At 39.7% G+C, this 576,716-nt stretch overlaps 17 protein-coding genes and 9 long non-coding RNA genes across 46 annotated transcripts in view; 16 read left to right on the top strand and 10 right to left on the bottom strand.

Moving 5' to 3' along the window:
• The window catches only part of scn1laa (sodium channel, voltage-gated, type I-like, alpha), a 52,243-nt gene extending 39,514 nt beyond the window's left edge, over window positions 1–12,729 (top strand). Inside the window, exons 24-27 of the mRNA XM_047370594.1 lie at window positions 6,077–6,214; window positions 6,306–6,410; window positions 9,825–10,095; window positions 10,200–12,729. Of these exons, the coding sequence (XP_047226550.1) occupies window positions 6,077–6,214; window positions 6,306–6,410; window positions 9,825–10,095; window positions 10,200–11,380 (1,695 nt within the window). The 3' untranslated portion in view covers window positions 11,381–12,729. The remainder of the gene's footprint in view (window positions 1–6,076; window positions 6,215–6,305; window positions 6,411–9,824; window positions 10,096–10,199) is intronic.
• A 5,719-nt stretch (window positions 12,730–18,448) lies between these two features.
• On the top strand, window positions 18,449–43,264 carry ttc21b (tetratricopeptide repeat domain 21B). Its single transcript, XM_047370345.1, has 29 exons — window positions 18,449–18,608; window positions 18,893–19,022; window positions 19,099–19,209; window positions 29,503–29,669; window positions 29,760–29,882; window positions 30,298–30,455; window positions 31,100–31,184; window positions 31,329–31,427; window positions 32,446–32,641; window positions 32,763–32,860; window positions 33,095–33,295; window positions 33,472–33,601; window positions 34,264–34,421; window positions 34,934–35,158; window positions 35,264–35,502; window positions 36,239–36,311; window positions 37,987–38,097; window positions 38,177–38,315; window positions 38,713–38,819; window positions 39,125–39,313; window positions 39,546–39,656; window positions 39,750–39,831; window positions 39,908–40,058; window positions 40,130–40,291; window positions 41,756–41,951; window positions 42,191–42,415; window positions 42,541–42,661; window positions 42,756–42,823; window positions 42,908–43,264. The coding sequence occupies exons 1-29, from the start codon at window positions 18,585–18,587 to the stop codon at window positions 42,983–42,985; spliced, it is 3,957 nt and encodes a 1,318-aa protein (XP_047226301.1). The 5' UTR covers window positions 18,449–18,584; the 3' UTR covers window positions 42,986–43,264.
• On the bottom strand, window positions 43,116–45,320 carry LOC124871221. The gene is made up of 2 exons (XR_007038976.1): window positions 45,084–45,320; window positions 43,116–44,991 (listed from the first exon to the last, which is right to left on the bottom strand). It is a non-coding gene; the product is annotated as an uncharacterized LOC124871221 (long non-coding RNA).
• Window positions 45,321–45,512: 192 nt separating this feature from the next.
• Window positions 45,513–55,369, top strand: galnt3 (UDP-N-acetyl-alpha-D-galactosamine:polypeptide N-acetylgalactosaminyltransferase 3 (GalNAc-T3)). 2 transcript variants are annotated; one of them, XM_047370349.1, is made up of 11 exons: window positions 45,513–45,745; window positions 47,337–47,879; window positions 48,313–48,485; window positions 49,951–50,100; window positions 50,237–50,471; window positions 50,556–50,673; window positions 50,787–50,987; window positions 53,427–53,558; window positions 53,795–53,896; window positions 53,999–54,151; window positions 54,250–55,369. In XM_047370349.1, exons 2-11 carry the CDS (start codon window positions 47,383–47,385, stop codon window positions 54,361–54,363), a joined length of 1,875 nt encoding a protein of 624 aa, XP_047226305.1. In that variant the 5' UTR covers window positions 45,513–45,745; window positions 47,337–47,382; the 3' UTR covers window positions 54,364–55,369. The 2 variants fall into 2 exon arrangements, with proteins under 2 accessions (XP_047226305.1, XP_047226304.1); XM_047370348.1 differs by having other exon boundaries at window positions 45,611–45,745; window positions 47,342–47,879.
• An 81-nt stretch (window positions 55,370–55,450) lies between these two features.
• Window positions 55,451–96,636, bottom strand: csrnp3 (cysteine-serine-rich nuclear protein 3). 3 transcript variants are annotated; one of them, XM_047370351.1, is made up of 8 exons: window positions 96,384–96,634; window positions 94,610–94,650; window positions 93,520–93,646; window positions 71,269–71,724; window positions 67,989–68,163; window positions 63,799–64,058; window positions 61,651–61,947; window positions 55,451–60,022 (listed from the first exon to the last, which is right to left on the bottom strand). In XM_047370351.1, exons 5-8 carry the CDS (start codon window positions 68,149–68,151, stop codon window positions 58,886–58,888), a joined length of 1,857 nt encoding a protein of 618 aa, XP_047226307.1. In that variant the 5' UTR covers window positions 68,152–68,163; window positions 71,269–71,724; window positions 93,520–93,646; window positions 94,610–94,650; window positions 96,384–96,634; the 3' UTR covers window positions 55,451–58,885. The 3 variants fall into 3 exon arrangements, with proteins under 3 accessions (XP_047226307.1, XP_047226306.1, XP_047226308.1); XM_047370350.1 differs by lacking the exon at window positions 93,520–93,646; XM_047370352.1 differs by lacking the exons at window positions 71,269–71,724; window positions 93,520–93,646 and having other exon boundaries at window positions 96,384–96,636.
• Window positions 96,637–102,489: 5,853 nt separating this feature from the next.
• On the top strand, window positions 102,490–153,996 carry xirp2b (xin actin binding repeat containing 2b). 3 transcript variants are annotated; one of them, XM_047370342.1, is made up of 9 exons: window positions 127,501–127,636; window positions 129,604–129,766; window positions 130,234–130,326; window positions 131,722–131,808; window positions 135,728–135,785; window positions 135,892–135,980; window positions 140,195–149,450; window positions 152,342–152,472; window positions 152,645–153,996. In XM_047370342.1, exons 2-8 carry the CDS (start codon window positions 129,716–129,718, stop codon window positions 152,431–152,433), a joined length of 9,726 nt encoding a protein of 3,241 aa, XP_047226298.1. In that variant the 5' UTR covers window positions 127,501–127,636; window positions 129,604–129,715; the 3' UTR covers window positions 152,434–152,472; window positions 152,645–153,996. The 3 variants fall into 3 exon arrangements, with proteins under 3 accessions (XP_047226300.1, XP_047226298.1, XP_047226299.1); XM_047370343.1 differs by lacking the exon at window positions 130,234–130,326; XM_047370344.1 differs by lacking the exons at window positions 127,501–127,636; window positions 129,604–129,766; window positions 130,234–130,326 and adding an exon at window positions 102,490–102,616.
• Window positions 153,997–189,559: 35,563 nt separating this feature from the next.
• On the top strand, window positions 189,560–266,404 carry b3galt1b (UDP-Gal:betaGlcNAc beta 1,3-galactosyltransferase, polypeptide 1b). 4 transcript variants are annotated; one of them, XR_007038889.1, is made up of 4 exons: window positions 189,562–190,433; window positions 227,385–227,421; window positions 227,519–227,673; window positions 227,766–228,091. XR_007038889.1 is itself a non-coding variant. In XM_047369591.1 (2 exons), exon 2 carries the CDS (start codon window positions 263,278–263,280, stop codon window positions 264,265–264,267), a length of 990 nt encoding a protein of 329 aa, XP_047225547.1. In that variant the 5' UTR covers window positions 189,560–190,433; window positions 263,045–263,277; the 3' UTR covers window positions 264,268–266,404. The 4 variants fall into 4 exon arrangements, 1 of the variants encoding a protein (XP_047225547.1); XR_007038888.1 differs by lacking the exon at window positions 227,385–227,421 and having other exon boundaries at window positions 189,570–190,433; XR_007038890.1 differs by lacking the exons at window positions 227,385–227,421; window positions 227,519–227,673; window positions 227,766–228,091 and adding an exon at window positions 245,998–246,477 and having other exon boundaries at window positions 189,560–190,433.
• On the bottom strand, window positions 190,427–197,363 carry LOC124870793. Its single transcript, XR_007038891.1, has 3 exons — window positions 197,250–197,363; window positions 192,321–192,400; window positions 190,427–190,828 (listed from the first exon to the last, which is right to left on the bottom strand). It is a non-coding gene; the product is annotated as an uncharacterized LOC124870793 (long non-coding RNA).
• A 3,119-nt stretch (window positions 266,405–269,523) lies between the features above and the next one.
• On the bottom strand, window positions 269,524–313,171 carry stk39 (serine threonine kinase 39). Its single transcript, XM_047371272.1, has 18 exons — window positions 312,636–313,171; window positions 309,622–309,734; window positions 309,335–309,443; window positions 307,766–307,907; window positions 307,320–307,375; window positions 305,445–305,554; window positions 304,687–304,788; window positions 304,064–304,197; window positions 303,730–303,778; window positions 301,153–301,218; window positions 295,722–295,844; window positions 295,149–295,178; window positions 294,725–294,781; window positions 294,011–294,072; window positions 284,092–284,144; window positions 283,830–283,898; window positions 282,593–282,657; window positions 269,524–270,920 (listed from the first exon to the last, which is right to left on the bottom strand). The coding sequence occupies exons 1-18, from the start codon at window positions 312,733–312,735 to the stop codon at window positions 270,846–270,848; spliced, it is 1,515 nt and encodes a 504-aa protein (XP_047227228.1). The 5' UTR covers window positions 312,736–313,171; the 3' UTR covers window positions 269,524–270,845.
• Window positions 309,757–315,534, top strand: LOC124871748. Its single transcript, XR_007039106.1, has 3 exons — window positions 309,757–309,854; window positions 314,625–314,797; window positions 314,910–315,534. It is a non-coding gene; the product is annotated as an uncharacterized LOC124871748 (long non-coding RNA).
• Window positions 315,535–320,608: 5,074 nt separating this feature from the next.
• On the bottom strand, window positions 320,609–324,574 carry LOC124870795. The gene is made up of 3 exons (XR_007038892.1): window positions 324,450–324,574; window positions 321,069–321,183; window positions 320,609–320,974 (listed from the first exon to the last, which is right to left on the bottom strand). It is a non-coding gene; the product is annotated as an uncharacterized LOC124870795 (long non-coding RNA).
• On the top strand, window positions 324,469–358,172 carry cers6 (ceramide synthase 6). 3 transcript variants are annotated; one of them, XM_047369593.1, is made up of 11 exons: window positions 324,477–324,796; window positions 327,450–327,555; window positions 327,659–327,789; window positions 332,549–332,606; window positions 333,401–333,451; window positions 333,546–333,638; window positions 338,893–339,021; window positions 340,001–340,107; window positions 348,955–349,111; window positions 349,428–349,451; window positions 357,213–358,172. In XM_047369593.1, the coding sequence occupies exons 1-11, from the start codon at window positions 324,627–324,629 to the stop codon at window positions 357,366–357,368; spliced, it is 1,182 nt and encodes a 393-aa protein (XP_047225549.1). In that variant the 5' UTR covers window positions 324,477–324,626; the 3' UTR covers window positions 357,369–358,172. The 3 variants fall into 3 exon arrangements, with proteins under 3 accessions (XP_047225550.1, XP_047225549.1, XP_047225551.1); XM_047369595.1 differs by lacking the exon at window positions 324,477–324,796 and adding an exon at window positions 326,840–326,888; XM_047369594.1 differs by lacking the exon at window positions 349,428–349,451 and having other exon boundaries at window positions 324,469–324,796.
• Window positions 358,173–360,442: 2,270 nt separating this feature from the next.
• nostrin (nitric oxide synthase trafficking) lies at window positions 360,443–374,526 on the top strand. Of its 2 annotated transcripts, none has more exons than XM_047371116.1 (16): window positions 360,443–360,509; window positions 360,660–360,745; window positions 360,841–360,924; window positions 361,143–361,205; window positions 361,309–361,390; window positions 361,484–361,546; window positions 364,190–364,288; window positions 364,407–364,532; window positions 366,450–366,548; window positions 366,627–366,752; window positions 368,825–368,933; window positions 369,003–369,091; window positions 369,200–369,325; window positions 373,533–373,779; window positions 373,869–373,961; window positions 374,035–374,526. In XM_047371116.1, exons 1-16 carry the CDS (start codon window positions 360,483–360,485, stop codon window positions 374,169–374,171), a joined length of 1,656 nt encoding a protein of 551 aa, XP_047227072.1. In that variant the 5' UTR covers window positions 360,443–360,482; the 3' UTR covers window positions 374,172–374,526. The 2 variants fall into 2 exon arrangements, with proteins under 2 accessions (XP_047227072.1, XP_047227071.1); XM_047371115.1 differs by having other exon boundaries at window positions 373,497–373,779.
• spc25 (SPC25 component of NDC80 kinetochore complex) lies at window positions 374,394–384,065 on the bottom strand. 2 transcript variants are annotated; one of them, XM_047371122.1, is made up of 7 exons: window positions 383,931–384,065; window positions 381,696–381,862; window positions 379,697–379,762; window positions 379,332–379,478; window positions 379,119–379,244; window positions 375,019–375,117; window positions 374,394–374,912 (listed from the first exon to the last, which is right to left on the bottom strand). In XM_047371122.1, the coding sequence occupies exons 2-7, from the start codon at window positions 381,844–381,846 to the stop codon at window positions 374,788–374,790; spliced, it is 714 nt and encodes a 237-aa protein (XP_047227078.1). In that variant the 5' UTR covers window positions 381,847–381,862; window positions 383,931–384,065; the 3' UTR covers window positions 374,394–374,787. The 2 variants fall into 2 exon arrangements, with proteins under 2 accessions (XP_047227078.1, XP_047227079.1); XM_047371123.1 differs by lacking the exon at window positions 383,931–384,065 and adding an exon at window positions 383,853–383,920.
• On the top strand, window positions 384,009–389,047 carry LOC124871660 (glucose-6-phosphatase 2-like). 5 transcript variants are annotated; one of them, XM_047371118.1, is made up of 8 exons: window positions 384,009–384,117; window positions 384,196–384,238; window positions 384,501–384,647; window positions 386,031–386,226; window positions 386,304–386,413; window positions 386,485–386,596; window positions 386,676–386,797; window positions 386,894–389,047. In XM_047371118.1, exons 4-8 carry the CDS (start codon window positions 386,093–386,095, stop codon window positions 387,406–387,408), a joined length of 993 nt encoding a protein of 330 aa, XP_047227074.1. In that variant the 5' UTR covers window positions 384,009–384,117; window positions 384,196–384,238; window positions 384,501–384,647; window positions 386,031–386,092; the 3' UTR covers window positions 387,409–389,047. The 5 variants fall into 5 exon arrangements, with proteins under 5 accessions (XP_047227074.1, XP_047227077.1, XP_047227076.1 ...); XM_047371121.1 differs by having other exon boundaries at window positions 384,013–384,117; window positions 386,158–386,226; XM_047371120.1 differs by lacking the exon at window positions 384,009–384,117 and having other exon boundaries at window positions 384,196–384,270.
• A 2,537-nt stretch (window positions 389,048–391,584) lies between these two features.
• Window positions 391,585–416,735, bottom strand: abcb11a (ATP-binding cassette, sub-family B (MDR/TAP), member 11a). 4 transcript variants are annotated; one of them, XM_047370231.1, is made up of 30 exons: window positions 416,686–416,735; window positions 416,294–416,380; window positions 404,359–404,503; window positions 403,983–404,062; window positions 403,841–403,856; window positions 403,685–403,751; window positions 401,988–402,229; window positions 401,824–401,908; window positions 401,592–401,725; window positions 401,335–401,506; window positions 401,124–401,248; window positions 400,617–400,791; window positions 399,812–399,925; window positions 399,611–399,721; window positions 399,394–399,519; window positions 399,097–399,300; window positions 398,844–399,014; window positions 398,565–398,754; window positions 396,854–396,935; window positions 396,666–396,774; window positions 396,424–396,588; window positions 396,186–396,290; window positions 394,475–394,636; window positions 394,186–394,389; window positions 393,842–394,083; window positions 393,599–393,755; window positions 393,314–393,511; window positions 393,014–393,220; window positions 392,133–392,279; window positions 391,585–391,971 (listed from the first exon to the last, which is right to left on the bottom strand). In XM_047370231.1, the coding sequence occupies exons 4-30, from the start codon at window positions 404,026–404,028 to the stop codon at window positions 391,771–391,773; spliced, it is 3,957 nt and encodes a 1,318-aa protein (XP_047226187.1). In that variant the 5' UTR covers window positions 404,029–404,062; window positions 404,359–404,503; window positions 416,294–416,380; window positions 416,686–416,735; the 3' UTR covers window positions 391,585–391,770. The 4 variants fall into 4 exon arrangements, with proteins under 4 accessions (XP_047226187.1, XP_047226189.1, XP_047226190.1 ...); XM_047370233.1 differs by having other exon boundaries at window positions 403,841–403,853; XM_047370234.1 differs by lacking the exon at window positions 403,841–403,856.
• Window positions 396,942–398,797, top strand: LOC124871164. Its single transcript, XR_007038965.1, has 2 exons — window positions 396,942–398,126; window positions 398,664–398,797. It is a non-coding gene; the product is annotated as an uncharacterized LOC124871164 (long non-coding RNA).
• An 826-nt stretch (window positions 416,736–417,561) lies between the features above and the next one.
• Window positions 417,562–428,298, top strand: dhrs9 (dehydrogenase/reductase (SDR family) member 9). Its single transcript, XM_047370237.1, has 5 exons — window positions 417,562–417,715; window positions 424,117–424,440; window positions 424,583–424,841; window positions 424,934–425,097; window positions 427,967–428,298. Exons 2-5 carry the CDS (start codon window positions 424,128–424,130, stop codon window positions 428,188–428,190), a joined length of 960 nt encoding a protein of 319 aa, XP_047226193.1. The 5' UTR covers window positions 417,562–417,715; window positions 424,117–424,127; the 3' UTR covers window positions 428,191–428,298.
• A 138-nt stretch (window positions 428,299–428,436) lies between these two features.
• On the top strand, window positions 428,437–437,298 carry rdh1 (retinol dehydrogenase 1). The gene is made up of 6 exons (XM_047370235.1): window positions 428,437–428,733; window positions 430,777–430,812; window positions 431,968–432,298; window positions 433,846–434,104; window positions 435,961–436,124; window positions 436,214–437,298. The coding sequence occupies exons 1-6, from the start codon at window positions 428,731–428,733 to the stop codon at window positions 436,438–436,440; spliced, it is 1,020 nt and encodes a 339-aa protein (XP_047226191.1). The 5' UTR covers window positions 428,437–428,730; the 3' UTR covers window positions 436,441–437,298.
• A 6,728-nt stretch (window positions 437,299–444,026) lies between these two features.
• LOC124871331 (FERM, ARHGEF and pleckstrin domain-containing protein 1-like) lies at window positions 444,027–519,227 on the bottom strand. 2 transcript variants are annotated; one of them, XM_047370583.1, is made up of 27 exons: window positions 518,938–519,227; window positions 514,593–514,804; window positions 476,829–476,933; window positions 476,687–476,729; window positions 476,496–476,574; window positions 473,122–473,219; window positions 472,639–472,753; window positions 471,027–471,174; window positions 470,838–470,933; window positions 470,596–470,759; window positions 470,405–470,473; window positions 470,223–470,316; window positions 467,792–468,059; window positions 462,031–462,209; window positions 460,712–460,801; window positions 456,554–456,687; window positions 454,228–454,309; window positions 453,908–454,145; window positions 453,669–453,799; window positions 453,509–453,577; window positions 453,158–453,247; window positions 452,841–452,923; window positions 452,089–452,201; window positions 449,204–449,325; window positions 445,934–446,041; window positions 445,201–445,352; window positions 444,027–445,119 (listed from the first exon to the last, which is right to left on the bottom strand). In XM_047370583.1, exons 2-27 carry the CDS (start codon window positions 514,770–514,772, stop codon window positions 445,038–445,040), a joined length of 3,132 nt encoding a protein of 1,043 aa, XP_047226539.1. In that variant the 5' UTR covers window positions 514,773–514,804; window positions 518,938–519,227; the 3' UTR covers window positions 444,027–445,037. The 2 variants fall into 2 exon arrangements, with proteins under 2 accessions (XP_047226539.1, XP_047226538.1); XM_047370582.1 differs by lacking the exon at window positions 449,204–449,325 and adding an exon at window positions 451,685–451,848 and having other exon boundaries at window positions 518,938–519,224.
• A 19,154-nt stretch (window positions 519,228–538,381) lies between these two features.
• On the top strand, window positions 538,382–540,442 carry LOC124871912. Its single transcript, XR_007039155.1, has 2 exons — window positions 538,382–538,740; window positions 538,884–540,442. It is a non-coding gene; the product is annotated as an uncharacterized LOC124871912 (long non-coding RNA).
• A 3,448-nt stretch (window positions 540,443–543,890) lies between these two features.
• Window positions 543,891–548,296, bottom strand: LOC124870857. The gene is made up of 3 exons (XM_047369685.1): window positions 548,165–548,296; window positions 546,598–547,178; window positions 543,891–545,769 (listed from the first exon to the last, which is right to left on the bottom strand). Exons 1-3 carry the CDS (start codon window positions 548,294–548,296, stop codon window positions 545,403–545,405), a joined length of 1,080 nt encoding a protein of 359 aa, XP_047225641.1. The 3' UTR covers window positions 543,891–545,402.
• A 1,507-nt stretch (window positions 548,297–549,803) lies between these two features.
• On the top strand, window positions 549,804–550,210 carry LOC124871915. The gene is made up of 2 exons (XR_007039158.1): window positions 549,804–549,845; window positions 549,988–550,210. It is a non-coding gene; the product is annotated as an uncharacterized LOC124871915 (long non-coding RNA).
• Window positions 550,211–550,560: 350 nt separating this feature from the next.
• On the top strand, window positions 550,561–551,987 carry LOC124871913. Its single transcript, XR_007039156.1, has 2 exons — window positions 550,561–551,437; window positions 551,727–551,987. It is a non-coding gene; the product is annotated as an uncharacterized LOC124871913 (long non-coding RNA).
• A 51-nt stretch (window positions 551,988–552,038) lies between these two features.
• Window positions 552,039–558,123, bottom strand: LOC124870856. Its single transcript, XM_047369684.1, has 6 exons — window positions 558,118–558,123; window positions 557,672–557,880; window positions 555,894–556,079; window positions 554,116–554,301; window positions 552,142–552,524; window positions 552,039–552,094 (listed from the first exon to the last, which is right to left on the bottom strand). The coding sequence occupies exons 1-6, from the start codon at window positions 558,121–558,123 to the stop codon at window positions 552,039–552,041; spliced, it is 1,026 nt and encodes a 341-aa protein (XP_047225640.1).
• On the top strand, window positions 556,908–557,320 carry LOC124871914. Its single transcript, XR_007039157.1, has 2 exons — window positions 556,908–556,954; window positions 557,098–557,320. It is a non-coding gene; the product is annotated as an uncharacterized LOC124871914 (long non-coding RNA).
• Window positions 558,124–576,716: the final 18,593 nt, after the last annotated feature.

The raw sequence follows: 576,716 nt of genomic DNA, 5'->3' as shown, positions 1-576,716 counted from the left end.
CCATCTCAGGTCCTCAGAGATGGTGGTTCCTAAGAACCTGAAGTGGTCCACGGCCGATACAGTGTTGTTGAGGATGGTGAGGGGGGTGTATGGGGGTGGTGTTCTCCGAAAGTCCACCACCATTTCCACAGTCTTGAGTAGGTTCAGTTCAAGGTAGTTCTGACCGCACCAGTGTACCAGCCAATCCACCTGCTGTCTGTATGCAGACTCATCACCGTCCTGGATCAGTCCAATGACAGTGGTGTCGTCTGTAAACTTAAGGAGTCTCACGGACGAGTCCGATGAGGTGCAGTCATTTGTGTACAGAGAGAAGAGGAGTGGGGATAGAACACACCCCTGGGGGGCACCAGTACTTATTGATCTGGATCGGGAGAAGATGCTCCCCAGTCTCACCTGCTGCTGTCGGTCTGTCAGGAAGCTGTTGATCCACTGACAGGTGGAGGCTGGGACGTTGAGCTGTGTGAGCTTCTGGTGGAGGATGTCTGGTATGATAGTGTTGAAGACCGAGCTGAAGTCTACAAACAGGATCCTGGCGTACGTCCCTGGGTGGTCGAGGTGTTGCAGGATGACGTGTAGACCTAAGTTAACAGCATCATCTGCCGACCTGTTTGCTCGGTAAGCAAATTGCAGGGGGTCCAGCAGGGGGCCTGTGATGTCTTTTAGGTGCTTCAGCACCAGCCGCTCAAAGGATTTCAGACGTCAGGGCTACAGGCCTGCAGTCATTTAATCCTACGATGGTGGGTTTCTTGGGAACCGGGATGGTGGTGGATCGTTTGAGGCAGGAGGGGACCTCACATTTCTCCAGTGACTTGTTGAAGATCCTTGTGAAGATCGGAGCAAGTTGATTTGCGCAGGCTTTCAGACATGATGGGGAGACGTTATCAGGTCCTCCAGCTTTCTTTGTTTTCATGCGCTGAAAGAGCCTGTTTACCTCTTCCTCTGAGATCTTTAGTGCAGGCAGAGGATCTGATGGTTGCTTTATGGGAGGAATTTGTTCCTGAATGGGATGTAGAGGGGATGATTTGAGGTGTGAATGGCTTCTTGTCATGTCTGCAGTAGAAGCCATTCAGACGGTTGGCCAGGAGACGACTCTGTTCAGGATGGGTGGAGGGGCTCTCGTAGGCAGTCAGGTTTCTCAGACCGGTCCATACAGCTGAAGTGTCACCAGTAGAAAGGCTGTTCTTAAGCTTCTCACTATAGCTTCTCTTAGCTGCTTTGATCTCTTTTGTTAGTCTGTTCCTGGCCTGCCTGTACCACGCCCAATCTCCACTGCTGTGAGCTTCTTCCTTTTCCCTGCGCAGATTCCTGAGGTGTGGAGTAAACCATGGCTTGTTATTCCCAAAGGTGCAGAAGATCTTGGTCTGCACACACATGTCCTCACAGAAATTGATGTATGATGACACCACATCAGTTAGTTGGTTTAGGTCAGTGGCTGAGGTTTCAAAAACAGTCCAGTCTGTGCATTCAAAGCAGGCCTGTAGCATCTGCTTTGATTCCTCAGTCCACTTCTTAACAGTGTGAACCTTGGGTTTGGAAGCTCTTAGTCTCTGTCTGTAGGTTGGGATGAGGTGGATAAGATAATGATCCGAAAAACCCAGAGCAGCCCTGGTAACAGCATAATATGAGTCCTTTAAAGCTGTGTAACAATGGTCCAGTGTGTTTTTGTCTCTGGTGGGACACTTAATATGCTGTCTGTATTTGGGGAGTTCATTTGAGAGGGTTGTGCTGTTAAAATCTCCCAGTATTATGATGAAAGAGTCCGTGTATTTTTTTTCCAGGTCTGTAATCAGCTCTGCAAGATGTTTTTCCGCGGCAGAAGTGCAGCCATGCGGTGGAAAATATGAGCCGATTATTATAAACGAGGAAAACTCTCTCGGTGAATAAAACGGCTTACAGATTATGGAAAATGACTCCAGATCAGGACTACATGTTTTTCCCAGCACTTTTACGTCTCTGCACCAACTTTCATTTATATAAAAGCAGATTCTGCCACCTCGCTTCTTCCCCGATAGCTCCGCGCTGCGATCCGCTCTGAGCAGCTGGAAGTCCGGCAACAGCAGTGCGTGGTCCGGGATGTTTTCACTCAGCCATGTCTCGGTGAAGCAGAGAACCGCTGATTCGCGGAGGTCCGTGTTTTTACCGGTGAGAAGAAGCAGCTCGTCCATCTTGTTGTTGAGAGAGCGGACATTTGCCAGGTGGATTGAAGGCAGTGGTGTGCGAAGTCCTCTTTTGCGGAGCTTTACCAGCACGCTTTCCCCTCCGCCGTTTTCGGCGCAGAATCCCATATACAGGTCCTTCTCAAAATATTAGCATATTGTGATAAAGTTCATTATTTTCCATAATGTAATGATGAAAATTTAACATTCATATATTTTAGATTCATTGCACACTATCTGAAATATTTCAGGTCTTTTATTGTCTTAATACGGATGATTGTGGCATACAGCTCATGAAAACCCAAAATTCCTATCTCACAAAATTAGCATATTTCATCCGACCAATAAAAGAAAAGTGCTTTTAATACAAAAAACGCTAACCTTCAAATAATCATGTACAGTTATGCACTCAATACTTGGTCGGGAATCCTTTGGCAGAAATTACTGCTTCAATGCAGCGTGGCATGGAGGCAATCAGCCTCTGGCACTGCTGAGGTCTTATGGAGGCCCAGGATGCTTCGATAGCGGCCTTTAGCTCATCCAGAGTGTTGGGTCTTGAGTCTCTCAACGTTCTCTTCACAATATCCCACAGATTCTCTATGGGGTTCAGGTCAGGAGAGTTGGCAGGCCAATTGAGCACAGTGATACCATGGTCGGTAAACCATTTACCAGTGGTTTTGGCACTGTGAGCATGTGCCAGGTCATGCTGAAAAATGAAATCTTCATCTCCATAAAGCTTTTAAGCAGATGGAAGCATGAAGTGCTCCAAAATCTCCTGATAGTTAGATGCATTGACCCTGCCCTTGATAAAAAACAGTGGACCAACACCAGCAGCTGACACGGCACCCCAGACCATCACTGACTGTGGGTACTTGACACTGGACTTCTGGCATTTTGGCATTTCCTTCTCCCCAGTCTTCCTCCAGACTCTGGTACCTTGATTTCCGAATGACATGCAGAATTTGCTTTCATCTGAAAAAAGTACTTTGGACCACTGAGCAACAGTCCAGTGCTGCTTCTCTGTAGCCCAGGTCAGGTGCTTCTGCCGCTGTTTCTGGTTCAAAAGTGGCTTGACCTGGGGAATGCGGCACCTGTAGCCCATTTCCTGCACACGCCTGTGCACGGTGGCTCTGGATGTTTCTACTCCAGACTCAGTCCACTGCTTCCGCAGGTCCCCCAAGGTCTGGAATCGGCCCTTCTCCACAATCTTCCTCAGGGTCCGGTCACCTCTTCTCGTTGTGCAGCGTTTTCTGCCACACTTTTTCCTTCCCACAGACTTCCCACTGAGGTGCCTTGATACAGCACTCTGGGAACAGCCTATTCGTTCAGAAATTTCTTTCTGTGTCTTACCCTCTTGCTTGAGGGTGTCAATAGTGGCCTTCTGGACAGCAGTCAGGTCGGCAGTGTTACCCATGATTGGGGTTTTGAGTGATGAACCAGGCTGGGAGTTTTAAAGGCCTCAGGAATCTTTTGCAGGTGTTTAGAGTTAACTCGTTGATTCAGATGATTAGGTTCTTAGCTCGTTTAGAGACCCTTTTAATGATATGCTAATTTTGTGAGATAGGAATTTTGGGTTTTCATGAGCTGTATGCCAAAATCATCCGTATTAAGACAATAAAAGACCTGAAATATTTCAGTTAGTGTGCAATGAATCTAAAATATATGAATGTTAAATTTTCATCATGACATTATGGAAAATAATGAACTTTATCACAATATGCTAATATTTTGAAAAGGACCTGTAGAGCCGAAGCTCTGCTTGCCAGGAGCTCAGTGAACCTCGGATCAATGAAAGATGGTGAAAAAAACCCAAGAGAGGACTCTCTGATGTTGAGAAGTTCCTCTCTACTGAATGATACCACAGAACTGAGGCTCGAAAAACATAAAAACACACAAAATACAAAAACAAAGAGAGAGCGAAGCTTCGAGGCTGCCATCGTCGGCGCCATCTTGATTAATGAATAAAGTACTTTGATGTATCCCATTGCCCTAGATTGTAACAAGTACAAATAAATAAAAATCAAAAGTCTCCATCTCAAATGAGGTACACAACAGGGTTGCCCCATCAGTCTGCCAATTTGTGGTCTATTTATCAAATACCTTTTCCATAATCTTCATATGCAGTGAGCACATACAGGGTATTTGGAGACGTCATGTTAAACATGACATTTCCCTAAATGCCGTTGATTTTTACTGTTTTAAAGTTTAAATCCCTATATTTCTTTACTGTCTATGTTGTTATTACTTACCTAATTTAGTTACTCCTTTCCTACATTCATTCATCTTCTATACCGCTTATTCCATAGTAGGTCACGGGGGAGTTTCAGCAGTCTACAGGCGAGAGGCAGGGTACATCCTGGACAGGTCGCCAATGCATCGCAGGGCAACACAGAGACATACAGGACAAACAACCATGCAAACACTCATTCACACCTAAGGGCAATTTAAAGAGACCAATTAAACAGTCATGTTTTTAGACTGTGGGAGGAAGCCGGAGTACCCGGTGAGAACCCACGCATGCATGGGGAGAACATGCAAACTCCATGCAGAAAGACCCACGGCTGGGAGTCAAACCCAGGACCTTCTTGCTGCAAGGCAACATCTTTTTTTTTTTTTTCTGGATTAAATTCCCTCACCTTGCATTTTGAAAGGAAACTGCACTTACCTAAGATGCACATACAAAAATCCAGAAGTATGGGTATCCATTTAGATCTAGAGAGGATATAAACCAAACTACTTGGTTGGCAGAGGAAATAGATTTGGTCAGGGACAGAAATAGGACAGGAAAGTGCTTCATTATATGTAGTCGCTTTTCACCAACTTCCACCTCAAATGACAATTTACAGGTTTGCCATACAGCAGGTTTTATTAACTTCACAGATCTTTGATAGAACAAGTTATTATATTACTATATAGTCATTTTAGCAGCTATTTTGCTTTTATAGATACCAGCACCTGAGATATTCTTGCTTCGATCCCATGTCCCCCACAAAATAAGTGAATGAGTTTGTCTATTTGTAATCATCAGGCAATGTTTGAAGCTCCTCTTATTTACAGTTTGCTATGTGGAGCAACTCCAGGTCTCCAAGAAAAAAAATCTTCATGGGAGAAAGGCTTTTTATTTTAGATTATGTCTGGTGTACTTCATTTAGTAAATTCAAGATAAATTTGTGCCCACAATTCATTCTTACTAGTTAAGGTCACAGTGCCCCTTAGTTAAGTTTGAGATTGTTGAAATCTACCCGGGTTTGGATCCTCAGTTTGTGGCAGTAATGACACAACTTTAATCCATCTTTTGTTTATATCCTGCTTTAGCAATTTCTGAAATGTAATTTTTGTACCACCTCGATAAGGTTATTGACCTGAAATTGACCCTTAGCCTTCTATTTGTTCTACCTTGTACAATGGATGAGGAAGATAAACAATATGTAAAGGATCCCTATCTACCCATATGAAATGGCTTTCAGATATCTAATTCATGCACTGTTCAGGATCAGATTACAAGATTCATGGTGGTGTTTCTTACTTTTAGAATAAATGTCCACTGAGTTATAATCTAAAAAAATAAAGATCATAAAGATCTATAAAATCTGTAGTGTGTAGTAAGTTGTATCTGCATATGCCAATAAGGGTAAGGTTTTAGTTAAATGGGTTACGGAGTGTCACATTTATTCCAGGATTTTAAACCCTGGTGTTAGTGTGTGATGGATTGGCAACCTGTCCATGGTGTGCTGCGCCTCTCACCTATAAACCACATGAAAAAGGCATCAGTCACCCCTCCTGACCCCTGCTGTTGTAGAAAATGTGGGGATTTTGACTGTTTGTATCTAAAAACTCTATGCACTCACCATAGAAACAAAAGGAGCTCTCACGTCCACATTCTCATATTTTAATTTGTCTGTTTTTTGTCTCCAATATAGCAAGATGAACAGCCAGAATATGAAATCAACTTGAAGATGTACCTATATTTTGTTGTTTTCATCATATTTGGGGCCTTTTTCACCCTGAATCTCTTCATTGGTGTCATTATAGACAATTTCAATCAACAGAAGAGAAAGATAAGTGTCATGTCTTCTCTTTAAACAACTCTTTGTTTTGTTTGTGACTTAGTTATGCTTTGGTTTAATATTCCTTGTTGCCCCCTTTTACTTAGGAGGTCAAGACATCTTTATGACTGATGAGCAAAAGAAATACTATAATGCTATGAAGAAGCTGGGGTCAAAGAAGCCACAGAAACCAATCCCAAGGCCAGAAGTAAGTAATTCTAACTGAGCTACAGTTTGGCCTCTTATCAATTTGTCCAGTTAATCTGCCTTTTTGATTGACTGTCAATTAGTCTGAAAGATGTATAAGGCTTTGATGGCATTGTGACGCACATGACTACTTTATGCATATAACTGGGTGTGCTAAAGCAAATTCTGCTTGTTTTAAAACTTCATCACCACTTTTTCTGTTTCTACAAATATTTAGACCCCCGTACTACATCAGAGGTTAAATACATGAGTTAGTTTTAAATTTATTTTTCTGTTGTCAAATCTGACCAGAAAACACTTACACCCTACCTGCTCAGACAAGACAGTGACAAATTGTTTGGATATCAGATTAATAATGTAGGTTCAAAGAGTGCTTATAGATCTGATCATTAAGCAGCCCTTTTTAGTAACATTGCCTAAAAGGGCTTTTTCTCTTTGTTTAAGGTATTAGAACTATGTTTGATCAGCTCTAGTTTTTGATCTATACTTGGTCAACACAGGGCTGAAATATTCTTGACTGAACAATATGTATTAAAAAACAATGTTTTCTGTCAAATCCTTTATTTGATTATCTATGTAAATGTTAAATTCATGGTTTCACAATTGGTTTCATAAGTTGTGCTCAGTAAAGTATTTGTCTTTAGTTCAGAATAATTCATTCTAGTTTTGGCAACTTTAGTTGTGTTTTAGATTTTGAGATGATCAAAGGCAGTCAATATATTCCCAGAATTCACCCTTTAACAACAATCCAGATGGTGAGGATGGTCACCTTTCCTCACCAATGTCTAATCTGTCTCAGATTAGACATTGGTGAGGAAAGGTGACCATCCTCACCTGTCTTGATGTCTCTGATGTGTTAAATGATGCAGAGGTTGGCATCTGAGACATTGGTGAGAACAGGTGAGGATGGTCACATCTCTGCACTCTCTTTCTCTTTAGATCAGAATCAGAATCAGCTTTATTGCCAAGTTCGTACATACAACCAAGGAATTTGCCTCCGGTACACTTTGCTCTTTTGTTCTGTTTTTGCATTACAGAATATACAAATTTACAATGTACAATGTACAATATACACATATCTAATAGAAAATGTGCATTTGCAACATCTGTATGCTGTTGTTCTGTACTCTATTGAATGTTCATCAGATAAACAGCCTGGGGGAAGAAACTGTCTCTGTGGCGGCTGGTTTTAGTATACAGTGCTCTGTAGCGGCGGCCTGAAGGTAAAGCTCTGAACAGTTTGTGTGCAGGGTGTGTGGGGTCTGCAGAGATTTTGGCAGCTCTTTTCCTGACCCTAGACCTGTATAAGTCCTGGATGGAGGGAAGGTCATCTCTGATTATTCTCTCTGCAGACCTGATTATTCGTTGCAGTCTGGACCTGTCCTGTTTTGTGGATGAGCTAAACCACACTGAGATGGATGAAGACAGGACAGACTGAATGATGGCAGTGTAGAAGATGACCAACAGCTCCTGTGGAAGGTTGAACTTCTTGAGTTGCCTCAGGAAGTACAGTCTCTGCTGGGCCTTCTTTCGAACAGTGTCTATGTGTGAAGACCATCTCAGGTCCTCAGAGATGGTGGTTCCTAAGAACCTGAAGTGGTCCACGGCCGATACAGTGTTGTTGAGGATGGTGAGGGGGGTGTATGGGGGTGGTGTTCTCCGAAAGTCCACCACCATTTCCACAGTCTTGAGTGGGTTCAGTTCAAGGTAGTTCTGACCGCACCAGTGTACCAGCCGATCCACCTGCTGTCTGAATGCAGACTCATCACCGTCCTGGATCAGTCCAATGACAGTGGTGTCATCTGCAAACTTAAGGAGTTTCACGGACGAGTCCGATGAGGTGCAGTCATTTGTGTACAGAGAGAAGAGGACTGGGGATAGAACACACCCCTGGGGGGCACCAGTACTTATTGATCTGGATCGGGAGAAGATGCTCCCCAGTCTCACCTGCTGCTGTCGGTCTGTCAGGAAGCTGTTGATCCACTGACAGGTGGAGGCTGGGACGTTGAGCTGGGTGAGCTTCTGGTGGAGGATGTCTGGTATGATAGTGTTGAAGGCCGAGCTGAAGTCTACAAACAGGATCCTGGCGTACGTCCCTGGGTGGTCGAGGTGTCGCAGGATGAAGTGTAGACCTAAGTTAACAGCATCATCTGCCGACCTGTTTGCTCGGTAAGCAAATTGCAGGGGGTCCAGCAGGGGGCCTGTGATGTCTTTCAGGTGCTTCAACACCAGCCACTCAAAGGATTTCATGACCACAGACGTCAGGACTACAGGCCTGTAGTCATTTAATTCTACGACTCGACTCCCTGAGCGAGCAAGAGTGAGCATGCAGATGAAGCAAGTGTTACAGATACTAGGGGGCAAGTCCATGAAGACATTTAAAAGCAAATAAAATAATTTTAAAAACAATCAAACAAACCAGTAGCAAATTAATTGCTGCCAAAACAGAGGAAATGTGCTCTTGTTTCTGGTACCAGCTGAAATACGAGCCGCAAAATTTTGGACCAGCTGTAGGCAAGCCACTAAAGTTTTGTTAAGCCCAGCATAAAGTGCATTGTGATCATCTAAATGAGTTGTAATAAGGCATATAATCTCAAAATAATGCTGTGACAGAATGGTTTAACATTGGCCAGCTGTCTGAGCTGGAAAAAGCTGGACCTCACTGCTGATTTAATCTGAGCATCAAAATTAAGATCACTGTCCAGTCTTTCATTGAGGTCAGTAGCAGTCTGGTCAACACTGCTGTTGAAGACATCACTGGGTCCAAACAACATGACTTCAGACTTGTTATTGTTCAGGTGTAAATAATGTATTGACATCCATTACTTGATTTCTGCAATACATTAAAGTAGTTGGTTCACACAGTAACTAATTTACTTTTTTACTGGCATACAAATTTGACTGTCATCCGCATAAAAATGGAAGGCTATGTTGTGTTTTTGTAGAATTGACCCCAAAAGGAGTAGGTAAAAGGAAAAGAGAAGGTGGAGAGAATAGAGCCTTGAGGTACTCTACATGAGAAAGGGGCTGCATGGGACTCAGAGGCTCCAACACGAACACATAAACCTCTTCCTGTTAGATAAGACCTGACCCAATCTAGAGCAACTCCCTGGATGCTGACCCAGGTCTCTACAACCAGCTCACCTCAGCCTGCTACACAAACTACACAAGATTCATGAAGAACTCAAAAAGTATTATCAAAAGCAAAAAAATTAAGAATGACTGAGTTTTTGACTAAATAAACAAAAACACTATTGGCCTAAAATATTGGTATTAATCGGCAACAGAAGAAGCTGCATTAGCTGACCTCTAATCTGAGCTACAAGTGAGTCATATGTTCTTTGGTAATACTAATTTTCCTATGCACTAAATAAATGTTTTTTTCTACCTTTTGTTTTCTGTGTGTTTGTTTCAGAACACGTTTCAAGGATACATTTTTGATTTTGTTACACAACAAGTGTTTGATATTATAATTATGATTCTTATATGGCTAAATATGGTAGCCATGATGGTGGAACATGAGGACCAGGGCCCAAAACTGAAAAATACCCTCAGGAACATCAACATAGGGTTCATTGTCATCTTCACTGGAGAATGTTTGTTAAAGATGATCGCACTTCGCCATTACTTTTTCATCAATGGTTGGAATATATTTGATTTCATTGTGGTCATCCTATCAGTTGTTGGTAAGACTTTCCTCTGGTTTCTATTTTGTGCAAATAAAATGTTAACGTTTTTGTTTATCTTTGCTTATTTGCTAACTTTAATAAGTATTTTCTTCTTTTTGTAGGCACATTTCTTGCAAATGTGATAGAGAAGTATTTTGTCTCACCAACCCTTTTCAGAGTGATCCGACTGGCTAGGATCGGACGTGTCCTTCGCCTTATTAAAAGTGCCAAGGGAATTCGTACACTCTTGTTTGCCTTGATGATGTCACTTCCTGCCTTGTTTAACATTGGCCTTTTGCTCTTCTTGGTGATGTTCATCTACGCCATCTTTGGCATGTCAAACTTTGCCTACGTTAAAAAGGAAAAAGGCATTGATGACCTTTTTAATTTTGAGACTTTTGGCAACAGCATGATCTGTTTGTTTCAGATTACCACATCCGCAGGGTGGGATAGCCTTCTAGCACCCATCCTCAACAAGGACAAAGATGATTGTGATACTGAAATTGACAATCCTGGTAGCAATGTTAAAGGAAATTGTGGAAATCCTTCAGTGGGAATTGCCTTCTTTGTGAGTTATATAATTATCTGCTTCCTTATTGTCGTGAACATGTACATTGCAGTCATCCTGGAGAATTTTGGCGTGGCCACCGAGGAGAGCACTGAACCATTAAGCGAGGATGATTTTGAAATATTTTATGAGGTCTGGGAAAAGTTTGACCCTCTCGCAACACAGTTTGTGAAATACAGTATGCTGTCAGACTTTGCAGATGCTTTAAACCCACCATTACGCATTCCCAAGCCTAACAAACTGGAGCTCATCTCTATGGATCTACCAGTTGTCAGTGGTGACCGCATTCACTGCCTGGATATACTTTTTGCCTTTACAAAACGTGTTTTGGGTGAGAGTGGGGACATGGACATTCTCAGGGCCCAGATGGAGGATCGCTTTATGGCTGCAAATCCATCCAAGGTGTCATATGAACCCATCACAGCCACCTTCCGCCAAAAACAGGAAAACGTGTCAGCTGCTGTTATTCAGAGAGCTTTTAGACATTATTCTAGGACCAAGATTTTTGATGTAGTCAATGTTGATGTTGACAAGGATGAAAAGCTGTCTGACAGAAAAGATAATTTTACAGGAAAACTTAAAGAAGTATCTACTGCCGATAAAGCTGAACTGCCACCTTTAATGGACCCTCAGTCTTCAGGTAACAGTGTGACACCAAATGGGAACAGCAAACACGAAAAGGACAGAAGTGAAAAGGAGGTTGAGGGCAAAGACATCACAGAACAAGACAAATGAGAGAAATATGGAAGTGCAAAACAGATTTGAGGAAATTAAGAAAATGTTTACAACTTTTGAAAGGGAATTCCTTCCTTTCGACATTTTTTCAGAAATTGGTACAATCATTTAAAGTATTTTTAAAGACACTAATTATTGCTTTGATGCCTATTGCAGCCAACTCAACTATCCACCGTCTCATATATATCCAATTTGTCAGTAACTGACCAATTTTTTGTTTTTGAAGAGAAAAGTATTTCTTATATCTGTATTCATTTTGTCATTCGGTTGCACTGGTTTAAGACCAGCCTTAATTACTCATAGTACGAAAAATGTTTTCTAAAACCACTTGAAGTTCTGCATGTATGTTTCTCCATGGCTATGCATGCCAAAGAGTACTGTTTTGACCAGGGTTTTTTCCAGTCCAACATGTTTTATGCTGCAAAACTCGAAAAACATCATGAATACTGAATTTGTGTGTTGATCAGCATCGGGACAGTAACCCTGTCAAAAATAAAGCAAAAGAAATTGCACTTTTTCTAATCATTGAAGACATTGATATACTGTATGTCTTCCATGGTACACAGATATATAACAAACATGTTAATTATGCACATCTTTATTTCAAATCCTTCCATTAACTTGCAATTAAAGAAAATACTTATTTGCCTAGGTATTTACCTAAAGGAAAACTCATTGACTGTTTGTTGCAGAGAAACTAATGCTCTGCTTTGTTTCCACTTTGTGCTTTGACTACTCTAAAATACAGGCTTTCCTACTTCTGTCTCTTGGTGTTGGTCCCTGAATTTAAGCAATCATGAAATCAGTTAATATTCTAATGCTTCATTTTAAACAAAAACTAAATATACTACCTATGTTATGTTGTATGTAACAAGACATTTGGATATGGGCTATTCATGTTAAAGCTCTGTGTTAGACTTCTGGTAGAATTAGGGACATACTGCGTTTTCCAGTTCATCTCTCAATCTTTATCATTGTAAATATCAAAGATGGACTTAATGGCTCAGGTTATTATGAAGACTCTCAAGGAAATTGCATTACACATGTCATGTGCTCATAGCTATTTCCTGCCTCTGTTTACATTTTATATTGTTGCTTCTCACAACTGCCACATTAAATTGTACATGTATCTGGTGGGAAAGAAAGTAAAGTTCCACTGATGTAATTACTTTTGCATGGTAAAAACTATGCTATACTTTACAGTCAGTGAAAGAGTGTTTTTGTTATATAAACATCTGGTGATTGTATATATCTATTCTATTTGTAGTGTATAAAGAAACTGCATGCAAGACACTGTTGTAGCACATTTTATTAAAAGGGGGATGATTTAAATAAAGGTTACAAGTATATCAAGTGTGTCTACAAATTTCCTTTATTAAAAATGGATGTGGACTGTAAGGTGAGATTAACTGTGCTTTACGGATGCTTAGCTTTCTTTATTTAAAAAGTCATTTTATACTAGTCAGTCCCACACTTTTTTCTTTTTCCACAAAAGACTTCACACTACTTTCTCATTTTTTGTTCTTCTGTCTTGTTTAGTTTTTTTCTCTTTTCTTCTGGTCAGTACAAAATGTTGTTTTCAATCCAACAAACAAAGAATTATGGACACAGATTACAAAAGACCACCAATATAATTTATTGAAATTATTGGCAGGATTTGCAATACAATACCGCCAATCTCAAAAAGATACAGTTTACAGAATATTTCCCCAATGTGATCCTGTGACTGTAGTTCATTCATTGCCATCATTGCTGTACTAACACAAATTGTTCTTGTACATAGGTGATGAAGTGAAGACATTACAATACATTACTGAAGTTTAAGATCCAGATAGAAATGTGCTTCTGATCTACAACTTATGAATAAATGACTTTGTTTCTGATAAACCCCATGGTATTGTTACATTAGTAAACTGCTTAATATTGAAATTATTTTAACTGCAACAAAGTATGTGGGGCTCGTACACATAAATGACTTAGTTTCGATGAGGGGTTTCATCAGGTCATTTTAAGGAAACATGCAACAGATATGTTAGTCCATAGGTGCAAAGTGTTTTTTAATTAATTATGACGAGACTAATATTAAGTTGGCTTAACTTATCTTTTGCACCTGCTTGTACCATAAATGGGCATGAACTATATTGCCACAGGTTTTTGCTTCTCTGCCACATACACATGTTGAATTTGAGTGACATCCCATTCATAATCCATTGGGTTTAAAACAATGTTAACACACCTTTTTCCAGCTATCGCACAGTGTGTCATGGAATAGTCTTATAAAGTTGCTAAAATCGCACAGAGTAAGACAGGCAAGGGGCCAAGCCCAACTTCTTTCCTTGCAACTGCCAAACTCAGACTTGTACATGAATTACCAGACAGTGAGGCATGATTCTTCACTCCAGAAAACACTTTGCCACACCTCTAGAGCCGACTTGATGATGCAAGGCTTGGATGCAGGTACCTGGCCATGAAAACCCATTAAATGAAGCACTGTCTGCAATGTTCTTGGACTAATCTGAAGACCTCTGGAAGTTTCAAGGTCTATAGCTCTTAAATTAGCAAGTTGTTATGCTACCACCAGCACCTGACTGTGCAAAGTTTAGTTTTGAGGACATTTCAGGACTTGATATATTACACAGGTGGCATTTTATCACTGTACAGCACAGGAATTTACTGAGCACCTACGAGTCACCCAGTCTTTGACAAATGTTTGTAGAAGCAGTGTGCATGCCTAGCAGCAGGACACCTAAGCCCAGGAAAGTAATGGAAGCACCTATATTCAGTGGTTTGGATGGGTGACCGAACACTTTTTGTGAAATGCTGCATGTTCTAATGTAAGTCAACCTTTTGTTAGTCATCTTCTCATTGGTATTGTTGTGTTTAATCTTGTTGTTTTTGTGAACAGGTCCCTCATTAAAAATTACATTGTGGGTTTCAACTATGTATAAATAAATGAAATCAATGTTGAATGTTGACACTTATCTAAACTTTGGAAATATCCCTGACACATGAGTTTAAAAATTCCTAAGCATAAAACCAGGCAACAGTGCTTTAATATGTTCAACTCTTTTGGTATCTACTGAACATTTCAGGTCAAGTGGAACTGTAGGCAATTTGAGGAAACGTGCATAAGTTGAGTACGCTGTGACATCCTATATGGTAGACTGCTACTTTTTGTACCCGACCACAATATACATCTTTGAAATGCTAAATGAATGAAATGAGCAGCACCTGCATCTAGCTCTGTTGTAGCAGCTTAAATTAAAATTTGACTTTCCTGCTTAGGAAATATAATTTCCCCTAAAATTGTTTCTTATAACATTAGTGCTTCCTCTTACTTCATTTTTAAGGACCTCACTGAGACTGAAAATATGAAACTTTGAGTTTTCTGTTTTGCTTAATCTCAGAAAATGGTACATTAGGGAAATGATTTAGTAGTTTTAATCCATAGGTTTTACAGTAATAATCTGTAAAACTCTTCAAATTCTCATAGCAAACCAACTGCAATCAGCAATAGAGTGATCTCAGAAAATGTAAAATGTTGACCTTTTTAGTGTCCATTTTCCTTTGCAAGATATTAATGAGCACTCAAACTGTAAATGGATCAATTTACAGCACATTATTGGCTTGAATTTCCAGGCAAATGGAAAGTACTTACAACCTCCTCACTATCAACAAATTATTTTGAATGAGAAAACATGTAGATGTTGCTTAAAACACATTGGAATCACTTCTTGTCAAGATGCAGATTTCTGAGTGTGCTCCAGTCAGTGCACTCTTTGGTGCAGGAAGCCAGGATCTACTTTCCAAAGAAGCTGTCATGAATCTGCTGAAAGCTATTAGCATCTTAAGTGGATGGAACATGCTATTAATTATTTAAAACTATCTAAATCTTCATTTATCGTTATTGTCCATCACTGCTTTTGCCAACTGTGGTTGCAGAACCACACAGTGGGCAGTAGATGAGAGACTGATGGCAAAGTGCTCATTATTCAAGTCATCTTGTGAAATTATGATGCTATGGGTTTTAGTCTTTTGCCACTCCTATCTGCAGTGCTCAGATGTGGTTTTCTGGAAAAAGCTGTCTATGTGTAAATGTTTGCCAGCTATCAATTGGAACTTAAGATTGTATCAAATAAAGAAATATTATTAGATTTCCAGTCTCCTGTTCTTAAAATGGTTGCTTTCCTGGATTTTCTCTTCATAGTAATATAAGAAATCCACACCCTTAAGTTACGAGATTTGTCTTAAATGAACAAACAGCTCACTAATGGCAACAAGTGGGGTTGCCAATTTTAATGGCCATTAAATCAAGAATGATTCTGCAGACTCTCATCGCTGGTTGCCAGGCAACATGACAGAACACTCCTTTGTTCGACTACATTAGGGTTGAAGGTCGGATGTTGGTCTGCCATCCCCATCCCCAGGAGGATTGCACGCTGGGCAGTAATATGCGGACATGTTTATGAAAAAAGATGTCTGTTTGGCTTCTGTGTGGCCACTGATATGCAAAGGGCCTATGGTAAAAAAAAAAATTCAAAGAGAAACCCGAGAATGCTACCCATAACAGCTCTGTAATTTTATTTGCTCCAGATAGATGGGGAGAAAATCCTATTATATTAGACAGAGAAGAGTTATCTCTAGACCTCTTAAATGTACTAAGAGATGGACACACAGACACATGCAGAAGAATACATTTTTTTATCTCCATCTTCTAATTACAGCCATTATCGAAAAACATCAAATATTCACATTATCTCATTTCCTGTTTTGCCGACTGCTCAAAACAACAAATGTAAGTAGGACAGACTTTTCAAATGTAAAGAAAATTGTGCATCCCTCCCCAAACACCCCCCTGCCACTAACACACACACCTACACACACAAACACACACCCTTTTTACAACTCCTGCATTGCAAATGTACAGGAAAAACAGAGACCTGTTGGCTAAGCTAGTATTTCTCCTTAGTGAACTCCAAATAAATCAGATTTCAGGATTTTTTTTTCAAGCAACAGAGATGGAAATAATAAGAGTTCATTAGTCACTGAGTTGCTTGTAAATTGGGCATGGTGCTGTGATCAATAACAATCTGTAAAAACCATAATGGATATAGCCATGTCAGATTCCAACAAGCCATTAGAATGCTAGCGCAATATACCACATGGGATACAACTGCAATGACATCTAACTGGTTTTTTTTTAAGTGCAACAACTCATGCAAAATGTATTTCTATTTTCTCAGTACAACATCTTAGTTGTCTGTCATGTTAAAACTCTATTCTGTGTGTACATTTTAACTTAATACATGGTTTTCAATTTTAACATTATAAAAAATGTAAATAAATAAATTATGTAAAATCTGTGCTTGTAATTGAGGTTGTCTGCTTTCTTTTTAGCCTACGTGTTGGAGCACAATAAGCTCCAACACTGATTCAAACACTGAATAAACTCATGTGGAACAGTGATTGGCCATTGTTGCGAATAAAGCTCAATATCAACCTGATTTGCTCTCCCATTGATCTTCAGAGAATAATGATTATATGCCAGGGTTTGTGTTAAATAGTATCTGACAGAGCATGGAAAGGCCTCTGTTGGAACAGTTGCACAATGAACACCATGGACATCAGACTGAGGTTAGTCCATGGTGTTATATAACACTGGTCCTCTAGTTACTGGGAATATGTTTCCATTATGCATCGCAAAGTTAGTGTGAGTGAACGGTTATGTTTGTGAGCAATCTTGTCATGATCAAGAGAAACAACCTACTGTATTAAACGTAACCTAAAAAAAGAACCTTCTTCTTTAAGGCTACATCTTAGAAGGCTAACTTTCTGATTAAGGGACAAACAAATAACCAGAAAATAGGGAAGTCTAAACCAAGCAGCCTGTTCGCATGATTTACATACATTCAAAGTAACTTATACTTACCTTGACCTTTAACAGGCATTCTTTATAAAATGAACTGAGAAAATGAATTGAGAAACACTTTAAAACATATAAGGTATTAAAACAACTTTAGTACAATTTCACAAGATGCTTACTTGTAATTTCTACATCATCTATGTTCCAGAGGAAAAATACCAAACAATACTTCATCTCCATATTATAGACAGCTAAAGGTACTATACTTTAAGTGCCATACTTTTGTGATAAGGGATTGGGATTTTAAGTTAGAACATTTTCTGAATTATTAACGTAGCCACTCAACAACATACAAAATTAGGTTTATAAATTATATTTGGTTGTGTATTAGAAATAACTCCATATTGGGAAATGTAATAATGGAATACTGAATTCCATCTGTAGTGAACTTTGTATTTAAATATGATTTATACTACCATTTTTACTGTACATGTTTGAATTGATTGCTAATCTTGAAATGTATCGTTTAGAGAATGCCCCCTCCACTTCTTAAGATATCAGCATTTTGCATTGTACAACATGTTTTTTTATTTATTATTATCATGGATGCTCATTCAATAAATCTAACAAAGCTAGAGACACAGATCTGATGACCAATGACGGAGGGAAAATAGAGAAGTATACCTACAAGGAAATAAAACGAGATAAATATGTCATTAATTCTTTGATAGAGTCTCTTCCTGTGTACAAACCTCATTTTCATTCTTTTACCTTTTTAGTAGGTTAAAATTAAGAAAAGAGGAAGTGGTTCATGTCATTAAGTAATAGTTGTAGCAGCACAATCCCAACACTTGAGTGTAAATTATAACAAAGGATAACAGCGCCCCCTTTAGTTAAAAAGAGGAATCCACGTTGTATTTGCTCATTATATACGAGGACGACATTTAGTCCTGGGTTTTGTCTGTGAGGGCAAGTAGAGTGGCGATGAGCCTTGTATGTTTTAACCAGCACCAAAAAGAATTTCAGACAAATATTAACGCAAAACTAAGTAACTATCTATATCACATTAGGGTTTATAATGTGTCAGCTATGCAAAGTGAAGAGACTGAACACAGCGTCCGAAAAGCATCATGGAGCCTGGAAGTCAAAGATGAGGGACTTTTTAAAATCCTTTGGAAATAGTCGTTTCTTAGTTACCAGGTAACGCTAAACGACTCAAGATGGCGAAAACAAGACGGTTTCAACAGTAATATTTGTATCATTCTAAACAATTTTATGAAATTGAAACATTGTGTTTTCCCTTCCCCAGTCAGTATCTCCACCTAAAGCGTTAGAGCCAAGATGGAGGAAGAAGACACAATCCTGGTAAGCAAAGCTGGCTAATTATACCACTCTATGCTACATAGAAAAAGCGAACAGAGAAACGAAAACGGTACAATCGGGAAAAGTATTAACTGTGAATATTGTTTAGCAATAAAGAAAGGGAGGGGTCTGTAAGGTAAAGACACCCACCCTCCTCCAAAAACCTTACAGTTCTAGCTTCTGTAACTCGTTCTGTCATCACTTACCATTTGCTCTCTGTGTTGTTTTCATTAATGTTTATGTGTGGTCCGCAAACTGTTTTAACTCCTCGCTCCTTTATGCTCCAGGCTTTGATCAAGTACTACTGCTATGAAAAGTACTTCAATCATGCAGTAAATTCTGCCTCAGCTGTTCAAAGGAAATTCAGCAATGATCCTATCTACATTTTCTTCCACGCTTACGCAACTCTTATGCAAGGTATGGTTTTAAAGTATAACTAATTAGATGTGAATGGACAACAGTCTTCATTAAATGTTTGTTTCTGTTCCTTTAGGTGAAATTGAAGACGCCACAGCAGAACTGGACACAATAAAAGATGATCGAGATCTGTCTCTCTGCACATTGATGGCTCTTGTCTATGCTGAGAAAAAAAAGTCAAACCCAGGTGATCTAGCATAGTTTTGTAATGCATCGTCTATGAAACGCTTGTTGTATTACATATACACAATACCTTCCATAAATATTAATGTCCCTTGAACTTTTTTGCAATTTATTACTATACACCCACCAGCTACGGTGTTTTTTTTATTTTATGATAGACCAACAAACAATTACCGCATTAAGAAAAATGATTCATGTTTTTCAAAATTCTGTTCAAAGAAACATCTGAAAAGTGTGTAGTGCATGTTGTGATTATTTGAGAATATTATTTAATATGTTATCAAATAATATTTCAGTCTGTTAAGGGTTGTCCTGTGAATACCAGCCCAGTAAGGCAATGGTATTAGGACAAAATAGAAAGGTGTGAGACGAGCTCTGACATTATTGAACAGCATAAACTCTGCACACACATGGAATGAATTCACACAATTTCTTAAAATACAAGAATTGATTAACAAAAATAAGTCAACTCAAAGTCAAACATATTTCAATCAACAAACTCTTTACTATGCTAAAACAATCCAACTAAACTACCAAGCAGAATTAAAGAATAACGAAGACTAATGGACTATGTACAATATAAACAAGTTGATTAAAGATGATTGAAACCATGACTGAATAACTGATGCAACATTACCATGCAATGTTAATGTTTGAGAACCAAGGATTATCTTGAAGAATCTGGAAGTTAAGTTAGTCTTGGCACCAACTTAGGCAATAATCAGCAAACGTTTAGACAACCCTTCACAATGCAAGATCAGATAAAATATTATTTTAATAAAATGCTTTAAATAATGATCTGCTGAATAAAACCAACCTCTGGATGACAATTTCTCAACTGTGTCTCATTAGTTGCCTTTGCTTATTGAAATAATATTTGAAGAAATATTATTAAGGGAGTATTTTGGAAAAGAGCCAAATCTTTCTGGAGAAATTGGGCTTAATGGTGTTTACTTAGTTATCAACTTTAGTAAATGATGTTCAGGGACTATTATTCACTAGCTTGAAAACTAACAACCTTTCTGTTAAATACTCTTTAGTAGCAAGCACGTGTTCTCTACTGGTTAGCAGTTAAGCTAACAAAAGAAGCTGATAGCTTAGCACCAGAATCAACACATACCTTTAAAATACCGTTAATAAAAGGGTTAAAATGCATAAGCGCGGACGGCGCGTTATGATCAATCTTCTGTTTAAAATCACCCTTGAAGTAAAGTTGGTCTTAACTTTAAAAACATACAAAGTACACAAACCAGGGCACCTGTGCTGCAGATAGCCTGCTAGCAATAAGGTAGCCGAGTTTCACACAAACAAAACTTTATAAAATGAAAAACGTTTAGATCATTTAATCCTAACAGTTAATCCGCCCAAAACACTTAACCTCAAGAACCGTGGTGAGGAAACGTTGTCCAAGTGCGAAGTTTGAAGAAGGTATCCACAGTCAACAAGCGGTTGAAGGTGCGTTCGCTCTGAACTAAAGGGTTAGCTGTAGCTGGGCGGCCCGTCCTGTCCGCTGCGGTCTCTGCTGTCTTCATCCAGACTGGGAGACCGCGTCTTTGCAGGGGGTTTCTCTCGAACACCGGTTGCTCCTACAGGCCTCAGAGAGAAAGTCAAGCAATGCTTGTACCTTAATTACCCCTGTTCATGAATGAAAATACTGGATACACAGACAGTATTTCATTCGTACTTAACTTTGCATATGATCGATGATCGTATGACATCCTTGGATCCAGTTGAAGAGTTTATGTCTGTTTGCTAGCAAAGAGACATCAGCACGCTTCCCCCACCCCCCGGCCCCTCTGGAAGGCCGTGTGGAAGAGGGCGGATGTAGCAACAGCTGTGCTTTTATTTGGGTAGCGGCGTCACAGGAAGTCCGCAGTTATCCCGTTTTCTGGCTGTGCCGGAAGAAGGTTAATGCACTTTATTTTGAAAGTTCCAGAAAAGTTCACACCGGAGTTTAATGTTGAAATCCATGGCTGCGGGTCCCAACATGCATATCTGTTGAGCACCCCTAATTCAGTTCTGTTGAGAAGCATCGTTTAGTCTTTGGGGTATGTTTCTACTGGCTTTCCACATCTGGAAAGGAAAGTTTTGCCCAGTTTTAATTCCAAAATAGCTCAGTTAGTTCAGTCAGATCAAATGGAGAGCATATGTGAACAACAATTTGAAGTCATTCCACAAATTCTCAATTGGATTTAGCAATGAGCTTTGACAGGGCCATTTTAAAACATGAATATACTACTCTAGTGTAGCTCAGGTTGCATGTGTAGGGTTGTTCTGATGGAGGGTGAATGTCTGTCCCGGTCTCAATACGTTTGCTGCACCTAACAGGGTTTTCTTCCAGGACTGCCCTGTATTTAGTTCTACCCCTCTATTCTGACCACTGTCCATGTCCCTACTGAAAAAAAGCATTCCCACATCATGTTTCTGCCGTTACCATGTTTCACGTGGTTGAGGGGGTGTTTTTGGTTTGGTTTCAAATTGTTGTGGAATTTTCTTATCAAAGTGGGTAGAAGTTGACTCATAACAAGAGAAAATCCGGACTTTGTCTTATAAGTTTTATTCAAAGGCATTCAGCGTTTGAAGACCCTGACACTGAGGTTAGTCAGTGAAACAGAGCCCCGATCAACATTTACACACAGTATTTATACCAGAACATGACTGTGTTATCTCAACTTCCAAGAGTCTGTGCTTTATGACCCAAACCCTTCTTGAGTTCAAAGGTGACAAGGTTATCTAGGAACAGACCTAACTGCCCTTCCTGACATCATAACAAAACACAGAGGTCAGAGGTGAGGGGTAGATGGAAAATCACCTGTGGGTGATAAAACACAGACTCAAATGTGAGAGGTGAAGGGAATGTCAGAGCACTTTAAAAGAATTTTCCATTACACTCCTTTCTTCTGATTACAAGATAATCACAAAACTAAAAGAAAATTCTACAAAAGCATCACCCAAAGCTTATAATCCAAGGAAATAAGGTGTGCTTTCCTCCTGAGCAATACAAATATCTGGATCTTTAATTGGATTTCTATTACCCCGAAATCTATAAAGAGTTCCTGTAGACGCACACGTTAAATTAGTCTCACTAGAAAATTTACTAACATTTCTGCTTGTCTGTACAGCATAATTCCTCACCCAAGGAAAAATGACCTCCACCAACCGGTTATCTGGAAAGAAAGTAGCTAGAGTATAAGTAGTATCAATAGGAACTGGTACCAAAAATGGTTGATCATTAATAGCATGTGGAATCAAACAACAAACATAGCAACTATCATATCTTATCTTCCGCACGGTTTGATGCATCAGTTGCCACCAGACATTATCAGTATGATCATAGTAGTCAGAAAAGTGATGGATCTCTCTTCAAATCAGCTGATGAGAATTATTAACACAATTCCTCAAATTAGCCTTACATTGTCTTTGCTGCACCTTTTCCCAAATGAACACAAGAGTTATAAAAATACTTGAAATACCAATCATTAGTATCAGAACAGACCATCTTCCATTTAACTGCATCGTGACCTTGAAGTGGAATGTCCTTTCTTCTGGTACTGAAAGCAAACAGTTTCTTTTTTTTAAAGAAAACAAATTATAAACACAACTTAAAAAACAAAAAATCCTGCCGACTCTCCTGAGTGGCTTCAAGCTGCCCTGTTACCAGTCTGGTACAGGGGGGCGGTCGTAGGAAGCTCCTCTAGAAATATATTTAGAAACAGGAACTCTAACCTGCTTAAGAAATTAAGGAGAATAAGCATCGTGGCGCATATTTGACTGTCTCTCTGTTGCAGGCGTCACCAGTTCATCCAGAGAAAGGTTATGTGCAAATGTGTAGAGGTCTTCCCTGTATGTTTCCTATGTGTCTCTCACTGTGGTGTGTGTGCAGTGAGGCAAATGACCTTATGACTTCTAACTTTCAGGCAATGCGATGGCCTTAAGTAGATTCTGAAATAACGTTGCACTGCCCAAGGGATTATTGTGCCCTTGTAAGAACAGTGTTCTTCAACCACCTCTTCAATCACTCGCCAGTGATCAGCTTACAGTTCTTTATCTTGTGGTGGTCCGCTGTCCTCACACCTTTCAGGCCGTGGATGATCCAGTTGGAAGATGACTTGCGTCCTGGAAGCCAGATGAAACTGGAGGAGCTGGAGCTTTCCTGCAGCTTTCCTGCAGCTTTTCTGGCTGTCTAGTAGGATCTGATATGGGCCATTCCAGCACCTGGACTTCCAGTGTTTTCTCCTAAATTCTCTGACCAGAATCCAGTCGCCAGGAATAAAGGACTGGAGGGTGGAAGTGGCTGTTTCTGGTAATGCAGCCTTCACTGTCTGTGAAACTTGAGAAAACACAGTGGACAGGTTTTGACAGTAAAACAACATCCTATCTTCACACAAAGATGTGGAAGAAAATTATCTTGGCAATATCCCCATGTCCAAATTAGGAGACCTGCCACACAGCACTTCAAAAGGACTGAGATTTGCCTGTGTCCTTTGTCTCAATCTCATATAAGTGAGAACAATAGGTAGAGCCTTCACAACACTTGGCTAAGTTTCAATTCAAAGTCCCATTCTCAAACCTAAGTGCTTAACTACATGAACTTCATCAAAACATCCAACAAAATCAAAAGAATTGATCTTCTGACTTCACCTGATATACTAGCAATGACCATCAGCTAAATATTCTGAATATCAAAAATGTGACATGATGTTTGAGGAAGGTCTGATTACAGGTCAACGTTTCATAGTTTCAGAATACCCAAAAAGAATTTCAAAAATGGTCTAATCTGTGGAGATGTAAAATTTCACAAAAGAATCAACACCATAATTTCAGAGAGGTTTTCATAATGTGGTCTTAGGGAGCTATGCACCATTTATATAAACAAAGTACAACGTCTCTCTCGCATTGTCACTAAGTCCTCACTGGAGGTCTGAGCTACCCTTTTTCCCATGAGTGCTAAAACTTTTGGAACCCCATGTTACTTTATTCAGACATTCCCCTCTTCTGGCGCAGGGTCCAACCCATGCGACAATCCAGCAAAAAGTTTGTACAAAAATGTTTTAGTAACCAAGATCACATAACCTAGAACCAAAGAAACGAATTCTGACATAACTATGTGTCACTATGAATTTAACGAAAGCAACATAAAGAAAATCCAGATGTTTTTAACTGCAATTCAGTTCCATTAACAACTAAACACAAACTGTAGTTATTCAGTTCATCAATGTTTCACTTAGAAATAAGTCACATATCATCCTAATTTGTCTTGTACAAAGATGAGTATTAGATTAATGGACATCCAATGTAATTTGGATGAATAAACCCTACAAATTGAATCTAATAAATAATTCCCACCAAGTATAAAGGCATGACTCTGATTCTTTATCAAAAATATATTCCTTACTTTTGCATATCTTGAACTGTCAGCTAGCTTAATGGCACCAGGGAAACTTTCAATCTAATAAATCACCAATGATTCTGCATGCAAAACTAATTCTTCAAACTAGTTTAAACTATTTCATTAACCTTTTAATAATAAAACACATAAATCTAAAAGTCATGCTACATCCTTAATCATTATACAAAAAAAACATGTTTTTAAGGCAACAATCACTACAAGCATTTTGACTCTATTGTCTCTTAAACAGTGTTAAAACTCAGGAAGGGAGGTGCTGAGCGTTACCATGACAGCAAAGGCATGAACCAATCTAGTAGGTGGGCGGAGTCAGGCAGAACTAACCTTTGATTGACAGCCTATGGGCGGACCCACAGTTTCTTCATCCCATCCCACATTAGTGTAACTTAAACTGCAAAACTGTTAACATGCACCTACCTCAGAAACAAGCTGCTTCTTAACTCTCCTGAAAACTCAAAGTTTAATCAATCTGAGATTTAGAAACATTATTCTAAACATGGATTATTGTTTCATGCAACATATAATCAAACATTCATACCAACAAAACAAAGACAAAACATCAGAGACAAACAAATGGCCAAATTTGAAGCTTCAAGAATTCAAAGAAATTTTTAACAATCTCTTTTCAGAATATGTTTTCTCAACCATATCTTTTAATGCTATAATTGATCAATGTTGTTATGACAATCTACAGGATTGTTTTTTTTTAAAAATCAGTGCACATAGTCCAGAAAATCTCAAAGTATTTAGAAGCACAGCAACAGTTTTCTCTTAAATGAATCCAAATTTACTGATGCTGAAACCTTTTGCTAATTCTTTGTACTGTAACTCTGTAATAATAACTACAATCCTGAGAGTTATTGTTATAATTCTCTTTTTGTTTGGCTTAATTTGATCGCAGCTGTATTGCAGAATTTCAAGTTAAATGCAAAGAAGTATTTTTAATTTAATTCAATTCAAATTCAAAGATACTTTATTGATCCCCAAGGGGAAATTAGAAAAGTCAGCGTTGACATTTTTATGGTATACCCAAACTAAACAAAACTGCAATGTTTGACTTAATCAGAAATTAAGATAAGAAGCTTGTCTCCAAACTGGACTTTTTCCCACATAGTGTTTCAAAAGGAGAACAAACTTCATTTTCTTTAATTTGGCTATTTAAATTTTGAGAGTTGGGGAAAACTTATTACTAGAACCCCTCTTTTACAATCCAAATGCTGATAAATGTTTCAATATTTTATCTCTTAGTAATCTGAAATTACCTTGTGTACCTTTGTACTCATATGTATTCCTTTAATCTTTAAACCCTAAGAAATCAAACAAGGAGACTTGAGTTTGAGCCGACCATCCTCTTACTGTTAAGAGAGCCTTTATTTCTTTTCTTTTCCTAAAATAAAGGATTTTACTTGTCTTTATTCCGTTATACAAGTCCTAACCTTGGTTCCAAAACTAAACTCTTCAACCCCAATCTGTGTTCCCCAGAGTAGAAATTTTGAGTATTATTGCATTTCAAAGTCACCAAAATGACTGGAACTCATCATTGGCTTAGATCTATTTTAATAAGTAATCAGCCTACCTTTAATTAAGTCTTATAATTTCATGGACCCAAAATCTATGGCTTACGGGCTTCAGGAGTCCAGGAACCACAAGTTGAGTACTACTGCATTGAACAATGGTGTTAACTTTCTGCAGAGATTGAAGGATTGGCTAAATATATTGTTTCTGCTTGGACAATAATCAGATTTAAAATCACTAGTTCACAGCTCCTAATTTACCTCAGATCATATTTGCTTCGAACCCAGTTCATAAGAAGCTTCAGACAAACATTATGCTAAAAAACCAAAAACAAAACAAAAACCAGATCTGTTTTAAAATAAAGAAAAAGCATGCTTAAAAAACTTGGTACTGTGGTGGAAAATAACTCCACGGTTCTGAAGGCCTTTTCATGCAGAGTCTTTTAGGAAACATGAGATTAGTTTAATTTTTGTGTGGTACCACTGTCCAATCAGATTCTTTCTAAATAACCCAATTTTTCATACTCATTTTAAAGGTTTGTTTTACCAAGGAAAATGTGTTTAACAAAACCAATTACTCTGAAAAGTTTTAAAAGTTTTTAGCTGGTGATATCTTAGAAAACAACAAGTGTTTTAATATTTCTATGCAACACAGAACTGATCAGGTGTCCTTTCCTTCTCCAAAGGGAGAAAAAAGAACCTGCAGAACCAAACCTTTCATAGTTTTTTGTCAGGACCTGATATAAGGTACAGTGTAAATCAACACGCTGCATGAATCAGAAGAGGGAAGAAAAAACCTAATATAACCTCTTCCCAGCAGCTGCTGTGAAAAACAATGAATTTGTACTTTCCATAAGCGTCAGTTAACACTTGCGGACAAAAACTGCACCAAACTGTAAATACTGTGTCAGAAACTGTATGAAGACCATCTGCAGTAGAACTAAGCCTGTTTTAATGAGGTCTCTACCCATTAGATTTATGGGATACAAACTCTGACAACAGAAAATAATATCTGAAGGAGAAACCCATCAGGTTTTACGCATGCGCTTGGTTTTAAAAATGCTCCTTCATGAGATCTGTCCTGAGAATAACATAGAAACACTTGGTTACTGCTGAGTTTTGGAGATGTTGTAACTTCCTCTGCATTTTCATAACTTTTAATAACTATAATAATTGATCCTGAATATTCCACGACGAAAGAGAACTTGTTTCTCTGAAAGAATTAACTGGAAAGTATCAAATGAGTTAAGTTATCACCTTTTTAAAGATACTTTTCTAACCCTAAAATAATATTTTAACCCGCTATATCTGTCAACGTCAAGCAAGCGTAACATGAGCAGCGGTTAATAAGCGTTCTTCATTGCAGAAAATAGGAAAAGATTTATGCAAATGTGTGTTTGTACGTTACCCCCATCAGTTTCTAAATCGCTCCAGAGTCAGACTGTCAGGCACACAGTCCTCTATCAGTCCAAAAAACAACCAGGCCCTTCCCCGGTCTGTTGGTGAGACATTCAATCATTCTTTGTCCACTTTAACTTCTCCAGGAGGGAGAAAGAAGAAACTTTGCTCCGGTTTCTCTTCTGCCCGCATAAGATGTGCTTTCAATATAAATCCAGTGTATCGCTCTTCTGGCTCTTGCAAACAGCATGGATCGTTGTCCATCTCAGTGGGTCCAGACTTCTTCTGAGCTTTGTTTTTTTTTTTTTTTTTGTAGAAAGTCACACTGTGATTTTCAACATGCAGGAAGGCAGATCTCTCTCTTTCAGGCCGTGCTGGAGAAGCGTCTCTGGCGGAGTAGCCATGGAGAAGGGCAGGTTTCTAAAATCCAGACTCAAAAACGCAGATGTTGAACTCAAATCCCATATATGTGTGTATTTGTGTGTGAGAGAGGCAGAAGAAAAGTTTAGTATAGGTTCAGATTTTGTACAAATACATATTATCAGTCAGTCAGTCAGTTGTCCCCCTGCCTGTCACTTCCTTCCACAACATGAACTATACTCCTTTCTAAAACAACTTTATTTTCGCATCTCTAATGTCCCTTTTCAATTTTACCTTCTTTTCCGACTGATCGCAATATTTAAGACAAACAAAACTTCCTTCAGGAAAGTTTTAACTCTTTAACACCTTAATTGATGCACTCTGTGCTTTTTAATCTTTTCTTATGTTTTTTTATTTATTTTTCCATCAACTGTTTTACTTGAAACTTTTTAAACTATTTTACTTATTTACACTCAAACTTCCACGCTGTGAAAAACCAAACTTATCTTCCAAATTAAAGCACATTTAACACAATCATCCCCACTTTTTCCTTTCATTATTTTATAAATCAGAGTATGAAGAAGGAGACACCCCTGATGCCTCAAGGTTCCGGAACCATTTTTTTTTACCTGTTCAGCGGCACGTCTGCCCACTGGCTTTTCTCCTTTATGAGGTGTAGAAAATTGCTAAAAACCACCCGCAAAACCCTGTGTTTTGCTTTATCTTATTGTTACCAATAAGAACCTCCCTGCAATTCCTTTTGCAGGGTAACCGGGCCCTCAGCTGATGTCCTCCCTCTCGCAACTCTGGAACCTAATTAATTAGTTAGGAGATGATGGTTAATGTGTAATAAAAATAATAATATACATTATATCATACAGAGCAACTTCTCACCCAGATATATTTGAAGACAAATTGTTCGGATCTAATCAGCCAGACGCCGCAGGCGGGCATGAGAACTCCCCTCCGTAAAATGGAGGTGGACTGAGAACAACTCTCAGGCTGGCCAGGCGTCCGTGTCCCATCCTGCGGTCTCCTCTGGCACGTTAGATCCTGTTCGTGACGCTAAAATTGTTGTGGAATTTTCTTATCAAAGTGGGTAGAAGTTGACTCATAACAAGAGAAAATCCGGACTTTGTCTTATAAGTTTTATTCAAAGGCATTCAGCGTTTGAAGACCCTGACACTGAGGTTAGTCAGTGAAACAGAGCCCCGATCAACATTTACACACAGTATTTATACCAGAACATGACTGTGTTATCTCAACTTCCAAGAGTCTGTGCTTTATGACCCAAACCCTTCTTGAGTTCAAAGGTGACAAGGTTATCTAGGAACAGACCTAACTGCCCTTCCTGACATCATAACAAAACACAGAGGTCAGAGGTGAGGGGTAGATGGAAAATCACCTGTGGGTGATAAAACACAGACTCAAATGTGAGAGGTGAAGGGAATGTCAGAGCACTTTAAAAGAATTTTCCATTACAACATATTAGGACAAAAAGGGAATTTGTGCTCTAATCTGACCAGAGTACCTTCTACTGCGCATTTTCTGTGCTTCCTGTTATTTGGCTATATAGCTATGAATACTTATGTACTGTGCTGTTTCTCTGTATTCACAGACAGTGACATTATTCAAGAACTTGATGCTAAAATCAAAGAGGATCGTAAAAGTGCACCACCGAAGAGTCTGTATCATGCTGGAACCTTTCTATGGCTGTTAGGCCGAAATGATAAAGCCAGAGAGTACACAGAGAGAATGATCAAACTCTCCAATGGCTCAAGAGAAGTGAGACTTTATTATTTTAAATGTATTTGCACACAATGAATAAACATATCTTGTGTAAAAAAATTTTTTTGCTGTTCTCTTTTTTTGTAGGGGATAATCCTAAAAGCCTGGATAGATGTTACATCAGGAAAAGACACCTACGTCAGGAAGGCTGGGAAGTACTTTGACGAGGGCCTGAAAGAGAGAGCAGATGTTTTTGCCCTGATGGGAAAGGTATTAATAATTTTGATTATACCAAGCTGCAGATGTTTCAATCCTAAAATGTATCAAATTTTACAATAAGGTCCAAAGGTTCTGTGACTCACAATGTTGCATTACAACAACTCTGAGCATGTGAGCTTTGTAGTGGCTGTTGAGGTACGGATATTTCCACTCTAACAATTAATATAATTATCATTATTGTTGGATATTTATATTTATGTGTTTCAAGAAGCAGTTTTTTTTTTTTTTTTTTTTTTTATGAATGCAGATCTTGCAGTTTCTGCAGAGTGTAAAACATTTGAATTATTCCACCATATTGTTTCACATATTGTCTCTCTGTGAAGAGACATTTTAACATCTTCAAAGAATGTCTAATAACGTGTTATATTAATGTTAGTCTTTCACAAATCTTTCTTTTGTCATGTAGGCACAGTACTATGAATGTCGCCAGAACTATTCTGGAGCGTTAGAGATGGTTAACCAACTTATAGTAAGTTTCTCCGGGTTCATACCAGCTCTCATTAAGAAAATGAAACTACTGCTAAGTCTTCAAGACTGGGATCAAACCATAGATGCTGCTCACAGGTAAATAATCAGATGTTTTGGTGGTATTTTCCAAATATTACACCAGCTTGCATTTTGTACAACTCGATTGAACCTGCATCTGTAGGTTTAAAAAAGTAGAATAACATTATTACAGGTGAGATTAAAAAGGCCAGAAACATTTATAATCTCTCCTCTAATAATGTTATTCTACTTTTTTAAACATACAAGTGAGTTTTAAAAGTAGAATAACATTATTACAGGTCAGATTACAAGGGACACTTATAATCTGCACTTGGCATAAAGGAAGAAGGGTAAATAAGAAAAAATAAGCGCAATACGATACAAGTAGAATGCAAACTGATGTCTCGAACCAGTGGATACAACCAGTTTTTCTTTGTGTCTGTCTCTTTGGATCATAGCCAAAGCCAGACAGCACAATTATGTTTGTTAAAAAGGTACCCTCACTCTAATCTTTAGAAAGAGATGGGGAGCAAGCAGGTAGCAGTAATCCTTATGTTCTTTGGGTCCCTTCTCAGTTCCTTTCAGTTTTAATGGTGTTTGTCTGGCAGCTTAACCTAGTGGAGCAGGAGTATCAAATATTCTATTACTGTCAATGAAAGAAATCCTAGCTTATGAGTGTTGGAGATTGACTTTTATTAACACCACACTGTGTCATGTTTCAGGCTTTTACAGAAAGATAAAAGTAACCTGGAGGCGCTACGGATGCTGGCTCTGCACGCTTTATGTAGGGATGGAGATATTACTGAGGTAAAATCCAACACATTTTCATCTCACTTCAATAAATGGTTGGAAGTTAGCATGATATATTTAGTTATAGGACAAAATCATGGCAACATATTCATTATTTCATGTGAACTTGTTTTTATATCCACCCAACCCCCACCCCGACAGGCAGTAAGGCAACTTTCAAACCTCATCAGCAGCTTAGACACGCTGGAACCAAACAACCCAGAGCTTTACTACAGAATGTCTGTCGCATTCACCCGTGTTGTAAGACCTGTTTTGAATAATTCTTCTAGATTCTCAGATCTACGCATGTGGTCTTTCTATAAATCATTCCTTGTAAGTTTTTATAATCATCTCAGTTGATGCCATTTATGACAGGGGAAAGAAGTCATGTAGTCCGTAGATTTTGATTGGATCATTTCAGTTTTAATTTCCAAATTTGATATTTATTTTTTATGTGATTCTAGTTAGGCTTTAACAGTTCTGGTTTTTTAAAGAACGGGATTAGAATTTACTACTCCATAAAAATCAGTTTGATAATCTGTGAAGTAGCTGGTGACCATTTTGTATAAAGCAAATGAATAGAAATGAATAATATAAAAATTATATTCGCTTTCTAATCCAGTCCAATGCAGTTTGTTCAGTCATAAAGTTCTGTTTTGGGTAATGTTGACATAAACACAAAAAATCCAATTATGGTGTTAAACATTTCTAATAATGAATGAATGAACGAATGTTTTTGGACTGTAATGCAACCTTGTAAAGCACCACTCTCCAAAATGACCAAAAGGATAGAAGTAAGGCATATTTCTTTAAACTTAAAGTGAAATTACATTTTCAAGCCAATATTTTTATGCAAGGTCTACACTTGGAGGTCTTAAAGGTCTTTAAGTGTAAATAGAACTAGATTTATACTGTAGCACAAAGTAGCATAGTATTTTTGTTTTTGAAAATACTCCTTGTATGTCCATTATATATTAACCCACTGTGAGAGAATAATTAGTGATTCCAGAGACGTAGAAAATTTCTGAAATTATTACGTTTAGCATAGAGAATTTAACTTTTATAATTACAAAGTATTTGAAGTAGAGTTTTAGGATTTACAATGACCCAATAACAGTTTGTATGTATTTATGTACCGGTAGTTGTTTGTTTTCTGACCTAAACTTGGAATCTTTTCTGATTTTTACATGGGATTATCCTATACTATTGTTGCATTCTATTTATTTTCTACAAAATAATAATTTCTTTACATTTGTGTTGCGACGTTGTTGCCTCACAGTGTGGACGCAATGAGAAAGTGATTGAGCAGACATCCCGAATGGTGGAGAGGGCTTATTCTATGGCATCAGGGGACCCAGATTTAGCCACAGAGTTGGGCTACCAGATGGTGCTTCAACTTAGAATCAAAGAGGCCATGAAGTGGTACAAGATCGCCATCACTAACAAGGAGAAAACTAGTGTTTCAGCTTTGACTGGTAGTGTTTCTTTTTTCTTTTTTATTACCATGACACTTTGGATCCAAATTAAGCCATTTAATAATGTTCTTCAGACATATTTTTTTAGATTATTTTTTGGTTGTTATTTTTTATTATTCAGGTATAGCTCGCTGCCAGGTAATTGAGGGACAACTTGACGATGCAGAACAACAGCTGGATTTTCTCACAGAGGTTCAACAGTCCATTGGAAAGTCAGGGGTAATGTTTTGTTGTGTTTTTGTAAAGGATAAAAAAAAAACACTTATAATTTGTTAACAAATATGAGTTATTACGCTAAGTAAACATTTCTTCTAATGTTGTAATTATAGGTCCCTTTAATTATCCTAAATGGAAATTTACACTCATATTTTCTGCCTTTTTTTTTTTTTTTTAACAAAATGGTTACTTATTTGTTTATTTCCACTGCTTTGTTTTTCTTTTTTATTGTGTCAGGAACTGTTGTACCTACAGGCTATGCTGGCTGGAAAAAAACACCAGCCCCAGGCAGAGGTGACCAACCTTCTGAACGATGCAGTGGACACACACTTCTCCTCACTGCAGGGTCTGCCTCTGGGGGTCGAGTATCTGGAGAAGATGAACCCGGACTTCCTATTGGAAATTGTCAAAGAGTATCTTGCTCTTTGTCCTTCAAAGGCACAATTAGTTGTATTACTATTGATGTGGTTTTTGTTGGTTCTTAGATTATTAAAGAAGTTCTGTTTTGTGTTTTTAAATCAATAGACCTCTTTAGCTAAACCATTGTATCCTATCACTTCACACACACTGTCTCAGGATATTTGTTACTAATAGGAAAAACATTGTTGTTTTAGCCTCCTGCTGCTGGCCAGCCTCCCGCTCCTCAGCTGCACCACTGTGCAACGTTGTTGGATACTGTGGTCAAAATTGTGCCAGGTCTCCTTCATGCAGTCTTCCTGCTTGCCAAAGTCAGATACCAGTCAGGTGAGTAATACAAATACAATGCACAGGTGCGCTAGCCTCTTTCACAAAACAGTTCCCTCGTAAATCCGCATAGACAAGCCACTCTCTAAGCCTCCTCACAATTGCAAATCAGACCGGTTGTGTCTCACTTGCATGTGAGCTTTTAAAGGAGGTGTGGAGTGGCATTCAGCCTGGTCAATATAGAATATCATGCAGAAAAATTAGTATGGGACATCCCCCCCGGCAAAGGGTTAAACACACACATTGATCCTAAATAAATTACTCATCGCTGGAGTCTGGTGATAAGTTTCTGTTCTCTGCATACTTAACTGTGACCCATCCAATGTGTGTTAATGGCAAGAAATGTGCCAAACCGGGTACATGTGTGATGTACCCGGTTTGTTTGTGCACCTTTTCCTACTGCACGTTTTCCTTCAACTCTACTTTCCAATATTGTGCTCGGACGTAACACTATGTGAACATCTGGGTTTTCATTAACTATAAATCATAATTCACAAATAAATGTATTTAATGAATCTATTTAATGTGAGTTTTACTTTTGAATCAGATAAATTAAACTTTTAACAAAATAAGAAATGTATTTAGATCCACCTGTATGTTAATTATTGATATATTTCTGTGTCTGCCATGTTTTGAACTGCATTGTTTCTGTGTTTGTTCAGGTGACATAGATGCTGCTCAGAGCAGTCTAAATCACTGCCTGGACCAGTGCCCCTCTCATGCAGATGCTCATCTACTACTGGCCCAGATCCATCTGCTTCAGGGTAACATGATGCTTTGCAATCAGTCGCTTGAACTCTGCCTCAGCCATAATTTTGAGGTAAAAGTATAAGAAAATAGTTTCTTTAAATAAAATGACTCAACAGGTAGTGATGGGTACCGAATGCGGTACTTTTATGGGTACCGTCCAAATTCCCTCGGTACTACCGAGTACCGATTCAAGGCTGAAGAGCAAACTCCTGCATTCGGCACCCAGGGTTTTCATGTTGAAAAAATGTTTGAAACAACTGAGATGTTACAATACAAACAGCTGGATGTTGTTTTGATATATTCATTAAAGTTGAGATATTGAGAAATGAATATGTTAAATTGAAAATGTTTAAGATTTTATTATTAAAGGAAATAACATTTATTACCACATAAACACACACAAATGTACCGAAAACTGGTACCGTTGAGTACTGGTATCGATTCCCAGATAACTGATATCAGTACCGTATCGGTTCAAATGTGAAAGGTACCCATCCCTATCAACAAGGTATAATTAAAATGACCACAGAGGGTTGTATTACATATTAGTTTTCTAAAGGGTTCATGACCTGTGTGTTTTAGATTCGAGATCATCCTTTGTATCACCTTATCAAAGCTCAGGCTAAGAAGAAAACAGGTGAGCTTGGGGAGGCTATTCAGACATTGCAGATGGCCATGAGTATTCCAGGTGTCCGTAGAGCTGGATCCTCATCCAAGTCGAAGCACAAGAAGATCGAGCTGAGCTCTGCTGACTGTGTGTCTCTCTTCTTGGAGCTAGCCGAGGCCCTCTGGCTCAATGGAGAACAGGTAAGAGGAAGAGTTTTTTCCACATGACACATTTTTTTGGGATTCTCACTATTTCTGGCCTTTAAAGAAAGAGTTATTAGTGGATGAACGTATTTCATATTGCAGCATGAAGCAGCAAAGGTGATGCAGGATGCCATCAACGAGTTCTCTGGAACTCCCGAGGAGTTGCGGGTCACTATTGCTAACGCAGACCTGGCCCTGCTGCGTGGTGACACAGAGCTGGCTCTGAGTATGCTGAGAAACATTACACCTGAGCAGCCCTATTACATCTCAGCCAAAGAGAAAATGGCAGATATTTATTTGAAACACAGGAGAGAAAAACGACTTTATGCCAGCTGCTACAGGTGAGAGTTTCATTTTGATTCAAACAAAAAGAATAACAGCTTGTCTGGAATGCTAAGTAATATCAAATTATCAGAAAGGAAGAGTGAAATCTGAATTATTAAAAGAATAAAGCCACATAGTTCCCACAGTTTGTCAACTTTAGCCTCTGATTAAAACCTGAAGGTAAATTCAATAAGTGTGAGCTATTCATGTAGCAGAACAGATAGGATGATGTTTCTTTTTGACTGCTTGGACTTACTAATGTAGTCAAAAAGAAACATCATCCTATGATGCTTGGACTTACTAATGTGGCTGCACGGTGGCGCAGTTGGTAGCACTGTTGCCTTGCAGCAAGAAGGTCCTGGGTTCAATTCCCGACCGGGGGTCTTTCTGCATGGAGTTTGCATGTTCTCCCCGTGCATGCGTGGGTTCTCACCGGGTACTCTGGCTTCCTCCCACAGTCCAAAGGACATGCCTGTTAGGTTAATTGGTCACTCTAAATTGCCCTTAGGTGTATGAATGAGTGTGTGCATGGTTGTTTGTGTGTTGCCCTGCGATGGACTGGTGACCTGTCCGGGGTGTACCCTGCCTCTCGCCCATAGACTGCTGGAGATAGGCACCAGCTCCCCCGTGACCCACTATGGAATAAGCGGTAGAAAATGACTGACTGACTGACTTACTAATGTATAAGCAACTTACACACAATACAGAGAACTGTAACAATAACACAAGCATCATGTGTGATGTTATTATTAGAGAAATGGTGGAGAAGCTTCCTGGTCCCCACACATATCTCCTACTCGGTGATGCCTACATGAACATCCAGGAGGTTTGTAAAACACAGGTTTAATTTTCATCTTACATATTTTTTTTGTATCTAATGTTTTTGTTTTGTATGCATTTTGTCAATCTTAAGCCCCTTTCAGATCAAAGTACCGCGATAAACACGCAACCACGAACCCAGCATAATGGATCAATATTGTGCAAGGGCTTGCGATATTGCGATATCGTTTTACTTTACTTTTCAAAGCTTATCTATTTGTTTATTCCAGAATAAGATGTTTTAGAAGGTAGTGTGATGGGTGTCTTATTATGTCTGTGTTCACTATGAACTCAAAGCAGAACGACATCAACACCGTTTAGTTATTTGCTTATTTATTGCATCTCATATCGTTATGGTAACATTCAGCAACATTATGGCATCTTGCATGTTTTTCTCAAATCATGGTACTCTGATGCAAGTCGATCCACTGAGATCACAGTGTGCTTTCAAAGCCTTTAGCAGAAATGATGGAATCCAAGGACTGAGCTCTGTGTTGTGAATCTCATGCCAGCTGCTCAGATGGAGTCAGGGTTTTAAATACGAGCATATTTGTTGCGTAACACCCTCAACATGTTTTTGTTTGCTTAAGATTTTGCTCATTAATTTACTTCCTAGATCAGGATGACACTGGTTTCCTCTGTATGTGCCCCTGCAGCTGCAGCTGTCTTGGCTTTAATTCATAACACTCCCTCATAGTTATTCCTCAGTCCCCTATTACTCCTTACATAGTTGATGTGGATTTGTTGTGGATAAGGGACATATTAATGGTGGGTCAACATCAACCCCTCCACATTCTGTGTGAGGATATTTCTGTTGACAGCGAGGCACAAAGAAGACATGTCGATAATTTTAACAGAACGTCAAACTGAAAGGGGATTTAGTTTTGCTTTATATGTGTAATTTTGATCAAAAATAAGTTTATTAGGTTGTTATTCATTTAAAACTCCACTGACAGTGGCTCTGGATTTTTTATTAACTTGCACAAATGTCAGTCTTTCTCAAAAAATAAGGAAGCCTGTCATTTGTGCAAAAAAATATGAAACCGGTATTAAATCCATTCCAGGAGTCCTGTTATTGCTTTGCTGTATCTATTGGCTTACTGGCCATGTAACAAATCCTCATATTTCCTCTGATTATGTTTTTAATTGTGGCTTTTTGAATCCTTAAACTATATCTTATTTCAGCTGGTGTGCAAAAGGAGTACGGGGAATCCACCTTGATGACGTAAATAACCCTGGAACACAGTTAAAAAAACATCAGTAATCCAAACCCTTTGGGTTTTTACATTTCCAAAGGATGTTTAACATAACAAAAAATGTCCTCACTGTAAAGTTCAGGGGGCTGCAGCTAAGCAACAGACTCTTGAGAAGCTGGTTTCAGACAAGTCAGGGAACAGAATGTATTACATTCGTGGGTTTATGGGTGACATCCTGGGCCTCTTAATGTTGACACATGTTTTGGATGTGACACAAGATAAAGCTAGGGCCTAAGTAGATCTTTCCATTCTTTCCACCATTAATAACTGTAATTTTATCCAAACGTCCTAACAGATTGTTCTTTAAAGCATTTAGCAGCCCATTACATGTTTACTACTTGTTCCCAGCTATTTATAATATTTACAAAAGTCTAAAACCAGCAATAAACTGTGACACTACTTACAGTCATTTGTGTTTATCTTTAGCCAGAGAAGGCCATTGAGGTTTATGAGCAAGCCCTGAAGAAAAACCCCAAAGATGGTGCTTTAGCTAGCAAAATTGGGAAAGCGTTGGTCAAGACTCATAACTACCTCAAGGTAGGATATGTGTCATACACCTACATGTTTTACACACAGATAAAGGTTTGCTGATGCATAGCTGTTCTCATCATCACAGGCAATTACTTATTATGAAGCAGCGCTAAAGACTGAGCAACAGAACTTCTTACGCTACGACTTGGCTGAGCTTCTGATGAAGATGAAGCAGTATGAGCGCTGTGAGAGAGTTCTGCATGACGCTTTGACTCATGAGCCAGGTGCTTCAGATATCCTAATATTCGGGGCACTGCCCAGACATGTAAAACACATTATACAAAGATATTTGTAAACATCACAGTTTAACCATGCCTCATCAAAGTTGATGTCAAACTGTGTTTTCATTATGACTTTCTAACATTTGGTTGGAAAGCTGCTAAACAGGCTCTCCAAACCGTTTTATTCCTCAATTTATCAAAGTCAACTTCATGCACTTGGCCACTGGGAGGTGCTCCAAATGCACCTTATTTCTTGTGGCGCACAAACATGTTTTTGTTGCTTACACCCCACAGAACTGTTTGGACCCCTACATTGCTGCTTGTAGATTTAATTGTTGCATATTGTGATGCTGTGTTCCTGACTCTTGTTTTGTTTTTGTTTTTTTGTTTTTTTTTCCAGTGAATGAGCTGCCTGCACTCTCAGATAACTGTCGTTTTCTAGTGCTGCTTGCAAAGGTCCAAAGTAAAGAAGAAAAAAATGAAGAAGCTTTAATTTCACTACAGAAAGTGAGTGATTCCATTCATATAAAGTATGTTGCTTGAAAATATCTCATTACCAATTTAATGATTTAATTCCATTCAATTCAATTTATTTATATAGCACATATTCACAACAAATGTCACCTCAAGGTATATTATAAGAAAAACAAGTCTGATTTAGGTTGAGTTACATAGAATCCAGTTCAGTCTAAATTCATTTCATATCAATCCAAATCTTTCCAATAAAGTCAGTTTCAAAACAGACATTTTCACATTTCTTTATGGTCTTCTAAAATTGTCCTTATTGATGTTGTGAAACTTGCTCTTCATAGGCCCGAGATGTGCAGGCCAAGGTGCTGAAGCGTGTGCAGTTGGAGCAGCCCGATGCTGTCCCAGCACAGAAGCAACTTGCAGCGGACATCTGTGCTGAGATCGCCAAGCACTATACAAGTCAGAGGGGCTATGAGAGAGCGGTCAAATTCTACAAAGAAGCTCTTGTGTATTGTGAGACTGATCGCAAGGTCAGTGCAGCTCAATCGAAACCGTTCTGTGAACTTAGTGCAGCTGTGGGCTGTGCTTAGCAACCATTGGCTTTTTTTTTTTTATCTTGTTATGTGTTTCTCAAATGATCTGTGATCTCAATTGCTGAAGCTTTTCTTTAGGCTAAATGTCCGATTCATCTTCTCTGCGTTGCTGCACGCAGAATCTTGTGACAAAATATTCTATTCAGATGAATGTGCTCCCTGTTCTCAGGTCATGCTGGAGTTGGCACGGTTGTACCTCACCCTGGATGAGGTCGATGCATGCCAGGAGCAATGCAGTGAGATTTTGAAGAATGACAATTTCAACGAAGATGCGACTCTGGTTTGTGTTGTCCCATTGCCACCACACATGTCAGAAGTTTTGTTTTTTTTAACTAAAGCAAAGAAATTATTTCTCATACATGTTTCTTCTTAGATGATGGCAGACATTAATTTTAGAAAACAGGATTATGACTGGGCGCTTAGCAATTTTGACCAACTTCTGACACGCAAACCAGGTAATTTATTTTTACTGGTGAATATAATTACTTAGTGTTTATTTTCCAAACTTGAGAGCAAAGTGTTTTTCTCCAGACAACTACCCAACTCTATCACATCTCATTGACTTGTTGAGGAGAGCCGGCAAGTTAGACAAAATCCCCAGTTTCCTTGACAAGGCTGAAAAACAGTGTTCCAAAATTAAATTGGAACCGGGCTTCAACTACTGCAAGGGGCTTTATCTTTGGTACGTTTGGTCAATTTTAGGCTATCTTGTTCTTTCAAGCTTCCGGTCTAAACTGTATGCCTTTTTCCCAGGTACACAGGAGAACCTAATGAGGCTCTGCGACACTTCAATAAGGCTCGGAAAGATAATGACTGGGGCCAGAATGCTGTTTATAACATGATTGAAATCTTACTCAACCCAGACAACGACACAATCGGAGGAGAAGTGTTTGAGAATTTAGATGGTGAAATTGGGTGAGTTTCACACAAGCTGAGTAATAGTGAACATAGGGGTGTATCTCTTTAAATTAGAATACAAGTCAACGTTAATTTATTTTAGTAATCTAATTAAAAAAAATGAAATTATATTTCAAGATTTTATTTCAGGTCATTTTAGATGTTTCTGGCTTACAGTTAATGAAAATCCTAAAAGGATTTTCAATACAAAAGTGTCATCTTATTGAAAAATATGGCTATGTACTGTACTGGATATGCATTTAATTCTTACAAATGCAGGCTTTTCTGACAGTTTTTCCTTCCACTCAACTTTCTATTGATATACTTGGATATAGCACTTTGTGAACAGCCAGCTACGTTGGTAATAGGATTTTGTGGCTTACCGTTGTTGCATGTAGGCAACCCTACATTTTCCAAGGCTGCTTTACTATACAAAAAGAATATCTAGAGATTGTATCCTAATTGTATGACTGACTTTATTGAATCAAGTCTCCATTTGGCATCAAAGAAGACAGACCACATCAGTGAAAAATAACCTGTGTTTGTATGACCTTTGGTCATTCTGGGAACCAGACATCCCCCACAGAATGAACATTCCCCCGACACAGATGTAGGTCTACAGCAAAGCTTAGGAGGAGCGGTCCCCAAACCAAAGAAGCACAGGGAGATGCAGGGATCCAAACCCCCCGACCAATTTAGGACCAAGGGAGGGACGGCATAGTCCCAGCCCGCCTGGTGAAGTAGCACCAGAGCAAGACTTCTTGACAAAAAAATTGTATAACGACTGTAAGGGTGGTTTTAAACTTTTGCAAAACCTGAACTACTCAAGGTGCAAATCTGAACCCAGAGGTTGAACTAATAGGGCAGACATCATAAGGTAAAACATGAGGCAAAATTGTGTTGAAATGTGTAATGAAGTCTGAACTTCTAAAAGTGATAAATATTGTGTTTTTATGATTAAATTAGAAGTTGTTCTGTTTAAAAGTCTGTATTTTTTTTGATTGAAGTGATTCTGCAGTGAGTTGTAAAAGCATTCATATCCCATAAACTTTTTCACATTCTGTTCAGTTGGAACCACAAGTTTTTATTGCAATACAATGGAAACAAGATAGTCAGGCCATCTTACTCTGATACCCCTAAAACACCATAAGAAGAAAGCCATTGTTGAAAGATGGCCTTAAGAAGTCACGTTTGCAGTTTGCCACAAGCAATGTAGCACACATAGAAGAAGAAGCTCTTGGCAAAAAGGAACCTTCTTCACTGGGAATTTTTTACTGAAAGCAAGAAGCCTCGTGCAGAACAACTGGTACAACATGTCGATATCATTTAAACATAAAATTATTCTAAAATTATGTCATTATTACATGGAAATGTAAAGACGTCTAGTTTGAGCTAAGTCCCCAATGTTTCAGGATCCTTATAGTGGCTTTGGTGCAGAATGCCTGCCTCGGTTTCTAACATGATTCCACTTGGTCTCCTCAGCAACTCCACAGAAAAGCAAGAGTCTGAGCAGCTTGCTGTGAGAACAGCAGAGAAGTTTCTCAAGGAGATAAAGCCTCAGACGCCGGGCGGACACGTACAGCTCCGCATCCTGGAGAACTACTGCTTGCTGTCTACTAAACAGAAGGCCAATATAGAGAAAGCCCTCGGTGTTTTCACAGAGATTGCAAATAATGAGGTAAGTAAACTCCAGATGGTGCAAGACATTATTCCTTTTTGTGTAAATATACCCACACCAGGAGCTATGCATTTTATTGCAGTGTCTTATTATTATTGAGTGCAACTTGGTTAAACATTATATCAGTCTTAATTTTTCAGTGTCTAATTATTAACAAGCTCATAGTTGATCTCTGTAAAGTGGTGGTGTGGTTTCGTGGGATTCATCCTGTCTCTCCTGTATTCTATTGTGGAATTCAGAAAGACCACGTTCCAGCTTTGTTGGCCATGGCAACAGCATACATGATGCTGAAACAAACTCCTCGAGCCCGGAACCAGCTGAAACGCATAGCCAAGATGAACTGGAACATTGCTGACGCCGATGAGTTTGAGAAGAGCTGGCTGCTCCTGGCTGATATATACATCCACTCGGGAAAGTACGACATGGCTGGGGACCTTCTAAAAAGATGCCTCAATCATAACAAGGTGGGCTTAACATGTCGTTAATTTTAAATAAGACTTAATGCAGCCTTTTTCACACAATTTGATGGAAACTTTTTTTGGCTGATACCAGCTTTAATCTAAAAATTAGTGTCTGTACCTTTTCTCAGTCATGCTGCAAAGCCTATGAGTATCAGGGCTACATAATGGAAAAAGACCAGGCGTTTCGCGATGCAGCTCTCAACTATGAAATGGCCTGGAAATATGGAAATCAGAAAAACCCAGCTATTGGTATGTCAAGCAAAATCAGATGTCCAGTTCTGTTCATAAGAGCGTCGAGACGGAGAGTTACATTTCTAACATCTAATGTCTGCTCTTCATTTAGGATACAAGCTTGCTTTTAACTACTTGAAAGCAAAGAGGCATGTTGATGCCATAGATGTGTGTCACAAGGTGAGGCATCTGAAAACAAATGATCACAGTTTAATGTCTTGGATGTGATTTTATGCTTTGACGCAGCTGCATTTCTGTCCACAGGTTCTCGCTACTCATCCCAATTATCCAAAAACGAGGAAGGAAATCCTGGACAAAGCTCGCGCTGCCTTGAGATCATAGGGTTGCATGTTTATGTGTGTGTGCCTAAGAGCAAGAGAGAGAAAAAGGGTTGATTTTACTGTCACCATGAATATATACAGTTATTTTTCTTATGCCTTTGAGCAGACCCTAAAACACATGGTTTTGTAGATTTTTCTAAGCAAATAAAAAGTTGGTTCCTGACAGTCTAAAGAGAAAACACAGAGCAGAGACGTTGGGACATGTGTACAACCGAAAGCTTCTAGCAATGAAACAGCTATTTGAATGATTTTACAGATTAAAATGGAAATCTTCAAAACATTTACATTTAATTTGTTCATAAGGCCTCTCTTCTTTCTGTTTATTATTTCGGGAGACATTAAAAACTACATTGTGTCTGCTTAAGATTCTATCCAGTGGCATATTATTGTTCAACAAATGAATGTAAAGTGTCAATTAAAACAGCTGGGTAATGAAACATGCATTTCCATTTTAGGATTTTACAGAATACAAAGTTTTTGTACAAAGCTTATTCTACATTGTGTGTATTTCGGTCGATGGCATCGCAAGACGCCCCAGAATCCACCTTATCAGCTTACATTAATAAATATTACGGTATATGAAAACTTGCGACAGACTTTACCAAATGACTTTTGTTTCAGATGTGAGAGGTTCAGCTTTTGCGCCTGAGCCAGCGTTTGACTCCGATGATTCCCAAGCAATGTTTGATGATGTTGATCTTTAGAACTTTACATGGTATATATCTGTATACAGTTGTGGTCATAAGTTTACATTCCCTGAAAGAATTGCTGATATTTTACCATGGTTCAATTATACTGGGGTCAGGAGTGGCCACTCTAGAAACTTCAGTGTAGCTAAGTACAGGTTGACTTAGCCTCGTGTTTTGGATCATTATCATGTTGGATTGTACAAGGATGTCCGCAGAACAAAAAGAGCACGAAGCTGTCTCACATTTGCCAAAAAAAGCCTCTTAAAGAGTCAAAGACTTTAAGGAAAATATGAGGACAGACGAGATCAGAGTGGACGTTTTTTTGGAAGGTGTGTCCCGTTACATCTGCCGTAACACTTAAAGCATTTTGGAAAAAGAATATAAAATCTACATTCAAAAATGGTTCTGGTAGCGTGGTGGTCCGTGTTGCTTTGCTGCTTCAGGACCTGGACAACATGCTGTGATTGTTGGAGCCATTAATTCTGCTCCAACAACCCTGAAGAAGAATGTCCAGCTATCAGTTAGTAAGCTTAAGCTCAAGCATCCTTGGATTTTGTTTAGCAAGACAATTATCCAAAGAACACCAGCAAGTCTACCTCTGTCTGCCTCAGAAAATTTAAATAAAGGTTTTGGAGTGGCCTAAAATATACCTTAAATATGCCATCCATTCTAAAAAAAAAAAAAAAATCCAATGTGTCTGAAAAGGAATAATTCTGCAAAGAAGAGCCAGAAAATATTTCTCCACCAGGAGTCATTACCAGTTATCACAAACTCTTGAAGGCAGTTTCAGCAACCAAGAGTGCTTTAGGGAGGAATTACATTTTTCAAAATATGCCAGATTGGTTCTGATCGTGTGTTTTTCTAAATAAATGGGATACTCCTCGGAAAACTGCATTGTTATGGTTTTTGTGTGCCACTTCAAGACTAAACTTCCTGAAGGCGCCCCAGCTGATTGATTACTAGTTACCCTGTCTTGTAGACGAAAAAGTAGAGAATTGTCTCCTGTTTTAAACCTAGTTGAAGTTTTCACCAGAGCATTCTGTTTATGAACATGTAAACTCTCCTAATTGAGGATGAGCACACGACACCTACAGACGTGACCCGCAGGACACAGACAGCATTTTAATGGACATACTATATTGGCTTCCTTTCCACGGCTAGGAAGCGATGGGGGAGGACGGGGACGGCGGGAGGGGACACAGTCCCCACAAATGGAGTCACTGAGAGACAGACTCCAAATTGGGCACCAGGGTAGGCTCAGCGCGGCTGGAACCCGCTTCTCTGCATCCAGAGCTTTTTAGAGCTGTATTCGTGGGACCTTTCAGGGATTAGACAAGCAGTGGAGAGCAGCGGTGAGTGTCAGCTTTCATCACTTGTTTTAGGAAAAAAAAAAAAACTCAAGCAGCTCACACGCTGGAAGATGATTCGTAACTTCAGTGATTCATGTCGAGTCTTAGTTTCTTAGTCGTTCATGAAGTTTTAAGCCCTGCGAGCATGATGTGGTGCTTCCCATTAGCGTGACTGGACGCGGTGGGGCATGTGGCGTTCCTCCGTTATTTGTAACCCAGCAACTGTCCCAGTGAATGACCAGTTGAACAAATCCTATTAATGACACCGCTCCTGACTCCCAGCAGATCCGATGGGAACACTCTGATTTTCGTTCGGATTCAGCAACATGTTTGTCTCTGTCGTCTACGTATTTGACTGAAATCTGCAATAAATTTCAGGAAACTTAAAAGATAAATACTCGTATTAAGATTTCAGTTTTTTTTCGTTGTCTTCCCGATATGGATTCTGACCATTATTTTGACACGCAGGGATCTGCTGTGCGCAAGCGCGCCGCTGTGCCACCGCCTTCTACCTGAGAGGAGCACACCTGGATCCAACGAGACGGAAGTGTGGTGAAGTCGGAGCAAATGCTTTTGTCTTTCTAAAAATTAAACTTTTTTTTTTTGTGTGTGGAATTAAAGCAGCAAACAGACGATCCCAATTAAACCAGGATGACATATCCGTGGATTTTGAAATCTTCTTAAATGGACCACCAAGCGTAAACTTCAGTCCAGCGACTCGTGGTACGTGTTTTGTTTGAAGGAATGCAAGATCAAAGTTATTTGCTACTTTCATATTTTGATAAAAAAAAATCTGATCATCAGCATTTACAGATACATGTCCCCTTTTAAACATCTAGGGTTGTTTTGACCTGGCCAGGAAGTTAGTAGAGAGTTTGCTGTATTTTTTTAAACCTGAAACTCATTTCACTGTTTAAAAACAAACTTTTTTTTAATTCTTTTTATTTCATATAGAAATATATACAAGTTTAAGAACTTGATTACAACCAATTTCTAAATTTAAAAAAATTTCTTAAATTCTTGGTAATTAAATCACTTTCCTTGCTCTTATGGTAAGACGAAATAGAGGGAAAAACGAAGTGGTATGTTATTTAAACATACATTTTTATTGACTTGTTAATAAACTTAAAATCAGTTCCACCAATGAAAGCATGTAAACAATTTTTCCTGCCTGCCACAGCTAAGATGTCAAATTTGCAGCGACTGGATTAAAAACGTTGAGCTTGCTGTTGGTTTTGACTTTTACACTGTGGATAAACTAGTCCTCCTCCTGAGCCTTCAGGTTCAGGGACTTTCGGTAGTTATGTGATAACTTGTTTAAAGGACGCAAAGTTATTAAGGTCTGTTGAAAAGAAACAAAAAGAAGAATCAATGTGTGTTAAAGCCATAAAATGCTGCTCAAATGGTAATAAATCTTCCTAGCTAGGTGGCATGTAGGCCAAAGGTATTCATACCCCTATCCAATTTAATCTTTTTTTGACTCTTTTTTTTTTTTGTAACACATTATTTTTGACAAAGTGTTCTCAACTAAAAAATAGGGAAATGGCAAGGAGGCCCTCCAGCCTTAAAGACTTGGAGCTCATCACCAAAAATGGGGATTATGAATAATTTGGGGTTTAACTGGAGAGGTGTGACAATACGTCAAGGTCATGAGGTGAGAATTCAACCCACACCCCACCTCAAAGGAGCAACATGTTTCAGAAATCACAAACGCCAGAATAATTCAGTCCAAATTTGTCCAGTTCATTTATTGAACGTTCGTGCTTTCTGAGGTGTTCCTATACCATAAAGCCTAAAAAACAAAAAAGGATAAAAAGCTTATGTTTTTAACCAGCAGAATAAGAAATTCACAAACTGCAAACTGTTTTAAAGAAAATATGTTGTTATTGAGATACAGAAGGGGTTTGACCAGTCCTTGTATTGCAATTTTTAATTTTGTCTGAATCTGACGTCAACCAGGTTCCCAACAAAGCATTCCAAATGTTTTTGTCATTGAGTGTATTGATCTGTAAATGTATTTGAAGAATCTCTTCAGTGTAGGAATGTCTAAGATCATCAAATGGAGTACAGTCTCAGAATATAAAAAACTGTGAAACATCCCTTTAATGTACCACCAAGAGGCAGTAACTTTGGTGTAATTTACAGCTAACAGTTACCTTGTTGCAGTATTCTCACCTCTATTATTACGCACTACATTTATAAACTAATATGGATGATTAAAATATGAAAATGTCAATGGCCAAAGCAATGTCTGCCAAGCTTACCTCTTATGGTGTATTTTTTACTTTTTTAAAGTTTGAATATGTGTGTTTAGTACAGCTGGATCTTCATCCACAACCAGCCACAGCCAAGTAAGAAGAATGACGGTTTTTCGAAGAGTTCTCCGAAGACCACTGCACCCACTTAAACTGGCCATAGTGACCCTAGTGTTTGTCACATTTCTATTCTTTATACAATGGGAAGTGGGGGCACAAAACCAACAGGAAGATCCCTGGCTCAAGGACATGGCAGTGAAGCGCGACAGCATGCTGGGAATGGTAATAGGGGCCGTCAATAACTTCAAGCATGCAATGCCAAAGATGCAGATCAAAGCCCCCGTACGGCAGCAGGATAAACCAGGGGGTGCCTCCTGCCTGCCGGGTCACTATACTGCTGCTGAGCTCAGGCCGGCTCTGGAGAGGCCACCCCAGAATCCCCTTTCTCCTGGAGCAGCTGGCAAACCTTTCCACACGGATTCGCTCAGTCCCGAAGAGCAGAAGGAGAAGGATAAGGGTGAAGAGAAGCACTGCTTCAACGTTTACGCAAGTGATCGCATCTCATTGAGCCGAGACCTGGGCGCGGATACAAGACCACCAGAGTATGTGAACATCTTTCTAAACTATTTATTTAGATACTGTAATCCTAAACCACTGTCTAATCCAAATAAAGTACTGGCATTTACTTTTTGCAACTGAGGAAATGTCAGGCAGAAACAACAGATATGATTATTTTGACTTTGACTATCTTTGTGCCTGAACCTAGATAAAAATTGAAGTAGATGATTGTTTGTATTCACCACACAGCACAGGTAAAAGGGCTGTCCATCTAAATTGCTTAACGATTGCATGTATTTGAAGTAGTGAGCAAAATCTCTCCCATTCCAGTTCGGCAGGTATTTCAAAGGTTGACGCATGCAGCATCACAGCTGAAAGGGATTCCTGCAGATATAATAACTACACTCTTAAGCCTTTCAAAAACCATTTAGGATAGTCACTTCTTTTTTTTTTTTTTTGTTGTCCTGCCTCATGCAGATGCATCGAGCAAACCTTCAAGCGGTGCCCCTCCTTGCCGACTACCAGCGTGATTATTGTGTTTCACAACGAGGCTTGGAGCACTCTACTGAGGACGGTTTACAGCGTCCTCCATACTTCCCCTGCAATTCTCCTCAAGGAGATCATCCTGGTGGACGACGCCAGTGTGGATGGTAAAACATTTTATAGGACCCTTGTAAAGACCACTCCGCTCAGTTTTTGGGTTCAATTATAGGCCGCATGCTGCGTGGGCAGCTCTGAGCGGAGCTCCATGCTCCTCTTGTGGCTTCTGACGTGGCTAACAATTGGACTCAAGGGGCTGTTAGTGAGTATTTTCCAAGGTGGAATTAACAGGGGCTGACTTCAAAAGAGATAACACAATAATATAGGTCAGATGTATGAAAGAAGTAAAATACTGGGGAGGCTTTTAAGGAATGCAGGACATAAATAAACATCTGCTATAGTCTATAGTGCCTCTATATATATATATATATATATATATATATATATATATATATATATATATATATATATATATATATATATATATATATATATATATATATATATATATATATATATGTGTGTGTGTGTGTGTGTGTGAGGCACTCTGTTTTTATCTTGCCAATGACCCATTGTATAGAGATTTCTGGCTAATTTCTGATGTCTGAAAAGGCCTTTTCCGTCAATACCGATGTTAGCTGGTTCTGATATCTCTTTAAAAACCTTTAGAGTATGCGGAATATGTTGCCTTGCCTTCCTTCCATGAGCGGTTTCCATATTTGTCCCTTTGAGTTTTTACATTGGTAATTAGGTCTCTTTCTATTCCAACAGGGAATGTAGACCCTTACCTTAGTGGTGATATTTCCAATATGCTGCCAACATTTCCATATCCAGCATGTTCATGACATGCATGGGTTCTAAGTTCTAACCGTTCAAACAGAGCGACCTAGCTGTAAAATGTTTAGCCTTCCAGGCAGCTCCTGAATATCCTGCTATCTCTCGCTATCTCGCAGCCGTCTTGGGCTCAACTCGATCCTTTGTCCATTTGACAAAATGGAGGTATCAATTGATGTGATGAGTACATTGCAGACACAAAAATAACAGAGAGCACAATGACCAGCACCGACCAAAGTGTACCTCAAGTTTTGTTATGTTGTAAATAACTTCTTACATCTTTTGTGCATTGTCTTTTTTTTTTATTTTTTATAAAAGATTTTTTTTTGGCACTGGTGGCCTTTATATTTTGACAGTAGGCAGACAGGAAAGAGGGGGAGACATTCGGCAAATGTTGCCGGGTCCGGGACTCAAACCCGGGACGGCCGCTTCGAGGACTGTAGCCTCCGTATATGGCTTAACCCCTACACCATCAGCGCTGCACCCCTTTTGTGCATTGTCTGATTTCACTTTTAACATCCAGGTTATACTGAAATAGACTTCCAGTCTTTTTTCTGGAATAGCAACTTTCACACCAAGTTTTCTCCAATTTTGTCACCAGCCTTTTTCCCACGTGCTCACCTGCTTACCAGTTATTTTAGACTTTATACAATTCGTTCACTAGTCTTTCCCTACATTTGTTTTTGTTTTTTTGTATCTCACTTTTCAATAGATTCTCCTAATTACTATCCTACCTTTCAGATGTACTGAAGGATGAGCTGGATGCGTATTTAAAGCAGCTGAACATCGTGCAAGTCGTCCGACAGCGAGAAAGGAAAGGACTCATAACCGCTCGCCTGCTGGGTGCCTCCTTTGCCACCGGTGACACGCTCACCTTTCTGGATGCTCATTGTTAGTCAGCACTACTGACTTCATGCAAACACTTAAACTGCTTTACACACCCACATTGTACTTGAAAATGTTTGTCATGTTGTGAATAATAATAATAATCTAGCTGTGACGTGGTGTCCTGTGTGTCTGCTCACAGGTGAATGTTTTCATGGATGGCTGGAACCTCTCCTGGCAAGGATTGCTGAGAACTACACTGCTGTAGTGAGTCCCGATATAACAACTATTGAGCTCAACACGTTTGAGTTCATGAAACCTTCCCCATATGGCCAGCACCACAACCGTGGCAACTTTGACTGGAGTCTCTCTTTTGGCTGGGAGACTCTACCAGACCACGAGAAGCAGAGGAGAAAAGATGAAACATATCCCATAAAGTAGGCAAAACATCTGCCTCAATTGAGATCGTGCCCTTTGTGTAAATATTTACCCTCCTGTAATAAAATCCCTGTATGTTATAGGACTCCCACATTTGCTGGTGGACTCTTTTCAATCTCTAAAGAATATTTTTACCTCATTGGAAGCTATGATGAAGAAATGGAAATCTGGGGTGGCGAGAACATTGAGATGTCATTTAGGGTAAGACGTCACTGAGCTGTCATTGTCAGGCTTGGAGTTGTTTGAGTTTCCAGAAGGCCTCATGGGTGTGTCCAACTGTGCATCTGTTTCTGCCGACTCACATTAACTTGCAGGTGTGGCAGTGTGGTGGACAGCTGGAGATCATCCCTTGCTCCATTGTCGGTCATGTTTTCCGGACCAAAAGTCCGCACACGTTCCCTAAGGGCACGCAGGTGATTGCTCGGAACCAGGTTCGACTGGCTGAGGTCTGGATGGACGAGTACAAGGAAATCTTTTACCGTCGGAACCAGCAAGCTGCTCAAATGGCAAAGGATGTAAGTGCCGGTTTTGCCGTTATTACGCTTCTGAAATTATGTCAATAGAATGTATCTTGAAGAAGCAGCAAATTGCTCCTAAGTCTTTTGTCTTTTGTTTCCACCACTTAAGGCTGTGTATGAGTGTTTTCTAGACCACTTATTATCTCCTTTAGGCAAGCTTGAGCAAATCCCAGCTCCTGTCCCAGAAATGCTTACAACAAGCATTAGATGTGATTACGAGTTACTTAAGATGCTCTCAAGGGAAAGGGCACTGTCTCCAGGAGAAAGGTTTAGGAAAACAATTCTCTGTACAAATGACACACATTCTTAAAAATATATACAGCATAGAAAAGCTGTAGGAAGTCAGCTGTTGGAAATGACAGGCTCATGGTGTTTTACTAACATATACTCTTGAAGGGGTCGTAAACATTTCCTTCAGGGCTTTACCTCGCAAAAAGAGGCCAGTCCTGCTGATTTCAATCAGACATGCTGCCGTCCACAACTTCCAAGGGTCCACTGTCAAAACTTAATGTGCAGTAGTAGTAATTTAGGGCCCCTGTGATTTTCCTTTGCAGAAACATTCATAGCCCTTTTGCTAGGTAATTTTATTTTTGAGATCTTATGTAATGGACCAACAACAAATAGAACACAATAGTGTAAAGAAAAATTTCACGTTTTCCAATTTGTTTTGGCAAATAAAAATCTGATGGGTGATGTAGAAAATCATCCCACCTGTATGATGCCGACACCACTATTTTCTGCTGTTGGGATAGTGTTTTAGTGATGTGCCGCAGTAGAGTCTTTATACAGCATGTAGTAAACTACAAACAGGCTTTCTTATGGCCTTCCTCCAACAATGGTTTTCATCAGGCCACTCTTTCATAAAAGCCAGGTTTGTAGAGTGCAATGCTAATTACTGATGCACGATATTTCTGCAGTAACATCGGTATCGGCTGACGTTAGTCATTTATTAACATAAGGGTATTTGTCCAATGAGTAAAACTCATTAATAACTGAACATTGACATTAACAACCGAAGTTTATTTAGATCTTGTTGCTGTTTGCAAATGTGTTTCAGGAGAGGGAGCGGGTTGGCCATGTAATATTTGTTTAGGCATGTGACGGTGATGCAGAGCAGGATTGTGGGGTGTTTTACTGAAGCAGTGTCAGCTGTGTGTTCATTTTTCACATTGTTGAAAGGGTAGGAAAGTGTGTGTGTGTGTGTATATATATATATATATATATATATATATGCAAATATATATATGCAAATATCAGATTATTAATATCGGAAATTGATTTTGGCGCATTCTGAGCTGAGCTGTGAATCTCTGCAGTTCCTTCAGAGTTACCAAGAGTATAACGGGGGTTTAATACAAATTCACATCACATGTTTTAGATTTTCATTTGTGAACAATTTTTACTGTCCAGCTTGAAAAGATCAATGATCAGACACTGTTGGCATCAGAAATAAAAAAAATATATTAGATGCAGCAATACCTACAAGTAATGTTTTTTAAACCCGTTTATTTATATCATGCCATATGTTTTTATTTTCTCCCTATGATTTACTGGTGGTAAAGACTGTTACTTTGTCACTGGTTTCCAAACATGTGGCTTGAATCAAGTTGAAAATCATCCCTTGAAACAATGCTAGAAATCGGATTCCAAATGTTTAAATGAATGTATACAAGAATGCACATGTGCACCCATTTTCATTTTTTTGTATGCACACTCCTAAGATTTTCTGAAACAAATGTTTTTCACTTCTTTATAAAACTGGGTTTTATAGTTTGTTACTGGTGTGTAACTAATTTAATCCTCACCAAGCGGGTGACTTTTTTTTTCTTCCTCCACCACAGCACAGCTATGCAAGTTTTTGCTAAATTAATACCTTGCAGATTTAAGCATATTAAACATATTTTCCACGTAAATGTGACCATACCACAATTTTATGTGTAGATGCATTAGTTAATTAGTTAATTATAGGTCAAATTTCCCTTGTGACTGGCAGGCCAAATACTAAAGTAAATCTGGTATTTTCCTGTTTGGTAAATGCATCAAAACTATGAACTTCCACCATTTTAACTCTTAAAATCCATCAACAAACGGTGTGTGTAATCTGATGAACTTTTTTTGAGTGGAATAAAAATCAGATTAAGATTAGAGACACGTGCTTTGATACATAAAATTGGGATAATTTTCTTTGGAATAAAAACTGATAGCTCTCTCATAGAAAACTGGGAATCCGTATCTGTCAGGAAATGGCTGATTGATGCATCTAAAATTTTTTTTTGTAATGAACATAACTTTTTCTATTTCCATTTTGTTTTGAGAGTACTGCACAAACGGGGAGGAAAAAAAGTGTTAAACACAAATATTTGTCTCTAAATGCTGATTGTATTCAGAAATCTTTAGTTGTCTCTTCATTCCATTTGCTTTTCATTGTTATGACAGAAAAGTTTTGGAGATATTTCCAAACGCATGGACCTCCGGGAGCGGCTGCAGTGCAAAAGCTTCTCATGGTATTTGAACAACGTTTATCCAGAAGTCTTCATGCCTGATCTGAGCCCACTCCGTTTTGGCTCGGTAAGATCACACTCTCTCCCTCCAGTTCTCCTCTTTTCAGACTCCATAGCTCCGTCTACCCGCTGTGGGTTTCCTCCTGGGATCTCTGCAGGGTACAAGGCAGTTCCAATTTAACACCACTAAAAGCACTTCTGAAAGCTAAAGTTGTTTGAACAGCTTGTGCTGGTTGTTAGTTTTTCATTTTGTTTCCTCTTGCTCAATCTCACTTTCCCTTCTTGCTCTTTTTTTTTCTGTAGGTAAAAAATGTGGGCAAAGACACATGTCTGGATGCTGGAGAGAACAACGAGGGCGGGAAACCGCTGATTATGTACCCATGTCATGGACTAGGTGGAAACCAGGTCAGTAGGAAAATGCACGTTCTATCTCTCATCGAAACCGCACAGTTAGATTTAGCCACAAGTTTTGATGATTTTATTTTCTAACTTTTCCTGTTCCCCCAGTACTTTGAGTACTCCACACGTCACGAGATTAGACACAACATTCAGAAGGAGTTGTGTTTGCATGGGGTAGGAGTGGCTGTAAAGCTGGAAGAATGCCAGTACAAAGGCAGGAATACGTTTGTAGGAGCCCAACAAAAATGGGAGCTGAAGGATGTGAGTTTGCTATTCCATTTCCCCTAGTTTGATTTCAGGTTCACTGGTTATCTTTTACGTTTGTAGCAAAGTAGTAATGTTATCCTCTCCTTCTTTAGAACCAGTTGCTCTACTTGCCAGATTTGAACATGTGTCTGAGTGCCCGTCATGAGGATCCATATTTGGCTCCTTGCAGCCCCTCAGACAGATATCAGCACTGGTCCTTCATCTGAGTGTGCAAACCACTGCTTTGCAAATGTTTGCTTTGTATGCATGAAGCATTCAAGGACAAGAGTATCCAAGAATGTATGCAGCTTTTTTTTATTAAAAAGCACATTGAATTTTTATTTATTTTTTTGTACATAAAAGGACTTAACTGTGCTGCTGCTGGAAGGTCTGGACTACGGAGAAATCCATCATGTGCCATGTTACAGGAATACATGCAATTCCTATAGCAAGGAACCTGCACAATGGGCAAGTGCCTTTTATCTTTTAGATGTCTTCACAACCAAAACAATATTAAGGGTTTAAAGCCAGCATATAATTAAGCAAGAAGCTTGTGTGAACTTAAAAAAAAGTGTTTGTTACAAACAACAAAGTGGTGATATAAAGATCATAGCAAAGAGCTAAACAGTATGAACAAAAAAATGTCCCTAACTTTTTATTTTAGTCTTTATTAAATTGGTTGTGGTTGGGTCATTTTTGATGAAAACATTTGAGACTTCAATAACTGAGGTACACCAACTTTACTTTTATAAGACCTATTTTTTATAATGTGAAGAGGACAGCTTGATTTGTTGCCAGTTTGAGAAAGTGTGCGGGTCTTTAAATATAAAATAACAAAATGTACATTGACCACAAATGGAAATGCTCTTTTGTAAGCACAGGAGCAGCAAAGCATCATTAATGATTTAGATGTATTTTTAAAGTTGCCTAATTAATTAATTAATGTCAATTAATTTGAGGGATTTTGTGTTTATGAAAGGAAAACTCAGTTTAACATAATGAACTCCATTTGCTTAGTAATTAAATTCCTCAAACGTTCTGTTTGTGTGCATTTTTGCGGGAGTGAACCTATGAATTTCTGGTGCAGGCACTAGTGTTTTGAGGGCTGTGAATGTTGTGTTGGGGGATCAGATTGAATGTGTTTACTTTTCTGAAATTGAAAATGTTTTGTGTTCAGAGTGCCATAATGTGAAGATGTTATTCTGATAGCTCAATAAATTCTGTTGGATAAAACCTGCGTCACTCACATTTCCCTTCTGTGGTCGGCAGAGGGCGCTTGGCACCAAGAAATTGCAAGCTTCCAGACAACACGCATTGAAAATGTTTCAACATCACACATTTTATAAAATGTATTCGAAAACATGTTGAAATGCAACAACTGAAAATTATGTAGGCTTTATGTACAGTTAGAAACATAAAAACTTGGAAAAACAAATTATGCTAGTTTTGTGCAAATCCTATGCATTTCACCAAATATGAAACGAAATTAAATAAACCAGGCACATGAAGCTTTACAATTCACGTTGACTTGCATGAAACGAAAGACAGTTTTAACATATCAAGTTACTCAATACAGACTTTTAGTAAACCACAATAAATACACATTTCAATATTTTATAATAAATACTGAAACTTAAAACACATGATTCCTAACTGGGAGCAATGTCTTCGTAAGGAGTCTTCCCACACTGTACACTTTGGCACAATTTCTATGTATTATAGGTTTGTGTTGATGCAGCTGATTTACTGCTAAATGAAAAGTGGCATTGGAGGCCCCCAACTAATGAACAAACGCACAAAAAATTATAAAGATTTAGCGCCGAACTCCTGTTACAGTAAAGATTAATGGATATGCAAGCTTGAAAGTGAAGAAAAGTCCTGTAGTTATGCAAGAGCAAGGAGTAAAGAACTTCATTGGAGCTTTCCATGCAATTTATTAGTTCTATTTTTGAGAACTTCTAATTCATTTTGTCTGCTATTGTTTACATATATATATATATATATATATATATATATATATATGTATATATATATATATATATATATGTATATATATATATATATATATATGTATATATATATATATATGCCACTATTTACACATTTTAAGTAAACAGGCTTTTAAAAACTGGCTTTTCATTGCTAAGATGATTCAGTTCAGTTTGTACTTCTCATGAAATCAATCTTGTCTGAAATTCTATTTTTATTGTCAAGCCTGAACAACTGTTTATCCGAAGAACAACAGCTAAATCGTTTTTTGTTTTCAATTAAACGTGATGCTATAGGTAAATACAAACAGGCAAATCAAATTTAAATTAAAGGCTACTCTATCTCACTTTATTAAAAAACTACTTTAAAAGGAAAGGCTAATCATGCTTGTTGCACCTCCTCTAGCCAAATATTCTTATTGGATCCACATTGAAAATCATCTTACTTTTTACACTGTAAGGTGTAGCCCACCTAGCTGAAAGGGGAAAATATCACCTTTTAGAGCCAGAAAATTTTTAATTGGAAATATGAAAAATAAGTCAGACTTTCCTTTGGTTTTTGAAGTGGATACGTAATGGCACTGAAACGGGAAGCGCTTTTACAAATGGACGTAGCGTCTCCAGCGGCTTGAAATCGCTGGGAATGTTTCCTAGACAAAAAAAAATCCATATGAATGTAGAATGTGGATGTGTGGACACCTCTTGGCAGTACAGGAAAAGGATTGTGCACTTTTGGTTTTTTTTCCAAAGATCATCTATGCAGGAAACATGGGTGAGCTCCATGGAATTAAACAGGTGAAGAGAATAGATTAGTCCTCACCTACCAAGAACTCTCTCTATTGGAAACTGATGATCCGTCAAGATTATCAAACAACTGGAAACTTTGATTTAGGGAAAGGAACAACTCGCACCTAAGAGATCAGAACACACCACCGTTTATGCCATGATTAGGACCTGTAGCTCTAGCACGGAGTCAACAGCCAGACCACTGAGGCGACTCAGGTGTTGAGCATAGAGCTTATCAGGGGAGATGTGTTCTTTGACAGTGGTTTATCCTTCTCTTTTTTTTTTTTTTTCATTGTGTCCTCTGTTAGCACAAAACCCCTGCTGGTGCCTCGAGGCTTCAAATTAAAAGCTACTTCTGTATGTAATAGGCTATCAATTTTCTCTGTGTCTGAGCCAATTGGAAATAACTTTTGACTGCAGCTTAAATTTGAGTGTATTTACTACCCTTCTAACTCCTACATAAGGGTTAGAAGGGTAGTTAATAATCATAAAAACTGCAGCATTTTTCTGTTTGAGCCAAATGAAGGAGATAATGTTTTTCTGCAGCTTCTATATAAATATATCAACTACCCTTCTAACCCCCACAGGAGGGGAAGATGAAGTGATTTTCGTTGTAGTGACATAGTGTCCTAGGCATAAGGGCTTTCTCAGCTGTAATACCGTAGTGCAGTTTCATGCTTATACACACTGATTATGTGAGGTAAAGTGAAACTTGTACAATCGCTGCATGGGTTTGTATTCTGTTAAAGGATTCTGTAAAAATGGGAGTGCTGTCGCCTGTAAGCATCAGAGTAACAATGCTGGTCAGAATTGGAGCACAGATTCCAACATGTAACCTGAATACTGTCATAGTTTCTTTTGATGAGTTATAGGTCTGGCTCAGTGCACCACAGAGCAATTTGAATTTTAGTAACTCAAATTAGAGCTGCAGACTTTGTTTCACAACTTTTATCTTGAATTTTTCATTGTGTTACGCATTGATGCCTGAGTTTGGCATTCCACAAGTAATGTCATCATGCTTCTGCAACTCGCTTGATTTTGCACATGAAAATGTATGCTATTATGATCTACAAATTCAAACATAACTGAAAACAAAAAGTGATGATATAACTTTCTGTTGTAGGTAATGAATCAAAAAGCTTTCTAGGCTATTTTAAAATATACCAGAATATTTTCAACAATATGCCCTCTCTAACTTCTAATTGTGTATGCAATTGTAAAACGTAATCTTTTTAAATGTGAGATTTTGTCAATAAGTAAATACATGCCACTGAACCCAAAGTAGACTTTAAGTGCAAAACTCTTCAAAATGACCTGACTGGTCACTTGGATTAAAAGAATTCTTATGATTTTCAAGTCATAAAAGATGATAACTGTACATTATGAATACAACTTTTTTCCTAAACTGAGGCAATTTTTCAATGAGTCCCAAAACAGCATGCATATTTTTACGAAAACATTTACAATATATAAGGATACACTAATATTTCAGCCACAGTAAATAAAACTGACATTTTTTTGCACATACAGAGGACAGAAAAGCTCCATCTACAGTACAATATTTGCTTGAAACTAGAACTTTAGCTCTGCAAAAGTTACATTGCACAGCATGACATAAGTTGTTCGTACTTTTTATATTATCTCTGGGATTTTGGACTTGTGTAATGGAGAAACCTGCATTTGTCAACGGTACCACAAAGGTGTTTCCATCACAAACCTATCTATGGCTTTAGAGTTACAGATGAAAAATGTGGTATTATTCAGTAAAGTTGTCGTTTTCCGCTTCATCCGGGACCAGGTCGCGGGGGCAGCAGACTCAGTAGAGACACCCAGACGTCCCTCTCCCCAGACACCTCCACCAGCTATTCAGTAAATTGTTTTGAAAAAAATGGAAAAAGGCAATGATGATGTTCCCTAAAAGTACAACACAGTCAGGTTCAAGTGAGGATGTACTAATTGAAAGCTCAAGGCCTTTTTAATTGGCTGTGACCTCAGGGCAATGGTCTGGTAAAGGAAGGTTCTTAGAATTGTTTGATAGTAAGGTTAGGTCAGGAAGTCCATTAGCACTTGATTCCTGCTGATGCTGTTCCGGTGGCGTACATGTGACGCTGTTACTGCTGTAGGACTCCTTACTGTTGTTGTTAAGGTAGTTTTGAAGCTCTGTGTGGTTCTGGTTCTCAGGCTGCTCTGCAAACATGGCCTTGGACAGCACCTTGGTGTTTTGATCAGGTGGGTAGCAGCGCAACGAGGCGGCAGGACCACCCTCATTCAGATTAAGGTGGTGATTGGTCATGTACTGCTTCTCTGTATGATTGGAGTAGCCCGTGAACTCCCCAGAGGTCGTGGTGAAGGTTCCCAGGGTCAAATTGCCGTTCGTCGCACTGATTGGATCTGGGAATCCTAATGCCTCACTGTAGGACTCACTGGGCCGACTGGTTTGGACATTCGAGTCGGCACTGGAGCACCCCAGCTGATAGTACTCAGCGGAGGAAGAGTTCATTAGGTAAGGATTTCCGTTAATGTGGTTATCATGACCCACAGAGCCATCGGTGTAACACATTACCGAGGACGGTGGCACCACTTCAGTGTGAGAAACCACTGGGGGCTTCATGTCGTCCACGTAATTCTCAGACTTCCCTTCAGGTTCCTCCTCATCCTCGGAGTCGCTGTTGGCAAAGCTTTGTGTGCTGGAATCGGACAACCCACTACAAACACTGCTGCTGTCCTCCTCATCCTCCTCATCTTCATTCTCTTCCTCCTCCTCTTCCTCATCTTCTTCATCATCCTCCTCATCTTCATCATCCAGAGGGTCTTCCATCTCATCTCCAGCGTGCAGATGCATAGCAGCTGTCTGTGGGACAGTATTGGACAAAGAGTAGTCCAACCTGTGCTGCGACTGCGTGAACAGGTTCCCTTTCCCCATGTCGTTGGCCTCCCCGCAGTAACCGGTGTTCTGGGAGGTTTGTTGCTGCTCACGGCTCTTCTCAAGTTCCAGCTTCATGATGGTGTGCAGGAAATGGGTTCGAACGCGGATAGGATTAAACTCTACTCTTCCGGTTGAATTGCTGCAGCCTTCTTTTGTGCAGCCGCATGGAAATGACATTCGATCCACCTAAGAAAAATGCAACATTTGCTGTGTGATGCATTTCTTAAGTAATTTTTTTTCCCTTTTAACATTCTGTCAATCATCGATCTTCGCACTTTTTATTTAAATGCAAAGAGTAACCTTCACAACTATGGGCAAAACATTTAAAAAGCCTCAAATTTTATTAATCTTTTAGTGCAGCAACATAGTTTCTCACTGAAAAATTAGGAAAAACCCCAACCTTAAATTTAAATTAATTCAGTGGTGGAAATACCTACATAAGGTAATAGTTGTTTGCAAATCGATAAGTGCCAAACTTTTTGGTATTCCTTTATTCCCTTTTTTCAATAGGACAGAATAGAGTCGTCGCTTAAAACATCTCACAAGGTTGGAGCATACAAGGAGAAATCTTTGACCCTTCCTTTGCACAACTTGTGTTGTTCGTCTAGAATCCTGAGTTTGGTCTGTTCACTCAACGGAGACTCATTTTCTGTTATCTGGCAGAATCATTTTTGTTTTCTGATAGACTCCACCAGAATTTCCAGAGATTTAAAACAGTCCATGATGCAATAGATTGTAACAAGGTTCCCAGGGCCTTTCGGTAAGAAACAGGCTCACAGTGTGACAGATCTTTATGCCCACTGTTTGGCATGAAGTGGAATGCAATGTCCACTGACTTTGCATTTGGAGCATCAGCCGCTGACCATACACCACTAGGGTGGGTTGTTCATAAGAAAATAATAGAGTATTTTCTTAATATGCGTTTTATGCCACGAATATGTGTTGCCCTTCAGTTTTTTTCACATAGTTAACCTTTGTTCCACCTTTAGTCTTTGATATAGAAAAGTGCAATTTTAGTGTCATATGATCAAAGGACCAGGTTCAAGTTAAGATCCCAGGAGCATTTAGTAAACTTAACAATTGTGATGTTGGGACAGAAAATGTTGTTTTTAGCATACACAGCTAATGGTATTTATGAAAGTTTGGTAACAGCAAGTTCCAACTTGCTGCTGCAGTTCTTTAACAGTGAGCTTTGAGGATTTTTTTCATCTTCTCTTACCATCTTCCTTACTGTGTGTTATTAGAAAGTAAACACATGTCCTTGTCCAGCGATCTTTGTCGCTGTTAGTGTTTTTTTTTTGTACTTTTTATTTATTGCTAAGGCTGTAGGTATAGGCAAGTTGAGGCATGAACTGTTTTCTTGTAGCCTTTTCATGCAATGTTAAGATTGACACATAATTGCCTTACTAGAATTGTATGTTTTCTTTTCTTTGCCATTTTGAAGAATGGCAAAGAGAAATGGACCTCGTGCCACGTCACATTATATCACAGGGAATAGAAACTCATTGCTAGGTTAAGGTTTTTCAACCCTCATCTCAGCTTAAAAAAAGAAGTGTAAATTAAAAAAATGCTTTAGTTACATTTTATTTCATAAGAATTGAGAAAGTTTGGTAAAAACTCTCCTACATGTGTGGAGTTTGTTTTTCACCTGCCAAATAAATATATAAACAAACGGTTAAACATTTAAAATCTTTCATTTTGAGAGTATGCTACTGCAATAAAAGATTCAATAATTTTAAGGATTTGTACATGTTTACACAGGATGTCAAAAATGTGTAAGGATTCTGTGTAAAATATGTATTTTGTGGGTTTACCTGACATTTGATCCCTGCAATGCTGCAAGCACAGGTCTCCGGGTCACAGAACAGCCTGCAGTCGCAGCCGCAGTCTTCCCTGGACATGCGAATGGCTCTAAGTTCGTGCTTCTCCTCCACATCAATCTTCTTCACCCCCGAGGAGCGCAGTAGTGCCCTGCGCTTTTTAGTGGTGAAAGGCTGCAAAAAGAAGTACTCGTCTACCTCAGTGTTGTCTAGATCGATGTCGTCGTCGGAGATGTCTTCTGCTGTGAGCGTGTTGGCCTCTTCGGACTCCACTGTGCCGTTCTCAGTCAGCTGAAAAATAGGATGAGAACATTACCTAACCCTTCTAAGTTATTTTGATGATTTTGTTTTGTTTTATATCAACCTTTACAAATATCTTTTGGTTAAGAATTATAAAAGTTTACAGTCTTTATCAATTTTCAAGTTAACATCACTTTCCTGGTTCTTTCTGAGCCTCAATACTTTTCTTCAATGAAAAATATTTGTACAAAATATCAAGCGATAAAGAGCACATAAATCTATACCTGAACAATACATATTTTATTTTTAAATTCTTTGCTTTTTATTTTATTTAAAAAAACTAATTTTTTTAACTGACCACTTTTCATCACTGTTACTTTCTTTTGCTGTTCTCCATTTAAGCATTATTAGCAACTGTTGTTGCTATTTCAAGTTTATTCTCTTCACAGAAAGTATGGTTGGCCTGTTGCTCCTGTGTTGGTTTGTAGGTCATTCCTGGATTAGGCTTTCTTTTCAGATTGAAACCATTTCTGACTCCATGTTTAACAGTGTGTCTTACCTGGATGGAGAAACTGAAATAGCTGTTATCAACACTAACTACTACAAGGTTTTTTTTTTTTCCCCCCCAACTATAAAAAATATTTTTAGGTATGTCATTTTGTGTTTAGTTGTGTCTTTTCTTTCTGGGTGGAGATAATCACAGAGCTGTTGCTGCCCTTAACTAAGTCTTTAGTTCTTGTTTTCCCCCATAGAAAATTGTTTCCAATGTGTCTGTGTTTAGCTGTGTTTCTGTGCTGCTCAGAAACAAAGGAGTGGCTGTAATTAACTACAAATACTGGCTCCCTAATTTGTTGTTTAACTGTGCCCTTTTCCTTGATGAAGTCAATGACGAAGCTGTTGCTGCCTTTAACAATAGGTACCTTCTTTGTATTTTTAAATCCCATTGAAAGTGCTCCCAGTTCAATTCATTTGTGTTTAGCTGGGTCTCTTTCCTGGTCAGTCATTGATGGAGCCATATCTGTTGTGAAATCTGTGTTCTCCTTGGTTTTTTCAATATGGGCCAATGCTTCTGTTTTTGTCTGTGTCTCTTTCTTATCCTCTCAACCCCCAGTCAGTCGTGATAGAGTGCCACTGATCCTGGTTCTGCTAAAAGTCTGTTCCTGTTAAAAGGGTGTGGTCATTTCCACTGTCACAACATGTTTGCTCGGGATGATTGAGTGCTGCAAAATCAGCGACTGCATTCAGGTAGGCTTTCTCAGATAGCTTTTACCTTGTAGCATGACATGATCAACAGGTTCTGACTTTTGGTTATTATTGGAATAACCTTGGCTTTATGTAATTGGATCTGAATCTGGGTGTCTGGACTGAAGTGGAATGGATTTGATTGCTCAGAGCTAAATTTGAGCCAAACTGGAATTTACATAAATGGATGTGAACCACATGTGTTTTTGTTGTAAGGTGGCTTCAGTTGGCATTTTGTTGGGATTTGATGGTATTTAAATTAACCTGAAGAATTTGACTTCATGTACTGTCAGTGTCACTTTAAGGTATTTGGTCTAATGCAGAACATTCACAGTCAGAGATCTTGTTAAACGTTCTTTTGATTCACAGTAAACCCATTTAAAAACTGAGACATTCAAACAGAAATGTCTTCTAGCAAAGAATTAAGATATTACATGCTAACTTATTATTACACTTTTTAAATCTTTTAAAGAAAACCAAAGCATTTTAGGATAAGATCGCTCTCACAAAATTAAACCCAGCAACAAATTGTCTTAAATCTTCAGACCCAAGACTTCTGTTTGTTAAAAAATGCTTGTTAAGTATGTAGTATGATATGCAATTATGAATTATTGATTGAATTTATGACTTTTTTACTGACCCATTAAAAAAAGATTTTACCTTTAGCTTTATGGAGTTGAGTTTTTCTTCCTTCAAGTGGTCTTTGAGTAAATCTCTGTGAATCTTCTCCTGCTCCAGGGCAAACTCTCCCAGGGAGTACTGTCTGACCCAGCTGTGTCTGTTGGACATGCCCAGAGTGCTGCCACCCTGGCTGGGCACACTGGTAAAGCCTTGCCGCCGGTTGAAGTAGTACACGGTCACATTCTCAAAATGTACCCTCCTGGCCCGCAGTCGCTTCTCCCGCTTCAAGATGGAGTCAGCTAAAAAAGGAAAATAAAGACATAAAAAAAATAAAAAGATAAAGTGCATGAAGATTTTGTAATCTGGTAATTCTTGACAGAAGAATTAATGGCAAAAAGTCAGTCACAGCGTCAAACACTGATAAGCACTACTCTGTTTTGATTATTTATAAGCTATTTCACAAGAACGAACACCTTAATAGCTTTGATAAATGTGTCGAGATAAATTGCCTTATAGAGTAACGTGAGCTATCACGTTTAGCAGAAATTACTGAAATTCACTTTTTTTCCTCCATTTGACGGGTGTTTCTGGTGTGTCTTTTTATAGAGAGCTTTACAAGGGGGAGGTGCAAGGAGGGCAACTAAGGAGCATAAATTATCCCTCGCCTGAGCTGGTTCACTCGGTAGCAGCGTTCCCAGTGTTTAACCCCTCGCCTCCCCCACTTCACACAGAAAGGACAAATAGAAACCATCTGGTTCCTGCAGCTCTCCACCTCCTACAAGGAGGACAATGCTTTTCAAACTAAACGGTAAACTGCCATACACTATGGAGGAGAGCACAGTTTGGCCACAGCAAAATCAGGTAAAAGGCACCTTTTTTTGGAAATTACTGTTCAGGAGATTTTAAACTATTTCTTTAAAAGTCTACAAGACATCTTATATGTAAATACTTTTTTTTACACAAACATTCCTTCCCCCATTAAAGATTCTGACACCTTTGGCATGACAGTTCCTCGAACATGTTGAAGATTTTTTTTTCACCCTACATCATCAGAACAGGAAAATAACTTTAAGACCCAAACCAACCAGAGGCTGCAGAGGCCAAATGAAAGTCTACACTCCTCTTATCTCCATTGTGTAGGTCCTATCGCCAACCTGTATGTCATTCGTTTAGAAAAAAAGTGGATGCTTTTTCGTTTAATTTTTTAGAGATTCACTCCGAAGTCAAATTGACAACTGGATGCAATCTTTTCCTGAATGGTGATTGTGCCAAACCTAAACTCCACCAGGTCGCGCAAACAGCAACACTCTTCGGAGTGGATGCTTTTACTGAGTGAAGAAAACTCAAAGTTAGCTGTTTTCAGTATAGGTAATGAGTTTATCACGGATGCACAGTAAGCATAAAGATAAAAGAAGATATTTAAAAGGAAAATTAAGGTTTTTGGTAAGACACATAGATGTTCATTTGGTTAGGCTGCTAGGGCGCGCGAGAGAGTGAGACCTTCAGTAGATAACAAGAAGGCTGAACAGTGCTCAGCAAAGGTGCTCTGTTATAGGAGATGCTGAGTTTGGAAATGTCGCAGTCTTTTGGAAATCAGACCTAAGGTAAACATAATCCCTCTCCAGCGAATATACACAGAGACCGCTGTTTTTGTAATTCAAACCAGGCAACAAGTGCTAACTGTGTTAAATTGCTGAAGTAAGATGGTAAATCCAGTTTAAAACATCAGCTTTGTAATTATTTATTTGTTTTTGAACTAACAGTATAACACTAGCAGCTTTCTTACACAGCAACATCACATTGCCTCTGTTTGTGATATAAATAATAAATGACTTGCATCAGTAAGCCTAGAAGGAAATACATGGAATGCTTTTTATCTTCTAACAATGTAGTCATCAAATCAAAGACAAATAAAAAATTGGACACAAAATTCTGATCAATGGATCTCTAGTATTTTCAGCTCATTTTTAGAGATCAATTCTGCTGTGATTCTCTCGCTTGTTTTTTGTAGTGAAATTCATTCTTTCATATTGACATTGTACCTCATTAGCAATGACTTTGTAACTGATTTAACTTTATTTATTTTTTATCAAAGTGAAATTAATCCAAGAATCACAGTGGAGTCCCTCAGCAGTAAGCCTCTTTTTGAAACATTTCTATGGTACAACGCTGCTTCAAATCTCAGCTGTGATTGCTTTTTTGATAAACTAAAAGAACTACATCTGCAGGTTGTTACGGTATTTTTAAATGTCATCAAACTCAAATGCTGCCTTTCAAAGTCTAACTAATTTATGTGGACCGAGAGAAAAAGAATCTGCTGATTTTTAAATGAGTTAAACAAAAAGAGCAACTGTCTAAAATAAAAGGGAATAAATTCTGCTTTCTATAATTTTAGAATGCACTGATCTAATTACTTTGATGTTTGTATTGTTGATTTAACACAACTAATATGACGTTACTGTCAGTCAAACATGTTGCTGAGTGTTTTAATGTAGCAGTTCATTTAGAGACACATGCATACAAACACAGAAAATGATAAATATGAATGTGTCAGCCTATATATGATTATAAATGCCTGTAATGTTTTGCTGTCCTGCAAACAAGTACATGATTTATGTGCCAGAGTGGAGAAATTCAATTTGACTTTAGAGCTGTATGTGAGATATTGTGGCAAAGGAGGACATGCACAGGATGCAAAAATGCATGATTTGATTTCTGAAGAAATTAGGAGTATTTTTATGCTGAGGGTGTTTGATGCTGGTTGTCTCTGTTTTCAATTACTGTAAACTAATTTTGTTTCCTCCACCGGAATAAAAGGAAACATCTATCAGCATGTTAGTAGTAGCTCCTAAAAGTCTAACCTCAAAAATGTGACTTGTCAAAGAGGTGTAGCCTGTTGATCTTTGTAGCAATCGCTGAGTTCCTGTAAAAATGTATAAAACTGTTTTGTTCTCTTGTTCCGTTTAATAAAAATGCCTGCCTGAGATGATGATAATGGTTACAAATACAACCAACGCTTTTCTTTATGTCCATCATTACGGTGTCAACTTTTACCAAACCTGAGCGGTGGACAGTTTTATCTGAATAAAAAGGTTCATAAAAAATTGCCGGGCGCAACCAGACCCCGTAGGTGTGGGTTGATTATTAGAAAATATTAGAGGAGTATTTTCTTACATGCCTTCCATGCTGCTACTGTGGTTACTCTTTTAATCAAGCTGTCCAAAAATATCATTGGCATAAAGAGTTTAAATGTATTGCATCAGAAGTTTATTAGCCGTCCAAATATTGCATCCAAGCATTTTTGGAAATATAGCAAACAGTAATATTATGAGGATGGTTGCGATTTGATATATTGTGCCTCTTTAATTAAGCGGCTAGTCTAAGTGTACAGCTAAACTGTACAGAATTATTGCATTTGGTCAAGTTTGGAAAAATAAATGCAGGATTCATTTATGCTGTTATGTAACCAACATTGGAAAAATAGTTCAAACAGTAAAAGTAACACTCCCAACCATATAATTTGTTTTTGGAGTTGGTTAACACCATCAATTGGTTCTTCGTTATTATCACATGACCAGTTCCTTTCACAACAATTTTTCAACCACACGTTAGAATATTGTCCATCCCTAATCTCTTGACATATTGTTGAACTTTGAAGATGTTGTGGCTTCAAAGTGTTTTTGTGTGACATGATCAAGAAGCTAATTGATTAACCTTTTCTCAGTAAATTACACAATAAGATTAATTTGTAGTTCTCTTTATTACATCTTTACAGGATTTTCCTTCAAATTGACTGAAAATAGGACAACTTCATTTAAATACTAATGTTGGTGTACAACTTCCCAGCATTTAAGAGCGGTTTTATCTACAGTATGTGTAAAGTATGAGCACACACAGCCTGAGATCAACTCATTAATCTGGTTCAGCTTGTATGGTCCTCCTAATGAGCGAGGCTGTTCATCACCAACATCGGTCTCCTCTTCTCCCCAAATCGCAGCCGCAGTTCTTTATTCACAGATATTCGCTAATCAGAAGACGAGCAGATTCGTGCAGATAACCTGCATCTTTTAATAACTGTGGGCTACTAAATTAGCTTGGTTTTGAGAATTACTCCCATTTTAATAAAAAAAAACATTTCAGTATTTTTTTTTTCTTGATATGAAATCATAATTTTGCTGTCAGTAAGACGAGCAGAAATCAGTGCATGCTTTTAAAAGAAACAGACTCACGGGTGAAAGGACTTGAGGTGGAGGGGTTAACGCTGTCGCTGCTATCCCCACTCTCGCTGCAGGAGACCTCATCATCAGACTCCCGCACGGAGGAGCACGGGGAGGAGGAGGCTTCCACCTCCTCAAATTTTCTCTTCAGTATTCCGCTCATGGCCTGCAGCATCTGCACCTGAAACTGAGAGACAGAGAAGGAGCCTGTGTGTTATTTAATATCCAGTCTAGGACCTTCATAATCCTAGCCACCTACCCCAGACTGCCAATTCCCCCCCCCCTTTCACCCACCTATCCACCCACTCAAGCACCCACACACACTAAAATATATACAGTCTCGCTTGCTGCTGTCCCAGCTTCCAGGCAATCCCTGGGTCATTGATCTCCTTGGCACAAAGGAGCAGAGGAGGAACAGTGAAGCTGCAAATTACAAACTATATCTTCCTCACCGGAAGTTAATTCCACCGTGTTTGATTGAGAGGTCCAATGAAAAAAAGAGAGACTGGATCAATTTTCCTTCCACTGCTACTCATCAGAATTTAGTTTGAAGCACAGCATTTGGTACAATCATTAGATGAATTAGGTAATATGCATATATTGTTTCAGTTTCAGATTTGTAGCATAGAAATTTATGAGGACAAGGATCCATGTTGTTCTGAGACACATTCTGTCAATACTGTGTTGATTGGCATATGTGTGGTAGTGTTTATGTTTCAAGTACAGTGTAATATGAAATCTTCTAAAAGCTTGTATAATAAATTGAGAAGGAAATTTGTGTATTTTTATTATTAATTATAACCATAACTCATCAAAAATATGTATATGTAGTAAAATAATTTGGGTCCATGGGTATGAAATATTGTATTGAGGGACAAACTCTGTGTGGAGGAAATGGGGGTAAAAATTGGTGAAGGGATGAAATGACCTGGAGTGGCATTGCTGTGTTTGCATACATATGCAGGGTCTATTACGACATTCCCTTCATAAGGTTATTTTTACAGAATTAAAAATAGATTACCTATAAAATGTTTTAACAAGTGAAATTACTGTATTTTATTGTTTTGCTTTTTTTTTTGTCTCTGTTTGAAACAAAAACTGGCGTCTCAACCTTTTGAGTGGCTGGTAAAGATTTCCGTCCACCATCCACAGTAGCTAGTAAAAGGAAAATTTTACTTCCAGCCTGATGTTAAGCATTTTAGTTTTCAACTTTTATGTAAATACCATTAAAGCATGAATGTTTGGTATCTTTACCCAAGCCCATGACACCATGAGAAGCTCATACTTGCCCATGCCTATGTGTATGTCCCACTATAGAAAAGTGACAGCAGCCAGAGTGCCTGCACTATTTTCATAATATATTTGTACAGTGCCATGCACATATTCTGGAAAATACTCCTTTTATCCATTGAAATGTTTGTCATTGGCATGTCATGCAAAGGCTTTTGTAACAGACTATGTCAATGTCAACCAAGAGTCCATTAACTCCCCTGACTGATGATGTAATTAGACAAATAAACAAGAACAGGCTCATCAGTCAAATACACTAAAACTAATTACTGTCACACTGAATCTGCCTCTAATACTCCTACACTGCAAACATCAGACCATGCATCATTTTCATTTCTGCTTTACATCCTCTGAAAACGTCTTGACATACGGTTCACGACTTATGCAACTTGCAATAAAGAAATATGTAAAAACAGTCCTTACATATATGAAATATTGAAGCATTGTTTTCACTGGTCTAACAGTAATATATGGAACATCGTAAACACATTTTTAAATGACAGAACTGTGCTGCAGAGGCACAGCGAGGCTTGCAATGACTGGCAGCTTCTCCCTGGCTGCTTTCTCTCTCGCCCTCTCTCTCAGAACCTGGAATCAGTAGAGACGGCGTGCATCTTCAGCCAGTGCCCACTCTATCTGCCAGAGCAGCTTGTGGGGGAGTTCCATAGACAGCCTCGCCGTTTCATCTGGGCTCTGCTATCAAGTCATTACAGATGCAAATTCGGCCTGTGAGACATGCTGCCTGAGAGAGAGAGGGAGAGAAAGAGGTGCAACCAGGGGAGGGAAGACCAGCTTTGCCAAGAGGGTCATTGTGCCCTGGAGGCTGTGCTTGTTCAGGGCTGTGGCATGGCACGGCCAGCATTTGGAGAACCTCCAGAGTCAACAGCATTACCTACAACTAAGGAATGTGAGGCAAAAAAGTCAGTCAGGGTAACCTCATTGACTGAATTTCTCTTCATGAAAAATGTATAATAATGTGGATGAAAAAAAAAAAGACAGCTCCATCCTGAACTAGATGCAGTGTATTTTCAACTCACGGATGCGGCTGAGAAGAAACTGAACCTCCTCTCGGTTCTGAACAAGAAAGCCAGGAAAGATTAATGAAACACTGAGTTTATTACATAATTCTCAAAAATCTGATCAACAAAAGCTTCTGATCTCACATAAGGAAAATGAATTTTTTTCAATATCTACTTCACACCTTGGCAAGCAGGAGTGGAAATTTCCAACAGAGATGACCTGTGCAAATTTTTGCCCATTTTCTACTCAGGGTCTTAATTAGATACCATTGTTGGAAGCGTGCTTGCATGCTTAGCCCTCAGCTAATGCTGCCGCTCAGCTTTGATATCAAAAGTGGTTTCCATGGAGATTCTAATGTACTCTCACAAATAGTGCTTCCCCATATGGCTGTGTTTTCTGTGCTACGTACCCCGTGTGAGGGGCTCTTAACAATAAACGGCAGTCCATAAGTCCATTCCCTCCTGGTTTCATCAGCATTTGCTTGTGGCACTATTAAAACTTCAGTAGGGATGACATCATAAATCACAGCTGTGGGTAAACCAGGGTGAACCTCTTTAATCATGGCTAAATAAAAACCAGCGATTGTTGCTCTTCTTCAACAGCCCTTTCTTTGTCTCCACTGCCTTACCACTGATCATTGCTGGGCAAGCAAAAAAAAAAATGCAGCAAAAAAAAAGACAGCTTGGAAAAGCCCCTCCCTGTATTTGCCTCTGTTTGAACACACATTAAGTCGTACATAAACTCTCATCCCTAATCAACAGTGCTCACAGTTCTGGAGCACACTTTCATCGCAAATACACTAATTTATTTTCTCTCCATCAGTCATAGAGTTGACAGAGAAAGGCTCATCCAGAGTGATGCCAACAAGCCAGAGGCATCTGGAGCAAGTCATGACATATCAGTCCCACTATGACCACTTCAATGTGCGAGTGTGTGAGTGCGTGTGTGTTAGTGTGTGTGAGCCCTCACAGGAACAACTGACCTGTATCCACTGGCAGAGTGTGACTCCTCTCACCTCTTCTCACAACGCTACAACCACCCAGTCACAAATGTGGCCACTCAGAGAAGGTGAAACATGATGAATGGAGAGATTCTCATTTTGTCTCAGCCCACTGACTTGCAGCGACCCCTGAGCTCCACGGGCATGAGAGAGAGAGAGAGACAGAGGGAGAGCAAAGTGTGCAGGAGGTCGAGGGAGACGAGTAATTTTCCAGCTCTGCCTGCGTTGTCGGTAACATATGCTTTATTGTTGCAAGACGACAGTCTTTCTCACTTCCAACTCCCTCTTCTGTCACTGTGTTGCACTCTCCCTTCGCTTTATATCTTTGGCCGCACAAAGGCTCATTAGCTGCAGCTGGGCTGAAAGGCAGGAGCCTGACTGGAGCGGAGAGTGGAGCAGGGAGCAGAGGCAGCCTGTGAGATCACATGGGTGGGATGTCTGAGAGAGAGAGAGAGGCAGAGTCAGGCATGCTTCTGCCACTACTGTCTGCAGATATTTTTACCAACATAGGGAGGGAGGAGGGCAGGGGGGGAAGTGAGGAGGGAGAGTTATTGGTGTGTGGGGTGGAGGGGGCAAAATGTTAAAGAAACTGGGGGAAATTGTGGCAAGGGGTTCAAATAGGAAATGCACAGATGAAAGGAGTTAGTTGGGAATAGTAAAGGCAAGGAGCTATGGATGGGGGGGCATAAAATAAACAAAAAGAAAAACATCCCATTCCAAAAACATCACTGAGAGAAAGAGGGAGGATGCAGTTTCCAAAAAACCCACAAAAACCCTCCTATCTCTGATTCCTGCCATTCAAAAAGTGACATTTGCTCTAATGCAAGCAGCCTTCAACAAAATTGTTTTTTGCATGGTACTGTCTCACTGGAGGAGATCGACAGGCATACGTCAACACAAACCATATCATCCACAGGAAAAATGATTTGTCTGCACCAGAGTGCATGTGCTCCTGATGCTTCCTATGCCAGGAAGTTCTTCTGAAGAGTTAGTGGGGCCCCCAGTCGGTGCAGTCAAAGAGCCACAATCCCATTCTTGCACTCAGCTGGATCATATGTCAACATAAAAGGTCTGGCACTTCCTCTTTCGGGATGGATTTAAGGGTGGACATTTTCTTCCCCTTACAGGGAGTCCTGAATTACAGTCATCATAGACACATGGTCATTTCTAGGCACAATTACACCACACTTTACGGTGCAAGACTGCAAAGATCAGTATTTCACAATATATATTCCAGAAAGAGGGTTATAAAGCAGAAACATTTAACACTATTAAAAGACTTTGGTGTTCTTTAGTTCTAAAGAAGACGTAATATATATATATATATATATATATAAGTGCAACATGAAGACAATACTCGACATGTTAAAGGCATTTAATGGCAACTTTATATAAGGCAGTTTGTGGTGCCTCTTTATAACAGCTACAAATGCAATTTCCATGCTTCCTCTCTATTATCCTTGCTGAGCCTCGGCTTCACTTCAGTGCATTTTTGTTCCATTTATTCATCACCTGTCTTGTAATGCTTTTAATTGTATCAGGTTGTGGTGTCATATTATAAACAGCAGGTTTTGTACCTATAATTAGACCAGGTCTGCTGTTACGTAACCTGCTCTAGATTGACGTGACTACCAGGCTCGTCCTCATCGCACCTTCACACAGGATTTGTGGCTGGAAAAGAAAAACTGCTGTAGAACCCCAACTGCTAAAGGAAGGGTTGGCCCGTGGCATTTGGAGGTCAAATCAAAACATGTAAAACAAGCAGTAGTCTAAAATATGAATGATTTGAACCACCGAGCATGAATGTAAGGCCAAAATTGATATGTATACATGGGGAATTTTTTATAGAACTGGGAATGCATATGTCAATAAATCAACCTATATTTATCATAAATAATTGAAGAAATCAAATTATATGTCAAATTATGACATATAACTTATTTATTTGGGGTATCTGTGTCAATGTTAGCCGTCTATGGCAGGAATATCATCTGTTCGAAGGAGGAAAACTAAAAAAAGATGGAAGGAGAAGGAATGACAACGAAGGCACTATCAACCATGTCTTTAAGTGGTAAACATTCACACATTTAATTTTCAACTAGTTTACAGAAGTCCGTGGATGGGGGCCCATCTAAGATGATCTTGTCCCAGGTTAAGGCAAGGCTGTCAACTGGCCTGCATGGAGCACATCCCACATTCTGTTGTTGGGATGGAGCCAAATGCAGGCAGGAGGCATGCAGAATCCCACAACAGGAAAAACCGACATGCGGACATGGAGAGCAATAGAAGAAACCAAGGAGGAGTCAAATACTGGGAAGGATAAGCAAGAAGACGAGCAATATTTGGAACAAAGAGCAGGTGAGTCTCATTAATTAAATGTGTTGTAGCTGTGAGAGGAATGAGTGAAAGAGCTGATGAAAAATAACTGACAAATTAAATGCACAGGGGTAAACGACAATACCGACAAACACAAGAATGCAGTTAAGAAAAACAGAATTCAGACAAAAAAAACCTCAAAGTGTAAAGGGCTGTGTGAATATTTCTTCCTTCATCTCTGCCAGGCAGGCTCAAATCCAAAGAGTGGGGGATGGGGAACTGCCTCAGCAGAAACGCAACTTGGTCCCTTGAAAGTAAACAGGGTACTCTTTTCTGTTTTATTGTAAAGATTCTGGTGCTGAAAACTGACATCAAAAGCTTTTCCTAAACTTGGTTAGATGCCTTTATCGTTAACCTCTCAGATTAAAGTAGAGATTAGACTCAGTTAGGCCCATTTGCTTAGACTTCTGAGGGACAGATGAACTCTTGATATGTGTTAATTACCAGTTTAATAACATTTTAAACCTGGGTCATAAACCTGCCCCTTTTAGTGGTAGTTTGTAAAGTAGAATTGGTATAGTGTTGTTGTTTTTTTATTTAATAGTTTGTGTTTCTCTTTGCTTAACTGAATCAATAGATTGGAGCTTGATTTAGTAAGAAAAATAATTTTTTATTCCAATGATAATTAGCTTTTGATGATTTTTCTCACATTTCTAGTTAAAATGTTAATAAATTATCTTTGGCTGATTCTAAATAAATCTTAATTCTGAGAAATATACAGAAATGCTCTTGCTTCTTTTATGTGCAAAAAAATATTACTCAATGGACTATTTGATTTTTAGCCTTGAAATAATTTGATGTTGCCTAATTACCTGATTATCTGATTACCATCATTTTTCTGATCATGTTACACTGATATGAAGCAAACCGGGCTGCAAAGTTTTTTTTTTTTTTATAAAGCACTCTAAATGGCCCAGTTTATTAGCAGTTGCATGGCTGGTAAATCCTAATATGGTTATTTGTTTATACCTGACATTTAACATGGCAGTGGTCCTTTTTTTAAATATGTGGTTTGCACACAGGAAGCCAGCGGAGGAGTACAGACTGTACTCTGACAGAGCTTGCTGAGCCCTTTAAAGCTCACAGCTGGCTATTAAAGCTGAATCAGAATGACCATAGAAGCATTTCAACAACACCGCAGCCATAAAAAAATATGCACTTACTACACAAACACACACATCTTAAGATAATACACTGACAGAGACACAGAGAATTGGTCCACCGCCTTATATATTTCTGACATAAAAATAGCAATAAACTTTAATTCTGAAATCTATAAATACAGTATACAGTAAATTACATGGTTACTAAATGGTCCTAGCTACTCAGGCTAATGGAAAGCTGCTGCCCTTATCATCATCATGCTTTCTTTTATTATTATTTTGCAGTTATGACGTGTACCTCCCCCTCCTCTTTAAAAAAATCAATGGCACTGACTTAGTCATACTAATACAAGAGAACATGAGCAACAGTGATTCATTCCTGCTGGATTTCTGTTGTCTAGTAACAGGCAAAACTGCATAATTTAAAGTATATTTTATTTTGAAATAACTATAAAATAATGGTTTTTGTAAGATCATAACTGTACAATTTGTTTTGGACATAAACATATACCAAAAGGTTTCTAATTGCCATTTTAGTGCTAAGCACAAATTTAGATTTTTGTATTGATTTGCAATTCATCATCTTTCTGCAACTCTTATGCATAAAACCTGTAATGTACAGTAGGTTTAATGCAGCTCATAAAACAATACTAATCCAAAGCATGTATATATATATGTATATATATATATATATACATATATATATATATATGTATATATACATATATATATGTATATAAATATATGTGTGTGTGTGTTCCAAAAAAGCAGGAACAGGGGCAACACAAGACTGGGAAAATTAAGGACTGCTCAATAAACACCAGTTTGGAAATTTCCACAGGTGAACGGGTTAACTGGAAACAGGTGAGTGTTATATGAAAGGAGTATCCCCGAAAGACTCAGTTGTTAACAAGAATGGGGCGAGGTTCACCACTTTGTGAACAACTGTGTGACCTACTAGTCCAACAGTTTGTACAATTGCAAGTATTTAGGGATGTTTGTGCCCATGGGTAACTTGCACATCTGTAAAGACACCATTAATGCTGAAAGGTACATACAGGTGTTTGAGCAGTATTATGCTGCCATCTAAGCAGCATCTTTTTCAGGGATGTCCCTGCTTATTTCAGCAAGACAAAGCCAAGCCACATTCTGCATGTGTTACCTACAAAGCTTGAACAATTAGTGTCCTCAATTCCCAAATGCTTACTGGGTGTCGTTAAAAGGAAAGGTGATGTAACACGGTGTTACAAGCCCCTGTCCCAGCTAGTTTGGAACATACAAAGCATCAAATTCAAAATAAGTGAATATTTGCCACAAACAATAAGGTCCATCAGTTTGAACATAAAATATTGTCTTTGTAGTGTATTTAATAGCATATAGGTTGAACAGGATTTGTAAATCATTGTATTCTGTTTTTATTTATGTTTAAAAAACATCCCAACTTCATGGAATTGGGGTTATGAGTTATTTTCACACTATGTAATTTCTGCCTCTACATGAATGGCCTCTAAAATGTTCTGCTCTCTGTGTCTTGCCATCTCCTTTATCTTCAGCTCGTTTCACAGATTCTCTATCTATTTCAAGTCCGGACTCCGGGTGGGATGCTCCTAAATTTGTTCTTTACATTTATTCAAGAAAACATGTTGGTAAAATTCAAATATTGCTGTCAATCTAAACTTGCCAGGGATGTTAATGTTTTGGGCTGAACTGTAACTCAGGCTGGTGCAACACCTGCAAAAATCTTTGTTGGAAAAAGATATGGAAAAACAAAAGATGAGCAGTGATTTTAACTTTTGGTGAAAAAAAACAAACTTTCATGGTTAAAACAGTTTCCCCTTTAATATGACACCCAGTCAATGTTTTGAATCACCTCATGCAGATTGATAATAGAAATTACAGACAGGATCTCCAAGACTCCATAATAATGACATGAAAATCCAGAATCTCATTATAGATGGAGAGATGGAGAGAAACAGATAAAGGTATAAAAAAAATAGAAATATGGAGAGAGACAGATAGATGAAGATAGAAAGATGTTGACAGAAAGATAGATATAAATACCGGTACATCGATTAATGTACTTAAAGAATAAAGAATGGATAATTATCTGTAATGATAATAATAATGCTAATTTTATATGGATTGTTCTGGTGAATATGTAGAAATTGATTAAAGTAATCAATTGTTATACTGCATCTCCTTGAAGTGTTTGTGTCGGTGGTTGCCCCCTAGGGCCCCCTGCATGACGAAATTGCAAAGGGAAACACTGAGAGTAACCAGTAAAGCTAACATTGATGTTTTTGGTCTATGGCGGGAAGCTGGAGTACCCAGAGAGAACCCATGCATGCATGGGGAAAAGTTATAAATTTCATGCAGAAATACCTTAGGGTGAGATTCGAATCCAGTACATTCTTGCAGCAAAGCAACAAATTTTCACCTTGCAGCCCTAGATCAAGCCTTGTGAACTGTTATAGCAGGAGAACAAGTGCTAACCTATTGGCAAAAGGGTGTTAAATGTGTGATATTTGACATTTAGTGTTTGAGATACCACAATAAAAGAAGACTATTTTAAGGTGTTTAGCACATCTTTATAATGCCAATAAATGTGTTCTGTATTTAAAATATGTTTTGTACAGCCCTATAATTATTCACTCTACAATCTTTTATGACAGGTTTTACTAATCCACCTTATCTACATTTCTTCAAACATATGCTGCTCTATTACATAAAAATGCAAAACATGAGCTGGGGCGATGGCATTTGTTACACCATTGCACCAGCTATGTTGACCTATATTTGCTCTCCCTTCAAGAGGCTCCTTCAACTGACAGAAGGAAATTGAAGACAGCTGGCAATAAATAAACAAAGAAAGGTTTAGAAATGATCCAGTTTCATATGTAAAGCCACAATGCAATTGAAGTCTTATTATAACATATCCAAACAAAATTTATTATTTAATAGAGCAAAAAGGGGCAGGAGCTTTTCCAATCATTCAGACAGCATCGGTGTCACAGAGTCTGAGAATGCATGCATGAGCTGAATAAAAATGCAACATTTAAAACCTTCTTTAGCAGAACAGAAGAGAAATTACATAAAACAAGGCTGAATCATTGCACCCGCCTAGTTTATCACCTTCTTTACTGTTTTTCTCTAACACAGCAATCTCACATTATGTTCAAATATCATAAAGTCCAGATGGAAGATTATTCAATCTACTGCATTGCAGTCAAGGTAAAAAAAAAACATACATAGAGACAATATTTATGTAGCACAACATAATAAACCTATCCTGATCCTTTATTAGTATTAAAATTAGGTAAACATAACTCATAATAATTTTAGTTAAGGTTAATTCAGTTTACTTACATAGGACCAACTGGAAACAAATGTCATTGCAATGCACTGTTACAACTTTCTGCCCATAAAACAGGTCCAATTTATTTCTAGTTACTACAGTGCCTTGCAAAAGTATTCACCCGCTTGGTATTTTTTGTGTTTTGTTGCCTTTCATGTTTTGTTTGAGAGTTTGCACCATCACATTTTACAATATGCCTACAACTTTGAAGATGTGTTATTTTTGTCTTTTGTAGTAAACAACAAAAAGGTCAAAATAACAGAAGACCTCAGCATGCGTAACTGTTCACCCCCTATAATCAGTACTATGTAGAGCCACCTTTTGTTGCAATTGCAGCTCGCCCAATCTTGCCACTGGGATTTTTGCCCATTCTTCAAGGAAAAACTGCTTCAGCTCCTTCATATTGGATGGCTGATTTTCGCTTGTGAACAGCAATCTTCAAGTCTAACCACAGATTCTCAATTGGATTGAGGTGAATCTCTGTCCCTTGCTCAAGAATATCCCTGTATTTAGCTCCATCCATCTTTCCTACCTGAATCAGTCTTCCTGTCCCTGCTGCTGAAAAACACCCCCACAGCATAATGCTGGCACCACCATGTTTCACCGTGGGCATGGGGTTCTTGGGGTGATGGGATGTGTTAGATTTGAGTCAGACATGTTTTTCTTTGTGGCAGAAATGTTCGATTTTAGTCTCATCTGACCAAAGCACCTTCCACCATACATTTGGGGAGTTGCCCATATGTCTTTTGACAAACTCATAACTCCATTTGAAGATGATGGATTTGATGGCGCTTTGGGGGAACAAGATTTGGATGTTTTTATAACCCCACACTGACATGTACTTGTCAACAACTTTGTCCCATGGCTGGTCTCGTCGCAAACACAAAGTGTTTCCAACATAATGCAGTACAAAATTATACATCTCTAATGGCTTTGAAGATCTTATTAAGTCTTTTATTTACATGAGGAACCTCGGACTAAATTAGGTTGCATTTAAAACAAAGATATGGGGACACAAAGAAAAATCTTACAACTCCTCAGCCTCATAGACTGTCTAAGGCCATGTGTTGCTCTCGTCTATCATGGATGTCACGCTCGGCCATAAATGGTAAAACCAAATAAAGAGACACAGACAGGAGGAGAGAGAGCGAGAGAGAGAGAGAGACTCAGGTCTCAGCTGGACTCCCCTGAGGAAAGGCTGTGGCCTGGATGATTATACAGCTACAGATGATGTCAGTGGAGGATCCCAGCTACTCACAATACACAGAAACATTTATCACATATTCATTTTGTAGAACGTTATGGCTGCCTCTTCAGCTATACATGAAAAGGCTACAAAATTGCGAGCTTTGTGAAAGACCAGCGGCTATCAGTCCTAATGTGGAATTTAAGCCTTTGGTTTTTAGATCCATGCATTGTATATGAATGGATGTATTGGATGATTAACATTGATGGACAATACAAACAGCTAAAAGCCAGGATAAGAATAAAAAATAATGCATATGCATTGCAGCAATGTCACTGAAGCTCGATTGATAAATTTGCTGATCGTCTGTATGTCCAGTTAGATGTACTAATTACCCAAACAAATCACTGGCATATGCAGTAGTCTCTTTTCTCAGTTGGCTTTGGAAGAATTACACAAGTGTACACATGCTAAAAATAGAAATAAAAGCAATCTTCAATTAAACACAAAGGAATCCATTGAAGGAAACATTGCAACATCTACAGATTTATGCAAATTAGATTTTCACATGCACTCTGTACATTTGTTAACATGCACTGAGCCTGAGGCTGCAGACAGATCTGCTTCGCACACATGAAAGGAGGGGAGGGAAGGAGGTATCGGTGGAGAGAAGTGCAGCCTCCCCTCCCCTGTTCAGCACTCAGCACGAATCGGAGCTGCAGCCTGGTGACGCCTGCTGCAGTCTCTCCTCTGCAGCTTTAACGCTCATTGATCTGTTCTTCCTCCTCTTAAAAACAATAAAGGAAGCATGGTTGTTGATCAGCCACATGGGTCTACGACTATCCTATGCTACATTTATTCATGCATCATTTTCACTGTAGTATCTTATAAAATCAGAGGGAGCTGGAGATGGCTCTCAGGCTCTTGGAGGACCGGCATATACCTGTATTCTGGTAAATAACTCATATTCTGCCAAAAACGTGTTGAGAGTTCTGAGCTTGCAAACTTTCAGATTCCTGACAAGATTGTGGGTTTCCTTTATATCATTCACACCAAACTACATTAGCACTTTTCTTTTAATAAAACATGTTTAAACTAAAGCGCAATCTTTCGGCAACATTTCATCCTACGTCTCAGCTGTTGTTTGTTGTTACAACCAGTGATCAAAATACAACAAACAGCCGACAGGCAGAACTGAAGACGCTTCGCATTCAACCTGAAGTTTTGATTTGCTGTAATTTAAGTCTCATGCTGTCGAGGCATAATGAGGTACTCTCACCCTTATGTCAGTCACAATGCTTGTCTAAATTATTCATAAGTCTATCATTTATTTATGACTATATTTTCCCATGCCACCTAAAAGTTAGCAAAAGTCGGCTCACTGGCAGAAACAGAGCTGCCAGAGCCTTTCACAGAGACACAGGGTTGCTTTTATCTTTCACACAGGCTGAGGAAAGCTGTGGGATGTGGAGTTCATATTCTGCAGACAAGCCTTATCATTTATATATAGCCAGTATCATGGAGAGATCTTAAATCATGTTTTATATGCAAAATATTCACACAGTTATCTGAGAGAAATTTGGAAATAGGACAGCTCTGACTGCTATTAAAATGTATTTTGAATAAGAGTGACATTAAAAACCACAAGTGACAGACACTAGTCAGGGGCATGAAACATGTTGTGGGTTAGTATCTTAAATTCTCCAATTATGGATTAATAGTTGAACATTATAATAGAAAGGAATACACGCAACTGAAGTCTGATTTTGATATTGTAAAATTGTGCAGCAGTGTGAGCATGATTTGTAATAATACGCTTTTTTTTATCCACTGATAATACACTCGTACTCGTCGTCTTCCGCTTTATCCGGGACCGGGTCGCGGGGGCAGCAGACTCAGCAGAGACACCCTGACGTCCCTCTCCCCAGACACCTCCTCCAGCTCCTCCGGGGGGAGCCCAAGGCGTTCCCAGGCCAGCCGAGAGACATAGTCCCTCCAGCGTGTCCTGGGCCGTCCCCTGGGCCTCCTCCCGGTGGGACGTGCCTGGAACACCTCCCGAGGAAGGCGTCCAAGAGGCATCCGGTATAGATGCCCGAGCCACCTCAACTGGCTCCTCTCGATGTGGAAGAGCAGCGGCTCTACTTCGAGCCCCTCCCGCATGGCCGAGCTCCTCACCCTATCTCTAAGGGAGTGCCCGGCCACCCTACGGAGGAAGCTCATTTCCGCTGCTTGTATCCGGGATCTCGTTCTTTTGGTCATGACCCAAAGTTCATGGCCATAAGTGAGGGTAGGAACGTAGACCGACCGGTAAATCGAGAGCTTCACTTTTCGGCTCAGCTCTCTCTTCACCACAATGGACCGGCACAGCGCCCCCATTACTGTGGCAGCTGCACCGATCCGTCTGTCGATCTCCCGCTCCATTCTTCCCTCACTCGTGAACAAGACCCCGAGATACTTAAACTCCTCCACTTGAAGCAGGAACTCCCCTCCAACCTGAAGAGGACAAGCCACCCTTTTCCGGTCGAGAACCATGGCCTCTGACTTGGAGGAGCTGATTTTCATCCAAGCCGTTTCACACTCGGCTGCGAACCGCCCCAGCGCATGCTGTAGGTCTTGGCTAGAGGGGGCCAGCAGGACTACGTCATCTGCAAAAAGAAGAGACGAAATCCTCTGGTCCCCAAACCAGACCCCCTCCGGCCCTTGGCTGCGCCTAGAAATCCTGTCCATAAAAGTTATGAACAGGACCGGTGACAAAGGGCAGCCCTGCCGGAGTCCAACATGCACCGGGAACAGGTCCGACTTAGTGCCGGCAATGCGAACCAAACTCCTGCTCTGCTCGTACAGGGACCGGATGGCCCCTAGTAAAGGGCCCCCGATTCCATACTCCTGGAGCACCCCCCACAGGGTATCACGAGGGACACAGTCGAATGCTTTCTCCAGGTCCACAAAACACATGTGGACCTGTTGGGCAAACTCCCATGAACCCTCGAGTACCCTGTAAAGGGTATAGAGCTGGTCCAGTGTCCCACGGCCGGGACAAAAACCACACTGCTCCTCCTGAAGCCGGGGTTCGACTATCGGCCGGACTCTCCTCTCCAATACCCTGGCGTAGGCCTTACCAGGGAGGCTGAGGAGTGTGATCCCCCTGTAGTTGGAACACACCCTCGGTCACCCTTCTTATGTAGGGGGACCACCAACCCAGTCTGCCAATCCAAAGGCACTGTCCCCGTCCACGACACAATGTTGAAGAGGCGTGTCAACCATGACAGCCCCACAACATCCAAAGACTTGAGGTACTCAGGCCAGATCTCATCCAACCCCGAAGCCCTGCTACCGCGGAGCTTTTTAACCACCTCGGTAACTTCAGCCTGGGTGATGAAAGACTCCAACCCCGAGTCCCCAGCCTCTGTTTCCACCAGGGAATGCGTAATGGCAGGATTGAGGAGATCCTCGAAGTACTCCTTCCACCGGCCGATGTCCCCAGTCAAGGTCAGCAGCTCCCCACCCCCACTGTAAACAGTGTTGGCGAAGCACTGCTTCCCCCTCCGGAGGCGCCGGACGGTTTGCCAGAATTGCTTCGAGGCCAACCGGTAGTCCTTCTCCATGGCCTCACCGAATTCCTCCCAGGCCCGAGTTTTTGCCTCTGCCACCGCCCGGGCCGCGGCACGCTTGGCCCCACGGTACCCGTCAGCCGCCTCAGGAGTCCCACAAGCCAACCACAGCCGATAGGACTCCTTCTTCAGCTTGATAGCATCCCTTACTGCCAGTGTCCACCACCGGGTTCTGGGATTGCCGCCGCGACAGGCACCACAGACCTTTCGGCCGCAGCTATGGGCAGCAGCATCGACAATAGATGCGGAGAACATGGTCCACTCGGACTCTATGTCTCCAACATCCCCTGGGATCTGGTCAAAGCTCCACCGGAGGTGGGAGTTGAATACATCCCTGGCCGCTTTTTAACCACCAGCTAAGGCTCCTTGCCCCCCAGCGAGGTGACATTCCACGTTCCTAGAGCCAGCCTAAGCATCCGGGGATTGGGCCGCCGAGGTCTCCACCTTCGTCTGCCGCCCAGTCCTCTTTGCACCGGTCCCTCACGGTTCCCCTGCAGGTGGTGGGCCCACTGGGGGATGGTCTTGTGTCTCTCATTCGGGCTTGGCCCTGCCGGGTCCCGCGAGGAGCAACCCAGCCACCAGGTGCTCTCCGACGAGTCCCGACCCCAGGCCTGGCTCCAGGGTGGGACCCCGGCTCCGCCGTTCCGGGTGACGTCACTTGCCTCGATTTTGTAGTCGTCATGAGGGGTTCTTGAACCGCTATTTGTCTGACCCGTCACCCAGAGCCTGTTTGCCATGGGAGACCCTACCAGGGGCATTTAAGCCCCAGACAACATAGCCTCTAGGATCATTCGAGCACTCAAACCCCTCCACCACATTAAGGTGGCGGTTCAAGGATGGGTCCACTGATAATGGAAACCATTATTAGTAATTAAGATGCTGTTTATTCTTTAAAATAATTTCTCCATTAAAATGTGGTGGTTTTTGATATGGACAATATGGTCCTCTGCCCAGGGCTGCAAGACCTGGGGGTTGCCATGATGGATAAAAGATAAAACTGTCAATAGTAATAATAATTCTGTAGGACTGGTGATAATGGGGCTGCATGATGGTGCAGTTGTTAACCCCATTTCCTTGCAAGCAAGAAGGTTCTGGCCTTAAATCCCAGTCTGTTGTCTTTCTGCAAGGAGTTTGTATGTTCTTCCCGTGCATACGTGGGTTCTCCCTGGGTTCTCCAGCTTCCTCCCACGGTGCAAAAACATGCATGTTAATAGGTCTCTCTAAATTGCCCCTAGGTACTAATGTGTGCATGGCACAGTGTAAGCTGTTTAAGAAGATAATGCTGTACAGTACAAGCAGCTGATGCTAAAGTAAATGTCTGATTTGCATCGTATAGTTTGACTTTTCGAAGGCTTTTCCAGTATTTTTTTTTTTAGAGTCTAAGCTGCATTTGTTCATCTTTAGTTCAAAATCTTCCAAATTTAGACAGTTTCAGACTAAATAAAGATTTATATATTTTTTTAAACACAGCTTCAGATTGATAAACCCTTCATTCTATTCTATTCTATTCTATTCTATTTATAACGCGTACACGGGTTAAAACTGGACAGAATGTAGCTCACATCACCAAAAAACATGTTAACATTAAAACATAAATTCAAATGAAATCTTTATTTCAATTTAATTGCTTTAAAAATAAACTAAAATTAAAATAATATTTAAAATCCAAGATAAAAAGCTAGCTAAGCCTGTGGTTGTCACTCCTTTTATAGCTTAGTAGAAACTAAACACCCACATACAAAGAGACCTTTTTAAAAAGCGGACTTGGACTTAATCAGTTTGTTGTTTTTGTTCGTCATAAAGACAAAAAAGTAAAACCTTCAGTAAAGTTTATTATCCACTGTCACTGCATGTTTAGTTAAGGGATGTGATTTAATTTATTTTTTTGTCAAATAAGGATTTCCAAGTTTTAAGTTGGAAAAATTAACAAGCAGGTCCTAAGAAGGTGAATTTCCAGGTAGAAAAGTCAGAGGTTTCTCACCAACTCTGACCTCACAACCCAATATGGCTTCCATGTGTGTAAAAGGCTGTAATAACTGCAGTAACTCTTCACTCTATAAACCTCTGACTTCCAGTACAAGACAGACTCCTGTCATCTGCAGAAATACACATATGATCAGAGATGGACAAGAAGAGTACAGGGAGCTGGTGGACCACTTAGTGGCATGGTGTAAAAACAATTATCTCATCTTGAATGTCAATAAAACAAAGGAGATGATTGTGGATTTTAAGAGAAACAGTTACAGGTCAAACATTATTTCCATCATGGGAGAAGACGTGGAGGTGGTTGAAGAGTACAGGTCCTTCTCAAAATATTAGCATATTGTGATAAAGTTCATTATTTTCCATAATGTAATGATGAAAATTTAACATTCATATATTTTAGATTCATTGCACACTAACTGAAATATTTCAGGTCTTTTATTGTCTTAATACGGATGATTTTGGCATACAGCTCATGAAAACCCAAAATTCCTATCTCACAAAATTAGCATATCATTAAAAGGGTCTCTAAACGAGCTATGAACCTAATCATCTGAATCAACGAGTTAACTCTAAACACCTGCAAAAGATTCCTGAGGCCTTTAAAACTCCCAGCCTGGTTCATTACTCAAAACCCCAATCATGGGTAAGACTGCCGACCTGACTGCTGTCCAGAAGGCCACTATTGACACCCTCAAGTAAGAGGGTAAGACACAGAAATAAATTTCTGAACACATAGGCTGTTCCCAGAGTGCTGTATCAAGGCACTTCAGTGGGAAGTCTGCGGGAAGGAAAAAGTGTGGCAGAAAACGCTGCACAACGAGAAGAGGTGACCGGACCCTGAGGAAGATTGTGGAGAAGGGCCGATTCCAGACCTTGGGGGACTTGCGGAAGCAGTGGACTGAGTCTGGAGTAGAAACATCCAGAGCCACCGTGCACAGGCGTGTGCAGGAAATGGGCTACAGGTGCCGCATTCCCCAGGTCAAGCCACTTTTGAACCAGAAACAGCGGCAGAAGCGCCTGACCTGGGCTACAGAGAAGCAGCACTGGACTGTTGCTCAGTGGTCCAAAGTACTTTTTTGGGATGAAAGCAAATTCTGCATGTCATTCGGAAATCAAGGTGCCAGAGTCTGGAGGAAGACTGGGGAGAAGGAATGCCAAATGCCAGAAGTCCAGTGTCAAGTACCCACAGTCAGTGATGGTCTGGGGTGCCGTGTCAGCTGCTGGTGTTGGTCCACTGTGTTTTATCAAGGGCAGGGTCAATGCAGCTAGCTATCAGGAGATTTTGGAGCACTTCATGCTTCCATCTGCTGAAAAGCTTTATGGAGATGAAGATTTCATTTTTCAGCACGACCTGGCACCTGCTCACAGTGCCAAAACCACTGGTAAATGGTTTACTGACCATGGTATCACTGTGCTCAATTGGCCTGCCAACTCTCCTGACCTGAACCCCATAGATAATCTGTGGGATATTGTGAAGAGAACGTTGAGAGACTCAAGACCCAACACTCTGGATGAGCTAAAGGCCGCTATCGAAGCATCCTGGGCCTCCATAAGACCTCAGCAGTGCCACAGGCTGATTGCCTCCATGCCACGCCGCATTGAAGCAGTCATTTCTGCAAAAGGATTCCCAACCAAGTATTGAGTGCATAACTGTACATGGTTATTTGAAGGTTGACGTTTTTTGTATTAAAAACACTTTTCTTTTATTGGTCGGATGAAATATGCTAATTTTGTGAGATAGGAATTTTGGGTTTTCATGAGCTGTATGCCAAAATCATCCGTATTAAGACAATAAAAGACCTGAAATATTTCAGTTAGTGTGCAATGAATCTAAAATATATGAATGTTAAACTTTCATCATGACATTATGGAAAATAATGAACTTTATCACAATATGCTAATATTTTGAGAAGGACCTGTATACATACCTTGGTGTTCACCTGGACGACTGACTGACATTGAGATGCAACTGTGAAGCGATCTGCAAGAAAGGACAGAGCAGACTGTACTTCTTGAGGAAGCTTAGGTCCTTCAGTGTTTCCAGAAAGATGCTGCATATCTTCTATAAGTCTGCTGTGGAGAGTGTGATCTCTTCTGCCATCATCTGCTGGGGTAGCAGCATCAGAGCCATGGACTTAAAAAAGCTCAACAAGCTAATAAAGAAGGCTGACTGTTCTCTGGAGATCATTATGCAAAGAAGGATTCTTCAAGAGACTGTTGTACAACGACAACCCTACGACAGTGTGTCTTTAGTCAGAGGCTTCTTCAGATCTGCTGTAAGACAGACCACTACAGGAGATCCTTCCTGCCCACATCCATCAGCATCTACAACAGCTCTTTGAGGAAACCTGTATAAACTGAGCAACACCAACAATTAATTTCCCTTTGATATGAATAAAGTAATTTTGAATAGAATTGTAAAAATGTTTACATGCACACATCGCACAGTACAGCTTCTGTCATTTAGATTTGACATTTGCAGTATATTGTTTCTTTAGCTTGTTTCTCTGCACAGTTAAGCTGATAATATTATGTCTCACATTACTTGCAACATACCAGCAGTGTAAATAACCAATAGGATGTATCTGATGGTTTACAGTGAACTGACAAAGAAAAATAATTGTCTTTTTGATTAGCCAGTGATAGACTAGTCTTTCTAAATAGGTGTCATGGCAACATCTCAGGAGAGAATGATCCTGAACTATGAAAACCCGGCAGCACTCAGCCAGGAAGGAGCCAAACATACAAAAAGAGTCACATCAAAAGCTTCTAAATTGGAAACATGAACCCTGTGGAGACTCACAAAGAGTCTCTGCAATCTGAAAGGTTGATATTAGCTCTCACTCAACTCCAGATAAAAGTGTACTTCATCAATGCTATGACATATATTTGGGGCTTTGAATGAAAAGGGTGCATTAAAATGTGCTGTGACGAATAATAAAAAGCACACTGATTATGAGTTACTAAGAGCCAATAATTTTTTCTCTTATGTCGGGGGGTTTTCCGACTTGATACCAAGTCAAATTAATCTGAATCTGTATAACAAGTTCCATCAAATAGCAAAAAAATCTGGTATTAGCTTTAGGGTACTCTTAAAATTTGTTGAATGTATCAATGTCATTAGATTTGTCTTCATGATCACAATTATAACTGTGTCTTTAACCTCCAAATTAGCTGTATATGTCTAATATCAAGATTAAAAACTTACTTATTTGTTTAGAGTGGCCTTTGAATGTGTTAACTAAACATTATTAGTTAAGTTTTCAGTCCAATTTTCCTTTCATTTTCTTATCCATCATTTTCTTCTCTCTTTTTTTTAATTACCTCTATTGTTTGATTTTCTATATCATTGTAATGTTTTTCCTTATGTACAGCACCTTGAGTGCCTTGTTGCTGAAAAGCGCTGTATAAATAAACTTGATTTGACTTGACTTAATATGGTTATGAATAGTTTCCTTGTACTCGTACTCGTCGTCTTCCGCTTATCCAGGACCGGGTCGCGGGGGCAGCAGATTCAGCAGACACCCAGACGTCCCTCTCCCCAGACACCTCCTCCAGCTCCTCCGGGGGGAGCCCAAGGTGTTCCCAGGCCAGCCGAGAGACATAGTCCCTCCAGCGTGTCCTGGGCCGTCCCCGGGCCTCCTCCCGGTGGGACGTGCCTGGAACACCTCCTGAGGAAGGTGTCCAGGAGGCATCCGGTATAGATGCCCGAGCCACCTCAACTGGCTCCTCTCGATGTGGAGGAGCAGCGGCTCTACTCCGAGCCCCTCCCGGATGGCCGAGCTCCTCACCCTATCTCTAAGGGAGTGCCCGGCCACCCTACGGAGGAAGCTCATTTCAGCCGCTTGTATCCGGGATCTCGTTCTTTCAGTCATGACCCAAAGTTCATGGCCATAGGTGAGGGTAGGAACGTAGACCGACCAGTAAATCGAGAGCTTGGCTTTTCGGCTCAGCTCTCTCTTCACCACAACGGACCGGCACAGTGCCCCCATTATTGCGGCAGCCGCACCGATCCGTCTGTCGATCTCCCGCTCCATTCTTCCCTCACTCGTGAACAAGACCCTGAGATACTTAAACTCCTCCACTTGAAGCAGGAACTCCCCTCCAACCTGAAGAGGACAAGGCACCCTTTTCCGGTCGAGTGCCATGGCCTCTGACTTGGAGGAGCTGATCTTCATCCCAGCCGCTTCACACTCCGCTGCGAACCGCCACAGCGCATGCTGTAGATCTTGGCTAGAGGAGGCCAGCAGGACTACGTCATCTGCAAAAAGAAGAGACGAAATCCTCTGGTCCCCAAACCAGACCCCCTCAGGCCCTTGGCTGCATTTAGAAATCCTCTCCATAAAAGTTATGAACAGGACCGGTGACAAAGGGCAGCCTGCTGGAGTCCAACATGCACCGGGAACAGGTCCGACTTAGTGCCGGCAATGCGAACCAAACTCCTGCTCCGCTTGTACAGAGACCGGATGGCCCCTAGTAAAGGGCCCCCGATTCCATACTCCTGGAGCACCCCCCACAGGGCATCACGAGGGACACAGTCGAATGCTTTCTCCAGGTCCACAAAACACATGTGAACCGGTTGGGCAAACTCCCATGAAGCCTCGAGTACCCTGTAGAGGGTATAGAGCTGGTCCAGTGTTCCACAGCCGGGACGGAAACCACACTGCTCCTCCTAAAGCCGAGGTACGACTATACTCTCCTCTCCAATACCCTGGTGTAGGCCTTACCAGGGAGGCTGAGGAGTGTGATTCCCCTGTAGTTGGAACACACCCTCTGACCACCACCCCAGTCTGCCAGTCCAGAGGCACTGTCCCCGACCGCCACGCAATGTTGAAGAGGCGTGTCAACCATGACAGCCCCACAACATCCAAAGATTTGAGGTACTCAGGGCGGATCTCATCCACCCCCGAAGCCTTGCCATCGCAGAGCTTTTTAACCACCAGGCCTGGCTCCAGGTGGGACCCTGGCTCAGCCGTACTGGGCAACGTCACGTGCCTTGATATTTTAGTCCTCATGAAGGATTCTTGTTCCTTGTATATGTATATTTTTTTTCACTGGATAACCATTTAAACATTTGAAGCCAAAAGAAAGATATGCTTTTCCAAACAAATTATTCAGTTTCTATTGTGTCAGGATTTTTTGGTTTAGTACTGAAAGAAGGACAATATAAAGAAATGTTCATCATGACCTATTCTATTTAGTAACTGTAATATCAAAAGAGCAGAAAGCCAATTAACATTCTACAAAATCCCTTCATCTACTACCTAAGAAAGGCTTGGTCAAAAATATAAAACAGCTTCCCCACACAAAAACCTAAAGTTTGACTTATAACCCTGTTTGAGAATCTTTCTGTCAAGCTAAGACCCCTAAATTCTTGTTGTTTTCCAAATTAAATGAAACAGAATGGATTCATCTATCCGTATGAACCTTTGTGCTCAGACAACTCAGCCACATTAGCCTCCCGATGTGAGACTCTGCTTAGTGTTGTTAAGTCATGCCACCTTCTCTGTGAATCTTTAATGGAAACATTTACTGGTATAATGCTTGAGCTAGCTGTGCTGAAGTATGCAATACTTGCATGACTGAATCACTTCTTTACATAAGACAGCGTCTTAATTAACCAGCTTTTCATAAGTAAATACATCTACTTAATGTTTCAGTATCCTTTAACTCCATGCCACATGTGGTAATTAAATTCTGCTCCCAGTAGATCACTGGGTGCTGACAGACTAAGGCGACAAATGGATGGACAAAGGAAACAACAATATTAGAAATGGAAAGAATCCATCCACCAAGCAAACACATACACACACAGCCCAGCTCCACATTTATAGATATCAAAAACAGGTACGGAAAGGGTTTTAGGGTTGTTCAACTTAATGTTGCAATACAGCTGTAGGACTACCTATTTTCTAACAGAAGCAGCTGTCAGAGGAATAACACAATAGCCTTGTTACACTGTAGCGTATCTGGGTTGCATTTTTTATGACGCACAAAGATATGCAGTTTAAGGAAAAAACGCTACAGCATCATCTTTCCAAAGGTTGGAACAAATCATTGTTTTGCAAGGCACAAGTAAGTCAGAAGTCTTTCCACTGAGGTCAGGTCCCAGTAAAAGACATCCAACATGATTCAAAACCCAAGATGCGATTCTCAAGTCCTTTGAATACTGAGTCTTAAATACTGAGTCTTAAATACTGAGTCTTAAATAAAATAATATACTAACTTTCTCATTTAATTACAAAGAGATATTTTTTTTATTAAAGTTTTGATTCATGTAATAAAGTCTAAATTTGAGGAACTGAATTCAAAAATCTCCAAAAAAGAACAAAAACAAATCTGTGCTAATGTTATGTTATTAAACATTAATACAGTAACAAGAATTTAATGATCCAGGGGATTTATCTCTTTTTCAAAATATATTTTTCAAAGAAAGTGCATTTTCTGTCAGACTGAGAAATGGGAGGGACTAAAAAAGATGTAAGGTGTTAATGAAGGTAATAGAGTTACTCCATGCATTAGCAAGGAATATAAGCACACATGATGGCTTATTAATTGGTTACTTCAAAAATATTTTTTATTAGATGTTTCTTTGTTACATTACAGAAATGTATCTAGTCTATGCATTAAGCAACTTAAAACAGTGTTTAAGGTTTCGACAATTTATTTATTTATTTATATATTTATTTAGTTTTGCATTTAAATAATATTGAGACCTGGATTTCGACCACTCAAACAAAACAGCTTTGGATTGTGTCTCTACAAAGTAATTTTTAACAATTGTTTTGAACGTTTCTGAAACTAAGAACAAGAACATCATGTGTGTAAATGACTAGCCTCCATGATTTAACTAGAAAGCAAAAATATTGTCTTAGCTGTTAAGCTAAAAACAAAAAGATAGTCAACAGTCCCTTATCATTCCTTGTGTAATTCTAAATGTCGAAGGGAGTTGGGCATTGCTGTTTCTCTGTCAGTAATTTTCGATCCACGCATTTTGCATACTGCAGTTAATTCAGTTTTTGTTTTTCGCCTCATAATTTGTATAAGCAAATTACAACCCCAACCTGCATTTGAATACACTATAGACAAGACATTTAATGTTCAAACTGATAAACTTTATTGTTTTTTGCAAATATTCACTCATTTTGAATTTGATGCTTGCAACACAATCCAAAAAAGCTGGGACAGGGTCATGTCTACCACTGTGTTGCGTCACCTTTTGCACCACATATTTTCAATGGGGTACAGGTCTGGACTGCAGGCAGGCCAGTCTAGTACCCACACTCTTTTATTACAAAGCTAAGCTGTTGTAACACGTGCAGAATGTGGCTTGGCGTTGTCTCCTTGAAACAAGCAGGAACGTCCCTGAAAAAGACTTTGCTTAGATGGCAGCATATGTTGCTCCAAAACCTGTGTACCTTTCAGCATTAATGGTTCCTTCATAGATGTGTAGGTTATCCATGCCATGGGCACTAACACACCCCCATACTACCACAGATGCTGGATTTTGAACTTTGCCCTGATAACAATCCGGATAGTCCTTTTCCTCTTTGGTCCAGAGGACACAACGTCCATGATTACCTAAAACGATCTGAAATGTGGACTCGTCAGACCACAGCAGACCTTTCCACTTTGCGTCCTTCTTGGATGAGCTCAGGCCCAGAGAAGCCGGCGGCGTTTCTGGGTGTTGTGGATAAGTGGCTTTCGCCTTGCATGGTAGAGTTCTAACTTGCACTTGTAGGTGTAGCGACAAACCGTGTTAACTGACAATGGTTTTCTGAAGTGTTCCAGAGCCTACCTGGTAATATTCGATACAGAATGTCAGCTTTTTATTGCAGTGGCTCCTCAGGGATCAAAGATCACAGGCATTCAATGTTGGTTTTGGACCTTGCTGCTCACATGTAGAGATTTCTCCAAATTCTCTGAATCTTTTGATGATATTATGGACTGTAGATAATGAAGTCCATAAATTTCTTGCAATTGTTCTTGTACCAAGTGGTGAACCTTGCCCCATCCTTGCTTGTGAACGACTGATCCTTTCGGGGATGCTCCTTTTATACCCAACCATGACACTCATCTGTTTCCAATGAACCTGTTCAACTGTGGAATGTTCGAAACATGTGTTTTTGAGCATTCCTCAACTTTTCCAGTCTTTGTTGCCCCTGTCCCAGCTTTTTCGGATCATTTTTCTCCAAGTGGCGCGTATAATCGTAATTGTACTTCTTCACATTTCTCTTCAGTAACTTTATTCCATGTTGGTTTAGACCTGTATTCTTGGTTACTATGAACTGGATGAACACTAATTAAGTTAAAGTAAATATATACCGAGGCAGGTAGTTTTTGGTTACATTTACTCAGTTACATTTCCTTGAGTAACTTTTTGAACAAAAAAGGACTCCTAGAAGTAATTGTACTTCACCATACTTTTTACTTCTTCTTAAGTATTTTTTTTTAAGTATCACTACTCTTACTTGTTCTTCACAAGCAAGTGTGCAGCTTTATTCTGTTAATATATCTTTACCTATGTTTCTCTCCATCTATCACTTTATCTGTTATACACTACCAGTGAAAAGTTTGGACTTTTCACAAGTAGTATGTATTTACATACATACTTACCAAAATGACCAAACTCAGTCTTGTACAGCCAGGGGTACCATTTCCCCTCTGACAGCCAAGCCGGGTCAAAACCGGTCACCCCGTGCCGTGTCGGTTATGCTGCTTGTAGTTGGCTGGGCCTGTAGCACTTAACCGGATATGAAATAGGAGAGTTATGGTTGATACTCGCAGAGGAGTGAGTGCTATTATCCTCACAATTCTGGGAGTATTTGTAAAATGCAGATATTTTAGCTTGTTTTACTGGGTATTGGGTACAGCTTTTCTGGTGCTGTCTGTGTCTACTGGCAGAAGAACGTGTTCACCTCTGCGTGTGCATGCGTCACGTGTATCTGTGCACGAACTCTGCCGCGACTGATTCAGAGAGTACAACATTGTTGAGGCAGGTCCATTTAGAGGCAAAAATGACTTGGTGTGGTGAAAATAACAGAAATACCAAGATCATTTTGTTTGTTTCATTAAAGGACAATATAGACATGTTTTAAGTAGGAGAGGTAACCTTATGACTTGTGATCTACTTTATTAAGAAATGAAAATTGATAACTTGACCATCTAGGTGGGATGGAGGGGGTCGCTAAAGGGGCAGGGTGCCCCTCCAGTATAATGACAACGGAAACACTTCATAAACATAACAGACGTAATGTTTCACAAATGTGCTTAATTTCCACACATTTGTACTTACATAACACAGTTTATGCCCTCATTCATGGCCAGATAAGGAACACTGTGACAACAGCTTCATAATAAAGCTGCCAAATTTAAATCTAATGTGGGAAACCTAATTTATAGATATTTAACGCTTGTAGAACAAAAACAACTTATTTAACACAACACTGAGATAAGGGCTTTTTCTTTTAATGTTTGTCAAATCAGATGCATGTCTTGTGACAGGGAAACAGCTGTCTTTATAGACTAAACACTTGTCTGCTCCAATATCACACCCTATTCTGTTATCAGCTGGTCTTTTGTGGCATCTCAGCAACAGTTGTGTGTGTTGAGCCATCTATCTCACGGGGACGAATTCAGAATGTTAATGGGTTGTGAACATCGACAATATCATTTTCAAACAGCAAAAAACAAAATCTGGTCTTACCTTTAGCTAAGTGAGTTACACTGCGACAACCCACTTCTATTCTGTGGAGAAATGAGAAGAGAGCATGCACAATGTTAATACGTTCAACAAGTCTTACACTATGCAGTTGATAAGGAGATTATACATAATTTTGGCCCTGGGAAATATGGTTTATGCTGTTTGTTGTTGCATCTGATTTGAAGTGCTATTGAGATATGCTCAGAGTAATTATGCTGTAATGCGTATTATCAAAAACAACAGCACGGAGGCTTTGTTAGGGAAACTTTGCCTTCTCAGCACTAACATACAAATGATTGGCAGAGCTTTTTTCTAATCCTCTGTGAACCGGCCTTCCTTTTATAATCGGGGGTGGAGGGGAGCCAGGAGTATCCCCAGGGTCCTCTTCATCACAACACTCTGTCTTAAACAGGACCCTCTTTCTCCTCTAGACTGGATAAAAACACAGTTGACTATATGCAATATCCTATTGGGGTTATTTGTGGGGACTGAGATGGCTGTGAAAGGTGGGTTTATTTTTGTGTCTGGTGAACCATTTTTGTTTTGATTGGCCATATGTTTGGATCCCTATCCTGCTAAAAGACCCACTGAAGCTCTGTTTTCAGTTTTGTGGTAAAAGCCCTGATTCCTTCAGATCCTCAGATATTTTGATGATTCAGTCCAAGATGCAATGCAGTAGAACAAGGTTGCCAAGGCGTTTTGCAGATAAACAGGTCTACAGCATAGCAGATCCTCTACCATACCTAACAACAGGCATAGGGTATTTTCAGACACACTTGTCTTTTGTTTTACATCAAACTTATCTGGAGCGCTCCCTACTGTAAAGCTAAATCCTAATCTCATCGGTTTGGCAAACTACGTTTACGTTTGATAGTAAGACAAAAGAGGTACTTCTTGATGATGCCTCACAAACAACCAGTTGACATGGAAATAGCATGTTATGGAAAATCTCTGCAGGAGTTTTATTTACAGTAAGCTTTCAAAGTTATTTTAAACCTCTCTTAGCATCCTCCTACTTGTTTACAGTGGCAAAATAATTTTAACAGCCTTGCGTGTCACAGTTGTAAGCTCATTAATTATTGCTCTCAATGTGAATATGGGTAAGTGGCTATTTTCTTGCAGCCATTTTCTTATTGATGAAGATCAGCACACTTCTACCATACTTAACAAGCCTGTTCTCTTATCTTTCCCATTTTGAAGATTATTTAAGAGAAATGGTCTTCTGTGTCATCACATTTGAGGTAAATTCACCTTAAATAGGTTGTTATAGGTTATTTTTTTTAGTCAAAACTTATTTTCTTAAAAATGTTATTCAGCTACATGAGATTTTCAAATCAATATCCCAAAATATTTTCTTGTGTAATTTATTTCTTACACAGGTTTACTGGGAGTGTCAACAAATGTAGCAGCATTTCTGATTTTTAGTACTTAATATACAATGTGAGCTCTAAAAACTATTCACAAACACACAGGAAGCTTTAAAATGCAAGATCAATTAGGGTCTGAATATAAATGGTTTGTCTGGTGGGTCAAAAATCTGAAATTTCAATGACCACAAAGTGACAGCTCAAGTGTGGTGCTTGGGATAGTTTAACAAATGAGCCACTCATGGATTGATCCCTGCAGCAGTAAAAAGTAACAAAGCAGCAGAAAAAACACATAAAATATTTGAAGCCGCAAGTAAAAGATGTGAAAGAAAAGATTCTGAGAAAGTCTAATTTATCTTTTATGAATATGTGTAAAAACAGGCCTATCACCGGTGATTGTTCATACTCACCATTCATTTCGTTATTATCAGTATCCTGCCTGACTCTCCATGGAGCTCTCAGAGGACTTCACAGTTTTTCTCCTCGAACATGATCCAGTTTTACCCGGCAGAAATTTTACATTAAAGAAAGCAGTGAACCCAGACCCGGTTTCCAGAACAGTATACTGGGCTGACCGATGCAGCTGTCGCATGCAGTAGTGCTTATACAGGCACTTCTTCCGGCTGCTCGGGGAACAATGGTGCAGCATCAGAATGACAGCTTCACGGACAACGTGACTCCTTCTGACCAATCAGCGACTTCAAACCAGGAACCAGCCGCAATAGAGAAGAGAGCTGCTGCTCGCTGGAGCCTCAACGCAAAAAACCGAACAATCACACGCAACATGCTAATAATCAGGTAGTACTCCTTAATTACACAAGGTCTGCAGGCAATTTGTAACAGGAATACACAAAAGCAGAATATTTATTTAGAGACTGCAACATATCGGTGTAATTAATGTGCTATACAACCGTTTTTTTCCCCTCTTTCTCCTGATGTATAAAACATTTATAACCTAAAATGAGCTCAAATCAAACCAACATTGATTTCTATGCACGCTGTACACGATTGAAAATGGAAGAAATTATGTATTGTTAGTTGGGAACATTATCACTGAAAAAAAGAAAAGTAAGCATAAATAAACTACTGCACGATTATAAGCCAATTTATCTCCTGTTTTTCCGGGACTGACAGACAACGGGAAGAAATGTTTTAAAACATAATAATACAACAACATTAATAATTATAATAATAGTAATGAAAGGAAGAACAATTAGTTAAGCAAACATTTTAAAATAAAAGTCTCGAAGCTTTTAAAGATAGGCACACTGTCATCTTGTGGTCAAAGCGTGAAACTACACAAATACTTAAGCACAAAAATTTAAAAAATCTCTTTCATTTTTTGGTAGGTCTTTAATTTAAGTAAATTAACTACTGTACAATTTAGCATGCCTAGTCTTCTGGGAAACATTTTTAATTCTTATATCATATCAATAAATTGTACATACAAAATGTAAACATAGGCCAATGTCTGTACAATACACGTGATAATCAAATGCTGGCATTTTTTCCATTAAATTACGCCACTAAAATGTTTTACACATGTCAAAGCTTTGGTTTTATGTGTTTATACATTTGCCCTTAGTTAACCACAGCACTCTTTAGCAAGCTTGATGTATAATCATCGTGCATTAATATAATTTACTGCTGTTTTCCAAAGTATGATTTTGACAGACTGTCAGTTTTCGTGTTCCTTTGTTCCATTGTTAGTTCAGATATGGTCATTTGGAGGCTTTTTGGCTCCTTTTGTAAACCTCAACTTTTGTAACTTTCTTCTTCCTGACTTAAAAAAAAAAGGAAAATCAGAGACTGAGGACATATTGGTGATTTGGGCTCATGCCTGGGAATGGTTAGGTTATGCAGGTTATTTTTTATGTTCTAACAGTACTTGCAGACATGCCAACAAGTCTTAAGTCTTAAAGCACCTCTTCCATGTTGTATAACAAATACTAGAAAAGCTCTGTTGCCGTGTGGATGATTCAAAGCTGAAGAGTATATGGACCCGTGTTAGTTGATAAATTGTAGGTAGTATATTTAAAATGGCCAGATCCTTTTGAGGATTTAATAAATAACTCAGTATTAAGTGCACAGGAAGCCACACCTACAGCAGCTAAATGAAATCCAACCATCGCTGATTTTAATTGCTACCACTGAACAAGCATATGGTACTGTCAGAGAAGTGGTAGTGAAAAATGGTGTATTGTCACTATTATCCGTAATGCAAGCTAACTAGACTCACTTCTCAACTTTCCTGTCAGCCTAGTATTTCTTTTACTCTCCCACTTACACATCTATCTGAATTATTCAGCAGGGCTCTGTTTTCATTTCCGCCCTTCACAAAATGAACAGTAGGTGCTGCTAATGTATTTGAGCTGAAAATCAGCTTTGGACTTGTGAAGAAGGACTACTTGACCCCTCAAGTAGTTCTTAATTAATCAACCTAATCACATAAGAATGGCATTCCTCCTCTGTGTTGTTTCAGCAGGCCTTCACTGCAGCAGGCTTTGATAGTTTATTATTGGGCTTCGCTGGATTTGGGCTTCACTTAGACCCAGTAATTGACTTCACCGTGAGAAAATTGAGAACTCACCTCTAAAAGACCACCTGGGTCATTTCTTCAGTGTTTGTCATTGTCTGTTGTGTAGAGTAATATTTAACTGAGTTTGTTTTGTCTAAACAGGTTCATCTTGCTGTTTTTGTCTTTCATTAAGTAATTAAACACATTTGGAAACCTTTGAAGGCTACACATATTTATAGGCTCTCATTGATATTCATTTTAGTCAAGGTCTTGAGTCAGGTAAAGGATTCAAAATGTTTTTTTTTTTTCTTTTCTATCATCTGAATGTTTGATAATATGCCAAAATCAGAATGTGAATAAGTTTTATTCACCATGTTTTGCACAAAAACAAGGAATTTGACTTTGGTTCTACTTTGTGGTCAGTGAAGACATTTTAAATATAAATATGTGAAAACATAAATAAAAATGTTTTTGTAATTATGTATATATAAATTGATTTTACAAAAGAAGAAGACATTGTTAAATTAGTCCAAATACACACGGTATTGATCTGGGCACTCTAACTGTTAAGTGTTCATCAGAGTGACAGCCTGGGGGAAGAAATTATCTCTGTGGCAGCTGATTTTTGCAAATAGTGTTCTGTAGCGCTGATCTGAAGATAAAACTCTAAACAGTTTATGTCCCGTATGTGTGAGGTCTGCGGTGATTTTAGCTTCCCTTTTCCTGACCCTAGACCTGTACAAGTCGTGGATGGAAGGAAGTTCAGCCCTGATGATCCTATCTGCAGACCCAATTGTTTGTTGTAGTTTGGACCTGTTCTGTTTTGAGGATGAGCCAAACCACACAGTGGTAGACGAGCACATGTCAGACTGAATAATGGCGGTGTAGAACATGACCAGCTGCTCCTGCGGAAACTTGTAATTCTTTAGCTACCTTGAGAAGTACAATCCCTGCTGGGCCTTCTTCTGATCAGTGTCTATGTGGGAGGACCACCTCAGGTCTCATGAAAGGATCATTCCTACGAACTGGAAGCGATCCACAGTAGTTATCCGCACTGTCCTGGATCAGAACAATGACAGTGGTGTCATCTGTAAACTTCGGGAGTTTCACAGACAGGTCCACTGAGATGCATTAATTTGTGTATAGAGAGGAGTGGGAGAGAACACACCCATGTGTATTGCCAGTGCTGATGGTTTTTGTGCGGGAGAAGGTGTTCGCCAGCCTCACCTGCTATTTCCAGTCAGTCAGGATACTGGTGATCCACTGGCAGGTGGAGGCCAGCACTATGAGCTGGGTGAGATTGTGGTGGAGGATGAAGTATAGTCCCAAATTGAGCGCATCATCTGCCGACCTGTTTGCCTGATAAGAAAACTGCAGGGGGTCCTGGAGGGGGCCTGTGATGTCCTTCAGATGCTTTAAAACCAGCCCTTTAAAGGATTTCATGATCACAGGCATCAGGGCGACAGGCCTGTATTCGAAACTTGTTAAAGATCTGAGTGAAGATGTGGGCCAGTTGGTCAGCGCAGGCCCTCAGGCATGAGGGAAAGATACTGTCCTTGAGCTTTTCTGGTCTTCTGAAACTGAAAGAGCATCAGAAGATTTACATCTTCCAGAGAAAATGCTTTTTTTCTTTGGCTTTTCTCAAAGATTTGGCTTTTCTATTTACAAAGGCTAATTTACTAAATTATTATAAACTCTTTGGTTGTCTGTTTGACATTCAAAGGTCCTTTATTACTGTTATCTTTGGCTGGTTTACCAGACTTTTTATCTTGCCATTCTCACTAGTGTTTGTTTTTGTCAGCTAAATTCTTCATTTTATAGTTGTTAGCACTGTTGCCTTGCAGCAAGAAGGTCCTGGGTTCGACTCCTGGCTGGGGGTCTTTCTGCATGGAGTTTGCATGTTGTCACCGTGCATGTGTAGGTTCTCACCGGGTACTCCGACTTCCTCCCACAGTCCAAAAACATGACTGTTAGGTTTATTGGTCTCTCTAAAAATTGCCCTTAGGTGTGAATGAGTGTGTGCATGGTTGTTTTTCCTGTATGTCTTTGTGTTGCCCTGCAAGGACTGGCGACCTGTCCAGGGTGTACCCTGCCTCCTGCCCATAGACTGCTGGAGATATGCACCATATCTGACTACATATTGTAATATCAGCTATTTCTCCAAACTGTAAATGTAAACTTTAACACAAATGTAAACACATTTTTGTAAATATTTTATTATTTCTTTTCATGGTACGACATTGATGATATGACACTTTTTTCAATGTAAAGTAGTCAGTGTACAGCTTGTTGCTGCCCGCTCTAAATAACTCACATAGCCATTAATGTCTAAACTGCTGGCAACAAAAGTGAGTACACCCCTAAGTGAAAATGTCCAAATTGGGCCCAAAGTGTAAATATTTTGTGTGGCCACCATTATTTTCCAGCACTGCCTTAACCCTCTTGGGCATGGAGTTCACCAGAGTTTCACAGGTTGCCACTGGAATCCTCTTTCACTCCTCCATGACGAGATCACGGAGCTGGTGGATGTTAGAGACTTTGTTCTTCTCCCCCTTCCATTTCAGGATGCCCCACAGATGCTCACAGATCTGGAGACATGCATGGCCAGTCCAGCACCTTTACCCTTGGTGGTCGTCCTGGAGGTGTTTTTCGGATTGTTATGTTGGAAATGTACCCTGTGACCCAGCACAGCCACACACAGTTTGTACTGTATAGAATGTCTACCATGGTGGTGGATGTGTGATGTTCTTGGGATGCTTTGCTTTTTCAGAACCTGCACAGCTCGTCATAAATGTTGAATTCCAGCGACCATTTTGTGACCTTTAGCTTAAGCACACAAAGAAACACTGAATGCTTTTGGAACAGCCTAGTCAAAGCCTGAACTTCAATCTGTTTCAGCTACTATGGCATAACTTTAAACAGACTGTTCATGTTTTTGAAAACCCTCTAATGTGGGTAAATGAAATTAATTTGCAAAGGGTGGCCTGAAATTCCTCCAGTAATGTAAAAGACTCTTTTATACTTGATGGCAGCTGTTGCCGCCAAGGGTGGGACAATCAGTTATTAGATTTAAGGCATATTTCATTTTTCACACATGACCAGATTGCTTTGAATGGCTTTTTACCTTAAATACATGAAATCATTTAAAGAATGCATTTTATAATAACTCGGGTTATCTTTGTTTGATTTTTTTTTTTTTTTGAGGATTTAAAATATTTAAGCGTGATGAAAAAAAAACATGAAAAAGTTTGTAAGGGGCTAAAAACATTTTCACACCACTGTAGATGGTTTTAAAAACATTGTGAAGGAACATTTTTAAAAGACCTGTCACATGAGTTCAGTTCAGTTTGGAAGTAAAAAAATTTCCTTCACTTTCCTCCCTTGGCAGTATTGCAGTGAAAATCAGATGTCATTGAAAAGTCCAGGTTTTACTGTGAAGGAAAGTGATCAGCTGTTGGTTGAAAGCACCAGTGTAATCTGAGGGCTTAGTGTGGACCGAGGACCAGGTTACATAGGGCATTCTGCTCTGGCCTTTTCTGAATTATGCATTCTTCTCCAGTGGATATCCAGTTTCCTTTATTCAACATGTCACAGTAGACAGATCTATTATGAATATTTTTTGTGTTCCCTGATATCTGCTGCATGTTTTCTTTTTCACCCTTTAAAAAATATGAAACCTGTTCAGGGAAAAATTATAATTTTTTACTTTTCCGTTTTTTTCTGAAATATTTTAATATGTGCACAACAAAATATGCTTGTTGGCGTGTATATCTGTTATTGCTAGCAGCAGAATCACAAACTGCGTCTCTGTTTAGGGGAGCTCTAGAGAGCTTTTGTGAACAACCTGCCAATTGTCTGCCTTTGTAGAGCTGCTGATAGAGGCCCCAAAAAAAAAAAGGAGAGCATTGTCGAGTGTGGTGACCTGTGTCCACTCCCTCCTGTAGTCTTTGGCGATACAATTGCACCACAATGGAAATTCAATCAAGAGATGGGACACGGTGAGTAGAAGCAGCACTCCTGTCCTTCTACGGCTCACCTGATAATCACTCAAAAGGGAAACTTTAAACACATCTGGATTAGAGAAGCTCCAGGATAGTTTGGAGGAAAGACTCACTTCCTCTCTCTGTAAGTACAGACACTGTTCTAGCTGGTACTGTATGCATAGATGAGTTAATGAATGTATCAACGGGTGATAGTGGTACAGGTTCAGTTCAGTTATGATCTTCGATAAACTGAAACCGTTCATGCATTTGGCTTTGAGATTTTTGCCCTCGGTAGGACAGGATTAACTACATCCATTTACACTAAGGTAATTTGACTTAAGCCAGATTTGTCTGCATTCATGAATCTGTTGAATAAGTCCTTTTTAAGACAGATTGGCAGAATAGTGACACGAGTCAGGCAGCCCAGAATAGTGGGACAGCTTTTAAAAATGAAATATTTCCTGTTTGTTGCTTCTTTTACTTGTTCTCTACTTTTCACATGTCATTCTTTCTAAAACATCTGCTGTTTTCCAAATCACTTCATCCTTACAGGCATTTTGCTTTACAGAGTCAGAGGTGTAAGGTTTGTGTTAGAGCTTCAGAGGCAACTTTACAAGGATGTAACTATTACTGTGTAATTCAAAACGTTTCAAGTAATTTATGCACAATTTATCAATAAATAACATCCATTGACTAATGATAAATCATCTAAGATGGATGATTAACAATGTTAAATCAAGGTGTAATCTAACTCCCGCTGAGATGTTTTAGATCAGTGGCTTAATGGCTGACATGATTTCCCTTTTTTTTGCCATAATGTTCCATGTTAAGACAGTGGGTAAAGCCAGCCTTGATTAATAACTCCCTGCTAGCTGCAGGCTGTTATGGAATGGACTCTGAATGCAGATGTGGGAACTGAGAAGGATTAGGGGTAGGAAGCCATACAGAAATTGAACTGCTGTATCAGTTAGTGAATCTTAAAAGGACCCGGCCTGCCTCTCTATAATCCAGCCCTGTGTATCAGCCCACCCCAAAGTGAAGGAGTTTTTAATCGTTTTCATGTTTTGGCAACACCAAAATTATGATTATGACACATTTTCTTACATCAACATGAGCTTGCAAAGTGTGAGTGCCTTCTCATTGTATACAGTTGTTTGTGGTCATTTTACACTGTGAGGTGAAAAATGACCACAATCAGTTCGATATAGATAATTTGACAGAGAAAGATAATGTGGAAGAGTGCCGAGATGCATGATCAGCAGTCTGTGTGAGCCAAACCTGTCATATTCTAATTGTGTAAGATGCTATTGAGATTGAATGGCAGGGTATTCATGACTACGATTACAAATGAGATTGTGCACAACACTAAATCCTCATCTGGTTTAAAAGAATGTACTGAAAAAATGTGTGTGAAATGGACCATGTAGACTATTAGTGCTCTGGACTGACATTTTCTAGATGGCACAGCTCATCTGACAGCAAGCAGCCTTTATCTCTCTATAATAAAGCAGAGAAATGAAACCAGATGAACACCACTGTGTGGCGTATATGAGCAGTGAATTATTTTTTATCGGCTGACAGGTTTTATGCATGGGGTTTATTTGCATTCTGATGGCAAATAACAGACACAAAAAGATTTATAGGCAGACTTCAGAGTTCTTAATAGAAAATATGCTTCTTGTTATTTATAAAACTGCCACGGCATGTGCTGTTAATATGTTAAAGTAAATATTAACCTTTTTCACAGTCACGGGGTTAATCTTTTGGTCCACAGATCAGCAACTGATCAACAAGTCTGCAAGAAATACAATAGACTTTCTGAAATATTCTATCAACATACAATGGGATAAAAAATGACTTTCCCTTACAGATTTCTTATGTTTTTGCTTTCCTGTCACACTTAAATGTTTTTGGTCAATTAACACATTTTAATATCAGACAAACGTGAAAAATACGTGTTCCCCCTTGTTAAATGACAAATTGTGATAAACCACATTTTTGGTACAATTTCACTACCAATGCCCAGGTCTAATTACTGCCAGACCTGTCAAATCAAAAAATCACTTTAATAGAGCCTGTGTGACAATATGAAGTAGGCTAAAAGATATCAAAAAGCAACATGTCATGCCCCAGTCAAAGGAAATTTAAGAATGGATGAGAAGCAAAGTCATGGACATCTATCAGGCTGGAAAGGGTTACAAAGCCCTTTCTGAAGCTTCTGGATTCCAGCAAACCAGAGTGATGATCACTATCCGCAAACATGTAATAGAAAAATTATCCAAAGCATAGAGGCAAGTACACATTTGAATGGTTAAGAAAAATTTGGGTTTTGGGGTGGCCTAGTCAAAGTCTTGACCAAAATCTGGTTCAGATGCTTTGGAGAGACCATAAACAGGTCTGTACTGAATAATTACAATTCTGCAAGGAAGAATAGACCAAATTTGCTCAACAGTGATGTAAAAGACTGATTGTCGATTATTAGATTTATAGATCATTTGGGGGCAAGTTGGTTTGGATAACTTTTTTCCTTTCATAAATGAAATCTTCATTTCAAAACTGCTTTTGTGTTTACTTACAGGGGTTTAACAATGAAACTGAAACACCTGTCATTTTAGTGTGGGAGGTTTCATGGCTAAATTGGACCAGCCTGGTAGCCAGTCTTCATTGATTGCACATTGCACCAGTAAGAGCAGAGTGTGAAGGTTCAATTAGCAGGGTAAGAGCACAGTTTTGCTCAAAATATTGAAATGCACACAACATTATGGGTGACATACCAGAGTTCAAAAGAGGACAAATTGTTGGTGCACGTTTTGCTGGCGCATCGGTGACCAAGACAGCAAGTCTTTGTGATGTATCAAGAGCCACGGTATCCAGGGTAATGTCAGCATACCACCAAGAAGGAGGAACCACATCCAACAGGATTAACTGTGGACGCAAGAGGAAGCTGTCTAAAAGGGATGTTTGGGTGCTAACCTGGATTGTATCCAAAAAACATAAAACCACGGCTGCCCAAATCACGGCAGAATTAAATGTGCACCTCAACTCTCCTGTTTCCACCAGAACTGTCCGTCGGGAGCTCCACAGGGTCAATATACACGGCGGGCTGCTATAGCCAAACTTTTGGTCACTCATGCCAATGCCAAACGTTGGTTTCAATGGTGCAAGGAGCACAAATCTTGGGCTGTGGACAATGTGAAACATGTATTGTTCTCTGATGAGTCCACCTTTACTGTTTTCCCCACATCCGGGAGAGTTACGGTGTGGAGAAGCCCCAAAGAAGCGTACCACCCAGACTGTTGCATGCCCAGAGTGAAGCATGGGGGTGGATCAGTGATGGTTTGGGCTGCCATATCATGGCATTCCCTTGGCCCAATACTTGTGTTAGATGGGTGCGTCACTGCCAAGGACTACCGAACCATTCTTGAGGACCATGTGCATCCAATGGTTCAAACATTGTATCCTGAAGGCGGTGCCGTGTATCAGGATGACAATGCACCAATAGACACAGCAAGACTGGTGAAAGATTGGTTTGATGAACATGAAAGTGAAGTTGAACATCTCCCATGGCCTGCACGTTCACCAGATCTGAATATTATTGAGCCACTTTGGGGTGTTTTGGAGGAGCGAGTCAGGAAACGTTTTCCTCCACCAGTATCACGTAGTGACCTGGCCACTATCCTGCAAGAAGAATGGCTTAAAATCCCTCTGACCACTGTGCACGACTTGTATATGTCATTCCCAAGACGAATTGACGCTGTATTGGCCGCAAAAGGAGGCCCTACACCATACTAATAAATAATTGTGGTCTAAAACCAGGTGTTTCAGTTTCATTGTCCAACAATGTATGTGGTCATTTTCTGGTATAAAAAAAATCATTTACAACATTTAAAACATGTAAAAATGACAAGGAGTGCCAAAACAGAAGAAATCTGTCAGACTTCTTCTGCAGTGTATCAGAGCACAGAATATGCAGCTGTCTGTTTGCATTTACAAAAGATTATACAAGGAAAGATAAAATATCTACCTGCAGTTAGTAGTGCTGCAGAAACTGTGTAATACAACTAGATTACTGGTATGTCTCTACAGAACATATATAAAAGACCCAGAATTTTGCTTGGCATTAGTATGTTCCTGAAAGAACTAATACTGCTCTAAAAATTAAGCAGATTTTAATATACAGCAAATCAATTACAAACTCCCTGCAGAGAACTCCGCTTTAACACACCCATCCCCAATGCCCACAACAAGATGAATTAATGAATGATAAATGCATTCTATTAAGTCCAAGCACTTCAGAAGTAACATGAATAAAATATTTATTACAACTCAAATTTTCCGACTCTCTTCTGAATCTCTCATGAACTCTAGTCTAGTTCAAGATGATGTGCTTTTTCACCACAAGACTCTCTTACTGCGGCAAAGATTAATTAATGGTGATGTTTTTTGCATAATGGGCTCTTCTGTTAAGCAAACAATTCTAGTTGGCATAAATCACCAGGAAATCAGATAATTGATGTAGGTAGATACATCTGACTGAGTCTCCTGCAGTTACTGCAGTTCAGTTGCAAAATTTCCACTTTCAGTGAAATGCTGCTTCCATGTCTCTTTAGCTCACTTATATTATATAGCACCAAGTTTCAAAAATCAGTTTGAATATATTTTTGAGATTATAGTGTTTCAGTTTAACCTGCTTAATGAAGTGGTTTTATGATGTCTGGAAATGCGAACCAAGCCACTGCCTAGGGCCCCCTAAACCATCAGTGGCCTCCCATAAATGCTTGGATTTTAACACAGACCATAGATCTAAATGTTTCTTTAGTTTATTCAGAAGGAGGATACAATTAAGTTTGATTTAAACAATGATTAAATTAAAGGATCTAAATGGTTTAAAATAAAAATATTCAAGATTTAGGTTGTGGTTCTTTAGGTGCTGCCTAAGGTTTTTTATTTCAACGATGAACTATTATTAAAGTTGCAGTGTTTGGATCCACAATATTTGATTTTATTCATTACCTCAATCACAAAAAAGCAAATCAGGAAAAGCAGCCACAATTTATGAATTTCAACACTGTGGGCTGTATAGGCAGAAATGTAACATTTAATGATTATTTGTATTTTTGATTTTTATTTATTAAATGTTTCAGTCTGTTTCTCACTAATGATTTACTTGGTTGAAAATTAGTTTTGTGCTTATGCTAGACAGTTCTAATCAATACCAAAGTCTCAGACTGGTTCAACATGTAAAAAGTAGTCGCAAATAAGTATTTATTTTGGAGTTTGTACAGCCAAACAAGCTAAGCCAATTAAAGTTAACTACAGAGCAATAAAAAAAAGATTATTAGCTGCACAGTTAAGAGCACTGTTGCCTTGGAGTCAGAAGAGTCTGGGTTCAAATCCCGGCATTGGGTCTTTCTAAATGGAGTTTGCATGTTTTTGCTCTGGGTTCTCTTCAGGTATTCTGGTCTTTTCCCACAGTCCAAAGATATGACTTTTAGGTTAACTGATCTAACTATGTGTATGCATGGTTGACACCAGCCCCCACACAATCCTGCAAAAATAAGTAATTTAGAGGAATGGGTGGAAAGAAGAGATTATTCTTGACTTCTGTCACACTATTTGGGTTCTGGCTACTTATGTGGGGGATATTCAAAAGTGCTTTTAAACAAATCGGTCAAAACTTTAAGAAATCAATTGATTTTCATCATCAAGAACATGGTAAGTATAGGAAATAATGATTTTTTTTATCTCCTTTACTACTCAATTTAATTCAGTTTATTCATATAGCGCCAACTTACAACACATGTTGTCTTAAGGCACTTTACAAAGTCAGCTAAATCTGATCACACAGATTTCAATTATTAGCATACAAGAGTAATAGGGCTCTTTGTCACAGTATCTGTATACCTCAGGGAAACGGGAACATATGGGATGGTTCCTAGACATTCTTAGCAACTTAAAAGTAAAATACAAATGGAATAAATTTTTTTGATTACCTTAATGGTAAATGGCCTGCATTTGTATAGCGCTTTATTAAGTCCAAGGATCCCAAAATGCTTCACACTACAATCAGTCATGCACCCATTCATACATGGAGAGTGGTAAACTACAATATAGTCTGCCCTGGGGCATACTGATAGAAGTAAGCTGCCATACAATCGGTGCCACCGAGACCTCTGACCACCATCAATAGGCAAGGGGGTGAAGTGTCTTCAGTTTCTGAGAAGGACTGTGCAGGGGTTGGATCTGGCAACCAACCAGTTACAGGACGAATCCCTACCACTGTCGCCACCGTAGCCCCACAATGTTAAAGTTAATTATATATTAAAATTTATAATTTCTTAAGATTTTTAGACTCATTAGACCACCAATAAGTGTGACACTGATATTGTTAAAGCACTTGCGCCTGCTTTCTGCCCCCCCCCCCCCCCCCCCCCCCTAATTAAAATTTGTTATTTTTCCAAGTCTTTCAGTTAGACACTGCAATAAGAGTTGGCATTTTTGCCATGGATGCCAATAAATTGAGAAGGTACGTTAGGTGTATCTCTTATAAGGTGCTTAAGGACAGGAAAAGGTTTTTGCTGCAGTTTCATCCACATTTGTCCTTTTCCCTCCATACTTCAATCGAGTGACCATCTTACTGTTTGGCAGATTTGTGGTTAGGGTTAAGTTGAACACACTTCACATTTCATTGATAGCAATCTAGGTCACTCTTCTTTGAGTCATGCTGCCTCGTCTTTTGTCACTTGAGACAGTTATTTTTAGGTGCTTTTTGAATTTTAGTCTTGGCTGTTGGTGCCAAGATTGGGTGTCAGGCATGAAGATGTCATAGGACTAGCAGGGGCTAAATTTATGCCTTGTTGCCATGAATGTTGGTGATGCTTTTTTGTAAACTTATTGTGTTATTGTTTCAGCAGCTTATTAGTATCATTGTCCTTGAATAGCTTCTGAATATCTGTGGAAGCAGCAGCTTGAATGAAGTAATAACATTGTCTGGCTGGATTTCTTAGAAGTGCTAGTGATGATCTTTCAGCTGGTTTTCTGATTCCACCTACAGGTCCTTCTCAAAATATTAGCATATTGTGATAAAGTTAATTATTTTCCATAATGTAATGATGAAAATTTAACATTCATATATTTTAGATTCATTGCACACTAACTGAAATATTTCAGGTCTTTTATTGTCTTAATACGGATGATTGTGGCATACAGCTCATGAAAACCCAAAATTCCTATCTCACAAAATTAGCATATTTCATCCGACCAATAAAAGAAAAGTGTTTTTAATACAAAAAACGTCAACCTTCAAATAATCATGTACAGTTATGCACTCAATACTTGGTCGGGAATCCTTTTGCAGAAATGACTGCTTCAATGCGGCGTGGCATGGAGGCAATCAGCCTGTGGCACTGCTGAGGTCTTATGGAGGCCCAGGATGCTTCGATAGCGGCCTTTAGCTCATCCATAGTGTTGGTTCTTGAGTCTCTCAACGTTCTCTTCACAATATCCCACAGATTCTCTATGGGGTTCAGGTCAGGAGAGTTGGCAGGCCAATTGAACACAGTGATACCATGGTCAGTAAACCATTTACCAGTGGTTTTGGCACTGTGAGCAGGTGCCAGGTCGTGCTGAAAAATTAAATCTTCATCTCCATAAAGCTTTTCAGCAGATGGAAGCATGAAGTGCTCCAAAATCTCCTGATAGCTAGCTGCATTGACCCTGCCCTTGATAAAACACAGTGGACCAACACCAGCAGCTGACACGGCACCCCAGACCATCACTGACTGTGGGTACTTGACACTGGACTTCTGGCATTTTGGCATTTCCTTCTCCCCAGTCTTCCTCCAGACTCTGGCACCTTGATTTCCGAATGACATGCAGAATTTGCTTTCATCCGAAAAAAGTACTTTGGACCACTGAGCAACAGTCCAGTGCTGCTTCTCTGTAGCCCAGGTCTGGGGAATGCGGCACCTGTAGCCCATTTACTGCACACGCCTGTGCATGGTGGTTCTGGATGTTTCTACTCCAGACTCAGTCCACTGCTTCCGCAGGTCCCCCAAGGTCTGGAATCGGCCCTTCTCCACAATCTTCCTCAGGGTCCGGTCACCTCTTCTCGTTGTGCAGCGTTTTCTGCCACACTTTTTCCTTCCCACAGACTTCCCACTGAGGTGCCTTGATACAGCACTCTGGGAACAGCCTATTCGTTCAGAAATTTCTTTCTGTGTCTTACCCTCTTGCTTGAGGGTGTCAATAGTGGCCTTCTGGACAGCAGTCAGGTCGGCAGTCTTACCCATGATTGGGGTTTTGAGTGATGAACCAGGCTGGGAGTTTTAAAGGCCTCAGGAATCTTTTGCAGGTGTTTAGAGTTAACTCGTTGATTCAGATGATTAGGTTCATAGCTCGTTTAGAGACCCTTTTAATGATATGCTAATTTTGTGAGATAGGAATTTTGGGTTTTCATGAGCTGTATGCCAAAATCATCCGTATTAAGACAATAAAAGACCTGAAATATTTCAGTTAGTGTGCAATGAATCTAAAATATATGAATGTTAAATTTTCATCATTACATTATGGAAAATAATGAACTTTATCACAATATGCTAATATTTTGAGAAGGACCTGTAGATCAGTTTGCTACCTAAAGTTCTTGGGGGTTATTTTACAAAAACCTGACACTGTAACTGACCGACAGCAGTGATGGGAGGCATAAAGAAGTAATGTACAGTTACCACAGTCCCACATCGTAGAAAATGCATGCCTGTCAGGCCATCTCCTTCTGGGCCTTAATTCCAGAAAGTTTGGTTGTCATATTTGGTTTAACAGTTTTTTTTAAAGGTTCAGACTGACCAAACTGGGATGGGATGTATGAAGCAGAATTTGCCTTTATTATTGTTATATTTTAATCCTACAGGGTCAAAAAATGTAAATGACTTTTACTTTAGACATTGTCTTGCTAGAGTATTATACCCCTTAAACTTTTCCAGATTTTGTGATGTCACAGTCACAAGCCTTAATATGTCGTTTTGAGGTTTCATGGCATACACGACATACATTGTAAAGGTACATAAAGTAGACAATATTTGTGAGTTGGAAGATAAAGTTTTCCTTTTTTATTTTCTCAAACAAAAACCTGCAAAGTGCGACATCCAGATGTATTCTGGCCAGCTGAAGCTCAGTCATGTAGGATAGTGTATTTTTGTAGTTATACCACAGATTCTCAATTTTATTTAGGTCTGGACTTGAACCATTTTAAGATATAAATGTGGTTGATCAAAACCATTCCATTGTAGCTTTTACTGTATGTTTGGGGTTAATGAATCTCCACTTAAGTCTGAAGTCTGAAGTGTTTTGCAACCTGTTACCAGCTTTTCTGTCCCTACAAAAAAAAAAGCATCCCCACATCATAATGCTACCACCACCTTGTATCACTATGTGGTGGTGTGTTCTAGATGAAGTGCAGTGTTAGTTTTCCTTCACATAAGGCATTTTGCATAAAGACAAAAATATTTATTTTTGATCTCACCAGAGCCCCTTCTTCACATGTCTGTTGTGTCCACATGGCATGTTGCAAACTGCAAACAGTTGAGATGCTTTTAAGTCTTCCTTTTAATATTCGAATCATCTTCTCAATTTTCCATAAAGGTCAGATCTGTGGAGAGTGTTTTGTTAGGTTTGTGCCAGGGCTGCGCAGCATCAGGAAAACAGCCAACAACAACATTGTTGTTTAACGTTGTAATGATGATGATGATGATGATGATATTGGTTGTGATTAACTCACAATTTCCAGACTAATCTCACTGTTTTCCATTATAATGATGTTCCCATTACTTTCGGTCTTTTAAAACTGCCAAAACTGTGTGGGCATCAAGGGCTGTGAGAGTCCATTAAACTGCCTAAATATATATTATTTGCATGGAGAGCATAAATGCATGTCACTGATGCAACATCCTACCAAATATGGCATTGAAACAATTCTTTGTGATATTGTGCAATATTGCACAAACTGATATTGTGATAATGTCTATGATTTGATGTATTGTTGATAGTTTTGAATGGCACTGTACATATTTGCAGTTAAATACTCCCGCATCTTAATGTAGCATTTTTACCTTATGAAAAGGAGCCACTGAACTGACATCTCATTGCTCTAATTATGCAGACATGTTGAACTATTGTAAATTCCTGGATGATTTTCAGTTATATGTTAACTCACAGCAGGGGGGAGGGCCAAGCCTTTTCCTGGAAGTCTCATGCACTGCATATGTGAGTTTAGCTGTTATTTTTGTAGACTACTGTATATGTTAATTAGGCAACATGAAAAAGTTTTTACAAACAAAAAAAACTTTTTGCTAATACCATACCATACCAACTTTATTTATAAAGCACTTTAAACACCCACAGGACCAAAGTGCTATACACAATCATAAAATACAATACAGTCATAAAGTAGAGAAGGTGACATATAAAAGCTGTAATAAAATAATTAAAACAAAGTCAAACATCTCAGATTGTGCCAAAAGCTAAAGAAAAGAGATGGGTCTTAAGAAGTGATTTAAAAACAGCAAGTGAAGAGGCCTGTCTTATGCCCAAAGGAAGGTCATTCCATAGCTTTGGAGCTGCCACAGAAAAAGCACGGTTCCCTCTGAGCCTGCGCTTTGTCTTTGGCAACCTCAGAAACAACTGGTCAGCCGATCTGAGGGAACGGAAGGGTGTGTAATGATGTAACAGCTCACACAAATATGGAGGGGCAAGGCCATTAAGAGCTCTAAAAGCAATTAAAAGGATTTTAAAATGAATCCTAAAATGAACTGGCAACCAGTGTAAAGCTAAAACAGGGGAAATATGGTCAAATTTCTGAGTACCTGATAAAAGACGTGCAGCAGCATCTTGTACCCTCTGAAGCTGGGAAATGCACGAATCACCAGCTCCTACATAAAGTGCATTACAGTAGTCTAGCCGCGTGGTCACAAATGCATGAATAAGAGTTTCAAAGTGCTGTCTAGAAAGAATGGGTTTTACTTTGGTTAGCTGCCTTAAGTGAAAAAAGCTGGATTTTACAACAGCTCTAATGTGAGCTTCATGCTTAAGACCAGCATCCATCTTGACCCCTAAATTTGTAATGACCGGCTTGACATACTTGGCCAAGGAGCCAGCATTGGTCAGGGAAACTTCACTGGAGCTGTCAAAAAACATTACCTCTGTCTTATCTTCATTAAGTTTTAAGAAGTTTAGTGCCATCCAGGCCTTCAAATCTTCCAGACATAAAAACAGAGACTGAAGAGAGGTGGAGTCTGTGTTCTTTAGCGGTACATAAATCTGTGTGTCATCTGCATAGCAATGAAAAGCAATCCCATATTTCCTAAGAATAGAGCCAAGAGGAAGGAGGTATGACAAGTGAAAAACCTCTAAAATATTTTGTTGAATGAGATATTCCATCAGTTGATTATAGACTACTTTCTCAAGAATTTTTGAAAGGAAAGGTAGTTTAGAGATAGGTCTGTAGTTCGCCAGAACAGTAAGATCCAAAGTTGGTTTCTCAATTAGAAGCTGGACAACTGCATGTTTATAATTGTCAGGAAGAACACCTGAAGACACCCGCTATTTACAAGGGCAAGGACTGAAGGACCTATAGTCAGAAAAAACATTGTTGAATAATCTAGGTGGAATAGCATCATCCGGAGAACCAGTTGGCCTTAAATGACTAACTACCTCCTGCAAAGATTGCCAGGTCACACATTCAAAGCTGTGGAAAACAGTAGAATAAGGCACAAAAACTGAAGGGTCATAGACAGAGGGTATGATTTGTAACATATATATATATATATACACTTTATATATACTATATATATACTATATATACTAATATCTGACTTGTGCAGTAAAGCTAAGTAAAAGAACATGACACATTAAATATTTAGTTTTCCAGATATGTTATTGGGGTTGTATCACAAACAGGAAGTGGACATACCTGCAAAACTGAAATTATCAATTTGTTTTGTCATTACATCACTGGAAGGCAAACATCATGCTCCTTTTCTCTGATTTGTGCTCTCGCTTTCCTTTCTCTTTCACCATTTTTAAAGGTCCTACTCAATTCATTCATAAGTCCAACATGGATAATGTCCTTTTGATTTGTTGTCACACACAAGACCCAACAAGGATTTTTACCAGTGTGGGAACTCCCACTGTGAATGCTGGAAATTTTTTAAATCACAGCAGTCTCTTAACTTTTTCTGAAACCAACCCTGAGCTTTAAATGCCACTTGTTCCTCATTCCCATTATGAAAAAACATCATTCTTCACAAACCTTAAATCGATGTTCAAAAACAAAACACACATTCATATAGTGTTTACACCCTCACACCAAATACACAGTGCTCAGAAAGTGGCTGCGCCCGACTGACAGTCTGGAAAAATGCTTTTGTTCTGAGTGGTGGGAACCCTGACAGCTAGCAGGAGGGGAGACATTTGCCTCAGTGCGTCAAAGACTGCAGTCCAAGTCAAAATGTTCATTTTACCAACCTTCCAGTGATTTTAGTGTTGTTTATTGACTGTAGGAAGATGTTGGTTTGTATATAAGAAAGTCTTGGTAACACAATTTAAAAGCTTGCCTGTGTAATTTCATCAACATTTTTACAGCCAAATAAAAAGCTGCATATTTGTAGTTAGAGGAAATAATTTTTTGCACCCCTGAAATGCAAGTACGATACTTATTGATGTACAAAATCTGAGGGGAAGATGCGCAATGTAAAATTAAGGAAATTTTATCTACGTTAGAAATGGGTGGAATTAATATGGATCAGATATGAATCAAATGGGACAAACAGAAACAAAAACTTTCATTGAAAGATTTCAGAACCAAGAATGAGCCCCATATTGTTTACACACATTGTTAATCTACGATGAAAAATTCTTCAGTGGGCGGTGTGCAAGAGAGACCCATTAAGTGAGAAAGTATATCTAAAACCTTTAGTGTATGTTTCCCCCAACACACACAAAACAACACCACCATGAAACAAAGTGTTTGGTTCAGGAATTTATTGACAGTTCAGAGGGAGCAGCCATAGAGTAGCTTCCCATAATCAGACTACCTGCATCAGGTCAAATGGGAGGAAGATCCTGCTGAATCTGTGGAGCACAAATATGCAATATGCAACATAAAACTAACTTCACCACGGTCAAAAGTCTGCAGTTTTGCGCTTTAAATCCAGACATGTCTCTACAATCATCTCTTTATTTACATGACTATTTAAATTGTAGATTCTCACCAAAGGCAACAAATCTGTGAATGAACACTCACAGACATATGTAGTAAACAAAAAGTGTGAAATTACTCTAAACGTTTTTAGATTTCAGATTCTTCAAAATAACTACCCTTTGCTTTGATAACTGCTTTGCTCTCGCCATGAGCTTCATGAGGTGGTCATCTGAAATAGTTTTCCAAAGAGTCTTGAAAGAACTTCCCAGAGGTTCATTGAGAGACGGCCAAAGGTTAATATTTCAATGATCACAGTAAAGGGTGGCTACTTTAAGGAATCTAAACTATAAAACATAATTAAAGTTCTTTTACAATTTTTCATGTGCTACACAATTACAGATGTGTTCATTCACGGCCTTGATGCCTTCAGTGAGAATCTACGTACAATGTAAATAGTCATAAACATAAAGAAAATGAGAAATGAGAAAGGCGTTCTAAAACGCTTGACCGGTAGTATGGGCATTTAAACAGCTAATTCTATGTGTAATGAACAGATTTAAGTAGTTATTACATACAGTGCCCTGTCTACGTATTACTGAGGAAGCTCATGTGTCCTTTATTTTTTCTTTCTGCTTTCAGGCATGGATATGAATTGTAAATAGTAAAATTATATTTCAGTTTTATCCGTTCCAGCCATTGTGTTCCTTAATATTATTGTAGTTGCTCTTGAGTTTGATTAACTTTTCCCTGCACTTCCTCTTGGAAAACCTTCTCATTTCTCCTGGTCCCATGCCCATTCAGAGAACAGCAGTATGTTCACGTCAAATGTAGTCCCAAATCAGCCCCGATCGTACCTGCTCAAGAGCAGGTATGACAAAAGCCATACAGAAAAAAACAGTAATGTAAATGCTCTCAAAGCTGAGTGGAGTGGAGCCAGGCTAAATAGAGTCATTGGAAAAGGGGCAACAGATGCTGTTACAGGATTTGAATTGTGCTATCCATATATATATATATATATATAATTATTTCTTCTCTCTTCAAATTCAGAACTTTACATTCTGGAAAAACCCAAAATAGATGTTGATGTCATGGATTTATAAACTTCTAATAGGTTTATTCCCACCATTTCAGTAAAATGGAGGCCAACACATCAAACACACTGATTACTTTTGTTACATCATGTAAAATAAAAAAGAATTCTTGCACGATCTCAGGAAGAGATGTCTGGTCCATCCCTGGATACACCAACTAGAAGCCTGAATATGCCATGCTCATCTGGTGAAGCAATTATGTGCTACAATGTCGAGCCATTACACTGTTCAGGAAGGTGATAGGCTCTGTGTCTCAGAGATGAACATGTTCAAATCAACCCCGATACAAAAGTAAAAAACCTTTTGAAGATGCTGGCTGATGCTGGCCAGATAGTTTCATTATCCAGAGTCAAATCAGTGCTGTGCTGACATGGTAATTTCTCCAAAAGCTACATAAAAAGCCAGATCAAAGCTTGGAAATATACACAGGGACAAAGACCTTGATTTTCATGCTCTATGATTTGATGAAAATAAAATTAAAGCCATTGTCATTGTCACAACCGGACGAAAAATAGGGAAGCTTATAAGCCTAAGACCATTGTGTAAGCTGTAAAGCAGAGGTCTCAAACTCAATTCACCTGGGGGCCGCTGGAGGCACAGTCTGGGTGAGGTTGGGCCGCATAAGGGATTCCATAAAAAACATTGTTAAAAAATATCCTCAAATGTCATCAACAGGTTAATGGTTTCTCCAATACAGGAACTGTCCTTAACACATGAATGGAACATTGAATAAAGATCATGAACAGTTACTCAGAACATGGCTTCTCCAGCTTACTCCTTACTGCCAGAGACTTGACAACGCTTCCTCTCACAAATCTGTGCCACATTTGGCTTCAGAGAGGAGGCACTTGAGTTCACTTCAGTATGGCTTGAAGATCATCATCAGTAAGTCTGGACCTGTACTTGGACTTAAAGTTAAAGTTCAGGGTGGAGAAGAACTTTTCGCACAAATATGTGATCCCAAAAAGGGACACGGTCCGCTTGAAAATTTGGAAAGCTCAGGGAAGCTGGGGGGCAAGTCTCTCAAAAATTGCCCATGCTTGTCTGCTTTTCCATTCACCTCCCTAAATTTGGCCTTGAGGTCAGAGTTGCATTGCAGGTCAATAAGCTCCATTTGAAGCACAGGTGGGGTATCTTGCACATCAAAGGTGAAGGGGTCTGCAAAAATTTGAAAAGTGGCTCTGTGCGTCTTGAAGTCTGCAAATCTGTGATCAAATTCCTTCTGTAGCTTCAAAATAGCATCAACATACTTCTCACCACTGAATGGTGTGCCTGCATCCACAAATGCCTTGCATGCTGGGAAATGGCAAAGGTTTGTCTGAGAGAGCTGGGCTTTCCATAACACAAGTTTTGTGGAGAATGCTCTCACGTTGTCATAGGCACAACTGACAAGCTGCCCCTGGCCTTGTAACTTCTTGTTCAGTACATTCAGCTCATGTGTGATGTCGATAAGAAAAGCTAAGTCCATGAGCCATTTCTGATCATTCAACTCAGGAACAGCCATCCCATCCTTCTCCATGAAGGCTTTCACTTCTTCTCTCAGTTCAAAAAATCTTTTCAAGACATTTCCCTGCTGAGCCAAGGTACCTCAGTGAAATAGAGCACATCTTCATATTCTGACTCCATTTCCTCTAAAAAAGCACAGAACCTCTTGTGCTTTAAGCCCCTGGATCTGATGTGGTTGATGCATTTCACAACAACAGACATCATGTTGTCACACTTCAGGAATTTGCTGCAAAGGGCCTGCTGATGGATAATGCAGTGCAGAGCAATGGCCTCTTCTACACCCTCCTCAACATTTCTCTGAACAAGTGCCACCAGTCCATTTTTCCTCCCTTTGATGGCGCTCCGTCGGTTGTTATTCCAACAAACCTATTCCATGGCAAACCGGCATTCTCAATGGTATCACACTGCTGGCGAAATATCTCATGACCGGTTGTCTGGCCATGTCTTGGAATTACTCTGAGCAACTCCTCTGTCACTTCAAAATTGCGATCAACACCACGGACATAAATTGTGAGCTGAGCAGTGTCAGTTATGTCTGTGCTCTCAGCAAGAGCAACTTAATAAGTATCAAAACATCTGGCTTTCTCACACAGTTGATGATAAATGTCACTTGACAAGTCAGAAATGTGCTCTGCCACTGTGTTGGCAGAAAAGCTGATGTTGCTGAACTGACTTTTCTTTTCCGGAGAAACTATACTTGCAGCCTGTAATATGCATTTTTTTACAAACTCGCCCTCTGTGAATGGTTTTCCCGCCTTAGCAATCATCTCACTAACCATATGGCTAGCTTCGACTGCTGCAGCATTTGGTTGCCTTCTTGAAGAAATCTTGTTGCCTCACTAGACATGTTTTAAGGCTGGCCACCCAGTTGGCTCTCCCCCTGGTATTTTGCACATTCCTCAGCATGTTTAGTTGAATAATGACGTTTCAGGTTGTATTCCTTGTGCACTGCAACTTTTTCAGTGCAAATAAGGCATGTCGGGATGCCCCTGTGCTCAACAAAGAAATACTGCGTCTCCCACCTTTGCTGAAATTGTCTGTGCTCATCACCTATCTTTTTCTTCACTGCAGGGTTTGGCTTTGACAAAGACATGATGAGGGTGTGATAAAATTTTGTTTATCCCACTTAGCGTCGCTCTTTTTCCATGTTTCTTAGAAGTCTTTAGCCAGCTAGCGACGCATGGAGAACGTCTCGACTGCGCGACTGCTACCGGACTGTTCGTCATCCACCACACTTTTGTTACAAGCGTAGTGTGCATGAAGTTGGTGTAGCTTAGCCTAGCACTGAATGTCAGCCACGACGAGGAACGGCGGGCGGGACTTCCTTCAGAGGTCCACTCCCCCTGCGGGCTGCACTAATATTATACTTTCACATCACGGTGGGGGCCACAGGATATCGTCCTGCGGGCCGCAATTGGCCTGCGGGCCACAAGGATGAGACATCTGCTGTAAAGTATTGAAGTGGCAGCGTGATGTTGTGGAGATGTGTTTCTGCTGGACAAACTGAAATAGCTTTCAGATAAACCGCCATGGACCGACCAAAAAGAATGTCACAATGAAACAAAAGGTATGAGATACTCTATTAAATGTGTATATTCCGTCCTGGTATAAATCCTTCAACACATAACTCACAAAAATCAGGGCCTTTAGCTATTAATATGTGTAATACTGTCACATATCTATGTATCTGATTCCTTGGTGGCTTAGAAGTATTGTACACTACATTCTGGTTTGGACAATCCAAAGTTTATCTGTAGCTAGAAAACAGTCACTGTGATGTTGTTTCTATGGATAAGAGCTTCAGACTGCATGACACCTGCGTGTATTCGCATGTTGCTGTGGCACATTGTCAGGTCTGGGCAGAGCCCACCTGAATAGTGCAAGTCTATGTGAATTTTCTGCTGCATACTTCTTTGCCTATTTTTGTCTGATGAGACAAATCACGTTAAGATGAAGGGACTTTTATTTCTAAATCAGAGTGCGGCATAGGGGACCAGTAGGACTGAACCAACACAGAAGTAAAAAGTGTCTGACTGAGATTAAGCAAGTATTTCTAACCGTTTTTAGTTTTAGAAAACTATCATATAATTCCACTGAGGGTATTCATTTTTTAGACTATGTGATGATCAAATGTTTGGGGGAGCAAAAACAGCTGCCCTTGAGCTGCACTTGCTCCATCTTTCAAACCACTGCAACATTTTTGAGAGTGGAGTTTTTTTTAAGATGTTAGAAGTCTGCTTTGGTCTTGACCCCTCTTGAACTAGCCATTACCTTTAGCCTCGCTGACCAACAAATCTGGATTTACACAAAATGAAGATGCTCAGAGAGTCATTCTCTGCAGCCAAGCTAATGACTGTGAGAAACTTTAAACTGTTGCTTTAGCTATGCCCTCCTTTTGGTGGGTTGATTAGTTAAACATGTTATTACAAAACGTTGTGGTGTAAAATGGCAGGCTGTGCTTTTTAACCTCTCGGTGTTCATGGTGTAGATGACTGAAATGTACAATGTGATTCTCAAAGGAATTTGGGGAGTGTCATTTATAAAAAATGTATTACCATGGTATGTTTTCCCAAATTCCCACTTGCAATGGGTTTTCATTCTTTTAAAGAAATGATAAATATTTCTTGAGAGAAATGGTTCGCTGATCTTTTCGGAAAGTACCTTTCTCCACGAGTCAGTGACCCAACACCAAACTAAATATATCAGGGACAAACATAGAGTCTGGTTAGCTTTAACTGCCTTCTGAATACTGGAAACTGCTCTAGGTCTGAAATGAACATCTAAACTGCACAGCAGCAGCAGCCCTGTAATGCCAAAAACAGACATATTGGCTTAAATCTTTGCAGGGATGTCTTTGTTTTCATGCAGCAAGCATAACACCTGAAGTATTTAGCATAAGAAGAATCAATAAGCAGAGTATTAGCTTTATAAGTTATAAAGCTACTTCGAATAAATTTTGAAAACTCGTTTTTATCTGTAAACGAGGCCTCCTGAGAATTATTGTGCTCTATTGTTTTTCACATGCCTGTTTAGCAGCTCCTTGCTGACTCAAACATCATTTCAGATTATGTAATATTTAGATTTAAACTATGAGTAGTTTGGTGTCAATGTTTCCTCACAGGTCTCAAGCAAATATGTGATACTGCTTCTGCTTCAAACCACATTATTTTACAAATAAGTGACAAGGGATTCATGTTTAGAGTCTCGATCTGCAAACAAGCAAAACCAACGTAAGGATATTTGTTAACCCAGTGATAGTGATTAATAGCTTAGCTGATCATCAATAGCATCCTTCTGGAGAATTCACAGATATAAATAACATAACCATGACAAATCACTGCTGGTGTTTAGTTATGACAGTCCTTTCTTTCTGTAGGTGGCAATTTCTGTTTCCATTATTTTTGGCGTGACTTAAGTTTCATTACTCATAAGAATTTCAGCTATGCTCCTTTTTAAAGTTGTCAAATAACTGCCTTAAAGGGGACACATCCTTTCTTTTCACACTTAAATAATTCAGTTATGGTCTACATAAAGTTGAACTGCAATGCTTTGGTCTGAATTCCTTGTTATTGTAGCTTAACAGGCCCCTCTTTAATCCCTGTTCTGAGGTGTGTCTGAGAGCAACTCGTTTTGGTGTGGGCTCTTTATGTGCTATTGAGACCTTGCCCCCTCCAGGTCAAAGAGCGTTCCACTCCAGCCCGTTCGGCCATTTTTGTAGTTTGATAACAGAGATACAATTTTCTAACGGCACAGAAACCTTTTTTCCCAAATTAAGTAAAAGATGTCATCAACAGAAATCCTGTCCATTCAGCCTTTCATGTTCAAGCCAGAGTCTGAACCAAAGCCAGAGCACAATGAAGATGACAAACCTGCACAATCGCACCTTCAAATGAACGCATTGCAACGGTGTGTTAATACTGTATTTACCCTCTCCATCCATATCAAGTAACTACATTAAGGAGTGTAGTTTACACTTCAAATAGGTTCTGATGCTGGGGGATGGTGTAATGAATTGTGTCACATTGAGAAATAAAAATGGCAGATTCACAAAATTGGTTAGCTAGAAGTCCATGACCTTGTTTAGCTGTTCTGCAGCAAATACTGTGACGTAACAGTTCAAAAAACATAAGAGAAAATACAGAAAACTGTATGGATTGAAAAATATGACCCAAACAGAATATAAAGATATCTACACAGCACCCAGAGAGACTCAATTCAACTTATTTGCACTCCTACAGACTCCAAGTACACAACAAAATGTATTAAATGGCTAAAAAGTGGATTTTGCATGATATGTCCGCTTTAATAAATACAAGACACAATATTAGACAAAATAGTAAACTTCATCCATCGTTTGTTAATATTTTGTAACTGTAAGAGGTTTCATCACATCAGCATTTCTGTTACAATCAGGATATGGACTAACTTCACAAAATAACAAATGTGTAAAAAATGTAGATTAAAACCATTTGTGTTTTGAAATAAATGCTGTCATTGTTTCTCGAAGTGTTTTGGAATAGTAACCTCTCCTTCTCCTCCTTTACAATGGACAGCTAAGCACATTGAGGCATTCATAACAATCTCTGCCACAGTACATGCTTTACACTAAAAAGCTGATTTTGGCACACGGACATGCATAGCTAAGCTGGCAGAGCTTATCCTCTGCATGTCACCATTGTGAGTGTTGTCACCACGATTATGTCTACATTCACACATACGACAGCACTGCCCCAGCACTGTTCTATCAGATGCTATTGTTGCCAGAAAATTAAATAAACTGATGATTTATTACATTTACAGAGCCTCGCAAATGTTCTCATACCCTTTAGACTTTTCTTATATTTTGTTGTGTTACAACCATAATCTTCAGGGTATTTTCTCAGGATTTCATTAGAAAGAGCAACAATTAGCAGCACATATTTGTAAAGTCGAAGGAAAAAAAGTATTTGTTTATTAAAATGTTTTAGAAATGAAAAAAAAAACAACACAAACATCTGCATTTGTATTCCACCCCTTTACTCTGATATCCCTAAATAAAAATCAGTTCAACTCATTGTCTTCTATCTTCATAGATTTAGTAAATAGAGTCAACTTTTACCACTTTCCTTCCACTTCACAATTATGCTCTGATTTGTGTTGGTTTATCACATAAAATGACATCAAAATCTATTGAAGTTATTGGTTGTAATGTGACAAAATGTGGAAAGGTTCAAGGGGATTGCTGGTGTAAGGCGATGTATATGCAGCTTTTTATTGTTCACATGTTCTACATGTAGTATCTAAAACTAGAAAGAAGCACATGCTTTGTGTGCTATAAATACAAAACCACAGTGTAGCCTGTTGACCTGTTGCTGATTAACAAAAAGGTTTCTCTCATATTTGTTCATGTTCTGGCCACATTATTTGTATCAATCAATGAAGTGTACCATATTTTTTCACACTATCTCACTATCGTCATTTTTATTTTCACAGTCTCTCTCCAGACTCACATTTTTATTTTTCCTCTTCGGAGTCTGTTGTCAATGTTCAGGGGTTGTTTGTGGTGAAAAGACACAGTGTTATACCCTGTGTGCAGCACAAACCAGCGCTCAGGCAGTTCCAACTGCAAGAAGCTAACAAAACTACTCTACATGAAGCCAAAATTGTTCAGGCACTTTAGAGCACAGGCCAACTATTAAATTTAGTATATCACTGGCCGCTCAGATCTGACATCATCAGTTTGACTTGCTGGGTTGTAATGAAGCTCTACATTTCTCATCTCGTCCCATATGTAAAATATGTTCTACACACCTCCACTTGAGGTAATCAAAAGCAAAGGCAATGTGAAAATGCAGTAGTTAAAAGGAATCCCTAAAAGATGTAGGGGAAATAAATTGTTCACTGTGTAAGATAAGTTCAGAAGGTCATAAGCTCCAACAATATAGTTCTGGAGGAAGCAATCCTTCCTAAAGAGGCTGAAACATGAAAAAAGGGCAGAAAGAAAAACTAATCTGCCTCACAATAAAAAGCTTTTCTTTGTGTGTGAATTCTTGTGATTTACAGGCCCACTTCTAAAGGCATCTGGTAGCTCATTGTCATGCACCCCATGGCTCTATCTGCCTTTGGTCTTCATGCAGTGCTCACTGATGTGAGCAACACCAAAGTCTTTACCAGACACAGGGTCGAAATGAAAACCGCTGGAAACACTCCTACTGAATTTACAGAGTCAAATGTTTCCCAACTGTCTTATCGTTTTTATGAATATAAAAAAACAGAATATATATGAGGATATAGAAGATGTTAAGCTTTAAATAGTGCTGTTAGGCCATGATATTAGTTATTTATTATCTTTATTATTTCTCTGTACTATTACAGCAATTGTTTGGCATTATGCTCTTTACAGTGACATATCTTGCAGCGATTTTGATTGATGCATGATGTTTAATTTGTAAGAAAACTAAAGGTTGTAAATAACTCAGCCTTCTGCTTCTGGGATCTAAGTTACTTAATCAGCCCCTGAGACAAAGAGCTCAAAGATATTTACAGCAACCACCTGCAGGGTAAGTACTTAAAAGGGCAGAAGGATGTATAAATTCACGCTTTAACACTAATAAACACTCAGGTTGGTCATATTTGGGTGGAGGAAGCAGGTTGGGGATTACTGCCTGGCTTTAGGACATATCTTTCTATCTAGCTATTATCTTTTCTTGATTTACAAGTCTACTGCAGCATACGCTTATCATAATAAACTCGTACTCGTACTCGTACTCGTCGTCTTCCGCTTTATCCGGGACCGGGTCGCGGGGGTGGCAGACTCAACAGAGACGCCCAGACGTCCCTCTCTCCAGACACCTCCTCCAGTTCCTCCAGGGGGAGCCCAAGGCGTTCCCAGGCCAGCCGAGAGACATAGTCCCTCCAGCGTGTCCTGGGCCGTCCCCTGGGCCTCTTCCCGGTGGGACGTGCCTGGAACACCTCCCAAGGAAGGCGTCCAGGAGGCATCCGGTATAGATGCCCGAGCCACCTCCTCTCGATGTGGAGGAGCAGCGGCTCTACTCCGAGCCCCTCCCGGATGGCCGAACTCCTCACCCTATCTCTAAGGGAGTGCCCGGCCACCCTACGGAGGAAGCTCATTTCAGCCGCTTGTATCCGGGATCTCGTTCTTTCGGTCATGACCCAAAGTTCATGGCCATAAGTGAGGGTAGGAACGTAGACCGACCAGTAAATTGAGAGCTTTGCTTTTCGGCTCAGCTCTCTCTTCACCACAACGGACCGGCACAGCGCCCCCATTACTGTGGCAGCCGCACCGATCTGTCTGTCGATCTCCCGCTCCATTCTTCCCTCACTCGTGAACAAGACCCCGAGATACTTAAACTCCTCCACTTGAGGCAGGAACTCCCCTCCAACCTGAAAAGGACAAGCCACCCTTTTCCGGTCGAGTACTATGGCCTCGGACTTGGAGGAGCTGATCCTCATCCCAGCCGCTTCCCACTCGGCTGCGAACCGCCACAGTGCATGCTGTAGGTCTTGGCTAGAGGGGGCCAGCAGGACCACGTCATCTGCAAAAAGAAGAGACGAAATCCACTGGTCCCCAAACCCGACCCCCTCCGGCCCTTGGCTGCGTCTAGAAATCCTGTCCATAAAAGTTATGAACAGGACCGGTGACAAAGGGCAGCCCTGCCGGAGTCCAACATGCACTGGGAACAGGTCCGACTTAGTGCCGGCAATGCGGACCAAACTCCTGCTCCGCTCGTAATAAACTTAATTGTTATATCCATCAGAAGGCAACACAGAAAATATGACCAAAAATCATTTGGAAGTATTGTCCAAACGGCAAACAGTGCCTTGAATAAGTATTAATACCTGCTGAACATTTTAACATTTTGTTGTGTAACAGCTACAAACATCCACCTATTTTACTGGGAGCCATTTGTCTGTACCAGCTATGCACATCCAGAGACTGAAATGTCCTTCCATTCTCAGTTAGATTGGATGGGTGAGCACCTGTAAATGTCAGTTTTAAAGTGTTGCTGCAGATTCTCAAATAGATTTTGGTCAGGACTTTGGCTGAACTATCCTAACACATGAATATGCCTTAAACTAAAACATTTCCTTGTAGGTCCGGCTGTATGTTAAGGGTCATTTTTCTGCTGGAAAATAAATCCCCACCCCAGTATCAAGTCTTTTGTAGTTTTAAACAGGTTTTCTTCAATGTTTGTCCTCTAATTGGTTCTATCCATCTTCCCACCAACTCTGACTAACTTCCTGTCCCTGCTAAACAATTCCCACACCATGATGCTGCCTCCACCATTTTTCATGGAAAGCATTAGAAAAGTTCGATCTTAGTCTTATATGACCAGAGAACTTATTTTCCAAGGTACTATGGTATATATTGATCAATATCGTTAATTAAAGCCAGCTTAAATTAGTTTTTTTTATTTTTGCGTGACATCAACTAAGCAAATTAAAACAAATGTTTTTTTGTTTTTTTTTAAATAGACAAAATAGAAGAGAAAATAAAACAGTTAAGCCAATCACATGAAAACGCATGCAAATATGTAATAAATTTTACTCTTAAGGTAAAACAAAAAGATTGTACAAAAGCAAGAAAGATCACATGAAAACTACGTATCCTCCAAGCAGGTGGACTGTAGAAATTCAGGTATGAGTTACACATGCTATGGATGAGCGGAAGCCTGGCAGACAAGTCTGGTCTATGAAGCTACCTTCCATGAGATACCACAGCCAGGCTGGCGCCACAGTCTGTAGCCTTGCTAAACAAGACGACCTGGCCGCCTCTTCCACACTTAGAGGTGTCGCTTGTATTTACGGCCCCCGAAACTCTGCACTCCTCAACATGTAGCATTACATCACTTATCCCAAATCAGACTAACACATGTATAAATACAGTTTTCTTTGGTTTGAGGAAAAGTGAATACTGACAGATTTTCAGAGTATTTGTTGTGGATTTATGTGTGCATATTTTGGTGTATAATGATAGGTGGCAGCAGCTGTTTGAGTATGCAATCCACTGATGATGAAACTACTGTGACCTGATTTAACTGTATACGAGTGCCTGCAAATGAGTCACAGCATGTATTTCTGTATGGATTTTCTTGGGACTCGACGCAGGAGGCATGGAGCCTTTCAACCTAAAAAAAAAGGGGCGGGGGGAGGGGGACACTGCAGGACCCTCTTCTTCAAGGGGGAGGAGGGTCCAAAATAAAATCAGCTGTCACTGTCTGCTCGTTGGACAGAGGTGAACATTGCACTGGAGCTGGTCTCCATCACTGACTGGGATTTTTCTTTTGGCTTGGAAAGACCCTGCAGGCTGGGGTACAGTGGCCTTATTGTGGGATTCTATTTGCTGAGATCATATTTTCATCTTTTCCTGGTAGGTGCTGATTATTCTTGAGGATATGCTTTTTTCTGATCCTAGCTTTCAAGTTTCTTTTTCGTCTTATTGTTACATATAAAGCACTAGTTAAAGGCTATCACTGAATTGTTAATGATGAGCATACATCCTCACATAGTACAGGATTTAGGAGCATATTACAAACCAAACTGTGACTAAAACAGAAAAAAAACTTTTAGCCCAAGGACGGATTAGAAAATATCTGTTAAATTATTCCAAGAGCTAAGCTGTTTATTTATATGAAGGCCAGACCTTCTGGCTGTTGAGACACTTATCTTCTCAGAGTATGGTCATGAAACAAGAAATGTTGAAGCTTAATTGAAAATGCGTTCTCAAGTACAAGGTCATCAGTGCAAGTTTCTTAAATGCTTTTGGAAAAGAGAATTTTGACCTCCCAGCTTTCCTCTGTATTTCACTGGGAAACACGACCCATGATGGTTAAGTTAAAATAGGCTGGATGTATTTTTACAAGTACATGGCGCCAAGATAATTTCACTTTCTTGATATTTGAGCTCTTGCCCCAACCCAGCCTGCCATCTGATAGGCTAGGCCCGTTGACAGGTTTGAATTCTTTTGTTCCTACCAAGAGTATTTCACTTAACCGAATCTTTAAATGTCTAATATTTAGCCATCAAATTGCCTCAAACATCCATCCTCCAAGAGTTCAACTGAAACACTGAAAATGAGAATCTGCCAACATTAAAAGCAATTTCTCCTCATCTTCCTTTAGGTTTATTCTGTCATTTGCAACTCAACAAATACATAAAACATACATTTCATACATTTTAATATAGTAAAAATATAAAAGATTGATTGAAAAATTACTTTTTAATATATTTTTGAGTAATTCTCAAAAATATCTACAAAGTAATCTACAAAGTAAAACAATAAAACACTGTTAAAACTGTTAATTTTTAATTAATCTCAAATTAAATAAAGGTACACTACCTTCTTCATTTATTTTTTGTGCAATTGTAAAGAATATGACTTTTTTTAGATAAAACTGTTTGACTTTACAGTTCATATTCTTTTGTTACGAGCACATTTTAAACTAACAAGAGCTGAGTGGCAAACAGCCTAACCTTGCAAATTAGAGAAGTGCATAAGATCCTGGCAGAATCTTTGGGGTTTAGTAGTTAGAGAAAAACCTTTTGAAATCGGTTAGCAATTATAGCAGGACAGCAACTAGGTTGTTTCATTTTTAGACAACTGACTAATTGTATTCTAGGGATTTTTCCCTAAAATCAAAAGAAAAAAACTAATAATAATAAAACCTTCTGGGTAACTCCCTAATCATATAAATGAATTCTTATTTAGACCAGAAATGTTAACTTTAAGCAGGGCTTGCAATAGCTTATTACACAGCAGTTTGAAATACAGTAGCCTTAATGTGAATCTTACCCCTATTAAAACTAAATGATATGAACCATAATTTCACAGGGTCATGAAACTACAAAGGTACTCATTAATCTAAGAGGATATTGAGTGTCGCAACATATTAACTAGTACATTCACATCATTTGAGAGACTTTAAATGTTTCCGCTTAGGCATAAAGTTAAATCTCGGCAAATCATGATAATGACTTTGACATTGGATAATTGTTTACCGCCGTTATAATAAATGCTGCATATCCTGTGAGTAGCTGGATGCCAGAAGACAGGTGTGAAACTGATTTAATTTTGGGCCTGAAGAGCATCATGTTATTTGTGTCACCTGCTCTGCAGCGTCACTTTATAAGCAGCACTGAGACTCATATGTCATCGGTCTTTAGGATTTTAATTAATGCATGTTCTTGTTTGCATACCTGTAATAACTTTACTTGTCTGTTTTTACCTAAATGTGTTTATTATAGCAATTTAATGTTTCTTAGTTTCAAATTATTGGATAAAACCAAATAAAATAGATGATAAATTTTTTCTCCTACTGTTGGCTTTGTGTGCCGCAGCGGCTGGCGGTGCAGGTTCAACCAGGGCTGGGCATCCTGAAAGTTTTAAACCAGAGGAATCAGGATTTACTCTGCAAACTCCGACATCATCCCACAGGCTAAGTGTGAGGCTATGTCCCAGGCAGCTGTCTCTAAGCGAACAGACCACACCATCACCAGCGGGGTATTCCAGCTTTTGCATTGACTTGTACAGCACAGCTATATATCCTGCAAGCTGCTTTCCATGTTTCATGTGCAAGATCAAGTTTCAGTAAAAAGCTAAATTTATTATACCTTATTATATTGGTCAGGTGCTTCCATGTCCTATAGTGAGTGATACCCATAAAGCATTGCAAAAACTGCATGCAAATTGTCAAAATAGTTGCTTCTGTTGCGATAAAGTCTTAGTGAAAGTGATAACTTCTTTGCATCTGTGACCGTGAGTCAGCTGTTGCATCTATCCATAGCATAAAAATCCCTGACTAAATTTTGGCATCTGTGGAGGGATTGGCAAACCACTGCACAAACTGCATGAGCTGCACAACTCCTGACTGCCGTCTGCGTCGCATGCAACCCTGTGAGAAAAGCCCTACTGAGCAGCCATTTGATTTCAGAAATGGAAGCAGCTAACAATGTTTCCTGCTTCATTAGGTCATGGAGGAATCTGAGGTCTGTTCTCTGCCTGGGGGACCTACAAGAATGAGGAAACACATTCATACCCAGGAAGCTGCAACATCACACAGTGTAACTCAGTTTCATTTTCATCACAGAACTGAGCAGATACCCAGATCAGCTCCATTAGGTTGATACAAAGTGCTTGGGGAAAATAAGTGTGCTTTGTAATGACAAGAGCTGGTTGCTGTTGCATCAATGCTTTTGACATTCTAATCATTTGAATGGGAGCTTTGCAACTAAAAACACAACTGAGCTGTGTTTGAGGTTATATGTACAGTGCTTGTAAAAATACAAATACTCCTCAAATGTTTTAAGATTTTGACATGAATTAATCAAAACCTTACCTTTTATGAGTTTATTTCATGATAAACCAACAGATATTATAGTACTTCATAAAATGAAAAGAAAATTTTGTTTTAGCAATAGTGTTAATAGTTAAGTTGTATTTTGCCCCTCTTACTTGGATATTAAATTCTAGTGCAGCCAAAGGCATTCAAAGTTACCTAATTAGTAAGTAGCCCACCTGTACCAAATTCAATCTCAATACAAAGGGAAGGCCTTAGAGGTTTGTTAAAGAACATTAGTGAATAAACAGCATCATGAAGACCAGTCAGGAATACATTTATGATGGAGTTTAAAGCAGGGTTATGTTATAAAACAGTATCTCAATCTTTTAACAAATCAAGGAGAACTGTTCAGTCTATCACTGAAAAATAAAAACAGTATGGCACTACTGCAAACATACTAAGACATTGCTTTCTACCTAAACTGTCAGAAAAGCAGTCAAAAGGCCCGTGATAATTCTGGAAGAGCTGCAGAAATATACACCGCTCATGCCTTATGATACAAGCCCAAAACAACTAGTACCTTAAATTACGTCAAAACATGGTTCAGCAAACTTTTATTAAATCCTGAAAACACTTTTGAGATTTGTTTTGTAAAAAACATATATCCATTTTCTTCCACTCCACAATCATGTACTACTTTGTGTTGAAGTTTGTGGTTGTAACATGACAAAAATACGCAAAGGTTCAGTGGGTATAAATAATACTGCAAGGCACTAGGTTGTTGGTATTGCTTAACATTTTAAAAGCTTTCATTAAAGCTGTCAGGGTATTTTTATATTTGCTATTGCCAATTTCTGTAAACAGAAAACCAACCAAGCAATAGAGGCAACATTTTTATTTGTTATTTTGCATGGTATGAAAAATCAGCTTGGGAAATACTTTATTATCTTTACTCCTCCTGTGATTATTCATTTCAGAGTGCAGTAAGGCATTTAGTCTGGCGTCTTCTCTGCTTCACTTGTGTACTGTTGGGATTTGACTGGCTGAGTAAATCACAGTTGAGTCTGATTTGTGGCCATAAAAGAGTTGGAGAGGGACTAAGACATTTGTGTTATGAGGTTGTATGTCATCTACATATTTTTACCATCTTTGACAAATGTCCCCTTTGCCCTCACAGGAAATGTCAATCTCTGAGGTAACGGTGTCAAGTGGCAGCAGGCAGGTTGTTCCAGGCAGTCAGCAGCTAAATTTCCAAGAAACTATGGTATGCATGACATTTTCTAACAATGTCTATATTCTGCAAAGTATGGTAGTTACTGTAGAGAAGTTAAAACTACTAGATGTTCATACTTTTCCTTTCAAGTAAATCTTTATCATACTAAAAGAAGCACAAGGAGATCTCTGCATGTTCTTCAGGAACAAGGATTTATTTAAAATCACCCTGAAAAGTAACACTTTAAATGATTAAAGTCAAGAATAACATTTGTTATCTGCCATGCCAATATCTACTCATTACTGATTACCTAAAATAATACAAGCAAAGACAACTCATGAACTAAAACAAAAATAATGAAAACACTACATGTTAAAGTCAAAATAAATAACCAGGAAATGAAAACCAAAACTACAATCACCAAAACTGATTACAAATCTGAGATTTACCAGTAGTTTATGTCACGTTCTGAGGTTTAGAGTGACCAAAGCACAGACAAGAGCTCGGCAGCTGCATGTTTAAAGGAGTCTTCTTACTTTATTTAAAGAATAATCCAAAGGTTCTCCAACTTAGCAAGAACGTATCAAAATCACTGCAGATACAAGAAATCCAAAAACTTACAAAGTTGATACTGCAGGAACATAGTGGGCAAAGTACATAGACGAAGGTAGGTGAACGGAGATATGAACAGGGATTCAAACGCAAGAAACCAGCGAGGAACAAACAAGAACAAAAAGCTTATGAACAGAGGGAAGTGGAGTATGGACCAATGAGAATGAGAGATAGGAAATCAGGGGAGATGGAATTCAGGTGTGGACCAGGCTGTAGAGAACTGAGGGAAAATGAATAGTTGCTAAGGTGACAAGGCTAGAAACAAAACACGAGAGCTAAACCATAACATAAATCCAGAGGGGAAAACATGAGGGAAGCTAGACAATAACATAACCAAAGGAACCTGACTACAAAAACAAAACTATAAATAACAAAACTCAGGGAAAACATATCAAAGCAAAATTATGGACAAAGATAATAAACCAAAAGAAACATAAGAACCTAGAATAATCATTAACTAAAGTAAACTGAGAAACTAAATAGAAAAAACACCAAAACCTAATAATTAACAAAGAACCCATAAAGGAACCCTTACTGTAAATAAACAAAACCTAAACCACAGAAAGGGAACCAGGATGAGGAGGAACAGAGAAAATAAACTAGGAAACAAAGAGCGCAGGTGAACAAATACCAAAACATAAATAAACACAGATATACTAAATGGGAAACTAAACTAGAAACTACAAGGAAGACAAAGCTAGAATAACAACAAATATAATAATGGTCATAAGAAAACCATAACTATAGTGAGAAGCTTAAGAACAGCCTTTCTACTGGTGACACTTCAGCTGTATGGACTGGTCTGAGAAACCTGACTGCCTACAAGAGCCCCTCCACCCATCCTGAACAGAGTAGTCTCCTGGCCAACCGTCTGAATGGCTTCTACTGCAGACATGACATGAAGCCATTCACACCTCAAATCATCCCCTCTACATCCCATTCAGGAACAAATTCCTCCCATAAAGCAACCAACCCCCTACCATCAGATCCTCTGCCTGCACTAAAGATCTCCGAGGAAGAGGTAAACAGGCTCTTTCAGCGCATGAAAACAAAGAAAGCTGGAGGACCTGATAACGTCTCCCCATCATGCCTGAAAGCCTGTGCAGATCAACTCACCCCGATCTTCCCCCGGATCTTCAACAAATCACTGGAGAAATGTGAGGTCCCCTCCTGCCTCAAACGATCCACCATCATCCCGGTTCCCAAGAAACCCACCATCCTAGGATTAAATGACTACAGGCCTGTAGCCCTGACGTCTGTGGTCATGAAATCCTTTGAGCGGCTGGTGCTGAAGCACCTAAAAGACATCACAGGCCCCCTGCTGGACCCCCTGCAATTTGCTTACCGAGCAAACAGGTCGGCAGATGATGCTGTTAACTTAGGTCTACACTTCATCCTGCAACACCTCGACCACCCAGGGACGTATACCAGGATCCTGTTTGTAGACTTCAGCTCGGCCTTCAACACTATCATACCAGACATCCTCCACCAGAAGCTCGTACAGCTCAACGTCCCAGCCTCCACCTGTCAGTGGATCAACAGCTTCCTGACAGACCGACAGCAGCAGGTGAGACTGGGGAGCATCTTCTCCCGATCCAGATCAATAAGTACTGGTGCCCCCCAGGGGTGTGTTCTATCCCCACTCCTCTTCTCTCTGTACACAAATGACTGCACCTCATCGGACACGTCCGTGAAACTCCTGAAGTTTGCAGACGACACCACTGTCATTGGACTGATCCAGGACGGTGATGAGTCTGCATACAGACAGCAGGTGGATCGGCTGGTACACTGGTGCGGTCAGAACTACCTTGAACTGAACCCACTCAAGACTGTAGAAATGGTGGTGGACTTTGGGAGAACACCACCCCCATACACCCCCCTCACCATCCTCAACAACACTGTATCGGCCGTGGACCACTTCAGGTTCTTAGGAACCACCATCTCTGAGGACCTGAGATCGTCCTCACACATAGACACTGTTCGAAAGAAGGCCCAGCAGAGACTGTATTTCCTGAGGCAACTCAAGAAGTTCAACCTTCCACAGGAGCTGTTGGTCATCTTCTACACTGCCATCATTCAGTCTGTCCTGTCTTCATCCATCTCAGTGTGGTTTTGCTCATCCATAAAACAGGACAGGTCCAGACTGCAACGAATAATCAGGACTGCAGAGAGAATAATCAGAGCTGACCTTCCCTCCATCCAGGACTTATACAGGTCTAGGGTCAAGAAAAGAGCTGCTAAAATCTCTGCAGACCCCACACACCCTGCACATAAACTGTTTAGTGTTTTACCTTCAGGTAACCGCTACAGAGCACTGTTCACTAAAACCAGCCGCCACAGAGACAGTTTCTTCCCCCAGGCTGTTTCTCTGATGAACATTCAATAGAGTACAAAACAACAGCATACAGATGTTGCAAATTCACCTTTTCTATTAGTTATGTGTATATTGTACATTGTAAATTGTAAATCTGTATATTCTGTAATGTAGAATATTGCATTGTAAATTTATATTGTAAATTGTAAATTTGTATAGTCTGTAATGCAAAAACAGAACAAAAGAGCAAAGTGTACCGGAGTCAAATTCCTTGTTTGTATGTACGAACTTGGCAATAAAGCTGATTCTGATTCTGATTCTGATTCTGATAACAAGTAATAGAAAAGAAACCACTAAAGGAACTTAGACAAAACCCAAACTAAATGAAAGGTCGAAAACACAAGACCACAACAAAGACCAAAGATGTCGCTTCACGACAGTTTATCGGTGTCTTAAAAGCTAAAAAAACAATTTTATGGCTGAATTCTGATTTTCAATACCTAACCTTAATCACTGGGCATTTGGGGGAAAGTAGGAGATCTATGGAACATCTAATGCAGCTGAATTAAGGAATTGTGTAATCATCTCCTTCCCGGTCTGGTTTGATAAGCTTTCTGGCCAGTGGTGTCTCACATTTACTGAGATCAACTCAGAGAAAGACTCCCTTTCAGAGGTAGAGCCATGTGAAGAGGGGAGAGGCTTCCTTTGAGCATCAGAAACTCTTCTAAGTTTCACAAATATACAATACAACAATCCACAATAAGCATTCCATGACTGAGGTTTTCTAAACCATAACCCATCACTTTCTTGAATAAAACACAGCATTCACGTTCAAACATTGACACAATCATAATTTAATTTCTAAATATACATGAATCCCTGAAACATCCAGTTTCAATCAGTAAAACCAATTAAACCAATGCTAATTTTGTTGTTTTCGAGCATAAATAAATGTGCATAACTGCAGGGTGACCAGTTAGATTTCTAAACATCTCTGTTTCTTAAATTTTTTTCCTGTCACCATTTCTTGTTTAAAACACACAGGAGACATACAGTGACAACAACTTGGCATCCAGTTATGAAAACCAGCAGAATGAAACAGGTAGGATGTTATGAAATTAAAACTGCTGGAGGCTATTCTGTGTTGTCTGTCTCTGCTATGCTAATATGAATCTCCTCCTTGCTGTTTTTGCTGTGCTAACGTTTAGAAGAAGAGTTTCCCAGGTACACAGCAAAAGAGCTGAGGGATCACTTTGAAAGAACAATAGAAGAGGCTGCTGCACAAAAACCAATTAAGGTAAGAATTTTAAATATATCTTAAAAAACAGTTTGTTTTCTGGGTTGGTTGAGGCAACACTATGGCATGATTAGAAATAGGAAATTGCAGAAAGTAGTATACACATTCTTTCTAAGATACCTTTTATAATGCAAAGATACATTCTTCCAGCTCTCTTAAACAACAGTGTGATCCTCTCCATGTTTAAGTTTTAAACTTGTGCATATACCTAATGCATACTTGAGGCAAATTGACCTTTGAGCCGCTCAGTCAATATCTTGAGAAACTTGTGATTTATTTTTTTCAAGCTGGGAAGCGAATGAGAAGAACACAATTTAATGAAACAGTTTCTTCAGTGGATTACCTTTTTGTACAGCTTCCATCAACAGCCAGGTTTTGAGACAAAATAGAAATCAGGAAAATATGTTACTTCAGTTTGATAATTCATTGCCTCAGGTTTAGGAATTTTGGAAGATCCATATACCGTATATATATATATATAGGTACATACATACACAAATAGGACATACACAAAATTAGAATAACATGAAAAAGTTCAATATTTTTGGTCACTTATTTCAGTAAGAGAAACGTATATATCATGGATACATATATATATTATATGGTTATATATTTTATATATACAGCATCATTATACATAGAGTGAACCATTTATTTTCTTGCAATTTTGATAACTGTGGCTTACAGATAATAAAAAAAACTGAAATTCAGTGTCTCAAAAAATAGGAATATTACAGAAATGACTGCATCGATGCAGCGATCAGCCTCTGGCACTGCTGAGGTGTAATGGAGGCCCAGGTTAATATAATAGTGGCCTTAATGTCATTTGCAATGTTGTGTCTGGTATCTTTCTGCCTCTTGACAATAACCCATAGATTCTCTATGGGGTTTAGGTAAGACCAGTTTGTTGGCAAATGAAGCACAGTAGCTCCATGGTCATTGAACCAGCTTTTGGTACCTTTGACAGTGTGGCAGGTGCCAAGTCCTACTGGAAAATGGAATCAGCATCTCCATAAAGTTTGTCAGCAGATGGATGCATGACGTGCTTTCTGGTAGGTGGCTGCATTAATTGTGGACACAAGAAAACACAGTGGACCCACACACTTCACACAGGACTTTAAGCAACGTGACTTTTGTGGCTCTTCACTCTCCCTCCAGACTCTGGGACATTGATTTCTAAATTAAATGCAAACGTTACTTTCATCTAAAAAAAAAGGGACTTTGGACCACTGATCAACAGTCCCTTTTTTTTCTCCTTAGCCCAGGTAAGATGCTTGAAGCCCACGTGTAGTATTCATCTATACGAAGTGGCTGTTAATGCACTGGTTCCAGCCTCAGTCCACTACTTTTGAAGGTCCCTCAAATTCAAAATTCAAAAATGGATTTTGCTTGACAATCCTCTCAAGACTGTGGTTATTCCTGTTGCAAATTTTCCTACCACACTTTTGCCTTCCATTCAATTTTCTATAAATACAGGTCCTTCTCAAAAAATTAGCATATTGTGATAAAGTTCATTATTTTCTATAATGTAATGATGAAAATTTAACATTCATGTATTTTAGATTCATTGCACACTAACTGAAATATTTCATGTCTTTTATTGTCTTAATACGGATGATTTTGGCATACAGCTCATGAAAACTCAAAATTCCTATCTCACAAAATTAGCATATTTCATCCGACCAATAAAAGAAAAGTGTTTTTAATACAAAAAACGTCAACCTTCAAATAATCATGTACAGTTATGCACTCAATACTTGGTCGGGAATCCTTTTGCAGAAATGACTGCTTCAATGCGGCGTGGCATGGAGGCAATTAGCCTGTGGCACTGCTGAGGTCTTATGGAGGCCCAGGATGCTTCGATAGCGGCCTTTAGCTCATCCAGAGTGTTGGGTCTTGAGTCTCTCAACGTTCTCTTCATAATATCCCACAGATTCTCTATGGGGTTCAGGTCAGGAGAGTTGGCAGGCCAATTGAGCACAGTGATACCATGGTCAGTAAACCATTTACCAGTGGTTTTGGCACTGTGAGCAGATGCCAGGTGGTGCTGAAAAATGAAATCTTCATCTCCATAAAGCTTTTCAGCAGATGGAAGCATGAAGTGCTCCAAAATCTCCTGATAGCTAGCTGCATTGACCCTGCCCTTGATAAAACACAGTGGACCAACACCAGCAGCTGACACGGCACACCAGACCATCCCTGACTGTGGGTACTTGACACTGGACTTCTGGCATTTTGGCATTTCCTTCTCCCCAGTCTTCCTCCAGACTCTGGCACCTTGATTTCCGAATGACATGCAGAATTTGCTTTCATCTGAAAAAAGTACTTTGGACCACTGAGCAACAGTCCAGTGCTGCTTCTCTGTAGCCCAGGTCAGGCGCTTCTGCCGCTGTTTCTGGTTCAAAAGTGGCTTGACCTGGGGAATGCGGCACCTGTAGCCCATTTCCTGCACACGCCTGTGCATGGTGGCTCTGGATGTTTCTACTCCAGACTCAGTCCACTGCTTCCGCAGGTCCCCCAAGGTCTGGAATCGGCCCTTCTCCACAATCTTCCTCAGGGTCCGGTCACCTCTTCTCATTGTGCAGCGTTTTCTGCCACACTTTTTCCTTCCCACAGACTTCCCACTGAGGTGCCTTGATACAGCACTCTGGGAACAGCCTATTCATTCAGACATTTCTTTCTGTGTCTTACCCTCTTGCTTGAGGGTGTCAATAGTGGCCTTCTGGACAGCAGTCAGGTCGGCAGTCTTACCCATGATTGGGGTTTGGAGTGATGAACCAGGCTGGGAGTTTTAAAGGCCTCAGGAATCTTTTGCAGGTGTTTAGAGTTAACTCGTTGATTCAGATGATTAGGTTCATATTCAGATAGGAATTTTGGGTTTTCATGAGCTGTATGCCAAAATCATCCGTATTAAGACAATAAAATACCTGAAATATTTCAGTTAGTGTGCAATGAATCTAAAATATATGAATGTTAAATTTTCATCATGACATTATGGAAAATAATGAACTTTATCACAATATGCTAATTTTTTGAGAAGGACCTGTATACCTGGTCACAGAACTCTATGAACAACCAGCTGCTTCAGAAATTTCCTTTTGTGGCTTACCCTCCTTGTGGAGGGTGCCAATGACTGTCTTTTGGACATCTGTCAAGTCCGCAGCCTCCCCCATAGTTGTGTAGCCTACTGACCTGGACTGGGAGAGCATTAAGAGGATTAGGAAATCTTTGCAGGTGTTTGGATGGATGGATGGATGGATGGATGGATGGATGGATGGATAATACTCTAATTGAAACAACATTTTGGGTTTTTATTAAATGTAAGCCATAATCATAAAAATTTCAAGAAGTAAAGGTTTGAAATATTTCACTCTATGTGTAATTAATTTGTATAATTTACAAGTTTAACTTTCTGAACTGAGGGACAAAACATATTTTTCACAATATTCAAAGTTTTTGAGATGAAATTAATATTTACCTGTGGTAGATATGTAGATTAGTCTTGCAGGGCAGAACTAACACCTAGTTTAAGAGAGGCCCAGACTAAATAGGTTTTATATTGCTCTGAACCTCCTATCTCAAAAATGTCACGGCAGTTAATGTGAAGGCTATTATATAACGTATATTGGTTCGTGTACACATTGTTGGGACTTCTGCTTTAGCCAGGCTAGATGGCATGCATCTGATGTGATTTTTTGTCATTAAAGATCTGGCTTTTATTTGGAATTGCCTGTCAAAGAGTTTAGACATGAGTTGTAAAATGTGACTTGTAATTGTTGCTGTTTAACCGGCAATGTTATTGATGATATTACGATAATATAGCCAGATTTGGCAATTTTTTGACAGCCCCTGCCTTTCATTTTCATTTTAATGTTTACTTTTATGTTTGCTGTTTCCCTGTTTAGATTTATCCCCTGAACTCCAAACTAAAAAGTTCCTGAAAACTTGTGCTTTGCATCAACACCAATGTTTTTTTCAAATTTGTACATATGGCATAATAAAGAGAAAGAACATATTTCCTCAACCTCTATTATTATTTCAACGCCAGGCAAAAACCTGTTACATACAACTCCTATGTTAATTTTCGATGTTGCAAGTGTTACAGCAAACTCACATGTGGTTTACATTTACCCAAAATAGTTTGATGCATTAATTGTTTTACTTCAATTTTTAACAGTTAATTTACAAAAATATATTATTTTTTTCTAACAAAGATTGGACCTGACATCAGTCAGTCAAAGTGGTCTTCAAACGTGAATCAAAGCAACAAGTTGACTATTGAGGTGTGTAAGGAATTCGCTACAGAGTCAACAGAAGCCACAGTGATGGATTATGAGGACTTTCCACCCCCTCCAGCTGAGGATTCTGAGGATCTTCCACCTCCTAATTCAGAGTTATTACAAATGCCATCAGACAGTGAAAATATTCCAGTGAGCCATCCCTCACATGAGCCTCCGGAGCCAGTAAACAAACAACCACTCAACCAAGAAGCTTATTTCAAGCAGAAGGGTATGTCTGAGCTGAAACGTCTATACAAACACATTCATCCCGAGGTTCGTAAGAATATTGAAAAAGAGTTTTACAGTGAATACACTGAAACAGATAACCAGGAAGAGAGCCAAGTGTACACGTATGAGGACAATGATGATAGTCAGGATGACATTTATGATGAGGAATATGAGGAATGGGAGGAGATACTCCCTGGGGAGGTGCAAGCAATGCGTTGGATGTTTGAAAATAAACCACTGGATGCTATTAAGGATGAAACTCTTGATGAGGATGAAGATGACAAGAAAATTACTCAACAGGAAATAATTGTGGGTAAAGATGTGAGACGCACAGCATGGATGTTTGAGTCCAAGCCAATAGGTGAGCTAGGCTCAATGAACACCAACTCAATGGAATATAAAAACAAATTTAACAAAATTGACAAGGGGGATGTTCGTGCCGCAGCATGGTTGTTTGAAACCCAAACCATGGACACTCTAAACAAGATGCACAAGGAGGAAGATTTGACAAAAGAGATTGTGTTTACTGAAGAGGATGAAAATGCTTCAATTTACATGATTGACAATAAGTTAATGGAAAGCCTGGGGCACATGGAGACTATTGATGAGAGCCACCTACTGAGCCTACATTCAGTGTTGGAAGAAATAAACGGAGAAATTAAAATTATAACAAGCACTTTTGACACTCAGTTTAAATGTGTCATCATGGGACAGTCAAGCCAGATGCTGGAAATAAAGTCTGTGCGCAAAATTGAAACTGAACTGGAGAACTCTATTGCTTCACGTTGGCTTTTTGACACCCAGCCGCTGGACCTGACAAACAAAGAATTCACTCCTTTTAAACTTGTGTGCAGTTTGTCTATGGAGGATAGCAGCAAGGGAGATTGGGGCAGATGGTTGTTTGAGATAAAGACATTAAATTCTCTCAATGAGTGGCAAAGTTTACAAATGGAGAAGAAAGATATCATCGGAGCGGATGTGCGCAAGCACCGCTTAATCTTCGAAAGACAACCAAAAGACTCTCCAATGGATGTGAGACCTGAGTCTATTGAAGAGATTATTGGAGGAAATGTTAGATCTGCAAGGGATTTTTTTGAAAGCAGCCCTCAAAGAGTTAGGAAGAACTGCACTGAGGTTGGAAAACTTAAAAAGGCAGCAGTAAACAAAGAAATGAAAGGGGATGTGAGACACCAGAAGTGGCGCTTTGAGAGCCAGCCGTTAGAACAAATAAGAGAAGAGAAAAAAGATGTAATTCGTACTGTTAATCTTGAAGATGACCTCATGCAAGAGGATGGAACGAGTTGCAGGGCAGATGTTCGTAGGAACTGTTGGGTCTTTGAGACGCAACCAATGGATACATTAAAAGACGACTCAAATACTCGCTCTTTGACAAAAGAAAAAATTATTGCCGGTAACGTGAGATCAGCCAGAGAATATTTTGAAATGAATCCAAGTGAGGACCTGAGGGAGTTGGCCGAGGTGGGCAAATTAAAAAAGACCCTACCACTTAATGAGGAGAAGGGTGATGTGAGACATCAGAAATGGCTATTTGAAAGCCAACCGCTGGAACAAATTAGAGAGGAAAAGAAAGAACTAAAACGAACAATTGACCTGGAGGAAATTGATAAAGTGGATGTGTCAAACTACAAGCAAATCTTTGAGTGCACTGACTTAAACATTAGTAAGGAATCTCAAATGATTGAAATAGAAGGTGTGACATCTGGTTCAGTCCAGTCAAATAAGAACCTGTTTGAGTCATCTGCATTGTATGCCATGCAAGACAGTTTAGGCCACTTCCATGAGGTGAAAACAGTGCGGCGTGAGGAGGTCGTTAAAGGAGACGTAACAACCTACAAATGGATGTTTGAAACACGACCAATAGATCAGTTTGATGACAGCATTGAAAAATACCAAATTATTAAGGGCATATCAAAACAGGAAGTCGAGTCCGGCGATGTCAAGACTGCAAAGTGGCTGTTTGAAACACAGCCTCTTGATGCAATCAAGTACTTCAGCAATATTGAAGATGAAGAAACTGTGGAGACAGGTAAAAACCTCGATGATGTGAGGGGGGATGTAAAAACTTGCAAGTGGCTATTTGAAACAAAGCCAATGGACATCTTATATGAAAAAGTGGAGCTAAAAGATGAGAATGAATTTGTGGAAATACGTAAGGGAGATGTCAAAACATGCACATGGCTGTTTGAGACACAAACACTTGATTCCATCCATGATGAAACGGAAACTGTTTTGAAGACACGCAGTTTAAATCAAGAGGACATTAGAGGAAAAGATGTGAAAATGGCTTGCTTTCTCTTTGAGACAGAAAACCTTGAGAACCTGACTTGGGAGGAAAACCGGTCTTATAAGCATGTCACAGAGATAAACATTGCATCTGGAGATGTGTCAAGAAAAAAGTATATTTTTGAGAACAAGACATCAGATATCATGACGTCTTCTTCTGAGGTAGAAATGCAAAAACTCAAGAGAGTTCAGACTGAGGACATACAAAAAGGAAATGTTGTGAACTGCAAATGGCTATTTGAAAACCAGTCCATTGACCAAATACATGACAGCCAAGAGGAATATATGAGCAGTCAGACAGTTAACGACGTACAACGAGGAGATGTCAATAAGGGTCGGTTTATTTTCGAGACATATTCCTTAGATAAAATCTATGAGTCTTCCTCTGAGACAGAAACGACAAAAACACCCAAAATCATCTGCAATGAGGAAGAGAAGGGTGATGTGAGAAATTACACAATGATGTTTGAAACGCAGCCCCTTTATGCCATACAGGACAAAGAGGGCCACTATCACGAGGTCACCACTGTCACAAGTGAGGAGGTGAAGAAGGGAGATGTTGTCGGGACCCGGTGGTTGTTTGAAACAAAGCCGCTTGATGCAATTAAAGACACAGATGAGGTCTATATCATCAAATCTGTAACACAACAGGATGTGCAAAAAGGAGACGTCACATCTGCCAAATGGAAATTTGAGACCCAGCCTCTTGATAGGATTGCCGAAGAGAAAAAGTCTTTAATAAAAACCGTAGAAGACATTCAAGGAGGCAACATTAGAGTGAATAAACAGCTTTTCGAAACCGACACCTTCTCAGAAGGATCTGTTCGGACTGTTAATGTGAGTGAAATACAAAGAGGTGATGTCAGGTCTGCAAAGTGGAGGTTTGAAACCCAGTCCATTGACAAAATAAGAAGCATGAGCTCTGAAAATCTAATTGAAACTGTTAAAACGGAGGAGGTTGCTAAGGGAGATGTTAAACATTCAGTCTGGCTTTTTGAGAAAAATCCTCTTGACCATATCAAAGAAATAGATGAGGACGAGAACATATCTGTTGCTCAAGAGGAAATTCCCAAAGCGGATGTAAAAACAACAACATGGTTCTTTGAAACAACACCATTTGACGGCTTCAGTGAGGCTAAGGTAGAAAAGACTGAAATATTGGGAAAAAGCATCAAGGGAACTCTTGAGGAACTTTACAGTCAGAAAATGGTGAATTCAAGGGGAATACTAATTGAGGCTGATGAAATTGGCGATGTAAGGATGGCAAAATACCAGCTAATGAATAAGCAGACTCCAGAGATTCAGAGAGAGGAAATTATCAGGGGGGATCTGCAGACTATTATGATGAACCTTCTGAATAGAAAGGAAAGAAAGGAGCAGAAAATTGTGATAGATTCAGAGGAGAAGGGAAACATCAGTTCAACAGTGGAGCAACTATTCAGCCAAGACAGAGAAAGCAATATTGAAAAGGAGGAAATACTGCATGGTGACATTCAAGAATCAATCAACAACCTCTTCGGTGAGAGCGGATCAGCAAAACAGGGTATACTCATTCAGGAGGATGAAAAAGGAGATATTCAGATGACATTATATTCTCTTCTGCATAAAAACCAGAATGCTAATGTCGAAAAGGAAGACGTCCTAAAAGGGGATATAAAAAGTGCTCTTGAAAGGCTGTCCAGCTCAGAAAAGTCAGACCAGGCAGTGAAGATAAAGATAGATGATGCCGAAAGAGGAAATGTCCATTTTTACTCGACATGCATTGAATCTGGAGCTCTTGATTATCTCAAACAGTTCCAGTTAGACCCTGATGAAACTCCAGATGACACAGCTAAAAAGGAGACGATCATTGGAGGCAACATTAAGAGCACCAAATCTATCCTTGGCCAACATCAATTGCAAATTGAACGCACAGTAGAGGATGTTATACCAGGAGATGTTCACAATGCATTAAAAGTTTTCACGTCAGAACCAACTGTCTCACTGGGAAGGATCCAAAAGGAGGAGATAGTCAAAGGAGACTTAAAAGCCGCTTTGAGTTTGTTGTCTGAATCAGCGAATCAGACATTGGTTGTGGAAAAAGAGGAGGTCGTAAAAGGCAATATCCCTAAAGCTCTGCAGAGTTTGGAGAGGGCTCAGAGGCGCAACAAAGAGGTGGAGAAGCCAGATATTATTCCAGGAAATATCAGGAGGGCTCTAAGATCTCTTCAGAAATCAGCTACCTCGGGAGCTGGAGCTCTTGTTGTTGAGGATTTAGTTCCTGGAGATGTGAAAGCTACCCTTAAATCTCTGGAGCTGGCAAAGCAAGCAGTGAGGGAAGTTGAAAAGGAAGAAATTGTGCGAGGTGATATTTATATGGCAATGCAAAGTCTACAAGATGCCTCCAGTGAGAGGAAAATATGCCAGCAGGAAATAGATGTTCAAGGTGATGTCAAAGGGACAATTCAGCTCTTCATGGAGCCCCCACAATCGCCAAGGACCCAACAGAAATTCAGCCTTGAAGACGATATAAAGGTTGATGTAAAAATGTCAATCAAGTCATTATATGAGACGCAGGAGCAAACCCAACATGAGAAAGAGGAAGTGATAAAGGGTGATGTTAAAGGCACAATCAAATCACTGATGGAAACAGCACAGCGGGAAACTCCCAAAGTCAAGCATGGAGCATATAAAAGGGTTAAAGTCAAGCAGGGCTCTCCTGTGAAAAACGTTAAACCAGATGCCCAGAGGAACATACAAAAGATAAAAACAGCAAAACAGGTTGAAACATCTAAGGAAAATCACACCATCACTAATCAATCAGATAATGTTAGAATAAAGACATCAACAGTGGTGGAGCACAAAACCATTACCCAAAACCATGGCATAAAAACATTAAAAACAGAGTTTCGTAATCTTAAATCTAACCAAAAGGGGTTGACAAAACTGTGTAAAACCAAAGTAAAAACTGGAAATTACATGTTAAAGCCACAAGCACCAGAGCCTGATCTGCCTCTACCACCGCCACCTCCACCTGTTACGGAACCTGATCTTCTTCCTCCTCCTCCCAGTCCTCTTCCACCAACTGCTGATACTGACACTGATCACCTTCCTCCCCCACCACCTCCACTTACTGGTGAGCAAGACTTCCTCCCACCTCCTCCACCTCAACGAGAACTGGAGAGTATAGCAGCGCAGGCAGTTCCTCCTTCTCCATCCATAGCAAAAAGAATGACAGTCAAAAAAGTGAAAGCTCCTGCTTTGCACCCAGTTCCAAAGTTGGAGTCTAAAGTTGAATTCAGTAATAAGCAGCAGGTGCAGGCAAAAACTGAGAAAACTGTGCAGATGATCCAAAATGAAACAGAAACAATAATGCACATGTCAAAAAACGTCTCCCATGAAATCCCTCCTCCTTCCTCGCACTCCCCTAGACCACTGAAGAAGGTCCACATAGCTCCTATGAAATTTACCCCACCACCATCTCCACCTCCACCAGCAGAATCACCACTACTGTTAAAGAAAGTTTACATTGCTCCAGTAAAGTTTACTCCACCACCTTCTCCTCCACCTGTCATGAGAGGGAAAGCTAGTAAATTCAACACACCATTAATGAAAGCAGAAGAGAAATACCGGAAGCTGAAGGAGGATATCATACCCCCAACCATTCCATCTCCTACTTTTACACATGAATCCGTGAGTGCTGCTCTTGAAATGTTGTCCACTAAAGATCAGATAAATAACAGTGACTCAGAAATCACACAGGAAGGAAGTAAAAATACCAAACTGAGTGATCAATCAGACTTCTCCATGCAGGTTTTGGTATCAGATACAACCCAAAGCAATGCCAAATCTCAGCATGAGAAAACCGCTGTAGATTCTACAGTTATTTTGTCTACTAAAGATCAAATAGTATCAAATGAGACTACTAAGGTTGTCTTCAATCAAAAGACTTCATCCATCTCAGCAGTTAGACAACAAGTGCAAACAACTACACAGAAAACTGTAACTGTATCTTCTAATCAGATGGCACAATCTGGCCAGACTGATATAGCCCAGACCTCTGTCCCTGATGTATCTGGCCATGCAAAGAAAGAAACAAAAATCCATAAATCTAAGAGTTCTAATAAATCAGAAGTTAAAAAAAAACCTGAAATTGAAACAAAACAGGTACACGACAATACTGAACCAAAAACAATAAATGTGTCTTCAACTAAGAGCCAAGAAAATTTCTCAGATCAGCAAACAGAAAATGTATCTTTTAATGCGAATGGAAAAGTGGGCAAACAAAACCAAAAGTCGAGAAAGAACAACAAACAAGAAAAGCCAACAGACACAAAAAAGTCCAATGACAGTGAGAGGCAGAGTGTTTTACAAGACTTGAAAGTGGAAGCGATTGAAGCTGCAGAGATAAAACAGGAGATAAAGAGAGATATTCCTTCCCCTGCAACACCTGTGACCAATACTATCAATCAACCAGAAATCCCAGCTCCAGCAAAAAAGAAGAAGAAATCCAAAAAGTCTAAAGGGGCTGCACAGCAAGGTCAGGGTAAAGAAAATGTCACTGAATCAAATGCAGAAACAAGGGGAGTAACATCTGAAATCACTCAACAAGCATATGAAACAATTTCAGTCAACCAAAATCACAAAAGTATAAAAAAAGAGCACATTCAAATCAAGAGAGAGGTTATTAACACTGACAGAAAAGATGATAAGAAGTCTATGCAACAAAAAGCACTTCAAACACAAGGGAAGGGATTTCAAAAGAAAGAAGTGACAGTTACTCAACAGAGCGCAAAGGAACAACCAAAAGAAAGCCGGGATGTCCCAATTACTATGACAGGCAAGTCAGAACAAAATGAACTTGTAAAATCCACGACAGAAAGAACAAAGGGATCTCAGAGACATGACGTCCAAGTGTTAATCTCTCAAATCACAGAGATACAAAGTATTTCAGAGAAGACTCATTCCAAATCTATAAAAAGTCTGTTAAACTCAGTGCCAGATTGGCTCATACCTCTGCAAAGGAAACACGAGCTGGAACAAAGTGCTGCTGAAAGCGATGCTAAGACCAATGAAGAAATTCTTTTGAATGTGATGAAGCTTGCAGAATCCAAACTGTTGGATCTTGCAGATGAAACACTAGACAAGCACAAAAGTGAGCCGATGGCAGAGAAAGCAGGTTCTGCCCTGGTGGCACAAAGTATATCAAAAATCAGTATTGGTTCTGGCAAAATTGAACACCAAACTCTGAAAAACACTTCACATGACAGAGAAGAAGTGACTTTGTGCAAATCTATCGACCTTCGGGCTCCATCACCTTTGCTCAGAATGCATCCTCCCTCTCCAACATTTATCACCATCGAGTCCACACGAAGAACAGACTCACCACAAAGAGTGACTCGGTCACCCACCCTGCTCCATAGGCCACCCACCCCTCCTACACCTCCACCACGCGGGTGTGACACCCCAACATCACGCATCACCAGAATCACGCCCTCACCAACTTTTGATAAGGCAGAAAATTTGGCTCGGCTTAAAGAAACTACAGCAAAACTCTCTCGGGTTGTCACACCACCACCACCAATACTCACCCATGAAATCACTGAAAAGAAATCAGAGGTTGTGGAACTGCCTTCAACATTTCATCAGCAAATCAAAACTGATTTTCAAGTTATGGAAACTTCAGGGACACTCATTGGATCACGGAACTCAAATACAAGCATTACACAAAACAGTTCAGAGAATGATGATGTGCTACTACTCCAAAAAGAGCCAAATGCTGCAGATGATTCAGATGATTCTGACATAATATCTGCATCTGTCAAAGAAAAGCGGGAGTTTTTTGAAGGGGCACAAAAAGCTGAGCTTAATAAGATCTTTGTACGCAAGGAGCCCATCACTATCACTGAATGCCTGGGACCTGATATGGAGGAGTGTGAGGCTGAAAACAGGAACAGAGAAAAAGATGAGTCTCCTAGGGCAGACTTGTCAAGCTTTGTAAACAAAATCGAATCCTCAGAAGAGAAGCTTTATAGCAGAAAAGAGATCATCCCACCCGTTGAATGCCTGCACAATGACACAGAAAGCTCAGACTGTGATAAAGAAAAAGCAGATGTCCTACAACAAGAAATGCTAGGTTTTAACATCCAGGCGATTAGAAATGTTTTTGAACTGGGTGAGCAAAGTCCCTCAGTTACAGAGGAGAGAAAGGGTAAGGAGGAGCTTGTGTCAAGCTTGGGTGAAACAAGAGTAGACACTTCAAAGCTGGAAAGACCTCATGAGACAAAAGGAGGCTCTAGGCAGAGCACCCCCCTCCCTTTTCTGAAAAATGATGCAGAAACAATCCTGGCACAACCGTTTGCCCTTTCAGAAACCAAAACAATCACAGAACAATTCTCAAATGTTGATGAATTTGGTAACAAGGTAACTGGAACAGTGACTGCTGTCACTCAGCACTCCGAGAGCGTCTCAACCCAGCGGGTCCCTTTTTCCTACGCCGATGCTGTTAAAAGGAAAGCTGCCAGACGAGCAGAAACCTATGATGAGGATGCCACGGAAAAACTGCTGAGGAATTTCCATAAAACATGGACAGAGAGCGAGACAGTTTTCAAGAACCTTGGCTACACTGTTTCTGAAGAGACATCTTCACAAGCTGTGTCACATAAGACTGTCTCAATGGGTAAAGAGTGCATGGCATGAAACAACAGAAATTAATAGCATGGGCTATGTGCTTTTGCAAGATTGTTTTTGCAGTCTTTACAATAAAAAGTGTCTACAAGAGAAAGTCTGCTGAGGTGCTCAAAGAAAGATGGAAACATGAATGTGATTTCTTTGCTAATAGGTTGTCTTTAAATATGCCTAAACCAGATAATATATTATGTAAAATAAATTAATAAAGCTAACAAATGTCCTTTATTACATGTGAGTCATTACCAAATGTGGATCACCTGAGTGGATCTAAGCATGTATGCATGTGTGCCATTTCTTTAGGGCTTGAACCGATGTGTTCAAGCTCAACAAAAGCATGGCTGAGAACCATAATGTGTTGATGTCACTTGAGGCAAAATATATGGAGGTTTATGTGGTATTCTTAGCAGCATTGTTGTTGATATTGACCTGAGCTTTGTTCCGATACAGTTATGACAGAAATCTAATGGACTGAAAAAAGCTAATCTTCTACAGTGACATTTGCTTCCTGTCTATCTATATCATGTCATATGTTATCTTCTCTGCCTGCTATGTCCAGACAGCTGTGGGTATAGAGAAGTCCTAAAACACTATTCATTAAATTTGCATGATGTAAACTTAAATGACTCAGTATCACAGACAAAGAAGTTCTAATCAGGACATTTGTTTTCTAAATGAAATTAAAATGATTAGGATTAACATCTGAATTGTAATATATTGAGCACTCACAAAAAGAAAAGGTAGATAAAATCAGTATGCACTGGTAAACTAAGGTCCCACATGAGCTGAGTAGACTTCTATACAATCAGGAAACCAAGACTCCGTGAGTTGCTGGCAGGGACCCAGTTTTAAGTTTAGTATAGTTCCTCAGATTGATGTTCTTCTGTACATCACTTATGGCTCAGAAACACCAACATACAAACTAGGAAATCTCTAGACCTAACTTATTTCTTCAGTCATCTGACATATTTAGTCAGAAAATGGTAAATGCACTCTTTACATCTGTCCTGTCCCTAATATATGATGAAGCTCTGACATTTTTGACAAGATTAATCTAAGCATGTACAACAAAATATGATCACAATAAAGTAAGGTACCTATAAAATATGAATTACAGTTAGGGATGTGTACCGAATTCGGTACTTTTATAAGTACCGACGGAAATCTGTCGGTACTACCGAGTACTGATTCACGTAAAATAAACGGTACCATGTTTCGGTACCTAAACACATCTCTGTGACACTGAGAAAGTGGAGGAGTGGGCGATTTTCCATACCGGACATGAACACAGCATTGCACGCGTAAGAGCGTAATGACGTCAGTAGCCGCTGGTACCGTCAACAAAGCAAGCATGGCTGATAGAAAGCGCTCGAAAGTATGGCTCCACTTTTCAAAATGCGGTGCAGATCTCGCTCGCTGCAATATTTGTGATGCAACGTGCAAGACCAGCTGCAGGAATACTTCTAATCTGAGAAAGCACCTGCAGCGTTTCCCGACCACTATTGAAGGGGCGCCCTGCCCCACCAACCAGACCGCCCACCCCCAAAGAGGATTACAGCATGTAGTAATAGTACGTTTTAACAGTTCATTCGTTTAAATAGATCACGTCGTGAAGGATTTCTGTCCCTGCGTTGTCGCTACTGTACTTTCTATGGCCAAACTTGACAAAAGCTGGACAAAAACACACTCCTCATACTGTGTCACCAACGTTGAGACTGAGTTACATACACTCGATGCAGGTGAACACAAGCTCCTGACAGTTGACAGAACAACATGCCGCTAAAACCTAGAAAGCAGGCAAGGATTTCTGCTGTTTTAAAAAGTGCCAAATTCAGTTTTGATAGCGACACTTCCTCTCCTGCGAGCACCAGCAGGGCTAACTCTCCTACTCCTGGTACATATGGAGAAGGTAGAAGTACACAAAATAGCCCAAGTGTTACATGTCCTGGCCCTGACATGCAGCAAAAGCCCAGTCACCACCAAATAAAAGGTTTTAATTAAATACATACATGATAGATAGATGGAGAAAAGAAAAAGAAAGAGATAGAAAGAGACAGAAACAGAAAGATGTAATAAAGAGACAGAAAGATCGAAAGACAGTTAAAGATTAAGAAAAAAGATAGATATAGACATATAAATACAGTAGGTAGAAAATAAACATTTCAGTTTTTTTCCCCATAACAATGTTCTGCATATCTACAATATCTAGACAGTTTAAACAGGCTGTAGTCAGAGGAAACCATGGGCCCAACCATTTATATATTCTTCTGAGTGTGTGTGTGTGTGTGTGTGTATATACAAATGACCTGGATAAGATTTTTGTCAAGGCTGAAGAGCCAATTTTCATCAGCCTCAGATCTACGGCTACAACTCCTGCATTCATCACTGTTAGCACGCCTGCATTCGTTAGTGACTCGTCTGCAGCCAGGAACATGGCTGGGCTTTAATTTGTGCATTACACTGCTTATTCCGTTAAGGTTTTTAATGTTGAAGACATGTTTGAAACAACTGAGATGTTACAATACAAACTGCTGGATGTTGTTTTGATATATTTATTAAAGCATATATAGTGAGAAATAAATATGTTCACACACAAAAGTACCAAAAAATGGTACCGTTGAGTACTGGTATCGATTCCTAGGTACCAAATATCGGTACCGTATCGGTTCAGATGTGAAAAGGTACCCATCCCTAATTACAGTACATTAAATTAAAGCAGTTTTTATAAATAGCCAAATTACAACTGAGAGATGCATGTTTTGAACATTAATGTGAGTGAAACACAATATTCTGCAAAAGTTCAGTATTTTCATAACTACTCATGAGTTTGAAAACCTGCACATGCTCAAACCTCATTTGTATTTTGATCTCTTTGGGAAGCAGATTCGGATTCCGAAGTCGGAGCTCTGCACGGTATGTCGGAGGAGGGCTTATCCGATGGATGCTCTGATAGTGGACACAAAAAAGTACCATAAATCCTGTTTCTGCTGTGAACACTGCAGAAATAAATTAAGGTAAATGTGGCATTAATTCAGTTTTCTCTCTCTGTTTTAGCATCACTTCCTAAACTTTATTATTTGCTTTGAACGGATTCTGTTTGTCTCTTACAAATGTAAAATAAATAAAAAGTAGTTTATGACGGTAGAATTGCTAAAAATTCATTATTTTCTTCATTTTGTTTTGCAGTTTGGGAAATTACGTTTCTCTCCATGGACATTTTTACTGCCAACCTCATTACAAACAACTTCTCAAATCCAAAGGAATCTACGACAACGGTCTTAGACAACATCCTTCCGTGGAAAGCAGTAGCCCAAACTCCCATGACAATAAACCTGACTGGAGATATTCCTTGAACAGTGCAAATTCAATAGATAATCCCCAAAGAGGTGAAAACGAAATGACAAATACAATTAACGAAAGCAAATTACACCGCAGCAAAATAACTGTAGTTTGGCCCCCTCAGGGTGATCCACCAAAGAAAACCTTTAAAATAGAGGAAGACATTCAGCTAATGAAACCACAGTGGCCCCCTCCGTACAGCTCCCCCATGTCCCCCAAGCTCCAACACAGAAAGGCTGTTCCCAGAAGCGTCCTTTGAAATGTAATCTCCCACATTCAGAGTTTAGTTAAATAGTCAAAAAGGAAGAATAAAAGATTTAATGGTAAAGTAAGACTGCTGTTGGTGCAGTTAAGAAAGTGTTTAGCCGAAGGTCATTTAGTTAAGTAATGTAAAAATAAGAGAGCAACTGGCAGAAATAGAAAGGGAAATTGTGTATATATTTGTAAATTGTGAGAAAAAGCAGGATGTAATTGTAAGTGAAGGAAAAGTAGATAAAAGTGCAGAGAGAAAGTGAATATATGCCGGATACAATATGCCTGAGCAGACATGGAAATTATTCTGTGTGTCATGTTGAAGTTCACTGCAGTGTTTGGTTGGTTTTTCCTGATAGGCAGTAGTCCACTGATAAACCATTCAGTATTTGACCCCATACGACAATCTTCTATACAATGAATCAGTTTTGTTAAAATAAAATGTTAATTAAGTTCACAACTTAGTTGATTTCAATCACCTGCAAGTCTATGCATTCTGATCATTACAAAACTATAGTGAAATAAAAATCAGTTCAGTGCTGTTTTATTCTAAAATAAATGAGTTATTTTTTTTTTTTATTTCAATTAATGAATATCAGATCTATAAAACAGCTTCGCTCTGTTTTCTTTAGTTTTGTATTATTTCGGCAGGTCCATCTTTCAACATAACATTTTAAGCTTTGTTCTTTGCACCTGGTGTGCAGATTAATAAAATCTTCTTAAAATTGTCTTATTTATAATATAGAAAATATATAATATAATTGAGTTAATTAAGACACTTGTATCCTACTCTGAACAGAATATATTTTACATTGAAAAAATTGTATTTTTAGAATAGACAGTGTACTGTCCTTCCTTTGTACAAGAATATTTCTGACTATGTCCTGCTGTCAGGCTGCTTCAACTGAAATATCGCTGATCAAAGGGCAATAAAATGCTAAATCTTATTGTTTCCTGTCTCTCTTTAAAGATCAAATATACCTCCACTCTTGCATGATGTGATGTTTAGCCCAACCTTATAACTAATATTTGTACTTGCTGATTTGTCTAGAAGTGTGATAAGTATAACCATTTGTTTCTTTGTCATAGTCTCTGCATTTAAATCCTATATATGTAGAAAGAAACCTGAAAATAATTTTTGTGTTGGGTCGACTATATGGTTGGCATTGAAGTATGTCAGAACCCTCACCTCATATGCTGTGTGTTATCATTTTAGTTCATTTGATTATTTTAATACACTATTTACAAACAAAAATGATCTAATTACTCAACTTAATATGATAAGAAACAGTTGCTCATACTACAGCAAAATAATATTTTTATAAAGATTAAGGTCCTGCCTCTTGCCCAATGACAGTTGGAGGTAGGCACCAGCCTTCCCTTGCCATATTCAGTTAATTAATTTCTCTGTTCATTAGTTTTAGGAAGGTTTTGCCATATAGTTAATTCCTTTAGGTTTAGTTTCTTGCTTATTTCATGTGTTCTGTCTGCTGTGTATTCTAGTTTATCCCTTAAGCCACTACTCCACACAGACCACAAATAATATGAATCACCAAGAACCGCATCATTTTAGGATTTTTGAGGATTCTTTGAATTTTACAAGTTTTCTGGTCCAATTTGTGATGCACTAAGATTCAGTTACAACAGTGGTACGACAAATAAAGTTTTCACATGAATATTGTCAAAAATTCTGAATGATTTACAAGAATCTATTAGGAAAACTGCACCAATGTTAGGAACCAGTTGACAATATGTCGAATACAACTAAGAATCAGGTACAATTACATTTGAAGTCGTTACTATTCATATAATATAACAGTGTCAGGGTCTGGGAGACTGTCTCCTTTTTCTGCCTGCTGATCCCCTGTTGTCCTTTGGACGGCGCCTGAGCACGGGTACTGGAGATGTGACAGGTGTCGCCCATTAAGCCTCATCTCCTGGGCAGTATAAGAGGAGCCTGTTGTCAGCACTTTGATGCCTAAGTGTTAACAAAAGTGTTAAGACTCTAGCCCTCTGAAAAACTTGCAGACTTACACCTCCTCAGGTTGCACGTGTGCAGTGCACTGCATTCTCCTCCAGTTCACCATCTGATCCCAAGCCTCCTTCTCTGATTCTGACACTCTCTTGGACAAGACTCCAGCTGACATCATACTGGCTCCTCTTACTCCTGGACTAAGTAGAGAACCCTGTTCACCCTCCACCTCCATCCCGTGATCCTCTGCTACCCTCCTATAATCCATTCCCCTCTAGCAAAGCAGTTGGCAGTTCCGGATCAAGATCAAACCTATCAAATTCTCCACTCCCAGACCCACATCGTTCCCCCCGTGGTAGTAATCCTCTCAATCAACTGTAAGCTCAATATTTAGCAATATCTTCACAGAAATTCTCAGACTCATTCTAACCATCGTGTTCTCCTCCCCGCACAGTTGATGAGTTCTCAGTTCCAGATTCCAGTAAACAAATCCTCACAATAAACCTGTTAAATCCTCTTCTGCCTCCTGAATGGGCTTCTGCATGTGGGTCAAAGCAGCAGTAAAAACTATGACAGAACACTCAAGCCAGTCTGACCCAGCATAACCACTCAGGAGGGTCATTACAGATTTTGGACATGAGATTCAATCCCATGATTCTACCCTGCACCTTTTAATGTATCAACAAAGAAACACAAACCAACAACTTGAACAGATGGTTTTGCTTCTACAGCATGCTCTCACCATCCAACCCTCCTATACTCCAGATGGCGCTGCAGCTTCAGTGGTCTCACAGCAGCTCTCTCACTCCTGTGACATCACTTCCCTAAACCCAGAGAAGTTCTCGGGTGAGGTTGGTAGTTGTGGTGGTTTCCTCCTTCAGTGTTCACTTGTCTTCAATTGCTCACCACAATCTTTTCCCCATAATGATGTAAAAATTAAATTTATTCTTGGTCTGCTAACTAGCAAAGCATTAAGATGGGCAGAAGCCCGCTTCACTGATTATAACCAGTTTGGTTTTACTTCTGATGAATTCGTGCAAGAATTTAAACAAACGTTTTCTACTGAAAGGGATCAGACAAGTGTAGCTCGCCGTCTGTTGTCTCTCAGAGAAAGTAATCGATCAGTTTCTGAGTTTTCAATCAAGTTTCGCACATTAGCAGCCAGCTCAGGTTGGGATTCTTGTGCCCTTAAAGCTGCTTTTTTTCAATCCCTTGATGAATCTTTAAAAGATGAGCTAGCTCTCAGAGATGAACCTAAGACACTAAATTAACTAATTGCTCTTGTCACTAGAAAAGATAACAGAATGAGGGAAAGAAGAACGGCTAGACTAGAGAGACCTGCTGTGAGACCCCCATCATCTGCCCATAACCCAAACCTTTCTTGGCCATTTTCCAACCCATCTACATCCGAAACAGAACCCATGCAGATCGGACGCACTCGCCTTACCCCCGAGGAACGACAATGTCGTAGGGAGGCAAACCAACGCATTTACTGTGGATCCGCTGATCACTATATCGCCTCCTGTCCTGTCCGGCCAAACGGGAGGGTCCACAAGCTGTGAGGGGAGAACTGACGGACCATCACCCCAAGTCATCTCGTTTCACCATGCCAGCTACAATTTTATTTAATAGTGACCACCTTAGCATCTCAGCTCAGATCGACTCCGGCTATGAACAAAATTTAATCGATCAGGATCTTGTCTCCCAAGCCCAGATAGAAACAGAGCCTCTTCCTACTCCTCTCCTTGTCTCAGCCATCGACGGGAGGGTCCTTCAGCGAATCACCCACCAAACTAAACCCATTGAAGTAGTCATATCTGGTAACCACAGAGAGCACATATCTTTTTTCATATACCCCATTTCTCAGTCATCTGTTGTCTTAGGTTTCAATTGGTTACAGCAACATAATCCTCATTTAAAGTGGTCTAAACTCTGTATTGATTCCTGGTCCACCAACTCTCTCTCTTCCTGTTTGCAGTTCTCCCTAGAGCCAGTCCATCTACCTCAGCTGAAGCCAATTCTATCGATCTCTCTCTGGTACCGGAGGAATACCATGAATTGAGACAGGTTTTCAGTAAAACAAGGCCCTCTCACTACCTCCGCACCGCCCAAATGATTGTGCAATAGACCTCCTTCCTGGAACTCCCCTGCCATCCAGCAGACTTTACAAAATCTCTCGTCCTGAACGTGAAACCATGGGAAATTATATATATGAATCATTGGCTGCTGGGATAATTAGACAGTCCTCCTCACCGCAGGCTTCTTCTTCGTGGGCAAGAAAGATGGGTTCATCTGCCCATGTATTGATTACAGAGGGTTAAACCAGATCACAGTTAAAAACAAGTATCTTTTCCCTCTCATTTCATCAGCATTCAAACCAGTTCATGACTCAACCATATTCACCAAGCTCGACCTCCACTACGCATAACATCTGGTTAGAATCCACCAGGGGGACGAGTGGAAGACCGCCTTCAAGACACCCATAGGTCATTTTGAATATTTAGTTATGCCTTTTGGTCTTTGTAACGCCCCAGACGTTTTTCAGTCATTGGTAAACGACGTTCTCCAGGACTTCTTAGATGTCTTTGTTTTTGTGTATCTTGGTGACATACTCATATATTCCAGGAATCCCTCTGAACACCACTGACATGTCTGTTTGGTCCTCCAGCGTCGTCTGGAAAACAGGCTTTGTCAAAGCAGGGAAGTGTGAGTTTCACAAACCATCTTTCACATTTCTTGGATTCATCCTTGAGGGTGTGCAGGTTTGCTCTGATCCAGACAAGGTAGAAGCAGTCCTTGATTGGCCCATTCCAGACACCTGCAAACAGCTTCAAAGACTCCTAGGTTTAGCAAACTTTTACCTCAACTACAGTCAAACAGCGGCTCCATTACCTGCACTCACGTCAACCAAGACCACATTTACCTGGACCAAGCAGGCCAATTCCGCATTTCTTGCCCTAAAAGAGAAGTTCTCGCAAGCCCCCATCCTCGTTCACCCAGACTCATAAAAACAGTTCATTCTCGAAGTAGATACCTCAGACACTGGGGTGGGTGCCGTACTGTCCCAACAATCCCGCTCTGATGGAAAACTTCACCCTTGTGCCTTTTTCTCCCGGAGGTTGTCCAACACAGAAAGGAATTACGACGTGGGAGATCGGAAACTTCTGGCGATCAAGTTGGCCCTTGAGGAGTGGCGCCCTGGAGGGCGCAGAACATCCTGTGCTGGTTTGGACCGATCACAAGAATCTCTCATATCTCCAGTCTGCTAAACACCTGAACTCTAAACAGTCCTGTTGGTCTTTGTTCTTCTCCCGATTTAACCTTTCTATTTATTTTTGCCCAAGCTCCAGAAACACCAAACCAGATGCACCATCAAGACAGTTCTCACCCGATGACACTGACAAGGAACCTGCCACCATCTTACCCCCCAGTTGCATCATAGGATCCCTCACATGGGAGACTGAGGACCTCGTACATTGAGCCCAACAGACTGAACCTGATCCAGGATCTTCTCCACCCAACAGGACTTATGTTCCATCCTCTGTCTGCTCCCGTCTCATCCACTGGTTTCACTCTGCCAAATACTTTGCCCATCCTGGTTCAAGCCGAACCATTGCACTAATCTCCAGACGCTTTTGGTGGCCATTCCTTCACAAGGATGTGAAGGAGTATGTCCTCGCTTGTCCCATCTGCGCCCGCAATAAATCATCCCATAACCCACCGGCTGGTCTTCTGCAACCTCTCACTATACCCAAACGCCCCTGGTCTCACATAGCTCTTGACTTCGTCACAGGACTCCCCATGTCTCAAGGTATGACCACCATCCTCACTATCATTGATCGTTTCTCTAAAGCATGCCATCTTGTCGCCCTCAGAAAACTACCATCCGCATTCCAGACTGCTCAACTACTGGTTAAGCATGTGTTCAGACTCCATGGTATTCGCCAGGACATCCTCTCAGACCACAGGCCCAGATTAATTTATCAGGTTTGGAAATAGTTCTGTTCAGCACTCAGTGCTAAAGTCTCCCTCACCTCTGGTTGCCATCCGCTGTCTAACGGCCAAACAGAACGTATGAATCAAGAACTGGAATCCACCCTCAGATGCCTCACTTCCACCAACCCATCAGACTGGAGTAAGTTTCTACCCTAGGTAGAATATGTACATAACTCACACATCTCAACTGCCACAGGTCTGTCCCCCTTTGAAGCGTCTCTGGGTTATCAACCACCCATTTTTCACTTAGATGAGAAAGACATCTCAGTAACCTCGGTGCCACAATACACACCAGGTCAAAGAGTTTGGCTTTCATCCTGTGACATTCCTTTCAAATCCATGTCCAAGAAACTTGCCCCTCGCTTCATTGGTCCCTATGAAATCAAGTCACTAGTTAGCCCTACAGTAGTCCGCCTCCGTCTACCATCCAATTTTCGCATCAACCCAACTTTTTACGTCTCCCAGATGAAACCGGTCCTTACCAGCACATTATGCCCACCGGCCGAACCCACTCCAGCTGCCCGGGACTTTGAGGGGCACCCAGTCTATTCGGTCTGGCGGATTGTGGACTCCCATCGGCGGGGTCGTGGTTGCCAGTACCTCATTGACTGGGAGGGCTATGGTCCTCAGGACCGTTCCTGGGTGCCTAGCTCTTTTATTTGTGATCCTTGCCTAATCACTGACTACCAATCGTCTCTTCCTTCTACTGCTTCTGAGCTGCCAGGCGGTGGCCGTTAAGGGGAGGATGATGTCAGGGTCTGGGAGACTCTGTCTCCTTTTTCTGCCTGCTTTCGCGTTGAATTTTTAAACCTTAGTAGGTTCACAAAACCTAACAATGGTACGAACCTGTTGTGTTATTGGATGTAATGTCCGGTCACATGACCGGAAGGGTAAGAAGATCGAAAACGGACTTTCATTTCATTGTTTTCCCACCTGGCAACAACGCCAGGGAGCTCATGTATCTGACCTAACAAAAAGGAGACAAATGGCTTGGATATCAGCGGTGAGACGTCCTGACATAAACTTCTCCAGCATCCCAACATACTTGCAAATTTGTTCCAGACATTTCCATTCTGGTGAGTGTCTAAATTCAGTTTGTTGGTAATTTTGTCCTGGTGTACTTCGTCAATGGTTTATTCAATTCAACTTAGTTTAGTTACATTTTTTTTAACTAGTATTAGTTTTATAGAAGTGGGTCAACCTAGGTTAGGTCGGGTTTATATTTTGTATGTAGCATAGTCCGAGTTTAGACAGAGTGTATATCGGGGTTATTACATTAATGTAAAATAAACTGTTTTAATTTTCTAGTGTTATCACTTTTACAGCAGTTATGCTGATCTGTGTTCCAATATGTCCTTTTTAAGGCTAACCTTCATATGAAATGGATGAGTTAAATCCTGACTGGGTTCCAACGCTGCACACGGGTCACTCTGAAATAAAAGTCTCAACATCAGACAGACATGCTCGTCGATTAAAGAGATGTTACAGCTGTGCACAAGGAGAAGTTGAAGGCGAGGCAGCAATGGACATGGTGGATCAACAAGTTGAAGAGGGATTAGCAAGAAACCCCAGAAGAGATACATATTGAAGATACTTTAGAGGAGGCTATAGAGGAGGAACAAGTTGTGAGGGAAACCCCAAGACAGGAGCTCAGTGAGGCTGCAGATGGGGAAGAGGAAGAATTGGTACATGAACCAGCAGCAAAGAGGCAACAAATAGAATGTCAGTTGTGCGAGCAAAGAAGAGCAGAAATAAACCGTCTGTTACAGAAGAACAGGGATCTCAGGTCAGAGCTGAATAAAAAACAGCTGGACCAAGATTTTTTTAAGGATGACACAAGACAGGTCAAGTATTATACAGGTCTTCCTTGCTTTGTCATCTTGTTATCATTGTTTAACACTGTTAGGCCATTTCTGCCAGCGTCTAAAAAAATTTCACAATTTCAAATGGTTTTACTTACATTAATGCGTCTTAGACTTGATCTACCTGTTCAGCATCTTTGCCATCTTTTTAATGTGTCACATAAAACTCTGTCCAATACCTTTGCTGACACCCTAGATGTGTTGCATGCGTCCTTACGCCCATGGTAAACTGGCCTGAGAGGCATTGTTTAGAAGCCACAATGCCACCTCAGTTTTTGGAAACATTTGGAAAACGTGTAGCCATTATTGTTGACTGCTTTGAAATAGGCACAGAAAGACCCTCAAATTCAAAAGCAAGCGCACAATCATTCTCTCGTTACAAAGGAAGACACACTATAAAATACCTTGTTGACGTCACGCCACAGGGTTCAATTTCTTTTATTTCCAAGGATCTTGGTGGACGTGCATCAGACAAGCACATAACAGAAAACTGTGGCCTTCTCTCCAAATTATTACCAGGGGACATTGTGTTAGCTGACAGAGGATTTGATATGAAAGATAGTGTGGGAATGATGTGTGCTGAGGTCAAAATTCCATCATTCACTAAAGGGAGATGTCAACTCGATGCTAAAGATGTTGAACAAACACGAGCTATAGCCCACCTTAGAATTCATGTGGAAAGAGTGATTGGATGCATGAGAAACAAATACAAAATGTTACACAGGACTATACCAATTAGGTTGCTGCTTACATGTGAAGGTGAAGAGGTGACACTTCTTGACAAGATTTTGTACGTATGCTGCAGTTTAGTGATCATGTGTTCCAGTGTGGTTGTAAAACCTAATGCAAATGAAACCTGCACATGTTAATGTGAAAGTGCAATGAAGGTACTGATGTTATGTAAATGTAGGTTGTAAACAAATGTTGCATTCATTGTTGAAGTATTTGTATAGTTGAATGATAACAGTAAAGTGACTGTTTTTTCTCATTTCATAAATATTCATGTGGTAAACATTCATAAGACATTTCATTGAATCACTTCAGGTAATGTGATGAAAAATATCAGATTTTAAGTAAACATTTGATGTAATTAGACATTTGAAAGTGAACATTTAAAGGCAACACATATTGATGTAATACATCCCATTTAAAGTATATATTGATTTATTTAACATATTTCAGGTAACAAGTAAGCATGTAACTATATAGATCCAATCTTTGAGTAAAAAACGGAGGTAATTAAACATTTCAAAGTAAACATTAAAAGGTAACCAATGTGATCAGATCACATTTTTAAGTAAACATTTGATGCATAACATTTCAGGTAACAAGTAAATATGTAATGAAATATATCCTATTTCTAAGCAATCATTTAATGTAATTAAACACTTCAAAGAAAACATTTTATGTAAACGTGATGAACATCATCTGAGGTAATACCTTATATAGGGGAAATTGCTTCACAAAAATAAGAAGTGCAAATATAAGTCGAACAGCACAATTTACATGTTGTTCGATTACTTTTTACCCAGTTATGTCTCCCTCGAAGCTGGGGTACAGGCGTGCTCTGAGAAATATCTACCGACAAGCTCAGGGAGACAAATATTTTTAAAGAAACTTTGTGCTTTTTGGAGGCGTGGTTCACAGAATTTCTGATCTGGAAAGACACGGACCACAGCCATGTCTTTCTGGGTCCACACAACAAGGTCACAGTAGCTTGATTTTTTAACAAAGATCTCAGTTTGTGCCTGTGTGTAGTATGGATGTTGTTTCTTCAGGTGAAGTTCATTGCCAGACAACTGAAGGCAAACGTTTTTGTCATTTGCATCCACGGCCTGCTGGATGCAACATGTCCTATATTTGAAAGGGCACTTTATCTCAAGGCATCCATTCCCACAGCAATCATACATCGTGAGTCCATCAGGAGATGCTCCGACTTCAGGGAAGTTGGTGTTTATGATGAAACCGCATGGTTTAACTTGTAGATTTTTGTGACTGCTTGCTGCAATTTTAATGTAGGCTTTTTGTGCATCACCCCCACCTTATTTGCACTGTAGATACTGTGTTGCCTGGGTTACACACCTGTTTAACAACTGTCAGTGCTGGGCTTTCCAAACTAGTGGCAAATACAGCATGCATTCTGTAATTCATCCAGCTCTATATTCATACCAGGCACAACACTTGTGCTGCAGTCTTGTGTGCTTTTCAATGGTTTCTGCCTGCTCATCTGTCACTACTGCAGCATCTTTGTATTTTTCACAGCACAGCAAAATAGCTGACAGGTCATTGGACTCTATGCTTTTGTTGTGCAGAGATGCAAGTGACTGAGGTAAGATCTGCTCAGTGTGGGTGAATTGTGTGTAATATTTCTCCATTCCTGATAAACCAACAGCCTTGCTGTGCTCTAGTAGCGTGTCAAGCAGAGGAGCCAAATCTTCCAGATTTGCTGGTGGGTTTTTTTTTTTTTTTTTGTGGACGGCTTCTTCTGGCTGTTGTTGGGACTTTTGTGTGGATTTTTTGGTCAAGTGTCTTCTTTTGAGAAGCTGAAGTACTATAGTCTATTTTATGGCCGACTTCTGGATGAATCTTAATCAGGTTGCCAGGTAATACCCAGTATGCTGGCTCATCTGTAACAGTTTTTCTGCTTAAAAAGTAGGGCACCGATATGGGTGCAGGTCTCGGCTACCCCTGCCATGCAGGTGCAGTGTGCACACTCAACTGTGCCAGTGTCGCTCAGCATGACCCACGGTGTTAATGGCATGGCGGCTCAGAGAGTCTCTGAGAGTGCATAACCTGTGAATACACACAATTAAAATGGTGAATGGAAAGACAGCAAAATAAATAAAATCTATATATATGTATGTGTAATTTTACAAATAACTGTTCAGTTAAATGATCAACTTTACTATTCCAATCAACTTTTGAGTATAACATAATAACCATGACATTGTGATTTCAAAGAGAGTATTGGTTACATAGCAGAAATGGTTAAAGGCCTATTTCACCTAATTTTCTACTACTACTCTTTGATCTACTCATTTAAAAACTACAACACTTCATCACTTCAAACCTGATTTCTCTATTTGATTAGAGTGAAGTATTCTAATCAAGGTTTGAAATGTCTACATATTGTTCTTAGACGAGCTCAAGGTAGTAAAAGTTAGGTGTAATTGCCCTTTAACCATTTCAAACTCGGAGCTTCTTAAATCAGTTCAAAACGTACTTTAAAAATCATGTGATCACATTTTCTCATACTCAGTATATACAAAAAAAAAGACAGACAGACAGACAGACAGATTCTAAAAGAACATACACTAGATTTTATGTAAAATTAAGAAGACAATAGCAACGTACCTTTCCAATCCGAGGGGTTAAAAATTTCCAATTCCTGCACCCAGCCATTTGTAAATTGGACATGCACTTCCATTGACTTGTAATTCTTAAAATTACTTGCGGTGTAAGCACTGACACCACAGACCAGGTATGCAAATATGTCTGGGAATGTCAGTGGAGGCAAATGTTCAGGGTCTCTGCTCCAATTTCTTAATTCAAAGGGGTCAACATTTCCAATTTTAGCTATTTTTTCTATGTACCGTCTTTTGGCATCCGGGAGAAGTTTGTCGCGATATAGTCCACTTTGTTTTGAGCTGCTTTTCAGCATTATGCAGGATACAGCTCTAACACAGTTTGTTTAATGTATGTGGCCTTTAAAGATGGCGCCGATCGACTGCGCGAGACGTAAGTGCCCCACAACGTCACTGCGCAGTGATGTCAGTTCCAAAGCTCTATTGGAGGGAAAATAAACTAGGATCAATTGTCTTTGGAAATGTAAAACTGAGACTTTGTTATAAACTTTAAGAAAAAAAAACTTGGATCGACGCCACCATTGTGTAGTTTTTTTTTCAAGAATCATAAACTATAATGCGAGTCAAACGAACTACACGACCCACAAGCCAACAGTGCTTCTGATCGACATTTTCCACTTGCGTTCAGGAGGGTGCAAACACAGGTGGAGAACTGGACGTGGTAAAATTGGATTTGCAACGTAAAGTCAGAAGTAAGGACTTATCTATTAAACTCATAGAGCTGACAGAAAAGTCGCAAATATTACCGAACTTCAGGAGAGTTGAATGCAGCGGTGTACAGACTGTACTTCTTGAGGAAGCTTAGGTCCTTTGGTGTTTGCAGCAAGATGCTGCATATCTTCTATAAGTCTGTTGTGGAGAGTGTGATCTCTTCTGCCATCATCTGCTGGGGAAGCAGCATCAGAGCCAGGATCTTAAAAAAGCCCAATAAGGTAATAAAGAAGGCTGGCTCTGTTCTGGGGACTCCTCTGAAACCTCTGGAGATCATTGTGGAAAGATGGATTCTTCATAAAATGAAGAACATTATGGAGAACCCTGAGCATCCTCTTCATGAGACTGTCCTACAACAACAGAGTGTCTTCAGTCAGAGGCTTCTTCAGATCTGCTGTAAGACGGAGCGCTACAGGAGATCCTTCCTGCCCACAGCCATCAGCATCTACAACAGCTCTTTGAGGAAACCTTCATAATATTAGCTACAACAATATTTAATTTCCCTTTGGGATTAATAAAGTATTTTTGAATTGAATTGAATTAACTGCTGCTTGTAAAACGGGTTTAGTCGTAATCAAGTACACCAGTGATTAAAGGACACTTGTAAGGCAAATTCTGGATTGAATCATCTCTGCATCTCTTAATTCGTCAAACGAAAAGTACCATCACGTGTCAAGTCTCAAAATTGCTCGCATGTGCTGTAAAGATTTAAGAGCTTTTGCCACAGTAGAGGGGAAAGGTACGGAGCCTGCGAGGGGACATGGGGGATTTTGTTTTTTTTGCATCCCCACGCAGTACTTTTGTGTTCGCTCGCAAAAGTTGTTAATCACCTTGAGAAAGCTGTGCATTTTGGAACAGCAGCACAGATGACAAACTGCTCACAAAACAAACAGCACTGATATGGCATTGGTATGATTTATTTGTCATACGCAGGTTAACATTGTCAAAATAAGGTGAGATCTTTCCATGTAATCCATGCAACATTTAGTAACTGCTCACAGTTAACTCCATAAAAGTTACAATAAATATCCTTATATCCTTATGTGTAATCCATGCAAAAATTATTAAAACACACAGTTGAAGCAGTGAGGAGTGAAACAAGCTTGTTCTCATATTCTGGAGCTGATAGACTAGAGAGGCCTGTGTGGAGCCACATATTATCTGCCACATGTCATCTGTCTTATCTTTTGCAAAAATATGAACAAGTATATCCAAAGAAATTATGTATGATGATTTTATATTCTTTCACATGTATTGAATAAAATTAGTAGTCTTTGATTAACAAGTTAAAAGATGTATAATTGAAATGTGGTTAAGAACTGAGAATTAGAGGAAAAAACATTAAGGTTTGACATTCTCAATCAGCTATATATGAAAGAAATATAACATTAATCATTTGTAAAGCATGAATAAAAAGAATGAAGTGATGGTTTTGCAACTGTGTTTTAAAGTGAATGCTGAAAGCTGAAGAATGGAATGTGTAATACTGTGTAAAGTTTCAAACTGAGCAGATTAGGGAAAGAACTGGAGGATGACTAGGAGTGACGAGAGCTGGCTGCATGCTGACAGCGACAGGAGGATGCAACTACAGACCAGCGTGGCTATTTTTGGCATCTCCAAGGCTGAGAAGCAGAATCAGTGGGTCACAATGACCATGACGAAAGTATTGAGCAATAATCAAGAAGATGAGCTGAATAGGTTGCGCAATAACTAAGAAGCCTAATAAGGGCCTGACCGGTGAAAGCATCAAGCGCTATAAAAACAATGCTGAGAGCAGAAACGGGGTTGTTTCCTCGCAGAAGACCAGCGAACAAGTTTGGACGGAGAAAATAAGATTGGATGGAAAAGGAACAGAGACACAGCCCCACTGATTGACTGCATTAAAAAGAGGATCAACCCGTGAGCCCAGAAAGGACTGTGCCTCAAAATTAAGAATCTGATTTCATCTAAAGCCTTTTTATCCAGACAACAGAAGTGAACTTGATCGGTGACCAGCTGATTGCTCTAAGTTTCAGGCTTCTGGAAGTCCTGAATCAACCTCATTTAGGTCTCCGGGTTTTCTTCAACTCTTCAGCCTCTGGAAACTACTGTCTTCGGAGACAAATAACAACAAAGATCCTGTTTAACCATCAAAGCCTGGAGAGAGAGACTAAAGTACACCCTTCAATCAAACTTTTTGACAGGTCATGGCGCCATGGGGGCGGGGAGGTCATGGGGTCACCAGGGGGGGGTCTGAGGGGCGTAACCGTGGATGCTGATTGGTTGTCGTCATTAGGGGCGATACCTTAAATGAACCAATGAAAACACAGGGGTGTGTTTAAGGGTGTTATTAATAATCTGTATGTTTTTCAAGCGTTAATACATTTAAAAAAGACATGCATCCTTTTTTATATTTTAAATGTATAGTCAACTTAATGTTGACATCTGACATGAAATCCTAATAAATGAACTGTGTAACCTGACAGAATTGTAAGTTCATTTTGCTTTACAGCAGAACTTATTTGCTGAATATATGAGCCAGTCTAAATTAGTTCAAAATAGAAAAGACCTAAAGGTAAATAAAGATTGTGCTTCCCTACATCGGTAGAACGAGCAAACCTTCCACTTCTGCGTCAACAGACTGGAAACCAGGAGAAAAACAGGTAAGACAAAAAATGAAATCAACAGAAAAACTTTACGAGCCCTCAGTATACTGTTTCCAAGTTATAATTTGACTCTGTCGATGATGTGTTTGTTTTGAATCATGAGAGAATCCATTTTAGGAAAAGGAATGATAATTTTAGTTACCTGTAGCTTTTCTAAAACATTCTCTTTTTTTTTTTTTTTTTGTCTTTTCATCTTAGAGCAATGGTTATTGAGAGACTTACTGAAACAGTTATTCCGTAACTGAACTCACAGTCAACATCAGCCTTCTGATTCAATTTCCTGACCAAGTGTGTGACACAGGGCAATAAAGTAATTAGAAGTCTCCCAGCCCCCTGCTCCAAAAGAGGACATACATAGGTTCATGAACAGGTGTGACCCCCAGGGCCTGATGAATATCAAAGTTTTGCTGGTTTCTCATTGCTAATACGTGCTTCTAAAAGGAAATTCTAGTTTTTATAGCCAATATGATAATTTGACTTCTTTTTTGCATTTCAGTGTGCTGGCAATCAAAAACAGGTTTAGTTTCACAGTAGTCACAGAGACCTCAGTGTTGCCTACATCAACGTCAGGTCTGCTACAGCTAAGAAAGGTTTAAACTTGTTACACTGAAAAATACTAGTAGAACTCTAGGTTAAACTTGTTACATTGAAAATACCAGTACTGACAAGAAAAATGTCGGTGCATATTTTAGGAAACCAGGAAATTGCTCCATCTGCTTCTAATGATTCACAGAAGTACAATGACATCTTTAAAAGTAAGTAAGTAAGTAAGTATTCATCTTTAAGAAATTATTAAATGCATGTGAATGTTCTCTAATATTGTTTTATATATATATATTGTTTCTTTGTCATAGAACCCACCACTGATGGCCTTGAGGATTTCATCTTGACACAGAATATGGTAAGTAAATGTTAAATGCAAAAATATTTTATAGTTAACCCTTGACAATGTTTCAATTTATAGATTTGATGAGAGAGGTAAACCCGAATGATCAAGTTGGAGGATTCAGCGGCTGGAATTGACAGTCAAAGTTGAGAAGGCGAATTATTTCCAAAAAAAGAAATACCAACAACAACATCTCAACGTTCTTCTAACAAAGAAGTTATTGCTGAATCTTTAAATACCCCTCCGCCAATTATCATCATTTCCCCTGAAAACACACCGGATAAGTTACCAGCTGCTCCTGGGCCAGAAAGTAAGCCCTAAAAACTATTTGTTTTCTTTGAGAGTGAATGTGCATTATTAGAGACTTGTTTTAAACCTCAGATAAAACTGTTTACAGATTCGACAGAGAACTCTCTGGAAACAGCAGCACCAGCTGATCTGATCAAGCAAACTAAAGCCGAACTTGAAATACTGCCATCAGCTGTCGAGCAGCAAGGTGGGTAAAAATAAATAAAAACAACAATATATATATACGGTATATATATATATGTATTTTAAGCATAGTTCAATAAAATATCATATAAATCTGTTTTCAGATACACCCAAAGATGCAACCCTGAAGTTCCCTACCAGAAGGTCACTTTTCAAAGATCAAGACAGCATTCAACAGAAACGCACCGGTCCTGTACAGCAAAAAGCGAAATCTGGATGTTTTATCGCACAGACTCGGAGTAAGATAAAAATTTGTTTATAAACCTACAAGTAATAAAGTTATAGGGGTTCACTTCCCCCTTAAAAAACTTGTTTATTTTAAAACTATTATTGTTTATTTATGAACGCTGTGCTGCGCAGCGTAAGGTAACTTTATTTTATTCTGTTTTTACAGAATATTTAACCCCGGCCAAAAGACAGCGACTTTCTGTTCTGCATACCAGGGCGACACTCGTGAGAGGTTTAATGAGCGGTACGTTTTAATTCATACCTACTGAATTAATTTGAATTCCCCTTTTTTTTTCAGCTTTAATTTGTTTATTTCAATATATATATATATATTTTTTTTTTGTTGTTTATTCTCTTTACAGAGGTAACGTTGATGGTAGGACAGATTGGTTCCAGACCCGGACAGCAACGTCGCAGAAAGAAAGTTTCTATAGCCGCACGGAGCCGTCGAAATAAGGCCTCATCTTTAACGCTTCTGGCAGCATGTCAGATTCTGTTACAGAAGCAGTTTGGTGACATCAAGGTGATTTTAAACTGAACTGATCACTGTGTTTCTTTTTTCGTTTCGGTTGGTTTTTTCTCTGTAGGTTTGTCTGATTTTTCTTATGCTCATACAGGTCCTTCTCAAAAAATTAGCATATTGTGATAAAGTTAATTATTTTCCATAATGTCAAGATGAAAATTTAACATTCATATATTTTAGATTCATTGCACACTAACTGAAATATTTCAGGTCTTTTATTGTCTTAATACGGATGATTTTGGCATACAGCTCATGAAAACCCAAAATTCCTATCTCACAAAATTAGCATATTTCATCCGACCAATAAAAGAAAAGTGTTTTTAATACAAATACGTCAACCTTCAAATAATCATGTACAGTTATGCACTCAATACTTGGTCGGGAATCCTTTGGCAGAAATGACTGCTTCAATGCGGCGTGGCATGGAGGAAATCAGCCTGTGGCACTGCTGAGGTCTTATGGAGGCCCAGGATGCTTCGATAGCGGCCTTTAGCTCATCCAGAGTGTTGGGTCTTGAGTCTCTCAACGTTCTCTTCACAATATCCCACAGATTCTCTATGGGGTTCAGGTCAGGAGAGTTGGCAGGCCAATTGAGCACAGTGATACCATGGTCAGTAAACCATTTACCAGTGGTTTTGGCACTGTGAGCAGGTGCCAGGTCGTGCTGAAAAATGAAATCTTCATCTCCATAAAGCTTTTCAGCAGATGGAAGCATGAAGTGCTCCAAAATCTCCTGATAGCTAGCTGCATTGACCCTGCCCTTGATAAAACACAGTGGACCAACACCAGCAGCTGACACGGCACCCCAGACCATCCCTGACTGTGGGTACTTGACACTGGACTTCTGGCATTTTGGCATTTCCTTCTCCCCAGTCTTCCTCCAGACTCTGGCACCTTGATTTCCGAATGACATGCAGAATTTGCTTTCATCCGAAAAAAGTACTTTGGACCACTGAGCAACAGTCCAGTGCTGCTTCTCTGAAGCCCAGGTCAGGCGCTTCCGCCGCTGTTTCTGGTTCAAAAGTGGCTTGACCTGGGGAATGCGGCACCTGTAGCCCATTTCCTGCACATGCCTGTGCACGGTGGCTCTGGATGTTTCTACTCCAGACTCAGTCCACTGCTTCCGCAAGTCCCCCAAGGTCTGGAATCGGCCCTTCTCCACAATCTTCCTCAGGGTCCGGTCACCTCTTCTCGTTGTGCAGCGTTTTCTGCCACATTTTTTCCTTCCCACAGACTTCCCACTGAGGTGCCTTGATACAGCACTCTGGGAACAGCCTATTCGTTCAGAAATTTCTTTCTGTGTCTTACCCTCTTGCTTGAGGGTGTCAATAGTGGCCTTCTGGACAGCAGTCAGGTCGGCAGTCTTACCCATGATTGGGGTTTTGAGTGATGAACCAGGCTGGGAGTTTTAAAGGCCTCAGGAATCTTTTGCAGGTGTTTAGAGTTAACTCGTTGATTCAGATGATTAGGTTCATAGCTCGTTTAGAGACCCTTTTAATGATATGCTAATTTTGTGAGATAGGAATTTTGGGTTTTCATGAGCTGGATGCCAAAATCATCCGTATTAAGACAATAAAAGACCTGAAATATTTCAGTTAGTGTGCAATGAATCTAAAATATATGAATGTTAAATTTTCATCATTACATTATGGAAAATAATGAACTTTATCACAATATGCTAATATTTTGAGAAGGACCTGTATAAATGGATAGCCAGATCAGACTTGCCCTGGATGAAATAAGAAATGTTGTTGCTCAACTTAGTGAAATTCTCGTTAATGCAGAAGAAGCAGATAACATCGGGTGCTAACAGTGAAAATGTAATAAATCAAAATCTGCACGGTGACTTTTGAAGCTCATTAGAACAGGCTGTTGAAGATTTAAATAGAGCACCGTCTCCACTCAGCATTCAGCAAAATGAATCAGCTGACTTACAAAATCCTTCAACGTCACACGCCGCTGATCATACTGGGCAGCATGGGGGTCATTTCAATCCGGAGGTAGCAGTCAGTTCTGATCAAATAGGGCGAGATCCTCCAGCGGTTGTTGTTGAATGTGAACGTTTTAATAACCATGAAATAAGGAGACCTTTTACCATCCCGCTGCTCTGTCCAGGAAATGTTCCAGATTTAGCTGCATTCTATACAAACATCATGCGTATTCTCATTGAATTAGCTGACGCCGCAAGATCTTTAACCAGACGTAATGACATTGTACAGCTGGAATTAGTGGGTGAAAATCTCAATCGTCACGTCACATTTACTGTTACAGATGATGGAAATATGATCCTGCCTGCTTTCAAGAACTTTCTAGATGATTTAATACAATCGAATGCAGATGTACCTATAGATAATAACCTGGAATTTGTTCTTCAGGTTGTTAATGATCCTGCAGGAGGGGTGCAACGTGAGGCTACAGGAACGTTAGACAGTGAACTGATTAATAAGAAAATGCGTCATCTGTATGTTATAAATAATACCGGTAATCAGTTATGTTTTGCAATCTGCCTCGCACACGTCTCTGACCCTGAGCTTACGGATGACCGTGCTGTAGAACAGGGAGGAGATGGCAGCATCAGGCAGGCCTCGATGAGCAAACAGCAGTTACTTTTAGTGATATTGGTAAATTTGAAAACATTCTGAAGAGAAAATTTGTAGTGTTTCACAGAACCACAGGCTCTACGGCTCTGTGTAAATTTGAGACCAGTTTCCCCGATCGTTCAAACCCTCTGTTTTTGCTGTTATTTCAAGGTCATTACTATGGGATAAAAAATCTCAAAGGTTTTATGGGGTGCAGATATGTCTGTGGTTACTGTTACACCAGCTACGAGAATGCAAACACACACCATTGTGAAGGTTATTGTTCAGTGTGTCAGACATATAAATGTATGCAAGAAATTAGCAATCCTGTAACCTGTACAGTAAACTGAATAAACCACACGTGTGTCATGTAAAATGCTGTATTTGCGGTGGAAATGAACCTCCCAGCCTAGACATTACATGCGATGATCATAAGTGTTACATTCAACCTTGCAGTGCAATTAATCAGCATGATGATAAACTGATTTTGTTTTTATTTTGAATGCCTCATCAATGAGAGCGGCGTACATACGCCCTTTCTGGTCTGTGCTAAAACGTTGAAAGGTGATGAATGGTACGCTTATGGGTTAGACTGCACCCAAAAATTTCTTCTACATTTCAGGAGGCCGATGTACAAAGGATTCACTTTAATAGCGCACAACGCGCGTGGATATGACAGCTACCTGATTCTCACAGCTATGCTGCAGTTAGGTATTAAACCTCATCTCATCATGCTAGGAAGTAAAGTTCTCTGTTTAACCGACCCTGATTACAGGTTAAAATACATTGATAGCCTATCCTTCATGTGTATGAAGTTGAGTGCCATGCCGAAAGCGTTAGGTTTTACCGATCAAAGCAAGGGTTTTTTCCACCACCTATTCTCATCCGAAGAGCGCCTACGGTACGTGGGGTCATATCCTCCTCCATCCTGCTACGCTGTAGAACGCATGATTCTTCAAGAACAACAGGTGTTTAACAGCTGGTACAGAGAAGCGAGCCAAGAGGTCTTTGACTTTAAGAAAGAAGCTATTCGTTATTGTAAAAATGACGTTGAAATTCTTTCTCAAGGCTGCTTAAAATTCAGAGACGAGTTCTTTAAGGAGACAAGTGTGGATCCATTTAAATGTATCACGATAGCATCAGCCTGCATGAAGGTTTTTGTAACCAATTTCCTTCCTCCTAAAACCTTAGCTATTCCCTCACCTCTGGATTACAGACGTAGCAGTAAAACGTTCTCCAGCGTGTCCATTCAATGGCTCGGCTGGATTGCAGACAGCAGAACCATATTTATCGAGCATGCATTAAATAGGGGTGAAAAGAAAATCGGGCCATATTCAGTGGATGGGTATGCAGAGATTAACGGTGTCAAAGTTGCGTTTGAATTTTACAGCTGTTTTTTCCACGGCTGTAAAAAGTGTTGCATGCCTCATGACAAGTGTCCGTTGAGAGGGGTCGCATTTGAACAGTTTTACGCAGCGACAATCGAGAGAAGCAAGGTGCTCCAAACTGTGTACGGCCTTCGTCTCGAGGTCATCTGGGAACATGAGTGGACTGAAATGAAAAAAAACCACCCGGGGGTGATCAGCTTTCTTGAGAAAGTTAATGCACCCAAACCGTTATCACCGCAGGATGCTCTGTATGGTGGATGCACCTGCGCTATGAGACTGAGGTACACAGCAGGGCCGGGTGAAACTGTACACTATGTGGATTACACATCTCTGTACCCTTATGTAAACGCCAACTGCGGTTTTCCCCTCGGTCACCCCACCATCATATGCAAAGATTTTGATGACCCCAGCAGCTACTTCGGAATAATCAAAGGTGTGGTGTACCCACCACGTGACCTGTTGTTCCCCGTTTTACCTTACAGAACTTCCCGAGGTAAACTTGTGTTCACTCTCTGCCGCACATGCTCTGAAATAAATAACCAGTCAGGTCCCTGCAGGCATAATGATGAGGACAGAGCTCTGACGGGTGTGTGGGTGAGTGTAGAGTTTTGTAAAGCGTTGCAGTGTGGTTATCGCCTTGCTAAAATCACTGAAGTTTGGCATTTTGAAAAGAGCAGTGACACAATCTTCAAAGGGTATATCGACACCTTCCTGAAGGGTAAACAGGAGGCTTCAGGCTACCCGTCTGAAGCAGTGGATCAGGAGAGCAGGTCAAAGTATGTAAGAGACTACAAACCCCATCAGGGTATCTAATTAGACCCTGAGAAAATCGAGGTGAACCCTGCCAAAAGGCAGGTTGCAAAATTGTGTTTAAATAGTTTTTGGGGGAAATTTGCACAAAGAAGTGATCTGTCTCAGACCACAGTCATCACTAACCCTGAAGAATTTTTCAGCTTCATCTTCTCGAGTAAATATAGAGTTAACTATTTTCATTTTTTCAACCCTGAAATGTGTGTAGTGCAATGGAATTTCAGTAAACGTGTCATCTCTCCTCCAAGTAAGGCAAACAATGTGTTTATTGCAGCATTCATCACCGCTTATGCACGTTTAAAACTTCTCAGCAGCATGGAGAAGTTACAGGACAGATTGATTTATTTTGACACGGATAGTTTGATTTATGTGGCAAAAAGTGGTGAAACTTCTTTGGAACTGGGGAATTATCTGGGTGATCTTACTGACGAGTTAGATGGTGACAGCATTTCGGAGTTTGCATCGACAGGACCCAAGAGTTATGCATACCAAACTAAAAACTGTAAAAAAGTAGTGATACGTGCTAAAGGCATCACTCAGACGCATGAATGCAGCGAGAGGGTCAATTTTGACAGCATCAAAGGGCTGGTCGAGGGCTACTTACAGAGGTCAAGTGAGGGTGTCATTGAAATTCCACAACACACGATCAGGAGGGATAAAAACAGATTCCGTTTGACAAACGCAACATTTCTTAAAAGGTTTTGATTGGTCTATGATAAGAGACGTCTTTTTTCTGACGGGACAACTCTGCCTTTTGGTTATTAGAGCTTAAGAAGAAGAAGAAATAAAATAAAAAGTTCCTTGGATTTACAGGAGATTGATTTTGATCCTAGATTTAGAGCACCTTTCTCATGTATGATAGTTGGACCCAGTGGCTGCGGGAAAACTTTCTTTGTAAAAAGTATTTTGCAAAATTGTAATCATGTCATGGATGTTGTTCCAGAAAATATTGTATGGATTTACACTTCTTTTCAACCCATGTATGCTGAATTACAGAAGATGAATAAAAATATTACATTTGTGGAAGGATTGCCTCATTCTTTTGAAGATGAAAACCTGTTTCCTCCTGATCAGAATCATCTGATTATTCTAGACGATGTTATTGCTCAAGCCTCAGATGATGAAAACGTGATGAAAGTCTTTACCCAGTTTCGTCACCATCGTAATATGAGCGTCATGATGTTGACTCAATGTATTTCATCAGGGAAAGTTCAGTCGCGCCATCAGCCTGAACGCTAATTATATGGTGTTGTTTAAAAACCCGAGAGATAAACTCCAGCTGAACATACTGGCCCGCCAAATGTTTCCATCTCAAAAGGGTCTCTTCTTGGAGAGTTTTGAAGACGCAACAAGAGAAACTCATGGATATTTAATCATCGATTTTACGCCTACCTGCCCAGAACATTTCAGACTGAGAACGGGGATACTTCCTCACCAGTGGCCTGCTGTGTATGTGCCCAGAACAAAGTAAGTCATCATGTCTGCGCGTATAAAAAGGAATGTACCATTATTCAGAGCTTTGTACCAGGTTACTCCGCAGAAGCGTAATGATATTCTCGCACACTGCTCTCCCAACTTTCTTCATGCTCTGTGTGAGATTGCTCTGAATATTTTAAAAGGTAACATTAAACTATCACCCTCTCAACACCGACAATTGAAGAAACAAAGAAAAATCATCAGATTGTTGGGTGATAAAAGAACCGGAATAAAAACTAAACAGTTAGCCCTCAAAAGGCAACGAGGTGGTTTTATTCTCCCCATCTTAACGGCTCTTGCTCCCTTGATCGGTGATCTAGTGGGTGGTAAAATCAGGAGATAATGTCTCTCAGAACATCGCAGAAGATGTTTCTCATTTCACCTCATCAATTCAAGCGTCTGACCCAGTCAGACACGTCCATCAGACAGACGGCGGAGGAGAATTTGGATGCTGAAATGAGAGCGATATTAAACGAGCCCGGTTTGACTTCTTATGAAAAAATCAAGAAATACGATGCGCTTTTGCAGAGGTATTTGACTCTACTCAAGCAAGGTGTGAAAGAAGAACAGCGGATGAGTTTGACGCTGCAGCGTGACACAGAGGTTCCTGAACATGAGCGGTCCCAAGAAAAACAAGGCCCGGGGCAGGACGAGGCCCCTAAGGATCAGGTTCTTACGGAAGTACTGAAAAGCCTACCTAAACATAAATGCCGAGTACATTTTGAAGAAATTATCCGAAAGAAGTGACAGTTGGACTTCGCGAGGTGAATTTGTATTTGAAGGAAATGTCGTAAACGGGTCCCACATGATTGACTTGTTGAAAAATCTCATGCTACCGTTTAAAGAATCTGGAGCACAGCAACCCCGAGGATGGCCAGACTTTCTACACACCTTGTCAGAGGTAAACATCCCTATATCTTCAGTCATTAACCCTTATGCTCGTGATGAATATAGATGTTTCAAAACAGAGGGTGCATCGATTGAAAATGGGGGTACACCCCCCAGCGTTAGGCAGAGAAGAAAAAGAAGAAGAAGGCAGATAACTCATTCCCCCCACTGGTCGAGATCCGAGCTGGAAGATAAAAATGCTGATGGGAGGTCAAAAAAGTCTCTTCGTAAGACGACACTACCACCCCGATGGATTACATTTTCACCATAAACTGTTATAAGAAAATGAAACATGTAGCCTATTTCTTTTATTCAATAAAATATTTATTGATTATATTTTCAAGTCTAGCTTCGTTCTCTACTTCACACACTAACATATGATGTCATTACACAAATATTAAATCATAAGAAAAAAACAAACAATGAAAAAAAAAAAATGACAATTTAAATTCCATAACAATCCAGAAACATCTCCAAAGAGCATGTTCCATGAGTATAAAATGTACAACTTTGGTTAATGACACATTTCTGATATTTTTTCACAAAGTTAAATACCATTAAATCATTCTTAATCACATCTCCGGTGTATTTTGACAACACTTGCTGCAGTGATAATCCGCACGCTCTATGACATAGATAAAAAATGCAATGGTGACCGCACACAGTGGACAGAGTGTTTTGAAGCTGATTATTATGATACAATATTTTTGAGGATCTGTCTTCTAAAAATGTTACGATGCTTGACTGGTAGAACTCGAAATCCGGAGAGAATCCATAAGAGTCAAAAAAGCTGGATTGACCATTCTCATCCAATGTCAGAGCTAGCCAGTGTTCTCCAGGCATGTGTGAAGGATGTGTATTCACAATAAAGTAGGCCGGCCCTGGGAATTTGTCAGCTAGCAGCGGGAGCTGGTCGGACGGCCATACACCACAAAACAAATCTCCCAGCAGATGATGCAGCAGGTTCTCAATTTCATGATTATTCATGTCTGATTAGATTAATAATAATCCACCAGCACACGCCTCTTTGAATCAATCTCTAAAATAGAGTCATAACAAGCCTAGATGATCAGCGTGGTGGTATGAGGCAACGGGTTTCTGAAACGCATTTCCAATCTTAAATTCCCACTGGAAACTGGAGATAGAGCATCTGTGTCCTCACCCGGGTTAAGATTAAATGCGAATAGAGAGTATCCCTGATTAGATTCCTGACGTGTTATACTCAGCGGAAGATCTTTTAGATGTCGTCCTGTAGCCATAAACAAGTTGTAATACTCTCTCACTGAATGACCTTGGTTAAAATTGGGCTGGAAGGCCTTAGCTGGAATTTGTCTGCCATCCTTACACAAAGCTAAATATTCCATATCAAAATGATTAAAGTCAAACGGATTGAGATTGCGTGTTCCTGTAAAAGCGTCATGATCCAGTAATGCAATCACCACATACTTGGGAAAGACGCCTAAGAAAAGATTCTCTTGGTTGCACACCCTTGAATTTTCAGGGATGGAATATGTTTTTACATTCACACGTGAAAGTGGATACAGAGCATTTGCCTTCATTAAAGCTGAAGCGTGCCCCAGTCGTACAGCTGGAGAGACAGTAACTTTTTTGATGAAAAGAGATGCTCCTAATATCCTGAGTTTGAAAGTAGAGTCTCTTGCTGCCATGAGACAAAAGGCATCGTTGGCTCTTGTAAGTTTAATTTTGAGGTCAACACAGTTTAAAAGAAGTCTCTCACAGAAAAATATGTCTGCATGCAGGGGGCCCAGGAGATGTACCTCCCTGGAATTTTCCGTAAAGCCTGTTCTGTTGTTAAGACCTTGGTTCGGGCCGTCAGTTGTAACAATAGAGTTCAGAGCCCCTGCAGTGTCTTTATAAAAAAGACCAGAGCTAAACTGGCTTTTTAAAGAATCCTCAGAAAAGTTTAACAATGTCTCAATCATGGCTCTATACGGATGTGTAGCGCTGGATTGTGAAATCAATCGATCTCCGAGAGTGACGTCACACTGACTGAAGATGGTGTTTAACGGGTAGTTGATGAGCCCTACAGGTGCATCATCCGGCAGGTTTGTTCCATCCTCGTTAGTAATTTTCACTCTGAGATGCAACAGCCTATCGTTGAGATCCAGATACTTTTCTCCGACTCCCGGAATGAAAAACTCAATCGGGCCTCCATCGGAGATTGCTGATAAAGGCTGGATCTCGGTGTAAATTTTATCTTCGATCGATAGCTGCGTCATCGGGGCAGAAAATAAGTCCAGCTCTGCCAGCGTGCACTCTGATGATTTGTTATGTAAAAGAGCCATTATTTAAATATATCAAAACTTGCGGAAGAATTCCTTTCTCTTCGTTTGTCAGCTCCGACTGATCTCCTTTTTCGTGCTTGTCGTTGCTTTTTAACCGTCCTTAAATGATCACCAGGGGGTCTTGTTCTGGGTCTTTTGGATAAAACCATAATTCCTGAACCTTCTTGACCTTCGGTGTGTGTAGAACCACTCATTTTACTCACGGCTCTACCGATGACATCCGAAGCGATATTTGATGCAGCCGTTTTAAGATGCGGTTTTGCAATAGCAAATCCTTTTTTAACCAGAGGGGATACGAAGCGGAATAATTTTGAAAATAATGATCCAATTCCGCGTCCGTACATTACCGGAGCCCCATAAAAACCTGGCAGATTACCGCCTGATTGACTTACATAGTAATTTACAAAGCGATTTGGATCACGTCTCAGACTTAGCTGTGCCATGTTCTCTCTTGCCTGCTTGATGCAGTGTTGAATGACCAGCGTAATATGAATGATAACCAATCAATCTTAGAGGTTATATACATATCTCTGGAATAGTTTATACAAATAAAATTTATCTCAGGCTACGTGTGATATCACCGGTCTGAAGTGTAGTCTTATGGCGGTCTTTCCATAGACGAAATTTACAGGAACGTTTTGGTCCGATTTAATTTCTATATTGATATTTTCAATATGTCTTCTGGAAACTGGAAGGTAGTGGGCGGGGTTAAACGTCAGAGTAACCATATCACTGAAGTCGCCGTGTACTTTTACGGTCCGCAGTAAAGGTGCAAAAGTGTCGCCTACTATTTGCGGGCTGACCACGTCGCTGTAGCAGTATAGGTGATAGAAACCGGCCTTTATATCCGCCAGAAAAGGAGCCAGTTTTGGTTCAGATACATGAATCCGTTCCCCTGGTTTCACGCCCATCATATAAGCTAGAGTGCTGAAGAAGCGTATTTCATACAGACTGCTTGCTTGAAATGCAAATCTCTTTTGAACTTTGCTGAATTTAATGCGGATACCTGAGTTAATTTTTTTGAAAAACAGTTCCATCTCTGTCTCGAGTTGAATAACGCTGTTATAGTAGCCACTTCTGATCCTTTGCGTATTGATCTCCACATCACCAACCTTCCTCCATTCAAAGTAGGCATCATAATCCGGTAAATTATGCCATGTATGAGGGTATGAAATCTCTGCTAACTTAACCATCCATTGGCCTTCTAAATCATGTGTTGAGCTAAATTTACACGGAAACTCGAACTGGTATTATTTTTAAACACTTCCATGCTAGCGTTAGAGAGAAGGGTAACGTAAAAGCCATCATCCTCTACCTGACGGTTCATGATGCTGTGTCAACTGTGAGGTTTAGTGCAAACCTTTTTTATACATTTCGAAGTTCATCAAACCTGATCCAACTGTTGAATTTCTCAGGCCAGTTTTTCCAGCTTACAAAAACCTGTTTGACACCCTTGACCGTATGTTGATTTAATATTTTTTCGACTTGATACATCTTGTCGTTAAATATTTTTACTTTTTGAAGCTCCTCTGCGTAAAAGGAACCCTCGATAGGTTCTCCATCCAAATCTTTGAGTTTGTATACAGGAGGAGATCGGGGTATCCGCTCATACACTGTAAACACTTCATCTGTAAAACTCTGTTCGTATATTTTGTCAAACACTCCACGGACCTTGGATATTCTGATAAGATCCCCTTGTTTAAACGTCACTGAGTCCTTGCAATATCTGTTGGACTTGACATCATACAGATTCTGAAACACTTGAAAGGGATTTTCTGAGGTCACTTCCATAGGGCTCATTTTAATGCTGGAGTGGTAGGTATGGTTGTAGCTTCTAGCTAGGTTTTGCAGGACATCGACGTACCACCGGGTGTTGTTTGCTGTAAAATATCTCCACATCCTTGTTTTTAATGTGCGGTTAAATCTCTCGACCACTGAAGCTTTTGCTTCACTCGCTGTGGCAAAATGTTCAATACCGTGTTTCTCCATTAAAACCTTAAATTTCTTGTTAAAAATTATTTACCGGCATCAGTCTGAAGTTTTTTGGGGATCTGACTTTCTTTAAAAACTGATCCAAATGCCTTTACCACCTCAGCGGCTGTTTTCCTCTTCAAAACTTGTACATACGCCCTTTTTGAAAAGATGTCAATGACGGTTAATAAATAATTATAACCATCATTTTCCTTGGCCAGAGCTTGCATGTCACAGAGATCAGCCTGGAACTGTCTCAATGGTCTGGTGACAAAAACTCTGTTTCTCGGGAACTTTATTATTGCAGGTTTATGGAGAGTATAGGTATCTTCTCCTGATAAAAAATCTTTAACTTTTTCAACCGCAACCTTCTTTCCCGTTTCATCTTGCATAACCCTCCTCAGTCTATCTACACCCCCAAATCTTCCCGGATTTGAAGGGCTATAATATACTTTCTTCATCAACCGTCTACCTGCCATCTCTGCCTTATGCTCACTCTGACGATTACTTGTTAAATAATGAGAAAAAAAACACACCGGAGGGTAGATTTATCCCTTTTTTTATTTTTGTATTTAATAGTAAAAAGAAAAAAAAAGAAATCAGATAAAATGCAGATTAATGCAGATGAATTCAAACACTACTAGTTTTTAAACAACACTTTTGGGAAAGTTTAATATGTTCCTACTTTAATTGTATTTAATAGTAAAAGGAAACAAAAAGAAGAAAAATCTTATAATGTGAATTAATTAAAGTACTGGAATACTAAAAATGATACAAGTCATCAAACATGTGAGATCAGTTTGTCAATTCGTAGCACTCTGAAACAGAGTTAAGTTGTTTGAGGTGTTTCTCTTCGACCATGCGATCATAAACGTGCGCTATTGCACTGTGGATGCCTTGTACCGATTTCAGTTCATATAAAACCGTCTCTGCAATCGTCTTCACTCTGAAATCATCCGCTTGTATGCGTCGAATTACCAGAAGATTCTGAATAGCAGGAACGAGTTTGGGGGTTACGAGTCGTCGTACGATGCGTTGAAAATTGACTTGGTAATAATCCTCCCCCAATACCTCCAGGCATTGGTGCTGATGCTGGCTTGGGTGGTTCGTTATACACCCATAGCAGGTTTCTCTGAGATAGTTCAAAGAGGTTATGTTGAATAAATGAAGTATCGCTGTTTTCACCGTATTGATGAGGGTGGTTGAGAACCAACCGTCAATTTCGTCCCCCTGGTTACTCTCATCCTCCGCTGAAGGTTGAGGGTCCTCCATTGGTTCCAGGGTTTGTGTAGGGGCTTCGGTAGAGGGTGAGTAGCTGGTAGCTACCTCATCCTCCACGACCACCTTCATGTCTTCAGGCAGGACATTCGCGTCTACAGACTCAGCCATGAATAGCAGCGATGGTGAGTTGAGGTCTGAAGAAAGCGGTTGATACATTTTCATGTTGTATCCTATAGGTGATGCAGGACTGAAGTGGTTCTCTGAGAATGAGGATGTTGAGGTGGATGGTAAGAAGAGGTCAGGGGAAGGCAGATGATATGATCCAATGTTGAAGCTTTCATCGTGCTCAGGAGAGAAGTGGATCTTTGCTCGGTGGTTGTAGAGATCCCTGTGTGGTGTTGGCTCACTCATTCTCAGGATTCGATTCTCAGTGTCTGTGAGCTTGCTGTTATTCCCACCCCGTATATATATCATAGGAAGGGGGCGGGTCCTCAGAAGAGGGTTTGGTCTAGACGTAAAACAGGAAACGTCAGCGTTTCTTTCACTGACATGACATCGATCCAACTGCGTGAGTTGTGGAAAAGGTCGGAAAGACGCTGTCCAATTTCACTCATCTTCTCTGCCCAAGCTTCAAACGGCAGAGCCAGCATTGTCTTGAATATGCCGCAGTCCTGATTGAAAGCCTCCAACACAAACAGATCTGAGGGGTTCGTCCGGTTGTTCCTGCGTCTACTTGCCCGAAAAGACCAGCGACCATTTGCTGTGGTTTTTGACCCCCACACTGCGCTAAAGAGAGGTTCTCTCTCAGCTATTTCAACATCGGATGGCATATGAAACATTCTCGCCCGTTTTGCGAGTCGAGGAGACAGTTCTTCTTCCTCCCTCTCCTGCATTGAGACTGTTTCAGGGCTATCATTAAGGTGTAGGATTGCATGCCTTAACACAGCCCAGTCGTTGTGGGTGAGAGTACACAGAGCCAGTGATCCATTAAATACCTCATCTTGATCCAATTGATACAGGCAAAGCTCTCCTATTTCATACATGAAAATATAACCCCATCTACCAATCAGGCCATATGGCTCCAAAGACCATTCTTTCTGCAGAGTGTTGAACGGGGGTCTTTGTACTCTGCAGATGTAGTATGTTGATTTCTTAGGAGCATTCAATTCATGGGATGAATACTGGTAGACGGTCACTGGGGTTTCGCACAGAACTGACATACCTCTTGGCCGACCCGAGGTCTGATTTTCAACCGTGGTTGTTGAAGTTGATGTTGGATCCTCATCATCGGTAGAGTATGTTATGACGGGAATTCCGATAGGTATCTCAGATGAGGAAGTAGAAGATATAGATGATGCAGTTGCTTGTTCTTCATCATCTTGGCACGTGTTGCGTTTCTCCTCCGCTTGACGATTAACTCTCTTAACTCTAGCCATTGCTGAACGGGTGTTCTTTTCCAACAAATGCTGCATGTAAAGTGCAAAGTTTTATCCCTGTATTTAAAGTAAACACTAAAGCACGCCCCATTGTTTTCATTGGGTTATTCAAGGTTTAACAAGGCTTACAAACACACCCCCTCTATTTTTAATTGGTGCTGATGCCATACAGTTTCTGATACCATATTTGTCTTGTTCTATTTATAACAAACACACCCCTGTGTTTTAATTGGTTCATTTAAGGCCTTCCCCATAACACCCTTAAACACACCCCCTGTGTTTTAATTGGTTCATTTAAGCCCTTCCCTGTAACACCCTTAAACACACCCCCTGTGTTTTCATTGGTTCATTTAAGCCCTTCCCCGTAACACCCTTAAACACACCCCCTGTGTTTTCATTGGTTCATTTAAGCCCTTCCCCGTAACACCCTTAAACACACCCCCTGTGTTTTCATTGGTTCATTAAAGGTTTCGCCCCTAATGACAACCAATCAGCATCCACGGTTACGCCCCTTGGACACACACCCCCTGTTGACCCCATGACCTCCCCGCCCCCATGGCGCCATGACCCCCCTTAAGGTCAAAGGTCACCTGTCAAAAAGTTTGATTGAAGGGTGTACATTAGTCTTTCTGGAGCATCAGTGCCTGCCACTTAAAGGAAGAAAACTGAAGATTAAGTCGTATTCCCTTCAAGAAACCACTCGTTACCAGAAGAATTCTTCTCCATCAGGTGCATGGATGAGCCTCCGTCTTCAAAGCCTCTTCAAACCCACTACTTTCAGCATCAGGGAACGACAGGTTGAGTTGATTGATTCATTTCTGTTATTGAAATTATTTTGTGTTGCCGAATTTAAACTGTTACTGACCCCTGCAAAAGCATTACTAATTAAAGAAAGCATATAAAATTCTAGTTAAATCGTGGACATTCAATTATTTGAGTCACCGTATTGTTGGTTTTTCATTGGTGGTAAAAAGTCTTGTTGCCTGGTTCTAAGATATTTTAGGAGATTTTTATAGGTTGCCTTAGTCAAGTTTGTTAAAACAGCGCCCTTGGGGCTCATGCTGAGCTACTAAAATTAACCTAGCCAATATACCAAGAGCCAGTTGTAAATTAGGGAATGTGCAGCCGTGAACAAAAGTGACTGTCGAAGGTGTGGATGACTGCGATAGGCTACTCGGTCGCCCGGACCTCCAGTTGAAGAAGGGCGAGACTTTTGGATGAAGGCTGTCAGAGGCTAGGCGAGTCATTTCCCGACACCAGCTTAAACAGAACTTTCAGTAAACCTGCTTAGTAAGATCGTTCAGGTTTAGGGAAGTCCGGACCCGTTGGATGGAGAGCTGGATTGAGCAATCCCTTTAGACATGGGGAAGTAGGAGGGAGGGGTTAGCTCAGCGGACAACGAAAACATGTGGTCAACAATGCGATTAAATGCTTAGGATAAGAAGAACCGTTCAAATCACGATAACATAAGCACCAATGGCGTACAAAAACAAAAAAGTACACATCACGCAGCAGCAATAAGCAAATAAAATGTCACAGATGTGGTTTCATGCAGTATTATTGTCCAGAGTTCAGTAGTTTGACAGCATGTGGATAATAACTTTAAGTCTGATTGAAGATCATTTTATTTAAGGCCGTTTTCAAAATAAAACTCAAATCTCAAAAACGGGTTTAGTGTTTGTTCCATTTTTGCAGTTATCTGGTTTGGACACTATCCCACAAAGTTTTGCGAGATAACACAAAGACTATTGGGTGAGAATGCAAAAAGTTGGGACGCAAAAGAAAAACAATTCCCCCTTGTCCCCTCGCGGACTCCGTATAGAAAGGCTTCATCAAGGGAAGATATTAAATACATATGTTGTGAAATAGAAAAAAAATTGAATGTACCATTAAATGTACATTTTAATACATCCTTAAATATTAAGTGTACCACTAATTACGTCATGTCATCTTTAAAATTATACTTAATTATTCAATGGCACATATAATTGCATAATAATCCATTTCATGATATAAATGGTACATTTATTCTATCTACTGATGTATTAAATAAATAAATGGTACCTCTAATTTAATGGCATATTTAATGTTACATTTCTTTCATGTTACATTTACTTCACTTATGGGACATTCACAACATTTATTTATTTAATGATGATTTTATTGTATTAATTTTGTCCAGTTTGACCCTCCATTCTTGATGCTTGTATAGGAGATCATGTCAGAATTTGAATCAGGTGTTCTGGAGCAGACACACATCTAAAACTTGCAGGGAAGGGGTCCCTGAGGACCAGGCCTGTGAACCATTGAGGTACAGTTTCTAAATTGTGAAGCCAAGACCTTTTTGCACTTTTGTTCATCAAGTACAGTTCTCTTGCTAGATACATTTTTCTTTCATTTCAGCCATTTGAAAAATAAAAGTAATGTCATTGTTCAAAGGAAACAATCACTAAATAAATGAGTAAAATACAACTATGTACATTTTGTTTATTCAACTAAGAAAGGCATGGTCTGTTTCCTTGTTTGATATTTTATTATTTCTTCATTATTATTCTTTTTACATTAACTGGCCTTTACTACAGCTAGAAACAGGGACCTAACTGGTCCTTCAAACAAAGAAATTAGCAAAATACTAAATGAAGAAAACAAAAATGGGAGTGGCGCAGGAGTGGGAGTCGTTCTGAATGGGAGCGGGATGGGAGTGGGAGTCAATTTACCAGGAGTGGGATGGGAGAGGATTTTTTTTGTTATGCTGGCCTGGGATTGGGATGGGACAAGACATTTTTCTGTGGGAGCGGGATGGAACAGGAGAGAAAATACACTCCGGTGTCACCCTCTAGTACTTTGACGCCTGAGTGTTAACCTACGTGGTAAAACTCTAGCCCTCTGAAAAACTTCCAGACTTACTTAAGAAAATTCTTACCCTATTTTGTGCTCCTCCTCAGGTTGCTCGTGTGCACTAGATTCTCCTCCAGTTCACCATCTGATCCCAAGCCTCCTTCTCTGATTCTGACACCCTCTCGGACAAGACTCCAGCTGACAGCATCCTGGCTCCTCTTACTCCTAGACTATGTAGCGAACCCTGCGAACCCTCCACTGTGCTCGCCATCAACCTCCATCCTGTGCTCCTCTGTGACCCTCCTGGAATCCATTCACCTCCAGCAAAGCAGACCCATCAAACTCTCCACTCCAACAGTTTGTGGGATTTTCCATCAAGGTATAATAAAAAGTAATGAAGAACTAATATGAGTGAATGTTATTTGAAGGATGACTGTTGATATTTAGAAGTTAAAATGTTTTAAGTAACGTGAAAATGTAAAAAAATAAATGTGCTTGTTTTTGGACATAAAATGCTATAAGAAACTACATATACATTTAAATTGAACAAAGTTAATTTTTCTTATGAGGCTTAAAAATTGTTTAATATTTTAGTCAAAAATCTTTGGTAATTACCAAATTTAAACATAAATCATCAAATTTGCAAAGAACTTGGATCTTTCAGTACAGTGTCTAATACTGTACAGGTCCTTCTCAAAATATTAGCATATTGTGATAAAGTTCATTATTTTCCATAATATCATGATGAAAATTTAACATTCCTATATTTTAGATTCATTGCACACTAACTGAAATATTTCAGGTCTTTTATTGTCTTAATACGGATGATTTTGGCATACAGCTCATGAAAACCCAAAATTCCTATCTCACAAAATTAGCATATCATTAAAAGGGTCTCTAAACGAGCTATGAACCTAATCATCTGAATCAACGAGTTAACTCTAAACACCTGCAAAAGATTCCTGAGGCCTTTAAAACTCCCAGCCTGGTTCATCACTCAAAACCCCAATCATGGGTAAGACTGCCGACCTGACTGCTGTCCAGAAGGCCACTATTGACACCCTCAAGCAAGAGGGTAAGACACAGAAAGACATTTCTGTACGAATAGGCTGTTCCCAGAGTGCTGTATCAAGGCACCTCAGTGGGAAGTCTGTGGGAAGGAAAAAGTGTGGCAGAAAACGCTGCACAATGAGAAGAGGTGACCGGACCCTGAGGAAGATTGTGGAGAAGGGCCGATTCCAGACCTTGGGGGACTTGCGGAAGCAGTGGACTGAGTCTGGAGTAGAAACATCCAGAGCCACCGTGCACAGGCGTGTGCAGGAAATGGGCTACAGGTGCCGCATTCCCCAGGTCAAGCCACTTTTGAACCAGAAACAGCGGCAGAAGCGCCTGACCTGGGCTACAGAGAAGCAGCACTGGACTGTTGCTCAGTGGTCCAAAGTACTTTTTTCGGATGAAAGCAAATTCTGCATGTCATTCAGAAATCAAGGTGCCAGAGTCTGGAGGAAGACTGGGGAGAACGAAATGCCAAAATGCCAGAAGTCCAGTGTCAAGTACCCACAGTCAGTGATGGTCTGGGGTGCTGTGTCAGCTGCTGGTGTTGGTCCACTGTGTTTTATCAAGGGCAGGGTCAATGCAGCTAGCTATCAGGAGATTTTGGAGCACTTCATGCTTCCATCTGCTGAAAAGCTTTATGGAGATGAAGATTTCATTTTTCAGCACGACCTGGCACCTGCTCACAGTGCCAAAACCACTGGTAAATGGTTTACTGACCATGGTATCACTGTGCTCAATTGGCCTGCCAACTCTCCTGACCTGAACCCCATAGAGAATCTGTGGGATATTGTGAAGAGAACGTTGAGAGACTCAAGACCCAACACTCTGGATGAGCTAAAGGCCGCTATTGAAGCATCCTGGGCCTCCATAAGACCTCAGCAGTGCCACAGGCTGATTGCCTCCATGCCACGCCGCATTGAAGCAGTCATTTCTGCCAAAGGATTCCCGACCAAGTATTGAGTGCATAACTTTACATGATTATTTGAAGGTTGACGTTTTTTGTATTAAAAACACTTTTCTTTTATTGGTCGGATGAAATATGCTAATTTTGTGAGATAGGAATTTTGGGTTTTCATGAGCTGTATGCCAAAATCATCCGTATTAAGACAATAAAAGACCTGAAATATTTCAGTTAGTGTGCAATGAATCTAAAATATAGGAATGTTAAATTTTCACCATGACATTATGGAAAATAATGAACTTTATCACAATATGCTAATATTTTGAGAAGGACCAGTATAAATATTCATGGAGCAAAGTAAAATACCAATGCATAAAGGTTTAGACAAGACCTTCCTGCTGGATGCATAAGAAATTTGAGTCCACAAACAGCACTGCATTAAAAACCATCATGCCACTGTGTTGTTGTGTGGAGGTGTGAAGGATGATACATATGCAGGCTTACTGTCCAGAGGCATTCCTGCAAACTGACAACATAACTTTATTTAACCGGGGCAAAACCAAAGTGCACAAGGCAATAAAGTCATAATACTGAATGAAACAACAGCTTGTTTGGGAGAACACCACAAATTGGATACAATATTAATGGTCTGGTTCCACACTAAGGAAACCAAAAAGCATATGGAGGAGTGATAAACAAAGAGGCTACAGATGAGCGAAAAGCAGCATCTGGTGATATGTGTTTAAAATACATCGTATACATTCAAAATCTAAAGCAAACAACACAGCCCACAGGTAGTAAATCAAAAAATAGTGCCTCAAACACAGCAGCACATAAAAAAAAACCACTGTCACTCTGTGTTGCCATCTGGTGCAGAGAAGTGTTGCATGAAACAGTATTACGCAAGAACAAAGATGAGAAGGACCATCCTCCCTGTTGTAGGTAAAAGAAAAGTAACAATCAGATGTTTAAAGGTACCATTAATGCACAAGTAAATAGCGAAATTACTACTATACAATTCAGCAGTCCCTGATTTTGTCAACATGCAAGAGTTTGGCATATCTTTGATGGAAGTCCAGATTAAAACAGAGTCAGAATCTTCTTTAAAAAAATACAACAGCGAGTACCCTCAGTTCTAGAGCTTTAATAAAGTATAAATAAGTTTAGGCATAGTCCAGCTTCTTTAGAAACTCTGAATCCATGTATGGAAGGTTCAGATTTATTTTCCATAATATGATAAATTGGCCTGTCAAACCACTTCAAATTATTTTCTTTTAAAAATGGGCATGTTGATAAAAGGTCAAGCCAAATTAACCTATTTTTTTTTATTTATTGTTCAGATCTATTCAACTTTATTATTATTATTGTTATCATTGAACTGTTATAGATCATCTTATTTTAATGTTTATGTATTTATTTATTTTTTGGCGCAACAGATTTTTTGTATAAATCATTAAATTTCACAGGAAACCTTAAAGAAAAAGCATCGTTACATTATTCTTCATCAGAATGACTTTAATCAAACATTTCAGGTCACACATGATGGTCTCGTAGCGCACGGATTGACCATGAATTCTCCAACGGCGTCAATCTACCTTGCTACTACAATTGCGGCCGAGCGCCACCTTCTCTTTCTCCACTCGATTGGATTGGAGAGGAATTTATCGGATTACATTTTTGATTGGTCGGCTACGCCTCGTTGAGTGGCGCGTCAGCCTCATTGCATCACCGTCATGATTCTGCCCCCACCACCTCGTCTCTGGCAGCAGAGCTCTGGGATGCTGAAGCAGAGCAGAGGAGTATCGGTGTGAGTTCGAAGAGGACGCAGAGTGAGGTAGGTGCAGCAAGGATTGTTGTTTTTATTTTCCATCCGATATGCCGTGTGCAGGCGCAGGTTGAGCTTTTTCTTTGCTCTTGTGAAATGCAGTGAGCGGGGATGGTCCTACTTTTTAAAAGAATTCTGCAGTGTGAGGACATCCATCCATCCTCTGCTCATATGTCCTTCCTGGTCTCTGTGCGCTCAACTGAAGGATTTCGGGCGTCTCCACCTTTTTTGGGGCTTTTGATCTCTGCTTGTGTGCTGTAGGGTCATACCCATCTGGGTATTTAGCGGTGCAGCTACTTCCTCTGTGAGCACACACTGATCTCTGTCCTATTTGGCAGAGCTTCTACCTCTGCGCTCCCCGTTAGAACTGCGGAGGTTGTCCAACTGGGCGATGAGAACAAGAGCTGCATGGTGTTAAATATCAAACTTTGAACAAATGTTAGAACAATCAGGACATCTAGTTTTTTTCACTAGGTGTCTAAAACGTGCAAACCTGAAACTTTTTCTCGTTTTAATAATGATTGTTATTGGACCCGACTATATAAATCAGTGCAGTTGTGTGTGTTGACATTTACTGGTTAAGTGTGTGTGTTGGCAAGGTTTAGAGTTATAGAGACAAGTGCAGCATATTTCTTTAATTTGATTATTTTTAGTAGGCAAAAGACCATCTCTGAAAGCATCTGCTGCTGATTTCAGACAAAACACAATGCTCTAAGAAAAATATGACTAAAATTAGATTTGCAGCCGACTTGCCCATGCAAAAAAAACAAAAAACAAATTTAGCTCATTATAAAACAATTTTAGACTTTGTTCATCCATAAAAGTAAATGGATTGCTGCTTCTCTTTATTTTGCTATACTTTTATAAAAGCTTCGCTCTGTTATACCAATGCAAGACTCTCATTAATGCTGTAGATTAAAGTTGTAGGCCATCAGTTGTGAAATAAATTCAATTCAAAACAATCAGACTACTATAACAACACTTAGCCATGTTAGAATTTCTCTTAACTTGCGGGCCATTGCCAGGGAAGGTGCGGCTGTATTCTTGCTGCTAAACTGCTTGTTCACACCATGATTCTATGTACAGCATGTGTGTTACTGTGTGCTTACTGCATCTGCTTTCACTAATCACTTTTCTCCATGTCTACTGTGTGTAAAGCCTTAATCCCTGGTTTAAAGTACAACATCTTTGCTTAGTCAGTGTTGTCTGCCTTGTTGCACTGGGCTTACAGTGTGCTATTAATTATGAGGATGTCACTGTATTTTGTATTGAAATGAATTTGGAATAAATGTTGTTGGAATATTTATAAGGCATCTGGCTGGGAGAAACGATCAGTTGGATTTAAGTACTCTATTTAAATCTGAAAGGATTTATGAATTCATAAACATGGTTTAATTCTGGAACACTTAATATTGCCTCTTATACCATTTAAGCTAATAATTTACATAATAAAATGTTAGCTGGAAAACATATTTACATAAAAGAAGAAAGATTTGTCTGCATGTATTTTTGAATCCGGCTATAGTTGGTGTGGTGTTTAAAAAGTTGACTGTTAACTGTCTATTGTCTATCTGAGATCCTTGATTCTTCCAATGACTTGTATTAGGCAGAAATTATATGCACAGGGAAATACAGTGGAAACAAGACATTAACTTTTTGGTCATTGTCCAGCAACCTCAGACTGAAATAAGTTACGATAACCTAAATGATTTTTATTTGCAAAATACCGGAATAAAAGGGAAACAATTTTTAGGCAACATTTATGACTTTTTTTAAATTCAAAAGTATAAATAAACCATTGTATAATGCTTTTAAACAGCTCAGATAATAATGTCATGGTTTTTTAAAATCTACGAATAGATTAATTCACAACATTTGAGTTAATTTGAGGCCCACCTGTGGATGTTTTTTAAGACGATACCTCGAACACACTGCTTCCTTGTGTGACATCATGACAAAATCCAAAAGAAATCAGCCTAGATATCAAGAAGAGAATTGTGGTTCATCTTGGGTGCCAAGGTGCCTGAAAGTGCCAGGTTCTTGGGTCAAACAGTTATACACTTGTATAAACACCATCGTATTTCTTGCCATAATGCTATTCAGAAAGGACGTGGGTTCTGTGTCCCAGAGAGGAATGTATTGGTGTAGGTTTAACACATTAACAGGGCCATTATGTGATTGTTCTGACTATAACTTATAGGCCTGTTGTGTTTAACTAAGGAAGAACTGGTGCAATTCACAAAATAGCTGCATCATGAGCAAAAACATGATATGGGAATATTAAGGCAACATCTACAGACGTTAGTCAGGAAGTTAAAGCTTTGTTACAAATAGGTCCTCCAAATAGACAATGACCTTAATGATCCTGCCATATAAGTTACAATGTAGTTTAAGGACAAACAACGTTGATGTTTTAGAGTGGCCCTCACAAAGCCCTGATGTCAATCTCTTAGAAAATTTGTTGGCAGACCTGACTACAGACCCGACTCAGTTACACCCGTCCTATCAGGAGCAATGGGTCAAAATTGCAGCAGAGTTGTGAGAAGCTTGCAGAAGGACACCCCAAAATGTTTGAACAAAGTCATACAGTGTAAAAAGCAGGTCCACCCAATACTAGGGAAATGTGTGTAAACTTGAGAATTTGAATTGTAATTAACATTGGTAAAAAACAATGGTAATCCTTACTGACCTAAAACAGGAGTTTTAGGTCACTAAGGTTAGATTTTGTTTTGAATCACAAGTTTGGTGATAAGTTTTGAACATAAGTGAAATGAACACTTGCAAGGGGAGAAGGTAGGTCATGCACAGACAGGAGAATATAACACATGCACAGGAAAGATAATAAACTCCCTTTCAAATTAAAGAAATCACAGCAGAGCCACATTGATTTAGCACAGCCATCGTCTGCAAATGCCTGGGGGATCAGAGGACAGAAAAAGGATATAAACTAACACAAAACCATTTTGGCTGGGAATTCCTGCTGTTGAAAAGAAGAAAATAAATGTATTAAGTTATTTAAAAAAAAATAGTAATACTAAATACAAAAAAGGAAAAAAGCAAACATCCATTAGTGATCCATCTACCTTTCAAGCACAGGTGGACAATACAGCAGAAGTATTAAGTCACAGTTTCTTTTCAAGGTAATATCAAAGTCACAGTTTTATCACAATTTCCCTTCAGAGCTACAGTTTATATTACATTTATAAACAGATTTTAATCAGTTTCTGCAATTTTGTCAACTAAACACATTTATAAGACTTAACATATTTAAAGTGGAACTAAACCTCAAATCAACTTTTTTTTTGTAGATAAACTGTATAAACTGGGCCTTAATGGTGCTACTGTGCAATTGTTTTAATGTTCATATAAACTTAATGCCGCCCCCTTTGGGTTGAACGATGTCTATTGCAGTTGAATTTTCCTATTGGTTCAAACGGTACAGCTTGGTACATGTCTATGTCGCACCCTTGCGTTGCGGGAAAGCAATTTATGTTGAACATGACAGTACTTGGCTTGTTGTAGTATTTTATCCTGTAATTCCCTGTACAAATGTGCCATGAGTAGACCAAGATTGTCTTTTGGCAGCTGTATTGGTTTGATAATTATTTTTTTTTTGTGTTTCTTAGCTAGTTATAGTCTAGTTTCCCTAGTTATACTGAAAGATTTGGTATTAAAAATAAACAGAAATGTTCCTGGATTTTATTTAAAATGTTCTTTTTTAAGTACAGTAAAGTGTCATATCACCTATGTCCACTGGGGTTAGCTACAAGATATTTTTAGCCTCAATTTCTCCAGATCACTGTTTCCATGGTCATATTGAGGAAAAAAAATGATGTTATCTTCTCAAAATATTAGCCTATTAATACACACAGCAAAAAACAAACAACTGAGAGGCAGAAGATTACATTAAAAGAACCCTAATCAAACATTTACATAACTGATGTCATATATATGATGCTATGTTATGTAGATGTATATCACACATTTATATTGTATTTATATTGTTTTTATTTGTTAAATTACTTTATATTGTTTTGGACCAACAATGTAGGGAAAACAGAATTTAACATACAGTGAAAGGGCAGCATGATCAGTTATCAGAGACATGTTTTCTACTTGTTTTATTGATTATCAGACAGTGAGCTGTTGCCTGATGAGGCAGAGACAAAGTCAAGCAACACATTAATGGACACACAGAGGTCACAATAAATATAGGCTGTTCACACTTGATTACGTTGATGGTGTTTTGGTCGGGGTATAGTTTTTAGGTCTGCTCTTGTTTGTTGGAAATCAGTTTTTTTCTGGCTGTTTGGCTGCGGAAAATTGTTGTTAGTGAAGTCTGACTTAAAGACAGTTGTGTAGTTTTTGTCTTATGAAATGCTGGACTGGATATGATTTGTTGTAATACGATATGTGGCATTAAGGGTTAAAAAGGTCATTTCTGAAGTTACTTAAGACCATTGATGAACGCACCTGCATTGTATAGGTCTGTTTTCACTTTAAGGGGAAACCGCAACTGTCATGGTTTAATATTCACCGTGGCTGAAGTTAAGTCCAAAAAATATTACCAAGGTAGATAATGGATTTAATGCATGAAAACTGGAAGGATTAGAGTGTGCCACACCAAAAGAAACACCACTTAATTCCCTTAATCTAAGTGATGATTACAATAAAATGTATGGAAAAGACAGACTGAATGAAGTCTTCTGCTAGGGATGGGTAATATGGACTTAACATTTTACAATAGTTTGTACTTTACCATTTTTAAACTGGCTAAATAGGCTAAACAGAACACAGTAACTACTTTATATGGCATCTTGAAACAGAGCAGCATTTAATGAAGCTCAAATGGGACCAACAGTAGGAAAATAGCTTGAAATGAAAAGTAATTAATCCAGTTTTTCATCCAGTTCATCATCATTTTGGAGTTTTTTAAACATCAGTTAGAATCAGAATGGCTAATTCTTAAGCCAGTAGTTCCTTCAAGGATACAAGAAGCAACATGATCCCTATCTTCTGCATAAATTCTTGGCACATGTGATCTGGTCAAAACAACAGATTGATGCAATCACAGAGAAAAAGGCCTAAAAATTGCTGAGAAATCAAGGGAATGAAAGAGTGATGGAGCATTTGCATGAATAATACAAAGGAACTGTTCACAACTAACAGATATGGAGGCGTCTGAGTTGTCACAAACTGCTTACATTTCATTTGATGAGGGTTGAGGCCTCGAGTCCATTTCTTCAAGCACTTGAGTTAAACAACAAAATATGCTAAAGTGATCTAAAAAAAGAAAATATAAGAAATGTGCTAAAGTGCAACCTTGCTCTTGTACCATCATTGTGGTTGTTTTCTATGTTTGTTCACAAACCTTTGTAAAATCTTGTCAATGTGAGTTTTATCTCAGTTTTTTACCTCAAATTATGGGGGAAAACTTTACATTTCCTCTGATTTGAGAACTTCAAGCACTTATGGTATCCATCCCATTTTATACTCTTAGAACCCACTTATATGTAATATTAATGGAACTGGCGGCTTCTTGTATTTATACATTTAAAGCCTTATTTTTTCCTTAGACCATCGGTGTTAAACTTTGTCCACTGTGTTATTTTTTCTGTATTTGACCCTTCATTTGATTTAAATTGTTTTGTTACCGTGTTTGCATGTCAACATTTCCCTCTTTAATAATTCAGATCCTCCTACACTGCCACTGTAATTGCTTTCGAATTTTTTAGTTAAACTCTGGAGCAAATAGTGAGTTTTCTATTATATTCACTGATATTTTAGTACTAAAATTTGATAATCAATTGTTTGGAATAAATATTGTCTATATTAGTATTTGCCTTTTTTTGCTAATCATATCTTGTAGTCCTGCTACAAACAACTTTATTTGTTCTGCTTTTACATGGGAATTATGAGACTGGCATTAACAGTTTCTCAAGTAAAATAAGTAAGCAAAGAAAAATGATTAATCCATATTTATAACATTTATGCAATATTTTTTATATTGTCTTAACTTTTAAACTAATTAAAGTGCTGGGAATCTTTCCTAACTGTTTCATCTATTTCTCAGCTACAAATAGTGATGCTGTGTTTTTCAGTGAAATATTTAGTAACAAGTCCATTCCATGCTTTAAAAAAGGTACCTTATTTGAGGAATGGTTGTTAACTGGGACCCTTCGCAGTGTGACTTAATTTCCCCAGTGACTTGGCAGCGAAAGTATATTTTATTGCTGTGAAAAAATGGCTGTGGTCAAATTCTTGACAGGATGTGACCTTCAAGTTTAGGAAAAGAAAAGTTACATCAACTTTACCTGCTTCTTTCCCATCGCATTTTTTTTGCCTTCTTCTATAACTTATTGAAAATCGTAATTTAATTAGATCTATATCTAGAGTCTAGATTTAGTAAATTTGAAATGTATACTAATTTGATAAATAATGTTTTTAAACATTTCTGCTAAAATATAACTACTTTTTGATATTACATTAAGAGGGTTGTTTTTGTTTCTACTGTTTGCTCTATGTCTTCACTGGATTTACAAAGTAGATCTCACTAAATATGTCAGATGCAAACATACCCATTAAGTGCAGCAGATAGGAAAAATGTGCATCCATTTTTGCATGAGATTGCAGTCTTCTCTTCAGCCACAAACTTAACAGATGTAGTGAAGTGACCAAAGAGGTAGAGGAAAATATTTTACTTTTCAAAATTGTATCTCAATCAGCAGAGTTTCATGATGGGTTAGGGTTTTGCAAGACCATAGCAGGAGAACGGGAGTCACATGGTAAGTCGAAGATTTTAATAATATTAATAAATGAACTTACAAGGATGCAGGACATGGAACATGGACATGGTAACTGGCATGGAGTAGCAGGCACACGGAGACATCGAGCAGGGAATAACCAGAGAAGTGTCCAGAAGGAACCAGTGGTGAAAACAGTAAAACCAAAAAGTATAAATGCAGAGGTAGGGTGGAGAAAGAACCAATGAACCGAGGAAGCTAATTAAGGAGGGAATCGGGTGCAGCTGGTGGAAGAGGGAATGCAGGAGAACTTAGGGAGAGTGACTAATTAACACAGATGAGCATGGAGAGCAGCGAGGTCACAGAAAACATCTGACTGAACAGAAATAAGTAAACAAAGAGACTACCAACAGATCTACAGGAAAATACAAACTAAACCTTTAACCAGGGAAGTAACAAACACATAAATAACAGATTGAATCTAATAAACCTGAAAGAACTGAAATAAAACAAGTGAAGAACATGGCAGTGCAAAGAAGGTAAAGAGAACTCAAACACAAAACCTAACACCAGTAAATCATGACACAGAGGCCCTGACCTGCTGAGACACTCCTCAGAACTTTAAGAACAAAAGCAATAAATAAATGATGCTGCTGACTGTAACAAGCATTGAAATTATTCATCTATTTAATTGATTCATTCAGCTTGTCCGTTTAGAAAATTATTACATGTAGTCCTACAAATATGCTGTATCAACTTGTAATTATATTAGAATAAAAAATAAAAAAAACACTTGTTGGCAATGTTTTTAACTTTACTCAATAAATAAAAAAAGTTTGTTTTTTTTATCATCTAATGCAACTCACTACATCCTTCTCCCAACCCTCCCAGCCGCTCATTTTCCGCACAGTGCCTCGACTCACCCTCAGCAGAAAAGCCAAATGGGACAGAAAATAATCATTGCACCTCAACCTAGTGGTGCAATACAGACCAATCTTCTTTGCAGAGTTAATTAATCCGAGTTCTGTTTATTAACATATGCATGTGAAGCAGTATCTTTTCAAATGTCTTACAGTCATAAGGTTGGCATTCTATAATTCTAAAAGTAAAAATAGGATATTAAAAACAATTTAGAATAATTATTTTATTAGAAACATTTTTTGCAAAATTATGAGACGCACATTATACTGAGAGACAATGAATTCTACCGTCTGAGACATCCTGACAGGTTTTTTGTAAAGCCAGCATCACAGAAGGTTGCTGTTCTCTCTTTTCTTCTTCTGCACCAAAATTAACACCAGCTTTCAGCAGATGGTATTTTCCCCACATAATCTATGTAATGCAAAAATCTCTGTGAATTTCAAGCATTTTGCTCCAGATGTTGTCGACATAAATATGGGCGGGCCTCCCCCAAACGCTTGCATAATACATCATTTAAATGTGGGAACAGCATCAGTGCAAAGAGATGTAATTTGCTCTTTGGTTCTATTTTAAGAGCTCCATCGTTACATCTCCATTCTGAGTTAAGAGGAAACACAAACTAAGCTTTTCACTCTTTTAGCCCCATCAAATAGCTTTATCAGTGTATGATTTATTTGTAATCTTTCAACATGTCTATGGTCCATCGCAGACTTTGTTAGCCCCAGTGCCAATTCATAATCTTTAACATTTTTTAAAATTATCAGAGCTGAGATATTAATTCATGTTTTAAAAATTGTCAATGCTTTTGTTTATTGTGAAGTAACAAATTGCTTTCTGGTGGTGAAAATAAAGGATATGTTTAGACAAAAATATCTAATAAGATTGTAATTCTTCAAGCTGGTCATAAAGGGATCAGACTGGCTTTGTATGCATTCTTAAAAACCTTTCTGCATGTTCTCTCTGCTTTAGGCTGTCCGTAAAGCATCCTTTGTGCACAGGTGGAAAGCAAAATAAGAATCCAGTGGTGCTTGGTGATATGTTGTCTCTTTTTTGCAGAGGATTAAGTTTATATCCTGTAACAGGTAAATGCATTCCACTGTCACAACCTTCTTTATATAACCAATTATTTCCTAATAATAGTTTACCTGAAAGATTTCTCAATATGAATACACTTGATGGCAATAAACATTTTAGTTTAGTTTCTGCACCAATAAATCCCAGTTTTTTAATTACTATGCATAAAAGAGAAGCTATGCACTTTCATCTGATGCTCTCTAATAGAGTTAATCACAGAGAGCGATGTGTTTGCACATCACTCCGTACATCACACCATTTCGTATAGATGGAGGAATGGATGGTGGGAAATAATGAATCAAATTGTTTATATTTACAAAAGACATCTTTTGAAAAATTGATAATGTGATGCTTAATGCAGTGTGTTTTGTCATGGAGCAAATTACAAATATGTTGCTACCAGAAGCCAACGCCTCCCTAGATATGTCCCCTAGTTTAAAATCCCCCTGACACAATCTCAAGTAATTTTCAGATATGAGATTGAGACATTAATGGCTTCATCAGTTAGTTCATAAAGTGATGCCATTCAGACAAAGCTCTCATTACAGAGACAGCAAAGGTATGCATGACTAATTATAATGTGAAATAGGTAGATTAACAGAGGTAACATTTTTAAAGGCAAGTCTTCCTACAACCCCTTATGCTGTGCAGTGCATTGCAAAATTATTCATTATTATTTAATAATTTATAAAGCGCTTTACAAACCAATGTGATGTACATGTAAATGACATAAAATGAAAATAAAAACAGCTATTTAAACAAGCTATTTTTCTTCAGAAATAGCCTTATTATTCCATCTGTGTTGAGTTTGAACTCAACCAAATTACAGCTCTTCTTCTAAGGCCTTAGAGAGGTTTGCTGGAGAACATTAGTGATCAAACAGCATCGGGAAAACCAAGGAACACAACCTGAATGGATATGGACGAAGTTGCTCCGAAGCGTTGAACATCCCATGAAGCACTGTTTAAATTCATCTTCCAGAAATCAAATACATATGGCACAACTGCAAACAAGGCTGGATTTTGCACACTTGGTAGCACTGGTGCCTTGGCTCAAGAAAGCCCTGGGTTTTCTACATGGAGATCCCATGGCGATCTGTCCAGGGTATACCCTGCCTCTCATCCATTGATCACTGGAGATGGGCATCAACCCATCAAAAAATGCAATGCAAATGGACAAAAACATAGATAACATGTGGATAAGGGTGTTCTGGTCAGATGAAATAAAAATGGAACTTTTCATTACACAGGCAGTGTTATGTGTGGAGAAAGGCTAAGACAGCAATCCAACCTGAGCGCAACATCCCCATGTGACATGTGGTAGTGGCAGCATCATGCTGTGGGAATGCCTTTCTTTAGCTTGCAGGGACAGGAAAACTTGTTACAGTTAACGGCAAGATGGATGTAGTTAATATGGAAAGCAAATGTGTCATCTGCTGCAACATTTTACAGACTGGTGTAAAGATTCTCTTTCCATTATAGCCAAAGTTAAATCGGACAGTTTAAATCAAGGCATATTCATGTGTTAAAATGGCCCAATTCAAAGTCCTGTTCCAAATCCAAATGAATATCTGTGGCAAGACTAGAGAATCAATATTCACAGAGGCTCTCCGACCAGCCTCACTGAATCTGATGGCAAAGAAGATCATTCCTTTTAAATGGAATGAACTTATATAGCACCTTTCCTGTCATACAGACCACTCAAGGCGCTTTACACTAGAGCCACATTCACCCAATTGCACTCACTAACGTTTACACATTCACACACCGATACGCCGATCGTAAGGCAACTTGAGACTAAGTGCCTTGCCCAGGGGCACATCGAAATTTCACAAGTGGAAATAGCAGGCATCAAAATGAGAAGAGCGGCCATTTATGCAGCTAACGTAGAAACATGTCTTTCAATGAATGCAGAAATATTTAGGACCTGTAGGTTAAGACTGTTGCAAACAACAAAAAACTACTCAAACTAGCTGTGCTGTGAAAAAAGAACTCTGAGAATAATAGTAAGTATTTCTTTGTTGTAGTCTGGGAAAATGTTAGATTCAGAGCCAGGCGGTAACCACGCTTGTCTCGGATTGTTGCAAATGTTCTGGCTTTGATATCTTTTTAAAATTAACTCCTATTTCTTCACCTCATACATAAATATATTTAAGAGTTCAGACGCTTTTTGTGGCACTAATGGCCTTTTTTCATTAGTAACTGGACAGGCATGCAGCAAAAGCCCAGGGCTGGGAATCAAACTGGGGACAACTGCATTGAGGACTGTAGCCTCTGCATAATGCTCTACCACTGAGCCACGGGGTGCTCACTGCATGGTGGTTTTAGATTAGCCTCATAGTTATTAATTATAGCTATATATAAATTATATAGACACACTGAGAAATCGGCTGGTGACTGGAATTTTTAGCTTAATCAGCCCTAACCAGTGGCATACCGCTCAGAAACTCAAACATCTATTTTACATTATGAGGAAGGCACTACCAGATTGCACTGATAACATCCTTAAGTGTGGATGCTGGCACTGATTGAAGACTCAAATTTACCTGTTTTCAATAGCAGTGAAATTAAGTTAGAAGCAGCATAAATAGACAGAGGTGATGTAAGGTGGTGTATATTCTACACCAAGCCGAGGTCTGCAGGTCACTCAAGCTGCAAGACAGCGAGAGAGATAGAGTCTTTCTGCTGTTAATGTAGGGTTCTATGTTCTCTCGAAAGGGGTCTCCAAATCCAGACCAGCAGAGCTGCCAATCTGCAACTTTGAGATAAATCAGTGCTTCATCACACCTAAATCAAATTAAAGGCTCATTGTCTGGCCTCTGGAGAACTTGCAGACATGAGGAGGTAATTCAGACGTTTGATTCAGTCATGGTAGAGCCTGGTTGTATCCAAAGGTTGCAGAACAAGAGCTCCTGAGGACTGGTGTTGGAGACCTATACACATTTTTACTGCTGTTTTAGTAGTGCTTGCAACACTAACTACTCTAATTGCTGTAATACGATGCTACAGCCAGCTTAAAATGTTAACTCTGTAATAAATTTACCTTTGTTTGTTATAGTATTAGTGAAACCCCATTTACAATGACTTATCTTTCAAAGATGTGACATTACCTATTATAATAGGCAATATAATAAGAATAATGGTGGAATTGGCTAAAATGGTTATCAGCTTTACAAAAACAGAAAAACTGACCAGATTTTAAATTCTGATTAGTGCATATTTGGTTAAATAATTCCTGCTTTTATTATCTTGCCTTAAAAATATATTTTCAACAACACCAGCAAGTAATATACATTTATTTACTACCTCTTCATAGGTTGGATGTTGAGAGCCAAGTAAGCTATTTTAAGCCAAATGCAAAGAAAAGAGTTTAAGACAGAGGAAAATGTTTTTTACTCTCGGCATAAACAATCTTTTTGTAAAAAGAATATTTTTTGCAAATGAAAATAGCTTCGCAGTTGTTGTGGTGCAAAATTGCCTGACCAGCCTGAGGAGAAGCAAAAACTAATTTCTGCAGCCAAGTTACGTACTGCAGGCAGCAGGAAAAAAACAACTTTGACAGATCACAGAATTGTTAATTTACATATTCAGGACAGCAGGATGTAAAAACGTCAATATGTTTAAGAGAACTTGGTTGAAGCTACTTTCAATCTCTTTGAAAGGGCAAACAAATAAAAACTGAAAGTTGATGTTATTTCCCCTCATGAATAATTTTCAAGAATGCACAAAGGACCCTCTCACCCTATATATTAGCTATAGACAATTTTACATCTTTCAGTTGATTGATTGAAGAAATCTGTGATCAACGAGGAAATCCAAATAGAACTGTTATGTGAATCTCCTGCACTCAAATGATAAAAATGTTTTGTAAAAAAATATTTAGCTGAAAACACATTGAGTTATTAAACTCATGCAGTCTTTTTACACTGTTTCGTAGATGCCTAATCATTTAGTCATAATAAAAAAGTTATCTCTGTCAGTTTAAAGGTTTTGACATATAAAAAAATCCAGTGTCCACCTTGTCCCAAAGTCATTTAAATCTAAGCTCAAGTGTACAAAACTACACACCGCAACAAACATGAAATTAAACTCCAAAGAAACCCTTGATACATACAAAATAAATAAAATCCAGGAATGCAGACATTGTGGTTTCTTTTCTACTATGCCTTTATTTCCTATTTTATTGGTATGAAAGAAATGTATTTATAGTAAAATATAACTTCTATCTTTTTATATGTAACTCAATTAGATCTATCATAAGGGTTAGGGTTAGTGCCACTTTGAATAATAATGTGACTACAGATAGAGCATTGTCTTTAAGTGTCTTCTACTGTATTATCTGCTGTCAGTTCTGATATCTAGGAGCTCTGGGTCTTTTTTTCCTGAACATTTAGAGAATACTAACTTGCTCTTATAACAGCAGACACTCGTTATTCTGGGTCATTTCATCCAGTTACGAAGCTTCCTAACTAAAGAGGAAAGCCAATAATATAGAACACTTAACTTGTGCTAAAAACACAATACAGAGCCTCAAAACAGCATGAAGGAAAATATTTAAGACCAAAACCCATTAACCCATGAGATGTCTGTTTATGTGCTCTTGTGTCTTTTTTTGAAAAGAGAAAATATTAATAAAAAATTGATTTTAGGTTAGAGGGAAATTTCAGATGGTGCCTATATGAAAGAGGTCAAGTTTTTTCCACTTGAGATAAGAAATTAGGCACTTTGTATTAAAGTGCAAAAACAATTAGGCAGAAGAAAAATGTATGCTTCATGCAGTGTTTTTTAGCACGTCACAAAGATAGCCATAGAACAACAACCACTCTGGTGGGTGATTTCTAGCAGCTACTTATAAAGGCCCAGTTTACAGTATGTATAATAAGCACATCCATAGAACTAAAGTGTGTGAACTGAACAGTGTTCACCTGCCACAGCTTCCTCATTAGCCTTGCTTCTTTTTGCCTCTGAGGTTATATGGTCACACGGTGCAATACAAGTCAGGTTGCAAATTCTGTTAGGTTACTGTACACACAAGCTTTCAGGGCATGAATTTTAAATATATGTATTTTAAAACCAGCTGTGGAAACATTGTGTGACGATGAAATTGAGTTAAATACATATATTGATGTAGATTTGATGTCTGTTTCTTCTAAGGATGCAGTTAAGGTGAATCTGACTGTGAGTTCATGTTTCCATTTGCTTCAGGTCATCATTTCCTTTGAGCATCCTCTACACAATGATGTCTGACAGCTGGGACACATTGAAAGATAAAGGTTAATTACTCGGTGTCCATGTGCTTAAAGATCCTAATCCTTCAAGCTGTGCAGTAATTGGCATTCAAGAAGAGTACCTTCCTAATTGTTTTGTAGATGAGTTATGTTTCGGGTTGTATGGATAAAGGGTATGTTGTTGTGCTTGTTATCACCTCAGTGTTTTATGCTTTTTGAACTTTAAGCACATCAAATCATTTCTCGTACTTATTTAGCAAAGATTTTTTTGAAGTCCTAGCCAAGTCTTCAATCTCTAGAACTGGAAATGATCTTTCTTTGCCATCTTGTTTCCCTATGACATTTTGTTGCTATAGGTTATGAAGTAGTGTCCTCTAAAGATATTCCAAACATTTAATTAAATATGCAATACATTTCTGTGAATTATTTTTATGATGGATAGTATTTACTCCATTAGAGATATAATGGAGTAAACCGCCACCTTAACGTGGTGGAGGGGTTTTGAGTGCCCGAATGATCTTAGAGGCTGTGTTGTCTGGGGCTTAAATTCCCCTGGTAGGGTCTCCCATGGCAAACAGGCTCTAAGTGACGGGTCAGACAAAGAGCGGTTCAAGAACCCCTCATGACGACTACAAAATCGAGGCACATGACGTTGCCCGGTACGGCAGAGCCGGGGTCCTACCCTGGATCCAGGCCTGGGGTCGGGACTCGTTGGAGAGCGCCTGGTGGCTGGGTTGCTCCTCACGGGACCCGGCCGGGCCAAGCCCGAACGAGAGACGCGAGGCCATCGCCCAGTGGGCCCACCACCTGCAGGGGGAACCATGAGGGACTGGTGCAAAGAGGATTGGGCGGCGGATGAAGGTGGAGACATCGGCGGGCCGATCCCCGGATGCTTAGCCTGGCTCTAGGGACGTGGAATGTCACTTCGCTGGGGGGGAAGGAGCCTGAGCTTGTGTGGGAGGTTCGAGAGATATCGACTAGAAATGGTGGGGCTCTAGAACCCATCTCCTTGAGAGGGGCTGGACTCTCTTCTACTCTGGCGTGGTCCATGGGGAGAGGCGTCGGGCTGGGGTGGGTTTGCTTGTTGCCCCCAGCTCAGCCGTCTCATGTTGGGGTTTACCCCAGTGGATGAGAGGGTCACATCCCTGCGCCTTCGGGTTGGGGACAAGTGTCTGACTGTCGTTTCGGCCTATGGGCCGAGCGGTAGTGTGGAGTACCCGGCCTTCTTGGCGTCCTGTCAGGGGTGATGGATAGTGCCCCTCCCGGGGACTCCATTATTCTGCTGGGGGACTTCAACGCCCACGTGGGAAACGACAGTGAAACCTGGAGAGGCGTGATCAGGAGGAATGGCCTCCCCAATCTGAATCCGAGTGGTGTTTTGTTACTGGACTTGTGTGCTAGTCACGGATTGTCCATAATGAACACCATGTTCAAACATAAGGGTGTCCATCAGTGCACTTGGCACCAGGACACCCTAGGTAGGAGGTCAATGATCGACTTTGTTGTCTTATCATCAGACCTTCGGCCGCATGTTTTGGACACTCGGGTGAAGAGGGGGGCTGAGCTGTCCACTGATCAACACCTGGTGGTGAGTTGGGTCTGCTGGAGGAGAAAGCCGGACAGACTTGTCAGGCCCAAGCGCATAGTGAGGGTCTGCTGGGAACGTCTGGCGGAGCCCTTGGCCAGGGATGTATTCAACTCCCACCTCCGGGAGAGCTTTGACCAGATTCCGGGGGATGTTGGAGACATAGAGTCCGAGTGAACCATGTTCTCCGCATCTATTGTCGATGTTGCTGCCCGTAGCTGCGGCCGTAAGGTCTGCGGTGCCTGTTGCGGCGGCAATCCCCGAACCCGGTGGTGGACACCGGCAGTAAGAGACGCTGTCAAGCTGTAGAAGGAGTCCTATCAGCTGTGGTTGGCTTGTGGGACTCCTGAGGCGGCTGATGGGTACCGTGAGGCCAAGCCTGCCGTGGCCTGGGCGGTGGCAGAGGCCTGGGAGGAGTTCGGTGAGGCCATGGAGAAGGACTACCGGTTGGCCTCGAAGCGATTCTGGCCAACCGTCCGCCGCCTCAGGAGGGGAAAGCAGTGCTTCGCCAACACTGTTTACAATGGGAGTGGGAGGCTGCTGACCTCAACTGGGGACATTATCGGGCGGTGGAAGGAGTACTTTGAGGATCTCCTCAATCCTGCCATTACGCATTCCCTGGTGGAAACAGAGGCTGGGGACTCGGGGTTGGACTCTTTCATCACCCAGGCGGAAGTCACCGAGGTAGTTAAAAAGCTCCGTGGTGGCAGGGCTGTGGGGGTGGATGGGATCCGCCCTGAGTACCTCAAGTCTCTGGATGTTGTGGGGCTGTCATGATTGACACGCCTCTTCAACATTGCGTGGTGGTCGGGGACAGTGCCTCTGGACTGGCAGACTGGGGTGGTGGTCCCCCTTCATAAGAAGGGTGACCGGAGGGTGTGTTCCAACTACAAGGGGATCACACTCCTCAGCCTCCCTGGTAAGGCCTACGCCAGGGTATTGGAAAGGAGAGTCCGGCCGATAGTCGAACCTCGGCTTCAGGAGGAGCAGTGTGGTTTTCGTCCTGGCCGTGGAACACTGGACCAGCTCTATACCCTCTACAGGGTACTCGAGGGTTCATGGGAGTTTGCCCAACCGGTCTAAATGTGGTTCGTGGACCTGGAGAAAGCATTTGACTGTGTCCCTCGTGATGCCCTGTGGGGGGTGCTCCAGGAGTATGGGGTCAGGGGCCCTTTATTATGGGCCATCCGATCTCTGTACAAGCGGAGCAGGAGTCTGGTCCGCATTGCCGGCACTAAGTCGGACCTGTTCCCGGTGCATGTTGGACTCCGGCAGGGCTGCCCTTTGTCACCGGTCCTGTTCATAACTTTTATGGACAGGATTTCTAGGCGCAGCCAAGGGCCGGAGGGGGTCTGGTTTGGGGACCAGAGGATTTTGTCTCTTCTTTTTGCAGATGACGTGGTCCTGCTGGCCTCCTCTAGCCAAGACCTACAGCATGCGCTGGGGCGGTTCGCAGCCGAGTGTGAAGCGGCTCGGATGAGGATCAGCTCCTCCAAGTCAGAGGCCATGGTTCTCGACCGGAAAAGGATGGCTTATCCTCTTCAAGTTGGAGGGGAGTTCCTGCCTCAAGTGGAGGAGTTTAAGTATCACGGGGTCTTGTTCACGAGTGAGGGAAGAATGGAGCGGGAGATCGACAGACGGATCGGTGCGGCTGCCGCAGTAATGCGGGTGCTGTGCCGGTCCGTTGTGGTGAAGAGAGAGCTGAGCCGAAAAACGAAGCTCTCGATTTACCAGTCGGTCTACGTTCCCACCCTCACCTATGGCCATGAACTTTGGGTCATGACTGCAAGAACGAGATTCCGGATATAAGCGGCTGAAATGAGCTTCCTCCCCCCCACGACCCGGTCCCGGATACGCGGAAGACGACAAGTACGAGTACGAGATATAAATATACACAAATAAGATTTGTAGGAAAAGGTTAACACCTGTCAATGTTGAACTTCTTAATCAAAAAGGAAATGCTTTTATTTTGAAGGACTCCAAGTGTCATTGTAATGACTTAAACAACACCTACTAATCTCTGTGCTTCTATTGGCCACTCACTATATAGTGCAATGGATAGGGCACCAATGGCTTTCTTCAGCTCATTCTGAATGAAATGATTGGCAACATGATTTAGGAACATGTATTAAATTTGCACTTAAAATGTTTCAAGTCTTGACAGAAAACATGATATAATGTATGCTATAAATTGCAAAATAGAGCCAGGCACAAAATGAAGTGAATGGGGAAACAGTGTTATATTCCTGAATGATTAGAACACAAAGTGCTTTTATTTTGAAAATCCTTAGGTTTGTAACATCGCTGGCTTAAGGACTTTGGATGTTGATAAAAATTTAATATGTTCAGAAACAACCTGAAGTCACACCCTGTGAACATTTCTGGCTAAGAAATTAAATGTACCCTTTACAGAACTGTGGTATGTGGCTTGCTTTTGTCATGGCTGATGTATTTATAGTAACATTATTAAAGAGATCATTAATATCTCTTTTGGATTTTACTTATGCACAACTATTGACTAATATGCACACATACACATACACATCTTTACATACCCATTGTTTTTGACAGCGTTCTTACCCTATACTTAACACATATCTGCATCTTGTAAATATATATATATATACAAATTTTATATCAACTTCTCAGATCGATACATTAATTAATCAGGATATCTGGTCTACATAACTACTAGCTTAATTAGCAAAGATTGGTGCGTCTAAACTGTAATTTTAAAACAACAGTAAAATCCTTTCTTTCTTCTGGTTCATATTATTTTTATAGACAGGACCAGAAAGGTGCCTTTGAGGTTCAGTGTTTATTTTTGGAACGAGAAGGTCAACCAAGTGTCAATGCTCAATTTGCCACTGGGTTGAATCTGTTAGGTCAAACCTATTTGATATTTTTTCTTGTTTTGCAGCCGAAGACTTAACACAAGTAAGGACAATTTAAGCAAATGTGGCACCCGTCCATCTGATTGTGATGTAAAAAATAAGTAGCTTGAAAAGCTTGATATATTCTCTAATTTACACATTGCCTCACACACCCTCCATTTCCTATTTGTCACAGGACTACACAGAGAGAAGTTTCACAGTACATATCAGTAAGTAACACCGCAGTGCCTTTAGATTTGGCAAGGTGAGTTTTTAATGCATTTTTCTGCTGCCTCTTGCATATTTTCTGCTCTGTAATGTCCCTCATTTAAGAGTAACAGTAAAACTGACAAGATGTAATTATAGACAGTAAGTAAGATTAATCCAATACAATAATTATTCTGCAGTTCAATTTCACTCATCGCTGCCTGTCAGTTTATATCTGTATGATGTGGCTTTGTTGGACAGCCCTGACTGCATGTCGCAGGAATCCACTCACAACTAGTGAATTATCAACAAGTTAACTTGAAGCAGCAGCTAAAAGAAAACACAACAGAGATATATAGAAGCCTATACTTCCAGTGGTGTTAGATAAGACTTGTTTTGTTGTTTGTACAGAAAGAGGTTAAGAAACAAGGGGAAAAGCCAGAATAACAGTTTAATAATTCACCAGCCTACAAAAGAAATACCTGAAAATGAACTTCCACTGACCTTATCATTTCTGGAAATGTTAGCAGACACTTAACCGTGTGATAGAAATGCTGGGAGGCTGTTGCTGTTGCTGCTTCAGCGAGACATGAGAGGGGCAGGGTAGCTTTGACATTGTGGTTTTCTCCTAAACACATTGACCCTCGGGGTGTAAATCTGTCTTGTCAAAATTTATTGGAAGTTCCAGTCTTGCCTAGAAGATTGTTCTTTTGCTACTGGTCCAAACAGAGACTCTAGCAGCATTGATCTAGCTTTGGACTAAACATCTGTTTCCTCACATAGACAGCTTGGATTAATGTAGATGTAACAGTCTACTGAGGTGTGACAGGTCAAGTATCTGACATGATGGAAAGCTATTCGGACGATTTATAGCAAAAATGTTTATAGATTAATTGGTTTAGGCAAGATTTTCTGTAGGTTGTACTAATTCATACAGCATATTGTACTTTTTATCTTATTAAAATCATCTTTGTGGTTAATAGAACATTCAAAATTATTGGGCCACCCCTCCAAATCACAGCTTTGTGAACTCAAGACCGGTGGGATCAAACCTATGCAATAAGTACATTCAAGAAATTTACTGGCCACTCAACATTGTGCTGTCCACTGTGGGTTGTATAATATAAAGGAAGCCCACAACAAATCCATTGTTGTGGGCAATGCATTCAATTGAATCATTTTTTTTTTTGTCTTGTTCTGTTGCATGGCAGAACACCAAAGTAATGCTAGCTTCTACAACAATTCTGCATAAAAATTACCAACAAAGTAATTTATTAATCTAACTCGCCACCAGTAGACTTATAAAGAGAAAAATAGGCCATGAAGGCAGGGAAAGTGTCAGTTTGTTGTCACTGACAAAAAAGGAAAATTATCCAGACTCACTGAATTAAAACTGAATGTGGACAGAAGCAAAACAAATTACTTTTAAGGTTTCACTGCTTTGACTCTGTGATAATGTTGGCTTTTACCGACTCTGATTGTGGAGACAATTACGGAGGCTGAACAGCAGTTTAACAGTTTGTTTGTAATATGTACCATCAAGGTTGAATATGGACTGGATCGGCCAGATGGATCTGGACTGGGATGGAGGAGAGGAGAGTTGTTATTGTTTGTTGGGTGGAGGTTATGGAGAGTATGTAGGCTAAGAGCACAGTCAGCTTACTGTTGGCGGTGGATGATGGTTTGTTGAAGGATGTAAGTAATTCCCACAGCGGCTGAGTTTGGCAGGAGAAGTGGTTCGGTGGTTTACAGGGCTGGTGTTCTCCCCTTCTGAGTTGTTGTGCTTCAGCAGAGCGCAAGGTGTTTGAGGGTGGACAGGCAGGTGAGCAAAGGTATGGTGTTTCCATAAGATGATCTCAGAGACAGGGTTGAAGATATGAGTGGAAGGGAGACTCACAGCTGAAGAGGCAGAGAGTTGTTCCAATAACTCGCTTGAGCATGATACATATGGAATCCTGGACAAGGTCACCGTAATGATCAGATCTGCAAGGCAGGATAAGAAACACAGTTTCCCTAAGGAACTCTAAGGTCTAAGGAACAAGCATTGAACTGCAGAGCATGATCAGGTTATCACGCTGGTAGCAACAATAGGCTGACGCCTCCCTCCAGGTTCCTGCTCCTTAAGAAGCCCCAACTGATTGGGATCAATGAGAAGCACCTGTGCAGCTGCCCATTTCAATCACATCCTGTAGGAGGAGAGAAACACAGCACAGACAGAAAAAAACCTTCACACAGCCACTGTGGGTGTGACATTACCTCCCTTCAGCGCATGCCTCCTTGCGGTCAACCGGAGGAAGAAGAGGTTGACCCCTCAAAATCAGAGATGAGGTCTAGGTTGAAGCTCCAGGGTACCCAGGAGCAATCCTTTGGACCGTACCCTACCCAATCCATGAGGTACTGGACACCACAACCCCTACGCCGAGTACACAATGCAATGGACCGTAAATGTGGGTGTTGTGGGCGTATTCGACCCACATGAGGTGGTTGCTCCATGAAGTGGGGTTGTTTGCACAAAGATACCGTAAGATGTTTTCAAGCTCTTGGTTAAGTCATTCACACTGGGCATTGGTTTTAGGGTGGTACCTAAAGGACAGTGCGAATTTAGCACCTAGGGCAGAGCAAAAATCTCGCCACACCAAAACAAATGTAACTGGGGTCCTCTGTCGGAAATGATCTCCGAAGGGATGCCATGTAGCCTGAAAATATGGTTGATTAGGACCCTGGCAGTTTCCGCAGCAGAAGGGAGTCCGGAAAGGGCCAGTAAGTGACAGGCCTTGGAGAAGCGCACGTTGATAGGAACTGATATAACTGTCTTCTTTTGGATGGTTGGAGACTGGTAACAAAGTCCAGTGCTATGTGGGACCAGGGGCCACTAGGAACGGATAGGGGCTGGAGCAAATCGGAAGGTGGTCTGTAGCAACATTTATTTCTGGAGCATATGGCACAAGCAGAAATGTACTCCACGACATCTTTGTTTAATGAAGGCCACCAGAAGTATCTACGGAGCAAAGCAATGGTTCGACTGGAACCTGGATAGGTGGAGATTTTAGATGAGTGTGCCCACTGGATTACCTGGGATCTGATGCCAGATGGAACATAAAGGTGGACCTCCTCCTAGATCGGGTTCATCCTGCTGCGCTCTGCGGATTCAGTCCTCCAGATCCCAGGACAGGACAGCAATGTCGCAGGACTGGGGTATGATGGATTCTGGTTCTTGGTCTTCTTCTTTTTTTTTTTACCGTGTCCTGTCCGGCAGAGTAGCGCTCAGAATTGTTGTCTGAGTGCCAAAAAGAAGCCCAACAGATTTACTTTCACAAGTGGAGCATTACAAATATCAAGCAGAGCATTACTCTTTAATGCTTGGCAGCGGATGAAGGTGGAAACCTTGGCGGCCCAGTACACTTAAAGAGAGAAGAATAATGACCAACGTGACTGGCGAGGATTGAGACACTTAGCTGTTTGGATGTTGGCTAGGTTGTTGTGGTCCATCCAGATGGTTATGGCTGGAGAGGTTTCCTCCAGCCAGTGCCTCCATTCTCCAAGGGCCATTCTGATGGAGAGAAGTTCAATGTCCCCCACGTTATGGTTTCAGGGTTGGTTACCATCAGGTGGTGACCGTTGGGAGAGGACAGTTCCAACCCCTGTGTCTGACGCATCCATCTCCATAACAAACTGGGGCTTGGGATCTGGATGGGAGAGTATGGGAACTGTGGAAAACCTCAGTTTGTGGTGGTGAAGGCCTCTTTGGCTTCTGGGGACCAGGTGGAGGGTGTTTTAATGAAGGTGAGTGCTGTGAGAGGAGATGCGAAAAGACTGTAATCACGGATAAAGCAATGCTAGAAGTTGCCAAAGCCAAGAAAACAATGGAGTTGTTTATGATTGGTATAGACCAGCCCTGTACTGCTGAGATCTTACTTGGGTCTGGTTTTACCTCTCCACCCTCAAAAATAAATCCAAGAAAGGGTATGGATGACACGTGAAATTTACATTTCTCTGCTATGATGAACAAACTGTTCTCTAGGAGTCGTGTAAATCTAACCGGACATGTCTCCTGTGCTTGTTGGGTTTTGAGTAGATCAAGGTGTCATCTAAATAGACAAAGACAAAAACTTTGATGAAGTCTCTCAGGACATTGTTTACCAGGGCCTGGAAAACAGCAGTAGCATTGGTTAAAAATAAAAGGCATCACGAGATTCTCAAAATGACCTATCTGTGTCTTGAAGGAGGTTTTCCAACCGTCCCCTTCTCTGATCCAAACCAGATGGTAAGCGTTCCGTCCAGTTCAGTGAAAATGTTGGCTCCATGAACTGATTCGAAAGGTGATGAAAGAAGGGGGAGTGAATATTTATTTTTGACAGTTATTGCTATAATCAATGCAGGGTCCTGGAGTACCTGACAACAAAGAAAAATCCAGCACCAACTGGTGATGAGGAGGGACGGATAATTCCGGCCTTTATAGAGTTATTAATGTACTGCAATGGTCCCACGTTTTGCATCTGACATGTGAAAAAGGCGGCCCAATGGTAAGTGGGCGCCCTGAAGGAGATCAATGGCGCCGTCATAAGGACGATGAGGAGGTAGTGACAAAGCTAGACTTTTGCTGAACACTCTCTGAAGGTCATAGTACTCAGAGGAAATGGCCTAAAACTATTGGGGATTCTTTTGTGGGGAAAATGAAAAATTAAAGAAACTCATGATGATTTCCTGAAGTGACCAGGTCAATCGGATGGGTGTGTTGGGAGACTGGATAAAGAGCACACCCATCTAATGCAGTGACCTTTATTGGTGATGAAAGTTCTTGTACTGGGACATAAAATTTTGCTACGGGTTGACGCCGGCCTCCAGGTTCCTGTTCCTTACGAAGCCACAGCTTGGGCACAAAGCTGTGCAGCTGAACCTGTCAGTACCCCCCCCCCCCCCCCCCCCGCACAGATACAAAAAACCTGCACACAGCCACTGTGGTGTGACAGACTCAAAATAAGAAACAGAGCTGCAGGTATGCACTGAACAAACCACTTTTCCATTTTCTCAGAGGGACATGAATCACTTTCTTACTTTGAAAGAACCACATATCAATTTTCAATTGTTTAAAATGTCCATATATATTTTATCTTTTCTAGAGTCATACCCAGGGTTAATAAGCAGTTTTGAAAGATTAATTTCACTAGAAAATATAATTATAAACTTAGAATCAGAGTAAAATCCCACATGACTTCACAGGCACATTTTGTTTCCTGTTTACACTCTGCATCACTTTTGTAGAATAAACATGAGAAGGAAAACCATTTATAATTCTGTCTCCTTCATCCTACAGAAACATCATATTTACCTTTAGGTTTTGCAATATTTCAGAAGAGATTTAACATTTTTCTGCTTTTTACATTTAACTTTATTATTATTTGCTGCCTGTGTACACTTGTACTTTTTTTGTTTAACTGCGTGTGAGCCTGTTTAGTGTGGGATGTGCTTTTGCATTTTTAATTGCTCCACAGAGAAATGGGTTTTGAGCAGAGTGTAACTAGACCATAATTATTCTGTTTCATCTAGGTTTGCTTTTACACCTAGAATCATAATTTAGGTTTTTTGAGCGGCATAAAAACTTTCAGTATTAAAAAAATCATGTGTTTTAGATTAGCATTAATCTAACTCAAATAATCTGGATAGAAATGAAAAGAGGAAATTCCACAAAGCAATGCTTAATAAATATTAGTTTAATGCAACCTTAACATTTCAAATGAAATTTCTCTGAGGTACAGAAGATTCAAAGAAATTAGATGCTCTTCCAGACTGGTATATTAAAAGAAGCATCTACTTATACTCTCAGGTAAGAATAATGTTTCAATTCTCTTAGACAAACAATATAAAACCATTGATAGAGGCAGGTAGGGTTTTAAAGAACTACAAAGTACAGCACATAGGCGCAGGGTCTCATGTGGTTGCATCTTAGTGTGGATTCTAGGTCTTTATTTCTGCAGCACACAAGAGCCCCAAAGTGCATCTGTTCTTTGTTATTGGCACAGAAACAGCAGCATCATTTTACATTTTCAACTTTTCTCTGGACTTGAAGTATTGGCATCTGACAAATGGGAAGTGGTTGTGTTCTGTATGTTATCCCTCCTGGCAGTGATCCAATTCTGTGGTGGAGTGATGGGTGTTACTCTAAATTTCATATGTTGAGTCACAGTTACCTATGAAATTTGTTTTTTGATGTCTCATAAATAAAAATTTAAGATATTTATTTTTGGGGTAAGTTGTGTAGATGAAAAGAAGAGGTGGCAGTTAAAGAAGTAATCCTTTCTCAGTTTTGCCCCGAAAACGAGAAAATATTACCCTCTTTTAATTCAAATATGAAATAATTGTTGTGATTATGAATCTGAGAATATTATTTAATATTAATATTTTATCAAATAATATTTTGGTCTGTTAAAGGTTGTACTGTGAATACCAGCCCAGTAAGGCGATGGTATTAGGACAAAATAGAAAGGTGTAAGACGAGCTCTGACATTATTGAACAGCAAAAACTCTGCACAAACGTGGAATGAATTCACACAATTTCTTAAAATACAAGAATTTATTAACAAAAATAAGTCAATCCAACTAACTACTAATTAGAATTAAAGAATAGGGAAGACATTAATGGGCTATGTACAATATAAACAAGTTGATTAAAGAGTATTAAGAACCATGACCAAAAGAGTGATGCAACATTACCATGCAATTTTATTTATGTTTGAGAACCAAGGATTATCTTGAAGAACCTGGAAGTGAAGTTAAGTTAGTCTTGGAACCAACTTAGGCAACAATCAGCATACCTTTAGACAACCATTCACAATGCAAGACCAGATAAAATATTATTTTATTAAAATAATGTTTTAAAGTAATGATCTGCTGAATAAAACCAACCTTCTGGATGACTAATTCTCAATGGGGTCTCATTAGCTGCCTTTATTTCTTGAAATAATATTTAAAGAAATATTATTGAGGGAATATTTGGGAAAAGAGCCAAATCTTTTTGGAGAAATGGGGCTTAATGGTGTTTACTTAGTTATCAAATGTAGTAAAATGATGTTAGGGACACATTATTTACTGGATTGAAACTAAACCTTTCTGGGTAAATATTCTTTAGCGGGTAAGCACGTGTCCTAAGCCGTTAGCAGTTGAAGTTAACAAAGAAGCTGATAGTGTAGGATCTCTGCTCCTCCCCTTCTGGTTGGTTCTGGCAGCTCATTGTCTGCAGCTGCAACGCATTCTCCTAATGAGCTCATGGGCTTCTTAAGGTAGCTGCTGATACAGACCTTTGCTGGAACATAACCTCAGTTATGTGGACTCCTGTCTGTCTGCCTATCCGTCTGCCTGTTGACCTGCCTATCTGCCTACCTGCCTGCCAACATCTGGTAATACTCCTTCTTAAGGACTGCACTGTAAATATTCTCATCACCAGTACTCTCTATTTCTCTCCTTGGATTCCTGGGTTTACCTCCTCCTCCTCTGGCTTCTGGACAACTCCAACTCAAGATTCCTTAAACAAAGTCTACAGTAGAAATAAACCTCATTTACCGTCTTATCCTGTGTGCTGAGTCTGTTTCATCCTCTGGTTTTGTTCTAATTCGACTATCTAAGCAATTCATGATAGTATGTTCCAGCCAACTAACAAGTCGAAGAACAATTCAGATGATGAACAGACTTCCTTAAAGGAAAGCCTACAATCTACTGAAACCATGCTTCAACAGCTACTGCAACAACAAAGGACTACGGATTCTCATCTCACGGAACTTGGTGGTATGGTTCATGCTTTAAGTGAAATCCTAACCAAACTCTCACCTGCCTCTTCCAATCCTCCAGTTCATTTAGAGAATCCTCAGCCACCCACAATTCTATCTTCTGGGATCCGAGAGCCTGACTTCTGTCAGTCTGAACGGTTTGAGGGTAATCCTAATAACTTTGGTGGTTTTTCTCTCCAGTGTGAATTAGCATTTCCCCCTCCCTTTTCCCTACTGCTGCCTCCAAGATTACGTATATTGTTACCTCGCTAAAGGGATCTGCTCTGCGATGGGCGCACGCCTATTTGGCATCTAACCCTGTTGAGTCTCTTAGTTATGCTATTTTTTCAGTCACTTCAAGAGAGTCTTCGATCAACCACTCCAGCAGGAGGCAGCGGCTAAGAAGATACTCACCCTCAAACAGGGAAGGAGAGCGTTGGCAGAGTTCGCCATCGACTTCCTGGTGGCAGCGCAGGAAGTGGGTTGGGATGAAGCGGCACTCAAGGGTATTTTTGTTAATTCCCTTGCAGATCAAGTAAAGGACCAGTTGGTTTTGAGAGATGAACCCGAAAGACTGGATGAATTAATCAACCTATCGATCCGCATTGACAACCGTCTAAGACAGAGACAAACAGAAAGGAACTGCAATTCACAGTGGAAGCACTCTCTGGCGCCTCGAACCACTTTCCTCGACACACCCACTTCCTCTTCAGAGAGGATCTGCGGAACCGGAGCCGATGCAGATTGGTCACACTTGACTCTCCCCACAGGAACGACAACGCCGCTTTGAGGGTGGCCTTTGCCTATATTGTGGACAAGGAGGACATTTTATCACAAGATGCCCCAAGAAGGGAAAAGAGAGGGCTCGTCAATACGTCAGGGGACTTTGATGAGCATATCCCATTCTTCCCCTGTCTCTCGTCTGTGTTTTCCGGTCACTATTGTTGTTGGCCAAGAGAAGTTTCCTGTTGACGCTTTTATTAATTCTGGTGCTGATCAGAATCTTATTTCCTCGGATCTGGTTGATAAACTTCAAATACCCTCTCAGCCTCAACAATTCCCTTTCTGTCACTGGCATTACTGGTCAAACCATGTCTCAAGTGAGATTTAAAGTGCCTCAGCTTCACATCATCACCTCTGGTAACCATCATGAATGGGGTGAGTTCTTTGTTGTCTCTTCCATCTCTCCACAATTAGTTTTGGGGTTTCCCTGGTTGCAGAAACATAATCCTGCTATTAATTGGGTGGAGGGCAGAGTAGAGAGATGGAGTAATCTCTGTCTCCAGAACTGCTTAAGAACTGCTGTCTCTCACTCTATCAAACAACTCAAACCTTCTGAGCCTGTTGATCTGTCCAAAGTTCCACCTGAATACCACAATCTTGCACCTGTGTTTAGCAAACAAGGGGCTCTTTCTTTACCTCTGCATCGCCCCTATGACTGCCCTATTGATCTCCTCCCAGGCGCTCCGCTACCATCCAGCAGACTCTTTAATCTCTCTGGACCCGAGAGAAAGGTCATGAAAGAGTACATTGAGGATTCTTTAGCATCTGGGATCATTCGTCCGTCTACCTCCCCTGTTGGCGCTGGATTCTTCTTCGTGGGTAAGAAGGACGGCACATTAAGACCTTGTATTGATTATAGAGGATTGAATCAAATAACTATTAAAAATAAATACCCACTACCACTTATTGATTCCATACATGAACAATTACATTCTGCCAAGATCTTCGCTAAACTCGACCTGCGCAATGCTTACCATTTGGTCCGGATCCGAGAGGGTGATGAGTGGAAAACGGCTTTCAAAATCCCCCTGGGACATTTTGAGTATTTGGTTATGCCTTTCGGGTTGACTAATGCACCTGCTGTTTTCCAGGCTCTTATTAATGATGTTCTTCGTGACTTTCTCAACCTCTTTGTTTTCGTTTATCTGGATGACATTTTGATTTTTTCCCAGGACATAGAACAACATCGCCAGCATGTCAGAACAGTTCTCCACAGGCTTTTTGAGAATCAACTCTTTGTTAAAGCCGAAAAGTGCGAATTCAGTGTCACATCTGTGTCTTTTTTGGGTTTTATTTTTGAGGCAGGCAGGTACAGAACTGATCCCGAGAAAACCAAGGCAGTGGCAGAGTGGCCTACTCCAACTGATCGCAGGCAACTTCAAAGGTTCTTGGAATTTGCAAATTTTTATAGGAGATTTATAAGGAACTACAGTCAGGTCACTGCACCTCTCACTCAACTCACCTCCTCTCTGAAAACTCGTGAGGCAGAAAGGGCATTTGGTGAGTTAAAGACTCTATTTTCTTCAGCACCCATATTGACCCATCCTGATCCATGTGCACAATTTATTGTAGAGGTTGATGCTTCTGACATTGGAGTAGGGCTATTCTATCTCAACGGTCTCCTCTGGATGATAAAGTACATCCATGTGCCTATTTTTCTCGTCGCTTGTCTCCAGCAGAGCAAAATTATGATGTGGGCAACCGTGAACTTTTAGCCATCAAGTTGGCGCTTGAGGAATGGCGGCATTGGTTAGAGGGTACTGAAGTCCCTTTTCTTATTTGGACTGATTACAAGAACCTCTCCTACATTCAAAATGCCAAGAGACTTAACCCCAGACAAGCCCGTTGGTCTCTGTTTTTTGCTCGTTTTCATTTTTCTATCTCCTACAGACCCGGTTCCAAGAACATTAAGCCTGACGCTCTCTCTCGCCAGTTCTCTCATTCTGATCAATTCAAGACTGAAGCTTCCATCCTACCGGATTCTTGTATTGTGGGCGCCCTCACCTGGGCCATTGAAAAGGACATCAGGGAGGCACAGAGGTCCGAACCTGACCCAGGTACTGGCCCAGTGGGCAAGCTATTCGTTCGTTCCCAACTCTGTCGTCGATAAAGTTCTGGATTGGGTGCACAACAATAAACTGACTTGTCATCCTGGGGTGACTCGTATGATCACATTTACCAAAACGTTTTTCTGGCAGCCTACTATGGCAGCTTGTCCCACATGTGCTTGAAACAAGAACACTAATCAACCCCCTGCTGGTCTTCTTCAACCTCTGCCCACCCCTAGCCGCCCCTGGTCCCACATTTCCGTTGATTTCATCACTGGTCTCCCGCCATCTGACGGTAACACAGTCATCCTTACTATTGTTGACAGATTCTCTAAGACAGCCCATTTTGTTCCTTTACCTAAGCTTCCGTCTGCATTGGAGACTGCCCAACTCTTGGTTCTCCACGTTTTCCGCATCCATGGCATACCTTTGGACATTGTTTCAGACCGAGGCCCACAGTTCATCTCGCAAGTTTGGAAGGAGTTTTGCAAAGCTCTTGGTGCCTCCGTAAGTCTTTCGTCTGGATACCAACCCCAATCTAATGGACAGACAGAAAGATGCAACCAGGAACTTGAAGTCGCCTGAGGTGCGTTATAAATGACAACCCCTCTTCTTGGTGCAAACATCTCACATGGATTGAATATGCTCACAACACACATACTTCCTCTGCTACTGGTTTGTCCCCCTTTGAGGCTTCACTGGGCTATCTACCTTCGCTGTTTCCCAGTGTTGAATCTGACATTCTGGTCCCCTCTGTTCAGCATTATGTTTCCAGGTGTCGCAGGATCTGGCAACAGACCAGGAGGACCCTCCTACGCACCCTGGAACAAAATAAGAGGTTTGCTAACCGTCACCGTTCTGCTGCACCTGTCTACTGCATCAATCAGAGAGTCTGGCTTTCCACCAGGAATATTAAATTAAAAGATACTTCTAGAAAGTTGGCCCCCCATTTCATTGGCCCTTTTCTCATCAAGAGGATCATCAACCCATCTGTGGTGAGACTCAAACTACCATCTTCCATGCACATTCACCCTACTTTCCATGTTTCCCAGATCAAGCCAGTCTCGGAAAGTCCCCTGAGTCCTCCCACCAAGCCCCCTCCTCCTGCTCGACTCATTGATGACCACCCTGCATATACGGTCAATCGTATCCTGGATGTTTGGCGTAGGGGGCGTGGTTTTCAATATCTTGTGGATTGGGCAGGATATGGACCTGAAGAGAGAACCTGGGTTCCCCGTTCTCACATCCTGGACCCTGCTCTCATCACGTCCTTTTACAAACTCCATCCTGAAAAGCATTCTGGATTGCCTGGAGGCAATTGTTGAGGGGAGGGTACTGTAGGATCTCTGCTCCTCCCCTTCTGGTTGGTTCTGGCAGCTCATTGTCTGCAGTTGCAATGCATTCTCCTAATGAGCTCATGGGCTTCTTAAAGTAGCTGCTGATACAGACCTTTGCTGGAACATAACCTCAGTTATGTGGACTCCTGTCTGTCTGCCTATCCGTCTGCCTGTTGACCTGCCTATCTGCCTACCTGCCTGCCAACATCTGGTAATACTCCCTCCTAAGGACTGCACTGTAAATATTCTCATCACCAGTACTCTCTCTCTCTCTCCTTGGATTCCTGGGTTTACCTCCTCCTCCGGCTTCTGTACAACTCCAGCTCAAGATTCCTTAAACAAAGTCTACAGTAGAAATAAACCTCATTTACCGTCTTATCCTGTGTGCTGAGTCTGTTTCATCCTCTGGTTTTGTTCTACTTCGACTATCTAAGCAATTCATGATACACTCAGTGTTAGTGAACTAAATCAAATAGTGGCATTTTGGGTTTACAGAGTTTCCACATAACTAAGATTGTATGATATCTGCATCCTAACCAGTTGTTTGGAGGCATGCCAGTAAAATACTTTTTCCTTCCTACCTTTCCAAACATAAATATGTGGAGGTAAATATTACTGGGGCTTACCTGGAACTGTGTGCTTTGTTCAGATGAGACTGTTGTGATTATGAATATAAAGATATTATTTAATATTAATACTTTAATATTTTATTATATAATATTTTGGTGTTAAGGGTTGTCCTGTGAATACCAGCCCATTAAGGCAGTGGTATTAGGACAAAATTGAAAGGGATGAGCCAAGCATTGGCCATTGGCATGACTGAACAGCAAAACTCTTCTGGGCTATGTACAATATCAACAAGTGAATCAACGATGGTTGAAAACCATGGCCGAAAATTGATGCAACATAACCATGCAATGTTATTTATGTTTGAGATCCAAGGATTATCTTGAAGAATCTGGAAATGAAATTAAGTTAGTCTTGGAACCAACTTAAGCAATAATTTGTATACCTTTAAACAACCATTCAGAATGCAAAATCAGTTATGTCTTTATTTTGATAAACATTTTAAAGAATGATTTTGGTGAATAGAACCAACTTTCTGGATGGCCAATTCTCAACTGTGTTTAATTAGCTGGCTTTATTTATTAAGATAATATTTAAAGAAATATTCAGGAAATATTACAATAATATTTATGGAAATATTATTTTGAACAAGACCAAACCTTTTGGAAAAATGGGTTTAAATGGTGTTTAATTAGATATCACGTTTAGTAAAATAATATTTATAAGGAAATATTCCTTCCTAGATTGGAAACAAAACAACCTTTCTGGGTAAATGATCTTCAGCTGACTAATAAAGTGGCGAGCCCATGCTCTTAGCTTTTAGCGGTTGGAGCTAACAAAAGAAGCTTATAGTTGTTACCAGAATCAAACATGTACCTTTAAAATACCATTAATTAAAGGGTTGAAATGCATAAGTGTTGACGGCTCGATATGGGCTATCTTCTGTGTTTAAAACCACCCTTTAAATAAAGTTTGTCTTAACTTAAAAAAAAACCAACACAGAACACATCCTTAACTGAGTGCTAGTCTGCTAGCACTTAGTGTAGCTGAGTTTCTCAACACAAACAAAAACAAACGTCATTAAACAAACATTTTCATGATTTACCTCTAAACTAATTTTTTCTGCCCAAACACTACCTCTTACGTGAACCGTGCTGAAGAGAAGTTGTCCTGGGGGTTGAGGAAACATCCATGTGTGGGTAAACAAAGGGTTAACTTGCAGCCAACCTCCGTAGCTGTGGGGTGGGGTGGCTCGTTCTACTGGCCCGGGGCGAACTGCACGCAAAGCAGCATGCTGTATTGCGGTACCTTTGTCCTTCCTTCAGACCAGGAACACCGCTCCACTCGGCATTGTAGAGACATGGTCTCTGCTGGGAACTCTCTGGAACACAGTTTGCTTCTGTAGACCTCAGAAAGAAAAGTCAAGCTATGCTTGCACCTTAATTTCCCCGCTCATGAATGAATACCGGATACATAAACAGCAATTCATTGCTACTTAACTTAGTGCATATGATTGATGATTGTATGACACCCTTGGATCCAGTTTGAAGAGTTATGTCTGTTTGCCAGCAAAGAGACATTAGCGCACTGTGTGTCCCTCCTTCCAGCTCCTCTGGGGACCTGCGTGGAAGAGGTCTGTTTGTTGTAATGCAGGGTTTTTATTCAAACAGTGACGTCATGGGAATTCCGCTGTTACCGCTCTTGTTCCTGTTTCTGGCTGTGCTGGAAGTAGGTAAATGCAATTTATTTTGAAAGTTCCAGAACAGTTCTTACTGGGCTTTAATGTTGTAACTCATGGCTGGGTACCAACTAAGATGTAAATTTTCTGCAACAAAAACACTTTGTGCCCACTGTAAATTAATGGGGGAGGATAGGTGATGCTTCTGGCCTGTTTCTCTTTCAAAAGCCCTGCAAACCTTGTTGGAGTGTAAGGCATGATGAACAGGACATTTTAAAGAAAACATCTGGTGGCCTCTGGCATTCAACTAATATAGGTCATCAGTGAGTCTTTTAAGAGGATAATGATTCAAGCGTATTGGGAAATCAACACAGAACAATTCACAAAATCAACCTTCATCCATATCTTTCCCAGTCTTCGGTCCTAAATCTTATAGAAAACCTGTGGGGAGACCCAGGACTCTAGAGAGTCTAGAGAGATCGCACAAAGGAAGGAGGAATGGCCAGTGATACTTCTCTGTATATCATCCATGTCATTAAAATATTATAGTGAAAGACTAAGTGCTGTCTAATAGCAAAATGGAGCTGTGCAAATGGTAAAAGAGATTTTGTCAATTTGTTCCTTGATGTAGGATTTTTCCATATTGAATGTTTTTTTTTTTTTCTAAATTGTTTATTATGAAATAGTGCTTCTGCAATAAAAGATTTGTTTGTTTTAATGTATTTTATGCATCTTTAAAAGCGGTACCCATAATTGTAGATGGAGCTGTCGATTGAGTGAAACATTGACAGTCCCTCCCTATCTTACCGTGTCACTCTTGAGTAACACTTTGAACTGTATAAGCTTTTTCAGTCATGATGTAATAATAACCCAGTGTGTGCATCACAGAAAATACTATACTGCTAATTTTAATATCATTTATGATGGTTGCTGTGCTGTCCTGCATGGTGGTGCAGTTGGTAAGCACTGTTGCCTTGCAGCAAGAAGGTCCTGGGTTCAACCCCCAGCCAGGAGTCTTTCTGCATTTTCTCTGGGTACTCTGGCTTCCAGTTAACCTGTTAGGTTAATTGGTTTAAACCTTAGGTGTGAATGTGTGTGTGTGTTGGCCTGCAATGGACTGGTGACGTGTCCAGGGTGTACCCTGCCTCCCACCCATAGACTGCTGGAGATAGGCACCAGCTTCCCCGTGACACCTTATGGAAGAAGCGGTAGAAAATAACTGACTGACTGGTTGCTATGTTTCACAATGGTAGTGCTGGTAACACACTACCCTGAATCCAATACTCAAAAAGCATTCTAATGATTATTTTATGACTGTAAGTTGTAATTTTGTAGGTTGTTGCTTTGAATTTGCATAAGCAGTAGATGAAATTCACTTTTATGCTACTGTATCCACTTTGTATTTAAAGCTTTTGATTAGGCAAAAGCTGCAGGAAAATATTTGACAGCCATTAGGTTTCTTTTGTTTTGTTTCAAACAATTTTAAATGAAAAATTTTATTTATAAGCAAAATGCATTTATAAGCTGTGGTCTTTGGTATGACAACAGCAGTGCACATTGGAACGCAAGCCTGTGCACTTGCATAGAGTTGTTTTCTGAATCCAATTAATCCTTTTTATGTTTTATAATAGTGTTGGGACCCAGCCATGGGTACAAAATGAAAGGCCAGTTTGAACTTTTCTGGAACTTTCAAAATAAATTGCATTAACCTACTTCCAGCACAGCCAGAAACAGGGAATAACAGTGGACTTCCCGTGACGTCACTGTCCCGTGCTAATGTCTCTTTGCTGGCAGACATAACTCTTCAAACTGGATCCAAGAGTGTCATACGATCACGTGATCATATTCACTAAGTTAAGTAGGAATGAATTGCTGTTTGTGTATCCGGTATTCATTCATGAACGGGGTAATTAAGGTACAAGTGTTGCTTGACTTTCTCTATGAGGTCTACAGAAGCAAACTGTGTTCCAGAGAGTTCCCAGCAGAGACCTTGTCTCTACGACGCTGAGTGGAGCAGTTTTCCCAGTCTGAAGGGAGGACAACGGGACCGCATTACCATGGTTACAGCAGTAACGTGCAGTTTGGCCGGCCGACAGAATGAGCCGCCCCACCCCACAGCTACAGAGGTTAGCTGCAGTTCACCCTTTGTTCACTGTGGAAGCTTCATACATCTTTGTCGCTCGGACAACTTTTCCTCAGCATGGTTCACGTAAGAGGTTAGGTTTGGGCAGAGAGGAGTAGTTTAGAATTAAATAATCTAAACCTTTTTCGTTTTATGACGTTTGGTTTTGTTTGTGTTGAAACTCAGTCATCTTAGTGTTAGCAGATTATCTGCTCAGCACATGTGCTCAGTTTGTGTGTTCTGTGTTTGTGTGTGTTTTTTTTTAAGTTAAGACAAACTTTATTTAAAGGGTGATTTTAAACACAAAAGATCGGCCATAACGCACCATCCACACTTATGCATTTTAACCTTTTTATTAATGGTATTTTAAAGGTATGTGTTTGATTCTGATGATAAGCTTATTTTGTTAGCTTCAACCGCTAACAGCTAAGAACACGTGCTTGCCTGCTAAAGATCATTTACCCAAAAAGGTTGTTAGTTTTCAATCTAGTAAAATAATATTTCCCTAAATATTATTTTACTAAACTTGATAACTAAGTAACACAGTTAAGCCCATTTCCCAAAGATTTGGTTCTTATTCAAAATAATCTTTCTTTAAATATTATTTTAATAATGGTGACTCGCCACGGGAAAACCAGGAACAAGTCGGCAGAGCACAAACTGAGAAAATAGTGATTTTCGTTTTATTGCAAAATGTGGAAGTTGAAATTATTAACTATCCACTCAATTATTTAAATGACAGTTTTGGAGGTTTTAAAATTGTAAATTTGATGTTTAAACTTGGCTTGTTTTAAGCCTAAAATTCAGCAACTCGTATATACATTTTGGGGAGGGGAAAAGCCTCAGCTCATTTCTGTAGCGGCTTTGTTTGGCTCCACGCTGGATTTTGTTCTGCTTGTCGGCCAATAACCAGCGTGCTTCAAGAAACTTTGTGGCTAGTTAACAGCTCCTATGAAAAATAATGTGTTTCTTCACGATTGACCAAGGTCAATGTGTTGCAAATGAACTGAATCACGGCTGTTACATCAGTACCACCGCCGCCGGACTCTCTTCGGATTCTGAATCAGAAGTAGATGAAGTGGAAGATTACAGCGACTGCATTACTTTGGATAACATTCCTAGTTTGCAGTTGTCTTCAACCCAAGACAAGGATGACGAAGAAAGCTTTGGACTGGCGGCTGAGGAGCTAAAACGTAAGATATCAGAAGCTATTGCTATCACAACATTTCAGGAAAACAGAGACAGTGAAATGGAGAAGATACGTAACTTTGACTTTAAATGCTATGGAAGAAGAAAGGAGAAATCTTCATAAACTTTCTCCAGAGATCATGTACAACATACGGATGGATTCTTTAGCAGCAGAAAGGGAGTGGCAGGGCATGAGAATAATCGGACATCTTGAAGCAAACCGCCGTACAGGAGAAACTTCAGCAATGACCACATCCACCAAGAAGACACCCCAGGACAACTTATTCCATCGGAGGCATCGAAGTCTGCCAGAATAACTTTAAGTTTCTCATGGGGTGAGTTTGATAAACTTTTTTTTAAAAACTATTATGATGCATCATATTGTAAAGAAATCATGTACTGAAGCGGACAAATCACATAAACCTGACCAGTCAAATATTAAGCTCGACTTGAGTGGGGTTTGTGTTTGTATTTTTAATCTAAGCTTGAGGTTGTGTTTTTTTTCTTCCCCCTGCGCTGGGTGATCGGTGGTCACAACAACAGTTTTTTGGCTAGCGTAAATACACGAGGTTAGCATCTACTGTATCCCATTCCCAATGTGAAAATCGAGTTGAGTGTGTATGTGTGTATGTGTGGGGTGGGGGGTGGGGTTGTATTTTTAATCAAAGTTTGAGGTTGGAAAAAAAAGAACAAGAAACAAATACCTGTTTTTATGTTTTGTGTTAGATGTTTATTTCTATAAACACACCTATATGCAGAAGAAACGTAGTGTGTTGTCATGCCAATTTTGTCAGCACACTTCGATGTAAACCATAAGCTGAATATTTCCTTTGTTTCCCCTGCTCAGAATTTCCCTGCCTAGCTCATTGGCAGATATTGCCAAAGTAAGTCTATTCCATCTGATAGAAAATCGAAGAAGAAAGTCAGTCATATGCATGAAAACTAATATGCTTATTTCTATTATGGTCCTTCTGTGTACAGGTAGTGGAAAACAGCTCGCCAGAAAGTCGCCTCAACATCCTACAGCTGGTCGGACTGGAAGATGGCAGGGTGTTAGTCAACACGTTTGACTGGCAGGCACACCTGAGTCCCTACTTCCGAAAGCTCCCACAGATCAAGAGTTATCAGCACTTCAGGTATCTATTATGCAGACTTCCACAATCTATATTTGTCAATAACAAAGAGACATGCAATATTTTAATTCTCTTTTGTGTGCTTTTATTAACAGCTTTGATGCCAAAAGACCTGGTGTGGTCCTAGCTAGGACTCACAGCGATGCAGAGCCTGTTAGCTTTCAGCTGCTGTGTGACCCGGGAGTTCTACCCCCTGTCGTCTGTGTTCCTGCCCTGCCTGCACCTGGACTGGCCACGGACAGGCAGATTTATCTTTATTCAAAGATCAGGCCTTTCTGTTCCTGATGAAACGAAGGACATAAAATGCCCAGCACCACAAAGCACAACACAGAATAGCGAACAGAAGAGGATGATGGTGTGACATTGGCGTTTTGGCAATTTGTTATGTGTATAAAGTTGCAAATAAAAATCACATTTGTGACATGATCAAAGTCAAGTTATTGCCCATTTCTCTTCCTGGGTCCATTAAACTCAAGAGGTTTGCAAGAAGAACACATTAAGAAGAACACATCCATATTACCCTGATATTTTGCTAATTGCTGTGAGATAGGATTTCAAACTTGGCCTGAGGCAGAACATTTAATAGACTGGAACTTTTAAGTGAGACTTATCTAAAAACCAGACGAAAGCAAACCAATCACCAGGATGCAGACATTAGGTTTTAGTCATGATGCAATTTACAGACATAAATAATATAAAAAATAGATTGTAATGCAGTGCTGTAAATTATCTTTACATGGAAAAATACTATGAGTTAGTCTGTTGGAGTCAGTTGGAGCTTCTGTTGATGAACAGTTGGGGGAGGTGGGCTATTTAAAGTTATTCAAATTAGCAGCTTTTGTCACCACCCTGCTTTCAGGGAGAGAAAACAATCTTTCAGCTGATTCCTCAGAAAAGTAGTCTGGCGAGTGCAGACATTCAGATGGTCATATCTTCTTCAATTCTTTTTCAATTTCCACAAGTTTGACATTGGAAAGCTTAGACTCCACTCTTTCAGGATCTGTAAATAACTCAAAACGACCCCAGATAGACTTGTTCCTGGTTTTGCCAGGGCCAGTCACAACTACAGGCAGCTAATTAAACACCATTGAGAATTGGTCATTCAGAAGGTTGGATTCATTCCGCAAATCATTTAAAATGTTCTTTAAAACAGCTGTGGGGTTGTTTGTGCACCTTTGCCAAAAGGGTAGGGAAATATATATTATGTAAATAATATTAGTTAATATCTGTTATTGGCAATAGCAGCAATATTAATATTGGATATTGTTATATTGTTATGTGCATGTTTCTTGCTACATTCTTGTTTTTAATGTAGTTTTCTTTAGTTCTGTTTCCAAATTTTTTATCTTGGACAGTGTTATGCAGATAATCCTGTCTTACCTTACCCTGCCCAGACATATTTTTCATCATTTTATTAAGTAACAAATTCAATCTCCTGTTGACAAGCACAGAATGCCACCTGAATTACATTTACATATACACTTAAGAATAACACCTTGTTTCTCAGTTGGATTATTGGTGGATGATTAAAAATAAAGGTATAAGAATAAAATCTCAAAATAATATTAGTATTATTAACAAAAACACTGAAATAATTTATGGATTTGCAACATTTTCATATTAATGTTTTATGGCAGTGCTATTAATTCCAATTAATTATTTGTTGAAAACATATTTTCTGTTAAAAGATAATTGCAAGACCTTGACAAATTTGACAAATTCCCTTTTCCACAAATGATCTTTTGTGACATTGCTGTGACATAAGTCACAGCAGGAACACACAATAATCTCAGCTTTTTATTAGATTAATCTATGTTATTTAAAATATAGAATGCTTTATATATGCTCAAGGCTCTTATTGTGAAGGCTGTTTCTCAATTTATCTAGTGTATTGAGACTGGAGAAAACATGGTCTTTGGTGCCAAAGTAAAAGAATATATACATATATATGGTGAACATATATGGCCTTAATGGTGAGACTAGCTATTTCATTGTAGTAACTATTAAAGCTGGTAAACGTCTCATCCCTAACCTACTTCTTTCATTTGTTTTATAATAAAAACAGCTCTGTTGTAAAAAGGCTTGAGGCTAGATCAAGCCGGTTTTGAGCTGGCAGCGGAGGCAGCCTGTTCCTGCTGCTCCTTGTGTTGACTCTGTGCCTCAACTTATTGAATGTGAATGCATATTTCATGACAGACCATTGGGAGGCAGAGGAAAGAGATCAATTAATCGAAGTGAACCTGTGCTTTCAGAGCAGCAGAATGCTATGGCAAAAGAAACTTGTGTCTGTTGCATTTTGTGTGCTGTGTGGGTGCAGAGTGTGCATGTGTAGGTGTGCAGAAAGACATCAAAATCTGTTCTCACAGTGCCACTCTCCATGCAGTTGTGTACCTCAAGTGCAGCACGTCACAGATGTAACTGGCCAACAGGACGCATCCAACTGGAGTGGCCTACTTGAAGGTTTGGTCAGCGCTATACATGGCGTCATCTCTGAAGAAGTGGAAGATTATATTAGAACTGGTATGTAGGTGTCTTTGGGGTCAACATAGCTGCTGACTGTTAGATAATGAGACAAAACGCGCGACTCTCCTGCATAATGATTCATCATTAATGGTGATTTTGCCTCTTAGAGGAGGAAGGCCGTAGGGGGAGCGAGGTCAGGCTTGGACTATTTACATTAACTTTGACCATATGTTTCTGAAGCAGACAAATCTTTGGAGTGTATTAGTGATGTGCAGAGATGAAAAACTATAATAATGGAGGCGTAATTACTTCCGGTCATATCCCAGAGTTGCTTTCACTATCAATAAGAAAAATATCTGGCTTCATTAAGCTCATATATAAAGATCTCGGTTAAGCTGAAGGAAAACTGATTTTGTTTGCAAGTTTGCACTGTTAATTTCATCATATGGGTACATCTCAATGAATTTGAATTTTATTGAAAAGTTTTTATGGAATTAAATCAGGAAATTTAACTCATATCTTACATAAATGAAATGTAATACACTCTGAGTGATATATTTAATAAATAATTTGCTTATTTATTATTATTCATTTTCATAATGACTATTATGACTTATAGCTAATGAAAACCCACCATTTAGTCATTCAGTTTATTGGAATTTAACAAAATCAACCAATCAAAAATTATTTTTAATGGAGAAATCTGGGCCTCCTCAAAAAGTATCCATGGTTATATCTACCCAAAACGCCATAGATTATATGGGGTTTACGTCAGATCAGTCAAGCACAGTAATATTATGGTTATTAAACCAGATAGTAATAATGGAGGCAGTAGGCAAGTCTGGCTGGAAAATGAAATCTCCATAAAGCTTATCAGTGGAGGAAAGCATGAGGTTTTCAAAAATTCCCTCTAGCCTCAGACTTTGGACCTAATGAAACATACCTTGATTACCACATGAAATCCAACATTTTTGTCATTATTTTCGTAATAGATGTGAGCCACATACAGAAGAACACTCTGGAGGAAATAGATTAAGTGAAATAATGTTTTATTGTGCCAGAAACAATCAAGGGACTTGAACTGAAGAATCTTCAACTGTATGGAAAGAGGCGAAGAGAACTGGTGAAAACAGGGGACTAAATGAGACTGAGCAAATGACAAGTAATTCTGATAATCAAGTAAGCGGCTCACTAAGTGGGTGCAGTCAGGTCGCCAGGGGTAGCTTGGTGATTTCAGGAGTGAGCTCAATGTGCAGATACTTGTGTTGGAGGGTGGACAGGGTACGTTTATGCCTTGGTCCAGGAAACAGAGGAAGCAGGAAACAGCCAGCTTGGTCTGAATCCAGATGGAAGCAGTAATTAGGAGACGAAGTCCTCAGTGTGTAGGTAATCTTGGTTGTCCAGAAACGTCCGGACACGTAGTCAGTGTTTAGCGACGTAATTCCAAAGTCCAGGGTTACAATCTGCAAAGTAACATAAGCAAAGTTACTTAGGAACGAAGAAGAAAGCATAGACTTAGTGCTGGCTGAGCTTGTTACCACTGAAGGCAAAACACTCTGGCGTCAAAGTGCTGGCAGCCTCCTGCTTAAGTACTCCTCCGAGAAATCAGTAGAATAAGTCGCACTTGTCACCCAGCACACCTGAGAACTCCAGCACCATCTGAAACACTGAACAGATGTAGCAAGCACAAAAACACAAACACAACCCAGATCCCGACAATTTTCTTGAGTCTAAACAGAGAACGTGCAAAATAATTTGTATAAGTTGAGATAGTTTCACTGTTTGAGTTGAATTACCAAAAATGATGAAATTCTTGATATATCTGTTCAGATTCACCTTTAAGTTGTTTCTACAAACACCTTATGTGTGGGCAGGATATAGTCAGTTTGCCAGATTTCCTTCATTCTACTGAATTAATTTTACATGGGAATGGTGCTGTAAATTCATGTTAGTAAAAACTTCTGCCTCATAAAAGTGTGTTTGTGCTATTTTATGAGAGGTAATCTCTAAATGATTAGCCCATATGGCCACTACTGTGACCAGGCTGCCATCTCATACAGAATCAGGTAAGCGTGTGATTCATTTTGGTGGCAGAATTAAAATTATCCAGGTCATTCTCCAGTTCAGCACCCATCTGGGTGAGTGACCCATGAACTCTGAAAGCAATTATGTGTGGGAGTATTTGGGTAAATGCAACATTGTGCATTCAGTCTTCAGCTTCAGAAAGCTAAAACGCTTGTCCTTCTCTTAAAAGCCGGACAAACTTTACATGCAGCACTACACCTCCGTTGAGAGAAGTCATGCATACAATAGACTGCTTTTGAGGCAGATTTAGAAATTTTTCATCACATGTCTACTCAACCAGTGTACATTGTGTAGTGTTTCTATGAAGCCAATATGTCTGCTGTTGAACGGTCTGCTGCTGCTGCAATTAGTTGTTCATTCATTGCGTCTGGCACACAACAATGAACCGTTTAGGCCTTGCATGCAGCAGATTCTTAATGATCAGGTCATAATAATGTGACGAAAAAAGCCAGTTTCTCAAAATGTTTTGAAAAGACAGTTTGGTCCCCCTGGTGTCTCAACTTTGACAGCAAAAACATGGATATTCTGCTAATATTTTTTTTGCAACAGTTAGCTACTTCTGCTTCCTACAGCCAACCATCCTCCCCCTTATGATTCTCTATTTAGAAGAAACATGCCCATTAGGGGTGGGCAACATGGCCTCAAAATGAAATTAGGATACTTACATTTACAGTAATAAAATTAATAGTTTTGCAAAAGTCAAATAAAGAAAACAAAAAGCAAACACATATCACAATTATCAGGAAAAAATGAAGAAATGCTGTTGGTAGGGCAACCAATCTTTGTTAATTCAACAAATATGGGGTAATTTGCCCCGTATATTTCACTAACAGAGATCTTTAAGGTTAAGGTTTAAAGGCATAGCATAAGGATAATATACCACCACGATTAACAGTACTACACATTTAAACTAGAGTTTTACATGTTTTCTACATATCTAAAGTTTTTTTTTTTATTATTTTACTCATTTTTTACTCAGCTGTCCTAATTTGTTTAGCCTTACACTGCAATTTATACACTTTGTCACTATGCTGAGAGGGTTTTCAGGCCCCTCCTGCTTTCTTCAAAAAACGAAATAGCAACAAATTAGAAACTTTTTTGTTGTTGGAGGCTGTTGGAGACTGACATGAAAGCAGGTATCATTCTTATGCACAGCGAACAAGAGGTGGTGCTGTACTACCCTCCCCTGCCCCAAAGGACCGACAGGTGGCCCAGCCCTCGCACATCAATCCCTCCCAGCTGCTGCTAAGGCAGACGATGTTCACCTTCTGTAAGTCCAGAATGGTCTGTCATCTGGTGACGCTGGTTGATACTGTCCAGGCTCACTTTCTCCTGGTCCTAAGGTCAGCTAAAGATGCCGGGTTGGAGTTATAACAAATCAAAAAAAAAAAAAAAACAACAGAAGAGAATTACTTTGTAGTTATAAACATATGCTAATGTTTTTTTCTCACAATTATGCAGATTAGGTGATGACATCTTTTAGCAACTTCTAGAAACTATTAGGACAGCCAATAGCTACTTTCACTTACTGAGGAGTGAGCAACAACTCATGTGTCCCTTCTCTGCCTTGCAGTGACCCACAGCTTGTTTCTTCAGGCAGTGAATTAAGATTTTTTGTTTCTACCTTTAGTGATTACTATTTTACTGTATATTTTGTAGGATATTGGTTGATTGACAGTCGTAACTCCTGTAATAAACTTACTTTAATACAGTGTATTGCCACCTTTAACACAATTGGCAGCTTGAAGTCTTTGGTGATAGTCATGGATGAGGCACTTTATTTTCTCAGATGGTAAAGCTCCCCATTCCTCTTGGCAAAAGCCTCCAGTTTCTGTAAATTCTTGGCCTGTTTTGCATGAACTGTGCATTTTGAGATCTCTCTAAAGATGTCGAATCACATTGAAATCAGGAGACTGAGATGGCTACTCCAGAACCTTCATTTTTTTCTGCTGCAGCCAATAGGACGTTTACTTGGCCTTGTGTTTTTTAACATCCAAGTATGTGCCATGTGCAGCTTCTGAGCTGAAAATGGATTTTCCCTCCAGTATTATCTGATGATGTTCAGATATTATCTTGATCTAAATTGCTTCAGATTTATCCAAGTTCCCTGTTATTGTGTGGCACACACATCCACAAAACATTAATGATCCACGGCCTTATTGTTGTGGCCATAAAGTTAAAGTTTGATCTAATTGTTCCAGATAGTATTGGCTTTCTTACTCAACCATGCAGCCCATTTTCTTCATGTGCCTTCTTATTGTGAATCTTGAATCAACCATGCCACTTTTCCTGTCAGCTGTCTGGGTTTTTCTTGCATCCCAAACTATTTTTCTGGCAGCTGTGGCTGAAATGGTGGTTGATCATGCCTTTGTTTCAACATTTCCACTTCTTAATTAGAGTTTAAACACTGCTGGTAGGCCATTTCAGTTCCTTGGATATCATTTTATGTGTCTTTCATATTTTATAAAGTTCAACTACCTCCCCACGGATCCTTTGGTAATTAGGTTGCTTTTCCCATGGCTACAGTGCAGCACTGAATGAAACATGCAGGGGTCTGCCAGGGGTGTTCCAGAAACTTGCTGTTTATACACACATCCTAATTATATGCAAACAAACCACAGGTGAAGATAGTTACCTTTAGGAGCCATTTAAACCCATGTGTTTCAGTCCATGCGTGTTATCATATAGGTTCTGTAAACTATTGACTGGGACAATTTGGATAGTTTATGTTGTCATTATGATCCAAATACAATTGCTTAATAATAAATTGAACCACCCAACCACTAACTTTGAGAGACAAAAAAAACTTTGGAACTATAATTAATATTCTCAGAAGAATTGTCAAAATATTAGAAACATTGCCATGATATTTACATTCATGCCCACAACTGCAGAACAGCCCCAGAGTCTGTGTTTGTTCATAGTTTTGTTAAAGTATACGTGGTATGTAGTGGTTGTTTAGTGGTTTTTTGATGCACCGTTTTACTTAACCATTCTTGTTACTTCTTTGGTTTGGTCACATTCTTTGCTATCATTACCTGTAGTGACCTTGGCAGTAGTAGTTCACAGAGACTGAGCAGCTCCATATTTCATGTAATGATATATGACCTCAACCCATCTCATACAACATTGTAGTCCAAGTAAACATGATATTAATTTATTCTGCACACTCCAGAGATTAAAACTGCACCTTGACCCTTTCTACACCACCTCCAAGTAAAATATACATTTCCTTCACCTGATACATAATCAACATTTCAGTGTGGTATTACAATATCTATGTGTGCATATTTCGTGCTGCAAATCTTGGTGTTTGTTTATGAACCAGTTCCCTGGTTACATTAGTTTTTGCATTGATTGTGTCCTTAAATTCTGACGCATTTTCTGTAAGAAAAACTTCTGTAAGTTTTATTTTATACAAGCATAAATATTCTGTTATTTGTTCAACTGTGGACGGAGACATACCATGATAAATTCTGCAGTTCTTGACACATTTCTTTTTTATTATTTGCATGTAATTCTGCTAAATATCTCTGTAGGAAAGTATTGATGTTGAGGGCATGGATACTTGAGCTGGCAAACCTAAAAAGACGTCAGTCTATCAGTAGATGAGGAGCAAAATTTCTATCATCTCTGATCTCTTCAGAGAATTCAATTAGGTTCGCCTTTCACACAGGATAAAAAATTGTTAATGGTCTCCTGATCTACCTGATAATTCTAATGTGTTGTATTCTCTCAGCTGCAAAGAAATTCACACATCCATTTCATGGGAAGCACAGCACACAGGCCTTGATTCTATGTGCATCGGCCCCTCAAGGCTCTGTAACTATTGATGTGAAGATAGTGGATTTTTTGTTTCAGATGCATCATAAGATTTTTTGACAGCAGCCAGAGCAGTGGCGGAACCAGCAGTATTTATAGTCCGAAAATTTTAATTATGGGATGATAACTATTATAATGTCTGTCTGATATAGTAACAAAATAAGTAAGTAAATAGTTTTAATACAGCACATTTCCCATGTAAAAATCACAAGGTGCTTCACATGATATGAGCATGCCTAGGCTGCAGCTTTGGCATAACGTCAATGTGGTAAGTACTGCTTCAAATTCTCTGATGACCTCCCGTCATGGACAGACTTACATGAAGTAGAGCATACTTGGAAAGTGGAGCATAAATGATTAATGGTTTTGAATTTTATTCTTGAAAATATAAATCTGAAAGTTGTGTTACTTACATAGCCTCCCTTTACTGTGGTACCTCTTAATAAAATCCAGTGCAACCAATTGCTTTACAAGTGACCTAATTGATATATGATCATAATTTAATCTTACTATAAATCCAGCTGTTCTGTGAAGTCATCAGATAACATTAGAAAACAAAAAGCATCATGGGTGCCATTTAACTCGCTAGACAGGTCAGGGATAGAGTTGTGAATAGGTTTAAAGCAGGATTAGGTAGAAAACAATATACCAAGCTATTGCTTAAGGACATCAAAACTGCTAAATCCAATTAGCATGTTGCCACAAGACATATAGGGAGATAAATACAAGTGATATGGTTTAGGTCATGGGTCAGCACCTGCAGCTCCGGAGCCACTAGTGGCACTATGGACCTTCCAAAATGGCTTCTAATTACTTTGACTAAAAGCAAAACAGAACCAACTAATGTTTATTTAATATAGATATAATAACAAATGCAGGTTTTAGTGGGTTTTTGTTTTGTTTTTCATAGAAAAAGTGCATTGAATTTCCACTAAAAGTACCAGTAGTCTTTATTACATCTATTTTTGGGTTGGAAACTACGAGCTTTTGTTTGCATCATTTTCCACAAATATCAACTTCCAATAGAAGAGTATATCTGTTCTTTTTTTTTTTGTTGTTGCCAAAAACAAAAGTTTTTCTTTATTTTAAAACCTAAAAATAGCAATAATATGACATTTCCTTAAAAATTACAACAAAGTTCCTATAGTAGATATTTTTCAAAAATTATGTGTTTTTTGAAAAGGTCATGTAACATTTGCAGCTCTACAGAAATGTATTTAGCTGACCTCAGGGTAAAGATGGCTCTTTGGCTTATAAAGGTTGTAGAGCCCTAGTATCGAAATACAACCAAGAATCTTTGCCAAGAGTTAAAAATTGATATTTCTTTTCAATATGACCGACATTGCTATCTTGTAAAGAAGAATGGACAAAAATGTAAATCAGTCTCTTGCAGTTATAATTGTAAGAAAAGGCAGTCCTGCAAAGAACAGATCAGATGTTCTTGTGCTTGCCAAAAAGTCAGAGAACTCTCAAGCTTTAACACGCATAACTGATGGCACACAGATTTCTTGAAATAAAATAAGGTATACAGCATATTAAGATCCTACGGTTATTATTTATTATTATTATTATTATTCTACATTATGAATTAATCAGACATCATTCTTGGAGAGGCTGGCCTTAACAGAACAGAGGTCTTTAAAGAGCTTTGAGTTTGTTGACAGAGTAAAGAGAGGACTTTTTCTAGCCAGTAACACTCCAATTTCGTCAAACTGCATGAGTCACAAACTGCTGGCAGAAAAATTTCACTCTGTGCTTCTAATGCTCATATGCTCAGCAGCTGATTTCACTGAAGGGACATCACCAGTTATAGGCAGCAGGGAGAGCACCATAAAGATTAAATGTTGTTTCACTCATAAAAACAACCTGCAGTGAATCATCATCAGATCCTCAGGAACATGGAGCATCTGGCATGAATGACTCACTCTGCTTACTATAGTATTGAAAAGTTGATTCATATCGAGAAAACACACAAATGGGGGAAATGTCCTTTCAGTCAAGCACATTTTTATTTTTAAAACACACTGAGAGAGATCTTTAGGTATTCATTTGCAGATATAACATAATTTCTTTCTGTGCCTTTGTTGAAGTTCAAGATGTTGTTTTTTTGGAACTTCCACCAGAAGATGGCTTGATTGAAACATAAGCCTTTTATTTTTTCCATGTCCGAGTACAGATGCATAGATATTAATGTAAATCAGAACATCTCAAGAAAGATACAGCATAGGAGAGGTTTCATGTTTAATGCCATGTGGTGAAATCAGGTTTTGAAACAGACTGAAAAATGTTAGCCTTTTTATTTATTTATTTTTGTGAGCTTACAGCCACATAAAATCCTATTTACCTCTCAACCAGCTCTTTTCTGCACCTAATTCTTATTTTGAAAAAGAATATTAGAGTGAGGCAAGACAAGCCATGTTTTACTTGGGTTTCTCATAAAATAACCTCTATTTACAATATTATTATGACTTTTTATCTGAGTTTTGATTTATCTGTAATATTTAAGACACTGCTCTCTAACTCTGCGGAGGGCATTTTAAGGAGAAAAAATTGGAAATAAGCGAGCAGAGAGCCCAATCAACCGTAGCACCATCTGTCTCTCTAATGACTACCTGGGTGCTCTGTGATGTGGCACGGTTAGTTGGAGAGGCTCCATGGCAAACATTCGCTCATTAAACGTCTACATTTTACCTAACTCTGTACAGCTGATGGCACCTCATGATGCCTGTTTCCTTTTTTAAAGTGCTAAAATGAAGCTGTGGCTCTTGCACCTATCTTGTTCCTTCATCAGATAATAAAAACAGGGTAGAAAAGGAACTGAGTTATTATTTGGGTTGCTGTTCTGTGAAGGAATGATTCAAACGTCAGTTGACTGAAAATATTGACTGAATATATTTTTGGTAGGAAGCAGTGATTCACTCTAACACTCTTTAAATAGGTGCTCTGTGTTTGAGTGATTCTCAGTATTTTTAGTTTAACTCAGCCAAAAACATACTTAATAATCTTTCCATAATCATTTCTTTGCAAATATTTTTCTGCCCTTTGAAGACTTAGTCTAAAAGCAATGAAGCAAAGATTGTGTAAGTTGATTTAATGCTTCAGTAAGTAGCAAACTAGCGAAACACCACTAATGAATACCTGTGAAGTGAATGAAAAGATTGAAAAGAAAACCGAGATGTTTATTTGTATTTTGCCCCCTTGACTTTTTAAAACCCACTTTTGAATGCACCCTCTTCCACATATTTTCTTTGTCCCTACATGGTTTATGGCAAACTACAAACTGTACTTCTTATCGCTTTTGATCAACAAGGACTTTCTTCTGGTCACTCTTCCATAAAGGCCAAATTTATTGAATTAGACTGATCCTACCTGTGCTGCTGATCTCTGCAGCTCCTCCAGAGATATTATCTGCCTCTTGCCTGCTTCTCTGAGTAATGTTATCCTCGCTCCACCTGTCAGTTTAGGTGAACATGTTATGCTTGGTAGGGTGCACAGTTGTAACATGCTCTTTTCATTTTCAGAAGGTAGATAAAACGGTGATTTGTGAGCTTGGGATATAGTTTTACAACCAAACCATGCTCAAGAATTTGTCATAACTGTATCTCTGCCATGTCTCCTTGGTCTTCATGAAGGGGATTGTTGACTATTTTTCTTTAAAAAATCTGTGAGGCTTTTAAACTGCATTTTGCTGAGATTAACAAAAACTATCTGGAATTTATGTAGAGGTACAGAGAGCTGCTTACAAATGCACACCACATTTTTCATATTTTATTTGTTAAAATATAAAAGTCATAATTATGTGCTACTGTTAGTCAACCACATGCAATCAGAATAAAATACATTAAAGTTTGAGGCTGTAATAGGGTTGTAATGTGATGAAATGTAAGGTAAGGTAAGATAAGGTAAGGTAAGGTAAGGTAAGGTAAGGTAAGGTAAGGTAAGGTAAGGTAATGTAAGGTAAGGTAAGGTAAGGTAAGGTAAGTTTATTTATATAGCGCCTTTCAGCAACGAGACACTCAAAGCGCTGTACATACAATTACAATTCAATCACAAAGCAAATAAACACAGATACAGACACAGAAAAACAAATCAAATGATAAAATCAAGCAACAGAGGTAATTACAAAAAGTCATATAAAATAAAATAAAGAGAATAGAATGATGGACAAGAAAATGAAAGGAAAATTGGACTGAAAACGCAACTAATCTGCCTAAATGGTACAGTCAAAGGCCACTCTAAACAAATACGTTTTTAATCTCGATTTAAAGCAACTTAGGGTTTCGGCGCTTTTACAGTTTTCTGGCAGTTTATTCTAGATTAGTGGAGCATAAGAACTAAAAGCTGCTTCTCCATGTTTGGTTCTGGTTCTGGGTATGCAGGGTAGATTTGAGCCAGAAGACTTGAGAGGTCTGGCTGGTTGATACACTGACAACAAGTCTGTAATGTATTTTGGTGTTAAGCCATTCAGTGATTTATAGACTAGCAGAAGTATTTTAAACTCTATTCTCTGAGCTACAGGGAGCCAGTATCTGGACTTTAGAACCGGGGTGATGTGTTCAACTTTCTTAGTTCTAGTGAGGACGTGGGCAGCAGCGTTCTGGATCAACTGCAGCTGTCTGATCGACTTTTTAGGCAGACTTGTGAAGACACTAATCAAGACAGTAATCAATTCTACTAAAGATGAACGCATGAATTAGTTTTTCAAGGTCCTGCTGAGACATTAGTCCTTTAATCCTTGAGATGTTCTTTAGGTGATAGAAGGACGACCTCGTTACCACCTTTATGTGCTTCTGAAGGTTCAGGTCTGAGTCCAATGTGAGCTTTCCAAATGTGGAAAGCTATAAGGCTAGGAATATTTTTTCAGGACACTGTATGTCCTTTTTCTGCTGATTGTGTAAAAGTTATGTTTTGCTAAGGTGTTATGTCTTTCAGACTGAAGCTGAAGCATCTCTTCCAAACACCAAACCTCTGCTGATAAAAAAAAAACAAAAAACTATTTTGTATTCCAATAAAATGCAAACCACAGAAAACCCACTTGTTTAAGGCTGTTAATTTTTGTAAAATGCATCAACTATACACCAATGCTACATTCTATAATTTCCAAAGTTAGCCATTAAATATGTAGTGCTATTTTAAGCATAAGCAGAGAATATTGAGCTAGTTGTCTTATCTTCTCCTCACATCTGGTTGTGCTTGTTTAAGATGTTGACTTCCCCAGGGATAATTGTTTATTTCATACATTGTGATGTAATGCTCTCGATCTGGTTTACTTTACTTAATGGAGATTAAAAATCTTATTTTAGCATCACATTAATTATCTCTTGTGTGGCATGTTGGGATTATTATCCTTTTTTTCACCCCTGGAACAGCACAACCTGTTAATTCTTTTTCTAACAGAATTGAATGTGCAGAATATCCAATACGATGCCTGGAAGAGAATGAGAGAACGAACTGTGCATTTGAATGCATAAAACAAGAACACAGCACATCCCAGGAACAAACTTTCCTCCGAGATAAACTAAATCTTAAATTCTGAAGTCAGCTTTGTGGTACAGGATTTTTATACAACCAACATTTCAGTTTAAAGTGTATCTATTTGGAAAACATTGTGGAGGATTTAGTGTTGGTCTAATGTGGTCGGTATATTAATACATTTAAAAATATTCTTCTACTGCAGTCGACCAAATAACTGTGATCATTTCTCTTTCACTTATTTCTATATTACATTGGAATACAGTATTGTACATATTTTAAGGGTAAAGTTTCATTTTATCTGCTCATATATCTGCTCACATTCTCATAAATACAACTCTAATTTAGATTCAAGTTGATTTGTTGGGAAATTAAATGTTTACACTTACAGGATTGACTCTAGAACACAGTGTGCTGACAGCAGACGGGTATACATGTAGTGACTGTTGGAAGGAAGAAAATATCACACACATAACAGATTTTTTTAATGACTGAAGAGAAGTAGTGAAATATTTTGGTGCTGATGAGGATACATCAGGTTTAATCATGGTCTGATGATGTGTGGGAGTCTGTGTGCCAGAGCCAATGCCTGGACAGCCCTGGCCCAGTTTATCCTGTGTACAGATGCCAACATTAAAGGGAACTCTGCAAAACTTAACACAGGACTCAGAGCTGTGTTTGCTTGGCACAGGAGGACTGCTTCTTGTACAGCAGGCATTTTATCCGAATTAATCTCCTGCATGTTAGTGCCTGAACACCCTCAGAATCAGAATCAGCTTTATTGGCAAGTTTGTAAATACAAACAAGGAATATGACTCCGGTACACCTTGCTCTCTGGTTTTGTTTTTGCATTACAGAATATACATATATACAATGTACAAATATACAAAAATAAAAATAAAAAGGTGCATTTGCAACATCTGTATGCTGTTGTTTTGTACTTTATTGAATGTTCAACAGAGAAACAGCCTGGGGGAAGAAACTGTCTCTGTGGTTATGTGCAGGGTGTGTGGGGTCTGCAGAGATTTTTCCAGTTCTTTTCCTGACCCTTGACCTGTATAAGTCCTGGATGGAGGGAAGGTCAGCTCTGATTATTCTCTCTGCAGTCCTGATTATTCGTTGCAGTCTGGACCTGTCCTGTTTTGTGGATGATCCAAACCACACTGAGATGGATGAAGACAGGACAGACTGAATGATGGCAGTGTAGAAGATGACCAACAGCTCCTGTGGAAGGTTGAATTTCTTGAGTTGCCTCAGGAAGTACAGTCTCTGCTGAGTCTGCTGTCTATGGGTGAAGAACATCTCAGGTCTTCAGAGATGGTGGTTCCTAAGAACTTGAAGTGGTCCACAGCCGACATGGTGTTGTTGAGGATGGTGAGGGGGTTGTATGGGGGTGGTGTTCTCCGAAAGTCCACCACCATTTCCACAGTCTTGAGTGGGTTGAGTTCAAGGTAGTTCTGACTGCACCAGTGTACCAGCCGATCCACCTGCTGTCTGTATGCAGACTCATCGCCGTCCTGGATCAGTCCAATGACAGTGGTGTTATCTGCAAACTTCATGAGTTTCACAAACGAGTCCGACGAAGTGCCGTCATTTGTATAGAGGGAGAAGAGGAGTGGGGATAGAATACACCCCTGAGGGCACCAGTACTTATTGATCTGGATCGGGAGAAGATGCTCCCCAGTCTCACCTGCTGCTGTCGGTCCGTTAGGAAGCTGTTGATCCACTGACAGGTGGAGGCTGGGACGTTGAGCTGGGTGAGCTTCTGGTGGAGGATGTCTGGTATGATGTTGTTGAAGGCCGAGCTGAAGTCTACAAACAGGATCCTGGCGTACGTCCCTGGGTGGTCGAGGTGTTGCAGGATGAAGTGTAGACCTAAGTTAACAGCATCATCTGCCGACCTGTTTGCTCGGTAAGCAAACTGCAGGGGGTCCAGCAGGGGGCCTGTGATGTCTTTTAGGTGCTTCAACACCAGCCGCTCAAAGGATTTCATGACCACAGACGTCAGGGCTACAGGCCTGTAGTCATTTAATCCTAGGATGGTGGGTTTCTTGGGAACCGGGATGATGGTGGATCGTTTGAGGCAGGAGGGGACCTCACATTTCTCCAGTGATTTGTTGAAGATCCGGGGGAAGATCGGGGTGAGTTGATTTGCACAGGCTTTCTGGCATGATGGGGAGACGTTATCAGGTCCTCCAGCTTTCTTTGTTTTCATGCGCCGAAAGAACCTGTTTAAATCTTCCTCGGAGATCTTTAGTGCAGGCAGAGGATCTGAAGGTAGGGGGTTGGTTACTTTATGGGAGGAATTTGTTCCTGAATGGGATGTGGAGGAGTTGGTTTGGGTGTGAATGGCTCAGTTATTATTTTTATGACTCAGAGCATCAATTGCATTTTTACTATACAACTTTGAAAATAATTATATAGCTTCTACTGCTTAGCATCTCTACAATGTCTCTCTGTTGTTTTATTCCCTATTTAGATAATATTAATTAAAATAAATATGAACCCCCACTGTCCAAACCCCACAAATTTAAATAGGATTCATATTTGTTTTGTAAACAATGAAAACAGAATAAAGAATAAAACAGATTAAAACTGAATAAAACAGATTTTTAAAATACATGTCAAAAATACATATCATCTATGACACATTTATTACAAGTAGAGCCAGATGATTCCTGGGTTACACAGCATGATGGTCCCTCCTCTGTCATTTGGGATGGTGTTTTCAGGCTTTAAAACCTCCCACTTTCTCATATATTTGGTCATTATGGCCAAACACTTCAAACCACAGGACATGCCTCCCAAACAGAAATTATTTGTCCCTGAATGCATTTTAAAACTCTAATCCTGCTTTCAAGTGCCTTTTAGCCCATTTCGCTACAAGATAATACCACTCTCTTACCAGCTCCAGCCAATATTTGCACACACTCTTCAGATTTTATTCTCATTTGTGGGCCAAAACATGTTCACCTCTGGAACACAGAACCCATCTTCTTGAATGGTTTGATGGCTGGACATTCCCATAGTGTTTATATCCATAATATTTTGAAAAGATGATTAAGATACCTTCAGGCATCTGAAAATTGTACTCAAGGACGAGCCAGATTTGTGGAGGTCCATAGTTCTCTTCTTGATATCTTGGATGATCCCTATTGATTTTTGATTGATGTCACAAAAGCAAGCAGTGTGTTTAAGGTGTTAACCTTGAAATACATCCATGTATATGACTCCAAATTAATCAAATCCAGTGAATTCATCATCATCATTTGGGACTCTCCCAAATAGTTTAAATGCATAGTAATCTTAGCATATCTAAATACCTAAAAATGAGGAAGGTAATAAAAAGGTAATAAGGTAATAAAGGTAATAAAAAATTAATATAATGCATTATTAATTTTAGGAATAATAAAAAGATATGATATGATATGATATGATATGTGCTGAAACAGATTATAAACGCAAAGAACCAGTCAAAGTACATTTGACTGGTTCTTTGATTGATAGGGCTGTAATTGTTTACTGGATAGGTATATTTGTTGTAGTCTTTTTTTAATTTGGCAAATAAAGGATTCAAAAATGTTGAACTCACACAGTAGATTTGAATGACAGGTTGAATGTCTTTTAAATATGCTTGTGTTCACAAAGTTTTGCAGACAACTTCAGGGTGTTCTTCCATGAAAGGCATTAATTTATATTAACTGTAGGGACTCGGTGACACAAATGAAAAGCTCTAGTTGTTTTATTCATGATATTTCAGTTTTCTTGTGTCCTCATACTAGATCTTGATCATTTTGGTAACCACAAAGCAAATTCTTTTGGTAGAGCATTTCCATAAACATCACCTTACCCTGCAAGCAGTTTTAGTGGAGTGCTTACAAGAGTTTTTTACAGTACAAACCATTTTTTAATGAAAAAAGACAGATCAGACAATACCTTTCAGGCATCAGGTTTGGAGCTTGATTGCTGCACCGTGAAATGTTGTGTTTTGTCTAATTTAGTGTCTAGGTTTCAGGGATGAGGGTCTTTCTTATATCATGTTGGGGCCAAGCAGAAAAATGCTGTACGACATGACTCAGTTCCCAGGAGACATGTGTGATAGCTACGAATCCCCTCACAGCTTTTTCCTTTGTTGATGACATTCAGGTGCAATTTCTAAAATGTTTGTCAGATATATTTTAATTGCAAAATTATATTTTTGGGGCTTTAAGCCAGATAACTGAAGCACATGTATTGCACTTGTTAGGGCTCTGTGTTGGTGTGCAGTGTATGTGTGTGTGTGTGTTTCTTTCCACCCTCTGCTCTAGAGCGTTTCCTGGCAGGTGCTGCTGATCAGGGCCTAATCACTGGCCTTCTTAAGGAGCTGAGACCAGGACGGAGACGTCAGCCCGTTGCTACATTTTTGTGGTACTGACCGTGATGTGCAGGGCTTGTGCATACATTTTGCTGAACCTAACCGGAATTTTCTCTTGTCTTTTTCCCCAGACCTTGTCTGAAGGGTTTTTAAGGCTCCTTGTCCTGTGATCTGTTTTCTGAGCGAGCTTCAAGGTTTTGTTCCTCATCTCCCACCGTGAGTCTCCCTGCCTTCTCAGCTTCTGGCCCTGGCTTGGGTGAGGTTTTTTGGAGAACCTTACTTCTGTTGTCACCTGCCTGTCCACCCTCCTACATGGGAACGCTTAAACTGAGTCATCTCTTGAGAGCTAAAAGAAAGAAAGGAAACTGCCGCTTACCACACTCATCCTGCCAACCTCCATCTCAGAGGAAAGACTTACCTCCCCAGCTAAACCACAACCGCTCTGGCTGTAAGTTCCTGAACAAACCCTTCTAAAAGAAAACACCTTGAAATTCTCCTGGGATATCCATAACCTTGTCACCTTCCCTTCCAGAGAAGAACCAGTCTCCTGCTGTCATTGTCTGGGTTCCTGTCTGCCCTTGTTCCTTTTTCTTCACAAAATAAATCTGTTAAAACGCTGTCCTGAATCTGTGGTTTTGTTCTCCTTAAAGTTTGAAGAAACGCTACATTATGACAGCACTGAGGACAGTAAATTTCTGAAAAAACACCCAGCAAGACTTTTCATTATATTATGCTTATAAAAGGTGAAGCATGTATGGTGTATAAAAAATTTATATTTTTGCATATTTCATTTAAAGTAATGGCTGTTTCTTTTCCAAGAGGATGTTTGTTTCTTCATAAAGAGCTTTAAAAAGTTTTGAATCTGAAAGCATTAAAGCTTTCAAAGACTCCTGAACAAATCTTGGATCATTAAAGCAGTGTTGAATGTTTTCTTTTCCAGACTAAAAAACAAATAAAAGGTGTTAGAAAATTAGTATATATATCAGTGGACAGTCCAAGACACTACCACGTGTACCTAAAACACAGTATCTATTCAATATCTTATAACATACTTTTTCAAATCCTTTATTTTGTAAATTAGCCATTAGTAATCAGTAAATTCAGAGTCCTCCTTGTGGTGTTTTTTTATGTAATTAAATATTAGATGGCTTAAGGCTTTTTAACTCTTTTCTTCTGATAGTTAATTGAAGTTATAGGTGTTTACAAGAGTACCTCTGCAAATTTCATGTTTTCCAGACAGTGCTACTGAAGCAATGCCACAAAGAACCTGCATTTTCAATGCAAAATGACATTTCTGAGCTGTGGCGAACTGTGCCAATCAGAGGCAGAGAGATGAAATAAAACACTTTATCAATTAAGGGTCTTGATCACAAATCGAGACGGATAAACTGAGGAAAAGACAAACTGACAATTTCATTTAAAAAAAAGCAAAATTCTTAGCATGCTGTAAATAACGGGTGCAGCCCACTGATGTATTTCCTGCCCAGCTAAACTTAAACTGGTTGTGTGCTTCACTGACAAAGCCAAGTTGTTCTCCATATTAACGTATGAGGACTACAATTTTTTCTGCTGTCTGGTATGGGTTGAGTCCATTATTTAAATGTCTTCAGAAAACCCTGTTCGTTTAATAACTGTTCATATTATTGGTTTTCTTGTTATTCCTTGCACCTGTTGCTATGGTTACACTCATTGTTTGCTTAAGGGGATGTTTGTCTGAAAAACAAGCAAGCCTGTAGGCTGCAGTGAATTTTCCACACATAAACTGTGAAAAAAGTTGCATTCTTGCTGTTGGACAAATATCGTGCATTGTTATGTAACATAAAATCGGATTTATGGTGTAATACATTTTTGTTGACAGTTTGTTAGCAACAGATGAAAAAACTAAAACTTGCTTTAAATTAGAAGGGCTTTTTTATTCCGGTGTGTTTAATTCATTTATTGCAAAAGAGATAAAAGGACAACAATGCAGTGAAGACAACAAGACTTTTTCATCACATCTGGATCTTCCAAAATGTTTGCCATTTGCTGTACTTCAAAAACATATATTTGAGTCCTCAGAATAATTTGATAGTTTTCAAAGCAGAGCTGCAGAGAGACCGAAGTGCGACATCCTGCTGGGATGATGCCAGCATTCTTTCCTCCCGTACAGATACTGCTCAAGGCCAACTCTATTGCTGGTTTTCTGCACTGAGGTTGGCAGTGTTGTAGTCAGCAAGCAGAGTCCAAATGCTTACCCTGTTGACTGTAAAGGGCATGTGGTCATAGAAAAAGAACCAAAACCTTAAAATTCCTGCAACGTATTTATTTAGAAACTACATTTTAGAGGGTATTTCAAGTAGTGATGACTTCCAGAGAACTACAGTAAATGATTTTGCACTCACAAGGTAAAAAATGTTAAAAGGGCTTGAACTGAAGTCAGTGTTATTTAACAAGCATTGCATCCTTATGCTATACTTCAATCACTGATATGTCCCATTTTACTTCAGCCAATGTGCATTGCAAGGAGATGCTCCAACCTGAAATATTGTGAGGCTTTTTTCAACCTCCTTATGTTTAACACATTGTGTGGGAGGCAACAACACAGTTTTACAGCAGTTTGTGAAACTCTCACAAAACCATATGTTTTTCTCCCTTTGGCTTATGAAGTTGCCATTTTCTTATGAAAAGTTATCTTCAAAAGATATCTTTGTTTCTCTGACTCAAAATTGTTTTACAAAGTACTTACAGTGGTAACTGAACAAAAGTGGTAGTAAAATAAACCTGGGTCTGATTTATTTTTTTATACAGTACTAGGGTTATGAAAAACAATTTTTAGAAAGATATTTCTCTTTCTAGCAATCTATTAAACATTTCTTCAGATTAATATCTAGGTTGAGAAAAAGTAGACCCCTACAGATTTATTGCGTTTTTGCTTTTTAGTGTTTCAACCAGAGGAAATACAAAATACTATTTAGTTTTCAAATGATGATTTTTAATTTATTTGTGGAAAATATCCAAACCAAGCTATCCAAACCAATCTGGCCCAATATAAATAATTAAATGCCCCCTAAGCCTAATAGTTTGTGCTACCCTGGTAACAACTATCATCAAGTTGCGATTAGTGAGTCTTTTACATAACCGAGGAAGGATTTTTGGATTGTTTTTCTGAGTATAGACATCCTTTTAAAGCTCATGCCACAGCATGTCATTTAGATTTAATTTCGGACTTTGACTAAAGTTCATTCAGCTCCACATATGACAAATGTCCTAGGTTGATATTCTAAAAATTATGAAAACAGGTGTAAGACAGTGGCTAAATCTGGTGCAGCTCATGCCTCCTTATGTTAGATTAATTTTCCACATGGTTCGGAAGAAATAGCTGAAACTCTAATGGTGAGAATCTGCTGGGAATTGAGAATTTAACAGATGCAACCAGGCAACTTTGTTTTAGTCACGGTTGTGCTGATGCTGCTGTTATATATTTACATTATTATCTTGATGGCATTTTAACTTTGCTATTTTATAGAATCATTCTCAGCATGTAGCAGAGAATGAAACCTATAGACCAGACCTAAACTGAAAATTAAAATGAAGCAAGATACTGAACTCCGTATTGCCACCAGTGGGTTCCTTAATTTATCAGCTGATTTGCCTGAAAGGATTTACCCAATGTATTTAAGGTAATGTATGCACTTTGTCTACAAACATGTCTGCTCATCGTATTTCAACAGTTTTATTTCGGCACTAATCTTTACTTCAGTTTTTACTCTTGGTGGTGGAAACAGTGAAGTACTGTTGAAGATCAACCCTGGCTTTAGCAGCAATTTTCAGGCAGACATTTGTGAACATTTGTTACAATCAGATAATTAATTAGGTGGCAACTGTTTGGTATTTCTGTGGCAATTTCAAACAGAGAAATCACATTTAAGCAATTTCCATTGATTTAAAAAATGAAAAATGTAATTAGAATAAACATAAACATCAATTCACAGTCCACACTTCAAGACAAGAATGTGCATGTACTTTTTTTTCACCATTTTAAATAATACTCGTGTGTTGACTGGATAGGGCACACGGGCAGGATTTTAAGTAAAATGTTAAAGTTTAATACTTCATATGAAAGGTCGGCTTCTTACCTCCTTGCCAATACATGATAATGTTAGCGATTATAATTTCTGGTTGGCATGTAAATCTATTTAGTAGTTTGAAATGTTGCAATACAGCTTTAGAACTTTCTCTACTATAAAGTTATTTTTTCATGATTCGAGAGTATTATGTAAGAACATTCAGAGAGTCCTTTAAAGATCACATAACTATACAACTGTTTCTTTTTTCAGGCTGCAGCCTATGATAGTTATGTGTATTTATTTGCATGTCAGAAATCATCAAATATGTTAAAAATGTTGAAACAATGCCACCACAACAAAGCTGAGAACACAGCCAAAAATGATGAGAGTGATGAACTTATGTTTGGAATGCTGAACTAGGGCTTCAATGTGTTACACTAGTAGTTCCCAACCTTGGTCCTCAGGTCCCCCTGTCCTGCATGTTCTAAATGTGTCTCTGATCCAGCACACCTGATTCAAATCATGGCATAACCTATTTGCATGCCATCAAGTGCTTCTGCTGCCTGGTAATCAACCAGTTATTTAAGTCAGGTGTGTGGCAGCAGGGATATACCTAAAACATGCAGGACAGGGGGCCTTGAGGAGCAGAGTCAAGAACCACCTAAGATGGTTGTGTTGATGGCAAAGACTAGACTTTAATTGTAAGCTCATACAACAAAGGTTTATAGGACAATTTCACCTGTCAGAAGGAGGTCAAGAGAAATATTGTCTTATAGCAGTACCTTGGATACCTAACAAACCAGACCCAGAAAGAAGGATTTAAACTGTCTAGTAAACCCAATCTTGTTTTAATTTGCTGCAAAGATGAATAACCACACATGACAAAAACTACAATCCGTCATCATTCAGGTGTCCGCTGTAATTTCTACTCTGGTTCTGACCAGCATTGTTACTCTGATGCGCATGAGCAAGCATGGCTCACTTTTATTAATGGAAAAACCTCATCTCAGTGAGCCATGCAGCTGTTGCTTAAATCATAGCAGCAGTTAAGAAAAGCAGCTGCAGATCAGTCTCTATTTTACACATGATGGCTTAACTGCACTAAAGTAATGTTGCTGTCAACATTTTATTCTGGGGACACAGTATATCACTTGTTTGGCTGGATGAGGAGAACCATGTTTTTTCCTGCATAGATGTTTGGGGAAAGTAAGAGCGCTCACTCCATTCTTTTCTTTGTTGCCAATAAGCGCCCACACATCCATTCAACATATTCCTGTAAGAAGGTCTTTTTTTGTCACAAAAATGACCAAATTTCCTGTTTTAAGTTACAGCCACTGGCACTCTGCACTTCCAGTTTAGTACTGAGAAGATTTGAAGGTTTTGTTGTTGTTAAATTATGATGAAATATGCTCCTTAACATAACATACTGATATTTTCTAAATAGGAGCACGGGTGGAGACAGAATTCTAAATGTACAGCTCAGACTGAAGAGATCTACTACTGCAATTGAAAAAGTTTCTTTACAGTTTTGCTTTGGTTTGATCTATGTTGTTTAATGGAGTACTGTAACATTCCAGCAATAAGTGCTGGGTTAGTCTTTTTTTTTCTTTTTTTTTTATCCCCAAGGTTTATGCAGTTTTGTGCAACTGTAGAAATATGGCTTTCAGCAACTCAGTGGTGATTAAGAAGATTTGTCAATGCCAGTGTCAGTTTTATTCATAATTCACTTCGGAAACAGGTACAAGTTGCCCCAAAGTGAAGTTCAGCAATGAAAAAGTATATAAAGGAAACAGTAGTGACAACAAAGGATGAAATCAGTAGGAAATAAATACAGGTTTATTTGTAGAACCACATTTTTACACAAGGTCTTTCCAGTTTCTTTACAGATGCAAAGAAATACCTTACAAATGTATGCATTATATGTAAAGAAAGATAAAGTAAAATGTACATTTAACACAGGTTAATGGATAAATAACAAAAAAAACGCTGATAGAATAAGCATTTGCCTTTCCTAGAAATCTGCTGTATCCTTAAAGGAGCCACATTCCTGCCAAACTTGGGTTTTTAGGGAATTGGTTCCAATGTTGAGGAACATAAAAATGAAACACTCCCTCTAGTTATTTAGTTCTTGTACAGCAAACTTTGAATAAACATCTCTCTGATTACCTAATGAGTCCAGATTGTTCAAATGTGACAAGCAACTCTGACATGTATCTAAACAACTGAGTGGTTTAACGTTTCCCAACTCTAGCAGCAACTAAAAAGGCCCCGTCCTTATCTAATTTAGGATGGATTAAATATATTGTAAAAAGATGTAGGAGTGCAGAAAAGTTGATTTTAGTCTCTCCAGGTGTGGTGGAGAGATCTTTATATTCTGTTTGGATAGTATTTTTTAGTCCGTTCAGTTTTCTCTATCATCTGCTACGTTTTTCCAACTGTTACGTCACAGTATTTGCTGCAGAACAGCTAAATATGGTCATGGACTTGTAGTTGATCAATTTCGCATATCCGCCATGTTTATTTCTCACTGTGATTTTGTAGTCCGAGCTCAAGTATGCCTACGCTGCAAGAGGATCAGTGGAGGAAATTCCAATTTCCCGTCAGAAAGTCCAGAGAGAAGTTGCTATGAACTTTGGAGAAAGGCCGCTGAACATTTCATCCGTTACCAACTGCCAGGCTCGCTCCACAGATCAAACACACACACTTGTAGTTCACATTTGTGAAACAAAAAATCAAATTCCCACTCTTTGGAAATAATACGTTTTCTGCCTCTTTCTAGCCTGACTGAACTATGCCTGACTGAATCAACAGGATTTAAAGAGACGGCACCAAAACGAGTTGCTCTCAGATGCACCTCAGAACAGGGGTAATAGAGGAGCCTGCGGAGCTACAATAACAAGGAGTTCAGACCAAAGCATTGCAGTTCCACTTATATTCAACTGAGTGATTTAAGGGTGAAAAGTAAGGCTTCAAAAGCTTGATATGTGCCCTTTAAGAACCAGCGAGGAGGAGTATTTGATTAGCCTTTGTGTTTCAGGTGAAGTCTGGTGTAAAAGAGTCTGTCTTTAAAAACGAGCAAAAAAAAAAAAGCCTAAAATCAATCCTGCAATGGACAGGGAGCCAATGAAGCGAAATCAACACTGATGTTATAACTTCAGGTTCTCCTGAAAAGCCAATTAAAAGCATTTTTACCAGCAGCAAACAATGGAGAATTGACTTGTTCATATTTTTGTTTTATAATTTTAAATTGTAAAAATAAAATTATTGATACTTTTTTTTTCAAAGTTTTGGAAAAGTTAAAATTTTCTATTTTTAACAAAAGTCAACAAAATTATTACTGCCTCATCAGTGAACTGAATTTCTAGTTTAATTATTATTATTTAAAAAGTGTACATGAGCTAAATCAGCAAAAATTCAACCCAAGGTTCATAATGTAATTATCGAGTAGAAACAACTAAATGCAAAGTAAAGTTTTAAAATACTAAGTTTAAAAATGTGTCATCTGTGTGAGGCTAATTATTATATTTCAAATCTGTATTAAGGTACCATCTCTGAAGTTTTGCCATTAATAAGATTTATCAGTATATGTATAGCCAGAAATATTCAAAAGGGGTTGTGTCAAATAAAAGCAAGGTCATCAATTTAGATTTTTTTGGCGAGGACCCTACCTAATCCTCCAGCTTTTTATAATTCAGGCTGGCAATCTATTAGCACTGAGACAATGTTATTGGAAAAACACTTTAGAAACCTCACTGCACACAGTCATGGAGCCATGAATCAAAACATTTGTGTTCGTGTATAGAGGAGTACGTAAGAGCCTTTTCAAAAGAGCCCACCAAACATTCAACGCAGGAGCTTGGAGAAGGAAATGTCAGGTGTTGATGAATGGATGTCTTTGTGCCCTACTCCCTACACCAGTTTACCTCTTGCCATATAACAAATCATGATAAATTAGGTTTCAGTTGCTAGTATAGGCTAATTATTCCCCCCTTCCATTCCCCTCTCTGTCGCACTTCTCTATTGAGGTTTGTTGAGGTTTGTGTCCTGCGGCTCCGGTGCTCATAATGTTTAGCACGCACACCTGTTCCACCGCTTACAGGCTGTTTTATGCCTCACCATTTATTTTCTGACCATCTCTATTTCTACTCTTCTTACAGAGAGTTTATGCCCGACAATGAATGTGACATCCTGTAATATGCAAGACTGATTGGGATAAATGTGTTCCAAAGGTGACGACATGCAGGCTCTGGTCAGTTCTTCAGTGATATAAATGCAAGTGATCACATCTTTAATACTTATGAAGAATCAGAGTATAAATTCTCAGTCTTCCTGAAAGTACCTCACCCTGAAGCGTCTTTTTCCAGAAACCAATAGAAACAATGAGTTATTGACACAATGATAGTCAGGGAGGAGAAATTAAGGGAAGTCCAACTTTAGCACAATTCATAATGGATGATGAATTTGTTACATACCAGAGCTGGCACTGGACTATGCCCCTTTAGACAACAACAGCTGCCATCAAGCTTTTTTGAAAACTGGCAATCAGTCTTTCACATTATTGTGAAAGAATTTCTGACCACTCTTCTTTGCAGAATTGTTTTAATTCAGCCACACTGGAGGGTTTTCAAGCAAGGATTGTCTGATTAAAGTCATGCGAAGGCATCTTAATCTTATTTATGTATTGACTTTGACTATGTGACTACACCTTTCTTTTGAGCCTTTCAAAGATAGACTTGCTGGTGTGCCTTGGAATATTTTAATGCTGCAAAAACCCATTTGTGCTTCAGCTTATAGTCACAAACTGATAGACTGATGTTCTCCTTAAGGGTTTTCTGGCAAAAAGCTGAATTTATAGTTGAAGAGGCAAAGCAGCCCCAGACCATCACACTACCGTCACCATGTTTGACTATAAGTATGTTCTTTTTCTGAAATGCTGTGTTATTTTTACACCAGATGTATCAAGCCATGGAACATTCCAGAGCTTCACTTTTTGTCAATCTTTTAATAGTTTTTGGGATAATAAAGATGTGAGAAAGGTCTTTGTGCTATTGGTCTCTTTCACATTGTTGAATCTTAAAAAACTGAACTTATGTGAGGCAAGGGAGACCTGCAGTGCTTTGGGGTGTAGACTGACTAATGAGTGGAGCTTCTTCTTCCTGAACTGTTATTTATCTTGTCCATTCTTGGGAGCGTTTCCACTGTGGGGTCGTGAGGGCTGATCTGGTCAAATTTCCCACCACATCAGTGTCTCGCTCAGCAACTATCATGAATTGCTTAAATAGTCGTAGTAGAACAAAACCAGAGGATGAAACAGACTCAGCACACAGGATAAGACGGTAAATGAGGTTTATTTCTACTGTAGACTTTGTTTAAGGAATCTTGAGTTGGAGTTGTCCAGAAGCCAGAGGAGGAGGAGGTAAACCCAGGAATCCAAGGAGAGAGAGAGAGTACTGGTGATGAGAATATTTACAGTGCAGTCCTTAGGAGGGAGTATTACCAGATGTTGGCAGGCAGGTAGGCAGATAGGCAGGTCAACAGGCAGACAGATAGGCAGGCAGACAGGAGTCCACATAACTGAGGTTATGTTCCAGCAAAGGTCTGTATCAGCAGCTACCTTAAGAAGCCCATGAGCTCATTAGGAGAATGCGTTGCAGCTGCAGACAATGAGCTGCCAGAACCAACCAGAAGGGGAGGAGCAGAGATCCTACAGTACCCTCCCCTCAATGATTGCCTCCAGGCAATCCAGAACGCTTTTCAGGATGGCGTTTGTAAAAGGACTTGATGAGGGCAGGGTCCAGGATGTGAGAACGGGGAACCCAGGTTCTCTCTTCAGGTCCATATCCTGCCCAATCCACAAGATATTGAAAACCACGCCCCCTACGCCGAACATCCAGGATACGATTGACCGTATTTGCAGGGTGGTCATCAATGAGTCGAGCAGGGGGAGGGGGCTTGGTGGGAGGACTCAGGGGGCTTTGCGAGACTGGCTTGATCTGGGAAACATGGAAAGTAGGGTGAATGTGCATGGAAGATGGTAGTTTGAGTCTCACCACAGATGGGTTGATGATCCTCTTGATGAGAAAAGGGCCAATGAAACGGGGGGCCAACTTTCTAGGAGTATCTTTTAATTTAATATTCCTGGTGGAAAGCCAGACTCTCTGATTGACGTGGTAGACAGGTGCAGCAGAACGGTGACGGTTAGCGAACCTCTTATTTTGTTCCAGATTGCGTAGGAGGGTCCTCCTGGTCTGTTGCCAGATCCTACGACACCTGGAAACATAATGCTGAACAGAGGGGACCAGGATGTCAGATTCAACACTGGGAAACAGCGGAGGTAGATAGCCCAGTGAAGCCTCAAAGTGGGACAAACCAGTAGCAGAGGAAGTATGTGTGTTGTGAGCATATTCGATCCACGTGAGATGTTTGCACCAAGAAGAGGGGTTGTCATTTATTACGCACCTCAAGGCAACTTCAAGTTCCTGGTTGCATCTTTCTGTCTGTCCATTAGATTGGGGGTGGTATCCAGACGAAAGACTTACGGAGGCACCAAGAGCTTTGCAAAACTCCTTCCAAACTTGCGAGATGAACTGCGGGCCTCGGTCAGAAACAATGTCCAAAGGTATGCCATGGATGCGGAAAACGTGGAGAACCAAGAGTTGGGCAGTCTCCAATGCAGACGGAAGCTTGGGTAAAGGAACAAAATGGGCTGTCTTAGAGAATCTGTCAACAACAGTAAGGATGACTGTGTTACCATCAGATGGCGGGAGACCGGTGATGAAATCAACGGAAATGTGGGACCAGGGGCGGCTAGGTGTGGGCAGAGGTTGAAGAAGACCAGCAGGGGGTTGATTAGTGTTCTTGTTTCGAGCACATGTGGAACAAGCTGCAACAAAATCTTTAATGTTGAGGTTCATAGTCGGCCACCAGAAATACCTTTTGGTAAATGTGATCATACGAGTCACCCCAGGATGACAAGTCAGTTTATTGTTGTGCACCCAATCCAGAACTTTATTGACGACAGAGTTGGGAACAAACAGCTTGCCCACTGGGCCAGTACCTGGGTCATGTTCGGACCTCTGTGCCTCCCTGATGTCCTTTTCAATGGCCCAGGTGAGGGCGCCCACAATACAAGAATCCGGTAAGATGGAAGCTTCACTCTTGAGTTGGTCAGAATGAGAGAACTGGCGAGAGAGAGCGTCAGGCTTAATGTTCTTGGAACCGGGTCTGTAGGAGATAGAAAAATGAAAACGAGCAAAAAACAGAGACCAACGGGCTTGTCTGGGGTTAAGTCTCTTGGCATTTTGAATGTAGGAGAGGTTCTTGTGATCAGTCCAAATGAGAAAAGGGACTTCAGTACCCTCTAACCAATGCCGCCATTCCTCAAGCGCCAACTTGATGGCTAAAGGTTCACGGTTGCCCACATCATAATTTTGCTCTGCTGGAGACAAGCGACGAGAAAAATAGGCACATGGATGTACTTTATCATCCAGAGGAGACCGTTGAGATAGAATAGCCCCTACTCCAATGTCAGAAGCATCAACCTCTACAATAAATTGTGCACATTGATCAGGATGGGTCAATATGGGTGCTGAAGAAAATAGAGTCTTTAACTCACCAAATGCCCTTTCTGCCTCAGGAGTCCAATGGAACGTTTTCAGAGAGGAGGTGAGTTGAGTGAGAGGTGCAGTGACCTGACTGTAGTTCCTTATAAATCTCCTATAAAAATGTGTAAATCCCAAGAACCTTTGAAGTTGCCTGCGATCAGTTGGAGTAGGCCACTCTGCCACTGCCTTGGTTTTCTCGGGATCAGTTCTGTACCTGCCTACCTCAAAAATAAAACCCAAAAAAGACACAGATGTGACACTGAATTCGCATTTTTCGGCTTTAACAAAGAGTTGATTCTCAAAAAGCCTGTGGAGAACTGTTCTGACATGCTGGCGATGTTGTTCTATGTCCTGGGAAAAAATCAAAATGTCATCCAGATAAATAAAAACAAAGAGGTTGAGAAAGTCACTAAGAACATCATTAATAAGAGCCTGGAAAACAGCGGGTGCATTAGTCAACCCGGAAGGCATAACAAAATACTCAAAATGTCCCAGGGGGGTTTTGAAAGCCGTTTTCCACTCATCACCCTCTCGGATCCGGACCAAATGGTAAGCATTGCGCAGGTCGAGTTTAGCGAAGATCTTGGCAGAATGTAATTGATTATGTAAGGAATCAATAAGTGGTAGTGGGTATTTATTTTTAATAGTGATTTGATTCAATCCTCTATAATCAATACAAGGTCTTAATGTGCCGTCCTTCTTACCCACGGAGAAGAATCCGGCGCCAACAGGGGAGGTAGACGGACGAATGATCCCAGATGCTAAAGAATCCTCAATGTACTCTTTCATGACCTTTCTCTCTGGTCCGGAGAGATTAAAGAGTCTGCTGGATGGTAGCGGAGCGCCTGGGAGGAGATCAATAGGGCAGTCATAGGGGCGATGCAGAGGTAAAGAAAGAGCCCCTTGTTTGCTAAACACAGGTGCGAGATTGTGGTATTCAGATGGAACTTTGGACAGATCAACAGGCTCAGAAGGTTTGAGTTGTTTGATAGAGTGAGAGACAGCAGTTCTTAAGCAGTTCTGGAGACAGAGATTACTCCATCTCTCTACTCTGCCCTCCACCCAATTAATAGCAGGATTATGTTTCTGCAACCAGGGAAACCCCAAAACTAATTGTGGAGAGATGGAAGAGACAACAAAGAACTCACCCCATTCATGATGGTTACCAGAGATGATGATGTGAAGCTGAGGCACTTTAAATCTCACTTGAGACATGGTTTGACCAGTGATGCCAGTGACAGAAAGGGAATGGTTGAGAGGCTGAGAGGGTATTTGAAGTTTATCAACCAGATCCGAGGAAATAAGATTCTGTTCAGCACCAGAATCAATAAAAGCGTCAACAGGAAACTTCTCTTGGCCAACAATAATAGTGACCGGAAAACACAGACGAGAGACAGGGGAAGAATGGGATATGCTCACCAAAGTCCCCTGACCTATTGACGAGCCCTCTCTTTTCCCTTCTTGGGGCATTTTGTGATAAAATGTCCTCCTCGTCCACAATATAGGCAAAGACCACCCTCAAAGCGACATTGTCGTTCCTCTGGGGAGAGTCGAGTGTGACCAATTTGCATCGGCTCCGGTTCCGCAGATCCCTCTGAAGAGGAAGTGGGTGCGTCGAGGATAGTGGTTCGAGGCGCCAGAGAGTGCTTCCACTGTGAATTGTAGTTCCTTTCTGTTTGTCTCTCTCTTAGACGGTTGTCAATGCGGATCGATAGGTTGATTAATTCATCCAGTCTTTCGGGTTTATCTCTCAAAACCAACTGGTCCTTTACTTGATCTGCAAGGGAATTAACAAAAAATACCCTTGAGTGCCGCTTCATCCCAACCCACCTCCTGCGCTGCCACCCGGAAGTCGATGGCAAACTCCGCCAACGCTCTCCTTCCCTGTTTGAGGGTGAGTATCTTCTTAGCCGCTGCCTCCTGCTGGAGTGGTTGATCGAAGACTCTCTTGAAGTGACTGAAAAAAATAGCATAACTAAGAGACTTATCAGGGTTAGATGCCAAATAGGCGTGCGCCCAGCGCAGAGCAGATCCCTTTAGCGAGGTAACAATATAAGTAATCTTGGAGGCAGCAGTAGGGAAAAGGGAGGGGGAACGACTAAATGCTAATTCACACTGGAGAGAAAAACCACCAAAGTTATTAGGATTACCATCAAACAGTTCAGACGGATGGAAGTCAGGCTCTCGGATCCCAGAAGATAGAATTGTGGGTGGCTGAGGATTCTCTAAACGAGCTGGAGGATTGGAAGAGGCAGGTGAGAGTTTGGTTAGGATTTCGCTTAAAGCATGAACCATACCACCAAGTTCCGTGAGATGAGAATCCGTAGTCCTTTGTTGTTGCAGTAGCTGTTGAAGCATGGTTTCAGTAGATTGTAGGCTTTCCTTTAAGCAAGTCTGTTCATCATCTGAATTGTTCTTCGACATGTTAGATGGCTGGAACATACTATCATGAATTGCTTAAATAGTCGAAGTAGAACAAAACCAGAGGATGAAACAGACTCAGCACACAGGATAAGACGGTAAATTAGGTTTATTTCTACTGTAGACTTTGTTTAAGGAATCTTGAGTTGGAGTTGTCCAGACGCCAGAGGAGGTAAACCCAGGAATCCAAGGAGAGAGAGAGAGAGTACTGGTGATGAGAATATTTACAGTGCAGTCCTTAGGAGGGAGTATTACCAGTTGTTGGCAGGCAGGTAGGCCGATAGGCAGGTCGACAGGCAGACGGATAGGCAGGCAGACAGGAGTCCACATAACTGAGGTTATGTTCCAGCAAAGGTCTGTATCAGCAGCTACCTTAAGAAGCCCATGAGCTCATTAGGAGAATGTGTTGCAGCTGCAGACAATGAGCTGCCAGAACCAACCAGAAGGGGAGGAGCAGAGATCCTACAGCAACTCAGTGTAGGAGCAAGATTGGTCCCAAAAATAAAAGCCATCATTTGCGACAAAAATCCATAAACAATGATTCTGTCGCAGATTTCCTTGTTTTCCTGCTTTAAGTGATAGAAGGACAGGGATAACAGGGAAGAAAGCTGCAGCTGGGATTAAGACTCGGTGTTTGAGTCATAAACTCTTGAATCATTTCAGTTCATTTGAAAAAATAATTGAGTTGTTGAGGTCTTCAAACTAATGTGTCTTGAGATGTTGCCCTGGATTTTGTTGAGACCTTTTGGATGAGCCGTCGATACGCTCTTGCAGTAATTTTGGTAGGCTGGACACTCCTGGGAAGATGTACCACTGTTCCATATTTTCTCTATTTGAGGACAATTGCTCTCACTGTGGTTCATGGAGTCTAAAAGCCCTAGAAATGACCGATGTCAATAATTTGGTTTCACATCCGAGATCAGGGACACGCATGTTGCTTTTTGGGATTGTTTAGCATACTTCATGTTATTAGACTGGTTCTATTTAAGTGATTTGTTGGTGTATAAGTCTGTCACTAACCAGGGCTGGCCGAGGTAGGTGAAATTAAACCAAAATATGTGGTTAATCAAAGTTAATTCATTGTTAACAATTGGGTTGGATAACCTTTATCTCTCAATAAACAGAAGTCTCATTTCAAAACTGGGATTTGTATTTAGTCCTGTTATTTTTGTCTGATTTAAAATTTGTTTGATGATCTGAAACATTTATGTGACAAAAAAGAAAAAACAGAAAACAATCTGTAAAAGTGACGTTACTGTATATTTAGGCCACATGACTGACTATTTAATTTAAGTGATTACTGTAATTCATACACTTGACATTTTTGTGGTTGCTGTTCTACTTGCATATCAAGCATATTTTCTTAAGTAGTGATTTATATTGTTTAAAGTTATAATGAATGGCAGGCTCTGTGTAGATCCCAATTACCACCTTTCACACCGGGAGTCACACATTGATTTAGAAAGCATTGCTCTGTGAAGGTGCAGCAAAGCAGAAAGTATGTAATTATCCTTTGCTTTGTTAAAATTGTGAAGGATACAAATTGTGTTTTTTATCAGGTATCTCTCTGTGGCATCCATTTTAAGCTTTCTTTACAGCCAGCTTTAAAAGCTTTAAAAGTGACATACATTGCCTCCTGACAGGCAAATTCTCCTATTTTTATGGTTCATACATTTACATGAGCTGCTTTTCATTATAACGATTATCATCACTCACTCACAACTGTTTAAGTTAACAATACAAAACTTCCTGTCACAAATTGAACAAAAAGTAGAATGAAATGTTTCTGCAATGAATAACTGAACAGGTGTGTATTTATGGAATGTGAACCAGGTGGAGCAAGGAGACAGATTAGCTTGGGGCAGGTAAACCGGATAAGTTAATTGGCAGGACAAAACATGGCTTGAGCAGAACGAAAATCCAAGGACGCAAACTAATAGAAACAAAACAAAAAAAACAAAAAAAACATGAAACTAATGTATAACCAGATCCAAAAACCAAACTTGACAAAACATGAACAAGACTAAAACATAACCAGAAAAATAAACAGAAACATGATTCAAAACTCCAACTGTGAAAGGAGACCAACAAAACCCCAAAACACCCACAAATCATGACAAAAAGGCTGTAAAAAAAAAAAACGTCTGTCTTCTTGGAAGCAGGGTATAAAGAATTGAAAGATAACTAAAACCTTTTTTAAACGGTGGGAAAAAAAACGTTGATATATTTGCATTTCTTATGTCTTGTTCTTAAGTAAAAACATCACATTCTGGGTTTGGATCGGACCAAAGTGCAGATAAGAGCTTGGCAGCCGCATGATGAGAGGAAGGCTTCTTTTTAATTAAAGGTCTCCAAAACGTAAAATAATCATAGCTTGTACAAACACGAGTCGAGCCAAAAACTTACATGTGTACACAGTTGTAGCAAAACTGAGCATAAACAGGGGTAGCGAATGAGGAATAGTGACAGAGGAACCAGCAGGGAACAAAGAACACAGACCAACTAATATACAGGGAGTAAAATAAAAGCAAGTAATCACAAGAACTAAGAACAGGTGTGGCAAGGAGACATGGAGGCATAAGGGACAGGTGGAACTAATTAACAATAAAGGAAAACATAGACCTGAGAACCGTTAATACAAAAACACAAGAACACCAAGTCCAAGGATGTCATAACATGACAAAAACGTTATGTGGTGGAAGCAGTTGTTTGCTCCTTTCAATCCTATGAGATCTCACAGAAGACTGATATAGGAGAAATAATATGAACAACGCAGTTTGCTCTGAGACTCCTTATGGAAACCAAGATGGAAAATGGAGGAAGTCATCTAATATTAACCTAGCCCCCCTATTCTCAGCATCAAGCAGAGGGCTCTGACTTGCCATTGACTCTGCATATGTGTAAAAACAACAGAACTGTTTTTCAAGGTACAAGCAACAGACGTTTTTAATCTGGTGCCTCTGCTTCTCACATTCATATATGAATGTCCTCTACAAAGTTTAATGCATTTAAAATAAAAGCTCCTGAATAATCAATGCATATGTACATTTTAAAGCCACATATATACTTTAGACTAATGTACTGTTTCTCCGTCTCCTCTTTTTCAGATGTAAATGGAGATGCAGCGCTATCGCCAAGAATCTGGACATTCGTTCAGCTCTAAAGTGCTTTGCATTAAATTGCAAATAGCATCTCTTCTCGCTAAAGCAATCCATTATTGACAATTAATGTCAAAACACATGCTCGAGCAGCTTGATGCTGCCTCACTGGGTGGAACATCACTAATGGAAGGAAAACCATATAAGAGCCAGGTCGTCAAAATACACCTAAGAGCAGCATAATGCCTTCGAAAGTATCATGTTTATACATACTGACAGTGGTCTGCTGGGCGAGCGCCTTGTGGTACTTGAGCATTACGCGCCCGACGTCCACATATGTCGGCCACATGGCTGTGCCTAAACGAAGGATAATGAAACCACCTCCCAAAAACATCACATTTACCAACATCCGCACCCGCCCCCTTAACCCACATGCCTTTGAATTTATAATAAATGAACCGAAAAAGTGTGAAAGCGTTGCTCCCTTCCTGGTTATCCTCATCAGCACCACGCACAAGGAGTTTGACGCACGGCAGGCCATCCGGGAGACCTGGGGCGACGAGAGCACCTTCAGCGACATTCGCATTCTCACCATCTTTCTTCTGGGCAGGAACACCGATGACGTACTTAACCAGATGGTGGAGCAGGAGAGCCAGATCTTCCATGACATTGTAGTGGAGAACTTTTTTGATTCATACCACAATCTCACCCTGAAGACCCTAATGGGCATGCGATGGGTGGCGACATTCTGCCCAAAGGCACAGTATGTCATGAAGACGGACAGTGACATCTTTGTCAACATGGACAATCTTATTTACAAGCTTTTAAAGCCCAGAACCAAGCCCAGAAGGAGATACTTTACAGGCTATGTGATAAATGGTGGTCCCATCAGGGATATGCGCAGCAAGTGGTACATGCCCAGAGACTTGTACCCTGAAAACAAATACCCACCGTTCTGTTCAGGCACCGGCTACGTGTTCTCAGCAGACGTAGCCGAGCTAATCTACAAGACTTCGTTGCACACAAGACTGTTGCATCTGGAGGACGTGTATGTGGGAATGTGTTTGCGTAAACTAGGCATACACCCTTATCAGAACAGTGGGTTCAATCACTGGAAAATGGCGTACAGTCTGTGCAGGTACAGGCGGGTTATCACAGTCCACCAGATCCCCCCGGAGGAGATGCACCGTATCTGGAATGACATGTCCAGCAAGAAGCACCTCAGATGTTAGGGGACATGAGGATCAATGAACAACTTCAATTTATCCCACTGGCTCCCTCCCCAAACTCATTTACTTTGGCCTTTGTATCCTACTACATATTGTCACATTTAATCATATAAAAACTGCAGCTGTTTAAGCAAGTTCAGTTTCATGACCCATGGATTCATTATTATCTATGTCTTCTGCTAATTACATCATTTGTATGGTGTGTATTTTCACTCATTCTTAACGCGATTGTTCAGGAGTTTTAAAGTTAAATGTTTATGGGCTGTTAGTATATTACCTACAGGAGGTAACTCTCAAAGCACTGTTAAGTACAAATCCAGTTTGGTTGCTTCCAGAGGTTGAAGCCTAGTCTGATATAGACAGAAGGATAAACGTGGACCGATTTAAAACCCACTTCAGTCCAAATAACATCATAGCGGTTTACGTAAACACTAGTTTGACATATTTGCATCTGAGGGTTATTAACAAAAAAGCAGATCATTATTTACAAAGGAAATGGAGATAGGAGGCAGTGTACCAACAGTGGCCTTCCAACGGGAAAGACATGTTAACACTGCATGCAGTTATGCCCAGACTTATTCATACCCCTGGCAGATTTGGTTTAAATTAATCCTTTAATTTCAATATCACATTTCTTCTGACTGTAAATATTATTAGCATTTTAGAGTGGCGCGGCCAGACTCCTGACTGAATAAGACAGAGAATCTCTGGAGAGAGCTAAAGATTAGGGTGATGAGAAGGAGGCCCTTCAACCTCAGATTTGGAGCTCATCATCAAAGATAAATCATCAACGGACCAGTGGAAAACGCTGGTCAACAATTCTAATGGTTTGACTGCTGTAATGCTAATAAATGTTTTTTTCCCATAATTATCTAGAATCAAAATAGATACATCTTTTTATTGTCATTAACGTTTGAGATATGCATGTCTCATTAAACCTCTTTGGTTTCATGAAAATAATTTTAGATCTAAATCTGCCTCTGGTATGCATTATTTGGGGTTAACACCCTTACACTCCTTGTTACATAATAAGTAAGGTGTCTGTTAGATAGTTGCTATGATCAGAAATGCTTTACCTGTTCCCCTCTATGGCTTTTTCATGCAGTAAGGTCATTGTTAAAGCACTGCCTCGTAAATGAAATGCCTTGGTGAGTAATGGCACCATTCCTGAGGTTTTCCAGGCTAGTGTTAAAACATCTGCATAGCCTTAGAACAACACTGTTAATGGTTTTTAATTACACCATTTAAGCAAATGATGGAAGCTTTGTAATCTTTGAACTATGAGATCTAACAGCAGCATTTGATACTGTTGATCCCAGTATTCGTATCTGATGTCTGCATTGAGTTCGGAATAAAGGTGCTGCATTGAATTGACTACATTGTACCTGAGTGACAGAAGTTTCTGTATTTACATCGACAATTTTCTGTCTACTCCAGCACCTCTTTCCTGTGGAGTTCCTGAGGGTTTAATCCTTTTTAGCTGCTTTTTCCTCTATTTTGTTTCTCTGTACCTATATCTTTGGCATCTAGTCACGGTTGGCTGTGAATTTTTCAAGCTTCAGTGAAAGTAAAACTGAGGTTGTTTTATTCCACCCTAACAGAAAATATTGTTGTTTTGGATTCATATCTAAAACATGGTGTTACCAATATGGGTTTAATTATGGTTTTGAATTTAAAATTAATAAACAGAGAAGCTCCATTTTGCAGAGAAGCTTATTTCATTCAGGGAAGATAGCAAAATCTTTTGACAACTCATCTCGACTACTGCATTGCACTTTCAGCTGAGGTCAATCAGAGCTCCTTTTCATGCCAATGACTAGTTCAAAATACTGTTTTAACTTGTGCAAAAGAAAAAAACAAAACAAGACACACAAGAGATTGGGCTTTTTAAGTCTTAGCTCCCAAAGTTTGTAACAACTTGCCTTTAAGGTTAGACAGGGATGTTTTTTTCTCCTGTTTTGAGGTCTCTTTAGAAACATATCTATTCACGGTGACCTTCTGCTTAGTGTGAGTGGCTACTTTTCTATTATTGCTTCTTTTTTCTTACAATTGTTCTGCTTTAACTCTGTAGTTTGTTTTTATGTATTTTTATCACCATTTATGTGTGGTTTGATGTCTTTTACATATTTTATTATTGTACAGTACTTTGGTTTACCACATTTTTTTTATGTGCTATACAAATAAATTGGTCTTACAAAGGCAATCACTGTTTAAACTGGAAATGGAGGTTGGAGGCTTTGCACCACCAATAATTTTCCTGTGTGAAACACACACTAAGAATGGAAGAAGTAAAGCATTTCTGATCAGTTTATTTGCCTGAGAGATAAGTAAGGCGATGTTAATATCAATCAAATAGTGCTCATCTAAGCCATTGTGATTTTTTGCTTTTTATGCCACAGTTTCATAAAATGCATAAACAGCAATGACCTTTTTAAAAACGTAATGATTTTTAGACTGGACCGTGCACCTTGACTACCTGTTGGCTTCAGCCTCCAGGTTTAACTGCTCTGGATTTATGCTAAATGCAGATGCTGTGACCTGAAGTTAAGATTATAACTGTGTATAACATTTAAATAAAACCCATCTCCAAGCAACAGGGCTGTACGGTGGCGCAGTTGGTAGCACTGTTGCCTTGCAGCAAGAAGGTCCCGGGTTCGATTCCCGGCCTGGGGTCTTTCTGCATGGAGTTTGCATGTTCTCCCCGTGCATACGTGGGTTCTCACCGGGTACTCCGGCTTCCTCCCACAGTCCAAAGACATGCCTGTTAGGTTAATTGGTCACTCTAAGTTTCCCTTAGGTGTATGAATGAGTGTGTGCATGGTTGTTTGTGTGTTGCCCTGTGATGGACTGGCGACCTGTCCAGGGTGTACCCTGCCTCTTGCCCATTGACTGCTGGAGATAGGCACCAGCTCCCTGTGACCCACTATGGAATAAGCAGTAGAAAATGACTGACTGACTGACCATCTCCAAAAGTCCTAAACTAACCCTTTAAGAGCTGGGTTGTTACTAGTAGGTTGTTGCTACTTTGTAAGAAGTTTGTTGACTAGAAGTAAGCATTAAATGTTGTGGCCTGCCGTGTAGAGACAGTGTGTCACTCACATTTCCCAGGCAATTAAAAGCTCTTCTCCCATTTACTGCAAGTGTCCTTGAGCAAGAATCTCTACCAGCTTCCCAGCTGCTGACCCTCCTTGAGCGTAATCCAGAAGAATGTAAAGAAATCAATATTGCATTACTTGTATATTAGAGCTCTAAATATCTCTAAAAGTATAGTTAAGAAGAGCTTCAGAAGCATGAAAATGCAAGTGCAACCTTGATGACCATGTGCTCTCATGCTCTTTACTCCCTTTCTCCATCTTTTTAATGAGGCTAAATATAAAGAACAGTTTATTAACAATATCCAAATCCAAGTAGGGTGAAGTGATAGTCTAATACAATAGAGTTTATATAAAGAGTGCTCAAGATTTGCTACTTTTTCATGATGAATTTGTGTGATGTTTTTGTTTACATACAATCATTATCACATTGCCTTTTTTTCTAAAATAAGCAGTATGTGTTTTGGATTTTAGATGTATTTTCATGTTTTCCTACTTTGGCGTTTCCATGCCTGATGTAATTATGTGTTTCGGCTACCAGCCTCTCATTACTGTAGCGGCTGGTCTTGGTTATGTGTGTTGTGTATCAGCAACTGTTTCAGCTCATCAGCTGCTCCTCGCACCAAGAAAAGCACTGCATCATGTCATGCGAGACTCTCATTATGTCTAGCTGGGATCATTACAGACTGGATGTATTGTAATGTGTATCAGTGGCTGCAGAAACACTGTCACTGTATAAATAACGTGAAGAAATCTAGCCCTCTTGTAGAAAATGTTGCTCCGGTGGCCAATTATTCTTTTCTTTTTTATTTTCACTGAGGTTTTGTAGTCTTATAAGCTAATGTGACAATTACTGTGAAAGCTTTTATCCCATAAGGGGATTGTTGTTATATATTGTATGTTTTTATACAAAAAAAAACAACTTGAATAATTCAAATTAAATCAGTGCTTTCACTTTTCCCTTCTTCCAGTTTCATCTGTTACACAGATATACAGGGGCCACTGGTCTTCTGGGGATTGTGGATTTATTATTTTTTTAAGGTGCTACATAACATCATTTGTTTAAAATATTTTGCATAATTTATGCAAACCTAATGTGACTGCATTCTAATGTCAATGTTTGCTGTAATATGCATTAATTTGGTCTTTATCCACCATATGTGTTCCTGGTACTCCTATCAGACAAGTCCAGTATAATATTAAATGTGTTATTCTCACCAACTGCCTCAACAACTGATCAGTTGTGTAATGATGAGTTTGAACTACAAAATCAGGACTGGGATCCTTTGCTGGTGTCTAATAAATACCTAAATTCTTGGAGCATTTTTGAGAAGAAACACACATCTGCACAAGTAGATTGGCATTTTTTCGTGTCTTTCTCATTTTAAAAATTGGCCTCTGTATCATGTTGTATTTATTCCCCATTGAAACAAAAAGTCATGGTATACTCATTAAACAATTGGAAAATTAAAAATGCTTCAGTGACATTTACTTTATAGGCAAATCTCAATAAATTAGAACATCCTAAAGTTTATTTATTTCAGTAATTAAATTCAAAAAGTGAAACCCATATATTATATATAATGTCATTACTCACAGGGATGTATTTCAAGTTGATTAATTTTAATGAATATAGCTTAGAGCCAATAAAAATCCAAAATTCTGTTTCTTTGAAATGTTTAATTAATTACACAAAACCAATTTCATTTTTTTGTATTATTACAGAATGTTAATGTTATAGCAATGTTACACTAGAGGATGAATGACCTGTCACTTGCCTAGTTGACTAGAGTAAGCTAATAAAATGACAGCTACTAAAGAAGCAGACTGTTAAGAAGCGCTAACCCTAACCGAAATTTGTGTCCTATAAATACGATAAACTAGAAATAAAACTTAAGGATGGACAATTGGTAAAAACAGATCACTTTGCCTGTGCTCGACAAATTGTTGTACCCAATAATATTAATGAAAAGTTGAGTGGAAGGAAAAAGTGTAACAGAACAAAATTGCTAAGGGAACAGGGAAATCCGTAGCCATTGAAAGAATTGTAAAGAAAGCTCATTTAAGCTGCCGGTATAATTAAGGCTGAATATTTGGTCCACCATTCTCGGTGGAACTCTGATAGAAAATAAAATTGTAGTAACAACAATCTTTAAGAAATCACACATTTCTTAAATACTCTCTTTATTTGCAGCTTCTCATAAGAAATTTGACATTAGCTGATTACAGAAAAGGAGAATGGGTAATATACTGAAATGATGCACAATGTACATAAAAAAAACAATAATTTACTTTAGAAAATAAAAGATTATTGTGGAGTTACTATTTAACACTTTTTACGTAAAATTATTTAGTGCTACTGGACTTGTTTGGACGAACAAATGGCTCTTCACACTCAGCAGACACTGTTTGGTTCCGTTTTTAAATGCCTTACAGTACAAGTAGGTAGCTACTTTACTTCTTTAAACAAAACAAATGCACCCAGTGTTGGGTTGTGGCATCTGATAAACACCAGCTAGAGCAAGAGTATATGACTGCAGGTTCCATAAGGTTGTATTTGTCTAAAGAAAAAAGGTCTCGAACGTGCATTTCATCTCGCCTCATTGAGCTAGGACAGCACGTCTGAACAGCATCGTTGCAGGAGGAATACGTTGATGAAGTGACGATCAACAGGTTCTGCTCTCAGTGCGATCTCACTTGCTGACAACTTTCTTAGGCACGGAAAAATGAACAAGGCACCTCAAACATTTTCTGAAGCATTAACACTGTAGAGAGCAGCAAAATATACACAGTAACATCCAGGTCTCGTTTATTTCTGCACACTCAACCAAACCCTTACGTTTTTAGTTAAACAAGTCTGAACACATAAGATGATTCATTCCGGGGATTGTTTTTTTAGAACATTCATCATGTTATTATAAAAATGTGCTTATATCTACATGTTTACCAAATCTTACATTCTGACACAGACCCCAAGGGGATTTCACAAATGAGTGGATTTGTGGGGAAATTTCTTTTCACACTAGCAACAAAACAGTGTGACAAAAAAAATTAAATATCTTCTCATTTTAATAAATAATGAGAACTTCGCTGAAAAAAACAAGTGATGCAGTGTAAAACAAAACTAAAAAGGAGTTTAGACAATAAATAAAACATTCAAAGCTACATTTTTATCACCTTCTTTCACCACCTGAGTACATCTTTTGGTTTCTGGGCTGTATCCTGGTTCTGTTCTGTGCGCTGGGTGCTGGAATGTTAAGGTTAGAGGTGGAGGGACAGCGAGCAGGGACGTCGACACTACAGAGGTGGCGGTGAAGCGACAGCAGAGCTTTGGGAAAATCAAAGGAGTGAAGGAAAGTTGGCGAGGGAATTTTCTGGGAGGATGTGGGGAAAGATATAGCAGGATGTGGTGGTGGTGGTCAGGGTGTGTTCCTCAGTCTGTCTGCCCTGAACTATCTTCCCTGCCTCACCTGCTGGATGAAGGGAGCATCAGCTAACACTTAACTGTGCAAAGCCGATCAACTTCACCTCATCCGGGATCTCTGTGTCATCGCAGCTGGAATCCTGCAGAACGAGGACAGAAGAATTATGCAAAGCATCAACAAGCAAACAATACACAGCTGATTTAAGAAAATTAAATAAAAATCTCAATTGCAACTTCAATTTCTTCCTCAAAATTGGTCTCCACACCCCTGTTGAAAGCCTGACTTCTGTGAAGTGAAAAAAAATTAGACCATGACAAATCATTTCAAAGGTTGATTCGTCTTTAATTTCACATATATCCTACACAATTCAGTTGAAAAACCTATAAGTCTGTCCTAGGCATAAAGCTACAATAACCTGGTTGCATAAGTGTAAAAATGTTTAAGGGTGTGAACACTTTTGAGAGGCACTGTAGGATTTTTTTCATTTTCTGCTTGAAACCACAGGGTCCCCAAAATTTTGTAAGAGATTGGGGTGCCAGTGTCGCTATCCACTTAGACTTGTTGGCCTCCACCAGAGCTATTACTCATCACAATTCTGTTTGTAGTGTTCATGGATGGGATCTCAAGGCATAGTCACAGAGAGGGGGTGTCTGGTTGGCAGCAAGAAGTGGTTTGCAGATATGGTTCTTTCAGCATCTTCAAGCCCTGACCTTTAGCTACTCTAAGTCTGAGGCTATACTTCTCAGCTAGAAAAGGATGGACTTATTTGTCCAGGTCAAGGGTCAGTCTTTGCCTCAAGTGGAGGAGTTTGAATACCTTGGGGTCTTGTTTGTGAGTGATTGTTGGATGGACAAAGAGATGCATACAAAGACTATGACATTGCCCACAGTAACAAGATTGCCTCTCCAGTCAGTCATAGTGAAGAGAGAGCTGGGCTAAAAAACAAAGCTCTCAATTTACTGGTCTCTCTACGTTCTGACTCTGACCTATGGTCATGATGTGTAAATAGCAGCTGCAAGAATGAAATCCTGGATACAAGCAGGTGAGATGCACATCTAAGCCTTAGAAATTGAGTGAGAAGCTCCTTCATCTCGGAGGAGTGGAGCAGCGGCTTCTCTGCTTTAAAAAAAAGTCAGGTGAGGGGTATTGTGATTCTGATCTGCATCCTGGCTGCCTCCATTTGGAGGTTTTCTAAGCATCTCCCTCTGGGAGGAAAACAAGAAGAAGACCCACAACTTGTCAATTGGACTATATATCTCTTCTGTCCTGGGAACTCCTTTGGATCAACAACTCTGAACTATGAGCAGAGGTCACCCCCTTGTGTAAGGAAATACAAAAACATCAAACATGTTTCAAGCTTCTGTCATTCCTCTGATTCTGGACCACTAACAAGTTCTTCGAAAGCACACACTAATGTCAATGTGATGCAATAAAGGCATGTATAATGATAAAGGAGCTGTCTTTACGTGATATAAAACAATTAATATGAAATGGTTTGAGATGATGTGTGTACCATTTGAAGCAGGGAAGAACAGGGTTGTATAATTTGTCTATTAATTTGTTTTCCCCTGAGAGTGTCACACTCATAAAAATGACAACTCTATGCAAGCTGTTTTAATAAGCAATAATTAATTTTGAAAAGCAATTAACTCTATCTGCCAGACAGAACATTGTCTGGAGTCCAAGAAGCTTTCCAACTTTGAAAGAGATTCAGCAGTTTGTCTAAGATCAAACATGATTATTTTCTCACCAGATATTTCTGGTGACAACAACCCTTGTTGTTTTCCAAACTAAAGAAATGGTGTGACCAAGATTTCAGGTCCACTAAGTCCAAGGTTGCTTATTGAGTCTTTGTAGTTCTTTTTTAAAAAGGTAAAACATGTCAATGCCAGTCTAGTAAGTTAATGTGGAACATCTATAAGAATCTATATAATTTAAATAATGTGTGGATAAATTGTTAAATTGAGAGCTTCACTTTTTGGTTCACCTAGTTCTTCCCCCCAAAAGGCCAGAACCGCAACTGTATTGCTGCAGACGACGACCCAATCCATCTATTCATTTTGCAGCCCACAATACCATAACTCATGAATGAGATACTTTAGCTCCTCCACTTAAAACTGACCACGTACGTTCCAACCCTCACCTTTAGTCATGACATCTAAATCATGACCAAAACAATTAAATACCAGATTTAAGAGGCTGAAATGAGTTCCATCCTTATCGTTGCTGAAGTCAGCCTTCGAAGTAAGGCGAGGAATAGCCTCGTAATTGCCTCTCTTTGGTGTTTTTCCAGGACCTTCCAACAGGCAGACCCGTAACTTTCTGGAGGTACTATATATCCCTTCTTACCTTGGAAAACCTGGACATATAATTCTGGATCCCTCAAAATGGGATGGAGAGTGTTGGATGGATAACAATGAATCGGAATGAATCAATTAATGGATACCAAGTGGGAGTCCGTTTGAGGCTACTCACTAGTTTGTAATCTACCAGTTTGGACCATGGCATTTTTAATTAGTGCATTTACCTTTTTTCATTTAAGCAGTATTCATCTTTGATTTGAGTTGAATTGAACAATGCTGTTTTTACGTGACTACACTAAACTGAGCGCATTTTCTTCCTGGTGTCATTAAACAGAGCTCTATAGGGGAATGAATGAAAGATGTAGCAAATGGGGGAAAACATATCTGTACCTTCATCACTACTTGGTATTTTTAATCAAAGGGATCACTAATGATTAGAAACAACCATCAGATAATACTCCTTTAATGCTTGGATAAATGTATACTCCAGACATATAATAGCAATGAAAGAGGAGCTACATGGACGCATACACCAATATAAAAGCTAGTATCACAGGCAGAGCAGCTGTACCAGATCAGGCAAGAGCCCCTCTAGGAGGCAGGAAGATAAAATTGCAAAAACAGCTTTTCCTCTTTACGTCGCTGTTTATATAACTGGAATTAAAAGTAAAGCATGTTGTTAAGACATAAAGGTCAACATATCAGACAAAGGAACATATATACATTCTTATTTTTTATAATCTTTTCATTTTGGTGCATTTTTTTGTATGCAACTTAGGCAAAAGGCCCAATCTGAAGCATAAATTGATTTTAATAAATCAGTGCTCTTCAAGCTTTTTGGCAAATCTCCTATTGAACCTGATATTTACTGGCATACAGTGTAATCTATTAATACAAAATGTATTCTGTTTGTACCAAATTCCAACAGATCAGTCATTTTAAAATTACTTTTTTAACACGTGCATCAACTATACTGCTAAATCTAGCTAGAAGCTATATATAAGTTTCTTCCAATAGTCATTTGCATTGGTCTCATTACCATTTAGAGGTGTCTACTTCCAGCACCCCATTCAATCTTCATTTTGATTAGTCTGTATCCACTAAAAATAAGGTTTTCATACTGTATACATTTCCTAAAGAATAAAGAGTATAAATGTTTTATCCATTCAGACCTTATCGGAGTCACCTCAACACTGCTGGGGTCTGAAAGCTCTAATTGTCTGCACAAGATTGAGACAGTGATGTCAGAAGAGGTCAGTTTTTGTGAGCTCAGAGATGATTGGGATCTGTTGTTCACTTCAACCATAAAGCTGCCACGGTGCCACACACTAAATTATACACAAAGTGTTATGAACTGTTCCCCTTGTGACTTTAATTGTTGTCACTCCATGGCTTTTATGGCATTGCCCTTGCAACTATTAGATTACCATAGAGGTGTTGGGGAATAGTAGAGATTTATCAGTGATGTAGCCTCAGCAAATACAAAGATGCTCTTGAAAAAATAACAAGAGAAACTCAACATTCACAGTGATTATACACAGATTTGACCAATAGAAAACAGCAACGTCATGAGGAAACATGGCTGAAAGGACAGACTGTAAAATGCTAGAACCCATAGCACAAATGTTCTAATCTAAAATATAACTCTTACCATGGTAAAAAAAAAAAAAAAAACAGTGTTTCTGTCATATAGAGAGGACATTTTCTTTCTTGAACAAAAGCGTGACACATCGAGTTATTCTGTGAAAATCCCAAACACGGACTGACTAGTATAGTGTCCATTAAGGTTTAACAAGTAGAAATGAGCAGAAATAAAATATCTCTGGTCCCTGAATCTTATGTTTCTCCTACACTATTTAGAACATCTTAGACATCTTCTACAAGGAAAGTACAGAACTGCTTTATTTTTTGGGGGTTTTAAGATGCAACAAGGGGCAGATGTATTCTCTTAGTGCAGAGCTACAGTCACCGGTCACTTTATTAGGTACACCTTGCTAGTACTGGATTGGACCCCCTTTTGCCTTCAGAACTGCCTTAATCCTTCGTGGCATAGATTCAAAAAGGTACTGGAAACTCCTCAGAGAGTTTGGTCCATATTGACATGATAGCATCACACAGATGCTGCAGATTTGTTGGCTGCACATCCATGATGCGAATCTCCCGTTTCACCACATCTCAAAGGTGCTCTAATGGATTGAGATCTGGTGACTGTGGAGGCCATTTGAGTACAGTGAACTCAATGTCATGTTCAAGAAACCAGTCTGACATGATTCGTGCTTTATGACATGGCGCGTTATCCTGCTGGAAGTAACCATCAGAAGATGAGTACACTGTGGTCATAAAGGGATGGACATGGTCAGCAACAATAGGGTAGGCTGTGGCGTTGACACGATGCTCAATTGGTACTAAGGCGCCCAAAGTGTGCCAAGAAAATATCCCTCACCATTACACCACCACCACCACCACCAGCCTGAACCATTGATACAAGGCAGGATGGATCCTTGCCTTCATGTTGTTGACGCCAAATTCTGACCCTACCATCCGAATGTTGCAGCAGAAATCGAGACTCATCAGACCAGGCAACGTTTCTTCAGTCTTCTATTGTCCAATTTTGGTGAGCCTGAGCAAATTGTAGCCTCAGTTTCCTGTTCTTAGCTGACAGGAGTGGCACCCGGTGTGGTCTTCTGCTGCTGTAGTTTATCCGCCTCAAGGTTCGACATGTTGTGCGTTCAGAGATGCTCTTCTGCATGCCTTGGATTTAATGAGTGGTTATTTGAGTTACTGGTGCCTTTCTATCAGCTCAAACCAGTCTGGCCATTCTCCTCTGACCTCTGGCATCAACAAGGCCCACAGACCACAGAACTGCTGCTCACTGGATATTTTCTCTTTTTCAGACCATTCTCTGTAAACCCTAGAGATGGTAGTGCTTGAAAATCCCAGTAGATCAGCAGTTTCTGAAATACTCAGACCAGCCCGTCTGTCACCAACAACCATGCCACGTTCAAAGTAATTTAAATCACCTTTCTTCCCCATTCTGATGCTCGGTTTAAACTGCAGCAGATCGTCTTGACCATGTCTACATGCCTAAATGCATTGAGTAGCTGCCATGTGATTGGCTGATTAAAAATTTCTGTTAACGAGCAGTTGGACAGGTGTACCTAATAAAGTGGCTGGTGAGTGTACATGGGTCATGTTGTTTGCTGTGGAGATATATGAATCAAGTATTACAATGTATCACAGAAAATCAAACTGAAATCAAATTTAATTGGATTATGTGACTTGACTGGCTTCAACACTGTGTTTGTTGACAAAACAAAAGGAAGTTTATGTTAAGGCCTTTACCATAACACAGGGGAAGGACTGGACACAGTAAACAAAATGACAACTAATGATAAATCAGAAGAGCCATGTACATAGTAGTTGTATTTGAAAGGGTAATTTCCCAATAAATGATAAAATTATGTGTCTTAGTTTCACTGGTATACAAACAGGTTTATGTAGTATATTGCATAGTGAGTTGCAAAAGGTAAACGTTTTCATATTTTGTCAAGTTATAACAATAATCTTCAATTAATAATCTGACAGAGCAACACATATTAGTGCAAGAGTGTGAATTAGGTTTTCAAAAAAACGTTTTGGATTTTATTTAAGGTTATCAGAGTAAATGGGACTAAATACAAACGCACAGTGCATTTTTCATATTTTTATTTGTGTAAAACTTTGGAAACCATATACCATTTTCCTTAACCATACCATAATGCTCCACTTTGTGAGTATATAGAATATATTACATTATGAGATGGAAAATGGGGAACGGTTGAAAAAACAGGAATATTTAGAGGTGAAAGGAGAGGAGGAAGATGCAAGGTGTCACAATCCTGGGGTTTGAGTCTGCTTGTGTGTGTGTGAGTTCCTCCTGCCTCTAAGGATCTCTCCTGTAGGGTGTGGCTGGCCAGCGGCAGGCAGCACACATGTAAGCAAGCTGCTTCCAGGCTGTGCTTATAAGGAGCTTCCAGACGATCATTGAATGCCTGATGGTCAACCCCGTTGGTAATCAAGCCCTGTGAGTTGCTCTACTCCTAGAGCTCTATGTTTATACTGAAACATTGCATGTCTAGGGTGTTTCACCACTCCATTTGCCTCCTCGTTTCCTGTGTTACCAAGCTGAAGAAACTCACCGATCCTGGACAGCCTCTGAAGTCTCCTTGCTGGCTAAAAGTTTCCAGAAATCACCTCGGCATCTGTAATCCTCCAAAGGCTCCTGAACTCCGATTCTCCCTGCCTGCCCACTCTTCACTGCTGGCTAAAGCTCCAGCTCAGATCCCTTCATCGTTCTGTGGACATGGAACTTCCCCCAGGATCATAACCTCTCCTCCCACCTTTCTACAGGACTGAGAACTGTAAGCCTCCCTTATTTCTTCATTATATTCAACTGAATCACTCTTCAGCAAACCACCTACTAATCAAGTTCTCCTTCAGAGTATAGCTGGGCCTTGAACATCCTTGCAGTTTCCCTCCGAGTGCATCATCCCTGCGATAAATAAAACATAAAAACCTCTTACCTGGTGTTGTGTCTGTGGTTCTGCACGTGGGTCAGGAAATTATCCCTAAACATGACAGAACCATCAGGCCAGTCTGACCCAGCAATTCCCCCCTCCCCCTTCAGAGCTATTTTATCCAAGCACGAAGCTATGCTACAGTCCTTTTTCAAACAGCAGGGATACGCCGCCCAGCGGATGGATCAGTTACCCGCTTCCATTCATCAACTAACCTGTAAAATCGCCTCCACAGTTCTGCACGAGCAGACAGCCGGCATACCAGATTCCGGAAGGCCTCCTCTCCAACTCCGTCTTAACTCCTGTCTTTAGTAAATCGCCCCAGTCCTTTCTGGACGACGCCTTTGTTGTGGGAAGGAAAAGCATTCAGGTGGGCTGGAGCAAAATATAACTCACAAACTCTTTTAGGCCACTCACTTAACGATTTCATCTCAGAGTTTAAACAGACTTTTGAATATTCAGAATCAGAAACAGAGATAACCCGACAATTATGGAGTCCGAAGCAGGGTCGTAAATCTGTTTGCTATTGATTTCCACACATCAGCGAACTCTTCTGGTTTGAATGACAAGCCCCTTAAAGGGGCCTTTGAACGAGTTGGCAGGATTCCTACCATCCCCTTGTCAATACCTGTCCATGTTTTCCGCCACCACCACACCGCCCTTACGACTGTGCCATTAATCTTTCCAGGGGCACCGCTTCCCTCCAGCTGTCTTTACAATCTATCAAACCCAGAGAAAGAGTGTATGGGAAAATACATAATCGAATCACTGGCAGCAGGCATAATTCAACCCTCGCCTGCCCCACTCGGTGCAGGTTTATTCTTTGTGGCCAAGAAAGGTGGCTCATTTAGACCCTACATTGATGATCAGGGACTTCATCAAATAACTGTATAAATACCCATTACCATTCTCACTTCCGCTTTTGAACCCAATCAAGGTTCCATCATCTTCACAAAATTAGACATCCGAAATGCCTACCACCTAATCCGAATCCGGGAGGGGGACGAGTGGAAGACGGCCTTTAAGACCCTGTCAGGCCATTTTGAGGTCATGGCCTTCGGGCTGACTAATGCTCCTGCAGTTTTTCAGTCTCTAGTGAACAATGTCCTCCATGACTTTCTGAACCAGTTCGTTTTCGTTTAACTAGATGGTATACTAATCTTCTCTTCCACCCTCCAAGAACATCAGAAGCACGTCAGACAGGTGCTACAAAGGCTTCTAGAAAACCAATTATTTGTCAAAGCTGAAAAGTGCAAGTTTCACTGTGCTTCCATCACTTTCCTGGGATCAGACTGCAGCTCCCATCACTGCATTAACTTCAACCAAGAAACCATTTATTTGGACACAAGAAACAGAAAGAGCCTTTTCAGAGCTAAAACAAAAGTACACTAGTACACAAGTAAAACTGGCATTCGAAGAATGGTTCCACTGGTTGGAGGGGGCTGAACACCCTGTAGTGGTTTGGAAGGATCACAAAAACCTGCCGTGTCTCCAGCAGGCTAACACCTTAACACCAGACAGTCATATTGGTTTCTCTTCTTTGCTCGATTTATTTAATTATTTTCTACCATCCAGGCTCTAAGAACACTAAACCGGACGCCCTGTCTAGGCAGTTCTCATCCAATGAACACACACCCATCGAAATCATTGTTCCCTCTTCCTGCGTAGAAGGGGTTCTCACCTGGGACACCAAAGACCAGGTCTTCTGGGCCCAGGATTCAGAGCCTGATCCGGGCAACGGGCTACCTCACTGCATCTATGTACCCAGTTTGATGCGATTAAGGCATATTCATTGGGCTCACACTGCTCAGTTTTTCTGAAACACAGGGTTAAAATGTACTGTACCCTTAATCAGACGTTTGTTTTGATGGCCACCATGTTAAGGGACATTAAGGACTACATTTCAGCCTGTCATATTTGGGTTTGCAATAAAACATGTAACCAATCCTCCAGTGGTCTCCTACAGCTTTTGCAAGTCCCCAAACGCCCCAGGTGTAACATCGCCTTAGACTTTGTCACTGGGCTGCCTTCTTCCAGGAGTTTCACTACAAACCTTACCATTATAAATCAGCTCTCCAAGGCTTGTCATCTGGTTTTACTGAAATGGCTCCCCATCTCCTTGGAAACGGCTGACCTCCATGTAAAGCATGTTTTCCAGCTGCATGGCATCCCTCAAGAAATCCTTTCAGACCGGGCCTGCTGTTTATTTATGTCTGGAAGGGGTTCTGCTTGGCGTTGGGGGCTACAGCTTCTCTCACTTCAGGGTTTCACACCCAAACTAACGCACAAACAGCGAATGAATCAGGAGCTTGAAGCTGCGCTCCGCTGTCTCTGCTCCTCCAATGTGTCCACCTGGAGTTCACAACTCCCCTGAATTAAATACGCCCACAACTAGCATGTTTCCTCTGCAACCAGGTTTTCACCCTTTGAGGCTTCTTTGGGCTATCAACCCTTCAATGTTCTATCTGATGAACACAACATTGTGGTCACATCTGTTCAACATCATATTCGCAGATGGGCCAACACCATTGCACCCCTGAATCGCATCAGCGAACAGAACCAACAGGAGGTGATCTTCTGCACCACCTTATTCCCCTGGACGGGTTTGGCTTTCTACCAGAGATATTAATCTTAAATCATTGTCCAAGAAACTCTCTCCCCAATTCATTGAGCCTTTTAAGATCATTTTGGTCCTTAGCCATACTTCTGTTTGTCTCTGTTATAAGAGATTTTGAGGTTTCTCATCCATCGGGGTCGTCCGGGCCACCAGGTGGCAGCATTTGAGGGGAGAGCATTGTCACAATCCTGGGGTCTAAATCTAAGCAATCTGCTTCCCGGCTGTGCATATAAGGAGCTGCAAGACGATCATTGAATGCCTGATGGTCAACCCAGTTGGTAATCAAGCCCTGCGAGTTACTCTACTCCTAGAGTTTTATGTATATAGTGAAGCGTTGCATGATTAGAATGTTCCACCACTCCATTTACCTTCCGTTTCCCTGTGTTACCCGGATGAAAAAAACTCTACATTCTGGGACAACCTCTGCAGTCTCCTCACTGGTTGAAAGCTTCCAGAAATCACCTCAGCAGCTGTAATCCTCCAAAGGCTCCTGAACTCTCCCTGCCTGCTCACTCTCCACCGCCGGCTGAAGCTCCAGCTCAGATCCCTTCATCGTTCTGTGGACATGGAATTTCCCCCAGGATCGTAACCTCTCCTCCAACCTTTCCACAGGACTGAGAGCTGTAAGTCTCCCTTATTCCTTCAGTACATTCAGCTGAATCATTCTTCAGCAAACCACCTACTAATTCCAACTCTCCTTCGGAGGATTGCGGGGCCTCAAACATCCTTCCAGTTTCCCTCCGAGTGCATCATCCCTGCGATAAATAAATGATTCAATCCTCTTACCTGCCGTTGTGTGTGTGGTTCTGCATGTGGGTCAGGAAATTATCCCAAAACATGATACAAGGATTCCACATGTAGAAGCTGTTATACCAAGGCGAAAGGTTGGAGTGGAAGTGGTGTAAACAAGGTCTTTTTCCCAATATTTTATTTTTTTTATAATACCACTTTTTTGATTCAGTATCAGAATATATTGCACTCTAAATTTCTAAGAACTTCTTAACATGAATAATATCATATCACAACATTTATATTGAACAGGACATTTAATTATACAAATTCAAAAACATTGTTTTGTTTTAACCATACTGTCGTAGAATGGCTTGTGTAGATAAGTTTACTGTATTGTAATGTGCTTGACTTTTTGCGTTTCGATTTACTTTACAAACAGATAGTACACATTTTTTTTCTGTATTTGGCCTCATTGAAAAGTGGGCAAGGTACATAGGAAAAATGCCAAAACAAAGATTCTACCATCGCCACAATTAAATTATTGCATAAATTGAATGCACTGGTTTTCTTTCTTAACTTATTCAAGAGATTGTAACCGGCAGTATATGTTCTAAATCTTCTGTCATTTCTTTATTTACTCCAAATTAAACATAAAACGTTCTTCATTAAACCTTAAGAACAACAGGTCAAAACAAATAGAAAGTGTGTGTCATTGGAAGTGAAGAGTAAAGAAAAAGAGGATGAAACTTTAAATAACACTCCCATTTGATTTTCAAAATAACAGATAATCATGGTGCTCTTCATTATTTAGACATACACAGATTTAACTAAACTCACATAGATTATATTTACAAAATTATTCTGATCTTTCTTTCTTGTTCAATATTTTTCTCTTTGAGTAGAAACCAGATGATTTTTTTTCAATTATAGTCACTCATCAGTCAGTCATTTTCTACCGCTTCTACCATAGTGGGTCGCGGGGGAGCTGGTGCCTATCTCCAGCAGTCTATGGGTGAGAGGCAGGGTACACCCTGGACAGGTCACCAGTCCATCGTAGGGCAACACGCAAACAACCAAGCATACACTCATTCACACACCTAAGGGCAATTTAGAGTGACCAGTTAACCTAACAGGCATGTCTTTGGACTGTGGGAGGAAGCCGGAGTACCCAGTGGGAATCCACGTATGCACGGGGAGAACATGCAAACTCCATGCAAAAAGACCCCCAGCCAGGAGTCGAACGCAGGGCCTTCTTGCTAAAAAGCAACAGTGATACCAACTGCGCCACTGTGCAGCCCAGCCCATTTTTAGATTATATTTATGCAAAAATACATCAGTTAAAGCTCCTGTTGATAGTTTTCTGTAGTATCAGCTCTGCTCTAATTCTGCATAAAACGTTTTCCTCTGTCACGAAGAGGGAAAACCCAAGCAACAGATGCTGGTTCAGCCTGAAGTTATTTGTTTTGCTAGATACCTTGCTGCAACAGTAATCCAGCAATCACATCCTTCATCACACCATGCATCAACAGGCTGCCGAGGACACCGTCAAGCAGTACAAAACCCACTAAGGTTGTCAACAGCCATCAGTCATCTGGAAACTCACCAGCTTAAAGGTCAACACTTTATAGGTAATTGGGTCATCTACAATCTTTTGAAGGTTAGCAGCAACTGTAACAGAGAGAGTGAGAAGAACATTGTCCAAATAAAAACGTATGTAGAGACAAATGCTAATATCATCACTAATCTTTTCAGATGCTGTGAAGGTTAAGGGGCAAATATCACATTTTAGTGACAGAAAACCTTATACTTCTGAAAGCATAAATTCTTAATAGAACACAGTCTGTCATTTTATTGGTATTTAAAACAGATAAAGAATTGTAAACACTTCTCAGAAACAAATGGTTCTATTTGAATTACCCATAGTAAAATATAAAGAGATTACCAAATGGGTCCATAAAAAGCATCCATAAAACCACCACCCTGAAGCCTTTCACTGACAAATATTGGACTATAATTTTTGACTGTAATGTATTGAACAAAAAAAAGATGTAGCACACACTTTTCCTACTAAGATCATGATGCAGGAAACGTGGGTACATTTTGTGGCAGTAATTGCAGGTAGGGAGGATGGATTTCTCCTCATCTATGAAAAACAGGCCCTCAATTGAACACACTTTGTGCTCCAGGATGATAAAACAATCGGAACAGCAAATTTAAGGAAAGCAATCCAACACCGAGGGAAGAGGACACAACACAGTTTATGTCACAACTACTACATATAACTGGAGCAGAGTCAACAGTCAGACCATCAAGGCAATTACAGCTGTTGTTTACAAGCATAAAGTTCATCAGGTAAGAAAATACTTTCTCTTACCAATAAATAGATGTAGCAGTTTGTTTTTTTCTGTGCCTGAGCAAAATGAAGGAGAGACGTTTTGCGTACAGATGCCATCCAAGTATTTTAACCTCCCTTCCAACCATGACGTGTAACACTAGCTTGCAGTGATTTTGTTTTTGGTTGTATGAGAAAACTAAGTGGAGTAAGACATATAGGGTTTCAGGGCTATGACAGACTGTGCTCTCAGAATAACATTTTGGCCACATTTACTGTGGTGAAGTTGAGCCATTGTGAGAAAAACATGAACTAATTATGTGGGGTAAAGTAGACTGTGAAAAGGAAAGGAAAAAAATGCAATATTATGCCCTTTAATGATATTAGTCTCTTATGTAGGTAATAATGCTTATAATAACAGTAATATGTTTAACATGTTTCAGGCTAAATTGGGTTCATATATGCAGAAAAACACAAATTCATTAGAAACAAAGAGGTGTAACATTACCAATTAAGACATCGAGCCCATTGACCAGACCGGCTGAGAAAAGCTCCTGGGAGACGCCATCCGCAGTGTCTTGTGAGGGAATAACATGACAAATATTTGGCCTGCATCATTCCACTTAGCAGGTAATTGTGTTACACACAGAATTAGATGCTGCCCAGAGCACAGTGATATTGCCTATTACATACAAGTATCGATAGAGAGAGAGGATGTTATTACAAAGGGAATTGCCATTTAGAAAAATTCATTTAGACTGAGCTCTTACCTCGCCCAGGGGTGAACTCAAACCGAATGTCATTTAGCTCCTTTTTGGAGTTCCTGAAAGAGAACACAGTGGGAGTATGAGTTAGATGGGTTGCATCTGAAATGTAAAATGACTGGGCAGCTTAAGATTTGGGAACAAGCAGAAGATCATGTCTGGGTGCACAGATAAAAATAGTATAAGCTACAGGAGAAATGTGCTTAGAAACAAAATGCCAAATCCTTGGATGGGATGATTCACTCACATCTTGTTCAGAGCTGAAACAAAAAATTGTGACCTGCAGTCTGGCACACACAGTTAGAACAAAGGCCAAATCTTCTTTAACCAACCAATCAGGCTTGAAGCTAAGTCAGTAGAATTAAGGTTAATCAAGGTTTTACAAAGTTATCATTTCAAAACTGCTCCTATTTTCATTATGCTGTTCCTATTATTTAAAGCCCTTCTAATAAGAGAGCAGAAAAAGTGCTGCAGATTTTTCTAACACTACTCACGCTTGGCACCAACATTTCCTCAGCGAGATGATCATGTGCTACTAGTGCAAAACACAAGTGTAAAAGCAGTGTAAATGTTTCCCACAGACCACCATAGCCAGGTCATCTACACATATTAATTTAGCAGTCTAAACTAGTCATGAGGCCACTGACATTCTTTGATCAGAAATTGGGCAGAGGCCACTGATCTAACCAGCTTGATTCTGTGTTGCTGCAGCTCATATTTCAACTGAGCTGAAATGTTGCACATTTAAGTAATAAAATAAACAGAGTAACATCATACAGTGTATACAAACAGATGTAGAAATATATCAGTAGATGTATTTCATTGATTTTTCTGATTGCTTGCTGGCACAGAGAATATTCAGCTGTGCACTGTGCTTCTGACATATTTTAGTGGAAAAAAGCAACAAGAGCAAACAAGATCGATGTTGGTGTTGTGTTTTCTGCAAACATTAAGAGCAGTGGATGTTATGTCGGATTGTTTCAGTGATAAAAACTGTGGAGAAGACCCCAAAGCTCTACACTGTAGCACACAGAAGAACACAGAAAGCTGTTTTATTTTTGATTTATTTAGCTTTCAAACTCTATTTACTAAAGAGAGTATAGAATCCGGAAATGTAGGTGGCCTGTTTGGATATTCTAACATAAGGTAGGAGTATTTACAGACTAAGAATTACACACATAGTTAGACTTAGCAATGCTAATGTGGCTAATGGCCAAAACTGCTAACAGGAAATATTTAAAAAGAAAATGGAGTAGTGTAATGGGGCCAGTGTGGTTTGTTTCTATTCGCTTATACACCAGGACAAGAGGAAACATTAAATGATTTAGGAACAACGTTCTGGATGGGATAATATCTGTATTCACAGATATTCAAATTCAGAGATCAGGAAATTTTGGAGCCTAGTCTGAACGCAACTCTTCATGGGACACAATGAGGAACCACAAACTGACTTCACATGATTCCCCTTAAGCAACACAGTTAATAACTGAATGTCTACTATTTAAAAACTGTCTGGTTGATAACAACATTCAAACAAATCAAACAAAGGTTGATTTGAAATGACTAAATAGTTGTTGGAGGAATAACAAAAACAGCCTTGTTTGGTTGAAAGTTTCATAGACCACTGATCAACTTATTTGAAAATGAATTATATATACGATCAACAGATTATAGGGTGTGGTATAAGTACATTTCCTCAGTTCTTTTTATCTGTTTTAGAGCTGACTAGATGCTAACAGCTGTGATAACCATATTGTAAAATATCCTTTGTGACTCAACACAAATAGGAGCTCTTGTTGATGCCATGTTTACTCAAGTGGTCCCATGTACGGAAACAAAGGTATGCAGAGCAGTGAAGGAACTGTCAAAGGTTATTTCCTCTAAACCTTGTGGATTAAAATCTGCAGTGTCTCTGTTCTGATGCTGAGCTCCATAAATTCACACAGTGTTTATTCTCCTTTACTTCTCTCATTACTGCGTCTTTTTTAACAAAAGGTGTGAATGGTCCAGTTAAGTGGTGTCTCCTCTTCTATGAAATATTCCAGGATGCATATTAATGAGCAGATGCTTCAGATGAATTACTGTTTAAGGTGACTCGCCAATACATACATATTATCCCTTTAAAGCAGGTGTGTCCAAAGTGTGGTACTAGGGCCATATACTGTCCTTAAAATGATTTTGTGTGGCCTTCAACCACATTTCAAGATTGGGAGAAATGTGGCCCACCAGCAAAGGTGGCTCATGCAAGCAAATTGTTAAGATATGATTTTCAACAGCATATGTAAATCTTCTTAAAATGAAAATTGTGTGGTACAACACAAGATTTTTGACTTTTATTAGCCATGTTGGGGAATTTGCTTTTCATCCTAAGAAGACTTCGGCACACCCAGTTATCAAACCTGTTAAAACATAGCAAGTATTTCAAAGACAGAGTGACCCATATCCAGTTCTCTCTCATGAGAATAGAAAAAAAAACTTCTAGAGCAAAAAAATAGAAAACATTCAACTTACCAAAAATTGTAGGAAACTGTATCCCTTTCTTTTAAAAACTGTGATACTCTTTTTAAGTTTCACATTGACAATTATTTACAGATTTTTAGAAAACTTTCTCTACTTTATTTATTTTGTTAAAATATTGCATATTTAGTTTATATTTAGGAAGGTAAAAATAAAATAAAACCTTCAAATGATTTTGGTGAAAACTTCAAACACCACTGCTCAAAAACACATACACACATGGACAAAATTGTTGGTACCCCTCGGTTAATGAAAGAAAAACCCACAACAGAAATAACTTGAATGTGATAAAGGTAATAATGAATAAAAATTCTATGAAAATGAACAAATGAAAGTCAGACATTGCTTTTCAAACATGCTTCAACAGAATTATTTAAAAAAATAAACTCATGAAACAAGCCTGGACAAAAATGATGGTACTCTTAACTTAATATTTTGTTGCACAACCTTTTGAGGCAATCACTGCAATCAAACGATTCCTATAACTGTCAATGAGACTTCTGCACCTCTCAGCAGGTATTTTGGCCCAGTCCTCATGAACAAACTGCTCCAGTTGTCTCAGGTTTGAAGGCTGCCTTTTCCAGACGGCATGTTTCAGCTCCTTCCAAAGATGTTCAATAGGATTTAGGTCAGGGCTCATAGAAGGTCACTTCAGAATAGTCCAATGTTTTCCTCTTAGCCATTCTTAGGTGTTTTTAGTTGTGTGTTTTGGGTCATTATCCTGTTGCAAGACCCATGACCTGCGACTGAGACCAAGCTTTCTGACACTGGGCAGCACATTTCTCTCTAGAATCTCTTGATAGTCTTGAGATTTCATTATACCTGCACAGATTCAAGACACCCTGTACCAGATGCAGCAAAGCAGCCCCAGAACATAACAGAGCCTCCTCCATGGTTCACAGCAGGGACAGTGTTATTTACTTCATATGCTTCATTTTTCCGTCTGTGAACAAAGAGCTGATGTACCTTGCCAAAAAGTTAAATTTTTGTCTCATCTGTCTATAGGACATTCTCCCAGAAGCTTTGTGGTTTGTCAACATGTAGTTTGGCAAATTCCAGTCTGGCTTTTTTATGATTTCTTTTCAACAATGGTCTCCTTGGTCGTCTCCCATTAAGTCCACTTTGACTCAAACAACATCGGATGGTGCGATCTGACACTGATGTTCCTTGAGCTTGAAGTTCACCTTTAATCTCTTTAGAAGTTTTTCTGGGCTCTTTTCTTACCGTTCGTATTATCCGTCTCTTTGTTTTATCATCAATTTCCCTCCTGCGGCCACGTCCAGGGAGGTTGGCTACAGTCCCATAGATCTTACATTTCTGAATAATATGTGCAGCTCTAGTCACAGAAACATGAAGCTGCTTGGAGATGGTCTTATAACCTTTACCTTTAACATACTTGTCTATAATTTTCTTTCTAATCTCCTGAGACAACTCTTTCCTTCGCTTCCTCTGGTCCATGTTGAGTGTGGTACACACCATGTCACCAAACAGCACAGTGACTACCTGTAGCCCTATATATAGGCCCACTGACTGATTACAAGAATGTAGACACCTGTGATGCTAATTAATGGACACACCTTGATTTAACATGTCCCTTTGGTCACATTATTTTCAGGGGTACCATCATTTTTGTCTAGGCCTGTTTCATGAGTTTATTTTTTTAAATAATTATGTTGAAGCATGTTTGAAAAGCAATGTCTGACTTTCATTTGTTCATTTTCATAGAGTTTTTATTCATTATTACCTTTGTCAGATTCAAGTTATTTCTGTGACCATTGTGGGTTTTTCTTTCATTAACCGAGGGGTACCAACAATTTTGTCCATGCGTGTACGGTATGTTTCCTGTTCTCAGGCATAACTTGCCATGATTTAACTTCAGATTTTGTAATTTAATAAGCTTCAATGCTAAAGTTCTGTTTGTGATCACCTAGCAAACACCATAGCTCTCTTGTTTGTGCTGATTTGGCCTCCAATAACTTCTGAGAAATTTATGTCTTTGTCACTAGTCAGTTTAGCACAATATTCACATGCCAGTAGCTAATCTTGTTTTCTCTCAACGTTGGTCCACAGCCAACGGGTTTTCTCCCGTTTTTACAACAATGAGGGCTTTAAAACCAAAACATTGAGCAGGTGTTCAAACACTCCATTAGGAGGATGAAAATAAAGATGAGTGATAATCCTATGAAGTTATGTCAATATCAACAACATCAAAATCTGACCTTTTAATGACAACTTTCATAGTTAAAGCTGTAATGAGTGTAGATGCTTTAGGAAAACTATCTGGCACAATGATGGTAAACAAGTTTCATTAGAAAAGTAACTAAATTTACCATAAAAGCACAACTTCAGAGGAAAAATGTGATGGCCCCATCAATGAGCAAACTATACAGGGGACATATCTCATTAGTTTTTCACATTCTAATACAAATATTAATGTAGCAGCTGTCTAATTGTCAATTATCTCCAGCAACCTTGCATCACTAAGATAAAAGTATAATATAAGTCATAAAAGAAGGTTTTACCTTTCTACAGCATTACAAACATTGAATTATAGAGTGAAACTATAATTTTCTATACTGTCCCCTATGCAGATCAAGTTGTGCTGCAGTATGAGTCTGAGAAAATGTGTTTGTGTACTGGGAGTCTCTGTTTTCTGGGGCAGGCAGGACCTGATATTGTTAAAACCAAAACCCTCTCCTGGTAGAAAATTAATTTGGTTTCAAGCCCAGTTAAATATATCACTCTACAAACCCAAAGGCCACATTTGAGAGGAAATTTAAGTTATAACTCAAGTCATATGCAAATGATGAATTATCTGTAATGAGTTTGGTACACACAGCACCTTGTAAGCTCTGATTTACTTGCACTCTGTTATGAGTAGTATGACTAGTTTCATTTTCAGGACCTGGTTGTGCAATACAGACCGATGAAGTACGGCCTGGATAAATGTGCTGAGACTCTGTAGCTTTGATGTAGATTATTTAGGGCCATGTAAAAAATAAAAAACAGATTCTCCAGATCAGTCACAGGAAAGGCAACAACACCAACACTGGTTTATTTTGGTGATGTATGTAGGAAGTGAATATACTTAATTGAATGAACACTCAAACCTGATGGACAATATCATAAAACAACCCACTGAGGATGATCCCAGTGTTTGCACTGCCTGCTGTCACATGCTAACAGAAGAACTAACTGATAGAGATGCACCAATCAGAGTTTTGTGGACAATTTTTCTGTTGAGGCCAGTTTGCTTGAATTCCCCAGACAATGTAGACCTTTATCTTAACAATAATTTCCAAATGGCTGCCGACATTTCCAAATTCTGCAGGTTCTAAGACAGACAGAAGCTGGAAGCTCAAAAGGATAAAACACAGCAACTTTGATATAATACATTCAGTCTTCTTGTCATCTGAAGAGGTTTCACTCCCTGTTGAAATGTAGCAGCCTGAATGGTGAGCACTTTAAAGTCAGACTTGTGACTGGAAAATGCACATTTGTCCTGTAAATCAGAACTGGGAATTATGGCATATTGAACTAGATTTTCTCCCCATTTAATGCTTTTAAACAATAAAAGAAGTAAGAAGTGCTAACAAATAGTTTATACCTGCAACTCAACACAAGCTACCCTTCAAATGTTTCATACCCCAGGCAGTTCTGCCATGTTGCGTGGATTTTGAGGAGGACCCAAGTGCAAGCTGGAACGTGTTATGTGCATAATAAGGATTTAATTATGAAATGGAAAAACTTACAAGGACAACACAAGGAGAACAGCACATGAGTCACAGGCAGGAATACAGGGAGTGTATAGGAAAGAATGGGCAGTCTTATGGCATAATCCAGCGAAGAGCAATAACCGACAGTGAACTTAAATACAGAGGGAAGTGTAGAGAAGAAATGGGATGTTCATCAGGGGATCATGTGGAGCAGCTGAGGCAGAAGGTAAGCAGGGGGACTGAGAGAGGGAGACTAACACAGAGTAAACTCAATTTAGACTCAAGGAAACACAATTTATTCTCTACATCTCTTATAAAATTGTGAACAGTCTTGCCCCACTTTTGTGCAGCCCCAAATAATTTTTTTGATTTCTTCCTCCATCTCATCGATTCTTTATCCTTTTAAAAAGGTAAATGGGATCAATAAAACTATCCTTTAAACTATCCTGAGAAATTATTTGAGAGTGACGGCAAGACTAAATATCCATGTTTCACACAACTGGCATTTATGTGATTCTGGCTTTCCTAGTAGAGGCTTTTAAAGATACATGGAAATGTCAGCTGCTTCTGTCCTGTCTTGAATATTTAAGCTACAGTGACATGGCAACAGCACATCAATATATGTATTTGAACTTTAAACTGCTTGTTGTTCTTTTATCAGCACTTCTTGATGCTTTCTTTAGAAAAAAAAAAGTTAAAATAATCAGCGTGGTGCTGTCTCTTACTATTTTCTTCTGAGGGAATTTTACCACCATAATCTCATGCTAATCAGCTATAAACATTCCTCATCTGAGAATGAAGACACATTTAATGTTTATTTTTATCTCATGAATCCAGTAATTTTATGTTTTTACTTTTATAAAATCCTTAGACTGTTTAAACCATTTGGGATTCCACATTTTGGGAAATATTTGCTTTGAATTTGATGTTTACTAACACATTTTAAAATGTTAAATCCATCTTTGTCAAAACAATGGTTTATCAACATTTTTTGGAAACACTCAGGAAGCATTGAGGATCCGAGCACTGAAAGGATTATACTTGCTTAACAGTTTAATTTCTCTTTTGCTGTACTTCACCAATTCTGCAAAGGTTTTCGGTGTATCAGCCCATTTTATTTACTGAAATAATTTACTAAAGAGCTAAACAAAACATATTTTGGATAAGTTTAAATTTAAACTGTAGGCAAAAAGGTGTCTTAATACAGCTTTTCCCATATATATGAAATTTCTCTTTAACAGTCTGGACAGTATAAAGAAGTTGTTTTTTTAAACAGGCCCAGATCAGTTTCAAATTTGCTCTGAAATTATATTCATGTTTGATGATTTTCACCGCCGACTTCAGTCTAAACAGTAATGTAACATTTCATCACTAAAGTGTGAGACCCTCACAGTTTAGTGAGGCAGCAAACAGCAAGATCAAATGTAACAAATGGAAGAAGCAGATATGTGACACCCTTGATGGCTCTATTTGCACAACGACTTCAGAACTGATGCACACACTGGTGTCTAACATCCATATTTCCATAAACACACCGTGCTACGTGTGACATTTCATCTAATTAAGGGCTGTAGACTGTTCACACTGGAGTCTGATGGCGGTTGCGTTAAAATTAAAATGTGACTAACCACACAAAAGAAATAAGATCTCAGCAAAAAATAGGAAATATACATAAAGACCTGGAGTACGAATGCTGCATAATTCACGTGGCAAATACATAATACATTTATTGCATCTTTTCATGATGTTGATTTTATAATGTCTCTAACTTTCTTCTTCTTCTTACTGAATCATGATCATTGATAGGACTGATTTCCAATCCACAAGTTTGATTTCCATTTATGTTTTTCTTGTTTTTGAAAGAGCTACTTGTTTCTAGTGTCACTTTTAGTTTTATTTTATATTAAAACTAAATTAAGTTAAAAAAAAGTTTTTACAAAAAAACTAAAATAATTTACCACACATTTGGCTTCTTACAAAATCAAAAAATATAATCACAGAATTTATTTTACAACAAAAACTACAGTTTCTCTGATGCTTCATTAACCTGATATAGAAAGATATAAATCTCACTTATTCTACCTCCACAACGTAGAAGCTACTAAATGCAGTATTTAACTGCAATAAGTGGTCTGGGCAAGAGATGCAATGAAAGAAATCAACTTGTGACTTTGGATGACATTTTTAGCTTAATCACCCTGAATGATGACTGGTCCTGCTAAATACAACACCGTGCAGCATAGAAGCTGTTGCTGAGGGGAAACAGACTCAGAGTTACCTATTTTCAGTATCAGAGAGATGTTTAAAAATGAAGTCAGAGGAAACACAAACTGTAAAAGAAGTTACTAATAAGGGAGGAGACAACAGAAATGCTCAACAAATACAGCAAAGTTGCCTTGTTTAACCTGTGTGCAATTAGATTGCAATTAGACTTCCCTACTTCCATCTATAGTATAAGGGTTTGCACACACAATAATTCTTCTAACGGAAATGTTCCTTGCAGATGCTCTTATATTAAATAAAAAAATAACAAGTGAAATACTCTGAAGAAACTAAGTGCATTTCCATTTTAATCTGTCTGATCTGTTGATTGTTTATATCTGTAAATGAGCACTATCAGGCAGTCTCTACATTAGAGAGCTGAAGAAGACAGAGAGCTGAGCATAGGAAAGCCCTTCACATTGAAATGCTCACTCCTTGGCAGTAAGCAGTTCACTGCCACCTTCTGTTTTTGGACCTATGTTTTGTTGATGACTAAAAAAAATTTATAATGCTGTGCCTGACGCACAGAGGGGCGTCTTTAGATGTCTGCATGAGAAAATCAGCACTTGGCAACCAGCCGACCAGGGAGCTACAGACTCTGAACCTTCCAAAAACCTACAAATGGTTGTCTATTTTTTGCACATCTTCACTCTGGTTCTATTTCACTTCTCTACCATGTTTTGACCCTTAACTGCCTCTACTTTAAATTGGGCTATTAAATTTTCTCATTTGATAACAGCAGAGTATCTACAATGATATTTCTCACTGAATAGCAACCCTTCACTTCTTCATGTGGCTGTTTCTTAACAATAAAGTCACAGAGAGAAGATGGTGATGTCAAAGAAAGCAGAAACACAGCAGGTAAAGCTGAGTGACTTGCACTGATTCTGTCAGTTTCAAGCAAAGATCAGGCTTTTATTAGCCTTCTTGTTTCAATTAAAGTAAATAAGGTGATTTCTTGATGTATGCATTTATACCCTCACATTTTGTCATGTTACTATCACAAACTTCAATGTATTTTGTTGAGATTTTATGTGACAGACAGTAAAGTAGCACATTACTGTGAAGTAGAAGAGCATTATACATATTTTAACATAAATGTTTTTTTTTTCCAAATGAAGATCTAAAAAAGTACAAAGCCCACTTTACTCAAAATTAGATTAAGTGTCATCTGTTGCCTTCACAGACTTCTTAATAGCTTACTGAGTGTAATTTAATATTAGTATAAATCCAGATGCATGTCACTCTTTCCTTCTACTCAACAATTTTACACCACTTTTAGTTAGTCTATCACCTAAACTCCCAATAAAATATATTAAATCTGGCAGTGTAAATAAAAAAAATTAAAAAAAGGTTACGGTGAATACTTTTGCAAGCTACTGAATGCTTTTTGGTATGTGATTGATGTAGGAAACTATGTTCAGTCTTACCGTAGTCGCAGTACCATGTTCACTGCACCTTGAATGAAGGGTGTGTTCTCATATGGTTCCACCTGCATCGGAAATACCTGGGAATTAATCAGTTTACACTATTCCATGCAGCTTTGACATCTGGTAGACACAAAATCATGTCCTGCAGTCAAAAATCAGCATGTGATCAGAATAAAACAGAAGTGTGTGCAGAGTTGAATCTATAATGCACTGATGAATTGAATCAATTTCTTTAATCTGCAGGGAAAGTTGTAAGGGAAAAAGCAAAGGAACAATACATAAAGGTGTAATATGTGATTGTCTTACGCTATCATTATGATGATTTCTTACCTGTGGTCTTTTATGTGAGAAATAATTTATATTTTGAATAAAAAATAGCTGCTCAGTTCATTTCCAGGTGGGACATAAGACTACCCCTAAAACTGCCCTGGCTCACTTTCACAATGACAATGAAAATGAGTTACAATGGTGGTAAGTCTTCAGAAGAGATACACCTAGCCCACTAAGCTGCCACTGTCAGGCAGACAGCCATTTACTGTGAGTTATTACTGCTGAGAGCATCCATCCTGGAGTCAGACACTCTCACATTTACACACATACACACAGCCGCACCCACACACCTACACATGCACATTACGCACACACACACAATCATTGCAGCATCAAGGTCATTGAATCATGACAAATTAGCACTGCTTCTGCTGAATCCCTCACCTGGGGATGCTGAACAGACAAGCCTTCTATAGGGACACTGTTGGCATCTTCCTCATTCTAGGAGGAAGAAAATGAGAGGCAAAATTGTGCAAATGGTAAATTTTAAAATCATCTTAGGAGAAAAACATAAAAGATTGAAATTCAAAATGCAAATATGCACAAAATTTGTCTGAACTAGCACTAAATGTTGTTTTAATGCAAATATGCACAAAATTTGTCAAAAATAGAGATAGACTTGTTATTTTTACAAAATATCTTTAAATGAATGCCTTTTATCTAGATTTCTAGTTATCTGCAGTCAGACATGCAAGTTTTTTATATGGATTTAACAAAATGTCTCTTTACCAAACAAAAAAACGGGTAAAAATATTCTACATTTTTATCTTATTTTTTAAATAATAAATTAGATTAGAATCTAACTTACGTCTTTGGCCTCATATTTGACCCTTCGTGACTGGAGAAAAAAAACATATTTATCCATAAAACAGAGTCTCAAAATAATCAATTACATGCACTTCATTAATTTTTTTAATTTTTTTTACATCTCATTCTCATTCTGTCCAAATCTGCGGTATAACTGCTTGAATGCAAAATGCCAGAGATAAAGAAACTTTAATGATATTCCACCAGCAGCAATTAACTTTTTAAATCATTACTTCTATTAAAATGATATTTATTGCATCATAAATTACAGCTCTTTATCAAGTCATATTTATCAAAGGGCTCTTTCATCAATGCGACCTGCTTTCCTCCTGCCTCCAATCCTTCCAGCGATCTTCCAGCTCATTATAGTGAATTCTAGACAGACTCTCTCAGCCATCTGCTTTCTACAAACTAACTGATCAAGGAGGGGAGGGAGGAGCAGTGTCAAAGACAGAAGGGGAGGTTTCATGCTGGTTTATGCTTCACATAAAACACCTTAGTAACTGCTTATTTTCAAACAACTGAGGTATGCAGTAAATCTGTTTTATTTATAAAAGAATATAATCTCTTTTACCCTGCCCTGATTCACCGCTGCTTTACCCTCCTCGCTGCCCACGTCCAGTGCGTCGTCGCTCCACTCCCAGTCTCCGTCCACTGTTTTGTGGAGGTGGCCACTGGAGCCTGGGACTCTCCTCACCTTCATCAGCATGACAAACATTAATGTTACATGAGTCTTTTTTTCGAGCGCATATGCATGTACGCCATGAAGCTTCACCACAGTTTGACATGTTGCAATCACAAACTTTTATCTTTTGGGGATTCTATGCCTTAATAGTGCATAGTTGTAAAGAAGAAGGATAATGATACATGACTTTTAATCAACAAAAAAACAAATGTTCTGTATTTACAGCTGTAAGTCTTTGAAATATATATCGCTACCAGCTTTGCACATCTATAGACTGAACATTTATTCTCATTCTTCTTTTCAAAATCACAAAAGCTTGGAGGAAACGTGCAAGTCTTGACTTTAACTGGACCAGTCTAACACATGAATATGCTTTGATCAAAACCATTTAATTTTAACTCTGGCTTCCTGTTGGGACCTCCAACCCAGTTTCAAGTCTTTTGCAGCCTTTCACAAGTTTTCTTCCAGGATTCTCCTGCATTTAACTCCATCCATCTTTCCATCAAGTCCCTGCTGATGAAAAGCATCCACCTCCATGCTTCACTGTGGGTATGATGTACTCAAGGTGATGCACAGATTCACTTTTCCAGCACCCACAGCATTTTGCATGGTGGCTTAAAAGTTATATTTTGTTTTATTCGACCAGAACTCCTTCTTCTGGCAAACTGCAAAGGGATCTGAAGGCAGTTGGTTGCACTGCCTTTTATTTAGGGTGACACATTAAAAGGGGTTCAGAAGCAAATGCACACCACAATGTTCAGATTTGAAAATCAGATGCTATTTATAGTTACTATTTAAAGTTTTAGTTTATGTTTATGCCACTATCTTTACCAGGACCCCTTGGACTTAAAGATATTGTATTGTAAAGGGACTGTACTAGCTAATTTGAGGCTTAATTATTATTATTATTATTATTATTGGTCTGTAAAAAAAAAAGTCAAATAAAATACCATGCAGTTTGTGGTTGTAACATGACAAAATGTTCATCGAGTATGAATAGTTTTGCAAGTCACTCTAATTGCAAAGTGTTTGAATCAAACATTAAAGAGCTTGCCAGTTTTTTCTTTACATGAAAGAACCAAACTATATCCTCCCACTCTCTGGGCAGTGTGTAAATCTGAGATCAGCTCAGCTGCAAAGTGTTACAGGGAAGACGCCACACAGAGCTGTGATCCACCAGCACCATAAATTGCCTCAGTTCTAGACGAGGTCAGAGAAAAGGCAGCACTACCCCTCTTGGTGGTGTCAGGTTTACCGTCTAAATCTGACAGAGAACAAAGGTTCCCTCAGTTCTGTTCAGGGTCTTGGAATAAAAGAGACAGATCAGTTCACTTAGAAGCCAAGCACGCTCACCCAACAGACAGATTTTGATGTTTTCAAAGGCTACGACTGCTGCACATTCTGGATTAATAGCTGCTTTTTAAAATTAGCCTTCAGAAAACTTCAGTGCACAGTTCACTAAGTTTTCGATTATCATGTGTCCACAGGAACATAAGGAACATAAAATTAAACTCTATATAAATCTGTTTTCTGTTTCTGCAGCTTTTTTAATCGTACTAAATCGATAATTCTAACCCACATTGGTTGCAGTATTCAACATTTAAACAACAGATACTTTGGGTTGCTATTTTTGAAAGATTTATTGTGTGTCGAAGCGCCATCTGCTGGTAATGCTGGTTCTTTAACTCAAATACCACCAACCTTAATGAAAATAATCAAGCTTTTATTAGCATTAAGATTTAATCTACAACAATTCCTTGCCTTGTTCTATCTAAATTATCCAATATTCTCACATATTTTCCCCATAAAGTAATTTTTTCAGGTTTTTATTTCATCAGTTAGATAACATCTGTGATTACTTTCCTGGTGACAGAATCTGCCATCTCCTTCTCATCCTTTTGTAAGATGAGAAGTAAGGTGTATTAGCTGTACAGCACCAGGCATTTTCTCTTAAATTCTATCACTATTTATTTTCTAGATGTCAATATTTTCACCACGGCTAAAGAATACCACAGAGAGCAGAAAACAACTGAATGCCAAGGAACAGGGGTGCAATAGGGCAGTGGAAAAAAGCTGCAGTTCAAGGAGGTCAAGAGATTTAAGGAGACTGTGCAAAGAGAGGAGCTAAGGTCACAATGTCCTAGGGTGGTAGTGTTTCTGCAGTACTGCTTGTCTTTGCTGGCTTTGGGCAATGTTGCTGAGTTTATACTGTAGATGACTGTAAGTCAGAGACACACATAATAGCAAGGACATCAGCTCTGCTGCAAATTTTCTACGACAGAAGTCATCAACAAAGCCAGACTCTACTTCAACTGCTTAAATCGTGCACTGTGTTACATGCTTTACAGCAGAAAGCAAAGGTTTTCAATATTTTAATTTCCTTTAACCTTGTCTCTTACAGGTCATTCTTGCAATCCTTCAACAGTCTTTAATAATAATTTTCCAGACATTCTGAAGGTTTAAAAAAATGTTTTGAACAATTTGACTGCGTTCTTACTCTATCTATCCAGTCCTTGTAACTGATTATATCCATTATCATGCAGTGTGTACTTAGAACATGTGAATGACTCAAAAACGAAATAAGTATAATAAAGTATAATAAAACCCACAGCAGATGAACTGTATCTTAAAGTCACATTTTGAAGAAATGGGAACATATTTTACAGTAAACCTGACACAGGACATGCAAGATACATCATGCTTCAGGTTATCAGTCTACTGTTTTTGCAGAACTTGATTGCATTCAGTGCAAGTAATGCTATCATTTTAATCAGGTTTGCTGAAGCAGGGGGCACTTCTACAACATGCAGGAAAGTGGGCCCTCACAGCCAGATTTGGACAGCACTGATCTAATGTAATCTAATGTAAGTTATCTTTGGACTGTATCTTTGGTAGGTCAACGTAAAAAATGAACCAATCAAGTCTTTATAACACGCTGTGCTTAAAGAGTAAATTTAAAATTAGTTTTTGCTATGTTGTCTTTTTTCTGTGGACACACCAATGGTTTATCGCAGAAGTGTAGAAAAGTTGTTATGTTTGAGTCATTCATAGACCAGAGTTCAGTTATTTATAAAACAAACATACTACGCTGAATATGGTAAAAAAAAAATGTGAAAACAAAGCAGGTAAATTCCAAAGGTATACTTTAAAAGACAATGAAAACTAAATTCCACTCTTAGGAACCTGATTATCAGGCCTTGAAGGAGGACTTAAAAGGGTATTTCAGAATTTCCGAAGGACAGTTCTGTTAAATGGTTATAAGCAGTCAATATTTTACCTGCGTTAGACAGCTCTGGTGTTTCATTTAGAATAAATCCAGAGTCTGAAGCTGACAGCTAATCCAAGAGGGACCGAGAACAAGGAAGAGATTTACCAACCTAAAACAACTTCAATCCCAAAAACCTCACAGTGATTTACGCTAATTCTGTCTAACATGCTTTTAAACCATGTTGGACGTGGGTGGTTTACCACAGATTTTCAGTGGCAAACCAACAACTATTTACACAGGAACTTGAGGTAGGAGATGGCGCTCCACCAGTGATCTTAATGTATTTAGCCACAAAATTATATGTGTTAAAGTGAACTGTTGCAATCCTGAGGTGTTCATGTTTTTCAGCATTTTCTTTGTTATTCTGTTGTTGTTTTTGCCATTTGGGTTTGGCCATATAGTGTTCACTTCTCTGTGCTCATTTTTGTTAAGTGTTTTTCATGTTTGCGTGTTTCTAGTTTTATTTTGTTTCATTTTACTTTGAGTTTTTCTGTTAATATTCTCTGTTTGATTATCCCCAGTATCTCTGTTGAGCTCCACTCATGGTAAATAGTCTTCCACCCTCTGCCACTGACCCTTGCAATCTAGCTCATTCAGTCCACCTGTATCTGCTCATCACGCTCATGCCACTCACCTGATTCCCCTGTTATTTAAGCCCCTGTTCCACTGGATTGTTCTGTTTCTGCTCAGTTGCCATGTCCATTCCCATGCCTGTCTTTATAACCATGTTTTATATCCAGAACTTCCTCAAGCCGTTCTGTATTACAACCCTTCTATCCACCATGCCTTTTTGTAGTTCCAGTCCGCAACTTGGTCTAACACAACAATCTTCAACATGAACTCTATTTTCTAGATTTTTACAGTAATATACATTGGATCAGACAGTTACTCTGACCAGCAAAAATGTTCCATGTTTTGTTCTTAGTATGTGTTTCATACGACGACACGTACTTGTGTGAACTAGCGCGAAGCCTGTGCAACACCTCTGGTGAAAATTATTATTTCCTGTGAAAATAATCTTTAGGGTAAAAGATCATCAAATCATTTACAGATGAAAATGATTTAAAATTTAAGAAAATTGCCGTTGGCTCCAGCCCCCCATCCAATCTGGATTTTTACCAACTAAAGGCACTATAAACACTATTTACTATAAGTAAGATTTTTTGTAATAGAGCCTCACTCCAAAAATTCTGAACTATCCCTTTAAGACCTTTATGCGGTACTGTAGATGTAAAGGGACTTGCTAAAATACGTTTTCCAGTTTATCCCTTTTGGGACGTAATGTTGTCCATTGTCCAAAAGTAATTTTGCAAAGCAGTCTTTTTTGTTATAATACGTAAAATCAACAAGATTATACTCAGCAAGTCCTCAGTCCTGAAGCTTGTTTTACTTCTGATTTCACATGATGGTAAATAAGTAAAACATGGTGTTTGAGCTTGTTATAGAACTAGTAAGTAATATAGCACCCTGTACCCTTTCCCTCTGTTATTGTTAATGAATCCCAGTCGGTAGTTCACACATAAACCATCAAGCCACCTTACCCCGTTTGTCCTTAATTATAACGTCATGCACATTAATGCTCGTGCTGTCTACTATGCCCTCTATCTAGTCTGAACCATGTCAGTAGATTTCCATCCCTCCACTCAGCCGAACTGCCCTCTGATCCCGCCTCAGTCCTGGCCATCCAGGGGGATTATTATGAAAAGCCAATATCAGCTGTGCCTAAAAAACTGCACTTCCACCCTGTTCCCTGTACCTAATGTTTAAAATCCATTTATCCAGGTTTGTCTTGACATACGCAGGAAGCTGCTCTTAAAGTCACGATAACACATGGTTCAGTGGATCTGCACGGCGTGACTCTTTTGTGACTGCAGCCTGCATTTTTACACAATCTACACATCAGGGCAAAAGGTGCTGGAAGTGCTGAAAGAAGACAGAGTGCATGTGTCGTGTTGACTGTAAATTAAACGTCTTGGATGAAAGATTTCCTTCCACCCATAGGTTTAACGAATAACAATGTTATTTTAGAGGGCAGATATTACATAAACATACCTTCTTTGCTCTTTGAGAAATCTTTGGTGCACGACTCAAAAGCTTTTCAACAAGATGTTCTTTGTTCTGCAAGAGAAAACGAACAAAGGGATAAAAAAATAAAATCATTAAAGCTGAAAAATGGGACCTGAAAACTACAAGTGGCCTGTTATTTAAAGAAACCATGAGATATTAGCAAACACTGGAGGAGGAGGTTTGAAGGAATACATGACAAGTTAATCAGATGAAAGTTGAACAGTAAGGCCTACAGATAAATCATTTTTCCAAAAAGCCTAATTTGGTCAATTTTGCAGAAGAAAATATTTGGCAAATTACTTTAAACAAATTTTTTCATGCTGTAGACCAGGAACATTTCGAGCTCCTTGCAGCAAGTTCCAGAAAAAAGAAAACCGCAGCTAAGATTCACACCCTCTAGCTGCTAGACAACCCTGCTAATCACTGCTCCATCATGCCGCCAACACTGCAAATGATCTACAATTCTGATATTCATTGGTTTCTGTGGAACAGACTCTTCAGAGATGGGATGTGGCTTACAGCTACAAGAAAATATTTAATGTAACTCGCCCACAATATTTTCCTTGTTTGAGGCAGTCCTTTTAGTGGTGGCAAGCATGCATGAAATCGTCAATTTAGTTCTTTGTTTTGCACATATTCAGTCTGCATGTTTATGTGTCTTTATCAAAAACATGGTTGGTTAAAAAATGGTTAGCTCCCCTCTGTCTTTCTCAGCTTCTGTCAGTCCACAATATCAGCAAATCAAGAAACTTTGGTTGTGCCAAGATCACGGCTGAAAACTAGAGGGGACCGAACATTTGCTGTGGCCACGCCGAGTCTCTGGAATAGTCTTCCCTTGAATATTAGAGCAGTCCAGTCATTTTTTTAAGTCATTGTTAAAAACCCACCTGTTTGCACAGTCTTTTTATTATTTTGATTATTAATTTTGCATGTTGTGTATTTGTTATTTTATGTATTTATATTGCTTGTTGTGTACAGCACTTTGGGCAGAAGTATCTGTATTAAATGTGCTATATAAACAAAGTTGACATTGACAAAAAGAAACAGGTGTATCTCAATAAATTAGAATATCTTTCCAAAGTTTTTTTATTTCATTCGCTGAACTCAAAAAGTTACTCGTACATTTAACAGATTTATTCCTCAGAGCACTTCAAGCATTTATTTCTGTTACTTCAGATAATTAGAATATAACATAAGATCAATAAACAGTTGTTTTGTTACGACCAACAAAACCAAGGAGAAAGAACTACTTGATTTTTGCCTACTTGCCTAGCTCATTGCTAAAGCAGTTGGCTATCACAGCGCACTTAATCCCAGCATATAAACGGAAAGTTTAGTGGGAGGAAACTAGTAGAAAAAGGTGAACCAGAAACATTGATAACTGCACTTTTAGGTGCATTTTGAAATAAAGCCCATTCAAGAGTTCAATGGAGGGAGATTCACTGACTCCAGTTAGTATCAGATTTTGAAGAGCCACCACTAGCAGATGTATCCGAGACATTGGCTACAACAGTTGCATTCCTTGTCTCCTGATTCAGAAACAAGGCCAGCAGTCTCTAACTTGGGAGTAGGAGAAAAAGGACTGGACAATTGCTCAGTGGTCCAAAGTCTTCTTTTCAGATTAAGCTAAATTTCAAATTTTGTTTGGAATCAAGTTTCCAGATTTTGGAGGAAGACTGGAGAGGCACATAATCCGAGTTGGGTTAATGGACCATTTTATCTCCCAGTGTTGGTCCAATGTGTTTTATTTATTTTAAGTCCAAAATCAGCAAATATATCTACCAGGAAATCCTAAAGCACTTCATGCTTCCCTACTCAGACAAACTTCATGGAGATGCAGATGTAATTTTCTAGCATGACTTGGTACCTGCACACACTGCCAACAGTACCAGTATCTGCTTTAGTGACACGGTTACCCCTGTGCTTGATTGGCCAGAAAACGCACATGATCTAAACCTCACAGAGAAAACTGTGGCAGATTGTCAACAGACATATGTTTTCTACCAGACATTTCCCTTCCACTGGGCTTTTCATCAATCTGTTTGAATACGGCACTTCAAAAAGCCAGCTTCTTAGGCAAAGATGTTTTGTGGCTGCACAAATGTCAACTTGGCAGTCTTCCCTAAGATTAAGTAGGCCATAACATGGACAGAACTTAAAATTTCTATGTTATAAATTCATTTTTATTATTGGCTACATGTAATATAGCCATACGTTTTGGCTTTTCATTTGCTGCTTGCTGTATGCCATAATAAATTACAATAAATTACCTTTTTGATAATATTCCATTTTAATGAGATGCACCTGTATTATCTCCCTTCTTTTCTATTATTTACCAAAACAAATCAGTGATACCAGTAGATTCTCACTGGGAAAACAGGAACAAGTTTAATAGTGTGTTGTGCGCTGTATGAAAGTATGAGTAACCATCAGGAACTATTATGAAGCCTCCAGAGCACAGGCCTGAGTAACTTTAAGAGATGGCTTCAAGCCATCAGGAAATATCCAAATAACAAAACCAAACAAAGACAGTGCACCAAATATTTGAAATGAAACAAATACCTTAGCCTTTTGGATGAATTTACACTTCAAAAGCTCCGATGCTGTAGGCCTCCAGACAAAACAGAGAAAATGCCATTGGAAAAAAGAAATCAAGGAAAAGAAATCAAGAGTGCTCAAATGATCTAGCATGAACAGAGAAATTGCTCCTAGATAAGGGATGCAAATGCTACAGTATCTAATGCACAGGTCAAGCAAAAAAACAACTATAATGATTATACATGTCAAACACTGGAGCACTCTCAGACTTAAACAGGATCATGTGCTTTTTATTGAGCACAAACAGCTTCAGCTCTATTCTTTGACAAATGTGACGCTTATATGTTATGAGACCAACCTCTTAGCAGGGTCTTTCTGAACGCACATTGTTATAAGCTTTCGAAATGATTTTCCATATTTTTTCAGCATTTCCTTGTCCTCAACACCCGTCTCCAGGGTGGGAGGATCATTCTGTAGGGTGAGCATTAAAACCTGAAAGCATAAAGAAAAACAGTCAAAAACCACCCACACGTCCAAGCAACACCAGAGAAACACAACGGCGATGAGGGAAAGAAAAGAAGGCGTGAGGTAGAAAGCAAAGGACGCATCCTTAAGTTATATAATGTCTTATTGGATGTTTTGATTTTAAGAAGGAAGAAGGATTGCTGCAAACTCATTGAACTATTGCAACTGTCTGAGCTTTCTTTGTCAACGTTTTACTTCCTGGTATTATAAACTGAATTTCTAATATAACTAGGATTGAATCGGGCTGTAGGTTACTCAGTATGACTCTGTGCATGAGACTGGATGTTATTTGATGGATTTGACTATATATTTTCATATATTTGTATATAAATCAGACCTGTAGGGCTTGTAAAGCTCATGATGATGGTATATCTATTGAACTGACTCCATGCAAAAAATAAAATGTAATTTGATTTATTCCAGGGTCTTTTATTAAGTTTCATTCATAACACTTACCTTCATTGGAGGGTAGCGGTGATAGGGTGCAGACCCTGTTGCTAACTCTATCGCTGTAATTCCAAAGCTCCATATATCTGCTTTGAAATCATAGCCCCGAACCTGCAGACATGGAGTAATACAATCAGACCCAAGTAAGGCAGTCATATCTCAGTAGATTTCTGTTAATGCAAAAGTGTTTATCGATCAGCTTAACTAAAACAGAACACAACCAAAACATTAGGGGCATACAGCGCCCTCTATATGTATTGCCATCCCTGGTATGATCTGTAAAAAGCCTGTAAATGAATGCTGCTGCATAATCTGACACTGAAAAGTTCTAAAGAATTTCATCTTTAATTTGAAACCATTTATTTGATATGACAAAAATCCCATGGTCAGGAAAAAACGGTTTTAGCTATAACTCAGATGTTCATGCTTATTCACACCAGTAAACATTTTTATTAAATAAATAATTGAAAGATTTAAAACAGGAACTGTGACCAACAAGCCTACACAAAAACCCAAGTTTATTTTGCCACCATGCACAGTCAGCAGGATAATAAAAGAAAACCTTATTTTTTGACACTATGCTACTGAAGGCAAATATAACTTTATTCAAAGGGTGTTTTTTACAACTTTACAGCGGCTGCCAATAACTATGGAGGCCAATGCTTTGCCACTAGAAGATATCAAGCACAAAGCAAACATGAATGTGGAGAATGTATTTTGAAAGAAACACCCAGTGTCACCTGAAGTGAACTTTGTGAAATATTCACCTGTTCCATCACCTCTGGAGCCATCCAGCACGGCGTCCCAACAAAAGTCTTTCGAACTTTGTGTCTCGTCATGTCGCCCCCTGCAGCTAAAAATGCGCTTACCCCAAAATCTGCAGAAACAAAACAAAATCATAGTTAATACCACCATAAAAATGTGAGATTTGGGGGGGGTCACTAGTCTCTGGTACTGTTATTTTAGGGGTCACAGGCTGAAATGTTTGGGAACCACTGCTCTTTAACATGTGGATTTATGTGTTTATTTTTGTAAAAGGTCTGGTTGAATTCAAACATCTTCCATTAAGCAGGAACTACAGAAATATAAAGTAAATTCTCCTTAAGATTTTATTTAAAAATTCAAATATTTTGGTTGTTTTGTGGTGCTCTAATGATCATGGAGTATGGATCTGTGACCATTAGACCATACCGTGACAAACTATAACTCATTAATTCCAGCTGACCAAGTCAGCACAATCAATACCAGAGAAGTGCAAGTCATCAAAATATAATCATGTAAATGTCTGCTTTTGAATTCGGGTCCAGCTGTATTCCTTCGTGTAAGGAATACTACACGAGCCAGAAATATCCTGTTACAAAGCAATGCTGAAAAACCTTCCCTCACATTTTCTATCCAGGATGAACCACTCCAAGTCCACTTCTGCTGGGTGTAAAAACTTGAAACTGATCCCAAATCTTGCAGCAGATTACTGATGGCTACCACCAAATCCAGAATCTGAGGCTCAAGTGGTCGAACAAAAAGGTGACACTAATCGCACTTAAAGCTAGACCTAAAACTCACCTTACCAAGAGGATGTTTTGCATTTTAAAGCTATTATATGACACTTTTATATTTATATTTTATAAATATTACCTTGCTACATGTTTTTTCTACTTCTACAAAGGGCATTACCAAGTTAATTTATTTATTGTTAATTTTTTAAGCAGTTCTAAATGTTCTTCAGCAACAGTTAATAATAAAATTATTATCCCAATATTTTTATTTAAGCTAGTTCTTTGTGTGGCATCCATGATTATTCAAGAAATAAATACTACTTCAGTCTTGGACTGAAAATTCAAAACCTCTTGAAAAAATGTCGCTCACTTGCAAATTAACTTAAAACGATAGCAACAACCCATTGAATTTAAAATGCTTCCTGTTCATGCTTCTGTGTGGTGCAAATAAAACAACACTTCAAATCAGACAGCATCATAGGCTATTCCAATACAAAGGAAGCTGCAGGTATTTAATGTTGCAGTTTATTTTGAAAATAAAACATTAAAGTAAGATACTATTGCCCAAAGAATATGACTCTCTAAATGTCTCACTAGTTTTTATAGTTTTAAACTCCATTTTCCAAGTTTAAGTCGTGTAGAAAAAGTATACAAAGTGGATTCATTTTCCATCCCATTTATGCAGTATATGTATATTTTAGGGGGTATTATGAAACATTAATTCTGATCAATTTATAAAGAAATACTTTTTGTGCCAAGAATATTTATTAATAGTACATGAAAAATCTTTTCCTTGTGAAAAACAATAAAACATAAAAAATTGGATCAGAAGAAAGAAGAAAACAGACTCAGATTGCTTTGTTTAGTTTAAAAAGACAAAGGAAATACCTGCAGAAAAAGAAATCACAAAAATTAAAACTTGTGCAATATCCACAATCTAACCAGATTTATGTTCTATTTGCATCAATTCAGTCAAAGTTATACAAATTAAAAAATAAAAAAAGACTAAAAAATGTCTCTGCAAGGTGTAAGTGCTCAAATTTATTATAGTAGACCCCAGAGAGTAATGCTGTAACCTGTAAATTAGGAAAACATCAGCTCTTTAATATGAAAACAAGTAGAAAAGAGTGTGATAATTCAACCAACCTGCAATCTGAACAGACCCATCTTCTCCCAGCAGGATGTTCCCAGCTTTCACATCCCTGAGGTCACCGAAAGAATAATGGAGTAAAACATCAAAACACGTGGAACGGCATCGATTCTTCAATCCATGTTAACAGATCCCAATGACCATCACTATCTAGAACTCTACCAGAGGGGCTTATTTGGCTTTACGCCTCCCGTCCACACTGACCTTGAACTCCAGGACGAGTTCAAAACAACACAAGATAACATTTTATTTAACTGTAGGATTTTGCTTTTGCAGTTTGCTCAAATGCTTCATTCCGATTATTTTTCCAGGGTTTTACAAGGGAATATTTCAGCTCTCACAAAACAAGTAATTATTTCACTGAAATATTTTTCATGATGGATGTGTATAAAGATGATCTTACTATCAGACATAATATCAGACAGTAAGCCCAAAGTGTTACCTGTGAATCTGTCCATTTCTGTGGAGATAGTCCAGGCCCTCTAGAACTTCTTTTAATATTGTGGCAATAATTGGCTCATCTAAAACTCGAAGATTTTTATCCTCTTCTTTTCTGGAATGTTTAATTATGTCCAGCATGGAGCCTAAATGACACCAGAAACAAGAAAAGGTTTCTTGCTGATTTTTTCCTTTTTTACACATAAATTAGACAAAACATATAAACAATAGAACAGTACATCATAGAAGCACTTGTTGTAATTTATTTTCAACTGCGCCCCGGGAGCCAATGACATAATAGCAAATACAGGTGCATCTCACTAAATCCGAATTACATAGAAAAGTTTGTTAATTTCACCAAAGTGAAACTCATGTTATTTACATCATTCACTGACATACAAATTTCAAGCATTTAATACTGATAATTTTGATGATTATAGCATACAGTTAATAAAAACCCAAAAATTACTTCTTCAGAAAATTTAAACATGAGACTAAAGATGTTTAATATATAAATGTTATGTTATGGTTGACACAATCATTAAGGGGACTGTAGACTCGTCGTTGTCCAACAGTTACTGACACCCTCCACAAAGAAGCTGGCTGCTCACAAAGTGCTGTAATCAAGCATGCTAATGGGAAGTTAAGTGGAAGAAAAGAAAATGTTTCTTTCTTGGAAATTAGAATATTAAATATTCACACAAAAAATAATTTTTGAAATAGATATGAGACTGCATTATTATGTTGCTTGTGCACCATTTACTGCCACACTTTTTACCTTCCACTACACTTTCCATTGATGTGTTTGAATACAGCACTACAACATACATAAGATTTCAATAATAATAATTTACTTTTTTATTGGTCTTCTGTAATATTCAAAGTTTCTTGAAAACTAACTTTTGGATTATTATTAACAGTAAGTCATAATCATCAACATTAATTGAAAAAGAAAACACTGAGCCTGTAATGAAGCTATGTAAGCTTAACTTAATGAATTAAAATACTAAAATAAACAACATTTATAAAATTATATTCAGTTTTATTGCAACTGTATTTTATCTTCAATTGAAATAGCAAATCTTTCACTCTTTGTACAAAACACAATTCAACAAAAAATAAACTATAAAAGAAAATGCATCTAATAGTAAATATTATTTATAGATACCCCAATCAGCCCTTTCTTAGCCAGTACCAAAATGTGGTACTGAAGTCTGACTCTCTTATTCTGATTTAGAAATTTTTCCCAAGGATTAAAACAAATAAAAGAAAAATATGAAAAACAAGCTCTTTGAAAGGGACGGCAGTTTTAAATTGAACAGAAAATTAAGGAAAACAAAGTGATTTGATATACAGTACATGCTGTTGGTTGATGTGTTTATAGACCAAAGATGGCGGAGGTTCTTTGTTGTGATACATTTAATGAACAAGAGAAAAAAGTTTGATTTTTATTGTATTTTACCTTACGATCATTAATTAGAGCCAATCAAGGAAAAAAAATAAAGTTATGTTCCTCTGCCTGATTGACTGATCCATGTCTAGTATTATTAACTCAGCATTATATTATGCTCACCTCCACTTAGGAGCTTCATCACCACCCAAAGTTCATCCTTCACAACAAAGGAAGTGTAGTAAGTGACAATGTTAGGGTGGTTGCACTGAGTCATGGCTTGAATTTCTTTCTGTAGACAAATAAAAATTCCCCAATACATTAAATATAAAACATATCATTCTTGATCCAAACGTTTTATGTTTACACAGAAATGCATAGCTAGCAGAGATAGTGTAGCAACAAAATGTTAGAAAGAGGTACAAAAACACTGATCTCTAACGAAAATAGCTCATATTTCATGGGCTCACCAACAGCTCATCCATGCTGGTCTGGCATTTTTCCAGGTTGATCCTCTTTATTGCCACACGCTCCTGTCTGGGGGTACAGAGGGCTGCCTGCACCACAGCTGTGGCCCCGCTCCCTGGAATCACAGCCACAAATCAGCATCAGCACAGAGGGACATGAGCCAAGAGGGACTCGCGTCACATGCACAGCTGGAGGATTTTACATTTCAACATCGCTCTGAAGCATTTGTGTTTAGGTAACAGCTTTCATGTTTCATCTGTGACAACTGGAGCAAATGCAAGCAGAGTGCATCGCTCCTTTCACGCATGTTGACACAACGACATCGAAATGTCGGGACATACGGCACACTGCCAACTGTTACTGGCAGATAGTGCTTTATGTCATGTGAGATGTGACTGCTGATTGGGAGAACAATGAGGAGTGGTTTCTCTAACTCCTTACCATCTCCACACATTTTCTTACAAATAACATTGCAAAAGCACCATCACAGACTTAAACTTTTACTTTTACTAGAATGTATGTGATAAACCAACACACAGTAGTGCATAATTGTGGAGTGGAAAGAAAGAGACCCGTGTTTTTCAATTTGTTTTCTTTGCTAATTAAAATCTAAACAGTATAGCAGAATATGTATTCATCCCCTTTTAATGTAATACCTCAAATTAATCCAGTGCAACCAATTGCTTTCAGAAGTCAGCTAATAATAAAAGTTCACATATGTGTCATTTATCTCAGGATACATCCAGCTGTTCAGTAAAAACCTCAGAGGTTTGTTAGGGAACACAGCAGACTATCCACCTGAACTGACATGCCAGGCAAGGAGAACATTATTTAGAGAATCCTTTTGGATTCCTCCGGCTTCCTCCTACAGTCCAAAGACATGCCTGTTAGGTTAATTGGTCACTCTAAATTGCCCTTAGGTGTATGAATGAATGAATGTGTGCATGGTTGTTTGTGAGCTGCCCTACAATGGACTGGTGACCTGTCCAGGGTGTACCCTGCCTCTCGCCCATAGACTGCTGGAGATAGGCACCAGCTTCCCCGTGACCCACTATGGAAGAAGCGGTAGAAAATGACTGACTGAATCCTTTTGGAACCCTGGAGGACCTGCAAAGATTCAAACCTCAAGTGGGAGAATCTGCTAATGTGCTCATCATACACTCCAGAAGAAAGCTGCTGTTAAGAGGAAGCCAGAGGAGGCTCTATCTAAAATTTGCCACAAGCCATGTGAAGAAAACAGCAAATATGTAAAAGATTCTGCTCTGATTAAATGAGACCAAAACTGAACTTTTTGTCCGTTATGCCAATGGAAATCCACAGTGAAACAAGTCATTTACTGGCATGTCTTGAAAAGCCACTCATAGAAGATGGAGCCATTACTCTAAAAGCAACGTAAAAAGATAAACTACAGTTCATCAATACACTCAGGAACAAAGACCCTAATTAAAAAGGGGGGACATTTCCAAGCCTGAGAACCATAACTGTGAAGTACGGGGGTGGCAGCATCATGTTGTCTTGTTGTGTCTTATTACTGCAGGAGGGACTGGTGCACTTCATAAAACACATTTTGAGGAAACAACATTATGCGGAAATATTAAAGCAACATCTCAAGACACCCGCTAAGAAGACGACCTATAAACCTGACTCGGTGACATCAGTTCTGTCAGGAGGAACTCCAGCAAACTATTGTGAGAAGCTTATGGAAGTTTTTTACTCAAGTCAAACAGGCTAAAAGGCCATTCTAGGACGGTAGAGCACACAGTTCAGGTATAGAGAGGCTTCGGCCCTTTATGCGACTGTTCCCTGGTTTGAGTCCCAGCCACAGCCACCTGTGCTGCATTTCTTCCCCACTCTTCACCCTGTTTCCTGTCTGCCTACTTGCAAAGGAAAATTACAAAATAAAAGCCACTTGTGCAGCAAAACAAATCTTAAAATAAAAAAAGTCCATTCTTTCACATACTAAGGAAATGCATGTCATCATCTGAATTTGAAGAAAGTAAACAAATCTTTAGAAACATCTGGCCTTATTCTAGCATTTAGCAAATAGAAATACATTTTATCATAACGGACCTAAAACAGGAAAAGTCTTGTCTGTCTTAATGTCAAACAGTGAGAAAAAAAGAGGTTATGTGTCTTTCTAAATAATTTCCAACAGCATAATCATGTTATGACATGTTTTGAAAATAACATGATATAGCAGATGATTTGTCATACAAATAATGGTTGTTTCAATAAATTTATCAACAAAAAGTTGTGACATAAGATTTACTGACACACTGAAAACAAAATGACTTGAACTTTAAAAACATGGAAGCAGCTGTTGTATTTGCACGACTACACATTTCTGCCTCATTTTTTTGGAGAGCAGAGGAGGGAGGACAGCAGAGGGAGTACTTTTAACACTTCTAGTGTTAAAAAAAAAAATGTTGCAGTATGCATATTCCTTTGAATACTGGCAAGTATTCAAAGGTAAACTGGTTTTGTGGCTTTTTGTTCTTTTACTGTTGACTGGAAATTCCGAACATATATTTATGCTGAGAAACAGGTAGTTGCTGTGCAAATAAGGGTGTTTTTTCTTTCTTTTCTTTTTTTTACTGTAACCGTCGTCTTTCAGTAGTTCCTATTAATTTAGAATATTTCTGAGTTGTTCATTTTGAAAAGTGAACAACTCACTGAACATTACGTTTTATATTTCTATCCAGGAAGGGCACAGCAGCAGTGATTTCAGTAATAACTAATAAACTTGGGAGTCCACCGCTGGAGCGCCAGGGTCTAATCTAATTTGAGGGCGCTGAAAGGGGACTCATTCAATGTGACATTTACTCCCCCATGCAGCAACACTGATTCCTCCTTGTCTGCGCAGATCTACCGGTTAACATCCGCATTGCAAAGCACTGAGAGGAGGCTGCTGCATGTATTTAAAAAAAGCCGGTAGGCCCCTCTCCTTCCCTCACGACAGATAACCCACCACGGGCTGCCTCCCCACCATAATTACCCCGCATCTCCGGGTACTAACCTATGACTTCCTGCAGCTCGTAGGACTCCCGGGTAATTGGCCAGCCGGTGGTGGGTTGCGGATAGTGGACGGTAGCCGGAGATTCGCCTTGATCCGCCATGATGATGATGATGGTGATGATGCAGCCTCGGTCACAGACAGAGAAACAGAGAGAGCCAAGTTTGACCTCAGCTCCTCCTCGGTGGAAGTGTCCGCTGGCAGCTGCAGCGCCACAACCACCACCGACACTGCCTGCCTGGCTGTCTTACTGACTGAGCACAACCCGGAAAAATAACGGAACACACACACACACACACACACACACACACACACACATTCAGGCACGCGTCACAGAAACATGCGCGCGTGCTGTCAGATCACAGCACGATGAGGAAGATATTGTTCAAAACCACAATGAATCTGTGTGGACGAATGAAGACTTGCCAAATAAAATCTTAACTGATGTTTGTTCTTAAATGATATATTAAACCAAATCATCCGTAATTTGATTTGAGCATTTTCAGATAAAATGGCTTAGCAGTTCTCAGCGTAAGTGACACTGACACGTATGTGTGACGAGTTAATGTAGTCACAGCGAGTGGAGACGCGTCCGAGGCGACTGATCCGGCTCAGTGTGCCGATTCATTTAGCTAAGTGAACGAAGGGAAAAGTCAGTCACATTCAATGTCACAAATATAAGTAACAATCACTGTGACAGTCAAAGTTATAGTTGTAATATTTAAAGTCCTGCTTTGAGTCTTGAAGTGATAATTATGAGATACAAGGTCACAATGTTCGTTTTGAAAGTTGCCATTTTTGTCTTTCAGTGTCATAATTGAGACATTTAAAGTTGATTCAAGATATTAAAAGTTATAATTAAGAGATTTTAAATCATCATTTGGACTTTCAAAATCAGCATTTTGGCATTCACAGTAATAATAAATGGCAAACACATGATTGTGACATTCAAGGTAATAATTGTGAAATTTTAAATAAAATTGTGAGATACAAATTCATTGCCACAATATTGATTTATAAAATCATAATTAGGATTTCTAACGTGTTAAAAGGGAGTTCTGTAAGACTCAAAGTCATAAACTGATAATATGGACTTTTAAAGTCACCATTTTTTTATATAACAATAACTGTGAGATTTGAAACCATTATAACAGGATTTCAATTTACAATTCACATTAAATCCAAATCAAAACTTTTTGGTCTATATGAAAAATGCTGTGTGTTAAAAAACCTACACTGCATGTTGTGGTGCTTTTCTTCAGCACGGACATGGAAGCTGGTCAGAGTTGATGTGAAGATACCTGGAGCTGAATACTCCACATCCTGAAACAAAACTTTTCAAAGGGTGCAAAAGAGTGGAGACTGAGACTAATCTTCCTGTGCGACAAAAATCCTAAACATTCAGCCAGAGCTGATTTGTTTAGATCAAAGCATTTTCATGTGTCAGACTGGCCCAGTCAAAGTCCAGACCTAAATCCAAATGCAAATCTGTGTCAAGACTTAAAAAATCTCTCTATCCAATCTGACTGAGCTTGATTTAGCAAAAAGAACAAGTAAAACTTTCAGTCTGTAGATGTACAAAGCTGGTAAAGACATACCACAAAAAACACGTGACTGTAATTGTAAAAATGTAAAATATGGTGCTTCTTTACTCAGAGAGGTTGAATACTCATGAATGTCATGCATTTCAGATTTTATATATAAAACATTTTGAAAACCATGTATATTTTTTCTACCAGCCCAAAAAAAACTACTTTATTTTTGGTCTATCACATAAAATCCAAATACAGTACATTGAAGTTTGTGTTTGCAATGTGACAAAATATGGAAAAGTTGGGGAGGAACTTTTGAAAGGCAATAAACAGTTGATAACTCAGTTTATGAGTTAGTTTGTTATTTACAAGAATCTGCAGTGGGAGAAATTTAACTCTTTGTGGAAAATTAAGCAAGACAAGAATTTTCTAATAGGTAATTCTGTGTATTTATTGTCAGGAAAAAAGAAGAACTTGGTCAGTCTGATTGCAGTCCAAAGATTTGACAGAAGAAGGAGTCAAAGACAGAGAAAGAAACAGGGTGGTCTTATGCTTCACTATGGGAAGAGACACAGAGCAGATACAGTCCTGAGAACCAACAGATGTGTAAAGAGTTTTATACTGTCAATACAGGTTGGTGTGTTGCTGAGTTCACTTTCTTTACACAGTATTACATTGCCATGTTACATTTTTGTTTATATTTTGCTGCTCTAGTGGCCTTTATTTTGTCACTTTTCTTTGAAAGTTGGCAGACAGGAAATGGGATGAAGAGTGGAGAAGACATTGGGCACAGGTTGCTGTGGCGGAGACTCCAACCAGGGAACAGCCGTGTCGAGGGCCAAATACATGGCCAGCATGCTGTACCACTGCTCCAGCGCCATGCAGTTCATAAGAACTGATAACAGAATGTAGCAAAGTGCATTTTTGTTGTTGTTGTTGTGAGGCAGGAAGAAAATAAATATTAACGGCAAAATGTTTATATTTTACAGTATTTTATATTCTTTTAGGCTCCTTTTTTAAAAGATGTTTGGGAGCCGACTTGGTCAATGAATGGATATAAATGGTTCGGATCTTGGCACCGTGGCGGAATTCCCTGGCACTAAGCTGATTCTGAAGAAGTGAAAGTGACGTTTCTAACGCTGGCCAGCAGATGGAGCCATTATTCCGAAGACTCTTATTAAAGTACACAGGGGAAGCTTTGTCAATTTTAATAGACAGTGGAAAGGACATTGTAGACTTTCTCTTCACATCTGCGATAGACAAGCTATATTGTATTGAATTATTTATTTATATTGATATTCATTTGAGAATAAAACGTTTTGTTAATTAACTGAATTATCAAATAAGTAATTACACTGGTTCCAACATATAAAAACAAATTTGAACCATGTTAATTAATATGGACATTAGGACTTGCTACATCACAGATTAAGCCTGTTGAAATCCTTTTGAAAAAAAAATAAAATATGACTGGGACAGAAATTATATTTCTTTTAATGTAGAGCTACTGTCATAATGTTGACGGCCGACTTGACCCACATGCAGAAAAATACGAAGAAACAGAGAAACGTTTAGTAAAACTTTTATTTTGGAACTCAGGTGCAGGGAACTGAAGTAGCAGGGAGACTGTAAGGGAAAACGGACGCAGGTGAGAAACCACAACTGAAATTCTCAAATACGTTCTATGGTGAAAGCTTACATTAAGTAGAGTTAAGTCCGCCAGGGAGAGAGGTTGTGATCCTGGTGAGCGGTGGCTACGCAGCACGGCGTAGCAGGTGAGTTCAAAGAGGTTTGGAGGAGGGTGGACAGCGTTCGCATGAAGCTGTGAGGACAATATCTGATCAGGCTGCCAGCGGAACAAAAACAAGGATCCAGAGTCCATAAAACAGTTTGAAAGTTCCTTCTGATGTCTCACAAGAACGAGGCTTAGTCAACCTGAGACAAAAACAAAACATTAGTCAAGGAGCAAGGAACAGAATCTTCTCAGATAAGCAATAATCTTAAACCAAGAATTGGCCAGGTAAAATACCACTAAGAGGCAAAACACTCAGGCGTCGAAGTACTGGCTCGCCTCCTTCTTATAGTCCTCAGTTGATGACAATATGCGAAACACCTGACGACCAGCTCCTCAGCTCCTAACGCCCCTACCGGTGGAAGAGGGTTAGTAGTAGGCAAAAATTACCAAGATCTGACACCACCTCCCCCTCAACGACCGCCTCCGGGCGGTCCAGACGAACTGGCCTGGGACGACCAGAAGTCCTGAATCAAGTTAGAGTCCAAGATGAAAGACCGGGGAACCCAGAGGCGATCCTCGGGACCATAACCCTCCCAATCCACCAGGAACTGCCATCCTCTTCACTGCCGATGAGAGGCCACGATCCGGCGGACCGAGTAGGCAGGGTGGCCTTGGAACTCCCGGGCGGGTGGAGGGGACACGGCCGGAGGGGAGAGAGTGCTGGACTGGACAGGCTTAATCTGAGATACATGAAAAACAGGATGGACTCGGAAACTAGGGGGTAAACGTAAACGTACAGAAGAAGGATTAACCACAGAATCAATAGCATAAGGACCGATGAACCTGGGAGACAATTTCCGGGACAGAGACTTAAGCGGAACAGTCCGTGTAGAAAACCACACCTGCTGACCCGGGCTATAGGCAGGAGCGGGGGTCCGTCGTCTGTCGGCGTAGTGCTTGTTGGCTGCAGCAGACCAAAGCTGTAATGCCTTGGAAGTGGCCGCCCAGATCCGTCTGCATTGCCGGACGTGCTGTCGTACAGAAGTAACAGCAATCTCCTTTTCATCCGCAGGAAACAGGGGTGGTTGATACCCTAGCGAAACTTCAAATGGGGAAAACCCAGTGGCAGTGGACACATGTGAATTGTGTGAGTATTCAATCCATGGCAAATGGTTGCTCCAGTCAGTGGGACTGGAGGATGCTGCGCAGCGTAGAGCTGCCTCCATCTCCTGATTAAGTCTCTCTACTTGGCCATTGGTTTGCGGATGGTGACCGGAAGTTAGAGAAACCTTTGCCCCCAATGCTGCATAGAATTCCCTCCATACCTGGGCGGTGAACTGAGGTCCCCGGTCAGATAGCACGTTCTGGGGAATTCCATGCAAACGAAACACGTGTTTGACCAAAAGCTTGGCAGTCTGGAAGGCGGATGGTAGTTTCCTGAGGGGTACAAGTAACAAAATCCATGGCAATGTGGGACCAAGGTCGAGGTGGAACATCCAGTGGTTGTAGAAGGCCAGCAGGCAGTCGATTTGATGTCTTGTTTCAAGCACATGTTCTAGAAGCAGATACAAAGTCCTTAACGTCCCGATGTAGAGTGGGCCACCAGAAGCGTCTGGTTATTGCGGCAATGGTCCAACTAGCTCCTGGGTGCACCGCAAACCTTGAAGCATGAAACCAGATAATGAGGCGAGACCAGACGGCGTCGGGCACATACATCCGATTAGGTGGTCCAGATCCTGGCCCGGGTCAGCAAGGAGGGCCTGCCGCACACAGTCCTCAATCTCCCAGGTCATGGTTCCAAACGTGCAACTAGGAGGTAGGATAGGTGCAGCTAATTCCTCCGTCTCATTTGTGGAGAATTGACGTGACAGGGCATCTGGCTTTATATTTCTGGTACCAGGTCTGTAAGAGATCAACAAATTAAAACGAGAAAAGAACAAAGACCAACGTGATTGTCTAGGATTTAACCGTTTTGCTGACTGGATGTGTGATAAATTTCTGTGGTCTGTCCAGACCAGCACAGGGTGTTCAGCGCCCTCCAACCAGTGCCTCCACTCCTCCAGGGCGAGCTTTATAGCCAGGAGCTCTCTGTCACCTACATCATAGTTTATTTCTGCTGTGGACAGTCGTCGAGAGAAAAAGGCACACGGATGGAGTCTTGCGTCGAGATCCTGGCGTTGGGAGAGCACCGCCCCCACTCTGGTGTCCGAAGAGTCCACCTCCAAGACAAACTGCTTAGCTGAATCCAGATGAACGAGTACTGGTGCATGGGTGAACTTAGTTTTCAAGGCGTTGAATGTGTTGACTGCCTCCGTAGTCCAGGTGAACGGCACCTTGGAGGATGTCAGGGCTGTAAGGGGACTGGCCGTCTGGTTGTAGTTCAGAATAAACTTCCTGTAAAAGTTGGCAAAACCAAGAAAACGTTGTAGCTCCTTTCGAGTTGTTGGAATAGGCCAGTCCTCCACCGCCTTGATCTTGTTGGGGTCGGCGCGAACCTGCCCACCCTCAAGGACGAAACCCAGGAAGCTGATGGAAGACTGGTGGAATTCGCACTTCTCGGCCTTCCCGTACAGCTGATTCTCTAAGAGGCGCTGTAGGACTAGCCGGACGTGCTGATGATGCTCTGCAGAAGTCTTAGAGTAGACCAAAATGTCATTGAGGTAAACAAAAACGAACAGATTCAGAAAGTCCCTTAACACATCGTTCACAAGGGCTTGGAAAACAGCAGGTGCATTACATAATCCAAATGGCATCATAAGGTACTCAAAGTGTCCAAGTGGGGTCTTGAAAGCCGTCTTCCACTCATCTCCCTGGCGGATTCGAACCAAGTGGTAAGCGTTTCTAAGATCAAGCTTGGTAAATATAGTGGCACCATAAACTGGCTCAAAAGCTGATGAAAGCAGGGGTAGAGGGTACTTATTCTTGATCGTGATGGCGTTTAGTCCCCTGTAATCTATACATGGACAGAGGGATCCATCCTTCTTGCCAACAAAAAAAACCCCAGCTCCCAGTGGAGAAGAAGATGGACGGATTATCCCTGAAGCTAATGACTCCTTAATATAGTTCTCCATTACCAACCTCCGGTCCCGAGATCTTATAAAGACGGCTGGAAGGTAATGGAGCCCCCGACAAAAGGTCGATCGTGCAGTCATAAGGACGGTGCGCCGGGAGAGATTTAGCCCGAGACTTACTGAAAACTGCACTTAAGTCATGATACTAAGTTGGTATCTGAGCAAGATCGGTGTGTTCAACCTCTCTCTCTACTATGTGGAACAGCTGATTGGAGACAGGATGACAAACACTGTGTAGACCAAGACTCTACCCTTAACTCCGCCCAGTTGAGATGCGGGTTGTGATGCTGCAACCAAGGAAAGCCTAGCACTAAAGAGCTCTGAATGATGGGAAAAACAAACAGGGTGATGAGCTCCCTATGGTTACCAGATAAAACCAATTCTAAGGGAAGTGTTCTATGGGTTATGCTGTGGAGCGTCCGGCCATCTAAGGCTAAAACTTGACATGGCATAGTTAATGGTTCAGTCTTAATCTGATGATGTTTTACCAGGTCTTGATCAATTAGGCTCAGTTCACAACCTGAATCTAGTAGGGCGGAAAAAGTGAAGCTCTGTTGATTTAATACTAATGTGGCGGATAAAGTGAAATGTGAGGGCATGCCAAGAGGCTTCTGGTCCACGGGTCGCCCTGCTAGAACCGGTGGACCCGACCTTTTGGCCGAACCGGGCAAGCCAAAACAAAATGCTCGGGCGACCCGCAATAAAAACACTGCCTGGCCTCACGTCGATGAATTCTCTCATCCTTAGACAACCGAGCCCAACCGAGCTGCATGGGCTTGGACTCAGCTTGACCTGAGGCCTGTACCGGCCGGCTTGGCGGCTGGTGAGTGGTAGAAGACTGCACTCTAGGAAAGAACCGCTCAGCGGGCTAAATCAATATACTCATCTAGGTTCTCTGGCCCCTCCTGTAATACTAGTTCATCCTTTAAATTTTCGTCTAGAGCTTGAAAAAACATTGACTTCAGTGCGCTGGAATTCCAACCAGACGCAACCGCTAAGGTTCGAAAATCTATAGAAAAATCTGTGAGCGGTCGATTGTGTTGTTTAAGCGTACACAATCTACGAGCCACATCAGTCTGACCCATCTCAAGGTCAAAAATGGATCTAAAATCCTTCAAAAACCCTTTGTAAGTGCAGCCAAAATGGTTATAGTTAGTAAATCTTGCTTCTGCCCATCGGAGTGCCCTACCAGATAACAACCCTAAAATATAAGACACCTTTGCATCATTATGGAGAAAAGACTGTGGGGAACGGTTAAATACTAAGGAACATTGTAACAAAAATCCACGACAACCTCCCACCTCACCGGAAGATTTCTCCGGGCAGGGGGAAGTGACGTCCCGGCCATGCGGAAGTCGCTGCGTAACCGAAGGCTCTGCAGCGGCCTCCAGTGGTGCGGTAGTTCTAATACTTAAAGTATGCTGCAAGAGTGCCGTCATCTCCCCAAGCTGTTGACTAACCTGTCGCTGTTGTTCTAGGAGTGAACAGAGGGTTGAATCATGCGCCTGAATCGCCAGACCATGTTCCGAAACAGTTCTTCGTAGTTTTGCTGCGGGGTCCGGCTGGCCTGAGTGTTCTGTCATAATGTTGATGGCCGATTTGACCCACATGCAAAAAAATACGAAGAAACAGAGAAACGTTTAGTAAAACTTTTATTTTGGAACTCAGGTGCAGGGAACTGAAGTAGCAGGGAGACTGTAAGGGAAAACGGACGCAGGTGAGAAACCACAACTGAAATTCTCAAATACGTTCTATGGTGAAAGCTTACATTAAGTAGAGTTAAGTCCGCCAGGGAGAGAGGTTGTGATCCTGGTGAGCGATGGCTACGCAGCACGGCGTAGCAGGTGAGTTCAAAGAGGTTTGGAGGAGGGTGGACAGCGTTCGCATGAAGCTGTGAGGACAATATCTGATCAGGCTGCCAGCGGAACACAAACAAGGATCCAGAGTCCATAAAACAGTTTGAAAGTTCCTTCTGATGTCTCACAAGAACGAGGCTTAGTCAACCTGAGACAAAAACAAAACATTAGTCAAGGAGCAAGGAACAGAATCTTCTCAGATAAGCAATAATCTTAAACCAAGAATTGGCCAGGTAAAATACCACTAAGAGGCAAAACACTCGGGCGTCGAAGTACTGGCTCGCCTCCTTCTTATAGTCCTCAGTTGATGACAATATGCGAAACACCTGACGACCAGCTCCTCAGCTCCTAACGCCCCTACTGGTGGAAGAGGGTTAGTAGCAGGCAAAAATTACCAGGATCTGACAGCTACGACGTGCGTAGCAAAATATCATAGGGGAAAATCACCTAGTTCTGTAATAGTTTTTTTTAAATCATAGCAATAGAATTATATAAAATTAAAAAATATAAAATTGAAAAAATTGCTTTCAGAGAACCTGAGGATAATGAGTCATGTTTGCAGCAGAGATCCACATGCACAGGTCTATACAAAATAGTCCGGTGTGGCAAAGCTTAATTATAAGAAATATAAAAAACATCAAAAAATTATATACATATAAAGAATTTGGAAGCAGGCTGGCAGAGATTTATTCATTTTACAAAAAATTAGGTACTTCTAAACTGGAATTGACAAGAATTTAACAAATGATTTAACAAATTCACTTACTTGTAACCTAAATGCTGGCTGGATAATCAACACAAAGGAACTCGGATGTAAAAACACAAAAACTATGAGCACAATAAAGAGGTGAAGACTTTTTACAATAAAACAAAAATAAATACTTTAAACTGAAGCTTCACTTTAACAAAGATAGCAGGAAAGTTCTGACGAGATTTAAATAACTAAAAGGAGAACCTATGAAATCACAAGTCATCAAAATAAAGAGGAAATCCAGCCAAAGAACTAAACCCACAACAGTATGAAAGCGAAAGTCAAACGCTATGCAATGAAAAAAGGAAAAAATCTCAGAAACCACCTATATACACAGAAGACTGCTCTGACAAGAAATGTTGGCTTTGCACCGGAGATGTTTGTCATTGGTCTGGATGATGACAAGTAAATCTTAATTATTGAGCATCGAAACTGCTTCAGAGTTTCATGTTTTATTTTGACAACTTTAGACAGTCATGTCCAATTCTGGCCTTCAGAGCCCGGTGTCCTCCATGTTTTAAACATGTCTCTTCTCCAACATATCAGATTTAAATGATATATTAACCTCATCCACATCCCATCACGTTCTTGATGGGATGTGGATGGCATGTTAATAACCTATTGATGTACATCAGGTGTTGAAGCTGGGGTATATCTAAACAACACCCAAATTGTGCACCACTGCCGCAGACATCTTCTGACAGTAAAACTCGGCAGGTTAAACATCTGAATATCTTTGAATGAGAATGCTAAAGACAAAGCTGCAGTGGTTTTAATAACTGGTTTCAATAAAAAAAAAAAAATGCGACACTCCAGCAGGACACACACAGTGTGAAGAAGAGGCAGGAGCAGTTTTTCCTTTGTAAACGAGTTAAACTTCCAGTAGTTAGACAGAATTTAAAGAGACAAAGACATTTTTACCTGACCACTGCTAAACAATAGACCAAAATAAAATTGTGCAGTTGTATGTATTCATACTTAAATTTAGAGTTTTTCTGGGAGTATTCATAGTACAAAACATACTTAGGGGCCACTTCCTTAGATTCATCTTGTTAGCTGCAACATCTTTTTCTTCAATGTTGCCTCAATTTGTGATGGAGTATAGTCAAAAATATGCAGGAAGCATTCCACTGAGATGTTTGGTCCTAATTGACATTATAGCATGACAAGATTTGTTGGCTGCCCATCTATGATTCCATTCTCCTGTTTCACCGCATCCCAACGGTACTCTGTCGGACTGAGATCTGGTGACTGTGGAGGTCACTGGAATACCGTAGACAAAAGAACAGTTTACCCATGTGTAAATGGGTACCCATCAGAAGATGGGTACACAGATGAAAATGGTCAGTAACAATGCTCAGACGGGCTGTGGTGTTTAAACAAAGTTCAGTTGAGAGTAAGGAGCCTAAAACAGGACAATAATATATCCCTCACACCATCACAGTACCACCACCTGCAGCCTAAACCGTTGATACAAGGCAGGATAGTTCCATGCTTTGATGTTGCTCACATCAAATTCTGACCCTATCGCAGATGAAATCCAGACCCGTCGGACCAACAAAAGCTTTTCCAAACTGTTACTGCTCAAACTTTGGTGAACCTGTGCAAATTTTTGCCTCAGTTTCTTGATATAAGTTGTAAACAAAAAATAGGAAACAGGTTTTTTATTGATTTGTCTTTTTTAACAAGACCATCAAAAGGAATTTGGAGAAATTACCAGAGATGATATGCAATTTCATCTTTAGATCATACATTAATCATTTAAGATTTTTATACTAATTTCTTCACATATCTGGGTTCTTTTGTTTGTTTGTTTCTGTGCTTTCGGTGGCCACAAACAAAAATATTCAGCTAGAGAGAGAAATATAAAAAACATAAAAAAAGAAATAAAGAACAACGTCTTAAACATATGGCCTTCAAAATTGTCTAAATGCTGATTATTATATTGTGTAAGAAACATATCAAAACTGCAAAAAACATGTAGTTTCTAGTATTGCACAAGTAAAATAATACAGTTTGGGTTACTAACTGAATTCTATAGATGTTAAATATTTTCTTTTATTCTTAATTTGTTTTAAGTATGGTTGATTAAAAACAAAATTGTTGGAAAAAAAAAACTTCAGGATTCTTTTATAAAATATAGTCTATTGTGTCAACAAGAGGTATTACTAAATAGACCAACTGGGCATAAATCACAGGGGTCATTTGGTTGCATTTGAATACACTATTCATCTTTATTTTTCAAAAATATCCTTTAAAAAATTACAAAAATCCCAAACCTTAACTAAGAAGAAATTATTATTATGTGCCAAAAGGTGACCAAAAGATCCAATAACTACAGGAGGGACAAACAGTCCTAATATGAGATGATCTTCCAAGAGCTTATTATTATTATTTGTACAACAAAATAATAAAGCAGAAATTATGTTTCTATGAGCTGGACCGAAGAGCTTGATGCAAAATAATAAAAAATGGAGAAAAGGTCGTTGTACTAGCCTAAATTAGCCAGTAGGTGTCAGAGTTTGACAAACCATCCGGTGTTTCCGTTCAACGTCTTTCCATGTCCTTGCACCCCCAGCCTATAGCTTTATATGACAATCAGTTGAGTTTGACTGTGATGATGTTTCGGAGCAATTACTTGACCTAGAAGGCAGGTCATCGCAGGTTTTAGGTTTACACATTAAATTATCTTTTTTAAACTAGTAATGTATAGAAATTAATCCGTCTCATTTAGTTTTAACACAATAAGCAAGGCTGACTGTCATGGTGATATTTTCTTTAAAAAACGTGCTGGTTTATATTGATAGAGCCGTAGTAATACATTGTTATAACGTGCACTGACTGAGGGCTATTGCATGACATTTGAACGCACCAATCAGTTGCTGAGGAGCTGATTGAGTCTACTTCCCTACACTGGGATAGTTGAAGGGAAGCGGACGGACGGCGGTCGCACACGGATTTCTCCTCATCAGGCGAGTCGGATCTCCCCGACAGAGACCTCCGAGACGCATCGAGCCCTCCGTTCCTCCATCGCGTCTGCTGCAGGGAGATGGCCGGGATTCTGGCGTGGTTCTGGAACGAGCGCTTCTGGCTCCCCCATAACGTGACCTGGGCTGACTTAAAAAACACAGATGAGGCAACGTTCCCGCAAGCCGAGGATCTCTATCTGGCGTGTCCTTTGGCTTTCTGCATCTTTATGATACGGCTGGTTTTCGAGAGGTGGGTTCTGAGCTGACGGGGTAAATGAAGCAGGTGGTGATGGGGATGCGCTTTTGTTGTGTCGATGAGACGTTGCGCTGCTGTCTGTGCCCCCCGCCCCCCCTACCCAAACAATAGTATGTTATCTGGTTAGCTTACACATCAACATCCTTCTTCTGCAGGCCTACAGCGTTGCTTGCCTTTGATGCATCTGTCAGAGCAGACTGACCAGACCTAACCTGTCCTTGCACACCAAACCTGTTTTTCAGCAAAACAAGGAATAGGCTTCCTTTATAAATACTGGCGTTTTTTGTTCACATTTCAGTCGTGTTGCGCCTTAATGCATTTTGCATGTGTTTTTATTTTTGAATCATCAGTATGGTTCATAGTATGATGATTACAGCAGTTACAATCATATGAAGTAGTCACTGAGGCCTCACAGATCTCAGTTAAACCCAGATCCGACCCAAGACTTTACGGGGTCCTAAGCAGAATTTTATCAGGTGCCCCACTTCCAGTTTAGCCTATTATTCACAAGCCACAACAGAGCCATAAATAATGTTTGAAATATTACATTGTTAATTTGGGCAGCTAAAATGTGCATGTAGGCCCCATGCAGAAGGTTAAGTATAGGACTGGGTGCATAATGGTTTTCTTGTATGCGACCCACTTTGGTGGACCAAACTCCTATCAGCTGAACCAATTGAGCAGCCTATGTGGGTCTTAGATAGGTCTTAAATGGATATTAGGAACATTCAAATCGTGCAGCACATCAGGACCCAAATGGGTCCCCATTTTAGCCCAGAAGTGTCTGGCATCAAACTTATATAGGCAACTTAAACTGAGCTATTATGTTACCTGAGGTAAATCCAATCTGGGACCCGTTTTTTCATGCATTCCTTATCCAAATGGATATATACACTCACCGGCCACTTTATTAGGTACACCTGTCCAACTGCTCATTAACGCAAATTTCTAATCAGCCAATCACATGGCAGCAACTCATTGCATTTAGGCCTGTAGACATGGTCAAGACGATCTGCTGCAGTTTAAACCGAGCATCAGAATGGGGAAGAAAGGTGATTTAAGTGACTTTGAACGTGGCATGGTTGTTGGTGACAGACGGGCTGGTCTGAGTATTTCACACTGCTGATCTACTGGGATTTTCACGCACTACCATCTCTAAGGTTTACAGAGAATGGTCTGAAAAAGAGAAAACATCCAGAGAGCGACAGTTCTGTGGGTGCAAATGCCTTATTGATGCCAGAGGTCAGAGGAGAATGGCCCGACTGGTTCGAGCTGATAGAAAGGCAACAGTAACTCAAATAACCACTCCTTACATCCAAGGCATGCAGATGAGTATCTCTGAACGCACAACACATCGAACCTTGAGACGGATAAACTACAGCAGCAGAAGACCACACCGGGTTCCACTCCTGTCAGCTAAGAACAGGAAACTGAGGCTACAATTCGCACAGGCTCACCAAAATTGGACAATAGAAGATTGGAGAAACATTGCCTGGTCTGATGAGTCTCGACTTCTGCTGCAACATTCGGATGGTAGGGTCAGAATATGGCGTCAACAACATGAAAGCATGGATCCATCCTGCCTTGTATCAACGGTTCAGGCTGGTGGTGGTGGTGTAATGGTGTGAGGGATATTTTCTTGGCACACTTTGGGCCCCTTAGTACCAATTGAGCATCGTGTCAACGCTACAGCCTACCTGAGTATTGTGGCTGACCATGTCCATCCCTTTATGACCACAGTGTACCCATCTTCTGATGGTTACTTCCAGCAGGATAATGCACCATGTCATAAAGCACAAATCATCTCAGACTGGTTTCTTGAACATGACAATGAGCTCAATGGACTCAAATGGCCTCCACAGTCACCAGATCTCAATCCAATAGAGCACCTTTGGGATGTGGTGGAACGGGAGATTCGCATCATGGATGTGCAGCCAACAAATCTGCAGCATCTGTGTGATGCTATCATGTCAATATGGACCAAACTCGCTGAGGAATGTTTCCAGTACCTTGTTGAATCTATGCCACCAAGGATTAAGGCAGTTCTGAAGGCAAAAGGGGGTCCAACCCAATGAGGGTACATAATGTATGTATATCACATTAGTCATGAAATATTTAGGAGATAAATCAAATGTGGAGGCATATTCATTTATTTGACGTTCTGCAGCCATATCCAGTCTGCAGGTTTTCAATACAGAACCAGAGTCAGAAATGTAGAATTTAATCAGTTGAGCTTTCAAGCAAGACAGACTCAGGAAGAGTAGGGACGTTAGGACTGAGTTTAATTGGTTGTGGTTACAAGCAACCACAAAACAATATATTTTATCTGTTAAGATTTATTTGCAGTTACAGTGAGCAGAAACATTCTGTAAAAGACACGATAATAGCCAAGATACGAAATAACTTCTGTTTTTTGTTTAACAAATACATAGATGTGTTATCCACTTTGATCACAAAGACACTGTGGTCCTTTAATATGGGAATTAGGGCTCAAGCACTCTAGAAGACGCTGACGTTTGTATCTGATTCATAGCTTCTGATTGGGCAAAATTAAAAGGCTATTCAACAGTTTTATGAGATCTGAAGTGCTTTTATTGTTTCATGCTGAAACCGTTGTTTTGAAGTCTAGTGGTGTGTTTTATTGTAGGTTTATTGCAAGACCATGTGCAATGGGCCTGAAGATCCAGGCCAATGGGCCACAAAAGGCACAGCCGAATGCTATCTTAGAGAAGGTTTTCACTGCTATAACCAAGGTGAGAACATGTGTTTTTATTTTTGATTGTAATTTGTCTAATGAATTTGTTCTACATCAAAAAGGTGAACCCGACACACGGGGTGCTTTAATTCTCTCACTAGCATCCAGACGAGAAAAGGTTGGAGGGCCTGTCCAAGCAGCTTGACTGGGACGTGCGCACGATCCAGCGCTGGTTCCGGCAGCGACGTAACCAGGAGAAGCCGAGCACCCTCACCAGATTCTGTGAAAGCATGTAAGACATATCACTCCTACATTGGCTGTAAGCCACCTGCCCTGCATGGAATAAGACCCAAGTTTGACTAAAAACAAATTACAGATTTGTAACATGCCAAAGAAATCTTATCACAGTGACCAATGATTCTGCCTAATGATTGCTGCATAGTGCTTCCCTTTAACTCACCAGTAGAGCTGATATATAAGTGAGGGCTGATTTGAATAGGCCGTGCTGCATTGCCATGCATCAATAAGAGAGCCAGTGACTGTAGTAAAAGCAGGAATGATAGATAACTTATCTGAGCAGGTACCATGCTTACCGCAAGTTCCCTTTCATACCTTATGGGAGAAGAGGTAAATTATGTGGCTTTATGAAAGCAAACAGTAATAAAAGATCCATTTAGACTAATTGGAGATGGTAATGTAGAAATGTTAACATGTCCATTAAAGTTCCTGAAAAGTAAGAGTGAAGTCTTTTTGATTGCTTTGTCTGCAAAACACAACATAAGACAGTAGACAAAATGGAAGGATGTTGGCTGTTGGTTATTTTCCCAAATAGCCATTTTGTACATTTTTCAGTTTTTGTGTATGAAAAGGAGCCATCTCATAGTTGATGTAGTTGGCTCATTTGTCAAATTTCATAAAAGTCAACTAACATGATCAAGAGTCAGAAACCCAATTATTGGAAACGGGCTGTAATATAAAGTCTTTAGAAAATGCTACTCAGGTAAATTAAATAATATCTTAAGTTAGAGTATTTTATATTAATTTATTTATCCACAGAATGCAACAAAATACTAATAAGGGAAATAAACTGATATGCTGTCATTTAAGTACATGAGTAAGAAATGGCTTGTTTACAGGTAGGAAAAGGTTGTAGAACGGAAATAAATGTCATCATGGTGGTACAAATTGGTGAAGGGGTGAATTGACCTGCAGCCTTTGACATTGGCAACACCCCATCCCCCTAGAAAATAAGAAAACGCAACAATTTAAAAAGAAATAAAACATTGTTCTTCAACCATGCGTAATAAAGCTTAATCAATGCAGAGTCGCAGGATTGTGAATCTCCAGCGGTCAATGGACTGCTCACCATTCCATCAAATGGCTATTAATCGACTGGTTGACCCACATGACAGAAACCATGTACACACACACATACGCTAACACTTAAGGACAGCTTAGAGAGAACAAATAACCAAAAATGGGTGATACATCAGGTAAACAGAGGTTGAACCCAAGCATGCATGGGGAAAACGTAGAAACGTCATGCAAAAAGGCACTTGTTGGGATTTGAATCCAGTAACTTCATGCTGCAGAGCAACAGTGCCAACAACTGTGCCACCCTGTGTGGTTTGCAGACAAGATAAAATAAAATGTAGAAAAAAACAATGGTTATGGAAAAACTGTTCTATTTCAACAAATAACATGCTACAAGCAAACAGAAAACTACTTTACTACTAGCAACCTATTACTAAGACAGAAAAACACAAGGCAACCAAAATTGTGTTAATAAGATGGGCCAGTTTTTAAAAATAACATAATAACAAATTATTTTATTTCTTTTTTTTACTATCTTTAAATTTTTTTGTGTTTGCTCTTCAGATGTCAACACATATCCAATGGATATACTGTCAATTCACAATCAGCTAATAATCTCTGATTTTTAAAATTCTGCTTTGACCCTTTAAGTGAAAAAAAAAAAATGCTGCTTTAGATTCAGTTAACCAGTTTTCATGCTGGGGGTTAATAGTTAAATCCATCGGATCACAAACCCACTCAAGACGCTAACAGAGATCCAGCTAATCTGCAGTAATGCGTTTGCCATTAGGGAGATTGTAGTTACTTAGCAGTGTGATGTTAAAGGCCAAAGAGCCAGTTTTGCTGTCAGAGCCTAGTCATGTCTGACACCATTAAAGCAAATCTGGCAGTTTGAGACACGGGGAGCCTCCTATCTTCTGATCCGCCTGAGGCTGCTGTTCTCTCAGGAGAACACCTTTGACTGATTAGACCGCTGGATTCATGTTACAACGTCACACAGGATTCTGAGAAAGCTAAAACATGCGTTCTCTTGCACAAGAAGAAACTGGATTTTTGCCCCTCTCAGCTTTTCAAATATGCTTTCAAGCTATTGAAGGAACAACTGCATGAACGCTGTTTTTTGCAGTGTAATCAATGGTGCAGACCTCTGGGCTTAGCAATAGTCCAGGTTGTCTGTTTCGGTTGTTGCAGGTCTCTAAACGAGGCTGACTTCAGTCCCTTCAGCAGCAATTGTGCTGTAATTAAGCTCTCGTGCCCAGCTGTCCTGGTCTGATAGGATTCTTTGTCTCCCCATTGTGTGGACCGCTGATCTGTTTTGTATTCTTTTCATTGTGCAAACAACCAGTGTGTAGAAACCATATTTACTAAGGAAATAATGATGACTGTGCATGGAGTTTTTGTTTACAAGCTTTTGTTTTTTTGCCCAGATGAACAGCAAAAGAGTAATTAAGTTTCTATCTTAAGAAAGAAACCTGCAGCAGGAACTCTCTTGAGTGGATAAAATAGAAAATAAAACTAGATGATGAATGGGGAGTTTTTGCATTGTAGCTGTACAGTTGTGTTCATCTCTTCAGCTCTCTATTGTTACAACAAGATGAGTGTAGGCTTTAATGATGCTAAACTTCATATCTGATCAATTATTTCCAATTTTGCTGAATTATAGAACTATTTCATAGTTTTTTGACATCAGGAAGTTGATATTTTATCCTTTCTGAAAATGTAAAATAGTTAGGTTAAACCTGAACCGGATTATTCTGCGTTAAAAAGAAATTATTTAAAACACAGTCTGACTTATGTAAAATTTTTTAAGGTTTTTGTTTAAAAAAACACAATTAGGAAGCATTTTAGTTACTTTTTTTTTGCCTCAGGACCACCTTCAGTTGACACAAGATTAAAAACGTCAAGATATACTGTAGATTGGTTAATGTTGGATAAAATGTTTCAAGACTGATTACTGATTCTTTCAAACAAAGTTTGAGATACATTTGTGAAACTAAAGGCACTGTCTGCTGTTTAAAATAAAAGTTACCCTTTTTTTCTTTAAAATTTTTCTTAATAAATCAATCAAATAAAAAGCTCGTGAAAACAAACCATTAACTGCCAATCAGTACTCCTAAATCCCACCTGGAGAAGGCAAAATAAATGAGGCAGCGTTAGCTTTTATTATTTTGTTCTATCATTAAGAAGAACAAGGATGTTCTTTTGGTGTTTTGAATAGACAGTATTTGTCCTATAATATATTAGATATGCATGTTCATTTTCTGTTATTAAAACAATCTTTTGTAAGGCATATTTATAATATACCCTGCTTTATGTATATTTATAAGCAAGTTCATCATAGCGCATAATTGTAACTGTTTAGCCTTAAAAAGCATTCCTCAGTTTGGTGCTATTTACAAATTCCTGAAAATTAAATGAAAAATCGTAATTTATCTCAACAACAGGTTACACACTGTGAAAAAGTGTCAGGAATTTTGACCAAAAAAAACATTTGTTTTCACTTCAGAACTTTATTGAAAAAAAGCAGTTGTGAGTCATTGTGATTTGTTTTATTTTTTCTGTACATGGCAGCTTTTTAGCAACACTTGAAAAAGACTCTTGCAGGCTCCATCAACCAGTTGCCATGCAACACTCTTTCAATCTGTGCCAGGTACGCTCGTCCGCTTAATTTGCTTTTATAATACTTTTGATCAGGCACATAAAGCACCTAATGATGCTTTCCCATAGGCTGTATGTTATCTTGGTGATTATTTATCTTGTATCTATTAAAGGCTTGCAACTGCATTTTTTAATCAGCCACAGAAAAAGGATTTATGCAGCTCTCCTTTGAGTTATTGAGGGTTTCGGGTCCAATTTGAGGTCAGCTGGAACATCTTTGTTTCAAAATCTTTATACAAATCATGATGAAGATGCTTTCACATGGCAAGCTATGCCTTTACTCTTTAATCTACCTAAGGTTTTTTTTTTTCATTTGGCAAAAAACCGTGTGCCCTCCTTTCCCGTTTGGATTATTAAAGTATATTTCAACTAAATTAAATTGATTTGAATGTAGGCTGCATGATATTAGCCAAAGATTCGCCTTCGCTTGTTGGAAGGCCCTAAATTCCCTTTCTCTCTTGCTGACTGTTAAAAGCTGGCTTCATAAAGTAGGTATGTCTTCCTTGTCAGCAAGTCTTTGATCACAGCCGTGTCAGCTCCAGCAGTTTCTGCTTTGTAAAGCTCAGAGGCAGAACTCCTGATTACATCATTGTGCAGAAACTAAAGTATATGCAGGATTATTTAAAGCTCAGAGCAGGGAGGGCTGGAAGCAGACCTAAGAATAAGAACATCACTAAATATCCAGTGATGGGAATAAATCAGTGCTGTACAGCACAACTTGTTTGAATTGAAGATTTCCTTGAAATCCTAATACTTCCACATACTCCAGAAAGTAATCTCTCCTGTCAATTCTACATAGTTCTCAACAAAAACATACAAAATATCCCTTTAAATATCGATAATTTCAAAATAAACTAAATGAAGTGAAACATTTAACCTACAACTAGCAAAGGATTTAATAAACCACTTGAAGGCTCAAAATAGCCTGTTGCAGTTATTGCAACATGTTTCAAGGTCGTGATGGCCTTGAAAGTGTAATCATTATCAAGCTACAGTTTACTGGAAGGCTGATTGATTGAAGAGAGATGAACAAGAAAAACTCTTTTATACTCAATACATTTTCTCTTTATTTACTTCAGGTGGCGATTTACATTCTACCTGTATATATTCACCTATGGAGTGCGTTTTCTTAAAAAGGTAAGCTTTCTTTGATTTGTGTTACAGATGTTAGCTTTTTAGGCATGTTTTATGTGTAATGGCTGGACTGCCAGCTTCTACAATCTTTCTAAACATTGTTGCACCAAATACCTTTTTAGACAGTTCTAATTCCTCCATTAAAAGCTGCAACAGTGTTTCATCCAGGGGATCAGCGCATCCCAGTAGTCCCAATAAAATCGCTCCCTCTTTTTTAAAAGTCAGAGTATCTGGCAGGTGCTGATGCTGCTGAACGATAAGCCACATGAGATAAATCTGAGTATGAGTCAGCTAACTGATTATTACTGAAAAATAGAGCTTAGGAGGTTTCACATATATCATAAATATATTCATGAAAGTGCATACATAATAGCAATCACAGCAGCAGCCGAGATAGAGTTGGAAAAAAATCTCTGAGACACAAGTTGCATGACGAAGCACTTTGTGAAAAGTAGCTCATTCCCCGGTATTTGGTGCTGCAGGCGCCAGCCTCCAGCCTCTGTGGGATTTATTAATAGAGCAGGTCTGGAGAGCAGTGCAGGAGAACTAAACTCAAGCACAGTGACGGGTCACAGTTTGCTTGTAACACATTTACTCAGGATTTAAGTGTAGGCCTTGTTGGCTCTTTAGTCCAGCTTCTTTTCTCTGCAGAACATTTAGTGAAATGCAGCACTCATTGTCTCATTCATTGTACTTTTAGGTTTCTCTATAAATCCACCATTACAGCTGCTCCTGTCTCTGGAATTTACCTGTATTTTCATTAAGGTTCAACGTTTTGGTTTGACTCTATTTTTTAGACCCCGTGGTTGTGGAACACTAAAGAGTGCTGGTACAACTACCCTTACCAGGTAAACGTTAACACAATACTCTTGCAACAACTCTGCTAAAAGGTATATCATTTTGTTTAATATGTTCTAAAACTTTCTCCTTGTATGTATGCAGCCTCTGACTGTGGACATCCATTATTACTACATACTGGAGCTGTCGTTCTACCTGTCGTTACTCTTTTCCCGGTTCACGGACATCAGGAGGAAGGTAAGAATGACTGCAGCATCACTCAGAAATATACATAATTTATTTGACTACCACACATGTAGATCACCTTAAAATGAATCATTGTTTATGTGTAGTTTGTTTGGCCTGAAGTTGGTTTCCTGTCTTTTTCATGTGGGAAACAACAATATAGAGTGAAATGGATTTTTAAAAATCCCGTTGACTCCCAAAAGGTTCCTCAAGCATTTCCCAGCTGATACCATTGACTTCTTTTCATTTGCCGTTGTTTGCTCTCAACTGGTTTAAGGTAGTGATGCACCAAACGTTTTTCTGTGATGGGCAGAAAAATTTTGTTTTTTCCATTTCATCAAACGCATCAAAACTGTAAACCCACACTTTTTTCCAGTCTATAAATACATCAGAAAAGCACATGTTCTTAGGTGGAGTTTTGTTCTGAGTCATTAAAATTAGATAAAGGTTAGATACAAAGGTTTTTTTTCATAAAGTTTAACCTTGAGATCATAAAATACTACCTCCGTCTAAAAATCTGGAGCATGTTTTGTTTTATGATAAATGCTTTCAGATTTTAAATTCTTGATTTCTTTATGTATGCACTTCAGGCAAGAATAAATAAATCATCCTGGGAATATGAGTAGCAAATTAGAGCTTTTTTCATAACAAACATTTGTATATGACACAACTGGAGAAATAGAGAGTAAACATATTTTACGAATGATGGCAGACTTTAGAAGTACCTTATAGAGGCATTATTCATGTGATATAACAATAGCTAAAAACATCATCAGCCCCTTTTCCATTGTAGGGACTTTCAGCCATTAGTTTAGTGTTCGCCATCTTGTTTCGTGAACAAATGGCGGGATAAAAGCTTCTCAGTCAGGCTTTGCTTGTTTGGCCTTTGGTTTCTTATTACCGCCACCCGGTGGAATGGAAGTGTAGTGCAGTTTTTTTCCACAATTTCCCCATAGTCATTCGACTAATTTAAATACATTTAACGCTGCCTTTCAGAGTAGTGGAAACAAAAATCACACAAATTACCCGGGATTTCTTTTACCTGTGTAAGAAAAATCCCAGGTATTTAAATCCTGGGACTTTCAGTGGAAAAGGGGCATAGTAAATTTAGAGATGCACCACACAATTTGTGCCTGATTTCCAGTCTCTGATTTTTATAAAGCTATGACCTGCAGAGACTCATTTTATCCAATTCTGATTTCTCTTTAAGAATTATAATATAAGAAGATAGAAACAGAATTTAAAATACATATAAATTTCGAGCCTTTCAGCCACAAGCATTCATTAATTATTTATTAAAGGAACAGAGGCGGTGTCACACTGTGTGAGAGAGTAGTCACTGTAAAACTAGGCTTCACTAAAGAGACATAAAAGAGATATAATAATTACAGTGTTATTAACTTAAACTGTCTTTATCAATCTGTGTAAGTGATGTAGCACAGTTAGCATCACAAAATAAGCAGTCTTCATGTGAATTTCCTATAGAAAGCAGACCCTTACCTTAATTCTGAGTTTTTTCAAAAGGCTGCCAACATTTCCAAATCCAGCATTTTCCACAACAATCAGAAGCTAAAACTTGGCTGTGTTGTGTTTGTTTGTATGCAGTTTTTTCTTGCTGCAAGGCAACAGTACTAAGAAGCAGTTTTCTTTTCAATTCAAAGAACACAGAGGCTCTGATCCAGGACTTTATTTCACCATACATATGTTTACAACTGACACGTTGCTCATTCACTGCTATGTAGTTCTGTTGTGGGGCTTGATCAACATCCGGCAACCTCGTAGCCTCATCAGGAAATGTTGCCGTTATTTGCTTCTTTCACCTCTGTTTGTCCGAGACGTAATGAGGGTGCCCAGTCAGAAAGATTTACATTCATTTCATAAGCAGGTCTCCCTGAGAAACACACATAGCAATTGCTACTCTAAAAATTAGGTCAGTTATGATGAAATCTGAAAGTTAATTTCCTACAAATGAAGGATAGAGAGAGGCTCTCCTTTGCTGCCCTCAACTAGCTAAGTTAGCACTAGCAGCCTTCTAAATGGTCTTTGTGAAACAGCGTAACATATGCTTTATTTCAAACTTGCCAGTGTGAAAATGATGTGCAAACACTAACATGTGTCAGGTGATGGCGTTGAAAGTGATGTTTGGTCGTCTCATGGCTGCTATCAAGGCCATTCGGCATCTCTTAACTGACAGATCCAAGGTCCTTGCTTCCACTTTTAGAAAAGAGAAACATTTCACCCCATCGTTTTTTTTTTTTTCCTGAAGCAATCGTGTGAATGTGCGTGGCACTTTGGTCCTATTCAGAAAACTGACACAGCCAGGACAGGTATAATCTCTGTAGAAAGAAAAGCCTACAGAATTACCTTCTTACCTTTCTGTGCTTCCTCTGACTTCATTTTTGTAACACCTCACTGATACTGAAAATAGATAACTTCACTCAGTACCACTCTCCACACTCTAGAGTGTTTTTGTCAGCAGGATCTGTTCGCACTAAGTATAGTGCGTTTACTAGAGAATAGTTTGATTTTTGAGCTAGGTTCAGTCAAGCTAAAACAATCTGCTAATTTCTTGTTGTATCCCTACTAAAACCATAATGGTTGAGAAAAAATACCCAAAAAGCTAGAAAATAACATGCAAGTCCATACTGTATGTATTTACAATACTTCAGTGTGTATTTTATGACTTAAGTAGCTAAATTCTACCCTTTCTGAACTGAAGTAAGTTTTGTTTTGTAGCTAATAGGGGTTTACCACATCAGAAATTCATTTGATGATGATTTCAGTTGTGATTAATCCACATTTCTCTCATCTGTCATTATGATGCTTCCAACTGTGAGCTTTAGTATCTTCAACACTAGCAGTCTCACGTTTGGGTTTCTACTGACGTCCTCCAAGTAGCAGAAAAGTTTAATGGCTGGTGAATTCTTGACATTTTCAAGTCATCCATTGTGATATTAAAAATTAAACACACTAAGATTGTGATGATGAAATATTTGTAATGTGTTGTGCAATTCTAGTAGCTAATGGATATTGTAGTTTACATTTTTTTAAATGTTAAAGGTCAATTCGTACAATGTTTTGCTCCGTTCACCAAACCATTGCATCCCACGCCCATCTTTTTTTGCCTGTGAAAATGGACACACTTTTGGTTCATTTGTTGTTTGCATGCCTCCCAGTTATGGTCTTCACTCCCTCCTCTGGTCCATCCACAACTTTGCCCTCTTCATGACACACACTGCACTCAGAGCAGGCTCCATTATGCCATGCTCTTTGCCTTTACTCTGCCATCTCTCTGTTGACTGTTGCATGTGTTTCTGTTTTTGTTTCTCCTTTCAGTTTTTTTCATGCACACCACTACATTGAGGAGGGTCCTCTGCATCTCCTGCCAGTTCCAGTATGTTCTTCCCTGCACACCTTTGCCTTCATTTTCACTCTGCGTCTTGTGTCACTCCTCTTCCTTTTCATCATCCCTCTTCGTTTACTTACCCTGTTTCACGGGCTCCAAGTGCTTTCAGCTAAGAAACTTTCAGTAGCTTAAAAAATTCCAAAAGGACTTCTTGCCCTTGTCTGCATTTCTAATCACAATGAGCTCCTTTTAAAGCTATCCCGAACCTAAAGGAGCATACTAAGACGGGGGTAAAGGCTGATTTTCAAATTTAGTTACAGTAGTGATCAGTTTAAATCATATTGAGTTTAGATGGCTATTAATTTCATTTTTATTTGTTTTTTTAGGGGATTTAGAGAAGTTTTGAGGGAGTGATGTTACAGTTTAATCTTGAGTGAGATACACTGTCTTGCAAAATTACGCATAACATTCATAAAGTTCTTTACATTAAGTAATTTTACAAACACAAACTTCAGTGTAATTTATTGCAATTTAAATGATAGACAAAGACAAAGTAGTGCATCATTGTGAAGTGGAAGGAGAAGGATATGTAGTTTTTTACAAAAAAAGAAACAGAAAAAAGTGATATGGTTTTGTAAATGACCCCATTTGCTATGATAGCCCCTAAATAAAATTACTAATTACCCTAAGAAATCACCTAATTAGTAAACAGAGTCCACTTGTGTGTAATTTAATCTATTATAAATACAGCTGTTTTCTTTTGAAGCCTCAGAGGTTTATTAGAGAACATTGGTATACAACCAGCATCATAAAGACCAAGGATCACAGTAGACAGGTCTCTCATCAAGCTGTGGAGATGTTTAAAATGAGGTTATGTCATCAAACTATTACTCAAGCTTTGAACATCTCGCTAAGCACTGTTCAATCTATTATCCAAAACCAGAAAGAGTGTGGCACAGCTGCAAATCTGCCAAGAAATGGCCGACCACCTTAACTGTACAGGAGCTGCAGAGATCCACAGCCCAGGTGGGAGAATCTGTCTTGAAGACAAAAGTTTGGCCTTTATGTAAGACGGACAAGAAGAAAGCAAATACAAGTCTTGTTTTGAGTTTGCCAGAAGCCACATAGGAGACTCAGCAGACAAACATGCGGAAGACGGTACTCTGGTCAGACGAGACCAAACCTAAATTATTTGGCCTACCAGCAAAATGCTGTGTGGCTAAACACTGGTAGTGCAAGTCACGTTAGCATGACGCTGTGGGGTTAGTTTCTTCAGCAGGAACAGGGAAGCTGGTCAGGGCTCATAGGAAAATAGATGGAGTTAAGTACAGGGCAATACTGGAAGAAAAATTGTGAAGTCACCCTTGGGACGAAGATGGAGGTTCACCTTCAAGTAGGCCTACAACCACAAACATACAGCCAGAGCTATGAAGTAATGGTTTAGTTTAAAGCATAGTCATGTGTTAGAATGGTCCAGTCCAAACCTAAATCCATTGAAGATTCATCTGGGATTTGGCAAATAAGAAAGAGCAAAAGTGTCCCAGTGGAGCTGAAGACAAATGCACACCTGTTTTCAGATTTTCATTTGTATAACATTTTAAAAAGCATGTATCATTTTCTTTCACAGTTAACTTTGTGTTGATCTATCAGTTTAAATACCAATAAAATACGTAAAGGTTTGTGGTTCTAACATGACAAAAAGTGAAAACGTTGTGATAATTTTGTCGTGAATACTTTTGCTTCCCCTGCAAAACTCATTTCAGCAACTGTGCAGCACAAAATGTTCATACATTTTAAAACACCAAGATTGTCTTAGCTCATTTTATTTGAAAGCCATAATGTGACACATGAACTGATAAAAACTGATTTAAAAATACTTTCTGTAGATGCCTGATATTTCCTTGGCAACTGTCTCCACAGGATTTTCTGATCATGTTCCTGCACCACGTGGCAGCAATCTCTCTCATCGTATTTTCATATGTGAACAACATGGCACGAGTGGGAACTCTTGTCATGTGTCTACACGATGCAGCCGACGTGCTGATAGAGGTGAGAACCTGCAAGAAGATTAAATGCTATAGATGGATGAGCATCAGCAGGGTGTTCGGAGATATGTTCATATACCTGTCTTCATTACAATACGCTCTAATCCAAGTGTACCCTGGATAAGCTGACCCTGCTTTGTGGCTCACAGTTAAAAGGCACTTAGCATGTCCCCTCATCAGGGAACCCATGTTAAGTCAGTTACGTGACTGATGTTGGCACTGCAGGTTAACATTTACTGGTTGTATTGCCTAAAGGACCAATAGGATCATTGTAGTGGTATTGTTTGCATCAATAACAGTTTCTTTGAAACAAATGTAACTAAGGCGTATTGGTTATTTACACTCAACTTTTTTAAGTTCACCACAGTTTCTAGGAAGTTTTCATTAGTTTTCCATGACTTCCTTTCTACCTATTGTACACATATGTGATATAAAGATCCATTTCCTGTGTCACTCCTCATGGACATGCCATTAAAGTAAGGCAAATACACATTGATCTTCATACATCAGGACGTAGCTACAAAAATAGCTAAATGCATAAACTTCACCATTCTTACAGTCAGAAGAATGATCATTCAAACCAAGTGGATCTGTGACAAACACAACCTGCATCCATGTAGCTCGGTTTTGTAGTTTTGTTTTCACGTTGTGCGCTCGTGTTTTTTTGTGCCAGTTCTTACTGTGTTATTTGTTGTCCTGCGTCAGAATGAAACCTAAACACTACATAAGAACATTTAATTTTAGTACTGCCCAGAGCTTGGGGCTTTACCTGTTAAATGTTTATTTTTCTTGTTTACCTCTAATTTTTAATAATGTTTTGTTTAATGTAAACCTGCACAGGCCTACATGAGCCATTTGTTTATGATCTAGACAAATTAGGTTTAATTTTGATTGAAGTCATGCTACAGGAAAATAACCCTCTGGCTGTTGCGTTATCAGAAATATTTGTTCACTGGTTTTTGTTATTTATTCTTACAACCCAGGCTGCCAAGATGGCCAACTATGCCAAATGTCAGATACTGTGCAACCTCCTGTTTGCAATGTTTGCAATTCTCTTCATAACTTCCAGGCTGGGCGTTTACCCCATCTGGTAAGTGTTATTCATTTTCTCCATGATCCAAAGCCGGCATCGTTGTTGATGAGTGGCTTAAGTACAGGGGTGTTAGGCGATTGCATTTGCATACAGTTCAGTCATCTTACAGGCAGGCAGGGTTTCAAATCCTGTGCAGGCTTAGCTCCTTAGCACATTTTAGTGGCTCATGTTTGAAAATGCATGTCAGAGCCGTCAAAATGTCACTGCTTTTTTTTAACCTTCTTTTCTTCTTTCTCCACAATAGTTTTCGGTTTAGACAGATCTATGTGAATTTTGTTGCTAAGTAATAGTTACTATGGATACTACAGATTTAACCATTCAAAGAAAGACAAACAATCCAGCTCATGAAAAGCAAATCATTGTGGTTCTCAGTCTACCACTGGAGACAGGACCAATGAATTAATGTGATTATTAAAACATCAACAGTGCTTATTTTTGAAGACTTTTTTATATTTGTGTGGGATGTTTTCTTTTTCATATATTCTGACAAGCAGCTAATCCAATTTTGTTTCGGAGAAAAAATACTGTTTTAACTATTTATTTGATTTTCCACCCAAACAATTAAAAGTGTAATTACATTCCCTTGAAAATACTGATTGAAACTGGCCAGTCTGTTGGATATTAGGAGATCGTACATCTAATTTCAGCCCTTGAAAGGCTGCACAGCAGTCATCTTTCAGTCAGCAGCGGCAGCAGTGTGATCAAGACTTCATTAGATGAATGTAGACATGATTTACGTTCATGGTTAGGCAGCTTAGTTTTTTCCACTTTTACTTGTGACAGCAGCACTTAATCATCCCCCAAATGCTATTTAGATTCATGTTTAAAATTGAATCTCAATACAGCATTTCAATAACACAGTTACTTTATATAAAATAGCCCTTGGTCTACATCACTTCATTATCTACTTTTGATTTCACGCTGTAATCAAATGATTCTTCACTATATTTTAGTCAATTCCTCCATTACACCATTTTTAAAGTTGTTGCCATGACTTCAGTATCTGGAGGATAGCTCACAGGTTTCTGTTTGCAAGGAACAAAGCAGGGACGAATTTACCCCGGTCCTTGACAAAACCTTTTCCTTCGGTAAAGAGAGCCTGTACCCGGTGCCTTTGTGTTTATTAGCTGTTTTGATTAAATTTATGTTAATTGTACATCTCAGTTAATGAAATTTTTTGTTGAAAAGTTCATTTAAATCAGTATTTTAGTTCGAAATGTGAAACCCATATATTATATACTTTTACTAGAGTGATATAGTTCAAGCAATTATTTGTTATATTTTTTTATGATTATGGCTTACAGCTAGTTTCTCAGAACATTAGAGAAACATTTTTTATACAAATACAATGTTCTGGCTACACTATGGGCTACACAGTCTTGAGAAAGACTGCTGCCTTGACAGCTGTTTATCAGACAATCTAACCCTCCGGAAGGAGATTGAACCACAAGAGGTCATTCCAAAGGAGGCAGTCTGTTCAGAGTGCGGTATCCAGGCATATTTGTGGAAAGTTGAGTGGAAGGAGAAAGCATGCATGAGCAACAGAGATAAGCATTGGAACAATTGAAGAGCAAAGCCTATGTAATAGCTTGGGGGAGCGGGGATCATAAGGCACCACCAACAGCTTGAGTCAGTGTTTCAAGAGCCAACACACACAAACACTCCTGAACTGGAGATAATGTCAGAAGCAGATTTTGTGGGATGAGGAGAAAACGGCTAAACTGTTGCTCAATATTTTTTCAATTTAAGGAATTTGCATTTGAATTGGTAAACAAAGTTCCAGAGCTTAGAAAAAGAGTGGATATGCAGAGGTTCTAAGTTGCTTGAGGTCCAGCATGAAGTTTCCACAGTGAATTAGGGATTCAGTTCATTCAGTTTATTTATGTAGCACCAATTCACAACACATGTTGTCTCAAGGCACTTCACAAAGTCAGGTACATACATTCCAATTAATCCTAACCACTGAACAGTGCAGTCAGATTCAGTTATTTATTCAAATTGGATAAAAAGTTTTTCTATCTAAGGAAACCCAGCAGATTGCATCCAGTCAGTGACTTGCAGCATTCCCTCCTCCTGGATGAGCATGTAGAGACAGTGGACAAACACTGAAAGACAGGGCCATGTGGATCATCAGTAGAAGGTGAGCATTAAGTTGTTGCCAGCAGAAGCTTGGGCGATGCCCCCCTCCAGAAAGGTGTCACAGGTAGACACAGAGTCAGGCCAGGTGTAGCTTCTAGGAAGAGAAAAGAGAGAGAACAAAGTTAAAAGCTGAAATAACAGCAAATAATGCAAAATTTGAGAGTAGTGTGAGAATGTAGCGAAGAGGGTGAAAGTGGTTATTATGTCCTCCATCAGCCTAAGCCTATAGCAGCATAACTACACAGATAGTTTCAGTTTATTTATTTATATAGCGCTTATTTACAACAATGTCATCTCAAGGCACCCCACGGCGCGGGGCCACCGGGGAGGCCAGACCAAACCACTGAGTGCCAGAGCCCGGCCACCCCAGAACGGGCCACGTGTAGGGGCACTAAGTAAAATAATAAACTGATAAAGTTTGTCCATCTAGAGCCCACTGATGGGCATTGTTATACTAAAAACCACAAGGATCGGGATACCTCTCTCTGTCACACTGATTATAACCATTGGAAAAGAGAAAGGGTCATACAGGTAGCAGAAATGGAGGGTGTGTTTGCTTCTCAACCATAACTGAGCCGGTTTAGGCTAAACCTGACTCCCCTTTACTCCATCCAACAGGGAGGGAGGAAGGCGGAGGTAAAAAATAAGGAAGATAGCCTAGGCCACTAACTTTCTCACATTACAACAACAAACATCAATGTATTAGTGGGGGATTTTATGTGATAGACTAACACAAGGCAGCACGTAATTGTAAAGCACACCTTTCAATATTCATGGTATGCTAAACAGTGTGCTATGTATTTGTATTCAGCATAAATTCAACTACAGGAAAAACTCCCTTTTAACAGGAAGAAACCTCCAGCAGAACCAGGCTCAGTGTGAGCGGCCATCTGCCACGACCTACGGGTTTGAGAGAACAGAGCAGAGACACAAAAAGAACACAGGAGCACTGATCCAGGAGTACTTTCTATGGGAAGGAAAAGGAAATGTTAATGGATGTAGCTTTTAGTCGTTTCACCTAGAAAGAAAGAACAGATAAACTCTGAGCCAGTTTTCAAGGTTAGAGTCTGAAAGAGAGCACATATAATTTGCTACAGTAAAAGCTCAGTCAATTGCTATATCTAGGAGACAGAAAGGGTTAAACACTGAAAGACAGGGCCGAGTGTATCATCCGTAGAAGGTGAGCATTAAGTTGTTGCCAGTAGAAGCTTGAGCGATGCCCCCCTCCAGAATGCTGTCACAGAGCCAGGCCAGGTGTAGATTCTAGGAAGAGAAAAGAGAGAGAACATAAAGTTAAAAGCTGAAATAACAGCAAATAATGCAAAATTGGAGAGTAGTGTGAGAATGTAGCGAAGAGAGTGAAAGTGGTCATTATGTCCTCCAGCAGCCTAAGCCTATAGCAGCATAACAACAGAGATAGCTCAGGATAACCTAAGCCACTCTAACTATAAGCTTTATCAAAAAGGAAAGTTTTAAGCCTAGCCTTAATAGTAGACAGGGTGTCTGCCTCACGGACTAAAACTGAGAGCTGGTTCCACAGGAGAGGAGCCTGATAACTAAAGGATCTGCCTCCCATTCTACTTCTAGAGACTCTAGGAACCACCAGTAAACCTGCAGTCTGAGAACGAAGTGCTTTGTTAGGAACATATGGAACAATCAGATCTCTGATGTATGATGGAGCTAGATCATTACAGGCTTTATATTTGAGGAGGAGAATTTTAAATTCTATTCTGGATTTAACAGGGAGCCAATGAAGGGAAGCTAAAATAGGAGAAATATGATCTCTATTTTTAATTTTCATCAGAAGTCTTGCTGCAACATACAATAGTCCAGCCTTGAAGTAACAAATGCATGGACTAGTTTTTCAGCGTCACTCCTGGACAGGATATTTCTAATTTTGGCAATGTTCCGGAGGTGAAAGAAGGAAATCCTAGAAACCTGTTTAATATGGGATTTAAATGACATGTTCTGGTCAAGAATAACACCAAGGTTTATACTTTATTACCGGAGGTCAATTTAATGCCTTCCAGGTTAAGTGATTGACTAAGCAGTTTCTTTTTTAAAGACTCCGGTCCAAAGACAACAAATTCTGTCTTGTCTGAATTTAGAAGAAGAAAATTTAAAGTCATCCAACTTTTTATGTCTTCAAGACATGCTTATAGTCTATCTAACTGGTTGGGCTCATCAGGATTTATGGATAAGTAAAGCTGAGTACATCAGCGTAACAGTGGAAATTTATCCTATGCTGCCTGATAATTTGACCTATCGGAAGCATATATAGTAAAGAGAATTGGCCCAAGTACTGAACCCTGTGGTACTCCACAATTAACCCTGGAGTTTGTTGGGAGTATGATTATTGATTGATTAATCTTGATCAATAATTGTAATTACAAATCATAATCTGACAAAATCAATTTCTTAACCATAAATCCTCATTTACGAATCTAGACCAGAGATGTTTCTAGTGTTGTAATTGTGGCTCAACGCTTCTGACAATTACAACCGTTAAATACTCCGTAATAGTTAATAACTATTGCCGGGGATGTCACTGTTTAATCGACCGTTTCTGCCGAAACGTGTGGAACTTGAACCTTATTTTGACTGACACATCACTTTTTGCACACAATGAAACACCAAACGCTCTCTCTTTATCTATGTGAATATTTATTCATTTCCACCTACTCAACTTGCAAAATTCTACAAACACAGGGGTAACACATCTAAATAAGCAAAATCAACAAACGGTAGTGGGTATTATTGAGTCAACCAGCAGTTTATGGCACTACAGACGAAGGGAGAGGATATGAAAGGGGGGTGTGGTGATGACTGGTGGGGGGTTGGAGTGCAGCTTAGAGTGTCTTTTATGATCTTCTGATCATAAAACTTCCCCCCTAACTCCTGATCACAAAGGATTGATAACTTTTGGCGGCAAGCTAGCACAGTGAGATTGAAGACAAAGGTAAAATGGAGAATTTTACCATGAGGTCATTTTAACAGTCCAGTCCTGCAACGCACCCGCGTTCAGATAGTAAACACAAACAGCTCTGGGGGACACGGCGGATCCCGATATCAACATAACACATCAAAGTTTCAACAAGCAAGGTTACATGCACATATTATTCAGAACACATGAGATCCTAACCAGCGATTCTGATCGCTTCTACAACCTCTGACCCTGCCCAGGCCTTCTAATAAAGAAATAAAAAAAAGAAATGGGTTTTACTTGTGTCGTCTTCTTCCGAGTGAGGGAATTCGAGCGAGGAAACGTGGGGTTAAGTTAATTGTGCGTCCACAATTAACTTCAGGGGAACGGTCAGTCTTTGTCCTTTGGTCTTCTTGACAAAAAGGAAAAATATGATCTGACCATCAAAGTCGACTTGAAAATGAAACACGGTAGCGGTTCGTCTCTCCGAAGCTCCGTGTCTCCAGTTACGTGTTAACTCGCGTCTTCGATCGGCAAAAGTGAAACCTCTGGCCTTCTTAGTCCACAGACTTCAGTTATGAATAGTTCGTTGTCCAGTGAGAGAGAATGAATGAAACTCTTCACAGAGTTCCTCTCTTAAAGTGGTGCGCTTCAATCACCAGATCTGGTTTCCAGCAGAAGGCGTCTTTTCAAACATGAGTGCCTCCGATATAGCATCCTGTGACGTCAGACTGGGGACGCCCAGTCATATCAGTCGCAATGCTCGATGGGATATGTAGGAGCGGGCTGTCCTGGGTACAAAATGGCCGATGCCATTGGAGGGGCACAGTGACGTCCAACACGTGCAGATAATCCAATACTCAGCAAACAAGTGGTCCAACAAGTTTAAAGATGATTTATAATTTACATGAACAAACTGGAATCTGTTAGAGAAATAAGATTTAAACCAGCCTAGCGCTGTTCCCCTGATCCCTACAGCATATTCCAGCCTTTCTAAGAGAATATTATGATCGACTGCATCAAATGCAGCACTGAGATCTAACAGAACCAGTACAGACACAAGTCCATTATCAGAAGCCATAAGAATATCATTAGTGACTTTCAGCAGAGCTGTTTCAGTGCTATGATGAGCTCTGAAGCCTGACTGAAACTCTTCAAACAGGTCATTGCTGTGTAAATGCTCACACATTTGATTAGCAACTATTTTCTCAAGAATTGTAGATAAGAATGAAAGATTGGATATAGGTCTGTAATTTTTTAAGTCATCTCGATCAAGCGACGGTTTCTTAAGTAAAGGTTTAATTACAGGTACCTTAAAAGCCTGTGGTACATATCCATTTACTAAAGATAGATTAATCATATCTAAAATGGGGCTGGTAATCAGAGGGAACACTTCCTTAAATAATTTGGTTGGGATTGGGTCTAACATTCAAGTTGAAGGTTTAGATGAAGCTAATATTTCTGATAACTCAGGAAGCTTCACAGGATCAAAACAGTCCAAACACAGATCAGGTTCTGGAGTTATTTCCAATGTTGTCTCACTTGCTGAGGATGAAGTAATCATCTTCGGGAGTATGTCAAAGATTTTATTTTTAATAGAATCAATTTTATTTAAGAAGAATCCCATAAAGTCATGACTGCTGAGAGCTAAGGGAATGGATGGATCAACAGAGCTACGACTCTGTGTAAGTTTAGCAACTGTACTAAAGAGAAACCTAGGATTATTCTTGTTCTCTTCTATTAATGATGAGAAATAAGCTGTTCTGGCTTGGCAAAGTGTCTTTTTATACAACAGTAGGCTATTTTTCCAGATTAAACAGGAATCTTCTAGGTGTGTAGAGTGCCATTTTCTCTCCAAATTTCTAACATTGGGCTTTAAAGTACGCAGCTCTGAATTAAACCAAGGAGCCAGCCTCCTATGAATAATTACCTTCTTTTTCAAGGGGGCTGCATTGTCTACTGCACCACGGAATGATGAAGTAACACTATGAACAAGACAATCAATTTGTGAAGGAGAAGAAACAAAATTATTGACCTCCACTGTGTTTTTCTGTGATAATGAGGAAATCAAAAGTGGAACAGATTCTTTAAAGGTTGTTACAACATTTTCTGATAATGATCTACTATAATGACATTTTCTTTCAGGTGTGGAGTACTCGGTTAAATTAAACTCAAAGGTTATTAAGAAATGGTCAGACAGGACAGGGTTATGAGAAAATATTGTTATGTCTTTACACTCAATGCCATATGTCAGCACAAGGTCCAGAGAATGAAGACAAATGTGGGTAGGTTTGTTAATGTTTTGTGGAAAGCCAATTGAGTCTAAGATACCATTAAAGGCTATATTTAGGCTATCACTTTCAGTGTCAACATGAATGTTAAAATCCCCCACTATAATAATCTTACCTGTATTTAACACTAAATCAGATAAAATGTCTGAAAACTGATCTAAAAATTGAGAGTAAGGGCCTGGTGGATGGTACAAAACAACAAACAGAAGTGGTTTTAGTGCTTTGCTATTTGGATGAGGAAAACTAAGGATTAAATATTCAAAAGAGTTGTAGCTATTGATTGGTCTGGGAATAATCAATAAATCGGACTGAAAGATGGTTGCTACTCCTCCTCCTCGCCCAGTATTTCGAGGAATGTGAAAATTTAAATAATTAGTAGGAGTTGACTCATTTATAGTATCATAATCCTCTTGCTGCAGCCAGGTTTCTGTGAGGTAAAATAAATCAATCTCATTGTCACAAATTAGGTCACTAACTAGCAAAGTCTTTGAAGAGAGAGATCTTATGTTCAGTAAGCCCCATTTAATTGTTTTATTTTTATTTTTAGTCTGAGTTGTGTTTATTTTTATGAGATTTTCCTGATTTCCTCCTTTTAGATTATTTTCTAATCTATTCGATTTTGGCCGTGGGCGAGACACTGTCTTAATAGGGTAATGGGTGGGTAGCAGTACAGAAGCTGCAGAGAAGAGTGTTAAACTACATTCATCTGCTGGTGTTGATCCACGTTGTTTTACAAAGTCCAAAGTTAGTGCAGCCATCTCCCAGGACATTCTAGAGCAATTCATGGGTCCCTCTGCTGAGAAGCTCTATGGAGATGTTTATTTGCATTTTCAAGCAGGACTTGGCACCTGCACACACTGCCAAAAGTTCCAACACCTGCTTTAATGACTATGTAATCAGGGTGCTTGCTTTAATAGTTCAGGTTGACTTGGCCTAAGCTATTAAAGCCACCCAGGGTTCCATAACTCCTCAGCAGAAAAACAGCCTAATCATCGCCATGCTGCGCCGCAATGATTCAGTAATTCATTTAAAAGGAAACCCGACCATGTATTGAGTTTATATAATGCGCAGTACTTTAACATAATTTCAGCAGGCTGACAATTCTACATTAAAAGTGTCCTCTATTTATTGATCCCAAATAATGTAAAAATCTTATGAGTAATTGAGATGTGTTTTTATAAGCTGTAAACCATAATCATCAAAAATAACAAAAATAAAAACTTGAAATAATTCACTCTGTGTGTAATTAATGTTTTTAACATGAGTTTTATTTAATTAAATTAATTTATCAAGATGCGCATGTATGATTAAATAAACCAAGAATCATATAATGAAGTAAATCCTGTTTTTACTGCTACAAAGACAGTGATAACAGGATTATTGCCTTTTTTATCCAGTAAGAAAAAGAGCTTTAAATATTTACGTAATTTTTTTCATGCAGAATAAATATAACACTATAAACATCTTATTTTCTCCCTGCTGCTGCTGAAGGATTTTAAACACCACTTTGTTTGAGAGTTGGGAGATTGTAGGGCCCTACCCATCCTGGTGGGTCTTCAACCTCCTTCTGGTCCTACTGCAGCTTCTTCACTCTTTCTGGTCCTACCTCATAGTGAAGACAGCATGCAGAGCCATCTCTAAAGGAAAGGTGAGTCACCCAAATCAAACTTCTCCTCTGCGTCTTTTCTACGTTTGTACCTGTTGCATCATGCAGTAGAATGTTTTTCTATTAAAGTTAGCTTTTCTGTGCTGTGTGTTTTTCAAAGAACCACATTAATTTTTGGAAAAAAGCTGTAAAAATTGTTACCCTAGTTTATAGTATTTAAATTTTTTTAGGTATTATAAGGGTGTGCAGCCCTTATAATACCTAAATTAGTACCTAATTATTAAAGTGAAGCACTGCTGTGCTTTTATAAAATGACAAATAATCTCATTTATTTTTATGCCACTTTGCAATCCTCAAGGTGGGGAAATGGAATCCTTTACATGTAAGTAGTTCTACACAACTCAAATGCCCAAGTATCATGGCTTAGTACATTCATTTTCATTTTTTATCTATAGCAGATCTGCACTAAAATTATTTACCCTTTAAATATTTTGGATTAGTCAGAAGCCAAGTAAGTGAAAAGCTTTTTCCGGTACAAATTGTGTTGCTCTATGTCATTAAATTGGATTACGTGGCTGTTGTTTTCATGGCAGATTTTATTATTAAGTTCTAAAAAGACAACCAATAACTCAGAGTTACAGAAATCAATTAGTGATAGTGACTTTCAAAAAAAGGTCTTAGCAGGTAATGGATGTCGGATGTGTTTTCTTCTGTCAGAAATTAACCTAAGCCAAATTAGATAAATGATATTCAATGGTTACAGGCTGCCACTGAATAAAAGCAGGTTTTTACTTTTCACAGCTGTTTCGGACACATATTGGACTTCTTCATATTGGAATGTAACAGGATGGATCCACTATTTATTGTGAACTTGCAAATTTTATAAAAATCTATAAATCTGAGCTCTTAAAGTGGTAAAAGTAGTGCCCAGGCTCTCAGAGTAATATTTTTATTGGTATTATCCTCTTGTTGTTATGATTTGGGGTTGTTTGGTTTTTGGTTTCTGGGTTCTTGTTGGTCTTATTCACAGTTCAGGTCTTGAATCATGCTTCTGTTTATTATTTTCCTGTTTATGCTTTTGTTTCATGTTTTTCTAGTTATATTTCTATTAGGTTGTTTCCTTGGATTTGCGTTCTGTTCAAGCCATGTTTTGCTCCTGTCACGTTGTGTTCTCAGTCAATTAAGTTTATTCGGTTCACCTGTCCAAATTAATCTGTCTCCTTGCTCCACCTGATTTTTACGCCATACAGGTCCTTCTCAAAATATTAGCATATTGTGATAAAGTTAATTATTTTCCATAATGTAATGATGAAAATTTAACATTCATATATTTTAGATTCATTGCACACTAACTGAAATATTTCAGGTCTTTTATTGTCTTAATACGGATGATTGTGGCATACAGCTCATGAAAACCCAAAATTCCTATCTCACAAAATTAGCATATTTCATCCGAGCAATAAAAGAAAAGTGTTTTTAATACTGCTTCAATGCGGCGCGGCATGGAGGCAATCAGCCTGTGGCACTGCTGAGGTCTTATGGAGGCCCAGGATGCTTCGATAGCAGCCTTTAGCTCATCCAGAGTGTTGGGTCTTGAGTCTCTCAACGTTCTCTTCACAATATCCCACAGATTCTCTATGGGGTTCAGGTCAGGAGAGTTGGCAGGCCAATTGAGCACAGTGATACCATGGTCAGTAAACCATTTACCAGTGGTTTTGGCACTGTGAGCAGGTGCCAGGTCGTGCTGAAAAATGAAATCTTCATCTCCATAAAGCTTTTCAGCAGATGGAAGCATGAAGTGCTCCAAAATCTCCTGATAGCTAGCTGCATTGACCCTGCCCTTGATAAAACACAGTGGACCAACACCAGCAGCTGACACGGCACCCCAGACCATCACTGACTGTGGGTACTTGACACTGGACTTCTGGCATTTTGGCATTTCCTTCTCCCCAGTCTTCCTCCAGACTCTGGCACCTTGATTTCCGAATGACATGCAGAATTTGCTTTCATCCGAAAAAAGTACTTTGGACCACTGAGCAACAGTCCAGTGCTGCTTCTCTGTAGCCCAGGTCAGGTGCTTCTGCCGCTGTTTCTGTTTCAAAAGTGGCTTGACCTGGGGAATGCTGCACCTGTAGCCCATTTCCAGCACACGCCTGTGCACGGTGGCTCTGGATGTTTCTACTCCAGACTCAGTCCACTGCTTCCGCAGGTCCCCCAAGGTCTGGAATCGGCCCTTCTCCACAATCTTCCTCAGGGTCCGTTCACCTCTTCTCGTTTTGCAGCGTTTTCTGCCACACTTTTTCCTTCCCACAGACTTCCCACTGAGGTGCCTTGATACAGCACTCTGGGAACAGCCTATTGGTTCAGAAATTTATTTCTGTGTCTTACCCTCTTGCTTGAGGGTGTCAATAGTGGCCTTCTGGACAGCAGTCAGGTCGGCAGTCTTACCCATGATTGGGGTTTTGAGTGATGAACCAGGTTGGGAGTTTTAAAGGCCTCAGGAATCTTTTGCAGGTGTTTAGAGTTAACTCGTTGATTCAGATGATTAGGTTCATAGCTCGTTTAGAGACCCTTTTAATGATATGCTAATTTTGTGAGATAGGAATTTTGGGTTTTCATGAGCTGTATGCCAAAATCATCCGTATTAAGACAATAAAAGACCTGAAATATTTCAGTTAGTGTGCAATGAATCTAAAATATATGAATGTTAAATTTTCATCATGACATTATGGAAAATAATTAACTTTATCACAATATGCTAATATTTTGAGAAGGACCTGTATATACACACCTTATCTGTTAGTCGTCGCGGAAATATCTTTTCAAATCATGCTCAAGTCTTGCGTTTTCATCATGCCAAGTCTGTCTTGCCAACCTGCCCATGTCTGTTTTTGCGGTCACCATCTGTGAGTGAGTTTTTGTTTTTTATTAAATTGTTTTTCACCTACCGTCATGCTGCCTGCTAGTCTGCATTCTGGGTTCGTCCGTTGTTCACGTCCTGACACTTGTATTTCTCTTAAAGAACGCCATCTTGCTACATTTAATACTCTATAAAACTAATAACCTGGGGAATTATCAAAACAAATACCTCCCAGATTTTTTGCATCAGATTTAATTGAGGTCAGTCCTAGCACCAAATTTACAACAAGCATCTTAAAGTGCCTGTGACACGCTTTTCCCAGAAATGCAGAAATTGATAGAAAACATCTTAATATTGAAGAAATTGGGCAATAATTGACATATCAGGATTAAAGACGTGATAAAAAGACAATTGTGACAAAAAATAAGCATATTTTGATGTTAAATGTTGCAAGTCCAAAGTCGCCCGGAAACGACTTGAAAGAGGAAGTGTCCGGTCATTCATTGTGTGAGCGTCAATGGTAAACGGTCTGGGCAGAAGCCAAATTGTGTTAAAAACAGCGATGGATTGCTGCTGGTGGTGGCAGCTATGCTATGACAGCAGCCTTTATTCTGCACTATTTTTCTCTTGCTAAACGGATCACGGCTCAGCAGTTAGGAACACTTCCTTGTCGCAAAAGTATCAACAAGGATACTTTTGATATCGGTAGTTATTTTTAATAAATAAAAAAAAAATATATATATACATTTTTTAATAATAAAAATCTGAAATTATTATTATTAAAATAAGATACATTACAGAGGTGTACGTTATATTTAAACAAATGTTTCTCTAAAGATTCTGATATAAAGTAAAAAAAAAAAAAATGAGACGCCAGGTAGTGTCTTCAGATCTTCAATCATCCCTTGTATCTGCTGCTGCTGCTCAGCTTCGCCTCTAGTTGTTTCACTCAGTGCTGTTTTTACTGGATTAACATTGTATCTGCTCCGGTCCAATCCGGTGTTACGTCAATTCGCGTTTCCCCATCAGATACGGGTTCCCCAGCGTCTCCTTGCCGCTCACGCGGCAAAAAAGGCGCGTGCTTGTTGCAGGCTCGGAACCGTCGCGCAGTGCTCGCGCCACAGGGGAACTATGGTAACCCTGAAAGCTCAAATGTCGTGTTTCGGAGAAGTCGATATACATTTGTTTAGCTAGTGTGTTGTTATTAGATAAACTAATATATCAACATTTTATAGATGGATGTAAATATAACGAGAGAAAGAGAGAGAGAGATCTGTACTCTCTCTCTACACGTCTGTGTGTGTATATAAATATGTGTCGTTATATTTACATCTATCTATACAATGATGATATATTACTTTATCTAATAACAACACACTAGCTAAACAAATGTATATCGACTTCTCCGAAACACGACATTTGAGCTTTCAGGGTTACCGTAGTTCCCCTGTGGCGCGAGCACAGCGCGACGGTTCCGAGCCTGCAACAAGCACGCGCCTTTTTTGCCGCGTGAGCGGCAAGGAGACGCTGGGGAAACCGTATCTGATGGGGAAACGCGAATCGACGTAACACCTGTTACGTCCGCCGCAAAGCCCAGAGGAGCTCCAAGAATTATAAGCAGATTGCGCAATAAAAGCCAGTGATAAATGCGGAAGCAAAACTAATTCGGGAAGTTAAACCAGTTAAACTGCTCAAAGCGCAGATGTTAAACTCCAGATATTTTCATGTGTTTTGTTCTACAATGGGTGAGTACACTGAGTGCATCAAAGCTATATTTGTTGCTTAATTTAGTAAATTTTATGTTTAATTGCTAACCCTGTAACTGATTTAATTGATCTAATGTTAACAACTGCTAATATACACACGTGTATATATAAATGTACGGGTGTATTTATTAATATAGCAAGATCTAGTCCGTCTTTAGTGAATTGTTTTAAAAATCTGGATGTTGTGCTTGTTCTGTTTCCTGGTGGTGCGGTATGATTCATGCATATTGACTCCGGCCGTGCTCCAGCATCCAAAAAAAATAGAGTTTGATCAAATCTTAGATGGCCATCCGCACGCAGCAGCACTTGTGCTCTGCCATCTGATGACAGCTGACTTCCTTCTCCTGACTCTGCTGCATCTCTCTGATAGTGACTGAAAGATATCTAAAGATTCTTCGCTACTGTCTGTGTTGCTGACCATTGTAGCAGCAGTCAGTTTAGGTGCTGGGGTTCCCCTTCTATGTCATAAAAGAGTGCAACAAAATCGCAAAGTAGTAGTCTGGAAAGGCCTTTTTAGTGAAATGTATGACAACTGTTGTTATCTCAACAACTGTTCATTTCAGTGGCATAAATTTACTTGTTAAAATACTTGAAAATTTGATGCCACCGGCACTTTAAGGCAAAATCCAATTTGTAACCATTTTTATAAAAAATTGTTCAGTCAAAAATATTTCCAGTTGATTGCAATACATTATAATCGAATAGCCAGATTTAATACTATTAAAATACAGTTTAATTTAAACCAATCATAATACAATACAGTCAGAATTAATAGATCACGAGTATAGCAGGAGAAGATGCATTCCCCATTCCGAGCGAGCAGAGATTAGTATTGTGCGAGTCCAGAATGAATTGTTCAAGGCTTGTGAGTCTCTTTACTGACTCGAGAATCATGATTCATTGTCTCAATTAACTCATTCCCCTGATTCTTCTCTGCTATTGCTAGCAAGCCAAATACAAAGAAGATAATTTACACAACATGTAACTGTGCAATTACTATTGTAAGTGTATTTATATTGATATTTCAACCTTACCACTCTATTAACCTATGGGAAAAGCAACTCAACTCCCCCTTTCCCTCCCTGCAATGAGCTGTTAATAAAAGAATCACTCAGTAGCCTAGGAGCACCAACAGAACTGAAGAATCCCTGACATGGTAACTAAATCCAGCACAACAAAACCTAACTCATTTCTAGTACAGCGACTCACTCATTCACTCTTTCGCTCCTGTCTTAAAAACCTGGTCTTAAAAGTGTCCCTCAGACATTACCTGGGTGGGGGCTTGTTCTGCAAGACAGGACAGGACTGAGTTCTCTGCTTCCCATTCTGTTTTGAGATGGGAACTAAAAGTAGACCTGCAGCATGAGAGAAAAAAACTACCGTATTTTCCGCACTATAAGGCGCACCGGATTATAAGGCGCACCTTCAATGAATGGCCTATTTTAGAACTTTTTTCATATATAGGGCGCACCAGATTATAAGGCGCGTAGAATAGAAGCTACTGCAGTCAAACGTTTGACTGGGGTTGCATTATGCATCCACTAGATGGAGCTGTGCTAAAAAGAATGTCAACAAAACAGTCAGATAAGTCAGTCAGTCAAACTTTATTAATACACTACAAACCAGCGTTCTGATAACTCCATTCACTCTCATGGTAAGGTCTCCTCTACATAGAATTCTATTGAATAGAGCCAACCGCACGTTAGGAATGCATTGGAGTCTATGAAGTTGAAGTTGAAATCAAACGTTAGTTAAAACGTGAAAGGGAACTTTTCCCTGATTCAGTAAACATGTAAAAGAAACAGTTTGATGCACTAAATCAATCGTTAGTACTGTTAACCTTTCCTGTTTCTGTCCCCTGACCGTAGTCTGATGACACAGGGGAGACGCTTTCTCCAGGGTCGAAGTTACTAGTTTCCTCGGGGTTAACTCCCTCACTCATACGTTGCTGAGTTGAGCATGAAGAAACAGCATCAAAACACTGAGTTGTTGACGAGATTCGGGGTTCTTTTTAATGACTTTGCAACACAGGGCTTACAGACTCATACACCGCTGCTCCGGTCGCCGTCTCTACCCACCCCACACACACAATAATACCGACGTCACTCCTTCACTCTTGATTCTCAGCTACGGCAGCACACAGCGCCACCTCTGTCCGGAGGAGTAATGTCAACATCTTCCATACACACACACGAAACATACACCCCACACACTGAGCTTCTAATCCCATATAGTTCAGGCAATTCCTACAACAGTACATTCAAACGTTATACACACACAAGTGGTGTTGGACTAGGAGTAAGCACAGTACAGGTGTTTACCACTATTACATCGGCGACACCCCTGACTACGGTAGCCGTAATGCTGCAAGCGGTGCGGCTTTGTAGTTTACCAGTCGTACTGAAATATTTTGACAGAGCGCCGCGTACAACCAGTATGGATCAACCAATTAACCAATTGATCCATATATAAGGCGCTCCGGATTACAAGGCGCACTGTCATTTTTTGAAAAAATTAAAGGTTTTTAAGTGCGCCTTATAGTGCGGAAAATACGGTACTTCATTAATTATTTGTTTTACTTGTAGACAGCCCTTTGCTACAACAGACTGAGGTGAAAGGGTCAGCCATACTAAGATGGCGGCTGCAGTGACGCGTTGTTCCAGCAAACCAGAGCAGTCAAGGCAACATCTATATGTTCATATCTATGAGCAATATCAACCCTTACATTATCATGCTAATACTTTAAAATGCTAACACTCACATTAGCGATGCTAACATTTACATAAACACTCTAAAAACACATACATTAACATGCTAACACTTACTTTCGCATTTGCAATGTTGACACTTATAGTAGCAATGGTAAAGCTTACATTATGATGCTAAAGCTTATATGCTAACCTTCGTAATGCTAACACATTAGTATTTGAGATATAGAAAAATGGTTAATTAAGCTTTTCCTGCAAATTTAAACTTATCTACTAGCAAACATGCTACAACTGTACCATCTGTGGGTATTAGACATTTAATAGTAATATTTATGAGGTCATGATAAAAAGAAAGTAAAATAAAGTATGTCGGTTGTGAAATTTTGCACAAAAAACAGTTACACCTTAAACAACCTACATACTTAAAAATATGTAAAATACTAGAAATATTCAAGTTACAGCTACAGTTAAAGCTTGTGGGAATAAATAAAATATTAATTGTAATAAATAAAAGATTAAATGAACTGCCAGGGTGAAAACACTTGTGACACTGAGTTCCACAGTGTTTTTAGATTCATGTTTTGTGCTAAATGTTGGTGTATATTTATGCATAATCATAAAGTACAGTGAATCTCAAGTAGGACTCCAGTTGTCAAGTCCATATTCCTCTATATAGTAAACACAACATAGTGAGTGAATTAATATTTCGAACAGTACCTGTTACACATGGCTACCACATATAACAGAACAAATAAAAATAATGTAATTAGACAAATTGAATCTTTAAAATGAGCATTTAATTTCTGCAGGTTTCTAAAGATGACCGTAGTGACATCGAGTCCAGCTCTGATGAGGAGGACAGCCCCCCTCCCAGTCAGAAGCACCACAGCAGCACCACCAATGGGACCAACAAAAATGGGACCAACGGCTACCTGACAGGAGTCCCGTATCCTGACGAACACTGACTGAGCTAATATCACGCAAATGGAGCCATGCTGCAGACCCTACCCATTTATCTGTGTGTCAGCATGTGTATGTGTGTATGTGGGAGTGTGAATTTAGGTGTATGTTGGAGACATGAACATCTCATCTGTGTAAGTTATTGATAGATTTATGTAAATGCAGTTTTGTCATTGGTTCTTTACTAATTTTGTTGTGCAATTTGTTCCCTTCAGCTATATATTTGCATTAAACTGCACTCACTGGCAAATTAAAGGAATTAGTACAACACACTCATTTAGCCAATGAACGACAGCGTTTCATTTTATGGTCGAAGCATGCTACATTAACTTACAGCAGTTCGGCACGCTGCAGGGGGTGTTTTCTAATATGTTTGTCTCTTTCTTTGTTATTTAATTTGTATGCAGTTGTTTACAAGTTTTAGAGATACATCTTTTCTTCTTTGATGTCAGTATTGACATAATCTTAAGACCTAAACGTCAGAGTATTAGCCGGATTCATTTTTATTGCTACACCCCCAAAGATTTGCCAAAACCGTGAGTTTGTTATTACTGACAAATGGATAATAATCTGAAGTTTATGCACATTTGGAAATACATTCTTTACTCAGTTTGTATATGAGATGTCAATAACAGTAGTATCTGTGCGTGCATCAGATATGGCTTGATGCTGTATCCTTTATCCAATCATTTTGTTATGTATTCTCGTACATTTCTGGTAATCCTTAAATTACAAAGGCAGTTTGTCCTCTCATGAGGTAGATATGAGTTGTTTGAATAATTCAATAATAAAAAATCCAATTAATTCAATCATGTGGCTTGGTTTGTGTATGTAAAAAGAAGCGTGATATTAACTGCGATTGCCTAATAAAGAGTCAGAACATTACCAGGATTTAAAGTGCTTATAAAAATATTCATACCCCATGATTTTTTTCTCACATTACAACAACAAACATCAATGTATTAGTGGGGGATTTTATGTGATAGACTAACACAAGGCAGCACGTAATTGTAAAGCACACCTTTCAATATTCATGGTATGCTAAACAGTGTGCTATGTATTTGTATTCAGCATAAATTCAACTACAGGAAAAACTCCCTTTTAACAGGAAGAAACCTCCAGCAGAACCAGGCTCAGTGTGAGCGGCCATCTGCCACGACCTACGGGTTTGAGAGAACAGAGCAGAGACACAAAAAGAACACAGGAGCACTGATCCAGGAGTACTTTCTATGGGAAGGAAAAGTAAATGTTAATGGATGTAGCTTTTAGTCGTTTCACCTAGAAAGAAAGAACAGATAAACTCTGAGCCAGTTTTCAAGGTTAGAGTCTGAAAGACAGCACATATAATTTGCTACAGTAAAAGCTCAGTCAATTGCTATATCTAGGAGACAGAAAGGGTTAAACACTGAAAGACAGGGCCGAGTGTATCATCCGTAGAAGGTGAGCATTAAGTTGTTGCCAGTAGAAGCTTGAACGATGCCCCCCTCCAGAATGCTGTCACAGAGCCAGGCCAGGTGTAGATTCTAGGAAGAGAAAAGAGAGAGAACATAAAGTTAAAAGCTGAAATAACAGCAAATAATGCAAAATTGGAGAGTAGTGTGAGAATGTAGCGAAGAGAGTGAAAGTGGTCATTATGTCCTCCAGCAGCCTAAGCCTATAGCAGCATAACAACAGAGATAGCTCAGGATAACCTAAGCCACTCTAAATATAAGCTTTATCAAAAAGGAAAGCTTTAAGCCTAGCTTTAAAAGTAGACAGGGTGTCTGCCTCACGGACTAAAACTGGGAGATGGTTCCACAGGAGAGGAGCCTGATAACTAAAGGATCTGCCCCCCATTCTACTTCTAGAGACTCTAGGAACCACCAGTAAACCTGCAGTCTGAGAACGAAATGTCCTCTTAGGAACATATGGAACAATCAGATCTCTGATGTATGATGGAGCTAGATCATTTTGAATTTGAATCAGCATTTTGAATCAGCTGAAGGCTTTTAACTGCATTTAGTGGACATCCTGATAGTAAAGAATTACAATAGTCCAGCCTTGAAGTAACAAATGCATGGACTAGTTTTTGAGAGTCACCCCCTGATAGGATATTTCTAATTTTGGCAATGTTCCGGAGGTAAAAGAAGGAAATCCTAGAAATCTGTTTAATATGGGATTTAAATGACATGTCCTGATCAAAAATAACACCAAGGTCTTTTACTTTATTATCGAAAGTCAATTTAATGCCATCCAGGTTAAGTGAATGACTCAGCAGTTTCTTTTTTAAACACTCCGGTCCAAAGACGACAACTTCTGTCTTGTCTGAATTTAGAAGAAGAAAATTTAGAGTCATCCAAGTTTTTATATCTTCAAGACATGCTTGTAGTCTATCTAACTGATTGGGCTCATCAGCCTCTAATAGCTTGTATTCCAGAGTTGCCCTCAATTTAGCTCCATCCATCTTGCCATCATTTCTAACCAACTTCCCTGTCCATCCTACATTACCACACCATGATGCTGCCACCCCCATGCTACATCGTGGGGGTGGTCTATTCAGGGTGGTGTTCATTCGTGTTATTTTTCTTAAACACATGCAGGCCAAAAATGTTTCCAGACACGTTTGCAAGTTTATTACTGGTTAAAGACGTTTAAAAGTCACACATCATTTTCCTTCCCCTTAACAACAAGCACCACTTTGTAGTAGAGTAATTATTATGAAAACCATTTTCTAGTGATAATCATGTTAAGAACAGAAAAAATATATATTATTTTAAATAATAAATAATAAAAAGGAGTGTTTTTATTATTCAAACTCCCATTTGAAATGACCCACAACTTTAAACAAACCAAACCTTAAATATTGTACAAAAACATTTTACTAAGCATTAATACAATTTGTTGATCTACTACTAAAGAAGAATAGTATTGATGATTTCTTTCCCTGCCGATGCATCTATTGTAAACTAATTAGCCATCTAGCTTTAGTTTACATCTGTAAATCCTTTTTGGCCCTCCTCCTGGAATCTTCCTGTGTATTTGGCACCAGGAAGAGCTCAGGGCATTTCCGCATGACTGGCTTTGGGAGGAGAATGTTCAAAGTTCCAGGTTCAAAGTCCATAAACCGCCTGAGCCTTAAGATGAAGGACCCTATCGGCTCCTGCTCTGTGAGTATTTAACTTTAATATAAGGTCGATGTTTGGTTTAAATATACACTGAGGCAAAGCATTGGATTGAAATACAACCTGATGTTGGACTAATCACAGTTTCTTGCCCCTTTGACTTAATCTCATAGAGTATGTCTTCTGGTGTTTCAGTATAACCAACTGTATCAAAATTTCAAGCAATATTCAAAAAATGGTGACTTCTTCTTTAAAGAACTTATAACAGTATTTCAGCAGAGGTAGGCTCAATACATTTTTGCATTTAAAGCACATTTAAATAGGTACAGAACTCACTTTTGTCTTTGTCCTTTGCTGCAACCTTTCCCACTTTTAGAGCTGAACTGGAAATTACTTACTCCAAAGGCCTCACAAAGCTGGCAGGGAAACTGATCAAAGCATGCCAAGGAATGTCAAAAAAGTAAGAGACACAGTGACACAGTTTTCAATTAGCACTGCTTTTCTCTGTTTGGTGTCAAACATGTCCACTACCAGGACGCAGGCTGCCATGTGGTGTACAGTAATAATAGTATAATGGGAAATAGCATGCACCCAGCATGTAGAAGTGATCAAAACATGAGCAGGTGTCGGGTTAATTAGCCCACAGCTCTAACCTTTTCATGCTGGCTCACCTCACAGTTCCACCTACACCGCCTGGTGTCAAGTGTCAGACGAGATGTACTCAAGAGCAGATGCACACAGGTAGATTTGACCCTGGATTAACCTTGTAGCATGGCCTGACCTCACATTAGGACAAATTCTGAGGAAATTGGGAGGTAAATATTGTATGATGTTTTATTTTCAGAACATTAGGAAATGCATTGCACCAAGAGGCCACTGTGGAAATACGACAAGTCTTAGATGAACACGCCAAAAGAAAAAGGCCTGTATGTAATTTATTGTTTCCCTCTGTGTTGAAATGTTTTATTCTAACCTCCAAATATAATCTGATATTTATCAGAGACTCCTTGTTTTGATAGCTTGACAACGCCATTGAAAGGACTGGGAAACGTTTTACAGCTAACTGGAATGAGCAACTCAAGGTAGGAACTCTTATTGAAAACAAGAATTTGCAGATGAGTTAGTAAATGTGTTTGCAGAGATAAAATCATCTGTGTAAATGTAAAAGGTTTAAGCCATAAAACGGTTGTGTGGCTGTAAACTAGCAAGGTGTGGTTACTTCATTGGAAATTTTAGAGGCAACTGGCAGTGACAAGGGCAAAAGGTGTGCATGACTGAAATGCAGTCATGGGAGGAACTAAGTACACCCCATTATTTATTATCTTACCACCAAGTTCAGCAGCAATAAAATGATGTTGTCATTTTCTGCATAAACTTGTCCTTAGAGGAGGAGGAAAATTAGCCCAGTCTGTGGCCAGAGGTTGGCAGGCATAAACACAGGGGTCTGTACTCTCACCATTCATTTTCACTCTGTACACCTCAGACTTCTAGTACAAGACAGACTCCTGATATCTGCAGAAATACTCAGATGACTCAGAAGTCGTCGGATGTATCAGAGGTGGACAAGAGCCTGAGTAAAGAGAACTGTTGGATCACTTTGCGACATGGCGTAGAAACAGTCATTTTATCTTGAAAGTGAACAAAACAAAAAAAACATTGTAGATTTCAAGAAAACAAAAAACAGGAGAAGAACTGGAAGTGGTGGAGGAGGATTAATACCTCAGTGTTCACCTGGACAACAGACTGTTCTGGAAACGCAACTCTGAAGCCGTCTACAAGAAGGGACAGAGCAGACTGTACTTCTTGAGGAAGCTTAGGACCTTTGGTGTTTGCAGCAAGATGCCGCATATCTTTAATAAGTCTGTTGTGGAAAGTGTGATCTCTTCTGCCATCATCTGCCGGAGAAGCAGCATCAGAACCAGGGACTTAAAAAGCTCAACAAGCTGATAAAGAAGGCTGGCTCTGTTCTGGGGACTCCTCTGGAACCTCTGGAGATCATTGTGGAAAGAAGGATTCTTCATAAAATGAAGAACATTATGGAGAACCCTGAGCATCCTCTTCATGAGACTGTCCTACAACAACAGTGTCTTCAGTTACAGATAATTCAGACCCACTGTTGTACAGACAGCTTCAGGAGATCCATGCTGCCCACAGCCTTCGGCATCAACAACAACTCTTTGAAGAAACACATATAGTATAAGTTACAACAACATTCAATTTCGCTTTGGGATTAATAAAGTAATTTTGAATGTCTGCACAGCTCTTCACACATGCACTTCTTTCTGGTTGATGTCTGGACTTTAACTGGACCATTGCGACACCTTGAGTCTTTTCTTTTACAGTCTTTCTGTTTTAGATTTCGTAGTGTGTTTGGGATCATTGTCCCAAGCTTCAGCTGTCAGAAAGACAGACTTATGAATCATCCCACAGCCACCCCATGGGGAAGACCGTGGTTGCCACAGTGACAGTGGTAGTGGTTCGTCCTGTAACTGGTGGGTTGCCAGTTCGAACCCTTGCTCTGTCTGTTTCAGTCATTATGTCCTTGAGCAAGACACCCTCTAGCTTAATGTCAAAGTTCAATGGACATTTTTTCCTAAAGACTTGTGGTTCATTTAGATACAGCTCTTAAAGCCTAAGTCACTATTGTTTTCTGGAGAGAAGATGCTTTGTCCATACAGAGCTTCCAAAGAATCTCTTTTAAGTATTCAGTCAAGAAATTTAAAACTTAACATGCAAAGTAAGTCTGTGTCAAGCATTGTTATGCTTGATACAATTTTTATTGAAACCAGCAGTTTACCCACATTACTAAAATTATTTATATTTGATAAATGACAAAATAATGAGAGAACCAAATCAAAGTTAATGTTTTGAGTGTCCTAATCTCAGAAAATTTGTGGGCGAAGCTGAAAAGCAAGACGGCATACAAGCCTGACTCATAACCACCAGTTCTGTCAGGAGGAATGGGCCAAAATTCCAGCAAACTATTGTAAAAAGCCTGTGGTAAGAAACGCTTCACTTAAGTCACACAGTTTAAAAAGAAATTTAAATAGTTTGAGAAAGGTCATTAAAGGTTTTTAAAAATCTATCTAACATAACTTTGTCAAGGTTTCATCTGCAGTCTTGAATAATTCATCAAATTCTGTTACAATAGAGAGAAACCTTGAATGACAAAAGCACAGTTTAAAGTTTAATCCCTCCTTTATTTACATATGAATTAACTCAGGTGTGGTCATTGTTACAATCTTTATAACCTCACTCTTTGTGATGTTAACCCTGTATAACCTTTCAGGATAACTGGTCGGATTTAGCATTATCACAGATGTGATAAATGCATGTGTGATCCAGAAGCGTAAAATCACATCTTCACTTCAAAGGAATGGAGCATTAGCTGATACAACCATACCTTATACAGTGTCTTCAGGGTGCTTTATAAATAACTTTTACTAAAGATTTTGCTCCTCCTTTCGGGCCTTTTTTGACATTTTCTCTTTGAAACAGCTCACAGTTGCTTTAAAATAATTACTCAACTTATGTCACACTTGTTTGTTTACTGATTCAGGTCACCAGTCCTAAAGAAAAAAAAATTAGGGCACCTCAGATCCACAACGTTTTATTCACAATAAGATGAAGCTCTGGATTTATCTTGGAGGTAATATTTTATCACCTCCAAGATATATTACCGATAACGTTTTATGTGTTTTCTGGTGTCCTCTGATTTAAAACAGCTACAAAAGAGATTGTATGGGCTGACAAGAGAACACGAGGCACTCTTCAACTATCTAGAGAACAACAAGCACATCAGCACGGAGAAAGAAAAACAAAAGGTACAGAAGACTGTTGGCAAGCTGCTTTCATCGCAGAAAACATTTGGAAGAGAATCATTTTTGCAAAGGTTGTCAATGTGATTGTTAAAGATAGCAATTTTCCATGTTTTCCCTGCAGATGTTTACCAGGCTGACTAAGTCAGCAGAGCAGCAGTCCCGAGTGGATGAACATTACTACACCGTCAATATGGAAGGTTATCAGATGCGACTGAAGTGGCAAAACACACTGAAAAACTGCTATCAGGTGGAAAAAACACCTTTACTGAATTTATACTTTTATCTAGCTTGAATAACTTTAATCAGTGAGAAAAAACGAATAATTTTATTAGATTCTCAAAGACCTGTAAGATCTTGCAGTTCTTAGATGTTTGGACATCTAATTCAAGCTGTCAATCCATTGTAATCTGTGACTTTAACTGTATGCAGCAAGGAAAAATCAAAGCTAGGTATTAATGGTGTTTGCTAAAGTGCTCACATCCCATGAACCTTTTCACATTTTGTCACTTTACAACCAAACATTTTTGGGGGATTTTAATACTAATGTCCAGCACAAGGTAATGCATAATTGTGAAGTTTACAATACATGTCCCAAAATTGAGGGTTTTTATTTTTCACTGCAACAACAGCTACAAGTCTTTAGAGTATGTCTCGGAGACTGAATGTTTTACCCATTCCTGTTTACAAAAAAGCTCAAGTTCTGTCAGAGTGCACTAAGAATGCTTTTAAATACCAATTTCCAAATCTTGCCACACTATCTCAATTGAATTTAGCCCTTGATTTTGCCTGGGTCATTTTGTGATTTAATCTAAACCATTTTATTGTAGCTCTTGCTTCATCTTTGGGATCATTGTCCTTCCTTGAAAGGCAAACCTTTACTCCAGTCTCAAGTCTTTAGCAGACTCTAACTCGTTTTCTTCCTGCCCTGTAATTCCATCCATCTTCCCTTTAACTCTGACCGCTTTCCTGCCCCCGCTGAAGAAAAACCTCCCCACATCATGATGCTTTCGCCCCCACCCCAACCATAAAAACAGTGTGTTTAGGGTGATGTACAGAACAGTTACACTTCTTTTTATAACTTTCTTTCAAAAATAACTTTTTTTTTCTTGCCACTCTTTGTTTTGTGAAAAGCAATACTAATTGTTTACTTCACAATTAAAAACTCTTTTGTCTTATCCAAATAACATACATTAAAGTTTGTTGTTTAAACGTGGCAAAATGTAGGAGATAAAGTGGTGTGAATACTTTTGGAAGGCACTGGTTGCTGCCTCAAACATGGTTCATTAATAACTGTGCAGTTTTTTTGGTTTTCTTATGGCATCATTATTCTAATTTGCTTAATCAATCTTTCCTTCCTTGCAGTGGCTTGAAACTCCATCTGTTACTTCTAGTATTCACTACCAATTAAACAAGAATATAATGAGAGGAATATCAATTTCAGAAACATTTAATAATTTATAATATGATAAATAATTAAATAATTCTATTTAATGTCTTAATAATCACTACAACAATATATGACAAGAAATCATTTTTGAATGTAATTTACATTCTGGAGTCATGGGAACTCCCACTTTACATTCCACAATGCAGTGTTGTCCTAGCCCCAGCTTTGAAAACGCTGCCCCACAGCATCAATTCATGCTGAGATAATAGAGTAGAATAGAAATATAATTTATTGTCCCTTGGTGAGGGAAACTCAGATGTACCAGCAGCAAAGTGAAAGCTAAATGGAAGCATGCCGATTCACACAAGATAAAATATTAAAATAAAAAAATAAGCAATAAGAGACTGTACAGTAAGGGCTAAATTACAACACAAGAAGAAAATGCTGTAGTTATTTAAAATATAAGATTATTTAAAACATGTAAAAAGTATGCTTGTACATTTGTGCATAACATAAAACAACAACAGACAATTTACAAGAGCATGGAAAAACTGTGCAAATAGAAGGAAAGATGTAAACAACCCATAGAATTTGTAGGTGACAGTGATGGTTATAAAGCCCTACAGCTGCTGGGAGGATGGACCTACGATAAAGTCTGGCAGTGATGGAGCTCTCCAGTTCTGCAACAGCTTCATTATGGGGTGGGAGATTTTATCAAAGACCGACATTATACACGAACTGGTCACTAAAGGCATAATTTCTTTCTGCTTTTCTCAGATCACACAAGAGCTGGAGAAGCATCGAATTGAACTTCTGTGCAACCTTTTGAGCAGATATAACCTCCACATGTCCACCTTCAGTCAAACCCTTAAGCATGTAAGAAACCCCTCTCAGCATCATGTTCACTAATACAAACAGACTCCTTTAACCTGTGGCTACCTCTACTGCTTCCAGGGCCAAAAGCAAATAGAGCAGACCGTTCAAAGAGTGGACATGGATAAAGACATGCAAACCCTAGTAGACGAAAGTTGCAACACAACTGAGGACAACAAAGTGGAGTTTTTGATGGCTGATTATTTTGTAAGTCGGTTGTTTTGTTCTGAGATGCTGTGTTTAAAACAAATATCTTTCTGCAGAGAGATGCTGTTCCTCATCCATTCGAAGACAAACTGTGTGATCAGAGCACATGTCCTACACAGGCATCATTTTACATATTGTATTAAAGAACTTGGCAACAATCATGTCATGTAGCTTAGCTGTGTGTTTACTGCCTGTTTATCAAAATAAATACCCCAGGAGATGTAAAACTATCATAATTTCAATCAAATGTTATAAAAAGTACAGTTAGTAAAATCAAAGTGACATTTAGTATTGAGCTCACACTCTGAATATATTTTTAGACAGGTATGTAGCTCCATCCATTTTTCCATCCTCTCTGATAAGCTTCCTTGTCATTGCTGAAGAAAAGGATCCCCAGAGCATGACACTCCCACCACCATGTTTTAACATAGTTCAATGATGGTCTCATCTGACCACAGTATCTTCTTTCATATGTTTGTCCTGCAAAAACAATACCCACAAAACTGTACTTACAGTGTTGTTAAAGAGTATTTCTGGCATTAAGGATTTCTTCTGTTTATGCTTTTTTTTTGTCACGTCTAAATGTTTTAGATCAAACACATTTTAATATCAGACAATGATACCTGAATAAGTATAAAATGCAGTTTTTAAATGATGAGAGTGTCTCATACACGGGAAAAAAAAACTAAATCAACTTATCCCCATGTAAAAAAGTAACTGCCCCCTAAAACTGATAACTTGTTGTACCCCTGTTAGCTACCATTAAATGTTTGCAATAATTGGCAATGAGTCGTTTAGATATCTGTGGAAGAGTTTATGCCGACTCCTCCTTGCAGAATTATTTTAATTTAGCCACATTCAAAGTTTTTTGAGCATGGTTTGTTTAAGGTCATGCTATAGCGTAACCATTCTACCACAGTCCGGACTTTGACTAGGCCACTCCAAAACCTTTTATTTTTGTTTTAGCTATTGATAGGTGGACTTGCTGGTGTTTGGATCATTGTACTGCTGCATAACCTACGTGAGCTTGAACATAAGGCCACAAACTGATGGCCTTCAGTATTTCCTGGTGAGGAGCAGAAATCACAACCCCTTCAATCATGGCACGTTGTGCAGGTGCTGAGGAAGCACAGCAACCAACACCATGACACCACCACCATGTTTGACTGTTGGTTGGATGTGCTTTTTCTGAAATACCAGATAGATATGCAAAGTTCCACTTTTCGGTCAGCAGTCCCCGACGTCTTGGGGATCATCAGGATAATTTTCTGGGGCAAGCTCCTTTGTGTTGTTTTTGCTCCGCAAGGTTTTCACCTTAGAATTCTCACATGGAAACCATTTTTACCAGTCTCTTTCTTGTGAGTGAAGCCTGCAGTTCATTAAATGTTGTTCTGGGTTTTTTTGTTACCTCCTGAATGAGTCTTTGATATGCTCTTGGAAGAATATCCGTCCATTGTAGATCACCATGTTTCACTGAAGTCCCAAAGCCTTAGAAATTGCTTTGTAACCCTTTCCAGACTGATAGAGATCTTTTGGCTTACTTCATGTTGTCAAACAGGTCCCTCTAAAGGTGTGATAATGACATAACCATAAATGTGATTAATTGCAAGGAAATCATGTTTTAAAATTCTTATTGGATAACTGCTCTTTTTCTTTCCTAAGGTTATCTGCGTCTGAAATTAAAATTTGTTTAGTGATCCGAAACATTTAAATGTGACAAAAAAGTAAAGGAGGAAGACGGGTTTAAGGGGTAAAAATGTTCTTATAAAAAGGCCTCATGCATGTATTATAATGTACTTCAGCCTGCTTACATATATATTTAAAATTACTTTTTTAAAATTAAATCACCATAATTTAAAACATTTTTTCAAACTAAATAAAAATGCGTAAGATATCAGGACAATACAGAAGTCAGTATAATCCTAGTGAAATTGGTAAGTTCTCACTTTGAATGTGTTGTATCAACACAATTCAGACAGAAAGACTAAACTTTAATACCCATGTATAGATTTTAAACCAGGGTCATGGTTTGTATTGATATGAACATACGTATTCATGTCTGTGTTTTCTAGGAGGAGGATACCAAATCACTGATGGCCAAAGAAAGAAGAAGAGATGCTCTCAAGCTGAAACTCCAGCGTCTAGAAGAAAGCATTACAAAAACAAAGAAAGATTGCGAAGGTAAGTTCAATTCATTTGGGAATTTATAGAGCACTCACATGAGGTTCTAATATCTGAGTATTGCTGCAGGACTTGAAAAACTGATGAAGACCTATGCTGAGAATCCATCTTTCTCAAACCAGAAGAACCTTGAGGAAACTGAAGAGCTCCATGATGAGGTAAATGAAGTAAAATGTGCTCAGTGTTCCCCAAAACAAAATCTGCTTTATACAGGGGACAAATTAAGACGTTCTCAAGTGTTCACGAATGCTATTTCTGACCTGCAGTGTACTCTCAAACTGGACCTCCTGGAGGCCACTTATTACAAACTCTCCTCAAGCCTCCCTGAATTTGAAGAGAAACCCAAGACATTTCAGCAATTTAGTGGCAGTATTTTTAAATGGAAAGATAAGGTAAGGTTGACGTGAAAAGCAAATGTTGGTATAAAATATAGCAGCCGTGCATGGGGGGTTTGTGATATAAATGCAAATGTTATGAGTTGGCTGATTAATGGAAAAATTTCAAGAGATTCTTTTTTCTCACCGTGTAAATGTGGATTTATTGGCAGTTAGTTGAAATCGCATTTAAAATCTAGACAGGATATTTGTTCTGAATGCAGAACATTTGATAGGGCTTAATGTCATGCAGAAATCATCTGGGATGGCAACAGCAACACTAAACTATGAGTGAGAAGTCACTACATAAAAAAAATCATTTACGTTTTAGAAAAGAAATTGCTTAAAAAACGATTGTTTCTAACAAAATCACCAGTGGCACAATTGTTGATACCCGGCTGTCAGTATTTAGTAATATCTGTTTTTGCCAGCAGGACAGCACTTTGTCTTTCATTTGTCTAACATTTCCCAAGGTTTGACCAAACAGAGGGAACTTCCACCATTTGGGGTTAGGGTTCATATGTAGTCTTGAAAAAGTCATAAAATTTATTTAGTCAAACATGAAAAAAAACATATTTTTCAGACCTTTTTCCTTCTTCCATGTTTCTAAAGAACAAAATTCTAACAATACTTAATAAATGTAGGGGATTTTTACAGTGATTCATATTTCAAATAATTTGTTTATCTCTGGTTTGCCACAGCACCATGTGATTATAGCATTTTACTCATGGGTATTTTGGTTATTGACTTACTGACTAAATGCTCACTTATTAAAAAAACTTGGCAATTTCACTACATTTTGGACTGAATTCAAATTAAACTAAACCTGTAGTTCTTTAACTGGATCTGGTGAAATTAGCAAACAAATCCCTAAAACAGCTGTTTCTGGGATTTGTTGCTAGACAGGCTGAATAAGGGTACCAGTGTCAACAAACAATCGGCTCATATTTTCCACCGTATGGCTGCACTTCTGCTGCAGAAAAACATCCTGCTGAGCTGATTACAGACCTGGAGAAAAAATACACGGACTCTTTCATCATAATACTGGGAGATTTTAACAGCGCAAAGCTCTCAAATGAACTCCCCAAATACAGACAGCATATTAAGTGTCCCACCAGAGACAAAAACACACTGGACCATTGTTACACAACTTTAAAGGACTCATATCATGCTGTTACCAGGGCTGCTCTGGGTTTTTCGGATCATTATCTAATCCACCTCATCCCAACCTACAGACAGAGACTAAGAGCTTCCAAACCCAAGGTTCACACTGTTAAGAAGTGGACTGAGGAATCAAAGCAGATACTACAGGCCTGCTTTGAATGGACAGACTGGACTGTTTTTGAAACTTCAGCCACTGACTTAAACCAACTAACTGATGTGGTGACATCATACATCAGTTTCTGTGAGGACATGTGTGTGCGGACCAAGACATTCTGCACCTTTGGGAACAACAAGCCATGGTTTACTCCACACCTCAGGAATCTGCGCAGGGAAAAGGAAGAAGCTCACAGCAGTGGAGATTGGGCGCGGTACAAGCAGGCCAGGAACAGACTAACAAAAGAGATCAAAGCAGCTAAGAGAAGCTATAGTGAGAAGCTTAAGAACAGCCTTTCTACTGGTGACACTTCAGCTGTATGGACCGGTCTGAGAAACCTGACTGCCTACGAGAGCCCCTCCACCCATCCTGAACAGAGTAGCCTCCTGGCCAACCGTCTGAATGGCTTCTACTGCAGACATGACAAGAAGCCATTCACACCTCAAATCATCCCCTCTACATCCCATTCAGGAACAAATTCCTCCCATAAAGTAACCAACCCCCTACCATCAGATCCTCTGCCTGCACTAAAGATCTCCGAGGAAGAGGTAAACAGGCTCTTTCAGCGCATGAAAACAAAGAAAGCTGGAGGACCTGATAACGTCTCCCCATCATGCCTGAAAGCCTGTGCAAATCAACTTGCTCCGATCTTCACAAGGATCTTCAACAAGTCACTGGAGAAATGTGAGGCCCCTCCTGCCTCAAACGATCCACCATCATCCCGGTTCCCAAGAAACCCACCATCCTAGGATTAAATGACTACAGGCCTGTGGCCCTGACGTCTGTGGTCATGAAATCCTTTGAGCGGCTGGTGTTGAAGCACCTGAAAGACATCTCAGGCCCCCTGCTGGACCCCCTGCAATTTGCTTACCGAGCAAACAGGTCGGCAGATGATGCTGTTAACTTAGGTCTACACTTCATCCTGCAACACCTCGACCACCCAGGGACGTACGCCAGGATCCTGTTTGTAGACTTCAGCTCGGCCTTCAACACCATCATACCAGACATCCTCCACCAGAAGCTCACACAGCTCAACGTCCCAGCCTCCACCTGTCAGTGGATCAACAGCTTCCTGACAGACCGACAGCAGCAGGTGAGACTGGGGAGCATCTTCTCCCGATCCAGATCAATAAGTACTGGTGCCCCCCAGGGGTGTATTCTATCCCCACTCCTCTTCTCTCTGTACACAAATGACTGCACCTCATCGGACTCGTCCGTGAAACTCCTTAAGTTTGCAGACGACACCACTGTCATTGGACTGATCCAGGACGGTGATGAGTCTGCATACAGACAGCAGGTGGATCGGCTGGTCACTGGTGCAGTCAGAACTACCTTGAACTGAACCCACTCAAGACTGTGGAAATGGTGGTGGACTTTCGGAGAACACCACCCCCATACACCCCCCTCACCATCCTCAACAACACTGTATCGGCCGTGGACCACTTCAGGTTCTTAGGAACCACCATCTCTGAGGACCTGAGATGGTCTTCACACATAGACACTGTTCGAAAGAAGTCCCAGCAGAGACTGTACTTCCTGAGGCAACTCAAGAAGTTCAACCTTCCACAGGAGCTGTTGGTCATCTTCTACACTGCCATCATTCAATCTGTCCTGTCTTCATCCATCTCAGTGTGGTTTGGCTCATCCACAAAACAGGACAGGTCCAGACTGCAACGAATAATCAGGACTGCAGAGAGAATAATCAGGGTTGACCTTCCCTCCATCCAGGACTTATACAGGTCTAGGGTCAAGAAAAGAGCTGCTAAAATCTCTGCAGACCTGCAGACCCCACACACCCTGCACATAAACTGTTTAGAGTTTTACCTTCAGGCCGTCGCTACAGAGCACTGTTCACTAAAACCAGCCGCCACAGAGACAGTTTCTTCCCCCAGGCTGTTTCTCTGATGAACATTCAATAGAGTACAAAACAACAGCATACAGATGTTGCAAATGCACCTTTTTTATTAGATATGTGTATATTGTACATTGTACATTGTAAATTTGTATATTCTGTAATGCAAAAACAGAACAAAAGAGCAAAGGGTACCGGAGGCAAATTCCTTGTTTGTATGTACGAACTTGGCAATAAAGCTGATTGTGATTCTGATTCAGAGCTTTAAAGATTCTGGGTATGGTGTTGGATGCTCCAGTCCTGATCTACACATCCCTAAAAGTCCAAGATTTATAGATTTTCAAATGTTTTATTACTTGTGACCCACATTAAATACATAGGAACCCTGATTCCACTGTTCAAAACCTTTTAAATCCTCCTGTCCTGGGTCGGCTTTCATGCTGGCCATGTGCATCCAATGGTTCAAACATTGTATCCTGAAGGCGGTGCCATGTATCAGGATGACAATGCACCAATACACACAGCAAGACTGGTGAAAGATTGGTTTGATGAACATGAAAGTGAAGTTGAACATCTCCCATGGCCTGCACAGTCACCAGATCTAAATATTATTGAGCCACTTTGGGGTGTTTTGGAGGAGCGAGTCAGGAAACGTTTTCCTCCACCAGTATCACGTAGTGACCTGGCCACTATCCTGCAAGAAGAATGGCTTAAAATCCCTCTAACCACTGTGCAGGACTTGTATATGTCATTCCCAAGACGAATTGACGCTGTATTGGCTGCAAAAGGAGGCCCTACACCATACTAATAAATTATTGTGATCTAAAACCAGGTGTTTCAGTTTCATTGACCAATCCTTGAAGCTGACTGATTTTAGGTTTCAGCTTAAAGCTTTATAATCTTAGGCTAATCTGACACATGCTTTTTGTAATCACCCCATCATTCCTGAAGTTTAATTTCAATATTTCAGATCATCCACATGCAGTCATTTTTTTATTTCCATTTTCTTCCTCTTCAAGGTAAATAATGGAGTCCTACCCTCTTTTCTCTCTAAGGAGTGTGAGCATAGCATCGTTCAGCTGACTCGTCCAGTAAAACTCCGGAGGACGCCGTTGAGGCACAGCCGATCACTCAGAGCTTCCATCATTTATAAAGGACCAGTTCAGAATCCAACAGAACCACCGGAGAAGCCCACGCCAAACGCTACAGACCATATTGCTTCTACACCAGGTCAGGAGATGGTGGAGTGCAATGGGAGCACTGGTAACGAAGCTCTGCCTTACAGAGATGAAGGCAAAGAAGGTAGTTCATTGAGCACATCCCAGAAACATTTTCTTATTACATGCGATTATGCACCATGAAGTTGAACGTATATTATATGTATTGATCAGAGGAAACAGTGAACGCGCTGTGCAGCATCGGAAAATGCAAAGCCCTGTACAGTTTCACACCTGAACACGACGACGAACTGGCTTTCAAAGAAGGTAAGCTGCGCCCCTTAAGTCCATCACCGAAATAACGACAGCATTCTTTACTGAAAAAAATCATGTTTCTCAGGTGATCTTCTGGACATTTATAAAAAGGAAGAAAATGGTTGGTGGATTGGTGCTCTTAATGAGCAAAAAGGCCATTTCCCATCTACCTATGTTGAGGAGCTACCTATACTGAACACCATCAAATCATGTGATGCCTGAATGACTGGAAAAAAGTCTGTATATGTGCCATTTCATTCATGTCTTTTACAGAAAAAAAATGTATACTTTTCAAAGTGACAGTCTTCCACTGATAATCTTGAGTTGTGATTGCTTTGCATGCAATAATCAGGATTAAGATTGTGGACTTTTATAACAAAATGTTTATTTTCCCAATATATATATATATAATACATCATGTACAAACTGAGATGGTGCAAATACTTAAAGAACATGTAGTTTATTAACATTGATATGGAGAATATACACAGGGGTAGAAAGACATTGATGTTTCTGCTGGTTGTAAAACGAAAACTGATTTTAAAACAGAAACAAATGAAAACTGTTTACTTATAAATGATTGGTTTCTTGGTCCATTCAAAAGTCAAGGTTCTGTAATTCCAATATGTGTCCACTTGTGTTAAGATATAAAATCACTAAGCTCTTCTCAATGAGGCAAAAAACAGCACAGAAATTTAAATCGAAATTCGTTGTCTTAACACTGGAGTTGGCAGTTCAATTACAGATGAATTATCGCTCTCCAACGTAGCCATCCTTTCCTCCAGTCTGTATTGCAGTGAAAACACCACAGCCCTCTTTGTAAGCAGCCTGTCCATTCTCAGGGCCGAGCCTTGGAGATAAACTCCTTTCTGACGTTTGCCAAGAACGCTGGTAAATTATTGGTCTCCTGGAGTCGGCTTTCCAATAATGGCAAACACTCGAGCACTGGGTCGCTCGACACAACTGTAAATATTCAATACTTTATTAGATTAATTACAAGAATCAACTATGTGGGTTTTTTTCTAAAAGCGTAGCAAAAACCTCAAAGCAAAATTTGTGTGTGACTTACTCTGGTAAGATCCGTCTTCCTTAATCCCCATGGTTATGACGTAAGGGCTGTCCTGGTCCGATAGACTGATGCTTCGGAAAACAAACTGCAACTTTTCACCTACAAAAAAAAACAACACTCAAAACTTCTGTAATATTTATTTCAGCACCATCAGCCTGATCCAAAAAATTAGTTTTACAACTTATCCAAAGATTAAATCAAGTGATCGTTCAGTCTAACTTAATTATCAGCTGATCGAATTTGTCGCATCGCCATGGCAACAGGTATAGAACCGAGGCCTTTATTTTAATTCTGTGCAATTTATGCAACATGGTAAGGCCTTGCAAAATCTTTTAACAACACAGTAAGAAAAGTGTAATATTTAAGCTAACGTGCTGCAAAGGGTTGTTTTCACAGAAAAAGGAAGTCAGAGCCTTATTACTATAATTGTTACAGTAATAGTATCTGTTTGTTTATACATTTATTTTTTGCTATTTTAAGTATGATTTAAAGACTTATGGGAAAAATAGAGCGAAGACATTAGCTACATTTATTGTGCAAGACATCAGACCTTTTTAATGTTGTGCTCTTTATCAAACAACACAACAAGTAAAACAAGCTGCTACTAGCTGTATGAGTAAAAAGCAGAAAAGTTTGATCAATTTTGAAGGTGCAACGGTTATTAAATCTTTACACACCAATCATGCACACCAGGTGGTGCATGCAGGATTTTGGTAGATTTCCAGTTTTAAAAAATAAAAATAACACATTGCTTCATCAAAGCTCTGAAACTAGTTATTGTCAAAGTACAAAAAAAAAAAAAACAGTTTGCTGTCCTCATGTCACTTTATAAGTTGCAGGTCAACATGAGGGTATAATGTGTTGCAAACTACTTAATCTGGAAAAATAGCCTACTGTTGTGTAAAAAGACACTTCACCAAGCTAGAACAGCTTATTTCTCATCATTAATAGAAGAGAACAAGAATAATCCTAGGTTTCTCTTTAGTACAGTTGCTAAACTTACACAGAGTCATAGCTCTGTTGAGCCATCCATTTCCTTAGCTCTCAGCAGTCATGACTTTATAGGATTCTTCTTAAATAAAATTGATTCTATTAAAAATAAACTTTTTGACATACTCCCGAGGATGATTACTTCATCCTCAGCAAGTGAGACAACAGTGGAAATAACTGTAGAACCTGATCTGAGTTTGGACTGTTTTGATCCTGTGGAGCTTCCTGAGTTATCAGAAATATTAGCTTCATCTAAACCTTCAACTTGTATGTTAGACCCAATCCCAACCAAATTATTTAAGGAAGTGTTCCCTCTGATTACCAGCCCCATTTTAGATATGATTAATCTATCTTTAGTAAATGGATATGTACCACAGGCTTTTAAGGTAGCTGTAATTAAACCTTTACTTAAGAAACCTTCGCTTCATCGAGATGACTTGAAAAATTACAGACCTATATCCAATCTTCCATTCTTATCTACAATTCTTGAGAAAATAGTTGCTAATCAAATGTGTGAGCATTTACACAGCAATGACCTGTTTGAAGAGTTTCAGTCAGGCTTCAGAGCTCATCATAGCACTGAAACAGCTCTGCTGAAAGTCACTAATGATATTCTTATGGCCTCAGATAATGGACTTGTGTCTGTTCTGGTTCTGTTAGATCTCAGTGCTGCATTTGATACAGTTGACCATAATATTCTCTTAAAAAGGCTGGAATATGCTGTAGGGATCAGGGGAACAGCGCTAGGCTGGTTTAAATCTTATTTATCTAACAGATTCCAGTTTGTTCATGTAAATTATAAATCATCTTTAAACTCCAGGGTTAATTGTAGAGTACCACAAGGTTCAGTACTTGGGCCAATTGTCTTTACTATATACCAACAGGTAAAATTATCAGGCAGCATAGGATAAATTTCCACTGTTACGCTGATGATACTCAGCTTTACTTATCCATACATCCTGATGAGCCCAACCAGTTAGATAGACTACAAGCATGTCTTGAAGACATAAAAAGTTGGATGACTTTAAATTTTCTTCTTCTAAATTCAGACAAGACAGAAGTTGTCGTCTTTGGACCGGAGTGTTTAAAAAAGAAACTGCTTAGTCAATCATTTAACCTGGATGGCATTAAATTGACCTCTGGTAATAAAGTAAAAAACCTTGGTGTTATTTTTGACCAGGACATGTCATTTAAATCCCATATTAAACAGGTTTCTAGGATTTCCTTCTTTCACCTCCGGAACATTGCCAAAATTAGAAATATCCTGTCCAGGAGTGACGCTGAAAAACTAGTCCATGCATTTGTTACTTCAAGGCTGGACTATTGTAATTCTTTACTATCAGGATGTCCACAAAATGCAGTTAAAAGCCTTCAGCTGATTCAAAATGCTGCAGCAAGACTTCTGATGAAAATTAAAAAGAGAGATCATATTTCTCCTATTTTAGCTTCCTTTCATTGGCTCCCTGTTAAATCCAGAATAGAATTTAAAATTCTCCTCCTCACATATAAAGCCCTTAATGATTTAGCTCCATCATACATCAGAGATCTGATGGTTCCATATGTTCCTAACAGAGCACTTCGTTCTCAGACTGCAGGTTTACTGGTGGTTCTTAGAGTCTCTAGAAGTAGAATGGGAGGCAGATCCTTTAGTTATCAGGCTCCTCTCCTGTGGAACCAGCTCTCAGTTTTAGTCCGTGAGGCAGACACCCTGTCTACTTTTAAGGCTAGGCTTAAAACTTTCCTTTTTGATAAAGCTTATAGTTATAGTGGCTTAGTTTATCCTGAGCTATGTCTGTAGTTATGCTGCTATAGGCTTAGGCTGCTGAAGGACATAATGACCACTTTCACCCTCTTCGCTACATTCTCACACTACTCTCCAATTTTGCTGTTATTTCAGCTTCTAACTTTATGTTCTCTCTCTTTTCTCTTCCTAGAAGCTACACCTGGCCTGACTCTGTGTCTACCTGTGACACCTTTCTGAAGAGGGGAATTGTCCGAGCTTCTGCTGGCAACAACTTAATGCTCACCCTCTACCTATGACCCACATGGCCCTGTCTTTCAGTGTTTAACCCTTTCTCTCTCCTAGACATGGGAATTGACTGAGCTTTTACTGTGACTAACTCTATGTGCTCTCTTTCAGACTCTTACCTTGAAAACTGGCTCAGAGTTTATCTGTTCTTTCTTTCTAGATGAAACGACTAAAGGAGCTACATCCATTAACATTTACTTTTCCTTCCCATAGAAAGTACTCCTGGATCAGTGCTTCTTTGTTCTCTTTGTGTCTCTGCTCTGTTCTCTCAAACCCCCAGTCGGTCGTGGCAGATGGCCGCTCACACTGAGCCTGGTTCTGCTGGAGGTTTCTTCCTGTTAAAAGGGAGTTTTTCCTCTCCACTGTCGCTACATGCATGTTCAGTATGAGGGATTGCTGCAAAGTCAACGCCAGTGACTGTCCACTGTCTCTACATGCTCATCCAGGAGGAGTGACTGCTACAAGTCTCTGACTGGATGCAATCTGCTGGGTTTCCTTAGACAGAAAAACTTTTTATCCAATTTGAATAAATAACTGAATCTGACTGTACTGTTCAATGGTTAGGATTAATTGGAATGTATGTACCTGACTGTTGTGAAGTGCCTTGAAACGACATGTGTTGTGAATTGGTGCTATATAAATAAAACTGAACTGAATTCAAAGTAAGCCTGTAAAAATAGCTAGGAGTAAATTTCATGGGTGTTTAATTCGACTTTCCCTCAACTCTATGTATCAAAATCCAAAGTATTCCAAAGGTTATCTTTCTTTAGCATCAGTAGGAATAATTGTTTTTCTGTTTTCAATAAAGCATTTAGATCAAGTTTTACATTTCATTCTAGGTTTTCTGCGTAAATACTCAAGGCCATTACACCCCATGCCTGATATGAGGTCATGCATGCATGTCGTAAAAGTTCTGGTTGCCAACAAGACTAAACTCTTCCATAAAAGGGATGTTTATCAATGCTCAGGTCCTCTAATAGCTGGCCAGCTTTTCATATCAGTTATTTCTAATAAATGTTTGTTTCAAACTGCTTTAATTGTTTTTATGGTCTCATTCTGTGTTTGGTCTCGCTTGGCTTACCTTTGACCAACTGTGTCTTGTCCATAATGGTTCGAATCTCCAGCCCCAAATGATTCTGGAAAACCAGTCTGGCTTTCTGGAGATTCCTCAGCCTGTCTTTGTTTGCTCTATTCTGAGACTCGATAACTAAAAAGGGAAAACAAGTGAGATCACTATAGGCTGCATCTAAAATAAACTGAATTATTTCAGTTATTTAAAAAATATATATTTTACACTCTTCTCTCTTCATTTGTTGTTCTTTAAGATTCTGAATTTTCTGGATGATGTCTTCTTTCTGCATCTCTTTCTCCTGAACCTCAGACATCATCTCTGATAAGGTGTCCCGTGTCTCCTTCAATGCTTTTTTTTTTTGCTCCAGGTCTGCAGAGACAATGTGTCGAAGCAAGAATATTCAAACAAACTGAATGTTTCGAGGATGCACTTCAAATATCGCCTCCTCGTCTTAAAACCGTCCGAACAAGAAATCAGGAGGAAGTGCTCCGTTTCCTGGTATTGCACAGCAACATCTGCGTGATGTTAGACACATTTAGAAAACCGGTCTAATGCATGAGCGGCGGTGGCGGGGAAGAGAAACTTACCCCTTTTGTATTCCTGTATTGTCTCAAACAGCTTCTCGTCATCCTTGCATTTCTTCAAACATGCTTCTACGTCCGAGAAAAATGTACAAATACAGGAAAAAAAGTAACTAACGAGTGAAACTAAGATTCATTTCAGTTAACTAACTACGGCATACAAAACTAGTCTTTGTCAGTTTTTCTGTTTCACAAATTCCAAAACACGAGTACACAAGTTTTATTGAACATATACAATAATCAAATATCTGTGAATATTTACATAACATCTCTTAACTGCATTTTCAGCCCACAATTAATAAAATATAGTTTAAAAAAAATAATACATAAAAAAAATATATATATATATATATATTATATATATAAATAAAAAAGTTAAATACATAGATAAAATAAAGATAACAAACCTTTTGGAAAACAAATTATATCTATGCTACAGTATTTTCATTGACTCAGGTCACTTGTGTTTCATGAAGTTTGTTCCTTCAAATAGACATTTACCAGGAGTCAGAAATGGATTGCTCTCTAAAAAGCTAAGAAACATTTTGAACACATAAAAGGTTAAATTTAGATGAAGTTATGAAGTGTGATTTAAAAAACACATTTGCAATTTATACAAACATTATAACCTTCAAGGTTTAAGCCAGGCAGTCTCGTAAAATCCAGTTATCTAAATAATAGATAGGATTAGTGATACAAATAACACGTAAAATAACATTTCCTCTAAACAGACTCAGTAGGCAATCTATATGCCTGGTTTTTGACCATACTGACAACTGATGGCTGCTTCTCATTTGTACCGGGATTCATAAACAGTTTCAGCTTATGAATTATATACTTTTACATTGTAAAGCAGCAAAAAAGTTATTTTTTTTCCCCTGTTCATTAAATGCAAAAAAACTGAAAGCCCCCACTATTTTGGTCAATAAATGCATCAACGAACAACATGTTGATTGATGCACTTCCTTTGAATTTTAAGTAAAACTAAACATAAAAGTTAGGGCTGAATGATTTGATTGGGATCTTGTAAGACCTTCATTTTCTGTTGAATCCAAAACTACTAAATAAATAAATAAATAACAATAAGCCCATTTATTTTTTGAAACAGGTGCTTAAAAGAAAGAAAGACCTTTAACTGAAATGTTTCTAAATGAAAATTGCAATAAAACAATCCCCTCTATCAGTCAGTTCTTTGCGTTATTGTCCACATTTGAAACATTTCATTGTTGAAACAAAACAGTTTGTAAAAATGAGTTTGTATGACTTATTGTCCGTTGTAAGAAAAATCTGAATCAAACAAAATCAGAGAAAAGGAATATTTGCATCGGCCTGTAAGAAAAGATCATTGTACCTTTTATCTGGATGCTTCAAAAACTGTTAAATACTAGACTTCAGTTTTTTCTAGAAGTAAACGTCAATTGTTTTTAAATACACCCTAATAGGTTTATAATGTTCAGAAGACTGAAGTGTTCCTTAATAAAAAATTTTTGTTTTGCAAGTCTAGGTTATTTAATTGACTTGGCTAACTTGTGACTAAAAGGTTTCATGCTGTATAGCTTTCATATTATAAATGGTCTGATAAACAGCTTCAGAAAGTGTTTAACATCGTGTTTCTCATTCACACATCGCTGTAATGCATGGTGCTGACTTCGGGGTTAAGTTGGTGTCTCAGAGTTTCATATTTGAGGATCATGATGAGCTCTCCGATCTTTAAAACGGGTTATTTTCTGAAAATTCAGTTTTATCTTTAGGAAAACTGAATGAAGTAAATAGTTTTAAAAATGTCTTTTTTTCCCCTATACTATTCCAGACCTGAATAATTATAGACAATTCCACGATTTTCTACACAAATAAAAACTGGGTCAAAACCCTTTCCTAAATTGGATATGACATGTAGTTACATGTAGTAAGTAACGTTTACTTTCACATCAAATTTTAATGTGCACTTGATATTTAAATACTTTTATTCCACAAAGACATGATTAATAAAAATGAAACAACTTACCGAGTGCAGACTTTAAAAACTCTCTGTGATTGTGAGACAGCTCTGCAGTTGTGTCAATTATGTCAGCATATGCTTTAAGGTGTTTATTGTGGATCTCCTCCATCGCACTGGTGAACCTGTCACTCAAATTTGGGTCTGTAATGGACGGCATGATGTTCTGTTACGATCTGTAATATTAGAAAAAAAAAAAGCAGCTTATTGATTATAAAAACGTAAGAGAATCGGCATCAGTTTAAATACCACAGACCCAGCCAGGTGGGGGTCATGTCAATTGGGATTCGTTTTATTAGGAGAGTTAAAAGGTGAGGGAAAAATACAGATCAGATCAGCAAATGTTTGCTAGGGCTCCCACAATTTATCCCAAATTTATTGCTATTGCAATATAATATCACAAGGAATGGCTTATGAATTATTTAAATTTAAGGCGGTGGTGTTTAATGCAGCGTAAAAATGTTTTACAAGGTAAAGACATGGTAAAATCATCAAGTTATTAAGAAACAACAACTGAGTTGTTTCACTGTTAAAATGGCAGACCAAAAACAACTTTTTTCAATAAAACCTTGTGTTAACAATTAATTTAGATTTTTTTTCCAGTAGCTAGATTGACTCATTATCTGGGGTCTGTATCTGCTATGAAGCAAAAGCAGAAAGACATTAATACTTGTTTGTTTTACTACAGCAAGTTGGGCTGAAACAATTAATTGGATTAATCCTGATTATACGATTATTTAATTAATCGTCAGCTTATTCAGTAATTGAATAATCATTAACTGAAGTATACAGACTGGAAAACCTGCCATATGCTGAAAGAACAAAACACTCAGAGCAGTAATTAGGCAAAAACTGTACAAACATATATATATTTAGCATTTAAAATGAAAAAAACCTTATCCAGAACTCCTCAAGTGGCAAAATGTTTAGCTTCATCTGGTGCAAATCTCCTATTAAGCACCTTTTGCTAATCGATTATTATTCAATTAATCGAAATAAATTGTTGACAGATTAACTGATTAGCAAAACAATCGTCAGTTGCAGCTTTCATTACCATTATGGCATTTTGTATGTTTTCCTAATACTGTGCAGCCCCACTATTTGTCTCATATTTAATGGGTTAAAATATTCACTGTGGGCCAATTACTGATATAAAGATATTCGAATGTTTTAAAAAGTTACATTTTCAATACAGTATTGCTTTTTTTCTACTCAAAATTAGTATTAGAATAAATAAATGGCAAATAACATCTTTTCTGTAATAAAAAAAAGCAAGATTTTAGCAGTAGTAAGAATAGTTGTTGCTTTTCTGTTATACAAATTATGTTAATACATTATTTCACTCACTGTAAATGAGAATCTCTAATTTGCCCTTTTTTACTTATGTTTGTGTGTCAGTTATTTGCTAGATATATTTTCAGAATAAAAAGACTTTATGTGTGTCTTTAATTGTGTGATTGGTGGGATGGTTTGGACATGTGCTGAAGGAGGATTATACTGGACAAAAGATGTCGAATAAGGAGCTGCAAAGGAGGAAAAATAGAAATACACAGAGAAGGTTTATGGATTTAGTGAAATCCAACGTTAATGATATGCAGCAGCGGAGGATACACGAGATGATGGATGAGATGGATGCAACCCGTAAAGGAAGAGCCAAATAAAGGAGGAAAAGTCTCATAATATCATGGTAGAAAGGCTGGACAGCCAATGAGGGAAATTAAAAACATCCAGTGTTAAAAGAAAATGTTTCAAAAGCTTCACAACCATTTAAAACAGAAAGTCAAATTCATTATAAGCAAACGAAACCGGGAAATGGGGGGTTAAACTTCAGCATAGCAAGAAAACTGATTCTCAGATTTACATCAAAGTATCAAGATTGATTTAGTCTTATCGACTTAGTTTATTATGTTGTCATGCATCCATGTGTCCACGTTACAGCTGTCTATCGGTACATATAAACAGACAGCGGTTTGAATTTTAACATGTTTACAGCAGCTTTTAAGCTCGCTGATCAGGCATATATTTAAACCAAATAAATAAACAATATCAGGAACCTCACAGTGATCTTAGCATTAATGGCCTACTTTTAAAGCCCTTTGTCTGGCAATGTTAGCAGTAATGCTAACTGGGTAAAACCGTCCGCTTGTTAGCCGTAATGTAGCTTACCTCCATTCAGCACTGCAAATTCGGCTATTTGTTCAAACTGTATCAGCTAGTTGGCCTGAGGATTAGTTTATTACTCACCTGTTTACGAGTGTCACAAAGAACTGCTCTTCTGACTGACGCTACGACAACAACGATTACTTTCAAAAATCCGCGGTTTGTATACAGAGACGGTTAGTGGACGCCGGAAATGACGTAATTTCAATTTGATCCCCGTTAAAAAAAAATGCTGTATAACTGTTGTTCATAACGTCTGAAAATTCACGAGGTAATGTGGTTCCTTCGTCTCTTTATTTACGAAACTGTTATTTAATATTATTTTTATCTGGAATTTCCTGTTTCAAAGCGAGATGCACCCAAATGAACTCATACTCCGCCTGGTGGTGAATGTAAGGAACTTCACATTGCCTGCAACACCACTGTGAGGTTGAATCAAAACATTTTACAACAAAGTTGGACGGGTGCATTACTGTAATAAAAACTGAATATTTATTTATTTCAGTAATTCAGTTAAAATAGTTAAATTCATACATTGTGTAGATGCACTACACAGAGTGATATATTTCAAGAATTAATAGAAGACTTTTAAAGTTTCTCAGAAAATTTTAATATCACATAACGCAAATAAGAAAAGTATTTTTTTTACTGCAGAAATCTTATGTCCATGGAATAGCCTATGCTATGATGTGAAGACCTGGCAGGTGTCCATCAGATTATCATCAACTCTCTTCACAAAGAAGGGCTCCATCTCAGTCATCAGTGCTGTATTCTAGCATAATCATGGAAAGTTCAGAGAAGGTAAAACTATGGTTTTCTAAGGGAACCTGTCTATCATACGTAATGATTCTAACAACACCCATAATTTTCAATTATCTGTTAACATATTTTAATGTCTAAAGTACTTCTGATGGAGGGTGTCAGGGAGTTCCAGGACGTGTCTGAGACTGCCTTTTCCTCAACAATCATCTACAGGTGGATCATAGAGAAGTCTTGAGAGCCCAGACTGAAACTGCACAGTTCACAGGCTATAACAGTTGATCTCAAGTATGATGCTAAAATTCCAAGTATTGATGGACTTTGATTGATGAATGCTGTTCTGTGGACAAGGGTGTCCACTTGACCAAAGAATACAATGGTGCGTTAGGGATTAATATCCTGTAATGAATCTTAAAGAACTGTGGTAAACAGCATTCAAGAGTTTCAGAGGGCTGGCTTGAGCATTTATGTAAAAGCTAAAAGACATGGCAGCACAAAGACATTTTCTGGCTACATGGCATGGGCTACAACTGTCACTTGCTTTTTGTAACAATGGATACTCTATTGCTTTTTGTGAGGTCCAATCAATGGGAATTGCAGATTGTGAAAAAATATGACCTTCCAATATGGTTGGCTAGTGATGCTACTTTGAGTTTGTAACTCAAAGTAGCATTCTTCATAAAATGAAGAACATTATGGAGAACCCTGAGCATCCTCTTCATGAGACTGTCCTACAACAACAGAGTGTCTTCAGTCAGAGGCTTCTTCAGATCTGCTGTAAGACGGAGCGCTACAGGAAATCCTTCCTGCCCACAGCCATCAGCATCTACAACAGCTCTTTGAAGAAACCTACATAATGAGCTACAACAACATTTAATTTCCCCTTGGGATTAATAAAGTATTTTTGAGAAAATATGGTGTCAAGAAATCCATTGAGAATCATTGCACTCAGGTACCTCAGCTGAGGAGGCCAGATGGGCTCTGTTTTCTAAGGGAGGTCCGTTTTGTGGCTACGTTCGGTGAAAATTGCTATCTTAATCAGGCTGAAGTGATGTAGGAGGTTATGGGGAGTGCTCTCCCTCTCACCTGGTGTTTGCAGTGGCTAATATTTAACATCTTTGTACAAGCAATGTTCTGGGAAGTATCCTAATGGCTTCACTGTCAGGTTGTAAACAGTCTTTCGAACATGTCTTAAAATGCTGACCTCTCATGACTTGGGAACACATTATTATATTCCATTTCATCTCAGACAACTTGCGCTTACTTGTTGTTTCCATGGCATTGATGAATGATTTGTGATGCCTGGTTTACAATATAAAAGAGATGCAAGGAGAGGAAGGGCATCATGGTGCTGCTTTGACTGGTGCTGAAGAGAAACAAATTGCTCTCAGAAAGGAAACATGATGGATTTTCTTCACACATTAGGTGTCCTAACTATACAGCATCTGCAGAACAACTACAGAGAATACAACAGCTTCCTCAGCTTCATGTCAACAGTGGGCGACCCTCGTAATGTTTTCTCTGTCTATTTCCCTCTCTGGTTCCATCTCAGTCATAACGTTGGTACCAAGATGATATGGGTGGCTGTTGTTGGAGACTGGACCAATCTTATTTTGAAGTGGTAAGCCTGCTTGGATAATGGCATTATATCTTTACCTTGTGAGCTTATAAATTTAAATCAAACATCTTCTTACTCAGGATTCTGTCTGGACAGAGACCTTATTGGTGGGTTCATGAAACCCACTTATTCCAGAACAGCTCAAAGCCACATTTGGACCAGTTTCACATTACGTGTGAAACAGGGCCCGGTAAGTAGGTCTGTGCTTTGTTGAAGATAATGTAATTCAAAAAACACTTCCACTGATTGGTGATTTTACAGGTAGTCCATCTGGTCACGCCATGGGCTCATCTTGTGTGTGGTACGTGATTGTCACTTCTGCTCTAAACTTTGCCAGGTCCTCCTGCGTCTCCTCTGTCCGGAGCTTTCAAAGGTCAACATTTATGTGATACTTTTACAAAGCCAAAAGCAGGTGTTACATCAGAGGTCTCACAATTTCTTTTTTTCTGCAGGTTTCATCTCTTGAGGTCCATTTTGTGGACGGCTTTCTGGGTCATTCAGATAAACGTTTGCATTTCCAGAGTTTTCATTGCAACACACTTCCCTCATCAGGTTCTCCTCGGTCTAGTCATTGGTACGTTCTGCTCGAGTTTTATATGTTTGTACATACAGTAAGTCCGATGTTCTTTATGTTTGAGATGACTGTTTTTTTTATCTCTACAATGTTTAGGTATGCTTGTTGCTGAGGCGTTTGACCATATTCCCTGCATCTACAACGCAAGCTTGAAACTGTACCTCCAGGTCAATGTCTTTCTTCTCTCGTTTGCTGTTTGCTTTTATTTGTTCCTAAAGCTTCTGGACTTTGATCCTTTGTGGTCGGTCACCAAAGCTAAGATATGGTGCGCAAACCCAGATTGGATCCACCTAGACACCACACCGTTTGCCGGACTGTGGAGAAACCTGGGAGCCTTGTTCGGTCTGGGACTTGCAGTGAACTCTGAGATTTTCATCCAGAGCTGTAAGGGGAAGAACGGCTGCAAAACTATATTTAAACTCATGTGCATGACTGCTAATCTCACCTTTCTGCAGCTGTATGACCTCATCAAGATGCCAAATCACAGTGAGGCTCTATTTTACATACTGTCATTTTGCAAAAGCGCTTCAGTTCTTTTTGGTGTTGTTGCTGTCATACCCTACTGTGTTCATTTACTAATCAGAGAAGAGGAGAGAAAACTCAGATTATAAAAGGGAAGAGATGTTGGCAGCATTTTTTCTCAACACGTTTTGCTGTTATTTGTAGTAAATAATGTCAGGTTGTCATCAGACACACAGAAGCACTGAAACTGCAATTTACTGTATATGGGAAATATTTCTGAGTTTATCTCATAAATTTGTCTCATTTGATCCCAGTCACAATGAGAAGCATTACTGAAGTTCAGCTTTTTTTCTTTGTTCTCGGTATTATATTTACAGTACTTTTTGAATGGAATTTACAAAGATGTTATGTACAACTCTACAACATGATGTGATCACTTTAGAAGCAGAGACTTTGCCAACTTATGGATCTCTGTGTTTAATTTAAAAGCAAGTTTCTAACTTTGAAAAGGCAAACTTTTTCTGCATATATCAAATATTCTGATCAGCATGCGGAAGGGTGATAATCAGCATACATTTTGTTGTTGCATAGTAAAAATATAAATACAATTTTACAATTTCAACATACCACTGGAACATGGTACCACACTTTCACTTTTCCTTAACTCTCTGGGGGTTTTCTTAATGTACCAAATCATTCACATAATTCTCTCTGTTTGCATTGTAAATGTTTGTGTGTACATCCTGCTCAGGGTGCGTTACATAATCTATTGTGGGTCTCTTAGCAGTTCCTCCGGGAAAATTCAGATATTAATCATCGTAAAGGTAATGAGGCAGAACAGAGTCTCTGATGTAACCAGATTACATGGATTAATTAAACTCCTGAGCAGAGCCCCATTTCATCTTTTCTCACAGTCTGTGGTTGCTTAGCATCACATGTACTGTACCTGAGGTCTGCTGCTGAATGATGCAACTGCTTTAAGAGAGAAGGCTCTTTGCCAAAACAAGCTGGAAGGAAACTTTAGGTTTCTGGGTACTGAGAGGGCCACAACAGAGAACCACTCAGACGTCTGTGCAGTTTATCCACATCCAAAGCAGTGATTTTATTTAGAAAAATCTCATATTTAGAGGAAAATATGTTTTATTCATATGGTCACATATAACTCAACGTACGCTTTGTTTTAAAATGCAAAATATAATTTAGTTACTAACTAACACCAGTTTATTTAAATAGCGCTGGTTCAAAACAATTGTCATCTCAAGTCACTTAACAAATAGCTCCAATTTATTTACAGAAATAAATCAATTCAGTCCAGTCATTTAGACAATTTCAATTACATACTATCCAGAATCTATCCTAATTACAATATGTCAGGATGTGATGTTTTGGACTCGGTTTTGTGGTTTTGTTTACCTTTTTAATTAGATGTTCTTACTTGTGTTTTGTATTTATGTTAGTTATGGTTTTTGTTTTGGGTTATATTCTGCCCCCCAGTTTGCTCTCCTATTTCCCTTGGCGTTGCTTTCCTGTTTATTTTCTTACAATGGTTTCCATCCTCTCCTTTTATAGGTTAGCTCTAGTTATTGTTTACTAAGGTTTCTTTTGTAGTCTGGGTTTCCTTATGGTTTCTGTTTGCTAGTGCTTAGGTTGTTGTGTTCCCTCCAGTTTCTCAGTTTCCTTTAGTTCATGTTATTCTTGATTCTTATGTTTTATTTATTGTTTATAGTTTTGTTTAGGTCTGTTCAGTATCTTGTTAATTACTTGCATTAGGTTCACCTGTTCCCTCTGCCTCCCAGCCTCCTTGTATCACCTGTTCCCTGTTCCTCTGACTACCTGCCCTATTGTTTCTTGTCCACCTTCAGAATCAGAATCAGAATCAGAAAGCTTTATTGCCAAGTACGTTTTTGGACATACAAGGAATTTGTTTAGGCGTAGTTGGTGCAATACAGTACAAATTAAACAGTATAAACATATCTACAATATAATATAAATATATGTGCACAGTTTTAAGTGAGTGAGAGTACATATAAAGCAGTATTGGGTGCAAGAGCAGTACAACAGTGCAGGTGATCATTGTGCAATTATGGCAGTGCAAATAAAGCAGGAGTCCAAGCTGAGCGTTAATGTAACGCATAGAGTTGCAGGTTACAGGTGTCCTGTCAGCAAAAAAGGGGGGGTGTGGGGGAAAGGGAGAGTGTCAGGGTGGTTTCCGGGCTTTGTTAACAAGGCTGGTGGCAGATGGAAAAAAACTGTTCTTGTGGCGTGAGGTTTTGGTCCGGATGGACCGCAGCCTCCTGCCAGAGGGGAGAGTCTCAAAGAGTCTGTGACCGGGGTGGGAGGGATCAGCCAGAATCTTCCCTGCCCGCTTCAGGGTCCTGGATTTGTACAGTTCCTGGAGCGACAGTAGACTGCAGCCAATCACCTTCTCAGCAGACCAAATGACATGCTGGAGCCTGCCCTTATCCTTGGCTGTAGCAGCGGCGTACTAGATGGTGATGGAGGAGGTGAGGATGGACTCAATGATGGCTGTGTAGAAGTGCACCATCATAGTCTTTGGCAGGTTGAATTTCTTCAGCTGCCGCAGGAAGAACATCCTCTGCTGGGCTTTCTTGATGAGGGAGCTGATGTTTGGCTCCCACTTGAGATCCTGGGAGATGATGGTTCCCAGGAAGCGGAAAGATTCCACAGTGTCAATTGTGGAGTCACAGAGGGTGATGGGGGCAGGTGGGGATGGGTTCTGCCTGAAGTCCACAACCATCTCCACTGTCTTTAGAGCGTTGAGCTCAAGGATGTTCTGGCTGCACCAGTCCAACAGATGGTCCACCTCCCATCTGTACGCAGACTCGTCACCATCAGAGATGAGTCCGATCAGGGTGGTGTCGTCCGCAAACTTCAGAAGCTTGACAGACTGGTGACTGGAGGTGCAGCTGTTGGTGTACAGGGAGAAGAGCAGAGGAGAGAGAACACAGCCTTGGGGGGAACCAGTGCTGATGGTCAGGGAGTCAGACGTGCTTCCCCAGCCTCACGCGCAGCTTCCTGTCAGACAGGAAGTCAGTGATCCACCTACAGGTGGAGTCGGGCACACTCAGCTGGGAGAGCTTCTCCTGGAGCAGAGCTGGGACGATGGTGTTGAAGGCAGAGCTGAAATCCACAAACAGGATCCTGGCGTAGGTTCCTGTGGAGTCCAGGTGCCGGAGGATGAAGTGAAGGGCTAGGTTGACTGCATCATCTACAGACCTGTTGGCTCTGTAGGCAAACTGCAGGGGGTCCAGGAGGGGGTCGGTGACGTCTTTTAGGTGTGAGAGCACAAGGCGCTCAAAGGACTTCATCACCACAGAGGTCAGAGTGACGGTTCTGAAGTCATTAAGCCCTGTGGTCCTTGGCTTCTTGGGAACAGGGACGATGCTTTTGTCTGTATTTAAGTCTGCCTTCGTCCTTTGTTCCACGCGGTGTCGTTATGTCTCTTCCATGTCCTCGTGAGATGTCTCTTTTGGATTTTTGTCCTTGCTCTGGATTCTGTTAAGTTCTGTTTTCAAATACCCTGTCTACTGGATTATTTTGTCACCCTGCACCACGCCTTCATGTGAGTGAACTCGTTTTATTAAAGTTGGAGTTTTGATCCCACTCTGCTTCCTCCGTGCTTGTCTGCCTCTGGTCCACCTCAAAATGCCGCATTTATGACACAATACAGTGCAGTCAAGTTAAGTTTTTCATTCCACGTGGTACAAATGTTTCTGTTTAAGGAAACCCGTGTGATTGCACAAGTCACTGACTTTGCCACAATCCAGCATGATAGTATCCTTTTTACTAACCACAATTTTTTTATTTTGCTTCATTGTTTGGTAGAGTTGTTTCCAAACACCTGTAGCTCATAACCGGTGGGTTAGAATAACAGCCAGAGCTGGCCTAAGGTTTCATAAAGCCATAAGCAGAATTTTATTTGGAACAATGTCCACCAGCCACCAAAGCATCACTGTCCTATTTTTATTGTCCATGGATGATCTTTTTTTTATTTAATTCTGCAGTGTAGTATTTTATGCATTTAGCAGACAAGATGGAGTGAGGCAGGAAGAGCTAAGATTAGAGTTTCATTCAAACAGCATCCACAGAAAAACTGCTGAACAATTTACAAACAGAAACAGAGACAGAAGTAGCAGTAAATATTGAATTAGCTTTAAACTGCTTTATACCAAACAAAATTGGGTCAAAATATCAGATATATATGTATAAAAAATAGAAATAGAAGAAAAATAATGATAAATAATGTTATACTATCTAAAATGTGAGCAGGGAACAAATCAGAGATACTTGTTGCGGGGATTTAAAAAAAAAAATATTTTTAATGATATGAAGGTATAAAAAACAAATTTTTTTAAACAGACAAATAACTCCCATTTCAGATTCTTACATATGAATTTTTAACATGAATTGACCACAGCACTGGTGGTTTCACAGTGGCGGGCTGATTTATTTAATCAAATGTTCTTAATACTGTTTGTTGGTGCTTGTGACTAGCTGATCGGGGCTCCTGTTGTGACCAATTTGTAATAGGCACCCTTCTTGGCCATGAGTTGATCATGCGTGCCTTGTTCAATAACTGCTCCTTGGGACATCACTGCTATAATGTCGGCAGTCTGGATAGTGGAGAGCCGGTGAGCGATGACAATACAGGTTCGTCCTTTTCTTGCTTCATCCAGAGCAGACTGAACAGTCTACAGAAAGACAAAAAGTCCATCAAGCATATGTTCTTTTGGGTTTTTATGCAAGTATGGAGGTAATTTTTAAAGCACATAAGAATAATGAGCATACTTCATTTAGTTAAATCTCCTTTCTTTGCGTAGTTTAACATGTATTTAAAGAAAGTGTGTTTCACCTGTTCACTTTCTGTGTCTAGAGCAGAGGTAGCCTCATCAAGCAGCAGGATCCTGGGGTTTCGGACAATGGCTCTGGCGATGGCAATGCGTTGCTTCTGTCCTCTTGATAGCTGTGAGCCCTGGGCACCAACCTGAGTCTCATATTTCTATCAGTTGTTTAAAGTGGTAAAGAGAATAAAAAAGTAACATGTTTAGCATTTGTTCCCCAGGAAATGTACCTCGTTAGTAAGATACAAGTGTACCAATACCCAGTGAACTCTTACATTTTGTCACATTACAACTTTAAACTTGTATAGTATTCTGAAATAATGTCATAGGCCAACAGTAGTAGTGCAAATTGTTAGGTAGAACTAATAAAAGGGGCATTTTCAAGCATATAAACCTAACTAAATAAATATACATGACATGATCAAATTTGCAGACAACTTTTTCTAAAACAAGGATGATTTTTTTGTGTTCATTTAAAAAAACATACAGAATGTTTCTTATCATACTGACCACTCAAAGCCCTTGACACTAGACTTGCAATCACTTAGTCTCACAAACAAACGTGTGCACATTCTTACACTGATAAACAGACTGTTACACAAGTTGGGGTTAAATTCCCTGCCCAGGATCACATTGACATGTGTAAGGGGAGGAAAATGGAATCAAACCTTCAACTTCCTGACTGCTAGATAAGTACTCTTCCTAGTGGTTGACTGGCTTGAAATGAAAACGTTTCAACATCCAAATTAGACTTCAGATTACGGTCCTTATCAAGCCAAAACAGCATTAGCCAGAGCACTGACTAATTTGTTTGGTCACTAAGTGAATGACAGTATGATAACACTGGTAGTTATTTAAAAGGTAACCTTTAAAATAAAGCATTTCCACTCACATCTGGTAGAGACATCACAAAGTCGTGAAGATGGGCCTTCTTGGCAGCCTCTACAACCTCCTCCATGTCAACAACCCGAGTGTTATCTCCGTATTGGATGTTCTCTGCTATGCTGCAGTCAAATAAAATCGGTTCCTGGGACACAATCCCAATCTGAGACCTCAAGAAGGGAACATTGACGGCACGGGATTGGTGACCATCAATCAACTGGAAGTAAAATAGCACAGTTCAACCAGACTGAATGTTTTAAAACTAATTTTGTAATTAGTGCCATTTATGTCTAAACTGACTAACACGCACCACTTGTCCTTCATCTGGGTCGTAGAACCTTTCCAGTAACTGGACACTGGTGCTTTTCCCACAGCCGCTGCTCCCAACAAAAGCCAAAGTCTGACCAGGCTTTACAGAAACAACCAGGCCGCTCAGCACTTGAATGTCTGGTCTTGTTGGATACGTAAACTTGCAATTACGAAACTCAATTTCTCCTTTGAACATCTCCTATAGATAGTTAACACAGTTCTTAAATACACACTTACAAAATGCCTTGATTTCAGTTGAAACTTTAAGCATTTAAAATTCACTGACCCATTTCTGTCCATCTGTGTGGCTTATGCTGATTTTAGGAACCCTGTCCAACAGTTTAAAGAACTGAGCAGCAGCGATTTTGGCTTTGGCATAATCTGGAGTGAAGGAGGAAGCTCTGCCTAGTGCTGTCCCGCTGATCACGATGGCTGAGATGACTCTAGAGACAGAATGCAGGAGTACAGCATCATTATAAGGTTGATTTTAAAATATTTAAAAAATGTCTATACTATGCATTTTACCAACCTAAACACCAGCATATATGGTAACTTTTCAGCTCTGACCAGGTAGCCTCCATATCTAAACGAAGCCGCATATGCCATGAAGATGACGCACTGAGCAAAGCCAAAACAGAGCCCATAGATGTTGGCTCTATTCTTGGCAGATTTATAAGGAAGCTCGAGTTTTTGCTCATATGATTCAACAAATGAGTGCTCTTTGGCTAAACCTGCTATGGTCCTGATGTTGCCAAGAGCCTCACTGGATACCTGTAGGAGAGACACTAATTATAGCTCTCAATCTCACAACTAGAAATAAGCTCACACATGATGAATAATCTGGTGTGGTACTGGGAAGGAACAGCAGCTTACCCGACCTGCTGCTTCCATAGACTTTTTATCTTCGTTTGCAAAACCTGTCAGCATTTTGGCTTGGAATACACCAGACAGCCCAATAAGAGGCAGGAAGCACATGATTACCAATGTTAACTTCCAACTGAAGTAGAAGGCAATGATGAACGAGACTCCAATGCTGGTCAGTGAGTTCACGATCATGCCAATCTGGGATCCTGTTGCCTGCAGAAATCATTTAAGTAATAACTATAATTATCATCCCACAAGAACACACCATTAAGCAAGATAAATACAGCCCTTAACTTACCCCCTGGACCACTGATGCATCTGTGGCCAGTCTGGTGGTCAAAGCTCCAGGACTGTTCCTGGGATCATCAAACCAGCCAATTTCCTGTTTCAGCATGGCCTGGAAACCCACTTTCCTCAGACGGCGAGTCAGCAGCTCTCCAGACTTAGCAAAAGCATATCCCTAGGGAAACAAATGTGAACCACTCTGTTTGAAAATAGTTTTTTTTTCTCTGCTGCTCTGTTTCAATACAGATTATAAGGGACTGCTTCAAGAAATGACATTATTTTTCTGATTGCATGGTTGTTTGTATGTATTGACTTGGAAAATGGATGGACGGGCGAACGGATGTGTTTTCATTCATGTCACACCTCTTTAAGTAACCAACCCCCTTGTAACTAACCTACATACGCCAGTTGCAATGCCATAAATGTGATTTTTCATTAATAATTTTATATATTCTTCCACTTTTACTTCCAGTTTGTTCAACCTAAAGGACAAAATGTAAAAAATTAAAGGAAAAAAATATTTGGTTGCAAAATGTACACATCCTTAAAATATTACTTAACTTAAGCACCTTTTGATTTAGTTTCATCACGCAGTGTTTGTGAGTTCACATCATTAACCACAGGGAACCTGATTAAGCCTTTGTTTGCTGAGATGTTGCAAATGATCCAAATAATCTCAATGTACCAAGGTGTCAATCAAGGGAAGGTTACAGAAAACTTTCATGGCATTATGTATTTTTATGCCATGGCACAATGAAGACAGTCACCAATTATTAGAGAAAATATAGGTCCACAGCAGGGGACTCCAAAGTGAGACCCTTGGACCATTTGAAATAATTTTGTGCTAAGTAGTTCAAGAACTGGACAAATTTGTGGATGGACACTTTTTGTAATTTTTAGAATGAAATTTTCAGACAAATTTTTATCTTCTTAAATAGACAATTTTATCTACAATACAAATTTTTTTTTTTTTATTCCACCAGATTAGATCACCAACTTTAAGTCTGCTAACGCAATTCACAAGTTTGTTCCTTTCTGTTGTGGGCATGTCTCCGTTAGGCATGCTATTGGCTTACTATGTGTACACGTGACCGTCAACAGCAGCTAGATGAAGGCAGCTAGCTACACGCCTTGTGTGTGCCTGTGACATCTTTTTGTGTCCACCTGTTATGCAGGTCTATAACTCTGGTATGCACTGGCGTGTAGCAGACCAAGTGACAGTCAGGTTAGTGAAGATTACTTTTTGGTTAGCTGTGCCCACCATTGGTTATCACAAATTTTATACCATATTCAACCTGTCATGATCTGCAGTTGGAAGTCACCCTCTTTGGCTAAATCTGGCTCATGTGCATTTTCCCGTTTAAATAATGTAGAAAGTCAAAATTTAAACCTAGTTTTAAACAATATTGTCAATGTGATGCTGAATAATACAGTATCACTGTACCAGTTTATCATTTAAATGTATATTATGAGTATAAGACTGCATAAGCATAGCATACATATGCTTTTTTGTTTTCTTGGGTGAAAAACATTTTAGATGTTATTTTATTAAAGCTCATATCAAAATTTGTTGAGTTTTTGTTTTTGTGAGGTTTCAGAAACTCATAAAACACACCCATATTTTTCATGTGTCAACAAATTGCATCAGCTGGGAGTCTACATGAGTTAGCATGTTTTAAAACATGTTATGAACATTTGTATGATTCTCAAGAAAGAGGAATAACCTGCAGAAACTGTGAAAAGAAACTGATCACAGCAACAATGCAAAACAGAACGCAGATGCCGTTGATCTCTTCCCGCTGCTTATCCAAGTTCTGAATGGAAAAAGTCTGAAAACACAAAGAGTTGGGAAATCTTTTGAAAAATATGTTTTAATAAACAATCTTTTCACAATAACTTATCCAACCAGCTCAACTTGTAACACAGAACATACTGTACAGACATCACAGGAGGGGCTCTTACCCCGAGAATCTGGCTGAACAGGACTGCATAGATAGGGTTAACAGAGCCATTAACTGCAGCTCCCAGTGATCCCAGCAGCATGTACGGCCATTCTGGTCGGTTGTACTTCAGGATGCGTGCAACTGGAGCTGACTCTTTGTTTTCTTCTGCATCATCTTCAGCCATCTGTTGACAGATCTGTATGAAATCAAAGCTAGCCAGAGACTTAGCATGTTCCAAAGCATGAATGGAGGACTTCTTACATTTTCTGGCATGATCTGGAGATTTGAAGAGATCATGAGGCTTCTTGACACTGCATCTGGGACAAAGTCACTTGACAGTTTGCTCTGAGATCGCAGACGTACAGAGTTCCTGTAGGGTTAAGATTGAGAAAATCAGTCTGATTTGTTGGTAATACAGGACAATTCTGTCTACAATTAAATAGTTTTACCTTTTGCTGGATCTGCAGCTTCCACGTCTAAAACTCTCAACTTTTGGATCAAAGTCATCCTCAATAGGCTCACTGATTGCATCTGGAACAGGAATAATAAAAGAAATGTCAAGACAGCTCTGAAAATTCCCAGTCACTTAAACCAAAAGCATGAATTGCATATGTACTTAGTGGAAAATTGTAGCCTGTTACCCCTAACCATGTCTTGAAAAAAGATGTAACACAGTAATTAGGTTTGTGGAAAAGTAACTATCCTGATTTGTTCAAAAAATCTAGTCTGAGGAGCTCTGAAAGCATCAGAGTGCCTTTTTTATATACTACAGATGAGATTATTTGTAATTTCCTGCTGTACGCATTCACAAAGCCGACAATGAAAATGAGCTTGAGGCAAAAGTAATGTAACGGTTGGCCTTAGGCAACACAGGCTTTCGTGCCAGCTGATATTTTGTAGTTTGTTTACTCTTGATGCATAGAGCATATAGTTCTGTGATATTGTTTAGCTCTCCCACATATGCAATTACTTCAGAGTCAATCCACAGTTTTTTAATGATGTTGGGAGAGATACGACAGAGAAATCAACAACCTGTTCAGCATGAGGTTGGCCTCATGTGTGTCTAGGCTTATCTGTCTGTTGTAAAAGCTGCTTGTTTTATGATGACTGTTTTGTAATGCTGTGCTTGCATTTTACAAGGAACATGTCCAATAAAACCATAAAGGTAATTTTTGAGTAAAGTTTACACCTTTCTCCATATGCAAGAGTATCTATTTCATCCCCAGCTGTAGAAAGTGATTGGTTATTTATGTGCTCATCTGTAAATATCAATTTAGAATTTTAAACAAAAGATGAGCAGAAACAAGTTATAGGATGTTTGTATAGTCCCATTTATTCAATTAAAATTATTCATCCATCCTTTTTCGATACCCACTTTTTCCAGGGGAGCTGGTGCCTATCTCCAGCAGTCTATGGGCAAGAGGCGGGGTACACCCTGGGCATTTGCTAGTCCACTGCAGGACAGCATAGAGATATACAACCACACACATACCCATTCACACCTAAGGACAACTTAGAGACACCAATTAACCTAACAGGCTATGCTTTTGGACAGTGGGAGGAAGCCGGAGTACCCGGAGAGAACCCACGTGTGCACGGGGAGAACATGCAAACTCCATAGAGAAAGGCCCCTGCCAGGATTCGAACCCAGAAACTTCTTGCTGCAAGGCAACAGTGCTACCAACTGCACCATCGTTCAGCCCTCAATTGAAATCAACTCAGGTCAGTTGTTTTCACCTATAACCCTAATTAACTGTCATCTCAAGACACTTAAAAAGACAATCAGGTTCAATCCATATTCAATTTCTTGGTCCCATCAGTCAAACTTATAACAATACAATCCAATCTAGCAGACAGATCCAATGACATACAATCTAATATGCTAACTGTAGTGCAAGTAATCATATGTGGCCAGCTGGTGAAAAACAACTTAGTTAGGGTTAGGCAGGAAAACAATACTTAATCATTATCTTGAATAGATCCATTCATGATATTGGCCAATTGTATGTTAGAAATCCTGCAGCTACAGCATTTGGTTAAAAAAAACCCACAAAATGTGGTACCAGCACAACACGTGAATCTGCATCAACTATCAAAAAGGTTTATTATTTTATCATTCTACTCCTTTTTAGCTAGTAGTCAAATGACTTTGAGTCTTACCTTTAATTGTGTTGGATAAACCTTGGTTCTGCAGGGTCACAAGAGTGAAGTAGACACCTTGTTTTTCCATTAATTCGGTGTGTGTTCCTTTCTCCACAGCCCGTCCGTGCTCAAATCCAGCAATCACATCTGCGTTTCTGATAGTGGAAAGACGGTGGGCTATGGAGATGGTTGTCCTTCCTGCTCGTACCTACAAGAAAACCTGGGTGTTATTCCACAGGGCAAGTCGAAATGTAGGTGTTTTTTTTTAAGTGTATTTACAAGCAGATGGACACTAACATTATCCAGAGCTTCTTGGACTACAGCTTCACTCTCGTTATCTAACGCTGATGTGGCCATGTCCAACAGCAGGATCTTAGGGTTTCTGATGAGAGCTCGAGCTATTGCAATCCTCTGCTTCTGTCCTCCACTCATCTGGCCTCCACCTTCACCCACCAGTGTGTCAAATGTCTGTGTTGAAAAATTACATTTTTTTTTCCAATAATGCAAAGTCCAAAGTACACTGCAATTGTTACCTAGTGTGTATATGTACCTGTGGGAGAGTCATTATAAAGTTATAAGCATTGGCATCTTTTGCTGCCTGGATGATTTCTTCCATGGTTACTCCAGGTCGTCCATACTGTATATTCTCTGCAATAGTCGTGGCAAACAGCACTGGCTCCTGCTCCACAATACCAATGAGAGAGCGGAGCCACTGGATGTTTAATGTGCGGATGTCATGCCCATCTAAAGACACCTGGGAATGGGAGTTCCAGTAAAAGATCACTATGAGGCCTTCAAAAGTGTATCTTTATGTGTGTTTTATCTGTGTAAGGACTTAGATTGCTACCGTTCCTTCCTTTGGATCATAAAATCTTTGAATGAGCTGGATTGCGGTGCTTTTTCCAGATCCACTCGATCCAACGAAGGCAGTCGTTTCTCCTGCTTTGATCTGAATGCTCAGGTTATCTAAAATCTGAATAAGTAGTTGGAATTTCATGAGTTTAGCTAGGACCAAAGCAAGAGATAACATAAATATAACATAAATGTCAGGTGAGCTGAGTTACCTTAACGTCAGGTCGAGATGGGTAGAAGAAGGTGACATTGCGGAACTCGAGGTCACCCTTGACTCTGTCTAATTTATGTCCATTCTCTGAAAAACAATTAATTTCTGGTTCCTGTGAAAGTGACAATAGAAAATTTTATTTTAAGTCATTCTATTTCAGCTTTGTCCAAAAGTGATTTTCTCCCAAAGCATATTAGATTACCCGATCAATCGTTTCAAAAATAATTTTTGCTGCTGCACGGCCTGAAGCAAAGGCCTCCAGACACGGCGAAGCCTGACCGAGGTTCATGGCTGCCATCAGCACTCCGAAGAAAATCTGAGAGAAAACAGGGCAAGAAACCAGTGAAGCCGAGGTACATCGTTGGTCATGAAGCTGGAATAATTGTGCTGTCAGACACATTCCTCTTTTCATTGTGGCTTATTTTTTACTCTGTGATATTTGGAAAAGATTGATCACTGAAGTTTTAAGACAATAAGCACTTTATCTGTCAATAATAAATCATACTGTTACAATTATTTCATGAGAAAAGGTAATAATGTTTTTCTTCCCAATTTATTCCCTGCAGCTTAGTTTAAATGAATTATTTAAGGACAATTATGTGTGAATGCAAACCCCTTTTTAAAATAACCACAGTATTAATGATCCTTCTTTTGTTATAAAATGGAAAAAACATGAAGACCAACAACAAGGCTTCTTTTATGCCTGCTATCAATTTTAATTAAAGGTTTAGACTAATTAGCGTATTAATCTGAAAAAGAATTAATGAATGAGATAAATAAATAATAAAAAATGAGTAAATGAATGTATGAAATGCATAAATTTATTAGAAATGGTGCTGTTTACTTTTTTTCTGTTGTTCTTTCAAAAGCAACTACTTTTATTCGTTCAAGGGTGTTTAGTTTGTATTAAAATGTTAATATTGGACTTTCAATTTAATATTTATCAAAATAAAAACAACAACAAAATTTCTTAATGCAAACGATATGGTGTTTTTAACTAAATTTACCTGAATGAGGCCCCCCGGAGTCAGCTCCTTGGTGTCAATGACTAGTTTGGACCCGTACCAAAAGGCCAGGGCGTAACACAGGAAAATGATGCACCACAGGTATCCTTGAAAAACTCCTATGATTGAGCCCTTTTTAACACCCCAGTTCTGAGCTTCAATTAGGTTTTTGTCATACCTGTCACACATAAATTAATCCATGAAATTTCATTTATATAGTACTCTTCACTCGAAAAGCAAACACAGTGTTTACAGAATAGAAACAAAAAAAATCCCTAACCCAAATGACCCCTAAAAAAGATGCATATATTTATCCTTTTTGTTAAAAGCAATAAATTATTAAACTACAAGAATAGATTAACATAAAAATTCTGAATACAGAAATACAAGTAAATATATAGGCAAACAAATAAATAATTGATATAATTGGCAGAAGATTTTACACATTTATTGTTGTGTTTAAACCAGGAGAATCAATGTTTTATCAATCATACAGTGGAACAAAACTACCTTTCAGCTTCCTTTTCCTCGCCTCCGAAAGCTGCAACTGTCCTGATAGAGGACAGGACCTCGTCTGCCACTGCTCCTGCCTTGGCGTAGGCCGTCAGCGCTCTTCCTGTTAGCCTGGATACAGCCTTAAGAAGCAAAGGGACACAGACTCAGAAACAATAAAAGTGTCATCTTCTTCTTCATGATTATAAAAAAGTAGTCATTTCACTACCATGGCCATGAGTCCAGCAGCTATGCCAATCAAAGGGCTGACTGCTATGACGACCAAAGTAAGCTTCCACCCGCCGATGAATCCAACCATGAAGCCAAAGACAAAAGTCGAGACTCTCTCAATAAAAATAGACACCTGATCGGCAATAGCATTGTTGATCTTGTTGATATCACTATGAAGGGACAGAAAATATGAGAAATACAAATCTTAAATATTTTTTTTTTGCAATAGTAAAATGTTTTGACCTGCTGACTTACTCAGAAATCCTTGTGTTCAGTTCCCCTACAGAGTTACAGTCAAACCATCCAATCTCCATCTGCATAACCTTCCTGAAATAAGTTTTTCTGATTCTCTGAGTTTGTCTTGAAGCTGTTAACACCCAGAAAGCAATCTAAACACATAAAAACAATGGATTTATTTCAATATGTGTCAGTGATGATTCAAAACTGCCCAGAAGATGTTCTAATTGAGGCAAATGTCTAAATGTACCTGAAAATAACTAACAATCAGAACACCCAGTCCGATTCCAACGTAGTAATATGCAAACATGGTCATCTGTGCTTCAATATCCACCCTACAAAGACAGAGAGGTGAAACCAACAATCACCCATCAATAAACTTAGCAGTGCACTCTTGACTTACTCTTGACTTACCCACAGGAAACCGTGCTGTTATCAGCTGCTTCATGTATGGAGCCATTGGTCCAATGGATGGTGCTGTTTATGCAGGTCTTGTTTGGATCTTTGAGCTCTTGGACCTCCAGCTCATAAGCCACAAAAGTGTTAGTCATTATGCTGTACACCAGGAGCATGAGAGGTGAAGCTGAGCCATGGATCAGGGCACACAAGCTGCCCACCACCATCATCAGTTTGTCTCCCCAGGTGGCAAATCGAAACTAGAGCAGAGGAAAGTGAGGTGTTGCTGTAAAGGGCTTTTAAAAAAGCATTTTCAAGCACCAGTTTTTATTCAATAGTGGAACCAAATTGATTCATTATTAGAAAGGAGCACAAAGGTAATGATTATTTTTACCAATCATCAATTCTATTACATTTAGAACATTTTTTAATCTAAAATGTTGGAAAGGATTCATGTTTATCTCTGTATTAAATAATTTTCTGTTCCTATTAGCTGAAAAACTGAGGATACAGATTTGTAAGGGGAACAGGTGTTCATTCTTTCTCAGTACTAGATTTCAGCTTCCCAACAGTTCACAATTCTCAAAAAATTAAAACATAACATAATAATAAAAGGATTTTTAATGCAAAAAGTTATGTAAGGGCATAAGGACTGCTGACTTGCGAATTGTTCAGCAGATAGTCACTCCACACAAAGGATAAGCCCCAACAGTTGATTGCTAAAGAAGCTGGTTGTTCAAAGAGTTCTGAATCCAACTATATTAATGGAAAGTTCAGTGAAAGGAAAAAAGTCTGGTGCTGCTACCAATTTCCATCATCATATATACTATATGCACATACATAATATATATATATATATATATATATATAATCTCTCTCTTTTTATGTGTGTTTTGCATCATTGTCCTACTGGAACTCCCAACTGTGTCCAAAATGTAAATTATCTGACCCAACCGGCCCTCCTCAGATGTAAGAAATTTAGGGAGAATGTTCAAGAATAATCCAGAACCCACGAAAGGCTCATCAACCACAAGATGCTGGAACAAGCTGGGGCATGCTAGTACTGGTGCTGTGTTTCTCTTGCACAACAGTTTTACTCAAAGTGCTAAGTCATAACCCATCTTTGCTCAGGATGATAAAGCATTTAACAGATGCTGCTTTCATATCCAAACCTGACAGCCACACTAGTTTCAGGTTTGGGCCTAAGGTTTGTTTATAATCGTTTGGCCCTTACAGGGTCTGGTGCCTATCTACGGCAATCATTGAGACAGAGGCGGGTTACACACTGGACAGGCAACACAGAGACACACAGGGCAGACAATCATGCACACACTCATACCTAAGGGCAATTTAGAGTAATCGGTTAACCTAACAGTCCTCAATAAAAATGTTGCTTATACACACTTAAAAGCTTTTTTTGGCATTGCATCTTCTGTTTTTGTGTGCACTCAGAAAATATTACCGTTTATATTGTTTATGAGTAAAAGTGAAAATCTTTTTTTTGCAGTTTGTTGTGTGTCCAATCAAGATTAGTAAAACATAAGTTTTGTTCACATTCCTGTAAAGGTTACAAAAATATACTTTCTTGATAACAAATTAGACATATGAGGCATGTTTTTGTTTTAAAACACTTAATTAATTTTAGGGCAAAAAGATTGATATCAAAAGCCTGAAAATGTAGGAAATCAGTTATCAAAAATGTGTAGACTATTTACCAGCTGAAAGTATCCAACACTCAGTTTATTTTCTTTTTTCGTGTCATCTTCCTTTTTCATGTCATATCTGAAAAACAAAACATATAATTAAAACAAAACAAATATATATATATATATATATATATATATATATATATGCCTCTTATCATGTCTTACCTGACTGGAGTGTCTGCTGAACAAGACAAGGCAATGTCAAATTAATGTTAAAAACGTTTTTCTCAGGTATTTAAGAAAAATTAAATTAAGGAATTTTAAACTCTCATATGAAGTTTTTAGCCATTTTCAGTGGCACACTTGCCTTTGTTGTCTGCATCGAATGGTGCATGTTGCTTGGATTCCTTCATGTTTGCCACCAAGTCACAGACATCTGTATGTTCACTTAAAATAAAACAAGTAATAAAAACATGACAATTCAAGCAAAATACATGATTTATTTGTTTAAGAGTGAAGATGAAGCTCAGCTTGTTGAATTTTCTCAGGGAAAATACAATGTCACTTAGGCTGTAAGGATGTAATATATGTGAAAACCTTTGTACTTTAGCAACTAACAACCCTATGTAGCTTTAGATCAATATCAATATAATTTATTAAAAGAAAATCACTTTAATAGGTGTTCCTTATTAGCCAAAGCAAAAGAGAAGATTGTATAGAGGGGAAGTAAAAATGTACAGTACCTGGATGTCTTTCTCAATCCAACAGCAAGAATAAGGCTCTGGTGAAGAATTTATATCCTATTACCAGGTTGACCTATGCCTCCATGTTCTTATCTTCACTTAAATTGGACTGATAAGGTTCATATCAGCAATTATTCCAACTAGGCTGCAAATTTAAAGCAAAAATAAGTTAAAAACATTGTATATTTACAATTTATGAAACCAAACTTTGACCAAAACAAAAAACTTTGCTAATCTGTTTTTTTGTTTTTACAAAATAAAAGAAATATTTTTTGATAATTGCATGTTCCTCCTTATCTAGGAGGACTGTAAAATGGGGGTAATGATCGGGAGGCCATTGATTGGTGAATAAACTAATAGTACATTAGCAAACCTTGTAGTGACGTTTTAGTTTCTTCCAAAGATGAAAATGGCTTCTTTAAGCCTTTATTAGCCATGTTTCTCCTTATCAATGAGAGCTTTAAAATGGGAGTAATGACCGGAGGACCTTGATTATGGTCAATGTGGTCTAATAGTACATTAACAACCCTTGAAACTTTTTGGTTTTTCCAAAGATTAAAATGGCTTCTTGAAACTTTTATTTTTGAAACATTTATTAGAGAACAGTTTTAATGAGGAAAGTGCTTTAAAGCTTAATGACAACAATGATAACCAGCCCCATATATTATTCTACTGTTGAATTGGCTTGCGTATGAATGGTGCGACACCAACAAACTTGCCTTTCCTGCTAATTTAGATCAGTAAAACGAACATTCACATCTGTCTCAATTATAGTTATACTGCACAGTAGATCCAACTTCTAACCTCTGATTTCTGGCTTCTGTTAAATTTCACCTTTGGTTGTGCTTCTCACATTCAAACACGGATTCAGAGTTTGATGTTTACAACAACCTTTTTTCATGTTCTGCAGCTTCAATGCTGTGCTTCATTTGTATGTTGCCTTGAACATGATTGCACTTACAATCTGTAAATACAGGTCCTTCTCAAAATATTAGCATATTGTGATAAAGTTCATTATTTTCCATAATGTCATGATGAAAATTTAACATTCATATATTTTAGATACATTGCACACTAACTGAAATATTTCAGGTCTTGTATTGTCTTAATACGGATGATTTTGGCATACAGCTCATGAAAACCCAAAATTCCTATCTCACAAAATTAGCATATTTCATCCGACCAATAAAAGAAAAGTGTTTTTAATACAAAAAACGTCAACCTTCAAATAATCATGTACAGTTATGCACTCAATACTTGGTCGGGAATCCTTTGGCAGAAATGACTGCTTCAATGCGGCGTGGCATGGAGGCAACCAGCCTGTGGCACTGCTGAGGTCTTATGGAGGCCCAGGATGCTTCGATAGCGGCCTTTAGCTCATCCAGAGTGTTGGGTCTTGAGTCTCTCAACGTTCTCTTCACAATATCCCACAGATTCTCTATGGGGTTCAGGTCAGGAGAGTTGGCAGGCCAATTGAGCACAGTGATACCATGGTCACTAAACTATTTACCAGTGGTTTTGGCACTGTGAGCAGGTGCCAGGTCGTGCTGAAAAATGAAATCTTCATCTCCATAAAGCTTTTCAGCAGATGGAAGCATGAAGTGCTCCAAAATCTCCTGATAGCTAGCTGCATTGACCCTGCCCTTGATAAAACACAGTGGACCAACACCAGCAGCTGACACGGCACCCCAGACCATCACTGACTGTGGGTACTTGACACTGGACTTCTGGCATTTTGGCATTTCCTTCTCCCCAGTCTTCCTCCAGACTCTGGTACCTTGATTTTCGAATGACATGCAGAATTTGCTTTCATCCGAAAAAAGTACTTTGGACCACTGAGCAACAGTCCAGTGCTGCTTCTCTGTAGCCCAGGTCAGGCGCTTCTGCCGCTGTTTCTGGTTCAAAAGTGGCTTGACCTGGGGAATGCAGCACCTGTAGCCCATTTCCTGCACACGCCTGTGCACGGTGGCTCTGGATGTTTCTACTCCAGACTCAGTCCACTGCTTCCGCAGGTCCCCCAAGGTCTGGAATCGGCCCTTCTCCACAATCTTCCTCAGGGTCCGGTCACCTCTTCTCGTTGTGCAGCGTTTTCTGCCACACTTTTTCCTTCCCACAGACTTCCCACTGAGGTGCCTTGATACAGCACTCTGGGAACAGCCTATTTGTTCAGAAATTTCTTTCTGTGTCTTACCCTCTTGCTTGAGGGTGTCAATAGTGGCCTTCTGGACAGCAGTCAGGTCGGCAGTCTTACCCATGATTGGGGTTTTGAGTGATGAACCAGGCTGGGAGTTTTAAAGGCCTCAGGAATCTTTTGCAGGTGTTTAGAGTTAACTCGTTGATTCAGATGATTAGGTTCATAGCTCATTTAGAGACCCTTTTAATGATATGCTAATTTTGTGAGATAGGAATTTTGGGTTTTCATGAGCTGTATGCCAAAATCATCCGTATTAAGACAATAAAAGACCTGAAATATTTCAGTTAGTGTGCAATGAATCTAAAATATATGAATGTTAAATTTTCATCATGACATTATGGAAAATAATGAACTTTATCACAATATGCTAATATTTTGAGAAGGACCTGTACAGTCTGTAGAAACACTCCAAGTCTCTCTTTTCATCAATAGGTTGTAATAACAAGGGGAGTTTTTTTCAAAATCAATGAGAAGATGTTTTAATTGCTGTTTTTACAACCAAAAAAAAAAGTTTAAATAATCACAAAGTTGTTGTAATTATGTATTATGTAGGTACCATTATTACATTTTGTAATGAGTAGTTGTTTGGGAGGTCAATGCCCCACGTCAACCAGTGCAGTGCTTTTGGAGTTTGCTCCTTCCATTCAGCTAGCTGTTATTGACAATGCCAGTGACTGATAAATTAGTATATAGATGGGGCTGTAATCATGTTACCACCTTGATAAAAACTGAGACCTTTATTGGATTTCTATTACTGAGATCAGAGCTATCATACCTTATCCAACCTTAACATCAAGTCACAGGTAACTTTTTCAATAGAGGTTTGATAATTGCTTTTTTTAGGGTCTGGGGAAAATCACCTGACAAAATAGGTTGTGTTTATTGTTTGAGTTAAATCAGACATCATGACAGGCAAAGCTTTCTTAAGGAAAGCTGTGGGTAAAACATCTAGACAGCAGGAAGAAGAGGTTAGTTGCTGTACGATTTCTTCTAAGTTATTGTAGTTTATTTAGTGAAACTGGAAAATTTTGTCAAAATCAGTTCTAGTTGAAGACAACATTGGTACTGGCGTTGATGTGGATGTGCTGACTGCCCCTCTGATCTTTTGGGTTTTTTCAGTGAGGAAGTAAATTCATTGCAGGCCCTGGTAGAGTGGAGTTCAGATGCTACAGTTACAGGAGGGTTTGTTAATCTGTCGACCGTGGCAAATAATGCACGAGCATTGTTAATGTTTTTGCTGATGATCTCGGAGAAGAAAGATTCTCTTGCATTTTTCAGTTGTAGGTTATATCTGTGGAGTCTCTCTTTATAGATGTTATAGTGAACCTGGAGTTCAGTCTTTCTCCACCTGCATTCAGCTTTTCGACACTCCTTTTTTTCCCTTTTGACTGGTGGAGCACTTCTCCATGGAGACATTTTCTTCCCAGAAATGACCTTCACTTTAATTGGAGCAATTGAATCAATGATGTCCAAGATTTTAGAATGAAAGTTTTCTACCAACTCATCTACAGTGTTACAGGGCAAAGTGAAGGTAGAAGAGTAAATGTGGTTAAAGGTTTCAGCAGCACCATCCTTAAAGATGCATTTTCTTATCATGTCTCTTTGGCAAACTGAGTCATTTAAGATGATGCTTTCAAAAATAATAGAAAAGTGGTCAGATAGGGCAACATCAGTTACAGACACCTTGGAAATGTTTAGACCCTTATTGATGATCAAGTCCAAAATATGTCCCTGTTTGTACATTTACTGTTTAACATGTTGAGTCAAACCAAAATTTCAAAGAGTGTCACATAGATCTATTGTACTTCTGTCTTCAGGATTGTCCATGTGAATGTTGAAGTCTCCCACAATAATTAAACAGTCATAATCAACACATATCACAGATAAAAGCTCATCAAAATCACTGAAAAAGTTTGTTTTGGACTTAGGAGGCCTGTAAATATTCAAGAACATGGTTCGGACCGGGCTCTTTACCTGGACAGCTATATATTCAAAAGAGTCAAAGTTGCCCAGAATACTTTTTTACACTTCCTTTCTTTAAAGAAAGTGGCCAGCCCTCCACCTTTTCTTTGCTGTCTGCTCTCACAAAGAAAATTGTAGTACGTAGGCGTCAACTCTTTCAGAATTGGAGCTTCATTAAAGTCATGTAACCATGTTTCTGTTAAAAACATAAGATCAAGATTATGGACAGTAATGAAGTCATTGATTAAAAATTATTTTCCTGACAGAGATCTAATGTTCAATAATGGCAGTTTATATGACGTAGTGTCTGATACTAACTCTGTGTCTGGTTGTATCTGACAGTTTATGGCTTTTAAGTCTGATTGTTTATTATTGTCTCTTATACTTTTAGCTTTGTTCTTTCTGTCACATATAAGCACAGAGATTTTACAACTATCTTGTAATAGGGGCCCGGGTTTTTCCTGGAAATGATCATTTATGATAGAGTTTCCACTGGGGTCCTCACTGTATCACAAAGAAGTGATTTGAATGTCTTGATTTGTTGTTGATACTCCATGTTCTCTGCTGAAGGTCGAGGCTGCTGGCGGATTATTTATTGAATAGAAGAGATTAGATGTGAGACATTTGGCTCCAGGCTTGTTCAAACAAATCAATGAAAAGTTGTTTTAATTGCTGTTTTTACAACCAAAAAAAAGTTTAAATAATCACAAAGTTGTTGTAATTATGTATTATGTAGGTACCATTATTACATTTTGTAATGAGTAGTTGTTTGGGAGGTCAATGCCCCACGTCAACCAGTGCAGTGCTTTTGGAGTTTGCTCCTTCCATTCAGCCAGCTGTTATTGACAATGCCAGTGACTGATAAATTAGTATATAGATGGGGCTGTAATCATGTTACCACCTTGATAAAAATTGAGACCTTTATTGGATTTCGATTACTGAGATCAGAGCTATCATACCTCATCCAACCTTAACATCAAGTCACAGGTAACTGCATGTGAACTGTGATCCTCAGGCTTGTTACACATATTAAATTAGATAAAAACTTTTGATATGATAAAATAAAATATTTTTTATTATCTGTTTCAAATATAGCAGACAATATTTTTTTGTTTAATACTTTTTTATTAGTTTTTGTATCAAAGGAACTATTGTCATTATACAATTAAAATGACATTTATTAACATTTTATTGTTCATTAACATAGAAAGTACTCCTGGATCAGTGTTCCTGTGTTTTTGTTGTTGTTGTTTTTGTGTGTATGCTTTGTCTTCTCAAACTCCCAGTCGGTGATAGCAGATGGCAGCTCACACCGAGCCAGGTTCTGCGGCAGGTTTCTTCTTGTTAATGGGGACCTCTCCTTTCCGCTGTTGCCACATGTATGCTCAGTACAAGGAGTTGCTGCTTAGTTAATGACACAATGCACTGCATGCTCATGCAAGAGGAGTGAATGCTGCAAGTCAGTGGCTCGATGCAATCTGCTGTGTTACCTTAGGTATAAAACTTTTAAACCAATTAGAATAATAAACATTGTTTGATAAGTAGAATCAGTTTAGGAATGTATGTGCTTGACTGAATCGGGCTGCACACTGTATGTACGTTGGTATGATTCAATTAAATTTACCTTTTTTGTAAACGACATGCGTTGTGAATTGGCGCTATGTAAATAAACTATAATTAATATAATTAACTATAACTATTATTAATTGACCATTTGCTTTAACCCTCTTTGATACTCCCTTTTATGTTATGTAGACTAGGAAACAAAATATAAGTAATTGTTCTAGATTTCTATTTTTTGGAGTGTTTGTTACCTGTAGCCAATATTGTACCATAATGATGTGGGTGAAGAATGAAGTAGTTATTATATTTTTGCTTTTGTTTTCCAATTTGAACATTATTTTTGCCACAAGTGTAATTAAAATATTAAATAGATTCAGTATGTTAAAATAAATTCCATTTAAATTGTAAAAACATTATAAAAGGAACTTTTAAAAATTAATATGATGCATTCATTATGAAACAATCGATTAAAATGCATTTCTAATCATAATTTTGGTTTGATATTTACTAATTAACAAACATGAACTTGATACTGGTTGCAGGAAAGCAAAATTCGGGTTACTTTTATAGCCTTACAGCCACTAACAGAGCCTGACACTGCTGTTAACTTTGTTATATTGTAAACATAAAAAACAAAATACTGATGAACTGACAATAACATTACCATGTATCTCCAGTCCACATACCAGAGGCTTCAAAGAGAGAAAATGCACAGACCTGTACTGTTAAAATCTGGAACAAGGACAGCATTGTTACTCTCCAGGTATGCTTTGACTGCACCATATAGGAGGTATTCAATATCTGACTATATTAAGTTCTTCAAGGGCCTGAATGCATGTAAGAGTCCTTGTCCAGTGGCAGGATTTTGAAACATCGTGCTGAACAATTGTCATCTGTTCATTCTGAAATGTTTCAGTGCTCATTAGATCAGCACCTCTTATATGGAAAACATCATTTATCAACCCCACCAACTCAGAACAATCATTATTGCCCTATTGCACTAACTTCAATAATTATGAAATGTTTTGAAAAAATAACCAAAAAATATATTGTTTCACAACCCCTGCAATTTGTTTATCAATTTTGCAGAGGTGTTGATGCTGCTATCCTGACTCTGCTGCATCCTTCCTGTACACATCTCGAGGCAGCTAAACCCCATGTTAAAATATTATTTTTTGATTTCTCTGCAGCACTCAACACAATCCAGCCAAACATGTTGGCAAAGAGACTGGATGAAGGATTTGCAATCGATACAGGGTTGATCCTTTGGCTGCTCAACTTTCTTCATCAGAGAGTTCAGCTAGTGAAGGTGGGCACCTCCCTTTCTGATAAAATCAGAGAGGGAATGTGAGATGCCACCAGGGCTGTGTATTATCCTCTTGGTATTTATTTTGTATTCAAACAGCTGCACCAGTGGACATCCTGGCAGGTTCCTTATTAAGTTCACTGGTGATACAGCCCTGGTCAGTTTTCTTCAAAACAGTGAGCAGTGTTGGATGAGTTTTTACATTGGTGTGAGTACTCCCACTTGTTGTTAAACACTTAAAAGACAAAAGAGATGTCGATTGATTTGATCGATTTCAAACTTTTGAAAGGTCAGTTTTTTTCCACTGTGGTAGCATATGCCTAATAAAAAGCTAAGGCAAGGCAAGTTTATTTATATAGCGAATATAAGTAGCAAGACAATTCAAAGCGCTGTACATGAAAAAAAGGAAAGAAACATAATAGGAAAAGTACATTACAGTGGCATAAAGGTAATTACATAATTAACAAACACAAATAATTAAAGAAAATCAAAATTAATCATTAAAATGATAAGGTGATAATAACAATAACATTATTTTAAAAATAATGATAAAATGATGGTAAGAAAATGAAAGGATAGTTGGACTGAAAACTTAACTAATAATGTTTAGATGGCACAGTCAAAGGTCACTCTAAACAAATAAGTCTTTAATCTTGATTGAAAGCAACTTAGGGTTTCAGTTATCTTACAGTTTTCTGGGAGTTTGCTTCAGATTAGTGGAGCATAAGAACTAAAAGCTGCTTCTCCATGTTTGGTTCTGGTTCTGTGTATGCAGAGTAGATTTGAGCGAGATGACCTGAGAGGTCTGGGTGGTTGATATACTGACAAAAAGTCTGTAATGTATTTTGGTGCTCAGCCATTCAGTGATTTATAGACTAACAGAAGTATTTTAAACTCTATTCTCTGAGCTACAGGGAGCCAGTATCTGGACTTTAGAACCAGGGTGATGTGCTCCACTTTCTTAGTTCTAGTGAGGACGCGGGCAGCAGCGTTCTGGATCAACTGCAGCTGTCTGATCGACTTTTTAGGCAGACCTGTGAAGACACGGTTGCAGTAATCAATTCTACTAAATATGAACGCATGAATTAGTTTTTCCAGGTCCTGCTGAGACATTAGTCCTTTAATCCTGGAGATGTTCTTCAGGTGATAGAAGGCCGACCTTGTTAGTGTCTTTATGTTCCTCTGAAGGTTCAGGTCTGAGTCTATCACTACACCCATGTTTCGAGCCTGACTGGTGGTTTCTAGATGTATTAACTGAAGCTGTGTGCTAACTTTTAAACGCTCTTCCTTTGGTCAAAAAATAATTATTACTTCAGTTTTGTTTTGATTCAGCCGAAGAAAATTTTGGCACATCTATGCATTGATTTCTTCTAAATATTTACCAAGCGCTTGAATGGGTTCATAGTCACCTGGTGACATTGTAATGTATAGATGTGTGTCATCTGCATAGTTCTGATAACTTATGTTGCTGTTTATTATAATTTGAGTTAGGGGGAGCATGTAGATATTAAATAGGAGGGACCCTAAGATGGACCCTTGGGGAACGCCACATGTGATTTTTGTGCTCTCTGATGTAAAGTTACCTACAGACACAAAAAAGTCCCTGTCCTTCAAGTAGGATTTAAACCAATTGAGTGCTGTCCCAGAAAGGCCGACCCAGTTTTCCAGGTGCTCTAATAAAATGGAGTGATCAACAGTGTCGAATGCTGCACTAAGGTCCAATAATACCAGCACCGTGGTTCTTCCACAGTCTGCATTTATACGGATGTCATTGAACACCTTGACAAGAGCAGTCTCTGTACTGTGGTGAGCAGGACTGACTGGAAGACATCGTAGCGGTTGGTCGTTGTTAGGAAGTTGTTTAACTGCTGAAACACAGCTTTTTCAATTATCTTACTGATGAAGGGGAGGTTTGATATAGGCCTGTACTTCTGTAGTAGCAGCTTGTCCAAGTTTCTCTTTTTCAATAGAGGTTTGATAATTGCTGTTTTTAGGGTCTGGGGAAAATCACCTGACAAAATAGGTTGTGTTTATTGTTTGAGTTAAATCAGACATCATGACAGGCAAAGCTTTCTTAAGGAAAGCTGTGGGTAAAACATCTAGACAGCAGGAAGAAGAGGTTAGTTGCTGTACGATTTCTTCTAAGTTATTGTAGTTTATTTAGTGAAACTGGAAAATTTTGTCAAAATCAGTTCTAGTTGGAGACAACATTGGTACTGGCGTTGATGTGGATGTGCTGACTGCCCCTCTGATCTTTTGGGTTTTTTCAGTGAGGAAGTAAATTCATTGCAGGCCCTGGTAGAGTGGAGTTCAGATGCTACAGTTACAGGAGGGTTTGTTAATCTGTCGACCGTGGCAAATAATGCACGAGCATTGTTAATGTTTTTGCTGATGATCTCGGAGAAGAAAGATTCTCTTGCATTTTTCAGCTGTAGGTTATATCTGTGGAGTCTCTCTTTATAGATGTTATAGTGAACCTGGAGTTCAGTCTTTCTCCACCTGCATTCAGCTTTTCGACACTCCTTTTTTTCCCTTTTGACTGGTGGAGCACTTCTCCATGGAGACATTTTCTTCCCAGAAATGACCTTCACTTTAATTGGAGCAATTGAATCAATGATGTCCAAGATTTTAGAATGAAAGTTTTCTACCAACTCATCTACAGTGTTACAGGGCAAAGTGGAGGTAGAAGAGTAAATGTGGTTAAAGGTTTCAGCAGCACCATCCTTAAAGATGCATTTTCTTATCATGTCTCTTTGGCAAACTGAGTCATTTAAGATGATGCTTTCAAAAATAATAGAAAAGTGGTCAGATAGGGCAACATCAGTTACAGACACCTTGGAAATGTTTAGACCCTTAGTGATGATCAGGTCCAAAATATGTCCCTGTTTGTACATTTGCTGTTTAACATGTTGAGTCAAACCAAAATTTCAAAGAGTGTCACATAGATCTATTGTACTTCTGTCTTCAGGATTGTCCATGTGAATGTTGAAGTCTCCCACAATAATTAAACAGTCATAATCAACACATATCACAGATAAAAGCTCATCAAAATCACTGAAAAAGTTTGTTTTGGACTTAGGAGGCCTGTAAATATTCAGGAACATTGTTCGGACCGGGCTCTTTACCTGGACAGCTATATATTCAAAAGAGTCAAAGTTGCCCAGAATACTTTTTTACACTTCCTTTCTTTAAAAAAAGTGGCCAGCCCTCCACCTTTTCTTTGCTGTCTGCTCTCACAAAGAAAATTGTAGTACGTAGGCGTCAACTCTTTCAGAATGGGAGCTTCATTAAATTCATGTAACCATGTTTCTGTTAAAAACATAAGATCAAGATTATGGACAGTAATGAAGTCATTAATTAAAAATTATTTTCCTGACAGAGATCTAATGTTCAATAATGGCAGTTTATATGACGTAGTGTCTGATACTAACTCTGTGTCTGGTTGTATCTGACAGTTTATGGCTTTTAAGTCTGATTGTTTATTATTGTCTCTTATACTTATAGCTTTGTTCTTTCTATCACATATAAGCACAGAGATTTTACAACTATCTTGTAATAGGGGCCCAGGTTTTTCCTGGAAATGATCATTTATGATAGAGTTTCCACTGGGGTCCTCACTGTATCACAAAGAAGTGATTTGAATGTCTTGATTTGTTGTTGATACTCCATGTTCTCTGCTGAAGGTCGAGGCTGCTGGCGGATTATTTATTGAATAGAAGAGATTAGATGTGAGACATTTGGCTCCAGGCTTGTTCAAACAGAAACCATCTTGCTTGGAAAGGTGTCTTTTTTCCCAAAATATATTAAAGTTGTTGATGAAGTTCAAAAGGTGCAAAAGGTCTGCTGAAAAGCACCTTGATATTGAGACCTCCAACTTTACTCAGCAGACGAAGGAAATCCTCTTTCAATACTTCCAATTTCTTCTTAGCCACATCATCCATGGCTCCAAAGTGTATGATAAGGTTTGCTAGGGTCGGGCGCTCCTCTGTGATTGCCAGAATATTCTCTGAGATATCGGACACCACGTTACTGGTACCAATCATAACTTATGTGTTTTTCTTGTTGCGGAAGTTTTTAATCCCATCCACAGCTGTGTAGGGTCCCTGGCCCGGTGGGGGCGCTCTTTATCTGGCAGTTTAGGAGCAGAGTGTTAAGAATGAAGATTGTTCTCATACCTTTTATTGTTCCTAGAAGATGGATAATTTTCCTGGTTTTCATTCAGTATTGGGGCAAATCTGTTTGGAGGGGAATTCCATTATTTCCAGCTAGCTCACTCTTATCAGTTGTGACAACAGTTCGCTGTCGAGGTCTCCTTTTTCCAGGAAAAACGGGATAATTTTTCTGTATTTCTGTCCTTGTACCTAAAACATCCCTGGGGGCTGCCAGTGGGTTTATTCTCTGCGTTCTGTTTGTTCACTGAATCGTTGAGCTGGCTGTCACTGTTTGGGATCACAGGCAGAGTTAAATTATCGCTGTACCCCATATTAACCTTAACATTCACTTCTAGTTGATGGATTTTCATCTCTGTCCTCTGGTGGTGAAGGAAGGCATCTTGTGGTGATTAGCTGGCGTTGACTTGTCCTTTTGGGTTTGATTCAAAATCCTTTAGAAATTAGTCATTGGGAGTGATTGGTATGAAGTAGTTTTAGTCCAACTTTTCCAGAATTTTGGTTAAGACATAAACTGTTAAGAGTAAAAGAATGCAAGCAAGCAGGTAGCAGGGAAAAAAAGCATTGCACATTGTTTGTCTGTTTAAAGTATTTTGCCAAAGAATTAAACGAGAAAACAACTGTAATCTCTAGCTAAATGTGTATTTTGATTGCATTACGCAAGTGAAACATAAACGTACTATCAAATTAAGACATTGTGTAGCTATAGTCTGCCCAATCATCTGTACTTCTAGTATTTACCTTATAGTATATATGTAACCCCTCTTGTTCGTTCTGATCCAGCAGGTTGACTTCACGACAGACACATTCTGGTTCTCTGTATTTATTCTAACAAGAGACAAATAAACAAGTTGGTGGTTAGCAGCTCCAGCAGCTTCTGCCCCTATACATTAAATAAAATACAATAAATAACTCTAGACAAACTACTGAGTAATCAAATGAACAGTTGATAAAACAGCAGTTGTAACATTAAACACAGCTGAAATACACAACATGAATTACAATGACAGTTTAAAACATTTACAAAATATGGCAAAATCGAATATGAAAAAATGTATATAATTAAATTAATCTAAAATATATGTTAAAAATCATATTTGTTAAGAAAACACAGAGCTGATCCTAATACATACCACAGTAACAGACAGCAACAGAAAAAGGGGAAGAGCTGACTGTTACTGGTTGCTATGGTAACCACCAACTGACAAGAGTAACATAAAAATGTATATAGCAATAAAAGTCAGAAGAAAATTAATTGTTTATTAAATAAAATGTATTTGAAGAATAAATAAACCAATTTTGACAAACTTCACATCAATAGTAATGTTAAAATAAAACCCCGTTACATATATATATATATATATTTTTTTTTTAATCAAAAAATCTTAATGCATTTAAAATATGTCAATTAGAATGTATGTATCCCATTGGCTACTTTTGATTTTGGTATTACCGGTACTTGTTTTGTTGTTCTTTATTAAAAAGCATAACAAAATTATCTAAGTCACTAAAAAGATAACATAAACGAGCTTATTTAATCTTGTATGTCTAGAAGAACTGATAATGAATCTGCTTGCTTTCACAGAGGAATATTTTATTTACTACGTTAATTAAGTCCAGCCCGGGGTCTTTCTGCATGGAGTTCGCATGTTCTCCCCGTGCATGCGTGGGTTCTCACCGGGTACTCCGGCTTCCTCCCACAGTCCAAAGACATGCCTGTTAGGTTAATTGGTAACTCTAAATTGCCCTTAGGTGTGTGAATGAGTGTGTGCTTGGTTGTTTGTGTGTTGCTCTGTGATGGACTGGTGACCTGTCCAGGGTGTACCCTGCCTCTCGCCCATAGACTGCTGGAGATAGGCACCAGCTTCCCCGCGACCCACTATGGAAGAAGCGGTAGAAAATGACTGACTGACGTTAATTAAGTGCCACATGTTCGATGGGAGGAGGAAGAGTAGCCACAGGGCACTTTATTTACACCCAACCGGCAATCCCAACCAGGAGGTGGCGCACGTCTGATATCCCGACACCGCCGGAAGTTGGGGTGGGAAAACATCAAATCAAGTCACAGAGAAGTGAGAAGAAACTTTGTGGTAATTTCCAGTTTATCCCCAGTTCCTCCAGTGACAGAAGTTCCGATTCATGCAGTGACTGAAGAAAACCCAGGTAAGTTTATACAGATTTCTGATCCTGGAAATGTTACGTTTTCGGCCAAAAGACCGGAGGAAAAAACATCACAGATGAGTATGTTAGTCTGAAAATACTGTTAGAAAAAAAGAGTTAGGGACAGTCCTTTTATTTAGAGCATTACTCTTGAAGCCTTTTTTAAAATCAACGTATTTGCCGTGCATAAACATCCGAAACACTGATTGCATTTCTTTCTAAAAAGTATAAAAGACTGAGGTCCATCTTTTTGGAGCCATATTAACTTTTCTGGTCAGTTTAATGACATTCGGCTCTGTAAGCTTACATTATATGATGAGCTAAACAAACAAAACAAACATCCACAATGCTGGGAAGAGATAAATCTCATGTAAGCTGTTAATAATTAATTGCGTGTTCGTTAATCTGTCTAAACAGAACCTGTGTGTGTGCAGCTAAGGTTAATATTACGTTCATTTTTGTATGTGTCTCCCGCCCAAACACACATTATTAAGAAACGCTGACGCACAATCGGTTTGCATGTATGTAGAAACACCCAGACGGCATAAACGATCGCAGCCGCCTTTCATCAAACCTGACGGGACACATGCTGGAGGAACCTCCTGTCATTCTCCCGGGTCCTGCTCAGCCAGTTTGGTGCAGGAAGCATGCAGGCGTGCTGGGGTTTTTTTCCTACAGCAGACAGGGCTATAATCTCTGAGCAGCACCATATGTTTTTTAATGATTGATATAATAGTTCTGACGCAACATTATCTATCTATCTATCTATCTATCTATCTATCTATCTATCTATCTATCTATCTATCTATCTATCTATCTATCTATCTATCTATCTATCTATCTATCTATCTATCTATCTTCTAGTGGAAGATGATGCTTTTACATCCACATGTATTGACAAGCACAGGTCGTATAAGGAGGGTTAGTGTAACAGGATTAATGTTTGACTCATCCTCGATTCTAAATTCTTGTAATTTTCCATGTTAAAATCCACAAGGTACTGGTACCAAGATATGTCGAGGTTTTACATTGTTACATTTTTAGAACAGCAAACAATGGTCAACGCACTGTTTTTTTTATGGTGAATAGTCCCTTTAATGAGATGTAAGAGAAGGATGCAGAGTTAACAGGGCTTTCTCCAGATTTATGGAGTCTAGATAACACAGAATCCCCCTTCCCCACCTGTTGCTGCAATGGCAGATAACTGGCTGAAAGAATTATTATTTTTCTTTCTCACACCCAAGGTAGAGCAATTTGACTTTTTGGAAATATTTCAGGTAAAACATGGACAATAAACCCTGAAAAACTAGTACTAAAGCTAGTGTCTGTTTACTTCATATTTTTGATTACAACTAATAATTGATGCTATATTATTTTAACCATTGTAAGAATAATTGTTGTTTTTCTCTTTTGAATAACAGCAATTAGGTCATCTTGTGCATTTTTTGTTTAATGTTTATGTAAATGCTGTGATGATGTGACATCTCTTCAGCTTCACTCATTGCCATCTGGATAAGAAGACGCAGTAGAAATCTAACCAAGCAATGGCGGGTTAGATTTTATATCTAGTTTAAAATGTCACTATCAACGCCTTAAAAGACCTTGGTACTGAAGTTTGGGTTGTTACAGAATGTCACGGACCAAAGATAGTTAACCAAGTCACTCGATGAAAAAACTTGAAGTTTCTGCTGAACTCATTTACACAAAGTCTAGAGATCTTTGTCTTTTATGTTCATCACACATCTTATTGCAAATATCCATCCGACCTTTCCCCATTGCTTCTTATGAAACACATTTTACAGATATTTAGAAAGTGTCACATGAATGTTATTTTGTTACGCAGTTTAGCCTTTGGATTACCTGGTCCTAAATTGTGTGGGTCAAAAGTAGCTCGGGTTGTTAACCACAACGTGTGAGGCTTGACTGAAACTTGCTTTTTTAATGTACACAGGGAAGAGTATTATCATCTTTAGTTTTCAGATGATCGACTGGTTATTGCTGGAATACCCAGGATTCCTGTCTTGTACAGAAACCCTTTTCATGATATTCTAACAGGTTTTTTATAAGATAAAGAACCTTTAATTTCTCTTACGGTCATCAGTGGTTGCCAGATGGAAGCTATCCAGAGTAAGTTTAAGCCGAATAATTATAGGCCTTTGCAAAAAAAAAAAAAAGTAAACAGTCATCCAACCCTCGACAGTCACTTCTGTTAACGGCTGCTCATTCCCTAATTTTACAACTTGCACTTGATATATGGGCTAGGGTAATTTTAGTGACTCAGCACGAGCCCCAAGGGGGTTGTTCTTAAGGCAACCTCTTATAAGCACATTTTTAGAACTATATAGACACCAATACTTTTTTACCACCAATAAAAAACCAAAAATGAGGTGACACAATAATTAACTGTCCATAATTCATCTGCGATTTCATATGCTTCCTTTAATTAGGAACACATTTGCAGGGGTCAGTAACAGCATAAAATTCAGCAACACATAATAATCAGATAATAAAAATAAATCAATCAACTTAACCTATCTTTGTGTGGAGAGAAGGCTCTGAAGGCGGAGGCTCATCCATGCACCCGATTAAAATGAATTCTTCGGGAGGCAACGAATGGATTTCTTGAACGGAAGGCAACTTAAATCTTTAGTTTTCTTCCTCTGAGCAGACAAGAAGTGATGCCCCAGGTCCTGATGGTCTGTCAGTGATATCTTAGGTCAAGTATAGTGAGAAACACAGAGGTCACTTCCAGAGGCTGAAAAGTTGAAGGAAACCCTTGAGGTATGAAAGGGACTGGTTGGAGCAGTCAGTTCTTCACTGACCAAGTTCACTCAGTTGTCTGGGTAAAATTCAGCAGCTAGAAGCAGATACTCAATCGGAGCCACAGTCTTCAGGCACACAGGTAGATTATCAGCAGGGCTGTGTTCTCTGAGTCATCTGCAGCATCTTTCTCTGTCTCGATCTTGCGTGCTGGTCTTCTGCTAGGAAACAACCAACTAGTTCCTCTATTCTTGCCCATTTTATAGAGCCTTTTTTTTTTTATTGGCCAGTGGTTGTTGCCATAGCTGCTCCATTGGTTACCCGTCACATACGCCGGTCTTTTCCTTGGAATTCCCAAAGTCATGTGCTTCACATCAGACATGAGCCATCATCACATTAGTCCTGAGCCGTCTGTTGACCTCTCATCTGACCTGCGGACTCGCCTCAATCATCAGCCTTGCACTGTAAGCCACGGCTTCCAATTCCTCAACATCTGCTCTGTTCCTGTCTCACTCAACATTACTCTTCCTCTTAAACGGAGACTTTAATTCTTACATCATTCCTGCTGAAACATTTAGTTACAGCATCTGCTTCACTTACAGTTTAAAACCATTACCTCAGCTTCATCCTTTCTTGTTCACAAGGGATCATCAGTACTTTTCTTACACATATAGTTGACATATATATACACATATGGCTGATTTACCTTTCATTGATTTGATTGTGAGGGTTTAATTCATTTCTGCATGGATACATGGAAAGATCTCAACACATTTTGACAAACCATTTAACCTGTAGCTCTAAATAAAAATAGTTGGACTTATTGTCTTTACATAATATAACAAACTATTAAAGAAGAGACAAAAATATAGTAATCATAGTAAAACAACCTTTGTAAAATGTATATTTTAGCAGCCTTGTGTCAACATGAACCTAGGACAGATTCAGATTCGCTTCAACACTAATAAATACAATATTTATTAGTGTTGAAGCGAATCGGAATCTGCACTAGGTTCATGTGTTGTGACATTTTAAATAAACATAGAACATAGTCATCTGCTATACATTTAACCTGTAGATCTAACTGAACATAGTTGCACATACTGACTTTGATCCTAGCACCAACATGCTCTTAAAATGTTACCCACATTGTGTCTCCTATGGTGTTGCAACTTATCTTAACAACACTGAGGTAAGAAGACAATTTGCCCATAATTTTTGAATCTGTTTTTGCCATATTTCAGGATTTTAGCTGCAGTTGGGCTCTTCCTTTGACTTGCTTCTCATTACGTAATGTGCCAAACGTTGTTACTGGGTGACAGGTCTGCCAGGCAGGCATGTTTGAGCTGAGTCTTTTATAACACACCTTTTCTGCTGAAAAGTGTGTAGGATGTGGATTATTTTAATTGTGAGGAAATAACTTAGACATTCACAAATAATGAGCTGGAGTGCACAGACTATTACACGAACACCAGTACACATTCTTGTACTCTGTGTGTTTCCCATTCAAACACATGCATACAGTGCTTTTAAAAAAACACACCCTGATATTTTTTATTAGTCGGACTGCAAGACAGCGTTTCCACTTTGACAAAGTCCCTCTTTAATTAAGTTCAGTGCCTGAAAGACATCCTTAAAGTCTAGCTTGTATTTGTCAGTTTAGAGGCAGACTGTTTTTTACTAATAGTACAAGAAACAGCTTTTATGACAGACTTAGATATGCTTTAAATTCAGTGCAGCCTTTTATTTTTTTATTGGAGCTTACAGAGACATATTTTCTTTCACAAAGTGATGACCGCCTTTTTATACTTACTTTTATACATCTGACACACTCTCCCTGTCAGGGATGTGTATAATATTGACAGGGAGCCAACTAACTTATTTAATTATCAGATGTTCTGTAAGGTTCTTGGTGTTCTTATTTGTCTCCATTATTTTTGTTGCATAACACGTTCTGTGTCGTGTTGCACAAACCCTGCCTGGAGCCAGACTTCACTCCCAGGTGGTTTTCTCTGTTCTGACAGGTCTATAGAGTGAAGTAACACAAGGAGCAAACATGCTTCATGTTTCTCTGTGATTGGACTGGAATTACATTTAAACGCAGAATTCATTTGTTTGCTTTCTTTTCCATTTTTCTGTTTATCTTTCAGTTCAAATCTTTAAATATTGGGTTAAAATGATTTGTGTGTCAATGCCTTGTTTTTTATCTGTTACAGGTTCATCTCAAAAAAGTAATTTATTTCATTAATTCAATAGAAAATGTGAACATTGTGTATTTATGGAAGTAAAATAGTCTTATTAGAATCAGAAATTTTTTAGACATAAAATTTATAACGCTGAATTTTGATTCTGCTCAATTAGATGTTTTTTTGTACTTAAAATTTGCCAGCAAAAGGTTTACCTGCAAGAATTCGCCTGAAATAATTCACCTGCAGGGGGTCGCTGATTATGGTTAGTATAAGTGCATAAATAAAAATTAACATAAGGCATGTATTAAAAAAAAAAAAAAAAAAACTTTATTCTGAAGGTGTGGCAGCTTTTATTTTGCCGTGGCGGTATGCCACGATCAATTACATGTAGCGGAAACCTTGCATTTGCAGGTGAATTTTTGGAGGCGAAATTGTTGCTGGCAAATTTTAAGGAAAAAAAAAATCACATACATTGCACAGGATAAAAATTCAGCATTATAAATTCACTGTCTAAAAAATGTCTGATTCTAATGAGACTATTTTACTTCCATATGTATTGATTTATTACACACAGAGTGATGGATTTTAATCATTTCTTTACATTTGTTTTGAAGATTGCTTACAACTAATGAAAACACAAATTCTGGGTTATCACAGCCTTTCCATAGTGCTCCAAGTAAAAATCGGTGGCACCCCAAATCATCCCTGACTGTGAAAACTTTACACAGGACCTTAAGCATCTTGGCTTATGTGCTTCTCCACCCTTCCTTTATTGTCCACTGAAAAGAGGACTCTGGACTTAGTGTAGTTAAGACAGTTTTGACATCTCTGGTGTAGGAATAGCTTAACTTTGGCAATGCGACAGTTGTAGCCCATGACCCAGATACCTCTGTATGTGGTGGCTCTTTAGGTGCTGACTCTGGCAACAGTTCTTGCCTTGTAAATCTCCCCAAAACTCGAGAATCGGCATTGCTTTACAATCTTTTTTCCTTCCACTCAACTTTCCATTAATATGCTTAGAAACAGCACTCTGAACAGCCAGCTTCTTTAGCGATGACTTTTTGTGGCTCATCCTCCTTGTAGAGTGTCTATATCTGTCTGGTGGACAAATGTCAAGTCAGTACTCTTGCCCATGATTATGTAGGCTATAACAATGTCATAACATGACATTTCTCCATGAAAATCCCATGTTTTGTATTAGGTTTTATGCCATACTTACTTAATTTTGGGCTTTTACTAGCTGATATAATATTTTAAATTAACGCTAGAAATTTATTATAAAGGTGTAATAAATTGACGAATTTCCCTTCAATTGAATTTTTTAAGAAAATTTGTTTTTTGTTGATATTCTAATAGTCAAAATATTGTCTCATAGTTTTTAGATGCATAGTTCAGAGCTAATGAGAGCATAGTGCATTGAAACCTAATGATTTTATTTTTGTTTCCTTTGCCCAGAAATAAAAACAATGTTCTCGTCCATCCTCGGGCTAGTGGCTATTTGGTACCTCTATCGCTGGTACAAAGAAAGCAAAAGAATTTCCAACAAGGGGGATAAATATGTGTACATCACCGGCTGTGACTCCGGGTTCGGGAACAACCTGGCCAAACATCTGGACAAGCTGGGCTTCCGTGTGATCGCAGGCTGCTATACAGAGAGGGGTGAGTTAGAGCTGAAGGAGTTGTCATCCGAAAGGCTAACGACCATTTCCCTGGACGTCACCAAGTCCGAAAGTGTCAAAAAGGTGGCGGCTTCCATCAAGTCTCTTGTCGGAGAAAAAGGTGAGTTGTTTGTTTTTATTTTATCAGTTGATTCAGTAAGCAAGAAATAACCAGTTGAGATGTTTTTGTTATATTGAGGCAGAGCCAGTCTGGTGACCTTGCTGACCAGGATTGATTTTTGTTTTTGCTTATGTTGTTTCAGGTCTTTGGGCTGTTGTAAACAATGCTGGGGTTGCCACACCATCCGGTCCCACCGAGTGGCTCACCATAGAGGATTACAAATCCATGCTAGCCGTCAATCTCAATGGAGTAATTGCCGTCACTCTGAGCGTGCTCCCTCTCATCAAGATGGCAAGGGGCAGAGTGGTAAACGTAGCCAGTGTGTTTGGGCGACTCAGCCCCTTCGGGGGACCTTACTGCGTGTCCAAGTATGGAGTGGAGTCCTTTAATGACAGCTTGCGGTAAGAAAGGGTCTGATTTCTTAGATTTTTTTTTGTTGTTCTTGATTGAGATTCTGATAAGCATCCTCTTTGATGTGCATTTATGTGTTTAGATTAAACATGGCACCATTTGGAGTGAAAGTGTTGTGCATCGAGCCAGGCATCTTCAAAACAAGCGTGACTGACACCGTGATGCTGAAAAATAACTTGAAGAGCCTCTGGGATAGATTATCCCAGGATATGAAGGATGAATATGGGGAAGCTTACTTGGAGACAAGTGAGTTTTTGCATCAGACATTGGATTTTTACTCTCCTGGGCAGAGTTTCTTTTAAACTGGTTGGTTTCTTGGCAAGAAATGGCTTTAAAGCATAGTCCATACATTTTAGATGAGGTTAGAGCTTTTAAGAAGCTTAATGTTAGCCCCCTGTTGGAACAACCATTTGTGTCAGTGTCTTTCAACTAGCTTTGGATAACCTGAAACTGAAAAGTTGGAGGTTTTTCTCCTCCTTCAAAATATCCTCCACTTTGTGTAATGCACCAGTACTATGGGCAGCAAAATGGCCCCACTGAATGATGGTGCCACCACCATGCTTGAACATTTGTGCAATGTTCTTAGAGATTTTAAAGCCTTACCTTGACTCTCTTAAACACACTTGTGTGTCATTAAGACTAAATGGCTCAATATTCACCTCGTTTGACCACAAACCTTTTCTTCAGAAGGAATTTGGCTAAAAAAAAGTAAACTACACATTTCAGATGAGCTTCAAGGTTTTGAGTTTGGCTTCTACGTTTATGTGCAAATCTACATTTATGCTAAAAGCTGCATCAGTACCAGGGAATCAACCTTTACTGGTTTTGCCAAGAAGAGTGTTCAAATATTAGGCCTGTTCACAATTTCCTGTTTAAATGTCATAGGTGGCATTTATGCAAAAATGTATTGGCTGTATCAGATAAGAATATTACATCTGGAGCCAGTGTATGTGTTCAAGGTCTGCTAGACTATGTGGGAACTTTGACTAGAAGCTTAATTATTGACTTTAAAGAGCATTGCTTTGTATTTACAAGCATTTTCATTTTATAATTTGTTTTTAAACATTTTAACAGCCTTAGAATCATTGCACAAATCTTAAGTGCAATTAATGGATCGTTTGGTTTTAATTTAATTTTAGTTTAAGGTGTGTTTCAACTGTCAAGTTCTGGCATCTTTATATAGATGCATGACTTGGTTTCCATGCGTCTGATGGTCAGAAATTACAAATCAGTTCCTTTTTTTCTTTCTTTAACTCTGTTGCTGCCTTTTCATCTGACACCTGATGCTGTTCAATGTTGCTACAGCGAGACATCACAGTTCAGCGGGACCACAACCTTGTTCTAAGGATTTACAAAACCTTGCTGCTCCTTTGAATGTATTTTGTTGACATCACAGCCTGTTGACTACCTAAAATTTATGCTTGATTTTGAAAAAGTATTTGCAGCTTTACTTTACTTTTGAACCATTTCACACAGAAAATCTTCAGGAAAGGGCTTCACAAGAGTTCACATATTAACATTTTTTAAATCACATCTGTGACAACTGAAATCGATGGCTAAGCACATCTGAACATGAAACAGGCCTGGAGTTTTTGACCTTTTATAGCTTGCGCAGTAAACAAAAAATAATGTATCTACTCTGCTTGTAGATAAGCATTTTAACCATAGATTAGACAGGTTCAGAACCAGAAGCAAGTAAAATATATGCACATATTCAATTCAATTCAAAAATACTTTATTAATCGCAAAGGGAAATTAAATGTTGTTGTAGCTCGTTATGAAGGTCTCTTCAAAGAGCTGTTGTAGATGCTGATGACTGTGGGCAGGAAAGATCTCCTGTAGCGCTTCAACACCTGCTTCAACAAACCCACTGTCATCTGGACAAAGCCAGCAGCACTGTGAGGATCATGTTCTTTGATTTCTCCAGTGCATTTAATACAATCCAACCAGATTTGCTTTGTCAGAAACTCCAGAAGACTCAGGTGGAGGCCTCAACAATCCTGGATCAAAGACTATCTGACAAACAGACCACAGTTTGTGAGACTGAAGGGTTGTGAGTCTAACCAGGTAGTCAGCAGCACAGCAGCACCACAGGGTTCTGTACTCTCACCATTCCTTTTCACTCTGTACACCTCAGACTTCCAGTACAAGACAGACTCCTGTCATCTGCAGAAATACTCGGATGATTCTGCAGTCATGGGGTGGATCAGAGATGGACAAGAAGCTGAGTACAGGAAGCTGGTGGACCGCTTTGTGGCATGGTGTGGAAACAATCATCTCATTTTGAACGTGACTAAAACAAAGGAGATGATTGTAGATTTTAAGAGAAACAGGAATAATTCAAAAACTATTTCTATCATGGGAGAAGAAGTGGAGGTGGTGGAGGAGTATAAATACCTCGGTGTTTACCTGGACAACAGACTAGAGTGGAGATGCAACTGTGAAGCCATCTACAAGAAGGGACAGAGCAGACTGTACCTCTTGAGGAAGCTTAGGTCCTTTGGTGTTTGCAGCAAGATGCTGCATATCTTCTATAAGTCTGTTGTGGAGAGTGTGATCTCTTCTCCCATCAACTACTGGGGAAGCACTGGGGAAGCAGCATCAGAGCCAGGGACTTAAAAAAGCTCAACAAGCTGATAAAAAAGGCTGGTTCTGTTCTGGGGACTCCTCTGGAACCTCTGGGGATCATTGTGGAAAGACGGATTCTTCATAAAATGAAGAACATTATGGAGAACCCTGAGCATCCTCTTCATGAGACTGTCCTACAACAACAGAGTGTCTTCAATCAGAGGCTTCTTCAGATCTGCTGTAAGACGGAGCGCTTAACATTTGAACATCACAAAAACAGAAAACTTGAGACGACATGTGTGGTGAATTGGCGCTATATAAATAAACTGAATTGAATTGAGAACAATTGTTTTGGAATAAGAAATGCCTGTGAAAAGGGCAGCTTTGAAACTCCACTACACTCTCCCAACTAAGTAGAGCAGTTGATACTTTTTCAACCATTTTTTCATGCATCAGACATTTTGGGTTAATATAATGGGATTCTTCTTACGAAAAAAGCATTTGCTGTTCTGTGTTAAAAAATAATGTTCATTTGACTCTCTTTCAGCTCTTGAACAACTGGATGAAAGGTTCAGGCAGTTGCGGGATGGGGACCTGATGAAGGTGGTCCACTGTATGGAGCATGCCGTCGCCGCAGTCCACCCTCGCTACCGCTACTCCCCAGGATGGGACGCCAAGTTACTCTGGCTGCCCATGTCGTACATGCCGACTTGGATAGCAGATAAATTTTTCCTTCGAAACAGTCCCAAACCCAAAGGGTCTGTGCTGTAGTTTCTGAAATGTTTGTGATTTGAGAAGCATTGTCGGCTTATTCAAAGATCACTTCGTGTGCTTAATTACCACAATAAATGTGATTTAACTACTAACATGTCAACTTTACACGCCTGATGTCAGTGGTGTGCACATCAAAGTTTGTCGACATCCTTTACATCTCAAGTCCTGTGATACTTTTCTAAAATGTTTTTTTCATCCCTTACTTAAATATTAAGTTGTCTGTGAATTATGCATTCACAATAACAATTCCTGTATTTGTTACAAAAAGTAAACACAAACAATAATGTGCTGTGTAACCTTTGATCTTAAACGTCAGAATGGATTTGAGGGTAAAGGGAACGCAGTTATCAAAACCGTGAATCTCGCTTGGTCTCTTGCACAAGCCCATGCTGGTGAACCATTTACCCCTGCTCTTACATCAATTATGGACCTTGACTTTGTAGATATAGTGCAAAACTTTGTCTGCAGCATTGAGTTTTGCTCGGTTAATTTGTATAGTTGAAGGTGAGAAGCGGATACTTCTGAAGAACTATAACCATGGTATGTTTGCATTATTATTATTTCATATGTGATGGTGGAATTTATCGGCTGTGTTCATAAAAACTCGTTTATAGGTAAAATGTTAAATGTATGATTTTTATGGCTGCATGGTGGCGCAGTTGATAGCACTGTTGTGTTGCAGCAAGAAGGTCCTGGGTTCGATTCCCGGTTGGGGGTTTTTCTGCATGGAGTTTGCATGCTCTCCCCGTGCATGCGTGGGTTCTCACTGGGTACTCTGGCTTCCTCCCACAGTCCAAAGACATGCCGGTCAGGTTAATTGGTCACTCTAAATTGCCCTTAGGTGTATGAATGAGTGTGTGTGTGGTTGTTTGTGTGTTGCCCTGCGATGGACTGGCGACCTGTCCAGGTTCTACCCCGCCTCTCGCTCATATACTGCTGGAGATAGGCACCAGCTTCCCCGCGACCCACTATGGAAGAAGCGTTAGAAAATGACTATGATTTTTACTTAAAGAAAACATTTTGTAGTGACATCTGCTACCCTCTGGTGGAAAATGAAAGTAGTTGCACCAAGGTATCTTGTTTGGGCTCTATTTTAGTTTGATCATGTTATTGTGCACAAAATAAAACTATTTTTATGTAATTGCATACGACTTTTATACACTTGGACTATGTTGATTGTTTTCATACATGCTGAGGTGTAAATATGGTTTGTTGATAGAGACACCGTAATTAAGTCAATTCTTAATAATTGTATTTCATAGTATGACTTTTCAGTCATAGAAGTTGGAGGAAAAGCAGTGAAGGCACAGTTGTTTTTTTTCCTGTTACAGCGCCCAGGAATTGATATGGGGGGAAATAAATATACAGCGTGCGCACAACATACTATAAAATACTTTTATCCCACGGAATACCAATTTGTGCCCACGAAATATAGTGTGCACGAAATTCGTTCCCACGACATAGGACGTAGGTATAACGTGCGCACGAAATACTAAAACAGCGCACTTTCTCAAACATGGAGGAACAAAACAACTGGTTGGACAGGGGTAGTCTGATCCAGTTTTATTTTAGGTTGGGGATGAGCTACAAAGAGATCCTGAAAAGCCTGGCATCACAATGAAATCTCATTAGTGAGAGGCATTTAAACAGAATATTGAGAGCCAGGTGTTTAACCCTTCCTGCTTCCGTTTCCTGTCCGTGGTCAAGAAACACAGAGGAGACGCTTCCTCCAGGGCTGAAATCGTTGCTCATTTCGGGGTTAACTCCCTGTACTTGCGTGTCCCGGGGTTGAGACTTCTATAATAATGAAGGGACTGGATTGCTGAAGCAGCGGAGTTTTTAATAACTGTACAGCACACTGATTGCACGTTAAATGTACCGTGGCCAGCTGAACTTCCTCCCCGGTTTGTCAAACTAAAGCAGTCAATGTTTTTTTCCTGTATTATACGAAAAAAGAACATAAAGACTAATGCTGTGTTTTAAATGTCAAATCATTACTGCTTTGTAATGACGCCATGAAAAAATCATTAAAAGTTTGGCCGCCAAGAGTCTACCAATGACTGAATACACGCTGATCATGACTCTGCACTGACCCAATGCAGTGTGGACAAGACAACTTTATTTTTCACATATCTTGTATATAGCTGCCCAGAGTAGTTTACATTTCTTAAATTTGGTAAATTAATCAATTTAAGAGATCTACTTTTAACCTGATGTCCGTTAAAGCAGGATGATTACTGACATAATTATGTGGAGCCACTAGATGGCAGTGGAGCATAAACTAGTGACTGTATCTTTAAATTAAAATGTGTTGCATATATTTATATATATATATATATTTCTTTTTTTCTTCCTTTTTTTACAATTATATTTTAAATTAAACTAGGGTTTTGTGGCTCCATGACGACAGCAGGGAGTAATAAGGACTTTGCCGCAGCTCACAACCAGTAAAAAATATGTAACAGCAAAATAAAAATAAAAAGGTACAAAGTTGGGAGAAGTCATGTAATTTAAAAGTTTTGTGAAGTAAAGTCGAAGTGTTTTAACTGCTGAAGGTTATTTTAAGTTTTTTTTTTCTCTCAGGTGTCAGTGGTTGATCCAGTAAAAGGCTTTGTAGAGGTAAGTTTATTTATTATGTTATCTTTGTTAGATCTTCTCCAGTATTTAATTCCCCTCTGTTGTTTATATCTTATCTGACAATGGTCTTCAAACCTCTTTTAACAACGTCCATCTCAGTAAATACTATCTTTTTTGGACACCCTCATATTGACAGACATGTTAAAACTGTATTTTAAACAGTCAGGCAGTCATTTTCTACCGCTTCTCCATAGTGAGTCGCGAGGAAGCTGGTGCCTATCTCCAGAAGTCTATGGGTGGGTCTATGGTGCATGGTTCACAGATTTTAAACAGAACAAAAAGAAAATATATATATTGGCACTGAATGCTAGGTTGGAGGATGCTTATTTGTCCATTCAGGTTTTTATCAGAAATAGAAAGTTTTAAGTAAAATGAAGCTATAAAAAGAAAGTATTTCTAATTTTAGGTGGAAAAGTAAGCAGTGGTTTTCTACTGAAAACCCTTCAATACAATTTGTGAAATGGATTAGTTGTCGATGAACTCTTAAAATTATTTTGTTCATTATGATTACAAACCCTTGGAAATGGTTTTGTAACTCTTTCCAGACTAATAAAGGTCAGTAAGTTTGTTTTTCTTTTCTTGAATTTCTTTTAGGTCAGAGAATGATGTGTTTGATGCTTTTGGGGATATTTTAGCCTACGGTACTTTATATTTTCACACAGTGATTTCTTGAGCATAGAGGTTAGGCAGTATTAGGCCTGAGGGTGGCTAGTGAAACTAAGCTCAGCAATAGTTATTTACAGAATAATTATTTAACAAGGGAAAATTACATTTTCACATAGGGCCAGGTTGGTTTGGAAAGTGTTTTTCTTTAAATAAATGAATTCATCCTTTGAAAACCGCTTTTAATCAAGTGCTTTTAATATTTAAGTGTGATGCAAACACAGAAAAGGGGAAAATCTTTTCTCCCAGCACTATACTGTATACTGGGTGTTCTCAATATTTTCACAAGAACTCTTATCTTTAAATTAGCTTTTTATTGACATTAAAATGGTTTGTACTACTAAAGCGGACCTAATCTTTCAAGTGTCCTATTTGTACTTCTAGAACTTTGGCTGAATAAGATGTGGCCTATAATGTTCAGAATGAACAGGGACAGTGTTTGTTTGGATGTTACAGTTTTTGTTTGTTTTTCAGGTACTTTTGTCACATTTGGCCTTAACCTGTGTGTTACTTCTGGCCTGCTTCGCTGCTGTCCGCTGGTACATCAGAGATTCCCACAGGGTCGGTGGTTTTACTCAGAAGCATGTGTTCATCACGGGCTGTGACAGCGGCTTTGGGAACCTCCTGGCCAGACAGCTGGACCGGAAAGGCTTCAGGGTTATAGCCGGGTGTCTAACAAAGAAAGGAGCCACAGATCTGGGAGCAGCGACATCCCCCCGGCTGAAGACCCTCCTGCTGAATGTTACAGACAGCATGAGCATCCGGAGTGCCGTGGAATTTGTGAGGAGAGAAGTGGGGGAGCGAGGTAAGAAGAAGGTGGACCACTGATAGGGTACCAGTTAGAGTGAATCACTGCGAAAGTGATTTGTTCAAAAGGGAGGACAGAAATATCTGTCTGTACTTTGATGACTAGAAAGAGTGAACCTCTTTTACACACAAATCAACACTTCAGAAGAATGAAAACATATTTGTGGAAAACAAAGTCCTCAAAATGATCTTGATACTAAGTTTAAAAATGTTACATTAGTTTATCATTTAAACAGTGTTTAGCACCTTTTCAACTTCATATCAATAGTGTTCATAATTTATTGTTATGCAATTTAAGTTTTTATCTCTGAAACATGTTAAAAAAATGAACTTTACCGACAAATGTAAATCAGCTTAGTTCAAACAGTTTGCTTTTATTTTCATTAAATCCCATATATAATGTTGATGGGGATTTTAAAGTGTTTTTTTTATTTAATGTCCCAACCTGATAACAATTCTATTTAACTGAATTAATTTATATAGCGCCATTATACTACAAATACCTGAAGTCACTTTATAAGGCAAACAGGTTTACATTCAGTTATAAATTTAGGTCATATCAAATAATTTAATAAACACCCAGTCATCAGGTTCACATCAAATTAAAGTCCAGTTTAAATTATTTTACAGCACAAGCAAATTTAGTTATTTAAAGCTAAAGCTAGTCATCAAGTCATTGAATTTGCAGCAATCAATCATCCTGGGCAAGCAACCAATGACAGCGGGAATGAAGTACTCTCTTTTAACAAGACGACATCTCCAGCAGAACCACATCCAGGATGGGCATTAAAGAAATAAACATTTATTAGGTTTAAAAGTAAAACTTTAAGCTTTTTGTACTGACATAACTAACCAAGCAAAACATGAAAAAGGGTGTTGGCAGCATCATGCTGTGGGGATGCTTTTCTTCATCAGGGACATGGAATCTTGTCAGATGTGATGGTAGAATGCATGGAAAGTTAAGTACAGGGTAACCCCAGAAGAAAAGCTGTTATAGGTTGCAACACACTTGAGGCTGGGGTCAAGGTTCAACTTCCAACAGGAGAACAACCCTATACATACAGGCGGAGCTACCATGGAAATGGTTTAGATCAAAGCATATTCATGTGGCTCAGAACTACGTTTTATTTGTCATTATTTGACAAAACTTGAACAATGCTGGTCAAAGGTGCTCTTTATCCAATCCGACTGAGCTTTTGCAAATCTGCTTTTGCAAGGCACTGAGTATTTGAACTGCGAATACACCTGTTTTGCACCCAAATTATTACTGCAAAGGAGGAATTTTGTGATTTATTTGATTTAACTTTTTTTATGATGTCTGCATGGCCACATATTTTGCTGCAAGCTAATTACCAGTTTAGGTTTATTCATTTTTTTATCTAGCTTCTATGTTGTTCTCAAACAGTGTATAACAACTTGTGGTAGAATTATGTAAATGGCAAACTGTAAGAATAAAAAAAAAATGCAAAAGACCATCTTAAGTCTTTTGCAGGTGAGCTTTATATTAAGGGTGCTTAATGGAGTGTCCTCCATTATTCCCCACAGGTCTCTGGGGGCTGGTGAATAATGCTGGCCGGTCGGTACCCATCGGGCCGACAGAATGGATGCAACTGGAGGACTTTACAAAGGTCTTGAATGTGAATCTTATAGGGGTTATTGATGTGACCCTGCAGTTTCTGCCTCTCCTGAAAAAAGCCAAAGGCAGAGTAGTGAACGTGGCCAGTATTCTGGGGAGGCTGTCTCTCATCGGTGGAGGATACTCTCTGTCCAAATGGGGAGTGGAAGCATTCTCTGACAGCCTCAGGTAAGGAAATGTAAACATTTGCGGGACCTGAGTTTTTAAAATTAGGGGCTACAGATATAAAAGGTACTACCTGATCTTTACACAGTCCTCCAATAATAAGGTTCAAAGTTAGATGAGAGTAAATGCTTGTTATAAATGAAGTACATGAAATAAATGAAACATTTGATGTGGCTTGTGAACTCTCTCTCTAGGGGTGGAAAAATTAAAACTGACCTGTACATGAAAAACTGAGCATTTCTCATGCCTCTAAAACAGGAAATCAAGTTAGATTACCAAATAAGATTGTAGGACATTGACCATTCCCACAGTGTAGTCACATGTATGTTCTTGACTAATACTTTGGGTATTTCATGGGGAAAAAAACAATTCTGAGGCTTGTTTCAACTATACTGCCTGGCCAAAAAAAAGTCGCCACCTGGATTTAACTAAGCAAATAGGTACGAGCCTCCCATTGGATAATTACTTCATAGGAGATTATGTTTCAACTGGCAATAAGTTATTTAACCCCAACTGGTGCAATGAGTTGCTTCTCATTTCTTAAACAACCATGTCGAAAGACACATCCTATGGCCTTGGAAAAGATGTCAGTCTGCTTCAGAAGGGTCAAATCATTGGCATGCATCAAGCAGAGAAAACATCTAAGGAGATTGCAGAAACTACCAAAATTGGACTCAGAATTGTCCAACGCATTATTAAAAACTGCAAGAATAGTGGGGAAGAGATGTGGCTGGAAAACAAATCCTAAATTATCATAATCGGCAATCAAATAAACATTTGGTGAAATGCCTAGTGCCTACTGTACACGCCTGTGGGGGCAGTGCTATGACCTGGGGTTGCTGCAGTTGATCAAGTCTGGGTTCAGCAACAGTATGTGTTCAAAGAAGGAGGTCAGCTGATTACCTGAATATACTGAATGACCAGGTTATTCCATTAATGGATTTTTTCTTCCCTGATGGCACGGGCATATTCCAAGATAACAATGCCAGGATTCATCGGGCTCGAATTGTGAAAGAGTGGTTCAAGGAGCATCAGACATCATTCTCACACATGGATTGGCCACCACAGAGTCCAGACCTTAACACCATTGAGAATCTTTGGGATGTGCCGGAGAAGGCTTTGCGCAGCGGTCAGACTCTATCATCATTAATGCAAGATCTTGGTGAATAATTAATGCAACACTGGGTGGAAATAAATTTTGTAACATTGCCGAAGCTTATTGAAACAATGCCACAGTGGAATGTGTGCGATAATCAAAGCTAAAGGCGGTCCACAAAATATTAGTGTGACCTTTTTTTTTTTTTTGCCAGGCAGTGTATATTATGTTATTCTCATACCGTTGTCTTGGTTTTCCCGATACTGTCGGAAAAAGAACCAAATGTTTCAAAGCCAACGACCCAATATATCAGTGGAGCAAGGCTTGGTTTAATCTGAAAAAGTTATAAAAAGTCTTTGAACTCAAAATCAATAAATATTTCATTCTATAATCCTGAAAGCTGGGGATGTCAACCTTTCTGGTTCACTGTGTAAAAAGTAGATGGTAGCTTGGTGGCAGCATCATGCTGTGGTAAGCTTTTCTTCATAATTGATGGGAAGATAGATGGAGGTAAATACAGGACAAACCTGTTAGAGGCATCTAAAGACTTCAAACTGGAGCAAAGCTTCACAATCCCGCAGGATGATGGCCCAAAAATTGCAGCCAGAGCAGTAGCCGAACTCTATTCATGTGTAAAAGTGACCCAGTCAAAGTCCAGACCTAACCCCCCCATGTTAATAATTTAACATGTAAATTTTGATCGGTGGTGTAGAACATGTAACAACAGGCATTGGTGGTAAATATGTTTTCTTTATCTTCTCAGGAGGAACATGCACCACTTTGGTATTAAGGTGAGCATCATTGAGCCGGGTTTCTTCAAGACTGCTCTGACCAGTTTGGATCTCATTGAAGCTGAGCTGAAGAAGCTGTGGGAAGGCCTTCCTAATGATGTTAAGGACTCATATGGAGCCACATACCTAGACGATTGTGGGTAGAAGAGCCGAACATTTAAACCCTCAAATGAGTAAATTACATCTTTTATTTTTCTGACTCCTGATTGTGGTCTTCTTTTACAGATATGAGAATGCAGAGCTTCTCTATGAACATCCTATGCTGTCAGGATATCTCCAAGGTTACCTGGTGCATGGAGCACGCTCTCACTGCCCAGTACCCACGCACACGTTACGGAGCCGGCTGGGACGCCAAGCTTTTCTGGATCCCCCTATCCTACCTCCCTTCTTTTGTGTCTGACTTTATTGTAAATGTCCTCCTACCCTCACCTAAAGGCACAAGAAAGAATTGAATAAAAGATATCTATTCATATTGTAAAAAACAGCATGTGCCATGTTTATTGGCAGTCCCTGGAAATATGAAAATAGCCTGAAAATAAGTGTTTTTTGTTATAAATATTTCACAATGACCAGTCTGCTGCGGTTTTCTAACAGTGAATTTTGAAGATTTTCTTACTTAATTTATTATCCTGACGGTGTTTATTTTAAGCGTTTTCATCATTGCTTTGACTGTAAAGCAAGTTTAGGCAAGCAATTTTCTCATAGCTGCTTCCTGATGATCAGCGTACTTACTTGTACACAATGACTTAGAGAAATGACCCTTTATGTGACTTCATATGCTTTTCTTTAAAAAAGTATGAAATAAGTAACTAAAAGCCATTTTAGTAATGTTTATTTTAAAGGAATTGTTTGGGCTGCCAGTATTTTTTATCAAATGTTTTTCCCTTGTCCATAAAAACATATTTAAATTAGCCTTTATAATTTTCTAAAGGCATTTAATACATCATTACCAGGAGTGCTAATTTTGTCAGTCTTAGTATGTGTATATATGTCCTTAAAAGTGCTGTAATGCAAAACAAATTCAGACTTGCTCTAATAATAAAGGAATATCGTATTGTATTCTGGGATTACACTGGTAGCAAGAGACAGATAAAAAATACAAGTCTATAGTTCTGCAATGATGTTAAGAGAAAGAAAGGGCTTGGGCTTATCAGGGCCTGCAGATTTGCTAGTGTCAAGATTGTTTTAAAACTCTGAACTTCACTTTTAACAGAAGTGAAGATAAAAGGCAGAACCTCAGACTGATAAAGCTCAGTCCACTTTATAGTGGAAAATATCATTGAAAATAAATATTGGCAGTTGAAATCCAATGTCTTTAATTTGTCATTCTTGAAATGTGGTTTATGCAAGGTGAAGTAAATCTTGAGCTTCCTCTGGAGATCTTTGCTGTACATTCAGAATGTCACATTTTACATTGGTTAAAGTGTGTTTATGTTGAACAACTTAGGGTTTATTTCTGAAAAATCTTACAGTATAAATTTATAAATACACCACATATTAACATTTCTACCAAAGACTTTAGAACAAAGATATACACTGCTCAAAGAATAAAGGGAACACTTAAACAACACAATATAACTCCAAGTAAATCAAACTTCTGTGAAATTAAACTGTCCACTTAGGAAGCAACACTGATTGACAATCAATTTCACAGCTGTTGTTCAAATGGAATAGACAACAGGGGGAAATCTTTGGAGATTAGCAAAACACACTCAATAAAGGAGTGGTTCTGCAGGTGGGGACCACAGACCACTTCTCAGTACCTATGCTTTCTGGCTGATGTTTTGGTCACGTTTGAATGTTGGTGGTGCTTTCACACTCGTGGTAGCATGAGACGGACTCTACAACCCACACAAGTGGTTCAGGTAGTGCAGCTCATCCAGGATGGCACATCAATGCGAGCTGTGGCAAGAAGGTTTGCTGTGTCTGTCAGCGTAGTGTCCAGAGCCTGGAGGCGCTACCAGGAGACAGGCCAGTACACCAGGAGACGTGGAGGAGGCCGTAGGAGGGCAACAACCCAGCAGCAGGACCGCTACCTCCGCCTTTGTGCAAGGAGGAACAGGAGGAGCACTGCCAGAGCCCTGAAAAATGACCTCCAGCAGGCCACAAATGTGCATGTGTCTGCACAAACGGTTAGAAACCGACTCCATGAGGATGGTATGAGGGCCCAACGTCCACAAATGGGGGTTGTGCTCACAGCCCAACACCATGCAGGACGCTTGGCATTTGCCAGAGAACAGCAAGATTGGCAAATTCACCACTGGTGCCCTGTGCTCTTCACAGATGAAAGCAGGTTCACACTGAGCACATGTGACAGACGTGACAGAGTCTGGAGACACCGTGGAGAGCGATCTGCTGCCTGCAACATCCTTCAGCATGACCACTTTGGCAGTGGGTCAGTAATGGTGTGGGGTGGCATTTCTTTGGAGGGTCGCATGGCCCTCCATGTGCTCGCCAGAGGTAACCTGACTGCCATTAGGTACCGAGATGAAATCCTCAGACCCCTTGTGAGACCATATGCTGGTGCGGTTGGCCCTGGGTTCCTCCTAATGCAGGACAATACTAGACCTCATGTGGCTGGAGTGTGTCAGCAGTTCCTGCAAGATGAAGACATTGAAGCTATGGACTGGCCCGCCCGTTCCCCAGACCTGAATCCAACTGAGTACATCTGGGACATCATGTCTCGCTCCATCCACCAACGTCACGTTGCACCACAGACTGTCCAGGAGTTGGCGGATGCTTCAGTCCAGTTCTGGGAGGAGATCCCTCAGGAGACCATCCACCGTCTCATCAGGAGCATGCCCAGGCGTTGTAGGGAGGTCATACAGACACGTGGAGGTCACACACAATACTGAGCCTCATTTTGACTTGTTTTAAGGACATTACATCAAAGTTGGATCAGCCTGTAGTGTGTTTTTACACTTTAATTTTGTGTGTGACTCCAAATCCAGGCCTCCATTGGTTAATAAATTTGATTTCCATTGATGATTTTTCTGTGATTTTGTTGTCAGCACATTCAACTTTGTACAGAAAGTATTTAATGAGAATATTTCATTCATTCAGATCTAGGATGTGTTATTTGAGTGTTCCCTTTATTTTTTGAGCAGTGTACATATTTTACATCGTTTTAAAGGAAAAACAAATTAGGAATGCTGCTGTAAAATGTCATCAGGCACATTTATCTTTGGATTGTTGTCATGTTAATCTGTTAACATGACAACGATCCAATGAAAACCGGACTTTTCCATTTGATCATGGAATCAATTATGCCCTCCAACCCTAAACTTTTTTTTTAATCAAACTTGATACTTATTTCACCTATTTATCTTTGAGTGATGTTTTTCCCATGTCCCATCAGAAACAAACATTCTGGTTGAATGACAATTTTAAATCTACCAGGGATGGGAAGCAGTTTAGTTTAGGCTCAAGTCTCCATCTACACTACAGGTCCTTCTCAAAATATTAGCATATTGTGATAAAGTTAATTATTTTCCATAATGTCATGATGAAAATTTAACATTCATATATTTTAGATTCATTGCACACTAACTGAAATATTTCAGGTCTTTTATTGTCTTAATACGGATGATTTTGGCATACAGCTCATGAAAACCCAAAATTCCTATCTCACAAAATTAGCATATCATTAAAAGGGTCTCTAAACGAGCTATGAACCTAATCATCTGAATCAACAAGTTAACTCTAAACACCTGCAAAAGATTCCTGAGGCCTTTAAAACTCCCAGCCTGGTTCATCCCTCAAAACCCCAATCATGGGTAAGACTGCCGACCTGACTGCTGTCCAGAAGGCCACTATTGACACCCTCAAGCAAGAGGGTAAGACACAGAAAGACATTTCTGAACGAATAGGCTGTTCCCAGAGTGCTGTATCAAGGCACCTCAGTGGGAAGTCTGTGGGAAGGAAAAAGTGTGGCAGAAAACGCTGCACAACGAGAAGAGGTGACCGGACCCTGAGGAAGATTGTGGAGAAGGACTGATTCCAGACCTTGGGGGACCTGCGGCAGCAGTGGACTGGCTCTGGATGTTTCTACTCCAGAGCCACCGTGCACAGGCGTGTGCAGGAAATGGGCTACAGGTGCCGCATTCCCCAGGTCAAGCCACTTTTGAACCAGAAACAGCGGCAGAAGCGCCTGACCTGGGCTACAGAGAAGCAGCACTGGACTGTTGCTCAGTGGTCCAAAGTACCTTTTTCGGATGAAAGCAAATTCTGCATGTCATTCGGAAATTAAGGTGCCAGAGTCTGGAGGAAGACTGGGGAGAAGGAAATGCCAAAATGCCAGAAGTCCAGTGTCAAGTACCCACAGTCAGTGATGGTCTGGGGTGCCGTGTCAGCTGCTGGTGTTGGTCCACTGTGTTTTATCAAGGGCAGGGTCAATGCAGCTAGCTATCAGGAGATTTTGGAGCACTTCATGCTTCCATCTGCTGAAAAGCTTTATGGAGATGAAGATTTCATTTTTCAGCACGACCTGGCACCTGCTCACAGTGCCAAAACCACTGGTAAATGGTTTACTGACCATGGTATCACTGTGCTCAATTGGCCTGCCAACTCTCCTGACCTGAACCCCATAGAGAATCTGTGGGATATTGTGAAGAGAACGTTGAGAGACTCAAGACCCAACACTCTGGATGAGCTAAAGGCCGCTATCGAAGCATCCTGGGCCTCCATAAGACCTCAGCAGTGCCACAGGCTGATTTCCTCCATGCCACGCCGCATTGAAGCAGTCATTTCTGCAAAAGGATTCCCGACCAAGTATTGAGTGCATAACTGTACATGATTATTTGAAGGTTGACGTTTGTTGTATTAAAAACACTTTTCTTTTATTGGTCGGATGAAATATGCTAATTTTGTGAGATAGGAATTTTGGGTTTTCATGAGCTGTATGCCAAAATCATCTGTATTAAGACAATAAAAGACCTGAAATATTTCAGTAAGTGTGCAATGAATCTAAAATATATTAATGTTAAATTTTCATCATGACATTATGGAAAATAATGAACTTTATCACAATATGCTAATATTTTGAGAAGGACCTGTATACCGGAAAACGTATTGGGTCACAGCACCCAATCAATTCAATTCAGTTTATTTATATAGCGCCAATTCACAACACATGTCGTCTCAAGGCACTTCACAACAGTCAGGTACATACATTCCAATTAATCCTAACTATCGAACAGTGCAGTCAGATTCAGTTATTTATTCAAATTGGATAAAAGGTTTTTCTATCTAAGGAAGCCCAGCAGATTGCATCGAGTCAGAGACTTGTACTATTCACTCCTCCTGGATGAGCATGTAGAGACAGTGGACAGTCACTGGCGTTCACTTTGCAGTAATCCCTCATACTGAGCATGCATGTAGCGACAGTGGAGAGGAAAAACTCCCTTTTAACAGGAAGAAACCTCCAGCAGAACCAGGCTCAGTGTGAGCAGCCATCTGCCACGACCGACTGGGGGTTTGAGAGAACAGAGCAGAGACACAAAAAGAACAAAGAAGCACTGATCCAGGAGTACTTTCTATGGGAAGGAAAAGTAAATGTTAATGGATGTAGCTCCTTTAGTCAATTCAACTAGAAAGAAAGAACAGTTTAACTCTGAGCCAGTTTTCAAGGTTATAATCTGAAAGCGAGCACATAGAGTTAGTCACAGTAGAAGCTCAGTCAGTATCTATGTCTAGGAGAGAGAAAGGGTTAAACACTGAAAGACAGGGCCAGGGCATGTGGATCATCGGTAGAGGGTGAGCATTAAGTTGTTGCCAGCAGAAGCTTGGACAATGCCCCTCTCCAGAAAGGTGTCACAGGTAGACACAGAGTCAGGCCAGGTGTAGCTTCTAGGAAGAGAAAAGAGAGAGAACATAAAGTTAGAAGCTGAAAAAACAGCAAATAATGCAAAATTGGAGAGTAGTGTGAGAATGTAGCGAAGAGAGTGAAAGTGGTCATTATGTCCTCCAGCAACCTAAACCAATAGCAGCATAACTACAGAGATAGAGTGGCTTAGGTTATCCTGAGCTAACTATAATTATGTCTTGTCTGAATTAAGAAGCAGAAAATTTAAAGTCATCCAAGTTTTTATGTCTTCAAGACATGCTTGTAGTCTATCTAACTGGTTGGGCTCATCAGGATTTATGGATAAGTATAGCTGAGTATCATAAGTGTAACAGTGAAAATTTATCCTATGCTGCCTCATAATTTGACCTATTGGAAACATATATATAGCGAAGAGAATTGGCCCAAGTACTGAACCCTGTGGTACTCCACAATTAACCCTGGAGTTTAAAGATGATTTATCATTTACATGAACAAACTGGAATCTGTCAGACAAATAAGATTTAAACCAGCCAGGCGCTGTTCCCCTGATCCCTACAGAATATTCCAGCCTTTCTAAGAGAATATTGTGATTGACTGTATCAAATGCAGTACTGAGATCTAACAGAACCAGAACAGATACAAGTCCATTATCTGAGGCCATAAGAATATCATTAGTGACTTTCAGCAGAGCTGTTTCAGTGCTATGATGAGCTCTGAAGCCTAACTGAAACTCTTCAAACAGGTCATTGCTGTGTAAATGCTCACACATTTGATTAGCAACTATTTTCTCAATGAATTCCGGTGATCCAATCACTTCCATGGTGTATAAAGTTTGATGTGGAGAAATTTGACTAGCCTGCATAGAGTCCTGACCTCAACCTTCTTGAACACCTTTGGGATGAATTATAACAAAGGCTGCAATTCTGGTTTCCTCATCTAACTATGAGCACACTGCTAAACCTTGTGGAAGATGTTTACACAATAGTTAAAGTTGCTATTGCTGGCAGCAGTGGGCCAATCAGCAAATTGGACCTTATAGATTAAAACTAGGATGTCATCACATACATATAAAAGTAGATAAATACTTTTGGTAATACAGTATATGTACTATGTTTGTTGGCATAGTGAAACTGGAAAATTGAGCATTTGAGCCAATTTCTTTCAAATCCTATTGTCTATTGGGGTGAAGTTTAACTTTGAAAGAAGACAATCCTGTAGTTTTATAATATATTAAATATTGTTTAAATAACTTTAGATATGACCATTTGAAATTATACTTAGAGCAACTTTCTCAGGCCAAGTCTGACATAGATGCCTTTTTTGATGCAAGATGGGTAATAACGTTTCCCACTAATGAGTTTCAGAGCCTTGCTGATGGCTGATGCTCTATTATCAAGTTGTTTATTAATTTAGAGGTCAGCTTTTAACTCTCATTGGAAAACCAAGAACAATTCATTGACCAGCATTATCTAAATGTGAATTAACAGAATTCTTTATTGGTTTAAATCCAGAAGTATTTTCTGTTATTTCCAGTGGACGTGGGTTCTGATGGGATTATAATACTTTGTTGGTGACTGTTTTTACTCTGCTATGGAATATAATATCTTTTTTTACCCTTCTCTTTACTGATACTCTTGTACAATTAGAACGTTTTAATCCTTTGTAACGTCTCTGCAAGCCATATCTTTAGCTAAAAGGGTGCAAACAAGAAAATGTCAAGAAATTCCAACTAGGGCCACTATTTCAGGTTCAACAAATTCACAATAATTAAATGCAGTTATTTAAAAAAGGACAGAATTCTGAAAACGATTAAAAAAGGTGCTCAATTGTAGTTGTTTTAGGATGAGTAAACTTATGCAACTACTTTATAGCGGCTTTTTCATGTTTATATTTTTCTTCATGACAGATTTGTTTCTTTTTCAGTTAAATATTGAGGGATAGATAGTATATTACTATTAGGTTTCATTCATAAACGTAATACAAATATTAAAAAAAGATTAACATTTAGTGACATGGCTGCAAATAAAAAGGTTTAATCCTTAGTGTATCCTGTAGTTGCAACTGCTCAGAAGCAACTTTTTTTTTTTTTTTTTTAATAAAAAACGCCATCTACATGCCATATTTAGAAACACAACAATATTGCCGTAGTGTATTGTATAGATCACACAAATAGATCTGCCTGGCTCTACAATAAAAACAATAGTTTAAAAAACATCTGAGTTTGGGCAAGTTTTTTTTGTTTTTATTGCTTTTATTTTCAAAAGCCTTCTTGTCTCAAAAAAAAAGTTCCAAGCAGAATCAAGGTTTTTCCATTTCATAACACTTAGCTGCACATGTTCATATTCATTCAGAGCCATAAAAACCCCTGGATGGAGGAGGCAGGACGACAAACAATTTGGATGTGAAAGCTTTTACTTTGTTTCTCTCTCTCTCTCTCTCTCCCACATACACATACACACACATACACACATATAGCTTTCAGTTCCACGTTTCCTCAAAATGCAGAGATTATGATGAGATGCCATCATTTCTCATCTAGCTGAATAAGTTCAGAGTTTAAAAAAATACTCAGTTTTCATAGAACGAAGATCATCTAAAGAAAGAATGAGTTCATTTAAGACAGCATTAGTGATGATGGCAGCTGAAATTTCATTTCACGCTTTTATCTGTTTCTTTAGCAAGAACATTGTGCTGGGCCAGCTGGGAGCAGAGCTTTAACAGTTAAAGGGTGGTCTGTTTTTTTATGAGCACACGGGGGGACCGTCCTACTCCTTAAAATGTCCCTGATGTTGCTACAAACCAATTTGGCACTGACACTGCGAGGTGTCTTCAAAGTTGAAAACAAAAGAAAACATGAAAATGCTGAGAGAATTTTTCTTGCCTAAGAGAGAATCTACATTGGCATGGTTTCCTGCTGCAAAATGACAAAATGTAAAACCAGAGAGTCTGGAAAGTGGTTCAGGCCGTTAGAAAAGCTGTATAAAATGACATCCGTAAAAAGAGGTTTTAGAGTTGGAGAATAAAAACGCAGTCTCTGATGCAGTCTAAACCAGCGGACCTGTCACCATTTAAAGCATTAAAAAGTAAAGAGCACAAAGTGTGCATGTACACATGTATAAATGTCCCAGATAGATAAATAAAAGCAAAGCGTTGCTGAAGGATGGGGCAGGACAGGACGGGCAGATGCCACCCATATGTGACGTGGGGAAAACAACTTGGACCGACTCAGTAAAAGTGGGGATCTTTGCTGTTCAGGAGGCGGGCTTGGCTTGAGGGGACTGTGGCGCTGCGGATGACCTCCATCCACCTGCAAGCAGAGAAAGACCTCTTAGAGAGATGAATCAAACACTAGAGATGGATAAGAAAGGAAATGAAAAGGACAGTTTACCTCTCAAAAGTGTATTCACTTTCCGATCTGAAATAGTACACATGGGACTTGAAATGTAGCTTGAAGACATAGTCCTTGTGAATGTTTTCATTCTCAGAGGGAACAGTGACCGAGTATCCCAGAAGAGGGAGGCTGGCCAGAGGGTAATCATCCTGTGGGAAGAATTGAGACTGTTCATATTTTCCTCTGTCACTGAAAACATGGTTACACTTGGAAGAGAATAAACTGAAATATCAAAAAAGGTTAAACTACTTTGTTTGGTGACATCAGGTTACCTTTTAGGTTGGTTAAAACAAAAACAGACTGGAGATATAAGTAAGGCGTTTGCAATGTACCTATGGCCGATGTCACTACAGTGGCCAGGTTTTAAATATGGTTGGATGGATAGACGGATGGATGGATGGATGGATGGATAAATCTGAAAACACCAATACTTTCTCCATACTATTCAGACCTGAAAATTAATTACATCAAATTTCATACTTTAGTTTTCCAGCATGCACAGGAACCATGAGCAAACTCAGATCATTTGCAGGCCAATTGCTTCCTGCCATGGAAAGTGTTTGAGGACCACAAGAATTACAAAAACCTGCATAGGAACGTGTGTCCACAGCTAACATGGCACTTCTACTTGATATTCTACAATGAGCTGTGATGCTGAGGGCGAGAAAAACAGGGGAAAGAGAAGGAAGGGCTCACTGCACAAACATCATGACCTGTGTTTGTTTGTCACCTGGTGAGATTTGTAGAAAAACAGACTGAAGTTGGTGAAGACCACCCAGAGCTTCTGCCATCCATTGCTGTTCTTGAACTTTCTCAGCAAGTTTCCTGATAGCTGATTCTGCAAAAACAGACAGGAACATGTTTAAAAAGGAAGTGATACAACTGCACCATTTACAAAAACATGAAGAAAAAGTCCTGTTTAAGCTTATTAGGTACATTTCAATGAGTAATAAACCTGCTGTTGCCTATCCACAGCTTTCTGTTTCCTCATCTTGTTTCTGATCTTAAATGTCTCTGTGACTTTATATCTGACTGTCTAAATAATTTCTGCCAAATCCAAATAAAAATCCAAACCATTTCAAAGAGCAGATTTTACAGTGCATTTTGGAAGTACTCGCACCACTTCACATAAAAAAAAAAAATTCTCTGAGCAAACTGGGAAGTAGGGCATTGGTTAGAGAGGTAATCAAGAATCCAATGGTCACCTAGGTGGAGCTCCAGTGTTCCCCTGTAGGAGAAACATCTCAGAAAGTTAACCATTGTTAATGCACATCAATATTCAGCCCGTTTTGGTAGAGTAGCCAACTGGCCATGGAGGCATGAATTTTGAAAAAGGGCATCTTAGAGATTGTCAGACAAGGTTAAAAAAAATTCTTTGGTCTGATCAAACCTAAATAAAACTATACGGCCTGAACTCCAACCGCCATGTCTGGAGAAACACAGGCACTACTCATCATATGGCCAATACTATGCTAACTGTGAAGCACAGTGGTAGCAGCATCATGCTGTGGGGGTGGTTTTCTATTGTTAGGAACGAAGTGGGTAACTAATACACATAGAGCCAAATACAGATAAAAATAAATAACATAATCCAGAGAGCTCTGGAACTCAACCGATTTTCTAACTGGGCTGAAACACACAGCAAAGATACCAAAGCAGTGGCTTCAGGAGCAGACAGCGAATAATCTGGAGTGGCCCAGCCAAACTCTGGATTAAACATCTCTGGAAAGACATAAAAATTATCTCTACTCATACTGCCTGTAAAAACTGGCTGAGGATGAAAGGATCTACAGAGAAGAATGGTAGAAGATAACCCAAAAATGATCTGCCAAGCTTGTGGAGACACACCCAAGAATGGATGCTCCAATTGATGCCAAAGGTGCTAAAACAAAACAGCACTGAACAAACAAAATGTAATCTTTTTAGGATTTGGGTGTAACACAACAAAAAATGGAAGTAGTGAAGCTCTGATTGCTTTCCAGATGCACCGTAAATTGCTCCTAGATTAAAACATTCTGGATCTATAAACCACATATTTTGGGTTTTATCTCATAAGTTTTAAAAGTAACTTTCCAATGTATTTTCAAAAATAATTACGGCACAAAAATGTGTTTTGTAAAGTACCTAATGTTTGATACGGCCCAACAACTACATGACTTGTTAGAATTAAACAGAAAATCATATTTAGCTGTATTATACATAATTAGATTTACCATGGCTCACCAGTTTGTCTAAATTGTCATTGAAATATTAATCCTGTTGTACAGTTGCTGAAAGAAGTTTTTTAAACCTTTCCAGATCGTGACATTTTGACTGCTTACAACTCCTAAAATGAAGACTTTTCTCAAACTATGTTTTCCTAGTATGCATCCTGTGGTTTTATTTTAGAAACGTGCAGCTGAGTAAAGTAATGTTTTCTACATTAATCCATCGAGTGCTTGGTCTCTCCCAAGCCCCTCTGAACTGGGATTTGAAACTATCCTGTCTTGCAGTTTTACTGATTATTTTCACAGCTTTAATTTCATGGGCTTTATCTTTGATGGGTGTACAAATTTCTTACAGTGCTTTGAAAAAGTCTTTGCCCCCTTAGGTTTCTTCTGTTTTTGCATTGTTTCTACATACCATCTTTCACATCATGAAACAATTTTAATGTCAGACAAGATGTTGTGTAAATGCAGAAAGGAGTTTCAAATGATTGTGTTATTTATCAGAGGAAAAATGCCAAGAAACCAATCTGGCCCCATATGAAAAAGCAACAGTAGGTTATGTAGTCTTCTACACCTAATAACCGTCTGTGCATCCACTGGTGGCTTGAAGCATTTGCAATAACTGGCAATGAGTCTCACATCACTGTGCAGGAGTTTGGGAGCACTGTTCTTTGCAGAATGGTTTAAACTCAACAACACTGAAGGGTTTTCAAGCATGGAAGATCTGCATAAGGTCATGCCACGGCATCGCAATAAGATTACAGTCCAAACTTTGACTAAGCCACTCCAAAGCTTTCATTTACTTTCATTCAAGGCTATTCAAAGGTGGACCTACAGCTGTGTTGAGGATCACCGTCCTGCTGCATACCCAAAGTGAGCTTGAGCTCAACATTGCCACACATTCACCTGCAGGGTTTATGGTTGGACAGCAGAATTCATGGATCTATCAATTACGGTTGTTCAGGTCCTGAAGCAGCAAAGCAGCCCCAGACCATTACACTACAACCACCATGTTTGACCGATGGTATGATATTTCATTTAAAAAAATATATGGTTAGTTTTAAGACATAAGCAACATCTAAGCTCATGGATGATGCACTCTTGGAGAAATTTTGGCAGAGCAACTACTCCTGGGAAGTTTCACCACATTCCAGGTTTTCTCCAATTGTGGATAATGGTTCTCACTGTGAGTCCCAAAGCCTTCCAAATGGCGTTGTAATCATTTCCAGAGTGACAGAAGTCAATGACTTGGTTTCTCATCTGTTCAGTTTCTTTCAATTAGGGCATGGTGTGTTGTGTAGTATGTTGCTTCTTACATTTTAGCCAACTTCATGTTGTCAGACAGGTTCTATTTAATAACCTTATTAATCACAGTTAATTCATTAACAAAACAAGCTATTTTTTTACTGCTTGGTATGAGGTTGGTATGGGCAGTTTTTTTCTCTACAGGGGTGTATGTACTCACCTTATCTTTGTCTGATATTAAAATATGATAATCTGAAAACGGTAAGGGGGCAAAAACTTGTTCCTAGTACTGTATATCCAATGTATTCATCCGAATACAGGTGAACACTCCAGATATTAATCCAGAAATTAATTTTTTTTTTTACACTTTTATGTCTATTATTGCCCATGTAACACTTGTTCTGTCTGTTTAGGTCTGCAGAGTAAAGGACTGGCTCTACTGTGAGATGAGGCTGAAAGAAAAGCAAATGTGTAAAACTTGGAAAAAACATTCTGTTGGCACCTCAAACACACAGACAGGGCCTCTCCTCTCTGCCTGGCTCTTTTACCTCTAGACTCCTGCAGGATTCACTAAAGGAGAGACTCTGAACTCGGTACCAGCAGATAACAGACAGAGGCACTGGTCCCTGGCCATTTGGGGCCTTTTTGTCTCTGACTGGACTAGGCTCCTCTACCACGGAGGAACGCACAGATGTGAGAGAGAAAAACAGACAGGGAGGGAGGGACAGAAACACAGAAACTGAGTAGGTTACACGCATGCAGTGGCAGGGGTTAACACCAAGGCAGACAGTGTATCCAGGCAAAGCTGTGAAGAGGACATTGTTACAACAACAGAGGAAGAGCAGAACTGGTGCAGGACACAGCTTGGATGTAGGGATGCTAGCTCATAAATCAGAATCCTTTCTGTTAATGTAGGATATAACATTCAACATAGCAACACGTTTTTAATTAAAGACAATCTGAGATTTTACATTCCAGAAGACCAATAAAAATGGACCGATGGAGCAAGCCGAGCAGCAGCTCTTAGTTTAGATCAGGACATCGCACTGGCTGCTGTCAGCCACACGAGGGAAGGGTTGAAATGGTAACCTCACTGAGACTTTACGTATGGTTACAGAAAGAGTTTAACCTGTTGTCGATGAAGGTCCACAACAAAGTCATCTATCTTAGTAAATGTTAGTGTGCAAGTCTAAATGCACTAAATATTTCAATTAACTGGGTTGTTAATTAAAAAAAGGGCATGCAAAAGTTCAGTGTAAAAATGTCCGCTGCCACAATTCTTTAGGTGAGTAAACAAAGATATTTCAAGAAAGCATAAAGTGAAACTGATTGTTTTACTTAAAATATTTTAGATATGGTTCCTTGATGGAGTATTCACACCTCTCACATTATTGTCACATTGCCACCACAAACTTCAGCTAATTTTATTGGGATTTTCTGTGATGGACCAACACACAGTGGAACATAACAGCTAAGGGAAGAAAAGGGATACATGGTTGGTAAAGTTTAGATACAAATACAAATCTGAAAAAGTATGGTGTGCATCTTTTCATGTACTCCCCAGTACAATGACAATAAAGACTATTCTATTTCCACCCCCCTTCCCTTTGATACTCCTTAATACAACCCAGCGCAAAGGCAAAGATGGCATTAATTAGAGAAGCAGCCAAGAAGCTCATGGTAACTCTGGAGGAGCTGTAAAACTCAGGTGGGATAATCCATTAAGAGGACAACCATTAGTTGTGCACTCCACAAATATGGCCTTTAAAGAATAGTAGCAAGAAAGCAAGAAAGAAGGTGTTCAGGTCAAATGAGATAACAAGTTGAATTTTTTGGCCTCACTGCAATTCAATTTAAACACAGCACTCCCATGGTAAACCACAGTGGTGGCAGAATCATGCTGTGGGGGTTGATTTTTTTCAACTGGAAGAGGAAAGCTAAATACAGAGCAAAAATGGCAGAAAACCTGTTGACAGATAAACTTAAAGCTGGGCTGGATAGTTACCTTTCAACTTGACAACAACACAAAGCATTCAACCAGAGCTCCAACGGAGGAGTTTAGTTCAGTCAAAGTCCAGACCTAAATCCCTTTGTGAATCTGCGGCAAGACCTGAAAGATGCTTTTACAGATGCTCTCCATCCAATTTGAGTAGGCTTGAGCTATTTTGAAAAGAAGACACCAGTCTCTAAAAATGTGAAAACATTGCCTCATTTTCTTTCCACCTTAAAGCTATTCCCCACTTTCTCTTGGTCCATGAAGTAAAATCCCAATTCAAGACAATTAAGTTTGTGGTTGTCACCACATGTAAAAAGGTTCAAACGATATGAGCACTTCTGCAAGGCATTGTATGTCATCTTTTACAACATTTAAAATATAAAAAAAAAAACAAAAAAAAAAACATTTGATGCACATATCTGTGTTTTAAGTTAATTTTTAACCACCGACATTTTTTGTAGAATTTTCCATCTATTCGTTCCACAAAACGCTTATTTGTTTTCAAAAGATTACTAAACAACAGCAATTTCCAGTCGACAGTGATGGCTTTTGATAGCTAACTGGTTCTTTGCTGGGTGGTTTCTTAGTCGACTGCATGGTGACTGATACGTGTTGGGAGAAGAATTAAGGAGTAATTTGTCTCTCTTGGACTGTCTTGCTAACTACAAAACATAACCATAACAATTAACCTGTGTGAAAAACATGCAGCAGCCATTCCTTATTTTCATGTGAGGATGGTTATACTTTTTTGGATATCCTAAAATAGACACTTCTCTTGTCTTAAATGTTAGGTGCCTTTGGGTAATTCATTTATCTTTTACTGTTACAGAATTTTACTAGTGCATCCTCTAAATGCCACCATACGAACCGCTTAATCCAAACAAATAGGTTAATTCCAGGGGAGCACAGAGGGACACTGTCCCAAATGAGAGACCAAAGTAAATCCAGATAGAGCACAGACTCTGAAACAGAGGAAGAAAACAGCAGGAGAGGAGGAGGAGGAGGAAGGGCAAGTCTGAGCTTTGGCCGATACCTCCACAGCTATGCTAAAGTCCACCATGGTCACGCTTGTGTTCCTGTGCCAGCACACGTGCACCATGGTGTTGCCACGGTGAGGCGTGGGCTTCTCCAGCGATGTGTGCGAAGCCATCATATCGTCTTCGGACTCTGCTTCTTCGAGGTAGTCCTCCGGGCATTCTGGGAAAGTCAGGAGGTTGTTAGAGCTAGACAAGGAGTGGGAGGGTTGGTGAGGGGAGAGAGGAGCTTAAACACAGACAGCATCAGATCATGATCCACATGGATGTGGCGTTTCAGCCGCAGAGCTGTTTTACTCACTTACTGTTTCTTTCTCGCAGCAGACATTAACATTTTTTTTAATCTCTGACCACAAATATTTGAATAGTTCCATACTTCCTCTTTGTTCATCCTCTAACTTACTGTTGTCAGTCAGCGTGCAGGTCAGCACGTCCGATGCAGGACCATTGCTGGTTTTTGCCATCTCTATCGCCATCTTGATGTCCTGCATCCATTTTTCCATCTCTGTCAGAGAACTAGGAAACAAATGGAGGGAAATGCCACTGTGGTGTTGCCTCAAATAAATAAAAAAACAAAAAATAGATCTTAATGTGTTCCCAATCCAGTATGGATAAATAGTCCCCCTCCAGCAAGTTCTAGAAATACACAGGACTCTATATCCACTGGAACGTTTATAAAAAGTCCAAGAGAAGGCACGGAGGAGGCATCCTGATTAGATGTCTCATCTCTCTCATCTGGATTCTTTTCAATGCAAAGCAGCAGTGGCTGTATTCCAAGCTCTCCCTGGATGACAAAGCTCCTCATCCAGTCTCGAAGGATGAGCTAAGCAGCCCTACAGAGGAAGCTCATTTTGAGCTGCTTGTATCCTAGATCTTGGCCTTATGGTGATGATCCCTATCTCATAAACACAGGTGAGAGCTGGACCAGCAAACTGAAAAGCTCTGCTCTTTGAATCAGTTCTGTCTTCACCACCAATACCGCAAAGCAGCACTCATATTAGTGCAGAGAAGGTCCCAGTCAAGTCTATCCATCTCTCAATTAATATCATTATTGCACTATTTTAAAACATTGCTCCATATTTTCCTATAACCTTGCAGGACTTGTTTAATTAATTCTGGGTACAAGGTAACTGCTTAGGTTACAAGGTTATTTACCTTGCTGCTACTACCACCGACTGTCCATGTCCAATCAAGGTGAAGGCGTTAGGTACACCCCACTCATCCTCGCTCTCTCTGATCTGGAAGAAGATCACAAAGATGCAGAAAAACACATCAGAGAGCACCAAAAATCTGGGACAGCAAGGACCAAAAATAGACCGAGTGGGAGAGGAGGAAGGAGAGAGGATAAAAAAATGGAACTGTGTGTTCTGGTTGTCCTGACAGTGTGTGTATTTTCGTGGGGAAATGGTTGCAGGTTTAAAGCAGCTCCTTTAGCAGTAATGAAAAACTGGTGACAACCATTCAGCACTTACTGTCATGCCACGGAGAGGCAGCTGCCCGTGGACTTTAAACTGATTGGTCGGAGTCATCCCTCGACTCGTGTACAAAATGACGTCATTAAACTGTCACAGAGGAAACAGAGAGAGAGATGGAGAAAAATAAAAAACATTATTAGTATTGGTATTGCATAAACATGTTTCCAAAGCATTAAACTGTAAAAGTTCAAAGCAACATGTGTTGCATGTTTGTATCACTGAACCTGCCAACACCATCTGGATAATGCAAAGCAGGAACAGATGAAAACACTGTTGTTTTGTTCTGCTGAAATCACTCAGCTAAATAATTGGATTAATGTTAGGAGCTGAAGAAAGGTGGAAAGTTACCAGAAAAAACATTCGCTGCTGAAGGCCTTTTCCAGACAGTTTACTAAGGCAGCCTAACCTGATGAACTCCTGAAAAGGACAAAGAAATGAGATAATAGGATGTGTGTGTGTGTGTCCTAAAAGCTGAACAATGCTGAATTCCTTTTCACTTTAAACTCACTCGACCAGGAACCACAAGATTGTCAACACCTAGCATATCCTTCTTCAACTCCAGGAGCTTCTGGAGGTTCTCCATCTTGATCACACTCCTCTGGAACTGGTCCACCACCTCGGAAACATCTGCCAAAGCAGCTGGAGAACAACCACACACATCAGATAAATAAACACACTGCTAGATTAATCCAGGAAAGAAAAACTGCATGAGCTTCTAAGAGCTCTGTCTTGGTCTGAGTACTGCACCTCTGCAGTCCCTGAAGTCCACGTGAGTGGCTGGGTAATGTTTGCACAGGCGCTCCAGGATCTGCTTGTAGTGAATGAGGCGGTGGAGAGGTCGCAGGACAAAGACATTCAGGGGAATGTAGCACACTTTTTGCAGCTCAAAGTCTCTACACAAATTCTCCACCCTATGGGACGCCTTGCACGCCTTCTCCAGCTCAAGGAGGATCTCAGACTGCTTTGGCATGTTCGTTGTCAGAGGCTGCAAGCATCAGAGTTATACATAAAAGATGATACACCGCTGGTTTCAAATGCATTAAGGTTGACCTGAGGTCAGGAATCACCTTCAAGGCTTGAAGATTTTTCAGCATCACATCGCCAATGCGTTGGTAGTCTCCTTTAATGTGTGCATTGGAACGTCCTTCCCTAAACAAGGAATAAATGGGATTTAAGTTAATCAAACACACAAGAACATCCTGCTAGAGTTAAAGGTAAAAAAATATAGATTTTGATGTTTTTTACTGTCTCTTGTAACGAACTTCCTCTGATGCACAGTGCCTTGCAAATATATTCCAACCCTTTCACATTTTGCAACTAAAAATTTCAAAGTGGATGGAACACGATGCATGGTTTTCAAAATTAACAACAAAATCTGAAAAGTGTGACATGTATTTGTATCCAGCTCCCCTGAGTCAACAGTTAACCTCATTTACAATTGTAAATATTTTGGGGTTTTTCCAAAAGGTTTTACACATTCAGCAACTGAAGGGTTTGAGCTTTCTTGGCCAAATAGCCTGAACTCAGTCGGACTTAATGGGGAGTGTCATTGAACAGCATTTTCAAGTCTTGCCACATATTTACAAATAAACTTAGATTTGAACTTGTGAGAAAGCAATTCAAACACATGAGTAATCTTTGGTCTAAACTCCTCCACTGAAGATCTGGCTGTATGTTTAAGGCTGTTGTCCTGCTGTAAGTCGGACCTCCATCAAAGTCCCAAGTCTTTTGCCTCTTACAGGTTTTTCCCAAGATTTTCCTGTATTTAGCTTCTTTTGCCTTCCTATTAACTCTGGCCAGCTCCGGTGTCTCTGCTGTACAAAAGCATTATGCTGCCACCACCATGTTTCACTGCAGAAATGGCATGTTCAGAGTAATGTGCCAGATTAGATATTGGCAAATACAGCATTTTGCATGTAGACCAAAAAGATCAATTTTGGTCTCATCTGACCAGAGTACATAGTTCCCCATGTTTGCTGTGTTTCATACATGATTCGTTACAAAACTGACTTTTTACGCATTGTTTTCTTCTAGCCATCCATCCATAAAGGCCAGATTAGAAGAGTGTACAACTACTAGTCCTGTTCACAGTTTCAACCACTTCAGTGGTAGATCTCCGAAGCTCCTCCAGGGTTACCATGGGCCTCTTAGCTGGAATCTTTTCAATCATGCCATCCTTCCATTTTCATATGGACTGTAAGATATTCAAATCTTGGGGTAATATATAATAACCAAGGCCTGTTTTAAACTTCTGTCTTTACTGTTTCTTGGTCTTCATGATGCTTTTTGTTCACTAGTCTAATTTATTGTCAAACAAACCTCTGAGGGCCTTGACACAACATTTCTAAAGTGGTTGCACTGGATTTGCTTTAGGAGCATTTGAGTAAAAGGGGCTAAACAAAAAAAACAAAAAAAGGGAAACAAAATCAGATTTTTATGGGTAAAAAAAAGTTAAAACCATGTATGATTTTTCACATCACATGAACGCACTACTTTTAACATAAAATCCCCAAATAATATGCTAGAATTTGTGGTTCTAAATGTGAAAAGGTGAAGAGTCATTTCAATCTGTCTTTTTACATCATTATAACCTCAAATATGCTTAATTAAATGGTAATGTGGGTGGGTAGTAGTACATTAATTAACTGTACAACAGAAAAATACAGATTTAAGCTAATTAATTGATTCAGAGGTTTCCCAGCACAGCTATAAAGAGGACATCCAAAAAGCTTTGGGTTCTACCAGCAGGTGTCTCTCTTGAGCATGAAATCACATGTGTGTTTTTGGGGTATTTGCGATCTATCACAGGACTCAATATGATCATTTAATATTTTAATAACTAAATATTACAGATTGTGTTTAAAACACATCCTGCCTCATCTATATCAGACAGACATCTAATCATCCACAACCGAAAACTCACAGCTTCACACACACACATACTGTGTATATATATATATATATATATATAATATGGAAAGCCAAAAGCAAGAGACACACGTAGGACAAGGAGATTTGCATTCATGGCTGTTGTTCTTATCAGTGGAGTAAAACGCGGTTTCACTTTAAGCTTTCATGTCAAGTTCTAACGACTGACGATCCCCCACAAACCATCTGCAGTAAACGCCTGCAAATTGTAACAGCTTGATAGGCTTTGTGGGGCTGCGTGCGTGGTCAATAATGCACAGCATCATTAAAGCACATCAGACAGCACAAATCAAAAGGAAAGAAAAGGCCAGTTTTGTTGAATCCATGGAGATGGTAGCACCTCGGGTCGGGTCTTTTAAAAAAACAACTGAGCAGAGATTGTGATAAATTGGGTCAAAACAAAACCTTATTCTGAACCCTTCAAGTAACATATTGGGTGTGGTTTAAAAGGGAAATGAGACTCACCACAGAGCCAGCCTCTGCTCCACCTCCCTGAGGAAACCAGTGTGGAAATTGTGGAGCGGCTCAAAGGTGGAGAGAATGGTGTTCTTCAGGGAGTCAGGGGTCGCCTCATCTTGTCCCACAGCACTCTGGAAAGACTGGAAAATACATACAGTGAAGCAGTTTAACACAGATAAAATACACTTTACACTACCATTATCAGTTGAACAGTATTTTAAATGACTAACCCCCGGGTATGTCAACACAGAGATGTGGCACAAGATCTTCTTACATAGTTAAACCAGAGATACACTCCTGAGCACATCTACCTTAAAACAGCCAGGATACTACAATAAAAACTTATTTTGCTTAATACTAATAATAAAGTATTTTAAAAGAACATTAAATGGAGTTCTTACTGTAAATTGATAAAGTGAATGTTTTTCAGACCTTAGATATTGCGAGAAGCAAAGACAAAACATTAAATCCAAAAACCCAAATCAATTAAGTGGACTGAAATTTCAGGTATGAGGAAGCAAATCACAGAAAAGGGAAGTCACCTACTTATAAATCAATATGTAAAGCCTTTTACTTTCTTCTGAATTTCACATTTTTATCTTTGAAAAAAGATAATAAATGGAAATGACAACATTTTTCCAAGCTCAATTTAAATTTGTTAAACTTGTCAGACTTTTAAAATGATAAATCAAATTCGAGAGTTTTCCAGACTGCATAGGAACCCTCTTTCTTGGTGAGATGCTTTACTCATTTCCAATCATAAACAAATGTATCATATTAATTATTTTGAATCTCATTCTGCTAGAGGTATAAATAATATTGGGCTTAACTGTACATATACAAGGGATATCATTGTGTGAAATAAATCTCTGGTTTTATGAGCATTTGAATAAAATGCTTTGTCCAAAACTATTCATTTGCTTCTCAACAATAAATGGAAAGGCATTTATTGACCATTACAGCAACCAAAAGCATTTCATAACGGCTGGTAAATGTTCTAAATGACCCCACTAGTCATTTTGACCATTCCTCTTTGAGCCCAAAATATCTGAGGTAGGGAGGCCTTTTTGCCATCACCCTAATGTTTACCTCTCTCCGCAGCTTCTCAATCAGATTCAGGTTTGGACTCTGATTGAGCCACTACAAAACTTTAATATCAACCTTTCCATATTAGCATGCCAACGATCATTTCTATATGCTTACATGGTAACATTACACTATGTACACTATGTGTTCGCCTGTTCGTTTAGCTCAGACACACTAGCCAACTCTCCTTTTCTGAGTGCAAGTCCTCATTTCCTGCAATGAGGAAAGGTGCAAGCACTCAAAGCAATGTAATTGTCATTGAACTTTCTAAACACAGTGCTAAATGGACAATTGGTTTACCCTAGGCAGGTTAGGGCTCAGCCATGGATGAGAAATTTCAATTGGAATTTCTAACAGTATAAAATGGTGACTCACCATGTAGGGCAGTAAATGGTGAATGAGAGGGTAAGTTAAGCACAGTTGCATTATGAATCATTTTCCTTTAAGGTCTTAACAATTAAGGGCTCAACACAGCTTCAGTAAACCTTTTGGACCTCTTCAACACGCATGTGGACAAGAAAAAGCATGTTGAACTCTTAGGGCTTATGAACATAAGTGAACAGTTTTGATCCTTATGAAAACATATACATATCTCCAGTGTTTCCTCACTAATCTATATAATTATGTTTCCACAGATCCCCATTCTCTACAAATAAAAAAATTCTCTCTTTTAATTCTTCATCATTTTATTATCAATCTATTTATGTTTTATTTATATTTTTAAGTTTTGTTTTTAGCGGTTTTATATCCATCCTTTTGATTTTAACCTCTGTAAAGCCCCTTTGTGTTACATTTGACTGTATCAAAACAACTCTATAAATAAAGTTTTACTAATTGATGGAAAGATTTCTTTTTCTATTGACACAGACTGTTCTTATAATCAAAACTTGCTACCAACGCCCCTTTATCTCTGTTCCTGTGGACGAACTTTAGCTTTGTGGAAACTTCTAAATCTTTTACTGGGCCAAGGCTAAAAAGAACTGAGTCATTCTTACTCAGTTGTTTCATTAAGACACGCTGGCGGCAAACAAAGCATGTTTCACGCGGCAGAACGGACTGAGAGCAGCTTTATTCAGCTGCTCCAATTGGAAAGGGAAATGAGCTGTCGGAGAAGTGTGTTTCTTAATAAGGGTTGAAGATAAGGCTCCAGCTGTTGTTCACATGACTTCACCCTCAACGCCACAGCAGCACCAACCAGAATGTGGGAAATAGCCCACACACATAAACACATACAGGGGTTGGACAATGAAACTGAAACACCTGGTTTTAGACCACAATAATTTATTAGTATGGTGTAGGGCCTCCTTTTGCGGCCAATACAGCGTCAATTCGTCTTGGGAATGACATATACAAGTCCTGCACAGTGGTCAGAGGGATTTTAAGCCATTCTTCTTGCAGGATAGTGGCCAGGTCACTACGTGATACTGGTGGAGGAAAACGTTTCCTGACTCGTTCCTCCAAAACACCCCAAAGTGGCTCAATAATATTTAGATCTGGTAACTGTGCAGACCATGGGAGATGTTCAACTTCACTTTCATGTTCATCAAACCAATCTTTCACCAGTCTTGCTGTGTGTATTGGTGCATTGTCATCCTGATACACGGCACCGCCTTCAGGATACAATGTTTGAACCATTGGATGCACATGGTCCTCAAGAATGGTTCGGTAGTCCTTGGAAGTGACGTGCCCATCTAGCACAAGTATTGGGCCAAGGGAATGCCATGATATGGTAGCCCAAACCATCACTGATCCACCCCCATGCTTCACTGTGGGCATGCAACAGTCTGGGTGGTACGCTTCTTTGGGACTTCTCCACACCGTAACTCTCCCGGATGTGGGGAAAACAGTAAAGGTGGACTCATCAGAGAACAATACATGTTTCACATTGTCCACATCCCAAGATTTGCGCTCCTTGCACCATTGAAACCAACGTTTGGCATTGGCATGAGTGCCCAAAGGTTTGGCTATAGCAGCTCGGCCGTGTATATTGACCCTGTGGAGCTCCCGACGGACAGTTCTGGTGGAAACAGGAGAGTTGAGGTGCACATTTAATTCTGCCGTGATTTGGGCAGCTGTGGTTTTATGTTTTTTGGATACAATCCGGGTTAGCACCCGATCATCCCTTTCAGACAGCTTCCTCTTGCGTCCACAGTTAATCCTGTTGGATGTGGTTCGTCCTTCTTGGTGGTATGCTGACATTACCCTGGATACCGTGGCTCTTGATACATCACAAAGACTTGCTGTCTTGGTCACAGATGTGCCAGCAAGACGTGCACCAACAATTTGTCCTCTTTTGAAATCTGGTATGTCACCCATAATGTTGTGTGCATTTCAATATTTTGAGCAAAACTGTGCTCTTACCCTGCTAATTGAACCTTCACACTCTGCTCTTACTGGTGCAATGTGCAATCAATGAAGACTGGCTACCAGGCTGGTCCAATTTAGCCATAAAACCTCCCACACTAAAACGACAGGTGTTTCAGTTTCATTGTCCAACCCCTGTACATCAAAACAATGAAAAATAATTCAAGCTAAATATTTATTACATGAGAGCAAAAGTTCTATGAAAGTTTCAAACTGAGAAAAGCGTCCATTTTCTTCATGTGGCAAATCAGGCAACAAAACACCATTCTCAATGATAGATGAAGAAGCAATACAACACATTTAATATCCTGTTTATCTGCCGAGTTTACTTTGAGACGTTATCAAACGAAGCGGGGTGCACACGCTTTGCATCCAGCTAATAACATCTGAGAGAGTCAAATGATTAAGCGAGCCATATACAGAGGGAAAACACTGCTAGAGCCAACATCCTCTTTAAACACAAACATGGTTTAGTATCAGTCCCCTTTATGCAAGATAGATAAATGCATTTCAGAGCTCAGGTGTGGAGAATGAATAAAAAAATCAAATCGCTTCTGCCAAAGTGTTTTTGTGTCACTGCCCATCTCTGTGATCTGGCAGTTGTGCTGCAACGGAGCAGCCAAAACAGAATAATGAGTGTGTTTCTCCCCAAGTGGACAAGCATGTAAGGGAGACCAAACAGCAGACAGGCTTGCTGATGTATGCTTGTCTTACCACAGTCATCACCTCCAGGTCCTTCAGATATGTCCTTTCCGTGGTCAGCAGCTCTTTGGCGATGAAATAGGCCCGATCAGTGGGAAACCTCTGCATAGCCAACATAAATGAGATTAGATGCTGAGGAGGTAGCAGCACCTGTTTTTTTTTTTTGTTATATTCATTAGGACAATCTAGGTAGTTTTTTGGTATAAACACAAAATGCGTTATAATGACAAACATCTATGTTTTTATTGGGATTTTATTGGAAAGACCAACACAAAGTAGTGCATGCTTGTGAAGTGAGATAAATGATGCATGAGTGTCTTTTATAAAAATCTGAAAAGTTTGTTATGCTTTTATATTCAACCCCTTTTACTTTGATATCTCTAAATAAAATCCAGTGCAATGGTAACTAGAGCCCACAAGTGCGTAACTTAACCTATGAAGGCCTCACTGGTTTGTTAGAGAATATTAGTGAACAAACGGCATCATGAAGACCAAGGAACACAGCAGACGGGTCAGGGAGAAAGTTGCAGAGAGGTTTAAAGCAGGGTTAGCTCGTAAAACAAAATCCTTAGCTTTGATCGTTTAATAGAAAACTGTTCAATCAAAAAGTAAAGAATATGGCACGGCTGCAACGCAGCACGACATGTCCCTCCGCCTAAAGTGAAAGTCAGGGCATTGAAAATATTAATTATAGGAGAAGCCAAGAGGCTCACAGTGACTCTGGAGGAGCTGCAGAGATCCACAGCTCAGGTGGGAAAATGTCACTAGCACAAATATAAGTCAAGAACTCAATAATTCTGGTCTTTATGGAAGAGTGGGAAAAACAAAGCCTCTAACAAAATGTTAGAGGTCCTGAAAGACTTCAGACTGGGGCAGATGTTTAACTACTAACAGGATAACTACCATAAACATGCAGATAAAGCTACAATGAAATGACTTAGATAAAGGCAAACTCATGGTTTGAAATGGCCCCATCAAATACCCAAATGCAATTGGAAATCTGTGGCAACGCCTAGAAAATGATGTTCCCATCCAATCAGACTACACCTGAGCTGTTTTGAAAATATAAATAAGCAAAAACATCCGTCTCTGGAAATACGTAGGGACTGAATCAGTGAGAATGGACATAAATGAACACACTTTTCAGACCTTTCTCTGAAAATGCATCACGTTCCTTCTGACTCACAATCACATGCTTCTTTGTGTGAATCAATTATACAAAATCCCAATAAAATCCATTGAGGTTTGTGGTTGTAATGTGGAAGTAAGTGTGCAAGTGTGAAAAAGTTTACGAGACACTGTACTGATTGATATGGCCTTAGTTAACAAACCTTCCTCCGGACCTCATCCTCATCATCGGTGCGAATGCTGCAGGCGTCGTTGAGCAACGGGCTGGTCAGAGGCGAAGGCTGACGGCCATCCAGACTGTGGCTGCAAAGCTCCAGGGACTTCTGTCCGTTCACCATCACATGGGGGTGGCCGGACAGTTGAGGACTGTGAGGAACCACACCTATGGTGGAGCCACACAAAATCCACAAGGAGGGAGAGAAGTGTCAATTAGGGATAATCTAAAGAAATTTAAAAATAAACACATTCATATAATTGAGCTGGGAATAAGCTTCTTCATTTTAATCATTTTAGCCCAAACAGGTGCAATTAGGCACATTGTAGGAAGATACATGAATCCGACATTTTACTTTTTACCACCTGAGAATAAACATTTAATCCAAATGATGTGACGGCAAAAAGGCATTTGTGTGCAAATCAAATCGAAGCTGAAGCTATTCAACCCCCAGATGCTACATCATAAAATCCACAGAGGTGTAACTGGTAAGAGGGGCTTTGTTTAGAGACAAGGACACAAAATTAGCCATGACTCACTTTAAATTCAAGACAACTGTTTTACACCACGTCAATCAAGCCACAAGCTGAGACACATACTGCAGGCTGATCGAGAAGAACCACTTACTTAATGTCATCTGCACCGACAACATTTGCTCAGCTTACTTACTGCAACACACCCATCTCTCTCTCTCTGTGTGTCACCTTCTGTGTGTCAGCAGGAATGAAACAGCACCAAATCCAGTTTAAGCCCTACCAACTCGAAAAAATTACTCACATAAACAACATCTGCACATACGCTACAAACGACTGAAAATAAACAATTTCACTAGGAAAAACAATAGAGGATGGAAAGGATCAGCAATCTACTATCAACACTAAACTTTAGAAAACAAACACCAAGTGTTCAAGCCTCAGAACAAATATGAAAACGCCCTCATTAAAAAATACATAAACTAATCTTGATCTGATTTCTATCGGTCTGGGAAACGTTTTCACATCTGTAGCTGAAAACATTACAGTGACAAGCATATGTAAATCAGTTTAAAGACTAATTTCACCGTGACAGTAAGCTGTAAAAATACTTTATGTATTGTTTATTAGGTTGCTTTTAATAGCCTAGATTTACAGCTACATTTTCTGACCACGAGCTCCACACACACAGACGCACGCACGCACGCACGCACGCACGCACGCACACACAGGAAATGAACAGATAAATTACAGTGAAGTGAAAGATAAAGCAACATGTATTTTACAGTACATACAGCAGAGGACATGCAGTTAGGAGAGAGCAGGATGATGTGCATCACGTCACCGTCCTGGACTTTTAACGCACCTTGAAGGACACCAGTGGTTAAACACACACACGCACACACACACACACACACACACACACACACACACACACACACACACAGAGAGTCTTTCCCATAAAGCTGAGGCTGAGGGCATGCAAAGATTAATGTTACATGGGTTGGTGTTCATCATAATATCCCTGGTTCTGCAGTGATCTGGTGGCTCATTTAGCTGCTTTGCTTATTTATCGTTAACAGGTATAAATGCAGGAAGGCAGTCCAATCAAACCTACACTGCTTGAAGTTTCCCACATTTTGTCAAGTTACAACAAACTTCAACGTACTTCATGGAATTTTATGTAACAGACCAACAAAAAAATAGTGCATACTTATGAAGTGGAAGGGAAAATGATAGTGTTTTTCCAGTTTTATACAGATAAAAAATATGCATATGTATTAATTTATTAGAGGTATTAGTTTCAGGGTATTGGAGTAAAGGGAGATAAATACAAATTCACAGCAAGTTTTTTGATTTTTATTTGTAAAAAAAAAAGTAAAGCCATGTATCCTTTTTCCTTCCATTTCACAAGTATGCACTACCTTGCATACTTGTGTAAAATTCCAATAAAATCCTTCTAAATAATTCTAATAAAATACAAAAATTTGGTATAGGCTGTGAATACTTATGTAAGTCACTGGACGCATAAAATCAGCATCTATGTCTCTGTCCAAGCTAAAAGGTCCAGGAGCGCCGCAAAAGCAGCGTACTACAACGGATGGACCCAGAAGCTTTTTAGTCTGAGGTTATGCAGCCCTTAAAGTGTCTTTCAGATAGACACACACTGCCAAGCTCTTGTTTTCCTGCTTTGAAGTAATTTAACGGTTAGTCAGATCACTGCAGAATGATAACCTTGCTTCCCCCTCCACCCATCACAGAAATGAACAACTAACAAAAAGACAGAATCATGCAGACAGTGAACATTGAACACAGAAAAAAAACACAGGTGTAACATAAAGGGTATAGCCAATTAAACCAAAAGACATAAGAAGTGCAAAAGAAAAAAAGTGCAGTGCCATTTTAGAAACTCTGCTTAGTGATTATTGCAAAAAAAAAAAAAAAAACATGCAAAACAATCATCACTAGAGCACATCTTTACATTCACCCAAACCTGACCAAAACACTGCTTATCACTCTAACAGACAAATTAACACAAAAATATTAAGATCTATCTTACTTGCTGCTATGAGGTATTTTTAGGGTACTGCTAACATTTCAATGACATGAATCAATCAAGTTTGCTTCAGATTAGTGAAGAACAACTGATTCTGTAGAGAAATTAGGAATAAATATTAAGTGCAAATATAAAAAATTTTTTCAGAACATTAATAGATTCTACATCATCGTCAGACAGATATCCATTAGGTGTCTACAGAAAAAAGCGGGCAAATGCCAATCAAATTTTAATTGATATCATAAGATGTTAAAGGAAATTTTAACTCCTAAAAACAGAACAATACAGTGTCTTGCGAAAGTCCTTAAACCCAGAAAGTTGCTCATATTTTGTTGTGGTAAAACCACGAACTTTAGAGTATTTTATTGGTATTTTAGGTAAACAACCAACACAAAGTCACACGTAATTGTGAAGTGGAAGCAAAACAATACCTGGTTTAAAATGTTTTTTATAAATAAAAACAGAAATATTTACTACTTAGGTGACTTCCGAAGGGATGGGTGAGTTTGCATCAGATTTTATTAGGGGTATCTGAATAATCAGGTACTTTAACTTAATTAAATTTAATGAATTTACAACAGTGCCTTGCAAAAATACTTGGCCCCCTTGAACTTTTCAACCTCTTGCCACATTTCAGGCTTCAGACATAAAGATATAAAATTCTAGTGTTTTGTGAAGAATTTTTGAGAAGACTGATCAAAGATGCAGCCAAGAGGCCCATGATCACTCTGGATGAACTGCAGAGATCTACAGCTGAGGTGGGAGAGTCTGTCCATAGGACAACAATCAGTCGTACACTGCACAAATCTGGCCTTTATGGAAGAATGGCAAGAAGAAAGCCATTTCTCAAAGATATCCATAAAAAGTCTTGTTTAAAGTTTGCCACAAGCCACCTGGGAGACACACCAAACATGTGGAAGAAGGTGCTCTGGTCAAATGAAACCAAAATCAAACTGTTTGGTCACAATGCAAAACGATATGTTTGGCGTAAAAGCAACACAGCTCATCACCCTGAACACACCATCCCCACTGTCAAACACGGTGCTGGCAGCATCATGGTTTGGGCCTGCTTTTCGTCAGCAGGGACAGGGAAGATGGATGGGGCCAAATACAGAACCATTCTGGAAGAAAACTTGTTGGAGTCTGCAAGAGACCTGAGACTGGGACGGAGATTTATCTTTCAACAAGACAATGATCCAAAACATAAAGCCAAATCTACAATGGAATGGTTCACAAATAAACGTATCCAGGTGTTGGAATGGCCAAGTCAAAGTCCAGACCTGAATCCAATCAAGAATCTGTGGAAAGAGCTGAAGACTGCTGTTCACGAACGTTCTCCATCCAACCTCACTGAGCTCCAGCTGTTTTGCAAGGAAGAATGGGCAAGAATTTCAGTCTCTCGATGTCCAAAACTGATAGAGATATACCCCAAGCGACTTGCAGCTGTAATTGCAGCAAAGGTTGGGGGCTACAAAGTATTAATGCAAGGGGGCCGAATAATATTGCACGCCCCACTTTTCAGTTTTTTATTTGTTAAAAAAGTTTGACACATCCAATAAATTTCATTCCACTTCACGATTGTGTCCCACTTGTTGTTGATTCTTCACAAAAAATTTGAATTTTATATCTTTATGTTTGAAGCCTGAAATGTGGCAAGAGGTTGAAAAGTTCAAGGGGGCCGAGTACTTTCGCAAGGTACTGTAATTACTAACCTCAGCAGGCAGTGGGTTGGACTAGATTTTATTTATGCGTATCGGAAAAAAGAGGGCTGAATACAAATGCAAGGCACACCTTTTTCAGATTGTATTTGTAAAAGAACGTTAAAACATAACATTCCCTTCCTCATCACAGTTATGCATTACTTTGTGGTGGTCTCCTGCATAAAATCTATATAAAATACGCTGAAGATTTTGGTGTTAATGTTGCAACATGTGAAAAAGTTCAAGGGTTATGAATACTTTTGCAAGACCCTGTTAAAAGCCTGGTTTGTTCTAGCCAGAAAACTGTAAAACAAACGTTTGATTTGAGACACTATATGTGATATTTTATTGTTAAAGGTTAAAAGGCACTAAAGTGAGTCTTCGGCAACTTTAACATTTCACATTTTAGTCACTTTTACCTTTCATATTGATATAATCCAAACCGGTATGTTTTTTTGGAGCTTGTGCGGTGTGCAATAGGAATCATTCTGAGCGGCAACTTAAAGAAGCAGCTGGACATATTAGAATAATTCAGAGAAAAAGTAAATCTTTGAAATGTACAAGAACATTTTCCAACACAACAAGGACACCCAGAGCCAAGATTTCAGCCTCTCTTCTCAGGTTTGTTAATCTTTGCTTAACAGCTGAAAATCTTTCCACCTTCCTCATCACTAAAATTATGGCATTCATCCTCTTCCTCTGCCTCCTCGTCCAGCTGGAGGCTCCCAAAGGAAAACTTGTTCCTTGGTATGGGGGAACTAGCCTCCATCGTACTGCTGTACATCAAGGGGCTGCTGCAGTTGTCTCTGTCCTCTCCTTCAGCGTCGCTAGACTCCGAACCACTGGTGGTGGAGCCCTCACTCATTTGCACAGCCCCCATGTGTTTCACTCCAACCTGTCCTAACCGTTTCTTTCCGGCCCGGGACCTGCCCGGTGCCGAGAGACCGTTGGCTCTCATACGGCGCTCGAGAGCAGCCATGTGCTCGGCCCGAGACATAACTTGACGAGATTCTGGCTCTTGCGGGGATGCACCCTGATGTGGGTCTGTACATGAAGTGTGATGTACTTTTTGAAGACTGTGTAAACGAGGCGACTGGCTTGGGTGGGGGGAGCATCTTGCTTCATTAAAGAGGGGGGACGTGTAGCCATTCTGCTCAGTGTGACTGAGAGAAGGTGTTTGATGGGTGGGTTTATTGGCAGGATTGGTGATAGTACTCCTTGAGCCAATTGTATGTTGACCTGGGAGGGGGCTGCTGCTCTGCCTCTCTCTGTTATGGCCTCTGATTTCCCCCACAGTGCTGTAACCAGGACTAAGGTCAAACCTTGGGTGTGACTGTGTGAGAGATAGATATGACTTATGGTTGATGTTCACTGATGCTCTGGAGGAGGAAGGAGACTCCCTGTACTGCAGCTTACCCAGAAAATGCTCCTGCTGGGCACCAGACCCCCTGCACAAAATGCCCTCCTCCACATAACTGTGATTTGTTCTACTCACTTGGTCCCTTCCCATATTCAACTCACTATCTACATCACTGATGGCTGAGCTGCTGCCTTTGGCAGCACAATATGCTGGACCTTGGCTCAGATGTTCTGGGGACGTCTGTTGTGTTGACCCTCTTGATTCCTCAGTCTTGGAAACGGACCCCTTTCTGTCTTCATGGCCTTTTCTCTGGTGGGCTGGGCTCATCCCTGAAGTGTGCGAAGCTGTTGGGTTATCAGCAGAGACAAGCACCGACTCCTTCCAGTGATGCCGAGGAGAAGAGCTGAGTTTGTCCTCAGGAACACCACTCTGACAGCATTAGGAAAAAAAAAAGTTTAAGAAAGATTAAATGGAATACAATAATGAGACAGTAAATACTAGAAAAACTACTGACTGTTGCTAATTTAGAGGCAGTCACAGTGATGTGTTAAGCTATGGAGCAGAGGAAGCAAATATAAACATGGATGGAAAATAGACCTGTAATCATGTATGTAATACCAGGGTCAAATTGGTGAACTAAAACTAACACCACAATCCTCAATTATTTTTTAAAGATTTTATAAGCTAGACTAGCACAAAGTAGGGTATAATTGAGCTGAGTCTACGTTTTTAGTTTTGCTACACATTGTCAACTGGATTTAGGTCGGGTCTTTGACTAGGCCATTCAAAAACATGAATATGCTTTATGTAAACCATTCTGTTGTAGCTCTAGCTTCTGGAGTCTTTTGCAGCCTCTAACAGTTTATCCTCTAGAAATGCCCTATATTTAGCTCCATCCATCTCTGTAACCAATCTGACGAGCTTCCCTGTTATTGCTTAAGAAAGGCATCCCCATGGCATGATGCCGCCCCCACCATGTTTCACAGTGGGAATGTTGCATTTAGGGTAATGTGCTGGTAATTTGATATTAATCAACATTTCTATATATTTTATACATAAAAAGGATATTTAAGATACTAATTTGTGTGCTGATGTATAAGGAATCGTTCTTATATCCCCAAACAGGTACACAATTTCCCACAGAAGTGCTGCAGACTCACAGACGCTCACCTGAATAATGAACTGCTGTTAGACGTTTTGAACTACCTTGACGCAGCGAGTACATCCAGAGAGGAGCCTTCGCAAACCTCTTTTGTCAAAAAGATAAAAGCAAAGTTGTGTGCAGGTATTTTGCTCATGAGGCAGATAAACCCATTATGTAGGCCATGCAACAGGCAGCTGGCTACAAAGCTGACTTGCACACTCAGATGTTTATATGGCTTTTAAAAATGCCAGTAACACCTCTGTTTCCACAACAGCGAAGGATGAAACATAGCAGAGGTCATTGCTATTCGTTAAATTATTAACAAACTACAAATGTCGCTGTCACTTTTCTATTTAGTAGCAATGTCATAAAGGGCAAGATAAAATGTGTAAAGTTAATCATGGCGTTTGGAAAGAAATTTTTCAACATCTTCCACATTTCAATGTTAATAAACACTGTTAATCTAACAAGTTAAGAATTTTTTTAAATAGTTATAAGATAAAGCAAAAAAGGTGGGGGATTTGTTTCTGTAGCCCAAGCCTGAATCTGACGAAAGCTAACTAAAAACTAGCCAGACACCATGGCAACCTACTGAGCCGACTCTATTTGACGATAAAGTAAACGTGATATTAAAATCACCCGAAGAAGAAAATTTAAACAGGACTGTTTATCTTTTCCACCGTTTTCCTACAAAAGTTAATCTCTCTTTTTTAATCCAAGTGGCTGCTAATTTTCCGATATTTTAAGTTTTACACTAATTAGGACAATACAGATATTTCCATATTATTTTTATTAGGATGTTTTTATCTTTTATAAAAATAATCAATGGCCTTGTTTTTGACAATTATGGACAATCATCTCAAATAAAAAGTATTTTTCTTAGTATCTGTATTTTAACAACCCTAATTCATAATATTAGATTACATACCGGTGGATGCTATTTACCAATCACGTGACATCTGAGGCAATATGTTCAACTGGATTTTATTTAGGGGTATTAGAGTGAAGGGGTGAAGCCCCACCTTTCAGATTTTTATTTATAAAATATTTTGAAAATTATATATTATTTTCCTCCCCCTTCACAATTATGCACGACTATCACAAAAAAATCACTGTAAAATTCACAGACGTTTTTGGTTGTGACGTGACAAAATGTGAAAAAGAGTTTAAAGGACATGAATAGCATTGCAAAACATTCTTTAGCAGCTTCTATTTGAATGTATTTAAACAAAACAAGGCTGTTAAGCAGAGTAACATGACTACATCCAACCCAAACAAAGCTCACTGACACTGTGGGATTTATATTTATTTTAAAACTTTAGCTAAAAGGTAAGTTTATAAATTCATCGAGATAAAGTTAATGAATAACTAAACATGAATAACACAAGCATCTATATAACATAGCAAGTACTCTGGTGAGTGCCAATTTAAAACCTAAAAAGACTCACTTCTGATGGCACTTCATGGCGGCGAGGGGAAGGCAGCGGTGACAGACGACTATTATGTTGAACTTGACTGTTGTATCGAACCCGGCTGTGTTTCCTGGCAGATGGGATGATGTAGTTCAATGTTATACATCCTGAAAACCTTTAATTAAACCCACAATGCCCAGCATGTTTCTAGCCTCTACCTTTCAAATGGGATCTTCTTGAACTCGGATTCCCTCACGTAATCAATCATCTGCTTCTGTGTGCGACCGCTGCACCATAAGTAGAAGAGAGACAATAATGAGTGTTTCTGCAAGGGAGTAGTAGACTATTAGGTAAGCAAGTCGATGAGGTCCTGTTGGAGAAGAATTTTACGATGAAAAAAAGGCTCAACCTAAATCTGAAGTAGGATCCTCGTGTGAAGAACACAGGCTTGGGCTTGGGTTTAGGTTCCTCAAAGAGGCGGAAGAAGGCGTGATATTCCACACATATCTTCCAGAAGATTTTACAGCAGTCCCTGCTGGCCATCAGAAACTCCAGAGTGTCCTGACAGGAGCTCTGAAGAAACATTAAGAAATAATTGACAACCCTGAAGCGGTGTGTGTTCTCAAAGTATGATGAAACAACTTCACCTACGTTTAGATCTGGCCTCAGCTTGATGAGGAAACGTTTTCGCTTGAAGCTGAGTTTGCGGATTTTGGACCAGTTGAAGGCATTGATCCTTGTGTGTGTCTAAGGTGGTGAAAAAGGTAGATAACCCTTTTTAAAACATTTTTTGACAAACTAAGAAACACAACATGTTATCATTTGTCTAGGTGAACCTACCTGGAAGACCAGAACACCTGTGTGTGCCACAGCCAGACTTAACTTCGTACCTTCCCGATCCTTGGCAGGGTGCAGCTGAATTCCGTACATCTCCAGCTTGCGAGCAACCTCTAATAATTGAAAATCTGATTCTGCTGGTGACTGACCTCTACAACACACATATCACACACACACGAATATAAATTTATACACGTGTTTATGTTTTCATCATAAGGTATTTCTAAGTAGGTTATACGAGTGCGGGTACATCCAACTATATATTTCCTCAACTAAGAAGGCATTCAACACTATTGTAAACATAGACTCACAAAGAAAGAGGCTGGTGGGCAGAATCAGACAATTCTCAGCTAACAACTTAAAGTTAGCTATTTTCAGTTTCCTGGGTTTGACTCCTGGCCTCGGGTCTTTCTGCATGGAGTTTGCATGTTCTCCCCTTGCATGAGTGGGTTCTCACCAGGTACTCCAGCTTCCTCCCATAGTCCAAAAACATGACTGTTAGGTTAACTCTTCTCTCTAAATTGTCCTTAGGTGTACATGAATGTGTGCATGGTTGTTTGTCCTGTATGTCTCTGTGTTGCCCTGCGATAGATTGGCGCCTCTCGCCCATAGACTAGTGGAGATAGGCACCAACACCCCCCCCCCATGGCACACCCACTTTTTCTAGGTGTCCCTCTGTTTCAGGTTAACAGCACCACAGATTTTAATACAGGTTTCTAGTGTGTGTTGAGTTTTGCTGTAGAAGTGGAGGCTGCACGGGGAAAGAGCTGCAAACCTTTACTAACTTTCCTAACTCTCATCAGTAGATAAGCCTTCCCGTTTCCTGTGTGTGACACTTAACAAGGGATTTAACTCAATGTGGCACCCAGCCACAGGAGGCAGGGCCATCGTTATCAGCTGTGGTAAAAACGAGCAACTCAAAGAGAGCAGTGAAGCTTGTCTGAAACTGCAGCAGCTGACCACTGTGTGCTCATAGCCCAATGTGATGCAGAGGGCACCAAAGTGCTGGCAAAGCTTCTGCTGAAATAACTGATGAAAAATGCTTGATGGAGTGGCTGGATGCGGTGAGGAGGTCTGGAAGGATTCCAGTAATATACTCCCAGCAGTATTAAACTAGATAGAATGAAAAAGTAGTGCAATAAAAAAGCTCGGTTCAAATTTACTTCTCTCAAACGTCTGCATCAGTCGACTCTAAATAGACTGAAAAACTGGGTTTTCATCCCACTAACCTAACTAAAGAGCTGTGTGTGTCACCCGGTGATCTAACAGAAGCTAATAATCTATTTCTGGGCAACAGTGCTCTAGGTCCGCAAAATTGGTAGAGACATAACCCAAAAGACTTGCATGGAGCATTACCAGAAGCTTTAAAATAAGTTACAAAAGCCTGGCTAACCTAAGTTGATATATGTTAAAGTGCTGTGTGTAGCACTGTGAGAAATAGCCCATTCATTCAGTGGCTGCTTTCCTGAATGTGTCACCTGTGTAATAAAACATCCCAGTGGGACAATACCAGCCTGCAACAACATTTCCTGTTCACGGCTTAAGAGAATAATGTCTGTTCACTTGCTGACCTTGTGTTATTATTTTAACTGCAATTCTAAGATCACACACTCACATATGCTTAGAGTGAAACTCCATGATTTTGTCAATCAGTGGCATCTGATCTGGAATGTAATTGTTGTTTAGCAGGTGTGAGCGGCAGTGGCTCTCGTCAAAGTCTCCGATCTCAGCTGAAAAACAAAGAAAAAGGAACAAAAATAAAGAAGTCAGCTCCAGAGTTAGTGCGGCATGGAAAAAACAACAGAAACACACTTTAATCACAACTGGATGGACTCAGGTCCATAAATGACCAGCCATGGAAATGAGTCGCTGCTCTGCTGCAGCTATGCAAGATTACACTCAAGACATTAAACCGAAGGGTCTCCATAGCAATACAAAGACAATCAAATTGAAATGCTGCACTGTGTCCAGCATGACAATGTTTGATGAGAAGCTGTGCATGAAAATAGCAGCAGTGTATCTATTAGAGACAGTGATCAGATCTGTCACTGCTTTGGTGTCGTGAGCCAAGTGAAGAAAACTGCCGTGGGAGCCTCACACTGGATAATGTGGGAGACCATCAGAGCTGCGCTGGTGTTGTTGCACGTCAGACGCCCACAGTAGAGATCCTGCTTGATCTGGAGCGCAAACAGGTACCTAGGCACAAACATAGAAAAGCGTCACATTAACAGACTTGTAGATGCTATCAAGAATGCTATCAACACTGAACTAAATATGGCAGGAACAATTAACCAGCTGTAAGAAGTGTCTTGGTTTTAAAGCATCAGATAATTTGTTTGATTTAAATGCTTTTTAAATAAACTGACAAAGACATTAAAGGTTTTTTTTAGGTCATATGGAGCATATAGTTGTAATCCCACTCTCGCGGTCAGTCAACTGTGCACTGTGGCATTAAAAAATATATAAAGGTGGTTGTTTGTTAAATCAACTGTGAGTTGGGGGGTAGCTTTGAAATTGAATTATAACACGTTTCTGTACTGTACGGTATGGTATGGTACGGTAAGGTAAGGTACGGTAAGGTAAGGTAAGGTAAGGTAAGGTAAGGTAAGGTAAGGTAAGGTAAGGTAAGGTAAGGTAAGGTAAGGTAAGGTAAGGTAAGGTAAGGTAAGGTAAGGGAAGGGAATGGAAGGAAAGGGAAGGGAAGGGAAGGGAAGTTTATTTATATAGCGCTTTTCAGCAACGAGACACTCAAAGCGCTGTACATACAATTACAATACAATCACAAAGCAAATAAACACAGATACAGACACAGAAAAACAAATCAAATGATAAAATCAAGCAACAGAAGTAATTTAAAAAAGCAAAATAAAATAAAATAAAGAGAATAGAATGATGGACACGAAAATGAAAGGAAAATTGGACTGAAAACGCAACTAATCATGCCTAAATGGTACAGTCAAAGGCCACTCTAAACAAACAAGTTTTTAATCTTGATTGAAAGCAACTTAGGGTTTCGGTGCTTTTACAGTTTTCTGGCAGTTTATTCCAGATTAGTGGAGCATAAGAACTAAAAGCTGCTTCTCCATGTTTGGTTCTAGTTCTGGGTAAGCAGAGTAGATTTGAGCCAGAAGACCTGAGAGGTCTGGCTGGTTGATACACTGACAAGTCTGTAATGTATTTTGGTGTTAAGCCATTCAGTGATTTATAGACTAACAGAAGTATTTTAAACTCTATTCTCTGAGCTACAGGGAGCCAGTATCTGGACTTTAGAACCAGGGTGATGTGCTCCACTTTCTTAGTTCTAGTGAGGACGCGGGCAGCAGCGTTCTGGATCAACTGCAGCTGACTGATTGACTTTTTAGGCAGACCTGTGAAGACACTAATCAAGACAGTAATCAATTCTACTAAAGATGAACGCATGAATTAGTTTTTCAAGGTCCTGCTGAGACATTAGTTCTTTAATCCTGGAGATGTTCTTTAGGTGATAGAAGGCTGACCTTGTTACTGTCTTTATGTGCTTCTGAAGGTTCAGATCTGAGTCCATCACTACACCCAAGTTTCGAGCCCAACTGGTGGTTTCTAGCGGTATTAACTGAAGCTGTATGCTAACTTTTAAACGCTCTTCTTTTGGTCCAAAGATTATTACTTCAGTTTTGTTTTGATTCTATACAATCAATTCTGGTCTATCATCACAGTACTGCAAATGTAGCTCAATATTTTGAACTCACAGCTGGAGGTTGTTCAGTATCTGGTTGATAGATGGCAGCAAAGGCTTCCAATACAATCCTTGGTATGTGCAGATAATGGATCAACAGAAATCTGAGCTGCATTTCGACCAGAAGCACTCTGAGGCATTTTCAGGACAATAGTCCAAACAGGGTTAAAACAACATTCCCAGTGGATAAACTCACTCTTTACAATGAGACTAACATCAATTATGACCTACAAACTGGAGTTAAGTCAGAAAAGCTGAAGAGGGGAGCAACAACAGATACAAAAGTAAAGGGGTGTCTACCATGTGTCCTTATGTTTACACATAGGCTGCCTATGAAAGGAGTCACAAGACTTGCAGCGAGGGCATACAAAACCTCAACTGTGATGAGCTCAGCTGTCTTCACACTGATTCACGATAAGAGGAAAAATGGTTATGTGATATGGCTCTCGAAAGAAAGAACAAGAATGTGGATACAAGCAGCAGACCCTGGGGGAAACTCAGAACTCTCTAGAGCACAGGTGTCAAACTCCATTCCTCGAGGGCAAGTGTTCTGCAACCTTTAGATGTACCTCTGCTTCAATACACCTGAATCTAATAATGAGGTCATTAGCAAGATTCTGGAGAACTTGACTGCATACTGAGGAGGTAATTTGGCCATAGATTCAGGTGTGTTGGACCAAGGACACATCTAAAAGTTTGAGGACACCGGCCCTCGAGGACTGGAGTTTGACATCCCTACTCTAGAGGTACTATACAGTACAGAGAGGAATGTCTTGGGTGTCCTTTCCACCTAATCTTGTAAAAGCAACAAAATAAAAGATTGAATATTACCGTTGCAGCATTTTTGTTGGTAAAAAAAAGAGGGCTTTTGAGAATAATCATTGAGAATGAGAACTGCTTTAGATAACGCTTTATGAAATGCTAACGGCAAAAAGCTGTTAGCATTTCTGTCAGTAAAATAAATAGCAGGCTAGCAACCAAGGTATTTACCCTTGCAAACTAAAAAGCTTACATCAATATGTTAACCTCCAGACCTTTGAAAATGAGATTTTAATCTTAAGATTTTTTACTTGTAGAAATAAAGGATAACTTAATATTAGGAGGAAGAACAACAAGAAAATGAAAATGAGAAGGTTTGCCTTAAAAATACTTTCAGTTAAAATGTTACCCATTTTTTTTGTTTCATTAACACAAAGCTATGAAACAAGGGTGATTTTTTAAACAGGGTTATTCAATTTCAATAATCTAATATCAGCTAATGCTTAAACAAAATAACTAATCAAACAATGTTAAAAGTCTGTGAGATTAACACTACAGGATGTTTTTAGTTGAAACAAAGCTGATCCTAAATACTTTAAATAACTGTAATATATATTGTGTGTAGTGATGAAAAATGATTTCCTAATGTATAAAATCTTGAATATTTGTGCAAGCTTCGTCTGTTGCACGTCAATTATGGGCTCCCAGAAAACATGCAGCACATCCAGAACTACAGAACAGAGACCAGAAAATCATTAGCTCCACCACGCTTTTCTTCAGAGGGCTAAAACCAGTGACATGGCAGCCATGACATTTGAATCCTATAAAATGGAAGGATGATAAATCAAATGGGAGTTAGGGCTCATGTTTCATTTATGCCTCAGTCACAGCAGAGATCTTTAACACTGACATGTATACAAACGTACGTCTCTGTGCCAAGTGGAAGACAAACGCACACCGCAGATAACAGGAGTTAGATGATCTGGAGAGGAGCTCACCTTGTCAGGTCCTCCAGCAGCTGTGCATGGTCAGGCGGGAAAAACTTCACACTAAACCTCAGGGTTGTGCGTTTCGGTCCTGAGTGGAACGGATTCATTAATAAAAAGAACATTTGCATTCAAAAAGGAGATTATACACTAGAGTCACTCAGTTGTTAGCTACAGTGAGAACAGCATATGGAAACACTTACGATAAAGCTGCTTAATAATCGGTTTGATGTGGTCCAACCAAACCTGCGAAAGAACAAAAGAGGCATATTAAAGCAGGACATTTTGTTTCTGAAAGAATAATTTGACAATATTAAGAAGAGGCGTTATTTTCAGTTTTCTCACCATCATCTTTCGGTGGTTCTGAAACTCCAGACCAAAGTAGTCACCTTCGATGAGATTCAAGTGGGAGCACACCAGGTCAAATAGCACCTTGCCTGAAGCTTTTTGCTGTGAATAAAAACATGTTAGACAATAGTTAACAGAATGTAGCAAAGGCAAACGTCAGTTTTGCAGTTTCAGTATTTCACTTAGATGCATCTGCAGCATTTTATAAGTTTAAAAATGTCTAATTTTTTCATGATGATGAAATAAATCAAAATGCTTTGACAACATTACCAAACAAACAGAATCATGACGATGAAGGAACACAAAAGACAGGTATGTCATGAACATTTGGAGAAGTTAAATAATTTTTGGGTTATAAAACAATATTCTCAGCTCTGGTTATCTCACAGAGCTCTGTTCAATCCATCATCTGAATACAAAAAGAGTATAGGGCTACTACTATTAGATTTGCATTCTACAAATGTGGCATTTATGGAGGAATGACAAGAAAAAAGCCTCTTTTTGAAGGAAAGCCCTGTTTGCACTTCAACATGAGTCATGTAAGGGACACAGGAAACATGTGCAAAAGGTGCTCTGGTCCTAAAAGAACAAAACTGAACGTGTTGGCCTAAATGCAAAATGCTACATGTGGTGGAAGAATACCGCTATGCAACCCCATCCCAAACCTGGCGGTGGTAGCATCATGCTGTGGACATGCTTTTCTTTAGCAGGGAGAAGGAAGCTGGTCAAAATGATGGAAAGATGATGGATGGAGGCTGCGAAAGACTTAGATTAGTACCGAATGATATGTTTAAACTGCCCAGTCAAAGTCCAGATCTAAATCCAATGGAGAATCTGTGATAAGACTTAATGATTCTGACTTTCTTGAGGTATTTTGCAAAGAAGAATGGGCAAAAATCCAGTCTAGATCTTGTGAAGCTAGTGGAGACAGGCAGCACAAGATATGCAAATTACATTAAAACGAAAGATGGTTCCACAAAATACATTGACTGAACAGAAATGCACGACCAGCTTTTCAAACTTTTTTCTGCAGAGGATTTTAAAGCCACGTATCATTTGTGCTACCTTATGTATTACCTTGTCTATCCTTGTTTTATCACATACAATTTTTTTTAAACACACACTGAAGTCTGTGGTTGCAGCATGTCAAATTTGGAAGCATTTAAGGGATGTGACTACTTTTACAGTGTCCTACAAGTCCTGCTTTATAAACCAGTTCACTGGTAATAAATGATTATTTTCTGTGTCGCAAACGTCTCTGTTGGCCTTCCTCCTTCCATGCTAGTATTCAAAAACTCTCCCACGGCTTCATCATGCATGTTGTAGCCAGAGGGGGTGGGTTGGACCTTGCCTTTGATCTGGATTTTCAGTGTCACTGCTGCTGCTGCTGATGTCCCAGCAGCCTTTGAGGTGGAAACCATATCAGGGTGGGATAAAAAGTCCCCCTGAACGCCTCAGTCTTCTCTCAACCAACACACAACCACTTTGATGAGCAACGTAACTGCACTCTGTCAGGCACTGTGACAAACACACAAATCTCAAAAATCTACCACAAACAAAGAAACATTCCCACAAGAGGTCATATTAATGCCAGGGAATTCTCCCGACAGATTTCTGTTACAGACACCCACACAGGGCTTGGCTCTCACAGGCACACAAAACAGGAACACATCTGCCTGGCTTCCTAATTCCTCGTGACTGGTCTGCACCAGTGCAGGGCATATCTCATGTGCGTGTTTGTAGAAGCAGTCCCTTCCAGCTTGAATAGTGATCCAGAGCGGTGTCTAAATACGTTTTAAGTAAGGAGTTTTTACACGAAAGGACAGGGACATGCTGAGATGCATGCTACCACAAGAAATTCCCTGATGCAGCTAAAGGGGATTGTGGGATTTTATGTTTAAATGACGCCGCCTGTGTTTCTCTCAGTGCTCACAGAATAAAAACATAAGCTCTGTCAGCTTAGCCAAAGTGATTACACATCATCTGTAAATGGAAACCTTCCCCTAAACAAGAAAGCCTACCATTTTTCTTGCATAGAGGGATTCACACTACTGAGAGGCAGCTGTTTGCATATGGGGACAGAACCAATGAGAGAGGCTGCCGAGGAAGAGGTCATGAGTGCACTCACACACACTATTTTACTTCCTGAGAGAACGCTGTGTGTAACAGGCAAATAATAGCAGAGGCTAATTAAAGCTGACCAGTGCTTGTTTGATTGCAGGCCGGAATCATGACACTGCAATAGACAACACAAGCAGAACATTGTTAATACTGCACCAGTCACCAAGGGTAATGTGTGCTCCGTCATTTATCCAGCGAGAAGAAATAAGCGCACCGGCAACACACCTGAAAGTGAAACTCCCAACGGAAATAGGTACATTTAAATCACAACTGTCTTAGCAATATCAATGAACGTACTTTTAAAAGGGCAAAGGGTTGACTGAATGCAATATTTAGTAAGCTATTCTGTTTCATGCACCATGAACAGTGTGCGTCACGTTAAATCTGATGTAAAACTAACACTTCAGGAAAAAGAACATCACACTGGACGTCAAGCATGGTGGTAGACGTGTGATGATCTTTACTAGGCATAGGCTGGTTACTGTTTTTGAAGGATAGCCATGCTTCAAAAAGCCAAACATTAAAATGTCCTTCATACCACTACTACAGGCTAATGTCCCTTTATTAAAACAGTAGAGAAAGTTCCAGAGTGAGGGAAGTTTCAAGCAGAGCGGTGCAGATCCCTCACCTGTTTCAGTGCACCCCGCTTACTCCGGTTTTACTCGTTTACAAGAAGGGTGGTCAGTGTTGTCGACCCCCTGGAAACTGAAGGAGTGCCACCAACTACCATCATGTTTTCGTCTTGAAAATAAAATTGTCAAGCCAAAAGTCTAGAGCGGCATGGCTATTATGAAGAATGCAGGGTAGCTGACTGAGCCAAAAGCCCAGCTAATGAACCAGCAAATATTGGCTTTATATGTTACTCCATAATGAGCAGAAAAGGGAAAAAGCGATCATATTTTGCACAACAGGCACGTTTACATAAAGATTTCCATAAAATTCAGCCTGTTATATAAAACTTTGCTTTAATATTGTACTACTGTGTAAATCTGTACATCTAATAAAAAAACACTCTTAAAATAACCTTGCGTTTAGCAGGCACTTATTTTAAATTCACTACTTGTTCCTAAGCATTTAATTCTTAGTTTTTCTAAATATTTTTGGCATTCCTTTTTCATCAGTACACAAAACTGCCTGCTCTCAACACGAGAGCATGAGTTTCGAATATTAAAAGTTTTACACAATAATCTAACTTTCTGAGACACTTAATTTTGGGTTTGTCATGATCTGTAATCCATAATCACCAAAACTGCAAGAAAGAAAGGCTGATAATCTATATTATATATGACTTTCACTTTCTGAATGAGTGACATAAAATATAGAATTTTTGCATAATATTAAAAAAATTTCAGATGTATCTGTAGAGATACATTTATGGACTACTAGGGATTCCAGATCTAACACCTACAAAGGGTTGATCTTCCACCTTCTTTTCTACATCAGTTTGACTCATATTACTTTCTATGATAAGGTTTCTATAGTGAAACATTTAATTACCAAGTATAGCTAGAGTTTATTTGCTTTGGCTCATTTGGTACTTCACTCTCAGTTTGAAAATGTATCTTTCAGTCCTCTTTTTGGCTTTTCCAGTTAACATTTTTCCCCCCTGAAGTGAGACATATATAAAATTAAAGTGACATTTTGTGTTTGGACTGAACACCACTGGCATCCCCAAGAGGCCTGGTGCTTGAAAGGCTGACTAGCAGTTCCAGTTAATTTAGGTCACTGGAGCTATAAAAGGCAAAACAAAGGTAATTTACTTTGCCCATCTGACTTTACAGAACCATTCAGGTTTAGTTAACCATCCCCCAGTGCCTCGTGTCTTTATGTAAAATATGAAACAAACTACATCAATAAATTAAAACATTTAGCCTCAAGAGTCTTTGCACAAATATTGATAATACACAGTCCAGTAAGAAGCTTGAATTAATTCAACGGCAACTCACTGAGATTAAGATTTTCTTTTCACAAGCAATAAAAGAGCGTCTTGTTAAAGAAACCTACTTTTATACTTCTTATCTTTCCCTTGCCACTGTATGAATTGAAAAACCATCCATCTAGCCATCCATTTTCTAAATCCGCTTCTTCCATACAGGGTCGCAGGGGAGCTGGTGCCTATCTCCAGCGATCTACAGGCGAGAGGCAGGGTACACCCTGGGCAGGTCGCCAGCCCTTGCAGTGCAACACAGAGACACACAGGGCAAACAACCATGCACACACTCATTCATACCTAAGGGCAAGGTAGAGAGACCAATTAGCCTAACAGTAATGATTTTGGACTGTGGGAGGAAGCCAGAGTACCCAGAGAGAACCCACGCATGCACGGGGAGAACATGCAAATTCCCTGCAGAAACAGTCGAACCCAGGACCTTCTTGCTCCAAGCTAACAGTGCTACCAACTGTGCCATTCTACAGCCCAGTGCAACTCCAGTAAGGTACATTTATGTCTGTACTACAATAGAAGCAGCTATTTACATGCATTTCTAATCCTGTTACAACAGCTATTCATTTCTGCCTGTTTGCACAGGAATGTACTGTTAAATATGTTGCAATTATGGTAAAATTGGTGATTCCTTTTTTTTAACCTAACTGAAACATTTAGACACACCAGTGCAAAAACTTTAGACTTTGTGGATTCTGGGTTGGTCGTTATCATTCCAACCGACTTCTTTTCATCAGATGTATTGTGTGGGTGTAGATGGAGAAATAGTACAATCATCGTGAAAGCGTATGCATGTCATAAAGGCTCCGCTTCAGGAGAAAGGTTACATTCTTAAGGAAACATCATGTCCTGCAGCTGACATTTCTCTCAACATCTGCAATGGCAACAACATGTCAGGAATATCCATTTTCATGACCTTTATTCATAAAAGCATTATGGTTACATGTTTTCATTGAATCAGTAAGTTCCAGGAACAGATGACGCAGTCTGAGTCAGTCAACGTGCAGTAAACGTCTGTCTAGCTCCATTAGGTTTGAACCTAGACTGTACTAATGCTTAAATGGGTCTGCATCGCTACACTGACCCCTGCATGCTCAGGCTGACAGAAGATGTCTAAATAAGCATGACAGCAATGTCTTCGCATGTCCCCTTTGGTTTCTACTACAGGGTAAACCCTCTCAAAAAATCCCCTCCCCACCTCCCAACGCTTGTTAGTAGGCCTCAGGAAAGACAAAAAAATGACAACTATAAAGGTCAGGTGTAAAATAGCTGTGTTCTCCCTCAACTGGTACCCTCCAGGAATTGTTAGCATGCACCACTTCACCCAGAATAACCCACAACTGGCAGCTGAACCCAAATATTCAACTGCGGGTTTTGTATTTTGGGCTGGGGGTGGTGCCAAACAGACTGCCAGTGCCTTTAGGCTCCAGATAAAATGAAAGAACAAAGGGAATCAAGTCTCCTTTAATATTTTCATTGTGGTGAACTAGAGAAGCTGAAGTTGATAGTGAGTGCAAAGAGGGGGAGGGGTTTATTCAGAGTTTCTACACAATTTTCATGTGGAAATTCCAGACCTTCTCTGATTCAGATTTCCAGACTTCTTAGTCTTTCTAAACCCTATTTTTAAAGTATAAATACAAAAAGTTCAAAAAGGAATTTTTGGCCGATATTTCTACTGTAGTCAGGCTTTAAAGATAAAACATGTAAAAAGGAAAAAAAAGGGTGCATGAATGGATGGAAAATAAGATGAATGCATAGCCAGACGTATGGATGGATAGACTGATCAGTTTTAAATGGAATGACCAATGGATTGACAAAAGATGGATGGATGGATGGATGAATGGATGGATGGATGGATGGATGGATGGATGGATGGATGGATGGATGGATGGATGGATGGATGGATGGATGGATGGATGGATGGATGGATGGATGGATGGATGGATGGATGGATGGATGGACCGACGTTTGGATGGACATAAGGATGAATGAACGCACAAATGGTAAAGCTTTAGAGAACAGGATAGGAAGTAGTGAGTCTGGATGGATGGAAAAACTTCTGTCTAGTCAAATCCCCCCCCCCCCTTATCCAAAGCTGGAAAACAAACTAAATTCCACTTTTACAGACTGATCGTTTCATTCTTTATGACTATCCCAGCTATGCTGCCCATGTAGCACCCGCTGGTGGATTTATAGTGTAAAAGATCATGAATGTGTCACATCCCAGCAGGCGGTTTTCAGCTGCGCTTTAGATCAGATGTCTGTTTAACTCAAAGGAAGGAACAAAGAAAAGGGGAACAGAGAAAAAGGTCCTTTGTGAAAGTTGACAACCAAGATACTTAGCATAAAAATGCTCATTGTTAAAATATCATCAAAAACGCTCCAGGTTTCAAAATTACATATTTTGCTGAACTAAAATTTCAAAATTTTTATAGTGGATGCTGTAACATTATGAACATTAAGTACGAAACATTTATCTAGTTGGGTTTTATTATCAGCACCTTCCACAAATCATGACTGACTTGCCAAATCTGGTCTGGGAAGTTATTATATTAAATATAGATAGCCTAAATTGTGATTATTCTTCTTTTTTAAAAACAATTAAAAAAAGACTTGCATTATTTTTCCTTGCGTGGCTAGCGCTAGGAAAAAGCTACACTCTCTGTGTTTTTTCCCTTGATAATGTGGATCTTTATCTTAACTCTGAGATTTCCGAAAAGCTACCAACATTTCTAAATCCATCATGCTCCATAACAGAGATTTTAAAATTTTACTTAAACAGAGCAACTTTGCTACACTTTGTTCAGCATCCCTGTTATCTGGTGAAAGTGTTGTTCTCTCTTGCAATCTCATAGTCCAAATTAACCACAGTCATTGCTGGAAGTGTTGCGGAGAATACAATTTTCTTTGAAAACTCTTCTTACAGCTTCCTCTGACTTTATATTTAAAAACCACAATGAGACTAAATGTCGTTAACTGTGATTCTTCCATCCTTCTTAACACCGCCCACACCAAGGAGTATTGCTGTCAGCATGACCTGGTAGCGCTTGTGTACATACCATTCTTAAATGATAAAAAGATACATTTTTGTGTTTTTAACCGGCTGGTGTCTGTTCAGAAACAATAAAGCTGAAAACTGCTGATTTTCTCTTTGGATTTGAATTTCCTAAAAGAAAAGGCTTTGTTTTGCATCTAAACTGGATCCAGTTTAAGAACCACGGGTTTGTTTAAAAACTTGATCTGAGAGGATCCAGAAGCCAAAATAGGTTGAAAATGGTCCTTTTCTATTTTAGGTGAGTGTGTATTTATCTTTAGGTTCTGTCAGTGACTCAGAAACCAAAGGGATCAATAAGACAGATAGAAACCTCAGTTGTGATCTGGTAAAGGATGTTGTCTGAATTTAAATCAATATAAAATCTCTCCATTCTTTAGAATTTCAGATTATCTGTTAGAAAACAGAGTAACAAATAAACATTTTTTATACTTCCTATATTTCCTTTTACTAACTCATCCAGACTTGGAAAAGTTTAAAATCACTTTTTAATATTGCATAGAGACTCTGGTATTCTTTATTGATTTACTCTTGGAGATTAAAAGGTGATTAGAGAGGTCAAAGATTCAACACTCACTCTTGTGACATGGCAGTGGAAAACCCCAGGAACAGTCTTGGAGAGTTTTAAGTAAACCGTGGCTTTCCTGATACCGCCACTGAAGGCAGGGCTGAGATTACAGAGCTGTTTACAGTTGCAGGCTGTAATATTCCCACACTGTGTCCCCCTTTAACTCCTAGGAAAAACATATGTAAAGACCAAACTGAGCCCTGAGGAAACATATATTCATGAATGTACTGTGAAAATGTTTCCACATGATGTTTGTGTAAGAGCAGGTATGTGTACTGCAATAGAAGGACAGTACAGGGAGGTCAGCTAAAGCTCATTGAGATTCAGGTCATGCACTGCAGAGGTTCCCAGGGTGACTCTGCTGCTGTCCAAAGCTGAGAAGGATGGGAGGAGGGATGGGACGAAGAACGCAAGCCTCTGGATAACGTTGTGAACATACAGAGACATCCCAGTGTGCAAAGCAGCCTGATTGTAGCTCAGGACAGTTGTCTTATTAGATAAAAACACTAAAAGTGAAGAAACATTTTTGAAGTTTTTTCTGGTTTACAGGAAATAGGGCAAGGATGTTGTTGGGTTTCAAAAAGAAAAACTCAACACAACTGAAAAGAAAAAGTGATGATTGGGTTGCCACAGTTGTCAAAGTCATTCTGTCAAAGTAAGCAAGCCTGCAGGACCCGAAAGGACAACCATGAAAATGATGTCCTCTTGGTTCACCAAAGCCCCCCCGCCTCTTCCTCCTCTCTTCGACTCTCCTCACGAATAGGCTGTTCCCAGAGTGCTGTATCAAGGCACCTCAGTGGGAAGTCTGTGGGAAGGAAAAAGTGTGGCAGAAAACGCTACACAACGAGAAGAGGTGACCGGACCCTGAGGAAGATTGTGGAGAAGGGCCGATTCCAGACCTTGGGGGACCTGCGGAAGCAGTGGACTGAGTCTGGAGTAGACACATTTAGAGCCACCGTGCACAGGCGTGTGCAGGAAATGGGCTACAGGTGCCGCATTCCCCAGACCTGGGCTACAGAGAAGCAGCACTGGACTGTTGCTCAGTGGTCCAAAGTACTTTTTTCGGATAAAAGCAAATTCTGCATGTCATTCAGAAATCAATGTGCCAGAGTCTGGAGGAAGACTGGGGAGAAGGAAATGCCAAATGTCAGAAGTCCAGTGTCAAGTACCCACAGTCAGTGATGGTCTGGGGTGCCGTGTCAGCTGCTGGTGTTGGTCCACTGTGTTTTATCAAGGGCAGGGTCAATGCAGCTAGCTATCAGGAGATTTTGGAGCACTTCATGCTTCCATCTGCTGAAAAGCTTTATGGAGATGAAGATTTTGTTTTTCAGCACGACCTGGTACCTGCTCACAGTGCCAAAACCACTGGTAAATGGTTTACTGACCATGGTATCACTGTGCTCAATTGGCCTGCCAACTCTCCTGACCTGAACCCCATAGAGAATCTGTGGGATATTGTGAAGAGAACGTTGAGAGACTCAAGACCCAACACTCTGGATGAGCTAAAGGCCGCTATCGAAGCATCCTGGGCCTCCATAAGACCTCAGCAGTGCCACAGGCTGATTGCCTCCATGCCACGCCGCATAGAAGCAGTCATTTCTGCCAAAGGATTCCCGACCAAGTATTGAGTGCATAACTGTACATGATTATTTGAAGGTTGACGTTTTTTGTATTAAAAACACTTTTCTTTTATTGGTCGGATGAAATATGCTAATTTTGTGAGATAGGAATTTTGGGTTTTCATGAGCTGTATGCCAAAATTAGTTGCCTTCCTTACGTTCCCAAGACTCCGGACTGCCGGAAACATATTGATTTTGCATAAAGGATAATTAAGTGTCCTGTTGAGCTGCTGAATATGTAACGGCACAGAGATGAGTGCGTTTGTGCAAAGGCCACCAACTCTTAGATGGAGGACCATAAAGCAGAGGACAATTACAGGTTGGTATCAGTAAATAGGCCAAAGCAGAGACCAATCAGAGAAAACATAAAACTAGGCTACAATGTTTCACCAACTGAGCATTTCTGCCAAGGTTTTAGCCGAATGTGGAATGTTATTGAAACAACCTGAGCATAACACGTCTCAAAAGGCATGTCTTTGAGCATTTAAAATCCTCTAATCAGACCGCTTATTTTTCTAAATGCCATCATTTCTTACCATAAAAATTATTGTCACAGAAATTAAAGATGTATGACTTTACATTTCCCATTAACACAAGAAATATTAAAACAACTTTATTCCAATTGTCAAAATAAACATTCCTTGACAAACATGCTTTCAAATAACTTTTTTAAAAACCCCTTATAAACAGCGGTCAACAACATTTACAATCCAAAGAGCTCCTCTTGCCCTCAGTTCAGCTCCAGACAATTAATTTAGAGTCCCAAAAGCTATGTTTCCAAGAATCTGACTGTAGAATACTCCAATTGTGATTTGACTAGACCATATATTGTGGAATTTCAACTGGTAAATTTTAACAGTGGAACTAATGCCAAAAAAAGCATAGTATTTATGTACTTCAAAAGGTTTAAAAGGTTTCATAAAATCTAAAACTTGGTTTAATAGAATCTCCGTTCAGTACAAAAATGTCCCGCTCAGGTCTTATCAGTCAAAGTACTTTCAATTAAGACTGATTTTGTAAAACTTGAACCAGAAATGATCGAAGGAAGTCTAGACTCTTCAGTTAGTAACTAACAGAATTAAATCTTGTAATAAGTGTAGCTGTGCCATTAATCCACTGTCTCCACCTTATTAAATGAAATCATCGTTATGAAAGCAGCATACATAACTCAAACTGAGACCAAACTGTTTTTGTTGATGTTTTTTTTAAATCGACTCCTCTATGTGGAATTTTATTGCTAAATTTGTGTTTGATCAAATAAGGGAGCAGCCATTTTTTTTTTTTTTTATTAAAGTGCAACAACAAAATTAATAGTATTTAATTTAAAGTATCCAGTTTTTACAAGCATGCCTTAAAATCATGGAAACTCATTTACAAACAGAACTTCTCTCCACAGAGATATGACTTCCAGAATAATGGAAATATATCATAGAATAACAAATATTTTTTCATTCCTCTCTGCTATTGGTTACGTAGAAATGTATTTTTGGAAAGCCAATTAATAAGCCCAACAGGGAACTTTTGTACTTTGAACATTCCCAGAATGCTCAAAGTGAAAAAGAGATTTTAAAGAGCAGCAAACTAAAAATGTGAAAGCTGCAAAATGCACTATGTGCAAAGTATGACCTCTAAACAAAGATTTGTTTTTGCATTTAATTTAAAAAAAAAGCAATCTGACTGAGAAAAAATATTCTCTTGTCTTAAAACAACTGAGTTTATTTGCAACTTTTATAATTTTTTTACTGGAATGTTTTCATTTCCAGTGTCAGAGGAATGTGATTCAGAAGGTTTTTTACATATTGATTCAGTTTAAATGCCTGATGTTATTAAGGGTCTTTTCATTAAACATGGTGGAACATTTCATCTGCAAATGAGGAATGCTTTTTAAGAACCTCATTGATCGTTGTAAGAAGCCCCTAAAGGATTCCTCCATGACTTCATATTTTAGTCAACTAAATGTACTATAACTATTGTCGACTAACACGTAGTAAGATTTAGATGAACTAAAGCTAGACAAAAACCAAATTGACAGCACAATATTAAAATAACAATAAAACTAAATAACATTTTAGTTAAAAAAGTGTGAAACTAAATTAGAAAGTGCCATCTCGATTAACACTGTTTTTGCTGTAGTCCATTTGTGAATATTTGCCTCTTCATGATTAGATTTTGGAAAAATTTCAGTAAGCTTTAGGGTGCACAAGCACAGCGTAAAGATAAAAAGTGTGCTTACCTCTGATGTTATTCAAGTACGCTGAGCAGAGTTTACAAATGCAACGTTATAATTTGCTGTGTCTGAGCTGATCTGAGCAACAAATCAGTTTTAAGTGTAAAGGACTTGCATCACGGCTTCACTACCGTTATCATCTGTTTGCCTTTTTGTTCAACCACCAACTGAAATACGATCCAGTGAAATCTCTCTCTTTCGTAGCTGTGTATCGTACACAGCTGTCAGTGTGCAGACAATCAATAGGTTAATTAGGAGTTTAATAAGGTGTAATTGTGACACACAGCCCCCACAAGGTTAGCCCCGGAAAGAGACTTTCATAGTTAACTTCATTTAAATAAACATGTCAAATAGGCACTCTCACTGATTTGGAAAAGTCAAGCATTACTACTCATGTCATGGTCTTAGGCTATAGGATATTACTAAAATATAAAAATGGTGTACCCCTAATTTAAAAAGACTTCTTACTCACACTTTTATTAAAAAAAGAAAAGAAAAACTACCATGCAAGATTATCCTGGATTTTTCACTAGTTTCTGTAATGTGTCATTTCAAATTAAGTATCTGCACTTTATAATCAGATCAAAGCTGTTATTTTGATGTTTTGTGCAAGGCTGAAGTCTGTTACAGGAAAATAAAGTCTCAGGTATACCATTATAAAAACAGCACAAACAAACTGACATTTTTGTATTTAAGATAAAACTTCCTATATGGCCTTGCTGCTGAAATTCCTGCTGTGTGGCAGCATTATTGTACTTATTACTGAAAAGTCTCTGTAATCCAGTGACTCTCATAGAGGGGGGCACACTGTTTAGGGGGGGCAAGTATTTTTTAATTTTTTGGTTTTCTGCAAGTACAAGAAGTGTATAGTGTTTCAGTGATTTGGCCCAGACTTGCTGTCAGGATACACAACAAATATTTGTTTCCACAGTTATTACCATGGAAACAAAGATTTGTGATAACTATAGTGATACCAGATAGCAGCGAAAAGGCAAGTCTGTCCAGCCCTCTTTGTAATCTAATCCATACATTTATAACACATTTCAGTTATTGTAACTCTCTACGCTAAGGTGTCTCAGAGACATCAATGTCTCGTCTCCAGCTGGTGCAGAAAGCAGCTGTGTGTCTTTTAACAGGTACAAAAAAAGAGAGTGTACATAACTTCTGTTTTAGTGTCACTGCACTGGCTGCCTGTTCATTTTAGGATTTTTTAATATTATTATTTTGTTTTTTAATCTTCAAATGGTCTTACCCTGCCCTACCTTTGTGAGCTTTTACAATTACGTTGCCCCTCCCGCTCACTCAGGACAGCCGACCAGCCTCTCCTGGATGAGCCGAGGGCATGCTGGAAGCTCGGATTGGACAGCACCTTTTCTGTGGCAGCTCCAAGGCTTTGTAATTCACTGCCACTGTACATCAGACAGACTTCTCTTCATTGTGTATTTTTAAATCTGCCCTGAAAACTCAGCACGAGAGAGCTAAGGACATTATGTGATTTCTTGTATTTGTGTTTTGACGCTTTTATATATCTGTTGAACACTTTGTTCAGCTGGGCTGTTTGTAACATTCTTATAAATTAAGGTAGCTTGGGTTTAAGATGTTAGTAGTATTTATTACGCAAATACCAACGTAACTATAAATTTTATGTAATTCATCAATCAAAACTGATTAAGGACTTAATAAAATTACTGATATTTAACACCACACCTGTATTAAAAGTCTGCTTCAATACCAGACAACCTCAGGAAACTAGCTCCTCCCGGGGTTTTCCATCAACACTCAAATGCCACCTCATTGTAGTCCACCACAGTTATTTCAGGAGAGGGACTCGCTGCAAAGAAAGATAAGACCTTGGAGCTTGTGTGGTCTTTAAGAGCAGGCAGGTCTCAGGGGGAATTTGTTGGTCACTGTTCGTTCCTTTAGCTATAATCTCCCTCAGTAATAAATAATGACAGCTGTGCATGCTGCTCTGCTGGTGAGGCCAATCAATTGGCCTTATTGAGATTAGCCTTAAACTACTTATCCCACAGAGGAGCAAATCCAGAGGCCCTTGGTCCTGTGATGTCAGGAAAGTGCAAAGAGGATGGTTGTTGTGAGGAGAACATCAAAAAACTTGGTTAACTATTGCAAAGAAAACACATAAAATTTGCGATACTTATGGAAACTTCACTAGCCTTATTTGTAAATTTGCAACAAATGTATGCATTTTATTTTATGCTGGAAATAGTTGAATTACAGTCAAATATTCCTGCATATATTACTTATTATATTACTATTATCAATTATGTCATTTCTGTGAATCAATTGAGAAACCAGAAAAAAGGTACAGATACCATACTGTATGTATGCATTTACTTATAATAAAGCTTTAAATTTTCACTTGGTCAGTCACTTGGGATTTTCTTGTCAGAATATAGATGAGCTAATATGCAGGTGTAAAGACAAAAGCCTCAAACCAAGCCGCCGCTTCAAGGAATGGAAGATTAGGGTCAGCTTCCAGGAATCACCTTCAGTTTAAAAAAAATAAATCACTCCTGTTAACACTGAGTGTTCAGCAAGTAATCTACATAATGAGGCATATGCATGAGTGGCTCTGTTTGGAGAGGGTAGTCGTCTTGCAATCTCAAAGTAGTGGGTTTGATTCCAGCTTCCTCCTGCTAAATGTCGATGTGACCCTGGGCAAGGCACTTAACCTCAAGTTACCTACCAATCCGTGTATCGGTGTATGAATGTGTGAGCATTTGTGAGTGTGCTTGGTTAGTCCAGGCTTCCTCCCTAATATGACTGTTAGGTTAGTTTGTCTCTCCAAATGGCTCTTAGGTGTAGTGTGTGTGAATGGTTGTTTATCCTGTGTGTCTCTGTGGCACACTGTGATGCAGCATGGTGGATAAGAAACGTTGCCAGGTTTTTGTAAAGACGGGAGTTGACATTCTCTACGTAATTCTCTAGAAAAGCTAGCTGTGCAAATCACTAACATAAGATGATAAAGCCAATTTAAATGTTCAACTCCATCATCCCTGCTTCTCTAAATTTTATTTTTAATTTCCAACTCCAGCCCCACAGAAACATTAAAATTAGGATACCAATCCCTGTGCAAGCCACTATCTTTTGAAGTCTGCATTCTTGACAGCTCTTTCACAAAAACATCTGGGATGCCACCTGTACAAATTATTTCTAAAAGGGCAAGAACCTTAGTCCAAGACGAGTATAGAACACCCAATTATAACCAATCTTCAAGAAATCTGGCATGAACATTTTTCTTATTTAGATGTGGAAAAGTCAATTGCACCGTGGAATAAAACAATCAGGAGAAAAACATCAAATCTGATTCATTTAATGCAGCATGAATAAAAGGACATGGCATTATACTTAATTTCCTTTGGGCAGAATCTTCAGATTACCTTCTTTCCACCTTATCTGAAAAGCACAGCAGCTCTGAATTGGTTACACACAGAGTGGTTAAAACGGCAATAAGCTTCTGAGCAACATTTCTGTTTCCATTTCAAAACTGCATTCAGACACATTCTGCAGCACTGGCCTGAACAGCTGGGGAAATTTTGACTACTGCCATTCCCTTCTGAATTTTGTGCAGCTCAGATTAAACCCCCCCCCCCAAGCAATTGAATCACCTCACATCATGAGCGTAACAGCAATGTACGCTGTCCTGAACCGAAATCTCACAGTTAAGCTTCATGGTGAAGAAACTCAGGGACAGGCCACAAGCCAGCAAACAAACTGGGTTAAACAAGAATTTTAGCCACTGATGGTGTTCCCCTCTACTGGAAGCCAAGCATGACCAGCATCTGTCATGATCGAGAAGAATAAAGGAACTTGTAGCTAAAAGGAAGCAACCAACCAAGTTCCATAAAGGTAATTATCTTGATAAAAAAAGGGTGATTTTAACTAATCTTTTGTCAATTAAAAGGGGAACCGCTCAGCTTCCTTTCTTCATGTAACAATCTTATAATTACTCAGACTAAAACCAGCAATTTGTAAAGTTAAATTGCTCAAAATACCACACCCTGATTGTGCCTCTAAAGCACACCCTAGCTCTTTCTAGGTCTATGGGTGGCAGGACTTAAAAAAGACCAGTGCTTTGGCACACATTTAGCCAGGAAATACACATACTGGGTCAGTGCTGCAGTTCAAGTGGTCTCAGAGAGTGAAATTACCCACTCTGACTGATTTAACAATTCATAAGCAGTGAATGAGAGACCAATATTCGAATTTCATTGAGTAAGAGGTGTGTTAGGTGTGAGGGGTTGAAAGCAGCCTGGGGAAGCTGACTGTGGATGAAAACAGGGCTTAGAGTCTCAGGACGCTGACTGGGTGAACTTGATATTCTCCATGGCAACCTCATATATGCAGCATGGATGCTCCAATCTGTAGTTGACAAGTATGAATCCATCAGCAACCATCTTATTTATTCTTCTAGTGAAACAAAAATCAGGCAAGCAGGAAGACAGGGTTTTTTCCCCAGAGAGGCTGTGGTCAAATTCAGAACTGATGTTCAACAAACTTATACTAGATGTTATTCCTCCATATGTATATGTCATTAGACATATATGCATGGAGCTCTGTTATTTGTCAAAGACAAATAGAGCTAAAACACTGTTTCCTCAGAAAGCAAACAGCATTAAAAAAAGAATATATTTGTGTATCTGTTTCTAACTATTGTTTTTCACTTACTAACTGACCCATTTAGTAAACTAAACATTTTGACATGTGCAACTATAATAGGGTAAACAGTCATTACTACAGATAGGAATGCTGATGACCTGACTCAATTCCGTATTTTAGGGCTGACAAAATATCTGAATTTTAGTTTAATCAATACCAAAACAAAATAATCCTTTAAAGATACTAATTTGCGTCAAAATCGATCTAAATTGAGCCAATCCCGTAACATGGCAAGGAAGCCCTAAGAGGAGCCTTTGCAACACTCTTTAGTTGAAAAGGCAAAAACATTTTTCAGATAAATTTTGCATATAAGGCAGTTGAACAGGAAAAGCTGAAAGATGCTGATATACCAAGTCACGTAGGACAATGTCCCCCAGCAGACGATGGGGAAGCGGTGAACTGACTAGCATAACTGTGGCAACTAATAAAATGGGGAAAGGTTATGGAGAAATCTTTGGTTGTGAATCTAAATCTGTGGTCTTACATTGCACTGTGAGACAGACGGCCGTAGTTAGCATCTTGTGACCAAAGATACCCTGTGATAAATATCTAACAGTGTCAGGGGTGCTATACTGTATGTATTTCATCATACAGTGTTTACACATAGTTCTTTAGGTTTAGGTACAAGTCCTGTGAGGTCAGGGTTAGGGGATAGCAGATTGGTGAGAAGAATGCACAAGTACATAGTAGTTACAGAAGGGGAACAGATTATTTCAAGGGAACTGAATTTCCCCCAACACCAGCATCCCAAGTTGGCCTCTTTTCCCCAAACACAACCACATCCACATTCTCCTCTTCATTTCCTTTATATTTATTTCGAGGCACATAAATCCCGCTTCAACCAGACCTGCGTGCCTCGTCGTGCGTTTGCTGCGGTCGTCTCTGGCGGCACAATTGGATGGGATACCTTGTTGCAGCGCACGCTGATGATGTTGCTTATTGCCGTCCGCCGTAACCGTTTCAGTAATCAGTCATCAGACAATGTGCACACATCAAATTTGACATCGTACCAAAGTTTATTAGATCCACGTTGCAATGTTTATTACATTTTAAGTCCAAAAACAAGCAATCCTACGAATTGTCAAGAATATGAACAAATTGAAATTTATCATACCTGATTCTTAGATGCATTCGATATGTCAACTGATTCCTAACATTTGTCCAGCATTTTTGATATATTCTTGTAAATCTTGCCGATTTCTTGACAATATTTGTGCAAATCAAGCTAAATCTCAAGATTTATTTTTATCCATCTCAACTGTGCAATAACTGAATGTTGGGGCGTCACAAATTGGACAAGAACATTTGCAAAATTCCACAAATCCTAAAATTTGGCAATTCGTGGCAACGCGCTTCTATAAAATCTTCCTAAAAATTTATCACGTCTCTGTAGAATACAGTGTGCATATTTTTTAAAGCACAAATCTACAACCACACTGTGCCTTTCAATCAAGCACAGACATCTGATTTAAATTAAACTAACATGAACTGCTTTATGTGAAATAAATGCAGAAAGTGTCAGCACTTAACATCACTGACACGTTATTCAACGTTTTCAACAGTTGGGCAAAACCTGCAAGAATGAACGATTCTGTGTGTTCTTAACATCACCGGCAATCTCTAACAGTTATTTAAAGTTGTTAAGAGCCATAGCAGTAAAGAAAATAAGTACTCACATATCAAACAAATAGCACAAATTCTCTAGTGCCAATATTGCGATATTGAATAAGAAGGTATTTTCTCACTGGCTACAACTAACAAAGCTCTGATTCTTTCAGCCCTGGACATAAAGAAAAACTAGAGTCATGGGACTCCTGCACTGGAGGTCAAAGAAGCAAACACATTCCTCAAAAAAGAATGAATGAAAAAATGTAACCAAGGTAAAGACATGTGGATTAGCAGAGTCTTCTATTTGAATGCCATTCATTGTTAGCTATGGAGTAGTTTCCATGCTAATAAAGTCCTGCCAATAGAGCAAGTCACCTGTGTTCCAGTCTTCATACCCCATGAACCTTCTCCCTCATTACAACCACAAACGTTGATGCAATTGCTTAGGGTTTTATGTAACAGACCAACAAAGTAGAGCATAACTGTGAAGTGGCAATAATAAACAGTTTTCATAACATCTTAAAAACAAAAACTGAAAAATGTGTTGTGCCTGCAGTGCCTTACCTAGAAATTGGAAAACTGGGTGTGCAACCTGAAGGACAACTACAGGGAATGTTTGAACAAAATGTTTTTAAACCGATTTAGGAATTTTATGCGCACTAACCCATCCTTCAGTAACTACAAAATAAACAATTTTATTAAACATGTAACAAGTATGTTGGGTTAGTTTGCTAAGCTCTTTTTGCAATGCATCCTGGTTGGAAAAGACCCCAATGAAATATATTGAATTAGTTCTCATCCTATAAAAAGAGAAGCAGACAACACTGGACCTCTTTTATCATGATGCAAAACATCTTTGGATGTTATCATACGCTGCTCAAAAAAATAAAGGGAACACTTAAACAACACAATATAACTCCAAGTAAATCAAACTTCAGGGAAATCAAACTGTCCACTTAGGAAGCAACACTGATTGACAATCAATTTCACATGATGTTGTTCAAATGGAATAGACAACAGGGGGAAATATTTGGCGATTAGCAAGAAACACTCAATAAAGGAGTGGTTCTGCAGGTGGAGACCACAGACCACTTCTCAGTACCTTTGCTTTCTGGCTGATGTTTTGGTCACTTTTGAATGTTGGTGGTGCTTTCACACTCGTGGTAGCATGAGACGGACTCTACAACCCACACAAGTGGCTCAGGTAGTGCAGCTCATCCAGGATGGCACATCAATGTGAGCTGTGGCAAGGTTTGCTGTGTCTGTCAGCGTAGTGTCCAGAGCCTGGAGGCGCTACCAGGAGACAGGCCAGTACACCAGCAGACGTGGAGGAGGCCGTAGGAGGGCAACAACCCAGCAGCAGGACCGCTACCTCCACCTTTGTGCAAGGAGGAACAGGAGGAGCACTGCCAGAGCCCTTCAAAATGACCTCCAGCAGGCCACAAATGTGCATGTGTCTGCACAAACGGTTAGAAACCAACTCCATGAGGATGGTATGAGGGCCCGACGTCCACAAATGGGGGTTGTGCTCACAGCCCAACACCGTGCAGGATGCTTGGCATTTGCCAGAGAACACCAGGATTGGCAAATTCGCCACTGGCGCCCTGTGCTCTTCACAGATGAAAGCAGGTTCACACTGAGGACATGTGACAGACGTGACAGAGTCTGGAGACACCGTGGAGAGCGATCTGCTGCCTGCAACATCCTTCAGCATGACCGGGATGGCATTTCTTTGGAGGGCCGCACGGCCCTCCATGTGCTCACCAGAGGTAGCCTGACTGCCATTAGGTACCGAGATGAGATCCTCAGACTCCTTGTGAGACCATATGCTGGTGAGGTTGGCCCTGGGTTCCTCCTAATGCAGGACAATGCTAGACCTCATGTGGCTGGAGTGTTTCAGCAGTTCCTGCAAGATGAAGACATTGAAGCTATGGACTGGCCCGCCCGTTCCCCAGACCTGAATCCAATTGAGCACATCTGGGACATCATGTCTCGCTCCATCCACCAACGTCACGTTGCACCACAGACTGTCCAGGAGTTGGTGGATGCTTTAGTCCAGGTCTGGGAGGAGATCCCTCAGGAGACCATCCGCCGTCTCATCAGGAGCATCTCCAGGTGTTGTAGGGAGGTCATACAGGCACGTGGAGGTCACACACAATACTGAGCCTCATTTTGACTTGTTTTAAGGACATTACATCAAAGTTGGATCAGCCTGTAGTGTTTGTTTCCACTTTAATTTTGTGTGTGACTCCAAATCCAGGCCTCCATTGGTTAATAAATTTGATTTCCATTGATGATTTCTGTGTGATTTTGTTGTCAGCACATTCAACTTTGTACAGAACAAAGTATTCAATGAGAATATTTCATTCATTCAGATCTAGGACTTGTTATTTGAGTGTTACCTCCCTTCCTCGATCTTTGCTTCAGTCACACAAACTTGTGTTTCACACATTTCTTTTTTATCTGCCCACAAGGCCCCAAATTCAATTACAGGAAAGGTGCAGAGAGGCAAACTGCACAAGTGCAGGTGAAAGGAATTCAACATGTTCAAATTATGCCTTCAGTCTGAAGGTAGAGCTACAGTCCAGAAAAGATACAGACACACACTGAAAGGCAGCAATTTCTGTTTTTTAATTAGTTCTCCAACATGGCAGGAAATAAGTCATTAACTCATCAGGACACTTCAGGAGAGGAGAGCAGCAAAGGTGAAGCCAGAGCAATGCAATAAAATAAGGCACTGCAGGATAAGGATAATCCTAAAATGCCGCACCGCCGGTCGGCTCCGACATGTTAATTAGCACCCTGAATCTGAATGAGAAATTCATAATTCATTGAAGAGTGGCAGTGCTGCAGTGGCGCTGCTGATGTAAACGAACTCCAAAGAGGGCTTCATCATTCATATGCAACTAGGAGATCAGAGAAAGCGTGCATGCTCTGCCTGTAATGCACTGTGATGTCTCAGGCTCAGTCACAGGGTCAAGAGCTTAATAGAATGATAAAAAAGATGTCATTACAGGGCAAAAGGTGTCTGTGAATGGACTTCATGAGTCTGTCACTAGCTTACAAAAAAAGCAGAAATTATATTTGTCTTGCCTCTTATAAAATGAGATAATAATGGACAAATAAGCAGGTAATCGTGTGCACCCACATCTGCACCAAACAAACATGTAGGTCCTCCACAAAAAAAACACATTCATCTTGGTTACCATAGTAACAACATTTATTATAGCGGCACCAGTTTTTCCAAAGCACCTGTACACAGTATAGAAGGCGGTGCAGCATATCATGCCAGACATAGGATGACAGCTTCTTTCACTGGCTCTGTGCTGGTTGAGCCTGTTCTTCCTGGACATACTGTGCATAATACAGGGGGAAATAAATTATACCAACATAGTTGGGTTACAACAAGTGTCTGTATGCTTCTGGTACATGTAATGTAAGGCTTTGGCGACTGATATAAATCTCTGCTATTATAATCGAGAGGATTCTGCAAGCAGTTTATTCATTTCATTAGACAGCAATCTGTTATCAAAAAGCTGCTTCAGTGAGATTACTGTGGTACTGCCAATAAAACTACAGCAAAGTAAAAGAGTGGAGAAATGCATCTTTCAATTAAGCATTTAGCAGTTATTCCTTCAAACTGGTTCCAGAGCTAAACTGGTGCCGCTGCTTCCTTAGCACCACCAACACTGCATGCCTCAGTTCTGGCACAGAAACACTGGTGCAATCTCAGCAACAGCTCTTAAGTAGTGCTAGAGGGAAGAAATGCTTTCATTAGAAGCTTGAAGCGAGATCATGACCATGTTGTGATTAAAGATGCCCTGAGAAATTGTTTCTTCATTAAGTGTTTTTACTTCTTTTTTCCAAGTAGGGAAGAACACAAGGAAAGAAAGGGCACGTAAGGAGAGACAGAAAGAAGTAAGGGAAAAAAGAAATCAAGAAAAAAGGAAATGAAGGTAGGACGAGAAAAAGGAGGAATTAACAGTTTATGGCCAATAGTTATTGGCCATTAACTATTAAATACTGAGTGAAACACTGCTTCTATTTCCCATTTAAAACTCTGCTGGTAAATACTAATGTGAGAGCAGCTGTTCAGGCTTGCATGAGCATCCACAAACACAGGCTGCATTATTAAACAACATTAATAAATCAGGCTGGTCATATCAGGATATCTGTTTTTCAGATACAGAGATAAATAACATGATTTGTTTGGTTAACTGTCTCTCTGCACTGTGATCCTCTACAGCAGGGGTCTCAAACTCCAGTTGTCGAGGACCAGTGTCCCTGACACGTTTCTGCTTCAACACACCTGAAAGAAATAATTACGCCATTAGCAGGACTCTGTAAAACTTGACTTGAAATTAGGAGGGATCAAAAATGTACTCTAAACACGTTTATAGTGACATGGTAATAAAAAGGCAGGAAACCAAACCAGTTCTGTTACAGAACCAGTTAAGAACCAGCTCCAGCACCAATTGGGTTAAGCAGCAACTGTTTCGCTGGAAAAACCTTAAAAAAATAAAATGAAAAATTATTGGGTACAAATTCCACAGAGCTGAAAAGCTAAATCTGTGAAATCTGTAAATCTTCAGTTGTCACAAATTTCTTGTATGTAAACAAATGTAGCATCAACATGCCCATTACCTGCAACGAACATTACATTAGCATAAAACATTACTTATGCTTGTTCAGGAAGAATGAGAATATATGTAACACACTGGAATAAAACTAGATAGACATCTGGGTGTTTTTAGTAGTTTGACAGCAAAATATTTTTAAAGGAGATATAAAACAATATATATATATATATATATGTTGCCCTGCGATGGACTGGCGACCTGTCCAGGGTGTACCCTGCCTCTCGCCCATAGACTGCTGGAGATAGGCACCAGCTCCCCCGTGACCCACTATGGAATAAGCGGTAGAAAATGACTGACTGACTGATATATATATATTTTATTTTTTTATTTCGGCACTAGAGGCCTTTATTTTTAATAGTAGGCAGACAGGAAGGAGGGGCAAAGAAAGGGGGAGACATTCAGCAAAGGTCGCCGGGTCCGGGATTCGAACCCGGGACAGCCGCTTCAAAGACTATAGCCTCTATATGTGGTCGTGCGCTAACCCCTGACAATAACACCAACATTTGTACATTGACATTAAATTAGCAATTGTTGTAGTAAAAAAATTATGAAACATTCTAAGGCTGCATGATATCAAGTAAACATATGATTGTGATATTTTTGGTAAATATAGTTATAACAAAATCGGTTGCAATTAACTTATTCACCTCACCTGTCTCATTCTTTTTCATCTTCACGATGCATCCAGTAAAATCTTAATTAGCTGCAGGCATTAAATGCGACAAGTTTATCAGAATGTCAACATACATCACTGACATGCAGAGAGTGAGTTTGAGCATGACATATAAACGCCTAGCAAATATTGCATCCAAGCAGTTTTTTGTGAATACAATATAGCACATAATTATAGAGCAATGATGGTGATTCAATATATTATGCAGCTTTAACTAGCTTCGCAACATTATACAACCTTGTTTTTGTGCCAGCCCTATGTATTTAAACTAAAAAGTAAAAAAATAAATAAAAACAGCACAGAAAAGTGCTATTTTTGAGCCGAGCTCATAACCGTAAGGGAGACGGTAAAACATATCCATCTAAAAGGTGAAATGCCTGGACCACACCTTCACCATCCTCCTATAATCACATTAAAGGATTAAGGAAACCACGTTCACCTTGGCTGAATGTACAATACAAAGAGGTAAGGCTAAGAAATGAGGGGCCTCTGATCTATGGTTACTAACAATATAATGACAAAACAGTTTAAATTTTGACTTTGATCTCTTACTAATACAACTTGATAAGGTAAAGGACAGATTTCTGCATGAGTGCATCTGGTTTTCTGCAAACCTCACTTAGAGAGAAAGAGCCTTTAAATATTGGAGATTAACATTACAGCAATGTGAAACAAAATATTTTAGAGATAGTTTTCCAGTTTAAAAAAGGGAACATGGTTAAAACTCCTGAAACCTTACAGAACCATGAGGGACCAGAGCTTTGCAGAATTTTAAAAGGAAGGATGGATGTACATGGGAAAGTAACACCCCTCATCCACGCCACATCCCACTGTGGGATTTCAATTTCATCTCATGAGAGACAGGCTTCCCCAAGGGTTCAGAGTTCATGTGAGGAAGGTTTGAGAAAATTTTAAGAAATAGGAAGAGCAGTCCGGGACTGCTTCAAGGCATGTAAACTGCCTGCTCTTTTACAGTATCGTGCACCAACATTAAATCCAATAGAGGGTTTAATCTTTACTGTACATCACTATTTTTATAGCAGCACAGATATCTTCCTATTTTACATCCTATTTTTGACACCTACTTGAATTGCACCCCTAATCCCTGCATATGACAGGAATTGGGGGTGCAATGCCATCTTTTAGAGAAACTAGGGCAATCAGCACTGAAATGAAGACAAGCTAAAACGTTAGTGACATGCTACACGTAAGGAGACCAAATAAAAAGACAAGCTGGTGCGGCACCCTCACATGAATAATCTCCTGAACACCTCCTCCCCACTTTACTCTTCACCAGCAGATATCAGCAGAAGGCAGAAGTCTGGAACACAACAACCCTTCACATCTTACCAAGCGGGCGTTTCATGAGCCCTTTCAAATAGGAACTCCTACATAAATTAAATTCTTACTGATGCATGTTCATAGAAGCATAATCTAAACCACAACCCAGAGGGTTCAGTCCTGTAGCTCAGGGGTCATGGTGGCAGCAAGGCAGGAAAAAGAGGGATGACAAATAATTCCTCAACATGGTTGGAGGCCACAAAAGGCAGCTACACGCACTTTCTTAGACTGAATGACAACAGATTGTGGTCCGCTGAAACAATCCCTCTGGGAACAGCAGAATTTGGGAAGAGATATAAGAAAGGTTTCTTTTTTCAGGCTCCCAAAAGTGAACAAATGTAAAACAGTAGCAGAAGCGACAGCAGTGACAAATATCAGATGCCTGGATGCTGGTAATTCCTGGTCTCCTCAAGGCTTCTCTATGATCGTCTTTCCCACCAGGCTGCAAAGGCTTCCTCTGCTCATACAATAGCTAAAAATCATAGAGATGCCATTTGAACTGCAGAATACCTCAAAAAAATCCTTTCATTTACAGCTTGGAATAAAACAAACAGTGGTAGGGGCATCCTTTTAATTCAGCTAAGTTTTATTGATACAACTTTTCATCATTTTGAAGTCTTTTACAAGACAAAACCAAGCCGTGCAGTGCAGACAGTAACAAACAACAACAAAACTTATAATACAATACTCTAATTATATTATAAAACATCATACATTATAATATTATATCTTATAATATAACGTCATTTAAATTCCGATCAAGTTTTCTTGCCGATGTTGATTTCAGGTTTTCATTGAAATATGGCTGACACATTCTGATTTGTTTTTTTTTCTACAATGTATAAAAATACCAAAATGTGCTATAGGCTCTTTGGTAGACAAAGTGGTTTTCAAACCAACTGGAAATGAAGGAATTACAGAAGTATCATTAACGCACAAAAGAGTAAAAAATCTATTCTAAATTAAGTGTGTTTAAATGTTTAGGGAGTTATTCCGGCCTCCAGCTAAAACTGGACTGCAACAGCTCAGCCTGGAAGAGAAAAATGTGTGGAAAAAAGCTTCAGCATTAGTTTGGAAAACAATGTTTTTACGTTTTATGTTCAATAGATACAAAAATGCTGTACTTTTATCTTTATCAATAAAAGACTTCTTTAAAACCAGTCCTCTGTTTATAAAAGTCCTATCTTAGTTTTTCCATGGTTATGATGGGAAAAAAAATGCTAAACCTCCAGGGCTTAATTTCTTCAAGGTAAACTTGTAATTTTAGTAGCACAATTTGTTTTCTCGAACTTCACGGGTAAATAGAGAAGAGTATCATCAGCAGAACAAATAAACTGCATATAGGGTTTTCAAAAAGACTAAACAGAATATCCCCAAACCCAGAACCCTGTGGATATAATCATGCATAAAACTCAGTTCAAAGCATTCCCTCTAATACCAACAGCAGGTTAAAGTCTTTTTAAAGAGATGTTGATGCCAACAGTGTTAAAGGCAGAATTTGAATTTAACAGGACTAGAACAGAAACAAGAGTCAGGATTGTTCCACATATAAGGGGATTTGGCTTTAAGAGTTATTGCTGCTACTAAGTATTTATGAATCTTACTACACAGCTAATAATTTGTCCTTACAAAAACAAAAGCTTTCAAGCAACTACAAACAAGCTATGTGAGTTTATCTTCTTCTGCATTTACCAAATATTAAGGAAAAAGAAAGATTGAGGAAATGTCAGATAGCAGAGGCAATAACTGATGGTTTACTAAAATTCTCCATAAAATGTTCTTTTAAAATCACCTGTTTAAAATTACCTGTAATCCCGGAGTCTCGGCTTATCTATGATGACCAATCAGTGGTCGAACAGCTATAGAGAAGCTACTGAAGACAGAGCTGAAATAAGCCCTTTTTTACTCATCCAGTCCAGTCCTCACTGTCATTCAGTTGACAATAAAACCCTGTAGATGTGCTCTAATTGGTTCTTATTTCAGTAATTGGTGACAGCATATGGGAGAAACGATTTGGGAGTGATGGGCTGATGGGGAGAATTTTTAACTGGAGTGAGTCCAGCTATTTTCTTTTGTGTCATAGCCCACTTTTGGCTGGGTGGCCGCTACTTTCCTGGTTTCTCTGTGTGGTTTCAGACTATAAACTCATGACAGTTATGGAAATCTATGGAGGAAAAATCCCTTGTCACATGAGATGTCTTGTCTGGGTCTCCAAATAGGTTAAATATAGCTGGTCACATGCTAAAGAAGGACTAAAACTCTACAGTCAGAGCTGCATTCTTTGTGATTTCATCTCCTAACTTATTAAAAGCACATTCCAGTTTGCTGTGCTGTGATAAACACTGGAAACAGTGACGATAAACCCTGGAGTAAGCCAAGGCAGCACGTTAAAATTGGAAATGGGATGTTAAGCTTCTCCCTCTAATGGAAACTCTTGTCATTAAAATTCATATCTCCTTTGGCTAGTGTTTACAAACCCAAATGGGAATATTAACATGAAAAACTTGTGGAGAAAAAAGAGCTTGTGTTCATCCACTGCTGCTTTAGGTTCACTTCACATAGATTTTTTTTTTTATTATTCTCTTTTGGATTGCACAGATTAGATAAGAGGATGCTAATAAACATTTTTGGACATATGGATATTAAATCTCACTTTTAACACTAGTCAGGTTTGACTAATGTAAGGACACAAGAAACAAATTAAGAAAAGACCTTTTAAAAACTTTAAATTAAATGTTATATAAAAAAATCTGTTTCTGGTGAGTGTGTGTGTGGTGTGAGGTGTGTCCAAACTTTTGGTCTGTACTGTGTGTGTGTGTATATATATATATATATGGACACACCTTCTCATTCAAAGAGTTTTCTTTATTTTCATGACTATGAATATTGTAGCTTCACACTGAAGGCATCAAGACTATGAATTAACACGTGTGGAATAATATACTGAACAAAAAAGTGTGAAACAACTGAAAATATGTCTTATATTCTAGGTTCTTCAAAGTAGCCACCTTTTGCTCTGATTACTGCTCCGCAAACTCTTGGCATTCTGTTGATGAGCGTCAAGAGGTAGTCACCTGAAATGGTTTTCACTTCACAGGTGTGCCCTGTCAGGTTTAATAAGTGGGATTTCAAGCCTTATAAATGGGATTGGGACCATCAGTTGTGTTGTGCAGGAGGTGGATACAGTACACAGCTGATAGTCCTACTGAATAGACTGTTAGAATTTGTATTATGGCAAGAACAAAGCAGCTAAGTAAAGAAAAACAAGTGGCCATCCTTACTTTAAGAAATGAAGGTCAGTCAGTCCGAACAATTGGGAAAACTTTGAAAGTGTCCCCAAGTGCAGTCGCAAAAACCATCAAGCGCTACAAAGAAACTGGCTCACATGAGGACCGCCCCAGGAAAGGAAGACCAAGAGTCACCTCTGCTGCGGACGATAAGTTCATCCGAGTCTCCAGCCTCAGAAATCGCAGGTTAACAGCAGCTCAGATTAGAGAACAGGTCAATGCCACACAGAGTTCTAGCAGCAGACACATCTCTAGAACAACTGTTAAGAGGAGACTGTGTGAATCAGGCCTTCATGGTAAAATAGCTGCTAGGAAACCACTGCTGAGGACAGGCAACAAGCAGAAGAGACTTGTTTGGGCTAAAGAACACAAGGAATGGACATTAGACCAGTGGAAATCTCTGCTTTGGTCTGATGAGTCCAAGTTTCAGATCTTTGGTTCCAACCACCGTGTCTTTGTGCGGCGCAGAAGAGGTGAACGGATGGACTCTACATGCCTGGTTCCCACCATGAAGCATGGAGGAGGAGGTGTGATGGTGTGGGGGTGCTTTGCTGGTGACACTGTTGGGGATTTATTCAAAATTGAAGGCCTACTGAACCAGCATGGCTACCACAGCATCTTGCAGCGGCATGCTATTCCATCCGGTTTGCGTTTAGTTGGACCATCATTTATTTTTCAACAGGACAATGATCTCAAACACACTTCCAGGCTGTGTAAGGGCTATTTGACCAAGAAGGAGAGTGATGGGGTGCTGCGCCAGATGACCTGGCCTCCACAGTCACCGGACCTGAACCCAATCGAGATGGTTTGGGTTGAGCTGGACCGCAGAGTGAAGGCAAAAGGGCCAACAAGTGCTAAGCATCTCTGGGAACTCCTTCAAGACTGTTGGAAAACCATTCCAGGTGACTACCTCTTGAAGCTCATCAACAAAATGCCAAGAGTGTGCGGAGCAGTAATCAAAGCAAAAAGTGGCTACTTTGAAGAACCTAGAATATAAGATATATTTTCAGATGTTTCACACTTTTCTGTTCAATATATAATTCCATGTGTTAACTCATAGTTTTGATGCCTTCAGTGTGAAGCGGCAATATTCATGGTCATCAAAATAAAGAAAACTCCTTAAATGAGAAGGTGTGTCCAAACGTTTGGTCTGTACTATATATATATAAATAAAACGCTAACCCCCCCCCCAAAAGATTTTATCACGGGACCTTCAGCACGCTGTTGCTAATGTTGATGCCAGTAAAATCAGACAAAGACCAGGACATCTGGAACGTCTCGTTGACAGATGAGTCTGAAAAAGAGTATTTGGACACCAGAACAAAAACCCCTCAAACGGAGACAGATAAATGTTTACAAAAGGCATCCCACTGAAGGCTTTCAAAGAAAGATGGTTAAAATACAATTCCTAATTTCAAACATGCATTTTTGCATTTTTTCATGGGTAAAACAAAGTGAATTACTGTTGGTTACCTGCAGTTAGATGGCTCTCTTTTCATTGAAAAATAAAAGATCATAAAGAAATAACTATTTAATGGGGTGTCCTGATTTTTTTCCCCATAACTGTATGTGGGTCTTCAGCAGTGTCCTCTCTATGTCCTTGTTCTCCTCATTAAATTCAAATTGTGGGTTATTTAGTACAAATATGAGCTTAAAGGTGTGTACAAACACCATATTAACAGAGGAATTAGAGAAGAAAACCTATGTATGTATACCGTTACTGTAAAACAAAAAGCACGTAATTTTTGTCTGTAACATTGTGTCTTTAAAGCATGTGAGCAGGAAAAGAACTCATTGAGCCACCTAATGTCTCCATCACCATTTGCACAGAGAGATAAATACAATTTGAATCAAAGGTTATGAAATTATAGATAATAAAGAAAAAAACTAATCAGTTAAAATAAACTGTATGGGCCTAAAATAATGGCCTCCAACCACCCAGAAATTCTAATTTTTGTTAACAGAAAAAACCTGCATCACCTGACCTCTAGACTAGAGGCTAAACTTAACTTAACAGTACTACAGTTTTAGCTGGTTAGGTCTGTTTCTAACCTCTAAGAAAGAGTTTCTTTACAATAATCTTGCAACTAGTTCTTCTCCTGATCAAAACTTGGGCTCTGGTAGTCAAAACAAAAATATCTGGTTCTAAGTTAAACAAACAGGCTTTTAAATAAGCACTGGAACATATTTGGCAGAAAAAAAGGTAATCTCATCAGAAAGGTAATTTTTTTTAATCTTCATGCAAAAAGGAACACTAATACTGGGATAATTCATTATGGGATATGTTCAAGGTGTTTATTAAAATCAGAAGTAGGCAAAGAACAACACGTTTATATGAATTCACTGATCTGAATTGACTGATCAGCAACTGATACTGGATTTTGAAATGATTCATTCATTCATCTTCTCTACCGCTTATTCCATAGTGGGTCATGGGGAAGCTGATGCCTATCTCCAGCATTCTACGAGCGAGAGGCAGGGTACACCCTGGACAGGTCGCCAATCCATCGCGGGGTAACACAGAGACATACAGGACAAACAACCATGCACACACTCAGTCACACCTAAGGGCTATTTAGAGAGACCAATTAACCTAACAGTCATATTTTTGGACTGTGGGAGGAAGCCGGAGTACCCAGTGAAAACCCACGCATGTATGGGGAAAACATCCAAACGCAGAAAGACCCCCGGATCGGAGTCGAACCCAGGACCCTCTTGCTGCAAGGAAACAGTGCTATACATTTATATATATATATATATATATATATATATATATATATATATATATATATATATATATGTCATTCATATTTAGATTTGGGTCGGAGGTAACAAACTGTGTGTGTTAGTGAGAGAGTAGGAACCGTGAAACACAGATTTACTAATATTTTATAAATAAATAAAAAGAATTATCAAAATATTATTATAAACTTAACATTCTAGATCATTTTTAACATCCTGTAATTGTGATTAGCAGGGTTATGATTGCTCAAAAGGCATTCATTGCGTGAGTATCCTAGATAATGTAGATCCTTACTTGAACTGAGATCTCCATAAGGCTGTCAATATTTCCAAATTCAGCAAATTACTTCAAAGAAAAAGGCTGAAAGAGCTAAACTATAAAACAAAACAACTTTGCTGTAACACCTTCAGCCTTCCTGTTATCTGGTGAAGTCTTGCTCTCTCTCGCAGACTAGTCGCTCGCAGAAAATACAGTTTTCCTTTATGTTTATCTTTTGTGGTGAAACTGAAAATAGCTAACTTTAAGTTGTTAGCTGAGAATTGTCTGATTCTGCCCACCAGCCTGTTTCTTTGTGAGTCTCTATTAACAATAGTGTTGAATGCCTTCTTAGTTGAGCAAATATATAGTTGGATGTACCCGCACTCGTATAACCTACTTAGAAATACCTTATGAAAACATAAACACGTGTATAAATTTGTATTCATATGTGTGTGATATGTGTGTTGTAGAGGTCAGTCACCAGCAGAATCAAATTTTCAATTATTTGAGGTCAGGAGTCGAACCCAATACCTTCTTGCTTCAAGGCAACAGTGCTACCAACTCCACCACTGTGCAGCCTTGCATGTCTGCAGTCTCACAGCCAGAGATTTGAAATTAATGAGTTTACATTTATGCAGACTTGTCACGTTAGATTTTGTATCTGCTTTCCATAAATATAATTTTATTTTTAATGGAATTTTGAATATATACTTAGATGCATTTGTGTTTTATTACTTTATTTTGTATTTGTTTATTTATTAAATTAGCATTTATTTATTTTGATCAATGTTTCCTTTAGAAATATTTATAGAAATATAAAATTAGATAGATGTTAATTGTATTTTTGTGCATGATTTTACATTTTATTCCATAGTGTTTCCTTGCTGATAAAGGGTTGAACTAACTGACAGTTTCACACATTGCACCTTTTGGGGAATTTTAAACCTCTTTTGCTATGCTTTTTGAGCTGTTCTGTCCGTTTGTTTCTCTATCTTCAGCTCTTGTCTTAGGTTCATGTTTCACCACCTGTGAATACAGCATACTGTCTGCTTTTTATCTTTTCCTCTCTTTTGATAGTTCCTCCTTTTGAGTCATTAATGTTCATACAAAAATGTGATCTGAGGTGATTTAATTTTTTTTAAATTAACCACTAGTAATAGTCACTTCAGCATGTTTATTAAAGCCGACACACAAATGTGCTGCTGGCTTTACAGTCGTAATGATTTAGGAAGCGAAAGCCTTTTTATTTTGTAGCCTAATAGAGTGTGAAAAGTAAATTTCCATTATGCAGAAAGCACAGAAAAATGCCAGGTGATAATATTGTTATTAAGCCAGATATTTTTCTGTATAAAGGGTGAAGCACAGTGAGCATGAGTAAAGTGATGGGTGGTGAGAAGTTGTCAGGAGTGTGATTGGAGTGGACTCTATCTTGAGTAGCTCATTAGATAAAATGGGCAGCAGTACCAGGATAACATCAAAGGAAACCTTGTCTGAATTTTTAATGGTTAAAGACTTTATTGCTAAAATCAGTTTTCCATTACAGTATTGCAAGCAAGTATACAATATCATAATGATTACTACCTGGTGTTCTCTGTCTATGTTTGCGTGGCCCGGTGCTTTATGTTTGGCTGTGCCTTTTTCCAGGGCTTAGTTATTGACAAACCTACTCCTGCCATTTACTCTGTGTAAATGGCAGGAGTTTTTCTGTTCAGTTGTGCATCTTCCGTGTATAAAGTCATGGACAGAGCTGCAGTGGGCATTTACTGTATGTACTCTCTGTTTCTGTAGAAAGTACTCCAGCCCTTGTAATTCTGCATTTAGCTTAACATATTTCTTTAATGGAACCCATCGCAAAGAGCTCATGCTGTGATTAACTTTGTGTACTCTTTTTCTTTCCATGGAAAGAACTCCTTTTGTGTTTAACTGTGTCTTTTTCCCAGATGAAGACATTAATGGAGCTATTGGTGCTATTAGCTCTGTGTACTCTCTTTGTGTTAGTTTATATAAAAAGTAGTCCTTGTCTAGTGATTCTGCGATTAGCAACACCTCTTTTCTTGGACCCAGGCACTGAAAGAGCTATTGCTGCCGTTTACTGTGTACTCTTTTTCTCTCAATAGAAAGTACTCCTTGCCAAGATATTCTGTATTTTGCTGTGAATCTTTCATGGAAAAACCCAATGAAAAAGCTATTGCAGACATTAACCATGTAAAGTTTGTCTTTCCACACAAGCTGTGCCTCTGTCCTGGATAAACCAGTGACCAAGGTATTGCTGTCATTATTATTCTACCCTTCCTTTGCATATATTTCCATAGAGGGTACACCGTGCCTAGTGTTTCTGCTTCACCGTCGTTTCTGAATCTGAACCAAACTGGATTTGCTGTGGAAATGTGCAATTAAAATAAACTGAACTAAATAAAACTGACTGAGGTTTGGCCAACATATTATGTCTCCTTTATTCAAAGAAATGAGCATGACTTTTTTCTCCACTCAGCCTTCATCAACCCATCCCCCATCTCTAAACCTCCCAATATATGCTGCAATCTATCGCAGACAACTTTATTCATTTGCCATCAGTGAGAGTGAGCATCTTAACATCAGATTAGACTGAGTTGGGGTATATTAGCCTCAGGACCAAAACATAGACGGAGGGCTGAAGTCTAGATTTTCTGCATTACTAAACCCTGCATCAACAAAAAGGCAGGAAAACCATTTTAGGTAAATTGTGTTTCATAAAACCATAAAACAACCTGAATGAAATCTGATTTACTACTATTTATTTAATAATTAGTCCACTTTCAACGGAAAGTCCAGGTATTATGTGTCAGACGTCAGCATCAAAACAAATTCATGTTCACAGCCAGAGTCCTAAGTAGGCCATAGCATGGTATTTGACCCACAAATTGGTTCAATGGCACATTTTTGTTCCCCAACCATCTGATACTCAGCCCGCTGAGGTGGAAACCTAGCCGGCTTAAGCAGAGGGATGGGAATTAAAGCCTTTCGTATCAGTAACAAGGTGAGGCTATTTGTTTGCTTCAATAGAAGATGCATCTGAGACAAGTAAATCTAGACCAATACAATATGTTCTTGTTGTCAAATAAAAGACTAGATAATTGCCTGAAGAATGTGTTTTGTAACCCATGCAGCAATTTCTGCTAACTGCAGCAGGAAAGAGATTCAAATAAACAGGAACCCACTTTGTCTTTTGAATCTTTTAATGTCATTTGGATTACAAATTTATAAAAAGTTCATACAAACTCTTCTGAGATACCGCAGGTAGATAGGTATGACTAGTATGATAAACTTGTTACACTGAATTCAACTTCTGTGTGAGTCTAAGGAAGCTGCTTAGAAACTAGTTTTTTCTGATCTTTCTACCTCAAATCAAACCGGGCTCTGCAGAAATTATACTCCACTGACACCTCCTGCGACAAAACCTACAAAACCCACAGAGGTTGTTATGTGGAATGCCGACTTGAGGTGCAGGCCATAATGTGTGTTAAATTAAGCTTGAATAAAGCATTCTGTTAGCAGGGTTCTTTTGTTACCCTGAGCAACATCTTTAGCTTGTTTTGGTCCAACCTGCCTGAGTTTCCTCTTTTTTATTAACCATCACAACAACTCATCTGCATGATTTGAGTAAAGTAAAAGTAGTCAAACTGAATTTTCAAAACAATGATGTACATTTTCAAAGCAAATAAATTTAGTTAGAAATCATTAAATTCTGTTTCAATTTAGTGAAACTAATTTTCAAACCAATGCATTTGATTGTAAATTACGCAAATACAGATTCAGTCTGAGCAATTCAAATTCCGTTCATTCAAAGGGAACCAGGTAATAAATTCAATGCAGGAACTAAACGTTTATGAGGTGGATTCAAATTAAATTATGGTAAGTACAAAAATTACCCGCAATGAACTGTGAAAGTATGAAATGGCGAAGAAGTGAGGTGACCAGCACCCATGCTAAATGCGCCTGGAACAATGTGCTTTGACCTTTTTTTCTTTTGAAAAAACAATCCAGGCTGGTTTTTTGAAAAAGAAAAGAAAATTGGTCTCAAACCCACTGCTAAGTATGGTGCGGGATCTGTGATGCTGTGGGCCCATTTCTTTTACAAAGGCCATTGGGAGCTTGTTTATGTGCATAGAATTATGAGCTCTTTGAAACAAAAAGGCATTGAATGGAAAATCAGTTGCTGTATCTTTTGGCAGGAAAATAATCCAAAAGATAAAGCCAAATCAACACAGAAAAGATGTCTGACACACAGAAATCAACCTCTCAGTCTCCAGACCTAAATGTGCATAAAACCTGTGAGGCGAGCTGAAGAGAAGAGAGCATTAGAGAGGACCCAGGACTCTGGACGATGTAGAGAGGAATGGTGAATGCAAGACGTTTAAGTGTTGTTCTTTTGGGTTTGTTAAAAATATTAACAAGAGGTGCCAATATTTGAGGCAGCAGTGGTATAGCTAAAACAACTATTAACACAGCATTTTTTTTTGGCCACTAATTAAACACTCACTTTCAAAAGTGTAATTTTTAACATATTTAAGGGAGATTTTGCTGTGGCATTTATTTTAGGGCTTTAAGCATAAGTAAAAAACATATGATTACATGTAATCATATGTTTGCGGGTTGCAACTAACTAAATTGATTTAAACTTTTGAAAATAAACAAGAAAATAGTTTCACAGCAGGTTTGTGGAGGTGGACTAAATGTTTTTATAACATGTTTTGCCTCATTGCAGAATGTGGTGCTACTTTCAAAGAGCATGGTATTGACAAACTACTTGTAAAAGGAGAAGAGGCAGAACCTGTTTGAAGACTGGATAGTTAAGACTACAAAGATGCTTGCAGTCAAGAACAAATAGATCTTAGGCTTTAATGGTCTAACTGACCCAAACCATATTATGTAGAGCAAATAAGAACCTTTAAATAGAATTTAACTGGTAAAATCTGACTGTTTCCAGCACAGGATACACTGGAGATCAGTCACCATACACAAGAAAAAGAACATTTCTGCATCCAGTTATGCTCCAAATTGCACATATGGACATACATGTTCATACTATCTCATCAGTACACATAACCAGACATTTATTGAAGCCCCTGAGTCCTGATAAGCAGCACTGCTGGACACAGAACAGCTTTCTCCTCAAGGTCTGAAAGCAACCGTCCATATTTTCCACTGGAATGCTGGGTGAAACTGTGCCACCTGTTAATCATTTCCAGGGATGAGACTGAGGCACATATGTTTCTCACTTCACCATCAAATCCTGCATCCCACACTTTTTTTTTTTTTGCACAACTGAACACATAAAAGTAGCCAAATTATCTTAATCTACTTACTTGTCTGTAAAAAGGCTTAGCAGTTTCTAGCATAAAAGGCCTGGACATTTTATGGCCCAACCCACCCTTTCAGATTGCCCACAGTGGTCAACAGAAAAATCTGAAATTATACATGCATGAAGGGTTAATTCTGCACACAAAATTAAATGTGCTGCTTTTATTTTTAAAGTAGCTGCTGTGATTTAATACTTTTTGGTTATTTTCAATCATGATTTCACAATATGCATGCCAGAGACATTCAGGCAGATGGATTGTGTCTCACTGCAGTAGATGCCCACAACTGACACAGATGCTAGTGCCCAAGATACCAAGTAATATTAAAACAATCCAATTTCCATATATAGTGCAGCTCTATTCTTACGAGTTGATTTACTGAAGTGTAAAGTGGCTCTGTTTTTGAAGAACAGGCTGCTGTTCTCTGTGATTACAACTTCAATTCAAATTACCAGACTGAGCATAGATAACTTAGTTTCAAAGATAACTTTTGAAACTAAGAAACAAGGTTCTCAGTGTGTTTTACTACTGAAACCAGCAGCTAACAAGAGTCTTATTACGGCTGAAACTAATTATTATTTTGATTATGTAATCTGTCAACAATGTTTTCGATTAATCAATAAATAATCGGATAACAAAAAGTTCCTTAATAGGAGATTTTTTTATAGAATTTGTACCAGGTGAAGCCAAAACTATGCCACTTAAAGAGTTTTGGATAGAGCATATTTACAGACAAAGAAGGTTTTTCATCTTAAATGAGAAATGTATATATTTTTTGTAAAATGTTTGACTAAATAACTGAGTTAATCCATTGATATGACCCTTTAACAACAATCACAGTTACTCATGTGGCCCTTTGGAAATATTTATTGTCCACAACTGCATTATAAGCTGTGTAAATGTTACACAATGAGGAGTAAATGTACATTTATAAAAGGTGCTATTTTCAGCTGCGGATTACTTTGTTGATCTGAGTATTTGGGACAACTACTTTTATCACTAAGCTGTAGAGAATAATGCATCCTGTTTCCTTTATGTCTCCCCATTCGGGTAAAGTAATTTAATTTTTTTCCATTTAAAGTATCACTAGTATAAAGAAAGTACTCATTCACAATTAGTTTCTAATTTAAATGTGACTTTCCTTAATCCATCCAACTAGCTTAGTCCATTGTGTTTAAATTTGGATCACAATGAGAAGACGGAAAATCCTCTAAATCCTGAAACAATAAATAGAATGAAAACAGTAGCTTATTTTAAAAACAAAAGAAATGTTCCAGTTTCTCTTGTGCACCTGTCTGTTTACACTTCATACCTAAGAAAACACCACATTATATAGCTGATGCCTCACACACCTGTGCAATAAAAAGTAAGTCATCATGCTATTTAAAATTTCCCAAAGACTGCCAGGACAATACGGTACAAAACCTAGACAGATTGGAAGATTAGAAAGTACCATAATAAACCGGAGGAAAACTGACATTCCTCTAAAAGGATCACTTCATCCATGCATGCAACTTTCAGTTGCCATGCCAACCTGTTACCAGTCTGCTGCAGCCAAGATGAAAATGGAAACACTGCAGTAATGGAAAGTGTGATTCCTGTATTAGTGCTAGCAATTAAACCAAAAAACCTTACAGGGCAAATTAGCAAAACAGCAACTCACCGAGATGTCAAAAACCTTTTCAGTGTCATCCAACATACGGACTCTGACAGTGACATGTCGTCCAGGGGGCATGGCTGGGGGCCTGTGGCCGGGGTCCAACGTGCTGATGCCAAGAGTCTCAGGGGCTCCAAGACGCTGACCTGCTCCAGAGGAGAAGGTCTCTGGCTCTGGCTTTACCATGGTGCTCTGGGATGCTCACTGCAAAGCCTGCACTGAAGCACAGACATGGAGGCAATCAGCTAGCATTTAAACCTTCTGTTGTTCACAGTATTAATAGTGTAGGTTCTAATTAAAACAAGGAATCATTATCATCCAGAGGAAAGGCTTCCTGGTATATGCTATATTTGCACTCGACACTAACGGCTCATAATTGTTGCCTGTGGGAGTCTCATTTACAGCGTAAGAAAAAAAAAAAAAAGATTCCAGCGTTTTCTTAATTTCAAAGCATAGATCACCCTTAATTTAATCTGACAAATGACTCACAGAGCTAGAGGGTAAAATCAAAGAGTCAGTTCAACGACAAATCGATTCAGAAAATCAGAGAAGCAAGGCATGGCAAAAATTCACAGACACAAGAGCTTTATCAGTTCTCAAGGGCGACATGTCAAACATGTAAATATGCTGCTGCTGACATGAACTGAGAGTGATGTAAATGAACAGTAATCTGAGAGCAGAAAACATAACTTGGAAAAAATTCAATGGCAGCCCTTCAAAATAAACAAATAATCTCTAGTTTGGAAGTAGAGTGAAACAGTTTTAAAAATGATCAAAATCCATCAATAAAATACCAGTGCAATTGCAGAAATAATACAATGGAAAAACCATCCTTTGGAGGTTTCGTGGAATGTCCCACCATAAGCCCCAGGGTCATCCTAGATCTTACCGGAGGGACTATATAAACCCTCTGGCCTGGAAATGCCTTGGGATCCACCACAATGAGCAGAATACAGACGTCAAGGTTTCCATCCTGGCCCTGCTAACCGCATGATCCCATCTCATGACTCAAAGAATGGGTGAATGGATGGAGCTTCAATGCATTTTCAAAGGTAAAGACAGTTTCAGCTCAGACATTAGTAGTGTCAACCAATCATTCCACAGTTAACATATCGCTTATGGTTTATGTTTGGATGTGCTCAACAAAAAAAAAAGGATACAAATAGAAGAAGATGCTTTTGTCATCTAGATGAAACGTTGGTGATAACAAGGATTATGTAAGACATTGCTTCAAACAAAACTACTTTCCTGATGCTCAAGTTCTCATTTCAAACCAAACAGCTTGGGGAGATCTTTCCCGGTCACCATGAAATGGGATCCAACAAACATCTTCTCTTCCAACATTGAGTAAGAAGGACATGATCATCATCAGCAGATGACACTAAATTGACTTTTAAAATGGTGGATGAAAAATGTTTTTCTGCGATGACATAACATCCAACTATCATGCTTCCAACTGTATATCCACAGCCAGATCCACTCAAAGCCCATAACCATTCATTCAACTGACATTCCAGCAGACTGATGTCATTCTGAGACCTCACCAAGTGGAACGAACCAAGCACCGCGTATAGTGGGCAGATGTTCAGCCGCTGCAGAGGTGAGTGACTGCTGCCAAGTTATGGCTGAAAGCTGAATCAGGCATTTCAAAAGGAGACGGTTCTGTAATAGGAGTATGTGTGGAGAACAAGCCACAAAGAAAGGGGTGGATAGTCCAATACAGTACGAAGTTCTGCCCAGTTGTTGATGGCTTAATGATCCTATGTAAGGGTGAACTTTTATTTTGCTTACAAGTGACCACCAGCAATAATACACATGGGTGAAGTATGGCTTTGAATGCATTTGGGATGATGGCACCACAAGAGGCACAAAAATCAAGCTGATCTGCTGGCATTAGTAAAAAATTATAGCAGACAAGCAGCTTTTAACAGACTGTGACATGGATTTTGAAGCATATATTCCACCGTATGTGTTTGAGGCAGTTTGACTCCCTTGCCATGATGGACAGTTAATAGAAGATGGAAAAACTGAAGCAACTCCTACCACTCTAAATTTTTCCCCATTAGACTGTCTTCCATGCATTCCATTGCCACTCATAAAATGAGTAAATGCTGGGATCTACTTGTAATACTTTAAACGGTTGTATAATTTGACAAATTTGTCTCAACTCTACTACTTTAGCGTACCCACATGGCTTGCTTCCCTCTTTCTAGACACCAATATGAATATAATAGAAGAAAATACAGGTTTGAAAGATGGATTTGATTAAAGCCAAATAAAGAAAGAGTAAAACCAGAACAAAAACTAAATTTACTCAATCATTCTTATAGTATACCTTATGTGATATCACTGGAGGAATCCATTCATAAATGATTCCTTGTGGGAGGGTAAATTTTATCTTGATTAAATAAACATAATAGAACAGAAAGCCTGACCATGACATATGGTTCTATAGCCTACAAACTATATCTTAAAAAAATTTATGGATTTTACTAAAAAATCTCGCGATTAGCTTTAAAGGACGCATCAAAAGCTGTTGTGAGCGGTTATTAAAATACAGATAACTCTCAAAAATTGAAAGCAATTTCTTTAAAGTTGTGGTCACAGTTAAAACAAACAAGATTTCCTAAGATACAGTCGGCCATTTTTGTCTGGTAGAATAATCAATTACAACATATCCAAACAACTCCTCAAATGTTTTCCTTCTGTATTTCAATCCATCAGCATTTGTTACATTTTATAGGTAGCTCATTTAAACAGCTATTCATTATTTATACAGTGTGTTATCTTATGCTGCAGTGTGTCTCAAAAGTTTAAAGATAAGTTTTTCTATGAAGTAAAAAATGTAGACCATGATAAATAGTCTTCTGGTCTAAACTGTGGCATATATCCTGTACAATTCAACTTGAAATATATCTGCATAAGCAGCACATTCTTTAATTCTGGAAAAACATCAATTTTCCTGTATTTTCAATGGGATCCGTTGAAATGTCTCTGCAAACTATGGTTCAGTTAAAAAATTCAAAAGAGTAGATGATTATTAAGGCTTTTTTTTCATTTACAAACAAAATGTACCACTTGTACCTGTTTTGTTCAGTCATCACAGAGTATTGTGAGCAAATATTGCTGTTTTCAAAGAGCTAGTTCTAACACTAGCACTGTGGATGTGAATTGGTAAAAGAAGCACACTCTAATTCAAACCTGCTTATTTCTAACCCTAAACCGACCATCGCTCTTGTCTTGATTTCTGGAAACTGTTTTGTGTTCTGCCTCTAAATTCACGGCTTGTGAGACCCACACATGCATGGCAAGTAACCAGAGACAGTTCACACAAAGCAGCTGTGAAATAGAGGCGAGGGAAAGAGAAGACAGTGATTATTTCAGCCAATACATGCACTTGTCAGGAGTTCTGTGTGTTCAATCTTTGTGCCTAAATCAGGTCCAAGCAAACACAGAACAGAGTATTTAACAGGTTACTCAGTGTACAATACCAGAGGGACGTTTAAAGAGTAACAGAGTAACCTCTCTGCCTTTGAACAAGTTTGCTTATCCACATATGTGTAACATGGAGCTGGGTTTTATAACAGTGGCTCCTCTGTATGCAAGGGGCCCCTCCAGTGCACAGCTGGAAACCGTTAGTGACAGCTGAAGGGCCAGAGGCTGCTGGCTGATAAAGCCAGTTGTCCACCTGAAAGAACCTGCTTAGCAAAACAACCAGAAAAAAAAAAAAAAGAAAAACGGGTCAATTTCCTCTTGTGCTCTGAAACAGATCCTGAGATATGGGTGTGGCTAGGTTTGCTGAAGTTCCTATAATATTACTGGTAGTATGTGGTGATTAGGTGAAATGATTCTAAGTCTACCAAACACATGCATGATGCATTCTTGGGAAAATAATTGCCTCCCCTGACTCACCTCTCACAATCTTGACACCCTGACTGTAATGTGGGTTAACAGAGCAGAGGCTGCAGTAATCCTCGGGGTATTTTTACCAGCAGCTACAACTGACATTAATAAACTGCTCGGACTCACCTGGACACGTTGTGGAAACTAAGCTGGAAGGTCACATTTGCACACTTGCTGATGAGGTATTGATCATTTAAATGTCACGGTGATCCACGAATCAAATTACCACAAGGAAACCTGAGCGACTGCTGCCGCGTCTTCTGAGGAATATTCGTGCAATACAATCCACACTGCAGGACAGAGAGGACAGTGCCACCAAAAAATCCACTGAATCACGAAAGGACACGGGGAAAGATACTCCCAAGACTTAACCCTAATCTCCTCAAACAAGTTCAGTTCCATTAAACAGAGCAACACTGACGGAAGACTTGCGCTGCACGGTTCTTACCCCTTCTTCTCCTCTCCGCTAATGCGGGCTTGTCCAAGCCAAAGTACTTCCCGCAGCACAAATAAAAGTATTACATCCACGTCCGTGCGCAGGGAAAGGAAATCTGGATCCCAGGGGAGTTTTTAGATGCGGTTCACTCCGCAGCAGAGGCTCCCTGCGGTCGCCATGACGGCCGACTGAGCGAGTGCGCCGCGGAGAAACTGGATTACACTAAGGCGAGCAGGATCTTCTCCCGTTGGTTCTTGTTCAGACAATGAAGGAGGTGCAGCACCTCCACCTTCTGACACGCACTACGAACTCTGAGGACGAGCAACAGCACCATCTAGTGCCCTCAATCATTTTTACAGCAAACTGCATAATGTATAATAAAGGGGGTGTGGAAAAAGTGTTTTAATGTGTCTTTGTAAAAAAGAGATGTAGAAGAAGGGGTGAAAGTGAGCCGGTACGGTCCGGTACTGCGTACCACTAAAAGATTCTGCGCCGGTACGCAGTACCGGGAAGAGGGAAGAACGGCTGTCTGCTATGAAGCCGTCATCAAGAACCAGTTAAGGCTGCAAAAACCAAGAGCACACAAAGAATATCAGATCCGCTACCAATAGACAGTCTAAAAACACGACTTAATCTGTTTATAAATATAGTTTATTTTCCCCCTCATTCCAAATTGGTTCTGAACTGTTCTGCTATGATGGAGCCTCAATGCTCTTTGCTTCTCTCCCCTCTGAGCTCAAGGTTTTTGTGAACAGCCAGCTTTTAAAACGAGCACCACTACGTTTAATGTCTGTCTGCTCGCTGCTAAATACCCCAGTTAAAAGTAAAGGGAGAGAAACTAGTTGTGGTTCATGTTATTTTGCTGAAAACACCGCTTATGACCAGAGATTTCACATACACTACACGAGAGCGCATGCGCGCTTACCCCCAATACAGAACGGTTGCCAAGGAGATCAGTGCGTTCGATTTAATGGACTGGGAGATTTTACACAGGAGAAACACAGACATAAAAAAACCTCCGCTTGCATTAGGACAGGACGAACAATAAATCACTTACCATCAGACTTTTAAATAAAAACCACAAAAACAACCGAACTTTCAAATGTTTTATTTAAATGAAATCAAAACTTGACCACAATGCAGAGAACAATAACTTATTTGTTCAAAAGAAAAGACGGAAACTGAAGAAGAAAAGTTATGCATCAGAAAATGGTTTACCATTGTTTCATACATGGCAGTTCTTTAACAACTTTAACTACATTGTCAAGTGATTCTAATTTCTGCCTTATACAGACAGCCTCCATTAAAGTAAAATATTGATACGTTTTAATTAGTTTGAATTTGGACTTTGCTTAGAGAGAGAGAGATCTCGAGGGGGCCACAAATGAGAGTAACACTGGGGGCATATATATATATATATATATATATATATATATATATATATATATATATATCATATCAGAAAATATATATTTTTTAATTAAAAGTTTTTTTTTTATTTCCTGGTATGTGAATAAAGGATGTTCAACTCTATTCTAGTATGTATATAATACAAATGCCAATAAGAAATTAATCTCAATTAATTCAAATACTGGAGCATGTTATTCATTTCTTCTTATTTGGAAATAGCTATTTTGACATTAATGTGTTATAATTTTTTTTTTTTTTATGGTGGATCCAAATGAAGGAAGGAGGTAAGCAAGAACATTGATTAGACAGTCATATTTATTACAGAAATAAATGCTTGAAAACATCAGTTTGTGTGCAGTTAATATATGTAATGTGTTTCACTTAAATAGCTAAGGAACCGAAATAAATAAACTTTTTAAACAATATTCTAATTTACTGAATGGCTCTGTTTTGAACACATTTGATTACCAAAATTTCATTTAAGTAATTCAATTTAATAAGTAAGGTTATTATGACTGATTATAAACACGTTTATTTTTGGATGATTATGGCTTAAATTAAAACCAAAAATTCAGCATCTCAGAAAGTTTTTTTATTTAAAACAGAGCAAGCAATAATTTCTACATCCTTAGAAACAAGTAATTGACATAGTCTTTTAAAGGTTTTGTACCAGAAAAACAAAAACTTCATTGAGTGCAGTGAAAGAATAATTGTCCTTTGTTTGCTTTTGGCCAAAGACAATTAGATGGAGAGAATCACCAATGATTATTTATCCTCTATAAATTCTGGTGTCCCTGTAAGTTTGAGTATTGAATAGACTGTGAGAGATTATATAAAAGTTTTGGCGATTTAAAAGAGCCAAAAAAAAAAACATCTGATCTGTGATCTGATCTCAGTGTGAAAAGTGTTGATTCTAAATATAAAATGCTAAAATCAATAAAAAATACAAAAGAAAGCTGCAATTTTTAAAACATATTCAAACGTTTAGATTGGCTCATTTTTTATTTTTTTTCACTTGTTGAATCCTTTGACCACTCGTTACTGGCCACCAAATGTTTGTTTGAAACATGTATTTTTCTTTAAATGAGATGACAATCACATTTTATCATGTATGCCTTTAAAGGCCGATCATTTGTCCAAGGTTATTTGTGACAGATATAATACACTTATTGCAAAATACAAACACTGCATTTTTACTGAAGGTCCACTGGATGGCGTTTTGGTTTACCAGGAAGTGTTTGAAAGCTATGGGGGCCAAAAGTGTTATGAATCAATGCATATATTATTCATCAAATAAATGTTTATGAATATGGTCATATGAATAAAAACAATAAACAACATAAATCATATATAATTATTTACCAATTTACTCAATTTGTTTCACACCTCTTGTGCTTCAGTTTATAATGAAACAGAAAAAACTGCCACAGTTGCTTATGAAACAGGCCAGAGCTTTTGATTGGTTAACCTGCACAGCAACTCAGCTGCTGACCAATCACTTCCGATGAGTATGGCTGACACATAGGTTTCTGACATGCTGCAACACAGGACTATGAAATAATCAAATAAATACTGTAAAAAAATAAATATTTTAACATATAATGCATACAATTATTATTATATAGTGTAATAATTTCATAATGCATGTAAAAATATTCCCAAATTTAATTATGTAAAAATTATTCAAACCGCTAAATAATTATTAATAAACATACTTATCTATTTAACCTATGTATTTCCAGTTTTAATAACTGATGCATTGAATTGTGGTACTTTTGGCCCTCCATAGATTCTGAGGCAAAAAATCCTGTGAAGTTCCACAAATCAAACTCTGTAAATCATATATAACACCAGGACTGACTAAAACAAAAGTGTAATTTAATTAACATTGATGTCTGTCGATTGGGCAAAGAAAACTAAACAATCTTTCATGAGCAAACAAACGACAGAATCTGTTCTGATTTTATGAAATTTATTTGGAGTTCTGTAAATGTCATGTTGTATGTATGTTCTATATGCCAGATTGGAAATCCCCTCACATTTGAAGAACAGTATTTTTATGGATGGATGCTGGAACCAAGCTGCACCAAGGGTCCAAAAATCTGGAGATTTATTGATTCAGATTTAAATAAGACATGAAAATGTGGAAATAAATGAAATAAATAAAATTTAGACCTTACTTTTAGAATGAAGAGCTATAAATTATGAGAATGTGCATCTGGTGTAGAATATGAACACTAAATAAACTTGTCTCGGTGTTTGTGTAGTTGTGACCCAGTGTAAACCCTCCACCCACGGATAAGGTTGCAAGAAAGTAAGAACACAGACATGTAAGGGCAAAACACCCAGCGATCATTTGCATCTCTTTCTGCAGGTTCTGCTTGTTTGTTGGCTGCTCTTTATAAGTTTGCTGTCCTGATTGTGGTTGTTTTGCATGTTTATGGGTGTTTTGTCTCTTTTGTGGTTGTTATTCTTCTGTTTGAGTGCATGTTTGGTTGCTGTTTTTGCCTTTGTTTTCCTTATGCCTATTTTGCATTATCTATTTGCAAGATCTCTTGTTTTTCCTCTTTGTGATTGCATTTCCTGTTCTTGCTGTAGCTGAATTTTCTTTATCAACATTTTAAACAGTAGGTCTTTTAATGTTCCCCCGGGCTTGCAGCCAATACCATCAGGGTAGGATTTCAGGCAGTCTTCCTTGACTGGATCCGCCCATCATCCTGACTGCTCTCTGACGCTGATAGTAAGCTACCAAGTGGGGGTTTACTGAGATCATGGTGCTCTATGATTGTATTATGTAATCATTGGTAAGTGTTTAGTGCCGCTTTCCTTTTTTCATGAAGAGTAGGAGGCTCATATTTCCCTCCACATCATCCACTCCTGAGTGAACATAGCTGTGCCCAGGGACAAGCGATGATCAGGTCTTTTTGATGTCCATCATCTGCCTTTTCATTAGCAGAAGGGAGCGTGTTCTACACATTTAGTGGTGTGGGACTGAAGAAGGAGAAATCACAACTGGTGTTTTGGCAGCTTTAGATGTCCTCTGGATACTCTGGGCTGGAACAGAGGCAATTAAAAACATAAAACTGTTTAAATGAATGGGCTACAGAGAAAGAGTATAATAGAGACAATGCCGGTCCTGGTTAGTTATGTAAGCAGTCAGGATCTGGGGCCATGTTCTCACTGAGTTCTTATTCACTTATGTTATAGTGAAAAAAATCAATTTAGCACTGATCACAGAAAACAAAAAAAACAGGAAACTTTTTGTGCTGTGGGTTTCCACTACTAGTTTATCTGAAAATCAGACATCTGCTCAGGATACCTCGTGGACTACTCCCCTTGGAGGTATTCTAGGCATATCCCACTAGGAGGAAGAACCAAAATGGACTATCATCTCTGGCCCAGGAATGTGTTGGGATCCCCCATAATGAACTTCTTGTTGTCGTTGGGGAGGCAAATGTCTGGGTTTCCCTGCTTAACCTGTTACCCCCTTTGACCTGATCTCGAATAACTGTAAAATGATGGATGGATGGATGGATGGATGGATGGATGGATGGATGGATGGATGGATGGATGGATGGATGGATGGATGGATGGATGGATGGATGGATGGATGGATGGATGGATGGATGGATTTCTTCTTTGCCAAATAGATTTAGATCTGGACATCCTAGCATATAACAATTCTTTGATCCAAACCTTTTCATTGCAGTTGCAGCTTCATGCTGGGGTCCTTGTCTTGCTGGAAGGTGATTATCTGCTCTAGTCTAAAATTTTTTGCAGACTCTTAATGTTTTAACCCAAGTTTGTTCTGTATTTAGCTTCTTCCCATCAACTCTGACCCACTTCACTGCCCCTCCCCACATCATGATTCAATCACCACCCTGTTTCATGGTTAGGATGGTGTGTTCAGGTTATTCCACCACAAATAATGTTTTGCATGTTGGCAAAAAGTTTTATTTTGTTCTTGTCTTACCAGATTACCTTCTTCCATGTGTTTTCCATATCATACTGTTTGTGGCAAACTGAAAACAGGACTTTGTATGGCTGTCTTTAAACGATGTCTTTGTTGCCCCTTCTCTAATAAAGACCAGATTTGTCAAAAGCATGACTAACAGTTTTCCTGTGAACAGACTCTCCCACCTAAGTTGTGGATCTATTCAGCTCCTCCAGAGTCTGTCACGATCCTGAGGTGTTTGGGTTTTGATTTTCTTTTATGTGTGTCTTTTGATCATTTCTTAGCTGTTTATTTTGTTATTGAGGTCTTGTTTTCTTTGTTTCTCTGTACTCATTATTGTTAGGTGTTTTCCTTATTGGTTCCTTCCTTTGTGTTTAATGTTTCTTTACACACTTAGAATTATTTCCCTGTCATATTTCCCTTAGATACTTTCCAGGGTTTCTTCATGTTTCTGCCCTGCTGAGGTTAAGTAGTCCCCCTCCTTCAGCAGCTCCTCATTTTATCGGATTAGCTCTTCTGGTTCATTTGTCATTTTCCTCCTCTGCCTCAGTATGTAACAATACTCATGGGTTCTCATTGTTCACTCCTGGATTCTCCTGTTTGTTTTCCAGCCTGGTATTATTCTCTGCTTCATGTCCGTTCTCCCTGCGCAAGGCCAAATTTTTAAGTTTCTCTATTTTTATCAATCTCTGCGTTTGGCTCCTCCACAACCTAAACATTACAGTGTTCTCATGAGTCTTTTGGCTGCATCTCTGAATAATGCTCTCCTTGCCTGGTCTGTCAGTTTAGGTGGAATGCCAAGTCTTGGTAGGTTTGGCACTTCTGCCCCACTCTTTCTGTTTTTGGATTATGGATTGAACAGTGCTTTGTGAGATATTAAAATCTTGGGAATGGGATATTGTTTTATAACCTTTAAACTTCTCTGCAGCCCTACCCCTGACCGGTCTAGTGTGTTTCTTGGTCTTCATGATGCTGTTTGTTCACTAATGTTCTCAAAAAACACCTCTGAGGCCTTAACAGGACAGCTGATTTTATACTGATATTACATTACACACGGGTGGACTAATTGGGTGACTGCTGAAGACAGATGTTAGGCTATATTTAATTTCAGGGTATCCAAGTAAAGGGGGTGGGGGGTAAACAAAAATGTACACCAGTCTTAATAGATATTTTTTTAATATTTGAAAACCATGCATCCATGCAAACCATGCAACCATGCAGATAATAACATTACCTGGCTGTCACCAGGTGATGTTATTATCTGAGAAGTGGCCTTGGTACTTGTGTTAAAGGAGGACATGGGCCACACTTTTTCGACAGTAGGTAGACAGGAAGGAGGGCAAAGAGAGGGGGAAACATTCGGCAAAGGTTGCCGGGTCCAGGACCCAAACCCAGGACAGCCACACCAAGGACTATAGCCTCTGCACATGGTTCCGCGCTTAATCCCTACACCACCAGCACCATGAGCTAAAATTCCTTTTAACTTTATACAATGTAATTATGTAAACAGAATTCAGACAAAACCAGAAAATGGAGGAAGGGGCAAAATCCTAACTGTTAAAAGAGCCAACTGTTTATAAAACAGCACATCACTAAAGCTTTGGATGTTTTCAGCAACATGCACACTATCAGTCTTCCAACTATTGCAAATATCCTGAAAAAGAACTAAATAATAATTTTACCTTTTAAGAGCAAGTGAATAACCTAAGGATAGAATAAGTTCAGGTAAATGTTTTGTGGATGTCTAGGCTAAATTTGATCGAAAGGTGGTTTAAAAGTGAAAATATATTTTTGATTCATAGAACTGGTTTTAGACCTTTCATAGTCATAGTCATTTCAAGTCTAAACTTAGATTTGTTTTAGCCAAACCTAAATAGCCCCCTTGTCAATTAATGTTGCAAAGTCATAAAAACTTTTTTCTAATTAATTCAAATTAAATTTTGATCTTCTTAATCACATTCTGTCAGTTGTGTGTAGTAGTTCTAGTTGGAAACTCCAGTTCATGCTGCAAAATCAAAATCTTTCTATTGAAAATAACTGAACTATGTCTCTGATGATTTACAGAAAGTATCTTGTTGTCATTGCAGATCCTATAAATCTTAATTGTTTAATTAATAAACTGCATGTATTCATTGGTCATTAATGAGTAAATATGTAAACATCTATTGATACCACTATTGATAAAACATGAAATATTTGCCCACAAATTAAAAACACGGGTACTTTCCACACATTGCCATCATTACCACAACACCACAACTGAAAAAAATTATAAAATTAGCTTAATATGCAAAATAATGAATGTCCTTGAGTCTATGAACAGACATGTTGACTAATGAGGTCTCTGTGTAGCTTTAACATCAAAATTAGGTCTATTTGTCACTTTGTTGAAGCTTGCATACATCATGAAAAAAATACTCTTCATGTGCTGCAGTGAGAGATTGTCTTTCCAGCAATATTACACATTTACTCCAGAAGGTGGTGGCACTAAAATGCTTTCCTTTACTCAAACCAATTGAGGATTTTTTTTTCAAGCTACCCTCCTGTGGGCCATAGGTGATGCATTTGGTGACATTTATAGCAGGTCAGTATCAGGCATGGGTCCACCAGTCTTGGATGTTTGGCAAGGGAGAGTATTTATTGTAATATGATGGATGAGAACAAATGAAACAGGAATGCTCTCATCAGTGTCTGAAAGGCGGGTCTTAATGGTTCAAGCACCAGGACCACAAAGGCTGGATCAAGTTCCTGTGAGAAGAGACAGTCTAACCTACCAGGGTCTCCATGGTTACTGCTCCAGCTTCTCCACCCCAACCTCCAGCGTGTGATTTATTTTTGGGAAAGGCTGACTCAACAAAATAAAATAAGTTAGGTTTAAAGTCTTAAAAGTTATGTTTTCTTAACCTCTGCGACTTTAAGCAACCACAAAGTTAGGTACAATAATAACCCATGGCCGCTTTTTAATGCTAATTTTATTTAACTGTGTTTAGTTAATTTTAAATAACCAGAAAAGGAAAAATATTAAGATACTATACTATATTATGGGTTTAAAGTGTCACAAAATAATCGTCACAAGACCTCAGAAAACGTACATTTCAGCACTTCAACCTCAACCTACAACATATACAGAGGTTGGACAATGAAACTGAAACACCTGGTTTTAGACCACAATCATTTATTAGTATGGTGTAGGGCCTCCTTTTGCGGCCAATACAGCGTCAATTCGTCTTAGGAATGACATATACAAGTCCTGCACAGTGGTCAGAGGGATTTTAAGCCATTCTTCTTGCAGGATAGTGACCAGGTCACTACGTGATACTGGTGGAGGAAAACATTTCCTGACTCGCTCCTCCAAAACACCCCAAAGTGACTCAATAATATTTAGATCTGGTGACTGTGCAGGCCATGGGAGATGTTCAACTTCACTTTCATGTTCATCAAACCAATCTTTCACCAGTCTTGCTGTGTATTGGTGCATTGCCATCCTGATACACGGCACCACCTTCAGGATACAATGTTTGAACCATTGGATGCACATGGTCCTCAAGAATGGTTTGGTAGCCCTTGGCAGTGACGTGCCCATCTAGCACAAGTATTGGGCCAAGGGAATGCCATGATATGGCAGCCCAAACCATCACTGATCCACCCCCATGCTTCACTGTGGGCATGCAACAGTCTGGGTGGTACGCTTCTTTGGGGCTTCTCCACACCGTAACTCTCTCGGATGTGGGGAAAACAGTAAAGGTGGACTCATCAGAGAACAATACATGTTTCACATTGTCCACAGCCCAAGATTTGTGCTCCTTGCACCATTCAAACCAACGTTTGGCATTGGCATGAGTGCCCAAAGGCTTGGCTATAGCAGCCTGGCCGTGTATATTGACCCTGTGGAGCTCCCGAAAGAACAGTTCTGGTGGAAACAGGATAGTTGAGGTGCACATTTAATTCTGCCATGATTTGGGCAGCCGTGGTTTTATGTTTTTTAGATACAATCTGGGTTAGCACCAGAACATCCCTTTCAGACAACTTCCTCTTGCGTCCACAGTTAATCCTGTTGGATGTGGTTCGTCCTTCTTGGTGGTATGCTGACATTACCCTGGATACCGTGGCTCTTGATACATCACAAAGACTTGCTGTCTTGGTCACAGATGCGCCAGCAAGACGTGCACCAACAATTTGTCCTCTTTTGAACTCTGGTATGTCACCCATAATGTTGTGTGCATTTCAATATTTTGAGCAAAACTGTGCTCTTACCCTGCTAATTGAACCTTCACACTCTGCTCTTACTGGTGCAATGTGCAATCAATGAAGACTGGCTACCAGGCTGGTCCAATTTAGCCATGAAACCTCCCACACTAAAATGACAGGTGTTTCAGTTTCATTGTCAAACCCCTGTACATCATTAAAAGACAACTAATGCATATTTATTTGGCAGAAATATTTGCTCAAAAAGTTCACATATAATGCTAGAGTGAGAATTTCTTTACAAAGAGATGTTTGTTATTAGACCTTCAGTACTTTTACCAAAGGGAAATCATTTTCAAACAAACAATTATTGAAATATTTTTTATAATCATTCTATATCAAAAATCATAATGGGAATATTTTCTACTGAAAGAAATCTTACTCTAATAGGCAATATTTTTTTTTCTTCTATGGCACTTTTATTATTTATGCAACATCATCAATAAGGGATGAAAAGATGAAGAAATTAGTTTATTGTTGAATCTAACTGATTTTTTTTCTGACTTTCCTTAAACCAGGTGGAATCAAGAGACTTCATCCTTGGTTTTGAGGGCTGTGAAAGAGCTGCTGGAACCTCCACACTGGAAAGAAAACTGCATACAGTAATTTAAGACTCCAAGGTGTGCTACAGAGATGTTAATCAGATTCTCTTCAGGTCTTCATAGTCATCTTCATACTGAAGACAACAATTCACCCCGAGGAACAATACAGACAGCGGACCTGCAGGGCTGAGAAGATCCATTCCTGACCACTACAACAACAAATGTAACAAAATGTCTTCATTAGCTTTCTTTATTGGAATATCATCACAGTGAAGCAATAAAACAAATCACATCCCTAAACTTTGTAACCATTTTATTTTTGGGATGAAAGGTTATCACATTATCTATAGGCAAAATTTGGTGCAGATCAATTGAAAAAATATCATCTCTCAGCACAAGGTGTTCGACTTTATAATGCTTTCATGATATAACAGGACAAAAAATATTCTATACAGAGTCTACAGTCAAATAGATTGATCAAATTCATCAACCTTGGTGAAAATATTTAATTACGGAAAAGCTTGGACTTACGCTTTCAGCGTCTCCACAGCAGTGACGTGCAGTCAGGTGAGGCAGGTGAGGCTGCCTCACCTGCCATCATGACAAGTATAATACTAGCAATGATAAGAGAAAATCGATTTGCCGACTTGACTGTTCTATAAATTTGTTTTTTGAATGATTTTAACATTTGTATGGTCAAAGTCGCTGAATTTACGCATTGCCGAGTCAAATACATGGCAGAAAGGCGCTGCATACATACATAAATACAGTACTGTGCAAAAGTTTTAGGCAGGTGTAAAAATGCACAAGGTGCTGTCTCTCTTTATATTACCAATATACCTGCTGGATTACACATGTACTAAACATGCTGATGTTCCACAGTCTGCCTAATATATTTAATGAATGTGAGTAACATATTAAATCTTTCTAATAAACGGCAATAGAAATGGACAGGCTGAGGCAAATAGTACTGTGTCGCACTGATAGGGGGCAGTGTTGAGCCTCATAAGCACAGACAGCAGCACGTAGCTCAGTTACTCTTCAGTTACGCAGGGGGCAAGGTTGTTTTCACCGCTTTCGACAACACCTGTAACATCTTCCATTTGGTATGACAAAATGAAAGATGACTTCTGGGAAAACTGGGAAAGGATTTTTCTAAACTGGATATTTAAGTAAAGTTTAATAAAGCAAAGTAAACAGAACATATTAGACAATCATTTGAAACTTAGACTATGGATATTTGTAAGAAATCCAATGCAACAAATGAGATTGGAGGTTGGGCATGTTTGCCTTTATACTTTTATATAAAGTAGGTTACAAGTAGGTTATTTTCATTTCATATGTCAAAACAAAATTATCGTGTTCTGAAGATATAGACAAGACAATGGGCATTCTCCCTCCAGATCAAGGGAAACAGCACCTGCATCATGCCCCGACTAACAAACAGCAGGGGGAGCTGTAGCAATAATAACAAAACATTTCTATTTGTATGTCTAGTTATTTATATACAGTTTTTGTTTGCGTGTTTTTGATTTATTTCAGCTTCCTGTGGGGATAATGAGCCCAGTCAATTTTAAATATGCACTGTGGTTCCATTTCCTCTAAATGACCCTGGTCCTAACATACTGAAGACAAAGGTGTATCCTGAGCCATCTGATAATTGTAATAAAAAAAAAAACATTATCACAAGAACATGTGTTGTTTAATTTCTTTATGGTTGCTAGGCAGCAAGCGCATCACAGGCAGCTGCCCACATGCGTTCTTTGTTTCTATTCTATGCCTTTAATGTTGATGATGTAACAGCTTGCCTTTATCTGCAACATTCTATTAAGTGAAGAGTTAGTTTCACTCTTAGAGGTGAGGTGAGTGTTGTGTGTGAAGTGATTCCAAACAGGAAAGAAAAGTTTTCTAACCTGATTTTACTGGAAAAAACTTTCAGAGTCACCATGGCAGAGAAAAGCCAATTACACCTTAAAAATGAGACGATTTTTAACCGTGAGGAGTTTAGAGCCAATATTATTGATTGTCTTCAGGAGCTGACCAATGATGAGTTGACGTGTTTGAGATCAGGGAATCTACATGATCAAACAAAAAAACGGATTTCGGATGTAGTAAGAGGACATGTTACTACCCCTGTAATTGACCACATTTTAAAACATTTTGCAAAAGAAGATGATAGCACCCAAGACATTACCTCTGCGAGCACAGACGTTCTCAATCAGTTTATGTACAATGAGGTGTCAAAGAATGTAATACTTTCTATCTCCACAAATCCAGAAATTTGTGAAAACCTAAAGGAAAAGGGCTTTATCCAAAGAATTAGGCGGTTTTTGGCACGGTGTTTTGGAGTGGTCCAACCACCATCAGTAGATGTCCCAGACGTATCAGAGTCTGGAACAAAGTTAATAGAATACCTCCATCTTGCTGGTGTGGAGTCTGAAGAACAAAACAAAATTAGCTCCCTTGAAGACTTGGATTTACAGCAGAAATCACCAGAGGACAGCCCTGGAGAGAAAGAAGATTCAAGTGAATTTAGTCTTCTAAAGGGTGAAAAACCTGAATTCAAAAAGTTTAGCATTGCTGATTTTGGCCTAAAGTGTTGTGGAAAGGTTCCGCTGTCATCAATGGATGTTCCCAATGTATCAGAGACCAAGACAAAATCAACAGAACAAGAGTTTGAGGAACAACGGGAAATTAGCTTCCCTCAACACTTGGATTCTCAGCAAGACCCTCCAGAAGACAGCCCTGGACAGAAAGAGCATCCAGGTAAATTATCTGACTCCCAAACTCAACAAGTTCACCAAAAATGCAACCTGGATGTCACCGAAGATGAAGACACAATGAGCACAGATGTTTTCAGCTTCTTTAAGGAGAAAGAGGTAACACAGAAAGACACTTTTTCACCACTAAGTCCATCAAAGGGTGCAAAACCCAAATTCAAAAAGTTTACTACAAAGGGTTTTTGTATAAAGTGTTGTGGAAAGGTTCCTCTGTCATCAATGCATGTCTCAGAAGTATCGGAGACCAAGAAAAAATCAACAGAACAAGAGTCTGAGGAACAACGGGAAATTAGCTCCCCTCAACACTTGGATTCTCAGCAAGACCCTCCAGAAGACAGCCCTGGACAGAAAGAGCATCCAGGTAAATTATCTGACTCCCAAACTCAACAAGTTCACCAAAAATGCAACCTGGATGTCACCGAAGATGAAGACACAATGAGCACAGATGTTTTCAGCTTCTTTAAGGAGAAAGAGGTAACACAGAAAGACACTTTTTCACCACTAAGTCCATCAAAGGGTGCAAAACCCAAATTCAAAAAGTTTACCACAAAGGGTTTTTGTATAAAGTGTTGTGGAAAGGTTCCTCTGTCATCAATGCATGTCTCAGAAGTATCGGAGACCAAGAAAAAATCAACAGAACAAGAGTCTGAGGAACAACGGGAAATTAGCTCCCCTCAACACTTGGATTCTCAGCAAGACCCTCCAGAAGACAGCCCTGGACAGAAAGAGCATCCAGGTAAATTATCTGACTCCCAAACTCAACAAGTTCACCAAAAATGCAACTTGGATGTCACCGAAGATGAAGACACAATGAGCACAGATGTTTTCAGCTTCTTTAAGGAGAAAGAGGTAACACAGAAAGACACTTTTTCACCACTAAGTCCATCAAAGGGTGCAAAACCCAAATTCAAAAAGTTTACCACGAAGGGTTTTTGTATAAAGTGTTGTGGAAAGGTTCCTCTGTCAGCAATGCATGTCTCAGAAGTATCGGAGACCAAGAAAAAATCAACAGAACAAGAGTCTGAGGAACAACGGGAAATTAGCTCCCCTCAACACTTGGATTCTCAGCAAGACCCTCCAGAAGACAGCCCTGGACAGAAAGAGCATCCAGGTAAATTATCTGACTCCCAAACTCAACAAGTTCACCAAAAATGCAACTTGGATGTCACCGAAGATGAAGACACAATGAGCATGGATGTTTTCAGCTTCTTTAAGGAGAAAGAGGTAACACAGAAAGACACTTTTTCACCACTAAGTCCATCAAAGGGTGCAAAACCCAAATTCAAAAAGTTTACCACGAAGGGTTTTTGTATAAAGTGTTGTGGAAAGGTTCCTCTGTCATCAATGCATGTCTCAGAAGTATCAGAGACCAAGAAAAAATCAACAGAACACATCCCTGTTGCTGGTGTGCAGTTTGAGCAACAGCAGAAACGTTCCTCTCAAGACTTGGATTCCCACCAGGAATCCAGCAAGGACATCCCTGGACTAGATGTGACAGAAGATGAAAATAAAGATGAAGATTCTGAGCGTACAGATATTTTTAGCATCTTTACCGACCAAGAAGAAACTCCATCAAAAGATGCCAAACCCTTCTGCAAAATAGTATGGCAAAGGTTTAGGACTTTTTTAGCAGAAACGTTTGGTTCCAACCCATCAAAGGCTGCACCCATTCAGTTAGCTGTTGACCCATTACCACAGCTGGTTGTCCCAGACACCTTCCTGTCTCAAATGTCAACAGTAGACAAGACCCAAGAGAATGTAGGCACACAGACTTCTCCAGAGTTTTCGGTCATGCAGGGGGCAGATCAGTATGAAGCTGCAAGAGAAAAAGCACAAAAATCTAAAAATGCTGTGCGGGTTCTCGTCAGGAAAATTATTTCTCATTGCATAGAAGAATCAGGAAACATGTGCAGTCAGAATGTATCTGATTTAATTGAAGAGGACCTGTTTAGCAAAATGTGGTCAGAAGCTGAAGGAGAACTTTTAGATATTGACCCAGAAAAGATTGAAAACTGTGACACGGCTATTTTGAAAGACCTTTGTAAAATATTTAAAAATTCATTCAGTCTACTGGACTATTTGTACTTAGACAAAGAACCAAGCCTTTATCATGAAATTCTTGTGTCCTGTGCCAAGAAACACTTAGGGAGTCTTAAGAAGTCTTCCTGATCTAAATTTTAAGGTATTAAGACCAATGATGCATAAGAAATACATCTAGTGCAGAAAACATTTGAGAAAGATACATAAAAATACATTAATCTGTTATACAATTGGCAATTCACAGTGCATAGCAGCAAATTAAAATTCATATGAACATGGTTCAATCTTTTTCTGCATGAACTAAAAATGAAAAAGAGTTTTGGGGCTGCAAGATGGGAACAAATTCCGATGTTTTCATCATGCATGCGTGGGTTCTCTCCAGGTGCACTGGCTTCCCCCCACATCCAAATAAATTCATGTTAGTTTAAATGATCTTTCTGAAATGTAATTAGTGAATTTCTGTCATCCCCTGGCAAAGTAACATGAACGGGGAAAGGAAATTTGACAAAAATGTAATACATGTATATATAATACATGTATATATATATATATATATGTATATATACGTATGTATATATATATGTATATATATATACATACACATACATACATACATACATACGTACATACATACATACATACATACATACATACATACATGTATATGCATACATACATACATACATACATACATACATGTATATGCATACATGCATACATACATAAATACAGTACTGTGGAAAAGTTTTAGGCAGGTGGAAAAAAACTGCTGTAAACAAAGAATGCTTTCAAAAAGGAAGTGTTAATCATTTATTATCATCAAACAACAAAATGCAGTGAATGAACAAAAGAGAAATCTAAATCAAATCAATATTTACCTTTTGTCTTTAAAACAGCATACATTCTTCTAGGTACACTTGCCCACAGTTTTTGAAGGAAATCGGCTGGTAGGTTGTTTCAAACATCTTGGAGAACTAACCACAGATCCTCTGTGGATGTAGGCTTTCTCACATCCCTCTGTCTCTTCATGTAATCCCAGACACACTTGACGATGTTGACATCAGGGTTGTGTGGGGGCCATACCATAACTTCCAGTATTTCTTGTTCTTCTTTAAGCTGAAGATAGATCTTAATGATTTGGCTGTATGTTTGGATTCGCTAACTTGACATTTTGTAAATTGATAAAAATAAACAATTATCTTTGATATTTCTGAAAGCATTGTTTGTTTACAGTGACCCTCAACAATCAGAATTCTGGTAATGCCAGGACACCATAATCTCTACAAAACTACCACTTCTACTGATTGCGACTGTCTCAGAATATTTGACAGTTAATAATGACGTACCACATCTGACTTAGAGACTAAAGATAGAGATATGGCACATATAATGAGTAGGAACTGACCATGTCCATCAACAGATCTTCTTCAATCAGAAGATATGCTGAAAGGGGATCTGGGGAACATTGCAGAGTAGTTCAGAAACCTAAGGATAGGGAGAGGCATGCTGAAGAAGCCTGATGGAAGTGATGTGCTTGTAACCTCTCCTTCCCAGATAGGGCGAGGCATATTGTTGACTCCTGATTGAGTGAGGTGACTGTACCCTCTCCTTCCTATTAATGGGGAGCCATCCTAAAGATGTCTGGGGGAAGTGACCCAGTACTAATATCTCCTTTGCAGATAGGGACAGGCATGCTGAAGATGCCTGATGGAAGTGATGTGCTGGTAACCTCTCCTTCCCAGATAGGGATATCTAAATAGTTTTACCATATATAGTGTGGGATTACCATAAATAGTGTGAAATTGGGATTTAAGGATAATATCGAGTATATAGCGACAGGCATGTTCTTGACTCCTGATTGAATGAAGTGATTGTAATCGTTCTTAATATAAAGGGGGAGGCATCCTAAAGAAGTCTGGGGGAAGTGACCTACTAGTAATATCTTCTTGGCAGATAGGGACAGGCATGCTGAAGATGCCTGATGGAAGTGACGTGCTGGTAACCTCTCCTTCCCAGATATGGATATCTAAATAGTCTTACCATATATAGTGTGGGATTAAAGGATAATGGTGAGTATCTGTGTAAGGATAACATTAGGAATTGAACTAAGGTTGCTCAGATTATGGTATGAAATACCAAATATTGGCTTGTATTGAGTTTGGCAATGTGCTTGTCAATCTGGTCAGAACTGGAAGGATTTGCCTTCTTGAGGTGAGAATAGCAAACATAACAAGAAAGTCTTGCCAGGGAAATGGACATTTACAGTCATAATGAGTGAGAAGCATACATGTGCTGTAGGCATACAGCCAAGAACCTGAATAGGGCCAATAGCGATGAAAGATTCATGGAAAAAGAAATGAGCTGGAACCATCGACAATCACAACTCTGGTAATGCCAGGACACCATAATTTCTACAATACTACCACTTCTACTGATTGTGACTGTCTCAAAATGGGTGACCGTTATTTGTTACAGCACCACAATTGACCTGGAGACTAAAGCTAGAGATGTGACACATATAATTAATAGGAACTGTACATGTCCATCAGGAGATCTTCTTCGAACAGACCCGTAACTAATCTCTCCTTTGCAGATAGGGACAGGCATGCTGAAGATGCCTGATGGAAGTGATGTGCTAGTAACCTCTCCTTCCCAGATAGGGCGAGGCATATTGCTGACTCCTGATTGAATGACGTGATTGTAATCGTTCTTAATATAAAGGGGGAGGCATCCTAAAGAAGTCTGGGGGAAGTGACCTACTAGTAATCTCTCCTTGGCAGATAGGGACAGGCATGCTGAAGATGCCTGATGGAAGTGACGTGCTAGTAACCTCTCCTTCCAAGATAGCAAAAGGCATGTTGACTCCTGATTGAGTGAGGTGATTGTAACCGTTCTTCTCTATGAAGGGGGAGGCATCCTAAAGATGCCTGGGGGACGTGACCCACTAGTAATCTCTCCTTTGCTGGTAACCTCTCCTTCCCAGATAGGGCGAGGCATATTGTGGACTCCTGAATGAGTGAGGTGATTGTAACCGTTCTTCTCTATAAAGGGGGAGGCATCCTAAAGAAGTCTGGACATGTCCATCAACAGACCTTCTTCAAAAAGAAGATATGCTGGAAGTGGATCTGGGGAACATTGCAGAGTAGTTGAGAAAGGTAAGGACAAGGACAGGCATGCTGAAGATGCCTGAACATGCCTGAAGGAAGTGACATGCTGGCAACCTCTCCTTCCAAGATAGCGACAGGCATGTTTGTGATTCCTGATTGAGTGAGGTGACTGTAACCACTCCTTCCTATTAAGGGGGAGACATCCTAAAGATGTCTGGGGGAAGTGACCCGTAACTAATCTCTCCTTTGCAGATAGGGACAGGCATGCTGAAGATGCCTGATGGAAGTGAGGTGCTGGTAACCTCTCCTTCCAAGATAGCGACAGGCATGTTGTTGACTCCTGATTGAGAGGTGATTGTAACCGTTCTTCTCTATGAAGGGGGAGATTTCCTAAAAATGTCTGGGGGAAGGGACCCGTTAGTAATCTCTCTTTTGCAGATAGGGACAGGCATGCTGAAGATGCCTGATGGAAGTGATGTGCTAGTAACCTCTCCTTCCAAGATAGCGACAGGCATGTTGTTGACTCCTGATTGAGAGGTGATTGTAACCGTTCTTCTCTATGAAGGGGGAGATATCCTAAAAATGTCTGGGGGAAGGGACCCGTTAGTAATCTCTCTTTTGCAGATAGGGACAGGCATGCTGAAGATGCCTGATGGAAGTGACGTGCTGGTAACCTCTCCTTCCAAGATAGCGACAGGCATGTTGTTGACTCCTGATTGAGAGGTGATTGTAACTGTTCTTCTCTATGAAGGGGGAGATTTCCTAAAAATGTCTGGGGGAGGGGACCCGTTAGTAATCTCTCTTTTGCAGATAGGGACAGGCATGCTGAAGATGCCTGATGGAAGTGACGTGCTGGTAACCTCTCCTTCCCAGATATGGATATCTAAATAGTCTTACCATATATAGTGTGGGATTAAAGGATAATGGTGAGTATCTGAGTAAGGATAACATTAGGAATTAAACTAAGGTTGCTCAGATTGTGGTATGAAATACCAAATATTGGCTTGTAGTGAGTTTGGCAATGTGCTTGGCAATCTGGTCAGAACTGGAAGGATTTGCCTTCTTGAGGTGAGAATAGCAAACGTAACAAGAATGTCTTGCCAGGGAAATGGATATTTACAGTCATAATGAGTGAGAAACATACATGTGCTGTAGGCATACAGCCAAGAACCTGAATAGGGCCAATAGCGATGAAAGATTCATGGAAAAAGAAATGAGCTGGAACCATCGACAATCAGAATTCTGGTAATGCCAGGACACCATAATTTCTACAATACTACCACTTCTACTGATTGTGACTGTCTCAAAATGGGTGACCGTTATTTGTTACAGCACCACAATTGACCTGGAGACTAAAGCTAGAGATGTGGACACATATAATTAATAGGAACTGTACATGTCCATCAGGAGATCTTCTTCGAACAGACCCGTAACTAATCTCTCCTTTGCAGATAGGGACAGGCATGCTGAAGATGCCTGATGGAAGTGATGTGCTAGTAACCTCTCCTTCCCAGATAGGGCGAGGCATATTGCTGACTCCTGATTGAATGAGGTGATTGTAATCGTTCTTAATATAAAGGGGGAGGCATCCTAAAGAAGTCTGGGGGAAGTTACCTACTAGTAATCTCTCCTTGGCAGATAGGGACAGGCATGCTGAAGATGCCTGATGGAAGTGACGTGCTAGTAACCTCTCCTTCCAAGATAGCAAAAGGCATGTTGACTCCTGATTGAGTGAGGTGATTGTAACCGTTCTTCTCTATAAAGGGGGAGGCATCCTAAAGATGCCTGGGGGACGTGACCCACTAGTAATCTCTCCTTTGCTGGTAACCTCTCCTTCCCAGATAGGGCGAGGCATATTGTGGACTCCTGAATGAGTGAGGTGATTGTAACCGTTCTTCTCTATAAAGGGGGAGGCATCCTAAAGAAGTCTGGACATGTCCATCAACAGACCTTCTTCAAAAAGAAGATATGCTGGAAGTGGATCTGGGGAACATTGCAGAGTAGTTGAGAAAGGTAAGGATAAGGACAGGCATGCTGAAGATGCCTGAACATGCCTGAAGGAAGTGACGTGCTGGCAACCTCTCCTTCCAAGATAGCGACAGGCATGTTTGTGATTCCTGATTGAGTGAGGTGACTGTAACCACTCCTTCCTATTAAGGGGGAGACATCCTAAAGATGTCTGGGGGAAGTGACCCGTAACTAATCTCTCCTTTGCAGATAGGGACAGGCATGCTGAAGATGCCTGATGGAAGTGATGTGCTAGTAACCTCTCCTTCCAAGATAGCGACAGGCATGTTGTTGACTCCTGATTGAGAGGTGATTGTAACCGTTCTTCTCTATGAAGGGGGAGATTTCCTAAAAATGTCTGGGGGAAGGGACCCGTTAGTAATCTCTCTTTTGCAGATAGGGACAGGCATGCTGAAGATGCCTGATGGAAGTGACGTGCTGGTAACCTCTCCTTCCAAGATAGCGACAGGCATGTTGTTGACTCCTGATTGAGAGGTGATTGTAACCGTTCTTCTCTATGAAGGGGGAGATTTCCTAAAAATGTCTGGGGGAGTGGACCCGTTAGTAATCTCTCTTTTGCAGATAGGGACAGGCATGCTGAAGATGCCTGATGGAAGTGACGTGCTGGTAACCTCTCCTTCCCAGATATGGATATCTAAATAGTCTTACCATATATAGTGTGGGATTAAAGGATAATGGTGAGTATCTGAGTAAGGATAACATTAGGAATTAAACTAAGGTTGCTCAGATTGTGGTATGAAATACCAAATATTGGCTTGTAGTGAGTTTGGCAATGTGCTTGTCAATCTGGTCAGAACTGGAAGGATTTGCCTTCTTGAGGTGAGAATAGCAAACATAACAAGAATGTCTTTCCAGGGAAATGGACATTTACAGTCATAATGAGTGAGAAACATACATGTGCTGTAGGCATACAGCCAAGAACCTGAATAGGGCCAATAGCGATGAAAGATTCATGGAAAAAGAAATGAGCTGGAACCATCGACAATCAGAATTCTGGTAATGCCAGGACACCATAATTTCTACAAAACTACCACTTCTACTGATTGCGACTGTCTCAGAATATTTGACAGTTAATTATGACGTACCACATCTGACTTAGAGACTAAAGATAGAGATATGGCACATATAATGAGTAGGAACTGACCATGTCCATCAACAGATCTTCTTCAATCAGAAGATATGCTGAAAGGGGATCTGGGGAACATTGCAGAGTAGTTCAGAAACCTAAGGATAGGGAGAGGCATGCTGAAGATGCCTGATGGAAGTGATGTGCTAGTAACCTCTCCTTCCCAGATAGGGCGAGGCATATTGTTGACTCCTGATTGAATGAGGTGATTGAAACCTTTGCCTCCTATAAAGGAGAAGGCATCCTAAAGATGTCTGGGGGAAGTGACCCAGTACTAATATCTCCTTTGCAGATAGGGACAGGCATGCGGAAGATGCCTGACGGAAGTGATGTGCTGGTAACCTCTCCTTCCCAGATAGGGATATCTAAATAATCATACCATAAATAGTGTGAAAGTGGGATTTAAGGATAATATCGAGCATATGAGTAAGAGTAACATGAAGAAATAAACCAAGGTAACTAAAATTATGGTATGAAATACCAAATATGGGGTTGTAATGAGTTTGGCAATGTGCTTGTCAATCAGGCCAGAACTGGAGGGATTTGCCTTCTTGAGGTGAGAATAGCAAACATAACAAGAATGTCTTGCCAGGGAAATGGACATTTACAGTCATAATGAGTGAGAAACATACATGTGCTGTAGGCATACGGCCAAGAACCTGAATACGGCCAATAGCGATGAAAGATTCATGGAAAAAGAAATGAGCTGGAACCATCGACAATCAGAATTCTGGTAATGCCGGGACACCATAATTTCTACAAAACTACCACTTCTACTGATTGCGACTGTCTCAGAATATTTGACAGTTAATTATGACGTACCACATCTGACTTAGAGACTAAAGATAGAGATATGGCACATATAATGAGTAGGAACTGAACATGTCCATCAACAGATCTTCTTCAATCAGAAGATATGCTGAAAGGGGATCTGGGGAACATTGCAGAGTAGTTCAGAAACCTAAGGATAGGGAGAGGCATGCTGAAGATGCCTGACGGAAGTGATGTGCTGGTAACCTCTCCTTCCCAGATAGGGATATCTAAATAATCATACCATAAATAGTGTGAAAGTGGGATTTAAGGATAATATCGAGCATATGAGTAAGAGTAACATGAAGAAATAAACCAAGGTAACTAAAATTATGGTATGAAATACCAAATATGGGGTTGTAATGAGTTTGGCAACGTGCTTGTCAATCAGGCCAGAACTGGAGGGATTTGACTTCTTGAGGTGAGAATAGCAAACATAACAAGAATGTCTTGCCAGGGAAATGGACATTTACAGTCATAATGAGTGAGAAACATACATGTGCTGTAGGCATACAGCCAAGAACCTGAAGAGGGCCAATAGCGATGAAAGATTCATGGAAAAAGAAATGAGCTGGAACCATCGACAATCAGAATTCTGGTAATGCCAGGACACCATAATCTCTACAATACTACCACTTCTACTGATTGTGACTGTCTCAAAATGGGTGACCGTTATTTGTTACAGCACCACAATTGACCTGGAGACTAAAGCTAGAGATGTGACACATATAATTAATAGGAACTGTACATGTCCATCAGGAGATCTTCTTCGAACAGACCCGTAACTAATCTCTCCTTTGCAGAGAGGGACAGGCATGCTGAAGATGCCTGATGGAAGTGATGTGCTAGTAACCTCTCCTTCCCAGATAGGGCGAGGCATATTGCTGACTCCTGATTGAATGAGGTGATTGTAATCGTTCTTGATATAAAGGGGGAGGCATCCTAAAGAAGTCTGGGGGAAGTGACCTACTAGTAATCTCTCCTTGGCAGATAGGGACAGGCATGCTGAAGATGCCTGATGGAAGTGATGTGCTAGTAACCTCTCCTTCCCAGATAGGGCGAGGCATATTGCTGACTCCTGATTGAATGAGGTGATTGTAACCGTTCTTCTCTATAAAGGGGGAGGAATCCTAAAGATGCCTGGGGGAAATGACCCACTAGTAATCTCTCCTTGGCAGATAGGGACAGGCATGCTGAAGATGCCTGATGGAAGTGACGTGCTAGTAACCTCTCCTTCCAAGATAGCGACAGGCATGTTGTTGACTCCTGATTGAGAGTTGATTTTAACCGTTCTTCTCTATGAAGGGGGAGATTTCCTAAAAATGTCTGGGGGAAGGGACCCGTTAGTAATCTCTTTTTTGCAGATAGGGACAGGCATGTTGAAGATGCCTGATGGAAGTGACGTGCTGGTAACCTCTCCTTCCAAGATAGCGACAGGCATGTTGTTGACTCCTGATTGAGAGGTGATTGTAACCGTTCTTCTCTATGAAGGGGGAGATTTCCTAAAAATGTCTGGGGGAAGGGACCCGTTAGTAATCTCTCTTTTGCAGATAGGGACAGGCATGCTGAAGATGCCTGATGGAAGTGATGTGCTAGTAACCTCTCCTTCCAAGATAGCGACAGGCATGTTGTTGACTCCTGATTGAGAGGTGATTGTAACCGTTCTTCTCTATGAAGGGGGAGATTTCCTAAAAATGTTTGGGGGAAGGGACCCGTTAGTAATCTCTCTTTTGCAGATAGGGACAGGCATGCTGAAGATGCCTGATGGAAGTGACGTGCTGGTAACCTCTCCTTCCCAGATATGGATATCTAAATAGTCTTACCATATATAGTGTGGGATTAAAGGATAATGGTGAGTATCTGAGTAAGGATAACATTAGGAATTAAACTAAGGTTGCTCAGATTGTGGTATGAAATACCAAATATTGGCTTGTAGTGAGTTTGGCAATGTGCTTGTCAATCTGGTCAGAACTGGAAGGATTTGCCTTCTTGAGGTGAGAATAGCAAACATAACAAGAAAGTCTTGCCAGGGAAATGGACATTTACAGTCATAATGAGTGAGAAACATACATGTGCTGTAGGCATACAGCCAAGAACCTGAATAGGGCCAATAGCGATGAAAGATTCATGGAAAAAGAAATGAGCTGGAACCATCGACAATCGGAATTCTGGTAATGCCAGGACACCATAATCTCTACAATACTACCACTTCTACTGATTGTGACTGTCTCAAAATAGGTGACCGTTATTTGTTACAGCACCACAATTGACCTGGAGACTAAAGCTAGAGATGTGACACATATAATTAATAGGAACTGTACATGTCCATCAGGAGATCTTCTTCGAACAGACCCGTAACTAATCTCTCCTTTGCAGATAGGGACAGGCATGCTGAAGATGCCTGATGGAAGTGATGTGCTAGTAACCTCTCCTTCCCAGATAGGGCGAGGCATATTGCTGACTTCTGATTGAATGACGTGATTGTAACCGTTCTTCTCTATAAAGGGGGAGGAATCCTAAAGATGCCTGGGGGAAATGACCCACTAGTAATCTCTCCTTGGCAGATAGGGACAGGCATGCTGAAGATGCCTGATGGAAGTGACGTGCTAGTAACCTCTCCTTCCAAGATAGCGACAGGCATGTTGTTGACTCCTGATTGAGAGTTGATTTTAACCGTTTTTCTCTATGAAGGGGGAGATTTCCTAAAAATGTCTGGGGGAAGGGACCCGTTAGTAATCTCTTTTTTGCAGATAGGGACAGGCATGTTGAAGATGCCTGATGGAAGTGATGTGCTGGTAACCTCTCCTTCCAAGATAGCGACAGGCATGTTGTTGACTCCTGATTGAGAGGTGATTGTAACCGTTCTTCTCTATGAAGGGGGAGATTTCCTAAAAATGTCTGGGGGAAGGGACCCGATAGTAATCTCTCTTTTGCAGATAGGGACAGGCATGCTGAAGATGCCTGATGGAAGTGACGTGCTGGTAACCTCTCCTTCCCAGATATGGATATCTAAATAGTCTTACCATATATAGTGTGGGATTAAAGGATAATGGTGAGTATCTGAGTAAGGATAACATTAGGAATTAAACTAAGGTTGCTCAGATTGTGCTATGAAATACCAAATATTGGCTTGTAGTGAGTTTGGCAATGTGCTTGTCAATCTGGTCAGAACTGGAAGGATTTGCCTTCTTGAGGTGAGAATAGCAAACATAACAAGAAAGTCTTGCCAGGGAAATGGACATTTACAGTCATAATGAGTGAGAAACATACATGTGCTGTAGGCATACAGCCAAGAACCTGAATAGGGCCAATAGCGATGAAAGATTCATGGAAAAAGAAATGAGCTGGAACCATCGACAATCACAACTCTGGTAATGCCAGGACACCATAATCTCTACAATACTACCACTTCTACTGATTGCGACTGTCTCAGAATATTTGACAGTTAATTATGACGTACCACATCTGACTTAGAAACTAAAGATAGAGATATGGCACATATAATGAGTAGGAACTGACCATGTCCATCAACAGATCTTCTTCAATCAGAAGATATGCTGAAAGTGGATCTGGGGAACATTGCAGAGTAGTTCCGAAAGCTAAGGATAGGGAGAGGCATGCTGAAGATGCCTGATGGAAGTGATGTGCTTGTAACCTCTCCTTCCCAGATAGGGCGAGGCATATTGTTGACTCCTGATTGAGTGAGGTGATTGAAACCTTTGCTTCCTATAAAGGAGAAGGCATCCTAAAGATGTCTGGGGGAAGTGACCCAGTACTAGGGCCAATAGCGATGAAAGATTCATGGAAAAAGAAATGAGCTGGAACCATCGACAATCACAACTCTGGTAATGCCAGGACACCATAATTTCTACAATACTACCACTTCTACTGATTGTGACTGTCTCAAAATGGGTGACCGTTATTTGTTACAGCACCACAATTGACCTGGAGACTAAAGCTAGAGATGTGACACATATAATTAATAGGAACTGTACATGTCCATCAGGAGATCTTCTTCGAACAGACCCGTAACTAATCTCTCCTTTGCAGAGAGGGACAGGCATGCTGAAGATGCCTGATGGAAGTGATGTGCTAGCAACCTCTCCTTCCCAGATAGGGCGAGGCATATTGCTGACTCCTGATTGAATGAGGTGATTTTAATCGTTCTTAATATAAAGGGGGAGGCATCCTAAAGAAGTCTGGGGGAAGTTACCTACTAGTAATCTCTCCTTGGCAGATAGGGACAGGCATGCTGAAGATGCCTGATGGAAGTGACGTGCTTGTAACCTCTCCTTCCAAGATAGCAAAAGGCATGTTGACTCGTGATTGAGTGAGGTGATTGTAACCGTTCTTCTCTATAAAGGGAGAGGCATCCTAAAGATGCCTAGGGGAAGTGACCCACTAATAATCTCTCCTTTGCTGGTAACCTCTCCTTTACAGATAGGGCGAGGCATATTGTGGACTCCTGAATGAGTGAGGTGATTGTAACCGTTCTTCTCTATAAAGGGGGAGGCATCCTAAAGAAGTCTGGGGGAAGTGACCTACTAGTAATCTCTCCTTGGCAGATAGGGACAGGCATGCTGAAGATGCCTGATGGAAGTGACGTGCTAGTAACCTCTCCTTCCAAGATAGCGACAGGCATGTTGTTGACTCCTGATTGAGAGGTGATTGTAACCGTTCTTCTCTATGAAGGGGGAGATATCCTAAAAATGTCTGGGGGAAGGGACCCGTTAGTAATCTCTCTTTTGCAGATAGGGACAGGCATGCTGAAGATGCCTGATGGAAGTGACGTGCTGGTAACCTCTCCTTCCCAGATATGGATATCTAAATAGTCTTACCATATATAGTGTGGGATTAAAGGATAATGGTGAGTATCTGAGTAAGGATAACATTAGGAATTAAACTAAGGTTGCTCAGATTGTGGTATGAAATACCAAATATTGGCTTGTATTGAGTTTGGCAATGTGCTTGTCAATCTGGTCAGAACTGGAAGGATTTGCCTTCTTGAGGTGAGAATAGCAAACATAACAAGAATGTCTTGCCAGGGAAATGGACATTTACAGTCATAATGAGTGAGAAACATACATGTGCTGTAGGCATACAGCCAAGAACCTGAATAGGGCCAATAGCGATGAAAGATTCATGGAAAAAGAAATGAGCTGGAACCATCGACAATCAGAATTCTGGTAATGCCAGGACACCATAATCTCTACAATACTACCACTTCTACTGATTGTGACTGTCTCAAAATAGGTGACCGTTATTTGTTACAGCACCACAATTGACCTGGAGACTAAAGCTAGAGATGTGACACATATAATTAATAGGAACTGTACATGTCCATCAGGAGATCTTCTTCAAACAGACCCGTAACTAATCTCTCCTTTGCAGATAGGGACAGGCATGCTGAAGATGCCTGATGGAAGTGACGTGCTAGTAACCTCTCCTTCCCAGATAGGGCGAGGCATATTGCTGACTCCTGATTGAATGAGGTGATTGTAACCGTTCTTCTCTATAAAGGGGGAGGAATCCTAAAGATGCCTGGGGGAAATGACCCACCAGTAATCTCTCCTTGGCAGATAGGGACAGGCATGCTGAAGATGCCTGATGGAAGTGACGTGCTAGTAACCTCTCCTTCCAAGATAGCGACAGGCATGTTGTTGACTCCTGATTGAGAGGTGATTGTAACCGTTCTTCTCTATGAAGGGGGAGATTTCCTAAAAATTTCTGGGGGAAGGGACCCGTTAGTAATCTCTCTTTTGCAGATAGGGACAGGCATGTTGAAGATGCCTGATGGAAGTGACGTGCTGGTAACCTCTCCTTCCAAGATAGCGACAGGCATGTTGTTGACTCCTGATTGAGAGGTGATTGTAACCGTTCTTCTCTATGAAGGGGGAGATTTCCTAAAAATTTCTGGGGGAAGGGACCCGTTAGTAATCTCTCTTTTGCAGATAGGGACAGGCATGCTGAAGATGCCTGATGGAAGTGATGTGCTAGTAACCTCTCCTTCCAAGATAGCGACAGGCATGTTGTTGACTCCTGATTGAGAGGTGATTGTAACCGTTCTTCTCTATGAAGGGGGAGATTTCCTAAAAATGTCTGGGGGAAGGGACCCGTTAGTAATCTCTCTTTTGCAGATAGGGACAGGCATGCTGAAGATGCCTGATGGAAGTGACGTGCTGGTAACCTCTCCTTCCCAGATATGGATATCTAAATAGTCTTACCATATATAGTGTGGGATTAAAGGATAATGGTGAGTATCTGAGTAAGGATAACATTAGGAATTAAACTAAGGTTGCTCAGATTGTGCTATGAAATACCAAATATTGGCTTGTAGTGAGTTTGGCAATGTGCTTGTCAATCTGGTCAGAACTGGAAGGATTTGCCTTCTTGAGGTGAGAATAGCAAACATAACAAGAAAGTCTTGCCAGGGAAATGGACATTTACAGTCATAATGAGTGAGAAACATACATGTGCTGTAGGCATACAGCCAAGAACCTGAATAGGGCCAATAGCGATGAAAGATTCATGGAAAAAGAAATGAGCTGGAACCATCGACAATCACAACTCTGGTAATGCCAGGACACCATAATCTCTACAATACTACCACTTCTACTGATTGCGACTGTCTCAGAATATTTGACAGTTAATTATGACGTACCACATCTGACTTAGAAACTAAAGATAGAGATATGGCACATATAATGAGTAGGAACTGACCATGTCCATCAACAGATCTTCTTCAATCAGAAGATATGCTGAAAGTGGATCTGGGGAACATTGCAGAGTAGTTCCGAAAGCTAAGGATAGGGAGAGGCATGCTGAAGATGCCTGATGGAAGTGATGTGCTTGTAACCTCTCCTTCCCAGATAGGGCGAGGCATATTGTTGACTCCTGATTGAGTGAGGTGATTGAAACCTTTGCTTCCTATAAAGGAGAAGGCATCCTAAAGATGTCTGGGGGAAGTGACCCAGTACTAAGGCCAATAGCGATGAAAGATTCATGGAAAAAGAAATGAGCTGGAACCATCGACAATCACAACTCTGGTAATGCCAGGACACCATAATTTCTACAATACTACCACTTCTACTGATTGTGACTGTCTCAAAATGGGTGACCGTTATTTGTTACAGCACCACAATTGACCTGGAGACTAAAGCTAGAGATGTGACACATATAATTAATAGGAACTGTACATGTCCATCAGGAGATCTTCTTCGAACAGACCCGTAACTAATCTCTCCTTTGCAGATAGGGACAGGCATGCTGAAGATGCCTGATGGAAGTGATGTGCTAGCAACCTCTCCTTCCCAGATAGGGCGAGGCATATTGCTGACTCCTGATTGAATGAGGTGATTGTAATCGTTCTTAATATAAAGGGGGAGGCATCCTAAAGAAGTCTGGGGGAAGTGACCTACTAGTAATCTCTCCTTGGCAGATAGGGACAGGCATGCTGAAGATGCCTGATGGAAGTGACGTGCTTGTAACCTCTCCTTCCAAGATAGCAAAAGGCATGTTGACTCGTGATTGAGTGAGGTGATTGTAACCGTTCTTCTCTATAAAGGGAGAGGCATCCTAAAGATGCCTAGGGGAAGTGACCCACTAATAATCTCTCCTTTGCTGGTAACCTCTCCTTCCCAGATAGGGCGAGGCATATTGTGGACTCCTGAATGAGTGAGGTGATTGTAACCGTTCTTCTCTATAAAGGGGGAGGCATCCTAAAGAAGTCTGGGGGAAGTGACCTACTAGTAATCTCTCCTTGGCAGATAGGGACAGGCATGCTGAAGATGCCTGATGGAAGTGACGTGCTAGTAACCTCTCCTTCCAAGATAGCGACAGGCATGTTGTTGACTTCTGATTGAGAGGTGATTGTAACCGTTCTTCTCTATGAAGGGGGAGATATCCTAAAAATGTCTGGGGGAAGGGACCCGTTAGTAATCTATCTTTTGCAGATAGGGACAGGCATGCTGAAGATGCCTGATGGAAGTGACGTGCTGGTAACCTCTCCTTCCCAGATATGAATATCTAAATAGTCTTACCATATATAGTGTGGGATTAAAGGATAATGGTGAGTATCTGAGTAAGGATAACATGAAGAAATAAACCAAGGTAACTAAAATTATGGTATGAAATACCAAATATGGGGTTGTAATGAGTTTGGCAATGTGCTTGTCAATCTGGTCAGAACTGGAAGGATTTGCCTTCTTGAGGTGAGAATAGCAAACATAACAAGAAAGTCTTGCCAGGGAAATGGACATTTACAGTCATAATGAGTGAGAAACACACATGCGCTGTAGGCATACGGCCAAGAACCTGAAGAGGGCCAATTGCGATGAAAGATTCATGGAAAAAGAAATGAGCTGGAACCATCGACAATCAGAATTCTGGTAATGCCAGGACACCATAATCTCTACAATACTACCACTCCTACTGATTGTGACTGTCTCAAAATAGGTGACCGTTATTTGTTACAGCACCACAATTGACCTGGAGACTAAAGCTAGAGATGTGGCACATATAATTAATAGGAACTGTACATGTCCATCAGGAGATCTTCTTCGGACAGACCCGTAACTAATCTCTCCTTTGCAGATAGGGACAGGCATGCTGAAGATGCCTGATGGAAGTGATGTGCTAGTAACCTCTCCTTCCCAGATAGGGCGAGGCATATTGCTGACTCCTGATAGAATGAGGTGATTGTAATCGTTCTTAATATAAAGGGGGAGGCATCCTAAAGAAGTCTGGGGGAAGTGACCTACTAGTAATCTCTCCTTGGCTGACAGGGACAGGCATGCTGAAGATGCCTGATGGAAGTGACGTGCTAGTAACCTCTCCTTCCAAGATAGCAAAAGGCATGTTGACTCCTGATTGAGTGAGGTGATTGTAACCGTTCTTCTCTATAAAGGGGGAGGCATCCTAAAGATGCCTGGGGGACGTGACGCACTAGTAATCTCTCTTTGCTGGTAACCTCTCCTTCCCAGATAGGGCGAGGCATATTGTGGACTCCTGAATGAGTGAGGTGATTGTAACCGTTCTTCTCTATAAAGGGGGAGGCATCCTAAAGAAGTCTGGACATGTCCATCAACAGACCTTCTTCAAAAAGAAGATATGCTGGAAGTGGATCTGGGGAACATTGCAGAGTAGTTGAGAAAGGTAAGGATAAGGACAGGCATGCTGAAGATGCCTGAACATGCCTGAAGGAAGTGACGTGCTGGCAACCTCTCCTTCCAAGATAGCGACAGGCATGTTTGTGATTCCTGATTGAGTGAGGTGACTGTAACCACTCCTTCCTATTAAGGGGGAGACATCCTAAAGATGTCTGGGGGAAGTGACCCGTAACTAATCTCTCCTTTGCAGATAGGGACAGGCATGCTGAAGATGCCTGATGGAAGTGATGTGCTAGTAACCTCTCCTTCCAAGATAGCGACAGGCATGTTGTTGACTCCCGATTGAGAGGTGATTGTAACCGTTCTTCTCTATGAAGGGGGAGATTTCCTAAAATGTCTGGGGGAAGGGACCCGTTAGTAATCTCTCTTTTGCAGATAGGGACAGGCATGCTGAAGATGCCTGATGGAAGTCACGTGCTGGTAACCTCTCCTTCCAAGATAGCGACAGGCATGTTGTTGACTCCTGATTGAGAGGTGATTGTAACCGTTCTTCTCTATGAAGGGGGAGATATCCTAAAAATGTCTGGGGGAAGGGACCCGTTAGTAATCTCTCTTTTGCAGATAGGGACAGGCATGCTGAAGATGCCTGATGGAAGTGACGTGCTGGTAACCTCTCCTTCCCAGATATGGATATCTAAATAGTCTTACCATATATAGTGTGGGATTAAAGGATAATGGTGAGTATCTGAGTAAGGATAACATGAAGAAATAAACCAAGGTAACTAAAATTATGGTATGAAATACCAAATATGGGGTTGTAATGAGTTTGGCAATGTGCTTGTCAATCTGGTCAGAACTGGAAGGATTTGCCTTCTTGAGGTGAGAATAGCAAACATAACAAGAAAGTCTTGCCAGGGAAATGGACATTTACAGTCATAATGAGTGAGAAACACACATGCGCTGTAGGCATACGGCCAAGAACCTGAAGAGGGCCAATAGCGATGAACGATTCATGGAAAAAGAAATGAGCTGGAACCATCGACAATCAGAATTCTGGTAATGCCAGGACACCATAATCTCTACAATACTACCACTTCTACTGATTGTGACTGTCTCAAAATAGGTGACCGTTATTTGTTACAGCACCACAATTGACCTGGAGACTAAAGCTAGAGATGTGGCACATATAATTAATAGGAACTGTACATGTCCATCAGGAGATCTTCTTCGAACAGACCCGTAACTAATCTCTCCTTTGCAGATAGGGACAGGCATGCTGAAGATGCCTGATGGAAGTGATGTGCTAGTAACCTCTCCTTCCCAGATAGGGCGAGGCATATTGCTGACTCCTGATTGAATGAGGTAATTGTAATCGTTCTTAATATAAAGGGGGAGGCATCCTAAAGAAGTCTGGGGGAAGTGACCTACTAGTAATCTCTCCTTGGCAGATAGGGACAGGCATGCTGAAGATGCCTGATGGAAGTGACGTGCTAGTAACCTCTCCTTCCAAGATAGCAAAAGGCATGTTGACTCCTGATTGAGTGAGGTGATTGTAACCGTTCTTCTCTATAAAGGGGGAGGCATCCTAAAGATGCCTGGGGGACGTGACCCACTAGTAATCTCTCTTTTGCTGGTAACCTCTCCTTCCCAGATAGGGCGAGGCATATTGTGGACTCCTGAATGAGTGAGGTGATTGTAACCGTTCTTCTCTATAAAGGGGGAGGCATCCTAAAGAAGTCTGGACATGTCCATCAACAGACCTTCTTCAAAAAGAAGATATGCTGGAAGTGGATCTGGGGAACATTGCAGAGTAGTTGAGAAAGGTAAGGATAAGGACAGGCATGCTGAAGATGCCTGAACATGCCTGAAGGAAGTGACGTGCTGGCAACCTCTCCTTCCAAGATAGCGACAGGCATGTTTGTGATTCCTGATTGAGTGAGGTGACTGTAACCACTCCTTCCTATTAAGGGGGAGACATCCTAAAGATGTCTGGGGGAAGTGACCCGTAACTAATCTCTCCTTTGCAGATAGGGACAGGCATGCTGAAGATGCCTGATGGAAGTGACGTGCTAGTAACCTCTCCTTCCAAGATAGCGACAGGCATGTTGTTGACTCCTGATTGAGAGGTGATTGTAACCGTTCTTCTCTATGAAGGGGGAGATTTCCTAAAAATGTCTGGGGGAAGGGACCCGTTAGTAATCTCTCTTTTGCAGATAGGGACAGGCATGCTGAAGATGCCTGATGGAAGTGACGTGCTGGTAACCTCTCCTTCCAAGATAGCGACAGGCATGTTGTTGACTCCTGATTGAGAGGTGATTGTAACCGTTCTTCTCTATGAAGGGGGAGATATCCTAAAAATGTCTGGGGGAAGGGACCCGTTAGTAATCTCTCTTTTGCAGATAGGGACAGGCATGCTGAAGATGCCTGATGGAAGTGACGTGCTGGTAACCTCTCCTTCCCAGATATGGATATCTAAATAGTCTTACCATATATAGTGTGGGATTAAAGGATAATGGTGAGTATCTGAGTAAGGATAACATGAAGAAATAAACCAAGGTAACTAAAATTATGGTATGAAATACCAAATATGGGGTTGTAATGAGTTTGGCAATGTGCTTGTCAATCTGGTCAGAACTGGAAGGATTTGCCTTCTTGAGGTGAGAATAGCAAACATAACAAGAAAGTCTTGCCAGGGAAATGGACATTTACAGTCATAATGAGTGAGAAACACACATGTGCTGTAGGCATACGGCCAAGAACCTGAAGAGGGCCAATAGCGATGAACGATTCATGGAAAAAGAAATGAGCTGGAACCATCGACAATCAGAATTCTGGTAATGCCAGGACACCATAATCTCTACAATACTACCACTTCTACTGATTGTGACTGTCTCAAAATAGGTGACCGTTATTTGTTACAGCACCACAATTGACCTGGAGACTAAAGCTAGAGATGTGGCACATATAATTAATAGGAACTGTACATGTCCATCAGGAGATCTTCTTCGAACAGACCCGTAACTAATCTCTCCTTTGCAGATAGGGACAGGCATGCTGAAGATGCCTGATGGAAGTGATGTGCTAGTAACCTCTCCTTCCCAGATAGGGCGAGGCATATTGCTGACTCCTGATTGAATGAGGTGATTGTAATCGTTCTTAATATAAAGGGGGAGGCATCCTAAAGAAGTCTGGGGGAAGTGACCTACTAGTAATCTCTCCTTGGCAGATAGGGACAGGCATGCTGAAGATGCCTGATGGAAGTGACGTGCTAGTAACCTCTCCTTCCAAGATAGCAAAAGGCATGTTGACTCCTGATTGAGTGAGGTGATTGTAACCGTTCTTCTCTATAAAGGGGGAGGCATCCTAAAGATGCCTGGGGGACGTGACCCACTAGTAATCTCTCTTTTGCTGGTAACCTCTCCTTCCCAGATAGGGCGAGGCATATTGTGGACTCCTGAATGAGTGAGGTGATTGTAACCGTTCTTCTCTATAAAGGGGGAGGCATCCTAAAGAAGTCTGGACATGTCCATCAACAGACCTTCTTCAAAAAGAAGATATGCTGGAAGTGGATCTGGGGAACATTGCAGAGTAGTTGAGAAAGGTAAGGATAAGGACAGGCATGCTGAAGATGCCTGAACATGCCTGAAGGAAGTGACGTGCTGGCAACCTCTCCTTCCAAGATAGCGACAGGCATGTTTGTGATTCCTGATTGAGTGAGGTGACTGTAACCACTCCTTCCTATTAAGGGGGAGACATCCTAAAGATGTCTGGGGGAAGTGACCCGTAACTAATCTCTCCTTTGCAGATAGGGACAGGCATGCTGAAGATGCCTGATGGAAGTGATGTGCTAGTAACCTCTCCTTCCAAGATAGCGACAGGCATGTTGTTGACTCCCGATTGAGAGGTGATTGTAACCGTTCTTCTCTATGAAGGGGGAGATTTCCTAAAAATGTCTGGGGGAAGGGACCCGTTAGTAATCTCTCTTTGCAGATAGGGACAGGCATGCTGAAGATGCCTGATGGAAGTGACGTGCTGGTAACCTCTCCTTCCAAGATAGCGACAGGCATGTTGTTGACTCCTGATTGAGAGGTGATTGTAACCGTTCTTCTCTATGAAGGGGGAGATATCCTAAAAATGTCTGGGGGAAGGGACCCGTTAGTAATCTCTCTTTTGCAGATAGGGACAGGCATGCTGAAGATGCCTGATGGAAGTGACGTGCTGGTAACCTCTCCTTCCCAGATATGGATATCTAAATAGTCTTACCATATATAGTGTGGGATTAAAGGATAATGGTGAGTATATGAGTAAGGATAACATGAAGAAATAAACCAAGGTAACTAAAATTATGGTATGAAATACCAAATATGGGGTTGTAATGAGTTTGGCAATGTGCTTGTCAATCTGGTCAGAACTGGAAGGATTTGCCTTCTTGAGGTGAGAATAGCAAACATAACAAGAAAGTCTTGCCAGGGAAATGGACATTTACAGTCATAATGAGTGAGAAACACACATGTGCTGTAGGCATACGGCCAAGAACCTGAAGAGGGCCATTAGCGATGAACGATTCATGGAAAAAGAAATGAGCTGGAACCATCGACAATCAGAATTCTGGTAATGCCAGGACACCATAATCTCTACAATACTACCACTTCTACTGATTGTGACTGTCTCAAAATAGGTGACCGTTATTTGTTACAGCACCACAATTGACCTGGAGACTAAAGCTAGAGATGTGGCACATATAATTAATAGGAACTGTACATGTCCATCAGGAGATCTTCTTCGAACAGACCCGTAACTAATCTCTCCTTTGCAGATAGGGACAGGCATGCTGAAGATGCCTGATGGAAGTGATGTGCTAGTAACCTCTCCTTCCCAGATAGGGCGAGGCATATTGCTGACTCCTGATTGAATGAGGTGATTGTAATCGTTCTTAATATAAAGGGGGAGGCATCCTAAAGAAGTCTGGGGGAAGTGACCTACTAGTAATCTCTCCTTGGCAGATAGGGACAGGCATGCTGAAGATGCCTGATGGAAGTGACGTGCTAGTAACCTCTCCTTCCAAGATAGAAAAAGGCATGTTGACTCCTGATTGAGTGAGGTGATTGTAACCGTTCTTCTCTATAAAGGGGGAGGCATCCTAAAGATGCCTGGGGGACGTGACCCACTAGTAATCTCTCTTTTGCTGGTAACCTCTCCTTCCCAGATAGGGCGAGGCATATTGTGGACTCCTGAATGAGTGAGGTGATTGTAACCGTTCTTCTCTATAAAGGGGGAGGCATCCTAAAGAAGTCTGGACATGTCCATCAACAGACCTTCTTCAAAAAGAAGATATGCTGGAAGTGGATCTGGGGAACATTGCAGAGTAGTTGAGAAAGGTAAGGATAAGGACAGGCATGCTGAAGATGCCTGAACATGCCTGAAGGAAGTGACGTGATGGCAACCTCTCCTTCCAAGATAGCGACAGGCATGTTTGTGATTCCTGATTGAGTGAGGTGACTGTAACCACTCCTTCCTATTAAGGGGGAGACATCCTAAAGATGTCTGGGGGAAGTGACCCGTAACTAATCTCTCCTTTGCAGATAGGGACAGGCATGCTGAAGATGCCTGATGGAAGTGATGTGCTAGTAACCTCTCCTTCCAAGATAGCGACAGGCATGTTGTTGACTCCCGATTGAGAGGTGATTGTAACCGTTCTTCTCTATGAAGGGGGAGATTTCCTAAAAATGTCTGGGGGAAGGGACCCGTTAGTAATCTCTCTTTTGCAGATAGGGACAGGCATGCTGAAGATGCCTGATGGAAGTGACGTGCTGGTAACCTCTCCTTCCAAGATAGCGACAGGCATGTTGTTGACTCCTGATTGAGAGGTGATTGTAACCGTTCTTCTCTATGAAGGGGGAGATATCCTAAAAATGTCTGGGGGAAGGGACCCGTTAGTAATCTCTCTTTTGCAGATAGGGACAGGCATGCTGAAGATGCCTGATGGAAGTGACGTGCTGGTAACCTCTCCTTCCCAGATATGGATATCTAAATAGTCTTACCATATATAGTGTGGGATTAAAGGATAATGGTGAGTATCTGAGTAAGGATAACATGAAGAAATAAACCAAGGTAACTAAAATTATGGTATGAAATACCAAATATGGGGTTGTAATGAGTTTGGCAATGTGCTTGTCAATCTGGTCAGAACTGGAAGGATTTGCCTTCTTGAGGTGAGAATATCAAACATAACAAGAAAGTCTTGCCAGGGAAATGGACATTTACAGTCATAATGAGTGAGAAACACACATGCGCTGTAGGCATACGGCCAAGAACCTGAAGAGGGCAAATTGCGATGAAAGATTCATGGAAAAAGAAATGAGCTGGAACCATCGACAATCAGAATTCTGGTAATGCCAGGACACCATAATCTCTACAATACTACCACTTCTACTGATTGTGACTGTCTCAAAATAGGTGACCGTTATTTGTTACAGCACCACAATTGACCTGGAGACTAAAGCTAGAGATGTGGCACATATAATTAATAGGAACTGTACATGTCCATCAGGAGATCTTCTTCGAACAGACCCGTAACTAATCTCTCCTTTGCAGATAGGGACAGGAATGCTGAAGATGCCTGATGGAAGTGATGTGCTAGTAACCTCTCCTTCCCAGATAGGGCGAGGCATATTGCTGACTCCTGATTGAATGAGGTGATTGTAATCGTTCTTAATATAAAGGGGGAGGCATCCTAAAGAAGTCTGGGGGAAGTTACCTACTAGTAATCTCTCCTTGGCAGATATTGACAGGCATGCTGAAGATGCCTGATGGAAGTGACATGCTAGTAACCTCTCCTTCCAAGATAGCAAAAGGCATGTTGACTCCTGATTGAGTGAGGTGATTGTAACCGTTCTTCTCTATAAAGGGGGAGGCATCCTAAAGATGCCTGGGGGACGTGACCCACTAGTAATCTCTCCTTTGCTGGTAACCTCTCCTTCCCAGATAGGGCGAGGTATATTGTGGACTCCTGAATGAGTGAGGTGATTGTAACCGTTCTTCTCTATAAAGGGGGAGGCATCCTAAAGAAGTCTGGACATGTCCATCAACAGACCTTCTTCAAAAAGAAGATATGCTGGAAGTGGATCTGGGGAACATTGCAGAGTAGTTGAGAAAGGTAAGGATAAGGACAGGCATGCTGAAGATGCCTGAACATGCCTGAAGGAAGTGACGTGCTGGCAACCTCTCCTTCCAAGATAGCGACAGGCATGTTTGTGATTCCTGATTGAGTGAGGTGACTGTAACCACTCCTTCCTATTAAGGGGGAGACATCCTAAAGATGTCTGGGGGAAGTGACCCGTAACTAATCTCTCCTTTGCAGATAGGGACAGGCATGCTGAAGATGCCTGATGGAAGTGATGTGCTAGTAACCTCTCCTTCCAAGATAGCGACAGGCATGTTGTTGACTCCTGATTGAGAGGTGATTGTAACCGTTCTTCTCTATGAAGGGGGAGATTTCCTAAAAATGTCTGGGGGAAGGGACCCGTTAGTAATCTCTCTTTTGCAGATAGGGACAGGCATGCTGAAGATGCCTGATGGAAGTCACGTGCTGGTAACCTCTCCTTCCAAGATAGCGACAGGCATGTTGTTGACTCCTGATTGAGAGGTGATTGTAACCGTTCTTCTCTATGAAGGGGGAGATTTCCTAAAAATGTCTGGGGGAGGGGACCCGTTAGTAATCTCTCTTTTGCAGATAGGGACAGGCATGCTGAAGATGCCTGATGGAAGTGACGTGCTGGTAACCTCTCCTTCCCAGATATGGATATCTAAATAGTCTTACCATATATAGTGTGGGATTAAAGGATAATGGTGAGTATCTGAGTAAGGATAACATTAGGAATTAAACTAAGGTTGCTCAGATTGTGGTATGAAATACCAAATATTGGCTTGTAGTGAGTTTGGCAATGTGCTTGTCAATCTGGTCAGAACTGGAAGGATTTGCCTTCTTGAGGTGAGAATAGCAAACATAACAAGAATGTCTTGCCAGGGAAATGGACATTTACAGACATAATGAGTGAGAAACATACATGTGCCGTAGGCATACAGCCAAGAACCTGAATAGGGCCAATAGCGATGAAAGATTCATGGAAAAAGAAATGAGCTGGAACCATCGACAACCAGAATTCTGGTAATGCCAGGACACCATAATTTCTACAAAACTACCACTTCTACTGATTGCGACTGTCTCAGAATATTTGACAGTTAATTATGACGTACCACATCTGACTTAGAGACTAAAGATAGAGATATGGCACATATAATGAGTAGGAACTGACCATGTCCATCAACAGATCTTCTTCAATCAGAAGATATGCTGAAAGGGGATCTGGGGAACATTGCAGAGTAGTTCAGAAACCTAAGGATAGGGAGAGGCATGCTGAAGATGCCTGATGGAAGTGATGTGCTAGTAACCTCTCCTTCCCAGATAGGGCGAGGCATATTGTTGACTCCTGATTGAATGAGGTGATTGAAACCTTTGCCTCCTATAAAGGAGAAGGCATCCTAAAGATGTCTGGGGGAAGTGACCCAGTACTAATATCTCCTTTGCAGATAGGGACAGGCATGCGGAAGATGCCTGACGGAAGTGATGTGCTGGTAACCTCTCCTTCCCAGATAGGGATATCTAAATAATCATACCATAAATAGTGTGAAAGTGGGATTTAAGGATAATATCGAGCATATGAGTAAGAGTAACATGAAGAAATAAACCAAGGTAACTAAAATTATGGTATGAAATACCAAATATGGGGTTGTAATGAGTTTGGCAATGTGCTTGTCAATCAGGCCAGAACTGGAGGGATTTGCCTTCTTGAGGTGAGAATAGCAAACATAACAAGAATGTCTTGCCAGGGAAATGGACATTTACAGTCATAATGAGTGAGAAACATACATGTGCTGTAGGCATACAGCCAAGAACCTGAAGAGGGCCAATAGCGATGAAAGATTCATGGAAAAAGAAATGAGCTGGAACCATCGACAATCAGAATTCTGGTAATGCCAGGACACCATAATCTCTACAATACTACCACTTCTACTGATTGTGACTGTCTCAAAATGGGTGACCGTTATTTGTTACAGCACCACAATTGACCTGGAGACTAAAGCTAGAGATGTGACACATATAATTAATAGGAACTGTACATGTCCATCAGGAGATCTTCTTCGAACAGACCCGTAACTAATCTCTCCTTTGCAGATAGGGACAGGAATGCTGAAGATGCCTGATGGAAGTGATGTGCTAGTAACCTCTCCTTCCCAGATAGGGCGAGGCATATTGCTGACTCCTGATTGAATGAGGTGATTGTAATCGTTCTTGATATAAAGGGGGAGGACTCCTAAAGAAGTCTGGGGGAAGTGACCTACTAGTAATCTCTCCTTCCAAGATAGCGACAGGCATGTTGTTGACTCCTGATTGAGAGGTGATTGTAACCGTTCTTCTCTATGAAGGGGGAGATATCCTAAAAATGTCTGGGGGAAGGGACCCGTTAGTAATCTCTCTTTTGCAGATAGGGACAGGCATGCTGAAGATGCCTGATGGAAGTGACGTGCTGGTAACCTCTCCTTCCCAGATATGGATATCTAAATAGTCTTACCATATATAGTGTGGGATTAAAGGATAATGGTGAGTATCTGAGTAAGGATAACATTAGGAATTAAACTAAGGTTGCTCAGATTGTGGTATGAAATACCAAATATTGGCTTGTATTGAGTTTGGCAATGTGCTTGTCAATCTGGTCAGAACTGGAAGGATTTGCCTTCTTGAGGTGAGAATAGCAAACATAACACGAAAGTATTGCCAGGGAAATGGACATTTACAGTCATAATGAGTGAGAAACATACATGTGCTGTAGGCATACAGCCAAGAACCTGAATAGGGCCAATAGCGATGAAAGATTCATGGAAAAAGAAATGAGCTGGAACCATCGACAATCGGAATTCTGGTAATGCCAGGACACCATAATCTCTACAATACTACCACTTCTACTGATTGTGACTGTTTCAAAATAGGTGACCGTTATTTGTTACAGCACCACAATTGACCTGGAGACTAAAGCTAGAGATGTGACACATATAATTAATAGGAACTGTACATGTCCATCAGGAGATCTTCTTCGAACAGACCCGTAACTAATCTCTCCTTTGCAGATAGGGACAGGCATGCTGAAGATGCCTGATGCAAGTGATGTGCTAGTAACCTCTCCTTCCCAGATAGGGCGAGGCATATTGCTGACTCCTGATTGAATGAGGTGATTGTAACCGTTCTTCTCTATAAAGGGGGAGGAATCCTAAAGATGCCTGGGGGAAATGACCCACTAGTAATCTCTCCTTGGCAGATAGGGACAGGCATGCTGAAGATGCCTGATGGAAGTGACGTGCTAGTAACCTCTCCTTCCAAGATAGCGACAGGCATGTTGTTGACTCCTGATTGAGAGTTGATTTTAACCGTTCTTCTCTATGAAGGGGGAGATTTCCTAAAAATGTCTGGGGGAAGGGACCCGTTAGTAATCTCTCTTTTGCAGATAGGGACAGGCATGTTGAAGATGCCTGATGGAAGTGACGTGCTGGTAACCTCTCCTTCCAAGATAGCGACAGGCATGTTGTTGACTCCTGATTGAGAGGTGATTGTAACCGTTCTTCTCTATGAAGGGGGAGATTTCCTAAAAAGGTCTGGGGGAAGGGACCCGTTAGTAATCTCTCTTTTGCAGATAGGGACAGGCATGCTGAAGATGCCTGATGGAAGAGATGTGCTAGTAACCTCTCCTTCCAAGATAGCGACAGGCATGTTGTTGACTCCTGATTGAGAGGTGATTGTAACCGTTCTTCTCTATGAAGGGGGAGATTTCCTAAAAATGTCTGGGGGAAGGGACCCGTTAGTAATCTCTCTTTTGCAGATAGGGACAGGCATGCTGAAGATGCCTGATGGAAGTGACGTGCTGGTAACCTCTCCTTCCCAGATATGGATATCTAAATAGTCTTACCATATATAGTGTGGGATTAAAGGATAATGGTGAGTATCTGAGTAAGGATAACATTAGGAATTAAACTAAGGTTGCTCAGATTGTGCTATGAAATACCAAATATTGGCTTGTAGTGAGTTTGGCAATGTGCTTGTCAATCTGGTCAGAACTGGAAGGATTTGCCTTCTTGAGGTGAGAATAGCAAACATAACAAGAAAGTCTTGCCAGGGAAATGGACATTTACAGTCATAATGAGTGAGAAACATACATGTGCTGTAGGCATACAGCCAAGAACCTGAATAGGGCCAATAGCGATGAAAGATTCATGGAAAAAGAAATGAGCTGGAACCATCGACAACCAGAATTCTGGTAATGCCAGGACACCATAATCTCTACAATCCTACCACTTCTACTGATTGCGACTGTCTCAGAATATTTGACAGTTAATTATGACGTACCACATCTGACTTAGAAACTAAAGATAGAGATATGGCACATATAATGAGTAGGAACTGACCATGTCCATCAACAGATCTTCTTCAATCAGAAGATATGCTGAAAGTGGATCTGGGGAACATTGCAGAGTAGTTCCGAAAGCTAAGGATAGGGAGAGGCATGCTGAAGATGCCTGATGGAGGTGATGTGCTTGTAACCTCTCCTTCCCAGATAGGGCGAGGCATATTGTTGACTCCTGATTGAGTGAGGTGATTGAAACCTTTGCTTCCTATAAAGGAGAAGGCATCCTAAAGATGTCTGGGGGAAGTGACCCAGTACTAATATCTCCTTTGCAGATAGGGACAGCCATGCTGAAGATGCCTGATGGAAGTGATGTGCTGGTAACCTCTCCTTCCCAGATAGGGATATCTAAATAATCATACCATAAATAGTGTGAAAGTGGGATTTAAGGATAATATCGAGCATATGAGTAAGAGTAACTTGAAGAAATAAACCAAGGTAACTAAAATTATGGTATGAAATACCAAATATGGGGTTGTAATGTGTTTGGCAATGTGCTTGTCAATCAAGCCAGAACTGGAGGGATTTGCCTTCTTGAGGTGAGAATAGCAAACATAACAAGAATGTCTTGCCAGGGAAATGGACATTTACAGTCATAATGAGTGAGAAACACACATGCGCTGTAGGCATACGGCCAAATCCTGAAGAGGGCCAATTGCGATGAAAGATTCATGGAAAAAGAAATGAGCTGGAACCATCGACAATCAGAATTCTGGTAATGCCAGGACTCCATAATCTCTACAATACTACCACTTCTACTGATTGTGACTGTCTCAAAATAGGTGACCGTTATTTGTTACAGCACCACAATTGACCTGGAGACTAAAGCTAGAGATGTGGCACATATAATTAATAGGAACTGTACATGTCTATCAGGAGATTTTCTTCGAACAGACCCGTAACTAATCTCTCCTTTGCAGATAGGGACAGGCATGCTGAAGATGCCTGATGGAAGTGATGTGCTAGTAACCTCTCCTTCCCAGATAGGGCGAGGCATATTGCTGACTCCTGATTGAGAGGTGATTGTAACCGTTCTTCTCTATGAAGGGGGAGATTTCCTAAAAATGTCTGGGGGAAGGGACCCGTTAGTAATCTCTCTTTTGCAGATAGGGACAGGCATGCTGAAGATGCCTGATGGAAGTGATGTGCTAGTAACCTCTCCTTCCCAGATAGGGCGAGGCATATTGCTGACTCCTGATTGAGAGGTGATTGTAACCGTTCTTCTCTATGAAGGGGGAGATTTCCTAAAAATGTCTGGGGGAAGGGACCCGTTAGTAATCTCTCTTTTGCAGATAGGGACAGGCATGCTGAAGATGCCTGATGGAAGTGACGTGCTGGTAACCTCTCCTTCCAAGATAGCGACAGGCATGTTGTTGACTCCTGATTGAGTGAGGTGATTGTAACCGTTCTTCTCTATGAAGGGGGAGATTTCCTAAAAATGTCTGGGGGAAGGGACCCACTAGTAATCTCTCCTTTGCTGGTAACCTCTCCTTCCCAGATAGGGCGAGGCATATTGTGGACTCCTGAATGAGTGAGGTGATTGTAACCGTTCTTTTCTATAAAGGGGGAGGCATCCTAAAGAAGTCTGGACATGTCCATCAACAGACCTTCATTCAAAAAGAAGATATGCTGGAAGTGGATCTGGGGAACATTGCAGAGTAGTTGAGAAAGGTAAGGATAAGGACAGGCATGCTGAAGATGCCTGAACATGCCTGAAGGAAGTGACGTACTGGCAACCTCTCCTTCCAAGATAGCGACAGGCATGTTTGTGACTCCTGATTGAGTGAGGTGACTGTAACCACTCCTTCCTATTAAGGGGGAGACATCCTAAAGATGTCTGGGGGAAGTGACCCGTAACTAATCTCTCCTTTGCAGATAGGGACAGGCATGCTGAAGATGCCTGATGGAAGTGACGTGCTAGTAACCTCTCCTTCCAAGATAGCGACAGGCATGTTGTTGACTCCTGATTGAGAGGTGACTGTAACCGTTCTTCTCTATGAAGGGGGAGATTTCCTAAAAATGTCTGGGGGAAGGGACCCATTAGTAATCTCTCTTTTGCAGATAGGGACAGGCATGCTGAAGATGCCTGATGGAAGTGACGTGCTGGTAACCTCTCCTTCCCAGATATGGATATCTAAATAGTCTTACCATATATAGTGTGGGATTAAAGGATAATGGTGAGTATCTGAGTAAGGATAACATTAGGAATTAAACTAAGGTTGCTCAGATTATGGTATGAAAAACCAAATATGGGGTTGTAATGAGTTTGGCAATGTGCTTGTCAATCTGGTCAGAACTGGAAGGATTTGCCTTCTTGAGGTGAGAATAGCAAACATAACAAGAAAGTCTTGCCAGGGAAATGGACATTTACAGTCATAATGAGTGAGAAACATACATGCGCTGTAGGCATACAGCCAAGAACCTGAAGAGGGCCAATTGCGATGAAAGATTCATGGAAAAAGAAATGAGCTGGAACCATCGACAATCAGAATTCTGGTAATGCCAGGACACCATAATCTCTACAATACTACCACTTCTACTGATTGTGACTGTCTCAAAATAGGTGACCGTTATTTGTTACAGCACCACAATTGACCTGGAGACTAAAGCTGGAGATGTGGCACATATAATTAATAGGAACTGTACATGTCCATCAGGAGATCTTCTTCGAACAGACCCGTAACTAATCTCTCCTTTGCAGATAGGGACAGGCATGCTGAAGATGCCTGATGGAAGTGATGTGCTAGTAACCTCTCCTTCCCAGATAGGGCGAGGCATATTGCTGACTCCTGATTGAATGAGGTGATTGTAATCGTTCTTAATATAAAGGGGGAGGCATCCTAAAGAAGTCTGGGGGAAGTGACCTACTAGTAATCTCTCCTTGGCAGATAGGGACAGGCATGCTGAAGATGCCTGATGGAAGTGACGTGCTAGTAACCTCTCCTTCCAAGATAGCAAAAGGCATGTTGACTCGTGATTGAGTGAGGTGATTGTAACCGTTCTTCTCTATAAAGGGGGAGGCATCCTAAAGAAGTCTGGACATGTCCATCAACAGAGCTTCTTCAAAAAGAAGATATGCTGTAAGTGGATCTGGGGAACATTGGAGAGTGGTTCTGAAAGCTACGGATAGGGACAGGCATGCTGAAGATGCCTGACTGAAGTGAAGTGCTAGAACCTCTCCTTCCAAGATAGCAACAGGCATGTTTGTGACTCCTGATTGAGTGAGGTGACTGTAACCTCTCCTTCCTATTAAGGGGGAGGCATCCTAAAGATGTCTGGGGGAAGTGACCTAGTAGTAATCTCTCCTTTGCGGATGGGGACAGGCATGCTGAAGATGCCTGATGGAAGTGATGTGCTGGTAACCTCTCCTTCCCAGATAGGGATATCTAAATAGTCATACCATAGACAGTGTGAAAGTGGATTTTAAGGATAATTTAAAAAATAAAAAAATTCTAGAATTGTGCCGCTCAAGGTGGCAGTAGGTTGGAGTGGCTCTGTTACTTTTGATTCGTTTTTATTCTTTTTTGGGAACTATTCCTCTTGTGGTGGATACAGTTCATTTTTTTTGTATGACTGTCCACTCCGGTGTCAGATGCTGTGCAGCTTGGAGGATTTTTCTCAATACTTTCTATTTTTGGACATTTGTTATGATGCATTGTCATGGCAACGGGGTTGTTTCTTACAACCGGGAGCAGCTGATTAAACCCTCAAAAGCTCAAATAATACTTCAACTACAACCCCAAATCCTTGATGAGTTGAAAAGGCGACTCGTGGATGCAGAGCAGGAGCTAAGAGAAGAAGAAAAAGGAGGAAGTTCAAACCATCTCTTCCGTCGATTATGATGGGCAATGTGAGATCGTTGGGAAACAAGTTGGATGAACTCCAAGCTCTACAAAGGACCCAGCCAGAGTACCGAGCATGCAGTATTATGTGTTTTACTGAGACATGGCTGCAGGATTATATCCCCGACTCCAGCGTCTCTCTGCCGGGCTTTTTAACCATACAAGCAGACAGAGATTTAAAGAGGAGCGGCAAATGTAAAGGAGGTAGACTGGCAGTACCTGTGAACAACAGATGGTGTAATCCAGGACATGTAACTGTGAAGTGTCATCTCTGCAGTCCACATATTGAACTGTTGGCAGTAAGTTTTCGTCCATATTATTTACCCAGAGAGTTCACCAGTGTTATTTTGGCAACAGTTTACGTTCCACCTTCCGCTTTTGCCGACACTGCAGGTGATGCCATCAGCTGAGTTGTTGCTAAGCTACAGACACAAAATCCCAATGTTTTTGTGGTAATTTTTGGTGATTTTAACCATGCTTCACTCTCTGCTACACTTCCAACGTTTCAACAGTTTGTCAGCTGCTCTACCAGAGAAAACAAAACATTGGAATTGTTTTATGCAAATGTCAAGGACTCATACATCTCTACAGCAAGACCTCCTCTAGGCAAATCAGATCACAATCTTGTTTTTAACTCTGCTCGAAATATAAGCCCCTTGTTCAGAGGCAACCTGTAATAAAGAGGACTGTGAGAAAATTGTCACACGAAGCTGAAGAAGCTCTGCAAGATTGCTTTGCGGCTACAGACTGGGACGCACTGTGCCAGCCACATGGAGAGGACATCAATGCCATGACTGAGTGTGTAACCGACTATATAAACTTCTGTGTGGATAACATCATCCCCACCAGAACCATGAGAGGCTTCCCCTAAAACAAACCTTGGATCACCAGTGACCTGAAGGACCTGCTTAACAAGAAAACAAGAGCCTTCAGAGAGGGAGACAGAGAATTATTGAGGAGTATACAGAAGCAACTTAAAGTCAAGATAAGAGACAACAAGGAGGTGTACAAGAAGAAGCTGGAGAGCAAGCTCCAGCAAAACAATATCAGAGATGTGTGGACAAGGATGAAGAAGATCACAGGCTTTAAGCAGAAGGATGATCAGACCAATGGAGGTCTGGACAGAGCCAATGAACTGAACACATTCTTCAATAGGTTCAGTTCAGAAACAAGCTTCGCACCTCCTCTCCTGCTCACAGCCAAACAGACATTCCACCTTTCTTTGACCCACAGGACCCACAGCTGTCCAGTAACACCTCAAATGTTTTATCTTCCACCTCAGCCATGGACCCTTCTGCTTCTACATGTTTGCCTTCAACCATATCAGAAGATGCTGATGCTTCCTTTGCTTCCCCCTTCCACCTGTGTGTCTCAAGAAGTCAAGTGAAGATGCAACTGGAGAGACTGAATCGGAATAAGGCTGCAGGTCCAGATCATGTCAGCCCTATAGTCCTGAAGGCCTGTGCAGAGCAGCTCTGTGGGATTCTGTAGCACCTCTTCAATCTTAGCCTGGCCCAGAAGAAGGTTCCGGTGTTGTGAAAGACCTCCTGTCTTGTTCCGGTACCAAAGTAAACTCACCCATCAGTCCTCAATGACTATAGACCTGTTGCCCTGACATCTCACATCATGAAGGTCCTAGAGAGACTCCTGTTGGCCCACCTGAGTAAGCAAACAGGAAACCATCAGGACCCCCTTCAGTTTGCTTATCGCTGTGGAGTTGGAGTTGAAGATGCCATCATACACCTGCTTCAACAAACCCACTGTCATCTGGACAAAGCCAGTAGCACTGTGAGGATCATGTTCTTTGATTTCTCCAGTGCATTTAATACAATCCAACCTGATTTGCTTTGTCAGAAACTCCAGAAGACTCAGGTGGAGGCCTCAACAATCCTGGATCAAAGACTATCTGACAAACAGACCACAGTTTGTGAGACTGAAGGGTTGTGAGTCTAACCAGGTAGTCAGCAGCACAGCAGCACCACAGGGGACTGTACTCTCACCATTCCTTTTCACTCTGTACACCTCAGACTTCCAGTACAAGACAGACTCCTGTCATCTGCAGAAATACTCGGATGATTCTGCAGTTGTGGGGTGGATCAGATATGGACAAGAAGCTGAGTACAGGAAGGTGGTGGACCGCTTGTGGCATGGTGTGGAAACAATTATCTCATTTTGAACGTGACTAAAACAAAGGAGATGATTGTAGATTTTAAGAGAAACAGGAATAATTCAAAAACTATTTCTATCATGGGAGAAGAAGTGGAGGTGGTGGAGGAGTATAAATACCTCGGTGTTTACCTGGACAACAGACTAGAGTGGAGATGCAACTGTGAAGCCATCTACAAGAAGGGACAGAGCAGACTGTACTTCTTGAGGAAGCTTTGGTCCTTTGGTGTTTGCAGCAAGATGCTGCATATCTTCTATAAGTCTGTTGTGGAGAGTGTGATCTCTTCTACCATCATCTGCTGGGGAAGCAGCATCAGAGCCAGGAACTTAAAAAAGCTCAACAAGCTTATAAAAAAGGCTGGTTCTGTTCTGGGGACTCCTCTGGAACCTCTGGAGATCATTGTGGAAAGACGGATTCTTCATAAAATGAAGAACATTATGGAGAACCCTGAGCATCCAACAGAGTGCAACAACAGTGTCTTCAGTCAGAGGCTTCTTCAGATCTGCTATAAGAGCGCTACAGGAGATTGTTCCTGCCCACAGCCATCAGCATCTACAACGGCTCTTTGAGGAAACCTTCATAATGAGCTACAACAACATTTAATTTCCCTTTGGGATTAATAAAGTATTTTTGAATTGAATTGAATTGAATAGCAAGTATATAAATAAGGATAACATAAAGAAATAAACCAAAGTTGCTCGGACTATGGTATGAAATACCAAATATTGGGTTGTATTGAGTTTGGCAATGTGCTTGTCAATCTGGTCAGAACTGGAAGGATTTTCCTTCTTGAAGTGAGAATAGCAAACATAACAAGAACGTCTTGCCATGGAAATGGACATAATCTCTACAAAAATACCACTTCTACTGATTGTGACTGTCTCAAAATAGGTGACACTTAATTGTTACAGCACCACACCTGACATGGAGACTAAAGCTAGAGATATGGCAAATATTATAAGCAGGAACTGTACATGTCCATCAACAAACCATCTTCAAAAAGAAGATATGCTGCAAGTGGATTTGGGGAACATTGCAGAGTGTTTCTGAAGGCTAAGGATAGGGACAGGCATGCTGAAGGTGCCTGATGGAAGGGACGTGCTACTAACCTCTCCTTCCAAGATAGCGACAGGCATGTTGTTGACTCCTGATTGAGTGCAGTGATTGTAACCTCTCCTTCCTTTTAAGAGGGAGGCATCCTAAAGATGTCTGGGGGAAGTGACCTACTAGTAATCTCTCCTTTGCAGATAGGGACAGATATGTTATACAGGTCCTTCTCAAAATATTAGCATATTGTGATAAAGTTAATTATTTTCCATAATGTCAGGATGAAAATTTAACATTCATATATTTTAGATTCATTGCACACTAACTGAAATATTTCAGGTCTTTTATTGTCTTAATACGGATGATTTTGGCATACAGCTCATGAAAACCCAAAATTCCTATCTCACAAAATTAGCATATTTCATCCGACCAATAAAAGAAAAGTGTTTTTAATACAAAAAACATCAACCTTCAAATAATCATGTACAGTTATGCACTCAATACTTGGTCGGGAATCCTTTGGCAGAAATGACTGCTTCAATGCGGCGTGGCATGGAGGCAATCAGCCTGTGGCACTGCTGAGGTCTTATGGAGGCCCAGGATGCTTCGATAGCGGCCTTTAGCTCATCCAGAGTGTTGGTTCTTGAGTCTCTCAACGTTCTCTTCACAATATCCCACAGATTCTCTATGGGGTTCAGGTCAGGAGAGTTGGCAGGCCAATTGAGCACAGTGATACCATGGTCAGTAAACCATTTACCAGTGGTTTTGGCACTGTGAGCAGGTGCCAGGTCGTGCTGAAAAATGAAATCTTCATCTCCATAAAGCTTTTCAGCAGATGGAAGCATGAAGTGCTCCAAAATCTCCTGATAGCTAGCTGCATTGACCCTGCCCTTGATAAAACACAATGGACCAACACCAGCAGCTGACACGGCACCCCAGACCATCACTGACTGTGGGTACTTGACACTGGACTTCTGGCATTTTGGCATTTCTTTCTCCCCAGTCTTCCTCCAGACTCTGGCACCTTGATTTCCGAATGACATGCAGAATTTGCTTTCATCTGAAAAAAGTACTTTGGACCACTGAGCAACAGTCCAGTGCTGCTTCTCTGTAGCCCAGGTCAGGCGCTTCTGCCGCTGTTTCTGGTTCAAAAGTGGCTTGACCTGGGGAATGCGGCACCTGTAGCCCATTTCCTGCACACGCCTGTGCACGGTGGCTCTCGATGTTTCTACTCCAGACTCAGTCCACTGCTTCCGCAGGTCCCCCAAGGTCTGGAATCGGCCCTTCTACACAATCTTCCTCAGGGTCCGGTCACCTCTTCTCGTTGTGCAGCGTTTTCTGCCACACTTTTTCCTTCCCACAGACTTCCCACTGAGGTGCCTTGATACAGCACTCTGGGAACAGCCTATTCGTTCAGAAATTTCTTTCTGTGTCTTACCCTCTTGCTTGAGGGTGTCAATAGTGGCCTTCTGGACAGCAGTCAGGTCGGCAGTCTTACCCATGATTGGGGTTTTGAGTGATGAACCAGGCTGGGAGTTTTAAAGGCCTCAGGAATCTTTTGCAGGTGTTTAGAGTTAACTCGTTGATTCAGATGATTAGGTTCATAGCTCGTTTAGAGACCCTTTTAATGATATGCTAATTTTGTGAGATAGAAATTTTGGGTTTTCATGAGCTGTATGCCAAAATCATCCGTATTAAGACAATAAAAGACCTGAAATATTTCAGTTAGTGTGCAATGAATCTAAAATATATGAACTTGACCAAGTGTGGGCTAGTGATCCATCCAGATGCATCTTGGCTGGGTGCTTCGCCTGATGGGCTCGTATATGACCTGCTTGAGCGTCCATCATTTGGGCTTATAGACGTTAAATGCCCAATGCACAAAGCTATGTAAACTGCAAAGTCCTGAAAGTGACACAAGGACTACGCAAATTGAAGGAGAGCCATTGTTATTACTGGCAAGTCCAGGGCCAGTTATTTAACACTGGTATGCAATGGTGCGATTTTGTTTTCTGCACCCATAATGACATCTTTGTGCAGCGGATATACAGAGATAGCACTGTATTAGAAGAATTGAAGAAGAGGTGTGACATGTTTTTCTTTAACACTTACCTGCCAAAATACCTCTTCATGCCCAAGTAATTGAAAATCATAATAAAGACATGAACTCGTGAACAATAAAAGAAAACAAATTATCATTTTATTCTGTCAATTGTGTTACTATTGTATTAATTTCATTTTTACATATTCAGTAAAAGTACAAAAAATACATATTGTTGTGTATTCTGTGATCTCAATTTTAACATAATAGTAAAAGCATTTCATACAATTTATAAAATCACACCATCTTAACATCACAGCCTATATTTACAGTGCAGTGCATTACCTAAATCGATCATTTTGATGTTAGTAAAAAAAACGCAGATAAGGACTATACATTCACATTACTTTATAATCAATTTAATCCTGGATTGAGATTAGCAATTGCTTGCCCAGCCTTTCACCAAGGGACCATTTTGATAATTCACCAAAAGACAGGCAACAGCAAAGAGTTGGTTTATGCTGCCTGTGATTGAAAGAGGAACCACTGTGCTGAATATTTTATGTTCGTTGACTCTGTGAATCACATGCCTTACATAGACCCCCAGTGTTGCAATGGACTGTGTCTTTCTGATCTTTGACTGAGACAGTTGAGGTCTTTTTGACAGAAACGTGGGTATGTGGACTTTGCATGGTCCACAGTCTTTCACAAGGAAACCCTTGTCCGCCATGATGGCCATAGATGGTTTAAGGAGTGCTGCAATGCCAAACGGCTTTAAGATCTCTTTATCACTGGTGGCACATTGATAAAGACAAGAAGCAAAGATCACTGTGCAATGAGGGGCAATCCCAATCAACCCAATCAACAGTGGGATTTATAAGTGGAAAACACCTCGCTCTGGAGGAGAATGGAGTTTTGGGTTTGACATTGCAGTTCTGTGCAATCTAAAATTACTTGAGACTCAGCGTAGTCCTGAAACACATATGGAAGGTAAGCTTTCACAGCATCTTCATCTAGCCAAATTTTCACAGCTCCCAACATAGTATGAAGGAAGTTGGCCCAGGTGTAACAATGCGACATACAGTTGATTGATGTATTCTAAATCTATGGGCCAAATACTGTTGCATCAGTCCCAATGACAGGTAGTTCATTAACAGGAAGAACTTGTCAAGTGGTTGAACAACCTGGAAAAAAAAAGGTTATCCTATTGCAGGAAATGCATTATGACCATGGGGTGCCAAGAGTAAAATAATATGTTGAAAAAATATCACCAACACATTTTTATTATTTAGCTCACTTTGAGTGTAAAATCATAGTAAAAAAATTCCACAAACATTTTATTGTTATTTAGGTCACTGAGAGCTAAATAATGCAAATGTGTTAGTGACATTTTTTTTTATACTTGGTGACCCACATATAACAATCAAAATATTTTTGATGTAGGGAAGGGCAAGTTTATTTATATTGCATATTTCAAGAACAAGACAATTCAAAGTATTGTACATGAAAAAAACATAATAGGAAAACACACAAAGAAACAAACATTGCAGTGGTATAGTATGAAAAAAATTGGTATTAAAGGTAAAATGATTTTTAAAAAATGAATAATTAAAGTGATAAAATTCTAAAAATATATTAAAATGATTCATAAACTAAGGAATTCATTTGAAATTGATGACATAACTTTGTAAGGACAACAGGAAAACATTTACCGTTGCACTGGCGGAGTGAGGGACCTGATCATTCCTCGCAATGCTCTGTGCCCTTGTAAATCGTTTAATGTTGACGATGGCTGGCTCTACTTGCTTCCAAAAGCCCATCAGGTGGGCATGACTTGCAAATCTGTGAAACATATAAGGTATATTGATCAGGTTAATTTATTCACATCCCATTTCAGACACCAGAGAAGGCCCATCCCATACTTATACATATGCTGCGTCCTCAAATTGTCCTGTGCCTCTCATCTACTGTATTGCACAACTGGGTTAGTATCACTGAGCTGTACTGCACACCACTTGCATTATAGTCAGTAATCACCAGTCATCACTCAGATCATCTCTGATAACCAAAACAAGCTTGACATAATTCCTAGCAACACTCACTGAATTGTAAATGATGTCAGGGTCTGGGGGATTCTGTCTGTTTTTACATGCTACTAACTGTGTTTGAGCACTAGGGGGCAAAGCTGCACAGATGTGGGAGTGACCCAGGTGCAACCCATTACCTTATTGTCTGAGGAGGATAAAAGGAGGAGGCTGTCAGCACATCGACGCCTGAGTGTTTGCCATTGTGGTAACTAAACGGCCCTGAACTCTTGTCTTTGACTTCTCGTGTGCTCCTTCCTAGGTGACTTCCAAATCCTGGCTCTAGTTCCTGTGTATTCCTCACTCAATGCTCCAGATCTTCTGCTTCCAAGAACCTTGTCTCAGATTACTTTTCAACTGGCAGCTGCAAGCTCCTAGTCCTCCTGGCCTCAAGCAACAAGCCCTGTTCACCCTTCACCGTGCTCACCCACAACTGTGCCATCATCCATCCACTCTCCACCTATAACCTACCTGATGTATTGTGACTCACCTTTCACTCCCGGACACTTACCTTGGATCAGAAGTTCAGTCCTGCGACCTGTCTCCCAGGCCCCACATCAAATCACCCCTCTGGCGGATCTACCTTATTCCACCATTGGTGCGTGTCCAGTCCTGGTCCAATCCACTATCCTTCACCAGTGAAGAGAATAAACTTATTAAACTTTTACTTTGTCTCCTGAGTGTTTCTGCATGTGGGTCAAGTCTGTTAAAAAACCATAACAAATATGTAGTCATTTGATCTTAATTGTCATCTGTATTATCCAACTCTGGGACATTTAAAAACTTTTGTAGAGATTATTGGTGTCCTGGCATTACCAGAATTCTGATTGTTGATGGTTCCACCTCTCTTATATCCAGCCAGTGTTGACCTCCTGAACTCTGCCTCTGCTCGGGATGACCTCCAGGCTGCCCGCCTGAACTCTGGGTTTTGCACAGGTTGACCTTCGGGCTGCCCGCATTAACTTTGTTTTGTTTCTGGCCCTGGTTTTGTTCAGGTAGTTTTTTGTTTCTGGCCCTGTTTTGGGTACTTTTTTGTTTCTCTTGCCCTTCATCCGTGGCCCCCTCCACCCAACCTGGTCGGGTGTTTTGCTTTGGTTTTGTTTTTGGACTGTGGAATCTGCCCTTAAAGGGGTAGGGTTAGGCGGTGGTAGACCTGTGCTGGACAATGTTTTTACCTGGGCTATCGTTTCAGTGGTGTGTCTGTGTGGTTGCGGTGGCATGGTGAGGGACGTTGGCCTCGAGTGCTTGCCGCTGGCCGGGGACCTCTTGCAGGATGAGTTTGTCCCATCTTGGTGTGGGGTTGGGGGTTCTGTTGTGGGCTCTGTGCTCAATGGTGTCTGCCCTGTTGCGCCTGTGGGCAGGAACTGGGGTAGCGTTGCGCGGAGCCCTTGCCTTGCCGTCGTGGCGCGCTGTGTGGTGGGGGCGGGACACGGCGGAGGTGCTTGGAGCGGGGCTGTGTGTGGAGCTTGCGCTGTGTGGGTGTTGCTTCATCGGCTTTTCGGGGATGAAGCTCACCTGTGGGGGTGTGCCCATGTGCTGTGGGGAGGGGATTCATGGCGTCTGGATTCGGGGCATGTGTTCGATATCTGTGCCATTGTTGGGGGTGGCCCTGTGGGGAAATTCATGTTGGGGTTCATTGGGGGCAGGCTAGTTTGGCCCATGTAGACCCATCTTTTGTACATAGCCCCCTCTCCGGATGAGGATGGGGGTCGTTGGGGACTGGGGTCGGGGCAGGGGCAGGGGGTCGGGGTCCGGGTCCGGGCCGGGATCGCTCAGGTTTAGGCACGAGGGTGTATCGGGACCTGGACCTGGAAGTACAGGTCCTTCTCAAAATATTAGCATATTGTGATAAAGTTAATTATTTTCCATAATGTCATGATGAAAATATTTTAGATTCATTGCACACTAACTGAAATATTTCAGGTCTTTTATTGTCTTAATACGGATGATTTTGGCATACAGCTCATGAAAACCCAAAATTCCTATCTCACAAAATTAGCATATTTCATCCAACCAATAAAAGAAAAGTGTCACAGTGGTCAGAGGGATTTTAAGCCATTCTTCTTGCAGGATAGTGGCCAGGTCACTACGTGATACTGGTGGAGGAAAACGTTTCCTGACTCGCTCCTCCAAAACACCCCAAAGTGGCTCAATAATATTTAGATCTGGTGACTGTGCAGGCCATGGGAGATGTTCAACTTCACTTTCATGTTCATCAAACCAATCTTTCACCAGTCTTGCTGTGTGTATTGGTGCATTGTTATCCTGATACACGGCACCGCCTTCAGGATACAATGTTTGAACCATTGGATGCACATGGTCCTCAAGAATGGTTCGGTAGTCCTTGGCAGTGACGCGCCCATCTAACACAAGTATTGGGCCAAGGGAATGCCATGATATTGCAGCCCAAACCATCACTGATCCACCCTCATGCTTCACTCTGGGCATGCAACAGTCGGGGTGGTACGCTTCTTTGGGGCTTCTCCACACTGTAACTCTCCCGGATGTGGGGAAAACAGTAAAGGACTCATCAGAGAACAATACATGTTTCACATTGTCCACAGCCCAAGATTTGCGCTCCTTGCACCATTGAAACCGACGTTTGGCATTGACATGAGTGACCAAAGGTTTGGCTATAGCAGCCCGGCCGTGTATATTGACCCTGTGGTGCTCCCGACGGACAGTTCTGGTGGAAACAGGAAAGTTGAGGTGCACAATTAATTCTGCTGTGATTTGGGCAGCCGTGGTTTTATGTTTTTTGGATACAATCCGGGTTAGCACCCGAACATCCCTTTCAGACAGCTTCCTCTTGCATCCACAGTTAATCCTGTTGGATGTGGTTCGTCCTTCTTGGTGGTATGCTGACATTACCCTGGATACCGTGGCTCTTGATACATCACAAAGACTTGCTGTCTTGGTCACAGATGCGACAGCAAGACCTGCACCAACAATTTGTCCTCTTTTGAACTCTGGTATGTCACCCATAATGTTGTGTGCATTTCAATATTTTGAGCAAAACTGTGCTCTTACCCTGCTAATTGAACCTTCACACTCTGCTCTTACTGGTGCAATGTGCAATCAATGAAGACTGGCTACCTGGCTGGTCCCATTTAGCCATGAAACCTCCCACACTAAAATGACAAGTGTTTCAGTTTCATTGTCCAACCCCTGTATGTCGTCGTCGTCTTACGCTTATCCGGGACTGGGTCGCGGGGGTAGCAGACTCAGCAGAGACACCCAGACGTCCCTCTCCCCAGACACCTCCTCCAGCTCCTCCACGGGGAGCCCAAGGCGTTCCCAGGCTCTGGGACATAGTCCCTCCAGCGCGTCCTGGGCCGTCCCCTGGGCCTCCTCCCAGTGGGATGTGCCTGGAACACCTCCCGAGGAAGGCGTCCAGGAGGCATCCGGCATAGATGCCAGAGCCACCTCAACTGGCTCCTCTCGATGTGGAGGAGCAGCGGCTCTACTCCAAGCCCCTCCCGGATGGCCGAGCTCCTCACCCTATCTCTAAGGGAGTGCCCGGCCACCCTACGGAGGAAGCTCATTTCAGCCGCTTGTATCCGGGATCCCGTTCTTTCGGTCATGACCCAAAGTTCATGGCCAGAGGTGAGGGTAGGAACGTAGACCGACCGGTAAATCGAGAGCTTCGCTTTTCGGCTCAGCTCTCTCTTCACCACAACGGACCGGCACAGTGCCCCCATTACTGCGGCAGCCGCACCAATCCGTCTGTCGATCTCCCGCTCCATTCATCCCTCACTTGTGAACAAGACCCTGAGATACTTGAACTACTTCACTTGAGGCAGGAACTCCCCTCCAACCTGAAGAGGACAAGCCACCGTTTTCTGGTCGAGTACCATGGCCTCTGACTTGGAGGAGCTGATCCTCATCCCAGCCGCTTCACACTCGGCTGCGAACAGACCCAGCGCATGCTGTAGGTCTTGGCTAGA

The sequence above is a fragment of the Girardinichthys multiradiatus genome, chromosome 7, assembly GCF_021462225.1.
Source record: "Girardinichthys multiradiatus isolate DD_20200921_A chromosome 7, DD_fGirMul_XY1, whole genome shotgun sequence".
Taxonomy (NCBI): domain Eukaryota; kingdom Metazoa; phylum Chordata; class Actinopteri; order Cyprinodontiformes; family Goodeidae; genus Girardinichthys; species Girardinichthys multiradiatus.
This window is presented reverse-complemented; position numbering and strand designations above follow the sequence as displayed.

Coding starts and splice junctions, on each gene's coding strand:
- ttc21b (XM_047370345.1), top strand. CDS start 18,585: ATGGAGGAAGAAGACACAATCCTG. Junction 30,456..31,099: donor ACCATAGATGCTGCTCACAG/GTAAATAATCAG, acceptor GTCATGTTTCAG/GCTTTTACAGAAAGATAAAA. Junction 39,314..39,545: donor ATTGTGAGACTGATCGCAAG/GTCAGTGCAGCT, acceptor CCCTGTTCTCAG/GTCATGCTGGAGTTGGCACG.
- galnt3 (XM_047370349.1), top strand. CDS start 47,383: ATGACGGTTTTTCGAAGAGTTCTCCGAAGACCACTGCACCCACTTAAA. Junction 50,472..50,555: donor GATGAAACATATCCCATAAA/GTAGGCAAAACA, acceptor TGTATGTTATAG/GACTCCCACATTTGCTGGTG. Junction 53,559..53,794: donor GCCCACTCCGTTTTGGCTCG/GTAAGATCACAC, acceptor TTTTTTCTGTAG/GTAAAAAATGTGGGCAAAGA.
- csrnp3 (XM_047370352.1), bottom strand. CDS start 68,151: ATGCTGCAGGCCATGAGCGGAATACTGAAGAGAAAATTTGAGGAGGTG. Junction 64,059..67,988: donor CACCTCAAGTCCTTTCACCC/GTGAGTCTGTTT, acceptor TTCCTTTTTTAG/CTGACTCCATCTTGAAGCGG. Junction 60,023..61,650: donor TTGCAGGGATCAAATGTCAG/GTAAACCCACAA, acceptor CATTTTTCTTAG/GTGGATCGAATGTCATTTCC.
- xirp2b (XM_047370342.1), top strand. CDS start 129,716: ATGTCCCAGGCAGCTGTCTCTAAGCGAACAGACCACACCATCACCAGC. Junction 135,786..135,891: donor AAACCAGCAGAATGAAACAG/GTAGGATGTTAT, acceptor GCTAACGTTTAG/AAGAAGAGTTTCCCAGGTAC. Junction 135,981..140,194: donor CTGCACAAAAACCAATTAAG/GTAAGAATTTTA, acceptor TTTCTAACAAAG/ATTGGACCTGACATCAGTCA.
- b3galt1b (XM_047369591.1), top strand. CDS start 263,278: ATGCCTTCGAAAGTATCATGTTTATACATACTGACAGTGGTCTGCTGG.
- stk39 (XM_047371272.1), bottom strand. CDS start 312,735: ATGGCGGATCAAGGCGAATCTCCGGCTACCGTCCACTATCCGCAACCC. Junction 305,555..307,319: donor TGGGTCTGTTCAGATTGCAG/GTTGGTTGAATT, acceptor TTGTTTCTGCAG/ATTTTGGGGTAAGCGCATTT. Junction 304,789..305,444: donor CTCCAGAGGTGATGGAACAG/GTGAATATTTCA, acceptor CCATGTCTGCAG/GTTCGGGGCTATGATTTCAA.
- cers6 (XM_047369593.1), top strand. CDS start 324,627: ATGGCCGGGATTCTGGCGTGGTTCTGGAACGAGCGCTTCTGGCTCCCC. Junction 332,607..333,400: donor GAGTGCGTTTTCTTAAAAAG/GTAAGCTTTCTT, acceptor TCTATTTTTTAG/ACCCCGTGGTTGTGGAACAC. Junction 333,639..338,892: donor TCACGGACATCAGGAGGAAG/GTAAGAATGACT, acceptor CTGTCTCCACAG/GATTTTCTGATCATGTTCCT.
- nostrin (XM_047371115.1), top strand. CDS start 360,483: ATGAAGGACCCTATCGGCTCCTGCTCT. Junction 360,925..361,142: donor TGCCAAGGAATGTCAAAAAA/GTAAGAGACACA, acceptor CTCACCTCACAG/TTCCACCTACACCGCCTGGT. Junction 361,547..364,189: donor ACTGGAATGAGCAACTCAAG/GTAGGAACTCTT, acceptor GATTTAAAACAG/CTACAAAAGAGATTGTATGG.
- spc25 (XM_047371122.1), bottom strand. CDS start 381,846: ATGCCGTCCATTACAGACCCAAATTTGAGTGACAGGTTCACCAGTGCG. Junction 379,763..381,695: donor GTTTTTAAAGTCTGCACTCG/GTAAGTTGTTTC, acceptor TCTCGGACGTAG/AAGCATGTTTGAAGAAATGC. Junction 379,479..379,696: donor AATACAGGAATACAAAAGGG/GTAAGTTTCTCT, acceptor TTGTCTCTGCAG/ACCTGGAGCAAAAAAAAAAA.
- LOC124871660 (XM_047371117.1), top strand. CDS start 386,006: ATGATGGATTTTCTTCACACATTAGGTGTCCTAACTATACAGCATCTG. Junction 386,414..386,484: donor TACGTGTGAAACAGGGCCCG/GTAAGTAGGTCT, acceptor GTGATTTTACAG/GTAGTCCATCTGGTCACGCC. Junction 386,597..386,675: donor TCTGTCCGGAGCTTTCAAAG/GTCAACATTTAT, acceptor TTTTTTCTGCAG/GTTTCATCTCTTGAGGTCCA.
- abcb11a (XM_047370231.1), bottom strand. CDS start 404,028: ATGAAGGAATCCAAGCAACATGCACCATTCGATGCAGACAACAAAG. Junction 399,926..400,616: donor CTCCGGGGGGCCTCATTCAG/GTAAATTTAGTT, acceptor GTTTTCTCTCAG/ATTTTCTTCGGAGTGCTGAT. Junction 393,756..393,841: donor CCATATATGCTGGTGTTTAG/GTTGGTAAAATG, acceptor TTCTGTCTCTAG/AGTCATCTCAGCCATCGTGA.
- dhrs9 (XM_047370237.1), top strand. CDS start 424,128: ATGTTCTCGTCCATCCTCGGGCTAGTGGCTATTTGGTACCTCTATCGC. Junction 424,842..424,933: donor TCCTTTAATGACAGCTTGCG/GTAAGAAAGGGT, acceptor TTATGTGTTTAG/ATTAAACATGGCACCATTTG. Junction 425,098..427,966: donor GGAAGCTTACTTGGAGACAA/GTGAGTTTTTGC, acceptor ACTCTCTTTCAG/CTCTTGAACAACTGGATGAA.
- rdh1 (XM_047370235.1), top strand. Junction 432,299..433,845: donor GAGAGAAGTGGGGGAGCGAG/GTAAGAAGAAGG, acceptor TATTCCCCACAG/GTCTCTGGGGGCTGGTGAAT. Junction 436,125..436,213: donor AGCCACATACCTAGACGATT/GTGGGTAGAAGA, acceptor CTTCTTTTACAG/ATATGAGAATGCAGAGCTTC.
- LOC124871331 (XM_047370582.1), bottom strand. CDS start 514,772: ATGGTAAAGCCAGAGCCAGAGACCTTCTCCTCTGGAGCAGGTCAGCGT. Junction 476,730..476,828: donor AGAACCACCGAAAGATGATG/GTGAGAAAACTG, acceptor GTTCTTTCGCAG/GTTTGGTTGGACCACATCAA. Junction 456,688..460,711: donor ACCTGGAGGTGATGACTGTG/GTAAGACAAGCA, acceptor TGTATTTTCCAG/TCTTTCCAGAGTGCTGTGGG.
- LOC124870857 (XM_047369685.1), bottom strand. CDS start 548,296: ATGCCTCGCCCTATCTGGGAAGGAGAGGTTGCTAGCACATCACTTCCA. Junction 547,179..548,164: donor GAAGATCTCCTGATGGACAT/GTACAGTTCCTA, acceptor AAGACTATTTAG/ATATCCATATCTGGGAAGGA. Junction 545,770..546,597: donor TCGCTATCTTGGAAGGAGAG/GTTACTAGCACG, acceptor TGGGAAGGAGAG/GTTACCAGCACGTCACTTCC.
- LOC124870856 (XM_047369684.1), bottom strand. Junction 554,302..555,893: donor TCGCTATCTTGGAAGGAGAG/GTTACCAGCACG, acceptor TGGGAAGGAGAG/GTTACCAGCACGTCACTTCC. Junction 552,095..552,141: donor GAAGGAGAGGTTACTAGCAC/GTCACTTCCATC, acceptor CTATCTGCAAAG/GAGAGATTAGTTACGGGTCA.